The 536,848-nt window shown below is 38.8% G+C and overlaps 4 protein-coding genes across 13 annotated transcripts; 3 read left to right on the top strand and 1 right to left on the bottom strand.

Annotated features, from left to right (window-relative positions):
* Positions 1 to 33,205: 33,205 nt before the first annotated feature.
* On the bottom strand, positions 33,206 to 57,811 carry LOC132476551 (quinone oxidoreductase-like protein 2). Its single transcript, XM_060078566.1, is given in 12 exon segments — positions 33,206 to 33,446; positions 36,423 to 36,583; positions 40,193 to 40,203; positions 41,112 to 41,203; positions 42,079 to 42,188; positions 43,401 to 43,466; positions 44,244 to 44,302; positions 45,953 to 46,049; positions 48,111 to 48,219; positions 48,303 to 48,372; positions 48,375 to 48,561; positions 57,722 to 57,811. Coding segments are annotated over 12 exon segments (1,293 nt in total).
* A 37,411-nt stretch (positions 57,812 to 95,222) lies between these two features.
* Positions 95,223 to 476,790, top strand: RASAL2 (RAS protein activator like 2). Of its 5 annotated transcripts, none has more exons than XM_060091208.1 (19): positions 95,223 to 96,140; positions 287,135 to 287,262; positions 304,837 to 304,963; positions 386,346 to 386,452; positions 420,499 to 420,608; positions 439,386 to 439,539; positions 441,480 to 441,578; positions 442,472 to 443,026; positions 446,455 to 446,599; positions 452,924 to 453,068; positions 453,717 to 453,953; positions 456,150 to 456,351; positions 458,634 to 458,812; positions 459,588 to 460,449; positions 467,376 to 467,510; positions 469,595 to 469,797; positions 471,061 to 471,148; positions 474,071 to 474,101; positions 476,450 to 476,790. In XM_060091208.1, the coding sequence occupies exons 1-19, from the start codon at positions 95,939 to 95,941 to the stop codon at positions 476,590 to 476,592; spliced, it is 3,852 nt and encodes a 1,283-aa protein (XP_059947191.1). In that variant the 5' UTR covers positions 95,223 to 95,938; the 3' UTR covers positions 476,593 to 476,790. The 5 variants fall into 5 exon arrangements, with proteins under 5 accessions (XP_059947191.1, XP_059947190.1, XP_059947193.1 ...); XM_060091207.1 differs by having other exon boundaries at positions 459,588 to 460,455; XM_060091210.1 differs by lacking the exon at positions 474,071 to 474,101.
* Positions 444,709 to 445,649, top strand: LOC132483273 (peroxiredoxin-1-like). The gene has a single exon (XM_060088553.1). It carries the CDS (start codon positions 444,773 to 444,775, stop codon positions 445,370 to 445,372), a length of 600 nt encoding a protein of 199 aa, XP_059944536.1. The 5' UTR covers positions 444,709 to 444,772; the 3' UTR covers positions 445,373 to 445,649.
* Positions 476,791 to 490,225: 13,435 nt separating the features above from the next.
* TEX35 (testis expressed 35) lies at positions 490,226 to 522,570 on the top strand. 6 transcript variants are annotated; one of them, XR_009531220.1, is made up of 10 exons: positions 494,284 to 494,373; positions 494,984 to 495,052; positions 496,222 to 496,278; positions 496,984 to 497,043; positions 505,297 to 505,361; positions 505,589 to 505,781; positions 506,137 to 506,180; positions 509,162 to 509,211; positions 514,561 to 514,687; positions 522,490 to 522,570. XR_009531220.1 is itself a non-coding variant. In XM_060091205.1 (9 exons), the coding sequence occupies exons 1-9, from the start codon at positions 494,284 to 494,286 to the stop codon at positions 512,221 to 512,223; spliced, it is 822 nt and encodes a 273-aa protein (XP_059947188.1). In that variant the 3' UTR covers positions 512,224 to 512,406. The 6 variants fall into 6 exon arrangements, 2 of the variants coding, with proteins under 2 accessions (XP_059947188.1, XP_059947187.1); XR_009531219.1 differs by lacking the exon at positions 522,490 to 522,570 and adding an exon at positions 517,731 to 518,235; XR_009531218.1 differs by lacking the exon at positions 522,490 to 522,570 and adding an exon at positions 514,898 to 516,170.
* Positions 522,571 to 536,848: the final 14,278 nt, after the last annotated feature.

Raw genomic sequence — 536,848 nt, 5'->3', positions numbered from 1 at the left:
TGCAGAGGGAGGGCCCCATGGCACCTGCACACAGAGAAGTTGTGACGGGGCTGTAATCCATACTGCCTCAGATTATGCCTCTAGAGGTGACTTAGGAATCATTTGGGAAAATGCCAATTGAGGAAAAGGGAGTTGGAATTGACCAGTCAATCCTGCTTTCAGCAACAGAGCTAGAAATTGGGAAATAAGCTCTTATTGATCAATGACCAAATAACCAACACATTTTACATAATTAAAATATGGGCAAGGTCACTATGTATTCACTGGCCACATTTTCTGAATTAAAATGAAGTGAGGTATATGAATGTACTTGGATGTAAAATTATTTATATGGAAACACCACAGAGGTTTTTTTAAATTGGGGCAATCATAGAAAATTCAAGATGTCCCATCACCATAAAGACTGTGAATTAAGTAGATATTTGTATGAACCAGAAGGCATATATCATATGTATATATTCATTACTCTGGAATGGGTGAAGCTCTCAATTTTAAACTTAAATGAGAAGAAGACCTGAGTTAGATAAAATTTCTAAATTATAGAACTGTTTTAGAAATAACCTTTTAAAAATAAATGTTGTTCTTTTACTTTAAACTACAAAAATAATTCAAAGTAAAGGCAAAATTTTTTATCCTAAAAGGATCTTGAATTCAACCCATCATTTTAGATAGAAATAATTAGAGATTCAGAGAGGTTAAATAACTTGTCCAAGGTCACACAGTAGAACTTAGGGCTCTGGCTCTCAGAGATCATCTCACAACATTGTGCTGTAAGTATTAAGAATAGATCCTACCTAACCTGACTTGTCATAACTAGAGAAGGCACTTATAATTATCATATTCTTGCTTTATATGCAAAGAGCACCTCCGCTTTATGCAAAGAATATTTAAATACGACCTGCTTTTACCATCTTGTCTTATGATTAGTGTAGTCTCCATTACCTTGTTAATGATCACTCAACTAGATGAAATGAAGAATACAAATAGAAATCCATAAAAAGCAGAATGTAAATAAATGCCAAATGTGTGATGTCAGCTACAAGAAATCAGGAGAGGAAGATAAACTTAAGGTAATTTCAAGGGTGGTGAGAAAATGAATCAAGGCAAAAAAAGATAGGAAAGAATATTCAGAATACAACGTTTCTTCTTTGAGAACACTTCTACTGCTCAGGCTATTATTGACCATACTGGGCCTTAGTTTACATGGGACTTGTGACCCTGATCCGAAGACCATTTAGCGGTCTCATTTTCCACACATTTCCCTCACGTAAAGAGACACATTAGGGATTCCCTGGTGGCACAGTGGTTGAGAGTCAGCCTGACGATGCAGGGGACACGGGTTCGTGCTCCGGTCCGGGAAGATCCCATATGCCGCGGAGCGGCTGGGTCCGTGGGCCATGGCCGCTGAGCCTGCGCGTCCGGAGCCTGTGCTCCGCAATGGGAGAGGCCACAACAGTGAGAGGCCCGCGTACCGCACAAAAAAAAAAAAAGAGAGAGAGAGACACATTAGGAAAAAGTGTAAAAAGCATACATCCGTATTTTCATAAACCTGCAGTTTCCTTGGCTCAGACATCTCAGGTAAATTGAGAAAGTTATAGACCTGTCTGTATGTAACTAAACAATTAAATAAAAAGGAGAAAATGCAATGACTACTATGCTCCCAAGTACATACCTTTTGGGTCTCATAGGCACATACTTTGCAGTATCATCAGCAGATTCAAGGAAACAACAAGCACAGACGTTGCTTCTTGAAAGAATTTTAAGCTCCATCCCTTAAACTAAATTACTTATAATAACAGACCAAAAATCTCATGTTTACCCACCACAAGACTAAGTCAAGAGACGGGAAAACATCTTGAACTCCCCAGGAGAGATTACACAAAAGGTGTTTGAGGGGCTTCCCTGGTGGCGCAGTGGTTGAGAGCCCGCCTGCCGATGCAGGGGACACGGGTTCGTGCCCCGGTCCGGGAAGATCCCACATGCCACGGAGCGGCTGGGCCCGTGAGCCATGGCCGCTGAGCCTGCGCATCCGGAGCCTGTGCTCTGCAACGGGAGAGGCCACAACAGTGAGAGGCCTGCGTACCGCAAAGAAAAAAAAAAAAAAAAAAAGGTGTTTGAGCAGAGGAAGTATACCACAATTGTTATGTGTGTGGGCTCTGAAGCCACACTGTCAGGCAGAGAGCCTGGCTCTGCCACTCTCTAGCCCCATTGATGTCAGGTAAGTAATTGAATCTCTCTGGGCCTCAGTTTTCTTATCTGTAAAATGGAGTTAAAGAAAAGAAATTGAATTGTTACAGAAAAAAGCGCTTATATTAATTTTATGTAATCCACACAGCAGCCTTATGGAGTAGCTCCTGTTACCGCTCTTCTTTTTTCCTTTTTTTTCTTTTTTTGCCCATGTTAAGCTTTATTTTTCTTTTTTTATTATTTGTAGGAGTTCTAATTCTGGATCCGAGTCCTTTGTCAGAGATATCTATTGGGAATATTTTCTCCCAGTCTGTGGCTTGCCTTTTCACTTCTTAACTGTCTTTTTTTTTTTTTAACGATTTTTGTTAAATTTTTTTATTATTGAAGTATAATTGATTTACAATGTTGTGTTAGTTTCTGGTGTTCAGCAAAGTGATTCAGATATATATATATATATATACACACACACATATATATATATACATACACATACACACACACACACACATATATATATATATATATATATATACATAAAATTCCAAACTCCTAATTTATCCCTCCCCACTCTTTTTTTTTTTTTTTTTTTTGCGGTACTTGGGCCTCTCACTGTTGTGGCCTCTCCCGTTGCGGAGCACAGGCTCTGGACACGCAGGCTCAGCGGCCATGGCTCACGGGTCCAGCCAGTCCGTGACATGTGGGATCCTCCCAGACCGGGGCACAAACCCGTGTCCCCTGCATCAGCAGGCAGACTCTCAACCACTGCGCCACCAGGGAAGCCCCCTCCCCACTCTTAACTGCTTTTTAATAAGCAGAAAATTTTAATTTTGATAACGTCCAATTTATCAATTCTTTTTTCTTTTAAAGTTAATGCTTTGGTGATCTCATGAAAGAAATCTTTGCCTGCCCCAGGGTTATGAATATATGCTCCAATCTTTCTTCTAGAAGCTTTATAGTTTCAGCTTTCACATTTAGGTCCATGATCTATCTTGAATTATTTTGGGGTGTGAATTCAGGAACAGCCAGATGGGAGAGTCGCACAGGACAAGGTATGTGGGAAGGCGCCAAATCCTCTCCCAGCATGCCACTCTCCCCATATCTTTGTGTGTTCACCAACCCAGAAGATCCTCCCCTTTCTTTATAAATGAGAAAACTGAAACTCGCAGACAATGAGTAATTAGCTCAAAGTCTCACAGCTAGCAAGGGTAACCCAGACTTTGAATCCAGGGCTATGAATCTTTCATCACTGTTTATATTGCCCCTCAAGACAGCAGTTCAAAAACAGACAACACACAGATGTAGAAAACAAACTTATGGTTCCCAGGGGATAAGGGGGGAGGGAGGGATAAATTGGGAGATTGGGATTGACATATACACACTACTATATATAAAATAGATAACTAATAAGACCTGATGTATAGCACAGGGAACTCTACTCAATACTCTGTAACAGCCTACATGGGAAAAGAATCTAAGAAAAGAGTGGATATATGTATATGTATAACTGATTCACTTTGCCATACACCTGAAACTAACACAACATTGTAAATCAACTATACTCAATAAAAATTTTTAAAAATTAAAAAAACAGGGCTTCCCTCGTGGCTCAGTGGTTGAGAGTCCGCCTGCCAATGCAGAGGACACGGGTTCATGCCCCGGTCCGGGAAGATCCCACATGCCGCAGGGCGGCTGGGCCCGTGAGCCATGGCCGCTGAGTCTGCGCGTCCAGAGCCTGTATTCCACAATGGGAGAGGCCACAACAGTGAGAGGCCCACGTACCACAAACAAAAAATATTAAAAAAACAAACAACAACAAAAAGACAACATAGATCCCTTTTTTGTTCATTCATTCATTTGTTCATTTATTCATTCACTGAGAGCTTATTGTGTGCCAGGCTCTGTAGCTGCTGTTGAGGATCTAGTCATGAACTAGGCAGACCAGAAAGGAATGGCCAACATGAAGCCTACATGCTGGGAAGGGAGATAGACAAGCAAGCAAAAATCAATCCATCATGTAATAAACAGATGGCAGTCAATGCCCTAAAGAAAACAAGAAAGATTCAGAGGATAGAGAGTGTCAAGGCTGAGATGGGAGGCTACTTTAGGTAGAGGAGTCAGGAAATATACTTCCCTGAGAAGGTGAGATGAATTCAGTGAGGCATGCTCTAGGCATCATCTGGAGAAAGAGTGGAAACAAAGTGAACTGTAATTGCACGTCTTGAGGCAGGAACAAGAGTGACTTATTGGAGGTGTGAAAAGGCCAGAGATACTGGAGGGAGCTGGTCTGGAGAGAGAAGGTGTAAAAGAGCCTCTCAAAGAATAAGAAAGTGAATTAACTAGGGAAATGAAGCAGCACTGTCGAATCCACTTGAGCCCTGTTTCCATAAAATGAAGACCAGTCAGCCAGCTGTGTGTTTTCATCCAGTCACATTCTGAGATCTGGTGCTTGGATGCAGACGTGAACAGGTGAGTAGAGTGTTACCAGGTCCGGGGGTCCACCAGGTGCAGGCAGGAGAGGGGGAGAGAGGTGGGGAGTTGAGCTTGGCCATGGACTCAGGTTGATGATGTGGAAGGCAAGGCCCAGGGGCCATGACAGACAGTGGAAAGGTGTAGGGATGATGGCCTGGTGGACCTGGTGAGGTCGAAGGATGGTTGGAGTTGGGGTTCTAGAGGGAGTGAGCTGGAAGTGAGGAGGTGGTGGTCACAGTGAGATGCCAGAAACCAAAGTTTTTGAGTTGGGGAAGGTACTAGTAATGACACACCAGAGTGTTACTGTAAGAGTGGGTTGCTGAGTGGGGAGAAAGGATTGTTAAAACTAAGGAAGTTAAGGATCCAAGAAGCCAGAATATTACTTGGACCACCTACACCAGTGGTCTCAAACCTGGTCACATACTAGAATGACCTGGGGAGCTCTTAAATACACAGGCCTCCAACCCTCAAAAATTCCAGCTCAATTGTTTGGGAGGGAAGTGGTACCTGGGCTTTTTTTAAAAGCTTCTTGAATAATTTTAGAGTGAAGCCAGGATTGGGACTGACTGATCTAAGTGGGCCAACCACCGAGTGAGGACAGAAGTGGCATGAAGATGGTGGAAGTGAGCCAGCAGAACTTCACTGGGTGAGGAGTGACTGTAGGTTGGTGAAGACTACAGCATGGAGGTTTATGGAGATTTGAGGGTCTGTCCTTCAAATTGGTGGGAAAAGGTCAGGGAGGAACCATGGTCTGGGAGTGGCCATGAGGATCAAAGCAGACACCTACCCCATCATTAGGCCCTGGGACACTTGAGAGGTGTCCCCATGTCCCCAGAAGTGAGCCAGATATTCGAGCAAAAAGATGAAGGGGACATTCAGAGAAGAGGTTGAGGACATAGGGGAGGTTTGGGAGTCAGGAGGGTGGGAGATAAAGCCAAATAAGGAGATGTACGATGCTGTGTGGGAAAGGGGACCCGGGAGTCTTGCATTAAAATAATGACAAGAGGAGGCATGATGGATTAGTACCAAGGCCTTTCGGGGAAGATGGGTATTCAATTCTAATTAGAACCTCTCTTTTGCATTTTATTTAGACTCTTAGGCAGTGTATTCATTTCCTAGGGCTGCTGTAACAAATTACCACAAACTTGGTGGCTTAATACAAAAAGAATTTATTTTCTCATAGTTCTGGAAGCTGCAAGTCTGCAATCAAGGTGTCGGCAGGACCATGCTCCCTATGAGACCTGCAGGGGAAAATCCTTTCTGCCTCTTCCTGGCTTCTGACAATGTCCAGCTATCCGTGGCATTCCTTGGCTTATAGCTGCCTCACTCCAATTTCTGACTCCATCTTTTTTTTTAGTTAATTAATTAATTTGTTTAGTTGTTTCTTTGTTTGTTTGGCTGCATTGGATCTTTGTTGCTGTGCTCCAGCTTTCTGTAGTTGCGGCAAGTGGAGGCTACTCTTCGTTGCAGTACACGGGCTTCTCATTATGGTGACTTCTCTTGTTGCGGAGAACAGGCTCTAGGAGCACGGGTTTCAGCAGTTGTGGCACACAGGCTTAGTTGCTCCGTGGCATGTGGGATCTTACCGGACCAGGGCTTGAACCCATGTCCCCTGCATTGGCAGGCAGATTCTTTAACCACTGCGCCACCAGGGAAGCCCCTGACTCCATCTTTATATGTCTGTCTTCCCTCTGTGCATGTCCAAATCTCTCTCTACTTATAAGGCTACCGGTCAATGGATTAGCGCCCACCCTAATCCAGTGTGACCAATCTTAACTTGATTACATCTGCAAAGACTCTATTTCCAAATAAGGTCACATTCACAGCTACCGAGGTCTAGGATTTCAACATAACATTTGTGGGGAGGAGAGGGACACAATTCAACCCACAACAGGCAATTCATGGAGGTGATGTGACAATCAGGAAGAGTGTTCTTATCCAAAGAACACAGGATCTTTGGGTCTCTATTAAATCCGCTGCTCACCTATCATTGCATAAGAGGGCCAGCAGTAGGCCTACTTTATGGACCTCAGTGTCCAGGCAGGGGAAAGGGAAACCTCACCAAGCACAGATGTTCAGTGGACTGTCCTCAACCCTACCTGAGTGAGAAAACAAAGCTGATTCAGGGAAAACCCATCCTCATAGCAGCTAAACAGTTGAACTAAACTTTGTGTCAATGGAAGGTCAGCAGTATCTTTGAATATACATAGAACATATATTTGATGAGAAGCTACAAAGTGACAAGATAATGAAAACCTCCAAGATTTTCTGCTACCTCACCATTAGCAGCAAGCAGTGAAGGAGACATAAAGCCAAAGAAAATAACCTGTGTTGTGCAAATAACTCAAATTTAGTTGAAAAAGTAAGGTACTCCATCAATCAATTATCAAGGATTAAGTGCCTATTATTGTAGCATTGACACAAGAAAAATAAAATGAACAGCACTGCCCTGAAAAGAACTTATCTATCAGTTGGGGATGTGAAGAAACTAGAGCCACATATTAAAGACAATGGATAGTTAATTGCTAAATTGTATGATGTAGATAGACTCAATGATACAGAAATCCAAAAATAGAAGAGTAATGATTCCAGGATTAATCAAATGGGGCTTTCTGGAGTTCGATAAGTATTTTTTTGGAGTCTGGTCTGTGTACCCCAGTCACCAGGATGGACCCTAGACCCCCAACCCTCACTCCAAGAGATTATCAGTATCTCTGTTTCACAGGCGAAGAAACCAAGGTTCACTGACATAAAGTGACTCACCTAAGGTCAGACAGCTTGTAAGTTTCCAAGTCAGGAGTTGAACCCAAGTCTTTTATCCTTAACTCCATAGCTTTTTCTACAAGGCATTGAAGGATGAATAGGGTTTGGATAGATAAGGCAAAACAAGGAGAGGGTTTTATGTGTGGGAATTTGGATTACTGGATAATCCAATAAAATAAAATTTTTTATTTGAAATAAAAAATAGGGTTTTATGTGGGGGAAATTGGATAAATGTATTAATATTTTATTATTACATTTAGATAGTTGGCTCCTGAGAGCCAGCCTGTATCCCCAGATGAGATGCTGCTGTCAGTCCTCCAGCTCTTAAAATATCTGGGTCAGTGAGAAGAGGATCACAAGGTCTCCCTGTGCTTATTTTTAACTTAAAAATATAACCTTTAAAGAAAAGGAGAGGATAAAAATGAAAAACATTTAAGAAATGTTACAAGCTCAAGTCAAAAGGGAACTATTCAATAGGAACAGCTAGGTTATTGACCCTGACTTGGAAGCTGCAGGGAGGTTCCCTGGTGGGTGACAGCACTTCCCGGCTCTATCAGAACGTAGAAGGGTGGCCTGGAATCTACATCAGAACGTGGACCTGAGACTGGAGCAGAAACTGACGGAAGGAGACATGCAGGTGTGGGTGCATGTGCACTTCCCCACACCTGCCTTCCCTTTAAAAACACACTGCCCTTGATCCATTCTTCAGAGAAGAAAGGTAGAAAGAAATTCAGTGGGTTTGTTCCCAGCATCTACCACTGGCTTTTGCAATTTCAGAACAAGATGAATAGAAGGGGAGTCTTTTAAGCCATTGCCCTAAGTAACATGAAAGTGGCACCAATTGACATATGAATGCTGTTCTTATAAGAAAGGTATTCTGAGTGCTGCTTTGTGTTTTTTTGAGAAAAAACAGCAATAATATAACCACCTGTGCACAGCTGTCCCATCAACTCAAAAATACCAGAAATGAGGAAGCTCTAAGTGCCACAAACTATTTCTCCCAGGACCTCAGAGTGAGATGCTTCTGCAAAGCATCCCACTGTGTCATGTGTCAAAAGCAGCACCTAAGAACAGATGGTTTCCCTCAGAACCGTGACAAGATGGGTACTTTCCAGGCTTGGGGTCCCATGCAGGGGAAAAAGTATCAGAGGTAGGTCCTGAGTCTAAGGAATTTACTCCCTGGTTGGGTCACTAACCCAGGGCCCCAGTCATAGCAAATGTTCCCTAAATGTTAGAAGCAGGAAGAACTACAATCCTGCAGCCTGTGGAATGAAAACAACATTCACAGAAAGATAGACAAAATGAAAAGGCAGAGGACTATGTACCAGATGAAGGAACAAGATAAAACCCCAGAAAAACAACTAAATGAAGTGGAGATATGCAACATTCCAGAAAAAGAATTCAGAATAATGATAGTGAAGATGATCCGGGACCTCAGAAAAGGAATGGAAGCAAAGATTGAGAAGATGCAAAAAATGTTTAACAAAGACCTAGAAGAATTAAAGAACAAACAAACAGAGATGAACAATAAAGTAACAGAAATGAAAAATACACAAGAAGGAATCAATAGCAGAATAACTGAGGCAGAAGAACAGACAAGTGACCTTGAAGACAGATTGGTGGAATTCACTGCCATGGAACAGAATAAAGAAAAATTAATGAAAAGAAATGAAGACAGCCTAAGAGACCTCTGGGACAACATTAAATGCACCAACATCTGCATTATAGGGAACCTAGAAGGAGAACAGAGAGAGAAAGGACCCAAAAAAATATTTGAAGAGATATAGTCAAAAATTTCACTAACATGGGAAAGGAAATAGCCACTCAAGTCCAAGGAAGTGCAGAGAGTCCCAGGCAGGATAAACCCAAGGAGAAACATGCTGAGACACATAGTAATCAAACTGACAAAAATTAAAGAAAAAGAAAAATTATTAAAAGCAACAAGGGAAAAATGACAAATAACATACAAGGGAACTCCCATAAAGTTAACAGCTGGTGTCTCAGCAGAAACGCTACAAGCCAGAAGGGAGAGACACGATATATTAAAGTGATGGAAGGAAAGAACATACAACCAAGATTACTCTACCCAGCAAGGATCTCATTCAGATTTGACAGAGAAATCAAAAGCTTTACAGACAAGCAAAAGCTAAGAGAATTCAGCACCACCAAAACAGTTCTACAACAAATGCTAAAGGAACTTCTCTAAGTGGGAAACACAGGAGAAGAAAATGATCTACAAAATCAAACCCAAAACACTTAAGAAAATGGTAATAGGAACATACACATGGATAATTATCTTAGAGGTGAATGGATTAAATGCTCCAACCAAAAGATACAGGCTCGCTGAATGGATACAAAAGAAAGACCCACATATATGATGTCTACAAGAGACCCACTTCAGACCTAGGGACACATACAGACTGAAAGTGAGGGGATGGAAAAAGATATTCCATACAAATAAATCAAAAGAAAGCTGGAGTAGCAATACTCATATCAGATAAAATAGACTTTAAAATAAAGAATGTTACAAGAAACAAGGAAGGACACTGCATAATGATCAAGGGATCAATCCAAGAAGAAGATATAATAATTATAAATATATATGCACCCAACATAGGAGGACCTCAATACATAAGGCAAATACTAACAGCTATAAAAGAGGGAATTGACAGTAACACAATAATAGTGGGGGATTTTAAGACCTCACTTACACCAATGGACAGATCACCCAGACAGAAATTAATAAGGAAACACAAGCTTTAAAGGACACAATAGAGAGATAGATTTAATTGATATTTATAGGACATTCTATCCAAAAACAGCAGATTACACTTTCTTCTCAAGTGCACATGGAACATTTTCCAGGATACATCACATCTTGGGTCACAAATCAAGCCGTGGTAAATTTAAAAAACTTGAAATCATATCAAGCATCTTTTCCAACCACAATGCTATGAGATTCAAAATCAATTACAGGGAAAAAAATGTAAAAAACATAAACACATGGAGGCTAAACAATACATTACTAAATAACCAAGAGATCACTGAAGAAATCAAAGAGGAAATAAAAAAATACCTAGAGAAAGATGACAATGAAAAACAGATGATCCAAAACCTATGGGATGCAGCAAAAGCAGTTCTAAGAGGGAAGCTTATAGCCATCCATACAGCCCCACCTCAAGAAACAATAAAAATCTCAAATAAACAATCTGATCTTACACCTAAAGCAACTAGAGGAAGAAGAAAAAAAAAAACCCTAAGTGAGTAGAAGGAAAGAACTCATAAGATCAGAGCAGAAATAAATGAAATAGAAACAAAGAAAACAGTAGCAAAGATCAATAAAACTAAAAGCTGGTTCTTTGAGAAGATAAACAAAATTGATAAACCTTTAGCCAGACTCATCAAGAAAAAGAGGGACAGGACTCAAATCAATAAAATTAGAAATGTAAAAGGAGAAGTTACAACAGACAACACAGAAATACAAAGCATCATAAGAGACTACTACAAGCCACTCTATGCCAATAAAATGGACAACCTGGAAGAAATGGACAAGTTCTTAAAAAGGTATAACCTTCCAAGACTGAACCAGGAAGACATAGAAAATATGGACAGACCAATCACAAGTAATGAAATTGAAACTGGGATTAAAAATCTTCCAACAAACAAAAGTCCAGGACCAGATGGCTTCACAGGTGAATCTATCAAACATTTAGAGAAAAGCTAACACCCATCTTTCTCAAACTCTTCCAAAAAACTGCAGAGGAAGGAACACTCCCAAATTCATTTTACGAGGGCACCATTACCCTGATACCAAAACCAGAGAAAGATACTACAAAAAGAGAAAATTACAGACCAATGTCACTGATGAATATAGATGCAAAAATCTTCAACAAAATACTAGCAAACAGTATCCAAGAACACATTAAAAGGATCATACACCACGATCAAGTGGGATTTATCTCAGGGATGCAAGGATTCTTCAATATGCGCAGATCAATCAATGTGAGACACCATATTAACAAATTGAAGAATAAAAATCATATGATCATCTCAATAGAGGCAAAAAAAGCTTTTGACAAAATTCAACACCCATTTATGATAAAAACTCTCCACAAAGTGGGCATAGAGGGAATGTACCTCAACATAATAAAGGCCACATATGACAAACCCACAGCAAACATCATTCTCAATGGTGAGAAACTGAAACCATTTCCTCTAAGATCTGGAAAAAGACAAGGATGTTCACTCTCACCACTATTATTCAACATAGTTTTGGAAGTCCTAGCCATGGCAATCAGAGAAGAAAAAGAAATACAAATTGGAAAAGAAGAAGTAAAACTGTCACTGTTTGCAGATGACATGATACTACACATAGAGAATCCTAAAGATGCCACCAGAAAACTACTAGAGCTAATCAATGAATTTGGTAAAGTTTCAGGATACAAAATTAATGCACAGAAATCTGTTGCATTCCTATACAATGAAAGATCAGAAAGAGAAATAAAGGAAACAATCCCATTCACAACTGCAACAAAAAGAATGAAATACCGAGGAATAAACCTATCTAAGGAGGTAAAAGACCTGTACTCAAAAACTATAAGACACTGACAAAAGAAATCAAAGATGCCAGAAACAGATGGAGAGATATACCATGTTCTTGGATTGGAAGAATCAATATTGTGAAAATGACTATACTTACTACACAAAGCCATCTACAGATTCAATGCAATCCCTATCAAATTACCAATGGCATTTTTTACAGAACTAGAACAAAAACATCTTCAAATTTGTATGGAGACACAAAAGACCCTGAGTAACCAAAACAGTCTTGAGGGAAAAAAACGGACCTGGAGGAATCGGACTCCCTGACTTCTGACTATACTACAAAGCTACAGTAGTCAAGAAAATATGATACTGGGGAAAAAAAACAGAAATATGGATCAATGGAACAGGATAGAAAGCCCAGAGATAAACCCATGCACCTATGGTCAACTAATTTATGACAAAGGAGGCAAGGATATACAATGGAGAAAAGACAGTCTCTTCAACAAGTGGTGCTGGGAAAACTGGACAGCTACATGTAAAAGAATGAAATTAGAACACTCCCGAACACCATACACAAAAATAAACTCAAAATGGATTAAAGACCCGAATGTAAGGCCAGATACTATAAAACTCTTAGAGGAAAACATAGGCAGAACACTCTTTGACATAAATCGCAGCAAGATCTTTTGTAACCCACCTCCTAGAGTAATGAAAATAAAAACAAAAATAAACAAATGGGACCTAATGAAACTTAAAAGCTTTTGCACAGCAAAGGAAACTATAAACAAGACAAACGGACAACCCTCAGAATGGGAGAAAATATTTGCAAATGAATCAATGGACCAAGGGGTAATCTCCAAAATATGTAAACAGCTCTTGCAGCTCAATATTTAAAAAAACAAACAACCCAATCAAAAAATGGGCAGAAGACTTAAACAGATATTTCTCCAAAGAAGACATATAGATGGCCAAGAGGCACATGAAAAGCTGCTCAACATCACTAATTATTAGAGAAATGCAAATCAAAACTACAATGAGGTATCACCTCACACCAGTTAGAATGGGCATCATCAAAATATCTACAAACAACAAATGCTGGAAAGGGTGTGGAGAAAAGGGAACACTCTTCACCGTTGGTGGGAATGTAAATTGATACAGCCACTATGGAGAACAGTATGGAGGTTCCTTAAAAAACTAAAAATAGAATTAGCATATGACCCAGCAATCCCACTACTGGGCATATACCCAGAGAAAACCATAATTCAAAAAGACACATGCACCCCAATGTTCATTGCAGCATTATTTACAATAGCCAGGTCATGGAAGCAACCTAAATGCCCATCGACAGATGAATGGATAAAGAAGATGTTATACATATATACAATGGAATATTTCTCAGCCATAAAAAGGAATGAAATAGGGTCATTTGTAGAGATGTGGATGGACCTAGAGACTGTCATACAGAGTGAAATAAGTCAGAAAGAGAAAAATGAATATCGTATATTAATGCATATATATGGAATCTAGAAAAATGGTACAGATGAACTGGTTTGCAAGGCAGAAATAGAGACACAGATGTAGAGAACAACGTATGGACACCAAGGGGGAAAGGGGATGGTAGGATAAACTGGGAGATTGGGATTGACATGTATAAAATAGATAACTAATAAGAACTTGCTGTATAAAAAATAAATAAATAAAATAAATTTCAAAAAAAAGAAAATGTTCCCTGAATGTTGAACATCACTGAAGGATAAGACTACCATACACAATGCAACAAGACAACTGTGCAAATCCCTGGCAACCTGAGGGCTGAATTGTGTGCCAGGAGAGTTCCTAGAAGGGCAAGATCAATACAAGCTGGTTTCACTGAACAAACGAGACTTCAGCCAAGCTCAGAATGGACACAACTTGCACTGAAAGGGAGTGACAGTTTCTTGGGGTGAAGAGATTTGTTTCTTCAGGCACTGTGTGTGCGCCACAAACGCAATGGTGAGCGAAGTGCATCCTGGTCCCTGCTTTCACAGAGCTGTAGTCCAGAGATCAGTTTCCTTAGAGTCCAGGGTACTGGTGGGTTGACAAAAGTTGACATTTATTTGGGGCCTGTAATGTGCCAGGCACTATGGTAAGTGCTTCACAAATATAATCTCACTTGCTCCTCACTGCAACTCAAAGATAAGGGGGGTTTCTATTATCGCCATTTTATGGATTGGAGACTGAGACCACTGAGCTAATTAGTGGTGAAGCCAAAATTCAAATCCAGGGCTGCCTAGCTCATGGGCCATTCCCTTTCCACAATACCCCATGGGAAATTATGTCAGGGGTGGGTGGATGGTGGAGTGCTTGGAAGGCCAGTGAAGCAGTCCATGTTTGCTGTGGAGGAAATAAGGTATTGGTTATCGGTTGTGTCTTCCTGCTGTTGCCTTAGCTGCTTTGCCTAAGTCAGATTCCCCAGGTTCACACACAGAATTCAGAGGACCCTCCAGGCAAGACACACCCTCTCCCTCCAGATCTCCATCAGCTTTCCTGCCATAGTGAACTGCAATGGCCATCTTGAAAGGAAATTTCAGTCCTATTTTTTTCCTCTCCCTTAAATCGTAAACCTATGAGAAACCATAGGAAACCATTCCCCATGGTTTTGCTCATCCAGCCCTATGTTAGACATTTTTAGTTTTCCCAAGATCCACAAGAACCTTCACAGTTACCCAGAGACTAGCACAGTAGTTTTTTAGGTGACATCTTACCACCCAAAACATATGAAGGAGAAGAGAGATGTTGCAAATTTCTCCTTAGCTTTTATTTCTCCATCTTCCCAGGGAGGAAAAGGGCATGAGAGAAGAGGTATCTGCACTCTCTCCACCTCCCGAGAGGATGAGGGATTGTTCCCTGCCCTCAGTCCTTTCCTTCACTCTGAGTTGGGAAATACTGCTCCCAAGGAGGCCAGCCAGGATCATGAAGGGCAAGATGAAGGTCAACCCACCTGGAGGACATAGAACTGGAGATGTTACAGTAAATGTGGAAATTCTTAAGTTCATATAGATAATATCTGCTTATCAATTATAAAGTACTTCCAGAACAGTCCTTCATTTGAATCTCTCACAATAGTTAGGTGGGTTTTAATGCTGATATGACTTTTTTTTTTTTTTTACAGTTGAGGAAACTGAGGTACATAAAAAAGAAGTGGGTCCCTAAGGTCAGAGAGGTAGAACTTGCAGCCAGGCCCTCTGAGCTCAATTCTGTCCTCTGTCATCTCTGGCATATCCACTCAGGAACCCTGATTTGGATAAAGATTCCAGATAGGGATAGGAAAGCTTAATGGGCAGTCTCTATGATGTCATCCTCCAAGATCAGGGAGATTTGCCCAAACAGTTTTAATTTCATTTTGTACTCTCCTATGATTCTACCCTCCAACAACATGCCTTTCTCTTATAATAGTTGGCTTGGTCCTAACCAAATTTTAGAGTAGTAAGTTCCATATACTCACTATTTCTGTGGAAAGAAGTGCTATTTTTACTTTGCCCTAAAACTATTTCTTTAAAATGATAAAGTTGCCCCTAGTTCTTGTGCTCTGGGATTTCATAAGTTCATATTTTTATCCTATGATTTTCATTATTTTATAAATTTCAATTATACTCCCCTCTCAGCCTGGGTCTTTCCAGAATGAAAAGCCCTAATTCTTTCATCATCCCCCACAAAGGCCTCTCTTGACCCTCTGGCCCAATTTAGGCGTCCTTCTCTAGACCTTGGTTGGCTCTGTATGTCTTTGAGGTGTATCAGATCATCAGGCCCTCATCACTTTGTCCATTATTCTTTATAAAAGAGCGCAAATGGCTTCAGCTAAAATCAAATGTAGAAATACTTGAGAGACACTTTTAAAAACAAAGCAATTATTTTGCTCCAAGTCAGCCCAGCATAGGCTGAATGAAAAATATATACATTTTTGCTTCAAGTCTGAAATGAATTTGAACACACCGCTACTAGGCAACCTTGTAATCTATTATGAAAATGACAATTTGCAAAGCACTTTCACATACATTATTATCTCACTTGACCCTCACACGAACCATGCATAGTAGAAAAAATGTATTATTATCCTCATTTTTCACATGAGAAAAGTAAAAAGACGAGTCTAACCCACAGTCAAACAGCTGGAATTAGAGCCCCAGTCACTGGCCTTCCATCGAGAGAATGGTCTTTTATCCACTGTTCAATATAGCCTTCCTTATAAACACTTGTGATTTACATTGAAGCACCAGACTACCTCTCTCTAAGTCTCTTTCAGTGGCCACAGCACAGTCACAAAATATTCTATAGTTCTATTGAAAGGAAAGATGTTTAAGGTTAATCTAAACCCTCTTCCCTTTTCTCTCTACATGCTCTCCAGGGGCAATCTCAGCCACCACACAGGCATCATTGTCACCTCCATGCAAATGACTCCCAAATCTGTAATTCTAGGCCACACCTCCTCTCTGGCACCAGAAAGGTATAAAACTGCATACTTGACATCTCTTGGATGTCTCAGTATGTTCTCTTTTGATGTTCCTCCTCTCAAATACCTGTCCAGGAACCTACGAGTCTTGACGTTTCTCTCTCCCTCCCCTTACCCCCACTGCTATATCCAATCTAACACCAAGTCCTTTCACTTTTACCTCCCACACAGCTGCCGTGCTGTCCATTTCTCTCCTTCCCCATAATCACCACCTTAGTCCAAGGCCGTCATCTCTCATTTGGACTTTCGTGGACTCCTAACTGGTCTCCCTCTCCAGTCCTTCCTCCTCACTATAGACTATGCGATTCTGGTCATGCCATCCCTACCCCACCCCTGCTTAGAACACTTCAATGGCATCCCCTTGCTCGTAGGGTAAAGGCAAAATACCCAGAACTGGCCCACCAGCCCTGCCTAACCTGGTCCCACCTCCAGCCTCATCTCACAGCACTCGCCTTCATTTCTTAAGCTCCAGCCCCACTAGCCTTCATTCAGGCCCCTTTACTCACCATGCTTTCATTTGCCACAGGGTCCTAACATATTCTTCCTTGTCTTCCCTGATTATTTAAATTACTAGAATTAGATTCCTAGAAGGCCCCAACTTCATATAGAGGTTCAAGGGTCTTTCCTCAGGAAATCCTATCTTTACCTCCCTGAGTTAAATTCTTCCATTATGCTTTTCACAGCACTGCTTGGGCATGGTTTTAATTTATGTCTGTCTCCCCCACCAGATTTGTAAACTTTTGCTCACCATCATATTCCCCGTGCTGTGCTGAGCTTGGAACACAGAAGCACGTCAATAAATGTTTGTTAGATAGATGAATAAACTCACTAATGAGGAAAGGGTTGTATGGATTATACATCCTCATTACGGAATACTAGGCAGCTGTTAAAAAGAATAAGTCTATATGTTCTAATACAGAAAGATGTCCATGACATATTATTAATTAAAAATAGTACATTACAGAACACTATGAATACTATGATCAGTTATTTTTTAAACCTATGTATGTCTTTATTTAAAAAAATCTCTGTGTGTATGTATACATGTGTATGTGTTTATGCATATGTGTGTATATGTTTTAAATGGCCTGCAATACACATGAAACTAACATATTATTATAAGTCAACTAAATATCAATAAAAAATAAACAAATACAAATAAAATAAAAAGGTCTGCAAGACTAACACCAAACTGCTTACAGTGGTTGCCCTGGAGAAAGGGACTGAGACAGGATACAGAAAAATAGAATAGAAACTTCTACTCAAAAACTCCTTGCTGGTTTGACTTTTTTCAATGACCTTGTGGTATTGTAATTATTTTAACAATACCATTTTTTTTTGCTTTATAACAAATTTAATCAGTTATACATATACATATGTTCCCATATCCCCTCCCTTTTGCGTCTCCCTCCCACCCTCCCTATCCCACCCCTCCAGGCGGTCACAAAGCACCGAGCTGATCTCCCTGTGCTCTGCGGCTGCTTCCCACTAGCTATCTACCTAACGTTTGGTAGTGTATATATGTCCATGCCGCTCTTTCACTTTGTCACAGCTTACCCTTCCCCCTCCCCATATCCTCAAGTCCATTCTCTAGTAGGTCTGTGTCTTTATTCCTGTCTTACCCCTATGTTCTTCATGATATTTTTTTTTTCTTAAATTCCATATATATGTGTCAGCATACAGTATTTGTCTTTCTCTTTCTGACTTACTTCACTCTGTATGACAGACTCTAGGTCCATCCACCTCATTATAAATAGCTCAATTTCGTTTCTTTTTATGGCTGAGTAATATTCCATTGTATATATGTGCCACATCTTCTTTACCCATTCATCTGATGATGGACACTTAGGTTGTTTCCATGTCCGGGCTATTGTAAATAGGGCTGCTATGAACATTTTGGTACATGACTCTTTTTGAATTACGGTTTTCTCAGGGTATATGCCCAGTAGTGGGATTGCTGGGTCATATGGTAGTTCTATTTGTAGTTTTTTAAGGAACCTCCATACTGTTCTCCATAGTGGCTGTACCAATTCACATTCCCACCAGCAGTGCAAGAGTGTTCCCTTTTTTCCACACCCTCTCCAGCATTTATTGTTTCTAGATTTTTTGATGATGGCCATTCTGACTGGTGTGAGATGATATCTCATTGTAGTTTTGATTTGCATTTCTCTAATGAATAAAGAAGTTGAGCATCCTTTCATGTGTTTGTTGGCAGTCTGTATATCTTCTGTGGAGAAATGTCTATTTAGGTCTTCTGCCCATTTTTGGATTGGGTTGTTTGTTTTTTTGTTATTGAGCTGCATGAGCTGCTTATAAATTTTGGAGATTAATCCTTTGTCAGTTGCTTCATTTGCAAATATTTTCTCCCATTCTGAGGGTTGTCTTTTGGTCTTGTTTATGGTTTCCTTTGCTGTGCAAAAGCTTTGAAGTTTCATTAGGTCCCATGTGTTTATTTTTGTCTTTATTTCCATTTCTCTAGGAGGTGGGTCAAAAAGGATCTTGCTGTGATTTATGTCATAGAGTGTTCTGCCTATGTTTTCCTCTAAGAGTTTGATAGTGTCTGGCCTTACATTTAGGTCTTTAATCCATTTTGAGCTTATTTTTGTGTATGGTGTTAGGGAGTGATCTAATCTCATACTTTTACATGTCCCTATCCAGTTTTCCCAGCACCACTTATTGAAGAGACTGTCCTTTCTCCACTGTACATTCCTGCCTCCTCTATCAAAGATAAGGTGACCACATATCCGTGGGTTTATCTCTGGGCTTTCTATCCTGTTCCATTGATCTATCTTTCTGTTTTTGTGCCAGTACCACACTGTCTTGATTACTGTAGCTTTGTAGTATAGTCTGAAGTCAGGGAGCCTGATTCCTCCAGCTCCATTTTTCGTTCTCAAGATTGCTTTGGCTATTCGGGGTCTTTTGTGTTTCCATACAAATTGTGAAATTTTTTGTTCTAGTTCTGTGAAAAATGCCAGTGGTAGTTTGATAGGGATTGCATTGAATCTGTAGATTGCTTTGGGTAGTAGAGTCATTTTCACAATGTTGATTCTTCCCATCCAAGAACATGGTACATCTCTCCATCTATTTGTATCATCTTTAATTTCTTTCATCAGTGTCTTATAATTTTCTGCATACAGGTCTTTTGTCTCCTTAGGTAGGTTTATTCCTAGATATTTTATTCTTTTTGTTGCAATGGTAAATGGGAGTGTTTCCTTGATTTCACTTTCAGATTTTTCATCATTAGTATATAGGAATGCCAGAGATTTCTGTGCATTAATTTTGTATCCTGCAACTTTACCAAATTCATTGATTAGCTCTAGTAGTTTTCTAGTAGTATCTTTAGGATTCTCTATGTATAGTATCTTGTCATCTGCAAACAGTGACAGCTTTACTTCTTCTTTTCCCATTTGGATTCCTTTTATTTCCTTTTCTTCTCTGATTGCTGTGGCTAAAACTTCCAAAACTATGTTGAATAAGAGTGGTGAGAGTGGGCAACCTTGTCTTGTTCCTGATCTTAGTGGAAATGGTTTCAGTTTTTCACCATTGAGGACGATGCTGGCTGTGGGTTTGTCATATATGGCCTTTATTATGTTGAGGAAAGTTCCCTCTATGCCTACTTTCTGCAGGGTTTTTATCATAAATGGGTGTTGAATTTTGTTGAAAGCTTTGTCTGCATCTATTGAGATGATCATATGGTTTTTCTCCTTCAATTTGTTAATATGGTGTATCACGATGATTGATTTGCGTATATTGAAGAATCCTTGCATTCCTGGAATAAACACCACTTGATCATGGTGTATGATCCTTTTAATGTGCTGTTGGATTCTGTTTGCTAGTATTTTAACAATACCATTTTTAAAGATAATGAGAGAACTCAACGAAGTTCAGGAAACTGGCCATTTCTACGTACAGCAAAAATAAAATAAAATAACCACTTTGTGTATGATTCCTCAACAATGATAAAGTTCCAGAAATCAGCATATTTCCAGCTCAGATCTCCAATCTAGCTGTGATGAAGAGGCAGCACGGTGTCTGGAGAGTAGCACTGACATATATACACTACCGAATATAAAATAGTTGGCTGGTGGGAAGCAGCAGCACAGCACAGGGAGATCGGCTCGGTGCTTTGCGATGACCTAGAGGGGTGGGATAGGGAGGGTGGGAGGGAGGCTCAAGAGGGAGGGGATATGGGGATATATGTACGCATATGGCTGATTCACTTTGGTGTACAACAGAAACTAACACAGTATTGTGAAGCAATTATACTCCAATAAAGATCTATTAAAAAAAAAAAAAGAGGCCGCATGGAAGAGAACAAGGAGACATGCCAGCATGTGTTTGTCTCATTTTTTTAAATAACTGCTTAGTATTCCATAATGAGGATGTACATGACATACAACCATTTCCTTCCTTCACACGACCCATATAAACAATAAACATTTTGAAAAAAATCACTGTTCTTTATTTAGTTATACAATCTTGGAAGGAAAATAAGAGAAACAAATAATACTGTGAATTTTTCTTAGTTTACTTAGCTTTTTTTTGTTGTTAAATAAAAGTGATTATGTGTAAATACTTTTATTTTTCTTTCCTTGCCAAAGAACAAATCTTTCGTTGTCTTTACCATAGTTCCAATAGAAAAGATAGCGTTCTACAGCCACGCAGGCTGCAGAGGAAGGAGCAGGGACAAATGCATGGGTGATGTGCAGACAGGATTATTCTGCAGCTAATAGCACAAAACCTCACTTCAGTTGTCGAGAGAAGTGTGTGCAGGTGGATAGACCGACCCACAGTTAGAGGAGAAGAAGAGGTAGCTGTGTGGGAGTGATTTCCCCAGCAGCCAGCTTACAAGAGAGAGCTGGGGAAAGTCTGTGAATATAGAATAAATGTTGTCACTTGGAGCTGCATTGATTCTTTTTTCAGACTAACTAATGGCTTAGATGGTAGAACAACCAAACGATGACTAAAATGTGAGTCAAATGCTTTCAAATAAAATCATTCTAATGAAGCAGGAACACAGGCAAGCAGAGAGCAGGTCATTAGGGGTTCTAACCAATACTTGTTAAACCTGAAGAAACTCACTCTCCTTAATGACTGCCTCTTTCAATCTAAGTCATTTTGACATTAGTGAGCTGGGGACAATCGATCTTTATTACTAGTGACATCTACTGATCAGCTCTGAACGGTGGGAAAGGTAGCTCCCAGTGGGGCTTGTGTACTTTTCTCAATCCTGATTTGTCTTCCTTCTCTCCTGGTGTCTCTCCAGCATGTCTTCTATTATCCCAAAAAGTGTCAGGAAATTCTAAAATTAGCTTCAAAGTTGGTATCTTGATATTTTTGAAAACTAACTTTCATTTAAATAGAAAAATAGCTCACATTAAGAAGTAAGTTTGGAGACTTCTCTGGTGGCGCAGTGGTTGAGTCCGTCTGTCATTGCAGGGGACACGGGTTCGATCCCTGGTCCGGGAAAATCCCACATGCCTCAGAGCAACTAAGCCCGTGCGCCACAACTACTGAGCCTGCGCACTTAGAGCCTGTGCTCTGCAACAAGAGGTCACCACAATAAGAAGCACATGTGCCGCAACGAAGAGTAGTCCCCACTCACCACAACTAGAGAAAGCCCACATACAGCAACGAAGACCCAATGCAGCCAAAACTAAACAAAATTTTAAAAATAAATAGATAAATGTGTGCCTTTATGTGCTTACTTTAAAAAAAGAAAAAAGAAATGGTGCTGGAACAACTGAATATCTAATGCAAAAAAATGAATGAAGACACTGTCCTTATACCTTTCACCAAATTAACTCAAAATGGATCTTATACGTGAATGTAAAAGGCAAAACTAAAAAACTTCCAGAAGAAGACAAGATAAAAACTAAGGCACCTTAGGTTTAGGAATGAGTTTTTTAGATATAACACCAAAGCACAATCCATGAAAAAAAATTGGTAAATAGGACATATTAAAATTAAAAACTTCTGCTCTGCAAAGGACACTTAAAAGAATAAAAATATAAACCACAGCTTGGGACAAACATATTTGCAAAATGCATATCTGATAAAGAACTTGTACCTAAAATACACAAAGAATTCTTAAAACTCAACAATAGGAAAACAAACAACCCCATTTAAGAATGTGCAAAAGCTCTAAGCAGACACTTTACTAAAGAAGATATACAGATGGTAAATAAGCATATGAAAAGATGCTCATCATATGTCATTAGAGAATTGTACATTAAAACAGTGAGATACCTCTACTACACACCTATTGGAATGTCTAAAATCCAAAAACTAACACCACCAAATGCTGATGAGGATGTGGAGCAATGGCAACTCTCATTCTTTATTGGTGGGAATGCAAAATGATACAACTACTTTGGAAGACAGTTTAGCAGTTTCTTATAAAACTAAATATAATCTTATATGATCCAGCAGTCACATTCCTAAGTATTTACCCAAATGAGTTGAAAATTTACATCTACCCAAAAACCTACACAAGAATGTTTATAGTAGCTTTGTTCATATTTGCCAAAACTTGGGAGCAAACAAGATGTCCTTCTGTAGGTGAATGGGTAAACAAGCTGTAGTATATCCATACAGTGTAATATTATTCAGTGATAAAAAGAAATGAACTATCAAGCCATGAAAAGACATGGAGGAAACTTACAAGATACAAGATCAGCTTACAAAAATTACTGGTATTTCTCTATATCAGAAATAATCAACTGGGAAATATAACAGAAATAAAATATTGTTCTGAAGGGCAACAAAAACAGTAAGGTACTTGTAATTAACGTAACTCAGAACAATCCACACGACTTTAAGGAGAACAACTTTAAATTCTATTTAAAAACATGAAAGATCTGAATAAATAGCAATATATCCCTGTTCACAAATGAGACAACTTAAAATTGTAAAAATATCAATACTCCTCTAAATTAATCTCTAAAGTCAACACAATTCCATTCAAAATTTCAGCCAGATTTTTTGAGGAACTAAAGAAATTTATTCCAAAATTTATCTAAAAGGATAAAGATTCACAAATAGCTAAGTCACATTTGAAAAAGAAGAACACAGGTGGAAGAGTTACTCTTCCAGATATTAAAACATGCTTCAAAGCTATAAACATAGAACAGTGTGATACTATTATAGGAACAGATATGTGAACCAAGGGAATAGAATAGAAAGCAGAGAGCAGACACATACATGTATATCTGGAAATTTGAAATAAGACAAAGGTATTACCAACAACAAGGTCCTACTATATAGCACAGGGGACTATATTCAGTATCCTGTGATAAACCATAATGGAAAAGAATATGAAAAAGAATGTATATGTATGTATAACTGAGTCACCCTGCTGTACAGCAGTAATTAACACATTGTAATTCAACTATACTTCAATAAAAAATAAATTTAAAAAAAGACAAATCAAATGGAGAAACAATGAACTATTGGATCTGAGAAAACAAGCTCAGTATGAGGAGAAAAATTTAAATTGGTTACTTAATTTATACCCAATACAAAGGTGACTTCAGATGGATTTAAATCCTTAAGTGTGAAATAAAAGTACAGAGTTAAAAAAGAAAAATGGAGAAGAAAATCACTGTGACCCAGGGATGACAAAGTACTTATTAAACAGGTCCCAAATAGCACTAACCATAAGGCAAAATATTGATGTGTTTGATTACATTAAATCTGAACAAAGGTGACAGACACATGACAACTCTGGAAGGACAGACTTTTGCAAAAGCCTCAAGCTAACATCTAGAACCTTGTTAATCACAGGGTGGTCCCGGACCATAGGCTTCTGCATCATCTGGGAGCTTATTAGAAACGCAGTCTTGAGCCTCATCCTACCCTTACTGAATCATAATCTGCATCTTAACATGATTCATGTACGCAGTAAAGTTTGAAAACAACAGGTTATACAGGAACTTTTGCAAATTAGTGAGAAAGAGACAGAAAGCCCCAAAGAAAAGTGCACAAAGGGCTTAAATTACAATTCAAAGAATTGGAAACCTGAATGGCTAGCAAATATATAAAGAGATGCTTAAATTAATTAGAAACCAGGGAAATTCAAATTAAAACAATAAAATACCACTTTATGCTTATCAATTTGAATAAGCAATCAGAAAGTTGGACAATGCTATATACTGACAGGGTGGTAAGTAAATAAGAATTCTCACGCACTGCTGGTAAGGACATAAACGGGGCAAGTCATTCTGAAGAGCAGTTGGCAGTCAAATGAAATATGCATATATCCTGTGACCCAACAACCCTGCTCCTGGGAAAATACTCCCTAAGCAACATTTGCACAAGTCCTGACGGTCACCGATGAGACTGTTTGTTATAGATGGTACCGATTATGGTGGCAGGCAATCAAGTCAACTCTGAAGTTTATCTTTAGGGAATGGATCTGTAAACCATGGTAGATGCACACCATGGACTACTATGCAGCAGTGGAATGTAATGAACTGGATACAGGACCAGCAATGCAGGTGGATCTTAAAAAGACAGCACTGTGTGAAAAAATAGAAAACAGAGTAAGACCTACAGCACATTTACATCACTTGAAAGTAAATTAGCACACAAAATGATTCTGTGTGTTTACAAGGAAATATAAATCCAAAGATATGTGTGGAACACATTATAGAGACTGACTCTGAGGGGAGGAAAGGAGGAAAAAGGGAATAAGTAAGTAGAGACGCCATAAATATACCAACATGAAGGCCAAAGATGGACCTTGTGTGGTCCAACAATGAAAATGTGCTTCGAAAGAGGATTCTGAGTAACCAACCCTTTCCACTTGAAAGTGCCCCGCAAAAGCATAAGAAAATTAAATAAATAAAGATAAGCAGAGAAGCAAATCAATCATGGCAATCTCTCTGCAGCATGAAATCCCTGGTTTCAAAAACATCTGTCTTTCAGGGCTTAATGCCTTACAGAGACCTTTCCAATCTATGCAAATTTAGATGCACTCAGAGGGGGTGGAAGAGGTCTAAGACAGATGTTTGAAACGCTGACCTCCACCCTGTCAATAACTCAAAGGTACATCTCCAGGTGACTCACAGCTGCATCACTCTCCCTGTCAGTTAGAAGTTGCTTATTCCCAGAGATCTGTCATAGCCCAACGACAGAAAATACTTGGGAAAACAAGGGTAATTGGAGAGTGATATTTCTTTGCACCTGGCATCCTAGAGCAATGAGGAATCTGCTGCAAATAAATGTTAACATAAAAAGAAAGTTGTACCTTCAAATGCTGAGGCTTATTTTTAATCATTCTTCACATAAATCTTTATAAAAATGTAACACATATTTACCTAATTTCTTTAAAAGAGAATGTTGGGGGGTTGGAGAGCAGGAGGAAGCCCAACCTTTTTGTTCCATGACTTGGGAATCTCATAATCTTGAACATCCATTATTCTGTCTTCTGTTTTTCAGATGTTCTGTTAATTCTCTTGATGTCCAGTTGCCACTTCTGTTGTGATAGCTGCTGTTAAAAATAATCCAGCTCTGTCCCTTTCTACCTTGTGGTTTCTATCTGGGCTGGGAAAACAGACAACTGGTGGTGTTAAAGACTAGATGTTTGGGACCTCCCTGGTGGCGCAGTGGTTAAGAATCCGCCTGCCAATGCAGGGCACATGGGTTCGAGCCCTGGTCAGGGAAGATCCCACATGCCGCAAAGCAACTAAGCCCCTGCTCCACAACTACTGAGCCTGCACTCTAGAGCCCGTGAGCCACAACTGCTGAGCCTGCGTGCCATAACTACTGAAGCTGGCACGCCTAGAGCCCGTTGCTCTGCAACAAGAGAAGCCACCGCAATGAGAAGCCTGCACACGGCAACAAACAGTAGTCCCCGCTCTCTGCAACTAGAGAAAGCCCGCGCAGCAGCGCGAAGACCCAATGCAGCCAAAAATAAATAAATAAGTAAATGAAGAGGAAAAAAAAAAAGACTAGATGTTTAATAAGAGTGATAAGGCTCTGAGTCAGAGACTAGGAAGTGAAATACATGGCTTTAGACCAGAGTTTTTTGATAGATAATTCAGATGCCTAGGGACATTCTCCCCCTTCTGTATGATACAAGCTGTGACACAGAGAGGGAGGCTGCTCCATACCGATACCTAGATAGATACACAGGCTGTTCCCAGCACTCTGGTTCTCTGCCCTACAGTAGATGAAGCCGTGATTAAATCTGTCTTTGGAGATATGCAACCTGGAATTTGGCGGCAGGGTGAGGATATTGTTTTTGTTTTAGGTTCCGCTGTTGGAACGTTTAATTAGCTCATCAAACAGTTCCCTACATATATTATGCTGATTCATGCTTCCCATAAGAAACCAGCTCTTCCTCCTCTCACAGCACTGTCCTGAGACTGTCCCTACTAAAAAATAAATTCCTTAAGTCTTACTTTTTATTGACTGGCATACAGAATATACCCAGTGAATGTTTGATGAATAAAATAAACTCATGAATGAATGAGTATATCGGGGACTGAGTGGGATTGTTTCTAAAAGGTAGAAATGTTTAGTTAGTGATATGTTGCCATAGCTGAGTTATATTTATCAGATCACTGCTCTGATAGAAGTTAATCTGAATCTTCTTTTAAAAGTCAGTCAATGCATTTCACCAGAAAAGATACAGATAGCAAACGAGCATATGGAAAGGTACTCAAGATCATTATTTATTAGAGAAATGCAAATTAAACCCACAAATCAAATACCACTCCACACCTACTAGGATGGCTAAAATTAAAGAAAACAACTGACAATACTGAGTTCTGGCAGATGCAAAGCAACTAAAACACTCATACATTGTTGGTGGAAATGCAAAATAATACAACCACTTTGATAAACAGTTGGGTAGTTATTAAAAGGTAAACATATAGTAGCAGACCAATACAAACAAAATCCTGAAATGTTCAAACAGTGTATACTGGAGCACAACTTTCTAATCCAGAATACACCAAAAGAAAAAAGAAAGAGAAAAAATAAGAAAACCTATGTACTATGGGCTTTGATAAGAATGCAATAATAGTAGCCTTGCCTTCAAAATCATGAGCTGTAGAGACTGTAACAGAATTGCTTCTCAGTAACTGAGAAATAGCAAGCTGCCGATTTGTCGAGCTTGCCCCTTTTTGAGGAACATCCACATCTGTTATCTTTAGGATTCTGCAGATTTCTTTTAAACTGACATTCTTTTTTTTAAAATTTATTTTATTAAAGTATAGTTGATTTACAATGTTGTGTTAGTTTCTGGTGTACAGCAAAGTGATTCAGTGATACATATATATACATATTCTTTTTCATATTCTTTTCTGCTATGGTTTATTACAGGATATTGAATATAATTCCCTGTGCTATACATCAAGACCTTGTTGTTTATCCATTCTACATACTGATATAATAGTTTGCATCTGCTAACCCCAAACTCCCAATCCATCCCTCCTCCATCCCTTCTCCCCCTCAAAACCACAAGTCTGTTCTCTATGTTGGTCAGTTTTAAACTGACAATCTTATCTAATGATGTTATCTAGCCACAATTGGAGACGGGGTAGGGGCAGGTGGGGGAAATCTGTTGCTGGATAAATAAAGCGAATTAAAAGTCTGTATAAATTTTTAAAAAAAAGGTTAAACATACACTTAGCACATGACCCAGAAATCCCAGTGTAAATAAAAACCTATATCTATACAAAACTTATACATGAATGTTTATAGAAGATTTATTCATAATCACCAAAAATTGAAAATGATCAAGCCTCTATTAACTGGTGAAGGAAAAAACAAGTTGTGGTACATCCATATCAAGAGATACTATTCAGCAATAAAAAAAGAACAAACTACTGACTTTGTACAAACTACACACTACAGGCAGAAACATGGATGAACTTCAGAAGCATTTTGCAAAGTTGAAGAAACCAGACTCAAAAGGCTACGTACTGTATGATTCCATTAATATGACATTCTGCAAAAGGCAAAACTGTAGGGAGAGAAAACAGACCAGTGGTTTCCAGGGGCTGTAGGGGTAGGAGAAGGCGATTGATGACAAAGGGGCACAAGGGAACTTTCTGGAGGGATGGAAATGCAGGGCAGTGGCTACATGACTATATATGTCTCAAATTTAGAGCAAATTTTACGGTATGTAAATTATACCTCAATAAACCTGACTTTTTCAAAAAAGTCAAGCCATGTATTGTTAAACACAAAAATAAATAAATTTTCAAAATTAAGTGTCTGCCTGGGTTCCTTAGAAAATAGAGCCTGATCAAAACATATCCCCTAATACTACACTGCAATGCCAGGGAGGCAGGGGTGAGGGGAAAGCGGAGTGAATGACAGAAGAAGGAAGAGGAACCACAAGGTGAGTGTTACCGATCCTGAGCTGGTCATAGCTTCAGAGGGACATGCAGCTGGTTGTCATTCACACGGGGCCTCTCCAGAGAGGCCATATGGGACCCAAGTCACATCAAAGTAGCCATCGGGAAGAGGAAAGGCAAGCAATTTGTCTCCTGTCTCTCATTTGTCCAAGCTTGCCCATGGGGGAGCTCCCCCACGTTTCTGGGTTGTGTTACCCAGACCCCCGCATATGGTTTCTGGGGAAGCCAGAGCTTCAGCAGCTCTCCCCTTGATGAGCAAAACAGCAGCTTTGCCTAAGATCAGCCCTATCCTTGGGGAAAGCATGAGCCAATCAACAGTGTCAGGAGATGAACCCTAGGGACAGGGCCTGGGCTGTCCTGCTGCAGGGATGGGAGGAGTGTGACAAGTGGTCAAGGCCTGGGGCAGGTGGGGCTGGCTGACGTGGGGAGGCCCATTAACTGGGTCTAGAGCAATGGGCTAAAATTAACACTCCATCTAAACTAAGAGAGTAATTTAATTTTGTAGAGTATTCCACAGATACACTTGAGAAACCTCAAACAAACAATTTCTACCTATTAAATCTGTTCATGTGGTGATCTCACCCAACCTTCACATAATAAGTTCAGATCTGTGAGGTTTAAGTACTGTATCAGGTAGAGATGTGTGTGTGCAGCTCCCTACAGAAAGCAGACTTGGCACATCTAAATAACGCCATCCTCTGAACAGATCACGGGGCTAATCATGATCCACCTGTCACAGCACAGATATAACCCTTCAGGAAACAATAAATTCTACTTAAAATTCAAAATCTAAAGACTGTGTCTCTAAACCTGCCCTCTAAAGTGTCAATGCAAAAGTGTTACAGTTCAGGGACCTGAAAAAGCTCAGTTTTGTTACTTTATAATGACTACATATTTTGCTTTAAAAATGTTTACTATATGCCTTTATGTGTATTATCTTATTTAATCCTCAACCCCAGGAGGTTGGGTATATTACTGCCTTCCTTACAGATGAGGGAACTAAGTCACAAAGATGTAAGTCATCTACCCACAGCCAGTTAAGTGGCAGCGCCGGGGTGTGAATTCTGGGGTCTGATCCTAGAGCCCCATACTCTCAATCATTCATTCAACAGATATGTGAGTACCTGGCAGAATCTGGAAATACGGAGGTCCCACAGCACACGGCCCCTGCCTCCGTGGAGTCTATGGTCTATGGGAATGACAGGCATTGCACAAGTAGTTACACGTAGATGAAGGAGAAGCAGAGAGGGTTATAGAAGTTCACACCCTATGCCTACTAAAAAGGCTACGGTACAAAGTATGTGGTCATATTGAGACAGGCTGGGACCTGGGACCCTTTGCTGCAGTGTTTGCATCTGGACAAATGTCTCCTCGAGCAACAGACTACAAGGAAACTAATAAGGGACTAAAAATAACTGCACGCATGCACAGTTGGGGCCAATTATGAACAACAAGATACAAACAGACCAAAAATCCAACTGCCACTTCCGAGGTGTCAGGGGCAAAAGCCAGGTACTGTGTGTGATCCCTGCACACAGCACCACCAAGGGGGTGGGCAGACCACCTAAGCCACGCCTCTGGCCTGACCCCTGGATCTGCCCCAACCTCACCCCATCTAAGGCACCAGCTCGTCCCGCCTCAGGGAGCGATCAAGGGAAACTGTTACTTGTTTTTGCTCCCTGGTGCTGCCTGAATTTCTTGTCTGGCATCATCAATTTCTATTGCTCAAGGAGTCCAAGAACTCTGGTTGGTAACAATATTAACATCAACTATCAAGGTCAAACCTGTAAGTCCGCATATTCAGGAGAAAATATAAGCTAGGAAGCATTGGTGTCTCTGGTACTATATAGATATAAGTACAGTGGTCATTTTCCAAGCCCAAGCACGTTCTGATAAATAATTGTTTCCAATATGTTAATGGATTTACATGAAAAAAAATATTACCCAGGCTTTAAAGTTCAGTGAAATTAATTATAATTTCATTTAATCATCTTCATTTTAAAAGAACAAAATATATAAATTCTGGTACTGCTTAGGAAATTTCAAGATTCCTGGTCATTTTAACAGTTAGATAGTTCATTCACATAGATGATTCCATGATAGATGGATAAACTTCATACTCTAGAATAAGGTTTCTAAGAAGCAATTTCCTGGCTTGTTTGAAGAGAGAGTTTGACATAGCCATAAGGAGCTCCAATTCTGGAGTCAGGGACACACCTGGACTGGATTCCGGGTCTGTCATTACTACATACAATAGGGCAGGTTTCTTAGATCTACAAGTCTTGATTTCTTCATCTGCAACATGTGATAAAAATGGTTCATACCTCAAAGGGTTGTTGTGAAGATTAGGTGAGAAGATGCCTGTAAAGTGCTTAGCACAGTTCTTGACCCATAATAAGACCTAACATCTGTGAGCTGCCATTATTATTATTATTCTAAATGGTTTGCATATTGAAAGAAGCAGAAAGGGAAGAAATAGTAAATGGATGATGTGTAAATGAGATGCTTGAAATATGTTAGGGAGCGTGGCCTCGAGGAACAGTTGATAACAGGAAGGTCAGCAGAGTGGGAAGAACTAGAAAAATCCTATGTGCCCTCCTCAGTGAAAAGGTGGGCAAATGGAAGCTGACAGCAGGTTAGTAATTTGTGTTTAAGAGAAGAGAGGGTATCAGTGTGGATGATTAAAACCGTAATCTGCCTCTGGCTTTTTCTCTTACCAGATGCACCTAGAACACGCCGAAGCAGAGAAGAAACAGCACAGACTAGCACGTGGTTCCACTCTGGTACTGCCTAACTGTGCTTATCCGCCATCAACAGGTGTATGTGAGCCTCAGGTAAAGCAAACCTCAGTTTACGAGTCACATAATAAAAGCCACAAGATGCAAAGGGATCCAGAAATTCTCTAAACTGGTGGTTTTCAAGTTTTTAAGCCACAACACCTTAAGAAAAGCATGAATAAAAAAATTAAAATGTGCAGCTACTCAGGCCTCAGCAGCAGAAATGGAGTCCCAGAGCCCAAGAAGCTCAAGTCTACACCTGCAACCCCCCATCCCGAATGTGGCTCGGAATATAATCTGAAAGCCACTGATACCGTCCTACCCCTCACATTTTTTTTTTTTTTTTTTTGGCCATGACGCACGGCTTATGGGATATTAATACCCCGACCAGGGATTGAACCCAGCCCTGGCAGTGAAAGCGCCACGTCCTAACAACAGGACCGTCAGGGAATTCCTGCCCCTCAACTTTAGAGATGTGGAAAGTGAAGGTCAGAAAGGTGAGAGGACTTCCACAAAGTTGTAACCAGATGGGGACAGAGCTAAAACAGAATCCAACAGTTTTCTGATGGCCAGTCAGGCTCTCTTTACCACTGAACATTACCTTCTTGACTGACATACCAAAAAGATGAGGAGGAAAGTAAAACATGTTTGAGAAGAATGTGCCTCATCATAGGAGAAACATAAAAATGGAAGGCTGGAGAGCAATGAAGCCTGGCAGCTTGGGCTCCACTAATCTGCATATGAATGAAACACCACCTCCGTCAAGGGCTGACTAGAGTTACCAAAACAGTTTTTTGAACATTAAAACAAATTAAGCCAAAAAAAAAAAAAAAAAAAAACCTTCAGCAATTCCCTGAAGGTCCAGTGGTTAGGACTCAGTACTTTCACTGCCAGGGTCCAGGTTTCGATCCTTGGTTGGGAAACTAAGGTCCCATAAGCCACAAGGTGCAGCCAAAAGAAAAAAAACCCTTCACAGTGAATGCCTAACAGAATCACATTTACAACTATACTGCATATGAATGAGCACAATTATACTTTGGAGGAAGTTTAAGCCACACTAATGGGACTGTGAGGGAATGAAAAAGGGCTTGAATAGCCAATGAAATTAACGACAGTGACTAATGGATGAATTATAGTCATATGATACTGAGCATGATTTTGGTGTTCTGTTCACAGAACTCCAGCTTAAATCATCTGGTTGTACTTTAAAGGAGTCTGTATTCTAAAATCAAAGGTCAAGTTAAGTGCTTCCTTTTTAGACTTGCATGTTGTGAAGTTCAGAGTTCATATCAACACAGGTAAATTATTTTCTAAAGTACTATCACATTCCTCTATTTAAGACACCAGTGATGTAGACAGAGCCCTCAAAATCCAGCTCCTTCATGGCCTTCACAGTTTCAGTTTCCCACTGGCTTACTAGGCCTGAGTATGCAGCCATACAACCCAACAGGGAGAAATGCTATGACTCTGCAGCCTGTGAGACCTCATTATTCTGCACTGTGTTTACTCTTTAATTCCATAAAAGGAGGATTTATAGTATCTAGAGAGAAACTATCCAGTAGTTTGGCACAGATTATTTCCTGGCCTTATCTACATCACATCCCTTAAGAGCGTCTCACTTCCTCCAGCTTAAAAACCGCTGCAATGTATGGCTGGATGCGCCCTTCCTGGCAGTACTGAATTGCTGACAGGCCTCTGGAGAAGAGGGGAAAGTTCTGGTCCTGGTATCGGCCCCAGTACAGCCCCATGGCAGAGGTATTCTTCAGGAGCAGAAGACTGGCCGGCACAGAAGCAATGGTTCCTCCAGCAAAACCCACCACCACAATCCTGCCCTCCCATGCCAGGCTGAGGGGAAAAGGAGAAGAAAAAAAGATTATAAAAGGCAATGTGGGCTTCCCTGGTGGCGCAGTGGTTGAGAGTCCGCCTGCCGATGCAGGGGACGTGGGTTCGTGCCCCGGTCCGGGAAGATCCCACATGCCGTGGAGCCGCTGGGCCCGTGAGCCATGGCCGCTGAGCCTGCGCGTCTGGAGCCTGCACGTCCGGAGCCTGTGCTCCGCAACGGGAGAGGCCACAACAGTGACAGGCCCACGTACCGCAAAAAAAAAAAAAAAAAAAAAAAAAAAAGGCAATGTACATTCACAGCCATTAGGATGGCTACTATTTAAAAAAAGAAAAAAAAACAGAAAAATAAGTGTTGGCAAGGATTTAGAGAAATGGAACCCTCATGGACTGTTGGTGGGATTGTAAAATGGTGCAAATGCTATGGAAAACAGTATGGAGGTTCCTCAAAAAATTAAAAATAGAACTACCATATGATCCAGCAATCTCACTTCTGAGTCTATATCCAAGAGAAGTGAAAGCAGGGACTTGAAGAGATATTTGTACACCCATGTTTACAGCAGTACTATCTATAATAGCCAAGAGGTGGAAACAATCCAAATGTCCATCAATTGATGGATGTTTAAACAAAATGTGTTATATACATACAGTAGAATATTATTCAGCCTCAAAAAGGAAGGAAATCCTGTCACATGTTAAAACATGGATGAACCTTGAGGCCATTATGGTAAGTGAAATAAGCCATTTACAAAAAGACAAATACTGTATTATTCTACTTATATGGGGTATCTAAAGTAGTCGAATTCATAGAAGCAAAGTAGAATGGTGGTTACCAAGGGCTGGGGAGAAGCAGGGAAAGAGGAGCTGTTGTTTAATGGATATAGAATTCAGTTTTGCAAGAAGAAAAACTTATGAAGATCTGTTTCACAACAATGTAAATATACTTAACACTACTGAACTTACACTTTACAATGGTAAATGTAGCAAGTCTTTTGTTATGTATTTTTGACCACAATAAAAAAAAACACAGGGCTTCCCTGGTGGCGCAGTGGTTGAGAGTCCGCCTGCCAATGCAGGGGACACGGGTTCGTGCCCCGGTCCGGGAAGATCCCACATGCCGCGGAGCGGCTGGGTCCGTGAGCCATGGCCACTGAACCTGCGCGTCCGGAGCCTGTGCTCCACAATGGGAGAGGCCACAACAGTGAGAGGCCCGGGTACCGCCAAAAAAAAAAAAAAAAAAAACACACAGAATGAGAGGAGAGAAAGCAATGTACATTAATTCAGAGAGACAAAGTAGGTTTTGGGGGTGGGGGCAGTTGTGTAATGGGTACAGAGTTTTTGTTGGGGATGTTTACACAACATTGTCAGCATGTTTAATTGTATACTTACAAATGGTTAAAATGCTAAATATTAGGTTGCTGTATATTTTACCACAATTAACAAAAAAACAACATGCATTAAACACCCAGCTGGGAATTCCTATTGACCTTACAAACTGGCAGGGGTGACCCATTCTACACCAATTTGTATTCCTCAGTAGGAAAGTAGAAAAATAAGCCATAAGCAAGATAGTAGGAGGTCAGAGAAACTAGCCAGTCTTGTAAGGGAACCCACTTTAGAATCAAAGCTGTCTATTTAACTACTCAGCTACTTTGTGGAAGGGAATCAGGTATAAATAGATATCATTCCAATGCTGAACAACTCAGTTTGAAAATTTTGAACTCAGGAAGCAAGAATAAGAATTCAGACACTCTCATGAAGCATCATTTGCTTTACACTAAGGCTTACTTTAGGCCTCATTTAATTTATATACTTTTCTAGGGAATTTTGAATAATTGACAAAATACTATTACCTGGAAGGCAAGAGAAGGGTATGTATTAGCAGTCCTCTGTCCTGGCTCCCCATTTAGTCAACACACTCCTCCCTTTGCCTCCTGTCTAAGCACAGCAGTGGGCACAGTGCAGTGATGCACAGGGGCTATAGAACCACATGGATCCCTTCTGTGGGCAAGCTGCTCTCTCTGCTTCTGTTTCTTCTACTTTAAACTAAGATAAACCACAAAACTGTGCTTACCAGGATGACACAAGAAATGAAGCTAACATTATCAGAGCCCTCCAGGGTCCCTGGTTGAAACAGAATGAGAATTGGTGTGGTTACAGCAGTCCCATGAAATCTCTAGTGATTGTTTTTTTTTTAATAAAACAAGTCAAGCAAAGCGAAAGAGAGGCATGGACATATATACACGACCAAACGTAAGGCAGATAGATAGTGGGAAGCAGCCGCAGAGCACAGGGAGATCAGCTCGGTGCTTTGTGACCGCCTGCAGGGGTGGGATGGGGAGGGTGGGAGGGAGGGAGATGCATGAGGGAAGGGATGTGGGAACAGATGTATATGTATGACTGATTCACTTTGTTATAAAGCAGAAACTAATAAAAATATATATATATAAAAAATATATATAACACTATATACTCTAAACAAACAAACAAACAAACAAACAAGTCAAGGAGACACCTATAGTGGTGGCTGCTTCAGAAACCAGTAAGATCAAAAGAGTCTGTACCTTGTTGCTCAGTGAACTGGGAGATTGCCACCCCAGTCATTCTAACATCTGAACAATGATCTCCTCAAGAATTACCCACACCATGTATATAAAGTAGTTAGTGGGGGCAGGCATAGCTGAATTTAACACATGTATAATTTCTAAAACATTTGATATTGCCAACTAGAGAGTCCGCAGTCATTTTCTGGATATTTTCCAGTTGGCTATTTTGTTTTTGCTATATTTAAGCATTTCCTGATTTTCCCTCTGCTTCTATTCCTTTTCATCCACCCACTCAGCTGTTCTCGTTGATGCCGGTGGCTACAGGAAAAGTGAGCAGCAAAGACAAAAAAGAAGCAAGGCCAGAGGAAGACAGAGGTCTGGAAAGGTTTCTGCAGAGCCCCAGGTCTAGCCCACTCGGGAGGACGACTGCATGTACCTGCGGAGAGCCTCCAGGAAGATATCTCCTTCCACGGTATCAGTGACCACGTTCACCCCGCCACTGCCCACCAGCTTCCCCACTGCTTCCTTCAGGCTGCCCTGACTGTAGCTCACGATGGACTGTGCACCCCTCTGCATCGCCAGCTTGCATGGCTGCAGCTATTACCTACATAAAGAACACAATGCTTCTGATGGTCCAGAATACGTACCAAGAAGGCTCACCCCACCCACCCAGCCTCCAACTAAAGAAGGAAACCAGAGTGACCTCACTGTCCTAGCATCAGCCTCAACCCAACACATAAGGCCTGTCACACAGCACCATCACAATGGCCCCTCCATACCCACTGGCAACGTGATCCACATTTCCAGGAATCCTGGAACCCCAGTGGGTCTAGCTAGGTGACAGTTCAGGAGACACTCACAAATTCTTCTCCAAATGCAAATTAAAACCACCATTTATTGAGTACCCACTATGAGTCAAGTAGTAAGGACACAAGCTAAATAACAAGCTTAGAGTCAAAAAAGCAAGATCCAGCAGTATGATGGCGGAAGGACAGAGGGGTCCAGAAGTGCAAGCTAGAGGTATCTAACCTCGATCTACAAGATCAGGAAAAACTTCTCAGAGGGTAAAACATGATTCAATGGAAAGATCTTGAAGTCAGACAGACCTGAGTTCAAATCCTGAATCTGCTACTAACTAGCTGTATTACCTAAGGCAAACTAGTTAGTGAGAACCAACACTTACATGGTGCTTACTATGTGCCCAACACTATTCTAAATGCTTTACATATATTAATAACTCATTTAAACTTAATATCCCAATAATATTGCATACTATTATTATCCCCATTTTAAAGATGAAGAAACTGAGTCAAAAGAGGTTAAGTATCTTGCCCAAGGTCACACAGCTCATGGGAGGCAGAACTGTGATCCAAACCCAGGTAATTTGTCTCTAGAGTTCATGCTTTTTTTTTTTTTTTTTTTTTTGCGGTACGCAGGCCTCTCACTGCTGTGGCCTCTCCCGTTGCGGAGCACAGGCTCCGGATGCGCAGGCTCAGCAGCCATGGCTCATGGGTCCAGCCGCTCCGCGGCATGTGGGATCCTCCCGGACCGGGGCATGAACCCGTGTCCCCTGCATCGGCAGGCGGATAGAGTTCATGCTTTTAACCTCTATTTTGCCTGCCAACTCCTCTAAGCTTCAGTTACCCATCCATAAAATAAGATAAATTTTTAAAATTAAATGGAATACTGTATATAAAGCACTTAGAAAACAAAGTGTTGGATAAACTGAATCTATTGTTACACATATGCAATCGTTTATTCTATTTAAACCTCATAAGAACCTTATGGGGGGGGTACAGTGACTCCCATTCTGTAGATGGAAACAAAGACCCAGAGAGGTTAAGTATTGGGTCGGCCAAAAAGTTTGTTTGGTTTTAAGTAAAAATAAAAGACACATTTTTCATTTTCATGAAGAACTTTACTGAACAATGTATTCACTAACCGAACAAACTTCTTGGCCAACCCAATAATTAAGCCAGGATCATCCAGGTAGTAGGTGATAGAACAACTATTCAAATCCAATGCTGCTGATTCCAAAGCCCATGCTTTTCCACTCCATCACCCTGGGAGAAAGCCATGCCTAAGGCCTGCCAAAGATGGCATAGATGGCTGTGGGCGATACTGTGAGGAGGTCTGGGGTTTGGAAGTCTCCAGAAAATCTTCAGACACTCAAGAACTGCCTAGAGGTGCCTTATCCCTGGGCAGCATCCACCAGCCCAAGAACTTTGGCCCCAAGGTGACATTCAGAATGTGCAAACACCCAAGAACATCTGTGCCCTTAAAAAATTCCAAACTCACCCATAACTATTTGAAACTGAAAGCTACCCTCATATACTTCCCCGTGGAACCCTCAAACCTCTGCATTTCACTAACTGCTATCAGCACACAGTGCCATAGAGGGCAGACACCAGTCGAGGGTCAGGCACCTGATTCTAACCCCAGGATTCTCTGTAGGTCCCAGTGAGGCCTGCTGTGAATCATTTTCTCTCTTGGTGACTCACCTTCTTTGTCTGTGAAATAGGGATAATAAACACTTGCATTCCCCATCTCCAAAGGGGTCTGTGAGGACCAAGGGTAAGATAATTGCTGTGGAGGCAATGTGAAAGCAATATGAAATACTGTGAATGAGAGGTGTTATCAAAATGACCTGTTCCAAGTAGGTGACATCAAAAATAATGATGACATTATTTTTTTGTTTGTTTTTGCTTAAAACCATTATTGCTGCTAAAGAAAATCCAGCTTAATTTCAAAATCTGAATTAAAGCAAATGTTTCTCTCTACTTAACTTCCTATAACTATTTAAAACAAATGGTAGGGACTTCCCTGGTGGTGCAGTGGATAAGACTCCATGCTCCCAATGCAGGGGTCCTGGGTTTGATCCCTGGTCAGGGAACTAGATCCCACATGCATGCCGCAACTAAGGAGCCCACCTGCCGCAATAAGGAGCCCACCTGCTGCAACTAAGACCCAGTGCAACCAAAAAAGAAAAAAAAAGTAGCAGAATCTCCTTCTAAAAAAAATTAAAAATAGGGCTTCCCTGGTGGCACAGTGGTTGAGAATCTGCCTGCCAATTCAGGGAACACAGGTTCAAGCCCTGGTCTGGGAAGATTCCACATGCCGCGAAGCTACTAGGCCCGTGAGCCACAACTACTGAGCCTGCGCGTCTGGAGCCTGTGCTCCGCAACAAGAGAGGCTGCGATAGTGAGAGGTCCGTGCACCGCGATGAAGAGTGGCCCCCGCTTGCCACAACTAGAGAAAGCCCTCGCACAGAAATGAAGACCCAACACAGCCCAAAATAAATAAATAAATAAATAAATAAATAAATTTTTTTAATTAAAAATAAATTTTAAAAATGGTACAGTTTTATCTTCCCAGAAATGTTAAATAGTCAGTGGTTCTAGACAATGAGACTAACTGTGGTCTCCCTGCTGAGAGGTGCTAAAAGCCCTCACTTTTGAGTTGACATGTGTTAATACTCCATGAAGAGCCTCCTGGTATCTAAGACTGCTTTCAGAACTCATATGTCCTTCCCAAAAGAAAGTCAGTGTGAGAAAAGAGAGCTGCCACCTGGAGAAATTCCATACCAGTCCAATTATCACCAAACCTGTATAGCATCTTGGCACTTCTGGATACCCCAACCGCAGGCTATGCAGGAACCTCACACTCAGCACATCCAAAACTGAATTCACCATGTCCTCCTGGGTTCTCAGTCCCAACAAATGGCAAATCCCCAAGTGCAACTAGTTTGCGCCTTCCCACTCAATGTCTAATAATAACAGGATCCCTTTTTAAGGGATCCTCCATGACACACCATGCCCTCAAACAGGCACATGGCACGAGTGACCTCAATATTCCCACAACCACCCAATGAGAAAGCATTATTGTACAAATGAGGAAACGGAAGCTATTAAGCCAGAGACAGAGCTAGAATTTGCCCCTCAGTCAGGCTAATGTCAAAGTCCTTGTTCCTTCAACTACATCAGGATGCTCCCCAGTCACCAAATTCTCTATTTTCTTCTACTTTGGTATCTCTCTGGTCACCGCCTCCAGTGCCTTATTTCAAGCATCACCACCTCTGGCTTGGATTGCTCCAGGAATCTGTCCTATTGCCTCTGACCTTGCCCCTATCCCTCATCCCCACTTCTACCAAAGTGAACTTTGCAAGATGCAAAGATGATCATGTCACTTCTCTACAAAATCCTCAACAGCTCCTGCAGCTTCCAAGAAATGTTCAAATTCCTCAGTGCGTCATGATCTTATCTCTGCCCCCCTCCCTAGAGTCATCTCCCACTGTTCCCCACACACATCCTTCGCTCCACAGATGCTATTTGCAATTCCCTGGATGCATCACGTTAGTATCTATGTCTCTGTCTTCTAATATGTCCTCCCACCACTAAAATGGCCTTCCCTTCCCCTCTTCCTCTATTCGACTGCTATCAGTCCTGCAAGAGTCAGCTTAAATGTCCACCTCCTCCAAGAAATCCTTCTTCTCTAATACCCGCAGCCTCTGAGAAAAGCCCCTGTAGAGAGGTGGGTCTTTCTTTCATGTATTTATTCATTCATTCAAGAAATAATTATTGAGTGCCTGCTAAGGTCTCGGCACCATGCTAGGTGCTGGGACTGAAATAATGAATCAAACAGACACTACTCCTGCCTTGATGGGGATTACAGTCCGGTGGGAGGGACACGTTGATCTAATAATGACACAGGTAAAGGATTAACCACATGCTATGAAAGAGAAGTACAGGATGCTATGAGACCACATACAAATAGTCCAGGGGAGGGGAAAAACATCTCCTGAGGGACAAAGAATACTTCTCCAAAAAAGCGACATCTGAGTTTAAATTTGAAGTTCGGCGGGGGGACAGTTTAGAGCATTATAGGTAGAAGGAATAGAATCTTCAGAGGTTGTGAAGCGAATTGAACCTTGCCAGGTTCTAGCAACTTAGAAAGATGAGTGGTTTACTCCTAAGTCCCCTCACTAGTCTGCAAGCAAACAGATGGCAAGACCCTACTCTAGGTTACTTTCCATCCCCAGTAACTTGCACATGATTTTTAATAAATAAATGAATATGGTCCACGTTTGAAAACGAGAGGTCTGATATTTTTTAATGGAGAATCAAACATGCAAATACCTTGGCCTGAAGAATATTTGCTGCCACATCGATCACGGCAAGGCCTGCGGCTCCAGCTGCTGCTGTCGCTAAAACAGTTCCTCTGTGCCAGAGAAAGATGAGTGTTACTCAAGAAATCAAAAATCATCCAATGGTATGATTTCATTAACATTTTGAAGCTAGGACATTTTCAAGCAAGAAGAGAACTGAGAGGCCATGTCATTTGACCCTTCATGTACATGTACACATATATGTATGCTCTCCAGCTTCTCAGGCTGGGTTATGTATGTAGATCAGTGCTAATTTAGTCCAGTCTTGAAGACTTCCCAGGTAAGGGTCCTTAATCTCTCTAGGTAGTGTCTTCCTCACTCCAGTGGCAGCCTTCCTTTGCACTACCACTCCAATTCCTGCTTCATAAATTCTGTCCTAAAATCATTCTCCTACTAAACACTGCCAAATTTTAGAAGGTAACAGCCACTGCTCAACTAAGCCCATCTCCCTGGATCAATTCTGAGGCTCTCTGAAAAGAGCAAGAAGCTGTAGTTATGCTCCAGGTAAAGTGGGAAATTCAGCACCTCTGAGTTTGAAATATCCCAGTTAGGTACACCCAACCAAGCCTCACAGAAACAAATACCACAGGCTTCCATTAAAACCAGAGTGAAGCGAGTTTAAATAAACCAGCTCGCTAAAATGTAAAGTTTTCTGGGAGGTGATATCCAGAGGGGTCCGAATTGAGGGACAGATTTCTCCAAATACATACTGGCCAAGTTCACAGTCTACCATTCCCTCTCAGACAAAAGGATATCCCCCCTGCCACCAGACTCCAATCTTGGGTCACTCGCTACTTTCCTTCGGCCCTTCCTCAGATAGACATGAGGTAAGGGTCAGGGAAGGGAAAGGAAGGGGCAAGGTCTTGGTGGACACTTCTGGTATCAGAGAAGGTACCATCTAGCCCTCTATTGTCTACACAGTCCTCACCCAGGCTGGGTATGGGCCTGACGCTCCAGGGCCAAAGTAGCAGTGCCATAAGATACCGGCCGGGCAGCAGCTTCTCGGAGGGGGACCCTTTCTGGAATCTGCCACAGTGCCTATAAAAGAGATAACAGTGACTTAGAGATTAAGCACCTGTACCTTTTCATAAAGGCTGCTCAATATATATATTATGATTTGATTTGCAAAGGGCAACACATGTCAGGAACCAAGCCCAGTGGAAGTCAAGACCAAGCAAGCAGTGGCCAAGTTCAAGACTTGGGTGCATCACTCTTCAAAAATCCTAAGGCTGGCATCTGGATCAGGAAGGAACCAGCTTATAGAGGAGGTAACTAACACAGGCCACTGTAGTATAATGAGTGAACTGGATGGTATAAAAATTTTACCTCACATAAAGCTGTTTTTTAAAAAAGTGTACCGTGCACCAGTAGGGGGCATCATTCACATCCTGCACAAATATACCCCATCCCCGGGTTCGTGCCCGGGTCCAGGAGGATCCCACGTGCCGCGGAGGGGCTGGGCCCGTGAGCCATGGCTGCTGAGCCTGCGCGTCCGGAGCCTGTGCTCCGCAGCGGGAGGGGCCCCAACAGTGAGAGGCCCGCGTACCACACACACACACACACACACACACACACACACACACAAATATATATATATATATATATATATACCCCACCCCACGTCCACCGTGGCTGGCAATGTTCCCAGGACTCTCTCTTTCACAAGCTTGATGTGGGGAAGAAACCCATTACATCCAGCTCAATGCCCCAAACCAGTTTTTCTACCAAAACCACCTAACTATGGTCCAGTTGGAGAGCCAGTCGGTTGCCCCGGGGCTCAGAAAACACAATGCCCTTCTTCATTAAACCCCTCCACACAGGGCTTCCCTGGTGGCGCAGTGGTTGAGAGTCCGCCTGCCGATGCAGGGAACACGGGTTCGTGCCCCGGTCTGGGAGGATCCCACATGCCGCGGAGCGGCTGGGCCCGTGAGCCATGGCTGTTGAGCCTGCGCGTCCGGAGCCTGTGCTCCGCAACGGGAGAGGCCACAACAGTGAGAGGCCCGCATACCGCAAAAAAAAACAAAAAAAAACAAAAAAACAAACCCCTCCACACAAACAAACCTCGTGCACGTGCTGTCACAGCGATATAAAAAAGGGGCTTAGCATGTGAAAGAATGAGAAACAAGATATAACCAAAAGAATACAAAGAAAGAGAGGGGAAGGAGAAGAAGGAATGATGTATAGATGAAAAGTAAAGAAAAGAAAGCATAAAAAATATCTCCAAGGATTAGTATTGAGACGTAGGGCTACCTTGTGGCCAGTGATGCATTCTTCAGCCATACCATTAAAGCCACTCACGCCAATAACTCCATCTCCCTGAAGGGAAAATACCATTAAGGGTATGTTCAAATGCATGCCCTTGCTATTTATCCCTTCCTGAATTAATCCAAAAAAGAAAGAAAATCTTTCTTTCTGACCCACTAAGACACAGGTTCCCTTAATTACCTGTTCAGTGTTACTGTCCAGTAAATAATTCAGCCATTTTCTCACTACCCCCATCAGGCGGCCAAGCCAATCTGAGCACATTTTGGACAATGATAGAATTGAGCAAGAAAAAGACTAATATGGGGCTTCCCTGGTGGCGCAGTGGTTGAGAGTCCGCCTGCCGATACAGGGGACACGGGTTTGTGCCCCGGTCCGGGAAGATCCCACATGCCACGGAGCCGCTAGGCCCGTGAGCCATGGCCGCTGAGCCTGCGCGTCCAGAGCCTGTGCTCCGCAACGGGAGAGGCCACAACAGTGAGAGGCCCACGTACCGCAAAAAAAAAAAAAAGAAAAGAAAAAGACTGATATGAATTAGAATCCCAGTGTTCATTTCTTTCACATGAAACTGAAACTTGAGAATTCTCTATCCTCTCAGTAACTAAAAATCCAGGTGCTGCCTTTTATTAGTAATAAAAAATTTAACGAAGCCAGGAACTTCCACAGACTTCCTTCCCTCAATTCAGAATTAGTTTCTCCCTGCTCCGTCTCGTTTTCCCTTTGGTGTCTGCTGGCAAAGTCCAGGAAAAGCAAGACCCTTTGGCTACAAATGAGGTTAGCACATTTCTCATAGTTACCCACACATCAATTCCCTAGATTCAACTAATTTACCTCTTTCACCGTGCTGACATCTGTGCCTGTCTCCAATACTGTCCCAGAAAACTCCATTCCTAAAACAAATTGTTTAAAGATTAGGTTATCTGTAAAGCCCAGCACAAGAGATGAGAAAATCCTGATCAACAGGCTGTCCTATGAGTAATCTGGAGCTGAGAGGGTTTGTGTTCCTCCCACCCAGGAAGAAGGGTAAGAGTGTTGTACCCAAAGCACAGGAAAGTGAACTAAGATTTCGTGCTAACAACGTGAAAAGCTATAGTAGTCCCATTCTTACTGTTACACAAATGAAAATTTTAAGAATGGGCAAAAGCACAGAGAATCATGGGTACACAAGTACTTTTGACCTTCATCACTGGGGCCTTGGGTTCCTACAGCACCTCAATGACAAATTCATCATATTGTATTTATCTGTTTCCATGTCTCCTCTTCTGAACTATGAGGCCCTCGAGGACATGAATTATATTTATTCATATAGTACTTGGCTCAGTTGGATGAATTGGTGTTGTCTGCCCTTTCCTCTTCCACCTCCAAAATTTCTGAATTTAATTATCATACATTTCCCACTTGAGCCGCCAGAAGAATAACTCAATTGAGTATCACATCTTCCCCACATCCAGCATTTCAACAAATAAAAACAGAGGGAAATGGTTCCAATTGTTGAGACTTAACCAAGTACCCTAAGGCCAAAACACAGCAACTGTTTTGCAATCACTGTATCCCTAATAGTATATATCTGTATAAAATATACATGTACTGTATATTTACAGTATATAACTGTATATTACTTATATATATATACAGATATATACTAAACTATACTTATATCTCTTTTAATAACTTTCAGCAACAAAAATCAGTCATTGGTCCACATATTCAGGATCTAAATGTAATCAGATTGGGCATAATGCAAATCAGAGAGCAGGCTGCTAAGAAATGTATAAATTGTTTCTTTCTGATCCTCCGGTATTAGGTTTCTTTGGGAATGTATTCTTGAGGACTGAGAGTTTTAGCTGCAACCAGATGTTTATGATCCTTCAGGGTAAAAACAAAATTGAGGCACTGTCAAGGAATGAAAGGGAATGACTATGGCCAGTGATGGTTCTGATCAGGATTCTGGTGAGCATAATGATATGTAAAATTGTATTTGTTCATTTAAGCATTTTTAAAGTATTTATTAAGGGGTGGATGAAATAAGTGAAGGGGATTAAGAGGTACAAATCTTCAGTTATAAAATAAAAAGCCACAGGGATGTAATATATAGCATAAGGAATATAGTCAATAATATTGTAATAACTTTGTATGGGACACATGGTTACTGGACTTACCATAGTGATCATTTCATAATGTATGCAAATGTCACATCACTATGTAGTACACATGAAACTAACATAACATTGTACATCAACTATATTTCAATCAATCAATCCATCAAGTATTTATTGAGCATCTACTATGAGCCAGATACAAGAGTACTAAGGGGGCGGGGGGTGGGGGGAGGGCAATAATGTTGAGCAAGACAGTAATAGAACCTTCCCTCACAGCACTTGCAATCTAGTGATTCTAATGAGTAGTGAGGCTGACGTATCTAAGACACCAGTGACAGCAGGCAGACACTGCAATCATAGTGCCCAAGATGAAGCACATGGTTCTGAAAACACTCTATATCTTCTTCTTTTGAAGCAGTCACTTGGCCCCTTCCTACTCACCAGGTGTGAAGGGAAGCTGGGGCCTTTCCTGATACTGATCATGACAAGCCAAAATATCAGCAAAGTTAACCCCACAGAAATGGACATCAACTCTGACCTGCAAAGGAAATAGAGCAAAAAGGCAGAGCAGTACACATCTCTGGAGACAGTTCATTCAATTATACCATAGTATTTACTGAATTTACTGAATGCTTACTATATGCCAGGTACTGAACTAAGTACCAGTGTACATTCATGAGGCAGAATGGACAAGGTCCCTGACCTCATGGAGCTAAGAGTATAGCAGAGAAGACAGACATTAACCAAATAATTATGAGGACTTATGTGTTAAATTACAACTCCTACACAAAATGTTAAAGATAGAAATATACAGTGCCATGAAAGCACATAATGGGGAGATTTGACCTTTGGGGGAAGTCAGGAGAATCCCCTGTGTAACACTTGACCTAAGAACAGCTAGGAGTTAACTATTCAAAATAGGGAGGTAGGGAGCCTGGCACAGACAAAAGCAATGGCATGTGCAAAGGCCCGGTGGTGGGGACAAAAGAAAAACCAGCTTAGTGCATAAAGAAGAGAAAAAGATGGGGCTAGAGAGCAAGGCCCACAGCATCTGAGGGTTTGTAGGGTTTGCTGAGGATCTTAATCTTTAGCGTAAGAACAGTGGAAGCCATTAAAAGATTTTAAGCAGAGGGTAACATGATCAGCTGTTTTGGGAATCAGGAATTCTAGAAGCTAGAACAGGATTCCCCAGCTTATGTGTTTCATGACAGAGCTAGAGCAGAGGCAGGCCTGCAGCAATTTCTCTAGATCTTGTTAAGCAGTGGTTCTCAAAGTGTGGTCCCCAGATCACCAGCTTCAGTGTCACCTGGCAACTTGTTAGACGTTCAAATTCTCAGCCCCCGACCTACTGAATCAGAAACTCTGGGGACAAAGCCCAGCAATCTGTTTTGACAAGGTAATTCTGATGCAGCCTGGAGTTAAAGAACTACTGTCATAGACCAACCCAACTCAACAGGGCTTGGAATCACGGCAGGAAGTGAAGGCTGAGAGACAGAATCAGTGACATTCATTTATATATGTTTGTTTACATTTCCCGTATCATACTGTGGTGACCTTATTTATGAGAAGATATTTTATGGGCAAAATGGATTCATTCAACAATATTTTAAGCATCTGCCACATGCCAGGCACCCTTCCAGACTATTGGGATTTAACGATGGATAAATTCTCATAGTCCCAGCTCTCAGGAGCTAATTTCTGACACAGCTGTCCGGACAAATAACAGAACAAAGGAGCCCAGCCCTCAAGCCTATGCACATGGTGTGCATGACACAGTTGCTGACATGTACAGCACCTATAAATCCTCAAGCCACTCCACCCTGATTCAAGGTGAACATCTTTCAACATGTGAATCCCAGGAAGCAGACTGGCTGCTGTCCTGTGCTCACCCAAATAATCTATTTAGTCACAGGGTCCGTGTTAGTGACACTTCAGGGCTGCAGTCACATTTCTCCCTCTCACCAGCGGTCCCCAACCCTGAGACTCACTGCCTGCTTCACCTTGTCAGAGGTTCTCATTCTCCACGCCAGATGACAGTGTTACCAAGGTGGTCAACAGGCAAAGCCAAAGTGGCTACCCCATTTTCCACCTCCCTAAATGTGGTTAAATGCCCACAACCCTAATATAACCCCACCCACCCCAAATCACTGCAGTACACCAGGGGAGGGAACAAGGCACATTATCATGTAAATAGCGTTATCGGGCTGGCTTGGGGGGAGGAGGGAGGGCAGATAATTAGATGCTGATATTGAAGAAGAGGAAGCAAAGCATGGGGTGCATTTATCTGTGCTAAATCAATAACTTGCAGGTGGTTATGCAAAGTCGTATGCAAATCAGAATTCTCTGTTTCTAAGGCAACAGCTCTGGGGACTTCTACATTTGTGTTTTGGGGAACAATCTTCCTTTTGCGCTTCGGCCTTTTTGTGACCCCAGAAAGGGCCTTTCTAGAAGCCCAGCACGAAGTTACGCTCCAGTCTCGCGGGCGCCCCCTAGCTGAGCACTCGGGAACTCAGTTCCGGTCAGGAGCCCGCGGGGCTTGGGTGGTGGCCGCGGAGAAGGGGGCGTCTAGGGGGTCCCGGGGCCAGGCCAGTCACCCTACCTCGGGGGGCCGGAGATGGCGGGGGACCGCCTCCTCAAGGGCCAGGGGCTGCTTCAACTCGGCGCCCAGCGCGGCGCGGTAGTGCCTGCCGCAGCCCTGCCCGGCCCTCCTGCAACGCAGAACAAACGGTCGGGTTATTGGGGGCGAGCCGGTTAACGCCTTTGGGGGCTCGGTGGTGAGTCAGGGCCGCACCTGCAGAGCCACGCCTGAGGCAAGCACCGTCCCCACGCCAGGGCCCCGCGCAAGTGTCGCCAGAGGGGGAGGTCCGAGCGCGGCAGGAAGAGCAGGACGCCGCCCGCCCCGCCCCGGCCGCCGGGGACTCGCGACCCGACCCAGGCTGGCGGCAGCGGCCGGGACCGCGCCACGGGCCAGTCCCACCCGCGGGGGTGCCGCGCTTCTCCCGGGTGCCCGGGCCCCCTGGTCCCCCGGGGCCCCCTGAAGGTGGAGCCCACTGTGGAGTTGGGGGCGGGGATGGAGGAAGATGAGTAAATAGAAACAGATCCCCGGAGATTAACCTTTGTTGGCATTTTTGTAGCAAATTCAGGAGACTTTAAAAACCACACATGGGGGCTTCCCTGGTGGCGCAGTGGTTGAGAGTCCGCCTGCCGATGCAGGGGACACGGGTTCGTGCCCCGGTCTGGGAAGATCTCACGTGCCACGGAGCGGCTGGGCCCGTGAGTCATGGCCGCTGAGCCTGCGCGTCAGGAGCCTGTGGTCCGAAACGGGAGAGGCCGCAACAGTGAGATACCCGCGTACCGCATGCATGCATGCATAAATAAATAAATACATACATACGTACATACATACACACATACCATACTTGTCGGTTATTTATTTATTTATTTTTTGCAGTACGCAGGCCTCACACAGTTGTGGGCTCTCCCATTGTGGAGCACAGGCTCCGGACGCGCAGGCTCAGTGGCCATGGCTCACGGACCTAGCCGCTTCACGGTATGTGGGATCTTCGCGGACCGGGGAACGAACCCATGTCCCCCGCATCGGCAGGCGGACCCTCAACCACTGCACCACCAGGGAAGCCCTTGTCGGTTATTATACAGAGAACAAACTAGTGGTTAATAGTGGAAGGGGGGTGAGAGGAGGGGCAAGATAGGGGAAGGAGATGAAGAGGTACAAACTACTAGGTATAAAATAAATAAGATGCAAAGATGTACAGCACAGGGAATACTGCCAATATAACTTTAAATGGAGTATAATCTAGAAAAATATTGAATCACTGTGTTGTACACCTGAAACTAATATAACATTGTAAATCAACTACTTCAATAAGACAATATATAAATAAATAATTAGGGGTTGGGGGGTCCTCTGCATGTGTGAAATCCTAACTGCATAAAGGCTTTAATGTCTACTTTCAACATCTTATTAGGATTCAATTCTTTTTTTTTTTTTTTTTTTGCGGTATGCGGGCCTCTCACTGTTGTGGCCTCCCCCGTTGCGGAGCACAGGCTCCGGACGCGCAGGCTCCGGACGCGCAGGCTCAGCGGCCATGGCTCACGGGCCCAGCCGCTCCGCGGCATATGGGATCCTCCCAGACCGGGGCACGAACCCGTATCCCCTGCATCGGCAGGCGGACTCTCAACCACTTGCGCCACCAGGGAGGCCCTAGGATTCAATTCTTGTTATTAATTTTCTCACACTTACTGGACCACTTACACTAAAACTGTACAGTTACTAGCAATCCAATGTTAAATGATTCTACGCGAATCCAAAGAGTGCTTCCAATTAAAGTCAGGCCAAAACACCTATGTTCTGCGTGACACGTAGTAGATGCTCAACAATTGATTCAAGGACAGTGTACCTGGGTGAACAGGTACACTCTGGGAAAACTGAAACCATAACAGTATAATCTGTGAAAAATTGTAAAACTGGGTAGGTCTCTGTTGCAACAGTAGCCAAATATTTATATACTAGCAATATAAAAGAATGTTATCCTGGGAAGAATGTTTCACTTGACAGATAGCTTTTAAAGACAGTCTGGTACTTCCCTGGTGGCGCAGTGGTTAAGAATCCCCCTGCCAATGCAGGGGACACGGGTTCGAGCCCTGGTCCGGTAAGATCCCACATGCCGCGGAGCAACTAAGCCCGTGTGCCACAACTACTGAGCCTGCACTCTAGAGCCTGTGAGCCACAACTACTGAGCCCGCGTGCTGCAACTACTGAAAGCCGCGCTTCTAGAGCCCGTGTTGCACAAGAGAAGCCACCTGAATGAAAAGCCCGCACACCGCAACAGAGTAGCCCCCGCTCACAACAACTAGAGAAAGCCTGCATGCAGCAATGAAGACCCAACCCAGCCAAAAATAAATAAATAAATTTATTTTTTTAAAAAAAACAGTCTGATATCTTTAAAAAGACATGTGGTCAGGGAATTCCCTGGCAGTACAGTGGTTATGACTCCATGCTTCCACTTCAGGTGGTCAGGGTTCAATCCCTGGTGGGGGAACTATTGTAAGATCCCACAAGCCTCCAGGCATAGCCAAAAAAAAAAAAAAAAAAAGATATCTAGTCAAAGAGTGTATAGCTTCTGAGGTTCAAGCCCAACTCTACCACCTATTTGTATGGCTTTGGCAATCCTCATGGCTGTGGAACACAGTTCCTCCCCCATAAAGTGAAAGCATTGGGCAGAATAATCCCTCGGTTGCTAAATTCTATTTCTATTTTTTTGATGGAAACAATAGTCCAAGATAGCATAGAAATATGGAATGATCAGGAATGGAATAAAGGAAAAATAGAAAGCAAAAATGAAGTAGGAATGAATTTCTGAAATCATGACCTAAAGGCTTTGGTGGGAAAGGAATTCAAAAACCAGTTTCCCACCACAGGTATGTAGCAGAGGTCACCGTTATCTTAAGAGCACTCACGGGGAATTTGAAGTCATTTTAGCCCCACCTCCCTCAGGGAGAAACTGGGCAGAAGAGAATCAAGGACTAGAAGGTGAGAAGGTGGAAAAACTTATCTTCCATGAAACACTTTGCAAACTCTTAGTCATTAGGTACATAAAATCAAACCAGGAATAGTGGAGAAATACGAACATTATCATCATCAAAATCAACATTCTGGGGGCTTCCCTGGTGGCGCAGTGGTTGAGAGTCCGCCTGCCGATGCAGGGGACATGGGTTTGCTCCCCGGTCCGGGAGGATCCCACATGCAGCGGAGCGGCTGGGCCCGTGAGCCATGGCCGCTGAGCCTGCACGTCCGGAGCCTGTGCTCTGCAACGGGAGAGGCCACAACGGTGAGAGGCCCAAGTACCGCAAAAAAAAAAAAAAAAAAAAAAAAAAAATCAACATTCTGGTTGCCAAATAAGAGTGAGCAACAAGAAATCTCAAGTTTATGAAGTATGAAACCAATATTGATCTGGGGATGAAATGAGTTGTTACATGTGACATGTGGAAAACATTTTGTAAAATATTAAATTTTTATACAAGATATAAAGCAAACAAGTTTTTTTTATTAAGTATAGTTGGTTTACATAAAGGGAACAATTTTTAATTGAGCTCCTTGAAAGCAACAACCATTTCTTAATCTCCTTTATGTTTGCAGTACTTTGCACAATGCCACACTTTTAGGCACTTAATACATGCTTATCACTGAATTGTTGAATGAGCACTCGGTTACCTAGTATCAATTTTCCAGATAATTGGAAGTATCTCTAAGCATCAGGTTTTTGATTTTTGATTAATTATTTTTACGGAAATTTTTTCTATTGTCATTTTCATAATATCCTTGTTATTCTCAGAGCATATGAAAATCAGTGAGTTTGGAGAAATCTATCAATACTGCATTCTACATTTATAACAGTATCTGAAGAAAATAGCAAAAGGCCCTTTAAGAAGAATCTTGGAGGGAGATGAAAGTATCTTAGGTAATTGAGGTGATTTTAAGCACTTATATGCAAAATAACTTTCACTTTTCCAAAGAGCTTCAAAAGTAAGTGACAAGGCATTTAATAGTAGCTGCTATAGCAGCAAAAGAAGTATTTTAGCTGATCCATCAAATTGCTGCCAACACACCATACTGTCTAGTTTTTGTTATCATTTCTGGTTATTTGTTTTATGTGGGGTAAGGTAGGAAAGTGAAGAGGAAGAACAAAATTTGAGTCCTGGCAGAGAATAAGACCAAGCAAACTAAATCCGAAATGATCACTCCTCTGCGAAGAAAGAAAGAATCTATAACTGCCCTACAAACCAGTTTGAGGGCTCGTTAGGAAGTCAAAGAGTAACAGATGACTCTTCCTGCTGGTACAGCTCACATGAAGAGATAATATTTAACATCCAGAAGCTGCTGGAGGGCTGAGGGTGGAGAGCTGAATACACAAACAGCTATGTTTTCACAGAATAATAGACAAACAGTATATAAACAATATAAATACCATGCAGGACTGTGCTGAAAATGTAAAAGTAGCCCCTCACAGTTAAAATGCTTTATCCAATAGTTTGTCAGTGCCTTAAGAATAGAGACCGTGTGTCTCAGTAGCCCAGTTGACCACTACATCTAGCACAGAGCAGATACTCAGTACATTAGGAAGGTAGGAAGCCAGGAGCCCCGCAAGCTGTGTGGGAGAGCTACGAGCACATTACAATTCAAAGCCACAACAGCCAAAAATGTTAAGGGGTCTTGCACCTACTTTCCTGCCTAAGTATACAGCTGCCGGGCATAATCTGATCCTTTTTTCTGACTAGTTCAGTACTGCCTTTATAGATACGTTATTATCGTCTACCAAAAAAGATGTCTCCCAAGAGTCTTGAGGTGCGTTGTAGTTTGCCTTTTCATTGAATTCCCCCAGATAGCTCTTTCTGACTGTTGCAGTTGCAGTTAACTTTTATCAACCTCAGAGATGGACTTTGGCCATTGATATATGTGGGACATATTAACCTTCTAGTCTATTCCAAGAACTGTGTAAGATTTGCTACATAACTTATTTGCTCCAACACTCATGGAATCATAGAATTTCAGAGCTGGGATTGCTCGTCAAGATAATCTAAGCAAAGTGCTTCGTTTACAAGTGAGAAAGCGGAGGCTCAGAGAGAGATTGGCCCAAGGTCACAGTGAGGGTTAGTGGCTGAAGTAGCATTAGGATCTGTTAGGATCTGGCTTTCCTGATTTCTTGTTCGATTCCCTTTCTTTCGAGCTCTTTGGATTTCACTCAACACTATACAAAACAATAATATTTCACATTTTCATAGTACATCACAGGTTTCAAATCACTGTCACCCAAATTGCTCTATCCTGCCAGTGATGAGAGTAATAATAATTATTGTTATAACTAGCACTTACTGGTAACTTACAACAAACAAGTTACTAAGTGCTTTTGCATTATTTTATTAGTCCTCACAATAGTCCTATTACTAGGATACTATTATTTTCACTCTTTTATAGATCAGGAATGCAGACTTAAGGAAGTTAAGTAACTTTCCCAAGGCCACACAGCTAGGAAATGGAGCAGTTTAGAAGCCTCCTAATTGCCTGATGCCAGAGCCCGGCCACCCACTGTGCCCTCCCTTACAAACGTCCTCTGCAGCAGACAAAGAAGGTATTGTACCGTACATTTTAAAGCCATGCTTTTTTGCTTGTAGTTTTAAGTTTAATTTTATAGGAATTTTACAGTACTTCAAGCCTAGAAAATAGATGAATTCCCTGAAGAGAAGAATAGAGAGAAAGCAGCCTCCAGGGACGCCTGCAGTTAAGACCCAAGAGCAGGAAGAAAAGTTAACACATAATTAGGAGTACTACCCTATTCCTTAGAGCCACAAACTTGAAAATGTATTGATTTCATTTAAATTTAAAGTGTAGTGTGTAAGACTAAAACTATGATTATGTAAAGTAGTTTTCACACACACACACACACACACACACACACACACACACACGTGAATAGAATTTTAATGAAACCTGCTGACTGGGTTGCAAGTACCAGCAGGCATTTGGGCTAAATTCCTGGCACCCAGATGGACTCATTTGGAAGCAGTGGTGACCTGAACAATGTCTGCCATAGCCTCCAAAACTAATCACCAATATTTGATGCAGGAATCTATTTTCCATCTTAAGCCATCATTATGGAACCAGTTTACAAGTTCCCAAGCAGTCTGGCAACTTTATGAAGCCTTTCCAACCCCACCTCCCCCAGAGAGAACAAACCCTTCCCTTCCACATGTTTCCCCCCAAGAATTTTATAAACCTGGCTTAGCTCACTAATCTCATTGTTCAGGTGGTATTTATCTGTTTATCCCAACAGCTAAGCCGTGAGCACTGTGGATGTTTCCAATGATAACATATTGAAGAGAAAATAATTTAGGCCTTGGAATCAGATGTACCTATGCTGGATTCCTGGCTTAGCCACTCAGTCATTGTGACCTTGGGAAAGTTATTTAACCTCTCTGAGCCTCCATTTTTTCACCTATAAAACAAGCATAATAATAGTTGTGAGAATTAAACAAGATAAGCCAGTACATTGCAGCCCTCAACAAATGGCAGCTCTTATTATGAAGACAGTCCCCGCCCTTGAACCTTTCACCAGCTAGTGGAGAAAGGCACACAAAAAATACGCTCCTAAGGGAATTCCCTAGCAGTCCAGTGATTAGGACTCTGTGCTTCCACCCCAGGGGGCACGAGTTCGATCCTTGGTTGGGGAGCTAAAATCCCAGAAGCCACGCGACGTGGCCAAAAAAATATAGGCTTCTAAAATGCCTGTGAAATGTCCTATGATAGGGGGCTGCAAAGGGGGCTGTGAGAGCACACAGAAGGTCAACCTACCCCACTTGTAGAGCATCATTTCAAGAAAGTCTCCCAGAAGAGGGGTGAGGAAGAATTAGCCAGACAGAGGGCACAGCTAAACGTGTCCCAGGCAAAGGAGTGCGTGAGAGAGAACATGGCATGCTCAAGGAATTATAGGTGGTCAATTATGACGGGAGTTACGGTTTGAGTTGGAGAATGGTGAGGGATGAGACTGGAGAAGATGGTGGTGTAGAAAGAGCATAGGTATTGGAATCAGACAGTGAGGAATCCCAGCTTCACCACTTTCCAGCCAAATATCCTCAACCAAGTGACCTCTTTCTGAGTCTCGGTTTTCCCATTTGTAAAATGATTGTGATTCCATGAACTAGTGTATGTAATGTGCCTGGCACAGAATGTACATTTTTTTTAATGATAGCAGGAATTATTTATCTCTGTTTATCTAGGATGAGCTTAATGGTTGGCCATTTCGATTGAGTCGATGGAAAGATGAATGAATGGGTAAATTCATTCACTTATTAATATTAGTATTTATTAGACACCATCCTGGTGGCAGACACTGTTCTAGTCACTGGGGATATAGTAGTGAACAAGACAGACAAAAATCCTTGCCCTACTGGGACTTGCAGTTCATGAATTGAGATAGAAAGGGGGCCACTGGTGTCTGTGAGGGGACAGTCTACTTCATAGCCCATGTGGCTCCAAAGTTATCTGATAAAAAGCTAATAAACTGACAAAGCGAGTTTCCAAGTTTCCAAGAGGTCTAGATGTGAGTCCCACCTCCTAACAAGGAGGAGGCTCTTGTCCCCTCCCTTAATTGCTTCTCACTTATCAACCCCCAGCTTCCTGTTGTGATCCAGGGGAACTGGTGAGTTGTGTTGTTTTGGCAGGAAGAAATGTCAAGGAGGGCTCAATTCATTCCTGGGCTCTAAGTCTAAAGAGGTGGCAAGCGGAAACAGGACAGCAGCTCACACAAAAAGGCTATGGAGAGGGAGATTTGCCTATCTCAGCAGCCGCGTGATAAGTGAGCTCAAATGCCTTGTGATGCGTGGAGGTTTTATTTCAGTAGCAGGATAATCATATTCACATGTGTATTTCTCATTACAAAAAGGGTTCCCCAGGAGATTTCATTTAATTCTCAGAAGGGCTCTACAAGGTAGGAATTAACCCCATTTAATCCCATCCCTTTCCTTTAAATTAACTCCCCCTGTCCTGTGGTCTATAGCTACACCCAAGCTTCCATCATAAACAATACAACAAAAATCTTTGTCCATCTCTCATCCCTCTCTAACCAACACCCTATTCATCTCCTCCTAACAGCCAAGTCCACTGAACATTAAGAATATGCTTGTTAGATAGAACTATCATATGATCCAGCAATTCCACTCCTAGATATATACTCCGAAAAAAACAAAAACACTAATTGGAAAAGATACATGCACCCCAATGTTCATAGCAGCACTACTCACAATAGCCAACATATGTAAGCAACCCAAGGGTCCATCAACAGATGAGTGACTAAAAAAGATTTATAGTGGAATATTACTCAGCCATAAAAAGCATGAAATTCTGCCATTTGCAGCACCGTGGATGGATCTAGAGGATATTATGTTTAGTGAAATAAGTCAGATAGAGAAAGACAGATACTGTATGATATCACTTATATGTGCAATCTAAAAAGTAAAACAAACCAGTGAATATAATGAGAAACAGATTCACAGATAGAGTGAGCAAACTAGCAGTCACTGGTGGAGGGAAGGAAGGGAGAAGGGGCACAGTAGGGGGAGGGGATTAAGAGGTACAAACTACTATGTATAATATAAATCAGCTACAAGGATTTTTTTAAATAACTTTATTTATTTATTAATTTTTGGCTGTGTTGCGTCTTTGTTGCTGTGCGCAGCCTTTCTCTAGTTGCGGTGAGCGGGGGCTGCTCTTCGTTGTCGGGCTTCTCATTGCAGTGGTTTCTCTTGTTGCGAGGCACGGGCTCTAGGCGCGTGGGCTTCAGTAGTTGTGGCTCGTGGGCTTAGTTGCTCCGTGGCATGTGGGATCTTCCCTAACCAGGGCTCGAACCCTTGTCCCCCTGCATTGGCAGGCGGATTCTTAACCACTGCGCCACCAGGGAAGCCCTACAAGGATATATTTTACAAAGAATTATAGCCATTATCTTGTAGTAACTTTTAATGGAGTATAATCTGTAAAAATACTGAATTACTGTGCTGTCCACCTGAAACCAATATAATATTGTAAATCAACTATACCTCAGTAATAATGCTAATAATATAAGGAATATGCTCAGTGACTCTGTGGCTCTCCTTCCATTCACTCTCCACTGTGCTCTTGCCCTAAATGCCACTGGTCCAATGGATGCTTGCCAGTCAGTCCCCATTGCAGCTGGCCTCTTGCAGCATTTGAAGCCAGTCTCTGCTGGTTCTCCTCCTACTTCTCAGCCCACTCCCCAGGTTTGTTCTTAGATTCCTTTCCTCTGCCACTACTTTTTTTTTTTTTTGCGGTACGCGGTCCTCTCATTGTTGTGGCCTCTCCCATTGCGGAGCACAGGCTCCGGATGCGCAGGCTCAGCGGCCATGGCTCACGGGCCCAGCCGCTCCACGGCATGTGGGATCTTCCCGGACCGGGGCATGAACCCGTGTCCCCTGCATCGGCAGGCGGACTCTCAACCACTGCGCCACCAGGGAAGCCCTGCCACTTCTTTAATGTTGTCAGCCAGGGTTCTTTCTACCATCCTTCTCTCTCTCTCTCTCCCTCTCTCTCTCTCTCTAAGTGAACTCTCTTTTTTCTTCAAAATCCTGCCCAAGCTCCTGATTTGGGAGCCCTTCCCTAACCATAGTCTCACCACTTCTCACTTTCTCATTCTTCTCTCCCACCTCCAAAACATACACAGTCCCCTCCTCTCGTTTTCCTGGGAACTCTTCGGTAGCTTCAGTAAAGCACATCCCACGTTGTGTTGTGCCGGTGCATGGGTCTGTCTCCACAGGAGATTACACAAAACTGCAGAGTGGAGCCAGTGACTCCTCTATTTTTGCATTCTCGGTGCCTGGCACATGGTAGACAATAAGATTCAGAGGCGTTTTGCAAGTTCTCAAGAATCAAACAGCTAGGAAGTGAAAAGGCAGGACCTCAACTGTAGTCTTCTGACTTTAAAGGATATAGTCTCTCTGCCTCAGCACAGAAAAGGACGATGTTCCAAGCATTTTACTGTAAGTGCCTCAACCCCAGCAATTTATATATAACAAGGGGCAAGGTGGAAGGAAGGATTTCCTTTTCCCCACAAACACTGCCCCAGCTACCAGGTGTGGAAGGATTGTTTGGTATTTGTAGCCTTCCTTTTGCAAACTCCAGGATGAGAAGGAAGAAAAAATAAAATTCACCTCCCATCTCTTCCTCCCAGTGGACAATCACCCCCATCACTTCCCTTTTGAGCCAGGAGGCAGGAAGCCTATCCTAGCTCATGAAATTCCCCACTTGAGAGGAGTAGGGGGTGACTTAATAAGACACTTTGTAGCTGGGTCAGCCCTGAGTATGATTGCTGCCATCCTGAAGTAATGCTCCCGAGGAAACCTTCAGAAGGTGGTTACAGATGTACCTAGGAGGAAAGAAACTTCCCCTTTCCTCAGGAATAAACAACTTTCTAGGGAGATGCTCTGAAATCAGATGATGTGTGCATTTGCCAATTACAAGCTCAAGTTCCACCCAAATACACACAATCAAAGGCTTTCCCAAGGCCGTCATTACACACACAGGGCCCTCCTGCTGTTTGGGCAGCATTTTAGTACTGCAGTGAAGCAAGATAAATGTCATCAAAGCAGCAAGGTAAAGACGGACCCATCCAGCAGTGCCTTTTCCAGACCTGATGACTCACTTTGCCTTGTCTTTTATAATGTCGCAGTCTGAGAGGGGGAGAAGGAAATGAAGAGGAAAAGAGTGGGCTGTGTTGTACATGTAATTTGTTTCCCCTTTTCAGACGGCTTTTTAATGAGCTTTCTCATCAAGGGCACTGTGAGCCTATGCTTAAAGTTTTCCGGACAAGCAAATGAGCAGGACTGAAATCAGATGGCATCAGGCCAGCACCTCATGTTTTGTTTTAAAGATATAGTAAGGGGGTGGGGTAGTATGAAAGAAAACATCGCTATTTGTGAGAAGAGAGATTTGATAACTCTTTAGTCCAAGATAATTCGGAAATGAATGTTGTGGTTTTCCCCACTCCCCATGAAAATTCTACTGTTCGTCAATTATTAGAATATTAGTGTGTATCTGTGATAGCATTTCTCTGTTCAATCGGTTCCCATGGAGAGAAGTAACTGTCCTGTGCTATCCTAACCCTGGGTTCATATTTCCGATAAGGTACTCATCACATTGCATCAGAGATAATGTACCCTCTAGGCTCTGATCCCCCATGGCGTAGGCACTCAACCTCACCTAGCCTCCTTTATATTTCCACAGTCCAACACAGTGTCCAGATACACAGACACTCAATAAATGTGATTTTACCATTTAAGTGGATTCCTTAGGTGCTGTTAGTACATGAAAAAGTACATAAACTAATTAGACCTAAGTACTAGACTGCAAATCAGAGTAATTTATCACCTTGCAAGGTTCAACAAACATTTTAATGTGCTAACAGCCCCTAATTAAAGCAACAGCCTTCAACTGAAATTTTCAAGAGGACAGAAGAAAAGTACAGTCAGCCCTCTGTATCCATAGGTTCCGCATCTCCAGATATGGAGGCAGACTGTACCACACCAGTTTATATAAGGGACATGAGTATCCGTAGATTTTGGTATCCACTGGGGGTGCTGGAACCAATTCTCCCCTCTCCCACTCCCCCAGGATACCAAGGGATGAATGTACTGATAGGGATTCAGAGATACAATTTTTTCTTTTTATCATTGATGGATGTTATTTGGTTTCTGAGTAGGAATTAGCTCCTTCACAATAGAGAACATGATGTGGGTTTTGCTCTATTTATCTTTCTAGTGAGTTTGCTTAACAGAGCATAAGTATAGAATGCAGGAAAGCAGTTTCTAGCTGTTGCCTATGCTTGAACTAGTTGTCCTGCAAATCCTTCCCTCTGCTTGTACGGCATAAGGCATGCCTCACTTGTGATGATTCCAGGTACCTCCAGAGATGATGTACTGATATACATGAACAGTCTGACACAGTGTTGGCCACAGAGTGTGTGCTCAATAAAAAACAGTCACCCATTGCTGGGAAGGGCAAAAAAGAGGAGAGGGGCTACCCTCCATTAGATTGGAGAATAGACATCAAGAGAAGGTAACACAATCCTCCCTAAAACATCTTCTCAGTGGTCTAGCTAAAAATGCTGCTGACTGTTTTTGTGTTTCCTGGACTGTATTTCATACCAGAGGTCTAAGCTATCTCTGTGTCTCCCTCCTTCTCACTCATGTCCATACTTGAATAGTCAGCAAGGAGTCAGTGATCCATCCCTACAAGCAGAAGAATGAGACTGGGTGTTCTCAGACTACATATCTGGAACATTTTCTTTGATGGGCATCACTTAGTTGGTATTTCACAAAGTATGATCTGTGGACTGTGCATCAGATGCCTGAAGGTGCATTAGAAGGATTGGTCTCCCAGCTGGCATGGCATCCTGGCATCTGTCATTTTATTAGCCCCACCCCCCCATGGATTCTGCTTCCTGCTGAAGTTCAAGAGCATCTGGCCTTGGCTTCTGACATAGTGGCACCTTGGATCACTAGAGGGCACCCTGGAACAACATTTTCCCCAGGCTTCGGGCTTTCTGCCAACCGACCAGGGCTGTGGCGCCCTCATACTTCTGGGCTACAGTGTCCAGGCCCATCCTGGAACCACAGTTTCCTTTAAGAAACAATCCATTGCCACATCACCAAATAGATCTACCATGCATTTCTACAATGACCCTGTAATAAATTCAGTTTCTAAAGAAAAAATTAGACTTTAAGTCATCCTTTTGTATATTCATTAAACACAAATTGTGAACAACATTAGGTATTAAAAGGATTGATAAAAGCAGTCATATTTCCTACTCTCTTGAAAAATGTGGGAAAGATAAGGCATAAATATAAAATATTTGAAAATAATTAAATAATGTTAAATTAATTTTCAAATTAATAAAAAATAGAATAAATTACTAAATGTCACACAAACAGATGTCAATATATGCACAAACAAGGAACTCCACCGGTGGCCCTGAGCTGACTGGGAAAACTGCACACCGGGATCCCTGGGAAGGCATCATGGAAGAGGAGAAGGGGCGTCCAGGGTGGCCCAAGTACAACATATGTCTTTTTAATTCAGGGCTCTTCCTCGTGTCTCAGCAGACAAATAAACATGCAAACACGAATCTGGGAAGGACCACTGGGACTTCTTTTGTCGTGTTGGCATAATGCCCATTTATTCAACAAACCCTTGCGGGGCACTACCACGTACGTGCCAGGCACTGGCCGTGCACTGGGAAGAAAACAGTGGGCAAGACAGACACCTTAGTGCTGCCCTCGGGTGTTTACATCCAGCAGGGAGACAAATGAATGCGTAATTACAAAGTAGTGTGTAAGTGATAGGTTTAGTAGGAGGTTTGTGGGAGCTCATAGGGGAGAAACCTAACTCCAAGTCGTGGTGGTGAAGGAAGGCTTCCTGGGATAGAAATGTTCAATGAAAGAACTTAAAGGATGCGTTAGGAGCAGCAACAAAAGGATGTTTGAAAGTTGGGGAAGAGAAGAAGCAGATATTTGAGGAACCGAAAGAAATTCAGTAGAGAATTCAACTGGGAGAGTTGGGGAGGGAGGGAGGGCAAGGGAAATGTGCTAAACAGCGTTGGGGGAGCAGTGCAAGCCGAGGCCAGTGAGTGAGGAGCCTTGTAAACCTTATTGGGGATCTGTGGACATTATCCTAAGGGTACTGGGGAGCCATTGAAGGATTATGAGCAGGGGTAGTGCCATGATCAGATCTGCATTTTAGGAGGCTCTGCCTTTGCCAGGGCCACTGTTAATAAGCCAGTAAAGAATCAGTCTCTCCCTTTAACTGGATCTCTCCAATTTCCTTCCTCCATCCCCAGTCACCAGCTCCCCAGGAAACCCTTTTAAAGCAGAGGTCTCTTTTTAAGGTCAAGCTTCACAGGCCAGATAGCAGAGGAGACAGGAACAGCCCAAGAGGTGTGATTGTCACAAGCTGGACTGCTCTTCTCGGTGTACCCTGTGGTCCTCATAAAAGGTAATCTCCGGCAAAGTAGACAGGGAGGCGGGGCCACGCTGGATTGAAAGGGGGAGTGGTCTGAACCCCATTTCCTTGGCTGAACGCCTTAAGCAACACCCTTGAACTGGTTAAAGGCAGTACAGAGGAGAAACAACAAACTTGTGAATGGTGTAGAAAATTTATGCAAAATGTACAGAAGCCTATCTACCTAGGGAACTGCTGTTCTATTATGCTTATTACTGATTTAGGACTTTGGCTTGACCTGCACATCAAAACTCTTAATCAGGCCTCTCATCCTTATCTGCACAGTAGCCAAGACGCAGGTGGTGACAGTCAACGTTAATGAGTAGAAGAAGCAGCATAACACTGATGCAGCTGATTGAACTTTCCAATTAAAGTCCAGTGCCATGATTGTTTGCCTACAGAGTAATGAGTTTTGTTTTTGTTTTTGTTTTTTTAACCAACACCACTCAGGTCCGTCCCAAAGCATCCTGCACTATATCCTTATTCCCTAAAATGGAGGTTGTATGGGGAACAGGCCTTCGAGTAATACAGGTTCCTCAATTCCAGCCTCTGTGACAGAGGCCTCATGCCCAGTTTCCTTTCCTTCCGAGTAAGGAAGAGTCTGTGTGCAGGGCCTGGAGCCTCTGGGCACAAAAATAGACTATCTGAGCGTTTGGATTTTCCTTTCCTGACAGTGAACTTACTCAGGAAGAGGCACTTAAACAAGACTTTTTTTTTCCTCTGTGTTTTTTCAAAAAACACATTTAATGGGGGGAGCAAAATTGTTATGGAGAGAAGACTTTTCAGCCCCCTCTTCTTTGTTCCCTAAACAGGCTCAGGTGAGGCAGTCCTTTTGCCCTTAATTGCCTTTTCTGCCTGCACTCCCCACCTCCAGCCCACTCCCATCCCCCATCCCCACCCCCAGCAATCTTCCAGACCCCTTTGCTCAGCACCCACCAAGTCCTAAAAACCCTACCATCTCTTCCGTTGTTAGGCTTGTAACTGAGACTTCCCACACAGTGATATGAAGAGACATATGATTCAAGCATCCCCGTTTCAGAAATATTATTATAGTCGCAGGAAAAAAATAGGGGCCTGCTCCATGTCTGTCACCTGAAATAAACTCCTAGTTCCTTCCCTACTGCTCCCCAGATGCTCAGTTCTGAAGATGATTCCAGCTGATTTTGACAGCCATCCGCAAGACTCCTAACCCCAGCTAGTGGCTGAGGGAGAGGGAGGAGAAAAAGGGGGCCTCCAAAGTTGGCCACCTCAGGGAATGTGAAGCACATGCTCGTCACGTGGAGAAAAATGTGCCAGGTAACCTCTAAGACTCCCTTGGGAGTCCAAAGTTTGTGTCTCTTTGCAGAGCCCAGAACAGCCTGTCTGTTCTCCTCTCCCTGTTGTGTGCTTGGCGCTTCCCCAATGAGATATCTCCTGGAAAAGCTTTTCCTCTGAGGGGTGGGGAGCTTTTGTTCTCTGGGAAATATTGTACAGCTAATTAAGAGCATTGTCCTGGGAGGGGGAAGGTTTCAGAGACTGTTTCCAGCAGGGGTGAGTGCCACTGCCTCTGATCGCTGTCATGATGCTCTTTTTTTTTTTTTTTTTTTTTGCTGTACGCGGGCCTCTCACTGCTGTGGCCTCTCCCGTTGCGGAGCACAGGCTCCGGACACACAGGCTCCGCGGCCATGGCTCGCGGGCCCAGCCGCTCCGCGGCACGTGGGATCTTCCGGGACCGGGGCACGAACCCGTGTCCCCTGCATCGGCAGGCGGACTCTCAACCACTGCGCCACCAGGGAAGCCCTGTCATGATGCTCTTGATCTCTCTGCCCAGCTGGGCTAACCATTTTGGGGGGAGATTGTGATAATGCCCAATAAAGTAAAAATAGATATGTGAAGTGAAATCTCCCTCTCTCTCTCTCTTTTTTTTTTTCCTTCAGTACGCGGGCCTCTCACTGTTGTGGCCTCTCCCGTTGCGGAGCACAGGCTCCGGACGCGCCAGCTCAGCGGCCATGGCTCACGGGCCCAGCCGCTCCACGGCATGTGGAATCTTCCCGGACCGGGGCACGAACCTGTGTCCCCTGCATCGGCAGGCAGACTCTCAACCACTGCACCACCAGGGAAGCCCCTCCCTCTCTCTCTTTTTAAAAAACCATTTTTCTGCAATGAACTGAGTTTCTATTACTAACTCATTTCAGAGAGGGACACTCTGACACTATGGTTTTCAACCCCCACCCATCTGGTAGAAGCTGGAGGTCTCAGGACTAAAGCCATATTCTGTCTCACCCCGTTTCCTACATAATAACATAACACGCAAACATGCAGCTAAAGTAAAATTTCTAGCAACGATTTTGATTTAGCTGTTGGTTGTCAGTGTAGAAGTAGTTCGACAACTCTTAGTTCTTGATTTGAAAAACAAGAGAAGCATATTTCATGGCATTTATAGCAACAGCACCACAAAGGCCTCAATATCTCATATAAGCTGTGATTGTCCCCATAGTGGCAAACCCAATTAGAATCGAACTTTGTGGAGGCAGCATTCTGCACTTACCTAGTTTGCTCTCTCTGGATTCTAGAATTTGTATTCCTTAAATGTTACAAATATTTATTGAGCATTTACTATGTGCTCAGTGTTCTGGGGGCTTGGAATACATTAGGAAACAAAACAAGTACAGATTCTGGCCCTGTGGGGCTTATATTCTAGCCAGGGAAGATCAACAATAAACAAAACATAGTAAATAGATTATATATTGAAAGGTGATAAGTTCTTTGGAGAAGAAAAGGAAAAGTAGATCAGAGTAAGAGCAACTGGGAGAGCTGGGGTAAAGGAAATGGGCTAGTCAGAGTAGCCATGAGGAGGTCATTGAGAAGGTGGTACTTGAACAAGAACGTGATGGAGGTGATGGAGTTGTCCATGTGGATGCCTCTGGAGGACAGCTTTTCTGAAAGAGAGAAGAACCAATGCAAGGGACCTGAGATGAGAATGTGCCTAGAGCAGCAAGGAGGCCACTGTGACTGGAGTAGCAGAGTATAGGAGGAGAGGGCAAACAGGTGGCAGGTTCTAGGTCAGCAGAGCCCTGAGTGCCAAGGTCAGAACTTTATCTTTTACTCTGAGTGAAAGAGGGAGCCACAGGAGGTTTGGGAGCAAAGGAATGAAATGATTAGACTTAAATTTTAACGGAATCACCCTAGCTGCTTGGTAGAAAAAAGACTGTGTTAGGGTATCAGCAAAAGTGATGAATCCTAGATATATGAACACATTTTTTTTTTCCTGGATGTTTTTTGAAAGCAGACAGAGCCAACAAGATTTGCTGACAGATTGGATGTGAGGTGTGACAATAAAAGTTAAGGATGATGCCAAGGCTCTTGGCCTAAGCAAATGGAAGGAAGAAATAAACATCACCTGAGAAAGGAAAGGCTACACCAGGGTCACCTGGGGTCCATTTGATCCGAGTAACTTTTCTGCGTTCTTATCCAAGTGTGCAAATCAGAATCACATGGTGGCAAGTTTGCCAATTTCACTTGCCCAAGAACCTCGGAGATTCTGCTTTAGTAGGTCTGGAGTGGGGCTCAAAAATATGTTTGATGTACACTTTAGGTTGAGAACCACAGAATTGTAAAATAATATTTGGTGGGTTTTTCTGCTTAAAATTCTGGACTTTATAATGAAACAAGTGAAAGGATTTATAGAAATTCTCCCACTCTCTGGGATGAACTACAGGTCCTCCTTTCCAAATTTATTTCGAATGAACTACGTCTAGCTTACAAAACAGTTAAAGCTTAAGCATACAGAAATGATAAATGATATAGAATGAAGCTGTGAGGTTAAATTTTGATCTTTTTCACTAGAAAATTGGTTATGAGATAGTTCTATCCTGAGTCTGTTTAGGTTCCTTTGATGCTTTTCTAGTGTGGGCTAAACATCAAGCCAATTGTCATCCCTCCAGCAACAAACAAGAAGATGGAACTCCCTGGTGGTCCAGTGGTTAGGACTCCGTGCTTTCACTGCTGTGGGCCCGGGTTTGATTCCTAGTCGGGAAACTAAGATCCCGCAAGCCCCGCAGGGTGTCCAAAAGAAATAAAAAATTAAAAATAAAACAAACAAGAAGACAAGGAGAGTATCTCTGCGGAAGTTTGGAGGATGGTTAAAAAGTGGCATGATGGTATCCTCAACTCAGACACTATATGTAAACATTAATCTAAAGGGAAAGGCTACAGATCCAGATTTAAAAAAACTGAGACTCGAGGAGGCCAAGTTCACTTGGTTACACGCAACTAACAATTCAGTGATAGGACTGGGCTTCAAAGCGACAAATCAAAGGCCCGAGTTGCTGGTTCCCAGGGTTGTCAGCACTTCCTCGTCACAATTGGTTCACCAAGAATTGGAATCCTTCAGTGAAAGGAAAAGTTGCATAATGAAGCAGTATTCAATGGGAACCTTCTATTCAGTCTGATTCCCAGCCGGATCATTCTTTTATCCTGGATCATTTTCTCCAACTATTTATTTCTGTGCAGTGGTGGTGGGAACATTGACAACAAAATGGCACCTTCTTCCTCAATTTTGCTGCTCCCTGTGTGGATGACTCCCACCTGCTGACAGGAACGAGCCTCAGCTTCTTCGTTCCCCGAGGAGCTGGAGGTGGATTTTAACTTGCCCCTGCCCTCCCTGTCGTCATGAAGACTGTCAGCTTAGTTCTGATTTAAAAACAAAAAAAGAAAGAAACAAAGCAACTCCACAAACCTTTATTACTCAGCAGGTCACTAGAGGCAGAGGGAGTGCGACTCAATTCTCCAGGCTCACGTGGAGGGCCCAGTGCTGGCAGCTGAAAAGCCAGCTTTTGACTTGTAAAACAGCAGCTAAATTGGCGGCAGAGGCTCTTAAGCAGGGAGGACCAAGGGCTCCTCTTTTTGTGTTCAACCTTAACGCTGAAAATATTCTTTTTTACTGGGTGGAATATCCTCTTGATGACTTTTATCTGGGGGACACAAAGTCCTGGTCTTGTTGAAATCAAGCATTTATTTGACCTGAAAATTAATGCTCACGTCCAATGATATTATAGAACAAATGAATGTAATGTGCTGTTCTTATTACCAATAGGCTGTGATTGTGACTTGCTGCTTCCTTTACTCAGTAAGGACCATAGGCTGGCCCTTTCTTAGGTTTTTCCCCACCCTAGACATTCTGGAGGACAGACATTTGCAAAACGGCTGGTCCAAGAATAAGGATTGTCCAGAGAGCAAACGTGAGTAGTTACATGTGATTCAAACCCCTAACCTTATTTTCCTTAGCACCTTGCTCTATGACACCAAGACAGAGACCCTTTGGCATAGGGATCTATGGAATCTATTTAGATGTAGCCGATCTTGGGAAATAACTTTCTCTGGAAGCAGGACTCAGGTTTCTTTCCCACTGTGTGGGAATATTTGACCTTCACTTGCACACTCATTAAATGGCTAGTGACTGAGCATTTTTGCCTCTCTCCTGGAGGTGCTTTGGGATATTGGGAAAGGGGGCACAATTCAAGAGCAAATTGCTCTGATTAATATTGTATTTATAGTTCAGTCTATCAAGGTCATTTCCCTAGATGCCCGCCTTCCTTTATGAAGACAGAAATACTGTGTCAGTGTCTCTATCCCTAGAAGAGGCAGGAGGCCAGTGAGGAAGGCACACAGTAATAAGAGTGGGATGCACATGTAGTTATATACATATGTATACACACATACACATATTTGGCAATTTGGTGCCATGCATATGTCTGGTCCAGCTTTTTCTCCTACTCTGAAACTTCTCTTAGGCCACCTTAGTTCCCTCTTCGACTGTTTCTTTGGAAACAAACCCACCTCTGTTAAATAATTTTATTCTGCTTCTATCTCTCCCCTGATCAAACTAAGCATCTGGTGGCACTACTTTCGTTATTAAAAACTGACTTTTAAATCACAAAAGTTTGTGAAGTCTGAACTAAGGTCTAGCTTCTATGACTCTGGGAGCGAAAGCACCCTCACTACACAGCCCTTCCCTTGAGCTGGATGAGTGAGATTACAGGTCTGTGACACTGGCAGAATGGAAGGCCCAGTAGTCTTAAATGACTGGAAAACAAGTTAAAACAGTTACCTAATGTTTCCTTGCTTTTAACAGTCACATTTATGTAAAGAAGACATTACCTCAGGGTCAGTCATGACACCTTCAAGAACCTTGAGGTGTCCTGTTTGATTCAGACCTCCCTCCTCTAGAGAGTATAATTCCCTGAGCACTTGGGTAGAAATAGAATGACCTCATTTCCAAAAAGCTCCAGGTGACCAGCGACCATATTGGTGTAATTTGTATGCATGGTGCTTAGCTTATTTATTATTCACTCTTGGGTTAACATTTTAGATACAAACAAGTTTAGATACAAACATTTCCTTCATTTATTCATTTCATAAATATTTAGTGAGTAGCTCTACGGAAGTAAATGATACAGTACCTGCCTTCAAAAGTAATAACAGCCTTCTTTTGAATGCTTGCTATGTTCCAGGCGCCATTCAAAATGCTTTACTTAGCTTTTTTCATTTAATCTTAACAACAGTTCTATGAGATAAGTACTTTTGCATCTCTATTTTGCAGATGACAAAACTAAGGCACAGATTAGCAAGTCATCTAATGTCACAAAATTAGGACATCACAGAGTTTGATTTTGAATCCAGGCAATCTTGCTCCAGAGCCCGAATTCTTTTTTTTTTTTTTTTTTTTTTTTTTGCAGTATGCGGGCCTCTCACTGTTGTGGCCTCTCCCGTTGCGGAGCACAGGCTCCGGACACGCAGGCTCAGCGGCCATGGCTCACGGGCCTAGCCACTCTGCAGCATGTGGGATCCTCCCGGACTGGGGCACGAACCTGTGTCCCCTGCATTGGCAGGCGGACTCAGCCACTGTGCCACCAGGGAAGCCCCAGAGCCCGAATTCTTAACCAGTGTACTTGATTGTCATGGTCTCAAGTGCCTTGGGTCTAAAGAGAGAAAACAGACAACTGTTCTATGATTGAAAGAAGTGTAGGAAATCAGAAAGTATTTAAAAGATATATTGACTCAAGCTACCCATCACTATGACATACATTTTTAGCCAAATTCCCTGCTTTGCTTGGGACTCAAAAGCATGCCTGGGAGAGTACTTCAGCCTAATCCACAATAGGTAGAAACATGCAGGCATATAAATTAGTGGAGGAGAAACGATGTTGCAGAAGAGGCATTAGTTAGATCAAGACTAAGGACAATCTGCTAGCAGAGAGTCCAGTGTCAGTTCATTGCGGCCAGAGAGAAGACTGTATGGGGGTAGAGGGGACAAAGGAGAGCTTGGTGACAGATGGCCAGGTCACAAGAGGCCACACATGCCATGCCAAGAAGGTAGGGTTTTATCTTGAAAATTTTGCACTTTAGAAAGATCACCCTGGCTGCAAGATGGAGAATGGATTTGAGAAGGACAAGACTGGATGCAAGCAGACCAGTCAGGAGATGCTGGCAGTAATCCTGGTTAGAGGAGGTGGGGGCTTGGCTTAGTCAGTGGTAGAGGACATGAAAATAAGTGAGTGGATTCCAGAGATAGTTAAAGGTATGACCATCAGATGTGACTGAAAATGGGGTACAGATTGAGAAATGAAAATGACCCTACACAGAACTCCAAGAGAAAGGGATGGCCAATGGAAGAGGAGCTTAAAAGAAGTACAGCCAGAGAGGTACAAAGACAATCCAGCCAAGCAAAGAAAACAGTTCAAGAGATGATGAACAACAGTGTCAAACGCTGAGAGGGGAGGAGATAAATGGAGTGAGCAGTGTCCCTAGGATTTTGCAATAAGGAGGTTACTGGTGTCCTTGATGATGCAGACAGAGAAAAACATTGATAGCATGAGCTGAGATGTGGTGAGGGTGAGGAGTGTGTGGGAGGTAAAGAACTAGTGACACCAAGTGTAGACAATTCCTTAAGACCTGTGGCTGAGAAGGGGAAGAGAGAAAGAACAGAGGCCATAAGGGGGTGCTTGTTTTTTTTTTTTTTTTTTTTTTTTGATTAAGTTGGGACAACCATTTGAAAATATTGATGAAATGAGTTTGTTGGGAGGGAAATGTGGGCAGTGAAGAGAGGAGGAGAAAACAATACATTCCTGAGAAAGTGGGAGGGTTTGGGATCCAAAAGACGGGTAGGGGCTTTAGCCACAGAGAAAAGGAAGAGGACTTCCATCGTAACCAAGTAGAAGGCGGATGGGATATGTCTGGTGGGAGCCAGGCTGCAGGATTTGGGTAGGAATCTGAGGTGCTTATCTAGGGTGGCGTATACTTTCCCTATCCGTGGGTGTTGAGTCAATTGCTGAGAGTGAAGGGGAAGTGACATGTGTGGGTGGGAAGGATGGCTGCAAATTTGCGGAGAGAGAAGAACATGTGAGAGTCGCTTTGGAGCATGGAAGGGAACGTATTACAAGGGTCCCAGCTGGGTCTGGAGTGACGTTGAAGAACCTCCCCCACTGTGATGTCTGCTTTTAGCCAAATTCCCTGCTTTGTATGAGACCCAGGAGCTTGCCTGGGAAAGTGTTTTATCCTACTCCACAAACAAGTTTGAAACATAGGTGGATATGTCAGCTACTTGACTGGACTTAGAATAAATAAATATTTCTTGGAATTAATATTCATTAATGATTCATTTTAGGTGCTATATTTTACTGTGTATATGCAGACTCCACAAATCCCATCTTTTCATTAGATTCTAATATCACGACATTGGAATAATTGGTATAAGGAGGTGGTATTGCCTGATAGTTAAAAGCACAGGCTCTGGAGTCAGTCATACTTGAGGTTCAATCCTGATTAGGCTACCTACAAGCTACATGACCTAAAGCAGGATAACTTTTTGTCTGTAAAATGGGGATAATAAGAACATTTATCTCATAGGGTTTTTAAAGGAGATAATGCATTTGGTGGAATAATATTTTTGATATATTAACTTTTACGTTATTAGCAAATTCTCTTCCTGGAACTGTTCCTTGTGGTCTACTCCTTGAAGTACAGTGGGGGAGGGAGGACAAGAGAAAAAAGTATCTGCCTAATTGAGGAGCCCCAAAACCCATTAAGAAGATTATGCCAGGCAATCAATACATCTGAAGCCAATAACAAGAGAAGGGTTGTCTCACCCAATCAAAAAATGGGCAGAAGACCTAAATATACATCTCTCCAAAGAAGACATACAGATGGCCAAGAAGCACATGGAAAGCTGCTCAACATCACTAATTATTAGAGAAATGCAAATCAAAACTACAATGAGGTATCACCTCAACACCAGTCAGAATGGGCATCATCAGAAAAGCTACAAACAACAAATGCTGGAGAGGGTGTGAAGGAAAGGGAACCCTCTTGCACTCTTGGTGGGAATGTAAATTGATACAGCCACTATGGAGAATAGTATGGAGGTTCCTTAAAAAACTAAAAATAGAACTACCATATGACCCAGCAATCCCACTACTGGGCATATACCCAGAGAAAACCATAATTCAAAAAGGCACATACACCCCAATGTTCATTGCTGCACTATTTACAATAGCCAGGTTATGGAAGCAACCTAAATGCCCATCAACAGACGAATGGATAAAGAAGATGTGGTCCATATATATAATGGAATATAACTCAGCCATTAAAAGGAACAAAATTGGGTCATTTGTAGAGGTGTGGATGGGCCTAGAGACTGTCATACAGAGTGAGGTAAGTCAGAAAGAGAAAAACAAATATCGTATATTAGCGCATATATGTGGCATCTAGAAAAATGGTACAGATGAACCGGTTTGCAGGGCAGAAATAGAGACACAGATGTAGAGAACAAATGTATGGACACCAAGGGGGGAAAGTGGGGCGGGTGGTGGTGGAGGGGGGATGCACTGGGAGATTGGGATTGACATATATACATATATTAAAAAAAAACATTATGGCAGGCTGGTAAAGGCTAACCAAATAACCTCATCAAGGGAAAATCTACAGCCTTCATCTGGGTAAAGACAATCAATTGAAACACTTGCCCTGACAGGGAGATTAATTTTGCTTTTCCAAAAGTGTGTTGTGAGCAACCATACTTCCAGGAGATGCTTCCCAAAGGAAGAGCCCTGGGGAAAACTAATTATGGGAAACGCTATCATTCACAATACATATTAGCATAATAAAAGTCTGTAGTAAAGAAAAAAAAAAAAAGAGAAGGGTTATCTCTGGGCAATTGATTTTCCCTGAAGAGTAGAAAAGATTCCCTCCGTCCTGGAGAGAAGGAAAAGGAGCTGAGGGAGTTTCCTGGTGGTCCAGTGGTTAGGATTCGGCGCTTTCACTGCCGTGCCCCTGGTCGGGAATCTCAGTTCCCCGCAAGCAAGCCACATGGAGTGGCCAATAAAGAAAAGGAGCTGAAAGAGAAGTGTGTGTGTGTGTGTGTGTGTGTGTGTGTGCGCGTGCGCGCACAGGGAGGAGGGTGTCACTGGAGAGAAGTCAAGACTTACCAGAACCAAGCCCATAGGAATGAGGGATAACTCAGCAAGCTCTCTATTGCTGGACACTCTGCCGGTCATCCATCGTTCTGTAACAATTTACCCCCACACGTAGCAGTCAAAGGAAACAAACACACATTGATTATTTCGCAGTTTCTGAGTGTTAGGAATCTGGGAGTGGCTTAGCTCAGTGGTTCTCGCTCAAGGTCTCTCACACGATTGCAGTGAAGCCATTGGCTGGGCTGCCATCATCTGAAGACTTAATTGGAGCTGGAGAATCTACTTTCAAGCTCACTTACATGGCTGTTAGCATGAAGCCTCAATTTCTCACCATGTGAGCCTTTCCATCAGGATGCTCAAGACACAGCAGCTGGCTTCACCCAGGATAAGTGATCTGAAAGAGAGAAGAGAGAGACCAAGACAGAAGCCACGGGGACTTCCCTGGTGGTCCAGTGGGTACGACTCCGAGATCCCAATGCAGGGGGCCCAGGCTCGATCCCTGGTGGGAGAACTAGATCCCTCATGCGTGACACAGCTAAGGAGCCCATGTGCCGCAACAAAAAAGCCTGCATGCTGCAATGAAGGAGAGCCTGCGTGCCGCAGCTAAGACCCGGCACAGCCAAAAAAAAAGAAAAAAAGAAAAAAGAAAGAAAGAAACATACAGAAGCCACAGTGTCTTAATCTTGGATGTGTCATCTAGGATCACTTCTGCCCTATTACAAAGATCAACCCTGTTACAATGTGGGAGAGAACTGTACGAGAACATGAATACTAAAGGTGAGGACCTTTGGGGGTTATTTCAGAGCCTGGCTATCAAAGACACTGTGAGGCATTGGTTGGAACATCCAGGCATGAGTGGGAGCAGACCATGACTTCCCTGGAATTGTGATCAGCATTTATGGCTCTGCCAGCTCAACTTCCTTTTGGCATCATTTGAGGACTTTACTTCCACAGCAGACTTCCCCTTATTTTACAGGGCCTTCCAGCAGGGGTGATGTCCACCATACTCTGAGACTGGCTCCTTCCTGCTTACCCTGTGTGTGTGACCCCCACCTTGCCGTGAGCCCCAAAGCAGGAGGCCTGGATTTATTCATGGGTGTGTGTACTCAGGAAACTCCCTCACTCCCCAGGATAGTAGTTAAACATACTGCAACTTCATAATAACAGCTAATCTTACTAGATGTTTATCAGACACTATGGAGTCTTTCCGATGAGGAAATTAAGGCCCAGAGAGATTAAGTAACTTGGTGAAGGTAATAGCTAACAGGTGGTGAAACCAAGATTTGAATCCTCTAAACCTGGTTCTAATTCCATGATCTCAATCTCTGGTTCTATATATTCAGCACAGAGCCCAGCATTAGTAAGTATTCAATAAATGTTGGTTATAATTATTAATTTTTCTCATTGGAGTAAAAGGTAAATTTCTACATTCAAGAAGCTAAAATATCACTCAGCCATAAAAAAGAACAAAATAATGCCATTTGCAGCAACATGGATGGACCCAGAGACTGTCATACTGAGTGAAGTCAGAGAGAGAAAGACAAATATCATGATATTGCTTACATGTGGAATCTAAAAAAAGGGTACAAATGAACTTATTTACAAAACAGAAGTAGAGTCACAGATGTAGAAAACAAACTTATGGTTACCACGAGGTAAGGGGGGGAGGGATAAATTGGGAGCTTGGGATTGACATATACACACCACTCTATATAAAATAGATAACTAATAAGGACCTACTGTGTAGCACAGGGAACTCTACTCATGCTCTGCAATAGCCTATATGGGAATAAAATCTAAAAAAAGAGTGGATATATGTATATGTGTAAATGATTCACTTTGTTGTACACCTGAAACTAACATGACATTGTAAATCAACTATACTCCAATAAAAATATTTTTTAAAAATCAAAAAAAAAAGAAGCTAGAGAATTGGTGTAGTCATTTTAAAAGGTAAACTGTATGTTTTTGTTACTTAGTTACTCTCATTGACAACCCAACAAAGCTTATACAAAGTCATATTTACCAAATAGCCATTTTTAAAAAGTAAGTTTATTTGTTTATTTTTGGCTGCATTGGGTCTTTGTTGCTGCGCGCCGGCTTTCTGTAGTTGCGGCGAATGGGGGTTGCTCTGCGTTGTGGTGTGCAGGCTTCTCATTGCGGTGGCTTCTCTTGGGCTCTAAGCTCACGGGCTTCAGTAGTTGTGGCTTGTGGACTCTAGAGCGCAGGCTCAGTAGTTGTGGCGCACGGGCTTAGTTGCTCTGCAGCATGTGGGATCTTCCCAGACTAGGGATCGAACCCTGGTCCCCTGCATTGGCAGGTGGATACTTAACCACTGTGCCACTAGGGAAGTCCCCCAAATAGCCATTTAGATTGAAGTGCCTGCTGAATTGCTCAGTAGTGGATCTAGATTGGCTATGACTACCATGTGTTTTACCTTCTGTTTATACAGTTTTAATAACCCAAAGTCATTCTTTCAAACATGAATGTCAAGAGCCGTCAGTTCTTCCCTTGACTCAACTGTAATCCACACTGCTGCCTTCCTTGAGGGAACTGGAAGGAATGTGGATTCTTCCAGGTTTGAATTTGGCCTCCAACACCAGAGCTGTGTGACCTTGGGCAAGGTACTTAATTGTTGCTGAGCTGCTGTAAAATGGGACTGTTGGGAGGATTAAATGAGATAAGATATGTAAAACACTTAGCACAGTGCTTATCACAGAACAGGCTATCCACAGTTAAATGCCATATTCCTTTCCTTCTCCCAGTAGCGTTTAATTACTCTAGCTGTTGTGGTCCCAGGTCATTCTGATTATGCCAGTTTATCAGATGATATTCAAGTACAGGAGTGCCTAGTGACATCTCTATTTTTGTATTTTGTTTAGAGACAAGTCTAATCTCTCCCAACATATTCCCTGAGAGCAGAGGCTATTTCTTATTCACATTTATATTTTTGTTCCCTGTAGTGCCTAGCAAAATGACTGGCACATAGTATAGAATTTAATACGTATCTGCTGACCTAAACTGAAATCAGAGTATTTGGAAAGGACTGAAACTAAAACATTAAGAAATGCTTGCAATCAGGCTTCCCTGGTGGCGCAGTGGTTGAGAATCTGCCTGCCAATGCAGAGCACATGGGTTCGAGCCCTGGCCTGGGAAGGTCACACATGTCGCGGAGCAACTAGGCCCGTGCATGAGCCACACTACTGAGCCTGCACGTCTGGAGCTTGTGCTCCGCAACAAGAGGGGCCGCGACAGTGAGAGGCCCGCACACCGCGATGAAGAGTGGCCCCCGCTCACCTCAACTAGAGAAAGCCCTTGCACAGAAACGAAGACCCAACACAGCCAAAAATAAATAAATAAAATCTTTTAAAAAAGAAAAAAGAAAATAAACTTGTTAAAAAAAAAAGAAATGCTTGCAATAAAAGATAAAGTAAATGGGTTTGGGGAGAAGGGAAATTTCTATTTCTAGGAAATAAATCATGTGCACTGCATAGATTTTCATATTACATTTCATTCAATACCCTCCACGTACATCTTCAAATGCAATTAAATAACATTTAATGGTGGCAGAAATAGACAGAGATTCATCTTTTGAAAATATTTAATATTTTATTTCATGAGCGTAAATGATATGAACACCTAGTACTGGAGAAATTATACCATTAATCATATTAATGATTTAACTGGTTTCCCAGAGTGTTTCAGTTCTATTATTGCTTAAAGAGAGAGCTCTTAGAGAGAAAAAGAATTTGCTCTAGAGAAAGTCAGTTTATATTCTGCATTCATCTAATAGGACACCTGATAATAGATCCCTGATGGATCCCTGATAATATGAGTGAGACAATGGGCCCAAAGCATTTTATTTTCCTTTCTCTATTGTCTAATCACACCTGAATGACAAAATATCAACCCTGGATCAACCCAACCATTGGATTCCTCCATGCCCACACCTGTCACTTGGCAGCCTGGAGCTGCTGCTTCCTGTTTGGGTGGGCAGGGCTGTGGCTCTTTTTAACCTCCTTGCTCAAAGGTACTGTGTTTCATTCAATGGTACATGTCCTGTCAAAGAAATGCCTGCTTAGAGTTACTCAGTTTCCTGGGTATCTCCTATTTATATAGGAAGTATACATGTTATTAAACTTCTGTTTGTTTTTTCTTTTGTTTGGAAAAGAAAAGAAATGCCTGGTCACTGCACAGCTCTTGCAAGCTGAGGGGATGGGGGTTTCTCTTAGAGCAGAGTTCCTTCAGCTGCTTGCAGTGTTGTAGAGATGAAATGACTTTTTTAAGGGGCTGAGACAGATGGGTTCAAGAGCCCAACTACCTTTCTCTTTCTTCAGGTTGTATTGTTGAGTTGGGTCTACCGTTCCAGTCTCCTCCCTCCCTCATGGTGATATTTCTCCTTTCAAGGGTCCCCCTGTCCACCTCTGCAGTCCAGCTTCTGTTGAAGGGGGTGGGGATGAGATGGAGCCCAGGGAGTGGGTGAGGAGGTCTGTCAATGCACATTACTCGGTAATAACTTTTTTAAATGAAAAGTTTATTGGTTTGTTTTTAGGCAGAGTCAAAATGTTCCCATATCAAAACAGCCACTTCAAGGCAGCCACATCAAGATGTTCCTGGCATCAAAATGACTGTGTCAAAGCTGTGTGTCAGCAAATTGTCTATAATAAAACAGCTTGTATCAAAATGGCTGTATCCTACATTGGCACAGGACTTGCCATCAAAGGAATGCTTTTTAGGATGTCAGTGCTGTTTATAGAAAGGTAAGGTGAAAAGTTGTGTTTCTTTCCATTGATGCTCCAAATTTCAGTAGGGAGCTGGAGTTAACCACAAGGAACTGGAAGACAAAGGGGCACCACTCTGTTTCTAGTTATCAATGCCTCCTGCAAAAAGGAATTAGGCACAAATTAATGAAGATGATCCAGCTTTTACCAAGGAAGTCGTGAAACTCCCATACTAATTTTATAATCATGCCTTTACACTTTGTTCTCAACACAAAGATCTTTTGGAATTATCGACTAAGAAGCAGCCAACAAATTTATGTCAATATGAAGGCAGCTTGGAGTCACTTGTTAACTGCCTACTACTACTGTGTTCAATCACAGCCTGGAAGAACCAGAACTCATGCAAATGCCCTGAGCTGCTGCCTTTCAGACACCCAATTAGGTTGCAAAACCTTCCCTGGAAGGTTTGATGTTAGAAACCTATCTTGATGTCTATCTTTAGGCTAAGAAAACTTACAGGTTGGGCAGACTCTTGCACTGGGTATGTAACATATAGTGAACATGGCTCTTGTCCCTGACTTAATTGTTGTCCCACTTTATCTTGACTTAACCATGCTCTCTTGGCTTTAGCTTGCCTTGCTGGCCACTCCTTCTCAGTCCTTTTCGGTCTCTCATTTCTATATACAACCTCTAAATATCGGCATGCTTCACTGCTCAGACCTGGGCCATCTTCTCTAAGGATAACTCTCTTTCTAGGAGAGCTCATTCAATTCTGTTGCTTTAAATAGCATCTGTGTGCTGATTACTCCAAATATGTTCTTTCCAGCCCTAACCTTTCCCAGAACTCCAGATTCGTATATCCAATATCCACATCTGAATGTCCAAGAGGTATCTTAAATGTATAGGTCCAAAATGGAACACTAGATTTCCCAACCTAAACCTGTTCTTATAGTCTTCATCTTAGTGTCAAAATGAACTACATAGTTGCCCAAGCCACAAACATAGAAATTATCCCTCATTTTTCCTCTCTCTGTCTTTAAATATATACATTATTAGCCAATACTACTATAGGTGTACCTCCAAAACATATCTGGACTACATCTCCTTTCTTTTCTCTCCACTGCCACAACCCCAGTCTAAGCCACCATCATCTCTTACTAGGGCTGCTACAATGGACTCTTAACTGATCTCCCCATTTCTTTGCATGACTGGTTCCTTCTCATGTCTTAGGTCTCAGATAACAGGTCAAAGCTCAAAGAGGACTTCCCAAACTACACTTTCCTCCCACTTGTTCTCTATTAACTTGCCATGTTGACTTTCTTCATAGAACTCACCACAATGTGTGATTATCTACTTCCTTCCTATTGACTGTGCTCCCTGCTAGAATATAAGCTCCAATGGAGCAGGGAGTTCAACTCTTTTCCTCTTCGCTCAGTCCCTAGGGTTTACCATACTGCCTGACCCATGGTAAGCTCTTGACAAATATTTGCTGAATATGAATTCAAGTCTTTCCAAAAGAGAAAATCTCTTTGGAATTCCAGAAGTTTAGGAACCATCAATATCTGCTGTTGTTCAGAAATATCCAATTCTGATTGACCACATATACATGTATCAAACATGAGGAATGTTTATTTAAAGGCGTTAAGTCGAGACTATTTTAAGGCCCAGTTCAGACATAATTCTGTAAAGACCCTTGGTTTGTCCCAACTTATAAACCAGGATGGTGATTATACGTGTTGGTTGGTACCACCTGGCTCAGGCACTAATCATTAGCAATGGTGTTCTTTTACAAAAGATTTTACAAAAGATTTAATTGGGAAGAAATAATCACATGAATTAAAATGAACAATATTGAACTCTTATCTCTCTGATACATAAACATATATACCATAAATAAAAATTAGTCAAGGAATGAGAAATGTTATTTTGTGAACTGACATACGTTCTTTTTAGGTAAAACTTGTCTTTGTTGAGAGACACCTAAGAAGCGAAAGTACAGACTCTGTATGTGTTGGAAAGAAACAACAAAAAGATCACAAAGTCATTCTGCATAAGAAATTGGGAAATATGAGAAGAAAAAGAAGAAGTAAATGAGAAGGAAGAGTGGGAGAGAAGGTTGAGCAAAATGTCAGGAGGCTTAAATTTGGGTTGGTAGGAATAGAGCAAGAAGATCAAATTTTCAGTTTTAAATTGGCTGCTGAAGAGTGCTGCATATTTGCCATTTAGCCTCTTATCTGGCAAACATTATTTCTGAATCTGCACGAAGATACTACTGCACACAGCTGCCTCTCATGAATTTGGGGTGGGAAATCTAGGAGGAGGGGCTGTAACCCACCCTTGAATTAGTGCCAAATGAAGATAAAGGAACAGCTGCAAGATAGAGAGCAAAGAATGGGAATTCAGCAGAAGCCAGAAATCAAATCCTGAGGTTATCAAGAGCATGGGGAGCCCAGAAAAACTGCAGGGAATTTGGGGAGAGCATTGGTTTCCCCATAAGACATGGGATGGGGTTTTCAGATGAGTTTATGTAAACCTCAAGGTGATATCTGACTTTCCAGGTAATCCAGGACACATTAACAGTGTGATTCTACTGATAAATATTCATTACTCCATTACTCCTCACCATAGTATTAGTGAAAACCCTAGTTAGGGATGATAGACAGTATGTGTTTCAATTTGGATCCTCTCCTTTCATCATTGTATCCTATTTTATTTGCTTCTATTCTCCCTGGTGGTTCTGTACTCCAATCTAGACCATATTAGCCACATCATAAGTCACTGTTTTTTTACTATTCTTAGAGTTGGTTATCCAGGGCAAAAAAATTAAATTTATGAAGTCTATGTGGTGGGAAAAGTCTAGTGAAAACTAAATTTTAAGCAATAATAATCAGAAAGACCAAAATTTCTGCAAGGAGAATATTCTGTTCAACAAAATCATTTATTCATTGAACTCAACAAATATTTCTGTGCTAGATACTCTGCTAGGTTCTCGAACTTTAAATATGAATAAAACCCAATTGCTTCTCTTGATAAGTTCACTGTCCAGTGGGGATACACAAACAGATAATTACAGTGCAATATGGTAAGTGAAAAATATAGTAATAACAATGACTTTTATGAGATCATTAAAGAGAGGCACTTAGGGAAGACTGCAGGATGGGTCAACATTAGGATGGTTTTTGAATGAGCTGACAGCTGAGTTGGATCTTAAAGGATGTGAACAGTTAGTCATGTAAAAATGGGGGTGGGGAATTAGATTTCGGTTGGGGTACGTGAGGTGAAGGGAAATGGAGCTGTGCTTTCTAGAAGGAACAACGTGGCAAAGGCATGGAAGGAAAAGTATGCATAGGCTACACATGGTTTTGAGTTGCTGGAGGCAAGATTAAGACATAAATGAAGCTAGAGAAAAAGATAAGGGCTATATAACTCTGGGATTTGAATGCCATGTTAAAAAATGTAGACCATCCTATCTGCAATTGAGAAACATTAGAGGGTTTTGAAGCAGAAAAGTGCCATGGCAGGATTAGAATTTTAAATAAATTACTTCAGTGACTGTAAAGAGAACAATTAGAAAGTGGTTGTAGTGGCGCCTGTGGTTGTATCTATATTTTTTAATTAATTAATTTATTAATTTGGTTATGCTTGGTCTTAGTTGTGGCAGGCGAGCTCCTTAGTTGCAGCATGTGGGCTCCTTAGTTGTGGCAGGCAGGCTCCTTAGTTGTGGCTCCAGGTCTCCTTAGTTGCAGCTCACCAGCTCCTTAGTTGTGGCATGTGAACTCTTAGTTGTGGCATGCATGTGGGATCTAGTTCCCTAACCAGGGATCGAACCCAGGGCCCTTGCATTGGGAGCGCAGAGTCTTATCCACTGCTCCACCAGGGAAGTCCCATGTGGTTGTATCTATATTTGAGGTAGACAAAACAAAGGAGATTTGTTAGCAAATTTTTGTTCTAGTCCAGGTAAAAGATGAGGAGGACCCTATCTGGGGCATGGATAGTGAAGGTAGAGAGGTGGAGCAGATCAAGTAATGTTGAGGAAGTTAAATTGTCAGGCATGGTAATTGATTGGACTTGTGAAATGAAGGAGAAGAATCCAAAGAATTCTCTCTTTGATGACAAATATGGATAAAGCGGTCATGAGCTAAGATTCTGTCTACAGGAGGAGAAGCTAGTTTAATGGAGCAGATGGAGAGTTCTATTCTAAATGTGTGAAGTCCCAGGTGACTTTGGGACAGCCAGAATGAGTCAGGATAAGCTAGAACTGAAGGGAGAGATGTAAGATGAAAGTACAGCATTGAAATTCATCTCTGTACAGGGATAGATGAAACTTTGAGGATGCGTCAGATCACCTAGGAAACCTTGTAGAGTGAGAAGAGTGCTGGTCAAGGGAGATTCCAGGGAGAAGATAAATAGGCCAACAAAGAAGGTAGAGAAGGAATGCTCAAAGATGCATGAGAGAACAAGGAGAGTGTTATTAAAATGAAGAGTAACTTTTAAGAAGGAAGAATTTAATTGTTATATGTAACAGAAGCATTGCAATATAGGGCTTTCAATTTATATACTTAGATATCATTTTGAGAGCTGTTGTCATAGAGTAGAAACAGGTTGAGGAGTGCGTAAGGAGGCAACCCCCTTGAGTATCCAGGAAGGTTACTCAAGCCAGATAAAGACAGCACCAGAAGGGAAAGTTATTGGTTCGTCTCACATATAAATATAGATACATAAAAATGAAATTAAATGTTTACAGTTCATTAAAAATACAATATAATCCAGAAAGGTTTAATCCCAGAAATGGAATGATCCTTTAATTTTTGAAATCTGTTAATGTAACTCACTATCTTGTCCAATTAAGGGAAAAAACTAAATGATCACCTCAATAAATACAAAAGGAAACATTTAATAAAATTTAACACTCACTTTATGATTTTAAAATATCCTTCTTAGAAAACTAGAAATAGATCAGAGAATCATTAATATCAAAAACTTAGAGAAAACATCATAGTTAATGGTGAAATAATGGAAACATTCCCTTTAAAGTCAGAAACAAGACAGAACTAGTGTGTCCATTCCACATATTCCTGGAGGACCTAATCAATGTAGTAAGACAAGGGGGAAAAAAGGGATTGGAAAGAAAGAAACAAAATAGTCATTATATGAAAAGAATATGATTATCTACGAGAACATTCAAGACAATCTTTTGACATGTAATCAATACATATAAGAGAGTTTTTCAAGGGACTTCCCTGATGGTCCAGCAGTCAAGACTCCACGTTCCCAACGCAGGGGGCCCGGGTTCGATCCCTGGTCAGGGAATTCCCAAAATCAATGCTCAAAAACTGATAGTGTTTCTATACATAAGCAATAACCAATTAGAAAATATAATAATGATAATCCCTGAATTATAGTGGCAAGAAAGGCCATAATGTATTCAGAAATAAATCTAACAAAAAAATCTAATATCTGTATAAACAAATAAAACTTTATTGATAGATATAAAATAGGAGAGGAATAGCTTATTCTTGAAGGGAAAACTCAATATTATAAAGAGACAATTCTCCTCAATGTATAAATTTTGTTAAATTTACAGTCAGAATCCCAACAGAGTGTTTTGTGGAATTTGACCAGTCGATTTTAAAATGTGCATGGAATACTTCAGGGCCAAGAATAGGCAAGGTAATTTTGAAAAAGAAAAATAAGGGGGAGAAATTAACACAATGTGGTACTAGAGCATAAATAAATAAATGGGGACCAATAGAACAGGACAGAAAGCAACACATATGAGAACTTGGTATATAACAGAAGTGAAAGTACAAAGTAATGGGGAAAAGCTGGACTACTCAATAAATGGTGCAGGGTCATTTAGCTATCCATACAAGGAAAAATTAGATCCTTCCCACTGTACAGATAAAAAAGTAACAATTGGGGGGCCTCCCTGGTGGCGCAAGTGGTTGAGAGTCCGCCTGCCGATGCAGGGGATACGGGTTCGTGCCCCGGTCTGGGAGGATCCCATATGCCGCGGAGCGGCTGGGCCCGTGAGCCATGGCCGCTGAGCCTGCGCGTCCGGAGCCTGCGCGTCCGGAGCCTGTGCTCCGCAACGGGGGAGGCCACAACAGTGAGAGGCCCGCATACCGCAAAAAAAAAAAAAAAAAAAAAAAAAAAAGTAACAATTGGATCAAAGACTTCAATGTGAAAGGCAGAATAATAAAGCTTTCAGAAGGTAATAGAGCACAATATATTCATTACTTCCAAGTAGGGAAGCCTTTTTAAAATAATTAATTAATTAATTTTAATTTTTGGCTGCATTGGGTCTTCGTTGTTGCGCACGGGCTTTCTCCAGTTGTGGCGAGCAGGGGCTACTCTTTGTTGCGGTGCGCAGGCTTCTCGTTGAGGTAGCTTCTCTTGCTGTGGAACGCAGGCTTTAGGTGCGCAGGCTTCAGTAGTTGTGGCTCACGGGCTTAGTTGCTCCGCGGCATGTGGGATCTTCCTGGACCAGGGATCGAACCTGTTTTCCCCTGCACTGGCAGGGGGATTCTTAACCACTGCTCCACCAGGGAAGTCCCGGGGAGGCTTTTTCAAGGCCTGAAAAACAAACCATAAACAAACAAAAAAGATAAATTAAAATTTCTATTGAGAAAGATATCATAAACAATGTTAAGAGACAAGACTAAGAGAAAATACTTGCAAATCAAATAACTGACAAAAGATTTGGGCACAGTATATAAAGAGAACCTTATAAGTCAATAAGAAAAAGACCAAAATGCAATAGAAAAATACTTGTCAATAACTGTGAATAGGCAATTCAGAGACATGAAATCCAAATTGCCAATAGCATATAAAAAATGCTTAACCTCTCTAGAGGAAAATGTAAATGTAAAATTTGACTGCTTTTCATATATATGAGAATGGCACAAATTTAAAATCTGATAATATTTTGGCAAGAATGTGAAATTAGAAACCCTCATACTCTGCTAATGAGAAAGTAAATTGGTACAACCACTGTGGAAAGCAATTTGCCAATATTTTATAGAGTGAAATCAGTGTGTACCCTAATACATAGCAATTCAATTTCTGGACATATATCTAGAGGCACACTTATACATACATATGCACAAGGAGAATTGCCTTAAGGATGGTTACTGCTTTGTTATTTGCAATCACAAAAATTTGGAAACAACCATCAGTAGCAGAATGTATAAATTAATATTGGAATATTTATACGATACAAAGCTACACAGCTGTTAAAATGAATGGACTAGATACTCATGGGAGTATCAATGTAGATAAATCTTAAAAACACAATACTGAATGCAAAAAGTAAATTTCAGTATATATTATGTATATGTAAGTTTCATGGAGTCACAAAAGACAAATTCAATAGGAAAAATCATCAAAAGATTTGCATACACACATGCTATATTTGGTTTATCACACATCTGTCCATCTATCCGTCCATCAACACATCTTATTTTAGTGCATGCACTTTAAAGAAAGTTGCAGACATCAGTGAATTTCATAGGTCAGGAGCTTTTTGATTAAATGGCAGAGATGGACATATAAACTGAGGGAAGAATCCCTCAATGCTGAAAGTGTGGTTGAAAGAAAAAAGAAAGAAGATAATTGTTGAGGCTGAAAGAGGTGGGAGAGTTTGACTTTTGAAAAAGAGGAGGGACCACTCATTCTCTGAGACTGAAGGAAAAGGTGGTGGTGGGGTGGAGATGTTGAAGGAGACCTTTCTCGGTGGCCTCAATTTTTCTCCTTGATACGGGAGGCAGAAATATTTTGAGAATGAGAATTGGGAGTTGACCAGGGCCTGAGGAGAGAGACAGATTAGGTGTGTGTGTGTGTGTGTGTGTGTGTGTGTGTGTGTGTGTAATTAAACCATGCCACGCGTCTTGCAGGATCTCAGTTCCCCCGACCAGGGATTGAACCTGGGCCATGGCAGTGAAAGAGCCGAATCCTAACCACTAGACCACCAGGGAACTTCTAAGATTAGGTATATTTACTGGAGAGAATGGGAGAGGGAATTGATCAAAAATAAGTTAAGGGATTGATGGAGTCTCTGAGTGCCCGGATGAGCTTGAATCTTTAGCAAAGCAAGACTCTAGGTTATGTGATTTTCTCCAGCTCTCAGCTGTTTGAGAAGGAGGCGCATAAAGAAGCCCGGATGAGCTTGAATCTTTAGCAAAGCAAGACTCTAGGTTATGTGATTTTCTCCAGCTCTCAGCTGTTTGAGAAAGAGGCGCATAAAGAAGCCCGGATGAGCTTGAATCTTTAGCAAAGCAAGACTCTAGGTTATGTGATTTTCTCCAGCTCTCAGCTGTTTGAGAAAGAGGCGCATAAAGAAGCAGACTGTAGGAAAGATCTAGAGTTGATGCTGCAGGACAGGGTGCAAGGGAATGGAAAAGACTCACGTGAGAGTATTTCAGATGAGCAATTCTTAATCCCAAGCAGGGCATGGGACTAAGAGAGTCTAGGGATCAAATAAAGAGATCAACAGATTTGAGTTCTCATGAAGTGGAGAAATGACCCCTTTGCTGAGCCACAAATTTAGAGAGAAGCTTTTTTCTAACTAGGTTCACTGTTACAACTCCAAACACAGAGACACAGTTTGTTCAAGAACAAAGTCTTCATGGCCTCTTTAGAAACTGTGGCAGCCCTCACCACATCTCTGCATTTTGACAGAGGCTTTATCCTATTGGGACAACAAAAACTGTGCACCAAAGTGTAACATTTGAAGCCCATCTCTTTCTCTTCTCTATAATCCTCAGTCAGTGATTAAAAGAGAAATGCTTCTAGTCACCTATTCTCTTTTACCCTTGTCCTTTTAACGGTTTAGTACTTTCTCACTTTTTTAGCTTATCACTATAAACCCCTTGTTTCTTATTTCTTGTACCTATCACTACAAGTCCCTTAATCATCCTTTCCACTGAGTCATATGGATCATTATTCCATTGTAATAAAATACATTCTTAATATTTCTTCTTGGAGGTATGTGCCTCCAAGGTAATTAAGGGAGTTTCCTTCAAGGCTAGGATTCACCCTGCAAATTCCGCTAGTTGGGATTGTTCATTTTCTCATACCCTTTGTTATGTGCTGTGCTATAGAGGGAGTTGAGGTGCAGGGGTTGGTATTTGGCTACTTGTAATCCCATTGCTACTTCCAGACCATCACTCTTCAACTCTCATGTAAACGTTCACCCTTCTCTTAAGGATGATCACTACCCTCTCCTCCTCCCTGCCACTAGCCACCCTTCAGGTTGCTTCCTTTCATTCCCCAAAGACTTTGAGACTTAACTCACAGTCGTCCTCTTTATCCCACCTCCTACCCCCATCCTAAAATTTCAATAACTTAGCTTCCTAAGTTTTGTACCTCCTTAACACTTGCAACCTTCTTTTCTACTCTGCTTCAGTTATCTACTTCCCAGGACCACATTCTATATCTTGTCATCACTCAGACATTACACCTCAGCAACGTGAAATGGCAGTACCCCACTTTCTGACTACTAGCTTCTAACTTCTAGCTCCTCCCTAAGTTGTCTTGTAAGGATGTCCTGTTACAGACCAAGCGGAAAATGACCCCAAAAAACTTTCCAGAGTTCTTATTCTCAAAAGCAATCCACCCTGATCAATAATGGTGAGACATTTCAGGAGGTATGACCATGTTAATCCATATTTAGATGACAACCTTCTAGGGATATATTTTAGGTCTGTTTTGGTCTTTACTCACATGAGTCATTTTAAATAGGCTCCAACTATTATAACCGATGTCTTAACACCTTTATTAAACTAGAGGCAGAATGAAAATGGGCCAGTGTAGCCTCCACATGTTGACAAATGGTGATAGTATTGCTCTCAGGATAACATAAGGACAGTGAAATCATTTAAAAAATCACCACTCTAGAATCATTTGGCTTTGTTTTTTTAATTGCATTTTTGGGGGACTCATTAGAACAAAAATGCTAAGGAAGGGGTCATTTTCTTTAGCTAGGCTGAAGTAATTTAGTGTTTCTATAGCTACTAGAAAAATACAGAAATTAATTTGCTAAAGATTACCCCCTTCATAGATTGTGTTAGTTAATAGATGGTTGGTACTGTATGTTCCAGGCAGAGCTGGAAAAGATACAGTGTTTAGAGCGCTGGCAAAAGCAGGAGTACACAAAAACACACACAAAAATTTTAAGAGTTCGATACTTGCCCTTTCTAAAACAGGCTCTGTAGTGGTCATCACTGAAAAAAAAATCAGCATTTTGTTGCTCTCTCTGACACTTTGCAATGTTTTCATTTTAATTACATGGTATGAGGTAGGACCCTTTATTATTTTCAGTGCTTAGGACCTCGAAAGGTTTCAATGAGGCCCTGATGTCGGTGGTCCTTGTGGCTCCATCCGAGTGTTTTTATTCTTTTTGCATCCCTGCAGCTGAACGCTGAGGCAAGATTATTAATCCGGAGGAGGTTGTACCAAAAAGAAATGACTGGTGGAGCTCTGTTTGGCCTGTTCTGCTGCTTTCCCAAACAATACTGTCATCGGTTGGTACAAACAGTGACTTTCTCTTAGGCAACACGGGCCAGGTATAAAAGAGTGCTCACAAAACCCCAGAAGATCCCTAAGTTTTTCTTGGTACCGATGAATGTCTAAGATCCAGCAGTTTCTAATTTATAATCACAGTCAAATGTTGCTGTGAGGAGAGTCAGTGTTCCTTAAGTTCTCTACCTCAACCTCAGTTTCCCGTTTAGAATACTCACTTCCTTTCCACCTGACCTGCTTCCAAACTTGACTCATGCCACAGCTTTGGTTTTCATCCAACTCTTTCTACCCAGAATGCAGCAGAATGAATGGCAGCCACCCAACCACTTGAGGCTCGCTGTCCTAGGCTCTTGAATAAAAAGACAGAAAGTAGAGAAATAGTTCCTTTGAAATACAGACCCCTTCTAGGGAGTAGGGAATCTATTTTCTTCCTTTGCTTTGGATTCTGCTTAAGACTCAGGATGCAGGATGCTCTCTTGATGGGGGACAGACAAGGCTGAAAAGAGGGACATACTGAGCAATGAGGAACAGCTGAGAGCTACAAAGATAGGGCTGTTCTCATGTATAAATAGAAATGTTGCTGCTACCCTGATGAATCAGACCAGATGTTTCTCTGATGTCTCTGTTTGGTCCTTTGGTTTATAAAAAAAAGTATAATTTTGCTAAAATTATATATGGGGCCAGGAATGTGGCACAAATGCTTTAAGCTTAAATAATACGTAAAAGAACAAAATTACGTTACTGAAGAAAACTGTATCAACAAGAAAAACCTCCATTTAGAGAAGGACAGAAAAGAGCAGGATGGAAACAATCTGTTGATGGTGTTGACGAATTAAGATTCAGGAGATCAGAATTCTAATCCTTCCTCTGTCACTAGGTGTGTGACCTTGGGCAAGCCAGGTCATTTTCTTGGGTCTAGCTATATTTATATTTATTTTTAAAAGATATTCATTGCAGTAGAGTTGATTTACAATGTTGTGTCAGTTTCTGCTGTACAGCAAAGTGAACCAGCTATACATATACATATATCCACTCCCTTTCAGATTCTTTTCCCATATAGGTCATTACAGTGTATGAAGAAGAGTTCCCTGTGCTACACATCAGGTCCTTATTAGTCATCCATTTTATATACAGTTGTGTGTATATGTCAATCCCAACCTCCTAATTCATCCCTCCCCCTCCTTTCCCCTCCTGGCAACCACAGACTGCTCTCTATATCTGTGACTCTATTTCTGTTGGTATATATATATATTTTTAAATGGGGGACGGGCAGGGTGAGAATGGGGTTTCATGGCCGGGTTCATTAAATTGACTTTTTTAGGTGTTTTTGCAGCCCTAAACATCTATGAACCCAACCATGTTTTCTTTTTCAATTTAGTTTCTTTTTTCCTGGCTTTTAGTTTCATTGAGGGGTTGGTATGTGAAAGACAAGGTAGGGCGTAAATATGAATTAACACAAGGCCTCTGTCCTCAAGATGCTTATAACATACTAGCAGATATGAGTTACACAAAATACTATAAACTGTGATTGATTCCAGAGGCAGACATGAACAAATGCCATGAGAACTCAGAGGAAGAAGAGATCACTGCCAGCTTGGACGATAAGAAATAACTTGCTGGAGGAGAACATCCGCATTTGATGGGGGAGGGGGTGGGGGCTTGAAAGTTGGTGAGTTTTTAGCAGGCAGAGTTAGAGAAAAGGACATTCCCGATATAAGAAACAAGAGGAGGCAAGGGGCAAGAAAAGTGCTGGATGTATTTGGGGAACATGAGCCATTTGGGGTGGCTGAGCACAGGCTATGAGTCAGGTAGCAATGATGGTTTGGGACCACATTAGGGAGGCCCTTTTCATCTTAGTAGAGCATGCATTTTACTTAGTAGGCAGTGGGGAGCTGTCTTTCTGAACTTGGATGTGACCTGGCCTGAACTGTGCTTTAGGATAATTCACCTACAGCAAAGTGTAGGATGAACTGGAAGTGGAAAGGTCTCAGGGGAAGGAGGACAGCTAAAAAGCCAATGCATAATCTTGGTGAAAGCTAATCAAGCCTGAGCTAGGATGGTGTCAGTGGGAATAGAAAGCATTTCAAATGGCTTGGATTTATGCAAGCTAGGGAGGGAGGAAGGGACTCAAAGGTAACTCCGTGTTTAAGCAAGTCAGTGGTAGATCCTACTAGTTCTACTAACATAAAAAGGAAATTCAAGAAGAGAAGGGTGTTTGGGCAGGGGAAAGAGGGAAAGAATTCACTTTCCATGCACTGAATTTGAAGCACAGGAAGCATGCATAACTTTGTGGAGGTGTTCAACATTCATAAACTCCTCCTGACTGGACCTCAGTACTGTGGATGGGGCTGGAGATGGGTATCTTGGAGTCAACATTACCTAAGTGAAGGAGCTGAAGTCCTCAAAGTGAAAAGATCACCAAGGAATTGGAGAGTGAGACAGGAAGAAGACGGACAACAGAGTCTTGAGAAATGTCTAAATTCTTCCATTATGATGAACTGGGCATGGCCAATGTTACAGAATATAATCAAGAGAGTGCCACATCATTGTGTCCAAGGGGAAAGGGAATATTGAAAGGGAGTGGCTGTTGAACCACAGTTGCATTACTGCTTGGGGGATTAAGGGTTTAGAGCTAGTGTCTAGATTGCCTAGAAGGAACTGGCTATTAAGAAAACAGTTAAGAGCATTTGTGATGATGGAGCCTCTTATGTATGTGTCTTCTGACAGATGAACAAATGAGAAAATTGGACATGTACCTGGTCCTCAGACTGACAGCCAAAATTGCAAATCCTCATCTCTCCTTTATATTGAAAATGTGTACTTAGAACCCAAAGCTTCTTTCTTTCTTTTGGAAATATCAGATTATTACCAGCCTTTGTTTTTCAGACTATGACCAGGGAATTTATTATCTTTTCTCCTCCAGAGTTCCCCAACTTTTAGTTCCCTCTGGTCCTGGGTTTTGGGTCAGATTCTTAGAGTTGAATTCCATCGACAATAAATATGTAGATCACCTCTGGGAGCTTGGTGTCAGAAGCTCTAGAGGGAGGAAAAAGGAGGAGAGAGTAGGGCAGGCAGGGAAATGAGACTTTATTGTATTTCACACACAAAGGCCTGTTTGCAAACTACAATGTAAACTAAGACTTTTAACAGCAAAGGATTTATCTTCACTTTAAAATCTGGGATTTCACCAGGCAGATAACACTGGTATAAATCCAAGTAGGATTAACTGCCTCCCAGCAATGCAGATTGGTTTAACACTTTTGTTCATTTTATTTTTCTTCAATATTTTTTTTAAGTGATAATAATTTACAAAAACCATGAAATGTTTACTTTTGGCTCCACAACCGTTAGAACAATTCTACCTGCCAAAGGGGGGAAACCCCTTAAGGAATCCAGATCCATCAGTGAATTAAAAAATTAGGAAACTGGGGTTTTAATCTATGAACTAGCTATGTTACTTTATGTAGGTTGCTTAATAGAATTCTATGGTTCAATTTTTTTCATTGGCTAAATGGTGATTTTAAAAAACACTGGTTCGGCTTATCTCATAGAATTATTGTTCAGGTTGTGAAAGTATTTTCTCTTTAAATTATAAACATTAGATACATTCCAGACATACTGTTACTTAAGCAACTAGATAACCACTGAAGCCAGTCTGGGGTCAGAATGGGTAGGTGAAGGAAGAACTGGGATTTGGGGAAACTGGTTGCAGTAAGTAGGATTACTGGGGATTGGCAGAAGTTGTTTTCTTCAGCTCAACAATGAATGACGCTAATGAGACAGCAAGCTAGGAAGAAGAAAGAAAAACCACTGTGAATGTTTCATACACCACTACTAATGCTGCTTTGAAATAACTGCTTGGGTAAATAAATTCCTTATATAGTGACTAATAAAGAGATGCCCAAATTTGTACATCTGATGCCCATTATTCCCTTGCTCTCTGACTTCTTTCTTTCTTCTTCTTCTTTTTTTAAAAAATATTTATTTATTTATTTTCGGCTGTGTTGGGTCTTTGCAGCCGCTTGCTGGATCTTTAGTTGTGGCGCATGGGCTTCTCTCCAGTTGTGGTGCGCGGGCTTAGTTGCCCACGGCATGTGGGATCTTAGTTCCCCGACCAGGGATCGAATCAGCATCCCCTGCATTGGAAGATGGATTCTTTATTTTTTTTTTATTTTTGGCTGCATTGGGTCTTCGTTGCTGCGCGCAGGCTTTCTCTAGTTGCGGTGCGCGGGCTTCTCATTGAGGTGGCCTCTCTTGTTGCAGAGCACGGGCTCTAGGCACGCGGGTTTCAATAGTTGTGGCACACGGGCTCAGTAGTTGTGGTGCACGGGCTTAGTTGCTCCGCAGCATGTGGGATCTGCCCGGACCAGGGCTCTAACCTGTGTCCCCTGCATTGTCAGGCAGATTCTTTTTTTTTTTTTCAGTGCCCATACATGCATTTATTATCATTATTTATATTTATTTATTTATTTATTTAACATCTTTATTGGAGTATAATTGCTTTACAATGGTGTGTTAGTTTCTGCTTTATAACGAAGTGAATCAGTTATACATATACATATGTTCCCATATCTCTTCCCTCTTGCCTCTCCCTCCCTCCCACCCTCCCTATCCCACCGCTCTAGGTGGTCACAAAGCACCAAGCTGATCTACCTGTGCTATGCGGCTGCTTCCCACTAGCTAGCTATTTTACGTTTGGTAGTGTATATATGTCCATGCCACTCTCTCACTTTGCCACAGCTTACCCTTCCCCCTCCCCATATCCTCAAGTCCATTCTCTAGTAGGTGTCTTTATTCCCGTCTTGCCCCTAGGTTCTTCATGACTTTTTTTTCCCCTTAGATTCCATATATATGTGTTAGCATATGGTATTTGTTTTTCTTTCTGACTTACTTCACTCTGTATGACAGACTCTAGGTCCATCCATCTCACTACAAATAACTCAATTTCATTTCTTTTTATGGCTAAGTAATATTCCATTGTATATATATGCCACATCTTCTTTATCCATTCATCTGTTGATGGACACTTAGGTTGCTTCCATGTCCTGGCTATTGTAAATAGAGCTGCAATGAACATTTGGGTACATGACTCTTTTTGAATTATGGTTTTCTCAGGGTATATGCCCAGTAGTGGGATTGCTGGGTCATATGGTAGTTCTATTTTTAGTTTTTTAAGGAACCTCCATACTGTTCTCCATAGTGGCTGTATCAATTTACATTCCCACCAACAGTGCAAGAGGGTTCCCTTTTCTCCACACCCTCTCCAGCATTTATTGTTTGTAGATTTTTTGATGATGGCCATTCTGACCGGTGTGAGATGATATCTCATTGTAGTTTTGATTTGCATTTCTTTAATGATTAATGATGTTGAGCATTCTTTCATGTGTTTGTTGGCAATCTGTATATCTTCTTTGGAGAAATGTCTATTTAGGTCTTCTGCCCATTTTTGGATTGGGTTGTTTGTTTCTTTGATATTGAGCTGCATGAGCTGCTTGTAAATTTTGGAGATTAATCCTTTGTCAGTTGCTTCATTTGCAAATATTTTCTCCCATTCTGAGGGTTGTCTTTTGGTCTTGTTTATGGTTTCCTTTGCTGTGCAAAAGCTTTTAAGTTTCATTAGGTCCCGTTTGTTTATTTTTGTTTTTATTTCCATTTCTCTAGGAGGTGGGTCAAAAAGGATCTTGCTGTGATTTATGTTGTAGAGTGTTCTGCCTATGTTTTCCTCTAAGAATTTGATAGTGTCTGGCCTTACATTTAGGTCTTTAATCCATTTTGAGTTTATTTTTGTGTATGATGTTAGGGAGTGTTCTAATTTCATACTTTTACATGTAGCTGTCCAGTTTTCCCAGCACCACTGGCAGGCAGATTCTTAACCACTGTGCCACCAGGGAAGACCTGGTAGGTGGATTCTTAACCACTGGACCACCAGGGAAGTCCCTGACTTCTGTTACCATGACTGCAACAGTAATTTAGTGTAAATAAAAATGCTCTAGCTTTATTCAGTGCAGGGCTCTAAATCTCTAGCTTCAACACTTTCTTTTGTCCAAACACTGAGGGATACGATGGTTAGACTTGCAAGTCTGACTATGGAGTCAGATAGTAAGAAATCAGGGTTCTAGATACTGGAAATGATCACTTCAATCCATCACCAAGCCACATATCAACAAGCTTAATCACAAAAGGTTTTTGAGGGAAAGAAGTTGAAGTAACCAATATCACTGAAGCATTGCAGACCTATCTGTATTGGCGGTTGATTTGCCAGGTAACATGGCTGTTCCTCAGTTTTCTCACCTGTTAAACAGGAGGCAGGATGAGATTCTCTCTAAGGTTACTTCCTGTTGTGAAATACTATTACTCTAGATAACAGTTTAGAGAAAATTACAAAACGCGTCCTCATACCTCTTGATAAACCCAAACAATACAGAAAACAAAAATGTCCCCTTGTAGACCCGTCCCTTTGTGCCAAGTAGGGAGAAACGGGGGACAAACACTAAACAACACCCCCCCAAAAGGAGTTAAAAAAAAACAACGCAATGTATACTTATGGAACCCTTGCTAGGTTTTATGCAGCCATGTTCAAGAAACATTGTTGGAGACCTACTATGTGCAAGACACTGTTTAAGTTGTTAGTTTTCAATTTTAAAATTATAATTATTACTTTTCAAGCAACCCAAATCTGAACTGGTGAATATTGCCTTGGGTGGGCATAAAATTAAACCCAAGGTCAAGGGAGACAGTCTACAGATAGACCAAAAATAAAACTCAAGTGACATCATTAGAGACTTCGGTAGAAAAGCCAACATATTGCAGAAAGATCGAAGGCAAAAAAAGAGAAACATGTTTGGTTAATACTAGGCTTTTGAGCATTTCATGTGCTTGCGAGGCCCGTCCATCCATCCACACCACACTTCTTAACCATGCTATTCTAAACCGATGACAAATCCAGCTTTAGCGCGGACAGGTCGCAGAGCACTGTCCCCACACAATCTCATAATCCCAGACCCCGCTGCCAACTCTCCTCTCTGGGAAGGAAGGAAGCGTTTCCCCTAGGGTGACTGTAAAATAAAGCAGCATCTCCAATCTCTCCGTCCAATGAGAAAGAAATGTTGGTCCAAATAAATAAAGACATAAACGTATACATACAAGAAAAAGGGTGGGAAAAGGGGAAAGGGAAGCTCTTTTCCTTTCTTTTTAAATTTCCCGCACCCCTTTTCCACCCCGCCTCTCCATGCCGGCTCCACTTCAAGAAGCAGCTGGGAAGACTGGTAGACCGGGAAACGCACTGCAGGGCGGTGGTGGAGAGGGTATTTGGAAAGTAGGCGGGACTGGCTGGATGAATAACTCGGGGTCCGATTTTTCCTGCCTTCGGCGGCAGTTCCTCCTCCGCTTCGTTAACTCTACTGCACACGCGGCTTGGCTCTCGGCCTTCGATTACTCCGGCCTATCACCCTGGGATGCCGCCTGCCGCCGCCACAACCGCGGCTGCCGGGCTTGTGGGATCCGCCGCGGAGTCGGAGCCGGACCCCGAGCAGCGGCGAGAGCCTTGGCCTGAGAGTTAGAGGGGCGGGCCGGCTCATTCCTGGGGTGGGTGCCGAGGACTGGCGGGCGAGAACCCGGGGCCACCGCCCCCCCTCGCCCCCCCACCCAGGGGTGAGGGAGTGGACACTCGGAGCCCCTGAGGCGGCGGCGGCGGCGGCGGGAGCCGGTCAAAGGGGGCGGCCCCTGGCGGTGACGCCCCCAGCCCAGCCCTGCCTGGCCCCACTCCACCCCCAGCCCCGGCCCGATCGGCCCGCGGGTGACGCCGGCTGGGGCACAGAAAGGCGGCTCCGAGGGGGCGGGCGGGCGCGCCGCCCCTCCCGGGTCCTTCCACGTCCCCTCCCGGGAGGGACCCATACCTGAGCCCGGACCCACCCCCACCCGGGGCCACGCTGGATCCGCCTCCCGGGCTGGGTCCCGCCCGCTGGCTGCAGGTGGGCAGCAGCGCCCGAGCCGCGGGCAGTGGGCGGCGGGGAAGGAGGTGAGCCGCGTCCGAGCCGGCTGCCGCTCGGGTCCTTGCCCCCGCAGCTGCGCTCTCCTCCTCCCCTTCCCGCAGGCAGGGCGCGGAGCCGCCGCCCGCCCCGCCGCCGCCGCCGCCGCCTCGTCCCTCAGGGGCACCATGGAGCTCTCCCTGTCGTCCGGAGGAGCCGCGGAGGCGCTCTCCTGGCCGGAGATGTTCCCGGGACTGGAGTCCGACTCGCCGCTCCCCCCGGAGGAGCTGGACGCTGTTGTCCCGGTCAGTGGAGCCGTGGCCGGTGGCATGTTGGATCGGATCCTTCTGGAGTCCGTGTGCCAGCAACAGAGCTGGGTCCGGGTGTATGGTAAGGACCAAAGGCCGTCTTAGAGGCTGATGTTTCGTATCTTTGCTCAGGCTGAAATTCATTCCCTGGTCTCAGTCCTGTTCTCAGTCCCCATCCATCCTGGGTCCGTTTCCCACATCCCTTTTGGTTCTGGGGTGCATTTCTGACAAGTTTCTCCAGACTAGTACTTGAGAGATGTGACTCAGTATGGTCTTTGGACCTTTTCATGTACCTGCAGTAAATTTAAGGTGGAGTTGGGCTGTGTAGACTTAATTCTCAGGTGGTGACTTCAAGGGAAGTGTCAGCTGATCTTCAAGAACACACCGTGAAATCAAATGAATGGCGTTTCATTGCTTTCTCTGGAGTGAGGCAAGGCTGGAAACTAAGATATTATGAAAAAGCTTAGCAGAGGTTAAGATAATAAAATAAAAATCAGAAGCGTTTATTTGGTGGGAACAGTCTAATTCTATAACCTGTTTCTGAACCTCACTCTCCAAAGGCAAGCATTTAGTCCAAGGGGTGTGGATTGTTTCGGATTGCACTATTGTTTCTGGTGCTCTTTGTAAAGTGACTGGTTTGCTACTCAGCAAGTTAAAAAGTGATGAACACACTAAAACTTTCCCTTTCTGCATTCCTAGTAACCACCTCTTTAATTAAAACTGAATGATGAGATTCTATTAGGGCGAGCCTTGTGGCAGCATTAAAACCATGCTGGTTTTGAAAACCCATAGCCCAAGGATTTATAGCCTGGCATTCAGGACTGAGCTGTGGCTTTCCAAAATATTGAAACGTCAAGGTGTTTATCACTTAGCTCACAGGACTATAAAAGACATTAGTAATGTGGCTGAGTATAAGATGGCAAATTAGAAGCACCTGAGATCAACACAATGTTAAGATGTTATCCTGCAGTCATGTGCATCTAATACTGTTAGTGATAAAGTACATTATGTTTTTTTGTTTTTTGTTTTCATCCTGAACAGGGTATGTGTTTAGTATTCAAGAGTGACTGTGACTTTGAAGTTGTCTTCCTGGATAGTTCAGTTGATTTCAAGACTTTAAAGTCTATCACCATGAGAAAGATCATAGAACTGGGAGTCCAGAGATCTGAATTTTTGTCTCAGTTCTTCCACTAAATGGCTATGTGCTTTGGAGCAGAGCAGGTCACTTTTTTGATGTCTCATTCCTCTTCTGTAAGATGAGTGGATTAGATTAAATAATCTCTTAATGGTCCTTGTAGTTCTAAAAATATATCAATTTTTATAACCAATTCTTAATTGTATTTTGCTGGATGTTTATAAATGTTTCTTGATGTTATTTTAATTAACTGAAAGAATTAAAGCAAAGAAGTGGGAGATGATGCAAGGTCACCCAGTTCATTCTCAGCAGATTAAAAACTTTAGTGCCTGATTTTTCCACCCACCTGCTGTTCCTACTTAGCCGATGGTTTATATTATAACAAAGGTTGGTGGGAATCTGAAATTGAGCTTGAATTAGAGTATATTGTGGTTACAACTTTTCTATTCTATCCTTCCTGTCCTTATACACTTCTTTTGTATGTTGTTTTTTATATGAAGTTAGAGATAAGGCCTTGTTACTGCAAGAATATGTATATATGACAATTCAGTATTTTAGTGTCAAACTATTCTGTCTGGATTTTCTAGACCTAGTGTTAACTACCTTCTTTGCATATAACCCATAAAACTATGTGCTTGTTTTTGTAGTCCATTCCTAAGGCTAGGTTTGTGTGTATATTCTTAAATATATATGTATATTCTCTCTCACACACACATATATAGTGTGCATTTCAAAGCCAATTTTCAGACTTTCTACTGCATTGTAACTTTTTTGTCTTCCCTATCAATTAACCAGAAGTTTTTATTTACTGTTTAGTACTGCTACTTTCCTTCCTCTAAGGCAGCTCATCTTGGGTACTACTTTATTGTCTTTAGTTTGATGTAAATATTCCAAAACTATCTGAATGACTCTTGGCTCTTCTATGTCCTTAGCTAGTTTTTAAGTTGCCTGTTGTATAGCTCTTTGAAAAGCTTTGAAGTAAAAAAAATAGAATGTAGAATATCAATTTGGAAAACAGTTCGTTTTGGTTTTCTTGTTTATTTGTTTTGTGTGTTCAAAATCCTGATTGTTTTGGAACATCAAGGTTCTTTTACACAATTGAAAGAGACTTTGATGAGTGTACTCAAATGTTTTTTAAAGAAATCCAGAAACTAGTCTAGAGCATGCAACTGGGGGCTGAGAACCTGGGTTTTCATTCTGGCCTTGCCACAAATTGTTGTTTAACTTTGGGCAAGTAATTTTAAGTCCGTGGGTCTAGGTTTCTACATAAAATGCAGAATCTAGAGTAATTGTATCTATGGTACATTTTAGTTTGAGTTTTCTGATTCTATGGCCTACCCTATTATTTAACCTACAACTTTGCCTCCCAAATCCACCCTGACTCTTGGGGCCAGGCTTCAAGCAAGCCTTTAATACATTTAAATCATGACTATCAGGATTCTGGGGAGCACTTTTATCAAAAGGTCAATGAACTGAGTTTTGAAAAAAGGAATGTTGAGGGCAGATGTATATTTGTTTGGAATGTTTTCACAAGATAGGAAGGTGGGAATGGGGATCTCAGATCTAGCTCATTCAGTTTTGAGACCTAACCTAGAATAGACCTGTGGGTTTTAAAGATAAGATGCAAAGTAAGGAGCTGTATTAAGTGCTCCTGGCTTCTGGCTATGGTTTATATCCTCTTCAATATACTTAAGGTTTGAAATAAGTATGCAAACAAACAAGAAGAATAGAAGTAACCCCTCTCCCCAAATATCTTAATCGAAACTTTTATTTTATTTATTTACTTACAGAAACTTTTGGAAACAATATTTTATTAGTTTGCCTCACAAAATTTGAAGACTGGGCACTGTTTTGAGTTTGCTACTGATAGGTCTGGCTCTTTGGTGGATTATACCTATATTCAGAGTTTTGTGTATTGTCATGATTGCAAACTTTTTGGAATATGTCCAGAGCTTTATAATTTGTAGACCTATATTTAGAACACAAACAAATGCACATTTTTGAGACACAGCCAAGAGAAAATAGTTATGCTGTGCTATTCTTCATTTTCTTTTAGTTGTATGTTTTATTCCAATATTATTATAAGTTGTGCCCATGCCTGTCAAGACTATAATATTTTTGACACCAGGGAATCTGTCTTGTTTATCTCTGTATTCCTATCTTGCCACTCCCTTCATTGTCACAGTGTCTAGCAGATCGATACCTCCCCCATGGTAAGTCAGTATGTGCTGAATGTTGATCTATCTGTCCTTTGACCATCCAGATCTCAACCTGACTGACTGTATGGGTGGTAGAGTAGCTTAAACAAAGGCCTGCCACAAACAGCTAAATATGGATGCAGAATCCAAGAGCATCAAATGCAGAACATTTTTCAGATATTTATAGCCTCAAAGTGAAGTCAATTGGCTGAAAAAGCTCAGCAGCCCAGCAAAAGGAAACGGGAGCGGCAAAGCCAGCCTCACTGTCTCTGCTTTCTGGTAAACAATGAGGACGTTAAAATTAACTACTTTACCATGAATGGATGGTGAGTGAAGGGCACTATTTGGGGGAAATTAAAGATACCAATCTCCAGCAGTGCCCGCATTGGAGCTCTGCACTCATCAGTACAACAGATCTGCAGGTGTATGCACAGATGTGCTTTTAAATAGGTAGAGGGGAAATATAGTTCTCATGATGAAGTGATCACCAAGAAACCATATTGTTTTTAATTTTAATAGTATGGGCAGGACTTATCTGAAATATTCAGTTAATAAAATAGTATCAACATTATTGCCTACCATTAAGCTAATATATAGCTCATTGTTTATTAATGATTGATAGGGACCTCCTGGAAAATTTCTAAAGGCTTGTACTATTTCAGCAAGCAGAAGAAAAAGGGAATTAATCATACTGCATCAAATATAATATAATTCTAGAAATATGGCAATGCGAATTTGGTAAGAACTTCTCATGAACTGGTTATGAGTTGATGGGGGCAGAAGTCTTATCTGGTTGTAGTAAGTAATATTGCTTATACTTCATAAATTAAAACAAAGGATGATTTAATTAAAGAAGTATATTTTATTGCATTTTTAGAGAACATGTTTCTATGTTTACTTAAAATGTTGCAACCAGTAACCAGTCCAGGAAGTTATTTTATTGTGGTCCAGTATGAATTAGTTATGACTAACTCACTGGCCTTATACAGAATGTTCTTAGCATAATTCACTTTGAATATTCTTAGCAACTCATTCTTTTTTTAAAAAAATACTTATTATTATTATTATTATTATTATTATTATTATTATTTGCTGTACACGAGCCTCTCACTGCTGTGGCCTCTCCCGTTGCGGAGCACAGGCTCCGGACACGCAGGCCCAGTGGCCATGGCTCGCGGGCCCAGCCGCTCCGCGGCATGTGGGATCCTCCCGGACCGGGGCACGAACCCGTGTCCCCTGCATCGGCAGGCAGACTCTCAACCACTGCGCCACCAGGGAAACCCCGTAATACTTATTATTTTTTAAATTAATTAATTAATTTTATTTTTGGCTGCATTGGGTCTTCGTTACTGCACGTGGGCTTTCTCTAGTTGCGGCGAGCGGGGGCTACTCTTCGTTGCGGTGCGTGGGCTTCTCATTGCGGTGGCTTCTCTTGTTGCGGAGCACGGGCTCTAGGCGTGCGGGCTTCAGTAGTTGTAGCACATGGTCTTCAGTAGTTGTGGCTCGCAGGCTTTAGAGTGCAGGCTCAGTAGTTGTGGCACACGGGCTTAGTTGCTCCGCGGCATGTGGGATCTTCCCAGACCAGGGCGTGAACCCATGTCCCCTGCATTGGCAGGCGGATTCTTAACCACTGTGTCACCAGGGAAGTTTCGCAAATCACTCATTCTTACACGTCTTACATATGCACCCCATGACTCCTGTTTTGTGGTAACATGTAGATAAATGAAATTGCTCAACCAAGACTAAAACTTTTATGTGCTCTATCTAATTGATTGCCAGAAGAAAATCAGTGACTTTGTATTCAGTATATCCCAAAACATGTTCATGTTACTTAAGTGTTTTAATTTCCTCAAATACTATTAATTGAACTTTTACAAATGAGCATTAATGTTTTAGGAATCCTTGGAATCTTAAGCTTGAGCTCAGTACTCAAGGATGGGGACTTCCCTGGTGGCCCAGTGGCTAAGGCTTCAGGCTCCCAATGCAGGTGGGCCCAGGTTCAGTCCCTGGTCAGGGAACTAGGTTCTGCACTCCACAACTAAAGATCCCACATGCGGCAACTAAGACCCAGCACAGCCAAATAAATAAGTAAATCTTTTTAAAAAGTATTTAAGCCCATTCATTTAAAAAAAATACTCAAGGATGAGGCATTGACTTTGAGTGTTGACACATCATTTTCCCATAATCTCCAATACATTTTATACACAGTAGGAGTAGACAGTTCTCCACTGAAATTAAAGAGAACTTCCAAGAAGGCCTAGGTGTATACTGTTTATTTTAAATTATATTGATTTCAAATATCCCTCCTTTTTTTCCTTCAAGAGAAAATTTAAGTATCTCATTTAAATTATGTATTCTACTAATGTCTCAGATGGTGGACAATTTCCTTTACAACATCTTAGTATTTTTCTACCCTCTATCATGTTGGTTTATTGCTATTTCATTTTCAGAGAACGAAAATATTTTTGCAGAATAGAAACTATACATCCACAATCCCTTGTCTAAAACCGTTTGGACTAGAGTGTTTCAAAATTCAAAACTTTTGATTTTAGAAAATATGGTATATATAGTGATATAAACCCCCTAGTGGTGTGTGGAGCAACATCAGTCATGTTAATATTTCTGCAATTAAACAAATGGACATTCATGCTAAGTATGGTATAACACTATACATAGCATGATGTCAGTGCAGGTCAGATTTTACTGCTAGAGAAATTATGAAAAAAGAGCGTTCAGAGCTTTTTGGGTTTAGGAATTGCCGGTAAGGAATTGAGGATCTGTACAAATTCTCTGATGTAAATAATATGAAGTTCTAGAATGCCCCTGTTTATCTGAGAATAGTTTGTTTATAAGGATTGCCTTTATCTTCTTCAGATAATAAGATTCAGTGTATGCACTTTAAAAAATGATGTACAGGGCTTCCCTGGTGGCGCAGTGGTTGAGAGTCTGCCTGCCGATGCAGGGGACACGGGTTTGTGCCCAGGCCCGGGAAGATCCCACATGCCGCGGAGTGGCTGGGCCCGTGAGCCATGGCCGCTGAGCCTGCGCGTCCGGAGCCTGTGCTCCCCAACGGGAGAGGCCACAACAGTGAGAGGCCCAAGTACCGCAAACCAAAAAAAAAAAAAAAAAAAAAAAAGTGATGTACAGTTGTGTCCTATTTATGATGAATGAAATAAATTTTTCTGATTTGCTAAGGAAAAGAAAAGGGATTCATATGACAAAGTAGGCTTTACTGAGATTACTGAGGAAATGGTAGCAAGGCAGTGGTTTCTTACACTTTGTTTTATTAGAAAGAAGGATAAGGTAAATTGAAGTGGAGGGTTTATGTAATTGTTTTTAGCAATTGCTCTCTGGAGTAGCACAAAGTGATTTGATTACCTTTTAAGTAGGTGAACCACAGAAAGGCATTGAACTAATGACTGAGTTAATCCAGAAAAAATTCAGCTGTCTGCTCCCTTGTCCCACCCTATTGGAATAACTTTTAAGTAACTAGAGAGGTGTTCAGTCTTGTTAACCAGGAGGAGGAGTTTGAAGTGTGCTGAGGGCACTCCGCCCTTGGCAGAGGGATAATTGCTCTCTGATGTTTGTTTCTTCCCAAAGGCTATCAAGTGCTTCTCAAGACCTGTTGGTAGAGAACCTTTTACAAGTTTAATGTAGCTGGTTTTCTTGTGAAAGGCAGCCATCGAGAAGTACATGATATGTAAATAGTAGGGAAAAAAAGATGTCCTGAGGCCCAGCTCAATGGGGTTAGAGGGAATATGGTAAACAAAAGAAATAAAAATTGAGCCCTTGAAAGCATGACAAAACTTCATTTGCTGCCCTGTGACTTAGAAGTTATCATCTTCCTATCTCTATCAGCAGGGTTCAGGTGTTAGGAGTCTTGAGTTTTACCTTCCCTTACTCAGTGTAGTTACATTAATTGGTTGTCTGTGGCCACTTTGCTCATAAGGGTCCAGTTTAGATCCTGATTACATTCTTATTCCCCCATAAATTGTCTTCAACTTGGCTCAAGTTCTGTTCATGTTGTGTCATTTACAGTAGGCTTTCTAAAAGTATCCCCTTCCTGCTCCTAAGTCTAAGACATTGGTAGTACTTGCAGATACTGTTTGGGAGAGTGAAAATTTAGAGAGGAAAAATTTAACGTAAGGCAAGAAAACAAAGTTCAGAAGAATAGTGTGAAGAGTTAAAAAGTGTAGAAAGTTGATAGTCCTAAATATTTTTCAAAAGAATCCTTTAAGTTTCCTCATTAAGTAAACTGACTCATGAAATTTAGCTTATTCCCAAAATTGGAGACAAATTCCACAGTTTGTCAGGATTAGAACTCTTAACCTCAGATTCCTCAGCCTCCTGTTATAGCTTCTAGATCTTACTGCTTTCCCTTAGGGAGATGGCCTTTCAAAGCTGAAGGTCAGTGAGAAATACCAGATTGTTAGTTTCACAGTCTTTAAGGGAAATGCTGGAAGTACCATTACCTAGGTAACAGAAAACAAAAATGGTCAAAACATCCAGAAAGTAGGAGGATGAGAATAATCTCATAGTGATCCTTAAGAGGTAGATTAGAGGACAGATTAGATCTTTTCCTAAATTCTTTATTCTGCCATTGGAGGGATGTTTTGAGGGATGTTTTGAAGGATGTTTCATTTATGATCCTTAGAATCCTGGGTAATCCTTAGTAGCTTTATACTTCCCTTTTAATTTCTAACCTCTCTGATTCATATTATTAAAAATTTAATACTATTTTCCTAATTATGAATGTAATCCATGCTTAATGTAAAGAATTCGAATTATAGGAAAAGCCAAAGAAAATTAAAATCAGCTATAATTCTACCTCTTAGAGATAATTCTTCCTTTAATATTTTACTTTATTCCAGTTTTTTCTGTGTACAGATATATTTGTTTGTACATATTTGGTATCATACTGCATCTATTTTATATCCTGCCTTTTTCTAATAGCATATTTTCTTATGGCTTTGAAAATGTTTAAAATTTTTTCAAATATATTTTTATTTTTAAATGTAATTTTAAAAATAGGAAATACATTTCCTTCTTTCAGAATTCAAAAGGTATAAAAGGATATGCCATGAGGTCTCTCTCACCCCTCCTCCCCACCCCTCACTTGCCATCTGGCAGGCAATCATTTCCCTCCCACACAATGATTAAATGTTGGAAATTTTTGTGTATCCTTCCATACCTATTCCAGGCATATAGAAATAGATAGATAGATAGGTAAAAACTCTGCCAAGAGTGGGATCCAAAAATTTAGTTTAAAAAAATTCAGGGTTCGGGAATTCCCTGGTGGTCCAGTGGTTAGGACTCTGTACTTTCATTGCTGAGGTCACAGGTTCAATCCCTGGTTGGGGAACTAAGATCCCGCATGGCCAAAAAAAAAAAAAAAAAGCTGGGTCATTTTTTTGTGAGGTTAATGAAGTGACTGGAACAAACCCCCAAAGGAAGTTGGTTGGGTGTTCTGGGGGTCTGGAGCCAGTTGTTGTTAATTGCTTAGTATCTGAATTGATAGTATCATAGTTTTTACTGTATATATGCCTTTTTCTCTTTTTTTACAGAATTGTTAACCCATTATAGGAATTGATCTGGAGTTTGTGTTATTCCTCCCTCACATCTCCCCTCCACACACACTTATTAATATATCTTGGGTATATTTTCATGTCCATTTGTAAAGTGGTTCCTCATTCTTTTTATGGCTGCATGATGCTTGGATGAATCATAATTTATTAAACCAATCCCCACATTTTGCTGGTGCAAGTGATAGTGCATGAGTAATCTTGGATATAAGCCATTTTGCTTGTGTATATCTATAACAAAAATTCATGGAATTGCTAGGTCAAAGATAGGTATATTTGTAATTTTGAAAGATATTCCCAAATTGCTCTTCTTAGGGGTTGTACCTATTTATATTTCTCCAGCAAGGTATGAGAGTGCCAATCTCCCCGTACATAGGGAATTATCAAGGATTTTTAATGTGACAATCTAAAAGGTAAAAATTAGTCTTAGTTTAATTTTAATTTAAAAAATCTTACATTACGTGTGATTGAGTATCTTACAGAGCCATTTAAATACACCTTTTTTTGTGACTGTACATATCTTTTGCCCATTTTTATTGGGTTGTTGGATCTTTTTCTTAGTGATTTGAAGGAACTCTTAGTATATTAAGAGCCCTTTGTCTGCCATGAGTTGCCGGTATTTTCATTTATCTTTTTTTTTCTTTTCTTCTATGAGGAAATTATTTTTATGCAGTTGAATGTATCAATCTTCTTTTTTTTTTTTTTTTGCCACACTGCGTGGCATGCAGGATCTCAGTTCCCTGACCAGGGATTGAACCCGTGTCCCTGCAGTGGAAGCGCGGACTCTTAACCACTGGACTGCCAAGGAAATCCCGAATGTATCAATCTTATGGCTTTTGGTTTTATGTCCTAGTTAGAATGGCCTTTCCTATTCTGAGGTTTAAAATAATAATGGTTTGTCTAGTACTTTCTTGTTTTTATTTTTACATTTAAACCTTTGATCCATTTAGAATTCATCTTGGTATAAGGTATGAGATATAGATACAATTTCACTTTTAGAAAGATGGCTTTCCAGTTATCCTAGCATCATTTATTGAATAATTAATTTTTTCCCCACTGATTTAAGATGACTCCTTTATCTTTCATTAGATTGCCATATACATTTTGGTTTATTTCACGATTTTCTATTATGTTCTGTTGGTCTGTCTATGTTCATGTGCCAGTATCACACAGCTTTATTACTGAGGTTTATATGAAAATATAATTTGTTAATGACTAATTGAACATAACTGATTTAACCATTATCCTATTTTAAACATTAACATTTTTCAAAAATTTTATATTAGCAGTCTATTGATTCTCTTTATGCATCAGTCTTTGAACTTCTGAGTGTTTCCTTAGACAGAATTCCTAGAAGAGTATGTTTTTAAAGGCCTGAGACTTAGTGCCAAATTTGTGCGACGTTCCTGTAAAGCAGTTCTTGCCACGAGTATATGAAAGTATAGCTCATAATTTTAAGTCCTACTTCTGTATTGCTACTTTCAACATATTGAAGTATGTTTGCATAGATTTCATGTAGTGCCTTAAACGTTATTTAGCACATGTTAAATGTGCTCAGAGTTCTAATGTTTATAAGACTGACCTTCAGAACTGAGTGTTTTCCTCAATGGTACTTCTTTTGATTAATGGCATATTTCCAGGTGAATGAGGGGAGCATGAGTATAGAGTCAAAGCAGTTGGTCTGCTAAAGGTCAAATCCACGACCATGACCTTATTTATACTACGTTAGACTCTCCAACTGAAATGACCTGACACAGATACATAATGTTCTAGATACTCTAAGAAGAACATAGTTGGTGGCTTTCATCTCAGCTGATCGTGTCCTCCTTCTACTCTTTGTTTCTCAGAGTATTAGAAGGAATTGACATCAGTGATTTGAATATAGGTTCATTTAGTTTTAGCTGGATGAATGACTGAGGTGTATACCTTATATAGCACTGTGTTAATGCTGAGTTTTTAGCATGGGATTCATTTAGGTATGTTCTAGGGAAGTTTATAATGTCAAAGCCAAATTTGAGGAATGGCAACAAGAACTAACATTAATGACAAAAGTAATTTAAAATATTTTCTTCAAAAAAAAGGGCAGGAATAGGAATTGTTTTGAAAAAGCATAGTTTGTATAGACCATTAACCAGTTAACCAAATTTTCTTTTTTTTTTTAAGGACAATTTTTTTTAGAGCAGATGTAGTTTCACAGCAAAATGAGAGGAAGATAGCAGATTTCCCATATATCCCCAGTTCCCACACATACATAGCCTCCCCCATTATCAACATCCCCAATCAGACTGGCACATTTATTACAGTTGATGAACCTACATTAACACATCATTTTTACCCAAAGTCTACATTAGGGTTTACTCTTGGTGTTGTACATTCTCTGGGTTTGGACAAATGTAAAATGACATGCATCCACCATTATGGATCATACAGAGTATTTTCACTGCTTTAAAAACCCTCTGTGCTCTGTCTGTTCATCTCTTCTTACCCACTACCCCGCTAACCCCTGGAAACCACTGATGTTTTTACTGCCTCCGTAGTTTTGCCTTTTTCAAAATGCTATATAGTTGAAATCATACCCAAATTTTCTTTTATCCATTAATCATTTGTTTAGCATGTAATAGGAGCACACTTAGAAAGGAACAAAGTAGTTTAACTTTTTTTTTTTTTTTCGGTATGCGGGCCTCTCACTGCTGTGGCCTCTCCCGTTGCGGAGCACAGGCTCCGGACGCGCAGGCTCAGCGGCCATGGCTCACGGGCCCAGCCGCTCCGCGGCATATGGGATCCTCCCAGACCGGGGCACGAACCCGTATCCCCTGCATCGGCAGGCGGACTCTCAACCACTTGCGCCACCAGGGAGGCCCAGTAGTTTAACTTTTAATAGTGACATAGAGCAGTTTGAGTGAAATGAAGAATCCTGTATCCAGTTAATATTGTGGAAGTTTGTAGGAGATTTTGTTTGATTTAAATTTGGGCAGGATATACTATATAAGTATCTTGTTCCCATGATTTCCTTAGGCTTGACTCTGTACAATTTTCTATGTATTTGTAAATTTCAAGAATACCCCCGAGTGAGGAAACCCAAGGTCTTTCTAGTGCACGTTCCTATTTTGAAATGGGCCGGTTTTGCCAAGTGGTTGGTGATTAGCCGTATCAATGAACCTGAAAAAGATGCCCAGCATAGTAGCTACCAACTAAGAAAAGACGCGGTTCAAACCTAAAAAATGACTCTACTTTTAGTATTTTCTGGCTTCATAAAGACTTCATAGTAGTTTTCATTTTTAGAGAAATGAAGATTTATTTGCTAATTTTTGAATCTTGTTTGATAACATGGTTAAGAAAGAACAATATCATATGTGGTGATTCCTATTGAAATAGAAAGATTCTCTAGAGGATTTAATATGGCCATATTTCTTGTTGTTTTATTCAGGCCAGAAAGTCCTAAGTCATTCTTTTTCAAGCACCCCCTAAATCAGTTTGAGGAAATTTTTAGTTACTTGAACTTTAGGTTATGTTTTTGATGTACATCTTGATTGTCATACCTTGAGAAATAGTCATATTACCTTGTGAAGCCGGTAATCTTTCTTTGCCTGTAGCTTAACTGGCAATGATAATGTTTCGCTTATATAACCAGTAATGTTATTCCATTTACCTGTGAGTATATTCTATAAAATGATACCTTTTTACAAAGTTGCTTTTTTTCCACAGTCTGAAAATACCCTGTATTTTTTTCAATAAATTTATGAAAAATGATAAGTCTTTTCTCCATTTTATTGGGAAGTAATCATGTAAAGTTAGTGGTTTAAAGATTCTTGGTGAAGTTATATTGGAATCTGAGTAAGATTGGAACTGAGTTACAATCCAGTACTTTTTTGGGAAAAATTACCCTATCTCTATTATCCAAGTTCATAGTTACTGTTTCCAGTTTAACATAGTTGTGTTAAAATATATCACGAGCTATTTTTTATAAATCAAAAAAATATATTTATTTATTTGGTTGTGCTGGGTCTTAGTTGCAGCAGGCGGGCTCCTTAGTTGTGGCTTGAGGGCTCCTTAGTTGTGTCATGTGAACTCTTAGTTGCAGCATGCATGTGGGATCTAGTTCCCTGACCAGGGATTGAACCTGGGCCCACTGCATTGGGAGCATGGATTCTTAACCACTGTGCCACCAGGGAAGTCCCTATCACGAGTTATCAAAGTAGTATTTTTATGCTTTTCTAAGTTCTCTTAGAATTTAGCAGTATGTCTTATCCTAGCTTCTCTGCCTTTTTTGGAGCCATGTAGGTAAGAATGGGTATTGAGTTCTTCATTGGTGAACTGAAGGAATAAAAGTGAGGGTGCTAGAGAGAGTAACCAATTCACTGTACAATTCAGTGACATTAAATATATTCACAAAGTTGTGTAACCCTCACCACTATCTATATCCACTTTTGAGAAACTGCCACTTTTCCACAACATCTGCACCTTTTTACATTCCTACCAGCAATGCCCAGGGTTACAATTTCTCCACATCCTTGCCTACATTTGTTATTTTCCTTTCTTTCTTTCTTTCTTTTTTTTTTTTTTTGCGGTACTTGGGCCTCTCACTGTTGTGGCCTCTCCTGTTGCGGAGCACAGGCTCCGGACGTGCAGGCTTAGTGGCCATGGCTCACGGGCCTAGCCGCTCCGTGGCATGTGGGATCTTCCTGGACCGGGGCACGAACCCGTGTCCCCTGCATTGGCAGGCGGACTCTCAACCACTGCGCCACCAGGGAAGCCCTCCTTTCTTTTTTGTTAAAGACATCCTAGTCAGTGTGAAGTGATATCTCACTGTGGTTTTTTTTAAATTATTAACTATTTTATTTATTTGGCTGCGTCGGGTCTTAGTTGCAGCCGCGTCGGGTCTTAGTTGCAGCATGTGGGATCTTCATTGCAGTGCTCAGACTTCTCTCTAGTTGTGGTCTTTGGGCTCCAGAGCACTCTGGCTCCGTAGTTGTGGCACATGGGCTCGGTAGTTGTGGTGCGCAGGCTCCAGAGCGCAAGGGCTTAGTAGTTGTGCCATGTAGGCTCTCTAGTGTGGCACGTGGGCTCAGTAGTTGTGACGTGCGGGCTTAGTTGCCCCACGGCATGTGGGATCTCAGTTCCCTGACCAGGGATGGAACCCGCATCCCCTGCATTCCCACAAGGGAAGTACCCTTATTGTGGTTTTGATTTTCATTTCCCTCCTGATGAGTGATGCTGTGCATCTTTTCATGGGCTTATTGGCCATTTGTATATTTTTCTGGGAGAAATGTCTATTCAAATCCTTCTTTTCTATTAATTCTTAGTAGGTATATTTGTATTTTTCAAATTATCAGTGATAAGTGTTAATTATCCTATATAGTAATCTTAACTCTAATAACAGTGACAATCATAAGCATGATTATAACAACAACAATAATGTAAAACTTCTTGGCTGCTTACCATGAGCCAGGCACAGTTCGAGCGAGGTTCTTTAGGCCTATTAATTTATTTAATCTTCATAACTACCCTATGAGGTAAATGCTATTATTATCCTCATTTTATAGATGAAGGATCAGAGGCGTAGAGATATAAAGGAACTTGGCCAAGGTTATGGAGCAAGTAAGTGTATAGTGTGAGATTTGAACTCAGGCAGTTCAGTCTTGAGTCTGTGTTCTTAACTACTGTATAATTTCGTTTCTCATAGATAAGAACCTTAAACTGTTATTATAAAAAGCATTCACTGTGATACTTGTTAATTTGAACCTTGAAGTTTACCTATGTGTTTTATACAGCACCATAACTATAAAATAATGGCATTTGATGTGCTGGATATGCTTTGGATGTCATGATGTTATTGAACATCTTCATAGAGTTGTCCAAGTTTTATTAACTGTAGACAACATGAGGCAGCTGTATGTGGGTGAGTGGTGTGAATATTTCTATATTTAAAAAAGGTTACACAAAGTCTATTAGTGATCTAAAATTTATGTATTTTTAGCAGTAATACAAAATATAAAAATAGGGTTTTTTCCCCAATAATGCCTTTGTCGGCCTATTATTGATGTTTGACCAAGCCAGTGAGAATACTGAAATTTAAGAGACCACACAATCATAAGAACCATGAATCATATTCATCTGGGGCATAGCTTTATTCTAGGATTTACACTTCAAGTGCCTCTCCCCTTTGATATCAGAAATTCTGAAAAGAGAATCCACTTTCATAGAGCCGGGTAAACCCAAGCATTGATCAGACCTTGGCCATATAAGAGACATTTTAGGATATTTTTAGAATTCACATGTTCTTTTCCAAAAGCCCAGGAACACTGGCCTCTCATCACTCCTGATTTGTTTTCATCTTAGTTCCTCTTGAACCTGGTTATCTTTATGGTGCATATGCTTTGTAGTTTAAACATATCCTAAGGTTTGTATTTCAAGGACTCAGAAACTTAAAGCATGATTTAAACACAGCAAACTATGAATCAGTTCTGAAATTTAACTTTCCTACTAATGAATTGCTGTTCTTCAAAATCTGTGATTCTTTGAGTTATGGGCAGTATAGCAATGGGAAGTGAGTTAATAGTGTTACATTCTGATCTAATTCATACGTCTTAAAAAATCCAATTTGGTATAATATATTTGACATACAACAAACTACACATATTTAAAGTATAATTTGATATGTTTTGAAATATATAAATAACTATGAAACCATCACCACAATCAAGAAAATGAACGTCTGTTTCCTCTAAAAAGTTTCCTTGCATCCCTTTGTAATCTTCCTGCCCGATCCCCTCCACCGCATCACCAGACAACCACTAAACTGCTTTTTGTCTTTATGGGTTAGTTTGGATTTTCAAGAATTTTATATTAATGAAATCATATAACATACACTTATTTCTAGTCTGGCTTCTTTCATTCAGCACATTTTGAGATTCATCCATGTTGTGGCATGTATCAACAGTTAATTCATTTGTATTATCTAGTAGTATGCCACTGAGTAGGTATTCCATGGTTAGTTATCAGTTCACCTTTTGTTGAACATTTGGGTTGTTTCCAGTTTTTTGGCTATGACAAATAAAGCTTCTGTGAACATTTGCGTTCAAGTCTTTGTATAGACATATGCTTTTATTTCTCTTAGGCACATACCTAAGAGTAGAATGACTGGGTCATATGGTAGGTTTATGTTTAACATTTTAAGAAACTGCCAAACTGTTGTCCTAAGTGCTTGTGTCATTTTACCACTAGCAGGATATGACAGTTCCAGTTTTACTGACTTACCAACACTTGGTATGGTCAGTCTTTTTAATTTAAGCCCTTGTAGGAGATGTGTAGCAATATCCAAAGTAGTCTTAATTTGCATTTTTCCGATGACTAGTAATGTTGAGCATCTTTTCGTATGCTTATCAGACATTCATCTATCTTCTTTAGTGAAATGTCAAATCAAATCTTTTGTCCATTTTAAAATTGGGTTTGTCAGTGGACAATAGGTCCTACTGTATAGCACAGGGAACTGTATTCAGTGTCCTGAATAAACCATAATGGAAAAGAATATAAAAAAGAGTATATATATGTATAACTGAGTCACTTTGCTGTATAGGAGAAATTAACACAACTTTTAAATCAACTATACTTCAGTAAAAAAATAGATTGGGTGTGTCTTATTGAGTTTATATAAGTTGTTTCTGTATTCTGGATACAAGTCATTAATCAGATATGTGATTTGCAGTTGTTTTTTCCCGTTCTGTGACTTACCTAATCATACTCTTAACACTGTCTTCAAAGAATAGTAGTTCTTAATTTTGATGAATATTTTCTTTTCCTTTTGTGGATTGTGCTTTTCATATTTTACTTAAGAAATTTTTGTCTAGTCCAGGGTTGTAAAGATTTTCTCCTGTGTTTTCTTCTAAAAGTTTTATAATTTCAGGTCTGTGATCCATTTTGATTTTATTTTTGTCTATAGTGCAAAATAAGGATTGAGATTTACTTTTAAAAATATGGATATCTAATTGTTCCTGCACCATTTGTTGAAAAGACTGTTTTTTCTGCACTCAAATGCTTTTGTACCTTTGTTGAAAATCAAATGTACATGGGGGTCTACATCTGGTCTTTGGTATATTGTCTTTCTACTGTCTATCCTGATTCACAAGCATACTATTTTGATTACTATAGATTTCTAGTAAGTTTTGAAGTCAGGTATAAATCCTCTAACTTTGTTTTTCTTTTTTCAAAGTTATTTAAGCTATTCTAGATCATTTCCATGCCTGAATGAATTTTAGACTCAGCTTGTCAATTTTATACAGAAAGCCTGCTGGGATTTTGATTGTTGTTGTGTTGAAACTGTAGATTAATTTGGGGAGAATTAATATTTTAATAATATTAATAACAGTACGTCTCTGTATTTTGTCTTTTAAAATTTTTCTCTGCAAAGCCTTCAGTGTGCAGGTCTTGCACATCTTTTATTAGATTTACCCCTAAGTATATTACAATTTTTGATGATGTTGTAGATAGTATATTAAAAAAATTTAGTTTCTGATTATTTGTTGCTAGTATATAGAACTCTAATAGATTTTTGCATTTTTGTCTTCTATCCTGCAGCCTTGTGAAATTCACTTGTTATTTCTAGTGGGGATATTGTAGATTCTATTAGCTTTTTTATACAGAGGATCATATATAATGTCTGCAAATAAAGAATGTTACTTCTTTTCGGATCAGGATGCCTTTTATTAGCTTTTCTTGCCTGATTACACTGGCTAGAACCTCCAGGATAACGTTTAATAGAAGTGGTGAGAGCAGACATCCTTGCCTTCCTGATCTTAAAAGTAAAGCTTTCAGTCTTTTACTGTTTAAGTGTGATGTTAGCTTTAAGTTTGTTTGTGTTTTTGTAGATGCCCCTTACCATTTTAAGACATCCCTTTCTATTCCTATTCTTGATAGGTTTTTTCAGTCAGGAATGGATGTTGTCAAATGCATTTTCTGCATCTATTGAGATGATCTTATAGTTTTTCTTTTTTAGTCTAATAATATTAATTACAATTTTTTTTTTTTTTGCTGTGAGACTTGGGGGATCTTAGTTCCCTGACCAGGGATTGAACCCGGGCCACCACAAGTGAAAGCACCAAGTCCTAACCACTGGACTGCCAGGGAATTCCCTAATTACACTGTTTTTTGAGCCTTAAACCAACTTGCCGTTCTTGCATAAACCCTACTTGATCTTGATGTATTATTATCTTTTTATATGTTGCTTGATTTGTTTGATTCGATTTGCTAAAATTATGTTAAAGAATTTTGTATCTATATTCTTGGAGGAATATTGGTGTGTAGTTTTCTTGTGTTATTTCTCTGGCTTAGGTTTTAGAATGTGCTGACATCACAGTATGTGTTGTAAAGTATTTCTTTCTTTTTTGATTTTCTGGAAGAGTTTGTGTAGAATTGGTATTATTTCTTCTTTGTACTTTTGGTACAATTCATCAGAGAAGCCATCTGGACCTGGACTTTTCTTTGTGGGAAGATTTTTTTCACTTCAAATTCAATTTCTTTAATAAATATAAGGTCATTTAGGTTATTCATTTCTTCTTGATGAACTTTTGTTGTTTGTGTCTTTGAAGGATTATGTCCATTTTGTCTAAGTTGTCAAATTTATCAGAATAAAATTGTTTATGATATTTCCTTATCCATTTAATGACTTCAGAATCTTTAATGATGTTACCTCTCTCATTCCTGATATTGTAAATTTGTGTCTTCCCCATTTTATCCTCCATCAGTCTGGTAGGTTTAAGTTTATCAAATTTATTGGTCTAAGAAACAGCTTTTGGTTTCATTGTCTTTTTTCTATTTTTTCTTCTTTATTTCAAATTTTACTGATTTCTTTTCTGATCTTTATTATTTCTTTTCTTCTGTCTACTTTGGGTTTCATTTGTTATCCCTTTGCTAGCTTCTTAATGTAGAAGCTGAGGCCATTGATTTGCAACTTTTCTTCTTTTCTAATAAAGGCATTTCCATGCTGTAAATGTTCCTCTAAGTACTGCATTAGTTCCATTCCCACACATGTGGGATGTTTCATTTAGTTCAAAATAATTTTTCATTTTTCCTTTGGTATCATCTTTGACTCATGGGCTTATAGAAGTTCATATAGTTTCCAAATATTTGAGGATTTTCCAGGTATCTTTTTGTTACTAATTTCTAATTTGTGGTCAGGATATACTTTGTATGATTTGAATCCTTTTACATTAACTGAGACTTGTTTTATGGCCCAGAATATAGTGTGCACTTAAATGTATATTTTGCTGTCATGGAGTGTAGTTGTTTTATAAATATCTATTAGGTCTAGTTGGTTAATAGTGTTGTGCAAATATTCTATATTCTTCTTGATTTGCTATCAATTATTGACAGATTTGTTGAAGTCTTTGGTATAATTGTGGATTTGTCTAATTTTCTCTGAAGTTCTATCAGGTTTTTTTTTTTTTTTTTTTGGCTGCATTGGGTCTTTGTTGCTGTGTGTGGGCTTTCTCTAGTGGCGGTGAGTGGGGGCTACTCTTCGTTGTGATGCGCGGGCTTCTCATTGAGGTGGCTTCTCTTGTTGCAGAACATGGTCCCTAGGCACACGGGCTTCAGTAGTTGTGGCTCACGGGCTCTAGAGTGCAGGCTCAGTAGTTGTGGCACATGGGCTTAGTTGCTCCGTAGCATGTGGGATCTTCCTGGACCAGGGCTGGAACCTGTGTTTGCTGCATTGGCAGGCGGATTCTTTTTTTTTTTTTTAATCTTTAAGATTGTGTTTATTTTTTAGTTTTTAAAACATCTCTATTGGAGCATAATAGCTTTACAATGGTGTGTTAGTTTCTGCTTTATAACAAAGTGAATCAGCTATACATATACATATATCCCCATATCTCCTCCCTCTTGCATCTCCCTCCCACCTTCCCTATCCCACCCCTTTAGGTGGTCACAAAGCACTGAGCTGATCTCCCTGTGCTATGCGGCTGCTTCCCACTAGCTATCTGTTTTACGTTTGGTAGTATATATGTCCATGCCACTCTCACTCCGTCCCAGCTTACCCTTCCTTCTCCCCGTGTCCTCAAGTCCATTCTCTATGTTTGCGTCTTTATTCCTGTCCTGCCCCTAGGTTCTTCAGAACCTTTTTTTTTTTTTAGATTCCATATATATGTGCTCGCATACGGTATTTGTTTTTCTCTTTCTGACTTACTTCACTCTGTATGACAAACTCTAGGTCCATCCACGTCACTACAGATAACTCAATTTCATTTCTTTTTATGGCTGAGCAATATTCCATTGTATATATGTGCCACATCTTCTTTATCCATTCATCTGTCGATGGACACTTAGGTTGCTTCCATGTCCTGGCTGTTGTAAATAGTGCTTCAATGAATATTGTGGTACATGACTCTTTTTGAATTATGGTTTTCTCCGGGTATATGCCCAGTAGTGGGATTGCTGGGTCGTATGGTAGTCCTATTTTTAGTTTTTTAAGGAACCTCCATACTGTTTTCCATAGTGGCTGTATCAATTTACATTCCCACCAACAGTGCACGAGGGTTCCCTTTTCTCCACACCCTCTCCAGCATTTATTGTTTGTAGATTTTTTGATGATGGGGCAGGTGGATTCTTAACCACTACACCACCAGGCAAGTTCCTCTATCAGGTTTTGCTTCGTGTATTTTGAAGCTTCGTTATTAGGAGCATAAACATTTAGGTGTGTTATGTCCTCCTGATGAAGACATAACATCATTATGTATTTTATCATTATGAAATCGTCATCTTTATCACTCGTGATATTCTTTGTTCTGGAATCTATTTTATCTGATTTTAATATAGCCACTCTAGCTTTCTTGTGGCTTGTGTTAGCATGGGATACCTTTTTCCGTCCTTTTACTTCTAACCCACTTGTCTCTTTATAAAGTGGGTTTCTTGTAAGCAGCATGTAGTTGAGTCTTGATCTTTTATCCAGTCTTTCAGTTGGGGTATTTGGACTATTTATATTTAATATGATTGTACTTAATTTTTTATATTTAATGTGATGGGTTAGGTTTAAATTGAGTGGTTGGGTTTAAATCTCTTATCTTACTATTTATGTTTTATTTGTCATCTGTTCTTTTCTCTCTTTTACTCTTTTAATGCTTTTTGAAATAACTGTATCTTTATGGTTCAATTTTCTATTTTGTTTCACTTTAGTGATTGCTTTATAGTTTATAGTATATGTCTTTTAACTTAGAATAGTCTACCTTCAAGTGATATTACACTACTTCATGTATAGTATAAGAACCTTATAACATTATACTTACAATTCTTCCTTTCTGGCTTTTGTGCTATTGTTGTCATACATTTTACTTCTACTTATAAACCCCACAAAAATATTGTTTCTGCTTCAGTCTTTTAAAAAGATTTACATAATATGGGAAAATAATAATTGTAGTTGTTTCAGACAGAAGGGTAAATCTGGTCCTTGTTAATCTTGACTGATAGAAGTCCCCCCATATCTGGTTTGGACCTGAATGATAACATGTGCTGGAGCAAATCAGCAGTGTTCTTCTTTTCTTTCTGCAGTTTCAAATCTGGTGTTTTCACTTCTTCAAGGAGGTATGACCTTGAGGTGTTGAAGCTTTGACAAGTTGGGTTTCTTTAGTGCCTTATACTTATTCAAAGTCAGTGCTCCAACGAGGTCACTGTATCTCCTTAGTGTAGTGTCACCCATATAGCCATCTGACTCAACACAATAAAAAACCTTCATATCTACTTTAAATTCCTCCAAATATGCTGCAAACTATTAATGGCATAAGCCCTGACTACAAATTTCATAGCACACCTCTTCCTGTAAATGGTGGAGTGGACGTTGGGAATGTTTACTTGACCTGAATAAATCAATGAAATACTTTTTTTCTTTTCTGAAGGCGCTATTTTTGGCAAGCAAAGTCAGTTTTTCTATGTTTAGACTAAACTTCCTAATCTTCTTACTAGCAGGCAATTAAGCTACTAAATCATGCTTATTATTAGGTCAAAAAATAAAGTAATTTTTGCCAAATAGACAATGGGAAACAAGAATAGGTGGGAATTGGTGAATGGCCAGAATTTGGTGTACAGACGGCTTGCTGTAGTGTAGTCAGGGCAGTGACGTCTATACCTGTTGGTTCACCATACATATTTTGACTGAAAAGAAAATGTATTGACTTAGGAACAAATGTGTATGTTGGCAGGTCTAATTATTTGTGAATCCTGTCCTAATAGTGTTTACAAGTTTAGTCAGGGAGGTAATTATTTATCAAATAAGCACAAAATAAATATAAAATTACAATTCTAACAAATACTGTATAAGAAAGTGCACAGGGTCGGTCCTAAGAGTATATAGCTAAATGATCTAATTTAGTTTGGGAGAATAGAGAAGACTTTCTTAACAAAGTGACTAAGATCTAAGAGGTGAATAAGAGTTAACTAGGTGAGGGGAGTTAGGAGTGGGCAAGTATTCCAGATGAAGAGGGTAGCATGTGCAAAGGTCCTGGTGTTAGTGAGCCTGGCAAGTTTGAGGAACTCGGAATAAAGACAAGAGTGGCTGGGTCACAAATAGTGAGAGGGCACATGGTATAAGATGAGGCTAGAGAAGTAACCATGTGTCAATGATTTGGGTCTGGAAGGTAGTGCCTGGTATATTTGCTTTAGAAAAGACCACTCTGCCTTCAGTGTAGAAGATAGGTTGGTGTGGAGCAGGGAGTCCAGTCAGAAGGCTATTGTTGTAGTTTGGGCAGGAGATGATGGTAATTCAGACTATGGAGATGGTGATGGAGAAGGGAGAAGTGGACAGATTTGAGAGACATTTAGTAGGTTAAAATGGGTAAGATTTGGTGAAGGATTAAATATGGGGCATTGAGATATGGAGAAGGATGGGAGGATGTGAAAAGGGTAACTTATGTTTAATTGTGAATGAATATTGGAGGGATATTGGTACTGTTTAACGAGATACAGTTTTTCGTTTTGTTTTGTTTTTTGGGTTTTTTCCCCCCAGTGAACTGGAGGCATTTTTCTTCCAGGGAAATGTGTATTTTATTTAGGGATGTTTCAAAGTCCTCTTCATCCTTTAGGACCTAGCACAAATATGACTTCTTCCCTGACATCTCTTTGCCTACTTTCCCCCATAGCTAGAAATAACATTTCCCTTCTCTGAACTTATATTAAACTTTGTTTATATTTTTATTATGGAACTTTTCATCATCTAACTTGTATTCTACTTATTTGTGTATGTTTTATTTCCTTTATTGTATTGAAAGCTGCTTATTGAATGGGAATTTTATTCATTTTGATAGTCTCACAGCTAATAGTAACTGTTTCTTTACTGAACTATTCTTTAATGAATTTGATAGTCTCACAACTAACAGTAATATTTCTTTAATACTATCACCTTAGTAAGGTGTGAGTTCCATGAGGAAGTATACTATTTCAGTTAATTAAAGCTCTGTGTACATTAAGATATCTATATACAAGAAGAATTCATTAGGGTAACATAATGGTAGAAAGGTCTTTTATGATTTCATTTTTAGATCATTAGTCATTATTAAACATTACTTTTTTTTTTTTTAATAGTTTTTTTTTTTTTTTTTTTTTTTTTTTGCGGTACGCAGGCCTCTCACTGCCTGTGGCGGAGCACAGGCTCCAGACACGCAGGCCCAGCGGCCATGACTCACGGGCCCAGCCGCTCCGCGGCATGTGGGGTCTTCCCGGACCAGGGCACGAACCCGTGTCCCCTGCATCGGCAGGCGGACTCCCAACCACTGCGCCACCAGGGAAGCCCTAAACATTACTTTTTATAAAGAAGGAACTACAATTAAATCTGCTTTTGCTCAAGGTTTCTTAACAAAATAGGTGATTAATTTAATTCATCAGTCTGCAATTGATGAGCTAAGCATGTTCTTATAAAATACCTAACTTAGTAATTGTTCAAAACATATTCACACATATGTCTCAATCTAATCCTATAATAGCCCTATTAGGTAGGTAAGATAAGTATTGTTCTAATTTTTTAGATCCATGCCATATATTAAAGGATGCTTTAGAAGACCGTGGGGTGAGATTATTTTGTGTTTTCAAAGATCAAAATATTCCTTTTTACTTTCTCTAATAGATCTAACTGGAAGCCCTTTGAGTGTTAAAGTCATGATACTATTGTAAATAGTAATCTTTTGGATAATTTGACCTGAATAGCTTTTGGGGCTGTCATCTCAATCAGGTTTAGTTTCTGAGATGAACTCAATTCTAACCCATTCTGTTTAAGCATTATATGATGTTTTTATATTTTAGTTTAAAAAAAGCTCTTAAATGTGTATTCCAAGTAACTAGTAAAGCTGCATTTTAATATTGATTTACTTATATTAAAAAATAAATGTACCTTGAGTGAAGAAAATAGTAAGATCTTATAAATAAAGCACAATTAAGATTTGGAATATGACAATACGATTCTTTCAAGTTCTTTTAATGTGTTAAAGGGAATCAGAGCAGGATCCCAGAAACCTTCTTTCCCCCAAGTTTTTAAAAGTCAGCTGTTTCATTATACATTTTCAGCTTTTTCCAGGTGTCATCAAACTTACTGGTGATTTAGGTTTCTAAACTGTTAGGTTTCTGGGACCTACCCCTAACTCCTTTATGACAATCAATACAATATTTTCTTTACATAAGATCACCTTCAGAGTTCTGTGAATAAATTTTTCTCTTTTTCCAATTTCCTCTTAATGTTCCTTTTTAAAAAATTTATTTTGTTCATTAAAGGATTAAAAACTTACATTTGTGTAGCTCTTGGGCATGTAAGATATGCATTTTCCTTTGTGTTCCTCATAGCAATTTTGTGAAATAGGGTGATAGATGAAGAAACTGAGCCTGAAGCAGGTTGGGACTTACTTAGAGTTAGAGACTCCAGTACAGTAGTTCTGCTTTCTCTTGGTCATTTGTTGTCATTACACTCTTTCCCTTCAAACCCTAGATCTCTCTCTGCTTTGTTTTTCTGTAAATTGCTTAAAACAAACAAACAAAAAACAAACCAACAAAAAACCCAGCCTTGTTTGTTTTTATCTTTAGCATTTTTCACTAACCTCACCTCATTTTTGGTTTTAGTCTTTCTGATAATGGTTTTCATTCCTGGGTTCCTTTGGAAGCTTTTGGAGATAGATGGTTCTTTAAAAGCTAAGCCTGGCTCTAGGACTGCCTCATTTTTATTTATGGTATTCTGTACCTTGAAGACAAAGGGCACCCTAAGTTTGCTCAAAGGAGCATGGAATCCATGGAGCTGACTCCTGCTGTTACTGCTAAAAAAATCAGTGACTGAATGTACCACTAGCTTGAGACTCATGAAATGTTCAACTGAATGGGTTTGGAATGTTAGGTGAAATGTGAAAACATTAGTGTGCTTTATCAGTAATCCTATTTTTATATGGTATAAGAAAAAAATAGACAAGTATGGAATTATTCATCTATTTTATAAAACCAACGCTTTTAAAAAATTGAATATTTTGGGAGGCACATTAAGTCAAAAAGAAAATACTGCTGTCTGCTTTAACTGGGCTTAAGTCAGAAATGGAGGAAAAGAAATTGACACGGCCACTTGCTTAAACAATATTTTCAGGTCTTCAGGAATGAAGACTGTAGCAGGAATGCAGTAAAAATGATTGGATGTCAAAATGACATGAGAAGTCATTTATCTGTTTGCACCCTAGCACGTCATTTTAACGTGTATCCAGGAAGACAATGAATCAAAACGACTGCTTTGTGAACTGACTGTACTGTTTGTTAGAGGCAAGTATGTTTGGGGTGCATGAAAAACCTTTATCGGAGGGCTTCCCTTCCCTTCCCTGGTGGCGCAGTGGTTAAGAATATGCCTGCCAATGCAGGGGACACAGGTTCGAGCCCTGGTCTGGGAAGATCCCACATGCTGCGGAGCAACTAAGCCCGTGTGCCACAACTACTGAGCCTGCACTCTAGAGCCCGCGAGCCACAACTACTGAGCCCATGTGCCTAGAGCCCGTGCTCCGCAGCGAGAGAAGCGACCTCAATGAGAAGGCTTCGCACTGCAAGGAAGGAGTAACCCACGCGCTCTCTCAACTAGAGAAAGCCCGCGCACAGCAACGAAGACCCAACACAGCCAAAAAAAATAATAATAAATATATAATTTAAAAAAAAAGATTAAGATGATAAATTTAAAAAAAAAACCTTTATCAGAGAGCTAGAATTTTTATAACCAATAAAGGTTTATTTATTTTGGGGGATAAAATTATAGCTGCGGTGAGTGTAGCTTTGCATGAAGGAAAAATTGATGATACAAATTTATTGGATTTTATAGCCTAGCCATTCATCATAAAATGAATCTCTGATATTTACTTTTCATTTCTTAGCTCACACACTGCTCTGGACTATTTAATTGTATAGTATTTAAAATCTGTTTTTATCTTTAGATCTTAGTTGAGTCGACCAAAGGCTAGTGGTAATAAACACCAAGTATGGTATAGTCTGTGGATAGAGATTGTTAGAATTTCATGACAGATAACATTGGTGCCACATTCAACATGTCAACCAGTGTTATTAAAAATGAGTCTTTCAGACAATCTACATAAGAATCACTAGGAATGCTTGTTAAAAATGCAGATCTCTGGACCTTTCCTATTCCTGTCTCCTGCTAATCAAAATCTTTGGGAACTTTGCCTAGGATTTACATTTTAACAAGCACCCAGGTAATTTGGAGGCACATTAAAATTGAGATGTCCTTTACAGATGTTTCAGCATGTTACATATGTTGCTCTTCTGTTTAAGATAGTTAAATTAGGAGATCTTTGAAGGCAGGGAAGAACAAAGATATCTTTTTTTTTTTTTTAAGGCCATGCTGTGTGGCATGTGGGATCTTAGTTCCCCGACCAGGGATTGAACCCATGACCCCTGCATTGGGAGCATGGAGTCTTAACCACTGGACCACCAGGGAAGTCCCAACAGCCTCTCTTTTAGAATCACCCTCCCCAACTTGGGTGGGCGGTTTGCTTTTATTTTATGACCAGCTTTTATCAAATAATTTGACTTTTTAAAAAAAAAGAAATTTTAGATCACCTTTATTGAAGTGAGTTGTCTTTTTTTAAAGTGGAAGTATTTCTAGTTGTAGAATCTTTCTCCATAAACTTGTTTCTATTAATGCAGCAGCATTTTAATTCAGTATTAAATTCTATATACGTTTAGAATGTTGTGTTTCAGTCTTTGAGAAATTATCTCCTACCCTTCTTTTTTTTTTTTTTTTTTTTGGCGCATTGGGTCTTCATTGCTGTGCAGGGGCTTTTTCTAGCTGCGGGGAGCAGGGGCTACTCTTCATTGCAGTGTGCGAGCTTCTCACTGTGGTGGCCTCTCTTGCTGTGGCACACGGGCTCTAGGCACGCAGGCTTCAGTAGCTGTGTCTTGTGGGCTCTAGAGCGCAGGCTCAGTAGTTGTGGCACACGGGCTCTGTTGCTCCGTGGCAAGTGGGATCTTCCCGGAGCAGTGCTCAAACCTGTGTCCCCTGCATTGGCAAGCAGATTCTTAACCACTGCGCCACCAGGGAAGTCCTCTTACCCTTCTTAGGTCCTTCCTAACAGCCAGTCCTACAGATAATCCTGGGGGAGTTGATGCCCAAATGTTAATTAGAAAAAGTACGTTAAGGAAGTTCTGTTCACCCCAAATGCTTCCTTCAGTGGGTATGTAGCATTTTACCCAGTTCCTGTGACATTATATATTTAATAGGTGTACCACATTTCAGATAATTTTTGCTTTATATTTCAGGGGAAATTGAAGTATCTGATTGTTGAAGAATGTTGGAACGATATTCTTACTATTCTTATCTAAACGTTTTTCCCTATTTTTTTTCATAAGGCAGTGGGATGGTGTCTCTTTATATGAAATGTGGAATATACTTACTAACTTGGGTAAGTTAGGAACCTAATAACTAGGCATGGAATTTTTCATAAAAGTGTAGAAAATTTAGTACCTCAACACTTTCTATGGATGTAGAAAACAACAGCTAGCTATTAATTTCACCCAGTTTTATGAAGTAGAAACAGAACGCATTTGAAAACACTAACTTTACATGCAACAATGCATGACCATCCTGCTTTATGTGGTATTTGGTAATTCTGTGTATATAGGAGAGTGCTTTTGAGTTTGCACTAGGCGGAAACTGCTAGAACTGCAACCTGTGTCTGGTTACTGTGATTTGTAAGATAAGTTCCCCAAGAACTATTTATGTTATGATAACCCATTTTTTTCAATTTATTGCTCACCCTTTGGTTATTTCTAGTGTATTGTCATGATGAACTCAACCCCTTGTCTTAGGAATAAAATGCAAATTTGAAGGATGAAACTAGAAACATGATTTTTACCTCTGTTCTGTTTGAGCAAAGTAGTACAAAATTACTGTTGTCTTATATATTGAATACTTACTAAGAATACTTATTATAAAAGCAGAAATGTTTAAATTGCTCATAGTACTCCAGGCTTTTGCTGTTGAGTTATAATTCACATATAATAAATTATACCCATTTATGGGTACAATTCTATGAACTTCGATGAGTAGAGACAGTCATGTAAACTCCCATCTACAGTCGAGATAGAGAATGTTTCCATCATCCCAAAGGCAGCCTTGTCTTACGGTCAGTCCCCCTTTCCCACTTTCAGTCCTTGGCAACCGCTGATCTGATTTCTGTCCCTGTACTTTTGACTTTTCCAGAATGTCATATAAATGGAATCATAAAGTATATAGCTTTGTATGTCTGGTTTCTTTAACTTAGAATGTTGCTTTTGAGATTCTTCCATTTTTAATTTTTAAATTTTTTAATGTGTTAGTATTTTATTCCTTTTCATTGCCGAGTATATTCTGTTATACGAATGTGCCACGGTGTATCTGTTCACTTACAAGTTGATGAATATTTTGTTTTCAGTTTTTGGCAATTATGAATAAACCTGCTATATTCATTGGCATGCAGGTTTTTGTCTGGGTATATGTTTTTATTTTTCTTGGGCAAATATCTAGGAGTGTTAGATTACTGGGTCATATGGTAAGAGTATATTTAACTTTATAAGAAACTGTCAAACTGTTTTCTAAGGGACTGTCCTCTCTCTTCCTCTCTCTCTCTCTCAAATAATCTGTCAATACATACAAACATATAGTGGTAAAATATTAATAAAATTGACAGTTTTAACCATTTTAAAATGTACACTTCAGTGGCATTAAGTACATTCACATTATTGTGCAACCATCACCACCATTCATCTCCATAATTTTTTCATTTTGTCAAACTGAAACTCTGTACCCATTAAATAACAAATCCCCATTCTTCCTCCCCTTAGCCCTGGCAACCACAGTTCTACTTTCTGTCTTTATGACTTTAACTATTCTAGGTACCTCTTATAAGTGGAATCATATAATATTTGTCCTTTTGTGACTGATTTATTTCATTTATCATAATGTCTTCAAGGTTCATCCATATAGTAGCGTGTGTTACAGTGTCCTTCCTTTGTAAAACTAAATAATATTCCAGTGTATTATATACCACATTTTGTTTATCCATTCATTTATCAGTGGACACTTGGGATGCTTCCACTTTTTCCCTTTTGTGAATAATGCTGCTGTGAACATTGGTGTACAAATATCTGTTTGAGTCCCTGCATTCAGTTCATTTGGGTATCTTCCCAGAAGTGGAACTGCATCATATATTAATTCCGTGTTTACTTTTTTTTTTTTTTTTTCCGATATGCGGGCCTCTCACTGTTGTGGCCTCTCCCGTTGCGGAGTACAGGCTCCGGACGCGCAGGCCCAGCGGCCATGGCTCACGGGCCCAGCCTCTCCGCGGCATGTGAGATCTTCCTGGACCGGGGCACGAACCCACGTCCCCTGCATCCGCAGGCGGAGTCTCAACCACTGCGCCGCCAGGGAAGCCCCGTGTTTACTTTTTTGAGGAACCACCATACTCTTTTTCACAGTGGCTACACCATTTTATATTCTCACAGAAATGCACAAGGGTTTCAATTTTTCCACATCCTTGCCAACACTTATTATTTCTTTCCTCCCTCCCTTCTTCCTTTTTCTTTTCTTTTTATTTTGATAATAGTATTCCGATGGGTATAAAGTGGTATCTCATTGTGGTTTTAATATCACAAGCTTTTTTTTCTTTTGTTACATTGTGAAAAATGTCTCTAAAATATATTATTTTGTTTTGCTCTTGAAAGTAAGAACTTATATTATTTTTCAAAAGAATAACAGTAAACTTTCCTGTATTCTGATAATGTATGTGATATTCTAACCAGTTTAAAATTGGATTGCCCTAGGTTTTCTGCTCTCTCATACTTCATAGCTGGGACTGTCGAATTGAAGAATTTGTTCTGTGCTTAGTAGTTATTTTTTAACCTCCTCCTCAGACTCTCCCAGCATACACATCTGCATTCTCTTTGCTGCTAGTATCATCTTACTCACTGGTTTTAAAAAGCTGGGATTCTGGTTCTATTACGAAACAAACGATTTTTTCTTACATCTCTCCTACCCCTAGTGCAAAGTTTTGCTATGACTAATCAGTCATTCTATGCAAACCTCCTATGAATTTAAGTTCTTAGGAACTATATTGTCTTATGAGTTGGAGCCACAAAGATGATGGTTGGATCAAGTTTAGTCTCCCTACTACAGCAAAAAATATAACATATTTAAAATTTTCTATCTTAGTAGTTTGCTATTAAAAACTATGTATGCAAACTAGTCTAGCACTAGATTGAAAAGTAGGGATATATGATGCTACATTTTAGACTAACTGAGCAAAATATCTTAAACAATTAAAGAAGATGTTCTTGAACTGTAGAGACTACATTGTTTGTAAGTTATATGGCTGTGATAAGAGAAATTGTATTGCTGATAAGAGTTGTACATTTTTTTTGGCCATTTAGCAGGTACTTGAACATCTGCTAAAGGAGCGAAGCTTGGTACTAGGTATTGTAGGGGGTACAGATAATTATAATAACTAATATTTTATGGTGCTTCCTATGTGCTGGACACTTAGGCACTCAGAATTTATTGCTTATATAATTTTTACAACAGCTGTGTGCTGTTATCTTCACTTTGCAGATGAGAAAACTAAGGCATAGGGAAGATAAATATTGGTCAAGGTCACAAAGCTGATGAAAGAGCTTGGATTTGAGCCCTGGTGTTATTTCCAGAGCCTGTGCTCTTAACCTGTACTCTATACCAGAAAGTTGAAGGCATGGTTCTTGCCCTCAAATGACCTGTAGTCTAGTTGAGGTGACATGTATCCAACACATGCAAAGATATATAATATATATTGTTAAACATTGTAGACTGTAAATAAAGGCAATAAGGAGAAAGATGGGTCCAGTTAGTAGTCAAAGATTGGCATAGCAAGGCAGAATCAGAATTCTAGACTCTGGCAGTATTGTTGCATAATATTATAGAGAGCTGGGATGGGCTTTCCACTATGCATATCTACTCTATGTGGGTAAGATGGAAAGAAACACCATTCTCTTAGGCAGTACTTTTTTCATTTGTTCACTTAAAAAAATTTTTTTAGCCATGAATATGTAGTCATATTGAATAGTTTATTAACATTCTTTCACTTGTTTTTGAAGTCTATTTAAATTAAAATCTGGGAAAGCTTCAAGAGCAGTATATTTTATAACCTAGCCGCCTTTTCAAGGGATTTCTACTTGTACTACCCTTTGAAACTCATTCTTCATAATCCATGGGAGAAGATGGGGAGAGGGAAGAAAAGAAGGGGGCAGTTGCATTCATCCAACCCCCCATAAATGACTTTTGTTAGCTTTCTTTTAATACTTCACAAACCTGGTAGAGATGATTTTTCTGAATTAACATTAAATGATAGCCTGGAAAAAAGGATATCCTTTACTAACATGGTTACCTGCAGCCAGGTGCATTTCAAGTGAAGTGTGCTGATGGGGCCCTCTGTAAGCTCAAGCCAAAAAAAAAAAAAAAAAAAAAAAGAGAGAGAGAGAGAGAGAGAGAGGTGGCGGGAAGGTAGTTATCACAGAACCTGAAAACAGATGTATGTAAACCTTCGAAGGAGAAAAAGGAGGAAGATCCTGAAGAAGATCCCAAAGGTTTTCTGTGAAAGATGCAGCTACAAAATGGGTGACCCTGCCTCAGCTCAGGCTCCGCAGCAGAAGCATCAGGAGAACTGCAGCGATTAGTGTACAGAGGGTGCAGACTGTAGGTGCCACGATCTCCATCACGATCTGCATGTAACTTAGCAAAGGTTCTGCAGTCGGGGAGAGAGCAACACGGCAGAAGAGAATGCGGTCATTTTGGCGAATGCAGCTTGATCCTGAAAGCTTCAGCTGTCTGGATAAACTTGGAAAATGGCATCATCACACTGCTAATTATTCTCATTTGCTATAGAAGAGAACCTGGTAAATTAAATGTTATAAAAAAAATTATGTGAGGGCTTTGTAAGATATTTCAGAAAATATGGGCAAAGAATGCTTAAATTTGGTTCTTCCATAGGTACTGTAATAAAGTCTAAATGTATGTGAAAAAACAAAAACAAATAAACAAAATACTTCAGGTCTGTGTCATGCATTACACAGCATGCTGTCATGTGCAGTCTGCCTCCTCATGACTCTCTGAGTAAATCTGACTCAGTGGTTTGATTGAGCCCCGGCCTCAAGGGAGGCAAACATCCACTGGAAGATTAAGAATGGTTTTCATTCTTTGGTCCTTCATTGTATAGATAGCTTCTTTTGCCCTCAGTCACATTGTCACCCAAAGATTATAGGTTGATTCTACTCTTCTTTTATTAATTTTATTATTTCCAGAGGTAGGAAGATAGAGTGGTTTGAAGATACTAAAGAAAGCTTTTTGTTTTTAAAGTAACTTTCTTTCTAACAATCACTATTATCCAGTACTTAATAATACTATATTTAAGTATGTATAAGTTTAACATTTTCTCTTGACTTTGAATCATTCTTGAGTTTTAGTGAGATATACAGCCTCCTAAAAATTAGGCAGCATGAAAAAAAATGTTTTCTGTTCTGAAATGGAAGCATTAAAGACACAAGGATGTTTTAGTCCCTTTTTTTTTTTTTTACTGTGGGAATAACAAAACAGCATTAATTTTTTTTCATCCCCAAATAGTAAGTAAAAATGATTCCTTTGAGTCATTGATAGTGCTTTCTCTGATTTTTAAAATTTCAAGGATAGATTATTTGGGAAGAACACATCTCTTTGGAACTTCATTTAAGATACATAGATATATGAAACTTAAGACACAGAGGAAATGGAATGAACATTACATTTTGTAACTTTGTTACTTTTAGGCTAGAGATAAATTCCTATAGTGGTGATCTTTGTATAAAAGGCCCTTAGTACATTTGCTTTTCTTTGCTCAATACTTATTCTCAAATATAGACTTTTCTTTTTTTTTTTTTTTTTTTTTTTTTTTTGCTGTACGCGGGCCTCTCACTGCTGTGGCCTCTCCCGTTGCGGAGCACAGGCTCCGGACACACAGGCTCCGCGGCCATGGCTCGCGGGCCCAGCCGCTCCGCGGCACGTGGGATCTTCCGGGATCGGGGCACGAACCCGTGTCCCCTGCATCGGCAGGCGGACTCTCAACCACTGCGCCACCAGGGAAGCCCTAGACTTTTCTTATGTACATTTCCCTAGCCCATAAACATATTTCCCCTTCAATTTCTAATCAGGACAACTGTACATAACCAGTTGAATTCTGGCATTGTTACTTTGTTCCTAAAGAATAGAAGTTTGCAATGAATGACTAATGGAAGAGAGGGCCAGACAGAGAGCAGTGCCTCTCTACCCTACCTACTAAAGCACATTAAAAAATTAGGAGGGAGCAAATGATTGCCATGGTGGCTATGTTACAGAAAGCTATAGAAAACCTGTGGTGAAAGTGTCTGTTTTCTTCAGAAGACATTTTATTTTGTGAAACAGAATTGAAAGGCATTAAAAAAATTTTTTTATGTATGTATGTATATATATATATATTTTTTAAATTTATTTATGGCTTCGTTGGGTCCTCGTTGCTGCGCGTGGCCTTTCCCTAGTGGCTCTGAGCAGGGGACACTCTTCATTGCGGTGCACGGCCTCTCACTGCGGTGGCCTCTCTTGTTGCACAGCACAGGCTCTAGGTGCGCAGGCTTCAGCAGTTGGGGCACGTGGGCTCTACAGCACAGGCTCAGTAGATGTGGCACAGGAGCTTAGTTGCTCCGTGGTATCTGGGATCCTCCCGGACCAGGGATCGAACCCGTGTCCCTTGCATTGGCAGGCGGATTCTCAACCACTGTGACACCATGGAAACCCCTGAAAGGCATTTTATTTTAGAGAGACAACCTAGTTCAGTTCTCATTTTTACATAAGGTTTATCAACTTGGGCCTTCTGACCCTGATGAAGTGTTCTTTCTATGTCACTTCTTAGGTATTTATGATCTCTTCGGTGATCTAAAGAATTTCTCTCCTGTTGAAAACCACAGGATTAAAAACATTGATCCATATAGAAAATGCTTATTGCATTTTATAAACAAATGAAGTACCTATCAAGTTTGTAACTTGAAGTCAGATAAACTAGAGTTCCAGTCCTGGTTCTGCCGTTTATTAACTGAATAACAGGTTATTTAATCTTCATGTGTCTTAAGGTTCCTGGACTGTGATATGGAGATAGTAATAGAAGTCTAGCTTATTGTAACGATTAAGTGAATTACTCAGTACCTCATATTGGTAACATTATAACAGAAAGAATTACATTTTATGTAATTTGAAACATAACACACTGTACTTTTTTTTGGTATATCTTTTTTGTAAAAAGCTTTACTGAAGTGTAATTTGCTTACCATAAAATTCACTTATTGTAATTATACAATTCACTGTTTTTTAGTAAATTTATACAGCTGTGCAACTGTCACTTCAGTCCAATTTTAGAACAATTCCATCACCCCCAAAAGTTCCCTTGTATCTGTCTGCAGTTAATTCCCACTCCCAGCCCTAGTTAACCACTAATTTACTTTCTGCCTAGCTAAATTGCCTTGTATGGATATTTCATATAAATGGAATCATATAATGTGTGGTTGGTTTCTTTCACTCACCCTAATCTTTTCATGGTTCACTCATGTTGTAGCATGAATCAGTACTTCATATTTCATTTTATGGCTGAATAATGTTCCATTGTATAGATGTATCACAGTTTATTGATTCATTAATTGATGGGCATTTGTATTGTTGCCACTTTTTGGCTATTATGACTAATACTGCTATGTATATTCATATACAAGTTTTTTGTTATTATGTTTTCAGTTCTCTTGGGTATATACCTACAATTGGAAGGGGTGGGTCGTATGATAACTCTATGTTTAACCTTTTGAGGAAGTGCCAAACTGTTTTCTAAAGCAGCTGCACTGTTCTACATTCCCACCAGCAATGTTTGAGGCTTCCAATTTCCCCATATCCTCCCCAACACTTATTTTCTTTATGTGTGTGTGTGTTTTGTATAGCTATCCTAGTAGGTGTGAAGTGGTATCTCACTGTGGTTTTAATTTGCATTTTCCTGATTACCAATGATGTTGAATGCCTATTAGACACTACTGTATCTTTTTGTTAGTGAAATGTTAATTCATATCTTTGGCCCATTTTTAAATTGGGTTGTTTATCTTATTATTGGGTTCTATGAATTATTGATATATTCAGAATACAAGGTCTTTTTAAGAATATGTGATTTTAAGATATTTTCTTCCAGTCTATGGCTTGTCTTTTTATTTATTATGATATCTTTTGAACTGTAAAAGTTTTTAATTTTGGTGAATTTGTTTGTCAATTTTTTAATTTTATGAATTAGGCTTTTGGTATCATATATTGTATAAGAACTCTTTGTTTAACCTAAGGTCGTGATGATGATCTATGGTTCTTTTAGAAGTTTTGTAGTTTTAGCTCTTAAATTTAGGTTTTTGAGCCACTTTTAAGTAAATTTTTATATATGGTATCAGGTAAAATTCTTTATATTCATTTTTTTTTCATGTTGATATCCAATTATCCTGTCCCCATTTGTTTAAAAAAACTGTCCTTTCCTCATCAGATGATCTTAGCATCTTTGTTGAAATACAATGGACCATAAGGTAAGACTGTTAGTGAATTTTTGATATGTTGTACGTACATTGAAACATTTTTTTCTTTTTATATCAGCACAGTAAATTAGAATAATTAAAATAAACTATTATGGCTCATTAGCAAGATTTATATTTTAGCATTAACATAAGTACTGGTATTATAGCCCTTTGCTTTTTATAGGATATGGACATTTGCATAACTGAAGAAGGAAAATCTTTATTTCAAATATAGAACAGGTCTTTTCTGTATTATATCCAAATTCATCAGGGCAATTTGTAAAAGAAGTATAACACATTTTAAATTATGGCTCACATTAAACATGATTTGTTTAAAAGACCAGTCTTTATTTATTGTCATTCTGGGTCTCTGGTTATTGACTTCTACCCAAATTTTAATACCAGTAATATGTGATTGATAATTGGCAGATCATACAACTTTCAGAGGATAAAAGTCAAAAGAAAAATGCTTAATTAAGTTTCTTTTCTGTTTTAGGGACATTTGCTTTTAAATATTCCTCAGGGCCACACTGGTTTTTTTTTTTTCTTTTTTTCTTCCTTTTTTTTTTTAAACATCTTTATTAGAGTGTAATTGCTTTACAATGGTGTGTCAGTTTCTGCTTTATATCAAAGTGAATCAGTTATACATATACATATGTCCCCATATCTCCTCCCTCTTGCATCTCCCTCCCTCCCACCCTCCCATCCCACCCCTCCAGGTGGTCACAAAGCACCGAGCTGATCTCCCTGTGCTATGCGGCTGCTTCCCACTAGCTATCTATATTACGTTTGGTAGTGTATATATGTCCATGCCACTCTCTCACTTTGTCCCAGCTTACCCTTCCCCCTCCCCGTATCCTCAAGTCCATTCTCTAGTAGGTCTGCATCTTTATTCCCGTCTTGCCTCTAGGTTCTTATGACCATTTTCTTTTTCTTTTCTTTTTTTTTTTGATGCCATATATATGTGTTAGCATACAGTATTTTCCTCTTTCTGACTTACTTCACTCTGTATAACAGTCTCTAGGTCCATCCACCTCACTACAAATAACTCAGTTTCATTCCTTTTTATGGCTGAGTAATATTCCATTGTATATATGTGCCATATCTTCTTTATCCATTCATCTGTTGATGGACACTTAGGTTGCTTCCATGTCCTAACTATTGTAAATAGAGCTGCAATGAACATTTTGGTACATGACTCTTTTTGAATTATGGTTTTCTCAGGGTATATGCCCAGTAGTGGGATTGCTGGGTCGTACGGTAGTTCTATCTGTAGTTTTTTAAGGAACCTCCATACTGTTCTCCATAGTGGCTGTATCAATTTACATTCCCACCAACAGTGCAAGAGGGTTCCCTTTTCTACACATCCTCTCCAGCATTTATTGTTTGTAGATTTTTTGATGATGGCCATTCTGACCAGTGTGAGATGATATCTCATTGTAGTTTTGATTTGCATTTCTCTAATGATTAATGATGTTGAGCATTCTTTCATGTGTTTGTTGGCAGTCTGTATGTCTTCTTTGGAGAAATGTCTCTTTAGGTCTTCTGCCCATTTTTGGATTGGGTTGTTTGTTTTTTTGATATTGAGCTGCATGAGTTGCTTGTATATGTTTTGGAGATTAATCCTTTGTCAGTTGCTTCATTTGCAAATTTCTTCTCCCATTCTGAGGGTTGTCTTTTCATCTTGTATATGATTTCCTTTGCTATGCAAAAGCTTTTAAGTTTCATTAGGTCCCATTTGTTTATTTTTGTTTTTATTTCCATTTCTCTAGGAGGTGGGTCAAAAAGGATCTTGCTGTGATTTATGTTGTAGAGTGTTCTGCCTATGTTTTCCTAAGAGTTTGATGGTATCTGGCCTTACATTTAGGTCTTTAATCCATTTTGAGTTTATTTTGTGTATGGTGTTAGGGAGTGTTCTAATTTCATTCCTTTACATGTAGCTGTCCAGTTTTTCCAGCACCACTTATTGGAGAGACTGTCTTTTCTCCACTGTATATTCTTGCCTCCTTTATCAAAGATAAGGTGACCATATGTGCGTGGGTTTATCTCTGGGCTTTCTATCCTGTTCCATTGATCTATATTTCTGTTTTTGTGCCAGTACTATACTGTCTTGATTACTGTAGCTTTGTAGTATAGTCTGAAGTCAGGGAGCCTGATTCCTCCAGCTCTGTTTTTCTTTCTCAAGATTGCTTTGGCTATTCGGGGTCTTTTGTGTTTCCATACAAATTGTGAAATTTTTTGTTCTAGTTCTGTGAAAAATGCCAGTGGTAGTTTGATAGGGATTGCATTGAATCTGTAGATTGCTTTGGGTAGTGGAGTCATTTTCACAATGTTGATTCTTCCAATCCAAGAACATGGTACATCTCTCCATCTATTTGTATCATCTTTAATTTCTTTTATCAGTGTCTTATAATTTTCTGCATATAGGTCTTTTGTCTCCTTAGGTAGGTTTATTCCTAGATATTTTATTCTTTTTGTTGTGATGGAGATCTCTGGGAGATTTTCGCCATTTGATATTACGTGGAGCTGGGAGGTCTCTTGTGGACCAGTGTCCTGAACTTGGCTCTCCCACCTCAGTGGCACAGCCCTTACACCTGACTGGAGCAGCAAGAGCCGGTCCTCCACACCACCAGATTATGTAACTAATTTGCAAGGCAAAGTTCCAGTGGTATTAACACCTGCTTCTTCCGATGTGTACCTAGTAGTAAATCTTGTTTTGTAATTTGGAGGCATGTGTTAAGGCCAGCAAGCAACCAAATTTCGCCTGCTCTGCCGGCCACGGCGGGGGACAGGGGGCCAGGGCCACACTTACTATTTTGGCATATGAAAGAGCATTTTTTTCCCTAAAAAATCTTATGTAACCTCAACCACATCATCTCTGTGTGAGAGTTAGAATGTATTCTTATTTTTTTGGTATATTTTATACAAGTTAAATCTTGAATACTATCTTGACTACAGTGTATGTTGACTTGAATAGTTTATCATATGGGAAATATAAGGAAGCCATATGTCGTTTACAGTATGTCTGATCTAGGTCCAGTCTTTGGGTGTTACCTTTGGCGATAAACCTCAAGGTTAAAGATTTTTTTCTTTACCTTATTGGGCAGATATAATCAAATATTAATTTTGATCTTCTGACTTTGCTTTTCCTGTCGTATATTCTTTCCTTCCTTTCTGTTTTCCTCCCTCCCTTCTTTCTATACACTTAAAAAATAAAATATTTGTAATTTTGTTTTGCTAGGTTATGAGATGGATGTGTATAATTAAATTTCCATATAATTAGATTATAACCTACTAAATGCCAAGATCCTTTCAACGGCAAGCTTCTTGGATGGGAATATTCAAATTCATTTTCTTGCCCTCTTAGAAAGTAAACACCAAACTTAATTTAACATTCTCGTTATTTATTTATTTAACCATTGGGAGATGGTGATGGTGTTTTTCAGAAACTTGGCATTAAGCTGAACATTTATATCAATTATCTTATTTTCTCATTAACACACAAATTAAGTATTAGTATCTTTAGACTAAGGATTAATTGAATCACCCCCAGGGCAGTAAAATAATTGTAACTTGCCAGTCACATGAGTTGTGAGTGGCAGAATGCTACTGTAAATTCTGGGCAGTCTGACCACAGAGTCTGAACTGTTAATCACTATGCAGCATTACCTCTACATCTTTATAAAAATCAGCAGTTATATAGTACTAGAATGCCCTCAATAAGACTGTTTATTCCTGTATTAAAATCCCAATTTGGCTATTCTTTTTTGGGGGTGGAGGTCTGTACATCTGCTTTTCTAGTTTTTGTTTTCTCATTTTATGGCTTCTTTTTTTCTTTTGATAATTTACTACGGTCAAACATACTTGTTTTTATCCCTCTTATTTTTTTTTTCTAATCTTCTGTAGGCTTGAACATCAGGTAAACAACCTTGTTAATGTTTCTAATCTAAAAGTGAGTAGATCATAAATCAGGATAACATAAATTACAAGATAAATTATCTCCAAATATGCAGAGTGTTACTACAGTAAGATGTCTTGTGGGACACTCAAGATTTTTTTCCAGAAGGATCAAATACTTCATTATTGTGTTTAAACATAACTTAGATTTTTTGTTCCAGTTATCTTCTTGGCACTGTGACATGATTTTTGTAGATTTATTCATTTCAAGTTATATGAAATGTATGCAAACAAGCAAGTTTGTTTATTGGAATGGTCAATTCTGGGAATAAATGAACAATAGGTACTTTTTAGTAACAAATCAAATCCACAAATAGTTATTTTCTACTGTATGCATGGTGCTGGGTAGGATGCAAATAAATATAAAGCATAGCTCCTTTCTTCAGAAGGAAACAGAATACAAGTATGTGAAAAGTAAATAATTTCCAATTTTATGGATACACAGGAAACTTATGTGTCATTTTGATACATCATTGATGTATCTATTAACTCTAGTGAATAGAGCTAAGGTCTGGATGTGGGAGAACTTTTTGTATTCTAAAATTTTTGCTATGAGCTTGTTTTATTTTCACAATATAAATAAATGCTTAAAGAAAAGTAAATAACAATAACTTTAAGTAACAGTTCAATACTATAGTAGAAGCAGTTCCCCAGTGATGAATTGATGAATGATAGCTGTTTAAAGTACAGGAGAAATCTCTCTGGATATTTAACTCGGAGATAGAATTTGAACAGCAGGATGGGTTTTTCTTGAGGTTTGGAGGATGAGTGCTATAACTGTATGATTTGTACATCTTTTATGTTACTTTCATTCATCTTTTGCAATTTGGAAATTTAGATGATAACAGAAGTTTGATTGGGGCAAGGAAGTGAGATCCATGAGCTAAGAGTACAATTTGGTGTCTGTTAGTGCTCAGTGCTTTGTCTGCCATCATCCTTCTACTGTATCCATTCTTTTCCTCTCCTTACTTCCAACCCCTTCATAAACTTGCCTGAGGAAATAACTTCAGTCTTGTATTTTGCTTTCTTTTTTTTTGTGTGGGGGGGTGGGGGTGTTCTAAGTTCTAAATGGCATGAAACGAAACTGCCTGTCACCTGCCTTTCTATGATCACTTTGGTCTCATTGTATCCGCCATGAGTAAACCTGACAGTTCTATGAATAGCAGGACAGACTTGAATGTGGCATGTGTGCAAGGAGGATATTTACTTTTCTCACACTTAAAAAAGTGCCACCAGAAAACACCTCCCTGTTGTTGGTCTTTTTTTGTTTGTTTTGTTGTTAGTTTTTACAGGAGGTTGGGGGCATATTTGGTGGGAGAGGTAGTAATTTAAGTTGTTCTATAACTTACTGTCTAACAAAACTTTGAAAATTTGTCTTATATGTAATTAGGTACTTTAATGTATTAGAGTTTCCATAAGAATTCTGGTGGGGCTCATGCTCTCTTCCCTATGCGTAGGGCTCTTGCCCTGCTCCCTATGAAAGCCTTTTCATAGGGCTCATGTGAAAGAGAGAGTAGGGGGAATCGTTCTGAGGTTTAGATAAATCATACCAGTTAGGAAAGCTCTGGGAGAGCCTGGGTGCTAAGTCTGACAAGTCCTCTTATCTTTCTTACTGTACTCAACATCTAAAGGGCATTTCATTTATTTTCAGATAATTATGTTCTTTATCAGTAATTGTCTAATCAGGGAGAAGTGTGACAGGATCATGTGGGAGGACCTTTTCTAAATAAATAGCTACCTTGCTACCCAGGATTCTGATGAATGTTGGGAAAGGAAAAAGGTTGAAGCAGATGTTTCTTGGTATCAATAAGAGGATTTTAACAGTTGAGAGATTTCTTAATTCTTTATCTATTGCTGCACAACATCCCCCCACCTCCCCAAACTTAGCAGTTTAAAACAGTAATGAACACTTATTCTCTCACACAGTTTTGTGGACCAGAAATTCAGGAGCTGATTAGCAGGGTTGTTCTGGCTCAGGGTGTTGTAACACTGTAGTCAAGATGTCAGCCAGGATGTAATCATCAGAAAGCTTGTTTGGGGCTGGAGGATGGCTCACTCATATGACTGTTAGGAGACTTAACTTCCTCACTGGCCTTACTTCCTCACTTGGCAGGAAGCCTTAGTCCCAGCAGAGTGGACATCTTTGTAGAACTGTTGGAATGTTCTCAGGACATGGCTGCTAGTTCCCCTAGAGTGCGTGATTCAAAAGAGGGAGCAAGGAGGAAGCTGCAGTACCTTTTGTGACCTAGTCTTGGAAATCATATACTGTCATTTCTGCCTTATTCTTTTCTCTAGAAGGGAGTCACTAAGCCAACCCACCCTCAAGGGGAGAGAATTAGGCTTCATATTTTAATGGGAGGAATGCTAAGGAATTTGTGGACATATTTTAAAACTAACATAGGGGATATAAAAGAAATTTTTTTCCCTAATATCTGGCATTAGAAAATATTTTGAGTCGTTCCATTGCAAGGTATTATGGATATATATAGGTTAAAGACTCTGCCCTCTAGGATTTTGTAGTCCTAGTTGGGAAAGTTAGGCATTTATATAAACAACAAGAAACAAAGATAAAATATATTTCCAGAGTACTTGTGAATTTTTTCAAATTAACTTTTCCTCATATTGTTTCAATTTATTAAATATAATTGGAGAATGCTAAAAAATCTTCCCTTCATTAACAAAAAAGTGTTCTGTTCCTGAGTGTGTGTTAGTTGAACTCTTTAGTGTAAACTCAGGTATTCAGGTAATTTAATTACTTGATTTGCCTATTATACCAACTGTATAAAATATAGAAGAGAAATAGCAACATTTTAAATATATCTCATGAACTCTTTTAGTCTTAGGAGAAATAGCCATTCTCCCTTTAATGATCCTAGTTAGCTAATTGCTAATATAAAAGAAATACAGATACCAGATGAGAGTTCTGAATAGAGTTAATTATCCAGACTGTCAGTTTATAGATCTTTATGTAAACTACGATCCTTTTTGTAGCTTTGTATTTAATTAAATATTTCCTCCTAGTAAGGTAGTTTCTCTTTAAACAGAGAGGCAATATAGTACAGCAGAAAGATTGTGGGTTTGGGATTAGACAAATTCAGGCTTGAATCTTTGTTTTGTATTACCTGTGTGACCTTGGACCAGCAGTTTAATCTCTGAGTCTGTTTTCTCATCTATAAGAACAGTACCAATCTCTTGAGGTTTATAGTGAAGATTAAGTGGAAATCATGTGAAGGGTTGCCCCGTGTTTCTTAGATTCTCAGTAAATTTTAATTACCTTCCTTTTACTCCTTTCCCTTAAAGAATGAAAAGATAAGGCAGTCAGGAAAGGTTTCTTTGAGGAGATATGTTTAAACTGAGATCTAAAGGTTCAGCTCTGTCCAGGCAGTGGGGGTAACGTGTGCAAGGCTGTAGGTGGAGACGAGCTTGACAGTTTAGAGAACTAATAAAGGCTTGGTGCCTGCACAGAGTGGGGATACGATTGGAGAACTTAGTAGGAGCCAACTCTTAAAGCTCTTTGAGGTTGCGGCAAACATTAATTTGTATTTAATTCTGAGTGTAGTGGGAGTCATTGGAGAGTTTAACTCCACAGGGGCTGCAACTCTGATTTCCCAAATTTTGAGACAGTAGGCTGCAGTTAATCCCAGAAGAGGGATTTAATTTTCTTTTATTATTCAGAATCTGAGAATCTAATGTTTATTACTTGGTTTCAAGGTGTTTTTATTTTTTAAAATCCAGTGAATAAAATTTTCTAGAGGAGATCCATGTAGATCTAAGATCCTTTCTCAGCAAGAACTTTAAAATAACTGCAGGGACTGAGATAGACTCTCCCCCTCCTCTCTGTTCTGTTTCTGCTCCCAGAATTGAAGTTATTTTCTCCTCTGTCCTCTTTCTTCCCATTACTGCATTTTTAAGGAAGTTAGGAATTGAGCATTTGAAGTGAATTCTGCTGTCTCCCTCTGTTGTTTTTCTGTGGAGTGCTGCACGATTTTACTGTTGGCTAAGCAGATTATCTGGAACACTTCGAAGGCACATATACTCCCATCCCTTTTTTCTCTTCATGCCAGCAATATTCTATTGCTATGCATCTGGAGTATATAGTAGGGAATAATATTGGTGATTAATTTATTAACCTCTGTTAACTTTGAAAGGAAGAATCTTGTCAGTACTTCTAGGAAGAGTCAGCCTTAGATGCTGACTGATGCTTTCAAATAGTCACCTATTTTGACTTTCAAGATAGCAGACTTAAGGATTTTTTGGAAGTGATTTGTTTGTGGCCAAAATATCAAGGCTGTGACTATGATGATTTGTTTAAACCAATACCAAATACTTACTTTTTAAACTAAGTAAAAATATATAATGTGTCTGTAGCAGGTACCGTTTTTTCCCCACCATTTCTCCTCTTCTGGGTTGCCAAAGACACTGTGGAAACAGAGATGCTTTCGCTTCTCTCCCACTCCACACTTTCCAGAAGCACTCAGGAGAGGAGCTGAGTTTGTTTTCCTACCTTCTGTTAGCTATGGAGAAGGAAGAGGAAGAAAATGACTAATATTTAATGAATCTTTAGTGTTAGATAATAATTAATTGTCTTATTTAATCCTTATAAACATTTTTATAACACAGGTGATGTTCTCTAGAAACTGACGTTAAAGGATTGAGTAACTTGCCCATAGTCACACATCTCTTAACTGATGCAGTCAGGATTTGAACCAGGTCTGTCTAATTCTGAATCCATGTCTGTCTTTCCTTTTCCATTCCTTTCTTCCCTTCTTCCCCTTCCCCTTCCTCCTCTATCTTCCTTCTTTCTTTTCTTCTCCTTCCTTCTTTCTTCTCTTTTCTTTCCTTTTGTTCCCTTCCTTTAAAAAAAAACCCTTTTATTATTATAGAAGTAATCTAGGTGTGTTGTTGAAAATTATAAAATGCATACATACTTTATATTTTACTTAAATATTTAGATAAGCAAAAAAAGTTAAATTCCCACCATTTAGCACCTACCATTGTCTGAACACTTAATGTTACTTTGCCTTTTTTTTTTTAGCTCTCCCAACATTTCAATAAATTTTCATCTTTTTTTAGTGAGCTGATTAACCCCAAAGTTTCCTTTGCAATTGATTTTTCCAAACCAGTATCAGTCTAGTATATGCATTGCATCTACTTGTTACGTCCTTTAAGTAAGATCCCAAATATAGTCCTAGAGAGTAAAGTCACTGGCAAGATTCAGTTGGGAGGAAATTTATATATTATCTCCTAAAGCTGGTTAATATAAATTTTCTGTCACTTTTATGTTTTTCACAAATTTTCCATGTGAATGACATGAAGGTTAAATATTTTTAGATATGTCAGTTAAGCATTCACATTACTGTAGGAATAGAAAAATGGTGATTGATGTCTGCATTTGCCTACACAGGGAGGGAATCTGGAATCTGAAGATCTTTTGGCCACCTTTACAAAAAGGGGAGAATAACAACTGATAACCAGTTCTAAACTCATGAGCTAATTCTCCTTAAGTTCCTTTACTTTGTCAGATGAACGATATCATATACTCTTGTACATGGCTGTCATAATTGTGGTTCTTTTATGCCTCATATGGATATATCGCAGCTGTAAAAGTTTTTTACAGAATACTTTTTCAGAATAGTGGCCTGAATTAGAACTGACTTTATCATGCATGTTCTCTCTATAATGCATCACAGACATCTCTGTTGGTCTCTTTTCAGAATGGAGAGTTGTGGTCACATAACCCTGAGCAAATAGCAGGACCTTCTTATTCCGTAGTTCCCTTATCTCTGGATGGAATGGAAATGCCCTGTTTCCTTTGATTCTGAACTGCAAACATTTGTTTTTCATATTCTAAGTGCTCTGAAGTTGGGATGTATGTTTATGATTGCTATGTCTTACTGTTAACCAGATGACAATAGAGATGAAGTTATTTGAAAATCTTTTGTTGATACCTTCTGGTAAGATCATAGCAACTAGCCACCTTCAGAGATTTGATGATAGTACTTACCTCAAAGGGTTCTTCTGAGTATCAAATTAGTTAGTATATACATAAAGCACTTAGTACCTGCTACATAATAAATGCTATATGTGTTAGCTATTTTTAATATCTATTAAAAATATAACAACCATGGTTGGCTGATTTATTTATAATTTTAAGATTATATAATACCTTTTCTCTGTGGAACACAAAACACTTTCCATTGGACATTCTGAAAAAGAAAACTGAATTCCTTAATGTTACAGATATATAGTAAATACAAAGGAGAGAAGATTACTGACTGAATTTTCTAATGTAACTCCTTACCATTATTTCATTCTTCTTTCTGATTACCGATTTGTTACAGAGTTATAGATAAAATATTCTTTAGTTTTTACCAAATAGGAAAGTTGCCTGTGATATTGGGGGAAAAAAAACCAAGGAACTTATTTCTTTTCATATGGTACTGTACTGTTCACTAAATGATATGGCCTATATGCCATATTATAATTGCCATATAAAGTTATCAATTGTTATATTATAATTTTTTTAATGTAGATTTTTCCAGGGTGATTTCCTTTGTTGTAAATTAAGGTAGTGGTAAAATAGTCTAGACACCTTGTTACCTTTCATGGGAATGAAATGTACACAAATTTAGCTGTTTCATGATAAAACAGTGGAAGGTTGCATTTTACTGAGCTCCCCTGTGTCAGAGTATGAGCACTTTACAAGTGCACTTATATTAACCTTGCTATTCATAACATTTTCCTTTTTACATATACCCTATGTAAAGTTGGTATTTTTACCTCCATTTTACAATGCTGAGAGAGGTTAAAAAGCTTGTTACCTTATTAGTAAATGCCAGGATTTGAACCCAGTTCTACATTATTCTAAAATCTCCGAAAGCTGTTTAAAATTTAAAACTGAAATAGCTGGATCTTCTCTTTTTAGACTAGATCAGTGCTTCTGAACGTTTTCTTCTTTATGTCTCCTACCCCATGCCACTCCCACCCCCCAGCCTTAACCACCACACCGCAAAAAAAAAAAAAAGCTTTATTTTTTGGAGCAGTTTTAGGTTTATAGGAAACTTGTGCAGAAAGTACAGAGTTCTCATACCACCCAGCCCCCTCCCCAACCCCTGCACCCACCACATGCACAGTTTCTTCTATCATTAGTGTGGTACATTTGTTACAGTTGATGAGCCAGTATTCATACATTATTATTAACTAAAGTCCCTAGTTAAGGTTAGGTTTCACTTTGTGTTTTACAGTTTTATGGTTTTGACAAATGCGTAATGTCATGTATTTACATTATCATACAGAATAGCTTCACTGCCCTAAAAATGCCCTATGTTCCCCATCTTCATCCCTCTTCCACTCCCCTGTCCCCCTGAATCCCTGGCAATCATTGGCCTTTTTACTGTCTATAGTTTTGCTTTTTTCAGAATGTTCTATGGTTGGAATCATATAGTCTGTAGCCTTGTCAGACTGGCTTCTTTCACTTAGCAATAGGCATTTAAGGTTTCTCCATGTCTTTTGGTGGCTTGATATCTCATTTCTTTTTATTTCAGAATAATACTCCACTGTATGGATATACCACAGTTTGTTTATACTATCAAAGGACATCTCTTGTTTGCTTCCAATATTTGGCAGTTATGTATTTGTGAGCTCGTTACTTGTTGGACCAGAAAAGCAAAATCTCAAGGAGCCTTTTAGACCCCACCATGAAATTTTAATATCATAGATATAATATGCATTTGTTTATGTGGCCCTTTGGAGGGCCATCAACCATTTAATTAATTTATTTATTTTTATATTTATTTCATTTATTTTATTTATTTGGTTGCACTGGGTCTTGGTTGTGGCAGGCATGCTTTTTAGTTGCGGCCGGCAGGCTCCTTAGTTGCAGCACATGGGCTCCTTAGTTGCGGCAGGCGGGCTCCTTAGTTGCGGCTCACCAGCTCCTTAGCTGTGGCATGCGAACTTTTAGTTGCGGCATGCATGTGGGATCTAGTTCCCTAACCAGGGATCAAACCCGGGCCCCCTGCACTGGGAGCACGGAGTCTTAACCACTGCATCACCAGGGAAGTTGCTCAATCATTTTAGTAGCTAAAATTTTTCGTCTTCCGAGAACCATCTTTAAGGTAATGCATAGACCACTGTGCTCAGCCATTGTGTCAGTATTCCAGATTGCAGCAAAGAAGAAGGGGATAAAAGACTCCACTGTTCAGTTGAACCAATTACATGTAAGTAACCTTTCCAGAAAGTCCCACACAACATTTCCACGTGATCTCATTAGCCAGAATTTAGACATGTGGCCACACCTGGCTATAAGAGAAAGTAAACTAGATGCATTACTGCCCCAAATAAAATTGGGGCTCCATTATTAAGGAAGGAAGAGTGCATATTGGATAGGAAAGTAGCATTCTCTACCATAGAGAAGGAAATAATAGCTTCTGTTTCTACTGAGATACAATAGGTAGTTCTGAAAATTTTGTTGATTATTGCAAGTTTGTAATAAATTAATTTTAGTCATCTATTGGCAAGGTCTTTCTTATAAATTCCTTGTTGGAAGGAACATGGACGATTGCCATGGACATATATTCAGAGGGCTTTAAAAAGGTACTTCTGGGAAATAAGACAGATTATACTTTGATTTTTCACTATAGAGAGGAATAATCTTTCTTATTTTTACTCTTCATACTCAAGCTCTGGAGTCCTAAGGGGATTCTGACATTATCCTTTGCGAGCTTTATTTCGCTGTTATATGCATACCAATTCTAGTTAGATTTCATTCTTTGTTTTCTGATGTTCAAAAAGAAAATTAGAGAAAACTTGGGATATATAAATTATTCCATGAGACACTCAAAAAATATTAGTTGTGCCTATTTTTGCATGCAATCATGTTGTTTTCAAAGCTGTTGCAAGTTTTATTGCTGAGATACCTGGGAAACTTGTTCCTGTCTCATTCTGTTATTCTTAGATGATTGAGCTGGAAATGTTTATGCAGCTTTTATAATGGTGACTTATTGGCTGAGTATGTGTGTCTGCTGCTGTCTTTAGCATTTGAATAATGAATTAACTTGTAGGTGGCCTTGGGAAGGGAATGTTATGAATGGATTTTGCCTACGCTTTTTTGGTAGCAGATTATATTTGCTACGAGGTTGCTGTGCCATACCTTTATTTCTTCAACTATTACAAAGCTATTAATTTTCACAGTGATAGATGGCAGTAACCTTTCCCACACCGACCTAGTCTCAGCATGGCGTAATGTCAGGCTAACCTGTGGGTGGAGATGTCTATATAAAGGCTTGGTATGAATGCCAGAGTCACTTAATATCATAAAATGCTTTCTTTTAGCAGTAGCCTTTGGCTGTTTCCAGCTTTCTTAAGATTGGTTCATTTATTCCATACAACTTGGATTATTTATGAAGTTGCACATTATAGCTATAATTAAATCTTCCTTTGAATTGGTTATGCCCAAAGTAGATGCTTATGGTAAATAACTCATTGTTTTATTTTGAACTTTTGTATTAGGAGGATTGGATATTTTGTCTTCACCTTTACCTTCCATTCTACTCTCCTTAAGTTTGTTTATAAAAGCAGTAAAATGGGTAAGTGAATATGAACAATCTATTAAAATATATATAAGCTCACAGGCTCCCTTTGGCAAATAAATGAGATTATACAAAGCAAGATGTTTTTTCCCTGGTGGTCTGAGATGCAGTAAGAGAACAACGTTGTGTGCATAATGTACAGCTGGAGAAAGCTCACTTTACTGAGTAACTTTATTCCTGAAGTGATGTGGCTTTCATTTTCCAGACTTGCCATAAAATGATTGAGTTGTTAGTTTACCATAAGCATCTGCACTGGAGTAACTGGTATTTCTCTGATGTTCATTTGTTTTTCTTTACTCATTTTTTAAAAAGAGTATAAAACCATAAGTAAGGGATTAGATAAAAGAAGGGACAAAAAAGAGTAAGGCTTGGTAAACTGCTTTGACTTTTAATTTTGACCCTTCAGGGGCAAGTTTCATATATACATCTTAAATTGTCCAAAGGAAAACCATTTAGTTACTGTCTCCTTAATGGCAAATTTAAACACAGTCATTTTATTACAAGCATAATCAACAGGCCAACTATGTTTTATCTATTTTACTCTTTACTGTTTACTAGGTTAGAGTTTAGAAATTTGGAGAGTTGTCCATGGCTACTTAAAACTGTTACTCTACACTTAAACGAATATCAGCATGTAAATATATGGGTTTACTGAGGCAGTCTTGGAGATTGCCTTTGTAATTTTGCAAATTACATTTTCTTTCACTATAATTTTCCACTTGTCTTCTGTATCTCTTATCTGGAAAAAAACGGGACTACTGGGATGGTTAGGTGCGTGCTTGCTTGTGCCTCTCCCCCCCCACCGACCTTTCATCTTCCCTTCCTTACTTCTTTTAAATATAGATAATTAAAATTATTTCATTAGGGAGGATCTTGCCATGTGGATGATCTACACCAGAGTAAAAATTTGCTTGTTGAGCTAGGTTATTCTAGGACATAAGCTATATCTAAACTATTCATTAATTTATGTGTTACATAGTGATATGAAAACTAAGAAGCCTTTTAGCAATTCCTAAGTTATGGAGAATAAAGATAGGAAGAGTTTATGTTCTTAGATATTTTTGAGTATTTGATGTATACAAGGGAACATACTAGGCACTTGTAGGAGTTTTAACCTCGTAAGGAGCATGCCAAAGTCTGATTAAGTAAGCATGTATCTTAAGTAGATTTTTTTTGTTTCTGATGGTTGTACACATTGTCAATAAAAGAAATTGCAAAATTGCTGTGGTTTTAATTCGTTTTTCTCCCTTAGCCTAAATATTTCTTTCAGTGCCTCTTCAACCATGGCAATCTTTCTCTTCTGTGTGTCATCTCTTAATTTTCTGTTATTTGCCTAATGGTGTTGCTGTCTTTGTCTTTTTTCCATATTTTGCCTTAATCATTAATTTACCTTTTTGCCAAACATTTTTTTTTTTTTTTTTTTTTTTTGCGGTACACCAGCCTCTCACTGTTGTGGCCTCTCCCGTTGCGGAGCACAGGCTCCGGACGCACAGGCTCAGCGGCCATGGCTCATGGGCCCAGCCGCTCCTCGGTGGGATCTTCCCGAACCGGGGCACGAACCCGTGTCCCCTGCATCGGCAGGCGGACTCTCAACCACTGCACCACCAGGGGAGCCCTTGCCAAACATTTTGAGTATCACTTGAAGAGAGATTCCATGTTCTCTCTGTGAGACACATCGGAACAAAGCAGTCACTTTAAAAAGGATGTTCTTTTTTGTATGAAATCAAAACCGTCCTATAGGACTTCCCTGGTGGCACAGTGGTTAAGAATCTGCCTGCCAATGCAGGTGACATGGGTTCAATCCCCGGTCTGGGAAGATTCCACGTGTTGCGGAGCAGCTGGGCCCATGCGCCACAACTACTGAGCCCATGTGCAACAACTGCTGAAGCTCGCATGCCCTAGAACCCACGCACGGCAACTATGGAAGCCCATGCAATCTGGGGCCCGCCGCCTAGAGCACGTGCTCAGCAACAGGAGAAGCCACTGCAATGAGAAGCTCACACACTGCAACTAGAGAAAACCCGCATGCAGCAACAAAGACCCAACACAGCCAAAAAAAAAAAAAAAACAAAACCCCAAAACACAGTCCTATATTCTCCTTAAACACTTTCCCATCATCCTTCCTTCTGCCACCTTCCTAAATGGAAGGCAGATTTGATCAAATAGTGCAGTCTGTTTCTGTTACACTTAAAGTAATACATTTAAGATGCAAATAGGATCACTGATTCTTAATTATCTATTGTCTGACCATTGGTTATCCTCCTTCATTAGCTAATGGGAACAATTAGACTAGGAATGGCTGTTAGTGGATTGGACTTGGAAACTGCCTCAACCCCAGTATATAAACATTGTGAGTTCTGTTAGTGTTGTTTTCTGCTTTAGATGGTTCAACTTGTAATTTTCCCATTTTTAAAAGTATTGTCCTCTTTTGGAGAGTTAGATTGTAAATTAGCTCCTTGTTAGGTCATTAGATAAGCTCGTTCCTTAAACTTTTCATCCTTTATAGATTTTCTGAGATTTTTTTAAAATTAAAAGCTTTGTTTTGTTGTCTGATTCAATTAAGAAATTATAGCCTATTGAACTTAACTGTTTTGTATTTTTAAAGGCAAAATAAGAATCCATTGATTATTTTCTCCATAAAAGATAAAATATCACCTGCTGTTATATTAATGGGGACATTAGGGATTAAATTCAAATATCATGATATAGAAATAATAAATACTTGTTGCTTCCATGGGGATTGTTTGTAGTTCAAAATTCTTTCATCATCATTATCATCATCATCAATTTTTTAAACTGTAGTTTAGGATCTCTCAACCTTTCAGTATATTACATTTCTCTGAGCTTTTGGGAGTGGGAGGAAAGGGGAAGAGAAAGGGAAGTAAGATCTGTAAAAGTTTGTGAGCAGGGGAGGAGTGATATCTTCACTGGGGATTTTTGTAATCTTTGGAGAGGTGGAAGTGTCAGGCATAGCTGTCTTAGAGATAATTGTTTTGACAGTTAAATGTAGATCTCTAAGGGCTGAGGATTCTTGCTATTTTATAATTTATGAGGAAGTAGTAATTGTAAAATTACAAAGTTGGAAGTGTTCTCATTGCAGGTCAACTTTTATATTTCAAAGGTAAGGAAGTTGAGGTTTGGAGAAGATAAATAGCTTGACCAAAACTGGTATAAGCGCTAGTATAGTAATTCATGTCTCCTGAATACAGTTCAGGTTAACAGTGACAGTGGTTTAATGAACCCTTGCTTTGAATGGGCTCAACATTTTTAAAGACATGTAGCTTTCTGATTTTTAAAAAAAATATAGGTTATTGTATCTAGGTTTCAAAATGTGTGAAGTTTGTATGTAAAGTTATAAAGCTGTGCTTAGATGGTGATGGTAGTTGGCCCTCTGTATACACGGGCTCTGCTTCCTTGGATTCAACCAACCAGGGATTGAAAATATTCGGGAAAAAAATTACCAGAAAGTTCCAAAAAGAAAATCTTAAATTTGCCCTTGCAGGCAACTATTTACATAGAATTTACACTGTATTAGGTATTATAAGTAACCAAGAGATGATTTAAAGTTTATGGGAGGATGTACATAGGTTATGCAAATATTATGCCATTTTATATAAGGTACTTAAGCATCTGCAGATTTTGGAATCCATGGGGTGTCCTGGAACCAGTCCCCGCCGTCAGATACCGAGGGATGACTGTACGTTTTTTGTGGAATATTTTAATTAGTGCTTTTTGTTTGTTTGCCTGCTTTTTAGTATTGTGGAGGTTGAATAAAAGGTTATTTATGTCTTTTGTACATTTTCTGTTTTACAGGTGAAACAATACTTTAAATACTGCTTATAACCCTAAAATGATCATTAGGAAAGTTTGGTAAATTTTTTTCTTCAAAAATATTCCCCAGTGGAAAAGAAAATAAACATCTGCATCAAACAAGATGCATACCTGGGGTTAAAAATAAAAGGCAAAATGAATATTAATAAAAAGCAGCTAGTTACTTCTAAAATTTCAGGGGTATCAGTAAAATTTGCTGAAATTTCTCATGTTAAAAAAGGATTAATTTAATTGGCTTTATATCTCCTTAAGCATTGTAGGGTATTACATTTTAGACCATTCTCCTTAAGGAGTTACTACTTAGTAATCGCAGATGATCACTGAAACTCCCCAAATGGATGTGCAACTTGAAGTAATTGTGCTTTCCATATGTAATTGTGCTTCATTATTCATGGATTCTGTGTTTGAGAATTTGCCTACTCGCTAAATTTTATTTGTAACCCAAAATCAATACGCTGATGCGTTTGTGGCCATTTGCAGAACAGCAGAAAATTTGAGTTCCTGGATGTGCAGGTTCCCAGGTGAGATCAAACAGGGCAACCCTCTACCTTCTTGTTTTAATTCTCATACTGTAAATGTGTGTCCTTTTTGCTGTCTATTTAATTCCACATTTTATCCTATTTTTGTGCTTTTTGTTGGTGATTTTATTATTTAAAGTGGCACCCAGTCATAGTGTTTAAGTGCTACCTTGTGTTCCTAAGCTCAAGAAGGCTATGATATACTTTATGAAGAAAGCATGTATGTTAGATACACTTCATTGAGGCATGAGTTATAGTGCTGTTGGCTGTGAGTTCAATGTTAGTGAGTCAACAATATATATTAAGATGCTTTAAACAGAAACACACATAAAACAAGAGTATATTGATCAGTTGATGAAAATGTTGTCAGCAGAGGCACACAGGAACTTAACCGACTATTTTCCTTAGCAGTAATTGTCTAGTAATCACTAATTCAGTGTTTGCAGTGACTTTATAGAACATACCTACTACAAATAATGAGAATCGATTGTATAGTGCGGTAGCCAGCCTCCAAAATGACCTCTAATGATCCAAGCCTCCTTGTATTCACACCCTAGTATAGTCCCCTTCCACACTGAATCTTGTGTGACCAATAAAATACTGTGGAAGTGATGATTTGTAACTTCCAAGACTAGATCATGAAAGGCATTATTACAAATTTGACGCTTGGATTTTTCTTTCTTGGGGGAGTCAGCTATTGTACCCAGAAGACATCTATGTACTCTTATAGAGAAGCCCACCTAGGAAGGAATTGAGGACCCCAGCTGAGGTATAGTAAAAATATGTGTTTGCTCATTGTCTCCAGTTTCTGGCATAGAGCCCCTAGGACCCTTGGGAGTTTCCTACACGTTAGGAGTGTCTTTTGTTATTCATAATGAGCCACTTTTGATCTCATCTGAGTTTATGTAGGTGAGGTGACTTAGGGTGGGCCACCTGGTTGGCCTCAGGATGGGGCTGGTCACCAGAAAGACCAAGTGATTAAAAGGTGGGAGCTTTCAACCCACCAACTAACTGACCTCCAGGGAAGGAAGGAGAAGCTAGATATTGAGCTCTTTAGGAGCTTTTGAACAGTGAGATTGGGTGAGCTTCCAGATTGGTAAACACGTGGGGTTGCTGAGAGGGTGGTGTGGAAGGGCATGGAAGTTCCACAGGGACTCCCCTCCCCACCTGCCCCATACATTGCCCATGCATCTCTTCCATTGGGCTGTTCCTGAGTTTATCATTTATAATAAACCGGTAAATGTAGGTAAAATGTTTTCCTAAGTTCTGCGAGTTGTTCTAGCAAATTATTGAACCTGAAGAGGGGGTTTGGGAACCCCCAGTTTAGAGCCAGTCGGTCAGACATATGGATGGCCCCCTGTAGACTTGTGACTAGAACCTAGCAGTCCTGTAGTACTGAGCTTTTAACCTGTGGGCTCTGTGCTAACCCTGAGTAGTTAGTGTCAGAATTGAACTGAATTGTTGGACACTTGGTGTTGGGGAATTGGGGAATTGGTGTTGGAAAAGACACCATATATTTGGTGTCAGAGGTTTAAAAAACTGTACACAGCTGTAGCACCAACTTGCCAGTCAGGTGAGTGACACCTTGGAAATTGATCTTCCATATCCAATCAAACATTCAGTTGGATGTAGCCTAAGCTGCCATCTGACTGTAACTACCTGGGAGACCCCATGTGAGAATTAACTGGCAGAGCTTGTCTCAAATTCCTGACTCACAGATCCTGTGAGACTAATACATGATTACTGTGATTTTTAAGTCTCTAATTTTGGGGATAATTTGTTATGCAGGCATAGAAACTGATACATCTCTCTCTCTTTCTTATTTTTAACCTTTTTGATAGAAAATTTCAAGCATACACAAAAGTGGAGAAAATAGTGTCATGAGTCCTATGTGACCATTAGTCAACTTCAGCAATGATTAACTCGTGGCCAATCATTTATACCAGTTTACTCCCCAGTCACACTTCAGATTATTTTGAAGCAAATCCCATACATTTTTTTTACCCATAAATATTGCAGTATGTATTTATAAAAGATAAGAACTCTATAAATCATTGTTATATCTCTCCAAGTTAATCATTTCTTAAAAATCATCTAATACCCAATCACTATTCGTATTTCCCTGGTTTTATAATTTCATTTTGCATTTAGTTTATTTGAATGCAATCCAGATAAGTTCCTGCATTTTAATCGATATATTCATAAGTCTCTTTTACTTTGTAGGTTCTTCCTGTTTCTCTCTCTTTCTCCCCCCGCCCCCTTGCAATGTTTTGTTGAAGAAATAGGATTGATTCTTTTTTACAGTTTCCCACAGTCTAAGTTTTGCTGATTGCATCCCTGTGGTGTCATTACCATGTCATCTTGCCCCTGCACTTCCTAAATATTTGTAGTTAGATCCACGGGCTTGATCTGATTTAGATTTTTTGGCAAGACTGTTTTGTTAAACAGCCTTATTGAGGTATAATGTACATAATGTAAAATATACTAGCTTTAAGTAAACAATTCAATGAATGTCTGTATATTTATAGTTATGCAACTATTATAACAATTTTAGAACACTTGCAACACACTAATCATGCCCATTTATAATCACTCCCCATTTCTGCCCCTGGCTTTTTTTTTTGACATTTCATGTAAATGGAATCATAGAAAACATGTTCTTTTGTGTCTTGCTTCTTAGTACAGAGTATATTTTTGAATTCATCCATGTTGTGGCATGTATCAGTAATTAGTTCTTTTTTATTGTTCAATATGGTATTTCATTATATGGATATATCACATTTGACCATTCACCAGTTGATGTCTCTTAACAATAATGCTGCCTCATACAACTCAAAGCAGAAAAACAAAAACAAAATGCAAAAACAATCCAATTAAAAAATTGGCAGAAGAACCAAATAGACATTTTTCCAAAGAAGACCTACAGATGGCCAATAGATACATGAAAAGGTGCTTAACATCCCTAATCATCAGGGAAATGTAAATCAAAACCACCATGAGATATCACCTCACACCTGTCAGAATGGCTTTTATCAAAAAGGCAGATAATATGTGCTAGTGAGGATATGGAGAAAAGGGAACCCTTGTACACTGTTGGTGGGAATGTAAATTGGTGCAGCCACTGTGGAAAACAGTATGAGGGTCCTCAAAAAATTAAAAATAGAATTATCATATGGCCCAACAAATCTGCTTCTGGGTATATATCCAAAGGAGACAAAATCTTATCTCAAAGAAATATCTGTACTCCTATGTTCATCACAGCATTATTCACAATAGCCAGGACACAGAAACAACCTAATATGGTATATTTTTATACAATGAAATATTATTTAGCCATAAAAAAGGATGAAGTCCTGCCATTTGTGACAACATGGATGGACCCTGAGGGTCCAAGTAAAATAAATCAAACAGAGAAAGACAAATACTGTGTGATCTCACTTTTATGTGGAATCTAAAAAAAAACTAAAGATAGATACAGAGAACAGATTGGTGGTTGCTACAGGCAGGGGGATGGGAGAATAGGGGAAATGGGTGAAGGTGGTCAAAATGTAAAAAATTCACTTACAAGGTAAATAAGTTCTGAGGATTTATAATATATAGCGTATTGACTATAGTTAACAATACTGCATTTATATTTGAAAGTTGCTAAGAGACTATATCTTAAGAGTTCTCATCACTGGGAAAAAAATTGTAGCTGTGTGAGGTGATTGATGTTAACTAAACTTATTGTGGTAATCATTTAGCAATATATACATATATCAAATAATTTTGTTATACACCTTGAACATATAATACAATATTATATACCAATTATATCTCAATAAAACTGGAAAAAAACTGAAAAGAAGAAAAGAATAATGCTATAATCTTTTAAAAATAAATTTATTTATTTATTTGTTTGCTTATTTATTTATTTATTTATTTATTTATGGCTGCATTGGGTCTTCGTTGCTGTGCGCAGGTTTTCTCTAGTTGTGGTGAGCGGGGGCTACTCTTCGTTGCGGTGTGTGGGCTTCTTATTGTGTTGGCTTCTTGTTGTGGAGTATGGGCTCTAGGCGCGCAGGTGTCAGTGGGCTTCAGTAGTTGTGGCTCGTGGGCTCTAGAGCACAGGCTCAGTAGTTGTGGCGCACGGGCTTAGTTGCTCCAAGGCCTGTGGGATCTTCCCGGACCAGGGCTCGACCCCGTGTCCCCTGCACTGGCAGGCTGATTCTTAACCACTGCACCACCAGGGAAGTCCCACCGCTATAATCTTTTGTATGTAAGTTTTTGTGCAAACATATGTTTTCATTTCTCTTGTGCAGATACTTAGGAGTGGAATTGCCAGGTAATATTATAATTCTATAACTAACCTTTAAAAAATCTGCCAAACTATTTTCCAAGATACTGCCTGTCTTTATGGCATACCAGTCATTTTAGTTGTCTAATGTTCATTCTATAGTTGCACGACCAAAAACTAGCAAAACAGCTATTTAAATTACTTAAAATAAAATTAAAAATTCAGTTCCTTTGTCACACTAGTCACAATTCAAGTGCTTAATAGTCACATGTGGCTAGTGGCTACTATATTGAATAGCATAGAAAGAACATTTCCATCATTGCAGAGACTTTTACTGGACAGTGCCAGTTTATAGTTTGTTTTCAGGAAGGGCTCAAGGGAATTATATTCCCTGGATTCTTGCATGTTCATAAAAGTATGTGCCAATATACTTTAAGGTCAGTTTGTGTTGCTATAGAATCTTTGGTTATACACATCTTGTAGCTGTTGGTGTTATTGCCTTGTTTGCTTATATTTTGAGGTTCGTGGGAATTTCACTTTATCTAGTTTTTAAATAAATGTTTGTGAATTATTGGTTTAGGTATCCTAGTTGTTCTGTTTTCACAGGGAAATTTAGGGAAATTCACAAGTCTGCAGCCTTCATCATCTTCCCCAAATCCCTTCACATTTATCTTACTTGTACCTGTTACTGAGAACTGTAAAGGGTTAGGGCTGGGAAGAACTGGGAGGTCATTTAGTCTCTAAACTTCATTTTAGAGATGCAGAATCTGAAACTTGGGGAATTGTATGGTTATAAGCAGAGTCAGGTTATACCCCAGTTTGCTTGACTCTCATCAGTGCTCTTCCCCACATCTGTAGCACTGAGACAAAGGATAAATTAGAGGGGAAGTCAGATGACTTACAAAGACAAAATGGATACTTGGGTTTAATTGGCTCATAAGGTTAAATGAAAAGAAGGAAAGGGAAGCAGCGTAACCAACTGAAACAGTTATAAAGAATCAGATATAATATTCAGTATACGAATATATATTGTGTGTTTATAAATATAATTTTAAAAATTTAAGACTTTTTTTAAAGAGCAGTTTTAAGTTTACAACAAAATTGAGAGGGAAGTATAGGGTGTTCCCATATACTCCCTGCCCCCACATGCATCCTCCCCCAACCCCCCAGAATGCCAGAATGGTGTATTTTTACAAGGATGAATCTATACTGACACAACGCATAGTCTACCTAAGGTTTCACTCTTGGTGTTATATATTCTATGGGTTTGGAGAAATATATAATGATATAAATCCATCATTATAGTATCATACACAGTATTTTCACTGTCCTAAGAATCTGCTCTGCCTATTCATTTCCCTCTCCTACCACAGCCACTGATCTTTTTACTGTCTCTATAGTTTTGCTTTTTCCAGAATGTCATATAGTTGCAATTATATAGTATGTAGCCTTTTCGAATTGGCTTCTTTCACTTAATATGTATTTAAGGTTCTTCCATGTCTTTTCATGGCTTGATAGCTCATTTCTTTTTATTATTGAATTAATATTCCATTGTCTGAATGTACCCCAATTTACTTATCCATTCACTTACTGAAGGATATCTTGTTTGGTTCTAATTTTTGGCAGCTATGGATTATGCTTCTGTGAACATCCATGTGCAGGTTTTTCTGTGGACATAGTTTTCAGCTATTTTGGGTAAATACCCAGGAGTACAATCGCTGGCTTATATGGTAAGAGTATGTTTAGTTTTGTAAGATAGTACCAAACTATCTTCCAGAGTGTCTGTGCCATTTTGCATTCCCACCAGCAATGAATGAGAGTTCCTGTTGCTCCACATCCTTGCTAGCATTTGGTATTGTGAGTGTTCCAGGTTTGGGCCTGTATAGGGGTTAGTGGTATCTCCTTGTTTTAATTTGCATTTCCCTGGTGATATATGATGTGGGGCATTTTTTTATATGTTTATTTGCCATTTGTATATCTTCTTTGGTGAGGTGTCTTTTAAGGTCTTTGGCCCATTTTGTATTCATTTTGTCCTAGTCCGTGGCTTGTCTTCTGATTCTCTCTATATTGTCTTTCACAAAGCAGAAGTTTTAAATTTTAATGAAATCCAGCTTATCTCTTTCATGCATTATGCCTTTGGTATTGTATCTAAAAAGGCATCACCACATCCAAGGTCATTTAGGTTTCCTTCTGTGTTATCTTCTAGGAGTTTTATAGTTTTGCATTTTACAGTTAGATCTATGATCCATTTTGAGTTAATTTTTGTAAAGGATGTAATATCTGTGTCTGGATTTGTTTTTTACATGTGGATATCTGGTCGTTCCAGCACTATTTGTTGAAGAGATTTTCTTTTCTCCATTGTGCTGCCTTTGCTCCTTTATCAAAGATCAGTGGACTATATTTATATGGGTCTGTTTCTGGGTTCTCTATTCTATGCATTGATCTATCTGTCTGTTCTTCTGCCAATACCACAGTGTCATTATTCTTGCATCATAGGGAGTCTTCAAGTCAGGTAGCATCAGGCATCCAGCTTTGTTCTGTTCCTTCAGTATTGTGTTGGCTATTCTGGGCCTTTTGCCTTTCCATATAAACTTTAGAATCAGATTGTTGATATTTATAAAATAACTTGGTGGGTATAATTAGAATATTTTTAAGGTAGGTAGTTAGTAAACTATTTGTCCATTAAAATGGACTGAAAAAGCCTCCTGGAAAAAGGAAGAGTAAGCATTCCATGGAGGCTTCTTAGGGTGTGTTGATAAGATTTGGTAATTCTGTGACCAGTTATCCTCTTCCGGGTCAGCTGTGTGTTTACTGCAACATTTTATAATGTCATCATTTGTAATTGTTGAGAATTGTTATTACTATTTTCAAGTAAAAACAAAATTAATTTAGACTGTTAACCGTTGCCAGTAGATACAAATAATGGGAAATATAAGATTGCTTTATTATACAAATATGATCAGATATTTAGGAAATAAAGGAATCAATTGAACAAAGCCTATGAAAATTACTAAAAAGTGATAAGTAATAAGATAAAAATACAAAACAAATAACTATTATGTACCTAACAAGATTGTAATCTTTCTAAAAGCAAAATCCATATTTCTTTTTAAAAATCCTCCATTATTGCCCAGTTTTATTACTGAATTTAATAACTTTCTTAAGTTATCATTGGTATATGATTAAAGATTAAAAATAAGTATCTCTATCTTTTTTGACCCACCTCCTAGAGTAATGGAAATAAAAACAAAAATAAACAAATGGGACCTAATGAAACTTAAAAGCTTTTGCACAGCAAAGGAAACTATAAACAAGACGAAAAGACAACCCTCATAATGGGAGAAAATATTTGCAAACGAGTCAATGGACAAAGGATTAATCTCGAAAATATATAAACAGTTTATGAAGCTCAATATTAAAAAGCCAAACAACCCAATTAAAAAATGGGCAGAAGACCTAAATAGACATTTCTCCAAAGAAGACATACAGATGGCCAAGAGGCACATGAAAAGCTGCTCAACAGCACTAATTATTAGAGAAATGCAAATCAAAACTACAATGAGGTATCACCTCACACCAGTTAGAATGGGCATCATCAGAAAATCTACAAACAACAAATGTGGAGAGGGTGTGGAGAAAAGGGAACCCTCTTGCACTCTTGGTGGGAATGTAAATTGATACAGCCACTATGGAGAACAGTGTGGAGGTTCCTTAAAAAACTAAAAATAGAATTACCATATGAGGGCTTCGCTGGTGACGCAGTGATTAAGAATCTGCCTGCCAATGCAGGGGAAACGGGTTCAAGCCCTGGTCCAGGAAGATCCCACATGCCGCGGAGCAGCTAATCCCATGTGCCACAACTGGTGAGCCTGTTCTCTAGAGCCTGTGAACCACAACTACTGAAGCCTGCGCACTGCAACGAAGAGTGGCCCCCACTTACTGCAACTGGGGAAAGCCCGCGCACAGCAACGAAGACCCAATACAGCCAAAAATAAAAATAAATAAATAAATAAATTTATTTTAAAAAAAGAATTACCATATGACCCAGCAATCCCACTACTGGGTATATACCCAGAGAAGACCATAATTCAAAAAGACACATGCACCCCAGTGTTCATTGCAGCACTGTTTACAATAGCCAGGTCATGGAAGCAACGTAAATGCCCATTGACAGACGAATGGATAAAGAAGATGTGGTACATATATACAATGGAATATTACTCAGCCATAAAAAGAAATGAAATTGAGTTATTTGTAGTGAGGTGGATGGACCTAGAGTCTGTCATACAGAGTGAAGTAAGTCAGGAAGAGAAAAACAAATATATATTAATGCATATATGTGGAATATAGAAAAATGGACAGAGGAACTGGTTTACAAGGCAGAAATAGAGACACAGATGTAGAGAACAAACATATAGACACCAAGGGGGGAAAGCAGGTGGGGGGTGATGGTGGTGGGATGAGTTGGGAGATTGGGATTGACATATATACGCTAATATGTATAAAATTGATAACTAATAAGAGCCTGCTGTATAAGAAATAAATAAAATTCACAAAAAAGAAAGTATTTCTAGTAGTGATAGAAGGTTAGCTAAGCAGTGTATGGCTGTTTTGCAGATGCCTTTTAGTGATAAGCTTAGTGATAAATAATATTGAGGCACTGAATAGTCATTTGTAGGTTTGAGTGTGTAGTTTTTGAATAGGGAGGTGGAATAAGTTAAGATTGATCCTTTGATATGTATCAGATAAATTGGAGAGGGCAGATCCTAAAGACATGGGAATCTGGACAATCTCAGTAATAGTGATAAGGGTTATGAGTTAGGGTAGTGGCTCTCTAAAAGTAAAGGAAGATGTGGTTAAGAAATTGGAAAAAAAAAAACTTTATTTTGAAATAATTTTAGATTTACATGTGTTGCAAAAATAGTACAGTGAGTTCCCAAGTGTTTTTTCCTAGCTTCCCCTAATGTTAATATCTTATGTAACCTTAAATCAAAATGAAGAAATCAACATTGATACAATACCATTAACTAAAGTACAGACTTTATTCAGATTTCACCAGTTTTTCCACTAATATCTTTTTTCTCTTCCAAGGTCAAATCCAGTATATCATGTTGCATTTAATTGTCATATCTCCTTAGTCTCTCCCAATCTGTAATGCTTTCTCAGGCTTTCCTTGTTTTTCATGACCTGATACTTTTGAAGAGTACTAGTTACATATCTTGTACAGTGTCTTTCAATTTGGGTTTGGCTTATGTCCTATCGTGATTAGACTGGATTTATGCCTTTCTGGGAAGAATAGTACACTTGTGAAGAAACCTTCTCACTGTGTCATATCAACAGGTACATGATATTGGACTTCCCTGGCGGTTCCGTGGTTAAGACTGTGCTCCCAGTACAGGGGGCATGGGTTCCATCCCTGGTCGGGCAAGATCCCGCATGCTGTGTGGTGTGGCTAAAAAAAAAAAAAGAGAGATACATGATATCAACATGACTTAACACTGGTAATGTTAACTTTGATCACTTGGTAAGGTTTCTCCACTGCCAAGTTGCTATTTTTCTCTTTCCATAATCTGTTCAGTAGAAGCAAGTCACTAAGTCACTATTCAAGGGGAAGAGAATTAAGCTCCACCCCCCTGGAAGGAGGCATATCAAAGAATTTGTGGACACATGTTAAACTTACCACGTAATTAATCAGTATTTGAGGGAGATATCCTGAGGCTGTGCTAATTAGTAAGGAACATTTTGAGAGAAGAGTTAGTTTTTAGTAATCGATTAATTATATGACATAACAGAAAAGGAAAGGAACTCCCAGATTTTGAGTCTTGGTGACTGATTGATATATTGTTGAAAGAAATAGTCATTCACTTTGGTTCTGTCATTGATTCAGTCTTTTTTACACTAAAATCTAGTTCTATAAAGTATAAACAAGGGTTTAGACAGATAATCTAGATATAGTACCAGGAAACAGGACCTTGATTCTATATTCTTCTCTGGGCCCAGAGGACATTAGCATATTTCAGGATATAGATGCCATTCTGATGTAAACGACTCGGTTCTGAGTCATCTTCATCTGGTTGCATGCTTTGTCTTCTAACAAAATTTCTTGATTATAATTTATGCATTTTTTTCCCTTATAAACTTGCCCTTTATTTTTAAAATTTAAGACATTTTTAGGAAGTTTTTCCCTGCCTTGAAGAACATAGCTCAGTACATAATAACCCAGGGGGAAAAAGAAAGATTAGAAATGTGGTGACATCCTATTGTTATAATTTACATGTTACCTTTAAAAAAATCTGTTAAGGTCTTCCAGGAGATTTTTTTAGTAAGTTCTAAAGCAGCCTCCTACATCTTTTATATAGCACAGGAGACAGATTTTGCTGGATCGCCATCATCTTGCCAGCCTAATTATTTTTACTTTTATGCAGAATATGTTGGACTTCCTCTGTCAGTTCTACTTAAAGCCCCCATGAATGACTGGTTACCACTGATGACTATCTTTCAGCAGACTGTGGTGTATGCTACAGGGCTTTGTTGAGAATACTGTACCTCTCTCCTATGCAGGGAACAATTTAGTTAGGTGCTATTACATCTGTATCTAAGTTGTTACAGAGATCTTAGAACCAAGATCCCTTCTCCTTCCTGGTAATTAGTAATCTGCCAGTTGAATTCATAGTTTCCAGAAACCTGTTGTAAAATCGTGCTTCATTGGTCCCCCACCCCCCCATAAACCTTATATTTCTTGCCTTGTTTAATGATTACTAGGTATTTTATTGCAAAGAGTATTTTAAGAAGTTCTCTTTAGGTAATATTTACTTCACAGCTGGGAGCTCGTAATTACTCCTTATAATAGAAACTTGCAGTCCCCAAATTTCTAACTGGAGGTTTAAAAATGATTTCATTTGAGGCATATTAAACACTGGAATTGAGCCACCAAATTATTCACTATTTGCTGTTGAAAGCACATACATAAATGAGAAGAAATGAAGCTATTTATTTAGAAATGATAGTGATATAAATTGTTGTTTGTTTTGAGAATTTTCTCTCATTTACCTGAATTTAATTTTCATTTTCTACATTATAAAAATCATTCATCTTTAAGTAAGCATTGTGTGATTTCTGCCCTCTTCCCCATCTTATTATATCAAGTAGTTCTAGGATGAATATGAGTTATGTGTTAATTTAGTGGATTCCTTGTAAACAGTAAATTTAAAATATGACTTGAATGTTAATATGGAACTTTGGTGGTTATAACAGTAAATTGTGGATGGGATTAGGGGATATGTATTTTTTTTGTTGTCAGAATGTCAGCTGTGCTCAGATGCATACTTTTTTATTTGAAAGAAATTAGAGGGGCTAAATTATTAGTGTTAGCTAAAGTACTAGACTTTTTTAGAGCCATTTAGCAATTCTGTTGAGAAGAGTAAGTGATGGAGTTTTGGATGATTGGCATTTAACAGGTCTTGTATTAGACTGTCCAGTAAATGCTAGTCTTAAAAACACAGTGAAAAATATCAGTGATTAGAAACCTGATTCAGTGAATGTGTATAGATAGATGATACCAATTAACATAAAATAAAATAAACATAATGTTAGGACAGGTTGGAAAATGTGATTATGTATAAGACCCTTGGCAGAGCCATTTTGTGAATGCCTAGAATGGCATTTCATCTATAAATCCACAATTCTATTTAACCTAAATACCTACTCCCGAGTATCATCTCTTCTTATAATACCTGACATTATGGGTAGCCTTCTTTGTGTATATAAAATGATAGTACATATTTGGTGGGCCTTGACTTTCATAAAAATCCTATTTCTGAACATTATATAGACTTCCTGAATTCCCTTCTGCATCCCCATCATCCATATTCTGTTTCCTGAATCTTGATGATTTTGAACTATTGCATCGTGACACTTCTTGCCCCAGATCATTCACAATGTTTTTTAGCTTAGTGTAACTGGACTGGCAATGGTTTAAATATTTTCACTCTGTCCTGACTTGTGGAGGGAGCTTCCCAGAAATTTTACATTGCCAGGTGCTTCCCTGGATCACTGCACAGCCAGAGCCTAGAATTTGTTTACAGTGGTGCCCATCTACTCAGGGTTCCCCCATGTCCTGCCATTCCCTTTCTGTCATCCTTCTGCCATTTTACCACCCAGGTTTTATTCTTGTGGCGATTGGGGCTTGGTCAGTGGAAGGGCTGTAGGCCTGTAGGAAGGAGAAATACCTGGTTCTAATTCCCAAGACCAGAGATTATTGAGGTGCCTCTGAGGGTTATCTGCTGCTCCCTGAGTAGCTGGTTCAGGTAACAGGCTCTCAAAGCCTTAATTAGGGATACGATTATATCTTTTTAGTATTCTGAGAATATTACCACCGTTATAGCATATATATATCTATTTTTAGACTTGTACACATTCAGCCTAAAAGCACATCTTTGTAAATGTTAAATATAAAAGTAAGGGACAACCAGTATTAAGTGATGCTTTACTAAAGAGTTTATTATTGCTACAAAGTTTGTATATAAGATTCAAAAGTTAAAGGAGTTATTTAAAAAGTCAGTCAGTGTTTTATTTATTTTTTTTTATTTATTTTTGTTGTTGTTGTTGTTGTTGTACGCGGGCCTCTCACTGCTGTGGCCTCTCCCGTTGCGGAGCACAGGCTCCGGACACACAGGCTCCGCGGCCATGGCTCGCGGGCCCAGCCGCTCCGCGGCATGTGGGATCTTCCGGGATCGGGGCACGAACCCGTGTCCCCTGCATCGGCAGGCGGACTCTCAACCACTGCGCCACCAGGGAAGCCCAGTGTTTTATTTTATTTAGTTCAGTGTTAACCAGTTTCAGCCCTACACATCTCATATGAAAACCACTAATTTTTCAAAAAATACTTTTTTATTTGGATTGCTTTTCATCTTTTGCTGATTTCTAAATGGTAATTTTCTTTTTTACATGTGTCTAGAAAATTAGTAGCCAGTGGATGTATTTTGTTTGGCTGCTTTCTTATGCTTGCACAATATATATCAAGAAGCCAGGTTGGGTTAGGCAGGTGTATGCTTGGTTGCAAAGCCACCTTATTCTCTATTTTTTTTCTCTATTTGTTTAACTCCCTGCATACATTTTATTTTAATTGCAAGTCTCCTGTTGACATTTGAGTTTGCTACTCTGCTTTAGAACAACAGACATCATAGTATAGTGAAGGGATAGGTTTTGGAATTAGACCAACTTGGATTCAAAACCCCACTCTGCCTCATATGTTGTGTGTCCTTGGACAAAGTGGTTGACAAAATCTTATTTACCTCATTTGTAAAATGGGGAAAATAATATTCTTTTTAAGGATTTAATTTGAGACAATTTATATGTAGCATCTGGCACATGGTAGGTACACCATAAATGGTAGTGATTCTTACTGTAGACAGAAGAACCACTAGTATCATGGTAGCTTTCTCAGAATGTTAGTAGTTCCTATTACTTTGATCCCCCATCCTTTCTTACCTTATAATTCAAATCCCCAAGTTCTTTGTGGAAATATTTAAATGGATTTCTCCCTTAAAATTTACTTGATGTTTCTCTTAATAGGTATCCACTTCATCCCGATATTTCTGAGGCCATAGAACATGGGACAACATACAAGTATTAAAAAGTATTGTAATAAAAATGTTTCTTGATGACGTCTAGATTCTAAGGCATAAATTTAGATTACTGGATAGTACTTACTTTGTGAACTCTATATTGCCAAAATATAGGCTTTAAAAAGTATTAATCATACTGGAATCATACTGGAAGCAGGTAAAAATGTAACCTGAAGTTTGGAAAATAACTAGAATAAATAATAGAAGACTTAATTTAGAAATTATTCTTGGAAAATAAAATATAGTTTTAAAAGAGTGAAAGTTTAAGCCTGTACTTGGTGTTTCCAACTAAATTGTGCAAGTTAGTATTACACTGGATATGTTGGGGTTTTATTTTAGAATTCTTTATCCTTCATATTTTTGTCTTTTTGATTTAGCATGCACATCATTGCCACAAGAAACATTGCTCATGAGATATGACCCCATAGCATCCATATTGATGATGTCTCTCTATCATGTGTATATATATCCTCTAACTAGGCCAGTCACATAATACAGGAGGGTAGACCTGGCATGTCTTATTTCAAAGTAGTGCCAAGGCTTTGTCTTGGCTCACCAGACAGTCTGCTTAACAGCCTAGTAGTTTTCAGATGCCCTAGAAAATAAAATTAAACAAAAACAAAGCAATGCAGGGAAAATGTTTGAAGACAAACTGATTTACACATCCACCTGTTCTTTTCTAAGATGCTTTCACTTACTAGACAATTATTGAAAAATAAGAAAAAAATTTTCTCTCTTCTGCATGTATTCCATAAAATACCACTTTGGATGAGTGTGGCCAAAGCAAAAATCAAAATGATCAGAACTTTAAAATTTCCAGTTATTTCTGGGAAAGTTTTCTATAGTTTTGAAAACTATGGTAGAACTTGTCCAGAGGAAAAAAAGAAATAACTTCATAAAAATAATAAAGTAATAAAATTATTACTTTATAAGATTGTCAAGAGAATAGATTTTCTTTTAATCACTAAACTCACGAAATGAGATCAGGGTCAAGGTTGGTAATGAAGGGATCCCATTTATATTAAATTTATTGAGGAGATATTTACTAAGCCTGTCTAATGAAGAAAAGATCAATCAGACAGTGAATAGCCTGACTTATGGAACATTTTGAAAGAAGATAGCTTGATTGCTTCCAATAATGTGCACGATTAACCCACACTAGAGAAGGAAGAGGGAGTAGTAACCAGGCTTCTTTTGTAAGAGAGAGAACTTAAACTGGGTGAGACTTGTATTAAGCGTGTTCATCACTCAGAATCAGTTGCCAAAGGGATTTGATGCTGTTGACTGTGGTGTTCTCTGGGACATAATAAACTCCACATTCTCTCTGATTGCTTCTCTGGCCTCTTTTTCCTCTCTGCTCCATGTAGGTGAGGGTTCTCCCAAGTGTCTATCCTGCTGTTTTTCTTTCTCTTTTTACTCACAAAGGTCTCAAATACATTTTTTTCTTTTTTTCCCCCTCAAATAATTAAAAAATTGAGATATAATTTACATACCATGAATGTTGCCCTTTAAAAATGTATACTTAGGTAGTTTTTAGTATATTGCTCAATAACTTGTGCAACCATCACCTCTGTCTAATTCCAGAATATTCATCACCCCAAAGAGAAACCCTCTATGTGTCAATAGTCACTGCCCATTTTCCCCTCCTCTAGTGCTTGGCAACCGCTAATTTACTTTCTGTCATTATGGAATTGCCTATTCTGTACATTTCATATATGTGGAATCATATAATGTGGCCTTTTGTGACTGGCTTATTTTACCTAGCATGTTTTCAAGGTTCATTCATATTACAGCATGTATCAGTACTTCATTCCATTTTATGACTGTATAATATTCCAATGTGTGAATATACCACATTCATCAGTTGATGGACATGTGGGTTGTTTTCACTCTTTTTGTTGTTGTTGTTGTTGTTGTTGTTGTACATGGGCCTCTCACTGCTGTGGCCTCTCCCGTTGCGGAGCACAGGCTCCGGACGCGCAGGCTCAGCGGCCATGGCTCACAGGCCCAGCCGCTCCATGGCATGTGGGATCTTCCCAGACTGGGACATGAACCCGTGTCCCCTGCATCGGCAGGCGGACTCTCAACCACTGCGCCACCAGGGAAGCCCGTGTTTTCGCTCTTTGACTATTATGAATAATGCTGATATGAACGTTTGTGAACAAGCTTGTTGATGGGTTTTCAGTTTTCTTAGGTATATACCTAGGAGTGAAATTTCTGGATCATATTGTAACTTTGTGCCTAACTTTTTGAGGAAATGCAGAAATGTACCATTTTATATTCCCACCAGTGATGAAAGAAAATTCCAGTTTTTTCACATCCTTATCAACACTTGTCACTGTCCATCTTTTTCACTATACTCACCCTAGTGGGTGTGAAGTGGCATCTTTTTGTGGTTTTGGTTTGTGTTTCCTTAGTCATTGACGATGCTGAGTGTCTTTCCATGTGCTTATGGGACATTGTATATCTTCTTTGGAGAAATGTCTATTCAAATCCTTTGCCTGATTTTTAAATTGATGGTTGATTTGTAAGAATTTTGGATACCAGACCCTATCAGATATATGATTTGAAAATATTTTCTCCCATTCTGCAGGTCGTTTTTACACTTTCTTGATGATGTCTTTTGAAGTATGAAAGTTTTAAATTTCAATGAAGTCCTGTTTCTTTTTCTCTGTTTCTTTTTTTGTGTGTGTGCTTTTGGTGTCATATCAAAGAAACCATTGCCTACTCCAGTGTCACACGGAATTATGCATATGTTTCCTTTTAAAAGTTTTATAGTTTTAGCTTCAAAAGATATCAGGAAAGTGAAGAGACAAGAGATATGTAGCGGGCCTCCCTGGTGGTGCAGTGGTTGAGAGTCCGCCTGCCGATGCAGGGGATATGGGTTCGTGCCCCGGTCTGGGAGGATCCCATGTGTCGCGGAGCAGCTGGGCCCGTGAGCCATGGCCACTGAGCCTGCGTGTCTGGAGCCTGTGCTCCGCAACGGGAGAGGCCACAACAGTGAGAGGCCCGCATACCGCAAAAAAAAAAAAAAAAAAAAGAGATATGTAGCATCTGGCACATGGTAGGTACACCATAAATGGTAGTCCAATTTCTTATTTTTACATGTGGGTAGCCTGTCATTCCAGTACCACTTTTTTTTTTTTTTTTTTTTGTGGTACGCGGGCCTCTCACTGTTGTGGCCTCTCCCGTTGCGGAGCACAGACTCCGGACGTGCAGGCTCAGCGGCCATGGCTCACAGGCCTAGCCGCTCTGCGGCATGTGGGATCCTCCCAGACCGGGGCACGAACCCGTGTCCCCTGCATCGGCAGGCGGACTCACAACCACTGCGCCACCAGGGAAGCCCCCAGCACCACTTTTGAAAAGACTGTTCTTCCCACATTAAGTTGTCTTAACACCCATGTCAAAATCAATTGTTCTTAAATATATGGGCTTTTTCTGTTTCCTTGATCTATTTGTCTATCCTGTGTCTGTACCACACAGTCTTAATTACTAGCTTTGTAGTTAGTGTTGAAATGGAGAAGTGTGTGTATTCTAATTTGTTCTTTTTCTAGATGTTAAGTTCTAATTTCTGACAGCTAAATTGTTTTTAGCTATTTGGGGGTTCCTTGCAATTCCATGAGTTTTAGAATAAGTTTATGAATTTCTGCCAAAATATAATCAGCTGGAATGTCTATTGGGATTTTGTTTAATCTGTAGGTTAACTTGGGTGGGGGACTATTGCCATTGTAATGATATCCAGTCCATGAACATGGGATATCTTTCCACTTATTTAGGTCATCTTTAATTTCTTATACTGGTGTTTTATAGTTTTCAATATTCAGGGCTCTCACTTCTTTTGATAAATTTATTCCTAAGTATTTTATTCTTTTCATGCTATTTTGTTAAAAAAAGAGAAAATGATAAAGCATATGTGGTAAAATAAGAACATTTGGAGAATCTGGTGAAGAGTATATGAGAATTCTTTGTACAATTCTTTCAACTTTTCTGTGAGTCTGAAATTACTTCACAATAAAAAGTTTAAAAAACATTACATAAAAGGAAGATAAGGGAACTGATAGATACAGGAATTAGCTCTTACATTTGCCAATAGTTTACTATTTGGCAATACTGGGTGGGGTCGGCAAAAATAGAGTGCATTTCTGAGTTCAGGATGCCAGTTATAACATCTTCTGTTTTGGAAATTATTATTGTGCCAGCAATCAGATAGATCAGTGTCATTTCTAATTCTAATTATTTAAAAAGTTGGTTCTTTCCAAATGGAACAGACTCCAAATCTTCATGGGAAACATTTAAGTTTTAAGCATCTAAACAAGAATTACAATGATAAATAGCATTGTGGTCTATATATATGTGTATGTGTGTGGTGTTTAAACCATATTTCTCCTTCCTTGTTCTAAGTGCTTTCCTGAAAATAAGCTATCATTAAATTTGTTGATGTCGTTTTCCTCTAGGAATGCAGGATTTTGTCTTCTTTAAAGGAGACAAAAATATGTATGGCTGGTTATTGAGCATGGTGTTAAAAGCTTGATCTTGGGCAGTCCTGTGCTTGATAAATTACTTATTTTAGTGGAGTGATATATTGTCATTTTTACTTATTTTTCGCATTTCATGAGAACAGAGTTTTAAGGTTTTTCAGGAGACATGCTTTTGTTTTTCAAACATTTCATATGTGTGTGTGTGCATGCACGTACACGTGTGTGTGTATAAAATTATTTAGAAACAGTGAACATGGTGCTTCAGTTTTTAATCAAATCAGCCTTAGGTCCAGAAGTATGTAGTTATAGTGAACATGGTGATTGAGTTTTTCATCAAATCATCCTTAGGGCTAAAACTATGTTTTATTCATTTTTATGTTCCTAGTAATTGATATTCAATGAATATTTGATTTTTAGAACTGAAAGGAACCTTTAAACTAGACCTCCTGCCTAACATTAACCTAGTATTTGCCTTTTGCTCTTTAAAGGCTTTAGTTGTAAATGAATGAGATGGGAGAATTGCATTCATGATCTTTCCCCTTCTTTATGCACATGCACACACATGCATACTCATACACAGTTCTCCAAACTCACTTTATCTCCACTCCAGACGCCAAAAACCCAGTATCGCATAAGTGTTGCCTGATCTCACCAAAGCCAAATTCATGTTTTCAGCTTCCTGAAAGTAAAACAAGACTTTGTTTCCTAACGATGCTAGAAACAGAGAAGATAGGAGGATTTTTTTTAAAATGGGTTGTGTGCTGTGATCAATCTCGGTGTTGCAAAGTGTGAAAATAATAGCTGTGTGACAATACCAGTGTGGTCACTTAAGGGATTTTTCAATTAAATGCACTTTAAAAAAATCAAAGCATGTTATCAACAATTTTAAGGGGAAAGTTTTTAATGAAATGACAGACATACTTATGGAGCTAAAATCAATAGGTGCCTTATATGAATAAGACATGGCTAAAAGTTCTATATAGTTTTAAAAGACAGAGGCAGATATCTCATTATTAGTATGTTTATTCAAAAAGGAAGCAAAAATAAAAAAATCGGTGAATGCTGGTCACTTTGTTTTTCTTTTACCATCTTCGTACCATCTCTGGGATCTTCCCAGACCAGGGCTTGAACCCATGTCCCCTGCATTAGCAGGCAGATGGTCACTTTTTAGTTTAAAATTTTAGTCATTTATATGGATTTTTTTTTTTTTTTTTTTTTTTTTTTTGCAGTACGCAGGCCTCTCACTGTTGTGGCCTCTCCCGTTGCGGAGCACAGGCTCCGGACACGCAGGCTCAGCGGCCATGGCTCACGGGCCCAGCCGCTCTGCGGCATGTGGGATCCTCCCGGACTGGGGCACGAACCCATATCCCCTGCTTCAGCAGGCGGACTCTCAACCACTGCACCACTAGGGAAGCCCTATATGGATTTTTTACAGTTTTATTACAGTTCTTTCTAGCTTCTGTTCTGAGGAATGCATTTCCAGTTGTTACTCAAAACAATCAAACAAAAAACTTCCCTAATTGATACATCCAACAAGATTTGTTTTTCCTTCCACCAACATCTGGCAAGATATTTTCCATCTTTAGTGGGTTTTTTAAGGCTTTTAGTAGTATGCACACTAAGAATGTGCATATGCTACTAGTTATTAGTATTTTATGCTATTTAAACACAATGACAGAATGACAATGAACTTTAGCCCAGAAGACTTGAAGTTTAAATTAGAGAGGCAGATAAAGAAACGACAGAATGAGAGAATGAAGATTTATAGTTTCCACTTAACTGTTGTGAATCATAGTCATGTAAATGATTTTACTTTGCCTTTTTCTTGTCTTATTGTTGATATCTGTACCATACAAGAGAGAAATAATTTCCAGTATAAAAGATGAGCTTGTTTTTCAGATAATGAAAATAATAGATTTTCAGTTACTTGAGAGTACTATTTTGAAATCAGCAGTTTGCATAATTCAGTTCTTTTTAAATTAGTTGTATGAGGAAAAAAAAGATATAAAAACAGACAGCTGCTTTTAAAGGGGAAAACAAGTTTTTAAATACATCTAAGAGCATTTTTAAAAATATCAGTTCATCTTGGATTTAGAGTGTGTTTTCAATGTTAACTAAACAACCAGATTTTCCTGTCAACTTTGGAAACTGCTGAGGGTTAGCTTGATTCATGGCACAAGCAGATGGCATCCTGCTTCTGGCAGAATGGGCAGAAAATTCCTCAAGCACCCACCTGCGTATGTTCTAGTATTCATAAAATCCTGTGCACTTTTAAACTTAAATACTCTCTATAGTTTTAACACATTGATTGAAGTTGAAATCAGAGATAGCACACAAATAGCTAAGATTTAGTCTTATTTCAGATCCTGTGACAAACTAAAAAGTGAAAATGGTAGACCAGAAAGTTGACTGTCTTATTACTGGCAAAATACTACATATTTATTATATGTAGATGTAGATGTATCCTCCAAGGAGAAAATTCATCAGAAATCTTATTACTAGAAATCTTTTCACACCTTTAGCTTAATTTCCAGAGGTAATTCCTTTAAAGTACTTTATAAAGGACCGATTTGTAATCAGAAGTTTTCACTGGTAATCTGTGAGAGAGCACTTCTGTTCTGAGTATGATACTTTCTACTCCCACTTTCCTGTCTCATTTTAAAATTTGGGATTGTGGTATGTTCTGCCTTTAATGTGGCCCGAAGGTCTTAGCAATAGCACTACTAGCTTTGGAAGCTAGTGGAAATGCACACTGGGCTCTGTATTTCTGAGATTTTTGCCTACAAGCTTATATTCAACCTCACAACAGTCAGTGGGGCTGCCTGTACCATCACGTGAGCAGTGGGTAGTGGGTCACACAGAATGAACTCTTATAGTCATGCTTATGTCAAGTGTTATAAAGCTCATATATGGAAACCAAAGTCTTTTAATATGTTTTTGAGCTTGTACGGTAATGTTGAAGTTAATTGTGGCTCTATAAATTTATTCTTCTAACTGCCAAACTAATTTTCATTTAAATTTAAGATTTCCAAGACAATAAGGAAAGATCAATGAAATTATCCTTAGTTTTCATCTTTTATTAGGACAGTAATAGAGCAATAGAAGCTATAATCTTTAAAATTATTTTTAGCATTGGTATATGCAACTGCATATACCAGTTGTCCACCTGCCCTTTAAAATATAACATTTGTCGGGCTTCCCTGGTGGCGCAGTGGTTGAGAGTCCGCCTGCCGATGCAGGGGACACGGGTTCGTGCCCCGGTCCGGGAGGTTCCCACATGCCGCGGAGCGGCTGGGCCCATGAGCCATGGCCACTGAGCCTGCGCGTCCAGAGCCTGTGCCCCGCAATGGGAGAGGCCACAACAGTGAGAGGCCTACGTACCTCAAAAAAATAAAATAAAATAAAATAAAATGTAACATTTGTCATTTTTTTGACATTTTTATGATTACCTTTTTATTTATTTATTTATTTATTTTATTTTATTAGTTTCTGCTTTATAACAAAGTGAATCAGTCATACATATACATCTGTTCCCATATCCCTTCCCTCATGCATCTCCCTCCCTCCCACCCTCCCCATCCCACCCCTCCAGGCGGTCACAAAGCACCGAGCTGATCTCCCTGTGCTCTGCGGCTGCTTCCCACTATCTATCTACCTTACGTTTGGTAGTGTATATATGTCCATGCCTCTCTTTCGCTTTGTCACAGCTTACCCTTCCCCCTCCCCATATCCTCAAGTCCATTCTCAAGTAGGTCTGTGTCTTTTTTTTTTTTTTTTTTCCTTTTTGCGGTATGTGGGCCTCTCACTGTTGTGGCCTCTCCCGTTGCGGAGCACAGGCTCCGGATGCGCAGGCCCAGCGGCCATGGCTCACGGGCCCAGCCGCTCCGCGGCATATGGGATCCTCCCAGACCGGGGCACGAACCCGTATCCCCTGCATCGGCAGGCGGACTCTCAACCACTTGCGCCACCAGGGAGGCCCAGGTCTGTGTCTTTATTCCCGTTTTACCCCTAGGTTCTTCATGACCTTTTTTTTTTTTTTTTTAAATTCCGTATATATGTGTTAGCATACGGTATTTGTCTTTCTCTTTCTGACTTACTTCACTCTGTATGACAGACTCTAGGTCTATCCACCTCATTACAAATAGCTCAGTTTCGTTTCTTTTTATGGCTGAGTAATATTCCATTGTATATATGTGCCACATCTTCTTATATATTTTATTTTATTTTTTATTTTTTTAATTTTTTGCCTTATAACAAATTTAATCAGTTATACATATACATATGTTCCCATATCCCCTCCCTTTTGCGTCTCCCTCCCACCCTCCCTATCCCACCCCTCCAGGCGGTCACAAAGCACCGAGCTGATCTCCCTGTGCTATGTGGCTGCTTCCCACTAGCTATCTACCTTACGTTTGGTAGTGTATATATGTCCATGCCGCTCTTTCACTTTGTCACAGCTTACCCTTCCCCCTCCCCATATCCTCAAGTCCATTCTCTAGTAGGTCTGTGTCTTTATTCCTGTCTTACCCCTATGTTCTTCATGACATTTTTTTCCTTAAATTCCATATATATGTGTTAGCATACAGTATTTGTCTTTCTCTTTCTGACTTACTCCACTCTGTATGACAGACTCTAGGTCTATCCACCTCATTACAAATAGCTCAATTTCATTTCTTTTTATGGCTGAGTAATAATCCATTGTATATATGTGCCACATCTTCTTTATCCATTCATCCGATGATGGACACTTAGGTTGTTTCCAGCTCCGGGCTATTGTGAATAGAGCTGCAATGAACATTTTGGTACATGTCTCTTTTTGAATTATGGTTTTCTCAGGGTATATGCCTAGTAGTGGGATTGCTGGGTCATATGGTAGTTCTATTTTTAGTTTTTGAAGGAACCTCCATACTGTTCTCCATAGTGGCTGTACCAATTCACATTCCCACCACCTTTTTATTTTTTGAAGCCAGTGTGTACTCAAAGAAAACAGTCTAATGTCTATTTATATTTGAATATCTCCAAGTCTTACTTAACTGTAATGGTTACTTTTTTTCCCTCTCTGATTGACAAGTTGTATTCACAAGTTAGAAAAACCCCAAGGGATCTTTGGTGACAGTTCTTATTAGAAGATTTTATTTTGGTGAAGTGTTCATTTATTTTTATATGTCTTTCAGATAAGGCTTTTCAGTAGGTTAATTCTTGGATGAGTTCATTTTTGAAAGGTGTTCTTTTTAATCACTGCAGTTGACACTAATTGCCTGCCTTTTTGGGTGTTTAATGAGGATGCTAACTTTTGAGTAGATCCAAGAGATGGTCTTTATCTTTTACCTGTAGAGGAGGTATAAGGCAAGAGATATGCAGAAGTCTTATTGGTCTTGCTTATGACACAATTATTAATTAAAGATTCCTCTCCACAATTCTCAAATTTGTGGAGAATTTTTTTTTCTTACCATTTCTTTTTCTTAACATTCTATTTATGATTGAATTTGCCTTTTAGGGTTTGCAACCATATGTTGAGTTCCAAATGTAGAGAACAGTTTGAAGTTTTACCTTTAAAATGAAGGCTATATTATTTAATTATGGGACAGCACAGTTTTAAAATGGGGATGGAGTTAGGTGGGTGGTGGGCCTTTCCAAAAAGCAGCTTGTAAAAATTACTAGGGTGTTTATGCTTGCCACAGTGCTGCCTTCTTAACATTCCACTTTTATATTTCAAAGAAATACATGTCATGGAAGAATGGAAGTTTTAAAATAGATTAGCAGTTTGGCTAAGTGATTATGAATACATTTATTTTCACTCTTAAAATACTTAGTGTGTGACTTTGTCCTTCCACATCCTCCTCACCCTGATTTATTTTAGATTTGTCTTGTTTGGTTTAAACTTTTCCTCATTTCTGAATATATAGGTTGAAAATAGACAATACTTTCTATTACTTGGTTGCTAAGAAGGATTCCAAGACATTTGAAAGTGGATTTTTGACCTGCATTTTATAGGGAATAGAATGTTGGCCAGAGAATTAAACATTTATGGAGTAGATTAAAGGATTTCCTCTCTATTTTAACATAGAAAAAGATACAGTAAATTGTATTAGGAACTAACTAAATTGAGATACAGAAATTCTGTGGTCTTTCCCCAGAAGAAGTATGTTAAGACATAGTATACACATGTTTTGGTAGGAGCATAAAAGAGGAAGCTGCTAAGTTAAATCTAACAGCTGCTATTGTGGGAAGAGTTAAGTCATAGTTAATTCCTCCATTGCAATAAAATATATAATCAGAAAAGGGAATATCTAATTAGAAACATGCTTCTTAGGAGGATTAAAATATTTTTAATATTCATTAACATGTGCAACTATTTAAAATTTTCTCTCCTGTTTTACAGCATACTTTTCAAGAGGAGTTCTTTGGTGGTTCTTTTTTTTATGGTTGGCCCTTCTGTGTTCACTTTTAAAGCTGATTCAGTTTGCTTTGTCCTCTGAAAGACATGCTATTTACTTGTATTTCATGCTTTTTTCACAGATCTTATTTATTCAGGAATTCTGCTCTATGTTTAGCCTTTTTCAGATCTTCAGGTTTCAAATGTTAATCATTCATGCATCAGCATCTGTTTACAATTAAGCACGTACACACATATACACACACACACTTATGCATGCATGCCCATATGCACATACATAGCAGCCTGGGTGTTTTTCTGTTTAAAATGATCAGTTCTTTTAAATTCTGTTGCTTTGAATTGTTCATCATTCCATTTCTTCCTTCATCATTTCTCATTGATTTTTAATGACATTTTATCTCAGCCAGTTTGAATGGGAGCAGTAAATTCATTTTGGCTAAGTTTCTTGGCATATGCTCTTGTTCAAAATAAATTTGCTTGTCTTTATGTCTTTAATAAGTTAATAATTAATATTTACTTAATCAGCAGTCAGTAAATTCATACACAACTATACACCAATTGTTCCTGAGAGTATGGAGCATTTTTATCCACATACTACATCTCTAGGCCATCCAAAAGCAATTTCTAATCCTGAAGATATGAGTTGAAAAGATAAGGAACAAAACATAAGCCTTTTAAAGTAATCTGATCTGTCAGCATATTGTTCCTCCTCATTCTTACCCTCACATTGGTCCTGGTTTTGTTTTGAGAAGCATCAATACCATGGAGCTCAGGCAGTTTAACCAGTAACTGGTTTCTGTCCACAGGGTAGAGGCTAAGGAAACATTAATAAAACCTGCAAACTCTAATATTATGTGAGCAGTTTTCTCTACAGAAGAATGAAAATAATAATTGAAGCTTGAGTAACTTGCCTAAAATATTGGTCTGGGAAATTCAGCCTTGAAGTCTGAGCAGTTAGTGGTTCTGAGGGAAGCAAGGACTATATGAAAATGGGGTAGATTGTACTTTGTCCTTTCAAATGATATTGTACCCATGAAATTGGAGTGAACCTGTTCTACTGTCCTGTGGAGCTTTTGATACTTTTTATAATTGGTAGATCAGATCCTCATAGAAAGAGTAGATTGTGAACAGTTTCTGTGGCAAAAGTTCTTTACCCAGTACTTAATATAAGCTATTTTAATAAAAATTTAAGCTATTTTAATCAGGTGGCTTATTTGGAGATATTTTACGAAGTTTTGGCCTGGGGGGAGATGTGAGAATGAAGTGCTAGGAGTGGGAACGCCCCCCCCGCCCCCCCAAGTATTAATTGCCTTCTTTTTTCACAGTCTTTTATGGGAGTAACCCTGTCCATAAATTTACCCTCTTACTTGGTTGTATCACTGAAGGCTTTTTAAAAAGATTTATTATGCCTAAGATTGTTTTAATCATTGAGAAGTTTATCGGCGTATAAATTTTATCCATTCCTGGAGAGCTTTTTTCATCTTCTGTTTCATGTGTAGCCTTACCAACCTGAGCAAGATTCTTTTTCTTTTTCCTTTTCCCCTCTTTCCATTCTTCTCTTCCTTAACGTTCATTCATGACAGCCCTTTTCGAAATTTGAACCTAGTCAAGGCCTGACTAAATTTGAAACTATTATTGACTGTGTCCTGTTTGGAGAAGTTGTCAAAGAAAAACTGATACATGAAAAAGATGTCTTTTTAATGAATTTGCAAGTCCTTTTAATCTTTTTTTTGTTTTTTTCCCTCATCCAATTTCACAAAATCAAGTATACCTACAAACTGGCCCAGGTAATAGTGTGTCAAGGGTTCAGGTGAGAGGAAGGACTACTTCTGACTATGGCCTGCATAACTTGTGGAAATGGTGGTAATCTAAGAGATGCTGACTATAAACCCATCCTCTAGCATAATGAGATGGATAAAAATACCCACAAATTAATCCTATAAACTATCATTTAACAATATTCAGTTTATAAAGAAGCTTGACAGTTTTCTCTTTTAAATGTAATATTGTTACCCCTAGACCAATGATTCTCAACTCTGTCACACTCACTGTCTACTTCTTTTAGCAAATATTTTGTGATATTCTCTTTACCCTATACTGTATCCTCCTGGTAGTCTTTTTAGAATATCTGTATCCCTTATCTATCTGTATCTTTCTATGTCTTTACTATTTGGGAACTGGTACCAGGATTCTCTCTTCTAATATTTGTCATATTTCCTTTTTAATTTGCCATCCAAGATTAATGTTTACCTGATAATAGTTTCTACTGTATTAATTTGGAAAATTCTAAAAGCATTTGTCAATTTTTGCTGAGACAAAATATGTCTTCTCTAACATATAATCTGAATGATGCCATAAAATATCTTTCAAGTAAGTATATCATTGGGGGAAGAAGAGTTAATGGGGGCTTCTCTTATCAGGATGGCACCTAAGTTATGTATTCCATAGGTTAGATGAAGTTAAACTGTTTCTAGGCCAAATTCCCTAAATGATTAGGTTGTGTTGGAGATGAGTTATAATTAGGTCAGACAAGAAGGCCTGAACAGATAATAAATGAGAGGCTAATTAGTTTCCTGCCTCTGCTTCTGGATTTAAGCAGCCCAAAGAGTTCATGCATGAACCCTTTGACTTTGGCATTTACTTTCCAAGGACAATTGCAGGCAGCAGCTAGTTCCTTGATGAGCTAAATTCAGCTCCTTCCTGAGCTCACTTTAAAAAATAATCATCCTTGCCAGATTTCAGCTTGAGTTGCCTGTTTTCAAATCAGTAAAAATTATTGTCAAATCCTGATTGCTGTATATTGCTTACCTGGAGTCAGTCAAGAGACACTTTTAGAAAGGTTTCTACTGTTCTGTGGAGCTTTTGATACTTTTATAACTAAGATGAGATAGAATGATATAGTACTTGGCACATTACTGAGAATAGGGAGGTTCTAGATTTTAGAGCTGATGTCACTGACTTGACTGCTGACTTTAGGAGAACAACATTTTCTTAATTGTTGTTTCAGTTTTCTCATTAATAAAATGCAGAGAGTAATCTTAGGTCCCTTTTACTTCCATGATTCTAACATTTTTTTCCCTTTTAGTTAAGTTATGGGAATGATTAATTATTCCCACTTAATTCCATTCATTTAACTTAGAAAATTTTTATTAACTTTTTAGAGGGGGAAGTCATATGAGTATGGAAAACATTATAACAACTACAAGGAAGTATTATGAAAGGGAAGTCCACTTCCTACCCTAGACTCTCCCAGATTCTCAGGCCTCTCTCCCAGAGCTAACTATTAATACCATTGTATCCACTCAGAAATATTCTATGCATGCATGAGCACATATGTGTTTGAATGCATGTGTGTGCTCACTTTTCACCAAACATATTTTATATTTTACTTTATTTTTATCATATTTTATTTTGTATTTATTTATATTTATTTTGAACACTGACATTCTTTTGAAATAGATTATACATACATAATAATAGCTATAGAGTTTTACAGTTATTTAATAACTAACTTATTTACTAATGCAATTTATTTTGTTAGACCGTTACTACACTTTGATCCTTATTAGAAAATAATTTATGATCAGTTAGTACTTTTCTTCCATTTTAAAGATGGTGAGAAGGTATGTGATATAATTTCAAGCAACAATAGTAATGGTGCTTTATATTTTATAATTTTTTTCCATTTGGTTCACATGTTTTAAAAACTTACTGTGTCAAAACTTTCCATTTTCATATGGCACTGAAAGTGGGGTGGTATTTTCAGAGTGGAAACATTCCATGCCAAGGTTTCCAAGTCCAAGAAACCTGTCAGAACTAGTTATGTAGTTGAGGCCTCTTTGTTTTGTCTAGGCAATCAGTAATTTAGGTAGTTACAGCCTCTCAATACACTGTCCTTTTACCTATGCTCTTTTCTCCTACTGGCATTTAGTCCAGTTATATATTCAGATAAACAAAATGTTAATGTGATTCACAAAATACATAAACATTTTAAATTCTCTCATAAATAAAATAAATCCATGCCATTTAACTAGGATGGGCAAATTCATCACATATATGCCACTACTCTCCTGGGCTTTTGCACTGCTGGCTGATACTTCATTAATAATCCTTCACAGTTCTCTTTTCTCTGAGCTTAGACTCAGCCTCAGGATCTTTCCTTTTTTAATTTTATTTTTAAATTTAAAAAATTTGAAATTTTATATTGGAATATAGTTGATTTACAATGTTGTGTTAGTTTCAGGTGTACAGCAGAGTGATTCAATTATACATATACATATATCTACTCTTTTTTCAGATTCTTTTCCATTGTAGGTTATTGCAGAGTATTGAGTAGAGTTCAGGATCTTTCTTAATATGTACTTTAGATAGTCAGTGTTGACTCATCAGAGTTGGTTAATCATATAAGATTAAACCACATATAAAATTAAACCATGTAATATTAAACCACTGTAATTTTAAAGTTCTGTTTGGAGCATCCTATCAGCATAGACCATTATATGGAAAACGGATCTAAAATTTGCTCTCTCTAGAATCTCCTTCCTCTGAATATTTCCTTCTTCTTCTTCTTTTTTTTAAAGGAACAGTGGGTAACATAGGTAAGTGAGAGAACAGTGTCATGAATACAGGGTGTGATACTGCCTGAGAATTACTCAGTCTCCCTGCTATTGGAAAAAAAAAAAAATGCCTGAGTGATGTCTTTGGAAGCTGATATATTCAGTGGTATCAATAGGCTTCAATATGATCTTTTTCTTAAGTTTTGATAATGCTGTATCCAGATCAGTGTTGTTTGGGATTCAGTAACTATACTGTGATCTTGAATTACATCTACTGTGGATTAATATATCTTGAAACTTAATTTGTGTATATCATTCATTCATTCACCGGCCATGTGCCAGAGACCATGCTACATCCTGAGGTTATAATGGTGAACAGGAATAGATAAGGTCCCTGCTCTCATGGAACCTAAAGTTTAGTCTCACAGACAATGCATGTATAAATATAAACTGGTAAGTGGTGTCAAGAAAAGGAATGTGACTTTCACTGGGAGATAAGGGAAGATTTCTCTGAGGAAGTGATATTTGAATTGGGATTTAAAGTGGAGGGAGCACTGGGAGAACATTCCAGTCTGAAGGAACAACATTGGAAAGGCCCTTTGGAATGAGGAAGGATAGTGTATTAGAAAAAACTAAAGAAACCAAATAATGCTGGGTGTGAAGGGTCATTGATGGTGTTAGATTGTTCCAGAAATTAGGCAGGGAACAGGCCTATGGTAAAAATAGCTAATTTAAATGACTACAAGACTAGATTAATTCTAAAGTTTTCTGTAAATACTTTTTGTAGTTCATAATAGATAATGCCCTATACTACCATTATGTTTTAGGCTAGAAAAACATTTCCAATCTCGATGTTAATTCCATAAAGTTTCAAACTATTCATAGCTAAAACCTGAATCTCATATTGAAGAGTTTTATCTATCTGTCTTGTGATTACAGTTTTCAAATTTTGTGTTGAGTGTTGCTTATTGAGTTGATTTTTGGCTTTAGGAGTATTAGCTATCATAAGACTTGTGTCAGTGATAAGAAAGGAATTTGAGAGCTTCTGAACACCAGTGCAAACATTTAGACATTAGATTACCATAAAAAAATTAACTTCAATACAAGTAATAAATCAGCATCAGAGGCTATATAGGACTGAGTAGGAAATGTGAGTAGTAACCACCTGAAACAAAGAATGTGAAAATAAAAAATTATTTAAATGATTTATTTCATTTATGTCATGTTTGCAACATAGTGATAACCTGTAATGAAGAACTGGTATTTATTTATAAGAGCTGAAGTAAAAAAAACACTCAAATCATTGTTTAATGAAGGAAGAAAAACAATATCTTTTTAGACAGATTTATAAACACTTCTTACTCTGAGACACTTGGAGGCCTCCAAGTGATCTTTTTAAATGAAGTATGGTAAGTCAGTTTATTTTGCAGAAACTATAGTCAAGAGATTTTGCTCAAATTTCTGAAGCCTTCAGTAAAATGAACTGTGAAAGCCTCAAACACAAGACCCAGAAGTAGGGATTACAGTCCAAGATTATTGGTCACAATAATCCCTTCTCTTCTGCCTCCTTGTTTAGGAGAAGGTCACATTTATTTAAAAAAAAAAAATTCCACTTTTTCTAGTGGAAGCCAAAATCTTGGTTCAGTGTCAGAAGAAATGGTAAACAGGTGATCCTAATGATGAACCTAAGAGTTTTTTTATACACTTAATTACAGTTACTAAATTACCTCTATTTATGACTTCCCACTTATGGTACTTCCTCATAGTCTTGTGGCTTTCTGAATCCTTCCAAGTCACTACTCAAAAAGTCTGCATTTATATGATATGTAGTGGTGGCTGACAACTTGAACAGAGGTCATAATTAAAAGTGAACCTGGAAAATTGGAGTCGATGCAAAAAAAAAAAAAGATTTGTTCTCATTAATTGAGGGGTATTGTATGGAATACTGTGCTAATTTTTTCCATTTATAAATTCTGAAAGATCCAACAGCCCTACTAAAATAAAGTTCAAGGGTTTTATAATACTTTTGCATATTGATTTCATGGCTTATATGTTTTTTTTTAATGCTCTACTTTCAGATAGCCAGACTCTGTAATACCATAACAATGTTGCCATCTACCACATACTAAGTGCCTTATATGTGTCTAGCATTTTGCTAGGCGTTTTACTTATATTATTTGAAATTCTTACAACAGATTTTCAGGGTTCACGTTATCAACCTGTTTGAGAAGTGTGGAAACTAAGCCAGTGTTCAGTGTTATGTTGGTGAATGTTCAACGACTGGCTCCTTGGTTTAAAAAAAAAAAAAAAAAAAAAGCCCTGATTTGAAACATTTGCTGATTTCTGTGGGGTAAATGCTCCCACCATGGCTGATTTCAAGTTATCAGCTGACTTCAGATGAAGTCCGTGAAGGGGATTTGGCAAGAGAAGGGCATGATTGGCCCTCCAGCAGTATGAGCAGGCTCTAGGGTACCACTGACTGAGATCTTAAAAACAAAGTAACTAATTTGATAAAGGCAAAATTCACACTCATATCAGTCTAATTCTAAAGACTATACTTTCTCTAGAATACTCCTTTTCCTTTGTGGATAAAAATTAGTAGAGTACTGCCCTTTTAACTTGAGGAAGACAAAGAATTGGAAGAGATGGGAGAGAAAAGGGGGAGGGAGCGGCGAAGGAGGAAGAAAGGAGCTTTAAGACTGAAATTTGAGAGCAACTGATTCAGACCATGTTGGAGTGGGGGAAGAGAAATGTAAGTCTTAGTTAAAGTGGTAACTCAAGTTTTATCAAAATGGTAGCAACCAACTGTGATTTTTTTCACTCTCAGGAGGCTGCACTGAATATAGAAATGATAATAATGGCCACCATATCTTAACTGGGATTGTGTTCAGACAACCCCCTTCCTGTAACTGATGATCTATTCTTACTGCTCTTATTCACACCATCTTCAACCAGTGACCACAGCATTACACACAAAAACAGTCCAACAAAGTAGCTAATGTAGATAATAAATAACAATCTCTTATTCATATGACACAGAAAATGATCACAATTTTCTGGGGTAAAAAAGAAAACCAAATATGCTGTCATATATTCAGCATTTGCAAAACTGCTTATTGTTATAAATAACAAGGGGAGAGAGGGTTTCAGAGCACATCTAGAATGAGTGTTCATTCACTTGAATTTTACAGAGACTGATTATGAAATATGTATTAATCTGGATGCTCTATCTACAGTAAAATCCTATTACTACATGTAGCTTTGAGATATATAAGGTGCCAAATTAAAAAGGTTTTCTGTATGTTTATAACCAATCACTTAAAAACCATGTATTTTGGGGCTTCCCTGGTGGCACAGTGGTTGAGAGTCTGCCTGCCGATGCAGGGGACACGGGATCATGCCCTGGTCCGGGAAGATCCCACATGCCGAGGAGCAGCTGGGCCCGTGAGCCATGGCCGCTGAGCTTGCGCGTCCGGAGCCTGTGGTCCGCAACGGGAGAGGCCACAACAGTGGGAGACCCGTGTACCGCAAAACACACAAACAAACAAATAACATGTATTTTACTGAAATGTTCTGAGTTCTTTTAATGGTATTTAGATTCTTTCATGAAGCATATAAAGGCTGAGTTGAGCCAAGTAGCATTAACACCCAACAAGAAGGACAACACATTATTAATTTTATAAATCTTTCCTTTTCCCACTCTTGTAAAATATTTGGTATTAAAAATAGGATATGGGAAAATAAGAAAAGAAGGCACCATTACTCTACCTTAGCCACAAATTTTATAGTTAGTTTTGCAACTAGAAGTATCTAAAATGTTTATTCAGGAAAATACTAAAATAATCCTGAACAGGGACTTTCTAAAAAACGGATATAGTATAGTAAAACACACTTTGTTTGTGTACAAATAATTGTAGCTTACAACCAAATGTACCTATTGAATCTGGAAAGAAGAAAATACTGAAATTTAATTCTACTGGCCAGTTTTTTGTTTTTTTGTCTTTTGGAAACTTTCTTTTTTTTTTAACTTGATTTTATTTTTTATACAGCAGGTTCTTATTAGCTATCTATTTTATACATATTAGTATATATATATGTCAATCCCAATCTCCCAATTCATCACACCACCACCACCCCCTGCCACTTTCCCCCCTTGGTGTCCATATCTTTGTTCTCTACATTTGTGTCTCTGTTTCTGCCCTGCAAACCAGTTCATCTGTGCGATTTTTCTAGATGCCACATATATGCATTAATACACGATATTTGTTTTTCTTTCTGACTTGCTTCACTCTGTATGATAGTCGCTAGACCCATCCACATCTCTACGAATGACCCGATTTCATTCCTTTAACGACGAATATTGCATTGTAAATATGTACCACATCTTCCTTATCCACTCATCTGTCGATGGGCATTTAGGTTGCTTCCATGACCTGGCTATTGTAAATAGTGCTGCAATGAACATTGGGGTGCACGTGTCTTTTTGAATTATGGTTTTCTATGGGTATATGCCCAGTAGTGGGATTGCTGGGTCATATGCTAATACTATTTTTAGTTTTTGAAGGAACCTCCATACTGTTCTCCATAGTGGCTGTATCAATTTACGTTCCCACCAACAGTGCAAGAGGGTTCCTTTTTCTCCACACCCTCTCCAGCATTTGTTGTTTGTAGATTTTTTGATGTTGGCCATTCTGACTGGTGCGAGGTGATACCTCATTGTAGTTTTGATTTGCGTTTCTCTAATGATTAGTGATGTTGAGCAGCTTTTCATATGCCTCTTGGCCATCTGTATGTCTTCTTTGGAGAAATGTCTATTTAGGTCTTCTGCCCATTTTTTGATTGGGTTGTTTCTTTTTTTAATATTGAGCTGCATGAGCTGTTTATATATTTGGAGATTAATCCTTTGTCTGTTGACTCGTTTGCAAATATTTTTCTCCCATTCTGAGGGTTGTTTTTTGTCTTGTTTATAGTTTCCTTTGCTGTGCAAAAGCTTTTAAGTTTCATTAGGTCCCATTTGTTTATTTTTGTTTTTATTTCCATTACTCTAGGAAGTGGATCAAAAAAGATCTTGCTGCGATTTATGTCAAAGAGTGTTCTTCCTATGTTTTCCTTTAAGAGTTTTATAGTGTCTGGTCTTACATTTAGGTAATTAATCCATTTTGAGTTTATTTTTGTGTATGGAGTTAGGGAGTGTTCTAATTTCATTCTTTTACATGTAGCTGTCCAGTTTTCAGAGCACCACTTATTGAAGAGACTGTCTTTTCTCCATTATATATCCTTGCCTCCTTTGTCATAGATTAGTTGACCATAGGTGTGTGGGTTTATCTCTGGGCTTTCTGTCCTGTTCCATTATTCTATATTTCTGTTTTTGTGCCAATACCATATTGTCTTGATCACTGTACCTTTGTAATATAGTCTGAAGTCAGGGAGTCTGATTCCTCCAGCTCCGTTTTTTTCCCCTCAAGACTGCTTTGGCTATTCAGGGTCTTTTGTGTCTCCATACAGATTTTAAGATTCTTTGTTCAAATTCTGTAAAACACTGCCACTGCTAATTTGATAGGGATTACATTGAATCTCTAGATTGCTTTGTGTAGTATGGTCATTTTCACAATATTGATTCTTCCAATCCAAGAACAAGGTATATCTCTCCATCTGTTTGTGTCTTCGTTGATTTCTTTAATCAGGGTCTTACTGTTTTCTGAGTACAGTTCTTTTACCTCCTTAGGAAGGTTTATTACTAGATATTTTATTCTTTTTGTTGCAGTGGTGAATGGGATTGTTTCCTTAATTTCTCTTTCTGATCTTTCATTGTTAGTGTATAGGCATGCAGCAGATTTCTGTGCATTAATTTTGTATCCTGCAACTTTACCAAATTCATTGATTACTTTTAGTAGTTTTCTGGTGGAATCTTTAGGATTCTCTATGTATAGTATCATGTCATCTGCAAACAGTGACAGTTTTACTTCTTCTTTTCCAATTTGTATTCCTTTTATTTCCTTTTCTTCTCTGATTGCCATGGCTAGGACTTCCAAAACTATGTTGAATAATAGTAGTGAGAGTGGACATACTTGTCTTGTTCCTGATCTTAGAGGAAATGCTTCCATTTTTTCATCATTGAAAATGATGTTTGCTGTGGGTTTGTCATATATGGCCTTTATTATGTTGAGGTAGGTTCCCTCTATGCTCACTTTCTGGAGAATTTTTTATCATAAATGGGTGTTGAATTTTGTCAAAAGCTTTTTCTGCATATATCGAGATGATCATATAGTTTTTATTCTTCAATTTGTTAATATGGTGTATCACATTGATTGATTTGCATATATTGAAGAATCCTTGCATCCCTGGGATAAATCCCACTTGATCATGGTGTATGATCCTTTTAATGTGTTGCTGGATTCTGTTTGCTAGTATTTTGTTGAGGATTTTTGCATCTATATTCGTCAGTGATATTGGTCTATAATTTTCTTTTTTTGTAGTATCTTTGTCTAGTTTTGGTATTAGGGTGATGGTGGCCTCATAGAATGAGTTTGGGAGTGTTCCTTCCTCTGCAATTTTTTGGAAGATTTTGAGAAGGATGGGTGTTAGCTCTCCTCTAAATGTTTGATAGATTCACCTGTGAAGCCCTCTGGTCCTGGACTTTTGTTTGCTGGAAGATTTTTAATCCCAGTTTCAATTTCATTACTTGTGATTGGTCTGTTCATATTTTCTATTTCTTCCTGGTTCAGTCTTGGAAGGTTATGCCTTTCTAAGAATTTGTCCATTTCTTCCAGGTTGTCCATTTTATTGGCATAGAGTGGCTTGTAGTAGTCTCTTATGATGCTTTGTATTTTTGCGGTGTCCATTGTAACTTTTCCTTTTTGATTTCTAATTTTATTGATTTGAGTCCTGTCCCTCTTTTTCTTGATGAGTCTGGCTAAAGGTTTATCAATTTTGTTTATCTTCTCAAAGAACCAGCTTTTAGTTTTATTGATCTTTGCTATTGTTTTCTTTGTTTCTGTTTTATTTATTTCTGCTCTGATCTTTATGATTTCTTTCCTTCTACTAACTTTGCATGTTGTTCTTCTTTCTCTACTTTAGGTGTAAGGTTAGATTGTTTATTTCAGATTTTTCTTCTTTCTTGAGGTAGGATTGTATTGCTATAAACTTCACTCTTAGAACTGCTTTTGCTGCATCCCAGAGGTTTTGGATCGTCTTTTCTTCGCTGTCATTTGTCTCCAGGTATTTTCTGATTTCCTCTTTTGTTTCTTCAATGATCTCTTGGTTATTTAGTAATGTATTGTTTAGCTTCCATGTGTTTGTGTTTTTTACGGTTTATTCCCTGTAATTGATTTCTAATCTCATAGTGTTGTGGTTGGAAAAGATGCTTGATATGATTTCAATTTTCTTAAATTTACTGAGGCTTGACTTGTGACCCAAGATGTGGTCTATCCTGGAGAATGTTCCATGAGCACTTGAGAAAAATGTGTATTCTGTTGTTTTTGGATGGAATGTCCTATAAATATCAATTAAGTCCATCTTGTTTAATGTATCATTTAAAGCTTGTGTTTCCTTATTCATTTTCATTTTGGTTGATCTGTCCCTTGGTGAAAGTGGGGTGTTAAAGTCCCCTACTATTATTGTGTGACTGTCAATTTCCCCTTTTATGGCTCTTAGCATTTGCCTTATTTATTGAAGTGCTCTTGTGGTGGGTGCATATGTATTTATAATTGTTATATCTTCTTCTTGGATTTATCCCTTGATCATTATGTAGTGTCCTTCCTTGTCTCTTGTAACTTTCTTTATTTTAAAGTCTATTTTATCTTATATGAGTATTGCTAATCCAGTTTTTTTTTGATTTCCATTTGCATGGAATATCTTTTTGCATCCCCTCACTTTCAGTCTATATGTGTCCCTAGGCTTGAAGTGAGTCTCTTGTAGACAGCATATATATGGGTCTTGTTTTTGTATCCATTCAGCGAGCCTGTGTTTTTTGGTTGGAACATTTAATCCATTCACATTTAAGGTAGTTATTGATATGTATATTCCTGTTACCATTTTCTTAACTGTTTTGGGTTTGTTTTTGTAGGTCCTTTTCTTGTCTTGTGTTTCCCACTTAGAGAAGTTCCTTTAGCATTTGTTGTAGAGCTGGTTTGGTGGTGCTGAATTCTCTTAGCTTTTGCTTGTCTGTAAAGCTTCTGATTTTTTCCTCAAATCTGAATGAGATCCTTGGCTAGAGTAATCTTGGTTGTAGGGTCTTCCCTTTCATCACTTAAAATATATCATGCCACTCCCTTCTGGCTTGTAGAGTTTCTGCTGAGAAATCAGCTCTTAGCCTTATGGGAGTGCTCTTGTATGTTATTTGTCATTTTTCCCTTGCTTCTTTCAATAATTTTTATTTGTCTTTAATTTTTGTCAGTTTGCTTACTATATGTCTCGGCGTGTTTCTCCTTGGATTTATCCTGCCTGGGACTCTCTGCACTTCCTGTACTTGGGTGGCTATTTCCTTTCCCATGTTAGGGAAGTTTTCGACTATAATCTCTTCAAATATTTTCTCAGGTCCTTTCTCTCTCTCTTCTCTTTCTGGGACCCCTATAATGTGAATGTTGTTGCATATAATATTGTCCCAGAGGTCTCTTAGGCTGTCTTCATTTCTTCTCATTCTTTTTTCTTTATTCTGTTTCACTGCAGTGAATTTCACTATTCTATCTTCCAGGTCACTTGTCCGTTCTTTGGCCTCTGTTATTCTGCTATTGAGTCCTTCTAGTGTATTTTTCATTTCAGTTATTGTGTTGTTCATCTCTGTTTGTTTGTTCTTTAATTCTTCTAGGTGTTTGTTCCTTAATTCTTTTAGGTTTTTGTTAAACATTTCTTGCGTCTTCTCGATCTTTGCCTCCATTCTTTTTCCGAGGTCCTGGATCATCTTCACTATCATTATTCTGAATTCTTTTTCAGGAATATTGCGTATCTCCACTTCATTTAGTTGTTTTTCTGGGGTTTTATCTTGTTCCTTCATCTGTTACATAGTTCTCTGCCTTTTCATTCTGTACATCTTTCTGTGAATGTGGTTTTCTTTCCACAAGCTGCAGAATTGTAGTTCTTCTTGCTTCTGCTGTCTGCCCTCTTGTGGATGAGGCTATCAAAGGGGATTGTGCAAGCTTTCTGATGGTAGAGACTGGTGGTGGGTAGAGTTTTACTCTGGTGGGCAGCACTCAGTAAAACTTTAATCCACTTGTTGCTGATGGGTGGGGCTGGGTTCCCTCCCTGTTGGTTGTTTGGCCTGAGGCGACCCAGCACTGGAGCCTACCCGGCTCTTTGGTGGGGCTAGTGAGGAACTCTGGGAGGGCTCATGCCAAGAAATACTTCCCAGAACTTCTGAGCCAGTGTCCTTGTCCCCACGGTGAGCCACAGCCACCCCCCGCCTCTGTAGGAGACCCTCCAGCACTAGCAGGTAGGTCTGGTTTAGTCTCCTATGGGGTCACTGCTCTTTCCCCCAGGTCCTGATGTGCACACTACTTTGTGTGTGCCCTCCAAGAGTGGAGTCTCTGTTTCCCCCAGTCCTGTCGAAGTCCTGCCGTCAAATCCCGCTAGACTTCAAAGTCTGATTCTCTAGGTATTTCTCCTCCCATTTCCGGACCCCCAGGTTGAGAAGCCTGACGTGAGGCTCAGAACCTTCACTCCAGTGGGTGGACTTCTGTGGTATGTGTTCTCCAGTCTGTGAGTCACCCACCCAGCAGTTATGGGATTTGATTTTATTGTGATTGCGCCCCTCGTACTGTCTCATTGCAGATTCTGCTTTGTGTTTGGATGTGGGGTATCTTTTCTGGTGAGTTCCAGTGTCTGCTTGTCGATGATTGTTCATCAATTAGTTGTGATTCCGGTGCACTTGCAAGAGGGAGTGAGTGCACGTCCTTCTGCTCTGCCATCTTGAACCAGTCTCTCTACTGGCCAGTTTTGGTATCAGATAAGATATACATTCCATTCTAAGTTGCTGGATCTAATGACATAATGTTATTTATAATATTTTCTTACCTGTTTAGTGTCTCTAGACTCTGTAGTGACGTCTCCATTTCATTTGTGATACTGGTAATTTGTACCTTTTTTTCTTGGTTAATCTGAATAGAGGTTTTTCAATTTTATTAATCTTTCTCCAAAAAACCAGCTTTTTGTGTCAGTGATGCTTAAAATTTTTAAATATTTATTTATTTATTTTTGGCCGTGCTGTGCGGCTTGCAGAATCTCAGTTCCCCATCCAGGGATCGAACCTGGGCTACAGCAGTGAAAGCCCGGAATCCTAACTACTAGGCCACCAGGGAACTCCCAATTTATTTTTTAAATTGTGCTATATTTGACATATAACATGTAAGTTTAAGGTGTACAACGTGTTGATTTGATACATTTACATATTGCAGTATGATTACCACTGTAGCTTTAGTTAACACCTCTATCACATCACATAATTTATCATTTTTTTGTGGTGAGAACATTTAAGTATAATTTCTTAGCAATTTTGATGTTTATAATACAGTATTGTTGATTATAATCTTTATGCTGTGCACTAGATCTTCAGGAGTTAACCATCTTCTAGTTGCAAGTTTGTACCCTTTAATAACATCTTCCCAACTCCCTGATCAGGGGAAGATGTGTTTGCGACATCAACTACTGTTTCACTTCCCTCCTCCTTTTCATATCAGGTCAGCTACATTTTATCCTCCTACCCCAAATCCCTACACATTGAAAATGCCCGTGATACCTTGAAGACTAGAAAGAGGTAGAAATCCAAGGTAAATGGCATGTTGATCATATCTGTATTTTGTGCACTGCATTATTTTTCCTTCATAATTTAGTGCCTGTTCCAGAAAAAGATCTGGAGTGTGTTTGTTGAGAGGGGCAGTCAATATGCGTAGTTACTGATGTTGTTACATTTTCTTTAAATAAACTTTTAATAATAGAATAGTTGTAGATTTATATAAGAATTATGAAGATACTACAGCATTCCCATATACCCCACACCTATTTTCCCCTCTTATTAATATCTTACTAGTGCACATGTGCCACAATTAATGAACCAATATTGATATATTATTATTAACTATAGTTCATACTTTATTCCTATTTCCTTATTTAAAAAAATTTATTTAGTTGCACTGGGCTTGGTTGCAGCAGGGAGGCTCCTTAGTTGTGGCATGCAGGCTCCTTAGTTGTGGCATGAGAACTCTTAGTTGTGGCATGCATGTGGGATCTAGTTCCCTGACCAGGGATCGAACCTGGGCCCCCTGCATTGGGAGTGTGGAGTCCTAACCACTGTGCCACCAGGGAAGTCCCTCCTTAGTTTTTACCTTATGTGTTTTTTCCATTCCAGGATCCTATCCAGGATACCACATTAAATTTAGTTATCATTATCTCTTTAGGTGTTTCTTGGCTGTGACAGTTTTCAGGCTTTCCTTGTTTCTGATGACCCTGACAATTCTAAGGAGTAATGATCAGGTGCCTCAGTTGAGATTTATGTATCATTTTTCTCATGATTAAATTTGGGTTAGGAGTTTCTTAGAGACAGATGCAGAGGTAAAGTGCCATTTTCATTACATCATATCAAGAGTACATACTATCAACGTAACACTTTTTTTTAAGCTTTATTGAGGTATAATTGACAAGTAAAAATAGTGTATATTTAAGGTATACAACTTGATGTTTTAATATGCATTGTGAAATGATCACCTCAGACAACTTCCGGGTAAGATGGCGGAAGAGTAAGACGCAGAGATCACCTTCCTCCCCACGGATACACCAGAAATACAGCAACACGTGGAACAACTCCTACAGAACACCTACTGAACGCTGGCAGAAGACCCCAGACCTCCCAAAAGGCTCGCCCCGCACTCCGTGCCCCTCCCTCCCGCCCGGCCTGAGTGAGCCAGAGTACCCGAAGAGGCTGCTCCTTTAACCCTGTCCTGTCTGAGCGAAGAACAGACGCCCTCCAGCGACCTACACGCAGAGGCGGGGCCAAATCCAAAGCTGAGACCCAGGAGCTGTGAGAACAAAGAAGAGAAAGGGAAACCTCTCCCAGCAGCCTCAGAAGCAGCGGATTAAAGCTCCACAATCAACTTGATGTACCCTGCATCTGTGGAATATATGAATAGACAACACATCATCCCAATTGAGGAGCCCGGAGTCAGTGCTGTGCCTCTGAGGTGGGAGAGCCAACTTCAGGACACTGGTCCACAAGAGACCTCCCAGCTCCACATAATATTAAACGGCAAAAATCTTCCAGAGATCTCCATCTCAACACCAGCACCCAGCTTCACTCAACGACCAGCAAGCTACAGTGCTGGACACCCTAAGCCAAACAACTAGCAAGACAGGAACACAACGCCACCCATTAGCAGAGAGGTGGCCTAAACTCATAAAAAGTCCGCAGACACCCCAAAACACACCACCAGACGTGGACCCGCCCACCAGAAAGACAAGATCCAGCCTTATCCACCAAAACACAGGCACTAGTCCCCTCCACCAGGAAGCCTACACAACCCACTAAACCAACCTTAGCCACTGGGGACAGACACCAAAAACAACGGGAACTACGAACCTGCAGCCTGCAAAAAGGAGACCCCAAACACAGTAACATAAGCAAAATGAGAAGACAGAAAAACACACAGCAGGAGAAGGAGCAAGATAAAAACCCACCAGACCTAACAAATGAAGAGGTAATAGGCAGTCTACCTGAAAAAGAATTCAGAACAATGATGGTAAAGATGATCCAAGATTCTATTTCCCAGATCCAAAATCTTGGAAATAGAATAGACAAAATGCAAGAAACAGTTAACAAGGACCTAGAAGAACTAAAGATGAATCAAGCATTGATTAAAAACACAATACATGAAATAAAAAATACACTAGATGGGATCAATAGCAGAATAACTGAAGCAGAAGAACGGATAAGTGAGGTGGAAGATAAAATAGTGGAAATAACTGCTGCAGAGCAAAATAAAGAAAAAAGAATAAAAAGAACAGAGGACAGTCTCAGAGACCTCTGGGACAACATTAAACGCACCAACATTCGAATTATAGGGGTTCCAGAAGAAGAAGAGAAAAAGAAAGGGACTGAGAAAATATTTGAAGAGATTATAGTTGAAAACTTCCCTAATATGGGAAAGGAAATAGTTAATCAAGTCCAGGAGGCACAGAGAGTCCCATACAGAAAAAATCCAAGGAGAAATATGCCAAGACACATACTAATCAAACTGTCAAAAATTAAACACAAAGAAATCATATTAAAAGCAGCAAGGCAAAAACAACAAATAACACACAAGGGAATCCCCATCAGGATAACAGCTGATCTCTCAGCAGAAACTCTACAAGCCAGAAGGGAGTGGCAGGACATATTTAAAGTGATGAAGGAGAAAAACCTGCAACCAAGATTACTCTACCCAGCAAGGATCTCATTCAGATTTGATGGAGAAATTAAAACGTTTACAGACAAGCAAAAGCTGAGAGAGTTCAGCACCACCAAACCAGCTTTACAACAAATGCTAAAGGAACTTCTCTAGGCAAGAAACACAACAGAAGGAAAAGACCTACAATAACAAACCCAAAACAATTAAGAAAATGGGAATAGGAACATACATATCGATAATTACCTTAAATGTAAATGGACTAAATGCTCCCACCAAAAGACACAGATTGGCTGAATGGATACAAAAACAAGACCCATATATATGCTGTCTACAAGAGACCCACTTCAGACCTAGAGACACATACAGACTGAAAGTAAGGGGATGGAAAAAGATATTCCATGCAAATGGAAACCAAAAGAAAGCTGGAGTAGCAATTCTCATATCAGACAAAATAGACTTTAAAATAAAGACTACTAGAAGAGACAAAGAAGGACACTACATAATGATCAAGGGATCGATCCAAGAAGAAGATATAACAATTGTAAATATTTATGCACCCAACATAGGAGCACCTCAATACATAAGGCAAATACTAACAGCCATAAAAGGAGAAAACGACAGTAACACACTCATAGTAGGGGACTTTAACACCCCACTTTCACCAATGGACAGATCATCCAAAATGAAAATAAATAAGGAAACACAAGCTTTAAATGATACATTAAACAAGATGGACTTAATTGATATTTATAGGACATTCCATCCAAAAACAACAGAATACACATTTTTCTCAAGTGCTCATGGAACATTCTCCAGGATAGATCATATCTTGGGTCACAAATCAAGCCTTGGTAAATTTAAGAAAATTGAAATTGTATCAAGTATCTTTTCCGACCACAATGCTATGAGACTAGATATCAATTACAGGAAAAGATCTGTAAAAAATACAAACACATGGAGGCTAAACAATACACTACTTAATAACGAAGTGATCACTGAAGAAATCAAAGAAGAAATTAAAAAATACCTAGAAACTAATGACAATGGAGACACAACGACCCAAAACCTATGGGATGCAGCAAAAGCAGTTCTAAGGGGGAAGTTTATAGCAATACAATCCCACCTTAAGAAACAGGAAACATTTCGAGTAAACAACCTGACCCTGCACCTAAAGCAATTAGAGAAAGAAGAACAAAAAACCCCCAAAGCTAGCAGAAGGAAAGAAATCATAAAGATCAGATCAGAAATAAATGAAAAAGAAATGAAGGAAACGATAGCAAAGATCAACCAAACTAAAAGCTGGTTCTTTGAGAAGATAAACAAAATTGACAAACCATTAGCCAGACTCATCAAAAAAAGAAGGGAGAAGACTCAAATCAATAGAGTTAGAAATGAAAAAGGAGAAGTAACAACTGACACTGCAGAAATACAAAAGATCATGAGAGATTACTACAAGCAACTCTATGCCAATAAAATGGACAACCTGGAAGAAATGGACAAATTCTTAGAAATGCACAACCTGCCAAGACTGACTCAGGAAGAAATAGAAAATATGAATAGACCAATCACAAGCACTGAAATTGAAACTGTGATTAAAAATCTTCCATCAAACAAAAGCCCAGGACCAGATGGCTTCACAGGCGAATTCTATCAAACATTTAGAGAAGAGCTAACACCCATCCTTCTCAAACTCTTCCAAACAATTTCAGAGGAAGGAACACTCCCAAACTCATTCTACGAGGCCACCATCACCTTGATACCAAAACCAGGCAAGGATGTCACAAAGAAAGAAAACTACAGGCCAATATCACTGATGAACATAGATGCAAAAATCCTCAACAAAATACTAGCAAACAGAATCCAACAGCACATTAAAAGGATCATACACCATGATCAAGTGGGGTTTATTCCAGGAATGCAAGGATTCTTCAATATACGCAAATCAATCAATGTGATACACCATATTAACAAGTTGAAGGAGAAAAACCATATGATCATCTCAATAGATGCAGAGAAAGCTTTCGACAAAATTCAACACCCATTTATGATAAAAACCCTGCAGAAAGTAGGCATAGAGGGAACTTTCCTCAACATAATAAAGGCCATATATGACAAACCCACAGCCAACATTGTCCTCAATGGTGAAAAACTGAAACCATTTCCACTAAGATCAGGAACAAGACAAGGTTGCCCACTCTCACCACTCTTATTCAACCTAGTTTTGGAAGTTTTAGCCACAGCAATCAGAGAAGACAAGGAAATAAAAGGAATCCAAATCGGAAAAGAAGAAGTAAAGCTGTCATTGTTTGCAGATGACATGATACTATACATAGAGAATCCTAAAGATGCTACCGAAAAACTACTAGAGCTAATCAATGAATTTGGTAAAGTAGCAGGTTACAAAATTAATGTACAGAAATCTCTGGCATTCCTGTACACTAATGATGAAAAATCTGAAAATGAAATCAAGAAAACACTCCCATTTACCATTGCAACAAAAAGAATAAAATATCTAGGAATAAACCTACCTAAGGAGACAAAAGACCTGTATGCAGAAAATTATAAGACACTGATGAAAGAAATTAAAGATGATACAAACAGATGGAGAGATATACCATGCTCCTGGATTGGAAGAATCAATATTGTGAAAATGACTCTACTACCCAAAGCAATCTACAGATTCAATGCAATCCCTATCAAACTACCACTGGCATTTTTCACAGAACTAGAACAAAAAATTTCAAAATTTGTTTGGAAAAACAAAAGACCCCGAATAGCCAAAGCAATCTTGAGAACGAAAAAAGGAGCTGGAGGAATCAGGCTCCCTGACTTCAGACTATACTACAAAGCTACAGTAATTAAGACAGTGTGGTACTGGCATAAAAACAGAAAGATAGATCAGTGGATCAGGATAGAAAGCCCAGAGATAAACCCACGCACATATGGCCAACTTATCTTTGATAAAGGAGGCAGGACTGTACAGTGGAGAAAGGACAGCCTCTTCAATAAGTGGTGCTGGGAAAACTGGACAGGGACATGTAAAAGTATGAGATTAGATCATTCCCTAACACCATACACAAAAATAAGCTCAAAATGGATTAAAGACTTAAATGTAAGGCCAGAAACTATCAAACTCTTAGAGGAAAACATAGGTAGAACACTCTATGACATAAATCACAGCAAGATCCTTTTGGACCCACCTCCTAGAGAAATGGAAATAAAAACAAAGATAAACACATGGGACCTAATGAAACTTCAAAGCTTTTGCACAGCAAAGGAAACCATAAACAAGACCAAAAGACAACCCTCAGAATGGGAGAAAATATTTGCAAATGAAGCAACTGACAAAGGATTAATCTCCAAAATTTATAAACAGCTCATGCAGCTCAATAACAAAAAAACAAACAACCCAATCCAAAAATGGGCAGAAGACTTAAATAGGCATTTCTCCAAAGAAGATATACAGACTGCCAACAAACACATGAAAGAATGCTCAACATCATTAATCATTAGAGAAATGCAAATCAAAACTACAATGAGATATCATCTCACACCAGTCAGAATGGCCATCATCAAGAAATCTAGAAACAATAAATGCTGGAGAGGGTGTGGAGAAAAGGGAACACTCTTGCACTGCTGGTGGGAATGTGAATTGGTACAGCCACTATGGAGAACAGTATGGAGGTTCCTTAAAAAACTAAAAATAGAACTACCATATGATCCAGCAATCCCACTACTAGGCATATACTCAGAGAAAACCATAATTCAAAAAGAGACATGTACCAAAATGTTCATTGCAGCTCTATTCACAATAGCCCGGAGCTGGAAACAACCTAAGTGTCCATCATCGGATGAATGGATAAAGAAGATGTGGCACATATATACAATGGAATATTACTCAGCCATAAAAAGAAACGAAACTGAGCTTTTTGTAATGAGGTGGATAGACCTAGAGTCTGTCATACAGAGTGAAGTAAGTCAGAAAGAGAAAGACAAATACCGTATGCTAACACATATATATGGAATATAAGAAAAAAAAATGTCATGAAGAACCTTAGGGTAAAACGGGAATAAAGACACAGACCTACTTGAGAATGGACTTGAGGATATGGGGAGGGGGAAGGGTAAGCTGTGACAAAGCGAAAGAGAGGCATGGACATATATACACTACCAAACGTAGGCTAGATAGATAGTGGGAAGCAGCCGCAGAGCACAGGGAGATCAGCTCGGTGCTTTGTGACTGCCTGGAGGGGAGGGATAGGGAGGGTGGGAGGGAGGGAGATGCATGAGGGAGGGGATGTGGGAACAGATGTATATGTATGACTGATTCACTTTGTTATAAAGCAGAAACTAATAAAAAAAAAATGGAAAAAAAAAAATTTCACAATTTGTATGGAAACACAAAAGACCCCGAATAGCCAAAGCAATCTTGAGAACGAAAAATGGAGCTGGAGGAATCAGGCTCCCTGACTTCAGACTATACTACAAAGCTACAGTAATCAAGACAGTATGGTACTGGCACAAAAACAGAAAGATAGATCAATGGAACAGGATAGAAAGCCCAGAGTTAAACCCACGCACATATGGTCACCTTATCTTTGATAAAGGAGGCAGGAATGTACAGTGGAGAAAGGACAGTCTCTTCAATAAGTGGTGCTGGGAAAACTGGATAGGGACATTTAAAAGTATGAGATTAGATCACTCCCTAACACCATACACAAAAATAAGCTCAAAATGGATTAAAGACCTAAATGTAAGGCCAGACACTATCAAACTCTTAGAGGAAAACATAGGCAGAACACTCTATGACATAAATCACAGCAAGATCCTTTTTGACCCACCTCCTAGAGAAATGGAAATAAAGACAAAAATAAACACATGGGACCTAATGAAACTTAAAAGCTTTTGCACAGCAAAGGAAACCATAAACAAGACCAAAAGACAACCCTCAGAATGGGAGAAAATATTTGCAAATGAAGCAACTGACAAAGGATTAATCTCCAAAATTTATAAGCAGCTCATGCAGCTCAATAACAAAAAAACAAACAACCCAATCCAAAAATGGGCAGAAGACCTAAATAGACATTTCTCCACAGAAGATATACAGACTGCCAACAAACACATGAAAGGATGCTCAACTTCTTTACTCATTAGAGAAATGCAAATCAAAACTACAATGAGATATCATCTCACACCAGTCAGAATGGCCATCATCAAAAAATCTAGAAACAATAAATGCTGGAGAGGGTGTGAAAAAAAGGGGACACTCTTGCACTGCTGGTGGGAATGTGAATTGGTACAGCCGCTATGGAGAACGGTATGGAGGTTCCTTAAAAAACTACAAATAGAACTACCATATGACCCAGCAATCCCACTACTGGGCATATACCCTGAGAAAACCATAATTCAAAAAGAGACATGTACCAAAATGTTCATAGCAGCCCTATTTACAATAGCCCGGAGATGGAAACAACCTAAGTGTCCATTATCGGATGAATGGATAAAGAAGATGTGGTACATATATACAATGGAATATTACTCAGCCATAAAAAGAAATGAAATTGAGCTATTTGTAATGAGGTGGATAGACCTAGAGTCTGTCATACAGAGTGGAGTAAGTCAGAAAGAGAAAGACAAATACTGTATGCTAACACATATATATGGAATTTAAGAAAAAAAAATGGGGCCTCCCTGGTGGCGCAAGTGGTTGAGAGTCCGCCTGCCGATGCAGGGGATACGGGTTCGTGCCCCGGTCTGGGAGGATCCCATATGCCGCGGAGCGGCTGGGCCCGTGAGCCATGGCCGCTGAGCCTGCGCGTCCGGAGCCTGTGCTCCGCAACGGGGGAGGCCACAACAGTGAGAGGCCCGCATACTGCAAAAAAAAAAAAAAAAAAAAATGTCATGAAGAACATAGGGGTAAGACAGGAATAAAGACACAGACCTACTAGAGAATGGACTTGAGGATATGGGGAGGGGGAAGGGTAAGCTGTGACAAAGTGAAAGAGCGGCATGGACATATATACACTACCAAACGTAAGGTAGATAGCTAGTGGGAAGCAGCCACAGAGCACAGGGAGATCAGCTCGGTGCTTTGTGACCGCCTGGAGGGGTGGGATAGGGAGGGTGGGAGGGAGACGCAAAAGGGAGGGGATATGGAAACATATGTATATGTATAACTGATTAAATTTGAAAAAAAAAACATTTAGGATATAGTTAACTTAGTCAATATTGGTCAATGGCCAAGAACATGGCTTTGCAAAATGAAAACTACTTAATAGTCTCCACTATCACTAGAGAGATGGTGAAGTCTATGGTTTGTTGGTACAGATAAGCTCTGAAACGATCCTATTTTGTTTCTCTGAAAGGAAGATCTGTAACTGTGTATACCAATTACTATGTGGTAGTGTCTCTGGATTCTTAATTTTTGTGATTAAAAATTTACACATTAAAAAAAAAAGAAAGAAATGATCACCTCAGTCAAGCTAATTAACATATCCATCACCTTACGTAGTTGTGTGTGTGTGTGTGTGTGTGTGTGTGTGTGTGTGTGTGTGTGAGAACACTTAAGATCTACCGACTTAATTTCAAGTATACAAAACAGCATTATTAACTATAGTAACTGTACTGTACATTCAATCAACTGAGTTTTTTCATCTTGCATAACTGAAACTGTGCTTGACCAGTATCTCCCCATTTTCTCCACCCCACTAATCTCTGGCAACCACATTCTGCTGTATGTGTATTTCAGATTCTACATATAAGAGAGATCATACAGTATTTGCGTCTCTGTGTCTGACTTAATTAGCATAATGTCTTCCAGTTTCATTTATGGTGTTGCAAATGATAGGATTTCCTCCTTTACAAAGGCCAAATAGTATTCCATTGCATATGTGTGTGTAAGTATGTATGTGTGTGTATATATCTCACATTTTCTTTATCCATTTATCTTTTGACGTTTAGATTGTTTCTGTGTCTTGGCCATTGTGAATAATGCTGTAATGAACATGGGAGTGCAGATATCTCTTCGAGATCCAGGTTTTATTTCCTTTGGATATATACCCAAAAGTGGGATTGCTGGGTCATAGGGTAGTTCTACTTTTAATTTTTTGAGGAAACTCCATCTTATTTTCCACAAGCCTGTACCAATTTACATTCCCACCAACAGTGTACAAGGGTTCCCTTTTCTCCACATTCTCACCAACTTATCTTTTCCTTTTTCTGATTGTAGTTATTCTAACAGATGTGATGTGATATTTCCTTGTGCTTTTGATTTGTATTTCCCTGGTTATTAGTGATGTTGAGCACCCTTTCATATATATTCTGGCCTTTTGTATGTCTTATTTTGAAAACTGTTTATTGAGGGCCTTTGTCCATTTTTTACATCGGTCGGGTTTTTTGCTGTTGAATTGTTGAAGTTCCTTATGTATTTTGGATATATATATATTTTTTAAATTATTAAATGTATTTTTTAAAAATTCATTTATTTATTTACTTTTGGCTGCATTGGGTCTTTGTTGCTGCGTGCGGACTTTCTGTAGTTGCTATGAGTGGGGGCTACTCTTCGTTGCAGTGCGCGGGCTTCTCATTGCGGTGGCTTCTCTTGTCGCAGAGCTTGGGCTCTAGGTGCACAGGCTTCAGTAGTTGTGGCACGCAGGCTCAGTAGCTGTGGCTTATGGGCTCTAGAGCGCAGGCTCAGTAGTTGTGGCGCACGGCCTTAGTTGCTCCACGGCATGTGAGATCTTCACAGACCAGGGCTCAAAACCGTGTCCCCTGAATTGGCAGGCGTATTCTTAACCACTGCGCCACCAGGGAAGTCCTATATTTTGGATATTAACCCCTATCAGATACAAGGTTTGCAAATATTTTCTCCCAGTTTTAGGTTGCCTTTTCACTTTATTGTTTCTTTGCTGTGCAAAAGTTTTTTAGTTTGATGCAATCTCATTTGTCTATGTTTGCTTTCGTTGCCTGTGCTTTTGGCATCATATCCCAGAAATCATTGCCCAGACCAACGTCAAGAAGCTTTTTTGCTATGTTTTCATCTAGTAGTTTTACTGTTTCAGGTATTACATTTAAGAACATGATTTAACACAATTGATGTTGACCTTGATCAGCTGGCTGAGATAGCATTTGTCAAGTTTCTACACTGTGAAGTCATTCTTTTCCCCTCTTTTTCATATTGTATTTTTGGGAAGGAAGTCCACTGGTCAGCACACTTAAGGAGTGATGAGTTATGTTCCAAATTCTTGAAATTGGAGTATCTACATGAATTTTTTGAAATTGTTTCTGCACAGGAGATTTGTCTATTCCTCCTTGTCTCCCCCTTCCCCCCATTTACTTATTTATATCACTGTTTCATACTTTGGGTTACAATCCATACTACTTTTTTTGCTGTTCACATTATTCTCGCTTTAGCCTTTAGAAGCTCTTTCAGCTGGCTCTTTGTCCTTTTGACATACCCCATCATTGTGCTTTTGTCTGAAAATGTTCCTTACTTTCTGGAACTACAGGATGCTCCCGGCCCATCTTATATATTTTCTACCCCAATCCTAGAATCAGCTATTTCTCCAAAGAGCCCTGGTTCCTTTTTTTTTTTTATTGGAGAATGGCATTAGGACTCAAGATCTGGGCACTAGGTGTTCTTGTTTATACTGGGGCTCTGTTGCTTCTTGGCTTTCTAAGTTGACAGAGGAAGGACATATATGTGTGTATATTGACTGGTGTGTATATACACATATAAATAAATATTTTTAAATGTAACCATCTGTATCTATATAAGCTAAAACATAAGTTCATACTCATGTCTCTAACTGTTTTCTATTACCACATGGATCATTCTACCTTCCTTCCATGGCTTATCTGTGAATTCCCACTCCAACAAGGAGAAACCTGGCTCCCATAGTCTGACACCCATTTACCTAATTGTTCAATTTCAGTATACCTGTGTAGGGGTTTCAGAATTGTTAATCCACATCTGTGGGAAATAACTTCATCACCTAAAGTAGAGTGCTTATATATAATTTCTTTTACTTTTAGTCTTACAGACTCCAGAGTTACTTACAGTAGCACTTGTTACCCCCACCACCTAAAGTGAGATTGTTTCATTTGTATGAGAGGTAGTTTGTTTTATCAGATTCTGCATTCAATCTTGGGGTCCCCCAACTTCCTAAATGATTTATTTTTAGTTTGTATCCTTTAAGTGCAGTCTTTTATGCTATAAAGTTCTATGCGTTGACAAATGTGTAGTATCACGTATCCCCCATTGCAGTATCATAGCGAGGAGTTCTGCTGCCTAAAAATATTCCCTGTACTTCACCTATTCAATACCCCTGTCCCCTGTTACCCTGGCAACTATTGATCTGTTTACCATCTTTATTTATAGTTTTGCCTTCTCCAGAATGTCATACAATTGAAATCATGCATATTATATAGGATTCCCAAACTGGCTTTGTTCACTTAATAATATGCATTTAAGATTTCATGTCTTTGTGTGTCTTGATAGCTCATTCCTTTCTTTTGTTTAATAGCCTATTATTACCACTGCCTATTGAAGGACATTTTGGTTGGTTCTAGTTTTAGTGATTATAAATAAAGCTACCATGCTCATCTGTGTGCAGGTTTTTGTGTGGATATAAGTTTCAAACAGTTGTGTAAACACCTAGAGGTATGACTGCTAGGTCATATGACTATATAAGACTATGTTTAGCTTTTCAAGAAATTGCCAAATTGTATTTCACAGCATCTGTACCATTTTTCATTTTTACCAGCAATGATTGAGAGTTCTTGTTGCTCTGCATTCTTAGCAGCTAGTGGTATTATCAGTGTTTTGGATTTTAGCTATTCAAATAAGTGTGTTGTGGTATCTTACTGTTCTTTTTTTAAATTAAAAAAAATTTTTTAATTGAGGTATAGTTAATTTACAATGTTTTAGTTTCTGGTGTACAGCAAAGTGATTCAATTTTACATATTTTTTCATATTCTTTTTTATTACAGTTTATTACAAAACATTGAATATACTTCCTTGTGCTATACAGTGGGACCTTCTTTATCTATTTTGTATATAGTAGTTTGTATCTGCTATCTTATTGTTGTTTTAATTTGAATTTCCCCAGTGACACATGATCATCTTTTCATATGCATATTTTCTATCTGTATATTTTTTGATGAGGTATCTCTTCAGATCTTTTGCCCATTTTTTAATAGGTTATTTATTTTCTTACTGTTGAATTTTAATTATTCTTTGTATATTTTGAAGACAAGTCCTATGTCAGATATGTGTTTTACAAATATTTTCTTGCAGAAAATATGGCTTGTCTTTTTTCTTAGAACTATCTTTTGCAAAGCACAAGTTTTTAATTTTAATGAAGTCCTACTTAATCAATTTTTTCTTTCATGGATTATGTACTTTTGATGCCACATCTAAAAACCAAACATGAAACGCCAGGTGACATAGAATTTTTCCTATGTTCTCTTCTACAAGTTTTATAGTTTTGCATTTTGCATTTAGGTCTGTGTTCTATTTTTAGTTAATTTTTGTGAAAGGTGTTAGATCTGTGTCTGGGTACATTGTTTTACGTATAGACATCTGATTTGTTGGAAGACTATCCTTTCTCCATTGCATTGCCTTTTTGCTTTTGTCAAAAATCAGTTAACTATATATGTGTGGGTCTCCTTTCGGCTCTTCATTCTTTTCCATTGATCTATTTGTCTCTTCTTTTGCCAATACCATGCTGTCCTGATTTCTGCAGCTTTATAGTTAGTCTTAAGATCTGGCAGTGTGATCCTTCATCTTTGTTCTTTTTTAGTATTATGTTGGTTATTCTTAGTCTTTTTCCATTTTATAAAGCCTTAGAAACAGTTTGTTGGTATCCACAATATAACTTGCTAGGAATTTGATTGAGGTTGTGTTGATATATATAGATCAAGTTTGTAGAATTGACACTTTTTCAGTAATGAGTGTTCCAATACATGGAATAGCTCATCATTTATTTAGATCTTCTTTGATTTCTTTCATCAACGTTTTATAGTTTTTGCATATAGTTTCTGGTCATATTTTGTTAGATTTATACCTGAGTATTTTTCTTTTTTGGAAGAGAGTGAGATGCTTTTATAAATGGTATTTTAAAATTTTCTAATTACAATTGTTCTTTGTTGATGTATAGAGAAGCAATTAACATTTGTTTAACTTTGTATCCTGTGACCTTGCTATAATTGCTTACTGGTTCCAGGAGATTTTTTGGTTTTTTGCCTATAGATATCCATGTCATCTGCAAATAAAGACAGTTTTATTTCTTCCTTTACAATCTGGATGGCTTTTATTTCTTTTCTTGTCTTAGTGCAGTAGTTACGACTTTTAGTAGGATGTTGCGTAAGAGTGGTGAGAGTGCACATCCTTGTCGTATTTCACATCTTAGGGAAAAAGTGTCCAGTCTCTCACCATTAAATATGATGTTAGCTATGTAAGTTTTTTTGTAGATATTCTTTATGAAGTTGGGGAAAGTTGCTGAAAGTTTTTTTAAAATTCACGAGTGTTGGATTTTTTTCCTTTTTTTAATTGAAGTATAGTTGATTTAAAATATTATATGGATTTTCCAAGTCTTTTTTTTTTGTCTTCAGATGATTTTATGATTTTTCTTCTTTATCCTGTTCATATAGTGGATTATATTGATTATTGATCTACTCTATCATGCTTGGAATCCTACTTGGTTGTAGTATATAATTCTTTTTGTACATTATTGGATTTGATTTCTAATATTTTGTTGAGGATTTTTATGTCAATGTTTATGACAGAGATTGTTCAGTCGTTTTTTTTTTTTCCCTTGTAAAGTCTCTATGTGATTTTGGTATTAGGATAATTCTCACTTCATAGAATGAGTTAGAAGGTGGTTTCTCTGCTTCTGTTTTCTGGAAGAGATTATGGAGAATTAGCATTGCTTGTCCCTTATGTGTTCGGTAGAATCCACCACTGAAACTATCTAGACCTGGTTCTTTGTTTTTAGAAGATTATTATGTTACCCAGTCCAAGCTTGTACTGGTCTCCACACCACAGCAGTAAATCAAGAGACATGGTATTGGGGCAAGGAATAATGATTTCATTAGCAAAGTCCTGAGACCGAGAAGATAGTGGACTAGTGTCCCAAAGAAACATCTTATCCAGGTTTGGATGCTAGTTTCTTTTATAGAGCAGAGAGGGGGAGGTAAAGTAAAAAAGGTGATAAGCTGTTGCAAGTATTTCCTGGTTCTGTCAGACTCTGCAGGGCCTGTGTTAATTTCTTCTTTCCTGCAGCCATGCACAGGTGGGCCAAGTCAGGATGTTTCCTGTGACCTTAAACAAAGGTATTTTAGCTTAAAGTTCAGGCGTGGGAAACTGGGTTCCCTGGAGATATGGGCTGTTATGTATACATTAAGCTATAGGCAACAACCCTTCAGTGATTAATTTGTAGCAAAAGCAGTAGAATACAAACATTAAAGTAAAAGAAACAGATCCAATATGGAGTCAGATTTTTTTTCTTCCCTGTTTTAATTATTGATTCATTTTCTTTAATATACATAAGGTTATTAACGTTTTTTATTTTTGTGTGAGTTTTGGTAAGTTAAGTCTTTCAGGAACTATTTCGTTTAAGTTTTCAAATTTATGGGCAGAGTTGTTTGTAATATTCATTTATTATCCTGTAATGTCTGTGTGATCAGTAGTTATGACTTCTCTTTTTTTCCCCTGGTAATTGATAATTTGTGTTTTCTGTCTTTTTGTTTACCTGTGGTAGAGATTTAGAAATTTTATTGATCCTTTCAAAGAACCAGCTTCTGGTTTTGTTGATTTTTCTCTATTGTTTTCCCATTTTCAGTTCCATTTATTTGTTTCTTTTTTTTCCCCCCTGCTTGTTTTACAGTTAAGCAAGCTCTAAGTGAATTCACTCAGCTCTATTTCCCCCCAAATGTCTTTTCTTTCCCCCCTTCATTTTTGAAGGTTTTTTCCCCCCTAAATATAGAATTCAGTATGACAGGGTGCGTTTTTTTGTTTGTTTGTTTGGTGTTTTTTTTTTTTTTCTCCTGCTCATAGAATGTTATTCCATCATCTTGAAGCCTGAATTTTTTCTGATGAGTAATCAAGTTATTCTCACGTTTGCTCCTCTTCATGGTATATCCCCCAACCCACTGGCTCACTTTATTATTTTTCTTTTTATAACTAGTTTTCAGCAATTTAATTACAGTTGACCCTTGAACAACACAGGTTTGAACTGCAGGGGTCCACTTACATGTGGATTGTTTTCAGTAAATACGTACTAGGATCTGTGGTTGGTTGAATTGGTGATGTGGAACCAGGGATAAGGAAGGCCAACTGTGGCAGGGTTGACACCCCAACCCCCTGTGTTTTTCAAGGGTCAACTGTATTATGTGTCTTGTTGTGGTTTCCCTGGCTTTATCCTGCTTGGGATTTGTTGTTGGTTTTATGGATTTTTAGTTCAAATTTTTACAGATTTCAGACTTCTTCAACTTTATTTCTGTCGCCTCCCCTTCTATCCTCTCCTTCAGGAATTGCTTGATATGGTCCCACAGACTACTGGTCATTATCGTCAGCCTCCTCTCCCACATCTGTTTTCCAATTGATATATTTTGAATTGCTCTCTCTTCATGTTTAACAATATTTGCTTTTGTGGAATGTAATCTGATCTGCTCTTCTACCCATCAAGTAAAATTTTCATTTCAGATATTGTATTTTTCAGTTTCATAAATTCCATTTGGTTCTTTAAAAAATTTCTTCCATTTCTTTGCCTCTTATCTTGTCTTCCTTCAAGTCCTTAAACATATTTTAATAGTCCTTTTATAGTCTCTATCTGTTAAGTCCATCATCTCTTTCATTTCTGGTATTGTAACTACTGACTAATTTTCCTACTGGTTATGTTTCACATTTTCCTACTTCTCAACATGGGTAGTAACTTTTGATTGGATTTTGGACAGTGTGAAATTTACGTTGTTGATTTTTTGCTTTTTGTTGTCTTCCTCTAATTATGATTGAATTTACATTTATTGAGAATCAGCTTGTTAGTTTTGAGGCTTGACCTAAAGCTGTGTTAGGATGGGTATAAAGTAGCCTTTTTTTCTTCTGCTAATTTAGTCCTGCTACCAATGCATAACCTTTGGGGATATCTACACATGCTTTGGGTATTAAACAAGATTTCTTCTTTGACTTGAGGGATCTCAAATATCTTCCAGACCTGAGTTGTGAGGATTTTCCAGTTTATAGCTCCCTAGTAGTTTTCTTGGCCAGTAGTCATGAAGTTTAATCCTCCACACATGCAGCTTAATTATGCAACCAGTCACTCAAAGGGATCCCCATGCAGATTTCTGGATCTCTTTCTCTGTGTAATTTCCTTTTCTCTAATACTTTACCCGCAAATTCCATCAGCCTCAATCTCCCTGAACTCCCATTTTTGTCTCCTCAAATTCAGTGAGACGATTGTGTCCTGCCTGTGTTCTGGCCTGTGCCAATATTCAGAAAATGCCTCCAGTTTAAAACCCAGAATTGTCATAAGGCTTATCTGACATGTTTTCCGTTTCCTAGGGATCACAGTCCTGTGTTTCCTGTTTTCTAATATCTGAAAAATCTTGTTTCGTATATTTTGTCTGGTTTTCTAGTTGTTTACAGCAGGAGGGCAAGTTCAATATCAGTTACTTGGTCATGGCAGGAAATGGATGACTGTAGTTTCGCTTTTAGCACAATATTAATTATGTCACCAAAAAGTCTACCACTAAAGTAATTTTACTTAACAGATAATTTAAAATATTTCCTGTCACAAAGCATGTTTAAATAAAACCTAGAAATAGTAAAATCCTTAAACTTACTTTCTGATTCTACGTTTAATTCTAATTCAACAAACATTTATGGAGTATTACTATTTAGAAGGTAAATTATATTTAGTATTTACAAATATCTGTATATTAGCCTAAATATGAACTAAATTGCATTGTTCTAGGGTGAAGAACTGTAGGAGTCACTAAAAGTACTTAATTTCTCAATTATATAACCCCCTATTCCTCAGACATTTCTTCTGTTTTGACTCAGTGATTCATAGATGGGACCACTAAGTTTGCTTAATATGGAGACATATTCACTTGCACCAATTATAAAAGAAAAACCCATATGGTTGTTAGAAGCATCCAAAATATAGGTACGTAACCATAGCAATTATTGTCATCCACTTCTAATGTTTATTTATGTTACCTTTGTAAAATCTGGAGCGATTACACAGATATCAAAGCATCATTATCAACCATGAGGCATCATAAGTAAACGATTCATGATAGTCTCCAAAACCATGTGGCGAGATCATTATGGCATAAATAAGAGACTTTTAGCAATAGCTATAATTATAGTTCTTATATTCCCTGGTACATATACCGCACATAATTTTAATAAAGATTGATTATCATGTAAGGATATAATAACTAATTCCTGGTCCAGTATTGGAGTCAGTTGAAAATAAGGGTTGTGGAACTTTGTGGTAACTGGTAGGAATACTGCATCTATCATTTTTTGAACTAATAATATGTACAAGTATCAGATATAGGAGAAGGAAAGATCATAGTCAACCAGAGAATTCATCCTGAGTCATTGGTCTCAAGATCATACTTCTTAATAATATCAAGAATTTAATTAATACAGTGTCTTGAAAGTTTTAGAATTATTTCATTTTCAACAAAGGTCATAATAACCTTTTATACCATATATTAGAGTTATATTAACTCTGATTGTCTCGAAGTCTCAGTGTAGATCAGTAACTGAGCTAGCAAAAGAACCAAGTCTCCAATCTGTGAATATAATCTATACCAGTTGTCTCAAAAGTGTGGTGTGTACAACATCCCTGGGAGTACACAAAATAATCCTCTGGGTTCAGGTCTTAAAAGTATTAGCACTGCTATTGATATTTTAAAATCTCATTCTGTTTAAATTTATGCTTTACAATGTATGTAACATTAGTAAAATAGTCTATGTATGTAATTCATAAATATAACTAGATAGAGATGCATGCTCAAATTTATTTTTTAATGACAGTATGTGTTGGTGAAAAAAGTTTGGAGCTATTATTCTCTACTGTCAATCAGCAGTTCTTAACTGGGGGCAGTGTCTGGAAACATTTTTGATCATCATGACTAGGGAGTAAGGGTAGCTTCAGGGAGCTTCTAGTATCTAGTGGGAAGAAGCGAGGGGTGCTGCTAAATGCCCTTCAGTTCATAGAACAGTTTTCTCCGCTAGCACATGCCACCAAACACACATACAAAGAATTATCATTTGGTCTAAAATGAATTTGAGAAAACTTGCTGCAGGCTGTATTTCTTCTTCCTTGATAGATGGACAGCAAAGAAGTGAGTCTAGCCCATTTTTCTTTTTCATCTCACTTTAGACTCACTTTAGACTGGGCTTTCCTGTGTGTATGTCTATATTTTTCGTATCTCAAAAATAGGCATCAAAAGAACTGAAGGTACTTGTAAGTATCCAGACTTTCGTAAAACCAAAAGGATAATCTAATTAATTAGAGGAAAACAAGTAAGAAAATGTGTGAAGGCCCACATAGTAGTATCTTAAATATTTGTGTATGATTTTACACTTCATCAAATTCTACTTTGTATGCTACCAAACCTTTTGATATTTTATAAATTAAATTGGTGTCCTGATGCATCGAAATCTAAAAAGAAAAGTAGCTACTGATAAGGTTGACAGAAGAGAATCCATCATCAATTAGAATGAACTGTTTTGCAAAGTAAAGAACAAAGACTATATGGTCTAATGATTTTGGTGAAAGATTCTGACTTGAAATTTTATTTCTGAGTTTATGTGCTTTCAGTACATTATTCTTTGCATATTAAACTTTATTTTGGTTTTTACAGCCTAAGGATAGAAAAAACCCGTTTTATAGTAGGAATAAACATTCACTGTGTGTTTTCCATTTCAGAGCACAAGTTTTTAGATAGTGAAGACCTGTCTTTATTTGCATTTATATCTGAATCAAACGTGTCTTATTTCTATGTGTACTTGTGTGCTTTGAATTAAGATGATTCCAAAGAGGTGCAAGGCTGGCCTTACAAAAGAGTTGTGTAAGGATTAATGGCTTCAAGTATTAGAAAAATGAAATAGAACAGTATTCTATCAACATCTAGTTGCTTCTACTTTTGATAACATATGCCAAAGAATATGAACCAGCTGTCCCTCACTCCACTAAGATGCTTAAGGAGTTTGGTCAGCATAGCTGAATTGTTAGCATGATTCTTAATTAAAATGGATCATCATCTAATTGATATATGAGGTTCTCCCTGAAGTCAGGGGATAAGCCTCTTGAGTTCCCTCTAAATCCAGAAAGAAGCTTTTTTTTTTTTTTTTTTTTTTTTTTTTTTTTTTTTTTTTTTTGTGGTATGCGGGCCTCTCACTGTTGTGGCCTCCCCCGTTGCGGAGCACAGGCTCCGGACGCGCAGGCTCAGCGGCCATGGCTCACGGGCCCAGCCGCTCCGCGGCATATGGGATCCTCCCAGACCGGGGCACGAACCCGTATCCCCTGCATCGGCAGGCGGACTCTCAACCACTTGCGCCACCAGGGAGGCCCCAGAAAGAAGCTTTAAAGAGGGAGCAACTGGAGAGTTATAGTCAGAATTAGATGCATTTAATAATAGCACTACTCAAACTATCTCCATCTAAAAAATTTTTTCAATCTGTTGTGTACCAGTACTTTAGCAAAACACAATAAAAATGGATAACTAGAGAAATGAAATAAAAAACAAGCTGTAATTTTTTATTAGATTTAATAGATATAAAATTACTCTGTCAAATTTCTGTAAAGCTTTCTAAACACTTATTCTCGATTTTTGTATTCATCTTGACACAGCCTCATAGCAAACAGTTTGTGGACCACCAGAGGTCTGAGAACTAAGTTTTGAATAGGACTGATTTCAATAGAAGTTATTTGAAATAAAATTTCCTTTTTTACTGTTTACAACTTAGCCTTCACTAAGTACAAACTCCTGCCTAATCTCAGTTGAAGTATGACCTTCTCTGCAAAGCTTTCCTTGACTTACCCAAGCTGACTTGGGTAATCCATCATCTGTACTCTCACTTTACTTCAAAGGGGCCTTCATTCTATCAACTATTTTATTAATTCATTTATTTTATTTAAGGAAAATGTAAAAACAATCCTTAAGAACTGGGGATCTAGGAAGGTTTGTGGCACATAACAGGCAATAAGTAAAAATCTGCTCGATGAATGAAATAAGAATTGAATATATAAATGCAGCAAAATCCTAAGGCTCTAAATGTCAGTACATACTGGGTGGAGGAAAACTTCATTTTCTGGGAAGAAAAGAAGACAGTTTATTAGTCTCAAAAGTTAGACTAGTAATCTTATGTCTATGTGAATCAAATTTTTATAAAAATAATAATTATTATTTTTTTTTGCAGTACGCGGGCCTCTCACTGTTGTGGCCTCTCCCGTTGCGGAGCACAGGCTCCGAACGTGCAGGCTCAGCGGCCATGGCTTACGGGCCTAGCCGCTCCGTGGCATGTGGGATCTTCCCTGACCAGGGCACGAGCCCGTGTCCCATGCATCGTCAGGCAGACTCTTAACCACTGCGCCACCAGGGAAACCCTAAAAATAATTCTTGGTAGAAAAGCAGAGGAATACATACACGCATTTTGTAACTGTGTAACACAGACTGGGAGGAAAAAAAAGAACTTAAACCACTTTAACCTGCTAGCAACCCTGTTTTAAACAGTTTTTGGCAGAGGAGGAGGATGTTAGGATGGGGAAAGGGCTTGAAAACTAATGCCGTAAGAGTTTGAAGGTTACTTTGTGCTATACTGATACCTTCTTCTTGCTCCTCCAACTTGGTATCCCATCATACTCTTTCAATTTATTTTAATGTATATTTGATGGTACCTTACTGAGTACTCTGCTAGGCACCTTGGAAAGTACAAAGGAACTTGAGCGTGAGGAGATTAAAATCTGGTGAATAAGTCAAAATATATAAAACTAACTAAAATACAGAGTAAAATGCATTAGATACTGCAATAGAAGAGTAATGAAGAAATTTTAAATATGTCTAGATTATTTTAAAATTAAAAGTGTTTATAGATGACACATCTGTACTGAAGTGGATTTAATATTTTCTTTAAATAATAAAATCGATAATTTAGAGAAAGGTGGTTGGATAGATAGACCATATTGATCTAGCTTAAGCAGCCCATCAACAAATGGACAAATTTAAATTTAGCCTTTAATCTACAGGAGATGAAAATGGTGAGGAATTTAGAGGTATACAGTCTTTTGCCTTGAAAGTGTGACTGAGTAGGCAAATGAGTGTATAATTTTCAGGACTTCCTCCTGTGAGGCTGCACAACTATTTCCTTTGCATTCCATCTCTGAGAGACTGGTTTAGGAGAGGGAAGAAGTACAGAAGTCTGAAGTCCTAGGATGCTGGCACTGCCCTTGGGGAAAGTTCAGATCTTGCATCACTTTATGGGTATGCGCACATTTCCAGTTCCCACAGAGAAGCTGATCCTTGGCAGGAGGCAGATAGACACAGCCAGACTGAGTCACAACTTGAGAATCAGGAAAATTACTTTTTAAAGGAATAAAGGCCCTTAGTAGGATCAGATTTCTTCAGCTAAACAAGAAGCAATGAAAAAATATATTTAAATCTGGATCACATTTGAGGGAACCCATCCCAACAATTTCAAATTATTCTGCCATGACATAAATCAGTGTGGATTCATGTGGCAATGACCTTTATTGATGATCCTTCACAAACATTGACTGATAATCTTCTGTTGTGTTTTTGTTTTGTTTTGTTTTTTTGCAGTACGCGGGCCTCTCACTGTTGTGGCCTCTCTCATTGCAGAGCACAGGCTCCGGACGCGCAGGCCCAGCGGCCATGGCTCACGGGCCCAGCCGCTCTGCGGCACGTGGGATCCTCCCGGGCCGGGGCACGAACCCGTGTCCCCCGCATCGGCAGGCAGACTCCCAACCACTGCGCCACCAGGGAAGCCCTTCTGTTGTGTTTTAACCCCACCTGCCAACTGTGTAATGTTCTCTAAATATGGTTCATAGGATAAGAACAGGTCATGTTATCAAGCGAATGTTGAAGTCCACAATGAATGCCACAGACCCTCTTTTCTATCCTTCCTGATGAGAAGTTTGTTGGAAAAGTCTTAAAACGGTAAAAATAAATTGCTTTTGCTTATAATTTTATGAGTCCTCTATATTGAAAAGAACAAAAATTAAATAAGCTAGCACTGTCCTAAAAAACTGAGGACATGGTTTTATGACATCATGCTTCATAAAACTTAATTCTGTTTGGAAATTCTTTAACCTTTTTTCATTTCTTTAACTTTTTACTTCTCTTTTCTCTCTCCCCCAACCACCGACCCCCCACTCCTGCTCAGCAGCTAACACAGGTACTTAATATGTCACTTCTTTACCTAGATTTAAATGTCCTCTTTGAGGGCTTCCCTGGTGGCGCAGTGGTTGAGAGTCTGTCTGCCGATGCAGAGGACACGGGTTTGTGACCCGGTCCGGGGAGATCCTACGTGCCGCGGAGCGGCTGGGCCTGTGAGCCAAGGCCACTGAGCCTGCACATCCGGAGCCTGTGCTCCACAATGGGAGAGGCCACAACAGTGAGAGGCCCGCGTACAGGAAAAAAAAAAAAAAAAAAAAAAAAAAATATATATATATATATATATATAAAACACTATAAAGAGAAGGAGAAGTCAAAGAAAAGTCAAAAGTGAGAGAAGGTATTTGCAATGTATCAATATAAAACAAAGCATTAAACATCTAAAATAAAGAACTCCTATAAGTTAATAAGGGAAAGACAAACCATCCAATTGAAAATGAGTAGACTTCAAGTGATACCTCACAAAAGCAGAAACAGAAATTGCTAGTAACTAGTCAGGAAAACGCAACTTAAAATATAAGGAAACGCCATCACACACCATCAGGTCAGTAAACATTTAGAATTAATATTGAAGGAGATATACAGCAATAGGAATTCTTATTTAATACATCTCATGGGACTGTAAATTGGTACAGCACTTTAAAAAACTCTTCGGCTTGGGCTTCCCTGGTGGTGCAGTGGTTGAGAGTCTGCCTGTTGATGCAGGGTACACGGGTTCGTGTCCCGGTCCGGGAAGATCCCACATGCTGCGGAGCAGCTGGGCCCGTGAGCCATGGCCGCTGAGCCTGTGCATCCGGAGCCAGTGCTCCCCAACGGGAGAGGCCACAACAATGAGAGACCTGCGTACCACAAAAAAAAAAAAAACCTCTTCGGCTTTACTTGCTAAAGTTAAACATGCTCATAGCCTATTATAGATACTCTTGTAATTTTTTGGAGGCAAAAATTCTAGCCTCAACTACCTGGAGGCTGACAAGAGGAAGCCAGACCCTGCACTAAGCAAATGTAGCCTTCTGCTAACACTTTCCCTCTTCTCTGCACCTCTGATAATTTCATTCTGTTCCTCAAGCGTATGTAGAACGCAGTATCCTGCTAAGGGGGAAATACAAACTGGAAGATTTTTGCATTTTTTAAAATAATCTCCAGAAGAAAGCTGCTTGCGGATCTTGATGGAGGCAAAAAATTGAAAGACATGGTTCTTAAGCCAAATATTGAAAATTTCCACAAATTAGAAAGTACAACGCTGTATTTTGAGAAACCTTGACTTTAAGATTTGATTACATCATCCTATAGTCTATACAGAAAGAATAAAAGCCCTTTATGAAATTGTTTCATGGGTTTTTCCAATTCGTTTATAAAATGCTTATACAGTTAAAGACAAAATATTTGCCATTTTAATTTCAGTTACAATTTATCATGTACTTTCTTTCAGAAAATGGAATATAATTGTATTTCATAACTGGGGGAATATATAAAGGCTTCCAAATTCATTCCTGACCATAATTAGGGCCTAACATATCCATGATAAAAAGGGAAAAGAAATATTAGAATTACTAGGTAAAAATATATAGTCAAGCAATTAGTAAAACCAGTTATTTAGAATCCTTTTTGTTATTCATATACTGTCAAAAATTGGTTCATGTTTATGGAAAAATAGATGCTTATGTGATTTAACAGGCCATATCAGATCTTATAGAATTTTTAGTAAAGTGTTTTTTTTCCCTGAATGATTTAGTTAAAGGCCAGAAACAGAGTTACTTCTTAGCTTATTGGAACCTGACATCTATACTTAACATTTTACTGAAATCACGAAGGTCCTGGTTGCTAAATCTAATGGCAACTTCTAAATCCTGAACATTATTGACTAGTTTGACGCTTGACCATACTGTCCGTGAAATTCTTCTCTGGTTTCTTTAACGTTATTGTCCTAATTTTGTTTTTCTGACTGTTCCTTCCCAGCCTGTTCCTCAGTTCTAGTCCTCTGCCCTTCCCTTAAGTATAAAATTCTCATCAGTGTATTTCTCTTGCTCTGTGTACTCTGTTCTCTTTATACTCTTGTATACCCAAACAAGCCAGCTTAGATGAAGGTTTCAGGAAAGATAGGAATAAAGAAAGCCAGAGAGGAAAGAGGAGTAGCATTCTGTTCTATTCTTAAAGATCTCGTTTTAGAGACCAAATGGCTAAACTATACTTTACCTCTACCCTTCCCTTTCCCTTCCTATTCCCTACTAGACCTTGCCACACCAATGCTTTTCTCTCTTGAATATTCAACCTTTCCCTTTCTACTTGGTCAAACTCTCAGCTAAGAGTTATTGACAATACTTGTGTGTGACACTGTCCACAAAAACTCTGAGAGAAGTATTATTTTCATTTTAGAAATGAGGAAACCAGTTAAGTGACAAGCCCAAGCAAAGTTACACAGCTAATAAGGAATGGAACTAATACTGGATGTGGAAGGCTGTCTGGCTATAGAGCCCATCCATGTTCTTTGCAATTCACCATTATCTTCTTTTTCAATTTAAGATCCCATCCTAGTCGCTACTCTTTGGTAAAAGTCCTTGAACCATGAATTCTGTTTCTAAAAATCTACTCCAGAAAAGTAAATATTGGAGCAAAGATCTGTACTAAGTTGTTTGTCACAACGTTACTTTTAAAAGCAAAGACAAACCGATGAAAAATCTGGAACAACTAAACGTCCATCATTAAAGAAATGTCTGAATAAATTATGGTGATCTATTCAATGTAATATAGAAAATAAAAGTAATGAGCTTAAAGCATTTTTAATGATGACTGGAAATATGTTATATGAAAACATTATGATTTCGATTATAAGGAAATATACATACACCTAACACACATACACATTAAAAAAATACCAGAAGAGAATAAACTAAAATGTTCATTGAGTGGTGAGATATTAGATTATTCTTTTATTGCTAAACAGACTAATGTATGCCTATGGTTAATAACTTATAACGCTTGTAATGAAAAACAACAGTCCCCTCCTCCCTCCGCCTTCTCACTTCCAGAGCAACTACATTTAAATTCTTTAAACGGTTTACTCTGGGTTTTCTCAAAAGTAATGTGACAATATTTTCTATTTCTTGATCTTAGATATTATATATTTAATTCTTCCTCTTTTGAGACATTAGGACTCTTATACCACCCACTTTCACTACAGCATCTCTAAAATAGCTGTATATCGTTTAGTCAAATCGGAAAAAACTTTTTTTTAACATGAGACCATACTTTGATTATATTCTTTTCTGCTTTGTGACCTACTTTTGGGACCTCCTGTAATTGCTTTCTAGGATTAGATACCCTATATCCTAGATCCCATGTATTCCTCTTTCTTGAATTACTTCTCATTTTGCTGAGGCATATCATCAAGTAGCTTCCTAAGAAATGATGCACTGAGATCAAAATTTCTGAGTCCTTGCATGTCATTCTGGTCTAATAACACTTTAATATCTTGAAGGTATTCACTGGCTCCTGAAAAGTCCAGTGCTTTTTCATTTTCTTCATTCCTTTGTAGGTGACATTTTTATCCCCCTTCCTTTAAAGTTTTAAGCTCATCTCTTTATTCCCAATATTCTGAAATATTGTGATGATGTGCACTGGTTGGGTCTTTTTTCATTCAATAATTGGTAGGTTCTTTTAATCTAAAGACTTGGCATTTCAGTTCTGGGAAATTCTCTTTCTTTCTGTTTCTTTTATATAGCACTATCCTCCCGTCCATTTTCCCATTCTTTTTTTCTTGGATTCTTATTAATCAAATGTTAGACCTCATAGATTGATCTGCGTATCTTTTTCCCCCTCATTTTTCTGCCCCCCTTTTTTTTGGTCCTTATTTGTAGGACATTTTCCCAACTTTACTTTTCAAGTGGTATTTGAGAATTTGTTTTAATCTTTTTTTGTTTTGGCTAATTTGAATCCCCAGCAGTTCTTTCTTGTAATATAATTGCTTTTTTCCTACACTGAGATAACTCTGGTCATTCTAACTTAGAATAATTGCCAAGATATGTTGGAAATAGTAGAAAAGAAAACAAAGTCCTGTATAGTTTTTATATCATGTTATCACCTGAGAGAAATAAAAAGGAGGCACCTACCTAAATGCTGGGTGTGCATTGATTAGTTCTAAAAGGATATAAGAAACAAGTCATATTGTTGACTCTTGGAAAAAGCACTGTGGGACAAGGGTGGGATATAGACCTCCTTTTTACTATGTGCTGTCTGTAACATTTGATATTTGACCATACACATGATTTTAAAAATACAACAATTAAAGTCTTTTTTTAAAAAAAATTATTTTTATTGGAGCACAGTTGATTAATGATGTGTTAGTTTCAGGTGTAGAGCAAAGTGATTCAATTATACATATACATGTATCTATTTTTTTTCAAATTCTTTTCCCATTTATATAATATTCCCAGAATATTAAACAGAGTTCCCTGTGGTGCACAGTAGGTCCTTGTTGATTATTTATTTTAAACATAGTAGTGTATATTAAGTGAAGTAAGTCAGGCAGTGAAAGACAGATATCATATGATACCACTAATATGCGGTATCTGAAAAAAATGATACAAATGAACTTATTTACAAAACAGAAAGAGACTCACAGACTTAGAGAATGAACTTATGGTAACCAGGGGGAAAGGGTGGGGGGAATGGGTAGATTGGAAGTTTGGGGACAATTAAAGTGTTAATGAGGTTGCATAATACAGTTGCCCATTTTTCTATGTACAAGTGTTTCAACTGTTTTGTTTGTGTATTTTTAGTGGTAAAAATTGAGGCAGGAGTAATATGACTTTTACTTTTGACCCTAAGATTCTTGGGCAATTTTATAAACCAAATAAAAGTTAATTTTTTTAAAAATTTTGCTTTTTTGGGCTTCCCTGATGGCGCAGTGGTTGAGAGTCTGCCTGCCGATGCAGGGGACATGGGTTCGAGCCCTGGTCTGGGAGGATCCCACATGCCGCAGAGCGGCTGGGCCCATGAGCCACAATTACTGAGACTGTGCGTCTGGAGCCTGTGCTCCACAACAAGAGAGGCCGTGACAGTGAGAGGCCCGCGCACCGCGATGAAGAGTGGCCCCCGCTTGCCACAACTAGAGAAAGTCCTCGCACCGATACGAAGACCCAACGCAGCCAAAAATAAATAAATTAATAAATTAGTTTTTTTTTAAATTGCTTTTTTTCTATAGCATCCTCTTTTTCTTTAATGAAGGCAAATATCTGCATGAATCATTCTGAGAACAGTAATAAGAGGGCTTATTATTTATCTTAAAGCTCAAAGTTATATTTCCTGGATTTTTAAAAAAATTATTTGACGTTTTCAAACTTCTTAAAGCTGTGGATTGAAATCTTTCATCAAATATGGAAAATCCTTAGTCATTAACCTTTCAAACAATACTTGTCTTCATTCATTCTTCTTTTGGGGGCTCCAATTTAATGTGTTAAACATTCTCCTTGTAACTTCTAGGTCTCCTTACTCCTATATTTTTACTCCTGGATACTTTCTATATTTTTATGTTTTTCATGTTTTTGTATTTCCATGCTTTCTTCTGGATAGTTTCCTCTGACCTAATTCTCTCTGCAGCAGTATCTAATGGTTTTTCTGAGATCTAGGCCTTCTATTTAGTTCTTTTTCTGATCTACTATGACATTTTTATAATTTGCAATGTTTTGCTAAATCTCAAAGCTTGGATTTTATTGTCCTGTATATTGTAGGCATGTAATTATATAGACTTGGCTTTGCAATTCAAGTGCATATCTCTGTTAATGACTCTGTTAGATATGTATGTTTTTATTGCCTGTTGGTTTTACTTGTTTGTGCTCATGATTTATTGCCTTCTCATGTTCATTGTTATCTTTTATTTTGTGCTGAGCATTATATAGCATTAGAGTCCTTTATCTACAGAAATCCAGAAAGCTCTGCAACTAAATCTGTTTCATAACTGATTTATTGTCCAAACCTGCTGTGAAGTGACACAGAGCTATTTAGTCTTATCCAACTTAGTGTAAATGTTTGTACTTTTTGTGTCAGATTGATAACAGGGTGATGCCCCATGCCCTACTGATGATGTAACAATACATGGTGTATGTACCATATTATCTTTCCAAAATGTGAAATCTTCCAAATTCTCAAACACATTTAGCCTGAAAGTTTAGATAAACAATAGTGGACCTATTTGAAAATTTATTTCTAGAAATATTACGAGGCTTGGGATAATGTTATATTTCTCTCAGTAAGATTTGTATTATTTCCTGCCAAACACCAAAGGTTCTAACAAACTGGAATAATCATATCCAATTTCAATTCTTGAGATTTTTGATGAGCTAACCTAAAAGAGTAAAAGCCAAGCTCTTTACACATCTGGTTTACTTGTAATTCACTTTAGTCCTAGGGTGACTCTTTGGAGTCCCAGTCCAAAGTGGGCTAAAGAGAAGGAGATTAGTAACCTGGGTTTCCAACCCTGTCTTTCCCTGGTCTCTGACTTTTTATCTCGTTAGACCCTTTGCCTGTTAACAACATAGCTCAGTTTCTCAGGACCTCTTTTTGGTAGCAAAGGCTTTCAAGTAGGAACTGCTTCCAGTGCCAGGCTTACTCCTCTGGATTGTTGTCTCATTCAGGTACTTCCTCACCATGGTTAGTTGTTTGATAACATGAAATCTTTGGTAGGTCTTGGAACCAGGAATGGGATCATGAACCCAATTGTCTCGGTTCAGGTTCTCATTATTTTACTTCCAATTATATCCTAGCTGGTCTCCCTCCATTGAGCCATGTCCCTTGCCGTCTAACTTCCTGACCATTACCAGAAGTAGCTTTCTAAAAACACCCAAACACAATCACATTATTAGCTCACTTAAACAGTTTTAGTAGCTCTCATTATTTATAAGATGAAGGCCAAATTCTTTAGCAAAAAAGAGTCTCACTAGTCCTCCCTTGGCCTACCTCTACAGTAGTGTTGTCTCCCATTGTCTTTCTCTTTACACTCTGTATGCTCATCTTTGCCTGAAATATTTTATGTCTTTGTATCTTTGCCTGTACTTTTCTCTTTGCTAGGAGTGCCTTTCTTCTACCCTCAAACACTATCCCTTTGACCTGAAGAACTTCTCATCCTTTAAAACCTGGGAGAATTGTTGTTTTTTTCTGTAGAACTTTCTTCATGTATTCTCTTATCACCTCATTTTCCACAGAGTAGACTATGGTTTCCATTTTGTCCCTATTATATTCCATATGTAGTTAATACTTTTGGACTAACCAACCTATCTTAGCAGTTATTAGTGTCCATGTCTGTTTCTCCTTACTAGACTCTAAGGTCATTGAGGGGATATAGAATGCATTGTAACTTACGCCCATTCCTTAGCCTAACTCTGAGAATATATTATGTGCCTTAAAAATGTCTGTTGAAGTAACTGAATGAATGTTTTGACCTGAGCGGTATTGTAAAATCTTTCTCACTTGGTATTCATAATGAACTATAAAATGAAGAAGTACATTATATAGTTTCTAAAGTTTTATCTTGTAGAATTCTAGTATCCTATTACATGTTGAGATGATCTACAGTTTGGAAGAGAATGTCTAAAAGTCCCTGTAAAATTTTGGAGGTCACCAAAAACTGGCAGAGTATATGTTCAACTAGTTCAGTTCATCATAAGGTAGTAGGCATTCAGAAAGTGTTTGTCGAATGAGTGAATTACAAAAGAACTCACCCAACAAATAATATGGTGAACCATATAATAAGTTGAAATAACTAAACAAATATAAAAGCATTTTCAGATTGCTGTCTGTATGGTTCTTTTATGTGAATTCTATGACCTACTAAATGGCTCATGTCAATTAACCCATATAGGAACTGGTACTAGGATATGGCAGCAGTATAATAAATAATCCCAAGTAGGGCATTTGAAGAACTGCATATCTTTTTGTGTGTGTGTGGAGGGGTGGTGGTGGTAATTTTTATGGTTTTTTTTTAACTTTTTATTTTCTATTGGAATATAGCTGATTAACAATGTTGTGATAGTTTCAGGTGCACAGCAAAGCAACTCAGCCAATGTATACATTCTCTCCCAAACTCCCCAAGAACTGCATATCGTTGTTGGTTGCTAATAGTCTGAGGGAAAGGATGACTAGGAGAAATAAAGATATTTAACATTATTATTCACATGCTTGAGGTCTGAATGGCTGCCATTAAGAGGTGATGGCCCATCACACTTATAGGTAAGATACAGTTTGAGTGATGTAGCTTGAGTTTTTGGTTTTTTGTTTTGTTTTGTTTTTTAAGTATGAAACATACATGAAAGAATAGGAATAAAAAAATGGGAAAGGATTTATTTTTAGCTGACAGAAAAAAATGTTGACAATAACTATATAATTGTAATTTAAAAAGTTAGGAAATTGAGATTTTATTTAAGTGTAGGAATTATGTTGATATTTATATTGACAAACAGTTGTAGAACATTGCTACTAGTTGTGAACTATACCACTTAAGAGTGATGTGGTAAATTTCTGGATGTAAATCCTAGGAGAATTATAGTAATAATACAGACCTATGTAAAAGAGAAGCCTTAGGAATAATCTCATGTAGGGCATCAAATAGTGTTGGCTTTTATGAAATGCATGAGATTTTATAAAATTCCTGTATGAACTAAATGAGAAAGTGAGATCAGACTTGGAAAGTGACCATCTAGCCGGGCTTCTCATTTTTGATGGAATTTTCATTATTTTGATCCAGAGTTTCAGCTCCTTTGTTCTCATTCCAGAACGTGGTTGAAAGGTAGTCTCTCCTACCTCATCTACTGTCTTTATCATGTTTTTTTTTGAGTCATGCTGAGGGTGATATGTCTTAAGACTGTTATATAAACCTTTAAATAGCATAATTTTGAAATATTTGAGTTTCACTGTTGAAATAAGACATATTTAGACATAATCAATTTGGATTTAACTTCCTCTTCTTTTTCTGTTATCCTAGGTGGAAGCTGAGGTTACTGATTTTAGATCTTTCTCCTTTACTAATATATGCATTCAGTTTCCCTCTAGGTACTTCTTTGTTACATCCCACAAACTTTGACATCTTATTTTCATTTCCATTTAGTTCAGATTTTTAAAAAAATTTCTCTTGAGATTTCTTCTTTGAGTATTGTTTAATCTCCACATATTTTCAAAATTTCCAGCTATCTTTCTGTTACTGATTTCCAGTTTATTCTTCATGGGTTTGGAAGCATACATTGTATGATTTCTAGTTTTTCAAATTTTTCAAGGTATGTTTTATGGCTCAGACTGTGGTCCATCTTTTTGAATGCTGCATGTGAGTTTGAAAAGAATGTGTATTCCATTGTTGGATGAAGTAATCTTTAGGTATTAATTATACCTGGTTGATTGATGGTGCTGTTGAGTTCAGCTGTGTCTTACTGATTTTCTGCCTACTGGATCTGTCCATTTCTCATAGAGGGGTGGTTGAAATCTCCAGCTATAATGGAGATTCATCTATTTCTCCTTGCAGATTTTACCTCATGCAGTTTGACACTCTGCTGTTAGATGCATATTTATTAAGGATTCTTATATTTTCTTAGGGAATTGACTCTTTTATCATTACGTAAGCCTTTATCTATCCCTAATTCTTCTCCTTGCTCTGGATTCTGCTCTGTTTGAAATTACCGTAGCTACTTTAGCTTTCTTTTGATTAGCATTTTATATGTTATATGTGTTAGCATAGTACATCTTTTTCAATCCCTTTATTTTTAATATATTTGTGTCTTTATATTTAAAGCAGGTTTCTTGTAGACAACATATAGTTGGGCCCTGTGTTTTGATCCCCACTGACAATCTCAATCTTTTCATTGGTGTACTATTTAGACCATTTATGTTTAAAGGGATTTTTAATATAGTTGGGTCAATATCTATTATATTTGTTACTGTTTTCTAATTGTTGCTCTTGTTCTTTGTTTCTGTATTTGTCTTCCACTTTTTTTGCCTTTTGTGATTTTAATTGATTATTTTATATCATTCTATTTTTTTCTTTCTTACTTTTTAAAAAAAGTTTTTAAGTGTTTGCCCTAGAATTTGCAATATATATTTACAATTAATCCAAGTCCACTTTCAAATGATACTATATTGTTTCCCAGGTAGTGCAAGTACCTTATAATAATAAAATATTCCTAATTCCTTCCTTTGGCATCCCCAATTTTGGTGCTTAGCTAAGTCTACCTTAGTACAAGCTGCTTGGTTATTTATCAGATGTACAATGCTGATATTTATTTCAGGTTATCAGAATGTTGTTCATTTTCCAAGTATATGTTCATTAAAGAATGTATATAACTTGTTGAGTGCTTGTAGTTATCTTTTTATGCTTTTTTAAGATTTTCTGAAAACAGTGATGCCAAAATTTTTCTTAAAAATAATTTTTAAGAAAACCTAGAAAAGCCAGATAATGGTTTCTGCATCAACTAAATTGACATTTCTGGAAAAAAATTTCTTAACAATTAAAGCAATATTTCCTGCCTCCCTTTTGCCCTCTTCTCATTTTACAGAATTCTTTTATTTTCCTCTGTTAAAGCTCCTCTCTGTCCATAACCTTGAAGAAACAAATAGCCACTTGGTTCAGGGAAAACCACTCCCTGGAGTATATCTGACTATCTTCTCTCCCCTGTCCACCTCCCCCATCGTGTGTATGTTAATGTGATCTTCCTGGTATCAGAGAAAATGTTAAACTCAAGTAGGTGATCACTGACCCTTCTTACTACTAGTCTGAAGTTAGGTGCTTTTAGTTTAGATCTTTCTCAGATTTTATTAATGAATTCAACAAATATTTATTGAGTGCCTATCATATGTCAAGCATTGAGAACTCTGTAGACAATAACACAGGCATGGAAATGATAGTTTTGTGGGTAAAACAGTCATTGATTAATAATCTCACAAGGAAATATCCAAATATAGCTGTAACTGTAATAGGGAGATATATGGGACTGTAAAGGCCTATAAAAGGAGATTTGACCTAGTCAGGGAGGTCAGGAAAGGCCTCCCTCAGGAAGTGGTAACACTTGAACTGAAATGTGAATTATGAGTAGGCAATTGATGAGGAGAGAAAGATCCTTCCGCGTAGAGGGAGCAGTGTGGGCAAGAGCCCTATGGTGAGGAAGGAAAGTGGCTAGTATGAAGGACCAGAAGGTTTCAAGGGAGGCTGAAGGGGTGGGATAGGTAGGGACCAGCCTATGCTGAGGAATTTTGGTTTGTTTTGTGTTGTTTTCATAAGAGTATTGGGAAGCAATTGAAAGGTTTTAAACAGTATGCAGTAAATTTGTATTCTGAAAAGATTATTCTGACTATAGTGGGAATGATGGTTTGCAAGGGGCTGTAGTAGATGTAGGTAGACTAATTTAGGAGGCTGTTATAATCTAGGTGAGAAATGATAGTAGGTTGATTTAGAGGAAATAGTGAGAAGTAGATAGATTAAATAATACTTAGAAGGGAAAATCAGTGAGTCTTATGGATTTGATATTAAATGGTAAGAGAGGGAGAGGACTAAGGTTTGGGGCTTGTACAGTGGAGTGGATGCGGTGCTTTTTATTAGAATAAGCAACACTGGAATGAGACCAGATTTTAAAGGAAAGATCACAGGTTAAGTTTTATACATTTTCAATTTGAGAGGACACAAATTGTCAAATTGAATATATGAGTATATTGCTCAAAGGAGACAAGGTCTGAACTGGAGGTATAAGTTTCTGTGGTATCTGTGAATGATGATGTGCATGGTGAGAATATGGAGAGGGGGTGCCTAGGACCCAATCTGAAGAACTCCTAACATTTAGAGACTAGATAGAGAAGAATGCGCCTCAAAGGAGACAGAAAAGGTGTGATCAGAGAGGTCAGAGGAAAAGCAGAAGTTTTTATTTTTTAAAAAAGACTTTAATAATGGCATTAGGAGTCATCTGTGTTTTTGTTTTCATTTAAAAATGTTTTCTTATTAAAAAATTATTATCAATTCCAGCAGTTGTCTGTTAAAAATAATCTTTATTTAGTGCTTTTAGACATATCTTTGTCTCTTAAATGAAAAGCAGTTGTGTACGTGTCAGGTGTGTCTTTGAGTTCTACTGCTTAGAAGGGAGGTAGTTTTTGCTACAGGAAGTGTTTCATCGGGAAGCAGATGTGCTCCAGTGATAGGAGATGGGAAGGGGATGTTTTGTTATTAATTACTTAGCTTTGTATAAACAAAGACTTTGTATTTTTAAAAGATGTCTTCTTCTGGTTTATAGAAATTAATCCTATTTTTAAAGTTTTTCATGAGTCGATCTAAGAGGTATGTACTCTCTTTTCTGATAACAGAGCTCCAGAACTCTTTGTTAATTGTAACATGTGTTATGTCTTCTATTATAAAAGAGCATGTGGGATTTATAGTATAGAATTTCATTATAGAAAAGGTGTGTCTTAAGAAAGGAAGTGGTGGCAGACTAGTATTTGTAAACTGAGAAAGCTCAAGTTTTGCCTTTTCATCTTCGCTTGCTTCCCTTAGTTGAAATAAATTTTTAAAAGCCATTTTAATGAGAAACTAATATCCTATTTTAACCTTTAAAAAAGAAAGAATTTTAGTATTTAAACGAAATAACACTATAATGTCTGGCCTTAATGTCACAATTATGCTCTGTAAGCCTACATTTCTCAGCTACGTTCTGTGGATCATAATTTGGAAAATGCTAATTTAAAGAGGTTTTGGAATCCTGAACTGGGAATTAGGATACATCTGTGTTCTTCCTTTTGTTTGTTTGTTTTGTTTTTTGCTGTTAACTGAGTAGTCATGGACAAGTTCTTTTCTCTGGTCTTGTTTGATTATATGAAAGAGTTGGTTAAGTTAATCTGTGATGACTTGTTTAGTTCTCTGTTCTCTAATTCTGATTCTGTGGGTTAACATTAAGGCTTCCATTTTCACTCTGGGTAGATTTAAAAATATATTTATTTAGGGACCCTGGTGGTCCAGTGTTAAGACTCCACGCTTTCAATGCAGGGGGCGCAGGTTCGATGCCTGTTCAGGGAAATAAGATCCCACATGCTGTGTGGTGTGGCCAAAAAAATAACAATAATAATAATTTAAATTTTCTGCATTCAAAAGGAATAAAAATACCCACTCATTGTAAAATTTCATATATTACAGAAATTAATAATATAAAAATAAAAATCTGTAGTAACAAAAATAACAACAGATTTTATTATTGTTAAAAAAGAAAATATTTTAAAGAAATAGCAACAGATTTTTCTCTCCGTGCATATTCCACCATGTACATACTGATGTATTAATGATAATCTTCAATGAAAGTGGGATCATGATCTACTTTTTTATAGTATATATTGCTTTTCTACCTTATCTCTTAGACCTCTTACCACACAAATTTCTGTTTAAGTTTTTTCTTACTATTATGACTATAGTATATACTTAACAATTAAAAAATAAAACTTTAAGGATCTAAGGTGATTTCTCAGTTGTACTCCTCACAGGCATCACTCTTTAAAAATGTGTGTCTTTGTAGCTCACCCTAATATATGTGTTTGTTTTTACATAGTTCTGTACTGTGATTTATTTGTCACTCTCCTATAGATGGTCATTCGCATCTTCCTCCCTTGCTTCCTTCCATTAAAAAAAAATGCTGCAGTTCATAAAGTGCAGAAGATTGTTCAGTTGTTTTTTTTTTTTTTTTTTTTTTTTTGCGGTACGTGGGCCTCTCACTGTTGTGGCCTCTCCCATTGCGGAGCACAGGCTCTGGACACGCAGGCTCAGCAGCCATGGCTCATGGGCCTAGCCGCACCATGGCATGTGGGATCCTCCCGGACCAGGGCATGAACCCGCGTCCCCTGCATCGGCAGGCAGACTCTCAACCACTGCGCCACGAGCAAAGCCTTATTCAGTTTTTAATTGTGCTTTATTTATATGTTGTAGATAGTCTTTGCTGTCTCCAAGGAAGAGGTTTGGATTACTGTATATTTGATTCTCAGTACACTACCATGAGCTAAGTCTCAATGTGATGTATATGCTCTCACAGAATATTTCAGGCAAATGTTCTCACTTTACCCTCAATCCCAATACAATTTTTTTATTTTGGTGAACTTGACTGAATCTTATGGGAGCCTTGAGAATTCCATTAGTCCTTTTATTTAAAAATCTGTCTGGGGCCTCCCTGGTGGCGCAGTGGTTGAGAGTCCGCCTGCCGATGCAGGGGATGCGGGTTCGTGCCCCGGTCTGGGAGGATCCCATATGCCGCGGAGCGGCTGGGCCCGTGAGCCATGGCCGCTGGGCCTGCGCATCCGGAGCCTGTGCATCCGGAGCCTGTGCTCCGCAACGGGGGAGGCCACAACAGTGAGAGGCCCGCATACCACAAAAAAAAAAAAAAAAAAAATCTGTCTGTAATTTTTATTCACAATTTGGCCCATGAATCATCATAGGTATCACCTAGGAGCTGGGTAGAAATGTAGAATCTCAGGCCCTCTCCCACATGTACTTAAAGCAAAATCTACATTTTAATTAAATCTTGTGGTGATTCATCTACATGTTACAATGTGAGAAGCACCAGTTTAGAAGCAGATCTGCTGCATTACCTTTTTTTTTTTTTTTTTTTTCGGTACGCCGGCCTCTCACTATTGTGGCCTCTCCCGTTGCGGAGCACAGGCTCCGGACGCGCAGGCTCAGCAGCCATGGCTCACGCGCCCAGCCACTCCGCGGCATGCGGGATCTTCCTGGACCGGGGCACGAACCCGTGTCCCCTGCATCGGCAGGCGGACTCTCAACCACTGCGCCACCAGGGAAGCCCGCATTACCTTTTTATGCTGGTCCTCTGTGCCCACATCATGAGTTTGATCCTTTGGTTCTTATTGTTCTGATATAGATAGGAGGAAGAAAAGAAAAAAAATGAAAATTTTGAACTAAAGAGTGGAATTTACTAAGGATAAGAGCTATTTCCCCTCTGCTTTTATTGTGCCTTCCAATGGTAAGGTCTCCTGTTGATTTTTACCTGTTTTTTTACCATACCAGTTATATGGAAAAGAGAAAATATAGTCAGTTCTACTATCATGCTTGGTTTTGTTTTTGTTTTTGGTGTTTTAAAGATAAAATTATTTTATTTTATTATTATTTTTTATTACATGTTTCAGGTGTTTAAAAAAATTATTTAAATTTAATTTTATTTTATATCACACTTGTTTTGAAAATGAGGATTTGTACCATATGATTGATAGTAGGGAACAATTTGAGCATTACATGAATTTTGTGTTTGCTTATGTGCCATTTATTTGAGAAACGTTAGCTGAATACAGAAAACTATATCCAAGTAAAGCATCGTGTTGTAGCAAATACTGAAAGGCATACATCTCGACCAACTACCGGCTGCCTCAGTTCCCCATATTTGTTATGAGCCACATCCATCCACTTAAGTGTTATAGCTGTCCTTCAGATTTCAGATAACCCTCCTTCCATCACTTCACAAAAACACAAAAGCTACAACCCTTCTGATGCCCACTGCAAACTTCAGGGTTTTTTCAAAGTAGCGTGCTATATTTATTTTAGCATTTAGGCGTTTCTTAACTATTTAACCTGTGTAAAATGGTCTACAGTTTTTATTAGCTTCTTATCTTTTTTTATGTGTCATTGTTTCTGAACGTTGCTTCCCAACCCCACTGCCTCATAAGTCTTGAAGTTTTACTATGCAATTTTGTATGGTGTGATGATTTTTAGAAATGCATGTCACATTATAGCAGAATTGAGTATAACAATAGAATCTCAAGATTAAGATAATCTCAGAAGAAATTGGTTTCATCCCTTATGCCTTAGACATGGTTCAAAATTCCCTTACAAATCACTTCCCTAACATTCTGTAGATCCCCCTTCCTAATGTCAGTCTTTCCTAGTCAACTGGCAGTTCCAAGAGAGTAGGGACAGTGTTCTATTCTTTTTTGTTCCTCTAGTCTTTTTTTTTTTTAATAAATTTTATTTATTTATTTATTTATTTATTTATGGCTGCGTTGGGTTTTTGTTGCTGCACGCGCGCTTTCTCTAGTTGTGGCGAATGGGGACTACTCTTCGTTGCGGTGCACTGGCTTCTCAGTGTGGTGGCTTCTCTTGTTGCGGAACACAGGCTCTAGATGCCTGGGCTTCAGGACTTGCGGCTCGCGGGCTCTAGAGAGCAGGCTCAGTAGTTGTGGCGCACAGGCTTAGTTGCTCTGCGACACGTGGGATCTTCCCTGACCAGGGATCGAACCCGTGTCCCCTGCATTGGCAGGCGAATTCTCAACCACTGCGCCACGAGGGAAGCCCCTCTAGTCTTAATACAGTGCCTGATACATGGCAGGTACTCAATAACAATTTAAAATATGGTTCTATATGAATATAAGTACTTGTATGTTTTTTGTTTTTGTTTTTTTGCAGTACGCAGGCCTCTCACTGCTGTGGCCTCTGCCGTTGCAGAGCACAGGCTCCGGACGCGCAGGCTCAGCGGCCATGGCTCACGGGCCCAGCCGCTCCGTGGCACGTGGGATCTTCCCAGACCGGGGCACGAACCCGTGTCCCCTGCATCAGCAGGTGTACTCTCAACCACTGCGCCACCAGGGAAGGCCTTGTATGTTTATTTAGAGAATTCAGATGTTTCTTTTGACTTAGCAACAGAGTGGTTCTTTAAGCTGTGCTTTAAATATTACAAATTACTATTAAGAATATTAATAATAATTAGTTGATACTTGAGGTGGCAGTAATGTTCTTGTTATGACACTTCCATCAGCAGCCAATTTTTATATTAGGATTCATAATGAATGTGGTAGTTCAGTGGCACTAGTGTCATTGTTTCTAATTTTAAAAATTATAAAACCTGTGAATATTTTCTTAAAAATTATAAATTCATTATATATATTTGATAAAATTCAGAAAACCAAGAGTGTCAAGTTGTCTTATATTCAGATGAAAGATAAAGCTTGGAGAAATAACTAACATATATGATATTAGGCTTTCATAATGATAGAAGATAATTTGAAGCATTTGCCAAATCCACCTTTAGCCAGCTGTGAGAGAGGCGAATCTCTTCATTTCTTTGATTATTCCTACTTAGAGACTGTCACTTCTTCAATCTGTAGTTCTTTTGCTTTCTGATTTCGCTTGAATGTTTTTCTGTGCTGTTTAATATTTTCCATTTCCATATTCCTTAAATAGGGAAGTTTATGGTTAGAAGAATTTCAGTATTTGCTACAACACAATGCTTTACTTGGATATAGTTCCTTAGAAACTATGGCAATTATTTTTACCTTACCTATTTAGTGTGTAAAAGTATTTTCTCATTTAACACTGAGTCTCTGAATTTTACAGTGTTGATTATGGGGCTCAAGTTCTACTCCTATGGTGCAACTTTTCTCAAAATTATAGTTTTAATTTAATTTTTCACTGAGGTATTTTAATAGGGTGATCTTGATTAAGTTCCCTTTCATGAAAGCTGTGAAACTAGATACTTTGTTATATGTATTACTCAAAAGATACTCTGAAATAGGGACCATTACATTATTAATAATAAAAATATCTTACAGACACAAAGGAAGTAGTTTGAAATTTAAAAAAATTTTGCTTGTGTAATGTCTTATTTTGATGAAATTTCAAACCTATAGAAAATTTGCAAGCATGCAAGAAACTCCCATATACCCTTTACCTAGATTCAATAATTGTGTACAGTTTGCCCCATTTCTTTGGTCATATTTTATCTACCTTTACATGCATAGTTTTTTCCTTGAGTAATTTGAGAGTAAATTGGAAACATCATGCCTGTAGATCCCTAAATACTTCAGTGTGAATTTCCTAAGAATTAGAACATTTTCTTTCATCAAAATCAGGAAGCTTAATGTTGGTATGATTCTATTATCTAATCCATAATCCATATTAAAATTTTGTCAATTGTCCCAATAATGTTCTTTATAGCTCCCCCCCACACTTTAGGATCAAATCCAAAATTATGCATTATTTTTAATTGTTTCTACTTAGTCTCCTTTGATTTACAACAGTTCTATTGCCTTTCTCTGATTTTCTTGACCTTGACATTTTTGAAGCAAAGGATACAGTTATTTTGTAGATCTTCTTTAATGCAAGGTTATCTGATGCTACTTGTGATTAAATTTAGGTTATGCAATTTTTTTTTGGCAGGAATAAATCACAAGCTGTTCTTTCACAGTTCATCATATCAGGAGTTGCATAATATTGGTTTGTTCCAGTATTGGTATGTCTGTCTGTATGTATGTATGTATGTATTCATTCATCCATTCATTCATCCTCTTCAATGTATTTACTCCTTTCCTCAAGCCTAAAATACACAGAAAGTGCTTTCAGAATTGCTAACCCATTACACTGGATAAATAAACTTACTAACTAGAGTACAGTATTTATAGTTTTTTAAGGTAAAATTTAATTATGGAAAAATGCATAAATCTTAAGGGAACAGTTGGATGAATTTGACAAATAAACACACCCATACTCACATGTACATCGAGACTTAGAAAGTTTCCATCACCCCAGAAAGCGTCCTGGTGTCCTTTTCTTGTTAGTAATGCCCTCCACCCCTGACAACTGCTTTCCTGATTTTTTCCCCCATTGTAGATTAGTTTAGCCTGTCTTAGAACTCTGTAGAAATGGAATCATACGGTATGTGCTCTTTTGTGTCTAGTTTCTTTTGTTGGCATAATATCTGTGGTATTCATTCACATTGTTTTCTTATTAGTAGTTTATTCTTTTTATAGCTTAGTTGTATACCGTTGTATGAAAACATCACAATTTGTTTATCCATTCTACTGTGATGGATATTTGGGTGGTTTTCAGTTTATGGGTATCATAAATAAAGCTGCTGTGAAGATTGAAGTACAAGTTTGTGTATTTTCATTTTTCTTGAGTAAGTGCCTGTGAGTGGAACTGATGTGCATTGGGTAGATGTGTGTTTATCTTTGTAAAAAAATTTTGTCAAGTTTGTTCCATAACAATTGTATCATTTCATACTAATTTTATTACTAATTATGAGATTTCTGGTTGCTCCACATCCTCACCAACATCTGGTGTTATTAGCCCTTTAAGTGTTAACCATTTTGGTGAATGTGAGTGATATCTCATTATGGCTTTAATTTGCATTTCTCTAAATCCTAATGAGGTTGAGTACTTTTTCCATATGCTTATTGACCATTCATATAGCTTTCTTTATGAAGGATTTGTTCAGCTCTCTCTGCCTATTTTTAAAAATTGGGTTTTCATTTTATTAATAAGTTGTAGGAGTTCTTTATATCTTGTGGTACATATTGTGAGATGTTTGTATTATGTATATTTTCTCCCATTTTGTAGGTTGCTTGTTGATATCTTAATATGTCTTATTAGACATACTAAGGTTTTGATTTTTATGAATTCATATTTATTAATGTTTTCCTATCATTATTACATTTTGTATTCTAAGAAATCTTTGCTTACCTTCAGTTCACAAAAATATTCTCTTGTGACTTCTTTTACAAGCCTTATCATTTTATATTTTACTTTTAGGTTTATTTTCCATCACAGATTAGTTTTTGTGGATTGTGTGATGTACCATAAATAGAGATTAGAACTTAATGTTTATTGTTTTTCTCTTTATGCAGATTGACATTTCTAAGTATTTTTTTAAAACAAGGGAAAATTTTACGATTGTAATACGCTCTAGTTTGATATATTATGCTTTTGGGAAAGCCAAGTTCTTCAAACTTTCCTTAATATAGAAATGTGTAAATTTACAGACTATATAAACAAATGAAGATGAGATTATTGCTTTATGATAATGGAAATAACTAGAATATTTTAATATGTTTCAAAGAATAGGTATGTTACCAACTTTGCTATTTGGCAGTAATAAGAAAGAGACTTAGTGTAAGAACTGTTTTTCATTGTACATATTCTACAAATAAATAGATGGTTTTTTAGTTTGCCACATGAAATCATCATTTTTTTATACAACTTGCAAAGTGATTTGATTGCTGTGTTATATCTCTTCTGTTGGTGGTCTAAAGTCTGTCAGGCTTTCCATTCAAAACCCCTATTTTCAGGAGTTTATGAGCAGACAGTTGAAAAAAAAATTAACCAGCCAAAAACTTGGCACTCATGATCTTGGTTCAATATAAGGTACTTGCTTTAACAAAATTTTAGGTAGTCAGCTCTTTTTTTTTTTTTTTAAGTTGTAAATAGCACAAAGAGGAATAAAGGAATTTCTTTGGTTAGATAGATAGGGAATATTTTTCCAGACAACTTATCCCAATTAGATTTTCAAAGCAAACTTTTTCCTTCTAGAAATCATTTAAGTATGTACTTTCCTGTGTTCCAGTTTCCACAAGATGTTGCCTCAAGACTTTCCTTTTCCTTTGCTATAGTTCATAGCAGATATCCTCTATCCCCCTTTTTTTTAAATCCATTTGTGCTTTTAAAATTCTCCCTAGTATGTTTACATTAAAAATAGCTTTATATTTTGGCATTCTTTTGTCCATTTTTCCTCGTCTTTGCAGTGCCTACTTGCACAAAACAGTATATGACTTTACCTATTAGTTGAAAAACAGTATTAACTTTGAGAGAAGCTGTGGTGTAAATAGCAAGGATTTTCTTGAAATGCAAACTTTAAAAACTATTCTGAAGAGCTGTCACTTAGAGAGCAGGCTTTTAGGCAGATTTTTTTCTTCTTCCGGAAAGTGTGGATGTCAGCTTGAGTACTTTCACAATCTGTTTTTAACCCAGTGTCATTCACATAGTGAACACTTAATTGCTATTGGTCCATAAAGGTGTTTGTGGGTTTTTTAGCGCTTTCATTTCACTTCTCATTTTTTAAAAACACCATTTCCTGAAAACTCAGTGCAGAAATATAACCTACTGCAGGAAGTGAGATGATCTTCTTTTGCTGTATTATGAAGATAATTTGCTTCAGACAGGAGGTTTTTGGGTGCTTGCTGAAATTTCGGAGATCTGGGAAAATGGGGTAATAACATGACACCAGCTCTTAAGCAGCAACATCTGCTGTGGTTCAAAGCCGCACAAAGAAAGCTGCTTAAGCAGATGAATGTTTTGGACTGCACGGACAAGTGTGGTTCAACTGCAAAGACTGCAGAGCAGTGGAAATTTAAAGTTTCAAGAAGTTGTTAAAAAATGGAGTCATGGAAGATGAGCATCTTTAGGAGACAAACATCACCGTGTCCTCCGAGCTATCGAAGATCTTTGTCAGAACCTGATTATGCACATTCAGAGATAGGAACAAGCGTAAAGAGTTATCCATGGTGTGGTCCAATGAAAAGCAAGAGGAAGAAAAATGAACAGGCTGTTTCCAATCTAGGAAAGCCACTGGGTGCTTATCGGTGGCAAACACATCCCAGCTTTAGGTGGAAAGGGGGCAAAAGGGAGCAATTGCAAAATAATAAAGGAGGCTTGGATGAACCACAACAAGAGGTCCTGCCAAAGATGGTTGGGGATAATGTTGCCTCCTCTGCTAATGAGGTCCTTGGAACATCAATGGAGAAGCAGAACCTGGTCAACACTCGGTCACTTCGGGTTCCATTCAGCAGATCTCTTTCAGAGCCAGAACACCGCTGCAGTATCAGATTTGTTAGACGGTGGCCGACTTCAGTGGGGTCAATGGAGTCTGAGCAGCAGGGATATTTCATCCGTGGCATTTTCTCTACTCTTTCTAATGGCTTCTCCAGGATGCTGAGTCTAAAAGGAGAATCAACCAATGAGCCAGTAAGAGAAGGTATATTGTGATGAATAAGGGGAAAGAGGGAGGGCTCAGATTTAATGACTGTTGGAATTTTAATATTTGTGTTTTATAATAAATTAAACCATTCTATTTGCTCATTATAAACTAATTTACTTAATTAGTACAGTTTTTAGAAAGTAATAAACACTGCTTTCGAGACTCAATGAATGATAGTAATTAATAGTAAAAAATGGATTTAGAAGAATTTTTTTTATTACATTATACTCTGGAACTCTATTTTGGGGCCTGTGTAAAACTGTTTTGTTTTGTCTTTTACCCTTTTTAATCCCGTTGATCTACTTTTGTACATTAAATGCAATTTAGAGGGAGAAATTATCAAACCATCTTCTCCTGACAAAGTTGAGAATTAAGAGGTAGAATTTCTACTATTATCTCTTCATAAAAATTGACAAATGTTATTAGAGAGAAGTATTTAGAGCTGAAGTGTATTGATAGCTTTTAATAAGTGGGGCTTGCTCATGTCATAGTAATACACAATTTGAATGTGGAAGCAGAAGATGCAAATCTTGAATATTTCTTTAGATGACAAAATAGAAATTCGTGTTTGATACGTATCAGGTAACAGAGTCGTCAACATTTAAAAAAACTCATTTAGGACTTGTTTAAATTTTTAAAAGTTTTATATTGATGATAGACTACAAAAAGAACTTAGATTCTTATCTGATTGCCTTGGAAATGATTGACCTTATCTGATGAAGAATTCCAATTATGAGTTAGGACCTATGTTTGTTTGTTTTTTGTTTTTGAAAACCTTAACACTGAAACTTTTGGATATGCTCTTAACTTTAGAAAACTTTATCTTATCTTTGTTATGAGATTGACCACATCAGCAGAAGTTTAAACTCTTCCTAAAACTGTGGGAATTGTTGAATAATTTTCTTATAGGAGTACAATTTAATTTCTTTAAAAATAATATCAGTGAAAAATTGAGTAATTTTCTAAATATATTTGTGCTAGAAATTCAGTATTTCTCCTAAACCTTGTCCTCCCTTAGATTTCCCTTTGCCCGATGAGTTTTAATTATACTATTAAGTAAATATGTTTTCCCCTTACCCTTGGCTTATAGATAATTACCAAAAGAATAAAGTCTTTCTTGATATGCCTCTATTAACATTCTGCTAAAATTTTTGAAAGGCTAGGTTGTTGCATTTCCTTGGATACTAGTATGTCTGTTTCCTTGCCAGGTGATCATAGGATGATCTAAGTAAAGGAACATCAAAGAAAATAAAGAGTTTAAAAGAAATTCTTAGAATCAGTGCCTCTCAGTGGTTAACGTGTATACATTTGATAAAAGAAGTCTATAGGTTTTGGGGGGGGGTTTGGTATTTGTATTTACAAATATTTTTGTACTTTTGTAGTTAACTTTCAGTTTTTAGCAACTATGCGAACCTATTGGTAACCCACTTATGTGTGAGGTGCTCTGAGAATGTGTCCCTGCTTCTTACACATTTATAGTCAACTTAAAGTGATATAAAATATTCTATATTTATTACTTCATAATATCTTATACATTCTAATCATATAATAATTATGCAAATGGAGGCTTAAACAGAGTTTAAGGTGCTATTATAAGGGATTTCAGGTCCAGGAAGTAAAGAACAGTACATAGTGTTCCTACCAGTCAGATCAGCAGTTTTTATTTAGCAGTAACTATGATATCTCCTAAGTGCTTCACTAGTGGAGAGTCAAGCTCTTAAGGCAGAAATATACTGTTTAATACAAAGACTGGAGCTAGTTCTTGTGTAGAGATTTCCTTTTCTCTTTGGGTGGTAGCTTCTACCCAGCCTAGAGTCTACGTAAGTGGTTTTCTAACTTTCTGCAGTTGTGAACCTTTCTTCATTTCTCATTCCCCACAGGGGAAAAATACATTGACCCACGAGTCCTGAATTCTACTTCCATCTATGCCAATTCTCATTTTTGAAATTTAATCTCTGAATTTCTCTTTACACTTTTATGGGGTAGTAATTTCTTTCTTACAAAGTGATAAATGAAATTTGGAAATACTGTGTAAATTATAGTTTATGTAGCATTTATTCACAAATGCTGTGTGAGTAGAACGTGTTCTTATCAGAGTTGCTATTATAGTATTACGGCAAGGTGTGAGATTATTAAAATATAGATGTCTTTGGGCTTCCCTGGTGGCGCAGTGGTTGAGAGTCCGCCTGCCGATGCAGGGGACACGGGTTCGTGCCTCAGGTGGGGAGGATCCCACATGCCGCGCGGAGCGGCTGGGCCCGTGAGCCATGGCCGCTGAGCCTGCGCGTCCGGAGCCTGTGCTCCGCAACGGGAGAGGCCACAACAGTGAGAGGCCCGCGTACTACAAAAAAAAAAAAAATATATATATATATATATATATATAGATATAGATGTCTTTAAGAAAATCAATATATTTTAAAAATTGAAACCCACTAGTGTTTGTTACTTTTCTTATTTGATAGGAATTGCAGCATATGAGGGGCATTAAATAATATAGTATGTATTTAAAACATTTAAAATAGTGTTTGGCACATAGCAGTTCAGTGTATATATATATATATATATATATATATATATATATATATATATATATATATATTAATGTTATGTTTTCATTGTTTTCAGTCAAAATGTTTTTTTTCCATTTTTTTGAAGTATAGTTGATTTATAGTGTTCAGTATATATTTGATATTGTTTCTATTAAGAAAGTGAACTTATAGGGATATAGTTTTAAAAAAATAGGAAAGAGAAAGAGGATACCTGATCATTGAATTTGTTATAATTACCAAACGTAAATAAATTGTAATGTGCTAGTCTTAAATTCTGTGAATCTGAATTTGTTCTGAGCATGTGTATGTTCTGAGCATATACAAGTAACAATTCCTTGTGTCATAGCTGAATACAGTTAATCTCATGCTTAAAGCAATGAAATATACCATACCCAGGATTATTAACCAGTTGAAGAGGTAAAAGCTCAGAGGTTTCACTACTGTACTATGTTTAACCCTCCAGCTGTACAGTATATATCCCTTCACCTACTACAATATAAAAAATAAAACCTGTGCTTCTTATAGCTAGAAGTAATTCCAACTGCTTTGGGCCCATGTCTAATGGTGTCACCATGCTTGCAATAGTGGAAATAAATTGAAACACCCAATAAAAGAGGATTAACTAAACAGATTATGACATATCAGATCAACAAAATACCATATGGTCTACATAACTGTCACTTATTAGCTGTGTGAAACTCAGAAGAAACTATAAAATATAAATATACATGGGATGTAAACTATATATATCCCATGTGTATAACACTTAAAAGGAGAAATTACTGGGAAGCAATTTTATTCCTAAATTATTTTTCTTCCTCTGTCAGTAGGTATAGATAGGACTGAAAGCTTAAAAAAAAAAGTAGGAAAAGAAATTAAATATACCTTATGTAGTTCTCCTTTCTGGTTACAGTTAATATGTTGTCTTTATCCATAATGTCATAGTAATAACAATATCCTCTCTCCCCATGTTACATTTTTAAAGACCTCCTAACTTGGGAATTAGAAAGCTTTACTTTTTTTCTTCAAGATAATTTTCTTTTAATAGTCTCATTCAAATTTAATCAACTTATTAATAAAAAATCTAATTCAAAAGGACCTTATACATTAAATCAACAGACACTGCTCTTGGTACTGGGAACACAGCACATTATTTAATTAAGTAACTAGTGACTTCCTCACTTATTCTAGGGAGTCAGTACCTAAATTAGAAAAAAAATAGAGTACTCGGTTCATAAGATGTACATATAATAAATAGTGGTAAGGTCTAGTTATTATAAGAACTTATATAATACCTCAGATCTTCTCTATTTGCTTTATATCATAATGAATTAAAAGAGACCTCTTTGCAAAATACAGAGAAATATGTTCCTTTCCTGCCATTTCTCCTAAGAATCATTGCATTTCAGTATGCATAACCCCTACCCAGCTAGCAGTTTGTCACTCATCTATTGCTTTTAAGCTGTCTTTCAGTTGTCAGTCCAACGTTTTGTCACTTATGTTATTTATGATGTCTATTGTTATGTTATTTATGATGTTTATTTGAAGTTAATAAATATATTTTTTAACACTTAGGCAATGAACTTTAATAATTTATGCTATTTACATATAACTTTATTGTATTTAAAATTATCCAACATATCAGTATAATTCTTCTGTTTTTAAATAAATGTATTCTGGGTGTATTAGTCTGCTAGAGTTTCTATAACAAAATACCACCGACTAGGTGGCTTAAGAAAACAAATGTATTTTCTCACAGTTTTGGAGGCTAGGAGTCTAAGATCAAGGTGTGGTTGGGCTGCTTTCTCCTGAGGCTTCCTCAGCTTGTAGACAGGGCTGTCTTCTTGTATTCTCACTTGGCCTTTACTCTGTGCACAGGCAACTCTAGTGTCTCTCTCTCTTCTTAAAGGGACACCAGTCCTATTAGATTAGGGCCCCACCGTTATGACCTCATTTAACCTTAATGACTTCCTTAAAGGCCCACAGTCACACTGGGGCCTAGGGCTTCAACATACGAACTTTAGGGTCACACAGTTCAGTCCATAACATCAGGGAACAAAGGTCTCATCAATTATGAGGTCATTAATGCAGTATACTAGCGTAAATTTTAAAATGTTATATGATATAGTCATATATATGCTCAAACTTAAAATAATTTGTTATGAAGTTAAGTAGCTTTAGAGAAAAATAGGCTATGTCACTTTAAATTTGTCTTATTTTTCTCACTGTATATGTATATTTTTAAAATAGTTATAAACAGTGTAAGTTATATTCCTTTTTTTCATTTAAGACTATTTCATATACACTCCCGTCTATTGACCAATAATAAAAATGTTGAGGATGTAGGATACTCTGCTAATCTAATCTCTGCTAATCTAATATTATATTGAAATGTTGAAGTAGGCTCTGTTGGGCACTTCAGTTGTTTATAGTTTTTTTCCATTACAGTTTCTCCTTATGGATACGTGCCCCACCCCCATTTCCCCAATTTGGCTTATTTCTTTGGGGGTATACTAGGAATGATTATGCTGCAGAATATGACTATTTCGCAGCTCATTATATATTATAAGATTTTCCACTAGAAAGATATAACACATTAATAATGCCCATTACAATTTATGAGTACAATTTCCCCCCATGACTTTACCAAATCTGGGCTTAGGCATTGCTTTATTATAGTTCTGTGATTTGTGTTTTACTCATAGCATAGGATGAAGAAAAAGAAAAGATCTTTGGAGTTGGACTAGTAGGTTCAGGTTTTTACCCATGCGGTTGTCTAGTTATATGACTGAGAAAGTTTCACATAACCTTTCTGAGCCTCCATTTTCTCATCAGTAAAGTGTGGGATGGTGATAACATCTTGTAGGGTTATTATAAATAGTAAATGAAACAAGATATCTAGCTCTTATTAGGTACTTAGTTAATAAAATTTTTATGATTATTAGTTTAATAGGTATATAATATTACTGTTGTATTTTTTATTTTATTAGTGAAGTGGTATATTTTTCCATAAAATAGTTTATATTTGTAATATAATATTTGAGTATTTTTCACGTAGACCCTCTTGTTTCTTTTGACTATCAAGTGGAATCTGAGTATATGTAGCAATCTTTCGTTTATTTTCAGTTACTCTACATTGTAGGTTTTAAAATTGTTTACATTTATCCCAGATATTTTTGTTTTCAAACAAAATTTGTGCAGTTTAAAAGACTTATTCAAACCTAAAAGCATGTTTGTGATCCTTCTTCATTTCTTCACTATTTAGAAACTTTATCTTAACAGTTAGTACAAATATATCCTTATAGTTCATTATTTTAAAAATTTGTTTTGGAAATGCTTAATTATATTCTATCCAGGATTGATTTAGTTGTATGAAGTGAGGTATAGAGCTAAGCGAATTATTTGTAACTTAAAACCTTTGTAACAAATTATATCTTTCTACATGATTTCAGTATGTGTTTAAAATATTCTTTTTTTATTAAAAATTTTTAAAAACTGAAGTATAGTTTTTTGGTGTTTTTTTTGCTGCGTTGGGTCTTTGTTGCTGTGTGTAGGCTTTCTCTAGTTGCGGTGAGTGGGGACTACTCTTCATTGCGGTGCACGGGCTTCTCATTGCGGTGGCTTCTCTTGTTGTGGAGCACAGGCTCTAGGCACACAGGCTTCAGTAGTTGTGGCACGTGGGCCCTAGAGCATGCGGGCTTTAGTAGTTGTGGCTTGTGGGCTCTAGAGTGCAGGCTCAGTAGTTGTGGTGCACAGGCTTAGTTGCTCCGCAGCATGTGGGATCTTCCCAGACCAGGGATCAAACCCATGTCCCCTGAATTGGCAGGTGGATTCTCCTTTTTTTTGCGATACGCGGGCCTCTCACTGTTGTGGCCTCTCCCATTGCGGAGCACAGGCTCCGGGCGCGCAGGCTCAACGGCCATGGCCCACGGGCCCAGCCGCTCCGCGGCATGTGGAATCTTCCCGGACCAGGGCACGAACCCGCATCCCCTGCATCAGCAGGTGGACTCTCAACCACGGCGCCACCAGGGAAGCCCTGGCAGGTGGATTCTTAACCACTGTGCCACCAGGAAAGTCCCTAAATTGAAGTATAGTTGATTTACAATGTGTTTCTGGTGTAAAACAAAGTGATTCACATATATATATATATATATATATATATATATATATAGTTTTATATATATATATAAACTATATATATAAGCTTTTTCATGTTCTTTTCTATCATAGTTTATTACAGGATATTGAATATAGTTCCCTGTGCTATACAGTAGGTCCTTGTTGTCTATCTATTTTAAATATATTAGTTTGTATCTGCTAACCCCAAACTCCTAGTTTATCCCTCCTCCACCCCCTTTCCCCTTTGGTAACCATAACTTTGTTTTCTATGTCTGTGAGTCTGTTTCTGTGTTGTAAATAAGTTCATTTGTATCTTATCTAAGATTCCACATATAGGTGTTATTCTCTGGTATTTGTTTTTCTCTTTCTGACTTATGTCACTTAGTTTGATAATCTCTAGGTCTATGCTTGTTGCTGCAAATGGCATTGTTTCATTCTTTTTTAAGGATGAATACTATTCCATTGTATATATATACCACATCTTCTTTATCCATTTATCTGTCGATGGACATTTAGGTTGCTTCCATGTCTTGGCTATTGTAAATAGTGCTGCTGTGAACACTGGGGTGCATGTATCTTTTTGAAATAGAGTTTTCGTCTTTTCTGGATATATGCCCAGGAGTGGGATTGCAAGGTCATATGGTAACTCTATTTTTAGTTTTTTAAGGAAACTCAATACTGTTTTCCATAGTGACTGAACCAATTTACATTCCCACCAGCAGTGTAGCAGGGTTCCCTTTTCTCCACACCCTCTCCCACATTTGTTATTTGTAGACTTTTTAATGATGGCCATTCTGAGCGGTGTGAGGTGATACCTCATTGTAGTTTTGATTTGCATTTCTCTAATAATTAATGATGTTGAGCATCTTTTCATTTGCCTATTGGCCATCTGTGTATCTTCTTTGGAGAAATGTCTATTTAGGTCTTCTACCCATTTTTTGATTGGGTTGCTTGGTTTTTTGTTATTGAGTTGTATGAGCTGTTTGTATAGTTTGGAAATTAAGTCCTTGTTGGTTGCATCGTTTGCAAATATTTTCTCCCAGTCCATAGGTTGTCTTTTCATTTTGTTTATGATTTCCTTTGCTGTGCAAAAGCTTATAAATTTGATTATATCCCATTTGTTTATTTTTGCTTTTATTTCTATTGCCTTGGGAGACTGACCTAGGAAAACACTGGTACGATTTATGTCAGAAAATGTTTTGCCTATGTTCTCTAGTAGGAGTTTTATGGTGTCATGTCTTATATTTAAGTCTTTAAGCCATTTTGAGTTTATTTTTGTGTATGGTGTGAGGGATTGTTTTAACTTCATTGATTTACATTTAGATTTACATTACACCACTTGCTGAATAGACTGTCTTTCCTCCGTTATATATCCTCGCCTCTTTTGTCAAAGATTAATTGCCCATAGGTGTCTGGGTTTATTTCTAGGCTCTCTATTCTGTTCCTTTAATTCATATGTCTGTTTTTGTGCCCGTACCACACTGTTTTGATTACTGTAGTATTGTCTGAAATCTGAGAGGGTTATGCCTCCAGTTTTGTTCATTTTTCTCAGGATTGCTCTGGTAATTCTGGGTCTTTTATTCTCCCATATAAATTTTAGGATTTTTTTTTTGGTTCTAGTTCTGTGAAAAATGTCATGGGTAATTTGATAGGGATCACATTAAGTCTGTAGATTGCTTTGGGTTGTATGGCCCTTTTAACAATATTAATTTTAAGAAAATTAATTCTTCTAATCCAAGAGCATGGGATATCTTTCCATTTCTCTGAATCATCTTCAGTTTCCTTTAGCAATGTTTTGTAGTTCTCAGCACATAAGTCTTTCACTCCTTGGTAAGGTTTATTCCTAAATATTTTATTTTTTTGATGTGACTTTAAAAGGGATTCTTTTTTTACTTTCCCTTTCTGATGTTTCATTGTTAGTGTAAAGAAATGCAACAGATTTCTATGTGTTAATCTTGTATCCTGCTACCTTGCTGAATTCATTTATCAGTTGTAGTAGTTTTTGTGTGGAGACTTTAGGGTTTTCTATATATAGTATCATGTCATCTGCATATAATGACAATTTTACCTCTTTCCTTCCAGTTTGGATGCCTTGTATTTCTTTTTTCTTATCTGATTGCTATGGCTAGGACTTCCAGTACTGTGTTGAATAGAAGTGGTGAGAGTAGGCATCCTTATTCCAGATTTTACCAGGAAGGCTTTCAGCTTTTCACTGTTGAGTATTATGTTGGCTGCGGGTTTGTCATAAATAGCTTTTAGTATGTTGAGATAAGTTTCTTCTGTACTTACTTTTGTAAGAGTTTTTAATCATGAATCGATGTTGAATTTTATCAGATTCTTTTTCTGCATCTATTGAGATCGTGTGGTTTTTGTCTTTTCTTTTGTTGATGTGGTGTACCACACTGATTGATTTGTGTATGTTGAACCATCCTTGTGACCCTGGGGTGAATCCAACTTGATCGTGGTATATGGTCTTTTTTATGTGTTATTGGATTTGGTTTGCTAATATTTTGTTGAGAATTTTTGCATCTATATTCATCAAAGATATTGGCTTGTAATTTTCTTTTTTGGTAGTGTTTATGTTTAAAATATTCTGAATGTCTATGTCTGTTTTTAAATGTTCCCTGGAATTTCTCTTATTTCACAGATTTTTCTATTTCTAGAAGCAATAAGGTGTTTTTTTTCCCCTGCAAAATGAAATAGCCTTTTCTCCAATTATAAAAGTAAAAAAAAATATTCTGTTTAAAATTTATGCATAATGTATCTGATTCTCTATTTTCTTTACGATAAAATAGAGCTAGTATTACAAATGTCATGAAGTTGTTATAAGGATTAAATCAGATAGTATGTGTCAAGCACGTTACCTAACTTATAGTAAGAGCTCAATTAATGGTTTAAAATAATAATAATGCTGTATATTCATGAAGATACACCTTGGAATCTTTTTTCAGTCGACTTAATAAATAAAACTGTTCCAATCTTAGTTATATATTTATAAATCAGTTTTGTCTAAGTGTTATTTTCTAAATATGTTTTTAAATTCTGGGAATACTTTACTTTAGCTTCCTATTTGCTAACTGTTTAATTAATAGAAGAACTATTGCAATTTTTTATAGTATGTAGTCTTCCCAATCAAGAGCACCGTGTGTGTGTGTGTGTGTATACACTTCCATTTGTTCTTGACTTCTTTAATTTTTTCCATTGGAATTTTGCATATTTTTTTTAATAAGAGAAAAAAATTAACCTTCAAATATCATTATACTTATGATTGGGCTCTGTTTTTATTGCATATATTACAGTTAATTTTAAAGATGGTAAGGAGGTACATTGATCTTTATGGTGAGCTCTAGTTTATTACTGATTAATTATCTGATATTTAAAATCACCTTATTTTTGAAGCAGAATAGTTTAGTGAAAAGATCGGTCTTTGGAGACAAAAAGACCCGTTTTCGAACTCTTTTTATGTCATCTATTTGCTAAGTAATTCTTCGTGAGTTTGTTTGACTTTTTTGAGCCTTACCTTCCTCATATCTAAAATAAGGATAATATCTATATTGAAAGATTATTAAAAAACAACGTAATGCAGTTGTCAAGAATCTGAGGTTTTCTTTAGAGATATTTGGGATGTAAACCTGGCTTTAAAGAGAATAATTAACACCAACTTTAGGATTTATCTTTGCTGGGGAGAGCTAAGCAGACATGAAGGGAAGGAATGCATAGGTTGATGTAAGTCACTGGTATTGTTTTCATTAGGGGTTGAATTATGGTTTTACCAATATATGTTGCAGTACAAATAAGGAGATAAATGGATGAGTTGATTAATTTACAAATCAGGCTGTGCATGACTCCTTAATAACAATAGGTCATGAATGAAGAATGATAATTAAAGTGATTAAAGATATTCTTAAATTCTGCCTCTACCACTCAGTAATGTGACCTTAGGCAAATTACTTTATCTCCCTAAGCCTCAGTTTCCTTATTTGTAAGATGAAGTAATATCTGCTTTGTATGTTGTTGTGAGGGTTAAATGAAAGGGGATGTAAAGTTCATAGCATGTGCTCGTCAGATAGTAAGAGCTCAATAAGTTAATACTCAGTGGTTTGTTGGAGGCAGCAAGCAGAAGCCAGTTTTGTACATCTGTTCCCAATTCCGATAGTGACATGGCAATGATAGCTTAAAATTAGACATGGTGGGACTATTTATACTCCAGAAATGTTACAGATCAGAGAGGGATGGTGGTTGGGGTGATGGTGGTGTTTCAGGAGCCACAGTGTTAAATGTCTAAAAATAACCACTGTTAACTCCTATTATTATTTAAATATTTAGAGTTAATAACTAGCATTATTGCAGAAAATATGATTTTGACTCTAGAAATAAATATGCTTTTTCTCACATGAGGAACTTTGATATTCTATAGTATCAATTAAAGTTGAATACTGAGTTGTTATTAAATGCCTTACTGTCATCTACTGAGATCTACTTTTTTTTTTTTTTTTTTTTTTTTTGCGGTACGCGGGTCTCTCACTATTGTGGCCTCTCCCGTTGCAGAGCACAGGCTCCGGACGCGCAGGCTCAGCGGCCATGGCTCACGGGCCTAGCCGCTCCGCGGCATGTGGGATCTTCCTGGACCGGGGCACGAACCCGTGTCCCCTGCATCGGCAGGCGGACTCTCAACCACTGTGCCACCAGGGAAGCCCGAGATCTACTTTTTTATCATTCTTTTTCTATTATTTTACTAACATTGAAAGTCTAGGATAAGCTATGTATGGTGGATAATTGGTTTGAGGTATTTTTTGCTGAGGTAAGCTAGCAATTTTTTTTTTGGTAAGTCATCTGTAACTATGTTTCTGTCTTTGAGATTGCACAGTAATTTTTTAAATCTTATTTTGAGTGATTTTGTGGTCAAAACTATGTATTAGTTTTTAGCCCGTTGAATAAAGTGTAATCCTTTTCTGAATATTAGAATGATATATAATACTTTGGAAATTATCTCTAGTGAATTCATTCATGGTGCCTTAATTATTCAGTGATATTTTTAAAAAGGTGATTTAATATTTTGCATTCCCTATTATTGATAATTGTTTTTCTACCTCTTGTTTCACTATGGTGCTTTCTGTTTTTAAATTATTTTCATGTGAATTTTCAGTATATTAATATGTGCTAAGTAAAATAACCTCCAACATTAATAAAATTTGTATTTATTTTTGCCTCATATTTAAGTAAATCCAATTAATATAAATACAGCTGATTATTAGGTATAATCAATAAAAAGAACTTGCTTAAATATTTTAGTTTATTTCCCTCAGTGAATTTGTATCAAAAGCTTCAATAAGTCTATTCTTTTTTTAAATTTTTATTTATTTATTTTATTGATTTACAATGTTGTGTTAATTACTGCTATACAGCAAAGTGATTCAGTTAAACATATACATACATTCTTTCTTATTTTCAACGAATCTATTCTTGAAAGTAGAATTTTCTTGTCTTTTTTGTCTCATGCTTAAATGATCAGATTTCACTCTTTCCATGTGGTTATGTAATTTCTGAGCAATCTGAATAATAAAATGAAAAAAATATGTGCTTTATATGCAAAGACTTTCCTTAACAAATAACTCGTTTGATTTTCTTATCTAAAACAAAATAGTTTAACTTAAATTCATCAAGTCAGTAAGTAAATCGATAAATTTATAGAGAGCCAGCATCCTAAGGAATAAAATTTCCTAGCTATTTAGTTATTTATCTAACATATCCTAGTGTGTTTTCCAAAAAAATATATATATATATTTATATATTCAGGTGTTATCCCACCTTCTCCTGGCTGCCAGTATCTTTTTTCATGCTCATTTTGTAGAAATGTAAGTTAGAGAGCCATTGATTATCAAACCCTTAGATAATCAGAAGATATTCTTTACTGAGATTTTAGGTCCAAATGGTAGTTAATGGTGACATCAACCATATAGCAGTTTTTCTAGTCTATGCCCAATAATCTTGAGTGCTGAGCTACCTCTAACCTTGAATAGAATTTATCACTTCATAGGTATGTAATCTGGACCTGTCTTTCAGCATTAGAATTTGTTGTTAATCTCAGTTTCCAAAATCAGAGATTCTAATTTTGGACATAAGCTGAAAGCTAGTAGAATTCTCAATAACCATTCTAAAACTTGCCTAGTCATCCAAGTAATAATTTTTTTTTATATAGTTGCAGCAGGGTCATTTTTTTGCTCCTTAAGCCTATAAAGATGAGTAATTCCTTAGTTTTCAGTTGCTCATAGTTTTCCAGTAAAGTCTTAACAAGCAAAGTAAAGCAAAAAGAAAAAAAATCAGAAAGGATTTGGTTTTAAATATTGTGATTAATACTTTATTTCACTGGTTGGAACTTTATGTTGTGACTTGCACCAAACACTAGGATCTCTGGCATTTACCTTGGAGCAAAATTAATTAACCTGTGACTTTTTTTTTTTTTTTTTTTTTTTTTTTTTTGCGGTACGCGGGCCTCTCACTGTTGTGGCCTCTCCCATTGCGGAGCACAGGCTCTGGATGCGCAGGCTCAGCGGCCATGGCTCACGGGCCCCACCGCTCTGCGGCATGTGGGATCTTCCCGGACCGGGGCACGAACCCGCGTCCCTTGCATTGGCAGGCTGATTCCCAACCACTGCACCACCAGGGAAGCCCAACCTGTGACTTTTTATATTGGGCTCTGATACCTTAATGTAACTGGATCCAGATCTTCCTTTCTTTATTGACTCCCTTCATTTTTTTCTTCATCCCCAGCCGCTGAGGATGATACAGAAAGGAATATAGCCCATTATCCATACTCCATACTAGTTTACAACATAGTGAAGAGGCAGATATGTAAACAGATAAATAATAGTCCCTGAGAAGATGTCATTTGAAATAGATTTGGATTAATAAAAGTCTTCCAAGTTAAGTAAAGGAGTTAGGGGTATTCTAGACAGAGGGAACAGTGTGAAGGCCAGGAGTACATTTAGGGAATGGTGAGAAGTTCACAAGGTAAAAAGTGTAGAGTATGTGAAGATGAGTAGATGTGACTGGAAAGGAAAGTGGAGGGTCAGTGTTTGAAGCATTCTATGCTGAGTACCAAGCTAAAGTTTGAACAGAGATATTAAAGTAGGAGATAAGCAGGAAGATAATTTTATGTTAGCATGGAGGGTGGACTAATGATGGAGAGATACAATTAAATTGTGCCAGAATGAGACATGATAAAAGCCTAAATTAAAGTGTTGATTATGACTGAGGATAGAGACTTAAAAAGACTTTTCTGAGGTAGACTGACAGAATTTGAAGAATAATGCAGAAGACAAATAGGAATCAATAGTAACAAATTTTGTAGATTTAGAAAATGGTGACCCCTTTAACCAAGTTTGAGAATAAAGCAGAACAAGTTCGTAGGGGAAGGCAGTGAACATGTGTTCAGTATTTTCTATATGCTTGGTTTTTCAACCTACAGGTACTTTATATGCATTTATCTGGTTTAATCCTCTGAATAATCCTGTGAGGTAATTATTCTCATTTTAAAAGTAAGGAAGTAGAGGCCCAGAAAGGTTTAGTTACTTCCCTTAGACTGTGCAGCTAAGTGGTGGATCCAGGTCTCTCTGACTCCAAGCTCCTGTTCTTACCCTCCATTTTGTGATGTGATGTTTGAGAGTTTTCCAAAAACCTGGGAATAGCTGTCCAATGAGCACTGAGGAATAAAGGGACGGGAGCTCAAAAGTAGAGACCAGGTCCCGTATGAAGATATACAAGGACATTGAAGTCACAGGGGAGTATGAAATCACTCAGTGGAGGATGTAGTGTGAGGGTAATGAGTGTGTCAAGACTAGCACCCTGACCTTGGCACATCCAGCCATCTTACTCCAGGCTAACCAGAGTCTATTAGCAGAGCCACTCAACTTTTACAATTATAGACATGGAGTTAACCTATCGTGGTGGCAAGTTTAACATTCTTACTTTTATACCCACTCAACTTATTTATTTAACAGCTTATTGAGATATAGTTCACACACCATACAAATTACTCATTTAAAGTTACAACGCAATTGGGTTTTTTTGAATTGTGGTAACATATACATACCATAAAGTTGACCATTTTACCATTTTAAACATTTTATTTTTTAACAGTTTTAAGTGTGGAGTTCAGTAGAATTAAGTACATTCACATTGTTGTGCAACCATCACCACCATTCATCTCACAGTATTTCATCTTTCTAAACTGAAACTCTGTATCCATTAAACAAATACCTCCCTATTCTTCTCTCTCCCCAGCCCCTGGTAACACCATTCTCCTTTCTGTCTTGATGAATTTGACTACTCTAGGTATTTCATGTAAGTGGAATCACACAATATTTGCCCTTTGGTACAATTTAGTTGTTTTTAGTATATTCATGGTGTTTTGCAGTCACACGGCAATCAATTTTATAACATCAAAAAGAAACCCTGTACCTATTAGCAATCACTTCCCAATGCACCCCCTTCTCCCCCGCCATAGGTAACCACTAATGTGCTTTGTGACTATAAATTTGCCTTTAGATTTCATATAAATGGAATCATTCAATATATAGCCTTTTGTGTATAGCCTCTTTTACTTAGCATAACGTTTTCAAGGTTCGTCCTTATTGTAGCATCTATCAGCACTTCTTTTTATGGCCAAATAATATTCTCTTATATGGATACATCACATTTTATTTATGTATTCATCAGTTGGTGGACATTGAATTGTTTTTACTTTTTGGATATTATGAATTATGCTGCTTTGAACATTCACGAACAAGTTTCTACATGGGCATGTTTTCATTTCTCTTGGGTATTTACCCTTCTATTTTGTGAAGGACACATCCTGCGTCCAAGATAATGAATTAGTGTTTTGAGACTTTAAGTTACATTTAGTTTCCCATCTTTTATCTAAACATGTAACAATTTTGCCATTTTATTTGTGTGTTATATCTGTATATTTACTCACTAAATATTTGTATAAGGTATTTATAAGATTCTAGTCTTAGTTGAATACTTTCAGTAATTGGCAATTTCCTACATGTGTAATGAAAACATAAACATAAGTATGTTTTTAGTTTAGTGTGATCTAGAGTTTTCTTTTGGTAGCTTGACTGTAATGAACATGATGATCTGTCTTCATTGCCAGGATGATTGTCATGTTTTTATCTGCCTGGGGCAGTTTTCATGTAATTTCTCATGCTCAGGGTTGGTATATCTTTGTGAGGAAGCAAAGAGAAGAGTAAAATGAGTAATGACTCTGAATCTATGATTATGAAACCTCATCTATATGAGTATACAGGTTCATAGTTACTGAGCTTTAGTCAGTAAACCACAGGCATTTTTCCTGTCATTTCTTGTGAATTTTCTCATTGAGATATCCTTAGTTTCTTTTTCTCTTAGTTTATTTCTGGATTCGATGATGATTATTCGTTTGCCTTTACAAAACAGAAATCCTGTGTTGTATCCATGTTTTTAGACATTGTCACAGAAATGTCAAAGTAATTTGAAGCTTAAGGGATACCAATTCAATTATAATTTAGCACAGTAAAAAAACATAACCGTGGTGAAAATAAAGGATATTTTGAATGCTATGTGTGTGGTTTGTTGTTCTGGAGAAAAGTGGTATCTGGTGGTAAGAACATATGAGTTGTTGTCAGCATTTGTGGGTTTATTCTCAGATCCAAGCTTTTTTTTTTTTTTGAAGAGAGACAGAGACCATGCTTGGTATATGTTTAGTACAGTGCTTTATACACTGTAAATACATTGTAACTAGTGAAGATTTTATACAGTTGGCAGAATAATATACGACAACTTACTGATAGTATAGGTAAAATAATGATAGCTGTCATGGGTACTTTGTGATTCCATTCTTTATGCTGTCTTCAAGAAAAACATGATTAATATTCCTAAGTACTAGTGATGGTATTTTAAGCAACTTATAATGAACATTTTTTTTCAAAGTATTTAGACATTACTCTACCCAAGGGACTGCTCAAAATTCTACCTAGTAGAACTCATCCATTTCACAGTATTACTTTCCAGAATCTCAGAGTAAGAAACATGCTTTAAGATTGTATGATGATTCTAATATGTGGAGACGAGGCACTGACATTCTAGTATTTAAGTTTTATTTACCTCCATCCTCTTGACAGCATCCTAAACCAAGGGTTTTAAAAAATAAGCCTTCTTGTATTACTACTGGTCCTTGAGCTGGATGGAGGTGTTGTGCCCTTAAAATAAGATACTAAAATAAGATACTAAAATAGGATACTAAAGAGATCATTGAAAGATCTCTTTCATTGTTCTAATTTAACAACATTGTTTTAAAATTAAAGTACAGAACATCAAGAACAAGGAAAAATTCTGAAGAAAGAATAGTTTACAATTTATAAATAAAATTTTAAAATAGAATGAATTTATGAATACACCTGAATATCTAGGTGTTGATAATCATGCTTCCTTCTGGAGTGCTATGTATTTAGAACTTACATATCCTAAAGGAGTATTATTGATATAAATCTTGTCTGTCCTTGGTATAAAATGCAGAATGCTGAGTAACTGTATTAAAGAATAAAGTGCTCTCTATGTACAGACATCAAAAGATCTCCAAGCTGTATTGCAACAAAAGTACTGTATATTTTGGGGGTTCTTTGCAGTTTTCAAACCCTATCACATGTGTTATTTGATAAGTACATTGTGGAGAAAGTAGTAAGTTCACATTTTGTATGGGTAAAAACACTTTATATGTGGAGATAAATATTGTATTTCCAGAAGGAAGCTCTTTCCTCTTAAAAATGTGGCTGTGGATTTGGAATTGAGAAATGGGAGATCCTGAGAGTTAGACCTGAATCCTCCACCAATCTGATATCTCTATCCTTCTATCTTTACATTAATTTAACTAGAATAAGTCTAGCATTGATCATGAGTGAGATTCAGTAACCTTTACTAATACCTTTTCTTCCTCTGTCAGAGAAGGATGACCAAGGTTGTACTGAGCAATGAGCCAAGGGTGGCAAGCAGCCTCCTAACTTATCACTGCAGTATCTTGAACAACTTTACTCTTCATCTGGTTAACTGATAAATGCAGATAATAGTACAGATGAATTACACCCCCCACCCCTGTCACATACATACATATGTAGAGAGGTACATGCAGAGGCTACAGTTGGACTGCTTAGTCTGGAAACTTCTTTCCATCTGAAGATTTTATATTCTCTTGCTATGGTGTTTACCTTTAGCTCTCTCCTCCGTTCACCTGGTCAGTCACTCATGGAGCACTATTTGAGCACCAGGATAGAGAACTGCCTTATTTCACCCACAGGTTGTTTCTTGGTTTGTTCATGGTGTTTTTGAGTGTATCTCTTTGTATAGTTTTCTTAGTGGTTGCTCTAGAAGTCTTACAATATTCATATGCGACATCACAGTTTATTGGTATCAACATTTTACCACTTTGAGTGAGTGAAGTGTGGAAATCTTACTTCCATTTAAGCCCCTCCACTTTAAAATAACATGTTCTTGAGTATCAGATGGTATTGTAATTTTTGCTTCAATTAATAAATATTGATAAAACTCATGAGGAGGGTAGAATATTATACGTCTTCATATTTCTGCACTTGCCATTATTTTTTTTCTTCCTTCCCGATGCTCTAAAATTCCTTATTTTATAATTTCCTTTCTGTTTGAAGAACCCTCTTTTGCTATTCTTTAAGGGTAGGTCTGCTAGTGATTTTCAATTTTCTTTCATCTGAGAATGTCTTTATTTCCGTTTCATTTCTGAAGGATACTTTCACCAGGTACAGAATTTGCAGTTGACAGTTCTTTTCTTTCAACACTTGAAACATTTTGTCCCACTTCCTTCTGGCCTCTGTGATTTCAGATGAGCAATCCACTGAATTCCCTAGAGGTAATAAGTCATTTTTCTCTGGCCACTTTCAAGATTTCTTCTTTGTCATTAGTTTTTAGAAGTTTAATTATGATGTGTCTTGTCTTGGATTTTTTTTTGATTTATCCCATTTGGGTTTGTTTAGCCTCTTGAATCTGTAGGCTTATGTCTTTGCCTACCCTTTGGGAGGTCTTCAGCCTTTGTTTCTTCAAATACTCTTTTATCCCTACTCCTCTCCTGGGACCCTGATGATACAAATATTGGATCTTTTGATATTGTCCTACAGGTCTTTATTCCTTTTAAATTATTTTTTTGTGTCTATTTTATTATCTCTGTTGTTTATTTTCAGTAAATTCTGTTGATCTGTCCTCAAGTTTGCTGATTCTGTCTTCTGTCATCTCTATTCTACTGTTGAGCTATTCTAGTGAGATTTTTATTTGTTATTGTATTTTTCAGTTCTGTAATTTCCATGTGGTTTTTTTTAAATAATTTTGATTTCTCTGCTGAGATTTTCTATTTTCTTAATTTGTTCTAAGAGAATTTATAATTGTTTGCAAAGCATTTTATGATGGCTGCTTTAAATTCCTTCTCAGATAATTTCAACATCTGATTCATCTCAGTTGATTTTCTTTTCATATTCGAGTTGTGATATTCCTGTTTCCTGGTATGATGGATGATTTTTTTTAAATTGAATCTTGAGCATTTTGACTGTTATATTAGGAAACTCTGGGTCTATTTAAATCTTTTATTTTAGCAGGCAGTCACCCTATTTAGATTTACCATGTAGTTTTAGGCCTGCCATTGAGGGGCATGGTTCCAATGACAATTTAATTTTCAGATCCTTTGCAGCACTGTTTTAGTCTACTTGGTTTATCTGGACCTCCTACTGGTCCCTGCTAGTGCTGGTTGCAGGGAATGGAATGAGCTTCCCCACAATAGGCCATCTGTGCTTCTAGAAGGGAGAAGGGAGTCTCCAGCTAGTGGATACAGAGAGGCTTTCTGAGCTGGGCTGCTGTGGTAGGATCCCACTGTCTGTAGGAGATGGAGAACAATTCCCAGGCTGAGCCCTTGTTGTGGTAGGTCCCTCTTTCCAGTGCCACCTTCAATACCTCGACCTAGTGTCTCAGTGGGAGAGGGGAAGCTCAGGTCTGGGGGGGAATGAGAGTGCTTTCCTTGGCTGCTCACTGTCTGTAGTCCTCCCTATCAATACCCCCTTACCAGTGCTGTTGGGCTTGCCTAGTGTCACTGAAAGTAATGAGCCTACCTAGGGCACTTCCTGTTATTAGGTTTGGGGCAAGGTCTGGGTCAACTTCTTTTGTTGAATCTGGGGTTGTAAGATGTTCTGCCAATTCAGTGAAAATTAGAATTATTTACTTTACATAAATAAGTCAAAACATATGAACCAAACAGCCCTTATACTTACCGTCAGTTCCACAACCCCAGAGATTTGGGAATATCCCATACCAGAGCACCCATAGGGCACATCTTGTCCTTTAGGAGTTCCTGCATCTCTTCTTCCTGGGCGCATCCTTTTTTGTGATACCCTATGCTGTCCTCACTGCAGCATGGAAACTAGACTGTCTGCGTTCACCAGGTTGGTACAAATTTATGGCTTAATCTAATTCCTGTGGCCTTTCTCCCATTTCTCACACTACCCCTTTTGGGACATACTTGAACCTTTGTTACTGAAGCTAATCTAAGGATCATTCCATTCCGAAGACACCTAACAAGTCAGCCTTCTTTCTATTTTCAGAGTCCTATGGCTGCCTTTTGAAGTTCCAAAGTTTATAGTTGTATTTAGCAGGGAGCAGCAGCAAGACAGGAGTCTGTGTCATCTTGTCTGGTCCAAGACTCATTCTTTTTTTTTTTTTTATTTTTTATTTTTTATTTTTTTGCTGTACGCGGGCCTCTCACTGCTGTGGCCTCTCCCGTTGCGGAGCACAGGCTCCAGACACACAGGCTCCGCGGCCATGGCTCGCGGGCCCAGCCGCTCCGCGGCATGTGGGATCTTCCGGGATCGGGGCACGAACCCGTGTCCCCTGCATCGGCAGGCGGACTCTCAACCACTGCGCCACCATGGAAGCCCCCAAGACTCATTCTTAATTCTTTGTTATTCACATTTTTGTTTAGAGTGCCTAACCTGTGATCATCTATGTCAATTTTCTTCAGTTGTTAAACAATATAAATCTTCTGTATCCTGTCTTATAAGAACTTTTACTTGGGATCTGAGTTCTTTCCTAACATAGCTCTCATCAGCTTTGTGAAATCCTATCTCTTTTTAACAAGGTTAGCAATTTGACTCTAGTTATTTTGCACTCATACAGTATTCAACAGTGATCAACAAAGGTTTAGGGATGGATACTGTTCAAGTGGAGATTGAGTTTTATAAGGAGTCAGTTAACTAGTGAACATTTTTGTGTTTGGTAAACTTTTACTTCTCTATAAAAATTTATAACTGTGAGGACTACAGTGAATACTTATATAAGCAAAAACCTTCCTGTATGTTTATGTTGTTTTACTTTATTTTGTTATATTACTTTAGAATTTAGAAAGACCTTAAAAGTCCTCTTGTGTCTTTATTTTACACACAGGTAAAATATTAAAGACATGCCTAATATTAAGATGACCTTGTAATTTGTAATCTAAACAGAGAGACTTTTGAAGATTGAAAGGGGGCATTATTAACAATTACTTCAGGACAACAGGTATAATCTGGGACATGTGGTCATGCTAGTAAAGATCAAATTGCCAGTAAGTACATAATTTAGTTTAATGAGATCCCAAATCTCCTGACTCCTGTTGGGTAGCCCTGATGTAGCATAGCATTATGATTATGATTGTGGGCTACAGAGTCAGACTACTTTGGTTCATATTCTGACTTTACTCCCTACTAACGGTGTGACTGTGATCAATTTGTTCAGATTCTCTGTGCCTCAGTTTGTTTATGTGTTAATATGCCAGTAATTATAGTTCCAACCTTGCAGGGATGCTGTGAGGCTTAAATGAGGTTATGCATATAAAGCCTTTAGTACAGTAGGTGGCTAACACTTAGTAAGTATTATGTTTGCTGCTGTTATTACTACTGTTATTTTGTAAAATCCTAAGATCAGAAAAGGTAAGGGTTAAGTGAGGTCTGGTAGCTTCAGTGTGAGATTAAGAATCAGGAGTTTGGGGTTCTATTTCTGTTTTCTTCCTGACTCACTTGGACTCTTTGGGAAACTGCTTAACCTTTTTGTGTCTAAATCTTGCAATCTAAAGCTAGAAGAATCTTGCCATCTGCTCACTTCATGGAAGATGGTAAAATAATTTTTGGAAAATGATTTGAGATCTGTGGGAGAGAGGTGCTATATAAGCTTATAACTTTATTCATCTCTGCATTGACATTCACTTGCTCATTAAATATGTATACAGTTTTTCATCAGCATAACTAGTAGTCCAAAGTTACTATATATGTATAATGTGTGGGTGATGATAATTCTGTTAGAACATTTTCTTTTGTGTTTTCTTCATCATTTAAAAACATAGATCCTCCTTGCCACATTATATTAGAAATATATATATATATAAATCGGATGTATAAATTATGGATAATGACCAAACAATAATTTCTCATTTTTATACTTAGTTTTAATTATAATGTAGATTTGACTCTTTTCAAAGAAATGAAAAAGTATGAAAATGGGGGCAAAGAATGGTTGGTTGATTAATTATAATGACAATAAAATGTGGGCTAAAAGGTAACTTATAAGAACATTTAGTCTCTTCTTCTGCCACAGTAAAATTGTATTTTGTGTGTGTGTGTGTGTGTGTGTGTGTGGTACGCGGGCCTCTCACTGTTGTGGCCTCTCCCGTTGCAGAGCACAGGCTCCAGACGCACAGGCTTAGCGGCCATGGCTCACGGGCCCAGCAGCTCCACGGCATGTGGGATCCTCCTGGACCGGGGCACGAACCCGTGTCCCCTGCATTGGCAGGCGGACTCTCAACCACTGTGCCACCAGGGAATCCCTAGAATTGTATTTTAATTAATTCAATTCAGTAATTATTGATCAAGTGGCTATTATGTGCATGGAAAAAGGTAGGACAGTTCTTTTCCTTACATGCTTACATTCTATTAGGGAAAATTAAAATGTAACTGTTTACCTTATTCTTACATTATCTTTAATGTTGTAGCTGATAGTGGTTGCAGGTAGAGGCAGTATATTAAATGAAATGTTACACAAGATTTTGACTATTTTAAATTAGTGAGATTTAGCTAAATATTTTTATAAGGTTCAAAAGGTCAAACGGTCAGGTCAGAAAAGGTATTAAATTTGCCAAGTTGATTTCTCATTGTAGTCCAGATTCAGTGCTAATTTATATTTTTTAAATAAAGGAAAAAGTTATGTATTCAGGAGAATAAAATAATTGAAAACTTGTGTAATCTGAAAATTTATTTTAGGTGGCTTTTTGTTCCTTATAATTCACTTTGAGATTTAACCTGAACGATTTTCACTTCAAAAGTAATTCTGAGGAATTGAAAGAAATTCAAGATTTGAAAATAAAATTAAGTGAAAACTTATATTCTAAACCTATGAATTATTGCATTTTAAATGTAGAATTGGAATAATCCACGTATAGATTATGAATATTCAAATAGTAAACTCACCCTGGGATCTTGCTACTCACTTATTCTTGGAGGAGAATATTAGGATAGGACTATCTTATCCCAGCAAGATCGCAATATGAACATTGATATTTAAATAAAAAGTAAACTATATTTTAATGTTTGTAGTTACATGAAGATTAGAAAATGAATGATAAGTTATATTTTATTTTTAAGGGGACTTGTTAATGTGATGTTTAGGACTGGCAACCAGTTTCTCTTAGTCTTTTTCCTTCGTTTGCAGATCTCTGAAATGCTACATAGAAAGAGGAATGAAAAGTCTACTAATTATTAAGATTAGAACTCAAGCATTGGCCCAGAAAGCTCAAGAATGAATTTTTAGATTAAAGTTTAAAGTTTAAAGTTTAAAGGCAAAAAGTTTACAATGATATTTAGAAAAAGGATCAAATGCTAAGAAGCATTATGAAATCACTATCTACCATCTAGTTTGGTAGTCCAGAAACTGAGGATTTTTCCATAACACCTTGTTTTCCCTTTCTGTCACCAAATCCAGTTCATCATCAAGTCATGTCCTTTCTACCACTTAAATATTTCTCTAATATGACCTTGCTTTATTTCTTCTACCACACACTGACCCCAATCTTCCATCCCTTGTGCCTGGATTACCCTAATAGTCTCTGTGTTGGTTTCCTAGGGCTGCTGTAATAAATTACCGTAAACTGTGTAGCTTAAAACACAGGTGGTTCTCACACAATTCAGAAGACCAAAAGTCTGAAATCTAGGTGTCAGGGAGAATTTGTTCTAGGCCTTCCTCCTAGCTTCAGGTGATTGTTGGTATTCCTTGGCTTTTAGCTTCACCACTACAGTCTCTTTCTCCATCGTCACATGGTCCTTTTCTTTGTGTGTCTCTTCTGGGTCTTCAAATCTCCCTCTCTTTATAAGGACATGATTCATACTCCAGTATGACCTCATCTCAACTTGACATTTTATTAGAAGTCCTAGCCAGGGCAGCTAGGCAACAGAAGGAAATAAAAGGCATTTAGATTGGGAAGGAAGAAAGAAGTAAAAATATCTCTATTTGAAAATGAAATGCTCAAGTATAATATCCTAAGAAAGCCACTAAAATTTTGTTAAATAAATGAGTTCAGCAGGATGCCAGATAAATATACAAAAATCAGTGGTATTGCCATAAACTTGGAATGAATAATACAAAAATGAAATTAAGAAAACAACTGCATTCACAGTAGCATCAAAAAAACAGCAAAATTCTTAGGAATGAATTTGACAAAAGAAGTGCAGAACTTTTACTCTGAAAAACTTCAAAATGCTATTGTAAGAAACTAAGGAAGATCTCAATAAATGGAAAAATATCTCAAGTTCATGAATTAGAAGACTTAATATTGTTAAGATGGCAGTACTCCCTAAACTGATCTGCAGGTTCAATGCAATCCCTATCAGAACCCCAGCTGACTTCTTTGTAGAAATGATACGCTGAATCTAAAATCTATATGGAATTCTAAGAACCAGAATATGCACAACAATCTTGAAAATCAAAAATAACAAAGTGGGAGGACTCAGCGTTGCCCAATTTTACCACTTATTACAAAGCAGCAATAATCCAGACTGTGTGTTACTGGCTCAGGGACAGAAATATATATCAATGGAATAGAATTGAAGTCCACAAAAAAAATCATGTGTTTCAGGTCAACTATTTTTTCACAAGGGTGCTAAGACCATTCAGTGTGGGGGAAGAATAGTATTTCAAAGAAATGGTTCTGGGACAACTTGATAGGCAGATACAAAAATTGAAATTGGACCCTTACCTCACACCAGATACATCATTTACTCAAAATGGATCAAGGACCTACACATAAGAGCTAAAACTATAATACTCTTAGAAGAATTATTATGGAGGTATATCTTCATGATCTTGGTTTAGCAAAGGATTCTGAGAAATGATGCCAAAAGTATGAGCAACAAAAGAAAAAAGAATAGATAATTTGAACTTAATCAGAATTAAAACTTTGGTGCATTAAAGGATACCAGCAAGAGAGTGAAGAAAAGACAACCCCACAGAATGGAAGAAAATATTTGCATATCAACTATTTGATTTGGAATTTTTATCCAGAATGTATAAAGAACTCCTACATTTCAAAAATAAAAAGACAACCCAGGTTTTAAAATGGGCAAAGGAATAGACATTTCTCCAAGGAAGATACACTAATGATAATAAGCATATGAAAAGATGTTTGAACAAACCCTAATACAGGGGGGGAAAAAAGATGTTTGACAACGTTAGTCATCAGGGAAATGCATATCAAAACTACAATGAAAGAGACATCACCAAGATAGCAACATAGGAGGCTCTAAATTTCTCTTGCCATGAACACACTGAATACACAGCTACACACAGAATGATTCCTTCTGTGAGAAATCTAGAAACTAGCTGAGTGCCTCCTATATATTGGACAGCTGAGAAAAACTCATATCAAAACAGGTAAAAAAAAAGCTGGACAATCCTTGCCATAAATCTCATCCCAGACATAGTACCATATAGTTGTGAGGGAAGCCTCAACTCCCAGGAGTGAAGGGTTTAGATCATATATCTAGGACCCAACTTTTAAAGTTGAGGGACTGACCCCCAAATCACCTAGCGCTGAAAACCAATAGGGCTTCCACAGGAGTATAGCAGACAAAGAAGTAGTTACTAATGTGTGTGTGAGCACTCACTGCAGCTATTCCCCTGGGGCTCAGTGCAAAGGGAGCAGGGGAAAACGTGCCCATCTCCCAGTCTTTCCCTGGAAGGGATTTGGCTGCATACTTTAAAAGCTGCTGCCTGAGGGTACAGCTTCTAATTAGCCTGCATAGAGGTGCTGACTGTGATCCTCCTGGGAGACCAAAAAAGCCAGTGGGTACTTGCCCTGCATTCTCCCACTGGCTTGCTCTTATTAAAAAAAAAAGTCTCTAGTTTCTACCTGGAAGGAGCATGTCCACCTGTCTAGTGCCCCCATTTTTACAGCTGCCACCTGAGGGACGGGCTATCATATCTCCTAGCCCTGATAACCAACAGGACTTGGCATTCATGAGTCCCACAGGACCATATTAAGCAAAACAAAAAAAAACCCCACAGTTTTCAAATGGATGCACATGCATTTCTCGCAGCTATCCTTACCCCACCCTCCACAGTTAGGGTGATGGGGCTCAGCCAGAAAGGCAAAAATGCCAATTTCCCAGTTTCTGCCTGGGAGGGATTTGACTGCATACTTTCCTAGTTGTTGCCTGAGGTTCTAGCTTCTAATCAGCCTGCATGTGCTAACTGAAATACCAGAGGGGGCCTGACAGACCTGATGGGCACATCCCCCGCTGTTTCCAACTGTCTCACTCCAACAGTTAAATCAAGTTGCCAGCATCTCCCTGGAAGGAGCCTGTCTACACATCTAGTACCCAAACTGTTAAGGCTGCCACCCAAGGGACTGGCTCCTAAATCACATCGCTCTGGGAACAGGCTTGGCATTCACAGGTACCCCAGGACTAAAACCGAGCAGGACCCTGTGGGGCTCCTGACACAGAAACCTTTCCATTCTCCCAGCCCCCACCTGAAAGGTTTCTAATTAGCCTACATTGGGGAGCCGAAGAGTCAGTCAGTTTGTAGTCCCTGGGAGCCTGTATGGGCAATTCTCACACCTTGGAGATACTGATGGGTCTTGGCACACCCTCAATTACTGGGAGCCACTAAGAAGAAAGAAGGTGCTTTGGACAATCACAGAGGTTCAAGAGACAACCAGGAGCTGAGTGACAAGATTTATCAGATTGGGCTGATTGACAAGATTTATCTCTTACACAAGACCAGTAGGTTAAGACTTTGAGGAGTGGCTTGAGAGGTGGCTGTTTTATCTAACGTGCAAAAACCAATAAGGGAGAGTCAAGGCAAATGAAGAAACAGGGAAGTATGTTCCAAACAAAAGAAGAAGATATATCTTCTGAATCTGATCTTGTGAAATGGAGATAATTGATTTACCCAATAGAGAGTTCAAATTAATGGTCATAAAGATGCTTACTCAGGTCAGGAGAGCAGTGAACAAAGTAAAAATTTCAACAGACATAGAAAATATTAAAAAGTACCAACCAGAATTCATAGAGCTAAAGAATAAAATAACTGAATTGATAAATTCAGTAGAGGGGTTCATCATCAGACTAAATCAAGCAGAAGAAGGGATCAGCAAGCTTGAAGACAGAGGAAAAAATAATGAAAAACATAGTTTAAGGGACTTAAGGGATACCATCAAGTGGACCAATATATGCATTATAGCAGTCCCAGAAGGAGATTAGTGAGAGAATAGGACAGGAAGCTTAGTCAAAGAAATAATGTTTGAAAACTTCCCTAACCTGAGGAAAGAAATAGACACTCAGATTCAGGAAGCCAAGAAGGTTTCAAAGAAGATGAATCCAAAGAGACCCACACTGAGACATGTTATAATTAAATTGTCAAAAGTTAAAGACAGGGCTTCCCTGGTGGCACAGTGGTTGAGAGTCTGCCTGCCGATGCAGGGGACGTGGGTTCGTGCCCCGGTCCAGGAGGATCCCACATGCTGCAGAGCGGCTGGGCCCGTGAGCCATGGCTGCTGGGCCTGCGCATCCAGAGCCTGTGCTCCGCAGCGGGAGAGGCCACAACAGTGAGAGGCCCACATACCGCAAAAAAAAAAAAAAAAAAAAAAAGTTAAAGACAAGAGGAGAATCTTAAAAGCAGCAAGAGAAAAGCATCATGTTACATACAGGGGAATCACCATAAGCCTTTGAACAGATTTTTAGCAGAAAACTTGTCAGCCAGAAGGTTGTGGGATGATATATCCTAAATGCAGCAAAACTCAATGGGTTGCAGCAAAAGCAGTTCTTAGAGGGAAGTTTATATTGATAAATGCTTATATTAAGGAAAAAGAAAGATCTTAAATAAATAACCTAACTTAATACCTCCAGGAACTAGAAGAAGAAGGATGGAAATAACTAATCAGAGTGGAAATAAATCATATAGCTACTAGAAAGCAATAGAAAAGATCAGTTGCATTTCTGTACACTAACAGTGAACTATTGGAAAGAGATATTAGGAAAACTATCTCATTTATAATAATAGCATCAAAAAGAACAAAATGCTTAGGAATAAATTTAACCAAGGAGATAAAAGATCTGTACATTGAAAAATAGAAGAGATTGATGACAGAAATTGAAGAAGACAAAAATAAATTCAAAGATATTCTGTGTCATGGATTGGAAGAATTAATATTGTTAAAATGTCTATGCCACTTAAAGTGATGTACAGAGTCAGTGCAATCCCTATCAGAATTCCAATGGCATTTTTCACAGAAAAAACAGTCCTAAAATTTATATGGACCCACAAAAGACCCCCAATAGCCAAAGCAATCTGGAGAAAGAACAGCAAAGCTGGGGGACATCAAACTTTCTGATTTCAAACTGTGCTAGAAAGCTACAGTAATCAAAACAATGTGATATTGGAATAAAAACAATGACATAGATCAATGGAACAGAATAGAGAACCCAGAAATAAAACTGTACATATATGGTCATTTAATTTTCAACAGAAGATCCAGGGATATACAGCGGGGAAAGAATAGCCTCTTTAATAAATGGTGTTGGGAAAACTGGACATCCACACATAAAAGAATGAAACTGATCTTCTGTCCAACACCATACATAAAAACCAACTCAAAATTGGTTAAAGACTTAAATATAAGATTTGAAACTATAAAACTCTTGGTAGAAAACATAGGGGGTAAGCTCCTTGACATTGGTCTTGGAAATGATTTTTTTGGACTTGACACTAAAAGCAAAGACAACAAATGTAAAAATGAACAGGTAGGACTGCATCAAACTAAAAGGCTTCTTCTCAGCATAGGAAATCATCAACAAAATGAAAAGGCAACCTATGGAAATGGGAGAAAATATTGGCAAACCACATATCCAATAAGGGATTACTATCCAAAATATACAAGGAACTCATACAACTAAATAGCAAAAAAATTAACCCAATTAAAAACTGGGCAAATAATTTTAATAGGTACTTTCCCAAAGAAGACATACAAATGACCAACACATATATGAAAAGGTGCTCAGCATCACTAAAAATCAGGGAAATGCAAATCAAAACCACAATGAGGTATTGCCTCAGACCTGCTATGATGACTAGCATGAAAAAGACATGAGGTAACAAATGCTGCTGAGGATGTGGATAAAAGGGCACCCTTTAATACTGTTGATGGGAATGTAAACTGGTACAGCCACTAAGGAAAATAGTATGGAGGTTTCTCAAGAAATTAAAATTAGAACTACCGTATGATCCAGCAATCCCACTTCTGGATGCATATCCAGACGAAACAAAATCATTTTCTCAAAGATATATCTGTACTCTCATGTTCAGTGCAGCATTATTCATGATAGCAAAGGTACGGAAACAACCTTAACGTCTGTCTATGGATAATGGATAAAGAAATAAATACACACGCACACATACACATACACATATATATATAATGGAATGTTTTTCAGCTTTAAAAAAGAAGGAACTCCTGTTATTTGCAACAATATGCATGAAGTTGAAGGGCATTATCTGAAGTGAAATAAGCCAAACAGAGAAAGACAAATACTAAATGGTATCACTTATATGTAAATCTAGTTTAAATAAAAAGAAAGTTGAGTTTATAGAAACAGAGTAGTAGTATGGCTACCAGGGGTCAGAATTGGGCTAAATAGGGAGAGTTTGGTAAAAGTATACAAACTTTCAGTTATAATATGAATATGGTCTGAGGATCCATGTATAACATGGTGACTATGGTTGATAATACTATATTGTACAATTGAAGTTTGCTAAGAGAGTAGAGCTTATGTATTTCCGTAAAAAAGAATTAAAAAGTCAGATAATAGCAAATATTAATGAGGATGTAGAGAAATTGCAACCCTCATATACTGATGGTAGGAATGTAAAATGGTGCAGCTGCTTTGGAAAACAACCTGGCAGTCCTTCAAACAATTAAACATAGAATAACCATATGACTCAATAGATGGACTTCTAGATAACTACCCAAGATAAGTGAAAACATATGTCTGTATAAAAATGTGTACATGAATGTTTTTGTAGCAGCATTATTCATAAGAACTAAAGGGCAGAAACAACTTAAATGTGTATTAGCTGATGAATGGATAACCCAATTTGTATATACATGCAATGGTGTACTAATATATGCTACAACATAGATGAGTCTTAAAAATGTTATGCAAAGCCCACATATTATGTGATTCTAGTCATGTGAAATATCTAGAATAGTGAGATATAATGGAGGCAGAAAGTAGCTTAGTGGTTGCTTAGAATTGAGAAGGTAAGATTGAGTATGATAGTTAAAGCATGATGAAATTTTTTTTCGAGGTGATGAAAATGTTCTAAAATCAATGGAGATGGTAATTGCACAGTTCTGTGAATATACTACAAAGCATTGAATTCTACATGTTGATTTTATTCTATGTGAATTATATTTCAATAAAGCTACTATAAAAGAAACGTCTATCTCCCCAGATAAATTACATGTGTTTTGGTATCACAGATATTGTTTATTTTATAACGATTATATTGCTTTTTAGACTTTAAAGTGTAGCGTACAGCCACAAACAGCCTTTTAGTGATTTGAGTTCCTGAAAAAAAATCTTCTATTTTAGACTGAGTGATATAAATTGCCTGAAATGGGAGGTTTGCTTTGCCTTCATAGTAGATGTTAATTTTGTTATTTTAAAAATAAATTTATAAAACTTGTTTTAGCACATTTGGAGATCCAAGAAAGATTGATGTCTTTTATCTTGTATGTATATGTTCTAGTTTTATCTTCCTCTACAGTCTTAACTTTTGTTAAGGAAAAAGTTCCATTACATTAAGTTTGGAAGCAGAATTCTTGAATTAAAAGCAAACAAAAAAGACTTTGTTCAGTGCCTGTTACCTCACAATGATCTGACTTCTGGAGGCTCTCAGGGAAGAGAAAGAACAAGGATTCAGAGATGGTGTGAGAGAGTTATGCTGAATAATGTTTGGGGTTATAGGAGATAAGTCTTACTGGGTAGAAAAAGAGTAAAAATCTGCATTTGCTGATTTTTTGCTAACTTAATTCAGTACTAGGTACAAGTAAACTTCAAAGTAAGCTTTTGGGTAGCTGGAAAAATCATCATGTCTCTTTGATTAAAAAAAACAAAACAAAAGGGCTTCCCTGGTGGCGCAGTGGTTGAGAGTCCGCCTGCCGATGCAGGGGACGCGGGTTCGTGCCCCGATCCCGGAAGATCCCACATGCCGCGGAGCGGCTGGGCCCGCGAGCCATGGCCGCGGAGCCTGTGTGTCCGGAGCCTGTGCTCCTCAGCGGGAGAGGCCACAGCAGTGAGAGGCCCGCGTACAGCAAAAAAAAAAAAAAAAAAAAAAAAAAAAAAAAAAAAAACTGTCATCAGACAGAACCACAATAGAGTTTTAAGAGTCAACTTAATTCATTAGAAAGCTTTTGTCTGTGATGCTTTTATTATTAACTCAAGTGCTCAATACATGTTGTTGGGTAATAATTGGAAATTGAGAAATATTAAAAAATAATAAAATGTTCAAAAAAAAACATTTTTAGAGTTCTCATTAAGACTTCTGCTCAGTAGGAATCAAATTGTGTCAGTGACATGAAAAATGTCTTTTGCCAGGTAGAAATTTCAACCTGAATATGAAATATGATATGATAGTAAACCAACGAAAGTCATATGAAAGAGAGTTGTTCTTTAGAAAATGGACTTAATAGGGAGGTTTCCTTCTTAGTTTTAGTTTTAGGGAAGGGAGAAATGTAATGGTAGGTTCTATGATTTTAGGATCCTTTTTCTAAATCTTATTCTTTTTTTAAAATTAATTATTTGGGTGTGCCAAGTCTTAGTTGAGGCACACGGGATCTTCATTGCTGTGTGCGGGATCTTTAGTTGCAGCATGCAGGATCTCTTTTTTAGTTGCGGCATGTGGGATCTAGTTCCCTGACCAGGGATCGAACCTGGGCCCCCTGTATTGGGAGTGTGGCGTCTTAGCCACTGGACCACCAGGGAAGTCCCTCTAAATCTTAATTAAGTTGATTAGAATTATATTATTTCAATATTTTAAATATTAAAATTTTTCATTTTGTTTAACATTATGACTTTTGCTGTCAGATTTTAAAATCAATTAATTATTTATACAAAGCCTTTTTTAGAATCTTCCAAAGAAGAAAAAACAAGTTAGCTTACATATAAAATTATGTTTCATTATTTTATTTCTTCTATAATTTAAAGTCTTTTTGTAGCCTCAATAAGTAGCATTGCTAAAATAGCTGGAGCATTTTATAAAAGACTTGGTGGATTAGGCGATGTGATTAATCCCCCAAAACTCCCCATTACTTCTGTGAAACCTTGTGACTGTCACTCAGGATGCCCTGGACATTTGGGGCTTAAAAGGCTGCTCTCCAACATGCACTCTCACTTATGTACATTTCAGTGAAGTTGGAAGCTTACCAAGAATCATTGATGTTTCTTTGCAAACCTGCCAGTTTTATTTTTGTTATTGGAATTACATTATATTTTCATGTTTTGTAAATTGATGAAGTATGAATGCAAAAAGTTGTTTGCATTAAATTAAATTTTCATATTTTGGAAAGAATAAACAGAGGTTGTTTACAAATAATTGTTCTTAATCTGATGATCAACTATAAAAAACTGGGGAAAAAATTTGGAAAGACTCTGTGTTCCAGTTATTTCATCAGTGTCTTCAGGTTTTCATTAAATAAAAACAATAACTGGAAATCATAGTTGGTATATAATGGGTGTGGTTTGTGCAAAAATACTGTGCAGTCTATGAATCAGTAGACTTACATTCTAAAAGAAGGCTTGGCTCTGTAACAAAATATTGGCCAGTGGGTTTGCATTTATATGTGTGATTTTAAAATATACTTTTTAAGGCATGCAAGTACAACTTTTAAAAAATTGTTTAGCTGACAATGGCTTTCTAAAGTTAAAAAAAATGATCACATAAAAAGGCATCTAGTATACTTTGGGCCTAGTTTCCTAATAGTCATACATACCATCATATACAAGAAGTTTGCAGTCAAGTTGTTGTCCTCCCTATCCTTAACCATTGACAAGAGTAAAATATCTTCTGTTGCATCTCTGGATACCTGCAACTGTTAAATTTAATAATTATTCCTTCTGTCTACCCATAGCACTTGATTCTTGTTTTTCTTTGTGTGTATCACATTGTATTGCTAATATCTGATTATGTGTCTATCAGAAAGGACTCTACTTTTCTTCCTAATGTCTAGCACAATGATTTGCTTAAAGCAGTACTCAATAAATGTTTAAGATCATACATTTTTCTACCCTTTAAAATTGATAGATTTAAATGACATGCATTTCCTTCAAGATGTGTCGAAATGGATGTCTTCATTTTCTGCATTGGAGAGTATAAGTTTGTACATACATTTTTCTGAAGGATTGTTTGGAAAAATGTGTATAAGAGTCTTAAAACCTGTAAACCTTTGATTCAATAATTACATTTCTTACAGCTTATTCTAAGAAACAATCAGAGATACATACAAACTTTGGGTGTAATATTTGTTGTGAAATTATTTATAAAATCGAAAGATTGGCACAAACCTATATCTTCAACATAAGAAATTCACTCGAATTTTGGTACATCTATATGGTAAATGCTACTTTAAAAATAATTCTCAAAGATGATAAAGGACATCAGACAATGCAAACAATATATTATCAATAAATTATAGCTTATTAAATTTAGCACATTTTTTTAATCATCATGATAATTTTGGACCCTGATTGTGTGTCCATCATATGTACCATTCCACTCAATTCTGTGTCATCAATAAATTAATATGTATGCCATCTTGTTTATCTGATTTATTGTAGGACTGAGAGTTTATATAGTAAACCACTAGAGATTGGGCAGGTTCGTATGCTTCACCCTCTTGATCCAGATAATCTTCATGTGCTTGTTCTTGTCATAGTTATGAAAACCTACAGTTTGGTCTTTGGTCTGCATTGCTAGAGAAACATACAGTCTGGTCTTTGGTCTGCAATGGCTAAACTATAGTAGTAATATCCTGCCATTTCTTTCTTTGTTCTCTGCTTCAGTGGACATTGCTTCTTCCATTTGCCCTGCTATAGGCTCCTGGCCATTTTATCCCACTCTTCCTTGTTTCCTACTTGGATATAATGGAAAGTATGAAATTATAGGAGTTACTGAGTAGCTTCTTAGCTACTTATCTCAAACGCTTGACTAGATTTGACAATTTGAAAGCACTGTCATTAATGATAAAACTGGCTTTTAATCAATGAAATTAGGTACTTTTACAATAAGGTGAGATGATTCCACTTAAAGAATTACTTTTAGTAGATGGCCGTTTTGACAGAATTAATTGTGATTTATTATAAGCAAAATACGTTTAATCACATATTTGTCGTTTATTGGACAAAGAAATGCACTTGCGTGTAAATCTTGGCTTGATAAAGATGTACACGGTCACAAAATTCAGTTTTATGGTTGGAAGGCATAGAACCCATGACCTGGTTCTTTGTTGTAATTATTGCCGTCGAGAATAGTACTTTAAACTTTCTTTTGCTTCAGATTTGTACCAGTGCCTCGCTAAATTTAATAGATACTTTTCTGTACCCTTCCTTGTTAATTGTCATGTGGACACTGATGACTAGGCAATATTTCTTACTTTTGGAGGCTCTAAGGGACTTATATAAAGCTCAAGTGGCTTTCTAAAGTTAAAAAAACTTTAGATTTTATATCTCTCTCCTGTATTTTAGCATCATGTAATTGAGCCTTTATATACATCATTTTTTACATTACTTTTTTTTTTTTTTTTTTTTTTTGTTTTTTTTTCCTTTTTGCGGTATGTGGGCCTCTCACTGTTGTGGCCTCTCCCGTTGCGGAGCACAGGCTCCGGATGCGCAGGCCCAGCGGCCATGGCTCACGGGCCCAGCCGCTCCGCGGCATATGGGATCCTCCCAGACCGGGGCACGAACCCGTATCCCCTGCATCGGCAGGCGGACTCTTAACCACTTGCGCCACCAGGGAGGCCCCATTACTTTTATTAAAAAGGATTTTATGAATGGTTAAATAAGTCACTGGCATAAATAATTTTTTTTCACTAAGATTCTGACTTTTCTAAGGATTAAAACAATGTAATATATATCTTCAAAAGTACCAAGCAATGTATAAGCTCCCTAAAATAAGCTCAATACTTAATAACTTGAATTAAGATAAATAGGCATCTAATAACTTGAATTAAGATAAACAGGCATCTAATATTGGGTTGGCCAAGAAGTTCATTTGGCTTTTTCCATAACCTCTAACAGAAAAACTCGAACAAACTTTTTGGCCAACCCAATACAACCTTCCCCGAGAGGAGTTATTTTTAAGAAAATAACGATGTTATTTTTTTAAAAAAATCATCAACAATGTTATTTTTTTTTAAGTACAAAAATGACTAAATAGAGAGTCTCTTTCTTTGCCCTGTAATCTTGGCATTGTAACAGTCCAAATGTGAGGTAGTATAACGGAGAAAAACCACAAGGTGTGGCTTTTCATTCTTAGAGCTTTGAACTCCCTACTTGCTTCCATCCTCGGTAAACAGCTCTTGGGAACTCTCTAGCTGCAGTCTCCGTGAGTTCTCCCAATTTTCCTTGTACGTTTCCAGCCTGCATTTGGAGAAATACTTACTTAAAATATTTATCTCCTAAATAGAAAAATAACTCTGGAACTGTTCAAAATCTCAATGGCACACGTAATTAATGGAAAGCATTTCACAAATAAAGTTGATGTAAAGATAATATAAGTATTTAGGTTTAACTCTGGATAGACAGATATTAGAGAAGAGCTTAGTATAGACCTTTTATAACAATTTAGCCCTAAACTACCACCTTTCTAAAGAGTCCTTTATAAAAGATTTTAAACTTGTTTGACTTTTAACAATAATATAGTTAATCATAATCACCTCACACTTAGCCTCTGTTTCTATGTTGCAGTAGTTATTCTACCTAGAATAAACAAGTTTACATACTAAAGTCATATGTGTGAGCTAAAGGCTAATATTAAGGAAAAATAACTTTTCCAGGAAAGGCATACAAGGAAGAAGTTATTTTACTTTTACTAAAAGAGTACTCTGTAACACAGAGGAACATTACTGTAGAGATTAATCAGAAGTGTTTATGTGCATTGCATTTTAAAAATCAGTAGTGTGGTTTCATTAAAGATACCCTAGGCTGGCCTTTTGAGAATCTCTCTATTAATAGGGCTATGTAAATTCTTAATCCTCTTTTTTGCTGTCATTATGTTGAGAATATAAAAATGAATAATTGAATGATAGAGTAACGTTCTTGAGAATATTATTTGGAAGAATTATTGGGGCAGAATCAGTGCCTTTTCTCTGCTGGAAACAGTGACTAAAAAGAAAGTGTGCAGGCTCCTGGTATTGTTATGAAGGTCATGCTCCTGGACTTTGTATAACTGCAGGGTATTTAAAGTTCCTGGTATCCTTGGAAACACAAACTGTTTGTGATACCAATTGGTGCTTGTGTTTCAATGATGTCACACAATTTACAGATCCACACAATGGATCTCTTGTTTGTGGACCTACAGAGGAGTTCAGATAGTTTTGGAAAAGCACCTGAAGAGAGAGAGAGTTTTCTCTGAGGCTTTAATTTTAAGAACCAGTGACAATCTTACTATCCATTCCTTAATCTTTTGAGTTTGGATTCAACTTTTTTTAAAAAGAAAAAATATCACCTGCTAAATTTCTTTTTATATGTGTGTATATCTATATCTATATAGATATAGATATATGTATATATAAAGATATATGTCTACATATATCTATATATATATATATTTGGCTACATTGGGTCTTCTTTGCTGTGCTCAAGCTTTCTCTAGTTGTGGTGAGCTGGGGCTACTCTCTTCGTTGTGGAGCACGGGCTCTAGGCGTGCGGGCTTCAGTAGTTGTGGCATGTGGGCTCAGTAGTTGTGGCGCACGGGCTTAGTTCCTCCGTGGCATGTGGGATCTTCCCGGACCAGAGCTCGAACCCGTGTCCCCTGCACTGGCAGGTGGATTCTTAACCACTGCGCCACCAGGGAAGCCCTAAATTTCTTTTTGTTTTACATTCTTGTGATTGCTTTTGAGGAGTATATACATGTTTTTGTGCTAATTGAAACATGTAGAGAGGCAGATGAGAATTAATTGCTCCTCTCAAGTTTAGCCATCAGCTGTGCAGTGGTAAGAGGCTTATAGAGCTGAGAGTATTTGAACTAATTGGTTGGAATAAAACAGTGCCATTAAAAAGATAATTTTCTTTTTTCTCCTCCCTCTCTTTCTCCCTCCTCCTTCCCCTCTCCTCCCTCTTCCCCTCCCCTCCTCCCTTTCCTCCCCTCCCCCAACTCCCCCCCCACCCCAGACGTAATTGGTAGGCTGACTTAAATGATGTACATTAATTTGACCAAACCAGTCCAAAAACAAGAATGTGTTTCTTCTCTTACATCCACTTCTGCTTATAATTGTTTCTATGGTCAAGTGGCTATAGGTTTATTGGCTCTTCCCTTGTAAAGTTTGCATCAGGAATGTTGTGTATATTCATGATGCAGTGATCTACGAGAACCTGTCCAATGATAACAGAAGCAAACCTGTGTAGTTTGTTTTTTTCCCCAGAATATTTCCATGGAAATATTTATTTATATATATCATATAATCCTGAAGATCATTCATAGTTTAAATTGTTTTTTCCCCTCATTTTTTTCAATATTTTTAGCATCAGTAGTTTTGAATTGGATTAAGAAACGACTCCATTATTTCAGATACATGATGTAAAAAGAATAATAAGAGCTTACATTTACTGAAGTCTTATAATATTCCAGACACTGTCTAAATGCTTGACATTGCTTATTTAATCCTCACACTTCCCTGTGAGGTAGAAACCATATTGTTCCCATATTAAAAGTAAGAAAACTGAGGGCCTGAGAGGTTAAATATCTTGACTAGAGTCTCACAGCTGGTAAGCCATGGGATTCCTTATCAAGCAGTCTTACGCAGAGTCTGTGCTCTTAACCGCTCGACCAATATGTTTCTCAATAAGTGACAGTAATGAGAGCTAATATTTACTAAGCCAGAATTTCTTCCCTGTGCCAGAAATTGAGAAATTATTCTCAGCTTTTTTTAGTGTGTTAACTTAATCAAATAACCTACGCTGGGGACATGGGTCTTGCCATGACTCTGAGCCTCACTGCCAAATTTCTGGCTTTAGTAGTCTCTTCTCAAAGATCTTTGTAAACAATTCAAATCTGCTGAAAATCAGGGTTGAGTTATGCTAAGCAGCTCTACATAAGAATCCTAGCCGAGGTCAGTATGTGCCAGGGCACTGTGAGTTAGTGTCACCTTCCTGTATATTGAAGTACTTTATTACTTATCTTCAAGGGGAAATTAAAACCTTAGAGAGTCATATGAGGAGTATAAGTTTCAACTCCATGTTCCAAATGCTATATATATATTAAAGCCTTATAGCTGGCATTTCTTTTTTGATTCCTAGGTTCTTTAAGTAGACTTGAACTAGTTAAAAATAGGTGGTTCCCTAGTAACAGGTGGTTTTCTAATTTTTTTTTTTTTTGGTTCTCTAACTATTAATAGAGGAAGTTAAGAATCTGTGGACTCAAAGTTAGCATTTCTATGCCACCCACACTCTGTACCACGATAGAGAAGTTGAATTATGGATGTATTGAAGTGCTTTAAACTTTGTTTTGTTTCTTGTCCATCAGCTTGATAATTGATCAACTTAAGTTTGGAGCTTGCCTTTAATCATTTTCTAATTTGGTAGTATCTAACTATATATTTTTATTGAATAAAGTTATTTTAAAATTTAATCTTTTTAAATTAATTTTATTGGAGTTAAAATTTAATCTTAAAGTAGTAGATGTATATAGTTACAAGTGGGTACTACAAGGATTGAAATGCAAAAGAGTGGCTAGCTTCCTTACACATTGCTGCAGCTGGTTTCTGTTCCATGCAGGCATCCACTTTCAGCTCCTTTAGAGCCTTTTTCTACTACTTACCTTCATATTTTAAAACAATTCACACATATTCATATGAAAATATAGATAGACTTACATAGTTTCAAACACTCTTTGTTTGGAACTATCTTCCACTTTTAATCTATTTTAAAAATTATCTCTAAACACACACACACATGCACACACACACAATACCATGATCTTATTCTCTTTTATAATTGAGAAAGGAGTATCAGAGAGGTTAAATCATTTGCCCCAAATCATAGAAGTAGTAAATAGCAGATTTGAATATAATCATCTGACTACACAGCTAAATTCATGTTCCATGTGAGTTAGATTTGTTCAAAATGGGACCATATAGTGATTTCCCCTACCTTTTTAATGCCCAAGTGGTTAATAATAATACTAACAAATAAACTTTTATTCTGTGCTTAGTATGTGCGAGGCATTTGTGAAGCACTTGATATGTATTATCTCATTTGAACCTCACAGAAATCCCTAAGAGAATAGTTGCTTTGTCATCCTTATTTTAAAAATGAAGAATTGAGGTTTACTTAGGTTGAGTAATTTGACCAAAGTCACACAACTTATAAACAGAAGATCTAGAATCTTTTTAACGATAATTTTTATTGAAATATAATGTACACAGAGAAAAGTGCACAAATCCTATAGCTTGGTGTATAGCTTGATGAATTTGCATAAAGACAACATACCTGAGTAACTTGGACCCTGCTGAAGAAACAGAGCATTACTAGAGTCCCAGGAACTCACTTATGTCCTTTCTCGGTCACTGTACATCCAAAGACTAACTATGATGCTGACTTTAATATTGTAGGTGAATTTTACATTTTTTAACTTTCCATAAGCCATTATACAGCTTTTATGTCTGAATTCTCTTGCTGAATATTTGTGAGCTTTATATATGGTGTTACATGTAGTTGTTTTTTCACTCTCATTGGTATATAATATTTCATTTTCTAAAATTTCACAATTTATCCATTCTGTTTGTGGTCATTTTGGATTGTTTCTAGTTTTTACTATTAAGACTAGTGCTTCCGTGTGCATTCTGACACGTCTTTTGCTGAATAAGTGTCCACATTTCTCTTGGGTATATATCTAGGAGTAGAATTGCTAGATATGTATATGTTCTGTTTTAGTAAATATTGTCAGTTTTCCAGAGTGATTTTACCAATTCACACTCCCACCTGCAGTTACTTTACATCCTCAACAACACTGTATCTTTTTCATTATAGCTATTCTGGTGGGTGTGTAGTAATATCTCACTGTGGTTTTAATTTGCATTTCCCTGATGATTAATAAAGTTGGGCAACTTTTTACATGTTAAGTGGACATTTTGATACTCTTTTTTATGAAGTGGTAGTCATGTCTTTTGCCCATTTTTCATTTGGGTGTCTGCCCCTTTCTTAACAGAATATATTGGTTTTCCTTACCTCTGTCCCCTTTTTCTGAGACATGAACTTCTGACTCTTCTAGTTTTTATTCTGGCGTTTATACATCTCTTTATTCTAAACAATATGCATATACTACTGCGTTTTTATTCATCAATTTTAGAGCTTTTTGTTGATTTTCTATTATGATAGGTGAGGATTAAGCTGTCATATACAGTCATCCCAACTTCCTTATCATAGTTATCTATATATATATATATATTTTTTTTTAAATCATTATTCAGTATTCCTTTTTTCTTTTCCATCTCTTTGTCTTTTTGTTCTGCTTTCTGGGATTATTTTCTGAACCTTATCTTCCACTTGTACTGTTGAATTTTGTTTTGTATTTTTTTCTATCATGTTTTTAATATCAGAAGCTCTTTTTAGTTCTATGAATGTTGTTTTTTATGAATAGTATCCTGTTTTTGTTTCATGGATGACATTACTTCTCATGTCTCTTTGAGGATAATGGTGGCTGTTTGGTTTTTTCCTCCTATATCACTTGTATCTCCTTCAAGTTGCCTTTTACTTTTTGTTTTGATCTCTATTTTCTCATGCTAGAGGCTTTCCTCTGATCTCTGGTAATCCTTGTTTGTCTGCTCCATATTAAGAATGGATTATAAGAAAATTGCCTGGAAGATCTGAGTATGAGGTTGGGCCTTGTCCACTGAGGGCTTTACCGTAAGGTGATCTGGGTGGGCTGTTTGTTGGGAGAGCCCCTTTGGTTAGTATCTTTGGTTCTTTCCTCTTGAGCTGATCTGATTCCCAAAGAGTGCTCTTCTGGTGAGTACAAGTCTATCTGCCTGTTATGAGAGTCAAATGGGGGGGTGAAGAGAACTTTGGAGGAAGCACTTCTAAGCATTCCTTGAACATTTCCAGGATGCTCTTCTCAACTGTGACAGTCACCCTTTAGTCCACCCCTTATTTTACCCTTCCAAGCAAGCAAACCTCTGTTCTTTTACCTGGGTTGGGGAGATAGTTACCCATTAAATAGTCAGAGACTCTTGGGACTCTGATTCATCTTTTTTTTTTTAATTGAAGTATAGTTGATTTATAATGTTGTGTTAGTTTCAGGTATACAGCAAAGTGATTATACATATATTTACATATTATATATATATTCTTTTTCAGTTTTTTTCCCATATAGGTTATTACAAAATATTGATATAGTTCCCTGTGCGAAACAGTAGGTCCTTGTTGTTTATCTGTTTTATATACAGTCATGTGTATATGTTACTCCCCAATTCCTAATTTCTACCCCTGCTCCCCACCCCCCACCTTTCCCCTTTGGTAACCATAAGTTTATTTTCTATGTTTGTGGGGACTCTCATTCTTAAATCAGTTTTACCCATTTCTTGTTTTAGACCACCGCTTCTCCCCATTGTGAGATACCTAGTGCTGGCCTATCCCTGAACTTTTTGAGGATTCTCTAGTATAAATTGGGTTGGTTCTTACCTTTTCTCAGTCTTATCTCAGGATTCAATTTTCTCAGGCCTGGTTAAGTTAGTTACCACTTGAATGTATTCTTTATAGCTTCTAAATTTTTACTTATTTCCTCTCTATTTCTGTTTTCTCTGACGTTGTGGATTATCATCACTGTCTCTACATATAAATATAAATTTATCTTTACTGTAGTTTCAGTGGGGTTTTGAGAAGGACTGAAATTATATGTTCAGTCTGCCATTTTATCCTAGTAGCTGCCATGTATTTCTTGAAATGAAATTTGAATAAGGCATTTGTGGACCTCTTGAAGTAATTCCGGGTTCTTTGTAGGCCAAGGTTAGAAGTCTTAGACCTAGATAGACAGATCCTAGCTTTTGACTGATTTTTTTTTTTCCTGATGTGACCCAAACTAAATTCATCAGCTTCTCCCTCAAACCTAATCTTCTTCCAGAATTCTTTTTTTTTTTTAACATCTTTATTGGAGTATAATTGCTTTACAATGGTATGTTAGTTTCTGCTTTATAACAAAGTGAATCAGTTATACATATACATATGTTCCCATATCTCTTCCCTCTCCAGTCTCCCTCCCTCCCACCCTCCCTATCCCACCCCTCTAGGTGGTCACAAACCACCTAGCTGATCTCCCTGTGCTATGCGGCTGCTTCCCACTAGCTATCTACCTTACGTTTGGTAGTGTATATACGTCCATGCCACTCTTTCACTTTGTCCCAGCTTACCCTTCCCCCTCCCCATATCCTCAAGTCTCAGTAAATGAAACCCCCATTCACCTCTTCACACAAATGCAAATCAGTGGTGTCACTCTCCTGTTAAAACCTTTCAGGGGCTTCCTTTCCTTCTTAGGATCAAGATCAACATCCTTAACTTGGTTTATAGGTCTCTGGGTGTTCTTGGCCTGGACTATTTCACCAGCCCCCTAACTCTGCACTTACCTTCTTGTTCCCCATACATCAGTCACATGGGCCTCCTTTTCAGATTGTTAGAGGAGCAGAACCACTTTTTTCCTCAAGGGCTTTTTGGGCCTGTGATTTCATTTGTCTGAAATGCTAATACTTATAGTCCTTTCCATACTGACACACCAGTAACCATGCTCCCAGCTGCAATAATGCGCCAGACTAAGTCCATAGCTCTCATTCTGTGCTCCCACAGCACCCTATACTGCTTCTTTATAGTGTGTATCATAATTGTTTAATTGTATGCTAATTGTACGGTATTTGACCCCTCAACTAAATTTAAATTCCGTGAGTTCAGTGGCTTGGTCTGTCTTGTTCACTGTTAGATCCCCAGCATTGACTACAGTGCTTTACACACAGTGCATAAATACATACTGAATTACAACCAAAACCAAATGAAACAAAAAAACAAGGAGAAGCTTTATGATATGCTAGAAAAAATCCTAGTTTATATATCAGACTAAATTCTAAGATAACTGTGCTAGATGTGTCACTTTGAACAAGTAATTTTATATCTGAGCCTCCTTTTATTAATCTATGAATTGAGGAAGTGTGATTTACTGACCTTCAAGATCTTTCAACTCTGATTTGTTTCCCAAAGGGTCTCCTTCTTCCTCTTCTATGCATTTCTTATCCTGTTGACCTTTATTTTTTACATTTCTTCTCCCACTTGATTCTCATCATTATTTGCTTCCCTATATTCTTTTTTTTCTCTTTACTGTCTATAATGTGAAATGTATCCCTCGATATCTGAACTCTCACCATTTAAATATTTGCTACGATCTCTTGGAAATTTTTAACTTAAAATTGACTGTTCACATTGAAATATCATTGAAAGAAACTTGCATGTATGTTCCGGCCAAAAACATTAAGTTGCACATTAATCTGAGTGAGAGAATATGGAGTAGACTATAGTCCGTGAATCAATTGTTTTCACAACAGGATTGTGTTTCATGATAATGTTGTTTAAAGGTTTCATGCAATCTAAATTATCTTTATCTTTTTTTAAATATCGTTTTTAAAAATAAGTTTATTTATTTATTTTTGGCTGCATTGGGTCTTTGTTGCTGCGCACAGGCTTCCTCTAGGTGCGGTGAACAGGGGCTACTCTTCGTTGCGAAGTGCAGGCTTCTCATTGTGGTGGCTTCTCTTGTCGCGGAGCACAGGCTCTAGGCACGCAGGCTTCAGTAGTTGTGGCACACGGTCTTCAGTAGTTGTGGTTCGCGGGCTCTAGAGCGCAGGCTCAGTAGTTGTGGTGCATGCGTTTAGTTGCTCTGTGGCATGTGGGATCTTCCTGGACCAGGGCTCGAACCCGTGTCCCCTGCATTGGCAGGCGGATTCTTAACCACTGTGCCACCAGGGAAGCTCCAATTATCTTTTAAGTTAATGGAAAAGCCTGTGAAAAGTAGGTGAGCCTCAGAGGATTAGAAAAGCTCTTATGTTAGGAAATGATAAAGGCTGAAAGACAAAAGACAAAAAGTTAAAAGATATAAACTTGGCTGTGCACATGTTCCGATGTACTATACATATGATTTTTACCTATTTGTGAGAAAAAATAAAATTATGAAAGTGATGTTAGTTTTTGAAACCTCATAGTTAATTTTATTTTGTTGTGCTATTTGCATTCATTATGCATCTTTAACAGATAATTGTTTCTTTACATTATAGAACACGTTTGCAGTAAAAAAGGAAAATGTAACTTGTATCCAATACCGTATATATGCGCAAATGTATTCACTAACAAGTTTTTTAAATATTAAATGATTCTGTATGTTTAGTTTTAATTTAGAAATTTTTGGTGGATTGTATAGGGGGGCTTAAGAATACTTAATATTGGGGGAAATTAATTGGGAGTTTTAGATGGGCTTGAACTGAATTGTTCTTTTTCCACTTAAAATCAGAGTATAGTCTCCGTTATGTGAAAATTTGCCATCCAACACATTTTCAGAAATGGACTAGATTTAGATAAGAGGGATGTGCGTTCTATTTGTGTTGATTGTATTGAAGAGAAAATGCGAAATGCTTCCTTTTACTGCTTTATAGTCTCATATTTTAGTTGTTTGTTTCCCCTTACTCATTTGAGGTCATTGGTTTTTTGATAACAAGAAAGGTTTTTCACCTCTCATGTAAGTCAGCTGAGTTGTGTCAGGACCTAGCTGACTGAATTGGCTTGGTGACTTAGCAGTGAGTGACTGATAGGATTCTTTAAAGAAGCCTGCACATATTATCTCCTTGATAGTTTTCACTGTAAGCTCAGTGATTTGTGGTTCAAACAGGTCACAATTCAGAAAAGATGCAAATTTAGGTCTGTGTTCTATTCCATTTGATACTGTGGAGAGAGGTAGAGCTATTAGAAAATTTTTTAATGCTGCCAAACTCTTGATAAGTTTTATTTTTTAACGCAGTCTGCCTTCTTCTACTCCCCTATAGTGAGATAATGACACAGTATTGGCAGTATAGCCAATTGTGAAAACCCCAGAAACTGATCTCTCAATAGTGGTAAGCTATTTACTTTTCTTTTTCCTTTCTCCTCTAAGAATCACATTCTTTTAAAAGCTCTACTTCTTTCCCTACAGCAGCTGCCCCTAAAGGAAAGCAATGAGATTCAATTCAAAAAGAGGCAGGCATGGGGGGTATATTAATATAGGAAGAGGTACTAAATATAACAAGAAGATTGAGTATTACATAGTGTTTGAGATTAATTCTTAGTATAGTTTGTTTTTCTATCAGTAACAGGAACATGAAATACAAAAAGGATCTTGAGTTTTGATCATTTATACAACACCATGGTTATGTTTTAAGTGCCAGACTTATATTTTCTTACACTTTTCTTAAATTTGCACAGTGCTTGACTGTTTAAGAAAACTTGCATATAGACCCCCTTTTTTTTCCTTCTAAGGATGAGTATATAAATGAATTATTTTATTTTGAGTATTTTCTGTTTTTCTGTTTAGGTAAGAGTATGAACTGTAGATGTGAGTGGTCTATTAGTATTGAAGAGCAAGCTGTGATTGACTGCCATTTGTCATCTTAAAATGGCATCATTAATAACATTCTATTCAGTTACCCAAACCATATAGTTGCTTTAGCTGTGCTTGACCCAATGTGGCAATTATGGGACTTATTTCTTCTAGTGCATATCTAAAAAGTGAAGGAAAATGAAATGATCTGCTCTGCCTGCTGTTGCATGGCACAAGTGATCAGGTGCAGTGCAAACTGTGTACTAGTGATGTGGAAGGGAGAAGCAAGGTGGAACCATGATAGGAATTGCTTCCCAAACTAAAATGAGTTCTTCTGCAAAGAAAAGTGTTACCTTTATCAAGGAATAGTTGATAAAGAATGTTAAGTCAGTCATGCCTTTAAGGAACTTATTACGTTGTTATCAGTTAAGTGTGATGGAGCAGCGTTAGAATAACCCCTGTGCTTTGCCCCTGGTGCTGCTGAGACTGAGAGTGAGGCAGCAGAAGGGCTGTTTGCAAACCTTAGGCTAAAGGAAATAATTCACCAGAAAGAAGAGTCATACGTTATCTCCTGCTTGTCTTCTCTTAAAAAGGGTGATGGTGAGCATAGGGGATTTCCTGACTAGCCACAAGTGATCCATTTTATGGAAAAAAAAAGACACAAACCTGTCTCTTAAGGGGAAAAAAACAACAGTATTTATTGACGATGATAAAATTTAAGATACAAAACAAAGATCAGTATTTTGGAAAACTTGAATCTGCCACATGGAGCTTGACAGCTTCCCAGTACTTAAAGACTTTTCTGATGATCAAGACTTTCTGAAGATTAATGAATGTGATTTTTTGATATTATGTAATGAAAAGTGTCAATGTTTGGAAGATCTGCAAAACTAAGTGGACCATTTTTTCCTAAATGATCAATGCAGAGTGCCCCAAAGTCATGCATATGGGCAAAAAGATCCACTCAAAGGGCAAGGTAGACCAATGATTTTTAACTTAACAGAGTATGAAAAGTTTATTGAAGTGGTGTCAAATTCCACAATTTACTTACTTTTAAGGAGCAACTGCTTGCCAGTTTTTGGTATAGTATTAGAAAATGTAAGCCACAGTTACCTGAAAATGCTATTAAAATACTCTTCCCTGGGCTTCCCTGGTGGCGCAGTGGTTGAGAATCTGCCTGCCAATGCAGGGGACACGGGTTCGAGCCCTGGTCTGGGAAGATCCCACATGCTGCGGAGCAACTAGGCCCGTGAGCCTCAACTACTGAGCCTGCGCGTCTGGAGCTTGTGCTCTGTAACAAGAGAGGCCGCGACAGTGAGAGACCTGTGCACCACGATGAAGAGTGGCCCCCACTCGCCGCAACTAGAGAAAGCCCACGCACAGAAACGAAGACCCAACACGGCCAAAAATAAATAAATTTTAAAAAAATACTCTTCCCTTTTCCAACTATATATCTGTGTGAGTCTAGATTTTCTACTGATACTTCAACCAAAACAACATAAAGCAAGAGATTAAAAGTTGAAACAGATACAAGAACCCAGCTGTCTTCTATTCAGCCAGATTTTAAAGAGATTTGCAAAACTTCAGTGTCACTCCTCTCACTAATTATTTTGTTTTGTTTGGAAAATAGTTGCATTTCATCAAAAATGTGTTATTTATGTTAACATTCAGTAGGTTTGTTATTGTTGTTAAATGAGTAAATATTTTTAAAATTTCTCAGTTTTAATTTCTAATATGGTAAATATTGATAGATATAACCCACATAAACAAAATTTCTTTGAAAACAAAATCTCAATTTTAAATGTCTAAAGGGATCATGAGATCAAAAAATTTTGATAATTACTAGTCTACTGGTAATATCCAGTCTCAAAGAAGCACTCTCCAATGGGATTCATTGAGTAACCGCTGATTCTTTTTAATGTTTCTAAAATTATTCAATTTTTGTAATAAGGTCAGCATCCAATATCCTTAGTATCCTTATAGGAATGGGACAGCGCAAATATAAATTTTTTTTCCAGTTTTGCTATTAAGATTCTTATTTTTAATTCTAAGGTAGTTATCGTATTCTGTAGTGAATTTTAGATACTAAATGTAATTGGAAGTCAGAAATTAGAAGTGTGTCACCAGAGCAGGAGAGAAAGAGGGTGGGAGGGAGGAAAGGAGGGAGGGAGGGGAGGACTGGTAGAATTGGTAAAGTGAAATAAGGCAATAATCTGAGTTTGTCCTGTTAATATAGTCTCAGTAAACAGGCTTTACAAGTGTACTATTAAACCTTCATTTAGCCATGGAAATGAGGACAAGATAGAATGAATAAATTAAATTTATAGGTTTAAAAAATTTATTTAAATTGTTACTTAAAGTGCCCTTCAAACCTTCATCCAGAAATGCTAAAAAGAACCAAAAAAAATCCTACTTATTCTGACTTCTTTCTTGTTTTCTTCCTTTTATGCATTCTTATAAAATGATCAAAATGTGGATAATAGAGAGTAGAAAAAAATGTGAAACTATAAAATTTATAACGTGGCTAATCAACCTCATAATTTAGACTGACAGAAAAATGTAAAATATAGAAGTATTGCTCCCTATTTCATTCTACCTTTAGCCCTGGAGAGGAGTAATTTGGGGTCCCCAATATGCTTTATGAGACATTGTCTTGTTTCACAATACCATGAAGAAACTAGGAACAAAGCTCCAGTTGGAGAAGGGGAGAGCATTAAAGGAGACTGTAAGAGAATTAACTCAGGATGACACAGGGAAGATAATTTAGGTTTTCTTAAATTCAGTGCTGATGCAGATTTATATTTTGTCAGGAAAACTGGGCTTCCTGCTGTAATACAGTTTCCTATATTATAATTTTATGGACAGAATCTGTCAATGTCTTCTTGCTCAGTGTGGATCATAAGATTACTATTCAGATTAAATTGCAGGGGGCAGTTTAGGTCACCTATGGCCAACTTACATAAGAAGGTTAGTCATTTGAATGAAAACTTGTCTAGGCCACAAAACCACCACATTTCTACATAAAGTAGGTGCATCCCTCTCTGTTGAAGTGGTCTTCGTATTTTACTCTAAAAATAGGCCTACATTGTGGTAAAAATCTAACCCATTTGTTTATCCAAATCATGTGAAGAAAATCAGCTTTGACATGGCTTTTAAGTTCAGGCAAGAATCTTTTATCTGTGTCAAAAATGATTGAGTCAGTTCTTTTAAAGCTTTTTGTGATAATTTTAGGAAAAATTGAAAGATAAAGAAAACTTTAAATTAATTTAAATGCTTGAAATAAAAGAGTTAAGGGGGATTCCCTGGTGGCGCAGTGGTTGGGAGTCTGCCTGACGATGCAGGGGACACAGGTTCATGCCCCGGTCTGGGAAGATCCCACGTGCCGCGGAGCGGCTGGGCCCGTGAGCCATGGCTGCTGAGCCTGCGTCCGGAGCCTGTGTCCACAACGGGAGAGGCCACAACAATGAGAGGCCCGTGTACCGCAAAAAAAAAAAAAAAAAAAAAAAGAGTTAAGGGTAGGGAAGAGAGAGTTGGCGTAGAATGGAGAAGCTATTGACGTAGCATGTACTGGTTGTGTGAGGTTCAGAGGAGATGGAAGCGGAAAAACAAGGGGAAAAAGGAAAAACAGTGAACTTCTAAGAATTAGTAACATGTCAAGCCAAGCCCTGGTAATGTTATTAGTTATTGAATTTTGAGTTATTTTGGAGGGTAGTTGATAAGTTCCCCAAGCGAGCAGAGCAACAAGTTTAGATAGACTTTTAGAGAGCAAAGAAGTTAAGCCAGAAGGAGTACTGAAGAGAATATGGGGCACATAAGGGGCTGCAAGAAGAGAGACATATACCTAATGCCCTAAGTATTAACTTCTTTACTTTCTACAGATCTCCAGCTATAGGTATGCATATTTGAATAATTATAGCATAAAAAATCTAAGAAATCATTTGAATTTCCTTGAAGTCAGTCAATACCAGGAATACCTAGCATCCTGTGATAAAAAGACTAAAAGTCCTTAGAAAGTAATAGTAATGAAGAGTCTCACCTAATAGGTAAAATGTGCTTATTAATTATTTACAACTCTCCTGCACTCATGGGTGTTTGTTTTCTAATTTCTTCAGTTTGAGGTGCTCCTCTAGTGTAATAATTAAATAATAATGAGTAATGTATTTTACTGTTTCCTGCAGTATATCCTGAGAGGAATTAGTCCTTCATGGCTAAAGAACTTTTAGTATATACTGAACTGTCATAAAAGCCTTACTCAATGGATCTAATGTGTACTTATGATTAAAATATGTTCCAAGTTTTTCAACAGCCCAAATGAACAAACAGTTCATATTAAAGAGTTTTTAAGTGATTTTTTTGGATCTGACCCCTAAAGCAAAGGTAAAAAAAGCAAAAATAAACAAGTAAGACTATATCAAACTAAAAACTTCTGTACAGCAAAGGAAACCATCAACAAGATGAAATGGCAGCCTTCTGAACTGGAGAAAATATTTGCAAATCATATATCTGATAAGGAGTTAATATCCAAAATATATGAAGAACTCATACAACTCAGCAAAACAAACACCCAAAACAGTCTGACTAAAAAATGGGCAGAGGATCTGAATAGACATTTTTCCGAAGAAAACATATAGATGGACAACAAGTATATAATAAGGTGTTGAACTTCCCTAATCATCAGGGAAATGCAAATCAAAACCACAATGAGATATCACTCACACCTGTTAGAATGGCTATTATCAAAAAGACAAGAAATAACAAGTGTTGGCAAGGATGTAGAGAAAACGGAAGCCTCATGCACTGTTGGTGGGAATGTAAATTGGTGCAGCCACTATGGAAAACAATATAGAGGTTCCTCAAAAAATTAAAATGGAACTACCATTCAATCCAACAATTTCATTTCTGAGTGTTTATCCAAAGAACATGAAAACACTAATTGGAAAAGATACATACAGTAGCCAAGATATGGAAACAACCTAAGTCTCCATTGGTGGATAAATAGAATACTACTCAGCCATTGAAAGAGATGAAATCTTGTCATTTACGACAACATGGATGGACCTTGAGGGTATTGTGCTAAATGAAATAAATCAGACAGAGGAAAACTAATACTGTATGACCTCACTTATATGTGGAATCTAAAAACCAAAACAAACAAACAAAACAAAACTCAGAGATTCAGAGAACAGAATGGTGATTTCCAAGAGGAAAGGGGTGGGTGGGTGAGGGGGTGAAAGGTTTCAAGAGGTACAAATTTCCACTTATAAGTCATGGGGATGTCAACTGTAGCATGGTGATTATAATATTGTAGTGCATATTTGAAAGTTACCAAGAGAATAAATCTTAGAAAGTTCTCATCAGAAGAAAAAAAAAATTTTTGTAACTTTTTATGGTGACAGATGGTAATTAGACTTATTGGGGTCATTATTTTGCAGTGTATACAAATACTAAATCATTAAGTTGTACACTTGAAACTAGTATAATGTTACACGTCAATTATACCTTAATAAAAGAAAAAAAACTAAAGTAACAGGAAATGAGATGTTTAGAAGAGTTGAAACATTTAACTTTGATATTGTGTGCCTCCACCTTTAAGAGACATGATGGTAATATGTTTAGATCTTTCCTTGAGGAAATTGCCTTCTATGTTTTTAAGATCTTACTGGCCTCTAGTGGTAATATGATGCTGTAGTTTAACCATTTCTAAATCTTACAACTGACTAGAAATAAAGTTATTTTGAAGACATAGGCTGCCAATAACTCACTCCTTCAGTACTGGATCAACAGCACTCTTGAGTGTACATGCAATATCATCTTCTTCCTAAAGACTGTCTATCTTTTGTTCTTGTCTCTGAGTCACGCCCACCTCTTTCTTTTGAATGATACTAGTTTTGCTCTGAAGTGACCTCCCATTATTTTAGTGCATGCACAGTGGTGATTACTGTGTCAAGTTTGTACTAACAATTCTTCCTAGTGTCTCAGCCCTCTTTTCTACAGACTATGGGGCAAAATTTTCCCTCTGTATATAACTTTTTATTTTCTTCAGAGGAATTTAAGTTTTCAGTTTACCATTTAGATTTATGTTTAGACCTCCTTACTTTGATTTTGAAGAATCTTACATTTGAACTACGAGTTTACCAAACACGGCAATGATTTGTCACTTTTGTTTTTTGTGTTTGTCATACAGATGTGAAAGGGCCACCTACCCATCGTCTGTCTTGTGGCCAGTCACCCTACACCGACACAACAAGATGGGAGCGGAAGTACTGCATCCTCACAGACAGCCAGCTGGTGTTGCTCAACAAGGAAAAGGAGGTGAGGTGGATATTATGAGAAAAGCTACTTCCCTTTTCTGACCAAATTCCTGAAATAATCTAGTTTTTATTTGCATCTTGATGAGTTGCATTTATGAAAATGGAGACTTTATGAAGGATACACTCTAAGTGGGTCTCAGGGGCTGCTGATGTCATCATGATGATATGTGACTGCCGCAAAGGTGTGACGTCAACAAGACAGGGCTGGATTTTCATTAAGGAATAGTAAAAGAGATATTGAGTTGAGTAATTTGGAATGAGAATGGGTTGGATTGTGTAGACCTGGCCCTGCAAGTGGTCCAGAGAGGCTATGGGAAATTATATCAGTCTAGCTCTTTGCAAGTAACAAATAGCACAGTCAGCAGATAAATTGAAAGAGGTTTAACGAAGGGACTATACAGAGGCATGGGCAGCATAGGGGACTCATCAGAGGGGGCAAAGTACCCATGAACTGGCAACAGCAGAAAGCAGTTGTCACCCTAGACCTTCAGGGCAAGGGAAGGGAGCAATGTTTCTGGAACCCAGAGAACTGTAGTTGCATGAAAAGGCTGCATAACAGTTGCTATGGCTATACACGAAAGAACACAGCCTCTACCAAAACAAAAATGGCCAGCAGGGAGGAAGCAAGGGACAACCGACACACCAGGTCTCTTTCCTGCTTTCTGATTTCTTGCCAGTGTTACCTACTGGCCAAACCTAACTTGAAGCCAAAGGAAAAGATTGCTTTTGATGTGTTCTGTAGAGATTTGTTTCCTGAAGCACAGCAAGGGAGAGAAGGGCAGAGAGTAGATCTGGAGAGGCAGACAGAATGTAATTAGTACAGACATCTAGTTCTAGGTAAACTTTCTGTCCCTCTAAGTGAAAAAACCCTTGAACTTATCATATACTATTACTACTTTACTCCTCAAACTATTATAGTGTACAAATCCTTCCACATCCAAATAATTCATTTGCTTATTGGTGATGTATTGGATAGTTGACTTGGTAAGGCCAAAAAACCATCCTACTCCCGAGCTCCACAACATAAAAAAATTAGTATGATCTTGACAAGAAGAGGGATAATGGGAGGGAAGGAGAAGAAGAGATCTCAGTCAATGAAGGAGAAAGATTAATTGTCAAAAATATATATAAATAACTAGAAAGCTGTAGGTAGAATATCAATTTCATAAGCCATCCCTCTGGAAAAGTTAGTTCAGAGGAAGCAGTGCGCAAAAAACACATTTCTTAATTCTAGTCTGTGGATCTCTACCTCCCTTTTCTCTTCTCTCTCTCCTCCCCCTCTGTCCCTTTTCTTTTGCATCTCTTCTCTTACTCAGCATTCTTTAACATCGTAAAGGCAAGTTCATAGCAATAAAGCAATTTCAGTTTCTTCTTTTATTTTCATAGGCAATTCTTACTTGCAAGGGCCTGGCTAATGTGCCCTCTATGAACTTCGTTATTCTTTTTCTCCAACCATTGAAAAATGTCCCTTACTTTTATTACCATCTCCCTACCCATGACCCTTTTCCAGTATTGTAATATAATTAAACTTAATTTTATTAAAATAATTCAATAAAGGTGAGCCCTTTCTGGAACAGTATAGTACATGTTGCTTTGTTTCTATTAAGTAGATACATAATAAAAATTGGTAGAGTGAATATTAGTGTAGAATATTTCTAATTATCCAATTTGAATAGACAGATAATTTAACATGCGCATTTAAACCAGTTGACTCTGTCAGCAGTCTTTTATCAGAGCTGTTAATAAGGAGTGATATGAACATATCATCTGCCAGCTTTTTGCCCTTACCTACATTTTATTCAATTAGTAATGTAAGAAATTAAATAGCCTAAAGATAGATAGCATAAGGTCAAGAGCATTCCTTATCTAGAACCAAGATATAATACACGGATTAAATATTACTGATCAATTGAGTAATCCAGGCTTAGGCTCCCTTTAGTCCCATAAAATAACTGTCCATGATGAATGATTTCTAAAACAATTTCTTATGTACTTTATCGCTTTTTATGCCAGCCATCAAGAGTAGCCCTAGACATCTGGGTAACCCCTCATTTTCTCATCTACATATTGCTCTGTAAATCCTCTTTTCTGTCCCTGCCTTCCACTCATCCTTTCCCACCTCTTGAAACCCTTTGTCTATGCCCTCTGCAACTCACAGTCCATCATCAACCAAATCAGCTATTTCTTTCACCCCTTTTCTGAAGCAGTTCCTTAACTTCTTGGTCTCATGAGAACCTGTAGCTTTCCTGAGGACACTGTCATCTGTGAAGTCCTGTCAAGTGATGGCTGTTTTTTTCCCACAGCCTTCATACCATGCTGCCTGTAGTAGGCATCCTTCTCCTTTCATGGCTGCTTCCTGTCTATTCTCCCTCATTTTCCCTATAAAGCCCAGACTCTTGAGTCCCATGTTGTAGTCATCTTCCAGCCCCACCCCTGGCCCCCGTCATTTCTTGTTGATTTTAGCTTCTGGTTCATTATCATTATTTCCAGCACTACTCCAGCCTTAACTTGTGAGGATTCCCATATCTGCAGAGATGAATCTTTCAACACACTGGCTGTAAGTTCCTTGAACTCCTCTCCTCCAAGAATCTTTTCCTCTACCCTGCCTCATTGCTACAACTTCTCAATATTCTCAATTGTGTGCATCTTACTGTCTGACCTCCTATCTTTCTAGCTCATCCCTTTTTCCAACAATTTTTCAATCCTTTGGGACCTATGGGCCATTGATCCTGTCACCTTTTCTGCCCCTCATACCTCTGATATCCTCTCTTCCCTCTTCTCCCAGCTTGAATTCCATGGTCAGTCATTTTCATATTTGCATACTATTTCCTTGCCCTTTTTTTGCATCATCATACTCACTTGGCAATGTGATAGGTCAGTTAAATCCTGCTCCTCATCTATCCTGCCCTGCTTCCATGCAGCATAATGTGTCTGGAGAAAATCACTCCACCCTGCTGACAGTCTTTAAACTAATGGCTACAAATCTCATGTGAGCCTCTAATGCTGCTTGGCAATCACAAAACATTTCCTAGTCCAATTACTTTCCAACTCTACTGGACTAGTACTTCTCAGTTCATGCATGGTAAAGGACCAAGTTTTCCCCTACCTCATCATGAACAATAAAATACAATAATGTGAATTGTGAAGAAAAATGAAGTTTTAAAAAGACAAAAGTCTAAGTCCAAATTTTTTATTAGATTGAACAAAAATGAAATTACAGTTCAATAATAATCATAACATAGGGAAAGAAGGAATAGAATTACAAAAATTGTACATGTTCATAGAGAGTGTGCTGTACAATGAGATGAATCCACTGATCACACCAGGCACAATTCTCAATTTCTGTGTTGCTAACTTGTTTATTGTGGACCATTAACAGTTTGCAGAACAGCACAGGACCTTGCACCACACTTGGAGTAGCACAATCCAGGATGATTTCTAAGATGATTTTTTCATGCTTCCTCTTCTACTATAATTCCTTGTCTATTACCCTCACTTATAGCTGATTACTTTGCTGCTTATTTCACTGAGAAAATTCAGCCAGTCAAAAGAGAACTCTTTTACCATGTCTACCCATCCACCAACAACTATTTCCTTTTACTCTGATTTCCCTCTTTTCACTGTGGTTGGATTGCCTACAGTCCAACTGTCAGCCCCTCCCCTTGTGCCCATTCTTGCCTATTCAAGGATGTATCAATAGCAGTTCTCCCTTACCTCTTTTACATCTTCAACTCTCTGCTCTCTGCTAGATCGTTCCCATCAGCATGCTATTATTTCTCCCATCTTAAAAGAAAAAATGAGCCTGCATTAATCTCACTTTTACTGCCAGTTACCACCCCTTTCTTTGCTTCCCTTACCAGCAAAAATTCTTGAAACTTCTAAACTCACTGTCTCTAATTCTTCTCCTCTCATTCTCTCTTAAACCTACTTCATTCATACTCTGACCTATACCACCTTGTGAAAATTGCTCTTGTTAAGCTCATGCACTGGTGACCTCCACATTGCTAAATTCAGTGGTCAGTTCTCACTTCTTGTCTTACTTAATCTGTTAGTGGCATTTAATGCAGTTGATCACTCACTCCTTCTCCTAGAACCACTTTCTTCACTTGGCTTCCATGACACTGTGCTGTCTTAGTTTTCTTCCTGTCTTTCTGGCAGTTTCTTCTGAGTCATCTTTGCAGATTTCTCTTCTACTCTCCAAATCTCAACAGGAGAGTGCTACAGAGTTCAGTCCGTGGACCTCACTTCTTTAGGAATCTTATCCAATCTTATGACTTCAAATACTCTCTAAAGCTGATGACCTTAATTTTTTATCTCAAGCCTACACAATCTCTATTCTCTAGACTCATATATCCATCTGTCCATTATACACCTCTACTTGGATATGGCTTCATCACTGTTTTAAGCACATCAGGCATGTTCCTGCCTCAAGACCTTAGCCTTGGCTTTTCCCTCAGATATTTGCATGACTCACTTTCTCACCTCCTTCAACTCTTTGGTTGCATATCACCTGCTCAATAAGCCCTACTCTGACAACTTATTCAAAATTGCAACCCCTCTCTGTATCTCCATTCAGAACTTCCGATCTAATTACCTGGCTGTATTTTTTTTCCCCTATAGCATTTACTACCTTCTAAAATGCTATATAATTTATTTATTATGTTTATTGTCTCTTTTCTCTTATATAAGCTTTTAGGGCAGGGATATTGTCTGTTTTTTTCAGTGCTATATCCCTCAGTGCTTAGAACAGTTCCTGACACATAAGTAAATTCTAACAAATATTTGTTGAATAAATTTTGAAAAAGCCAAATTATAAACTTTGATTCCTGAATATCCATTTTTTAAATTTAAGTTTGAGAGGAGACGAACCTTCTATCTTTTCTTTTTTATGTGATAAATCTTCCCACAACAAGAGGTGTAATTACATATTTTTTCTAAGACTGGATAATAAAAGAGGGGAAAAATAATCCATAAGATGCTTTTCCGTTGTTGAATATGAAATTCCATCTTTATTTATTGAGCATCTGTTATGTGTAAAGTATTGTGGTTGCAGAGATGCAGTTTGTTGGGAACACATTGAGGTAAATTAAAAGTTAAACTGTTTGGAACTAGATACAGAGGTGGTGGTTGCACAGCATCATGAATGTACTAAATGTCACTGAATTATTCACTTCACAGTGGCTAATTTTATGTTACGTGAATTTCACCTCAATACAATTTTTAAAAAAAGATTATTACATTACCACAAGGGAAAGATTAACTAAGATATTGCCTGGGGTGGGTTATTGTTTAAAGTAGAGAATGCCAAAAAAGTATCTACAGATAAATTTGTGATTGAGCCATGTCTTTAGGGACAAATAGAAGCTCACCTGGAGGAAAAGAAGGGAAGGATATTCCATGTATATATAAAGATACAAAGTCAAGGAACATCTTATATCTCTTTGGCAAACTGCAAAATGTTCCGAATTCTTGGAATATAATTTGCAAGAGGAAAAATGATAGCTGGCAAGAGCTGAATAATAAAGTGCCTTGAAGGCCATGCTAAGGAATTTGGACTTTATTCTAGAAATTATTTGAACCATGGAAAGGTATGTAACAGGGCAATGACATCATCACATTTGCTTCTTAGAAAAGTAACTCTGTTGATCACGTGGAAAATTGAGTGAAAGGGATCAGAAGGAAATAGATGAGTTATGTTATTGCAATAGACCAGGTAAGGGATGACAAGTTTACGCAGCATTTAATGCCCTGAGACAGGTAGGTTCTACCACTATAAGTTGGAGAAACTGGATTAAATCTCTAGGATAAGAAAATGTTAAGGCATTGTTATACCTGCTACTTGAATTTTATTTAATATTCTGTTAATTTCATGATAGGAAAAGTTTAGAAATACTTTTTTTGTGTGTGTGTGTGGAAGGACCAGAATACGCTGTCACTCTTTTTACCTTCCACCCACACTATCTTGAAGAATATAACTCTTATCTTTGGAGTTTTGCGTTGAACAGTTTAGAATTCCTTGAAACAAGGAGTTTAAGGAACTTCCTGCTAAAATTATCTTAAAAAGCTGTCTTAAACCTTAATCAGCTAATCACAGGGGTGTTTATTGCTGTATTAATAAGATCAATTAAGAGGGTTCTGTAAGGGTTTAAACTGAATCCTTAGCCAGGCACTGTTGGAATGTGGGAGGATTATATTAGTCTAGTATCACTCATGTATTCACTGTGTGGGATCTTTTAATGCTCTCTCTTAACTCTGCATGTTTCCTGTCAGAAATGGGGAAAAGTTTGCTTGGGCAATGTACATGGGAAGAGTGTTAAGTATATTAGTTACCAAAATGGGAATGTAACAGAAGAGTAGATCTGGGCAGAATGCTGAAAGAGGTGCCAGGAGTATCACCTTGAGAAATGATTCACTGATTCAGTAAATTGCTTCATGCAAATTGTGCCAAATAGACATTGCTTATGTGTTATGAATTTACTTCCCTGTCCGGATGCCAGGATAGGCCCCAGCTGGCTTGGCACCAACCCGTTCAAAGAGGACGTAGGAGGCCATTTGAATTCCATTTTGCTTGCAAGAGATAAGGCCAAGTAAACTAGAGATTAAGGAGTTGAGGGAAATGGTAGAGAAGATAATCATGAACTCTCCAGGGTGCAGCCAGTATAAAAATACAAAAGAAAGCTGAATTTGTGAGTTCCTTTCTTTTGGCAATAACAAGGCATTAAAATGGTAAATGTGGCTCCTTTTTTCTTCAGTCAGACTCTACTTTCTGTATTTGTAATTTTAAAAGCTTGATGCTAGTGTAAAGGCAGCAAGGTAGTAATAATGCAATTTCAAAATATTTTTAAATATTTTTCATGATTTTGGAAAACAGTATTTACACTCAGATATATTGATGAAAATAGCAGTTAGGCTTTGTGCAAACAGCTAAAATCAAGTGTTATTTATCCTGGGGTTAACTACCCATGGCATATTTCATTCAGAACTACTTTCAAGTTATTCAGCAGATACATAATGTGCCCCTGTATGTGAATTCACTGTTAGGAGTTACAAAGAATAAGACACAATTCTTTCCCCTCTCCCCAGTACCAAATTTAGTTGTGGGAACAGGAAAAATGATTTTAAAATGGCATTTGATAAATAGCACAAGTAAACTGGATAGAATAAAAGAAAGAAATCCATTTATTCTAAAGCACTGTAGTCTCTGTCATTAAGATGCTATTGACAATGGGCAATTACCAAAGGAAGCTTAAGAAAGAAAGGGGATCAAAGTTATGTGTTATGAATATTAATCTGTAAGATATATTGGAAGAGGGAAAAGTAGGAAGGAGACAGACCAATTACAAGACTACTGTTCCTCTGATCTAAAAACTTGAATTGTTTCCCAGTGCTTCCTGAATTATTCATGGCCTGATATTAAAGCCTTCCCATGCGGTTATAATATATTTTGGTGTTCTCCCACTTCTCCTCCTTAAGAGGCTCTAGCTAAATTGGCCTACTCCTGGTTCCAAATACAGTAAAAAAATAGTATGCGTACCAACTTCTTGGCTGATGTTATGTTATTTCCTTTGCCTAAAATGGCCCCCATCTCTACCCATCAAATATTCATTTATTCATTTGTGAGTTGGAGCTATTTTAAGGTTTGGAGATTGACTGGTAAGTTAAGCTGTTAACTTATGTGGAATTAGTTGCACAAATGAATAATTATGATTCCATGTATAAGTATACTGCCAGAGAAAGATCTGTTATTGGAGGAACCTCAGGGAGTGTACCTTAACCTCCCTTAGGGAAATGATAGAAAGGAAGGTTCCTGGAAGAAGCAATGCCTGTCCTAAGCCATAGGATGGTTAGGAGTTTACCTTGCAAGTATAGAATAGAAAAGAAAGTGAGGGAAAATATTTCAGGCTGAGAGAACAAACTAAGCAAAGGCACTGAACTACAACATAAGGAATATTTTAGGGAAATGCAAGCAATTTGGTGTTCCTACTATGTAAAATCTAAAGCTGGTTACTTATACAGTGGCCAGATTGTGGAAAACCTGGTATACTATATCAGGGAAATTGCACTTGCTCTGTAAGACATTAGTTTCAAAACACTCTTTTAGCAGAACAACGCCTTTTGTAGAAAAGCTTATGTAGAAGCCCTGTACAACAGATAAACTCTGAATTATGCTCTGGTTGAAGCAGAGGGATATGTCCCTTGTCACATGCACACACAAACATACCATCACTTCTTTGAAAAACACTGCAAAGGAGAGCAACTGAAGGCCTTTAAGTCTCAGAATGACTGGTAAGTTAAGCTGTTAACTTATGTGGAATTAGTTGCACAAATGAAAAATTATGATTAATTACGATTCCATGTATAAGTATAGTGCGAGAGAAAGGTCTGTTATTGGAGGAATCTCACGGAGATGTACCTTAAATGATTATAATTGCATTTTAGAAATATTCTGGTAACTATGTAAAGGATAGATTTAAGGGGCAGAATATCACCAATGAAGAGACTGTATTAGTAGTTTGGGTAAGAGAGAATAAGAGGCTTTTGACACCAGCTGTGATGGCGTAACTGGTACAAGACTAGCCCTCCCATTGCAAACAAAATAAGACTGGACCAAAAATATATATATACCAGCCAGAGATTGGTTCAAGATGGTGGAGTAGAAGGACACGCACTCACTCCCTCTGGCAAGAGCACCGGAATCACAACTTAACTGCTGAACAGTCATCGACAGGAAGACACTGGAACTCACTAAAAAAGATACCCCACATCCAAAGACAAAGGAGAAGCCACAGTGAGATGGTAGCAGGGGTGCAATCACAATAAAATCAAATCCCATAACTGCTGGGTGGGTGACTCACAAACTGGAGAACACTTGTACCACAGAAGTCCACCCACTGGAGTGAAGGTTCTGAGCCCCACGTCAGGCTTCCAACCTGGGGGTCCGGCAACGGGAGGAGGAATTCCTAGAGAATCAGACTTTGAAGGCTAGTGGGATTTGATTGCAGGACTTCGACAGGACTGGGGGAAACAGAGACTCCACTCTTGGAGGGCACACACAAAGTAGTATGCGCATCAGGACGCAGGGGAAGGAGCAGTGACCCCACAGGAGACTGAACAAGACCTACCTGCTAGTGGTGGAGGGTCTCCTGCAGAGGCGGGGGTGGCTGTGTCTCACCATGAGGACAAGGAAACTGGCAGCAGTTCTGGGAAGTACTCCTTGGTGTGAGCCCTCCCAGAGTACGCCATTAGCCCCACCAAAAAGCCAGGTAGGCTCCAGTGTTGGGTCGCCTCAGGCCAAACAACCAACAAGGAGGGAACCCAGCCCCACCCATCAGCAGACAAGCAGGTTAAAGTTTTACTGAGCTCTGCCCATCACCACTCTCTCCCATCATAAAACTTGCACAAGCCTCTTATATAGCCTAATCCACCAGAGGGCAGACAGCAGAAGCAAGAAGAACTACAATCCTGCAGCCTGTGGAACAAAAACCACATTCACAGAAAGATAGGCAAGATGAAGAGACAGAGGGCTATGTACCAGATGAAGGAACAAGATAAAACCCCAGAAAAACAACTAAATGAGGTGGAGATAGGCAACTTTCCAGAAAAAGAATTCAGAATAATGATAGTGAAGATGATCCAGGACCTTGGAAAAAGAATGGAGGCAAAGATCGAGAAGATGCAAGAAATGTTTAACAAAGACCAAGAAGAATTAAAGAACGAACACCCAGAAGAATTAAAGAACAAACAAACAGAGATGAACAATGCAATAACTGAAATGAAAACTACACTAGAAGGAATCAATAGCAGAATAACTGAGGCAGCAGAATAACGGATAAGTGACCTGGAAGACAGAATGGTGGAATTCACTGCCGTGGAACAGAATAAAGAAAAAAGAATGGAAGGAAATGAAGACAGCCTAAGAGACCTCTGGGACAACATTAAACGCAACAACATTCGCATTATAGGGGTCCCAGAAGGAAAAGAGAGAGAGAAAGGACCTGAGAAAATATTTGAAGAGACTATAGGCAAAAACTTCCCTAACATGGGAAAGGAAATAGCCACCCAAGTCCGGGAAGCGCAGAGAGTCCCAGTCAGGATAAAGCAAAGGAGAAACACGCCAAGACACATAGTAATCAAATTGACAAAAATTAAAGATAAAGAAAAATTATTAAAAGCAACAAGGGAAAAATGACAAATAACATACAAGGGAACTCCCATAAGGTTAACAGCTGATTTCTCAGCAGAAACTCTACAAGCCAGAAGGGAGTGGCATGATATATTTAAAGTGATGAAAGGGAAGAACCTGCAACCAAGATTACTCTACCCTGCAAGGATCTCATTCAGATTCGAAGGAGAAATCAAAAGCTTTACAGACAAGCAAAAGCTAAGAGAATTCAGCACCACCAAACCAGCTCTACAATAAATGCTAAGGGAACTTCTCTAAGTGGGAAACACAAAAGAAGAAAAGGACCTACAAAAACAGACCCAAAACAATTAAGAAAATGGTAATAGGAACATACATATCTATAATTACCTTAAACGTGAATGGATTAAATGCCCCAACCAAAAGACACAGGCTCGCTGAATGGATACAAAAACAAGACCCATATATATGCTGTCTACAAGAGACCCACTTCAGACCTAGGGACACATACAGACTGAAAGTGAGGGGTTAGAAAAAGATATTCCATGCAAATGGAAATGAAAAGAAGGCTGGAGTAGCAATACTCATATCAGATAAAATAGACTTTAAAATAAAGAATGTTACAAGAGACAAGGAAGGACACTACATAATGATCAAGGGATCAATCCAAGAAGAAGATATAACAATTATAAATATATATGCACCCAACACAGGAGCACCTCAATACATAAGGCAAATGCAAACAGCTATGAAAGAGGAAATCAACAGTAACACAATAATAGTGGGGGACTTTAACACCTCACTTACACCAATGGACAGATCATCCAAACAGAAAATTAATAAGGAAACAAAAACAGCAGATTACACTTCTCAAGTGCACATGGAACATTCTCCAGGATAGATCACATCTTGGGTCACAAATCAAGCCTCAGTAAATTTAAGAAAATTGAAATCATATAAAGCATCTTTTCTGACCACAACACTATGAGATTAGAAATCAATTACAGTGGAAAAAAGCACAAACACATGGACACTAAACAATACGTTACTAAATAACCAAGATGTCACTGAAGACATAAAAGAGGAAATCAGAAAATAACTAGAGACAAATTATAATGAAAACACCATGATCCAAAACCTATGGGATGCAGCAAAAGCAGTTCTAAGAGGGAAGTTTATAGCAATACAAGCCTACCTTAAGAAACAGGAAAAATCTCAAATAAACAATGTAACCTTACACCTAAAGGAACTACAGAAAGAAGAACAAACAAAACCCAAAGTTAGTAGAAGGAAAGAAATCATAAAGATCAGAGCAGAAATAAATGAAATAGAAACAAAGAAAACAATAGCAAAGATCAATAAAACTAAAAGCTGGTTCTTTGAGAAGATAAACAAAATGGATGAACCATCAGCCAGTCTCATCATGAAAAAGAGGGAGAGGACTCAAATCAATAAAATTAGAAATGGAAAAGGAGATGTTGCAACAGACACCGCAGAAATACAAAGCATCCCAAGAGACTACTACAAGCAACTCTATGCAATAAAATGGACAACCTGGAAGAAATGGACAAATTCTTAGAAAGGTATAACCTTCCAAGACTGAGCCAGGAAGAAATAGAAAATATGAACAGACCAATCACAAGTAATGAAACTGAAACTGTGATTAAAAATCTTCCAACAAACAAAAGCCCAGGACCAGATGGCTTCACAGGTGAACTCCAACAAACTTTTATAGAAGAGCTAACACCTATCCTTCCCAAACTCTTCCAAAACAAAGCAGAGGAAGGAACACTCCCAAACTCATTCGATGAGGCCACCATCCCCCTAATACCAAAACTAGACAAAGATACTACAGAGAAAGAGAATTATAGACCAATATCACTGATGAATATAGATGCAAAAATCCTCAACAGATACTAGGAAACAGAATCCAACAACACATTAAAAGGATCATACACCATGATCAAGTGAGATTTACCCCAGGAATGCAAGGATTCTTCAATATATGCAAATCAATCAATGTGATACACCATTTTAACAAATTGAAGAATAAAAACCACTTGATCATCTCAATAGATGCAGAAAAAGCTTTTGACAGAATTCAACACCAATTTGTGATAAAAACTCTCCAGAAAGTGGACATAGAGGGAACCTACCTCAACATAACAGAAGCCATATACAACAAACCCACAGCAAACATCATTCTCAATGATGAAAAACTGAAAGCATTTGCTCTAAGATCAGGAACAAGAGAAGGATGTCCACTTTCGCCACTGTTATTGAACATAGTTTTGGAAGTCCTAGCCATGGCAATCAGAGAACAAAAAGAAATAATAGGAATACAAATTGGAAAAGAAGAAGTAAAACTGTCACTGTTTGCAGATGACATGATACTATACATAGAGAATCCTAAAGATGCCACCAGAAAACTACTAGAGCTAATCAATGAATTTGGTAAAGTTGCAGGATACAAAATTAATGCACAGAAACCTCTTGCATTCCTATACACTAATGATGAAAAATCTGAAAGAGAAATTAAGGAAAGACTCCTGTTTACCACTGCAACAAAAAGAATAAAATCCCTGGAATAAACCTATCTAGGGAGACAAAAGACCTGTATGCAGAAAACTATAAGACACTGATGAAAGAAATTAAAGATGTTACAAACAGATGGAGAGATATACCATGTTCTTGGATTGGAAGAATCAGTATTGTGAAAATGACTATACTACCCAAAGCAATCTACAGATTCAATGCAATCAAATTACCAGTGGCATTTTTTACAGAACTAGAACAAAAAATCTTAAAATTTGTATGGAGACACAGAAGACCCTGAATAGCCAAAGCAGTCTTGAGGGAAAAAAACGGAGCTGGAGGAATCAGACTCCCTGACTTCAAACTATACTACAAAGCTACAGTAATCAAGACAATATGGTACTGGCACAACAACAGAAATATAGATCAATGGAACAGGATAGAAAGCCCAGAGATTACCCCATGCACCTATGGTCAACTAATCTATGACAAAGGAGGCAAGGATATACAATGGAGAAAAGACAGCCTCTTCAGTAAGTGGTGCTGGGAAAACTGGACAGCTACATGTAAAAGAATGAAATTAGAACACTCTGTCACACCATACAGAAAAATAAACTCAGAATCGGTTAGAGACCTAAATGTAAGAGTGGACAGTATAAAACTCTTAGAGGAAAACATAGGAAGAACACTCTTTGACATAAATCACAGCAAGATCTTTTTTGATGCACCTCCTAGAGTAATGGAAACAACAAAAAGCTCAAGTGGGACCTAATGAAACTTAAAAGGTTTTGCAACGCAAAGGAAACTACAAACAAGATGAAAAGACAACCCTCAGGATGGGAGAAAATATTTGCAAACAAATCAACGGACAAAGGATGAATCTCCAAAATATATAAACAGCTCATGCAGCTCAATATTAAAAAAAAAAAAAAAAACAACCCAATCCAAAAATAGGCAGAAGACCTAAATAGACATTTCCCCAAAGAAGACATACAGATGGCCAAGAAGCACATGAAAAGCTGCTCAACATCACTAATTATTAGAGGAATGCAAATCAAAACCACAATGAGGTATCACCTCACACCAGTTAGAATGGGCATCATCAGAAAATCTACAATCAGCAAATGCTGGAGAAGCTGTGGGGAAAAGGAAACCCTCTTGCACTGTTGGTGGGAATGTAAATTGATACAGCTACTATGGAGAACAGTACGGAGGTTCCTTAAAAAACTAAAAATAGAATTAGCATATGACCCAGCAATCCCACTACTGGACATATATCCAGAGAAAAGCATAATTCAAAAAGACACATGCACCCCAGTGTTCATTGCAGCACTGTTTACAATAGCCAGGTCATGGAAGCAACCTAAATGCTCATCGACAGACGAATGGATAAAGAAGATGTGGTACATATATACAATGGAATATTACTCAGCCATAAAAAGGAACGATGTTGGGTCATTTGTAGAGACATGGATGGATCTAGAGACTGTTATACAGAGTGAAGTAAGTCAGAAAGAGAAAAACAAATATTGTATATTAACGCATATATGTGGAAGCTAGAAAAGTCATATGGATGAACCAGTTTGCAGGGCAGAAGTAGAGACACAGATGTAGAGAACAAACGTATGGACACCAAGTGGGGAAAGTGGCAGGGGGTTGGTGGTGGTGGGATGAATTGGGAGATTGGGATTGACATATATACACTAATGTGTATAACATGGATAACTAATAAGAAACTGCTGTATAAAAAAATAAAATTCAAAATATATATATATATAGCAGCTATTTTCAGGCATTGGACAATAGGTAGCCAAAGACAGTGATGGTCACCATTCTCCCTGAAGAAAAAGAAGGCTCAGAAGACGTATCATACAAGGCAAAAAGGTTTAAAAAAAAAAAGAAATAGAAAAATTTCTCTCATTCCCGAACCTGAAAGATATACAATTTTTAGACTAATTCAGTGTAAACAAGTAAATGTGAACTAGTAAACTAAATTAGGACAATCAGAATGGACAGAATCATTTTTCTAAAATTGTCTTTTCTAAAACTGATTTTCTTTGGCTGTATACTAAGATTTGTAAACTCCAGCTTAGTTCATTTGAAGATACTTGAAATATTATACTAACTTTTAAGAAGCAGGTCAATATCTTTAAAAGAATTATTTATGTAAGAAACAGTCAGTGGTGTTGTAAAAGCAAATGATTCTTAAGAAACACATGTTTAGAATAAAAGTAAATACTATTTTCCCTTATATTCTGAGTCAGAGATAAAATGCCCTCAACTTTAAGAGTGATACTGTGAATAAAACCGTTCATCATATTTTAAGTTTCAACAATGGGAAACGAAGAGTCTACATTCAAACTTTGAGAATATAATTGTGAGTGAAGTTTAGGCCCAAATAAGAAGTTTGATATATTTTATTTATTCTCTTCTTAGATATGATAGAGACAAAGTATAATGATAATAGAAACCATTTCTTTCTTTTTCCTGGATATGGCCTTTATAAATTTCCACAGATAAGACTGTAGGTCATTCCCTCCTAAAATGTCAAAAATAGCTCCTCTTTTCTGTATGGCTTAGGCCTTCATTATTTCAGGTAATAGGAGTTTTGGGGGAACTATTACAAAAATAGTTATGTTTATTTATGTTCATCTGTTTGTTCAAAGATCCAGACTACTTTTTTTTTTTTTTTTCCAAATTTACATCCATTCTTTCCTAAGGCAGGTAGAGGATACATTTTTACCTTTCTTACTAGGAGGGAGGTATTTTAACCTCTTGGTGCTACTCTTTTAATTATTTAAGTAGAGATCATTTCCATCCTGAAAGGGGTGGATGACTTAGATTACTGTTCTTAAAGTTTTATATTACAGAGAACTTTTAGAAGACTTATTAGCTTTACTGATGCTATTATTTGATATTCCCTTATTTTTTAGAATTTTACCTTTCTTAATTCCACCATTTGGTTTCTCAGTGTGCAAGCAGTAACCGTAGTTATTATGGTCATGAGGAAATGAGGAAAGAGTATGAGAATTTTCAGTCCTTATGAAGACATTAGAATTTTGCTCTTCAAATTCTCAGTAGCACAGAGAAAGCTTCCGTTGGTATCATCCTCTTGACCCCAGTCTTAGGAGTTGGATTACTGAGGCAAAGCAGAAAGCATGTACATTTAAGCCCGTATCTATTCCAGTTTTGCTTGATCAATTGATATGCCCATAATAATCATCTGGAGAGATAAATTATTCCTCATCTGTGAAAAGGGGATAATAATAATGGCTTCCTCATAATGTCACACATGTAAATTCCTTAGCCTTGCACATAGTAAGAATTTAATGCTAGTCATTATTATTGAAATTTGTTTAAAATGCCTGTATTGGAGCCATAAGAATTAGAGACTATGATTAATTGTTACTGAATTGGTTGCCTGGACCCACACCAGGGCCCTAGCCTAGGCTCTCTCAGCCAGAGAGGTTCTTTTTCCACTCAGATTCACACAGCAAATAATGAAACTGGCCAAAGAATGGAGGAGTGTGGGAATTTAGTTCACAAATCAACTTCTCAACCTGATTTGGGCTGAGACACCATATATATAGAAGGGTCCAGGTAAAAGGGAAAGAATTGAGTAAAGAGAAGGAGTATTCATAAGATATCTGAGAACAAGGCTGTGGTTTGGACCCAGAACTGAGGGAACACCCCTTTTCAGTCCTTGTATGGACTTTTCCAGTTGTCATGGCAACTCCAGTTGTCATGGTGCTCATAGTTGTGTCATTCAGCATTCTAATGTATTACAGTGAAGGTACAGAGAGGCTCAAGGTGCACTGGAGATCAGGTTTTCTGCTATCTTGGGCCCAGTTGGCTCTAACCAGGTCTTGTTTTTCTGTTTGCAGCTTCCTCCTTTTGTAATTGAGCATGAAACTCAGATAAGGGCAGTTAGTTTCCATTTGAGGGAGGAGGGGAGGTATGATTCCCGGGCAACTGCCTTGGTAACATAATTCCTGACATATTTTGCCAAACTATTTAAGATGTTACAAATACTATTCTTAATTCTGATAGAGGTTACTAATAAAATCTCATTGTGAAAAGTCTTTGCCCTCTACCCCCAAAGTAAGATGACTTGGTCTTTTAGAATTACCGAAATTGAAAAAAAAAAAAAAGCAACTTAGAGCCGTCCCATTACTCTACAGTGATAAACCAGTGTGTAAATTGTAAAATAGTTAACGGAATTAGAGATCTTTTGTACCATACATAGTTCTTATTCCACATGTACAAACAGAAAAAAAGTTATGCCAGAAGAAGTGTTTTTTAGGATTTCAAAAACTAATCTCATTTGTGGAATAAAATATGCCATTTTGTGTATCAATTACTATCTATACTCTAAAAACGTGTATAGGTAGTATAGTATTTCATTAACTATCTCTAAGTGCTTACTTTTTTTAAACTTGGAGAAAATTTGGTTGATTTTACTACTTTTATCTAACAAAACCTTCCTTTAAGAGAATTTTGGAGTGAAATCTTTCTGGTCAACTTTTATTTCCATTTACCTTATTGACGATTGGGCAGGAATGGGACTTGTGAACCAGTTTCTGATGTAAAAGAATCTTATTTGTGTGGGTGTTTTGTTTTCTGAGCTCCCTAAGCATTTACACAACTGGATGTGATTTGTACATACTTCATGTAAGTTAATTTGCATACTCACCTTTCCTGATCTTTCAGTTTTCTTTTTAAAGAAAAGATTCCTGAAAAAGGGTTGGTAATAACTTTAGCCTTTGTGCATACATTATTTCTACATTTCTTCTGTTTTGCTCTGATGATTACACACTCCTACTTCATCAACTAAAAACGTTATTCAATCAGAAGGTAGTTATGGCACTATTAAGTTTCATCTCTTTTTTGGTTTACTAGATACCTGTAGAGGGAGGACAGGAGCAGCAGACAGATTCCACCAAAGGGCGATGCCTGAGGAGAACTGTCAGTGTCCCTTCCGAGGGACAGTTTCCTGAGTACCCACCAGAGGGCGCCACTAAACTGGGTAAGCTAATGTAAAAGGAAAGAAATTCCTCGTTTTTATCCGGTAATTTATGGACTTGTTATTGAGTGTTACAATAAAACAAAACATCCTTCATTTACTGTTAAGTAAGTACTTTAAAATATAGTATGTTAACCAAGAATTAGAGATCATTAGAAAGTTTTATTCTTTATAACGAAGTGGCAGCAAAGTTATTTTACAGAGAGAAAATTTATCTGAGCGCTAGTTAGTTGCTGTAAACTCCTGGGCAAGCCGGATGATACGTTGTCTCTGATTTTACTGCTTGGCTTTAAATTTTGAAAGAACATTAGGTGATCTTACTGAAGCACTGAGATTCACTGGGGAGCCAGTTTTGGTTGGAAACTTAGTATTGAATGGTTTGTGCCCTGTTCACACAGCTCCTGATGTTGTCTTGTATAATGTAATGTCAGATTAAGCTAGTTTAGCTGCGCTAATTTTATATGGCCCATGTAAATTATATTCAGGACTGTGGTTGGAGTGGGTGACAGAAGGGATACATCAGAAAACCCCACTTGAGTTATTATATACTAAAGGAATTAATGTCAATATCAAAGCTGCTCTTTCCCTGTTTCCTACCAAATGATTCTGTTTGGTGTTTTGCATGCTTACCAGTGGATATTTAAATAATTAGACCAGTCAGGTAATTTTAAGTGAACATAATTAAGATTAAGTAAAATAATGAAAGAATTTGAAAAGTAGGAGTTGCTTTGGTGTTTTGCATTGTGGTATTCTTTGCTTAGTGAACCTAGACATTTAGTAGGCAGATAAAACAGAATCATTTATTGTCCCTATGTTTGTTAGTATGGATAATTTTGTGATTTTGTTGTATTTTTGAAAATCAGGGTTTTGGTTTTTTTGTTTGTTTTTGCCTTTTCCTTCATCTCCTTTCATTTTCTAAATGGAGCTCAGATTCTTAGTCAGAATTTGAATCCTTTAGTTCTCTTTTTATCCTGTGACATTTATCACTTTTCTAGACATAGTCAGGTTAGCAAACACTTTTCTCCAAGGGGTCATACTTGGAAAAATCAAATTTTCCTCTCATCCATTGTACTTCTTTAGCATGTGTTGAAACCAGTTTAGGTGTGGGCTTAAATTATATTGCAAACCTTCCTGGATGTAACCATTTTTTAGCCTGTTAGTGTTTCACATACAAGTTCTATGTGAATTGGACTAGCTCAGAGTCACCTTCTTTCAACTCCTTTGCTGTCATTATTTGTAATGTTATGTTGATGACTCTCTTTGCCACTTCTCTAGGGTCCTTTGACTATTCACACTTTGATCCACAAAAGTCAGCTGATTTTTGAGGAAGTGTAATTGTAGTCTGAATAATTATTATGATTTTATAGGAGAGAAATACTTAGTAAATTGTTAAATGTCTCCAACATTCCAGGTACAGGTCCGAAAGACAAACTAAGATGAGGTGGCCAAGATGTGTAGTCCAGAGCCAATCCTCCACCTTCTGTCCTTGACAAGTCTGGCAGCCATCTTGACTCATGGCAGTCCATGATCATTTTTGGAGTGGATGTCCTAAACTAGCATTAGGAGCTACGGCCCATAAATATTAGAGAGAAAAGGACTACTTTTAGAGTCATTCTTCCTTACATGCCAATCTAGTGTTGAATTAGATAATTATTCTGTTGTTCTGTTTTTATTTCTCAGTGATTTGTCTTGAGGCAAAATTTCCTGCTATCAGCTATTTAATTGAGCAATTGCTATATATGTAACCTTTTATGCCAGTCCCTAAGAATGAAAAGAGATAGAGATAAGATTTCTGCCTTTAGAAAATTCTTACTTAGTTAGAAAGATAGATTATTGATGCCTATTCACAGTATATGCTATTATTGTTGTATATTGTGTGGCTTTTATTGATTTTTATTTTTTAAAAACATTCATTTATGTGGCAAATAATTATTGAGTGCGAACTATGTGCCAAATGCTGTTTTGGGAACTTGAGATATAGCAGTGAAAAAAAAATAGACATAAACCTCTCCCTTGGTGGAGCTTACATTCTCTTGAGTAGTGACAAGCAATAAGCAAGAGTAATAAGTAAAATATATACTGTGCTAGAAGGTGATAAGTACAGAGAAAAAAATAAAGTAGGGATCAGGGATAGGAAGTGTCAGGGAAGTATAATTTTAGCTAAGGTGACCAAGGAATGCCCCACTGTTGAGTGACATGTGACTAAAAATTTGATAAAAGTGTGGGTATAATGCATGTGGATACCTGTGAGTGAGGGGTTTCACTCGGGAATAGCTAGTATAAAGTAGGAATATGCTAAGAGTGTTCCAGGAACAGCATAGAAGCCAATGAGACTGGAATGGAATGAATGAGGACGAGAGTAGTTGGAGATGATATCACTGAGCTCTTTGGCAAGCAGATCATAAAGGTTTTGTAGGTCATCGTAGGAGCTTTGGCTTTCACTCTGGGAGGTGGGAAGCCACTGACATCTATACTGAGACTAGGGAAGCAAGAATGGGAGTTTAGAAACTAATTAGGGTGCTACTGCAATAATCTATACAAGACATGGTAGAACTTGGGCCATAATGGTATTAGTGGAAGGGCTGAGAAGTGACCAGATTGTATCTGAAGGTGGAGCCAACAAGCCAGTTCGCTGGTTGGATTGGATGTGGGAAGTGAGAAACAGAAGAGTGAAGAATTCTGGCTAGAGCAGCCGGAAGAATGAAATTTTTTAGAATAAGGAAGACTGGGAGAAGCAAGTTTGAAAGTGGGACTGACCAGGAGCTCAGTTTGGACATCTTAAGTTTGAGAATCTTATTAGATACACAGATAGAAATAAGTGAGTCTGGAAATTAAGGGAGAAGTACAGACCGGAGATACAGATTCAGGCTTTTAGCAAATGGATGGTGTTTGAAGCCATGAGATTGAGTGAGATCATCAAGGGAAGTGTATTTAGGTAGAAGAGAAAAGCTTAAGACTAAGCCCTGGAACATTTAGAGGTTAGGAAGATGAGGATGCATTAGTAAAGGATGGACCAGAGAAAGAGAAAGAAGATATAGAATTTTGTTTCCAAATAAGTAAGTCAAGTGTGTGGGGAAGCCCTTCTGTTTTTGCAGGGTTCTTTCCCTTTGCAAGCTCTGCATGCTCTTTGTTCCTCACCAGTAGAGGAACCCCAAGGAGGACAGATCAGTTTTTGCAGATGTAAAACCATGGCATACATTTTGATTTCAGGTGTGAGGCAGTCAGCTATGGAGAAATGCTCACTCATGAAAAACATGCACCTTTTATTCTACCTCAGAAAATTCATAAAAGAAAAGAGCCCTGTGAATATAAAGGATCTGTGAAGAACTTTTGTTAGTGGCTGCCAATTTACTGTCCTTCAGAGATTTCAAACTGGTGAAAAAACATGAGTGTAAAAAGGATGGGAAGGCCTCTATTTCTGCCTCACACATTGTTCAACATGAGCAAGTTCATAGTGATGGGAAACCTAATAAATGTCAAGAACTTAGAAGAAAAAAGTATGTGTGAAGAGGCAGAGTGGGGAGTGGTTAAGCCCAGAATGTACTTCTCACTTGCTAGTTCTCAGTCTCTTGCATTCAGCAGCTTACAGATTACCCAAAATACAAAAAATTTATATTTACCCTGGCATTTGACACAGATTTTGATACAGCAAATTCTTTTCCATTGAAAATGAGATGTTTTCTTAAGGCATATGAACATCTGGCCTGAAGCACCCATTTCCAAATTTAGAAAACCTAGAAAAAACTATTTTCCCCTGGTAACAATATCCAGATTTTAATTTATTCATAAAAAAGATTTTTCAAATTGAAACCATACAAAAGCATGATTTACTGAATTTTCAAAAGGAAATTACTTCTTCAGATGGTAGGGTCTTTGCATACAAACAATACAGGGAGGTATATAAATTGACCACATGAACTAGAACGAGTAAATATTCATTTTCAATGTAAATATAACCTACATGAATTCAACTCTTTTTTAAAAGCCACTGGACACCTTTCAAGAACACTGTTAAATAGAGGAAAAGTGAAAGCTGAACAGTGGACAACATTTTTGTGACGCATACATTTATAGAGGAAAAAATGTTTCTCTACTACTGCATGTTTTCTGCTGCCTGGCTGGGGGATAGCACAAAGGTGAATTGAGAACCTTGTCCAGTCTGGTTGTTGTGCTTCTTTGACATTCCAGTAAAGTTAATGCTTTGATGCCCAAATGGGCAAAGCAAAGTCAGAGCCTGAAGTGAGCAAGAACCTTGTTTGCAGGTGATGTCAGAAACGTGATCATAAAGCTGGTTTAATTAGAAAGTGCAAACACTCATAAGTGCATGCTTTCTCCCAGACCAGGGCTCGAACCCGTGTCCCCTGCATTAGCAGGCAGATTCTCAACCACTGTGCCACCAGGGAAGCCCTATGGTCATTTTAAAAAGATAATTCTTCCCACCTGTGAGCACGGTATATCTTTTCATTTGTCCATGTTGTCTTTAATTTCTTTCAGCATTATCTTATAGTTTTCTGACTACAAGTCTTTTAATCCTTAGTTAGATTAATTCCTAGGTATTTTATTCTTTTTGATACAATTGTAAATGGGATTGTTTTCTTAATGCCTCTTTCTGATAGTTTGTTATTAATGTATAGAAATGCATCAGATTTCTTATGTTAATTTTGTAGTCTGCAACTTTACCAAATTCATTTATTAGTTCTAATAGTTTTTTCTGGTGGCATCTTTAGGATTTTCTATATACAGTATCATGCCATCTACAAGCAGTGACTGTTTTACTTCTTCATTTCCAGTTTGGATTCCTTTCATTTCTTTTTTTCTTGCCTGCTGTGGCTGGGACTTCAAGTACTGTGTTGAATAAAAGTGGACTGAGTGGGCATCCTTGTCTTGTTCCTGATCTTAGAGGAAATGCTTTCAGCTTTTCACTGTCTTGTATGATATTGGTTCTGGGTTTGTCATATATGGCCTTTATTATGTTGAGGTATGTTCTCTTTATACCCACCATGTTGAGAGTTTCTATCATAAATGGATGTTGAATTTTGTTAGAGCTTTTTCCTGCATCTGTTGAGGTGACTGTATACTTTTTATTTTGAGTTTGTTAATGTGGTGTATCACATTGACTGACATGCAGGTATTGAACTATCCTTGCTTCTCTGGGATAAATCCCACTTCATCGTGGCATATAATCCTTTTATTGTATTGTTGAATTTGGATTGCTAATATTTGCTGAGGATTTTTGCATGTTATGTTCATCAGTGATATTGTCCTGTAATCTTTTTTTTTTTTTTTTTTTTGGTCGTGTCTATCTGATTTTATTATCAGGGCAATGGTGGCCTTGTAGAATGTGTTCAGAAGCATTCCTTTCTCTTCAATTTTTGGGAATAGTTTAAGAAAGGTGTTAACTCTAAATGTTTGGTAGAATTCACTTGTGAAGCCCTCTGGCCCTGGACATTTGTTTGTTGGTAGTTTTTTAAAAATTATGGATTCAGTTTCCTTCCTGGTAATCAGTATGTTCATATTTTCTGTTTCTTCCTGATTCAGTCTTGGGAGATTGTACATTTCTAGGAATTTGTTCATTTCTTCTAGGTTGTCCATTTCATTGGCATATAATTGTTCATAGTAATCTCATGGTCTATTGTATTTCTGTGTGGTCAATCATAACTTCTTTCATTGCTGATTTCATCTGTTTGGTACCTCTCTTTTTATTCATATTTTTTATGAGTCTGGCTAAAGGTTTATCAACTTTTGTTTATCTTTTCCAAGAACCTTCTCTTAGTTTCATTGATCTTTTTTTTCTTTTTTTTTTTTAGTCTCCTTGTATTTCTTTCTTTTTTTTTTTTTTATAAATTTATTTATTTATTTTTGGCTGTGTTGGGTCTTCGTTTCCGTGCAAGGGCTTTCTCTAGTTGTGGCAAGTGGGGGCCACTCTTCATCGCGGTGCACGGGCCTCTCACTGTCGTGGCCTCTCTTGTTGCGGAGCACAGGTTCCAGACGCACAGGCTCAGTAGTTGTGGCTCACGGGCCCAGTTGCTCCGTGGCATGTGGGATCTTCCCAGACCAGGGCTCGAACCCGTGTCCCCTACATTGGCAGGCAGACTCTCAACCACTGCGCCACCAGGGAAGCCCCTCTCCTTGTATTTCTATTCTGATCTTTATGATTTCTTTCTTTCTCCAGTCTTTGGGTTTTTCTTGTTCTTTCTTTTTTCCTAGTTGTTTTCAATGTAAGGCTAGCTTATTTATTTGAGATTTTTCTTGTTTCTTGAGGTAGGCTTTTATCACTGTAAACTTCCCTCTTAGAACTGCTTCTGCTGCATCCCGTAGATTTTGGATCATTGTGTTTTCATTTCATTTGTCTCCAGGTATTTTTTGACTCTTTGATTTCTTCAGTGATCCATTGATTGTTTAGTAACATATTGCTTAGCCTCCATATGTTTGTGTTTTTTGCATTTTTTTTCTTGTGGTTGATTTCTAGTCTCATACTGTTGTGTTTGGAAAACATGCTTGATATGATTTCAGTCTTCTTAAATATAAAATATCTTAAATATATTTGTTTGTGTCCTAGGATGTGATCTATCTCAGAGAATGTTTCTTGTGCACTTGAAAGGAGTGTGTATTCTGCTGCTTTTGGATGGACTATTCTATGTATATATCTATTACATTCAAATTGTTAATGTGTTATTTAAGGCCAGTGTTTCCTTATTGATTATCTGTCTGGATGATTTATCCACTGAGGTAAGTGGGGTATTAAAGTCTCCTACGATGATTGTCTTACTGTCATTTTTCCCTTTAATGTTTGCTAATATTTGCTTTATGTATTTAGGTGCTCCTGTGTTGGATGCATATGTATTTACAAGTGTTACGTCTTCTTATTGGATTGATCCCTTTATCTTTATGTAATGTCTTCTTTGTCTCTTGTTACAGTCTTTGTCTTAAAGTGTATTTCTTCTGATGTAAGTATTGATACCCTGGCTTTCTTCTCATAGAATTTAGTGTTTTGTTTGGATTCCTTTCTCTCGTTTTGGTGTGTATCTATTATATATTTTTGGTTTGTAGTTACCATGAAGTTCATATGTAACAACCTGTCTATATGTGATTATTTTAAGTTGACAGTCTCTCTTTTTTTAATTTTTAGCTTTTTATTATGAGAATTTTCAGACACAAAGTTGAATAACGCAATACACATCCATGTGCCCATTACAGAACTTCATCAATTGTCATCATTTTGCTAATCTTGCAGAAACAAGTGTTAATTATAATCAGAGATAAAACAGGATTCAAACTTTGTGGAAAACAGTAAAATATACTTTTTTTTACCAACAGTCAAATGGTGAAGGTGGGCAAAACCATCACATGGTGCAACATGGTAAAGTAAATAGAGGGTTAAGGTCCTTAATAGAAGGATGTGTCTTGCATGAAAGGAGGTGGGACATATTCTATAGCCCCCTCTTTATGCTGCAGGAAGATTAAGTTGATGATCTCTTAAGTTCGAACACATTTTAACCACCCTACATTTAACACCACCCCCTGACATTTAATGTTTGTGACATCATATTTTACATCTTTTGTTTTGTCTATCCCTTAACTACTTATTGTAGATATAGATGATTTTACTACTTTTGTCTTGTAACCTTCCTACCAACTTTGTAAGTGGTGATTTACTACCTTTACTGTATTTCTGCCTTTACAAATAAGATTTTTTCTTTTTGTAATTTTCGTATTTCTAATTGTCATCTTTTCTTTTCCCCTTAGTAAAGTCTTTGAAACATTTTTTGTAAGGCCAGTTTAATGATGATGAACTCTTTTGGCTTTTGCTTTTTTGTAAAACTCTTTATCTCTCCTTTAAATCTGAATGATAACCTTGCCAAGTAGAGGATTCTTATTTGTAGGGGTTTTTTTTCCATCACTTTGAATATATCATGCCACTCCCTTCTGGCCTGCAAAGTTCTTGCTGAAAAGTCAGCTAATAGTCTAATGCAGGTGTCCCCAATCCCCAGGCCACAGACCGATACCGGTCCTGGCCTGTTAGGAACCGGGCTGCACAGCAGGAGGTGAGCAGCGGGCGAGCAAGCGAAGCTTCATCTGCTGCTCCCCATGGCTCCCCATCGCTCACATTACTGCCTGAACCATCCCCCGCATCGCTCACATTACCACCTGAACTACCACTCCCCAATCCATACAAAAATTGTCTTCCACAGAACCAGTCCCTAGTGCCAAAAAGGTTGGGGACCACTGGTCTAATGGTTGTTCCTTTGTACATAACTAGTTGCTTTTCTCTTGCTGCTTTTAAAATTCTCTTGTTACCTTTAATTTTTGCCCTTTTAATTATAATGTGTCTTGTTGTAGATCTCTTTGGGTTCACTTGTTTGGGACTCTCTGTGCTTCCTGGGCTTGGATATTTGTTTCCTTTCCCAGGTTAGGGAAGTTTTCAGCTATTATTTCCTCAAATAAGTTCTCTGTCCCCCACTCTCTCTTTCTTCTCCTTTTGGTACCCCTATAATGTGAATGTTAGTATGCTTGATGTTGTCTCAGAGGTATCTTAAAAACTATCCTTATTTTTTTAAATTCTTTTTTGTTCAGCTTGGGTGATTTCCACTACTCTGTCGTTCAGTTCACTGAGCTGTTCCTCTGTATCATCTAATCTACTTTTGATTCCTTCTAGTATATTTTTTATTTCATTTACTGTAGTCTTCAGCTCTGTTTGGTTCTTCTTTGTATCTTCTAACTCTTTGTTAAGCACTTCACTGTGTTCATCCATTCTTGTCCCAAGTTCATTGAGCATGTTTATGATCATTACCTTGAACTCTTTATTGGTTAGATCGCTTATGTCTTCTTTGCTTAGTTTTTCTTCTGGGATTTTTGTCTTGTTCCTTTGGAACATCTTCTATCTCCTTGTTTTGCCTAATTCTCTTTCTCTATATTAGGTAGGTCAGTTACATTTCCCAATTTTGGGTAAGTGGCCTTATGTAGGAGACATCCTATGAAGCCCAATGGGACACTCCCCTCTGGTCACCAGAGCTATGTACTCTAGAGGTGTCCCCTGTGTGGGCTCCATGGGCCCTTCTGTTGTGTTGGAGCTGACTACGATGGGTGGGCTGATAGGCAGGGCTGGCCCTTAGCCCAGAAGGCTGCCAGGCCCTGCCTCATTCAGTGGCTCCCAGCCTGTTGGTCCTAAAGCCATTTTTAAAATTTCACTCCTATGAGCTAGATTTAGATTAACAGCTAAATCATTTCTTAACTGAGGAAACTGGTTCTAAGTCAAGGTATCAGACCACAGTCTCTTCTAAGTTATAAGTGGATGTTTAGATTCCTGATTTGCTCTTTTATCTTCCGTCCCACCCTCATCATGGAAGAGTACAGATTAGTTCAGTTTTGTGAAAGGTAATTCCAAGGCAGTGCTTCCCATCTGGTTGTGCAAATTATGTGTTGCCCAGCAACTAGGGGTACATGTCATCTAATTCTCATTGTTGGTTTGTCCTTATTTTTTAAAATGTCCAGCAGATGGCAGTAAGGTGTCTTAAATAAAAAATTCCTTTTCTGATTCAGTTAAGTCATTTGTATAGGCTACTGTCAGGGTTGCTGTAAATCCAGAAGACATGGGGAAGGAGAAATCATGAAGGAAGTCAGTGTTTAACTGTGGACCAGCTACTTGCTAAGTTTAGAAGCTGTATCATATCTTAATATTTAAGTTAGTCTAACAAACTTTTTTTTTAACTTAAATAAAATACATTCTATTCTTCAACTTTGACTGTATACTTTTATAACAGTCTGGAAGGTCAGGCTAGAATTTTCAAATTTGGTCCCATGTCATGAGAGACCCTACAAACAGGCATGTGGACATCCTGGCTGATACATTCAAGCTCTGTTGGGGTTGGTGCCCCAAAACACCAACCAAGTAGAGCCCTCTAAAATGTGATGCCCAGGTGAGGGACCTCTCTCGACCAGTCCTAAGGCAATATTAACCTTAGTAAACCACTATGATAGTTGGAGAATTGGGTGGGAATAGTAATGAGTGGCATCAGGAATGGTTTTTGATTCAGCCTGGACTTCTGAAGAGAAAAATGGTGGATTGAACATAAGCATATAATTTGTATTCCTCACAGAAACCCCACTACAACTATAGTAAAGGGATATTCTTTTAAAGACATGATCCTTCAAGGATAAGGAGAATGACAAAGAAGAAAACAACCACAAAAAACAATAATACATAATAATAAATTGAAAGCTGGAAAGCAAATGGAGTGTGGTAAATGTCCTAGCTGACCTGAGAAAGCCAAATCTTAATCTAGCAATGAAGAAAGCCAAGAACCAACCAGATTTTTACCGCAGAATCTTCAAATAGCTCAGGAATCGATGGCAGCAGGAACACATAGTAGTAGATCCCTCAGTCTTCTCCTCTCCCCCAGACCACTGAATCGTTGCTCTTCCTGCCCCCATCTCTACCCTAATGGAAGGCCGTAGGTTAATTCTCTGGGGGAGAAAACTCAAGGGTCTCTGGACTGGGTTATACCAGGCAAAGTTGAGAGCACAGGGCACTTTACCAAATGCAAGGGAATAAAATGAATACCTGCATACTGAATGATGAGACCCCTCCAACTGTCTCCCTCACTTGCCTTTTACCCTCCAGGCAGGAGATCAGTGCCATGGGGATATTTAACCAGCCCAAGAGGAAAGACCTAAGGACACTGACATTCCCAAAGCTAGTAGTCATCAGAGGGAAAGCCTCTAGCTTGAAAGAAAAAATCCAAAACAAATAAAAAACAAAAGGAAAAAGAAACTTGGAGGAACAGAGGTATGCAGGGAATAGAAAACTTTAAAAAAAATTATAATTATCTTCAGAGAGAGAAAATATTACATATGTGAGACAAGAACTGAATGTTACACAAAGCCAAAATGCTGCTGTGTATTAAAAAAAATTGTAACAGAAATAAAACTCAATAGAAGTGTTAGATGACAATGAGGAAATATCCCAGAAAGTAGAGGGAAAAAAAGATAAAATAATTAGAGTATCAGTTTAGGAAGTCAAAACAATGAGTTCCAGAAAAAGAAAAACAAGGGGAGGAAATCACTAGAAAAATAATTTAAGAAAATTCCCACAACTGAAGGATATGAGGCTCCAGATTGAAAGGAATTACTAAGTGCCTATGACAAGGCACATTTTCGGGAAATTTCAGTTTGTCTCTGATGACAGAGAGGCCGTTTTACAAACTGCCTAAAAAGGAAAAACAGATTACAAACTAAGGATCAGAAATCAGAATGGCTTCAGACTTCTATCAGCAGTTTCAGAAGCTAGAAAACAATGAGGAATGCCTTCAATCTTCTGAAGGAAGATTATTTCAATATAGAATTCTGTGTTTAGCTGTAAGTCATGAATTGCACATGAGGATAAAATAAAGACATTTTCAGACATACCAGTTTAAAAAAATTACCTCCTACACATCATTTCTCCTGAAGCTAATGGGATACATTGTTAACCACGAACGAGCAGGATGTGGGATATAGGATAGGAGATCCAGTTCAGGGGAGAGACGGAGAGTGCAAAGTGAACCCAGTTACATAGCTCAGTAGCAGCCACAGAGTGATGACAGCCAGTTCAGACTGGAGCAGTCAGAAAACTGCCATGAAGACGTCTCCAAGAAGACCAAATTGATATAACTGAATTAATTGAAACAACAGGAAACGAATTTGGGATCAAATTGACAATAAGGACATAGAAATCTAAGCAAATAAATGATGACAATAACTAAAGCAAGTTTCCATGCTTGTTCAATACTAGTTGTAATGTCTTCTTAGACTTGAGGTGATAAGCAACATAGATTAATGCTTTTATGACTAAAGCCAGCTTCCTCCCACTTTATTATAAGTATTTAATTCATAAAATTTACTCTATTTTAGAAGCTAGATAAGTTAAAATCAAAATAGCACACTTGAGTCATTCCTGGTTCTGCTCTTTCACTGATTCACTTAACATCCTTCTCCAGTAACTGTCACATTCTAATTTTTAGTATATTATCTGGTCCTAGAACTGACTAGAAGCTAGGACACTTTAGGACTAGCTCAGTTCTTCATCAACCTTTTCTAAAAAGCAGTTTATTTGTGCTCACTACCTAATCATATTTTTCTGTACCTTGAAACCTGATTTCATCTGCCACTGAAATTTCTAGCAGTCTCAGAGATGTGATAAGTTCCATAACTGCTGTCCTCTTCACCTTCCAACTCTCTTCAGAGTTTGTTGACTTCCCTCCCCTCTTTAGAGCTCTCCTTTCTTGACTTCTGTAACTTTTTTTCTCTTGGTTGTGTTTCTCCCTCGCTGTACCTTCTTGACTGTTTCCCTCTTTGTAAGTGCAGGTATCTAAAGGTCTTGTCCTTACCCTTCTTCGCTTGCTTTGTCCTTTCTCTGTAGACGACTTCACCTGTTTTCATGTTTCCAGATATCATCTTGGTGCCAATAACTTTTAAGTCCCTATTTCTGGCTTTAATTTCTCAGTTCCAGACCTGAATTCCCAGTTGGTCATCTGAACATCTCTACTGGAATGTTCAAAACGGAAGCCATTCTCTTTGTGTAGTTCCCTTCTTTATCCCCTCCTTCCCCCACAGCCTGTTGTTCTCATGTGATTGCTGTTCCTGTTAAAATGACCACCATCCTTCTAGTCCTTCTAACCTTACATTACTCATTTGTTTCTACCTAGATGTCTTAATAACTACCCATCTATCTCTGCTTGGTTCTATCTTCTTCCTTCATGTTACTCCTTTCACTGCTTTTTTGGCATTAATCTTCTTAAAATCACTATTGAATCATATTACTTTATTTCTTTAAACACTTTTGCCGGATCTCCATTATCTATAGGATGAAATCCAGATTTGCAATAACACTACAGGTCCTCTGGATTCTGACCCAGACTTGGCTCTCTAACTTCCTCTTTCTTTACCCACCACAGATATTCTGGGTCCAGGTCATAGGACTGCTTCAGGTTTCCCAGGCATTCTCATACCTGGGCTTCTGCTCACATTGGGCCATCAGCCTGGATTATCTTGCTATGTTCTCTCACTCCACCACCCTCATCTATGATAGTCCCATTTGTCCTGAAGCCCAATTAGATATCATCTCTTGGCAGTTGTTTCTTTTATTCCACTCATCCGAATTCACAGCATTTATCTCTGATAAACAGCTCCTTTTTTACCTCTAATAATGAATGTATGTCCTTACGCTTTTAACAAGTTGTCGGTGTGTATCTTCTTTACTAGATTGGAACCTCTTAGTTGACAACACTATCTTCATTTTGGTGTCGCCATGGCAACTAGCAGGTTGTTTTGTGCATGGTTGCAGGTTGAGTGAGTGAGTGATTGTTGAGCAAATGACTGACACACTAGAGAAAACTTTGCTTGACTTTTTCAGGTGAGGCACTTCAAAGTGAAAAGTAATCTTAGGTGTGGGAAGTATTTCCCCTCCACCCCCATCCTCTGCAGGGAAAACCACATCCACTTCAGAGAAATAGTTTAGGAACAAAATTAGAGAATTAGTATCATTATGCGGCCACAGGGACTATAAACAGTTATACAGTCACAGCTGTTGGTTCTGATAAATGCAAAGTTGGTATGCGCCATTGTCCAAGTTAACTAGTCATAGCGTCGAGTGTACCTGGTTGCAAATGTCAGATCTGAACTCTTAGATTGTGCTGCTGGTTAATATTGTAACCATAGTTGTGTTAGTGAGCACAGCATCTGTGCTTTTTTTTAAAAAGATTTTGTTGGTAGTAAATAGCTTTTATTAAATATTTTCTGGTTCCTATACAGAATGGTAAGATAAAATATGTTCTTTTAATAATAGAAAATGATCTTTTTATCCTTTCTGCTGCATTTCAAGTTGATAGCATACACGTGTGTGCTATTGTTGGCGTTTCGGTTAAGAGATTAATTAGTCTATCAAAATCACAGGAGCAGATTTAGCAGTTATCTCACAGGTAGGAAGCTTACTGCTTTAGGAAAGAAAGTTCATACCTGTGACTGGAACTCTCCATTATCTCTGAAAGGATTGCCTTTATCAGAGGCAGTTGTGAGGCAGTGGAAATGGCACAAGCTTTGAAGTTGCCCTAACTGGATTCCAATTCCATCTCTTCTCATCATTTTTTTTTTTTTTTTAAGATTTTTGTGTGTGTGTGATGTGGACTTTTTTTTTTTAATTATTATTTTTTTTCTGTGGTACACGGGCCTCTCACTGTCGTGGCCTCTCCTGTTGCGGAGCACAGGCTCCAGATGCGCAGGCCCAGCGGCCATGGCTCACGGGCCCAGCTGCTCAGCGGCATGTGGGATCCTCCCGGACTGGGGCATGAACCTGTGTCCCCTGCATTGGCAGGCGGACTCCCAACCACTGCGCCATCAGGGAGGCCCTGGACCTTTTTTTTTTAATTAATTTTTATTGGGGTGTGGTTGCTTTACAATGTTGTGTTAGCCTCCACTGGACAACAAAATGAATCAGCCATACACACACAGATACCCCCTCCCTTGAAGTGGACCATTTTTAAAGTCTTTATTGAATTTGTTACAATATTGCTTCTGGTTTATGTTTCGGTTTTTTGGCCCCAAGGCCTATGGTGTCTTAGCTCCCCAAACAGGTATCGAACTCACACTCCCCGCATTGGAAGGCGAAGTCTTAACCACTGGACCACCAGGGAAATCCCCTCTTCTCATCATTTTTAACCGTCAGCCTCAGCTTCCTTATCTGAGGAGATGTTTATCATGATTTGAAAGAAGAATGCATGACCAACAACATAAATTTTGATTTGAGACAAACTTCAATCCTCTCTGACTCATGCAACCAGTGAGATTATAGAAGTGTTATGTTTCTCATTTTGCTTGGACAGGTTTAAACCAACCCAATAAAGAAATTTCAGGTATGGCATCTTAGGAAGCATCCTGTCTCTGTATCTCATGACTTTACTCATTTGTTTTTTCCATTTTTACTTGCACAGTTTGGCAAATTCCTTTCTTCTAAAGTACAGTCATAATTCACCATTCTGTTATGTAACTTGAGGTAGAAGGATGGGAGTGGAGTTGTTTATAGTGCATCTTGAGATTTATTTTTGAGACTTGATCTAGGCCCTTGGCTGCTATAGAAACTTTCCAAAAAGGAAAAATATATGATTCAGATAAGTTGAGCAAAATTATCTAAACATTGCTTACTTTACTTGCACCAGCAGTGTCTCCCTCTCCCCAGCCCTTCCCACCCCCTCCTCCTGTTCTTTTTTTTTTGTGGGGGGAGGGAGCAGGATTGGCTCAGCTATTTACTGAAGCCTTTTTAGTTTATATTTCAAACAGAAGGATTTGTAAATCAGAGAGGTGGAAAATCTAGTTGAGTTTGTATCCAAAACAGACTGGAGCTGCCTCCAGGGATGAAGCGTGTTTTGTTATGACCCTCTTGGCACTCCCCTGCCATCTAATTTCTATAGTAACAATACTTAAGAAAGGAAGCTGCCAGGTTTCTCATAAAGCTGTTGTGTCTGCTGGATTGTTCTAACTACTTTCTTTTCTCTGAAAGGTACAGCCTATTTACTTTCCTGTTGTCTTCAGAAATTTGCACGTTAACTTTTTCCCATTTCAACTGATAGTTAATATATCACAACAGGAACTTCCCACCCATTTCATTTTTTTCCTTTGCTTACAAAGTAATTTTTATTTTGTCTGTGTTTGCCAAGTTATTTCTAACTACAGAGTAGAGAATAACAGGAAAAATTCAAGGTAGAAAAGAGTAAAAAGAAGATAAATTCTTGGGATAGGAAGGAAGTGAAAGAGACTGAAGTAGAAAGAGAACTGGTAATAAAGTTTATTATTTTATGTCAGTTCATTTTTTTTTTTTTTTGCGGTACACGGGCCTCTCACTGTTGTGGCCTCTCCCGTTGCGGAGCACAGGCTCCGGATGCGCAGGCTCATTGGCCATGGCTCACCGGCCCAGCCGCTCCGTGGCACGTGGGATCCTCCCGGACCAGGGCACGAACCCGCGTCCCCTGCATTGGCAGGTGGACTCTCAACCACTGCGCCACCAGGGAAGCCCTCAGTTCATTTTTTTATATCTTAGAGCCCTTTGGGTTTTTTTCCTTTTACTTTAATCAAAGTAGTGCCATCAAAGAGTCAAAAACATATTTAAACAAACCTTTTGTAATTAATTTCTAAAAGTAGGAACTGTAGGGAAGTATTCAGATGTGTGTATTAGGAACCAGATGAGCTTGGGAGGGAGCCTGTGAAATAATACATTGGGAGTGACTGACAATAAGAGAGAGAAAAATATATTTAAAAGCAGAATATCATCTGCAGTGCACAAAACAATTAGATAAAAATAGCCTTGGAGTAGCTGCTCAAAGCTAGAAAGTTCCACAGTGGTAGGTAAGCCTCCCAAAAAAGAAACCACATGCAAAATAGGAATGAGCAGAAAATGTGGCCTCTTCTAGTAATGTTTAATGTCAGTGATATAGCATAGGGTTATTGATAAAGATGAGCTTTTATAACTAAATGTGTTTCTACGGTTAATAAATTAGAATTATACTAAAATTTCCATAAGCTTTCCCAAACTTAGCAATGAATTTAACTGCTCTGTTGTATTTATGCCTAAATAATACATTCTTATATAGTACTTGGCTTAGTTCCTGCTGCTATAATAGGATACCATAGACTGGATGGTTTAAACAGCAAACAGATTTGATGTCTACTAAGGGCCCTCTTCTGGGTTGCAGACTGCTGCAATAGGGTTTTTTTTTTTTTTTTGATAAATTCAATAAATTCTTGAATAAGTATGCTGTGTAGACTTTATCTCACCACCTATCATGTTTTTTGGATACAATACCATGAACTGGCTATTTTAAGTGTGAATCTCTGATTCTTCCTGTTTCTTAGTATCACTGATTGCTCTATCAGTTTTATCTCTTTATATTTTTAGAATAAAAATAAATAGTTATGAATATGAAGAAACAAGAAGTGTGGCCAGATAGACACAATGATGATGAAATAGTGACCATGCTAAGGACTGGCTATGCATTCTGTCATCTACTCCTGGCAGTAGTCCTATGAAACAGACGCTGTTATTATCCTCATTTTATAGACAAGAATACTGATGCCAAATGAATGGCAGAACCAAAATTCAAACCCAAATATGTATGACTCAAAATCCAGTTTATTATGGTGCTTCCCCATCCCTTTGTACAAATCGCAATTACTGATTGGCTATTTCTTATTTTAAAATGACTTAAATTACTGACAAGCAGCTGTGAGACCTTGTCTCTCTTTTCTCTCTTCCCAAGATTTTGTTCCCGATTCAAAGCCCTACAGAGTGACTGACTAAGCAAATTACCTTTCCTTATGGAGATAATCCTTTCATTCATCATATATATTTTAAAAATTTCTATTATGTGCTGCACACTGTTCTGGCCTATGTGAATAAAGCATTCAAAACAGTCAGCAGTACAGACCAAAGCCCTTGTCTTCATGGAGCTTACATTCTAGTAGGAGTAGACTGGCAAAGATAGACAGCTCTACGTTATGTCATACGGTGATGAATGCAGTGGGGGAAAATTGAGGTGGGGTACAGTACTGTGGGTGGGCAAGAAGGCAGAGGAACATTATTCTATATGACATGACCAGGGAAGATCTCACTGTTTAAGGGACATTTAGTCAAGATCTGAAGGAAAAATTCCCAGAATTGAAGGTTATGAGTTTCCAGGTTAAATGAACCTGTTAAGTGCTCAACAACGTAAATAAAGACCTATTTCAAAGTGCATCTTCGGGAAATTTCAGAACATCTGAGATAAGGAGAACCTCCTAAAAGTTTCCAGGGATTTAAAACAGAAACAAAAATATGCTACACAGCATTCAAATAAGAGTGACATCTGAGTTCTTGACAGCAATGTTAGAGGCTAAGACCATGGAGTAGTGCTATTAAAGTTCCAAGCGAACATGACTCTAAACTGAAATTGTATTCCAAGCTAAATGATCTGTCAAGTAACAGAAGGGATAAATCAAAAAGGACAAGAAAAAGACAAAGGGAATCCCCAGAATACTGGTGAAGGGATGTCCCGGGATGGCAGCCATGTAGCTGGCTGAGAGAGTGTCCAGTCCAAACTGGGGTAAGAGGATAGAAGGCTTTTAGGGCCTTCTCAATTTAATCTCAATATATCTAAATAATATTCTTATACCACTAGGTTTTATTTAGAAATGTTGAGATAAATACCAAAAGACAAGGCTAAAAATTAAAAGAAGGAATGCCTTTGATGGGGTGGGTTATGGGTTGCTATTTTTTTATTAGCCTATTTGATTTTAAGTGTAGTTGAGATTTTTCCCACAATGTACATATATTACTTAATAAAGTAATGTGTAATTTAAGGAAACAACCTTCTGAATGTGTAAAATCAGCATGATAGTTACTACTTTACAGGGTTGTGAAAAATAACATGTTAAAATTAAGTTCCCCAGAAGAATGCTGGCACATACTGGGTGCTCATTAAATGTTTGTTTCTTTCTCTCTGCCAGTTTTGCTGTATTTTCTGTAAGAAAAGAAATCTTGAGTTCCATACAATCGAGGTATGAACACATTTAAAATCCAACTAGTTTTTAAGTAGGGTACTGAAATTTCAGACTTTAAGTACAAATTATGCATAGTTTAATAGATTATGACAAACGTTCTAGATGCCAGATTTTTCATGAGAACAACTCCTTTCATTAAAAAACAGTCACAGATAGTAAATATGTAATCAGAAATGAAGTACACAGCAAACAATTAATTTGATGAAATTTAATACCCTTTAACCACTTTGGATGTACTTCTTACTATCAACTGGACAGGAAAATCTATCTCCAGCAGTGTTTAGATCAGTATTTATTTATACATTCAATAAATCTTGGTTGATAATATTGTTGACTAAATTGCCTTAAGTTATCAGAGTCATTTGTGGCAGGAAAAGTATAAATGTTGTTGACTGCTAAAGTGAAGGCACCAGTTTATTTCAGTTCCACTTTATTACAGCATTACTATCAGGTGACTAGTAAACCCTGTACAATCTTTTCTCAAAATTATTTCATTGGATAAGTCCAGAAGATTGAGCTAATATTAGCCCGTAATATGAGGGACATAAGTGATGTGTTGTTTGTTTTACTGTTGCTGCTTGAAATATATGCCCAAAGTTCTATAAGCTACCATCCTACATACCTACTGAGAAATTATTTCACAGAACATTTCATTTGTACCTCTCCTTGGGTAATTTATAATGTCAGCATTTTCTTATCGAGGTATCTACTATTACAGTATAGGGTATATGTAGTGTCTTATCTCTAATAGTCTTGGTAAGAGTAATACTTTTTTGACAAAGTTACAGACTTCTTCACATGATTGTAGTTGCAGGGGGATGTACTCTAGACCATGTAATGAACGCATTAAAAGTGATCTCTGGGGGCTTCCCTGGTGGTGCGGTGGTTGAGAGTCTGCCTGCTGGTGCAGGGGAAACGGGTTCGTGCCCCGGTCCGGGAGGATCCCACATGCCGCGGAGCGGCTGGGCCCGTGAGCTATGGCCGCTGAGCCTGCGCGTCTGGAGCCTGTACTCCGCAATGGGAGAGGCCACAACGGTGAGACGCCCGCATACCACAAAAAAAAAAAAAAAAAAAAAAGTGATCTCTGGTAAAAGAATTAAACATATTTATAAATGGAAGGAAAAGAACCATTTAGAGAATCCAAGGTGATGACAGCTTGCGAGTCCTGGTAAATGAAGAAATCCATAAAGATATTTATCACAAGAAGATGAGCTTTTTGAGTCAAAGAGTGCCATGTCAAATCAGGGATGAATGATAAAAACTGTTCTCATCCCCCCCCCCTTTTACAGCCTCCCTCCCCCAAACACACAGAATACTATTTTTATTTTATTTTATTCAACAAGTGCTTACATAGTGGTTTCTGCCACGGATTGTTCCAAGCACTTTGCAAATATTTACTTACTTCATGAGCTAGGTACTATTATTATCTCTGTTTGTTTACTTTTTTAATATTTAATGAAACCAAGGCAAGGCTTTTCCAAGACTCTGTAAGTAGTAAATGGCACAGCTGGTATTTGAACCTGGTAATCTCGCCCTACAGTTAGTCCTCTGAACCTATATGCTCTTTCTGCTACTCACCTTAGAGTGGTGAGCAAAAGAGGCTGAGTTCTTAGGACTTCCTTGGTGGCGCAGTGGTTAAGAATCCGCCTACCAATGCAGGGGACACAGGTACGAGCCCTGGTCCAGGAAGATCCCACATGCTGCAGAGCAGCTAAGCCCGTGCACCACAACTACTGAGCCTGCACTCTAGAGCCCATGAGCCACAACTACTGAAGCCCACGTGCCGCAACTACTGGAGCCTGCACACCTGGAGCCCGTGCTCCGCAACAAGAGAAGCCACCGCAGTGAGAAGCCTGCACACCACAACAAAGAGTAGCCCCCCGCAGTTGCTCGCCGCAACTAGAGAAAGCCCGCGCGCAGCAACGAAGACCCAACACAGCCAAATATTAATTAATTAATTAATTAATTAATTAAAAATCTCTTCTAAAAAAAAAGAGGCTGAGTACTCCCGAGTCCTATGACGCTGTCAACGGTTATCTCCTATACCGTTAAAAAAATAAATTTATTAGCAGAGTTGTCTGTTTTACTGTCACTTAGTGGAAAACAGTGTGTAGTCATTTATTTGAAAATATGAAAACAAAATATGTAGGTTTCTTGTTGCTATTGGCAATCTTAGGAAAAACTGTGATGAATGAAATTCTGTTTACTAAAGATGCAACTTCATGCATCATTTAGAGAACTTCTCTACCAAGAACATGTTTGGCACTTAATAGCACTCAATAAATATTGAGCTTAATTAAACAGTGAACAAGGATGCACAATATATTTTCAGCATTTTCCAGTTCATCATATTCTTTTTCATTTCATGTGATATAGAATTTAAAATATGTATCATGAAAGCCTTAGGAAATTTTGAATGTTTTATAGGAGATCATTTTAATCATGCAACAGCTGATGGTACAGGGTAAACCATGATCCATAATAATCACATTTTACAAATTCAAGCCTAGAACTTCTCTAAGGACAAAACTATATCCTTAAAAGCAGTGTTGTGATCTTTCTCTTGCCAATGAGATAGAAACCATTGTATTTATTTCCTGACATGAGGGGGAAAGGGATATTTCCAGTTCCCAGACACAAATATCCCTGTTCTTATTTCTCTGGATGGCCTCTTGAGAGATCTAATAGTGACAGTGTGATTCTGCCCTTAGTCACCAATGACTATTTCCTTAGCAAATTCATTAACCCCTCTTTTATCTCTCAGTTTTTGTCATTTATAAAATATCACTGAAGTATGAGACTTTCCCTAAATCTAGCTGTTTTTCACTTATTTCTGTTTTCTATCAATATGACATTTTAAGACCAGCACGTTAAATACATTATTTAGTTTTAAATTAGCTCAAAAACCCAAGCCATAGGCGCTCTAACTTTATTATATCCTGGGGCAGATTTATCTGTTAATAGAAACCATTATTGAAGGTAGGTTAAAGAATAGTATAGGCACATAATCATAATTCTTGAATATGTTAAAACCCAAATTTTTGTTTTTTATTGGGGTTACATCATTCCTATCACTGAAACAAATCTCTCATAGATGATTTTCTAGTTTTTCATTGGTTTTTAGCTTCAGCAATAATAAAGTTAGATGCCATGTTCTATTGCAGAGAGAAAATACGTTATCCGTTGTGACGGACCGAAAAATTTGTTATTAAAGCAAATGGTAAATCAATACTTGAATGCAATATTTTTGTTGCTGAACTACATGGTGCTTTCTTTGTAGGATTGCTGGTTTGGAATTGACTATGTGCCTTGTCTCATAATTCTGTACCTTTTGTACCATTGCTTTTGCCTTTTCTGGAAGACTGTCTAATTTATTTCTTATTATGTAGAACTTTATTCGGTAACTATAAAGATTTTTTTTTTACTGTATGTGCAGAAATTTAGAAGGAAGTTTAACCTCTTGAAAGTTATTTTTCATATTTACTGATATTTTCTAAAACTGAAAATGATTATTTATGGAGTTATTTTTCATGTCCATAATGTTTTACACTGGACTTTAACAGATTGGCATATCATTCATCTCACCTTTCAAAATAAGAAAAAATCTCATATCATTACATAGGAACTTTCAAAAATAACCCTTCTCAAAAAATAGGGGGAAAATGTATGTATTTCAAAATATAATATTTGAAATGAAAATGTAATAACACTAGTATCATAAAGTGGAACAGAGATACACTCTTGGAGCCTAGAATATAATCGAATAAAAGGGTCTAATTTTTATTACTATCACCATCCTAATGGTTCAGAAGTAATGACTAGAAGTACCACAGTTAATTTTCCCCTTGCTTAAGAATTTCAATTTTCCTTTGGGGAATGGATTTTTCTATTAAAAAATAATCAAAGAGGGAAGAGATATGGGAACATATGTATATGTATAACTGATTCACTTTGTTATAAAGCAGAAATTAACACACCATTGTAAACCAATTATACTCCAATAAAGATGTTAAAAAAATAAAATAATAAAATAATCAGAACCATCTTTTAAAAAGTCAAATATATTTGACACATAACACTGTATGAATTTAAGGTGTACAACATGTTACTTTGATACATTTATATATTGTAATATGATTACCGTTGTAATGCTATTTATCACATTACATAATTGTAATATAATTTTGTTGTCTATAGTTATTACATTGTGCATTAGATCTCTATGGCCTATTTACTATCCATTGCAAGTCTGTATCCTTAAACAACATCAGTTTTATCCCCCCAAACCCATCCCTTGGTAAGCACCATTTTACTGTCTGACTTGTTTATTTTGAGTTTGACATTTTAGATTTCATATATAAGTGATGTCATACCATATTTGTCTTTCTCTCTCTGACTTATCTCACTTAGCATAATGTGTTCAAAGTCCATGCATGTTGTCACAAATGGCAGGCTATCCTCCTATCTCATAGCTGAATAATATTTCATCGGTATATAAATCGTATCTTTTTTACCCACTCCTCTGTTGATGGGCATTTAAGGTTGTTTCCGTATCTTGGATATTGTGAATAATGCTGCAGTAAACATGGGAGTGTGTATATCCCTTTAAAATACTGTTTTCATTTCCTTTGGGTATGTACCCAGTAGTGGAATTGCTGGATTGTATGGTAGATCTATTTTTAATTCTTTGAGGAACATCCATATTCTTTTCCATAGTATTGGATCAATTTATATTCCCATCAATAGTGTATGAGGGTTCCCTTTTCACCACATCCTTACCAGCACCTGTTGTCCCTTGTCTTTTAGATGATAACCATTCTGATGGGTGTGAGGTGATAATATCTTATTGCGGTTTTGATTTGCATTTCCCTGATGACTAGTGATGTTGAGCATCTTTTCATGTGTCTGTTGTCCATTTTGATGTCTTCTTTACTTCATGATTTATCTCTTGGAGTTCTACTAGATTTTAGCTTGCTTTAGTTAGTTGTAAGAGAGTAATGGAAATTGAGTGAAGTGGACTTTACTTGCCATATGCACTAGTGTTCTCAATTATATAGTACATGTATATGTTGTTGTATCAGTGGTATGCCAAAGATCTTTGCTTTTTATAAGTAGATTTATGGAAACAGTAGCCCACACTTGCAAATATTCTTTAAAACTAAGGCAAAAATAAATGCCTAATGACATATTTTTACTGAAACTGAAGTGTTATCTGCATTATATGGGAAAGGTGGACTAATAGTACTTCAGTTGTGACAGCAGATTAGCTTAACAGGAAATCAACAAGCCAAGCCGTGCAGATAGTTATATATGTATTTTAAAGCCACTGAAGAAAATGAGTTTTTGAAGGCTTTATTAAAGTTCAGTTTAAGCTCTTCTTTTAAATGAGGAGGGCCAGTGTCACAGGCATGTCCTTGGCTCTGTGAACACATTGAGATATCCATTAATATCCAACCCTATCCCAGAAAGCTTTTAGTTGCTTCTTACTGTTTATTAATGATTTTTTTTCATAGAAATAGAAGTGTTGCTTTTGTTTCTGTAGTATATTATTACTCATACACTGAAATAAAATTAGAAAAAGATTTGCCTGGATTTTTCCACAAAGGTTTTGCTTATTTTGCTTTGAAGTACGGTCCTATTCATATGACAGCCTGAGTATTGAGAAGGGTGACTGATGTGTGATTTTGCCTGCTCTTTATAATGCTTTCTCCTGACCAATGGCCATTTCAGGTAAGCAAATACAGTCTACTAAATCATCTTAGCTGGAAAAGCAAGGCAAAGCTCTAATGTCTAGCCAGAAGTTGTAAAAACGTTGTGTGGCCATGAAAATTGTCACTTGTCTGGCATGTGCCTTTTCTAAACACTCTGAGTACTTTGTTAACCATATGACTAACAGATTCTCTGGTCTTTATAATGCCTTTTTATCAGAAGAGAAGTATGCCTTGTGGTCCCATCATATACAAATAAAATGGAATAAAAATTAGAATTTCAGTGGCATTTCTGAATAAGTGGGTGACTTTGGTGTTTGTCATTCTAGTTATAAACAATGGTTTCCTTTTCTAATACGAAGTCTGAAAAGAATGCAGTAGGAAGGCCACAGCATCAGAATGTCAGTCTGGTTTATGGGGAGACATTAAAAGAAACTGTGTTTATGGTTAGAAGAAGCTGTGTCTCTGATCATCTGCTGTTCAGAAGAGGGAGCACACGTACAGACTGGTGTACACCTCAGTTTGACTGCTATCAATATGTGTATCTGCTTGGAGGAGGAGACAACATGTATTACCAGGATTTTTTGTTTGTTTGCTCATTTGTTAATTTGTTTGATAAGGAAGTGGATGTGCAAGTAACTTTTAATTATATGCAGCTAGCTTTTTTGTGTGTGCCCTTTGACTTTCAGAAAATCATGCATGTATAGTTTTAGGGTTTCTTAATGGTTGTTACATTGACTTCTATACCTGTACCAAAGTCAGAATTCCATAGTTACTTTTCTAAGGGGTAGGGAGAAAATATACTATCCATATTCTTCAAAGTTCACAAAACATACTGTTTGATTCATAACTAGAAAAAAATATCCTAGCCTTTTAGAAACAAAACCAATATTCGTTGACACTGAACTTGGAAACTCACATAGAGACAGCCTTCGGTAGTCCATTTATACCTGTTTTCAAGCTATTTGTTTATTTAGCAGATATTTATTAAGCATTTATTATGTGGCAGACATTATATAAGTTCTAAGAAGGACAAGAACAGAGTGCTGTGTTAAGTTATAATAAGACCATAGTTTGACAAGGTGGTGACCAAACTTTAAATTTGATTGATGCTCTTATTTATGTTTGAATTATAATATGGAATTCCAGAACCAGAAGAGACCTTTAAAATTATCTACTCCAATCCTTCATTCAGTGTTTGAATCTTTCTTATTATTCATTTGATCATTGCTGATATTCGACTATTTTTGACTTACAAAAATGGCATTTTCACGTAGTTCAACCTAGTAGAACCATTTAGTAAGTACAGTGCTGGATCATGACTGCGTAAGATGGATTAGTCAAGACAACCCTATCCAACTCTCTGTATAGGGGAGAAATGTGAAACCAGATATTGACAACCTAGTAACCATTTGCAAAAGTAAAATGGTGCAAGTGCCCTCATCTAACCGAAATGAATATGCTGGGTGCTGAATTGAGCTTTCTAGTTATGTGATCCAATATATCATTTCAAAATGCCTTCAGACTCTGTGAGCCTCTTCTAACCCATGAGGGATTTTCCGCATGGACATGGATTTCAGTTACTTTGTAACTTGAGCTCATGGCTGGAGTGTGAGCCATTTACTCATGCTTCTCCAGCTTCTTAGAGAACTCCTTCTTAGTGTCGTAGTTTAAGATTGTATCAGTCTCTTCAGTGTCTACCTCAAAAGCTGCATTTCTGTGATCAAGGCAGCACAACACGTGGCTGTGGGTTCAGAGACATTAAAAATTTTTCCAAGAAGCAACATCTAGGGATCAGGATTTCACCTATTATAAGTAGGTCCTAATTGGGTAAATGATGAAATGACTATTTTCCCTTCGTGTATAATTCGACTGGCTTCAGTTAGTTAACTTGAAATAGCACAAACCTGAGACGAATTCCTTTATATTCTTGTTTCACCACGTGTACATACACAGTGCTAGGCTGTGGCATCAGAAAATGGATATGCTATGGTCCCTGTCCTCAAGTTATTCTAAAGCAGTCCTCAGTGTAAGTACTTACAAAGGTTTGGTAATTGAAATATTTTCTTTCATCCATCCATCCATCTCTCCATCCAGGCATCACTGATTAAGTACCTATTAAGCCAGGCACTGTTCTAGGCTCTAGCAGTAAGCTGAAAACAAGACAAAGCCCCTCCCTCATCTACCTCATGTTCTGGTGGGGAAAAGAGACATTAAACATCAGTACATAGTATAATGTTAGAGAATGATGAAGGCTATAAAGAAAAAAAAATAGTGGAGAGTAAAAAAAAAAAATACAGAGGATAATGTAATCAACTCTGGGTCAGAAATAAGGTAAACCACACTAAGAATATAATTTTAAATCTGGGTTTTGAAGGGTAAATAAGAGTATGACAGGCAGACCAGGCAAGGAAGGAGCTTCTAGATAGAGAAGCAGCAACATCAAGGCTAGAAGGCATAAAATGGGATTATAAATAGGAATGCATACTTGTGAAAAAGATTAAGTATAGAAATTAATAAAATATGGTGTATACTATCCTTTGAACAGTGTTGACTAATGGAATAACATCATATTTGGGTATATGAAAAATTGTTTCCTCAACAGTGCTTCTCAGATTTACTCAAGTATCAGAGCTCTAGGTAGTAAAAGTGCTTTTTGCAGAACACGATAAATTATTGTTATAATTCACCTTCAAATGTCTGAAAATGTCATTATCGATCTGAATTTGGAACTATTCCAGGCATCTTTAAGGTTAATTAACAGTAACCGATTCTAACATTTTAAAATATATTTAAAAAGAAAAAACTCACCCTTGAGAAAATCGTATACATGAACTTTCTCTGTCATGTCACGGAAGATTGCTATTATTCTTTTTTATCATCAGAACACGAGTTCAGTAGCATAGTTTGAGAGCTGCGGCACTACAGTTATTCATCAGATGGGCTGCCAACCCGTGTGGGAAGAGTTAGGGAGTCACTGCCTCTTGTAGTAGGCAGCCCCTTCGGAAAGAGCCTTGCAATGGCTCTGACTTCCTTGTATTGAGCTGAAATCTTTCCCTGATCATTTAGACTCACTCCTTAGACTCTAACTTAGACTCTGACTCTTGGATAGAATGATGGAAATCATGACTTATTTTTTATAAATATTTTGAGGAATAATAAGTAAAAATAATTTTGGTATACTTTGCACTATTTTAAAGTTAATTATAAATGAGACAAATAATGATAAAGCTTAAAGCTCACCTGGGTGAGAAGAGGGTAGGGGTTGTTGGTGTTTTGTTTCATATAGGGCAGGGTGGAAATCTGTGGTCTGTAAGTCTTCATGGTCAGATCCTTAGTTTGTTCTTTTCTGTATAACTTTTTGTTTATGTCTTTTCCCCCTCTATGACTCTTATTTGAGTAGCAATAGGATTTATAGGAATAGTTCTTCTGAAGTAGAAATAGGAAACTCAAAGTAAAGGCAGAGGAAAATGCAATGTTAGAGTATTATGATCCTTGAAAGAAAATGAAAGCAGATAACGAAAACCAAATTATGATGGAATTAAAGGAGACTTTAAATGTGAATCATTGAGACTTGGAGAGAAAAGGGGAGGGAAAAAAGGTTGCCAATGATACATACATTCACACTCATCACACATATGTATGTATGTGTACATATACAAATATATCTGTGTGTAAATGTATATCTAGATAGTATATGAGAGAGATATATAATACATATATATATAAATACATAAATAGAGATAGAGTATATTTGTTTCCATCAGCTGTTTGTTAAACAGTAGATAAAAGATTGAAACCTGGCTCTTCTCATGTCTGTCCTGTTCTACTATCTGAAGTGGCAGGTGGAATCTTCTCAGTGATTCAAACAGTGAATTTTTTAATTGCTCAATGCTGACATGCTAACCTCAGCAAATGAGCAGCTGCACAATGTGTTAGGTCATCATACCAATGATGAAGATTACATCATTGACCTGCCTTCCTTTTTTGGAATGTAGAAAAAAACCCTAGAAATACGTCAGATTTGAAAACAAACCAAAATAATGACTGAGAATAGTGATATTATCTATAGTTTCATCACAGCTAGTTGACTAATCAGGAGCCATTCTGTTTATGAAATTGATTTTTAATTATTCTTTATTTTTAAAATGAAGTTCTTTCTAGCTTAAGGCCTGAATGAAAGGTTTCAGAGAAAGAAAAATTTTCTTTTCTGAACTTAAAATATTTCTATTGCGATAAGGTGACACACTGAGTGACTTTAAGATAATAATATTTGTGTTAACAGACTTCTATATATACATTAGCTGTAAGATATTTCCCTGGGTTTTGTACTTTGAAAAGTTTATGTTTTAATTCAGCACAATAGCACTCAAAATAAGAATCTCTGAAATTTGTTTTATTTTTCTATCCCTAAAGTAGGACAGATTTTGAAGTAGATTGCTTTAAAAAAAAATGAATCACTTCTTAAAACACACAGATGTACACATCCACCCTTGGGACAGAAGAAATGCATTACCTCGCTTTGTAAATCACATTGCTTCTCCTGAACTAGATTGCCTCCTGCATCCAGTGCTGTGAAAGAGAGGCGCTCTGAGCAGGAAGGATAGCCATTGTTCAATGCTCTCTAGCAAAAGAACTGGGCAGGGAGGGGTGTGTGGGGGGATGGAGTTTGACTGGCGTTGGCTCTGGCTTTTCTACATTCCAATCTGTCTGAGGCACAGAGCGAGAGCAAAAAAAAAAAAAAAAATGTGGAGAGAGAGAGAGCACAAGTAAGCAAGCACGGTGAGTGCCATACGGTATAGAAAGTGTTTTGACTGGCATGCCGGAAGGATCATGTTAGCAACACCCAGAAACTTCACGGAATGCAGACCCCAGGTAAGAGTTCCTAGAGTCTGTCTGAGACAGAAATTAAAAGTTCGTATATATTTAAAGGGAATGTGTGCTTTTTCAAAATTACACGAATGGAATGACTGTTTACTTTTGTGCTTATTGGCTTTAAAAAATAGGTTGTTTTTCATTACTGTGAGTTCACAGGAATACTGTGTGGAGGCTGTCAACATCTAGTACAAAATCCAGCTCAAGAATAGCCTTCTGAGAAACTCAGATACATTAAAGGTGTAATGATCATAGCAAAATACTAACACTGTAACATTTACTTGTTCTTTTAATAATTTGAAGTGGATTTCTTATTCTCTATCTTCCTCAGATTCTTTATGAAATATTAAGATACCTGGGAATGGATACAGCCCATTTCTCGCTGAGGGAGACAAAATATATTGACCATTAATAATATTGTAACAACCTTGCTTGAATCTCAGTAGCGTGTAGTAAATCTGTTTAATTCGGAAAGCTCAACAGGTTGGATCCATAGACAACAGTAAGAGTTCAAATGAGAACTTTGCTTGTTTTTTGTTTTTTGTGGGGTTTTTTGCCCAAGCAGGCTTTTAACATCCTCTGCCAATAGATGACAAGTTAGAAACTTTAATTAGCTCATTGAAAGTTAAATCTGAAAGAGACTTGAGAGACGTCTACTGCAGTCCACTCTCTCCATTTTCAATGAGAACATTGAGGTCTAAGCGAGTTGGTGCTTGCTCAAGATCACAGCATTACAACAGAATTGAAAAGAAAATTCAGGTCTCGTGATCTGCAGTTTCCTGTTTTTTTCATGGTACCAGCTATCAATACATTTAGGCTTTATACTTTATCCATACTGTATCTGCTGGCTCAGGTACCATGAATTATTGCCTAAAGACCAAAGGCATCATAAACCTAGATTGAAATCTTATGGGGAGGAAATATTGGGGGATGGATGTCATCAATATTGATATATTCTTGTTCAAAACCAAAAATATATGACAAAATATTTATCAGAATAAAAAATAGCTTTCAGTTAAGGAAAATAACTATAGTTTGTATGTTGCTTTTATATAAACAATTACATAGCTGTGGCATGTTCTGAATATCTGTATATGAAATTAAAATTCAAATTGATTTTAATTTCTTTTAAAGACTTTGGGACTTAGCAACTGTATAATTTAAGTTAGTAAAGCTGTTTGGGGGTAACTTGTATCTATTTACTGGAAGCAAAACATCATCCCATATTCACTGCCTTCTCTCTGTTTATATTTTTTTAATGTAAGATAACATTTTAAAATTATCCAACTGTTTGAACCAGTTGCTTCCTTATCCAAGGTCCAGCTCTGTTTCCTCCATTTATAAGGGTCCTCTGTTACTTCACCTCATGAATTACGTGTTAGAGGGTAACTTAAGTGGAGGATCTTGAGAGTCACAACAGACAGTGAACATCTGTCTTCATACATTTTCATTTAGTCCCTAAAAAGGTTGCTGCCCTTTCCATTTTTCTGGAGACCATTGTGGGGTTGAAAGAGGCCACACTATTCTAGTGAGCTAAATAGTAAAGATAGCCACTGTCAAAAGGATCTGTCATGGCTCTTTACAATTCCTGGGAACAAGTTAGCTTGATTTGGCTATAAGCACAGTAAAGGGATGCAGTGTTTTTGTGTTAAAGCTTGACCTGCTATTCCATTTTTTGACTACGTCTGTGTAGATGCAGTTGTGATTCATAAGTTTGTGAGGGATGAACAGTAAGCTGTAAGGAACAGTTTCACTACTGCTCTCGACTATCGGAAATCAAACTACACAGTACATTCTCTACCCAGAAGGAAACAAGAGACTGTCTTACTGCCGAATCTATTATTAAAACACACTGTTTATAAAAGCACTGATGGCTGTGAGAATGAGGACATAATGCTCTATCCACCTTAACAGTGTTCATGTTGTGTTACACAGGGCTTAGATTTTTTCTCTCATCTTTTATCCTGCTGGAGTATGTGAAAGGACTGCCATGATATATGTGTGTATATTATGTTATGTGTGTATATGGTGGGTGGATGGATGGATGGATGGATAAAGATGGACTTTTGGCCTTAGTGTTTTTCCCCATGTTAGAAACAATCAAGTCATTAATCTATTGCTGGTATTTTACTGACCTAACTTGAAAGAAACTAATTTATTAACCAATCTGATAATTATAAAATTGCTACCATGCATTGGAAAGAGAAAAATATTAGAAGGAAACACATACTCCTTTTTCTGTCCTGAATACAGATATCAGATTATGCAGGTTTATACTTTCTCTGTTAGAGAAAAGCAGTGTGCTAATAAGGTGCCCATTTTATGACCAAAGACAGATTGTAAATGGGAAGGGAGTGGGTAGGGTGAAATGAATGACATGAGGAAAGAAACTCTCTTATGTATGTGACACAATTTTCTTTTGACCATTGTTTTTTTGAAGGCAGGCCCATTTTCACTACTCATGATTTTTTTCCTTGATACTAGTTTCTCTAAATTTTTTTCATGAAATATATATCCATATAGTTTATACATTAAATTTGCAAAGAAGGTAAAGAGCTCTGCATCATAGCCATTGACATTTTTCTGATAGAAGTTTGGCTATAGTTGATCAAAACTTTTGTCTCATTCAGAGGAGTTACTTCTTTCCCGCTGCAATTTCTCTCTACTTCTTGGGTATAATTCAGTGTTTTGTAATGCTCTGAGTTGTCAAGTTAATTCTTTACTCATAAAGGTTAACTGATTAGCCACTCAAAACTCTGGGAATCCTATTATGTAGACCACATGGTTGTGTTTCCCCTTCTGCTCCGGTCTTGACCTTCTTCAGCAGCCTGTAAAGAGGAAAAGTGTGACGCTGGTTTTGTTCTTTCTGTTCTTTCACGCTCTCTAGTGGTTGTTTGTGGTTGTTCTTGTTTTCAGTTCCCTATCAGTTTTAGTGAAGCAGGTGACTGTGGTGAAATCAGGTTCAGCAGATTCTTAACGCTTGAGGTGCATGACCTTTCTAAAATATCTAATTCTTTAGTGCAGAAAGAGAAAAAAATTGATTATGTCCTGTTGTTTCCTAGTGAACAGTGAGTCAAGAAAATGAGTTATGACTCAGCAATATGAATCCTCTTATAGCTGTCTTTTCTTTCTCTTTATTTTTGTCTTCCTTTGTATGTATGTGTGTGTATGTGTGTGTGTGTGCGCGCGTGCTGATGGGGATTCAGTCTATCAGAGTTTCACATGTAATTATGGGTATGATATCGGCTTGTGTCTGGAAGCCTTAAGCGTTGCCCCTGAGAATATTTTCTTTGTGCATACTTGACAAGTAGGAGAGACTTACTGAATCATCATTAAAATTCAGATGAAAGTCTTTATCTTCTCTGGTACCTTCCTCACCCCTACTCAGACTGTACCATTCTGCTGAATGAGGAGCTCTCTGAACTTAAACACATGGAGAGGGAGCCAGTGAGTTCTTGTCAATAATTAGACTCTATAAAACTCCACATTTCTGTCATTCTCAGGTTTCCGGTATTTTATAAATAAATGAATTGCTGAAACAGCAACTTGTAAAGTTAGTTCAGGTTAATACAGTTCTGTTCTTTGAAGAATAAAAATGACCTGGTTCTGCTTGCCCTTCTTTGTCAGACTTTCAAAAGTAAGTAAGCAAGCAAGTTTAACTGCCAGGATCAAGCCGGTGTCATTCAGGATCAGGTGTCACCTAGGATAGCCAGCCTGTTGGACAATTTGCTAACTCTGATTATTGCATTTAATTCTACAGACTATAGAGTACCTTTGGAAAAACTTAGCAGCACTGTTGTATAGTTAACTATTCATAGATATTACCTTTAGTTAACATGAAAACTAGAAAAACTGGATATTCTTTCACTTTTTAACACCCTGGTTTGTAACTTTCTTGCTAAATTACATTTCAAATGGGTTGTGTGTAGTTGATTTGATTTCTGGTCTCTTGATTCAGATAGGAGAAGATAAGATGTTTGGGTCCCTACTTCAATAATCCCTTTTTCTAGGAACACCTAGACTATAAAGCATCAGTTAAATAAATGAAATAATTCATTTCATTTGTTTAAAAAAGGAATGATGTGTCAAAGGGAGTTCAAGAAGAGCCACACAAAAATCTAGCCTGTGTGAATACATTGAAAGAATTGGGTTTGCTCAGTCAAAGGACAGGACAAGATGTGATGTGTCTGTGAACAGGGAAGGATAATCATCTTTTGTGTACCAAGAGCTCATTATGAAGAGCTCATTTCTAAGATTTTGTTCAGTATGGTTATATTTCTTATTAGCATTTTCTCAAAGTATGGGAAACAAATCACTCAAAGAAAGGGTAATAGATTATTTACCTTCTGCATATGGTAAAGGAACTGTATCACAGTAAGTATTTGGTCTGATTTTTGTGAGTCTCCATTATACAGCTGAAATATAAGGATATGTTTAATGAATTAAGATCTTTATTTTATCTTCCATACAGTTAGCTTACGTACATCTTGAAATTTTTCTTGAAGCATTTTTGCCTCCACTTAATACTCAGTGAAACATCATGGTAGTTTCCTGAAACAATTAATGTCACTCTGTTTTATGAGTACCATTTTTTACTTGTAAATATTTGCACAGTGACAATTGCTAAAATTATGAAATATATTTTTAGTAACTGGTTTTATTCATTTCCTTTCCTTATAAGTACAACACTCAGTAAATACTTGGTTGATGATCAACTTTTAAAGGTAAATTTTCCGAAGAAGTAGCTTTTTTCATTTTTTTTTTTCCAATTGGAGCCAGTGTTGACGATCTTTATTAACAAAACCTAAAACATGGTGTAAGGAAGAAATCCGAGGAGTTATTGCTGTCATTACAAAGAATGAAAACCAGTCTCCCTTGGAAACACTTTTATTAACAAAACCAAAGTGTACTTATTCAAAGGGAATTTATTGCAATATAAAAGGCAGAAGTCTTTTTAGAAAGTTTAGAAGTTACTTGTTTGTTTTATTTGTAAATGGAAGGGTATTTAAAACCAGAAGCCAGGCTTTCCTCTGGTCCTTTTTAAAAAAGAAAATCCAACCAATTATTTACCAGTTTTTCTCAGAAACATATCTTCTGAGAAACTGCAAAATGTATTTGACAATCAAATTTTAATTAACAAGAAATAGTGAGCTTCAAGGATGTGACTATTTTATTGCTATAAAATACTGATTTATGACAGCTTCCCAGTAGGTTTCTTCCAGTGTCAGAAATTATAAGCCCATTTTTATTTTGCTTAGTTCTTGAATTAAATATTTAAAGGTAGACTTTTTGTTTCTCTTTTCCCCTGTCAAACCTGTGTTACAGGAGAATAGAAACTGGTTTTTTTAAGGCTTTCCAGGTTTAGTCCAGATGTTGATTATGTTACATTTTTCTCTGACAATCTGAAAAGAGATACTTTTAAATTTTAATATCCAATCATAATATATAATGAACTCCTACACACCTATGAGAAAAAGGCAAGACTTCAATGCCTATTTTACAAAAGAGCCTATCCAAGTGGGTCTTAAGTATATGAAAAGGTGCTCAGTTTCATTATTCATCAGGGAAATGCAAATTTAAACCAGAATGGAATTGCATAACCATCAGAATGTCTAAAATGAGAAAAACAGAGAATACCCAATGTTGACAAGGATCTAGAACAAAAGGAATTCTCACACAAAGTATAGATTTGTACAACTACTTTGAAGAACTATTTGACAGTATCTACTAAAGCTGAACAATGCTCTGTGACCCAGCAATTCCACTCCTATATATGTACCCAACAGAAATGCATACATAGGTTCACCAAAACACCTGTACAAAAAATGTTCATAATAGCTAAAAATTAGAAACCACCCAAATGCTCATTAGCAGTAGAATGGATAAATTGTGGTTTGCTTACACAATGGAATTCTATACAGCATTGAAAAGAACTACTGCTTCCTGCAACAGAATGGATAAATCTCACAAATGTACATTGAGCATGAAAAGTTAGTCTCAAAAGAATATACACACTGTTTGATTCCACTGTTATATAGTTCAATTTCATCTGAGGTTATAGAGGTCAGGATAGTGATTATCCTTATGGGGTAATGACTGGAAAGGATGTATAAAGGAGGCTTCTGGTTGCTGGTAATGCTGTTTTGTTTTGTTCTGTCCTGTTTTGTTTAATCTAGGTGCTATTTACTGGGATGAGTTCCATTTGAAAAACTTTATTGACCTGTGCACTCATTATTGATACACTTTTCTGAATGCATGTTATCCTTTAGTAAAGAGTCTGAGAAAAGAAATTTTTATAATCTTTCCATTTTGCTAAAACAAAACCACAAAATAGAAACAAAAAACAGTAAACAAACTTCCAGGATGATGGTATGATATTCTTTGAAAGTCCATTTTGTTTACATAGAGGGTGAGGAATGACCCCATGTTTATTCTTAAATTGTAAGTTGCCTAGGGAATTCCCTGGCAGCCCAGCAGTAAGGACTCAGCACTTTCACTGCTGAGGGCACGGGTTCAATCCCTGGTCGGGGAACTAAGATGCGGCAAGCCATGTGGTGCAGCCAAAAATAACGAAATAAATTTGCCCAGTCTATGCGTGCAGTCAGGGACTTTACATTTGGAGTCATTTAAAGGGTTAGATGGGGAAAGTCTCAGATAGACTGGGCTTATAAGTGCATCTTCAAAACAAAATTGCAGGATGTGAATAATAGAACTACCAGGCTTTCCATAAACTTTCAAAGTACCATTCATAAGCATTCAAAGACATATAAAACACTAATTTTCATATGACTTAAATATTTTATAGTAGTAACAATTTATATATATTTCTGTAATGTATATAAAGATAAATTTACTCATACCAAACATTAATTTTTACATATAGTTATTAATTAGTTCTAGATACAAATTTAATGAGTTTTCTGTACCTTTGGCTTTAATATCATTTTGCTTTAAAAACATTTCTATGCTTTTAAAGGATATGTGATTACTTGTTTTATTGGAAGAAAAATAAAACTTTTTTTAACATTTTTATTGGAGTATAATTGCTTTACAATGGTGTGTTAGTTTCTGCTTTATAACAAAGTGAATCAGTTATACATATACATATATCCCCATATCTCTTCCCTTTTGCATCTCTCTCCCTTCTACCCTCCCTATCCCACCCTTCTAGCTGATCACAAAGCACTGAGCTGATCTCCTTGTGCTATGCGACTGCTTCCCACTAGCTATCTATTTTACAATTTGGTAGAGTATATATGTCCATATATACACTACCACTCTCTCACTTTGTCCCAGTTTATGCTTCCCCCTCCCCGTGTCCTCAAGTCCATTCTCTAGTAGGTCCACGTCTTTATTTCCGTCTTGCCCCTAGGCTCTTCATGACTTTTTTTTTTTTTTTTTAGATTCCGTATATATGTGTTAGCACACTATATTTGTTTTTTCTCTTTCTGACTTACTTCACCCTGTATGACAGACTCTAGGTCCATCCACCTCACTACAAATAACTCAATTTTGTTTCTTTTTATGGCTGAGTAATATTCCATTGTATATATGTACCACATCTTCTTTATCCATTCATCTGTCAACGGACACCCTAGGTTGCTTCCATGTCCTGGCTATTGTAAATAGAGCTGCAGTGAACATTGTGGTACATGACTCTTTTTGAATTATGGTTTTCTCAGGGTATATGCCCAGTAGTGGGATTGCTGGGTCATATGGTATTTCTATTTTTAGTTTTTTAAGGAACCTCTATACTGTTCTCCATAGTGGCTGTATCAATTTATGTTCCCACCAACAGTGTATGAGGGTTTCCTTTTCTCCACACCTTCTCCAGCATTTACTGTTTGTAGATTTTTTGATGATGGCCATTCTGACTGGTGTGAGATGATATCTCATTGTAGTTTTGATTTGCATTTCTCTAATGATTAATGATGTTGAGCATTCTTTCATGGCAATCTGTATACGTTCTTTGGAGAAATGTCTAAAAGAGCTTTTTCATCACTGAAATGTGGAAGTATCCAACACAATAAATGGAAGAGACTTAATAAATGTTAATTTCCTTCTTTTTCTTTGCAAAAATCCAAACATGATATATTCTTGAGCATGCCTTTCTTCTCTTCTCACATAAATCGCCCCCCCCTCCATCTTATCCTTCCAGTTCTGAATCATTAAGATGCATGTGTTTAGCTCTTTATGGATTCATTTACAGCAGTCTTCTCCACTAGATCCTTCATATTTCACGCTTTACTCAAGCTCAGTGTTTTCATGTTAGCATACTAAATTAGTTTTCTATTGCTGTTATAACAACCATACACTCAATGACTTAAAACAACACCCATTTATTATTTCACAGTTTCTATACAACCAAAGTACAGGCAGAGCGTAGCTGGTTGCCTGCTCAGCGTATCACAAGGTCAAAACCAAAGTATTAGCAGGCTGCATTCTCATCTGGAGCTCAGAGTCCTCTTGTAGTTGTAGGACTGAGAATCCTGTTTTCTTGCTGGCTATTGTCAGGGAGTCATTCTCAGCTCCTAGAGACCACCTTTGCATCTCATTCCTGTGACACTCCCAGAACATGGCAACTTACTTCTTCAAAGCCAGTGAGAGAATCTTACTCTAGTCTACTATGATGGAGTCCAGTATAATATGCAACATGATCACAAGAATGACTATACCATATCTTCGCCATATAATACAACCGAATCAAGGGAGTGACTATCCCATCATATTAACAGATCCAGGGCCCCACCTACACCCAAGGGTAGGGGATTATACAAAGATGTGAGTACCATATATACCCACATCATAAACACCAAAGCCTTTGTGCACGATTCTTAATTGTGCTTTTTTTCCCCCTTTCATATCGAATGTAGACTATTCATTGAAATTAATGATTCTCTAGTTCTGACAGGTTAACAATCTCATCTTTATTTCAGTTAAATTAATATTAGTTTTATGAGGCCTATGCTTATGTGATAGCAGCATTTTCATTTTCAATCTGCCACCCATTTTTAATAAAATAAAAGGAAAACACAATATAATCATGCAAATATTGCCAAACAGATTCTGATGCCAAATAAACTGTTGATGAACATGTGACCCCATCTCATATTTATCATCAACTGATGAATGACAGTCCTGAATTTTTAAAAATTTCTGAATTAAAAAGTTACAGACCTATCCATTCTTAAATTATTTTGCTGTTGAAGAATGATCTGAACTCTAGGGAGCTCCCTAGGCCTCTAAAGATGTTGTATATCCTGCCCATCATGACAGTTTCCTGCCCATTTTCAATCCTGCCTTCTAATTATAGATCTTTCCAAATGCATATCTTTTAATGCCTCATAATTCTTGGTAACCTGTGCTGCTCTTATCCCTTGAACTTTTATTTATTTATTTTTATTTTGCTTTGTTCATTAGATTATGTTTTTAAACATAACACGAGATATTAAGTTATTTTCCGTTTTAATTTGTAGTCCTTATTAGAGTACTCTGTTCTCTTGTGTGTGCCATATCTAAAAAATTTTGGATGTGTTTTCAGTGATGGAAAGGCTAGAAAATAAGATCTTAAAGAAAACTTAGACATTAAGGTTGTTCAGTGTGAGGAACACAGTAATACAAAATATATATGAAAACATTGTCACAAACTATTTTCCCTATCCATTAAGAGGAGAAAAAAGAGAATGCGGCAGTATGTAGAATCTGAGTGAAATAGAGGTATGTAGGTTTGGGGCTTTAAAACTGTGACTCTTAGGATCTTCTTCTTTGTGAGACATCATAAGTTAAATCTTACTTTTCCTGAGGTCAAATAAATCCTACTTGAAAACCAAAGAAGTTAATTGAGTAAAGTTTCAAGTTCCGTGCTCCCTGATTATATATAATTTTCTAATCCATTATAATAATTGAAGTATTATGTGGGTCTATTTTAAATAAAATCTTAATTAAGAAAATAACAATAATAGCTGACATTCCTAACAGTTCAAACCAGGCCCAGGTATAAAAGCTCTTCCTTCTCCCACACTCCAGGAATTCTATTATTTTCTGCACATATAACTAAAATTAACAATTAGTATTTATCCTACCAGACTCTCTATATGTGTGTGTGTGTGTGTGTATATGTATGTGTGTAAATAGCACTTGAACATAGACAATTTTTCTGTGTTTTCAGCAGGATCAAATGATACATGTTGTAGTTCAACTTGTGTTTTTCACTTAAGAACATATTATAGGCTCTTTGTTTCTGGTAATGGTGGGCTAGGTTTTCTGAATAACCCTCCTACTGAAAACAACTAAGTGAGATAAATGTATTTTTTTTTATAACTGTCTTCTTAAAAGCATCAAAGAGACACTTCTAAATAATCCACAGATCAATGAAGAAATCATAAGAGAAGTTAGAACCAAATGATACTGAAAATATTATATATCAAAACTTGTATGATTTAGCTAGAGTAGAACTTGAAGTTAGAAAAATAGTACCATAGTAAAGAGCATAGAAGGAAAGAAAAAAGGATTAGAATAGGAATTAATTAAATTAATTAATTAAAATCAAACATACAGTGGAGAAAATCAACAAAGCTAAGAGTTAGTTATTTGAAAAGACATAAAATTGACAAACCTTTGGCAAGACTGATCAAGAAAAATATAATTATTATCTGGAATGGAAAAGGGTATGTTGCTATCAATCCTGCATTCAGTAAAAAATACTTACAGAATATTATAAACAATTTTATGGAAACAAATTTTTAAATTAGATGAACTAGTGAAACTTTTAGGAAAATACAACTTGCTGAAAACTGACACAAGAAGAAGATCCTAATATTGTTAAAGAAATTCAATCTGAAATTAAGAGCTTTATCTCAAGTAAAAATCCAAGCCCAGAAGACTTTGCTTAAGTATTCTAGCAAACATTTAAGAAAGATGTAATTTCATACAGTAGAACACTACTCAGCAATAAGAAAGAATGAAATTTTGCCATTTGTGGCAACATGGATGGACTTGTAGGACCTTATGTTAAGTGAGGTAAGTCAGGCAGAGAAAGACAAATACTGTATGATGGCACTTATATGTGGAATCTAAAAAATACAACAAACTAGTGAATATAACAAAAAAGAAGCAGACTTGCAGATATAGAGAACAAGCTAGTGGTTACCAGTGGGGAGGAGGAAGAGGGGAGGGGCAATATAGGATTGGGGGGAAAGGATTATTATGGGATTACAGTAAGTCCCCTACATACGAACCTTCATGTTGCGAACTTCTCAAAAATGCGAACGTGCATTCCATCAATGTCAGACGTGAGTGAAATTGCAGCTTGCCCTCCATCTCCTATTGCTGACGATCCTTCAGCTCTACCATCTCCCACCTCCTCTCCCTCCTCCAGTCAGTAACTCTTCTTGCCTGTTCACTCGATGCCAGCCCCTATATACCAACTGTTGTACTGTACTACTGTGTACTTTTCAAGGTACTGTACTGTAAGATTAAAAATGTTTATTTTTTGTGTTTGTTTATTTTTACTTGTGTGAAATGTATTATAAACCTATTGTGGTACAGTACTGTATACCCGCTTGTGTTAGTTGGGTACCTAGGCTAACTTTGTTGGACTTACGAACAAATTGGACTTAAGAACGCTCTCTCAGAATGGAACTTGTTTGTATGCGGGGGACCTACTATATGAAATTGTGTGTGTGAAACTTTTGAAAATGGTAAGGCACTAGAGAATTTAAAGAATGTTTCACTCAATTAAAAAAATTGAAAAAAGATATAATTTCAGATTACACAAATTCTTTCTGAGAAAGAAGAGACTGTACACATTAGCTAACTTTATAACACTGGCATCACTTCTATACCACCTGACAACAACATTACATGAAAGGACAATTATAGGGCAGTCTTATTCATTATCACAGATGCCAAAATCCTAAACAAATATTAATAAATAGAGTAATACATTATAACAAAATTGGGTTTATTATACCAATGCAAAATTTGTTTAATATTTAATAATTAGTATAGTTCACTATCAGTGGACTAAAGGAGAAAAACTTGAAATCATCTCAATTGTGCAAAAACCATGTTTGATAAAATTTAACAACCATTAATAATAACTCTTAGCAAAACAGGAATAGAAAAAAACTTCCTTACTCTGATAAAGGGTATCTATAAAAGCCCCTCAACAAACATACTTAATGGTTAAAAGCCCCCCTTTCAGATGAGAATCAAGACTAGGATGTCCACTATTACTTCTGCTATTTCACATTATACTAGAGGTCCTAGTTAGTACAGCAAGGCAAGCAAATATTAAAAGGATTGGAAAGATACAAAATTTTAATAATTTGCTGATGATGTAATTGTCTGTTCAGGAAATTTAAAAAAAAAACCAACCTTTACAGATAATGAGTTTTGCAAGGTTGATAGATACAACATCTGGAAACAAAAATCAATTGCATTTCTGTATCAACAACAAACTAAAAGTGAATTTTTTAAAAAGATAACTATTTACAATAACATAAAAAGTAATTACCTAGGAAATAAATCTAGTAAAAGATGTACAAAACATCTAGAAAACTATAAACTTTGTTATTTTTTTTATTGCACTTCACTTTATTGCACTTTGCAGATAACTGAGTTTTTTTACAGATTGAAGGTTTGTGGCAACCCTGAATCAAGCAAGTCTATTGGTGCCATTCTTCCAACAGCATTTGCTCACTTCATGTCTCTGTGTCACATTTTGGTAATTCTCACAACATTTCAAACCCTCCACCAGCAAAAAGATTACAACTTGCTAAAGGCTCAGATGATGGTTAGCATTTTTTTAGCAGTAAAATATTTTTTATTGAAGTATAGTTGATTCACTTTGCTGTACAGCAGAAATATAAAACTTTATTAAAAGAAATTAAAGAATAATTGAAAAGGGGGCTATACCATATTTCTAGAATCAGAATATTGGTTTGTAGGATGTTAATTTTCTGTCACATTTCACTATACATTCAATACAATCCCAGTAAAAATCTCATGAGTGTTTTATAGAGGAATTTTACAAATGGGTTATAAAATTTATATGGATTATAAAATTATACAAAGGCCTGAGTATAACCAAAATCTCTAGAAGAAATATAAATTGGTAGGACTTGCTCTATCAGCTATCAAGACTTTTTATAAAGCTATAGTAATTGAGACAAAGTGTTATTGGTTTTAGAAACAGACCAGTGGAACAAAGAGTCTTAAAACAGATCTGTACCTATATGTGCATTTTATTTATGATAAAATTGACACTGCAGAGTGGTGGCGAAATTATGGTCTTTTCAATAAATGGTACTGGCTCAGCTAGTTATTCGAATGAAAAAAAAAAGGAAGTGATTCCTTCTTCACATGTTAGTTACACAAAAATCAATTTCATATGGATTGTAGACCTAAATGTAAATGACAAAATAATAACATGAAATATATCATATTTTTAATTGAAGTATAATTGATTTACAATATTGTGTTAGCTTCTGGTGTACAGCAAAGTGATTCAGTTTCGTGTGTGTGTGTGTTGATTCAGTTTCGTGTGTGTGTGTGTTGATTCAGTTTCGTGTGTGTGTGTATGTGCGTATTCTTTTTCACATTCTTTTCCATCATGGTTTATCACAGGATATTGAATATGGTTCCTGTGCTATACAGTAGGACCTTGTTGTTTATCTATTTTATATAGTAGTTTATATCTGCTAATCCCAACTCCTAATTTATCCCTCTCCCCCACTCTTTCCCCTTTGGTAACCATAAATTTGTTTTCTGTGTCAGTGAGTCTGTTCTCGTTTTGTAAATAAGTTCATTTGTATCACTTTTTAAGATTCTGCATGTAAGTGATATTATATGATATTTGTATTTCTCTGTCTGGCTTACTTCACTAAGTATGATAATGTCTAGGTCTATCCATGTTGCTGCAAAGGGCATTATTTCATTCTTTTTTATGGCTGAGTAATATTCCATTGTGTATATATTCCACATCTTCTTTATCCATTCATCTGTCAATGAACATTTAGCTTGCTTCCATGTCTTGGCTGTTGTAAATAGTGCTGCTGTGAACATTGGGGGTGCTTGTATCTTTTCGAATTAGAGTTTTCTCCGGATATATGCCCAGGAGTGGAATTGCTGGATCATATGGTAACTCTACTTTTAGTTTTCTAAGGAACCTACATTCTGTTCTCCATAGTGGCTTTACCAATTACATTCCCACCAACAAAGTAAGGAAGGTTCCCTTTTCTCCACACTCTCTCCAGGGTTTATTATTTGTAGACTTTTTGATGATGGCCATTCTGGGTGGTGTGAGGTGATACCTGATTGTAGTTTTGAATTGCATTTCTCTAATAATTAGTGATGTTGAGCAGCTTTTCATGTGCCTCTTGGCTATCTGTATGTCTTCTTTGGAGAAATATCAATTAAGGTCTTCTGCCCATTTTTAATTGGGTTGTTGGGTTTTTTTCTTATTGAGTTGTATGAGCTGATTGTATACTTTGGAAATTAAACCGTTGTCGATCATGTCATTTGCAAATATTTTCTCCCAGTCCATAGTTTGTCTTTTCATTTTGTTTATGGTTTCCTTTGCTGTGCAAAAGCTTATAAGTTTGATTAGGTCCCATTTGTTTTATTTTTGCTTTTATTTCTTTTGCCTTGGGAGACTGACCTAAGAAAACATTGGTACGATTTATGTCAGATAAGGTTTTGCCTATGTTCTCTTCTAGGAGTTTTACAGTATCATGTGTTATATTTAAGTCTTTAAGCCATTTTGTGTTTATTTTTGTGTATGGTGTGAGGGAGTGCTTTAACCTCATTGATTTACATGTGGCTGTCAAGCTTTCCCAACACCACCTACTGAAGAGACTGTCTTTTCTCCATTGTATATTCTTGCCTGTATCATAACGTCTTTATGGCTTTAGAATAGAGAAATAATTTTTAAATCAGACAGAAAAAGCACTAACTGTAAAGAAGGAAAAAGTGATCAATTTTACTATGTTAAGGACTTCTCTTTATCAAAATACACTGCTCAGAGAGCAAAAAGGCAAGCTACATAAACCAACAAAGAAAATAATATGAGAATATATCAAGCACTCCTACAAATTAATAAGACAAAGCTCGATAGAAAAGTGGACAAAAGACTTGAATAGGCACTTCACAGAAGAAGATAACCAGATGGTCATATACATTTGAAGAGGTTCTTAGCCTGATTAATAATCAAGGAGGGGCTTCCCTGGTGGTGCAGTGGTTGAGAGTCCGCCTGCCGATGCAGGGGACATGGGTTCATGCCCCGGTCCGGGAGGATCCCACGTGCCGCGGAGCAGCTGGGCTCATGAGCCATAGCTGCTGAGCCTGCGCGTCCGGAGCCTGTGCTCCAAAACAGGAGGGGCCACAACACTGAGAGACCCGTGTACCGAAAAAAAAAAAAAAAAAAAAAATCAAGGAAACCCAAATTAAAACTACAAGATGTCACCATACAGCCTCTAGGTTGGCTGAAATTTAAAATCTGATGAAACCAAAGTTGTCAAGAGTATAAGAGCAATGGGAGTTCTTACATTGCTAGTAGGAGTGAAAATTCATACAGTTTCTTTAGAAAACAATTTGGCATTATCTAGTAAAACTGAAAATAATGCTAACATAATACATATTTATGTACATGATGATACATGTACAAAAATAAAAAACATCCATAATAGCCCTCAAATGCATACAACCTGGAAAAAATCAATAAATTGGGATTTTTAAAAAGTTGATAGTCATGCAATAGAATACAGCAATGAAAATGAAAAAACTATAGTGACACACAACAATATTAATGAATCTTAAAAATATAATCTTGAGCAAAAGAAGCCAAATTCAAAAATACACGCGTTGTGTTATACCATTTATATAAAATTCAAGAAAGGGGAAAACAAAACTGTGTATTGAAGAATACACATTTGGGTGTTAAAACTGTAAATAGACACAAAGAATGTTTAGCACAGAAGGCAGGACTGTGGTTATCCATTGGGTAGGGGGAATTGGGATCACATGGAGTATTTGGGGACTTATGGGTTGCTGGCACTGTTCTGATGTTTGCTTTGGTGATATTAGATAATTCATTAAACTCTACACTTAAATTGTACGCTATTTTAATATTTCAAATAAAAATAATATGTTGAAGACATCTTTTCATTTCATTATATTTACATCTGTAGATCCTTAAAGGCTGCATATTATTCCATTGTAGATTTATCTATTCCCCTGCTTAGGAACACTTATTGTTTTTAGTTTTTGCCATTACCAACTTTTTATTAAACAACTTTGTACATATATCTATGTTCAATTGCTTGTGCTGATATTTCTGTAGGATTGGTTCCTAGAAATAGAATCAAAGGTAGTTTACATTTCATACTTGATAGATACTGTTAACTAGCCTTGCAAATTTGTTCAAGATGTCTTTTTCTTTCCTATTTGAAGCTTTTAATTTTTATGTTTTTCTTTTCTTTCTTTCTTTCTTTTTTAATTTTTTTTCTAATTGGCTTGATACAAGAGAAGTTTATTTACCTTTTACATCCAAACAATGGTGTATTGTATCAATGTTGATCCTGGTTGTGGTATTTTACTATACTTTTGCAAAACGTGTCATTGGGGAAAACTGAGTAGAGGATACAGTTTTCCTGGGAGATCTCTTTGTATTATTCCTTCTGACTGTATGCAAATCTATCATTGTCATAAAATTAAAACTTAATTTAAATGGAGATATGCATGTGGGTGGTCTTCATGGGCCAGGCCTTGGAGAGGAGCAAGTCACAACTGCTCACATCCCACTGGCTAGAACTTAGTTACCTGGCCATACCTAACCACCTGGGGGGTTTATTTTTTTTTTATTTATTTTTCTTAATTTATTTTTTTATCAGCAGGTTCTTATTAGTTATCTAGTTTATACATATTAGTGTATATATGTCAATCCCAATCTCCCAATTCATCCCACCACCCCCTGTTTTCCCCCCTTGGTGTCCAGACGTTTGTTCTCTACATCTGTATCTCTATTTCTGCCCTGCAAACCAGTTCATCTATACCATTTTTCTAGATTCCAAATATATGCGTTAATATACGATATTTGTTTTTCTCTTGATGACTTACTTCACTCTGTATGACAGTCTCTAGGTCCATCCACATCTCTACAAATGACCCAATTTCATTCCTTTTTATGGCTGAGTAATATTCCATTGTGTATATGTACCACATCTTCTTTATCCATTAGTCTGTTGATGGGCATTTAGCTTGCTTCCATGACTTGGCTTTTGTAAATAGTGCTGCAGTGAACACTGGGGTGCCGTGTCTTTTTGAATTATAGTTTTCTCTGGGTATATGCCCAGTAGTGGGATTGCAGGGTCATATGGTAGTTCTATTTTTAGTTTTTTAAGGAACCTCCATACTGTTCTCCATAGTGACTGTATCAATTTACATTCCCACCAGCAGTGCAAGAGGGTTACTTTTTCTTCACACCCTCTCCAGCATTTGTTGTTTGTAGATTTTCTGATGATGCCCATTCTAACTGGTGTGAGGTGATACCTCATTGTAGTTTTCATTTACATTTCTCTAATAATTAGTGATGTTGAGTAGCTTTCCATGTGCCTCTTGGCCATCTGTATGTCTTCTTTGGAGACATATCTATTTAGGCCTTCTGCCCATTTTGGGATTGGGTTGTTTGTTTTTTAATATTGAGCTGCATGAGCTGTTTATATATTTTGGAGATTCATCCTTTGTCCATTGATTCGTTTGCAAATATTTTCTCCCATTCTGAGGGTTGTCTTTTTGTCTTGTTTGTAGTTTCCTTTGCTTTGCAAAAGCTTTGAGGTTTCATTAGTTCCCATTTGTTTATTTTTGTTTTTATTTCCATTACTCTAGGAGGTGGGTCAAAAAAGATCTTGCTGTGATTTATGTCAAAGAGTGTTCTTCCTATGTTTTCCTCTAAGAGTTTTATAGTATCCAGTCTTACATTTAGGTCTCTAATCCATTTGGAGTTTATTTCTGTGTATGGTGTTAAGGAGTGTTCTAATTTCATTCTTTTGCATGTAGCTGTCCAGTTTTCCCAGCACCACTTATTGAAGAGACTTTGTTTTCTCCACTGTATATCCTTGTCTCCTTTGCATAGATCAGTTGACCGTAGGTGCGTGGGTTTATCTCTGGGTTTTCTATCCTGTTCCATTGATCTATATTTCTGTTTTTGTGCCAGTACCATATTGTCTTCATTAGTGTAGCTTTGTAGTATAGTCTGAAGTTTTTCCTCTAGCTCCGTTCTTTTCCCCTCAAGGTGGCTTTGGCCGTTTGGGGTCTTTTGTGTCTTCATACAAATTTTAAGATTTTTTGTTACAGTTCTGTAAAAAATGCCATTCGTAATCTGATAGGGATTGATTGCATTGAATCTGTAGATAGCTTTAGGTAGTATGGTTATTTTCATCAATCATTTTCATATTGATTCTTCCAGTCCAAAAACATGGTATACCTCTCCATCTGTTTGTGTCATCTTTGATTTCTTTCATCAGTGTCTTATAGTTTTCTGAGTACAGATCTTTTACCTCCTTTGGTAGGTTTATTCCTAGGTATTTTATTCTTTTTGTTTGAATTGTGAATGGGATTCTTTCCTTAATTTCTCTTTCTGATCTTTCGTTGATAGTGTATAGGAATGCAGCAGATTTCTGTGCATTAATTTTGTATCCTGCAACGTTACCAAATTCATTGATTAGCTCTAGGAGTTTTCTGGTGGCATCTTTACGATTCTCTATGTATAGTATTATGTCATCTGTAAACAGTGACAGTTTTACTTCTTCTTTTCCAATTTGTATTCCTTTTATTCCTTTTTCTTCTCTATTGCCGTGGCTAGGATTTCCAAAACTATGTTGAATAATAGTTGCGAGAGTGGACATCCTTGTCTTATTCCTCATCTTAGAGCAAATGCATTCAGTTTTTCACCACTGAGCATGATATTTGCTGTGGGTTTCTCATATATGGCCTTTATTATCTTGAGGTAGGTTCCCTCTATGCCCACTTTCTGGAGAGTTTTTATCATAAATGACTGTTGAATTTTGTCAAAAGCCTTTTCTGCATCTATTGAGATGATCATATGGGGTTTTTTTGTTGGTTTTTTTTTTTGCAGTATGCGGGCCTCTCACTGTTGTGGCCTCTCCCGTTGCGGAGCACAGGCTCCGGACGCGCAGGCTCAGCGGCCATGGCTCACGGGCCCAGCCGCTCCACGGCACATGGGATCCTCCCAGACCGGGGCACGAACCCATATCCCCTGCATTGGCAGGGGGACTCCCAACCACTGCACCACCAGGGAGGCCCGATCATATGGTTTTTATTCTTTAGTTTGTTGATGTGGTGTATCACATTGATTGATTTGCATATATTGAAGAATCCTTGCACCTCGGGGATAAACCCCACTTGATCATGGTGTATGATCCTTTTAATGTGCTGTTGGATTCAGTTTGCTAGTATTTTGTTGATGATTTGTGCATCTATACTCATCAGTGATATTGGTCTGTAATTTTCTTTTTTTGTAGTATGTTTGTCTGGTTTTGGTATCAGGGTGATGGTGGCCTCGTAGAATGAGTTTGGGAGTGTTCCTTCCTCTGCAATTTTTTGGAAGAGTTTGAGAAGGATGGGTGTTAGATTTTTTCTAAATATTTGATAGAATTCACCTGTGAAGCCCTCTGGTCCTGGACTTTGTTAGAAGATTTTTAATCACAGTTTCAATTTCAGTACTTGTGATTGTTCTGTTCATATTTTCTGTTTCTTCCTGGTTCAGTCTTGGAAGGTTATACCTTTCTAAGAACTTGTCCATTTCTTCCAGGTTGTCCATTTTATTGGCCTAGAGTGGCTTGTAGTAGTCTCTTATGATGGTTTGTATTTCTGTGGTGTCTGTTGTAACTTCTCCTTTTTCATTTCTAATGTTATTGATTTGAGTCCTCTCCCTATTTTTCTTGATGAGTCTGGCTAAAGTTTATCAGTTTTGTTTATCTTCTTAAAGAACCAGCTTTTAGTTTTATTGATCTTTGCTACTGTTTTCTTTGCTTCTATTTCATTTATTTCTGCTCTGATCTTTATGATTTCTTTCCTGCTACTAACTTTGGGTTTTGTTTGTTCTTCTTTCTGTAGTTCCTTTAGGTTTAAGGTTAGATTGTTTATTTGAGATGTTTGTTGTTTCTTGAGGTAGGTTTGTATTGCTATAAGCTTCCCTCTTAGAACTGCTTTTGCTGCATCCCATAGGTTTTGGATCATCGTGTTTTCATTGTCATTTGTCTCTAGGTATTTTTTAATTTCCTCTTGATTTCTTCAATGATATCTTGGTTATTTAGTAACGTATTATTTAGCTTCCATGTGTTTGTGTTTTTTACGTTTTTTTTCCCTGTAATTGATTTCTAATCTCATTGCATTGTGATGGGAAAAGATGCTTGATATGATTTCAGTTTTCTTAAATTTACTAAGCCTTGCTTTGTGACCCAAGATGTGATCTATCCTGGTGAATGTTCTGTGTGTACTTGAGAAGAAAGTGTAATCTGCTGTTTTCAGATGTAATGTCCTATAAATATCAATTAAATCTATCTGGTCTATTGTGTCACTTAAAGCTTGTGTTTCCTTATTAATTTTCTGTCTGGATGATCTGTCCATTGGTGTAAGTGAGGTGTTAATGTCCCCCACTGTTATTGTGTTACTGTCACTTTCCTCTTATATAGCTGTTAGCTTTTGCCTGTGTATTGAGGTGCCCCTATGTTGGGTGGATATATATTTATAATTGTTATGTCTTCTTCTTGGATTGATTCCTTGATTGTTATGTAGTGTCCTTCCTTGTCTCTTATAACATTCTTTATTTTAAAGTCTATTTTATCTTATATGAGTATTGCTACTCCAGCTTTCTTTTCATTTCCATTTGCATGGACTATCTTTTTCCATCCCCTCACTTTCAGTCTGTATGTGTCCCTAGGTCTGAAGTGGGTCTCTTGTAGACAGCATATATATGGGTGTTGTTTTTGTATCCATTCAGCAGGCCTGTGTCTTTTGGTTGGAACACTTAATCCATTCACCTTTAAGGTAATTATCAAGATGTATGTTCCTATGACCATTTTCTTAATTGTTTTGGGTTTGTTTTTGTAGGTCCTTTTCTCCTCTTGTGTTTCCCACTTAGAGAAATTCCTTTAGCATTTGTTGTAGAGCTGGTTTGGTGGTGCTGAATTCTCTTATCTTTTGCTTGTCTGTAAAGCTTTTGATTTCTCCATCGAATCTGAATGAGACCCTTGCCAGGTAGAGTAATCTTGGTTGTAGTTTCTTCCCTTTCATCGCTTTAAATATGTCATGCCACTCCCTTCTGGCTTGTAGATTTTCTGCTGAGAAATCAGCTGTTAACCTTATGGGAGTTCCCTTGTATGTTATTTGTTGTTTTTCCCTTGTTGCTTTTAATAATTTTGCTTTGTGTTTAGTTTTTGTCAATATGATTACTATGTGTCTTGGCATGTTTCTCCTTAGGTTTATCCTGCCTCAATCTCTGTGCGCTTCCTGGACTTGGGTGGCTATTTCGTTTCCTGTGTTAGGGAAGTTTTTGCCTATAGTCTCTTCAAATATTTTCTCAGGTCCTTTTTCTCTCTCTTCTTCTGGGACCCCTATAATGCAAATGTTGTTGCGTTTAATGTTGTCCCATATGTCTCTTAGCCTGTCTTCATTTCTTTTCATTCGTTTTTCCTTATTCTGTTACGCAGCAGTGATTTCCACCATTCTGTCTTCCAGGTCACTTATCCGTTCTTATTCCTCAGTTATTCTGCTATTGATTCCTTTTAGTGTATTTTTCATTTCCATTATTGTATTGTTCATCTCTGTTTGTTTGTTCTTTAATTCTTCTAGGTCTGTGTTAAACATTTCTTGCATCTTCTCAATCTTTGCTTCCATTCTTTTTCCGAGGTCCTGGATCATCTTCACTATCATTATTCTGAATTCTTTTTCTGGAAGGTGTCTATCTCCACTTCATTTAGTTGTTTTTCTGGGGTTTTATCTTGTTCCTTCATCTGGTACCTAGTCCTCTGCCTTTTCATTTTGTATGTCTTTCTGTGAATGTGGTTTTTGTTCCACAGGCTGCAGGATTGTTGTTCTTCTTGCTTCTGCTGTCTGCCCTCTGGTGGATCAGGCTATCTAAGAGGCTTATGCACATTTCCTGATGGAAGGGACTGTTGTTGGGTAGAGCTGGGTGTTGCTCTGGTGGGCAGAGCTCAATAAAACTTTAATCCACTTGTGTGCTGATGGGTGGGTCTGAGTTCCCTCCCTGTTGGTTGTTTGTCCTGCGACAACACAGCACTGGAGCCTACAGGTCTTTGGTGAGGCTAAAGGCGGACTCCAAGCAGTACTTCCCAGAACTTCTGCTGCCAGTTTCCTTGTCCCCTCAGTGAACCACAGCCACCCCCCACCTCTGCAGGAGACCCTCCACCACTAGCAGGTTTGTCTGGTTCAGTCTCCTATGGGGTCTCTGCTCCTTCCCCCTTGGTCCTGATGTGCACACTGTTTTGTGTGTGCACTCCAAGAGTGGAGTCTCTGTTTCCCCCAGTCCTGCTGAAGTCCTGCAATCCATCCCACTAGCCTTCAAAGTCTGATTCTCTGGGAATTCTTCCTTCCATTGCCAGACTCCCAGGTTCGGAAGTCTGACATGGGGCTCAGAACCTTCACTCCAGTGGGTGGACTTCTGTGGTATAATTGTTCTCCAGTTTGTGAGTCACCCACCCAGCGGTTATGGGATTTGATTTTATTGTGAGTGCTCCCCTCCTACCATCTGTTGTGAGTGCACCCCTCCCACCGTCTGTGGCTTCTCCTTTGTCTTTGGATGTGGGGTGTCTTTTTTGGTGAGTTCCAGTGTCTTCCTGTCGATGATTGTTCAGCAATTAATTGTCATTCCGGTGCTCTCGCAAGAGGGAGTGAGCGCATGTCCTTCTACTCTGCCATCTTGAACCAATCTCCAATTTTTATGTTTTTCAATCTCTCTCTTTTCCATTGTAGTTTCTGGCTTTTGTGTCATGGTTAGAAAGACTTTCTCAATTTCAGATTAGGTCTTTATCTGGAATTTATTTTTGGTTTTTTGAAATGAGATTTTTTTTTTCTCCACCTGTATAGCCAGTTGTCTTAACACCTTTTGTTGAATAACCTACTCTTTCCTCAATGATTTGAAAAGTGCCCTTTATCATCAGCTAAATGTCTATATGTCTTTTTCTGAATTCTTTTTCTGTTCCACAGATCTATTGTTCTAGTCCTACATCAATATCACAATGTTTTAATGACTATAGATTTTAGTGTGTTTCTCTTCCTGATGTAGCAGACTCCTTCTAATTCGTTAGTTCTTCCTTTTCAAAATGTGTTTGGCTTTTCACTCATACATTTACTTTTCCAAGTGAACTGTAGAAGCAAGTTGTCCCCCACCACCAGCCAAAAATAGAAAAATGTGTGTTGACATTTCACCTAGGATTATAATGAGTATAGGTTATTTGGTGGAGAATTAACTTTTATACACATTTCTAAGTTTTAGTTGTTTTTAACTATATATATATAAAGAGCAATTTTTAGATATTCTTTTAGGACTTATTTTTTTACTTATATATTATATGACTAATATCTTTCCATGTTGTTGCTGTGTTCATTTATTTGACTGCTATATGACTTTTACACTGTTTGAATACACTGTTTGAAACTCTAAAACAAATTTAGAGTTTAGGTTGGGTGTGCTTCTAGGGTTCCATCACTCACTGAAGGGTATTTGGTTTGTTAACAGAATTTTGCTATTGGTAGCAGTGCTGCTATGAACATTCTTGTATGTATCTTCTTTTATTCATTTACAGGAGTTCCTCTTTGCTGTATTCCTAACAGTGGAATTTCTGGGTCTTAGGGTGAATAAATGGTCAAATAATGCCAACCTATTTTCCACCAACAATGTATATGAACTCCTGAGAGATCCACATTCTGCCTAATACTTGATATTGTCAGAATTTTAAATTTTAGTCTTGTAATGAAGATTAAGTGTTTGATTTGCATAACCTGATTGCCAGTGATACTTAACAGTTTTTCATAATTCTATGGCTATATATGTTAATACTTTGGTTATTTTTCTCTCTTGCTCATTTTTCTATTGAGTTGTTATGCTCTTTCTATTAATATGGAGGAGTTCTTTTTATGTTCTTGATAGTCACCCTTAATAGTTTTGTGTATTGTGAATATATTCTCAATTTGTAGCTAGTCCTTTCACTTTCTTTTTTTAAGGTGATTGGATGGACAAAAGTTTATAATTTTGTAAAGTCAAACCTATCAATGTTTTCTAGTCAGTATTTCTTGTTACTTGTTTATAATATATTTCCTACCCCAAGGCCTCAAGATATTTTTTATTAGGAGTTTTAAATTTTTGTTCTTGACATTTAAGCCTTACTCCACCAGGAGTTGGTTTTTATATGTTTATACTTCTTTCATGTTGAAACTTTTTCCTGCCATATTTATTGAATAGTCTTTCTTTTCCCTCATGGATTTAACAGCGCCCCTATCTGTCATATATAAAGTTTCCTATTTTTCTGCAAATGTCTTAAATTTTTCTTATTAAGCTTATCCCTAGTTTATAGTTTTCTTCTTTTTTTTTTTTTGAACGGGATCTTTTCTCCCTTTAATTTTTCTAATTGGCAGTTACTGATGTATAAGGAAACTCTCAGTTACTGTATATTTATCTTTATTCTAATCATCTTACTAAATCCTTTTATTGTTTTTCAATTGATTGTCTTGTCCGCTGTTGCCATCCTCACTTAGGGATACATCGTATTTTCTGCATATACTTATCATTTGTTTCTTTCTTTTTGATATTTATATTCCTTATTGTTTGTCTTGTCTTAACCACATTGGCTAGAACCTCTTAGCAGTAACATATAATAGACCCTGGCAAGCCTACATCCTGTTAAAAAAGTGCTGATTATGGATATCATTATGTTGATCCTAACATAAAAAAAATGTTTTTAATATTTTAAGTTTGTATATAATAGAACTACTGGTTTCTATATCCTTTTTTAAGTTAAGAAAGTTCCAGTCTATTCCAAATATTCTAAGATTACTTTCAGAAGGGGTACTGGATATTATCACTTGCCTTTTCAGTATCTCTTGATATGATCATTTGGTTTTTATCTTTTAATCTATCATAATAGTATATTAAAATGTTTATTTATTTCTCCCAAGTCACAGATATAAAGCCAGGAAGACTAAATCTGGTAGGTCATTGGTAATATGACCTTTCTAGTATTCTCAAAACCCCTTAGAATATTTAAGTATTTGTTATCCAGCATACTGACCTTGTGCTTATCCTTTTACTCTGCTTATCTAATTTTATTTTATAAAACATCACTAATGAATTTCCCAAGAGATTTAAAGTTTTGTTATTTTTAAATTATCTGCAGAAAAACCTGGGGCTCTTTCTTCATGCTGACTAAATAGCATCACTGCTGAAACATAAGGATACATTTAAGGAAAGCGAGACAGTGACCTATTACCATAGTTTCCACACCAAAGCCAAATGATGTTATCTTTCGGTGAACTGTGAATGATTCTCTTATAAATGGCTGTAGGACTTTGACAAACCTTTGACTGTGTTACTGTTGTTGAATTAAGTTCTTTTATCTATGGCAGTTTCTTCTGCCCCAAACCTCAAGATCTTTTCAGTATGAGACCTTAATAAAATAGAGAAAACAAGAAAAGAGAGATTTGTGTTTATAATTTTGTAAAATTTTTCTGACAGCCCACAAATTGTACAAGCTTCAGGCCCCTCAGCCCCTAAGTCTGCCTCTGTGTGTAAGCCAAGAGGAGCAGGAATGGCTGTTGTTTTCTCCAGTCCTAGCCCCCACCTATACTGTAAGCGCTAGAAAGCTGATCTCTAATAATATGGTGGGGAACCAATAGTTTTTTGGTTACTTTCAGTAATTAAAAATGCCCCTCCCACCACCTTACCTTGAGTGGGAGATGCCAGCTGATTCTTTCAGTCCTTCCATCCCCTCCCTTCCTTTTCTGGTTCTAACTCCTCTGATGTTGGAGCTGGGAAAGGGGATTAAGAAAAGGGACACAAGTTTTTACTTAGCTGAACATACAATTACAAGGCTATAGGCTGCTCCACTGCTGCATCTTGGTCAGTGTATTATTTTGCTAAGTTTTCTGTAAAAAAATTACTACAAACTGGGTTGCTTAAACAACAAAAATGTATTGTCTCACAGTCTGGAGGCTGGAAGTCCAAGATTAAGGTGTCAGCAGGGTTGCTTCCTTCTGAGGACTGTGAGAGATATGTTATTCCTTGCCTAGTTTGCTGACAATCTTTGACATTCCTTGACTTGCAGAAGCATTACCCCGATCTCTCCCTTCATCTTCATATGGCATTATCTCTGTATGCATGCTTCTGTGTCCTAATTTCTCAATTTTATAAGGATATCAGCAATATTGGATTAAGGTCCACTCTAATGATCTCATGTTAACCAGGTATGTCAGCAGTGGCCCTATTTCCAAATAACGTCCTATCCTAAAGTACTGGTAGTTAAGACTTCAGTCTATGAATTTTTAGGAGACACAATTCAAACCATGTTTTTTATCCTCCCCTCCCTCCCCCTCCTTTCTCCAGCAGGTCTACTGCCTCAGCTCTCTAACCTAGAATGAATTACTAGTCAGATACACCCAGTCTTTATAAGTGATTCTTTTGGTGCTTCTTTATTAGGTTGTGGGGGGGGGGGCGGATAGATAGGCAGGGAAAGCACTCCTTTCTAGACCAGCACTGACATTTTGGAAGATAATCTTTGAATCCTCTTTGCCCTGCTTGTAAAGACTGAGAACTTGAGGAAGCAGAGAGGCCACCTCCCAATAACCCAGAGGAGGTATCTGGCTCCAGTTGTTTTCCACTTTCTTTGAAATATAGGGATACTTAATCCACTTTGGGTTTATTTTAAATGAGGGAGGCAATAGGAAATAACCTACTCAATGTTCTTTTTCGAATAGAGGGAGGGGAAGAATCATTTCAGTCTGTGCACATACTAAGTAGGGGTGTGGATTGTTCAGGCAATTATAACCTAAAATTCCTTCAAATAATAAAGTACTATCCCCTTACCCTTCTTTTGGTTGTACTATTTTTTTCTTTTTTTCCTTTTTTTTTTTTTTTTTAATGTACTGTTCACTAAGGATCAGCTTAGTTTAAATGAGAAAGACCTTAAGGATACTTTGTCTCTTTAAATCTGGGTGGTAAGAGTAGATCATCAGAGAAGTATAGACCATGAGCTTCTTGAGAACAAGTTCTTTTTCTGATTCATCTTTAGATGCCAGAGTTGTATGTGTTCTATTTTTGTATGAATAACCTTCCCGGGTAGATAATAGTAAAGAAGTTCTGCCTTTTAAACTCATTTAATATCAAATGGAGCACGTTTTGCATATCTGTTGATGCAACTGTTTTGTTCCAATTCATTGTTATAGGAAAGCCCAATTTGCAACATATTCAAATATTAACCAAAAGGAAAATAAATAGGTGACTGCAGTGTTTGTTTTTTGAGCATGTCTGTATGGTGATTTAACAATCCAAGTTAAAATAAATTTATTAAAATTTTTGATAGTTACTGTTTTTAATGTAAAAAACTGGATGTGAAACCACTCAATTTTTTAAAAATTTTATTTATTTTTTGGCTGCGTTGGGCCTTCATTGCTGTGTGCAGGCTTTCTTTAGTTGTGGCTAGCGGGAGCTACTCTTTGTTGTGGTGTGCAGGCTTCTCATTGTGGTGGCTTCTCTTGTTGCGGAGCACAGGCTCTAGGCATGCAGGCTTCAGTAGCTGCAGCATGCGGTCTCAGTAGTTGCGGTGCGTGGGCTCAGTAGTTGTGGCTCACAGGCTGTAGAGCACAGGCTCAGTAGTTGTGGCGCACGGGCTTAGTTGCTCCGTGGCATGTGGGATCTCCCCAGACCAGGGGTCGAACCCCTGTCCCCTTCATTGGCAGGCAGATTCTTAACCACTGTGCCACCAGGAAAATACGAAACCACTTGATTTTTTGAGTTGCCAAAACATTTCTGCAATATTATATACATTCATTGTCATAATAATCATTATGTACCCATAATCTTTAGTACCCATTAATTTTTATTAGGTACCACGTGTCCAAAGTTAGGTTTTCTCTTAAATCCACCAAACATTATATTTTTTTCTCCAAGCATGTTACATTCTCTAACTTGAAAAAATTACTTAAAATGATGAATAAAAATTGACATGGTTTCCATTGTAAAATTAGCAGTAACAAATCTGTCAAGCACAGCATCAAACAGCCTCATTAAAATGCCTATAGGGTCAAACAACCATGTCACATATCCTGATCAGGCATGGAAAAATATTTTATTTATTCATTCACTTAACAAATATTGAGTACTTACCCTGGGCCAAGCATTGCACTAACTTTCCTTTTGTTAAGAGATACTTGTGAAAAAACAATCAGATTATCAGAATCACTTATTGGTAGAAAGGAATAAAACAAATGTCTGTACTCTATGAAATCCAAGTTGATCTTTTCATACCTTCACTTTAGAAACTATGGGATTTGCCTTCCTGATTTTGCTGGGATCTTTAAATTCCAACACAATTTATTTACCCTTGTTGTACTATCTCAGATCATTGAGCAATGAAAATAATTTTACTTCCCACTTAATGACTGTTCACCTTTCAAACTTTTCCCAAAATGTCTAAAAATTTTATAGGAAAAAAACCTCTAATATGGAATGTGGTAAAGAGGGTCAGCTCTGGAATAGGAATGTGTAAGTCCTGGCACCACCCACCTCCAACCCCTTATTGGCTATATGACGTTGTCACTTCTCTAAGCCTTAGTTTTCTTTAAACCTTAGTTTCCCCAGATACAAAATGGGGAAAATATTACTACCACACAGGGTTGTTATGAGGAGTAAATGAGATTAAACATGTGTTGACTGAAAAAAAAAACCCACAATATGAGAGTTGTGAGTTGTTTTATTTGGAGCAAAATGAGGACTATAGCCCGGGAGACAGCATCTCAAGATAGCTCTGAGGAACTGCACTGAAGAGGTTTGCGGGGGGTGGGATCAGTATATATGTGATTTTGGTGAAGGGGAATACATGCAGTCAAGCACACATTTTTGCAGAAGGCTGCTGCTAGTCTTGTGAAGGTTACTGCTAGTCATGAGGAGCAGATGTCTCTGTTAAGGATTTTAGTGCTTTTTTAGATATGAGAAGATGAAAGAATTTGGGCTCATAAAATCTTCTCCTGAGAATATCTAACTATGTGAAGGCCTGTTCTGCCAGTTTTTCCCAGAGCACAGAGTGCCTCGTTTTGACCTCCACCCTGAACTCCTTTCAGGGTGTGTTGAGGGTCAGCAGCCAGCTGCAGTGGCTTGCGACTTAATTCTTGTAGAGGCAGATGGCAAGTGCCGATTTTCAGTTGGCACATATAAAGCACTTCGTGCACTACCCTTGTAAGTGCACAATATATTTGATCTTTTATTATTCGCGACAAATGTTCAAACTATTATTGGTTCTAGAGACATTAAAGAAGATATTTTCAGTTTACTTGCATAGCAGTGATAATCTTAGATGTGTAGGTTTATCCATCCATCTACCCACTCACTCAATAAATATTGAGGGTCTATTTGCTTGACATTGTGTTAGATACTAAATAAAAGACTCCAAGAATTGCTTTGAGTCCAATTAGTTGCAAAGTTTAACTTTTTATTTTAAAGAAAAATCATTTAAGAATAATTATACATTATCCACTTTCTGGATCTTTTTGAGAAAGAATTATTTGTTCATTAACTACAGTTGTCACTTTATTTACATTTTTTCCTTAAAAGAATAGCTTCAGTGTTTAAGGAATCTGATTATCTTTAATTCTAGATAATCATCAACTTCCTTAAACAAAATCTGCCATTAATCTTTGACATGTTACTTTTTTTTTTTTTTTTTTTTTTGCGGTACGCGGGCCTCTCACTGTTGTGGCATCTCCCGTTGCGGAGCGCAGGCTCAGTGGCCATGGCTCACGGGCCTAGCCGCTCCACGGCACGTGGGATCTTCCTGGACCAGGGCACGAACCCGTGTCCCCTACATCGGCAGGCGGACTCTCAACCACTGCACCACCAGGGAAGCCCTTTGACACGTTACTTTTAAGCTTCTGTTTCATATGACTGCTTTTGGGCTCTAATAGTAGAGTTCAAATAGTTGTGAAAGAGACTGTATGGGCCACAAAGCCTAAAATGTTTACTGTCTGACCCTCTATGAGAGAAGTTAGCTAACACCTGCCTAAATTAGTCCTTGTAGGATATAGATTATTATAGTAGGGAACCTTGGCCAGATATTGAGAAGTTCAAATTTCTCTTCTTTGACTACCTATGTTACCTTGAACAAGTTTAAGTTTTATGATCTTTGGTTTCCTCATCTGTAAAATGAAGATAATACCCACCTTACATTGTTGTTTAAGAATTTTAAATGAGATATTATATGTAAAGCACTTAGTGAAGTGACCAGAAAATACTTTAGTAAGTTGTAGCCCAGTAAGTGGCGTGTGCATGTGCACGCATGTGTGCACACACACCCAGAAACATAAATGCCCTCAAGTAGAAACTCTTTCAATCACATTTTCCAGGTACTTTCAATATTATTAGGAAAATAATGAATAAAATAAATTCAACAAATGTTGATTAAGTCCTTACTACACTTCAGGCACACAATAAACCACCAAAATCTACAGGATTTGGTCATTTGTTGAAAAGATTATAATCAAGCATTGTTTCTTAACTGTGAGTCCTACTCACAGTATTTCAGTGCCTTTGATTCATATTTTAGCAAAATGTACAGTCCATTATAAAAATTGTTACATTGTCAGGTAAGTTTCATTGCTTTATCTGTAAGGAAAATTTTACATAAGGAGGACTAATACATACTTTTGTGAAGATGAGGGTCATATCAATCTACCTGCACTGGTCTCCTGACTATTACTGCTTCTAGCCCTTTTTATTGGTTTTTCCCTCTTCCTAAAAACCTAGCAACCCTTTACTCAAAAGTCAGTCTCTCAGAGATGCCCTCCCTGGCTACCCTCTAAAATTGTAGGCCTCTCCAACATTACCTATCCATATTCCTTTCAGGAGTGTATGGGATTCTTTTGTTTTAATCTGTCTTTGGTATATAGAATCACAATCTTACTTTCAGTTATATATCATTCAATTAACATTTATTAATCATCCACTATATACTAGGCATTAAAGTTTTTTTTAATTAGTAGAACACACTTTTTGCCTTCTAAATGTATAGTGGAGGAAATAACTACCTAAACAAATAATTTCAGTAAAGTACTAGGAGCAATAACAGTGCAAGTGTGGATGACAAAGCTATTAACTCTGCATTAAAGTGTCAGGGAAGACCTGGAGAGGTGATATTTGAGCTGAGCCTCACTGGATCAGTTTGATGTTGTCAGGTACATATGGTTGAATGATACCTCACAGAGGAGGTACCAAAATCAATCAACAAAAATTTTTGAGCACCTACTGTGTGCCAGATAATGCTCGTACTGGAGAAATACCAATGAACAAAGCAGGTAAATTTTTCCTTCTCTTGTTTAGAGTACTTTAAGGGGAACATGCAAAGGCATGGGAGTGAGGTAAACAGTAACGGGTTGAGCCAAGGAGAGTTTGGGGGCCCCTACCAAGAAAAAAACAGGAGCCATATCACACCAGAAAGTTGGAACTCAATGCTCTAGGCCAGTGGTTTCAACCTGGGAGCTCCAGAGATACTGATGCGTTATAAAGTTATTACAAAGGGATTATCAATCCATGCTTAGATGCTAAACAAACAAGACATTTCAATAAAATGTCTTCTATAAGTATTTATCACTACTTTTCAATTTTATGTAGTTATTTTGAGTAATAAAATATAGATTAATTTAAACATGAGTTCCTAATGCCCTTTTTTTAACATTTTCTATTTTCTCAATCAATTGGTACTATTGCTATGACTTTTAAGTCACTGTCTGTCAAAATTACTAATTTTAAAAAGAGATTGTAAAATATCCAACCTGAGATCTCCTGCCAATGTGGAAGCTGTTGAAGCTTTTAGAGCAGCCAACCAAAACTTCAGTAAATACTAAGTGCACTCCCAGGCACTGCTCTCGCCTCCAGGGTTACAAAGCTGTGTCCTCAGGGAACTTACAAAGTGAACGAGTCCAGAAGAAGAATAATGAAGTAAACATAGAGAGGAGGGTATGGATTCACCATATATTGAGATAGTAACCCTTAAGCAGTAAGAATTCACTCTGAAGGCAGATTTCTAGAACAGAAAGAAAGAGTAGATTATTGGGAAAAGCGCTATTTTTTTGCTAATGCAGGGGAAAACTCTATCTTTTCAAGAGAGGTTTTTTTTTCCCCTCATAGTAACAAACCCAATCAGTCTCCAGAGAACAGGGATATTAGGTCTCTCAAAATACCTCTTCTGCTTGATTTTTCTCTGCCTATTAATAAGGTATAAGCCTGTGAAATAATCCTAAATCAAACCATGTAAATACGTAATGTAAATCACATAAAAAAATCCATCTGGATCTGACTCCTTCACAAAGACATTGTAAGTGTGACAGGAGTTGAAGGACAGTTGTTTGCTCCATTAATGGATCTTTGAATCTTCAGCCCAACAAGCTCACTTCTCTTACTTCTTTCAGATTTCAGCCTTCTTTCACACGCGCGCGCGCACACACACACACACACACACACACACACACCCTTTCCTTTCTTGCTAAGAAAGACAAAGCTATTGACTACAAGCCCAGAGTTGCCCCCAAGTTCCGACCACCGGCTCAAATTCTTATGAAGTGGACTTGTAATATCCTTAATGTTGCTGTTGGCAGTCAGTTACAGATTCCATTATTGTCGATCAATGCAGTCGCCATGCGAGGTTGGGGGAGGGATGGAGGAGGAGCAGAAGAAAGGAGGGATGAGAGCTTCCTATTCACAGATTTATCAACCTGCCTTTGCTCACAGGAAATCTTCATAAAGGGGGCTGGGATGCTGTTGAAACAGCTAAAGCAGGAAGGGGTTGGGGGCTGCAGTTCTTTCCGGCTGACTGAAAGGAAATTTGAAAACCTTTCTTCTCAGAACAAAACAAAACGCTGAAATTGTTCTTTTGCCTTTGTTTTTGTTTGATGATATGATTTACTTAACTGATTAGCTATTGTGCTGTCTGGTTATCTAAGCTGCTTCAGTGTAGGAACCTGTTTCTTTTTCTTTGAGTATCTTTATTCTTTATTTTCCTTTGCTGTCTCCTGACATTGAACACAAATCATTATTCAGGTTTTTTGCTGGCTTTTCTTTCAGGCTAAAGCTTAACACCAAGAGACTGAAGGACAAATCTCTTTCCTTCTCTTCTATCACCCTCTTTTAACCCTCTCTATTTCCTTCCCCCTCCCCCCCACCCCGTATTAGATTGATGTCACAGAGACAGAATTCAGAGTAGAGGGAGGATCACATTTTCTCTCATTATTACAGCCTAGCCAGCAATTTTAGTATTAGACCCCCAAGAATTTAGTCTCTGTATCTTTCTTTTCCCGCTCCATCATTCAGTAATTGTGCTCTGTATGGAAAAGTTTTCTGGCTGGAGAATGAGTCTCCTTTCCCCCGGTGATGTGGCCGAGTGGTTGGATAGTAGCACGGAAGAGGAGAAGAGCCTTCTGTCGTTTCTGGGTACGGTAGGGCTCTGCTTGTTCTTTTAACCCTTTGTTGTCTGAACTTCTCTTACTTTGGGGAGTAGGACCCTGAATTTTATAAAATCCACTTCTGTATTTTTAAAAGAGGGAAGAGGAATTAACAGAATATGTTTAAGTTGTTTGCTTTTCAAGTTTTGTTTATGTCTGTAGAAATAGTGCCATCAACATTGGCTATGAGAAATAAGAGACAGTTTGCTTGGCTTTAACAAAGAGTGCCAGCTCCATGCAAGGCTTACCATGTCATCTGGTCAGCTGTTCGTGGTATTTAGAGAACTTCTACTAGCCCAAATGTATTATTGTTTTACTATACCTTTCAATACAGTGATGATGAGGCTTGCCGCGTGAGAGTGGGAGGAGGCTTTGTGTGCAAGAAAAGCCAACATATGGATTGAGAAGTAGCTTTTATGCAAGGTTTAAAATATTTGGAATGTTCATATATAAGATTTCGACTGAGTATATAAAATAGGACACATGGACCAGCTATTACTTTAACTTTCCATTTACGGGTGCTTTCTAATAAATTTCTAAGTAAAGCAATTATTGGTTATGGAATTATTGATATAATAAACAAATTCCTAGGAAAGTTAGGTTGTAAATTCAATTGTATCTTAAGTTAATAGGAGAGCTTGATACTTATAAAAATCCTACTTGTGAATACTTTTGTTAGATTAATAATTGCCTTCAAATTTATCATTTTTATAAATTTGATTTATCTTATATTTCCTTAAATATAAGTATACCTTTATTATAAATGGGCAGAATTTATGGGGTTCTAATTTATTCCTCATAAATATTCTCTATGACCTATGAAAAGTCTTCTGCCATTCCAAAAGATATCTCTGTCTTATTTTACTTTCTTTTATTATATTTAGCATATAAGTTTCTGTTTTATTAATTCAATTATGTTTTCAATTTTAACATTCCATAAATGATTTCTTTTTTTATGCAGTTTAGATGTAAAGAGTTATCCTAATCAGGTTTTTTTTATTCTATAAAGACTCATACATATATTTAGATATTAATCCTATTCTTAATTTGTTTATCATAGCTTTACTTATCTTGGGCATTTGGTGACTTTAAGAAATACATGTACCTCTTAACTCCTCATTTCTCTGAAGCTGCTCTAAATCTACTTGCTTCACATTCCCTTCCCCCACACACATAGAGAAATATCAATATCCCTGAGTAAAACCAACCACTTAGACCCTACTGCATCGTGGGCAAGGAAGGTAGTCATCACTAAAGATCTTTCCTTTGCTCTTGCATTATATTTTTTATGAATTTTAATTATCAATCCTCGAGATTAATTCATTTCTTTTTTTGGCTATTTCCCTACTATGCCTAAAAAGGATTTGATCAAATAAATGAGATGGGCAAATAAAAGGTACTAGAGTTTGTGCCCCCTCTCACCTACCCCCACTCCCATTCCTCTTTATCCACAGATTGAGATAATAAAGACAAAGGATGTTAGGACATACTTAGAAGAAAAGTGCAAATTCCTACAAATTATCCACCCAGTGGAAGGAAACCTGAGAATATATAATAGATAAAACACAGGTAAGTCAGAGTCATGATTCTGCTCAAGGGCTGTAACAAGAAGTTAGTTACTGAGTGAATAGAAGCTATGTATCCCATGCTCTGCTGTGGCAGGGTTGAGCCCTGGATGTCAGCAAGTCTTAGTTTAGGGATTGAAGCTCAGTCCTGAGCATGGGTAGCAAACACCTCCATCTGTGTATAAACAGGAATTTACTAAACTCCTCCAGAGGAACTAGGAGCAAACTCTCTTTGATATAGCTTGAAATAACTTGCAGTGAGTCATTTGCTAATGTAGTTACCATTGATGAGAACTTGCTTTTCCCAAGGAGGATGCCAAGAGAAAACAGTCTACTTTATGGTGAATCTAGGATAAGTGGAACTGAAAGGGACATTGAATCAGATAACCTATGCAACTGTGCTTTCTTTACCTAAGGAATTTTATGGCAGATATCCTTCTAGGAGAGGAGATGAAAGAAAAGCACTCAATGCTGGTTAGGCTTTACTACTTCATCTTTGCACAATAGCCACTTAAGTGATGTTCAGGCCTTCCTATTAATTTAGTGCACTGCTGGTTTGATGAAATTTCATGAAACTGTGCCCTCTTCATTAGTCTATTTAAAAATTCCATGGCTCCCTCATCACCTGTCAGATAAAACACCTTACTCTAGAACTTATTCTGGCCCTTCCACCTGACATTCCAGTATTCCTTTTGGCAGTGGTAGGTCAGAGGTAGGGAGGACCCTTCATTCCACCAAATTCATTAACTTTCTGTATCTTGGACAAGCACTGCCCTTTCCTACTTTTGCATCTGCTGTTTCTTCTATCGGCAATGTTCCTTCATCCAAACTGAACTTTCCAAGACCCTACCGCTATTTCAAATCTTGCTCATGAACAAGATACTGTGCTAGGTACTATGGCTGGATACAAAGAAGTATAAGATAGAGCCGCTTGTGAGAAGCATAGAGTTTGGTTGGGGAGAAAACATGAACTATGTACAATTAAGTGAGAAAAAATTAATGATAATTCAAGACAACAGTGGAGAAAATAAAATAAGGCAGTACCTGATTGTGAGACGATTTATCCAGGCAAAAATTTCTTTGAGGATTTGAAGAAGGGAGACATCATTTTTGATTAGGAACACTGAAGATTGCCTTATAGAGATAGGATTTAACCTGGATCTTAAATGATAGAATATATTTTTATGGAAATGGTAGAGTTTGCTGTATGAAGGGAGTGTCATGAGGAATATTAAATTATTTTCATGTCCGAAGAGTAAACTGATTTGAAAAGAATGGAAAGCTCATGTAAAGAAGTGGTAAGAGATAATACTTGAAGGATATTTGGTGGTTCACTGTTTAGGATCTTTCATGACAGGCTAATTAGTGACAATTTTATCCTGAAAGCAGTTGAGAAGAATTAAAGATTCTTGAGCAAAAAAAAGATATGGTCAAAATAGTTTTTTAGGAGGACATATCTGAAAGTGTCACACTAGGGGAAGAACCTAGAAGTGGTTAGACCTCTTTGAAAGCTATTACAGTAGTCCAGGTATGAAATAAGTGCCTCTATTTTAAGATTTAACCCTCTATATTATAATTAGGTGTTTATTTATTATTAATCTAGATCGTGAATGCCTCCACAACAGGGGCTCAATCCTCTGTCTTTTTAGCACCCAGTACACTCCAGATGCACATGAATATTTGCACAGCTCAGATGAATAACTGAAATGAAAATATGGAGAGATTATAAAGGATCTATCAGCAGAATTGGTGACCGATTAGAGGAATGGGGAACAAAATGAATCAAAGAGTGTTTTTGAAGTTGGAAGGCTGATGGTACTACTAACAGGAATAGAGAAGTTGGGAAAGGGAGCCAGTTTTTAAGGGAAGAGGGTAATTTCTATTTAGATATATTGAGTTTGAGGTGACTAGTACACATCTGGATAGAAATATAGTTCTGATGATTGGAAATGAAGTCACAGGTAGAGAGCAGCATCTGGGAGCCATCTAGAGAAGAAAGATTGTTGAAGCATTTGTAAGTTATCTACTGTTGAGAGACTGTCAAGAAAAAGTGGAGAGCAGGGACTGAATCTTGAAGAACACCAAAGGTAGGGGTGGGGTGTGGTAGAGAGGAAGAAGAGATACAGAACAATCCAAATGGAAAGATAGAAAAGGTCAACAGTGTGGTCAATAGTGTCATTGGTTACAAAAGCCCAAGAGAAGTGAGAAAATTTTGTACACTGAATTAGACAGTTGGGAGGCTTTTAATAACCTGTAAAGGTATCGATGCTATTTCATTCATTAGAGTTAAGGGAGAAGAAATCAGATTTTATAATATTGAGAAAGACAGCAGATGGTGAGACAGTGAGAGCCACAGGTTAGGTCTCTGGTCTGGAGAAATCTGTGACTGATAGAAAGGAAAAGATACCTTTTTTTTAAATTGGGGAGACGTGCATATTTTTAGATGGAGGAGAGAACAAGATATTGAACTTACAAGAGAGAAAGATAACTGAGAGAACAAAAATCCTTTATGGTTTTGAGGGTGAGGGTGGGGTTAAGAGCACAGAATTAACCTTTTGAGGGGGAGAAGGGAGAAACTCATACAGGAATCAAAGATGCATGAAGAGATATAGCCATAGAAGGTAGGAGAGATGAGGGAGATAATAGCCATTGTATTAATCTTATGGCATTTGTCTTATCCAGACTTGCATTGTAGTTAGTTATTTGTGTATCCATTTATGTTGTTATTTGTGTACCTATCCAGCACTCCCCTGCTACTTCAGGGTAGGGATCTTAATATTTGGCATTTTCCAGAATAGTAGTAAATAGGTGCTTAATTAATAATACTTAATACGTACTTCTTTGAATGAATAAATGAATGCTGTTCAGATACCCACAAGTTTGAGATTCAGCCATTTTCACAGTTATCTAAATTATTCTGGTAGATCTACCTTTTACTACTATTCTCTATTCTCATACCTACAAGTACCATTTAAGGTACATTGGTAGTGTTTGCAATTATTATTCAGTGCATTATAAATTGATTTTCCAAATTCTAGAAAAAAAGAAAACACTTAACAAATATTTTGTACTCCTTTACATTTTCTAAACTGATATACATGAATTCATTTCATTAAGTCATTCAGGTAATAGGGTAATTCTATAAAAGAGGAACATGATTTTTATAAAATCTAAATATTTTTAAGTGTCTAAGTGACTCTACTAACTATAGTTAATAATTTGGCATTAACAACTATTATCTGATTTTTTTAAATTATACCTAACATCAGTGGAAAGCACATTCAAAAATTAAAACTCTCATTTCTGGCAATATGTCAGACTAGATATCCGGAAAAATAATACGGAAACAACTAGAAATGTCATATTAATGAGAATTTTATTTTTTTTTAATTGAAGTATAGTTGATTTACAATGTTGTGTTAATTTCTGCTGTACAGCAAAGTGATTCAGTTAGACATATATATACATTTTTTATTATTCTTTTCCATTATGGTTTATCACAGGATATTGAATATAGTTCTCTCTGCTATACAGTAGGACCTTGTTGTTTATCCTTTCTGTATATAATAGCTTACATCTGCTAACCCCAACCTCCCACTCTGTCACTCCCCCAAACCTCTCCCCCTTGGCAACCACAAGTCTGTTCTCTGTGTCCTGGACTCTTTTGAAAGAAACATTTAAAACTAAATGGCTGAACTCTCCTCTCAGGAGGGAAAGGAAATTCCCAGGAAGAGAACAAAAGAAAACAACTAAAAATCCAGGTAGTGAATTGTCCTGGGGACATTTGCCTGCCTCAGAATTCCAAAAAGTTAAGTTTTAATGGCCACAAGATAGGAGATAGATTTAGGGACCAAACAAAGAGAGGAATTAGAACCGAAAGCCCCACCCCATTGTTCCCCATAGGATGGGGTTCCTTGTAGAGTGAAAGTGGAAATTTAAAAATCTGCTCACTGACAAAATTGACAAATCTTATTTAGCTTAGACTGGACTGATGGGGGATGGAGGAAGATAAAAATCCCCTGAGAATTCATAACCACAGTTCTGATAAGGTAAAACAGAAATAGTGGACAACAATAATATGTCAGAGATAGGAAGGGGGTAATTGGAATTGAAACATTTTAAGATCACTGAATTATTCAAGAGAAGGATAGAAATCAGGATTAGCTTTAGGCTTTAGGTACACATGTTAAAATGTTAAGGACAACTATTAAAAGAATAAAAATAGAGTGCATAATTTCAAAAACAGTAGAGGAGAAAATGAATTTTTAAAACTTGATCAATCTGAGAAAAGACAGAAAATCAGAAAAAAAAAGCATAGAAATAAAGTAAACAGAAAACACAATAAGATGGTAAAAATAAGATCCAACTATATCAGAAAACACAATGTATAAAAATGTTAAAAAGGTAAAGTATGTTAGACTTAATTTTTTTTTTTTTTTTTTTTGCTGTACGCGGGCCTCTCACTGCTGCGGCCTCTCCCGCTGCGGAGCACAGGCTCCGGACACACAGGCTCCGCGGCCATGGCTCGCGGGCCCAGCCGCTCCGCGGCATGTGGGATCCTCCGGGATCGGGGCACGAACCCGCGTCCCCCCCATCGGCAGGTGGACTCTCAACCACTGCGCCACCAGGGAAGCCCAGTCTTAATTTTTTTAAATGCTGTGAATAAGAGAGACATAAGCGGGACTTTCCTATGATCCAGTGGTTAAGACTTTGCACTTCCCCTGCAGGGGGCACAGGTTCCATCCCTGGCCGGGGAACTAAGATCCCATGCCATGTGGTGTGGCCAAAAAAAAGAGACACACACACAAGGACCCAAGAGGGTTAAAAGTAAAAGTTTTGGTGGTGGGAGAGGGATAAGTTAGGGACTGGGATTAACATATACACACTACTGTGTATAAAATAGGTAACCAACAAGGACTACTCAATATTATGTAATAGGGCTTCCCTGGTGGCGCAGTGGTTGAGTCCGCCTGCCAATGCAGGGGACACGGGTTCGTGCCCTGGTCTGGGAAGATCCCACATGCCGCGGAGCGGCTAGGCCCGTGAGCCATGGCCGCTGAGCCTGCGTGTCCGGAGCCTGTGCTCCGCAACGGGAGAGGCCACGACAGTGAGAGGACCACATACCACAAAAAAAAAAAAAAAAAAAAAAGAATATTTTGTAATAACCTAGAAGGGAAAATCATTTTTAAAAACAATATATATATGTATGTATAACTGAATCACTGTGCTGTACACCTGAAACTTACATGATATTGTAAATCAACTATACTTCAATAAATAAATAAATAAATAAAATTTAAAAATATTTATTTCCTCAAAAAAAAAAAAAGAGTAAAAGTTTTGGGAGAAGATATATCAGGCAAATACCAATTAAAAGAAAGCTACCATAGCCACTGAAAATGAAAGCAAATGGATCTTTATGTCAGAAAGTGTTACTAGAAATAAAGGAGGTCCCTATGTAATGATAGCATATAAAAATCACTAGAAAATTATAACAATCTTACATGCACTCAATAACAGAGCCTTAAAATTTATAAGGAAAAATTGACAGAAGTATAAGGAAAAATTGATAAATCTACGATCCTATTTACAAAAATTAGTAAGGGTATAGAAGATATAAAAAACAAAATTAGCTTGAGTTAATGAACGTGTATAGAATCCTGAATCCAACTTATGTAGTCTTCTCAAGTACATATGGAATCTTTATGAAAACTGACAGTGGATTGGGGCATAAACAAATCTCAACAAATCAAATCCTTTACATCATACAAACATATTCTCTCTTTTTTTAATCTTTCTTTCTTTCTTTTTTTCTTTCTTTCTTCCTTCCTTCCTTCCTTCCTTTATTTGGCTGTGTCAGGTCTTAGTTGTGGCATGCGTGGTCTTTTGTTGAGGCACACAGGCTCTTCTTTTCGGTGCACAGGCTTCTCTCTAGGTGTGGCACAGGGGCTCCAGAGCACGTGGGCTTTCTAATTGTGGTGCACAGGCTCAGTAGTTGAGGTGGGCAGGCTTAGTTGCCCCACGGCATGTGGGATCTTAGTTCCCCGACCAGGGATAGAACCCGTGTCCCTTGCATTGGAAGGTGGATTCTTAATCACTGGACCACCAGGGAAGTCCCCCAAACATATTCTCTTGATCTAATGAACTAAGTCAGAAATTAGTACCAAAAAATTTACTCTTAAAATTTTTCTTTTTGGAAACTTTTAAAGTTACTTATTATAACTCTTTAGTCAAAGAAAAAAATAACGATGGAAATTATAAAATATTTAGAACTAAACATCCTGAAAATAGTACATATGAAAACTTGTAAAATATTGCTAAAATAGTTACTAAGTGAAACTTACAGCCCTAATCTTTTATATTGAAAAGGATAAAATTAAATGAGCCAGTTAAGCATTCAGCTCAACAATAGCAGAAAAAGAAAGAATAGACCCAAAGAAAGTTTAGGGAAAGAAATAATGAAGATAACAGCAGATGATAATGAATGGAAGACAGAAATTAAACATAATAGTATCAATAAAGCTAAGAGTTGTTTCTTAAAGAAGTCCAATGAAAATAGATAAAACTGGGCTTCCCTGGTGGCGCAGTGGTTGAGAGTCTGCCTGCGGATGCAGGGGACATGGGTTCGTGCCCTGGTCTGGGAAGATCCCACATGCCATGGAGTGGCTAGGCCCCGTGAGCCATGGCCGCTGAGCCTGCGCGTCCGGAGCCTGTGCTCCGCAACGGGAGAGGCCACAACAGTGAAAGGCCCACGTACCGCAAAAAAAAAAAAAAAAAATAGATAAAACTGTCAAGATTTGACCAAGACATTAGAGAAACCACAAATAAACAATGTTAGAAATGGGAAAAAGGACACAATTACAGAAAATCAGAGACTTAAAAAATAGACTATTGAAGAAATAGAAAATTGAAGAAAATGGACATTTTAAAGAAAGATATAATTTATTTAAATTGGCTATAGTAGGAATAAAAAATGTAAGTAGGGCTGCTACCTATAACCATTAAAGAAATTGAATCAATAATTTAAAATGTACCACCGATTGTGGTTTGATTTCTCATATAGCTTGACTTCTGAAAAAGAATAAATGCTGGATCACACTTGCATTAATGTTTACATTCAGTGCTAGTTCAGTTTTTCATTGCAAGTGAATAAATGGTATCTAAGTTGAAAAAAAAATGCTAAGAACCATGCTAAAACCTAAGCATGGCAATACATATTGAGCCCCACAGGTGGTCATTGTTACCTTAGAGTTTTTAAGTATTACATCCTTTGTTGAGGGGATATCCTTAAAAAAGAAAAAAAAAGGAAACTCTTTCAAAATTTTTCCTTATAGGGATATGCAAGTAAAAAACTAAAGGAAATCAAGGTGAACAGATATCTCAAGAAAATGGAAATTAATAAGAAAATATAAAGACAGAAACCTGATTAAGTTATGTTTAAGTGTGCTTCTTAATAAAACCTGAAAATTTGTGAATCTTTAAATAGAATGATGCATAGAAGGAAAAACTTAATCTCCCATGAAACTTCTTTATCGAAATCTCAATTATAGTGGAAGATTCAAGTTAATAGACATAAAATGAGAGTGATTCTTAAACTTGATTAGTGATACACTTCAATGCCATATGTGCATTAGAAATAACTAGAAAATTTATTAATAATTTTATTATGAATTAAGTTGAACCATATGAAATTGCTGATATTTTTCCATTTTAACATACAAAAAAATGGCAATTCTATACGATCACATGTGTTTATTAAAGGAGAAAAAAGGTGACCAGACTATGCTGAGCTATTTTTTAGTTGTTTAGTTAAAATTTATTTATTACCAATTATCTTTTATTCTGTTTCAGTAGTCCCTGCACGACAAGCAAGAATGGATGCAAATGGTTTATGGAAACATTGTGGGAGAAATACTTAAAATTCAGAGAATTCTATTTATTAAAATTTATTTTATTTGAAAATTTAGACAGGATCACCACTGTTCAAATCTTGCAGTGCAAGACCTGAATTCACATAGTTTGGCATCCAAAACTAGAGAACATATAATCAAGTAATGTGAACTTATACAAATATATTACTTGGAAATCAAAGAAATGTGAATAATTAGGCCTGGTTTTATGGAAGCAGATGAATTGAAATTGGTATTGAAGGTTACCTAAGATTTGGCAGATAGGTGAAAACCATTAGCAAAGACAGACACAGAGGAATTAATAATGGCCCATTTAAGATCAGAGATCATCTGACTAAGGCAATTTGTTGGAAAGTGTTGGCAGAAAAGAGTGACTGTAAGGTGGGGGCTAGGTGATATTTTTTCAATGCCTGATTGTCTATCTTTAAGATTTCTGGGAAGGTAATTACATTAAGAAAGTACTGTTTGAGGAAGATTAATCTGGTAATGGTGAGCAGGATAGCTTTAAGCAGAGAGAGACAGGAGTCAGTGAGATTAGTTAGGAGGGTCCTGCCATAATCTACATGAGAAAATAAAAAATCCTGGACTAGAGTGATATATGGTAGCGGAAATAAAGAGAACAAAATGAAGTTAACGTTCAAAGAGAGACTTGACGGTGTTTAAAGGGGTACCAATCAACATTATAGGCTCCTCCCGTTTCTGCTACTTTCACTAGTAAGTGAGGTCCACTGTAAAGATTTTTTGTTTTTTGTGCAGCGCCGCATGCATATTTGGTCCTCAGTAAATGATTAGGTTCTCATCTTTATTAGAGGCTTAAATATTTCTATGTTTTCAGTACTTTCAATGCTTTCTATTAATGTCTGTTTTGGAATAAAACCCAAATTAGTCTTAAAAGACCCTGGCATAATCAAGGATCAGATCTTTTGAAAAAAGATTTTAGAGATGAACAGTGAAATTATGGTATGAATAAATCAGGTTTACCCAGAATTATATTTGAAACATACTAATAAAGTCAGTTATAGAAAAAGTTTAGATAAAGGTTTTAGAGCATCTCTGTAAATTAGAAGACCTATTGTCTTCCAGAGTTGAAGACAAAATATTATTCACCAAAATGAAGCTATGAGATTAAGAAAATCTTATAAATAACTAGATTGAAATGTTCAAAACAGTAACTTTATGTTGACCAATGTTTTTTTATCTATTTTTGTCTCATAGAATTGGCCTAAGTAGTTATCTTTCCACTTAGGTGTACTGAAGATTGCTTTATGAGGATAGAAGGGCAGGTTTTCTTTTTCTTTTAAGACTGTTCTTTTAGAGCAGTTTTAGGTTCACAGCAAAATTAAGAGAAAGTTACAGAGATTTTCCTGTGTACCCTTGTCCCCACAAATGCATAGTCTCCCCCATTATCAGTACCCCCACCAGAGTAATACATTTGTTACAGTCAATGAACCTACACTAACACATCATAATTACCCCAAGTACATAGTACAGTAGGACTCATTCTTAATGTTGTATATTTTGTGGGTTTGGACAAATGTGTAATGACATGTACCCACCCTTACAGTATCATACATAATATTTTCACTGCCCTAAAAACCTTTGTGCTCTGTTTATTCATCCATCCCCCTAAGGGTGGGTTATTTTTTGGAGGGCTTTTTGTCACTTTTTAATTCAAGGAATCAGTGGTAGATATTCTTTATAGCTTAATTCCTATTTTGTTCAAATTTTTTCACCATTACGTTAAGCAAGTAACTTTCCTTCTTTACCACATTGCCTTACCCCTCTTTGTTTCTTGATTAGAATGTTCTTATTAGCATTAGCATTCCAGGATTGAGAGTTTTCTTTGATGGGGTTTTGTTTGCAGTAAATTATCCCCAAAGAGTATGATTTAATTCTCTTTAAAATATGAAGAATCATGTGCACTTGTTAAAGTTCTTTGAATTATTTTTAGGAAGAAGTAAGAAAATTGAAGTCTCCATGATTGTTTACCTTATTTTTCTTCATTACAATCCATTATACAAAATACAAGGAGAACAGGATAGCATGCATGGTGATTAAAAGTATAGCCTCTAGATTCAGATTGCATGGGTTCTAATTCTGATTCTGCCCTTTACCAACCCTGCAAACATGGGCAGAGTAATAGAACATCTTGCTTCCTCATCTGTAAAATGGGGGTGATAATTCCAATTCCAGAGAATTGTGAGGATTGAAGAGAAATTAATATAAGACACTTAGCATGTAATAAGGAATAAAAATGTTAGTTTGGTGGTGTAGTTATCCTTGTTATACTTTTATTATTACTACTAAGATCCCTGGTTGTTATCACTAAGAACCATAGATACGCTTTGTATTTGAAAATTAAGATAACCATATAAATATCTCTAAACTCTGTCTCTCCAGTTGACAGTGAAAAGTGTTCTCTATCATCTCATCCAGTATAATCATGTGAAACCCTAAGTTGAAGAAATGGAATACTTGCTTGACCAGAGAGAAATCTGTTCTCCTACTATATTAACAAGAAGAATTTTTTAAAAATAATAATAGGGAATAAATTTGTTGAAGTAAAGAAAAGGTGGGGGAGACTAGATGCCTTTACTTTCTGAGAATTCACCACATTTCTGTACTTAGCACCAATTTATACGTATTGAAATGTGTCTAGGACATGCAAACTTGAAAGGACTGCTTGTTTGAGTGAAGTACTGCAGTCTAAGTGATACAAATTGGATGAATTAAAGCGGCTCTGGGGATTTGTACTTCAGAGGAGCTGAATGGTAGTGACTGTCAGTGCCTCAGCTTTACAGCAGTAAAAGTGAGATACAGCAGAAAATGTCCTACTGAAAATCAGGTGGTGAAGTCTATAAAACACCCAGGTGCTATGTTGTTAGCAACTATATAAATGCAGGATGTAATTTTCTCCTCTTTGCTCTTGTCACTTTTCCTTTATAAAATTCTTCTCTACCTTCATCTTTAAGCTCTCATTACCTTTAAGGAATCCTCCAACAAAAAGTATGAAACGTCATGAAGGCTTTTTTTTTCTTTCATGTTTGCCATTTGTTATTAAAGGCCCTCTTGCTAAAGAGGTACAAACCCATTTCCTAATACTATTCCTTCCTTCCTATTCTGTTCCTTAAGTAAGTGTCTTCTGTGCCTCCTGTGGAAGAAGCATTCTCCTAATTTAGAATTCACAGCATGGAGAAATAAGTTATTTGCTTATTAACTCATTCATTAATAACTTGAGCCATGGACTTATCACATCCTATTTTGTCATCATTTATGCAATATAAGGGAAAATAGATGATAGCGAAGTGGATTCATTCACAGCAACACTATACACATTGAAATTCCAGTGACTTGAATGGGTGAACAAACATTTTGGTGTGTATTTAATTTTCTATCATGCTTTATTGAAATGTTTTTGATTTTTGAAAAGGCTTTTGAAGTGAACTAAAGAATTTCCTTTTGATAACAATAGAGCACTTGTTTCCTAAATATAATGTCAAAAATATTAATGGGGCCTGTGAATAATTAAAATTGACAGAGCATTCACATTCATTCATGTTTTTTTTTTTTTTAAAGAAGATGTTGGGGGTAGGAGTTAATTAATTAATTAATTAATTAATTTTGCTGTGTTGAGTCTTCGTTTCTGTGCGAGGGCTTTCTCTAGTTGTGGCAAGCGGGGGCCACTCTTCATCGCGGTGCGCAGGCCTCTCACTATCGCGGCCTCTCTTGTTGCGGAGCACAGGCTCCAGACGCGCAGGCTCAGTAGCTGTGTCTCACAGGCCGAGTTGCTCCACGGCATGTGGAATCTTCCCAGACCAGGGCTCGAACCCGTGTCCCCTGCATTAGCAGGAAGATTCTCAACCACTGCGCCACCAGGGAAGCCCACATTCATGTTTTATAATTCTGTACACAAAACTACTAGGAATTGGCTTGGATTGCTATTAATGTGAAGTATTTAGACATACTGTATATGCCAACTGACTGCATCTGTGAACATGTAATGTTTTTCTGGTCTGTCATAACTAGAGAATTTTGCTGTAAGAAGGATATTTTGGTTCCTTACATCATTGTCCACCAAATCGAAACTTTATAAATATCTTTCTTCAGTCTGTTTATCGTTTGTTTTGAATTTTCTGAAATTACTTTCTCATTGGTAAGGTTATTCTCTTCTTTAGATTTTGCCTCCACCTTCATCTAAGAGAGTAATAAATTGCTACTACCTCAGGGGCTCCCACAAGAACTAAGTAAGAGAGATACTAGACCCAGTGGTTAGCACATAACAAACATTTAACATTAATTCAAATTATCATAAAATAGAAAAATATTTCTGCCTTAGACAAATTATTCACAAAAGAGGTACTTAAATAATTTTGAAGTACATCTTTTTCTCCTAAAAAAACGTATTTTTGAATCATCTCCTCTACTTAAAAAAAAAAAAAAAACATTGTAACTTACTCTAAGTAATAGACATTATCAGAATTCATGACAGTTTTAGCTATGTTGTTTATGTTAAGTATATGCATGTATGACATGACACTATATGAAATTTGGTTAAATGTGACTGAACAAAAAGTAAATATAGTTGATATTTATAGATATTTTATCATAATGATATTACATAATAGATACTTTTCTCATTTATTTGTAGAGGCTTTTAGAACCTAACCCTCAGTTAATATAAGCATTTTCCTTACTCTCTTTCCAAACATGATAATATTCTAGAATCATTTCAATCACATTCATTATTCGAAATCCTAAGGAAAAAAAAAATTAAGAAAGTGCCAATAAGTGTCTCTCCATAGTATTTCTTTGTGACTTGTACCTTTGGATGAAGTGCGTTTCACCAGGTGGTTTTTCCTTCAGAGTAAAAAGCCAAGTCCTTATGTGTAGGCCTACAAAGCCTACATGATCTGAGCACGCCTGCCCTAATTCCTCTTAGGCCTTCAGCTATTATTTGTCCCCACTTACTGACAGCAGCCCCACTGGCCTCCCAGCTGCACTTTACCCTAGAAGCTCTGTATTGGTCTCCCTCTGTCTGCAGTCTCCCTCCCTGATAAATCTACAAGCCTGACCTCTTCACTTCCTTAAGTATTGGCTCTCACCTTCTCAATGCATCTATCTACCTATTCACTATAGTTACTGTAGTGAAATTATTGTTCCTACTCATCTCCCTTTCTCTGTCCTATTCTTTTTCCCTCCCTGAAACACCATTTGTTACATTGACTTCATTATAAGTAAACTAAAGGCCATGAACACACTATTAGGTCTGAAAGGCAGAATTGAGTTCTGTCTGTCAAATAGGCACATCTTCCACCAAAAGTGCCTTTGCCCTTATAATTATCTAGTTGTCAATTACTTTGCCACACTTTTAAAAGAAAGCACATTGACATAGAAGAAAATGTGTATTTTGAGGAAATGACATTGTAATAATGTATTTTGGATTTAGAGAACCCCATTCTTCCAAAAAGCTAATTTTGGGTCAAAGCATATAAACTCATTTATCTTGTCTTCATCTCTGGTTGGTCTGAAAAACCCAGTTTATTAATGCAGACCAGAGCAGGAAAGGTTGAAATGGCTTACACGTAATCACACAGATAGTTGGTAGAGCTGCTAAGAAAAGTACCCAGATGTTCTCTTTGTTCAATACATCATCCTATGTGGAGCTGTATTGGAGGTTATCTCTCATTATTATGAGTTGTCACCTCATCTCAGTTCATACCCAATGGCAAAGGAAATGAAGAGATAAATTTAAAACTTAACTGGGCTTTTTATAAGTTTTTTTGCCTTTCAATCTGAAAATGAAAAATATTATTTTTAGAGGGTGAGAAAGTGAACAAATTAGTTTTAGACCTTTATCTACCGAAACAATATCATATGCCTCTTGTCTTAGAGAGAGAGCATATTTTAAAATGACTGTAATTTAATATTGTGACTATGAAAGGAATATTAATTTTTACAGCAAGTGAAAATAATGCAGTAGTATGTAGCATGGGGCAGGTAGGGTAGAGAGCTGTCTAATTTTGGTCTACTGGGACTGGTATAGATTTTCCATCCAAATCAGCAGAAATGTAGCTTTAAGAGCATAGTAGCAGCTTTACTTTTTGCTTGGAGCTTTAAAGTCAAAGGTAGCTGGATGAGTTTAACATGCAGGCCAGCCTGTGACTAATCCAGCAAGTTGTTAATTCTGCTCTTCCTGATGCTGCTCCCCTGTTTCTAAGTGGTCATTAGTTCTTTGGGTATATGTTCTTCTCTCAGCTTTCAAATAGTTATGAATCTTCTGAAAACTAAGCAACCCTAATATTCAAAGACATCAGCAGATAAGTTGCACTGATGTGAGGGCTGGGAAAGTCAAGAAGTGTAGACTTCCTCCTCTTATCATTAGTTGATTTAGCTTATTTTGTTTCCTTGCTTTTCCCTCTTTAATGGCAATTGTTCAAACTTCAAAAATAATTTAATTTCTTCTTTTTGAACCCAGTGACATTCTTTTTTTTTTTTTTTTTTTTTTTTTTTTTTTGTGGTACACGGGCCTCTCACTGTTGTGGCCTCTCCCGTTGCGGAGCACAGGCTCCGGACGCGCAGGCTCAGCGGCCATGGCTCATGGGCCCAGCCACTCCGCGGCATGTGGGATCTTCCCGGACCGGGGCACGAACCCGTGTCCCCTGCATCGGCAGGCGGACTCTCAAACACTGTGCCACCAGGGAAGCCCCCAGTGACATTCTTTAAGCTACATCAGAGTTGTGATTTTTTTTTTCATGATACAGAAAGAGAATCTAAAGATAAGTACAACAAAGAACATATTGTTAGGGTTTGAAATGTGGTTGCTCATTATAGCCAAAATAATTTCAAATAGCTAAAAGCACTGAAATATATTTACGTAATGAGTTCATATGCCTGAAAACTAAAATTAGATGTTTGGAAGACAGTAAGGAGATAAGTTTCTTTTTCTTCCTTAGCCAGAACATTGCAAATTAAGGAAAACTGTTTACTAGATCATTTTATCCTTGCTAATGGAACTTATTTTTCTCCCAATATGGTTTCTCCATCAATTATTCAGAGATTAAAATATATTATATTGTAATATTCAATCTCATGTATCTTCTAATGATCAGTAATTATCAGATGAAAGATGAGATCTCCTTATACCTTCACCAGCCCCTATCCCCACCTGCCTGCCCCCCATATAGAATTGCCTGACTTAGATAATCACCCTTTAAAGTCATCTTCCTGGAGTCTGAAGGTCTTGTTGTTCAGTGTGCTCTGACAAACTGATTTGTTTAAATTCAGTGCTTTGTGCCATTCCTATGAATTTTAATTATAGTACCATTTTTTAGAAATGTGCAGTAGAATTCGTGTGTGCCTAATTCTGAAAATGGCTTTGTACATTAAGGCTCATTTAACCACAGATGGTTAGAGAGAAGTTGAGAGGCAGTTATTGGTCATAATTTTAAAACACAGTAATAGCATGGAACTTTCTGGTACTGCAGGCGTTTAAGACGCTGTGTTGTCAACCTCTCGGTCATTAGGCATGTTGCGATTTGGCTTATGTCTTACTGGTCAGGATGTCACAGTGAAGAAATGTTTAGTCACGGAAAGAAAATCAGTGTCCAGCACGCAAAGATAGTAATAGGGTAAGAACTCCCAACTGGATTTTCATAGGAGGGATTGATTTGTGTGTATTACTGGGTCTGTGTAAAATGGTGTCCTTTTGGCACTAGATGAATATAAATTTCAGGAAATGTTTTTTCTTCTGCAGATTAGTGTAATACAGTGAAATTTGCTGTAACTGAGGGGAGGCAGTGGTTGGGCGTCTGCTAATAGCCTGAAAGTAACTAATGAGGATGTGTAGTCGGAACAATTGATTGAATAGCTGCAGTCCTGTGTGTTGCTTTCTCGCTTGCTCTGTCTGCAAGCTGTAGAGAGGGAGGGGGAAGAGCAAGACACAGGGAGGGAGCGAGAAAAAACGCTTTCTGTTAAGTGGAAGTAGCACGGATCCCAGGGGCCAGGAGGCCAGAAATGGAAGTTTAAACTGCATCTATCTTTTAAAGGGAGAACAGCAGGAATCAAAATGTCAGTCTCCGGAGTCACGATTTACTCCTTATTTTTTAAGATCTGGAAGATAACACAGAATACTCTTTTTAAGATGTGTTTTTTCTTTCCCTTGTCCATGTTGAGATTATCTAATGTTATCTGAGAAGCTGGATTCCTATATGTCTGTCAGTTGAAGTGGAGATGGGAAGCAGTTGTGATAAAGGTATAATATGTATATATCTATCATCTGTGTGTGCGTGTTTATGTGCATATATATATGCATATATATGTATATCACTCTATAAAAATTTTTAATGTAACCTTAATATAGTGTATAGTAATTAAATTGGAGAATACCACATCATCTGCAAAATCTGAAGCTTGTTAGGTCAGTTTGAACAGATTTAGGATTCCAGAGTAAGATCTTCGTGAGGTCATATTGCCAGAACAAGGAGAAGCTGATCTATTTTTATATCAGCATAGGCATATATGTTATTTTATCCTAGCAGCAGCTTTTAGTCTTCTCATAGACCTTTGGCTGCAGGCTAGTGAATCATCTTATCTGCACAGAACTGAACTTTGACCTTTGTGCAGACACCATCAAATCATGTTCACTAGGCAAAATTTGTTCACAAGAATATGAAAAAATTTCACTGGATTATATTAACTCCTATATTGCTGACATAGAGAAGTAGATTCATACACTGAGATGCAAATATTCAGTGAACTTAGAGATATTAAACATAGCTCAGAGGAAATTACTTTTTATATGTGCATAAAGATATAAGCTGTCACACTAAAGCAGATTCTTAACAGTGACCAAGTCTCCCTAGTGTCTTGATAATATCTCTTTAGAGATAAAGAAACAAATTAGGTAGAGATAGAATGTAATGTATCTTTAAAGCAGACTAATTTTTGTGAGAAAAAAATCAGTAATTTTACAGGTTAGCGAAAGATCCTAAATTTGGGTTTTTTATGATGTTCTTTTTTTCTTTTCCAGAGGTGCCAGCAGAAAGGTCCCCCCGCAGACGGAGTATCTCAGGGACCAGTACATCAGAGAAACCTAACTCTATGGATACTGCAAATACCTCACCCTTCAAAGTACCAGTAAGTGCTTCTCTTCTCTAAAAGAATACTTTACTTTTCTCCTTTCTTTTTAGAGTTAGAGACAATTGCTAAGAAATCAAAACATTTTGTTCTTCAAGAATCTCTTTATCAAGTTACTAACTAAAACCTATCACAATTCTATAAAGATGCTGGTAGGAATTTTTTTGTTTTAAAGGATGGTGTATAGTGTTTTTAGTGATGGAGCCTAAGCAGAGAATGATGAGACTCATAAAGTTGCAGAGCAGAAAATCAGAAAATTAGATTAGAAAATTAGACAGTTGTAAGTTCTAATCCTGAAACCTGGCCTATGCTTTGCTTAAGCCATCTTTTAGATGATTATATAAGTGCTTAAGAAATACCCTGGAAGAAATATTCCAGTTAAAAATACTCCTTAAACTGACTAGGCAGTACTGAGAATCAATATTAAATATGAAGGAATGCTCAGATGGAAAGTCTGTAAGTGATCAGGTCAGCTGACTACGAATTGCAGTTTGGACCTCTTTGATATAACTTGGAGTAACCCAGATTTTAATTCATCCATTTTCTAATCATATCATTTTATTAAAATTAATTATTTTTAAACTTAAAAAGAATTACATCCGTGAACTTGGTCATTATTATAGGTACAGTGGAAATCAGTATAAAGTAGAAATAGCCTTTTCTATTGGGAAAAAAAGGATTTTTTTTCTTTTAATTCAGCCAAGTTAATACATTGTGTTCTTTATTCCAATACAATTTTTTAAAGTTAGGATGACCTTTTAAGTAGAACTGGTATTTTGAGATATAAAGCTGGCATTCACTTGTAAATTAACCAAAGTGAATGTTTTATTTTACATTAATCCTGAGAAGCAAGATTTCCCCTTGTTATATCTAGGTGCCTTGTAGAGTTTGTGAATATCTATTATTGTGACACCTTTCAAATTTTTACAAATCTTCTCATTTTTAAAGACCACAAGCAAGTGTTGGATTAATATTCTAACCAAATTGTGACAGGGGTTTTAAAATACTGGATTTCATGCCTTTTACTAAATTTCTTTATTCTAATAGACATAACTATTTAAAATTTGGTTTCATGAATGAAAAAAGTATCTTTTCTCTCCCTTCCCCTTCTTATTTTCCTGATGAAACCAATCAAATATGGTGAAACTATCTATATAAAGAGTTTGGTGAAAAGGTTTGAGTTAGAATTTTTCCTACTGTCATGCTAGAATAGAACGGTGAATACTTAATTTTTTTTTTTCAACATCAGTAACTGAAGAAGAATATTCCTCTGCAATGTGGTAACTTTGAAGTACTTCCTATATTGAATCTGAAGCTCATGACTGGCCTTTTAAAATTTGAATTAATTAGCAAAAACAATTTTCATTTATATTTAAACAGTAAATTGACAGCTAATTTAAGGTTTACCTTAATAATAAGACTAATTATTTTTGAGTAAAAGTAATAAACCAATAATGCATATACATGAAGACTAGCACTACTCACAGACCACTTACTCAGGGATCGAACCCAGGTCCCGGCAGTGAGAACGCTGAGTCCTAAGCACTGGACCGCCAGGGAATTCCCTCATTTGTTATTCCTTTTACAATCTCGGCCACGTCATGGATTTAGAAATATTGAGGGAAAGAAGGGTCCCCGACTAGCAAATTGCAGTCACAAAGCCCATGCACTTAGCTCTCGAGTAGAATTTAGCCATTCACGTGCCTTCATCTAGGCAATTGTTTGGAAAAATAACCATACAAACACACTGACTGCAATTTTTTTAATGGCAAAAAAAAAAAATGTCAATGAGTAGAGGGAGGAGGTAGAGAAAATGAAAAACAAGGAGTCATAAAAACAATCTGAATTCATTTAGGATAAAGGAAGATAGCCTTTTACTTATTGATAGTCCTTAAGGGTACCATTTTATTACAGGATGGATGGTGCATAGTGCAGTAATTGACATTGATAATAATAGTCCTGAATCATCAAGGAAAAGTGAAATTATATTGTTTGTACCAGGCTTTTTTTAAAAACTGGAAACTGTGTAATATTGTGTGATATATATCCATTGAGAATATTTAAAATCTTAAAGATATGTGAAGGTTTAAAAAATTGCTATTCCAAAAAATCTAGTTTGTGAAGTTCCTCACTCCTTGTTAATGCTGGATAAATAATTTATATTCTTTTAAGAGAAACCAAAATATGCTGGCTAAATGAGGCACTGCAGTACTTGGATGTCTGTGGAAGTACATTGTATTTTTTAAATCTCCATATGATACCAATAGCTAATGTGACTTACATCCCTTAAATGTATTGCCAGAAGAAGTATGTCTAGTTTTCAGATCAACACAAAATATTTTTATAATAAATATCACAAAAGACTTTCTGAATATGGGAAAGCAGTACAAAAAGGAACCTAACTGAGATACTTAACTTTTAGTTACTTATATAGTACCTCAAAGATCATTTTCGTGTTAACTTTATGAAGGGGCAGGGGTGAGATTTAAGCACAAGTACTTGTGGTTCTAAGACTCAGGTGTCTTTGCTGTGGTGAACAGCAGGTTCACTACCCATCAGGAGGACCCAAAAAGGAGCTAGTTGTGGACTCTCCAAAAGGGCCTTATTCTTCCTAGATCTATTTTCAGGCTTACTGAGGGCAGATGAAATTGATTTTTAACAAGTCTTGATGAAAATTGTTGACAATGACACACTTGATGAATGCTTACTTTGGGCAAAGTATTGGTGATTCACCAATTGATATTGATGAGACTATTGATGCTTTGTTGGCGCTCTACTTGGTACTGGGGAAACAGAAATGAACACAACAGAATTTCCATACAAGAGAACTTATAGTCTAGTAGCAAGAGACAGAAAAATGACCAGATTCGTAAGGAGGTAGATGAGCGTGGTGACACCGGTTTTTAACAATGCGCTGTGTAAGCTAAGGCTTTGTCAAGGAGCCGGTATTTCAGCTGCGTTTCAAAGGCTGAATGAAAATAGTTGAGAGGGGAAGGAGAGTATTCCAGCCTGAGGGAATAGCATTTTGGAAAGACACACTTCATAAGGTGACTCACACTTCAAGGGAATATGGGAAAGCATTTCGTGCTTTTCGAGGCAGGAATTGAAAAGCGTGTAGGCAAAAATGGCTAGAGAGAGGATGGAGAGGTAGGTTGGGGCAAGACTGTGAGTGGGTTTGTTTGTCAAGCTTAACTAAATTTTGCTGGCCACTAAAGCATTAAAGATTGGTTTAATTGAAATATTTGTCTTGGCTTAAAAGCTAGACCAAGTTATATAAATACTGGGACATACTGGTAAATTACTTGACTCTAACCTAAGTGACTCTTCTTGCTATCACTATCTCAACTCAGGGTGATAGGTAAGGGGCTATCATTCAATCAAAGGCCAGTCCAGCACCCACCCCTGGCTATCAGCTGACACTGCTGGTAGTTATAGAGTAGTGGTTAGCCTTTGAGAGATCCCCAGAAGCCAGTGGATAAGAGTTGTTTGCATCCTGCTGACTGCTGCTAGATAAGGCAGAAAGGATATGTATATTTGTATATCTTCCTTATTCCCCCAAATTTATATTTTCTAAACTTAAAATGGATAACTAGTAAGTAGTATATTCATGTATATTCCTTACTTAGTCTAATCCATATTTATGCAGATAGACAGCAGAGTCAATAAGTTTAAAAATAAGAATGTAAGAAATGAAAGAAGGAAGTCATATGGCCACTGAACCTATAGGTTAAGGTAAGGTCTCAGCTTTTGGGAATGTTTAAATGTATTTGTACTTATATCTAATCATAGGCATCAGAAAAGCAGAGATCTGCAGGGTAGTTATTCACTTCTTCCTCCACTCTGATTCCATATCTCTTCACCTTAATTCCAGTTGCAGTTATTTGTTTGTAGGTCTGTTGCCTCATTAGACAATAAATATCTCTTCTACTTAACTTTTTTTTTTAATTGGAGTATAGTTGCTTTACAATGTTGTGGTAGTTTCTACTGTACAGCAAAATGAATCAGCTATACGTATACATATATCCCCTCTTTTTTGGGTTTCCTTCCCATTTAGGTCACCGCAGAGCATTGAGTAGAGTTATCTTTGTAGCTACCCCAATGCCTAACAACAGAGCCTTGCACATAGGAAACATTCAACAAGTAATTGTTGAGTGGATAAAATATAAATGAGTTATCTAAGAACCTGAATCAAGTGACTGTGTTTCACACTTACTTACTCTCTTGGTATTACAGATGATGTCTCTAGTCAAGTGGATTACTAAACCATTTAATAACCACTAAGAGATCATTTGGAGTAAAGGAGTGCACCTGTGCAAAATAGTTACCTTTTTTTTCTCTTCAACAAAGAGAGATCTTAATTTATATTTGGAATCCAGGGCTATGGTATTTTATGTATGTAGTGTATACTCTTTCTACTTAGGTTGGGAAGTGAAACTAGGTAGGATTCTTTATTTAATGATTTATCTCTGTGGATATTTCTTTGAACCATTTAGGTGTCAGACATATGTATAAGCTCGCAATGTTTTTGCAGATTTGAGTTTTGACTGTTAGATTCTTCAAGAACAATTTTAGTCATTTGAATAGTTTTTTGCCTCTTTTTAAAGATCCTATTTTTCACTTTTTTCTTTAACATCCTGCTAGACTTTTTGCCTTTGTCATATTTGTGTTTTCCTTTAAATAAAATATCCATTGTATGTTTTATATATTGTTAAAACTACATTTAAATGATGTTACAAGAGTGACTGGGAAGGAATGAGTAAACTAATGAAAAGTTATCCAGGTACTTAAATTTAATTCAGAAAGGGAATATGCTAACATCTTGTAATTGTATATATTTGTTTCACATTGCCTGAGTTTTTGCGACAGGCTTCTTTCTTTAATATTCTATTTATAAAGTGACTATTGATATTTATGATTTTTGTATCGCTTCTCCTTAGACGATGCCATCAATTTAGCTTTGGCTGAAAGAAAGCTGCTGTGTACTGGGCCAGGTGCTTTGCTTAGTGTTTTCATTTCCATAACACAATGGTCTGAGTTGGCCTTCCCTGTGAACGTAACACAATGCAGTCGCAGCTGCTTCATTTATATAAGCCTTGAGCTTGGCTCTGAAAGAATTCAGGCACTAAAATACATGCCAAGACAACCAGAATGCAAAGTTGAACTAAAGCAGTAACCGAATATTCCTATGTAACCCTCCTTGTGTTCTTGTCACAGTGACTCCTGAGCATTCCCAATCAGACATACTAGGTACAAAAGATTGTCAAAAGATGGAACCTTTGCATAGCTTTTAGAAGAAAGTAAAGCCTTAGAGGAATAAATGTAGACTAAGTTAAATTCTGTAAAAAAGAAAAAAAAAGTAATGTTACATCCTTTCTTAAGTATTGAGATATCGGGCTCAGTTGGTATTATCCATTGTTTTGAATAGAATTCTCAATAAGATCTTTGTTTTTCCAAGGTAACCAAAGAGACAGAAAGCTTCATGCCCACTTAATAAAGACCAGAAAGTGTTCATTGTCTAAACCAGTGGTTTTCAACTCTGGCTGTACACAAAAATCATCTAAGGAACTCAAAAAATACTGCTGCCTGGGCTCCACCTCACACCAGTTAAATCAAATCTCTGGACTAGAGCCCAGTCTTCTGTATTTTTTAAAACCTTTCCAGTTGATTCTAACGTGCAACCAGGGTTAAGAACTATTTGTCTAAATGAGTGGTTAAAGTATTAGGAACCCACTTAGTCAATGTATTCCCTGTGGACATCAGTGCCTTCTTTTGTACCTTCAAGTCTGCCGTAAAAAACTAGCAAGTGATAGTTTCTCAGTGGCATGCTATCGCTCACAAACAAGTTGCTGTGTTGTAGATTAGTTGCCCTCTGAGTGTTTACCACAGTCAGTTCAGATGACCAGTCTAATTTTACAAAATACTTGCTTTATTGTGGCAGAGTGGCCTCTGACCAGCCTAAGAATCTGTTTTAGCAGTAAAATATTCAATTTGAATTCATAGCACCGGAGCTACAATCCTGTTTCAATTTTTATATTCTCATTGCTGTTGTATTCCAGGACACTTAAAGTTCTTTCCTCTGCTGCTTAAAGATTCTTTATGCATCTTTCTTCTCTTTCCTGACCATCTGCATGGAGTTAAAATAGTAGGATTACCCTTCAGTGATAACTTTTTCAATAAAGAGAACATTTATGTTCATATATATATGAATACATATTCATATTATATGTCTATCAAAATATTACTACCAGAGGTAAAAATAATATAATAAACATAGGGATGTCAGAAAAGAAAAATTATAGTCTGAAGATATTAAATATTAACTATACCTCTAAATCATTTTGTAATCAGAACGGGTGTAATTTTAAAATCTTTTAACAATAAACACCCTAGAAAATGTAAAATTTGGAGAAAAGAAAAAACGATTAAGGATAGATACAACCCCTTAAGGAGGATAGAAAGCAGATAGCAAATACCTGGAGGAAGAGAGCAAGAATGGCAGGGAATATTGCCAAGATCCTAAACTTGAAAGAATCAAAGAATGATGGAAAACCTCCTCAATCTATGGTTATTCCTAGAAATAGGTTTGCAATAGTGCTAATTAGTGGAGATTCCACCTTATCCTGCCCAGGAGAAGAGGGCTGTTTGAGAGAGAGGACAGGATGAACTCAAATATAGTTCTTTCTTAAGGATAGTAATAAGGCCTTATAGTAATAAGGCCATCTCCTCAAAGCCAAGATATTTTTCTTCTGTTTTAATGGGGAAGTAGAGGCTTAACTCCTTTCATATCACAACCAGAGATAAATGTTTTGAAGGGCTAATACTCACTTAGGGGAGCATATAGTTAACCACTAAGTATAACTGATATCAGATGCTTTCTCCTTTCAAAGAAGTTAGGAAGTTAGAAATATATAAAGGAAACCTTGCCAAATTCTTGATTTGCTAAGGTTAGCTGTACAGAAAGGTATTTTTGTACTTCTTAGCTATACCTATAGTCAACAAGGTACAAGCATTGCTGGTAAACAGTAATACCCCTGAGGTGCCTTCCTACCATCAGGCCATTTAATTTTATAATCAATGCCAGTACCACTCCACTGGATCTTTAAATGGTTTGTTTGTTTTATATTAAACATCTATGAATTTCAATTTATCATTTACTTATTTTTTAACTGAAAACTAGTTGATGTACAATATTATGTTCTTTTCAGGTGTACTGCATAGTGATTTGACATTTGCATACAATGAAATTGTCCCCATGATAAGTCTATTAATGATCTGTCCCCATACAAAGTTATTACAATATTATTCACCATATTCCTTATGCTATATGTTACATCCCTATGGCTTATTTATTTTATAACTGGAGGTTTGTACCTCTTAATCCCCCTCCTATTTCACTCTCTCTTCTCTGGCAACCGCCATCTGTTCTCTGTATCTATGAGTCTGATTTTCATTTTGTTTTATTTGTTTGTTTTGTTTTTACATTCCACATAGCAGTGAGATCATACTGTATTTGTCATTCTCTGTCTGACTTTATTTCGCTTAGCAAAATACCCTCTAGATCCATCCATGTTGTCACAAATGGCAAGATTTTATTTTATTTTTTTAATGGCCAGCAGTCTAGTGTGTGTGTGTGTTACACACAAACATACATATACATACACATACATACCACATCTTCTTCATCTATTTATCTATCAATAGATACTTAGGTTGTTTCCATATCTTGGCTATTGTAAATAATGCTGCAGTGAACATTGCTGTGCATATCTTTTCAAATTAATGTTTTTGTTTCCTTCAGGTAAATACCCGGAAGTGGAATTGGTGACTGTTATGGTAGTTCTACTTCTAATCTTTTGAGGAACCTCCATACTGTTTTCCATAGTGGTTGTACCAATTTGCATTCCCACCAACAGTGTATAAAGGTTCCCATATCTCTACTTCTTTGTCACCACTTCTTATTTGTTGTCTTTTTGATGATAGCCATTCTGACAGGTGTGAGGTGTTATCTCATTGTGGTCTTGATTTGTGTTTCCCTGATGATTAGTGATCTTGAGCATCTTTTCAGGTGTCTGTTGGCCATCTGTATGTCTTCTCTGGAAAAAATATCTCTTCAGGTCCTCCACCCATTTATTAATCAGCTTGTTTGTTTTTTTGATGATGAGTTGTATAACTTCTTTGTATATTTTGGATATTAACCCCTTATTGGATATATTGTTTGCAAATATTTTACTCTACTCAGTAGACTGTCTTTTTGTTGATGGTTTCCTTACTGTGCAAAAACTTTTAAGTTTGTTGTAGTCCCACTTGTTTATTTTTGCTTTTGTTTCCCTTGCCTGAGGAGACAGCTCCAAAAAAATATTGCTAAGACTGATGTCAAAGAGTATACTGCCTATATTTTCCTCTAGGAGTTTTATGGTTTCAGGTCTTACATCTGGGTCTTTAATCCATCTTGATTTTATTTTTGTATATGGTGTGAGAACGTAATCCAATTTGATTCTCTTGCATATAACTCTTCAGTTTTCCCATTTATTGAAAAGGCTGTCTTTTCCTTATTGTATATTCTTGCCTCCTTTGTCATAGATTAATTGACCACATAAACATGGGTTTATTTCTGCGCTCTATATTCTGTTCCATTGATCTGTGTGTCTGTTTTTATACCAATACCATACTGTTTTGATTACTGTAGTTTTGTAGTATAGTGTGAAGTCAGGGAGTGTGATTCCTCCAGCTCTGTTCTTCTTTCTCAAGATTACTTTGGCTATTCAGGGGTTTTTATGTTTCCACGCAAATTTTAAAGTTATTTATCTAGTTCTGTGAAAAATATCCTTAGTATTTTGATAGGTATTGCATTGAATCTGTAGATTGCCTTGGGTAGTATGCTCATTTTAACAACATTAATTCTTCCCATCATGAACATTGTATATCTTTCCATCCCTTTTTTTTTTTTTTTTTTTGTCTTAAATTTCTTTCATCAGTGTCTTATAGTTTTCCAAGTACAGGTCGTTTACCTCCTTAGGTAGATTTATTCTTTTTGATGCAATTGTAAATGAGATTGTTTCCTTAATTTCTCTTTCTGACAGTTTTTTGATAGTGGATAGAAATGCAACAGATTTCTGTATATTAATTTTGTATCCTGCAACTTGACTGAATTCATTGATGACCTCTAGTAGTTTTCTGGTGGTGTCTTTAGGATTTTCTAAGTATAGTATCGTGTCATCTGCAAACAGTGACAGTTTTACTTCTTCCTTTCTAGTTTGGATTCCTTTTTATTTATTTTTCTTGTATGATTGCTGTGGCTAGGACGTCCAATGCTATGTTGAATTAAAGTGGCAAGAGTGTGCCTCCTTGTCTTGTTCCTGATCTTAGAGGAAATAATTTCAGCTTTTCACTGCTGAGTATGATGTAAGCTGTGGGCCTATCATATATTACCTTTATTATGTTGAGGTATGTGTTCCCACTATGCCCACTTTCTGGAGAATTTTTATCATAAATGGATGTTGAAATTTGTCGAAAGCTTATTGTGCATCTATTGAGATAATCATGTGATTTTTATTCTTCAGTTTGTTAATGTGGTGTATCACATTGATTGATTTGCAAATACTGAAAAATTCTTGTGTCCCTGGGATAAATCCACCTTGATCATGGTATGTGATTTTTTTTAATGTATTGTTGGATTTGGTTTGCTAATATTTTATTGGGGATTTTTGAATCTGTGTTATCAGTGATCTTGGCCTGTAATTTTCTTTCTTTCTTCCTTCCTTTTTATCTTTCTTTTTTTTTTTTTTTGATATCTTGGTCTTGTTTTGGTATCAGGGTGATGCTGGCCTCATAGACTGTGTTTGGAAGCATTCCTTTCTCTTCAACTTTTGGAGTAGTTTGAGAAGGATAGGTGTTAATTCTTCTTTAAATATTTAGTAAAATTCACCTGTGAAGCCATCTAATCCTGGACTTTTGTGTATTGGGAGTTTTTTAAATTACTGATTCAGGGAATTCCCTGGCGGTCCAGTTGTTAGGACTCAGCACTTTCACTGCCATGGGCCCAGGTTCAGTTTCTGGTTAGGGAACTAATATCCCACAAGCCACACAGTGTGGCCAAAAATAAATAATTTAATAAATTAATAAATTAATCAATAACTGGTAATAGGTCTGTTAATATTTTCTATTTCTTCCTGATTCAGTCTTGGGAGATTATACATTTCTAGAAATTTGTTCATTTCTTCTAGGTTGTCCACTTTATTGGCATATAGTTGCTCCTCTTAGTCTCTTATGATCCTTTGTCTTTCTGTGCTGTCAGTTGTAACTTCTCATTTTTCACTTCTGATGTTATTGATTTGAGCCCTATCTCTTTTTCTCTTGAAGAGTTAAAAGTTTATCAATTTCTTTTATCTTTTCAAAGAACCAGCTCTTAGTTTCACTGATCTTTTTTATTGTCTTTTTTGTCTCTATTTTATTTATTTCCACTCTGATCTTTATTATTTCTTTACTTCTCCTAACTTTCAGTTTTGTTTGTACTTCTTTTTCAAGTCCCTTTAGGTGTAGGGTTAGACTGTTTATTTGAGATTTTTCTTGTTTTGTGAGGTAGACTTGTATCACTATAAAATTCCCTCTTAGAACTGCTTTTACTATGTCCCTTAGATTTTAGATCACTGTGTTTTCATTTATCATTTTTCTCTGGGTATTTTTTAATTTCCTCTAATTTCTTCAGTGACCTGTTCGTTGTTTGCTAGCATGCTGTTTTTGGAGTTTTTTTCCCCTAGTGTTTGATTTCTAGTCTCATACTGCAGAAAAGATATTTGATGTGATTTTAATCTTCTTAAATTTATTGAGAATTGTTCTGTGACCTAGCATGTAATCTATCCAAGGGAATGTTCCATGTGCACCTGAAAAGAATGTGCATTCTGCTGTCTTTGGATGAAATGTTCTCATTATATACCTATTAATCCATCTCGTCTAATGTTTCATTTAAGGCCAGTGTTTCCTTACTGATTTTCTGTCTGGATAATTTGTCCACTGATGTAAGTGGGGTATTAAGGTCACTTACTATTACTGCCTGTTTACTATTACTGTCAGTTTCTCCCATTATGTTTGTTAATATTTGCTTTATATATGTAGGTGCTCCTATGTTGGGTACACATGTATTTACAATTGTTATATCTTCTTGTTAGATTGATCCCTTTATCGTTATGTAATGTCCTTCTTTGTCTCTTGCTACAATCTTTCTTTTAAAGTCTATTTTGCCTGATATAAGTATTGCTACCCCAGCTTTCTTTTCTTTTCCATTTGCATGGAATACTCTTTTAGCTTTTGTTAGTGCTGAGATCTTCATATTAGAGGGATGGTTTTATGACTTTTTATAGCAATGTAATTAATGATCCACAAATCAGGAAATATAAAGTGATATTGTTTTGACAGCCTTCTAAACAGTCTTCTGTTAGTATTCTCCTAATGCCTAGTTTCAGTGTCCCATAGTAATTTAAATTTAGCTTGCTCCAAACTGTACCCACTTATGTTTTTCCCCAAAACTGTTTTCCCTCTGAATTTCTAACTTTGTAGTACTACAAATTTCTTCACTTCCCCAGAGCCAAAAATCTAAGAGTCAGGCCTGGCTTCATGAGTATGAGACCAGTGTAATGCACAGGGCCTGCACTCAGGAAGGCCCTCTGCATAGAGTTTAATGCTCAGTGGTTGCCATCTCAAAACTCTTAATGATTCATTTTTGGATTTGTGATTTGTGTTTTGTAAGTGAAGTCCAATGGGATAATGGAGCACCTGCAGGGACTTGGAACCAAGGCACAGTACCACCTCCCACTGCCTCTCTGGGCTGGATTCTACATTCCCCACTTTCCCACCCACTGGAACACCAGCCTCCCTTCCTCTCTCTGCCTCACCCAGCCACAGCTATCACTCTCTGACCCTCGCGGGGCCTGTGCACAAGCATAAGAAAGGTAGGGATTAGGCTGTGCACTCTTGGCAGGGCTGTCCTTGCCCTTACCTGTCATCTTCACTGGTGTCTGACAGGTGGCCAGAGACCACAACCCAACTGAGGCAAGCCTCTGTTCATCCCCAATTCCAGGTACCTAGTGAGTTGGAGTGGCAGCCATGGGAAGGGAAGAAACCTGGCTCAACTTCCCTGCCCTGGGCCAGGGCATGGCACATGGGTTTGGTGGCTGGGGAGGGGCAACCTAACAGCCAGTGGGTCACCCACACAGTGAGTTGTGGGCTAGGGCCCCAGGCATCTGTGAAGGTCTGCACTTCTTGCCTTAATGCCCGAGGGAACATGACATTAAATAGCAAATGAAAAATACCATAGCAGATGGAGAGAGAGACCGCTGGGAAACATTTTCTATTTTAGTACTTACTGGCACTGTTTTCCTGCTTTTTGAATAAGAGCTCTAATATTTTGTACTGAGCCCCTCAAAATATGTAGTTGGTCCCAGCTAATACAGTGGGGATTTTAACTCATCTCCTGGCCTCCGATTCCTCCTTCACCCACTTTAGCTTTCACACTGCTGCCAGAGTGGTCTCTTTAAAATTTAAATCTGATCATTACTTGACTCTCCCTTGGTTAAAGTCCTTTAGTAGCTCTGTATGGTCCCACACCCATGGATGTGACCAAATTTTGTACATTTTATTTGGCTTGCACAGTGGGTTCTTTCCACTCTCCTCCCTCTCTCCATTCTTCCTTCCCTTCATTTGAATGTCTTCAGACATAGCTAGCTTTTCCTTCAAAAAGCATCAGTTATGTGCCGAAACCTTTTGCGTTTAACTTGTGTTTTACTGGGTGATCAAAACCAAAGTTAACTTGGCACAGAGAGCCTTTCATTATCTAGTTTTCTGCTGCCCTTCCAGTCTTATTTCTTTATACCCAATACCCCCTTCCCTACTCCCAGTTCTTTAAGCCTCCAGACTTAAAGAGTGCTCCATCTTAGTGCTCCATCTTTATCAAACTTAAGTTCCTCAAACAAGTTTTCTCAGGTTTCTTTGCACATTTCTGCCTAGGAAGGCCACCACTGCACCACCAGGGAAGCCCTATTTGTAGACTTTTTGATGACGGCCATTCTGACTGGTATGAGGTGATACCTCATTATAGTTTTGACTTGTATTTCTCTAATAATTAGCAATGTTGAGCATATTTTTGTGTGCCTTTTGGCCATCTGTATGTCTTCTTTGGAGAAATGTCTATTTAGACTTCTGCCCATTTTTTGATTGGGTTGTTTGGTTTTTTGATATTGAGCTGTGTGAGCCGTTTTTATATTTTGAGATTAATCCCTTATTGGTCACATCATTTGCAAATATTTTCTCCCATTCTGAGGGTTGTCTTTTCATTTTGTTTGTGGTTTCCTTTGCTGTGCAAAAGCTTTTAAGTTTAATTAGGTGCCATTTGTTCATTTTTGGTTTTATTTCCATTACTCTAGGAGATGGATCCAAAAAGATATTGCTGCCATTTATGTCAAAAAGTGTTCTGCCTGTGTTTTCTTCCAGGAGTTTTATAGTATCTGGTCTTACATTTATGTCTTTAATCCATTTTGAGTTTATTTTGTGTGTGGTGTCTGAGAATGTTCTAATTTCATACTTTTACTTGTAGCTGTTCAGTTTTCCCAGCATCACTTATTGAAGAGACTATCTTTTCTCCATTGTATATTCTTGCCTCCTTTGTCTTAGATTAATTGACTATAGGTGCATGTGTTTATTTCTGGGCTTTCTGTCCTGTTCCATTATCTCTGTTTCTGTTTTTGTGCCAGTACCATACTGTTTTGATTACTGTAGTTTTGGTAATGTAAATTGGTACAGCTACTATGGAGAACAGTATGGAGGTTCCTAAAAAACTGAAAATAGAGCTATCATCTGGTCCTCAGTCCCACTCCTGGGCATATATCCAGAGAAAACCATAATTCAAAAAGACACATGCACCCCAGTGTTCACTGCAGCACTATTTACAACAGCCAAGACATGGAAGCAACCCGAATGTCCATCAACAGATGAATACATAAGGAAGATGTGGTATTTTTATACAGTGGAATATTACTCAGTCATAAAAAAGAATGAAATAATGCCATTTGCAGCAACATGGATGGACCTAGAGATAATCATACTAATTGAAGTAAGACAGAGAAAGACATATCATATGATATTGCTTATATGTGGAATCTAAAAAAATGATACAGATGAACTTATATACAAAATAGAAATAGACCCACAGACATAGAAAACAAACTTATGGTTGACAAAGGGGAAAGGGGAGAAGGGGGATAAAATAGGAGTTTGGGATTAACACATACACACTACTACATATAAAATAGGTAACCAACAAGGATTTACTGTATAGCACTGGGAACTGTACGCAGTATTTTGTAATAACCTATAAGGGGAAAGAATCTGAAAAAAAAAAGATATATATGTATCTGTAACTAAATCACTTTGCTGAAACTAACACAACATTGTAAATCAACTATACTTCAATAAAAATAAAACTTTAAAAAATTAATGACAATATTTTTTTAAAACCGCTCTTTTAGAAAATCAAGACTGTATCTTATTTATCTTACAACTCCAGCAATGACCTTTTCTTTTTCCTAATCTGTTTATGAAAACTCAATAAATAGGTGACATTCATGATTGCCCAGCGTATGCACATTGTAAAGACATTAACCTTTTATGCCATAGCATCTTCATCATTAGGTGATGGTTTTAAATTAATCAACATTGTATACTGGATTTTTAAAAAAAGATTGTACATTAATCTGTTAAGTAAAATAGAATTAAGGGTGGAATACAGTGAGTAGAAAGAAATAATTTTCTTTCACGGCAGCCCTATTAGATTAATGGTAGAAAGAATGACTCATGGGGACTACCTTAGTTTGCTTCTCACCCAGAGAATAATTGGAGGTGTAGTAATGTGGTCTTCTCTCAGCCTTTTAAAAGTTAAATGAAAAAAAAAAGATACTACATCTGGCAGAAGTGAAGGTCAAAACTTGATATCTGTCCTTGGCTATGTGGGCTCATATCTTATGCAGTCAGTGAGACCATCACTGTCACTCAGGAGAACTTCTCCATTAAAATCAGCTACCTGCAGTTGAAAAAGGCTTTGCACTCTTCTGCCCATGTGATCTAGGGCCAGTGTCACCTGCATTTTTAATTATGCCAGAGTATCAGTACAAGACTTCATATTATTACCATTTAAGAATTTGGACATAGAACAGGGAAAAGAGTGGTAAGAACCGTATTTTTTAATGTATGTTCGGCTAGCATCTCCCTTGTGTGACCAAGAGCAAATTTTTTGACCTCTTCTAAGGCCTATGGTGCCTTTTTTATGATAATGAAATACCACACAAATATTTTAAGATCCTTTCAGGTTTGCAGATTAAAAGGTATCATGTACTAAGAACCAATTTATTAATATTTGGGGGCCTAAATTCATAATGGAAAAAAATCTTTGCAGCATTAGAAAGGAGTACAGTTAGGAAATAGCCTCTAGAAGTTATATAAATATGCCTAGTAAAATCTTTTCCATTGTACATTTCTCCCTGCCTTCCCCCACTTTATTCTATACTTTAAAAATAAATAAATAAAAGCCTACCCTGATAGGCATTAGTAAAGAGTAATTACGTTGTTTTACTTGTACCTTTTGCTCACCACCAATTCCATAATATGGGTTTTAGGCACATTTTGTTTCACCAGAGGCAGGAAGAATTTTATTTTTTTAAACAACTAATAGGCTCCAAAGCTCCCCTTCATCTATGATGCTGTTATTCTTAGAGTCCTAGAAATGAGAGCTAGAAAATTTCAATTAAATTCATCTAGTTCATCTCCCCTGACAATGAAAAAACGTCTTTCACATTATATGATACTTTTTCAGGCTTCCATGATAACCTCTGGGAGACTATCCAATAGACTAATAGACCTCACTTAGGGGGAGTGTTATCTTTCTTAGTTTTGACCCTTCATTTCTCATTATTTTATCCCTTAAAGCCATCTTCCTTAATAATCATACTCTGTGAACTTGAGTAAGATCAGCAGTCTCTTCTAGTCATAAGAAAATCAACATGTACCTCATTAGCAGGAACTAAGGTGGTCTACAGAAGTGCATATTTCAGATACTAAATTTTTCCTCTTTAAACACCAGATTTGGTTTTATTTTAATAATGTTGAGGTTTTTTTTCCTTCAGATGTATTAGATATTTCCCCTACTTTCTTGAGTGAATTGGAATTTTCTTAATAATTCAGGTTAATCATTATTAGCGTTTAGCAAATATATATTAAGTAGCCCATTGTGTGCTAAGCATTGAAGAAATACAAAGATGAGCTCAGTAATGTTTGCCTTTAGGAGTTAAGACTCAGTAAGGGATAAAAAATAGGAATAGCACTAATTATTGGTCAAAACAGAGAAAAACAGTAGTATAAACAAAACATCTTAGGTAATCAGAAGTGAGAGACTAACTCCTATTAGAGAAATCAAGAATGGTTTTCAGAACCATTGGTATTCAAAATAAATAGTATTTGGTGTCCAAAATAAATAGCGTAGGGACAACTGAGTGGCCATTTGGAAAAAAGAAATTAACTACATCAACTACGTGTGCAAGGTAGAGTAATGGCCTTTCACAGATGTACACATCCTGGGCTTCCCTGGTGGCACAGTGGTTGAGAGTCCGCCTGCCGATGCAGGGGATACGGGTTCGTGCCCCAGTCCGGGAAGATCCCACATGCCACGGAGCAGCTGGGCCCGTGAGCCATGGCCGCTGAGCCTGCGCGTCCAGATCCTGTGCTCCACAACGGGAGAGGCCACAGTAGTGAGAGGCCCGCGTACCGCAAAAAAACAAAAACAAAAACAAAAAACCAAAGATGTACACATCCTAATATGCAGAATCTATAAATATGTAGTCATACATAGCAAAAGAGACTGTTGCAGATGTGATTAAGGCTAAAGACCTCAAGGTGGGAAGAATATCCTAGATTATCCAGGTGGGTTCATTCTAGTCACATGAGACCTTAGAAACTGAGAACCTTTCAGAGAGATGCAATATTACTGGCTTTGAAGATGGAGGAAGGGAACCATGAGCCAAGGAATGTGAGTGGCCTTTAGAAGCTGGAAAAGGCAAAGAACGCATTATCCCATAGAGCCTTCAGAAGGGAATACAGCCCTGCTGACACCTTGATTTTAGCCAGATGAGACCTGTGTTGGACTTCTGACCTACAGAACTATAAGATAATAAATTTGTACTGTTTAAGCCACCATGTTTTTGGTAATTTGTTACAGTGGCAATAGAAAACTGCCAGTGATAAAACTGGTGAAATTAGAATTAAGTCTGTAATTTCAGTCAGTATGTTACCCACCAGGGTTCTTGGCCCCCTTAATTAATAGAAATTGATAAGAGGCCAGACAAGAAATTCAGGCAGTGGTTTACTGGGGCCCCTTCTGCAGCAGGAGGGAGCGAAAACAAACAACAGGTTCCCTTGCTCGCTCCCTAGGGGGAGGCAAGCTGATTCCTTATATGGGATGAGGGTAGGAGTGGGTACAGGGGTCGGGTCGGGCTGGAGGGGTGGCTTAGGTGGTCTGCCCACTCCTTTGGTGGTGCTGTGTGCAGGGCGCTTTTGCTCCCAGTTCCTCAGAAGTGGCACTTGGGTTTTTGGTCTTTTTGTATCTTGTTCATAATTTTCCCCAACTGCGCATGTACACAATTATTTTTAGTTCCTTTGTATTTTGTTGCTGGAGGAGACGTTTGTCCAGGTGCAAGCACTACAGCAAAGGGTCCCAGGTCCCAGGTCCCAGCCTGTATCAAGTATGGTACCTATGTTCATTCCTAGTTTTCATAATTATACTATGGTTACATACGATGTTAATGTTAGACAAAGCTGGGCAAAGGAAAACTCTCTGTACTATTTTTCCAAATATAAAGGAAAAAATATCAGAGATTCCTTCCCTTCTCAAGATCCCTCCCCCACTCACCCTCATTAACATCTTAATGTTAGTTGCCATTTCTTTCCTGCTATTCCTTTGTGAATTTCCAACTAGGCTTTTAACTCATGTTAAAAGTACAGACTTGTTCACAAAAATTTTTAGCAGATTTATTCTTAATAGATACAAACTGGAAACATCCCAAAAGTCCATCAGTTGGGAATGGATAAACCAATTTTGGTACATCCATACAGTGGAATAAAAAGGAACCAACTACTGATACATGCACCAACATGGATACATTTCAAAAACAGTATGCTAAGTGAAAGAAGACTCCCTACTGCATAATTCCATTTATATGGAATCAGATTAGTGGTTTCTAGGGGCTGAGGGAGGAGGAAGGGATTGACTATAAAGGGGCATGAGTAAATTTTTTTTCATTTATTTATTTATTTATTTTTGGCTGCATTGGGTCTTCGTTGCTGTGCACGGGCTTTCTCTAGTTGCAGTGAGCAGGGGCTATTCTTTGTTGTGGTGCGCAGGCTTCTCACTGAGTTGGCTTCTCTTGTTGCAGAGCACAGGCTCTAGGCGTGTGGGCTTCAGTATTTGTGGTGCACGGGCTTCAGTAGTTGTGGCACGCAGGCTCAGTAGTTATGGTGCACGGGCTTAGTTGCTCCATGGCATGTAGGATCTTCCCAGACCAGGGCTCAAACCCGTGTCCCCTGCATTGGCAGGCGGATTCTTAACCACTGCTCCACCAGGGAAGCCCCACGAATAAATTTTTTGCGTGATAGAAATGTTCTGTATCTCAACTGTGGTAGTATAACTTTGTCAAAACTCATCAAGCTATACACCTAAAATAGGAAAGGAAAAATAGTGGATTTTTCCTTTTATAAAGTATACTTCAATGAACCTAATTTTTTTTTTTTTTTTTTTTTTGCCGTACGCGGGCCTCTCACTCCGGACGCTCAGGCTCAGCAGCCATGGCTCACGGGCCTAGCCGCTCCGCGGCATGTGGCATCTTCCCGGACTGGGGCACGAACCCGTGTCCCCTGCATCGGCAGGCGGACTCTCAACCACTGTGCCACCAGGGAAGCCCGATGAACCTAATTTTTTAATAGAAAAGATATATTTTAAACATAATATATAAAAGTTGAAAACAGAAAGTTTAAAAAATTTTAACAAGAAAATAATCAAAGGAAATCTGGCATAACAATGTTCTATCAAGTGAAAATGAATCTTTAAGACAAAGAATATCATTAGGGATAGAAGAGGTGTGCTTAATATCGTCTGTTTGGTCCCCTAGTAAATCAGCATATCAGTAAGTTATATTATGATGTTATATATAACAAGTATAACATATGTTATATCATATAATATACATATTTTACTTTTATATTTTACTATAACCTAATAATATCAATATGTTAGCATTGGTTAGATCTGATTAACGGGTATATGTTTACTGTATTAACTTATGTGCTTTTGTATGTTTAAGAGTTTCATAATAAAAGTTTCACTTCATTTAACAAAAGAATCATTGGATGCTTCTTAAAATGGAGATCACTGCTTCATATCAAAGAGTCTGATTCATCAGCTCTGGGCTAGAAAAACAATTGTAACTTATGATAGAACCTTTTCTTTTCCCGTGATGCTTAAATTTGCAAACAAACATAAACAAAACAAAAAACCCAAAATCAAAAAGCCCCACTAGAGGAGAAATTACTCACATTGAAACTGATTATTAACTATAAAGCACTTTGTAACTGTTTGTGGTTTTGTTATTATTCTTGTTACCTAGAGTTTCCCCTTCTGTTTAGACTTCCAATAACTGGAAGATAAACTAAGTAAAATATGATAACTGAAAAGTAGAGTTTGACATTTTCGGTTACCCTTCCTTTTTCTTTTTCCTTGTTTTCTACAATTAGATTTTAGTCAGCATTTATCAAACATCTATAAGTTCCTAAGTTATATTAAGAAAACAAGGGAGGGAATAATTTATATATGGCACAGCCCTTCTCAGGTAATTACAATTCATAATAATATGAACTGCTAAAATATGCAAAATACACAGGTTAAGTTAGTAATTAAACTATAACTTAAAAAGCAAGAATAAAAACGTGGTTCTTTCTAGTTGACAAGGTGACATTTTCTTAGTGTGAGTCATATAACATTTTAAGGAATTGCTATTAAAATTACTTAATCACCTAAAATTGTTTAATCCCATGTGTGGTCACTGATATGGAAAAGTCTCAAACAGGATTAAAGCAGGGTTCTGTTGCACATCACTGTGTTTTTGTGTGAAAGGTAATGACATGTTTCTCTGCCTCTTCTCCATGTCTTAAGGGAACAGCAGCAGCACTAGGATGCTGGCAAGTCAGTGTCTCTGATTACCACCACTGAGGCTTCTGAGAGTAGTTGCATAGCAGCAGTTTTATTTCAGTTACCAATCATGCCCTGATAGCCAAGTTCAGCCTTCAGGGGTTACTCCAATTTGCAGGTGGTGAACAACTTTTATGGTTATCTTAACATGTACCAGGCTCTAGAGAAAGACACCATTTGGCTTTTTCTCTTTCACTGGCAGTTGCTAATTTTAAGCCTTATTTTGACCAAAAATAGTACCAACCACTTAAAGTAAGTCATTTTAGTTGTATCAATTGCTATGACGATATAGTTGTTTAAAATGATACACTTTTTATTATTTTTAAAAATTGTAGATGGTAGCAACAGCAATCCAAAGGAGAATTGTATGAAGTAGGATTTGTTTGGAGGGTTTTATTTGTGTTCTTTCAGATTAGGTTGGTATCAGAAGGGTGAAATCAAGTTTATTTGTGGTCTTCTTTGTTTCCATTTATGATACAGGATTTTTAGGGTACATTTATAGGAGCATCATTTACCCTTCAAATTAACATAAGACATAGATATCATAACTTTTTGTGAAAGAGAAACATTTTCCTAATTGGCGTCCATCTATTTTTAAATTTTATATTTGGGTTTTTCTTCTCAGTGACCACAGAATCAGTTACATATAAAAGTAATCTCAAAAGGATTTCAATTTTACTCTAGTTTAATTATAGAGATAGGAGACTTAGGAGCAAATTTTTCTAGTCACATGTCACATTAGTGGTTTTTTTGGTTTGTTTTCCTTTTTTCTCTCATATTTTTGAAATGTTATACTGCATCTTTGCCTCTTTGTGGTATATAATTCTATAAGATGTATGTAGAAATTAAGTGTAGTACACATGGGGGAAATGCATTATATTATAGTGCCTAGAGCATTTGAAGAGAAATTAGAATGTGGAGAATTAGTACAGTATGATGGTTAAAAAGCAAGCGTTCCAGAGTCAGACTGCCTGAACTTGAAGTTTTACTTTGCGACTTAGCAGCTGTGTGACTTGGGAAAAGTCAGATAGCTTCTCTGTATCTCTGCTATTGATACATAGTTGATGAAGAAAATGAACTCTTCATATATTGTGCATTCTTGCTCAAAATTACATTAAATTTTCATAGGTAAAAGTATTTCTCTCAGAAAAGCAAATGCTTATTTATTTATGACTGCTTGGAATGGTCTTGTCTCTCACTGTTGATTTCCTTAGAAGTCAGAGTAAAAGGTGAGGTCCTTACAGTGGCCTACAGGATCTGCACACTGTGTCCCCTACCCCAGTACCGGGACCAACACCAGCTTGCTACCTCTCTGACCTCATTTCCCACAACCCTTCCTACTGCTTTCTCCATTCCAGCCACACTGACTTCTTGGCTCTTTCTTGATCACACTAGGCATACTTTTGCCTTAAAGCCTTTGCTGAGCCTAGTCCTGTTGCCTAGAATGCTTTTCCCTTCCAGTATCTGCTAACTCAAGGCTAACTCACCTCCTCTTCCTTACTGAATATAATCCTTCCCCATAAGGTCTACCATGACCACTTTGTATTCCCAACCCTCTTTACACAGCTCTGTTTTTCTACAGTGCTTGTCTTTTGCTAACTTATTTTGTTCTTTCTTTATTGTCTATCTCCTTCCACTGGTATATAAGGTTAATGAAAGCAAAGATTTTTGTTTGTTCACTGATTATCTCAAGTGCCTCAAGTATCTGGCAAATAAATATATGCACAAATGAAACTTTTTAAGTACTAGCAATATACTGGGTTTAAATTTTAACTCCTTGCCTATTAACTGTGTTACCTAAAGCAAGTTACTGAATACCTGCTTTGTGGAGTTGTTACATGGATTAAATGGTATCACATATTGGAAAGCACCTGGCCAGTGCTTGATAGCCAGGAAGCCTTCATTCAGCCAACAAATGTTTATTGAACATTTAGGATATACCAAGTATCATTTATTGGCACTGGCATACATTACAAAACAAAATAGCCCCAAATCCCAAATATTGTGGAATTTATTTCTAGTTTCCTTCCCTTCCTTTGTTGTGGTCGTTTCTAGGAGGAAAGACTCATGATTTCACCTAGCCTGTTCAGTAGTCTCTCATCCTAGATTTATATTCAGTTAATACTTATAGGTACCCATTTTCCATTATTTTAAAACTACCTTTGCATTAAGTTATCTTATTCTTTGGGATGGCCTTAGGAAGAGGATTTTTTAATCCTCATTTTACAGATAAGCAATCTGAAACTTAGAAGCTATGACTTGTCCAAGGTCATTCAGCTAGGAGAAATTGGAGCCAGGATTTGAAGCCACACTTCCTGATTGAGTTCCCTGTTCTTTCTGTGGTAGCAGTTGTAGCAGAAACACCATGATGGCTTTTATCCATTTCACTGCCTATTTTATTTCAGTTCTACAAACATATGTTGAGCCCCGACTAAATGCCAGATATCAGCCCTGCCTTGGGGATGCAAAAATTGTTTAGTCCCTGTCCTGTGGAGTTCAGAGTTTAGCAGGGAAGTCTGTTGACACATCAGTGGGTATGCAGTGTGCTAAATGTAAGGCTGGCTCTATTTATAGATTCTTGGAAGCACATAGGAGGGGCATCTAATCTAGAGCAGGGTCAGGACATGCCAAAATAGACAGCTTAGAAGAGATCATGCCTGAGCTGAGTCTGAAAGGATAACTTAACCAGGGAAAAAGGAGGGAATATGAACAGTAGCATAGATTCATGATGACTGTAGAGAATTGGAGGCTTTTAGATTTGCTGGTGTGTAAAGCATGAAGCAGGGAATGGTCAGGGGTCAGCTAGAGCAGTTAGTAGCTACCAGATAATACCGTATTCTACAGGGAGAACTCTTACCAGGACCACTCTTTTAGGTACCTTTAGGTCAAGTATCCACCCCGGTCCACTCAGCTATAGCCAGGGCTCTTCGTGGTACAGAGCATACTGACCTGTATGTAAGGAATTGCTCCGAAGGGGCCCGTGGGAAAGAGGGCATACCATACACTCTGAGGCCTCCCAGAGGGAATAATGTTGCTGGAAGGCTCAGTGCATGGTTGGTCGAGGCAGAGGCATAGTAAAAGCCAAGCCAAGCTTGGAGATAGTGAATATTTAGTGGCATCAGCCCATTCAGCTATGTGATCTTCCTGCACAGCCTGATCATGGGACCAGATTTTAAACATTGATTCAGTTTTGATTTTGGATAGCTGATCATTAAGGGAATAGAGGTTATTGGTGATTGAATAGCTTCAGATAATTGGTCCGGGAGTCTTGGTTGAATAGAGAGAAAAGCAGGGTCATGGAGAAAAATAGGGTGGTCAAGAGACTAGCGGTTTCTATGAGGTTGGAGAGTAGATGTATTTGGAGAAAGACATACCTGGTCAGGAAGAAAAATCAGAAAGAAGAGTATGACTGTCTAAGGTGCCTGAGGTGAGGGATCTGAATAATGATAATATCTAGGGCGTGGTTCTAGGAGTGAGTGGCTGGAGAGGAGGTTAAGTTATTGGAGTTAAGGAATTGTGAAGCTAGCATATTAGATGGATCACTACGCAGTTATTTTCTACCATGGTATTAGGAGCTAAGAGACAGAGAAATATTGCAAGCTGGGGGCTAAAGTCCTTAATGAATAAAGGAAAGTGAAAGAGAGATTAATACATGAGAACAGCAAAGAGTGTGATAAAGGGTATTAAATCAAGGTCGTATGAACCTCAAAGAATATGCTTTACTCCAAACCATTATTTTATGGAATAAAGGTTTGGAAGCAGTCGTAATAAGCTAGGAAAATCCCAGCTCCTCTTTCTGGTACCATTAAATATTGGGTAGGGAGAATGGAAAACATCTGTCAAATAGGGCTGTAAGCTAAACAGTCTTCTCGGGTGAAAACCATGTTTCAGTTATATCAAGGAAATGAAAACAGAATTTTGTAGTAGATTCTACTACCTCCATGAAATATCACTGACCACTTAGGGCAGTCTTACACTTTCCCTTATCTATATTCCTTAAACAACCATAATTTTATGTATATACTTCTGAGTTATTTACTGAGCACTTATTAAGCTTTAGACTCTGTGGTCGATGTTAAGATAGATATAGCATTATACCTTTCCTCAAAAGTTTAAGGGCTGGGGTTCCCTGGTGGCGCAGTGGTTGAGAGTCCGCCTGCCGATGCAGGGGACGCAGGTTCGTGCCCCGGTCCGGGAGGATCCCACATGCCATGGAGCAGCTGGGCCCGTGAGCCATGGCTGCTGAGCCTGCACGTCCAGAGCCTGTGCTCCGCAACAGGAGAGGCCACGGCAGTGAGAGACCCGCGTACCACAAAAAAAAAGATGTTTAAGGGCCAAAGGGAACAATAATTATACATGAATAGCTGGACAAATCATCTTTCCAATCTTATTTTTCACTACTACTAATCATTTACCCACCAAACTAAATCTACTTAGTGTATACCCTGTGTATTTTTACCTCCATGACGTTTTTCATGCTATGCTCCATACAATACCTTTGCTACTCAACAGCCCCAAACGCAAATCATGTCTACCGTTTGGACCTAGCATATACCACTTCTTCCACACAATTTCCCTTTGTTTTGACGAATTCCTGAAATAATTTCCTATGTACCTCTCTAAAATAATACCATGTTTCATCAGTTCTAAAATGCACATTTTTTCACATTTTAACATCTCTATAGATTACTTTTTTTCCCCAATAAAAATTGAATTTATTTTTTTTATAGAGCAGGTTCTTATTAGTTAGCCATTTTATACATATTGGTGTATATATGTCCATCCCAATTGCCCAATTCATCACACCACCACCCTCCCCCTGCCACTTTCCCCCCTTGGTGTCCATATGTTTGTTCTCTGCATCTGTGTCTCAATTTCTGCCCTGCAAACTGGTTCATCTGTACCATTTTTCTAAGTTCCACATATATGCATTAATATACGATATTTGTTTTTCTCTTTCTGACTCACTTCACTCTGTATGACAGTCTCTAGATCCATCCACGTCTCTACAAATGACCCAATTTTGTTCCTTTTTATGGCTGAATAATATTCCATTGTATATATGTACCACATCTTTATCCATTCATCTACCAATGGGCATTTAGTTTGCTTCCATGACCTGGCTATTGTAAATACTACTGCAGTGAACACTGGGGTGCATGTGTCTTTTTGAGTTATGGTTTTCTCTGGGTATATGCCCAGTAGTGAGATTGCTAGGTAATATGCTAATTCTATTTTTACTTTTTTAAGGAATCTCCATACTGTTCTCCATAGTGGCTGTATCAATTTACATTCCCATCAACAGTGCAAGAGGGTTCCCTTTTCTCCACACCCTCTCCAGCATTTGTTGTTTGTAGATTTTCTGATGATGCCCATTCTAACTGATGTGAGGTGATACCTCATTGTAGTTTTGATTTGCATTTCTCTAATAGTTAGTGATGTTGAGCAGCTTTTCATGTGCTTCTTGGCCATCTGTATGTCTTCTTTGGGGAAATGTCTATTTAGGTCTTCTGCCCATTTTTGGATTGGGTTGTTTGTTTTTTTAATATTGAGCTGCATGAGCTGTTCATATATTTTGGAGATTAATCCTTTGTCTGCTGATTCATTTGCAAATATTTTCTCCCATTCTGAGGGTTGTCTTTTCATCTTGTTTGTAGTTTCCTTTGCTGAGCAAAAACTTGTAAGTTTCATTAGGTCCCATTTGTTTATTTTTGTTTTTATTTCCATTACTCTAGGAGGTGGATCAAAAAAGATCTTGCTGTGATTTATGTCAAAGAGTGTTCTTCCTATGTTTTCCTCTAAGAGTTTTATACTGTCCGGTCTTACATTTAGGTCTCGAATCCATTTTGAGTTTATTTTTGTGTATGGTATTAGGGAGTGTTCTAATTTCATTCTTTTACATGTAGCTGTCCAGTTTTCCCAGCACCACTGATTGAAGAGACTGTCTTTTCTCCATTGTATATCCTTGCCTCCTTTGTTATAGGTTACTTGACCACAGGTGCGTGGGTTTATCTCTGGGCTTATCTCTGGGCTTTCTATCCTGTTCCATTGATCTATATTTCTGTTTCTGTGCCAGTACCATATTGTCTTGATTACTGTAGCTTTGTAGGATACTCTGAAGTCTGGGAGCCTGATTCCTCCAGCTCTTTTTTTTTCCCTCAAGACTGTTTGGCTATTCGGGGTCTTTTGTGTCTCCATACAATTTTAGGAATTTTTGTTCTAGTTCTGTAAAAAATGCCATTGGTAATTTGATAGGGATTGCATTAAATCTGTAGATTGCTTTGGGTAGTATAGTCATTTTCACAATATTGATTCTTCCAATCCAAAAACATGGTATATCTCTCCATCTGTTTGTATCCTCTTTAATATCTTTCATCAGTGTCTCATAGTTTTCTGCATACAGGTCTTTTGTCTCCCTAGGTAGGTTTATTCCTAGGTATTTTATTATTTTTGTTGCAATGGTAAATGGGAGTGTTTCCTTAATTTCTCTTTCAGATTTTTCATCGTTAGTGTATAGGAATGCAAGAGATTTCTGTGCATTAATTTTGTATCCTGAAACTTTACCAAATTCATTGATTAGCTCTAGTAGTTTTCTGGTGGCATCTGTAGGATTCTCTATGTATAGTATCATGTCATCTGCAGAAGTGACAGTTTTACTTCTTCTTTTCCAATTTGTATTTCTTTTTCTTCTCTGATTCTCATAGCTAGGACTTCCAAAACTATGTTAAATAATAGTGGTGAGAGTGGACATCCTTGTCTTGTTCCTGATCTTAGAGGAAATGCTTTCAGTTTTTTATTATTGAGAATGATGTTTGCTGTGGGTTTGTCGTATATGACCTTTATTATGTTGAGGTAGGTTCTGTCTATGCCCACTGTCTGGAAAGTTTTTATCATAAATGGGTGTTGAATTTTGTCAAAAGCCTTTTCTGCATCTATTGAGAAGATCATATGGTTTTTCCTCTTCAATTTGTTAATATGGTGTATCACATTGATTGATTTGCATATATTGAAGAATCCTTGCATCCCAGGGATAAATCCCACTTGGTCATGGTGTATGATCGTTTTAATGTGTTTTTGGATTCAGTTGGCTAGTGTTTTGAGGATTTTTGCATCTATATTCATCAGTGATATTGGTCTGTAATTTTCTCTTTTTGTAGTATCTTTCTCTGGTTTTGGTACCAGGGTGATGGTGGCCTCGTAGAATGAGTTTGGGAGTGTTCCTTCCTCTGAAATTTTTTGGAAGAGTTTGAGAAGGATGGCTGTTAGCTCGTGTCTAAATGTTTGATAAAATTCACCTGTGAAGCCATCTGGTCCTGGACTTTTGTTTGTTGGAAGATTTTTAATCCCAGTTTCAGTATCATTACTTGTGAGTGGTCTGTTCATATTTTCTGTTTCTTCCTGGCTCAGTCTTTGAAGGTTATACCTTTCTAAGAACTTGTCCATTTCTTCCAGGTTGTCCATTTTATTGGCATAGAGTTGTTTGTAGTAGTCTCTTAGGATGCTTTGTATTCCTGTGGTGTCTGTTGTAGCTTCTCCTTTTTCATTTCTAATTTTATTGATTTGAGTCCTCTCCCTCTTTTTCTGGATGAGCCTGACTAATGGTCTATCAATTTTGTTTATCTTCTCAAAGAAACAGCTTTTACTTTTATTGATCTTTGCTATTGTTTTCTTTGTTTCTGTATCATTTATTTCTGCTCTTATCTTTATGATTTCTTTCCTTCTGCTAACTTTGGGTTTTGTTTGTTCTTCTTTCTCTAGTACCTTTAGGTGTAAGGTTAGATTGTTTATTTGAGATTTTTCTTGTTTCTTGAGGTAGGCTTGTATAGCTATAAACTTCCCTCTTAGAACTGCTTTTGCTGCATCCCATAGGTTTTGGATCGTTGTGTTTTCATTGTCATTTGTCTCTAGGTATTTTTTTATTTCCTCTTTGATTTCTTCAGTGATCTCTTGGTTATTTAGTAACATATTATTTAGCCTCCATGTGTTTGTGTTTTTTACGTTTTTTTTCCCTGTAATTCATTTTGAATCTCATAACGTTGTGGTCAGAAAAGATGCTTGATATGATTTCAATTTTCTTAAATTTACTGAGGCTTGATTTGTGACCCAAGATGTGATCTATCTTGAAGAATGTTCCATGTGTACTTGAGAAGAAAGTGTAATCTGCTGGTTTTGGATGGAATGTCCTATAAATATCAACTAAATCTATCTGGTCTGTTGTGTCATTTAAAGCTTCTGTTTCCTTATTTATTTTCATTTTGGATGATCTGTTCATTGGTGTAAGTGAGGTGTTAAAGTCCCCCACTATTGTGTTGCTGTCGATTTCCTCTTTTACAGCTGTTAGCAGTTACCTTATGTATTGAGGTGCTCCTATGTTGGGTGCATATATATTTATAATTGTTATATCTTCTTCTTGGATTGATCCCTTGATCATTATGTAGTGTCCTTCCTTGTCTCTTGTAACATTCTTTATTTTAAAATCTATTTTATCTTATATGAGTATTGCTACTCCAGCTTTCTTTTGATTTCCATTTGCATGGACTATCTTTTTCCAACCCCTCACTTTCAGTCTATATGTGTTCCTAGGTCTGAAGCAGGTCTCTTGTAGACAGCATATATATGGGTGTTGTTTTTGTATCCATTCAGCAAGCCTGTGTCTTTTGGTTGGAACACTTAATCCATTCACCTTTAAGGTAATTATCAAGATGTATGTTCCTATGACCATTTTCTTAATTGTTTTGGGTTTGTTTTTGGAGGTCCTTTTCTCCTCTTGTGTTTCCCACTTAGAGAAATTCCTTTAGCATTTGTTGTAAAGCTGGTTTGTTTGTGCTGATTTCTCTTAGCTTTTGCTTGTCTGTAAAGCTTTTGATTTCTCCATCGAATCTGAATGAGATTCTTGCCAGGTAGAGTAATCTTGTTGTAGTTTCTTCCCTTTCATCACTTTAAATATGTCATGCCACTCCCTTCTGGCTTGTAGATTTTCTGCTGAGAAATCAGCTGTTAACCTTATGGGAGTTCCCTTGTATGTTATTTGTCATTTTTCTCTTGTTGCTTTCAATAATTTTTCTTTGTCTTTAATTTTTACCGGTTTGATTACTATGTTTCTCGGCATGTTTCTCCTTGGGTTTATCCTGTATGGGACTCGCTGCACTTCCTGGACTTGGGTGGCTAGTTCCTTTCCCATGTTAGGGACGTTTTCACCTACAATCTCTTCAAATATTTTCTTGGGTCCTTTCTCTCTCTCTTCTCCTTCTGGGACCCCTATAATGCGAATGTTGTTGTGTTTAATGTTGTCCCAGAGGTCTCTTAGGCTGTCTTCATTTCTTTTCATTCTTTTTTCTTTATTCTGTTCCGCAACAGTGAATTCCACCATTCTGTCTTCCAGGTCACTTATCTGTTCTTCTGCCTCCATTATTCTGCTATTGATTCCTTCTAGTGTAGTCTTCATTTCAGTTATTGTATTGTTCATCTCTGTTTGTTTGTTCTTTAATTCTTCTAGGTCTTTGTTAAACATTTCTTGCACCTTCTCAATCTTTGCCTCCATTCTTTTTCTGAGGTCCTGGATCATCTTCACTATCTTTATTCTGAATTCTTTTTCTGGAAAGTTGCCTATCTCCACTTCATTTAGTTGTTTTTCTGGGGTTTTATCTTGTTCCTTCATCTGGTACATAGCCCTCTGCCTTTTCATCTTGTCTATCTTTCTGTGAATGTGGTTTTTGTTCCACAGGCTTCAGGATTGTAATTCTTCTTGCTTCTGCTGTCTGCCTTCTGTTGGATTAGGCTATCTAAGAGGCTTATGCATATTTCCTGTTGGGAGGGACTGGTGGTGAGTAGAGCTGGCTCTTCCTCTGGTGGGCAGAGCTCAGCAAAACTTTAATCCACTTGTCTCCTGATGGTGGGGCTGGGTTCCCTCCCTGTTGGTTGTTTGGCCTGAGGTGACCCAACACTGGAGCCTACCCGGGCTCTTTGGTGGGGCTAATGGCAGACTGTGTGAGGGCTCATGCCAAGGAGTACTTCCCAGAACTTCTGCTGCCAGTGTCCTTGTCCTCACAGTGAGATACAGCCACCCCCCACCTCTGCAGGAGACCCTCCAACACCAGCAGGTAGGCCTGGTTCAGTCTCTTATGGCTCCTTCCCCTGGCTCCCCATGCGCACCCGACTTTGTGTGTGCCCTCCAAGAGTGGAGTCTCTGTTTCCCCCAGTCCTGTTGAAATCCTGCAATCAAATTCCGCTAGCCTTCAAAGTCTGATTCTCTAGGAATTCTTCCTCCCGTTGCCTGACCCCCAGGTTGGGAAGCCTGACATGCAACTCAGAACCTTCACTCCAGTGGGTGGACTTCTGGTATAAGTATTCTCTAGTTTGTGAGTCACTGACCCAGCAGTTATGGGATTTGATTTTATTGTGATTGCGCCCCTCCTACCGTCTCATTGTGGTTTCTCCTTTGTCTTTGGATGTGGGGTATCTATTTTGGTCAGTTAACAGTGTCTTTCTGTCGATGATTGTTCAGCAGTTAGCTGTGGTTCCAGTGCTTTCGCAAGAGGGAGTGAGAGCATGCCCTTCTACTCCGCCATCTTGAACCAGTCTCCCTCAAATTACTCTTTTATCATATGCCATTTGTCATCAACGTTTTTGAAAGAAAGAATATATCATGGTATTCTGTGGAAAAACATGAAGAACAGGTACTCTGAGTCAAAAAAATAGTTCCAAAGAATGAAGATGCATTAGGGATACCTTAACTGATTTTGTATATATTCTTTTTGTGTGTACACTATGTGATATATGACAAAACCAGCCAAAGTAAGTCTTTAAAAAACTTCTTTAATACAAAATAAAAATTCTAAGTGGTAAGGCATTGTGTTATAGTTTAATTGGCTGCTTTTTTCTTTGTATACATAAAATAATGGTGTGACTTACAATCACTGGTGTCCTAGATTCAAAGAAATATGATAGTATTATTTTGTGATTAAATATGCCAGGCATTAAGAGCATGTACCTTCCCAATACATGTTGTGTCATTTATATTTGTATTTATTTCTAATCTTATATTAAACTACAGGCTCTTTGAGGGCAGAGTTTGTGTTTGTTTTATCTTTGTTTCCCTTACAACACCTAGTACCATGCTTTATAACATATACACATAAAATAAATACTTAATAAATAAATGGATTAAAATATGAAGTATTATACAATAAGTGCCACAGGAAGGTAAAGTACTATATGAGTGAACATCTACTAGTACATTCTCAATTAACTGCTTAACTGTAGTGTGTTAGAACTGTATTTATATATGGTGTTTTGTCCAGTCCTTGGGCTGAATCTCAGCTTAGGCCAGTGGTTTTTGAACCAATTATAAATGATCCTAATAGAATTCTATAAATTTAGGTCTGGTTTGCTGACTACATTTACAAGGAAATGTGGTGACTCATCTTGATTGAATCATAGAAAGTAGTAAATAAAACCTTTGCCTTAGAGAACAGATAACACTGACTTTCCCTAATGATGCTAAGATTATACAGGAGATCAGGCAAATGCCTGTCTCTAAGAAATATAGTACTTCTTTTTTTTTTTTTTCCAGTACGTGGGCCTCTCACTGTTGTGGCCTCTCCCATTGCGGAGCACAGGCTCCTGATGTGCAGGCTCAGCGGCCATGGCTCACGGGCCTAGCCGCTCCGTGGCATGTGGGATCTTCCCGGACCAGGGTACGAACCCGTGTCCCCTGCATTGGCAGGCGGACTCTCAACCACTGCGCCACCAGGGAAGCCCAGAAATATAGTACTTTTAAAAATAGCCCTTTTTTTTTTTCTCCCTCCAATCAATCTCAATACACCTACAATAAAAAACAGCCTAGGGAATAAAGATCAGCTTAGTGAATTATGTCTGTGTGATATTTTCTAGTTTTCACCCTTATTCTTTGGGCTATAAGTACAAGAAATAACATAAGCATTTTTGTTCAGTCAGCTAAATAGCTCTACTTCTGATTCAAATAAGTTTGTTTCCATTTTTTCTCTAGCAGTGCTTGTGTGTTTACTTGGCATGGAAAAGCACTGTGGTAGTCCACACTACTGCTCACCAAATATCTCTTTCTAGATATGTGACAGGATTATACATTCTTTCCCTGTTGAAGTTAGGTGTGGTCATGTGACTTTTTTGTCCAATAAAATGAGACCACTAATGACATGAAGCTTTAAGAGCAAGTACAAAATTTACCACACTTCCTTTATCCTGAGGCAGCAACTAATAGAAGCACAAAAATGGAGCCTCCCTTAGCCTAAGTCCCTGAGTGAGGACAGCATAGTGCCAGGTCCCCATCATATTTGACCTGCTCATAGACATATAGTACATTTTGTGCCAGTAAGATTGTGGGGTTATTAGGTAAGCATAACCTAGTTTATCATGATTAATATAGTTTTTACCCCAAAACAGTGGGCTTTAATGGTAACTAAAAGAATATAACAGATTTGATGTGCTGGTATTGGCCTAGTATTTTTTTTTCTTCCTTATGGAAATATTTGTTGTACACAGCTTCTATAAGCTAATATTCATCACAAGGTGATTAGAGTCAATTCCATACATCAAAATACTTTTCTCTGAATTATAGTCTTTTGTCAAGACATTTTGATATACTTCTATAAGATGTCCTTTCATCTGCCAACAACAGAAATGCCAATTCATTCTTGCATTTATTCTTTAATTCAACAAACTTTTTTGAATGCCCATTATTTGCCAGGTGCTAAGACTAGGAAGATGTTCAAGGCACTCTAGATAGTTTGGTGGAAGTAGCAGAAGGTAAGCAGGGCTAAAACCTATAAGACACTTTGTTCTTCTGAAGTCTGGGGCCTTCACTGGTTTCATACATGATACATACCTGTTTCATTTTAAAATAGTTAAACTACATTTAAAATTTAACTTCACAAGTACCATATCCAAGGTGACATAGATCAGATTTTGCCACTGCTGAGACCACCAACGTATTACCTTAAAAGTTAGAAGTTTCTTTACCATAGCTAGTATAGAAACTGTTTAAGAAATAAGAAATTAAGTGCCATCAAAAAGTTTAATTCTTGGGCTTCCCTGGTGGCGCAGTGGTTGAGAGTCCGCGTGCCGATGCAGGGGACGCAGGTTCATGCCCCGGTCCGGGAGGATCCCACATGCCACGGAGCGGCTGGGCCCATGAGCCATGGCCGCTGAGCCTGCGCATCCAGAGCCTTTGCTCCGCAGCGGGAGAGGCCACAGCAGTGAGAGGCCCGCGTACTGCAAAAAAAAAAAAAAAAAAAAAAAAAAGTTTAATTCTTGACATATACACACCATCAAATGTAAAATAGATAGCTAGCAGGAAGCAGCTGCATAGCACAAGGAAAGCAGCTTGGTGCTTTGTGACTACCTAGAGGGGTAGGATAGGGAGGGTGGGAGGGAGACGCAAGAGGGAAGGGATATGGGGATATATGTATACATATAGCTGATTCACTTTGTTATACAGCAGAAACTAACACAACACTGTAAAGCAATTATACTTCAATAAAGATGTTAATAAATAAATAAACTTTTTAAAAGTTTAATTCTCCCAATTATCATAGAAGAAAAAATTTTTTATCACATTATCAGGTAGTTTCCAGCAGCTGTATTTTACAAATTAAAAATTTTAAAGCTGAATTCTGTTTCTGGTCTTCATTATAAGAATCTGAGTATCTTTTGCAAACGCAGTGCAGATGAGTTAGGAGACAGCAAGGTTCCCTTTTGGTTCTTCTTCCCATCACTTTTTGCCTTTTCATTCTAGGGGTTCTTCAGCAAGCGCCTGAAAGGCTCCATCAAGAGGACCAAAAGCCAATCAAAGCTTGACCGAAACACGAGCTTTCGGCTTCCCTCCCTTCGCAATACAGATGACAGGTAGGAGTTCACTTGCTTAAAGCAAAGAAAGAAATTTTACAGTGCATTTTGATAAGACATTTTGGTCTTCATTAACTTTGCATCAATGATACTTGGAAAGATCCGATACAAAATTTACTTTTTTGCCTTGCTCATATTGAGGCAAGGTACAAAATATTGGCTTAAATATCCAACCAGTTTAAAAATCTTACAATATTAGAGAGTGTGTGGATACCTAAGAACTAATTTAAGAATCGGTTGTGCTATTTCTGTCAAACCAAGTTCTAGTGGTCAGAGGTGTATCTTTCTTTTGTAGGATGACCATAAGGGATGATGATGGCTATAGCTAACATTTTCTGAGCACTGTACTAAGTGCTTTATATGCATTATCTTGTTTAATCTTAATAATAACCCTGTAAGAGAAATGTTAATATTATCACCATTTTATAGATGACAAGTCTGAGGAACAGAGAAGTTAAGTAATCTTGCCCAAGGTTATACTGCTTAGTAAATAGCAAAAATGGTATTTAAACTTGGGTAATTTGGCTCTAAGGGTCCATGGTCTTCACTGCTTCATTGTTCATTGTGTATAGTATATGGACTTAGCCTCATTAATTTGCAGTCACGTCTAGAAGATATGTATGAAAAGGAAGCCTGGATTTCAATAATTAGGACTACTAGCTTAAGCAAACCTCAAATGCATGGCTTGCTAAGGATAACAATCCTCTAAAATGATTGAATGTATGCTAGGACACATTTGTAATACTTCACGTCTCTACAATGTTCAAAATTTAGGAAATGGTACTTGTTGTGTCTTGACACATCACCACCATCACCAGTATTTATTGAGTGCTTATTCTGTGCCAAGTATTTTTAATGTAGTATCTTATGTAATACAGCCCTAGATACTATTATTATCCTCATTTTACAGAAAAGGAACTAAGGCAAAAGAGATTGAGAAACTTGCCCAAGGTCACACAGCTAAGTAGTAGAGCTTTGATTTAAACTCATGTCTGCCTTTCATAATGATACTCTTATTTATACTTGGGTGTTTTTTATTTTTTTTACTTTTGGTAATAAGTCCATTATTTCCAGTTATCTGCATAACAAACAGAAATATAGATTATAATCTCTATAATGGCAGATTATAGATTTGCCAGGCAGAGAATTACTCTCGTTTTATATGTGAAGTAACTTGTCCCCCATACTGAGTTGATAAGAGGCTACTGCTTTATCAGCTCTTCTTATCCCTGAACCACATTAGAGATGGTCTGTGAAATTTGCAAGTATGTTCAATTTGCGGTGTAATTGTATTGTTAAATATGTCTTTTATACCTTTTTGTTTTAAGATAATCATTTAAAAAAGATCTTTTATTCTCATATTTTTCCATTAGATTTTACTGTATAGCACAGGGAACTGTATATATATAACTGAATCACTTTGTTATACAGCAGAAATTAACACATTGTAAATCAACTATACATCAATTTTTTAAAATTACTTTTATCATTCAAACAACCATTTACATTTTATCAGTATGATGGATGAATAGTAATAATAAACACATATACAGTATGTACTATGTGCCATACACTGTTCTAAGCACTTTACATAAATGAAATCATTTAATCAACACAACAACCCTAGTTACAGTCATGACCTCATTTTGAAGATGAGAAAACTGAAACAGAGAAATTAGTAAATTGCACAAGTTCACACAACTTAGAAAATGGCAGTACTGCGGTTCCAATCCAAGAATTCTAGCTCTTGAGTCTACATTTTTTAATTTATGCTATATTGCCTCTCACAAAAAAAACAGGTGGGGGGCATTTCTTTGTTTTAATTTGTAGTTACCTAATGCCTACTAAGTTGAACATCTTTTCACAAGTTTTCTTCTTCTATGACTTGCTTATTCATCCCTTTGCCATTTTTCTATTGAGCTATTTGTCCTTTTTCTTATGGTTTGGAGTAGTGCTTATTATTACTAGGGATTGTAAGGCACTATTATGCACGTTGTTAAAATTTTCTTCCAGTCTGTTTCTTGTATTTTTAAATCATGTCTCTAAATTATATAGAAGTTTTAGATTTTCATTTGGTCCAACATGTCAGTCTTTTTCTTTGTTGACTTACCTGGCCAAATTTGACCAGAACACTGAACTCAAGAAGCCAGGGATCTCTTTCTCATTAAATTTCTCATTATGATGCTGTTCAAATCACTATATCTTACTTCTTCAGGAGGAGGAAATATTCTGCCTGGGGTATTAGGAGGATAATGAGGTAGTGATCATGATATTTTGAATTCTTCAGGCTTTTTGATAACAACAAACCTTATCTGCACTCATTACATTTTTAAAAGATAAAATTATCCTCATGAGTTCTGAGTTACTGCTTCCAGATGGCAGAAAAACAGTTGTAAATGAGTTGATTTCATCTAAAGAAGGTTTACTACATATGATAAGTAAGCTTTTCTGTCCAAAAGAACATAGGGTATTTTAACATGCAGACTTAATTGATCAAAAAGACCCTCCAGGTTTGTCTAGCTGAATGATCTGCAAGTCGTAGACTCTGCTCTAAGGCCCTGATGGAATATGGTACCAATGTTGCTTTGGGGATCAATTTATGATGATCCTTAAACTCAGAATTTCCTTTGGGAAGTTGTGGGGCATAGGCATAAGGACTAAAACTTTGCCAAATAATTAATATTTTTAAGAACCAAATTTCTTGATACACAGTAACATATCTAATTGTGACAGTTACGTACAGACTAGAAAGCCATTTGCTACCAGGGAATATAGAGTACTAAAGACACAGCCCCAACCTCAAGGTGTCCAGTAGAAGAAGTAAATACTCAGGAAGAAATGGTATAAGGGAGGTGAGATTACTTCTTGTTAGGTGGACCAAGAAAGACCTTAGAGGGCAGTGGCCTGTGAGTTGAACCTTAAAAAAGCAGGTATAATTGGAACTGAGAAACAGACACATGGAGAGAACATTCCTCAGAATGGAAATAATGAGCAAAAGAAGAAAACAGGAAACTACAGCGCTTGAAAAGAAATACTGAGTAGTTCATGGTATATAAAGGAGTGAGGTAGGAAATGATTGGAAAGATAAAGTTCCAATTTTTACATTGATAGGTAAAAAACTGTGTTTTTTTGTCGTAAAAATGACTTAAAATGTATAAGAAACAGAAATATGAACTCTATCTTTGATGAAACTAGGATAAATCTGAATGATAGATTACTTAAAATTAGAGGAAGATCAGGGCTTCCTTGGTGGCGCAGTGGTTGAGAGTCCACCTGCCGATGTAGGGGACACGGGTTCATGCCCCGGTCCGGGAAGATCCCACATGCCGCAGAGCGGCTAGGCCCGTGAGCCACGGCCACTGAGCCTGCACGTCCAGAGCCTGTACTCTGCAATGGGAGAGGCCACAACAGTGAGAGGCCTGCATACCGCAAAAAAAAAAAAAAAAAAAAAAAATTAGAGGAAGATCAGACGTAGTTGCCTGCAGAAGGAAATTCTGAAAAAAAAGTCTATCGCTTAATGATTCAGATCAGTTGCTAATTAACAGATACTCAAAACAGTAATGGCTTAAACAAAGTAAAGTTATATTTTCCTCACCTATAAGAAGTCTGAGGGTGGGCAGTCTAGGACTAAGGATTCAGGGCTCTTTGTGGGCTTTTTCCTCTGCCATTCTCAAGATCTTCAAGGATCTCTTTATGAACACAAGTTAGCTACTTGAGCTCCAGACATAGCATCCATGTTTCAGGTACCAGAAAAGAGGGGCCCATAAAAGGACACCTGTCTTCCAACGAAGTTATCTCCTTTAGAGCAATTTCCCTGAAACCTCACCCAGTGGCTTCTCATTGTCACTTCTATCTGCAAGAGAGACTGGGAAATGTTATACATGGGTACGTTGTTGCCCCCAATAATACAAGAGTCTGTTATTAAGGAAGGAGGAAAAGATGGGCATTAGGAAGACAGCTAGCATCTCTAACAGAAGAAAGAGGTTGATTTACCCACTCACCCCCAGAACTCTGGAAAGGTTCAGCTCCCACCCAGCTCTAGCAGGCCAGCAGCTAGGCTTACATTCATCACACAGCAAATTTGAGAAACTGAGCCAGATAAAAAGACCTACAGATACCAACATTTATGTTCCCCCATTACAATGTCAGCTGGTAATTCTACTCCTAAGTATATCCAAGAGAAGTGAAAAACGTATGCCCCCACAAAAATTTGTAACATGAATGTTCGTAAACATTATTTATAGTAGCCCCAAAGTGGTAATGTCCATCAGCTGATGAATGGATATACAAAACATGATATATCTAAGCAATGCTATATTATTCAGTCATAAAAAGGAATGAAGTACTGACACATGCTACAACAGGGACAAACCTTGAAAACTTTATGCAAAGTGGAAGAAGCCAATCACAAAACACTATATAATGTACAATTCCATTTATGTGAAATGTCCAGAATAGGCAAATCTATGGAGACAGTAGATTAATGATTGCCAGAGGCTGGGGATATAGGGCAGGGGAAAGTGATGAATGAAGAATGACTGCTAATGGACATGAAGTTTCTTTTTGGAGTGATGAAATGTTTTAAGCTTAGACTGTGGTGATAATTGCACAACTCTGAATATACTGAAAATCGTACACTTTAAGTGGGTAGATTTTATGGTATGTTAATTATATCTCAATAAAGATGGTAATTAAAAAAAAAAAAACAGCTGGCCAGGAAGTACTCTGCAGTGAAGCTCACTAATCTGTAAGCTCTATTCCAGCACACAAAGCTTCCATTGAGTTCTTTAGTGCTTTAATCTTAAATATAAACAGATGGCCAAGAATCTCCAGATATTTGAGGAAGTTCTTCAACATGAAAGGCAGAGAGAAAAACAAATAAATAGGAGAGAGAAAAAAGAACCCGGAAGAAACAGAGACAATGCGTAGAGCCAAAATCAACTTCAAAGCATAATAAATATTTTCAAAATATAAGATAGTGCATCTATGAAACAATAAGATGCTATAAGAAAAGGAACCTCAAAGAAACAAGAAAGAGAGCTTGGAAATTGAAATATAAAAGCTAAAGTCAAGTCAATCTCCCAGAAAGTAGAACAGAAAATGAGAAAATCAATCCAGAAGATTCTAGTAAAAGAAAAGTTTTATTAGAAAACTTTGGAGAGGAAATTGTCAAAGAAATAATACAAGAAAATTTCCCAAAACAAGAAAATATAAATATCCAGATTGGAAAGGCCACCAAATTCCCAATACAGTGAATGAAAAATGACAAAAGACTTTCCAACACACACACCACACACACACACACACACACACACACACACCCCAATTCACATCATCATGAAAGAGCACAACACCAAGGCTTTAAAAAAAAATCTTAAAAGCTTCTAGCAAGAAAAAATAGGTTACATACAAAGGAAGTATGAAAGGATTGCATTGGAATTCTCAATAAAATATTGAAAATCAAAAGTCAGTGGAGCAGTGTTTTCAAAATTCTGAGTGGAGGTTATTTTCAACACAGTATTCCATACACAGGACAGTCCTTGAATGCCAGATGAGGAGTCTAGATTTTATTGTATAAGCAATGGGTTTTTTTTTAACGTTTTTGAGCATGGAAGTGACCTAATCAGAATTGTGCCAATTATAGATTAATCCAACAATGGAATTTCAAATGACTTGGTTTGCAGAGACTAAGTTTGGGAGACCAATTAGGGAAAAAAAAAAAAAAAGCTATGGTAGGAAATAAGAAAGGCTCTAAAGAGGGTAGTTGGCAGTGGGAATGAAGAGTCAGAGACAAGATAGGAGAAACATTTTAGAGGCAAAATCAATAGGATGTCACAAAGTCATCATTGTTCCAAAGCCATCTAATCAGATAAAAGCCAGTAAAGTGATTTCCTAGAATCAATATTGGCAGCATTTTCACATTAAAGCCATGTCATGTGGAAGGGTGTTGGGACAGGAGAAGACTCTGCTGTTTCTGCCTTATATTGAAATGCACTTTGAAAAGTTTGAAAAACTAGGAAATGCTGAAAAACCGTGGTTATACAGCATTGTCAGGCATTCCAGGATTTCGAATGCCTGTCAGGTTGCCAACCTTACTCTGGAAGTGCTACTTAAATTTACCAAGTCTTGAGGTGAAGATAAGCACATGGAATAGAATTTTCTCAACTCCTTCAAACATCCTTCAAGTAAAAACCTTTGCAGTAATGTCTTCAATTCTGAGGCTCACTGACAAAGCATGGTTTTAAAGTAGTCCGCTTATTCTTTGTCAGGAGGATACCTAAGAATAAGTGTAGTGTTCATTTGTAGGGCGTATATACTCAGCTTCTTGAGTTTCTCCTAATTAGAACTAATTTTTTAACTCTTTTTTTTTTAATTTGTATACTCACAAGAAGTTGTAGAGTCTTGCAAGCACTTCCCCCAATAGTGATATCTTATGACTGTAGTGTAATATCAAAAACAGGTAATTGACATTGGTACAATACTGTTAATTAGACTACAGATTTTATTTTTCACCAATTTTTATGTGCACTCATTTGTGTGTATTTATAAGTCTATGCAATTTAATCCTATGTATAGATTTGTGTAACCACCACCACAATCAAGATACAGAATTATTCCATTACCAGAAAAGAACTCCCTCTGCTACTTTTTAATCATACCCACCTCCCCACACCCATCCCTGTCCCCTAGCAACCACTTTTTGTTTTCTACTTCTATGGTTTTGTTATTTCAAGAATGTTATATAAATGGAATCATATAGTGTGTAGCCATTTAATATTGGCTTTTTTTCACTAAATAAAATGCCCTTGAAATCCCTCCAAATTGTTGTATCTATCAATAGTTTGTTTCTTGTTATTGCTGAGTAGTATTCCATTTTATGGATGTATCAAAATTTGTTAACCAATCACCTACTGGAGAACACTGGTTTCTGATTTTTAGCTATTAGGAATAAAGCTGCTGTGAACAGTTGTGTACACATAAGTTTTCACCTCTCTGCAGTAAATACGCAAGCGTGCAATTGCTGGGTTGTATGATAAGTACTTGTTTAGGTTTAGAGGAAACTGCCAAACTATCTTCCAGAGTACTTGTACAATTTTACATTCCCACCAGCAATTTTTATGGGTTTTGTGTGTGTGTGTGTGTGTGTGTGTGTGTGTGTGTGTGTGTGTGTGTCCCAAGACATTTTCACTTCTGTTTTCTTTTAGAAGTTTTATGATTTTTAGCTTTTATATTTAGGTCTACGATCCATGTAGTTAATCCATGGTTACTCTAAATCAAAGGTCTTAACTCAGAGCCTATTGGTGTTCACTTCGAGATAGTAATCAAACTTCATACTTAGCCCAGCCAAGCCAATTGCAGACAGTCTGCTTTTGGAGAAGGAAGTATTATAAACTACTTACTTCTCTCTTCGCATCCAGCTTAACTACCCGTGGCTTTAGGTGCCCTCCAGATTTGGAGCAAGGGGAGAGACAGAAAGGAGGGGAAAGGTAATAAGAAAAGTTTTAGTACTATCTTAGCCTTCCATAATGCTCTCTGAGTCTGGCAGGTGTTTAAAGCTAACTCTTCTATCATGAGGTACTTTGAAGAATTCTTCAGAAATGCCTCATCTTTGAGGAACTCTCATCTATGGTTTTTTTGAGTTTCATGGGTACATTTCTATTCTAGGTGTTCACTTGCAATTCCTTCCACAGTTTTTAGGAAGGAATTTTTGCCGTTCTAGTCTTCACCCTTCCAGTCCTCTGGTCTACAGGAAATATTCACACATCCTTTGCCCTGACAAACCTCTAGGAGTGCAGCCTAATCCAAAAGTATCAACTTGGGCTGTGCTACCGACAGTTAGTCATTTCTCATCCTCTAGATTTCCCAGGTAAAATCAAACCCCACCTTGTATGCATTCCCTACCAATATCCCTTGTGTATGTTGAGGGGAGGGGGGGGATGGGAGGGATAAGCCTCACAGCTTTCTCCAAAAATTATCTCTCACAAAATCCTTTCCCTTCTCCATACTGTCACCACTTTTTATAGTCCTGCTCTGACTGAGAGGTTCAAGGTAATGGAATCGGTTCCAAAACATTTCCTTTGTAGATTCTACAGTTTGGTACTTCACTGCGGCATGCACCTGTTTTACCTTAGAGTCTCAATTTGAAACTTCAATTTTAATATCTCATCACATATGTATATAATACTTTTACTCATCTACAATCTTGAGCATAACGTACAAAATGGAACATGGCTCTGTCCATTCCCTAACTCTCAGCATTACCTCCTACCACTCCTACCAGAAGTCCATCATTTACTTACTAAACTGTTTCATATTTCTCTACTTTTAATCTTGCTGCCCTCTCTATCCCAAATACCATATCCTATTCCTACACCATGTCCTTTGACATGCAACAGTACCCAAGTCAGGAGTCATATGCTCCCTGACTTCTTTTCCTTGTTCTTCCTGTGCATCATTCTAGACTAAGCACCTACCCCATATACCCTACCCACCCATGGCCAACTGTATACACCTTATTATAGGACTGACTGCTTTCTATTGAATTTATCTTTTCATGTTTCTGCTTACTGCAGCAGCTGGGAAGCTCCGCAAGTGTACAATCTTTGTATCCCCACCCCCTACCACGATGCCTGTCCTATTAAGAAACTTAATTTCTTGGCCTGAAACAAAAGGGAAGAATCCAAACAAATTCCAGATAATAGAGAAGAAGAATCTCCTTCACTATGGTGTACTTGGATAGAATGACAACTTCTCAGAAATTATTGGATTCCAGGCCATTAATTAATCAATACAGCCTAGCTATAGATTATAGTTTCCCTTACCAGTGTTTACTGATATGGACCAGTTAAGGAGCCCTTAGTTTTGTGAACTAAAATCCAATTGAAGTTTCTAATTATGTCATGATAGCATTTTAAATTCGTTAGAATGCTTTATCTTAATAGAAAAAAATTATTTCCATACATTTATACCTTCTATCTTCATATTCTTCCAGCAAGGAATATATTTGGGAATAGCTATCCTAACCTAATAGTTTACATAAAATGAACTAATGCTTGTCATATCACTTTGAAAAACTATGTTTGCAATGATAGTCCCATTTGTATGGTACTGTAGTTTATGAGATATTTTTAAAATCATAGATGATTGCATTTGATTTTCACAATAACTGTGGGAGGTATAGGAACAGAAATCATTATCCACATTTTACAAATGAGATAACTAAGGTTTAGAAGTAATAAATTGTTTGTTCCATGTCACATGGCTAGTGAGTGATTTAAGCTGACATGAATACATAGGACTTTTGAGTCCAAGTTGATTGCCTTTTCCATTATCCTCTTTGTTGCATGTGTTGATACGAAGCCTAACCTGCTGAGAAAATGATTGAGAAAGAAGGAAAGATCAAACAATATATGCACACACATATATATACACACAACATACATATTCAAACATACACACAAACGTATTCAAACAACAACTTTTTTTTTTTTTTCGGTACACGGGCCTCTCACTGTTGTGGCCTCTCCCATTGCGGAGCACAGGCAACGGACGCGCAGGCTTAGCGGCCATGGCTCACGGACCCAGCCGCTCCGCAGCATGTGGGATCTTCCCAGACCGGGGCACGAACCCGTGTCCCCTGCATCAGCAGGCGAACTCTCAACCACTGCGCCACCAGGGAAGCCCCAAACAACAACTCTTAATAAGAGTAGAATACTATGCAGTAATAATTAGTGAGTCAAATTGGTCATTATATTTTCACGATTTGGTAAAATATAAAGCAAACTCCCTACTATGCTCCTATCATCTTCCCTTCCCTCCAAATCCAAGTGGTTTGGGTGAAAAATTAAAATAGAATCAGTAAAAGAAAATATAGCTGGATTTCTTATGATCTTGGAATGGAAGAACCCTTTCTAAGCATAAACTGGGGGAAATAATTACAAATAGGACAGAAAAAGTACTAATATACTTAATTTACATAATATTTATCAATACATTCAGTTAAGTTAAACAATTAGAAAAATGGTTTAAGAATATGAAATAACAGTTCATAATTCACAGAAAAGAGAACTGAGATTGCCAATATACATGTTTAAATGTCCTCAACCTCATAACTAAAGAAATTCATACTAAAGCAATAGTATAGAAATGAAATACCCTTTTTTACCAATTATACTGGCAAAGATGTTTGAAGTGTAGCCATATCTCATTTTGGTGATAGTGTATAGAAACATGCACTATTGGTAGGACTTTAAATTGATGTCATCTATTATGGAGGATAAATTAGCAATATCAAAACTTTAAATGTATGTGCCCTTTGATCTAGCAGTTTCACATCTGGAAATTTAAAGCATGTATACATGCACATATGTACTAAGATACTTTTTGAACCTCAGTGGTGATCACCAAAAAAAAAGAGAAAAGAAAAGAGACTTAGATGGCCATCAAGGATTGGTTAAACTTCTATAGGCCCATGTAAGGGAATCCAGAGTGATCATTAAAAAACGGCAATTTATATCTATATGTTCCAGTGTAGACAAAATTCCAAAATATACTCTTAAGGAAAAAAAGTATGGTAGAATCTCATTTGTATGTGTATACATACATACACACACACACACATACACACACATATATGTATGTGTATAATATTTGGTTGTCTGTGTACAAAAAATTTCTGGGAGGGGTCACAAAAATCGTTAATAGTATTTTCCGTAGGAGATTGAGGGAGGTACCCTCATTTTTATTTTTCACCTTTTGTCCTTCTAAGCTCTTGGCATTTATTACCAAAAGCATTTATTACTTTATTATTTAAGGGGAGAAAATGATTAGAGAATACCTCCTTCAACCCCATTTCAACCTCATGCCTCCCTGTAGCTGTTTCCCAGTTGCCACCCCTTCACCATCAGACTTTATGAGTTAGTCTCCACTTTCTCATATCCCATTCATTTTTTCAACCATCTGGAGTCTCATTTTTGTCCTCGTCATTTCACTGAAACTGCTACAATTATCTCCAATTATCTCTCAGTTCACATACCCAGTGGCTACTGTTAATTTTTTTTTTTTTTTTCTTTGCGGCATGCGGGCCTCTCACTGTTGTGGCCTCTCCCGTTGCGGAGCACAGGCTCCGGATGCGCAGGCTCAGCGGCCATGGCTCACAGGCCAAGCCGCTCCACGCCATGTGGGATCTTCCCAGACCAGGGCTCAAACCCATGTCCCCTGCATCGGCAGGCAGACTCCCAACCACTGCGCCACCAGGGAAGCCCTACTGTTAATATTTTAACACACTCTATCTTCTACAGTAATGGACAACCATCCTTTTTAAGAGTTCTCTTCCCTGGGCTTTTATGATACTTGAGTCTCCTGGTTTTCCTTCTGTCTTTCAGATTCTTCAGTCTCTCTGTCAGTTTTGTAGATTTAAATGTTAGCATTTCTCGGTCTACATGTTCTATTTCAGTATTCACATTGTCTTAGTCTGTTGAGACTGCGGTAATAAAACATCATAGACTAGATAGCTTATAATCAACAGAAATTTATTTCTCACAGTTCTGGAGGCTAGGAAGTCCAAGATCAAGGTTCTGGCAGATTCAGTGTCTGGTAGGGACCTGCTTCCTGGTTCAAAACGCTTCCTTTTCTCTGTGTCCTCAGGTGGGGGAATGGGTGATGGATCTCTTTGGGATTTATTTTATAAAGGCACTAATCCCCTTCATGAGGGCTCCACCCCCCTGACCTGATCACCTCCCGAAGGTCACACTTCCTGATACAATCACATTGGAGGTTAGCATTTCAACATACATTTTTGGGTGAGACATTCAGTCTGCAGCAAACATCTACTCCCATAGGAACCTCAAACTTGTACTAAACTTGATTTTATTCCCCCCCCCCCTTGGTTCAACCAACATTGCCTCTCACCTCCCATCTCTGTAAAGGACATTACCATCTTTCTACCCAGTGGCTCAACCTTGACTCTACCCTCTCCCTATTGCCTCCAGCACTGCAGTTTTTAGGGCCTATTTACCGTCTAATTACCCCCAAATCCATCCACTTCTTCTGTATTTCTGCTGCTCTAGTTTGTGATCTTTACTCGGGTTACTATCATAACCTGTGAACCAGTCTCTAAGTCTTTCATTATTTCTCTCTCCTCTGTGTACCCCTCTCTTTCTCCACTTTTTAGCCAAAGTATACTCTTGCCAAGGCACACATCTGATCATGTCATTCACCTTCCACCACCCACAACCTTTCTGTCCATCCACTGGCCTTGTGATCAAATTGGAACACCCGTGTTACTACGGGTCCCATCGTGGTATCTCTCAAGCCTCATTATTCCCCATGCCTCTTCTCTCAGCCCCAACACACATCCACACTGCACCGGAGCCACACTGCTGAATTCTTTTCAGTTCCTCAAACACCCCAGATTTGTATGTTCTCACTACAGGCCTTCTCACATGTTGGCCATTCCCTCTAGAATGCTCAGTACCTCCACATCTGCATAGAGCTAATTCCACTCCATCCTTTAGTTCACAACTTCACATTACTTTTACCTCCAAGAAACTTTCTTTGAATCCCCAACTGAAGATCCAGGGCCCCTACTAAGTGCCCACAGAGCCACTATTGCATCCTTTTTCCTAGATCTTATCCCATTGTATTATAATAGATTTTTTTTTTTTTTTTTTTTTTTTTTGCGGTACACGGGCCTCTCACCGCTGTGGCCCCTCCCACCGCGGAGCACAGGCTCCGGACGCGCAGGCCCAGCGGCCATGGCTCACGGGCCCAGCCGCTCCGCGGCATGCGGGATCCTCCCGGACTGGGGCACGAACCCGTGTCCCCTGCATCGGCAGGCGGACTCTCAACCACTGCGCCACCAGGGAAGCCCTTATAATAGATTTTTAACTCACTAGATTATAAACTGTGTGTGAGTAAAAGGACCTTGCCTTTCTTCTTCACCATTGTTTCCTTGCATCGGTATCTAGTATAGTGCCTGGCACATAATGTACACAAAGTAACTATTGAATGGATAGATGGATTCATACATATATTCATTTACTCAACCAAATAATGGCTGAAACTAATGGGAAAGCAAATAGTCGTGAATTTAGGGATGATTAAGTAGTAAGTGTCATTGAACTCCATCAGTGTCTAACTTCTTTTTTTTTTTTTTTTTTTGGCCTCGTGGCACAGCTTGTGGAATCTTAGTTCCCCGACCAGGAATTGAACCCATGCCCTTGGCAGTGAAAGCGCAGAGTATTAACCATTGGACCACCAGGGAATTCCCTCTAACTTTCTTACCCTCTTTTCACCCATACTTAATTTTACGGTAACGATGAGGCTGAAAGCCTAAATTCAGAAAAAAAGAAAAAAAAAACCTAATCTTTCCACTCACTGTTACACTAGTAAGTATGTTAATTGAGTGGTTTATGAGTGTGCTTTGGTTTAGTTTCATGGTTTTTTTTTAATTCAGTATAGTTGTGTTTACATTGAATTTGTTTAATAGACACTAGTAGATTTTATTCCATTTGCAATTTAAGAACAAAAAAAAGTGTGTTACAATATGGTACAGTTTCTGTAAGGAGATTGTTCCCTAGTGTCTGTCATATTGGAGGCTGGTTGAGTTTTCTGCCCTTCAGAACATGTTTTAATATTTATAATCTTGTCTTCATTCTGTGCCTGTCTTCATTGTCTGTATACATGTATATGTACCAAAAATAGGTTGAATGTCGTTTTTGACCGTGATGATAAATTTCCTTACCATGAGTTTAAGTGAAAACTCAGACTGACAAACATCCTTCTTTACCATTAGCAGCTGGGCTCATTGGACTATCCTGTCAGAACAGAGGCTGAGAGCGGAGAGAAGGAAGATCGGCGGTACATGTTACTTTTCCATAATAGCTTTTTTTTTTTTTCCGCATCACGCGGGCCTCTCACTGTTGTGGCCTCTCCCGTTGCGGAGCACAGGCTCCGGACGCGCAGGCTCAGCGGCCATGGCTCACGGGCCCAGCCGCTCCGGGGCATGTGGGATCCTCCCAGACCGGGGCACGAACCCGTGTCCCCTGCATCGGCAGGCGGACTCTCAACCACTGCGCCACCAGGGAAGCCCCATAATAGCTTTTTGTGTGAGTGCTTGTATGGTACTTTTTTAAGTAAACATAAAAACCAGTGAGTAGTATAAGCAGTAGGGACTGGCTTTAACTGCAGCAGGTAAATCAGTGCAGCTAGGGCTGTCAGGATCCTCGGGGGCACATTTTTTTATTTTAGCACACAAGCAGAACTCTGATGAATGAGCTGTAATTTCTTTCTTTCTTTTCTTTTTTTTTTTTTTTTTTTAATCCAGGTAGGGAAAGCTTTATATTCAGTAGTATAGGAAAGGACCTGGTCTTTCAAACAGAAAACATCAGTTGGATAGTTTCACAGATACCAGGTTGAAAAACAATAAAATCTGGGGAGCAAGTAAAGCTGTCTTTTTCCCAAAGTGAAAGCTCAGATGCAAGTTTTAAAAAACTGATTAGACCCTTTGTAAGTTTATTGGTAGACTATTAGGATACTGAGTATTATTAATTTCTACCTGGGAAATTTTCAAACAAGGTAAAGTGCCTTAGGAACACATACTGGTGAGTACAAACATATATTGCTATACTTAGTTTATGGCTGAGCTGTCTTTCCAAGAACTCAGCAAAGCAGTCTAGAATCATAACTGCCACGCCAAGCAGAAATTCACCTGCACTGGAGTACAGGATTTTGTGTGGCAATAAGCATTTTTTTCAGTTATATTTTTAATTAAAAGTTTCCCACATTTGGAACTGAATCTGTAAACATGTGGCAGATTGAGCTAGCACATCCAAGCACCACTGGTGCTTTGGGGGAAGTATATGCTTTTTAAAAAATTGGATGGTTGAGCTGGGAAAAATCCAGCTGTGTTACTTAACATTGCACTAGTCAGAGTTCTTTGACTCCTTTTTTTCTTCAGTGAATCCAGTGGTGTGTGTGTTAGCTCCTCACCCCCAACCCCTTCACTTTTGTCTTTTAAGATTGATTTCAGACAGTGATGTGGATTAAAGCAATATAATAATTCACTGTAGTGGGTAATAGAAAGCTATTCCTGCCTTGTAGTTTCTCTCTTAAATAGGTCAGAAGCAGCAGGTAATCTTCATCAGCAAAGCAATTAGATTTTTAACCCTTACCTATCACACTGAGCCCTGAATTATTCCATGGTGTTTGGGATGATGGGGGTTGGGGAGTAGGGGTGCAGGGGTCAGGAAGAGAACCAGTAGTCAAGGGATTCACAACGTCCACTTTTGAGGTTAGGTTCCTTGATGGCCATTGTCAGATTGGACTGGGAAATGTCGTTTTAAACTCCTATTTTTCTCTCAATAAATCCACATTCCGCTTTCCATTAGAGAAGTAAGCTGCGGTGCCATACAGAGCTGCTAAAACTCTAATTAGCAGATCTAAGAAAAATCATTTCATAGGAAGGTACAGGAGGAGGTAAACATGCTTAGAGGGGACTTGGGCTTACTAATGCTATTATATAGAAATATTTGCACAGATAATGCCTCCCCACTGCTGCCACTCCCAGGCTGCTTGATCTTCCTGTTTACTGTAATCCTGCTTCTCTGGGAATTACTTCTGTCTTCTTCAAGATACTTTCTTCCCAATACAGGAAGGGCTTGCTTATTTATTCATTAGCAGTGTTGCACATATTAGCAACTTTGGTGTTCAGTTCATGGGCGTCAGTGTGCATATACACACAAACACATAAATGCTGAACAATAGGAGACCCTGAACTATATATATTAACAGCTGAAATTTCTGTAACCAGGAAGAATTTTGAATTCTAATTCCAGGTGGCTTGGTTATGATATCTGTTTATGGCTGTATTTGGAAGTTAAACCTTCCAAATACAGCCATAAACAGATATCAACAAATGTCAAAATGACATTTGTTCAGCACTGAAAATACAGTGAATAAAGAAAATTATCCAACTCTCTGAAAGAAAAAAAAATGTAACTCAGATAAGTTAATGAAAATAATACCTAGAAACATTAAACTAGGATAAGCACTGCAAAGGAAATAAAACAGATGTGAGAGAAAGATTGTACTTGCAAGGTGGGATGTGGCAAATACCTTTTAGTAGTGGGCTGGGGATCATCTAGGAAACATCTAAAGCTTCGCAGCTTCGTTTTCTAGCACAGAGATTCTCCTCCACCCCAGAGTTGCCTAAGTTTTTTTCCTACAGCTTTGACTCCGAAATTGTTCATGGAAATAGGTGGAGCCTCGCCATTCCTTCCTTTCTGTCTTAAAATGGTCACATTTGCAGAGCATGCTCCTTGAGTCCTTCAAGCTGCAGCTTCTCCCAGCTGCCTTTGGCTCTAATCTCCTTATAGGTGTAGCACCATGGCAACAGGCCCAGCCTAGAGCCCAGGAACCTTGTTTGTGTTACCTGAGGGGCTGGATGCAGCCTGAGGAAGAGAAGAAGAATATTACCTGTCCTGCAGCCTATTTGGAAGATGACTTCATGTTCTGTTATATGTGTTTCTGTTCTGCTTCTACTGAAGACTTGAAATTACACCTGGAAAACATTTATCCAGAGATGTTACCAGTAACCGAAGGCAGCAGGGGAAACCACCTTCTATTGGTTCTTTCTTCTAAACACAGAGTTGTTTTCTGAGATGTAGTTCAGAAAGTGATTTTCTGTACCATGACATGTGGCACTGCTGTGATTTGGGGGTGCACTGCAAGATGGCTGTACAGTTGCTTCATGTAGGTAGACATTTATTTGGTTTGAGATAAAATTAATTTATGTTTTAGAATATTTTCCTAAAGAATTTAAAACATAAAAGTAAGCCTTGGGCCTCCCTGGTGGCGCAAGTGGTTAAGAGTCCGCCTGCCGATGCAGGGGATACGGGTTCGTGCCCCGGTCTGGGAGGATCCCATATGCCGCGGAGCGGCTGGGCCCGTGAGCCATGGCCGCTGGGCCTGTGCATCCGGAGCCTGTGCTCCGCAACGGGAGAGGCCACAGCAGTGAGAGGCCCACATACCGCAAAAAGAAAAAAAAAAAAAAAAAAAAGTAAGCCTTATTTTGTACCTCCTATCTTAAATATGCCTTCATCTTCCCTGTTGAGAGGCTCACTCCCAGAGCAGGATAGCCTTTTCCCCTACAAGCAACTCCTCCTGGGAAAAACGGGCTGGAACTGTTGTTTCATATGTGTTTAGAAAAGATCACAGTAGCCTGTTGCCTCAGCCAGGCTTCCTATGAAGCATATTGGGAAAGGTTGTATGGTAATTACATTAAAATTTGCTTTTGCATTTAGTTATTTATAGTTGATATGCTCTGTTGACAGTATATAACATGTCATTGTCTTATCCAGTAGAACAAAAAGAAATAAATGTGGAGCCATTACATTGTTATATTTTTAGGTACAAAACATTAGGTGGCTTTTGTGCATCCTTTGTATTATCAATGGTAAATATAATTATTGACTTTTTGACCGTAAAAAGATTGCTGAACATTAGAACACACATTTTTGTGTGTGGAAAGAAGAATGGACTAAGGTCCTATTGCTTAAGATGTTTTTTTACTGCATGGAGTTTGATTAAACAGTGTTAGAATGGAAATAGAAGGGAAAGAGCAGCCTTTTGTGCTAGTTTCCTATATCTCATTACTTTATAATTTAACTGAAAGCTACTCTGGCATTAAGTATTTTGGTTCCTTTTTAAGTTAACATGGTTATTTCAAGGAAATGAATGAAGCTGCTTATTTAATGTGTTTTACACAAACAAATGTCTTTCCACAAGACATTTCTTTTTATCCCTATTACTAGGTACTTCTGCTTGAAATATATGTATTTAACTCTGGGTGTTTCAGTCAATAAATACTATAATTATTGAGTTAAACTGCATAGCTACCCAGTTCTGGATTCAAGAATATTGTGTTTTATATTGTTTGGCTTCATTGATTCTTCCAAGGGGAAGGCAGTGAAGTACTAGCTCCTGTAGTGACAAGAGTCCTGCTTCCCCGCATTCCTTTTTAAACAACTAGGGGACAGAATCAACCAGAATGCCTGAACGGCGTTGACAAAGGTCTGTTCTTCTAGTTTGAACATTTCTTTTGAGGGTGGGAAGTTTCTTCAAGGCATTTTACTCTTTATTCATATTTGTACAGTAAAGCATAGATAGAACCAAAAGCTTGCCAGAAAAGAATTCCATATAGAGATGGAAATCAGACCTTTGGAAAAGCAGGGTCTTGTGCTGAAAAGTTTGGCTTTGATTCTGGGTTTGTGTACGTATGTTTATTCTGCCAAAGCAGAAGGAAACAGAATGAGGGTTCAGTCACTGCTATTTTGTCACTGATAATAGAGGATAAAGCTATAGCATGGAAAAAAAAAGTAAAAAGAAATGGTATGTCTTTTGATAACACCTTTGCATTAAAAAAATGTGTAAGATAACCTTAGATGATATATATTTCTCCATCTCCAACACGGGAATGAGGATAAAAACAATGTCTGTTGTGGAACTTCAAGCTCCCTTGAGACAAGTAAAATTATAGTACATTTTTGTGTTTTGTTGAAAAACAGAAGTGTGTACACACAGACACAAATATGTATGTGGCTTATCTGTGCCACATGAATATGGTCCTATTATTATTGTTACAAATTAACTGTTAATTTGCTCATTTATTTTCCTCTTAGGCATTTATACATTTGGTTAAGCCTCCATTGCATTTGACATTTATTTTCTTGTTGGCCAAGTAATTACACTACCATAAATATCTCTTTCTACTTTTAGGTCTCGTGGGCTGCCTAAACTAAAAGAGTCACGTTCCCATGAATCCCTGCTGAGCCCATGCAGTGCAGTGGAATGTCTGGATCTTGGTAGAGGGGAGCCCGTATCAGTGAAGCCACTCCATAGCAGCATCCTTGGACAAGACTTCTGCTTTGAGGTAGAAAAGTGTAGGAAAAAGGAAGAGTAGTTAGACAACAAAGAGATTTTTCTATCCAGTATTCTTATGATCGCATTACTGTAGTATTGATGATTTGATCATCTTAACTGGTTTTCAGTTGCTGAAAATTACCTACTTACAGGGGGAAAATTTGGAAATCTGCTAATCTGATTATGTTGGTGATTAAAGTTATTAATGATGACTTCTCATTCCTTTTGGGCTTGTCTGCTTTCAAAATAAATGAGTTCTTCTACTCAATGCTCTGTGGTGACCTAAATGGGAAGGAAATCCAAAAAAGAGAGGATATATGTATACATATAGCTGATTCACTTCGCTGTACAGCAGAAACTAACACAACATTGTAAAACAGCTATACCCAATTTAAACTAACTAACTAAATAAATAAATGGGTTCTTAGCGCATTCTCAGCAGAGGTCACAAGATTAATAATAACTTATTGTTAGTATTTTAATTTTTTAGTTTTAATAAAGATATCACACAATATGTTATTATTTTTCTCCTGAAAACCAAACCCCCCAATTTTAATGATCCTTTTGAGGAAATTGACTAAAACCATAATTTTTCTAACTAAAACATGGGCAGTTCAAGATCTGGGGCCATGTCTTATTTATCTTTGTAATCCCCAGCACTTAGCCCAGTCCCTGGCACATTGCAGGTGCCTAATTTCTTCAGTGAACAAATTGCCCTTCACCAGAAAATTATCATCATCACCTTTTTATAAGGTAATTTCCCCCTCCCAAAGTAAATGTACACAATTGGCCATTTGCAAATTTAATTTCAAAACCATCCATATACTTGTTAGGGTTATGATTTAATTAATGAGCACAAACTTACAAAGTTATTAGTGATGGGTCCTATGTTAGATATTGTAGAAGTTGAAAGATGTTTTATACCTTTTCTTATGGACCTGCACTATCCAACAGAAATACAATGCAAGCCACATGTGTAATTTTAAATTTTATTAAACCCAAATGTTACCACTTCTAACATGGAACTAAAAATTATCAATGGAACTTTCTACATTCTTTTTTTAAAAAACTGAATCTTCAAAACCTGATGTATATTTTACATTTATAGCACATCTCAGTTTGGACTAGTATTACAGGTGCTCACTAGCCACGTGTGGTTAATAGCTACCATATTAGACAGACTGTGACATCTGATCTGATTCACTAGGTTATAATCTGAGATTGAGTTAATATGTGAACCACTTCAGCAATTTGGACAGGTCATTTATTGGTGTTTTTTTGTATAAAAGTCACTTGAACTTTGCCATATTTGTAGAACACAGTTCAACAGATTGTATGCCCAGCCAGGTGTTAGGTTCTAGGCATAGAGACAACATGCTTCATTTTTAAAGGACATTGATAATAATCATCAGGCTAACCTAATTAAATGATTGGCAATCAGACTGGTTGCCTAGTAGAAGAGAAATGGGTTCCAAAGTAATTCAATACTGGTAACTCTTTTCAGTTTCACGTAGTAGCCTTCTGTAACATTATAATGAAGGCAGTCCCAAGAAATAAGCTGTTTTAAAGACCTTCTTCCCTTTTTAGTTATTTTTATTAACTCAGAATTGAGCATATTTATTTGCAGGTAAGTTTTTAAGGTTTAAGTTTAATTAAAGGGTTTTAGTTTTGTTCTTTCTAAACTGTAGGCCAGCTTTAGGTTCCTGAGCTGAATTCTCAATGGCCTTTGTCTTCATACCTGCATTCTAGTAGATGCTAACTAGATAACAAAGCAAAAAGTGAATGTGGATGTACATATAGATATCATAAAACCAGCAAATATCATTTTAGTTACCATGTAGTATAATATGGGTTCATAGCATATCTCTAACTCTTTAATGTTACAACTAGGAAGATAGAGACCCCAAGCCCTGCATTTCCTTTTCCTTATCTCTAATCTTTATGTTGAAGGTTACCTACTTAAGTGGAAGTAAATGCTTCAGCTGTAACTCTGCTTCAGAGAGAGATAAGTGGATGGAAAACCTTCGCAGGACAGTTCAACCAAATAAGGTAATAGTGGCTTTGAATGTCCAAAAAATGTATAACTCTATAAGCAGTAAGTTGATTGAAGGTAAATAGAATAATAATACCTTAAATTTTATAGAACTTTTAAACACATATACGTTTTGTCCTTTTATGCTCAAAATAATCTTATCACAGATAGTATCATCATTTTACCAGTGTGGATAAGAGCAGCGGTCCCCAACCTTTTTGGCACCAGGGACCAGTCTCATGGAAGACAATTTTTCCACGGACAGCAGGGGGCGGGGCGGTTTTGGGATGATTCAAGTACATTACATTTATTGTGTACTGTATTTCTATTATTATTACATTGTATTATATAGTGAAATAATTATACAACTCACCATAATGCTGATAGGAGGTGGAGCTCAGGCTGTCATGTAAGCAATGGGGAGCAGCTGTAAATACAAAGGAAGCTTCTCTCACTTGCCCACTGGCTCACCTCCTGCTGTGCGGCCCAGTTCCTAACAGGCCACGGACCGGTACCAGTCCGTGGCCTGGGGGTTGGGGACCCCTAGATAAGAGGACTCAGAGAAGTTAAGTCACTTGACCAAGTGAGAAGCTAGTACAAGACAGAAATGGGACTAGAACACAAGTTTCTTAATTACTTACTTATCTCTATTTTATTTTCAGAAAGCTAATTCAGTTGCCACAAGACTGGCTATATGAGAACTTACAGGATGATATTTTTTTGACCCAAGTAAAATAGAATGTATGTGGCTCTCTAAGAGCTTGCTATTATCTTGAACAATGAGATAGCAATCCCCTTCATTATTTTTTGACTGCTTTTAATGAAGTACATAGCATCACCTACTTTAAGAGGAAAATGTTGTCTTTCTGGGATTTCAACTCTCAAACACAACTTTGTTACTTCTTTATAGGACAATTGCAGACGAGCGGAAAACGTTCTCCGTTTATGGATTATTGAAGCCAAGGACCTTGCCCCTAAAAAGAAATATTTCTGTGAACTGTGCCTTGATGATACCCTCTTTGCTCGTACAACCAGCAAGACCAAAGCAGACAATATTTTCTGGGGTGAACATTTTGAGTTCTACAGCCTTCCACCTCTTCATAGCATCACAGTTCACATTTATAAAGATGTGGAAAAAAAGAAAAAAAAAGACAAGAATAATTATGTAGGGCTAGTCAATATCCCCACTGCCAGTGTGACTGGTCGCCAATTTGTAGAAAAGTGGTACCCAGTGAGTACACCTACACCCAACAAAGGAAAAACAGGAGGACCTTCTATTCGGATTAAATCACGTTTCCAAACTATCACCATTCTGCCTATGGAGCAATACAAAGAGTTTGCAGAATTTGTCACCAGCAACTACACCATGTTGTGTTCTGTTCTTGAACCAGTAATTAGTGTGAGAAATAAGGAAGAGTTGGCCTGTGCCCTAGTGCACATTCTTCAAAGTACTGGCAGAGCCAAGGTAAGTGGAAAAGGAGGGTTGCATTACCCAAAATCTCTTCCTTACCTTTTATGAAGAAACACATGTTTACTGTGGAGATTCAAATTAGAGATATATGCTTTGCTATTGGTCAAAAAAAAAAAAAAGAATTAGGAAGGAAACCTATTAATAGTTCTTAGGTCCACTTATTAGTGGAGATTTTAAAAGTAAAGAAGTAAAATGGAGACTAACAAGTATTTATTTAAAGTTTATTTGCATGAAATATAGAGATACCGCAGCTAGCTCTTTATTGTCTGACAAAATAAATGGTAGGATTGGTGGATAATCCCACAATATGTGCAAGATTATTTATCTTTAGTTCTGGAGTGTGTTGTATGATGATGGTTTTATTCCTCACTATATTTTAAATTAAGATTGACTCATGACTGTACCCAGCTAGTCACAGAAGGAGGTATTCCAGAAGCATGCTGGTCATTAACAAGAGCCTTCATGAGATTAACAACTAAATTTGGAATTAAAATACCAAGGGATGTTATTTAATTGTTAGCTGTCTCATGATAACCTTATCTCAATTCATGCTGGATAGAAGTAAAAGTTCAGGAAGATAAAAGAGAGAAATATACTAATTGTATAAAGAACACTAAACAAATGATAGAATCTTTTTTTTTTAATTTTTATTGGAGTATAGTTGATTTACAATGTGTTAGTTTCAGATGTAACAATTGATAGAGTCTTTGATCAGCCTGAACTGTGATAATTATCACCTCTGTGAGGCATATTCACTTAACTAGGCTAAGTCTCCATTATATTATATGCAAATTGGTCATAGTAAAATTGTATTTTAGATATAGAGGAGTTCACAGCTAGAATAATTTATGTAGAACTGAACAATAAAATAAAGCATTTTTTAAGTTTCTTGATACAAATCAGAATATATCAAATATTCAATATTTAGTCCCTTATTTAACTGCCTTCCTACTGATTATCATTTTGGTGGTTGAATTTACTAATAATAATTTTGAGCTTTCTGGTGTTAAAAAAGGTGTCATTGAAATTTTGAGTCTCATCTTTGAAATTGTATGGATATGTTCTTTCTGTTCTTCATTTGCTCAAGGTTCAAGGATATATGTAAGATTTTTTAACAGCTTTATTGAGGTACAATTTACATATCATAAACTATACCCATTTAAAGTGAAAAATTCAGTGAGTTTTGACAGATTATGCACCCATGGAAACCACAGCAATCAAGATACAGAATGTTACCATCACCCCCAAGTTTCTTCCTGACCCTTAGCACAAGAGTTTTAGTAGTGACTCCTAAGTCTATGACTCTTACAGTGTTGATCTACCCTGGAATAAATCCCATTCATGTTTAAAATGCTTAATTTTAGAATAAAAGTAAATCAACATATTCCCTCTGTTTTTGATTTTAGAGACTTTGAAATATCCAGTGAATATAGAACATTCAAAATACAGAATGTTATCACATTTCAAATTGAACAACAGTAAACAGTGAACTTTAAATCAAGTTTCTTAGACTGGTGAGAAATGAAGCAGTTATTTCTTAAGGGCTTTATTTCTCCTTATGCCTTCCTTCGCTATAGATGGATGGATGGATGGATGGATGGATGGATGGGGATACATACATACATACAAACAAATATAATCAGCCTAGAAAATGAGTTCAGATGTTTAGTTCAAGAAATTTCATGTTGGTGTGTGCTTCCTGACTGTCCTTTGTGCCTTGTGAGGAGTGCTGATCGCAATATGTCTTCAGGACATGCCAAAATTGGGCACCATGCCCCCCAGTTCAAAGCAACTGCTGTAATGCCAGATGGTCAGTTCAAAGATATCAGCCTATCTGACTACAAAGGAAAATATGTTGTGTTCTTCTTTTACCCTCTTGACTTCACCTTTGTGTGCCCCACGGAAATCATTGCTTTCAGTGATAGGGCAGAAGAATTTAAGAAACTCAACTGCCAAGTGATTGGTGCTTCTGTGGATTCTCACTTCTGTCACCTGGCATGGATCAAGACACCCAGGAAACAAGGAGGACTGGGACCCATGAACATTCCCTTGATATCAGACCCCAAGCGCACCATTGCTCAGGACTATGGGGTCTTAAAGGCTGATGAAGGCATCTCATTCAGGGGCCTTTTTATTATTGATGATAAAGGTATCCTTCGACAGATCACCATAAATGACCTTCCTGTTGGCCGTTCTGTGGATGAGACACTGAGACTAGTTCAGGCCTTCCAGTTTACTGACAAACATGGGGAAGTGTGCCCAGCTGGCTGGAAGCCTGGCAGTGATACCATCAAGCCTGATGTCCAGAAGAGCAAAGAATATTTCTCTAAGCAGAAGTGAGCACTGGGCCATCTTAGGGCGAGGCTGCAGTAGGTGGCCATGAGAACAAAACCTCTTTTGTACTATTGTTATGCTTAAAACACAAGACCTTGCACTCAGCCCAGATGTGGTGTGGGACAGGACAGGCCTTTCCTGCAGGGGTTGGGGAGGCCAGCCTTTCTTCCTCTGGAGGGAATGGCCTGAGCTGTATTATGGGGCAGGCAAACTGATGTGTATAGTAGTAGGGTATCACTTTCAGTCTTTTGTAGTTTGATTAAACTTGAGCTGAGAAAAAAAAAAAAAAGAAATTTCATGTTGATACTATAGACCAATTTGTAACCATTATATATTGAATGCCTAATACGTGTCAGAAGCTGTTAAATGCTGGAAATATAGAGGTGAATAAAAATAGACACTGTCTTTGGTCTCATGGGACTCAGTCTTCTGGAGAAAACAGATGTTAATCAAATAATTACAGAAATGTGTGATTACTGTGAAAAGTGCAGATTTTAAAAAAGTTATATGGTGCTGTGAGAATGTGGATTAAGGGACCTGACTAATGGAGTTCAGGGGCAGTGTTGGTAAGAGAAGCCTTCACCGAGGAAAGATGTGCAAACTAAAATCCAAAGGATCTGAGGAATTAACTCCATAGCAGTGAGGGCAGAGCAAGGGTGGGAGTGAAGCAGAACTGAGAACAGCATTTGCAGAAAGCTCTGTGGTGAGAGACAACATTGTGTATTAGAAAGGGCTTGATGTATTCAAGGACCTACCAAAAAAAAAAGGCCCTTGAGACTGGAGCACAATACAGAGAGAATGGTATGAGATGAGGCTGGGAAGATAGAAAGCAGAAAATATAGAGACTTGCAGGCCACATTCAGAACTACAGTCTATATCAAAAGTGTGATGAAAAACCTTTGAAGGAATTTTTAACTTAGGATTGGTGACACCTAAAATTTTATCCTGACTGACTTTTTTTTTTCAAATGAATCTGGTAGCTTTAGTTTTAAAGCAGAGTTCCCAGGATGTTTGATATTTCATCAGTCTCCCCTAATGTACATTATTTATTCAGTTGCTTTCTGCCTGACTGAACATTATTCTCCCAGGATTTTCTGACCGACTTGGTGATGTCTGAGGTGGATCGTTGTGGAGAGCATGATGTCTTGATCTTCAGAGAGAACACCATTGCCACCAAATCCATTGAGGAATACCTCAAGTTGGTGGGACAACAGTATCTTCATGATGCATTGGGTATGGAGAAGAAAAACATCTGTTTTCTTTTCTTTCCCTTTTGATTTTTAGACCCTCATGAAACAACCAAATGGAACGCAAATTCTGCATGTTATCTGGTTCTAATTGATTAAAGTGTTAAAGTTGGAGTTTCAGCTGTAAGAAGTCTCTGCAATACTCAGCAGGGGAGGAACAGCAGATTGATTTCTTACACTATGTACCGAAAGAGAAAGCTCATCAGCATAGGCAGCTACCCCCATGCCCTCAAGTCCCTGAGGTTCTGAGATACACAGTAATGTTAGTAATGAGATGTCATTTCTAGTTGACCTGTTTCCCCCAAAGTGTTGGGTATTTATATCATGATATAAATACATTACCTAAGTCTTGAAAGTGCTGGCATTTGTTACTATGCATCAAAAATGGAGAAACTCCTGCCAATTCCCACAACTCCCAATTTCTGCCTTCCAGACCTACAGAATTTTTCACAGCTCATCTTTGTCCAATCAGTAGTTCTTAATGACTAGGCCACCCACTTGCAGCTCCATATTTGGTCGTGAAATTCAGGTGTTAACCACTAGAGTAAGGCACTGTGCTTGGCACTTTGATATACATTCTGATAAAGCAGACATGAGTTCCTTGAAGAACAGTGTCATTTTTTTATCCCCATATCCCCAGTACTTCACATAGAATGTAGAGCAGCACCATCCTAAAGAAACATAATGTGAGTCACATGTGAGTAATTTAAATTTTCTAGTAGTCACAGTGTAAAAACGGTTAAGAGAAACAGGTAAATTTAATTTTGATAACATTTTATTTAACCCAATATATCCAAATATTATTTAATATGTTATCAATATAAGAATTATTAATGAAGTATTTTACTTTTTTCATTCTAACTCTTGAAATTGTGTGCATTTTATATTTATTACACGTTCAGTTTGCACTAGCCAAATTTCAAGTGCTCAGCAGTCACATGAGGCTATCAAGAATAGACAATAAGGTATGAATGAATGGATAAATGTTTGCCCTTAGGGAGCTTACAATATAGATAGATAAGAAAGATAAGGTATCCCTATAACCAAAAAGAGAAAGAGAATCCTGTGCCTTTTCAAATAATTAAAGAAATTGATTATACCTGATGGAATTATAAAATTTCCCTTGTGACATTTATGATGTGTGTGTAGCTCGAAGTTTAGCAAGGTTTATAAAAGCAGAGATTGGACAAGGGAAATGGCAGGGATTAACATGGAAAGAACCTCATGAACAAAAAGGTATCGAGGTACCAGAGAACCAGGCATGTTTGGAATATAGCCAATTAGCTGGAAAATAAAGTGAAAAAGACAAGTCAACAACAACAAAAATGATTAGACAAATAATTAGAACCAATGAGTTGAGGGCCTTGACTGCCTGGCTGAGGAGTGTAGATTTTACAGTAATCATTGGTGAATGACTGGAAGTTTTGAGCAGGGTGTTTTTAATAGAATCAGTTTAACAGAGTGATTTAAATGGGTTGGTGAAGAAAGCAGCTGAACGCAGAGACCAGTTAAGAAGCCATTATAATAAGGAAGGCAAGAAATAACAAAACTCTGAATGAGGTAATCGCCAAGAGTAAGAGAAAAGTTGGATCTAAGAAATAGTAAAGAAGTTGAGCTAATAGGACTTGGCAACTTTTCAGTTTGTGGGAATGGGGCAGGGCGTGGTGGAGGAGGAGATCAAAGATTACAGTGAATTTGGGGCCTTCGTGAGTGACAAGAAGGATGATGAGATTCTTAACAGAAAGAGAACATAAAAGTAGTAGGCTTGAAAGAATGGGAAATGATATTTTCACTTCACATGTATTCAACTTGAAGTTCAAGTAGGAAATCCCAGGGGTTCTAGATAGGAAATCCCAAGACATCTGTCTAGCTGGCTGATGAAAATTTAGGACTAAGTTACCCATGTGGAAGGAATCAATGAAACTACAAGATTACAGGAGCAGGAAGAGAATAGGGCCAAAGACAGATCTAACAGTGCACCTGGTTTATGGTGTAGAAGGACGCAGAGGAATCAGAGAAGTGGTCAGAGAGAGGAAGCATGCATGCACACATGCAAAAAAAAGAAAGAAAACCAGGAAAATACTGTGTCTTAGACACCAAGAGGAAAAAAGTATCAATAGAGTCAGAGATGGAGGAAAGTAAAGATTAAAAAGAAAACATGGCTATTGCATTTTGATGACTGGGACTGCTCTCAGGAGCACAGGAGCCAGGTTGCACAGGCTAAAAAGTGAATGACTGCTCAAGAAACAGGACCATTGTGTTTACCTATGCTGGACTCACTGTAGTAGCAGTTAATTCCTACTTTGGAGAAGTACATTTTTTCTTCTCATGCTTCCTATCTTCATATTTATTTCTTTTCTCTAAGTCATGTGCTTTAGTTTAAGATCTAATAGGAATTTAAAAGAAGACTAGTGAAAATGGACTTTCATTGACATTAGGAAAGGTACAGAATCAGAGTTTCACATAAAAAGCTTATACAGTCATATCATAAATTACATATCATGGTTTGCTTTAATGATTTGCACTGCCTTATAAAAAGCAATGATGATGCATCTCAAACAGTATTCTCTATTCTGGGGAGATAAAGGTGTAGATATTTGTTAACCATCTACTTCTTAAAAATCAGGTATTCATATTCTACCATCAGTGTGCTAAATAGGCTTCCCAAATGAAATAATTCCTGAAGTGAAAAGGAGAGACAAGTCCTTTGTTAATCATTACAGTTAATTATTAACTGTTCTAGAACAGTTAATAGTTAAATAGCTGATTGGCTCAATGAGACCTGAAAATTGATTCAGTGAGCAGGGGAAGAAATTCAAGTAACCCTACAAAAATCTCTATTATATTTGTAACCCAAAAGCAAGGACCAGGGTGGTGAAAATGGATACTGCTTCCAAGAGCACAAACAAAATTAATTGGTAAGCTTCTTCAGGAAAGAAATTCTACTGTCTTCTCCCCATCTAACTCCCCATATTTCTAGTTAGCCTTTTTTTAATATATATAAATTTATTTTATTTATTTATTTTTGGCTGCACTGGGTCTTCGTTGTGGTGTGCGGGCTTCTCATTGCGGTGACTTCTCTTGTTGTGGAGCACGGGCTCTAGGCACGTGGGCTTCAGTAGTTGTGGCACGTGGGCTCAGTAGTTGTGGCTTGGAGACTCTAGAGCGCAGGCTCAGTAGTTGTGGCGCACGGGCTTAGTTGCTCCACGGCATGTGGGATCTTCCCGGGCCAGGGCTCAAACCCGTGTCCCCTGCATTGGCAGGCGGATTCTTAACCACTTCGCCACCAGGGAAGTCCCTATGAGAAGTTTTAAATAAAAAGGCTTCACAGTGAATCTCAGTAAACCAAAAAATCAAATTAATAAATACAGCTGAGCACTCTGAATAATTAAAGTTTTGTTGTATTTCGTACACATTGGGCAAAAAAAAAAAAATAGATGTTATTTGCAGGCTACCTGAAGAATTCTCAGAGAAAATTGAGTTAAAAGTTGCCAGTCATATTAAACAATATCTACCTGCCTTTTAGCCAGTCTTCATTTATCTTGATTAAAAGCGTTACTGTGTACAGACTCTGCCTCAGTTAGACTTAAATTAAGTCTTTCATCTGTTAACCCCTTTTACCTTTCTAATTGAAATCAGTTTGCATGTTGATGCATCTGATCAACAGGAAACACCATCTTCTGTGACATATAGAAAGGTCTCTAAAAAGGCCTAATTTCCATCATTGGTGGCAGAGGCAAATTTCCTTTTAGCAATAATATGTCTGTACCTAGCGGCTTATTTCGATACATGAAATTTGGATGCTAGATAATAATGAGTTAATGAAACACACCATGGAACATTCTAGGCACAAACTCAAATTTAAACAACATATTGAACACCCATCCTCTTTGTCCTTGATCTTTTTTTTTAAAGACAGGAGAGCAGACATGACGGGATCATTACATCTGTCTCAGTAATTTGTGATCAGCTAAACAGCTTCTAGGTGCAGATCTATAAAAGTTCATCTTTCAATGTGGTACTTTCCACACTATCAGACATAGGTTACAGTTTCTTTTTTTTTTTAATTTATTTATTTTTGGCTGCATTGGGTCTTCATTGCTGTGCTTGCAGCGAGCAGGGGGTGGGGGCTACTGTTCGTTGCGGCGCGCGGGCTTTTCATTGTGGTGGCTTCTCTTGTTGCGAAGCACGGGCTCTAGGCGCACGGGCTCAGTAGTTGTGGCACGTGGGCTCAGTAGTGTGGCTTGCAGGCTCTAGAGCGTAGGCTCAGTAGCTGTGGCACACGGGCTTAGTTGCTCCGCGGCATGTGGGATCTTCCCAGACCAGAGCTCAAACCTGTGTCTCCTGCATTGGCAGGTGGATTCTTAGCCACTGCGCCACCAGGAAAGTCCCAGGTTACAGTTTCAAAAGTGAAAAGAATTTTCTCAAGTTTGGAGGATTTTAAATATATCATAATCAGGTAAAAAGAAAAAACTTTAGACAATTAATTTACTTCTGGACCCTTGAGTTGTTTATTTGGTTCTTTTCTTGAAGAATAAAAGAAAAATACTCTCAAAATTCACGTTATTTATTAATATTAGTTATTATCTCCTGGAATAGGTATAACTCACCTAGGTATAAGCTGAATATTAATGATATAAATTTAGAGGTGGATTGATTTTTACATGAAGTATTTGACATTGATGGCTTATTTTTAAATTCAGGTACTCTTTAAATGAGGTGAATTCTGTGGGAGCACATAACATAGGTGATGTTGAGAACATGTTCAATAGAAATCCTGTGAGAGTTGGTAAACATTTTTAAAAGCCTTTTACCAATTTTGATTATTTCACTCTATGAAAAGTTATTTTAAATTTACAAAGTTTGTACATAACAGTACTTATTATATGGAGCCCCTACTAAGTACCAGGCACCATATCAGACACTTTTCTCTTCATGCACTATTTTCAGATCCTCACCATAGCTCTAGAGGGTTGGAGTGATTAATGCTATTTTCCAAATAAAGCACCCAAAACTCAGACTAGTTAAGTGACTTCTCTTGGCCCCACAGTTGGTTAAGTGATGGGTCCAGGATTTGACCCTAGATCTTTCTGGCTCCAAAGCCTTTACTTTTTCTCTGCACCACTCTCTTTTCTGTGCATCACTTAGATTCCTCTTCTCCAAGCATTGTTCTTCCAAATAATCAGTTCCCATCCTCTATCACAGCTATTTTTTAAATCTTTCATTAATCTTAGTACTAACCATTTTGATAGAAAATGCTCTTTGATATTGCTGCTGCCACTTAATTTTTTATAGGAATTACTGTTCACTTTCATGAAATCTATTAATAACTAGCCTGAACTTCAGTTAATATAAGCAGATTTAAAAGGAGCTGTGAAAGTTCTACTCCTCTGTCATAAAGACCTAGAAAAAACAAAAAATAAAAACATACTACCATCTCTAACAAATATTTATTGAGCCCCTGCAGTGCTTTGGAAGCTGTTTAATAGGTTTGGGATTTGAACATGAATAGAACCCAGTCCCTGACCTTCAATGGTATTCATCCTGAAGATGAGACAAGCGTGTGAACAAATAAGCACAAAACAGTGTGAAACATAGAACAGAACAAATACATGGTATAGTGCATGGTGGAGGATAAACGGGTAAGGTAAGGATTTGCTCTTACAGGAAATACTGGGCATATCTCTATAGAGGCTAAGATATATGAACAGGGCGTCTAAGCTAAATTTATTTGGAAAAACATCCAAATTATATAAAGAGATGCTGTGCTTTGTGCTATGTTGAATGACTATCCCCATTAAGAGAGGTAGGCCTAGAGACCCTTACTTGAATATGTGTTTGCACCAGTATTAGCAATTAAAAGCATAGGTAGGCTAATCATTCAGACTTGGGTTATTTATTCTTCTAAAATAGTAACAACATTATTCATAAGGTAAAGAGGCTTTATAATAAGAATAAGTAATGAGTTCCTGCTAATTAAATATATTTGTGGTTTCAGATAAAAGATTTAAAGTTGTAGCATTTTTTAAAGTAGTTTCATTATTCTTTTTGTAAATACCATGATGATGATGTTAATGAGTGCTGTTTTTCCACTTCCAGAGTAAGGAAAATAAACATGACGTATAGGAGGTGGTACCTCTTGGGTTCCAGAGCAGTAACCCTTCGTGAACGGTGTTTTGTGCCCTCCATGTCAGGCATCAGAACGAATTCCCCATTACACATTTTAGTACAGAAATCCTACATTCTTTTATTCTCTTCAGGAAGACACTATTTATAGTTATACTGTCCGTCATCTTCTCTCTTGAAATAGGGGAGTTCATCAAAGCTTTGTATGAGTCAGATGAAAACTGTGAAGTGGATCCCAGCAAATGCTCATCTAGCGAACTGATAGACCATCAGAGCAACCTGAAAATGTGCTGTGAGCTGGCTTTCTGCAAGATCATCAACTCTTACTGGTGAGCTGCTGTCGGTGCTTCATTCCCTGCTATTGGAACTTCAGTTTTTCAATATGAGTTATCACAGTGTTAACTGTTATTTCCCAACCAAAGGAAGGACTTATGGGAAAAATTGAAAGTTTCCCTAATACAGTTTTGTCTAGAATCTAAACCTCTCTTGTAAGCAGAAGTTGCTCTGAACTATCCACATAAATATAATATTTCCCCAGAATATTAGCACCACATCCTCTAATACCAGAAGTATTTTAAGGACTTTTAAACATATTTACTAGTGTCAAACAAATGTGTTAATGATTTTTGATCATTATTCTAACCCCAGCAATTGGTGAGATTTTGGAAGCTTTTTGATGAACAGTCTTTAGAGAGATTATGATGAGCTGTAGTAAACCAAATGATTTAGTCGGGAGCCTCATGCCATTTTCCCACTTTGCAAAACTAAGTTTACACTAATTCCTGAGTTTTGTAGCTTTGGGTTTCTGTTCTCCATCTGGACGTCTATGAATTTTCCACCACTTCTCAGGCATGAATCAGACAGAAGCTCTCTCTATTAGGCCCTCCTCATAGCCTGGCTCTGTTGGGCCAGAGTGGGATCACCTGTGCTTTCTTGGGTTATGGTACTTTTATATTTGGTCCTTCTTCCTTCCCCAGTGTTTTCCCTCGTGAGTTGAAAGAAGTGTTTGCATCCTGGAAGCAGCAGTGCCTGAACCGCAGCAAGCAAGACATCAGCGAGCGGCTCATCAGTGCCTCGTTGTTTCTCCGTTTTCTGTGCCCAGCCATCATGTCTCCCAGTCTCTTCAACCTCATGCAGGAATATCCTGATGATCGCACATCTCGGACTCTAACTCTAATTGCCAAGGTCATCCAGAACCTGGCCAACTTTGCCAAGTAGGTGTCACTACCGTAACCACTTTTTAACAACATTGTTTAAAAAGTACATGAGACCTAACCTTTGGATGAGCGTGGGGTGCCTCATAACTCTTGTTACATAATTTTCATTGTGGTATTATTAAAAATAGCAAAAAAATTGTAATCAATTTGAATATTCACTATAGAGGAATGGTTAAGTAGTCTGTGCATTCAGTGGAATATTTGCAGCCACTGCAAGTTGTGTTTACAAAGAACCAATAATATGCAAAATGATAAAGATATAATTATATTAAATGAAAAGTTTTATTAAAAACTCCAGCCAAGGGCTTCCCTGGTGGCACAGTGGTTGAGAGTCCGCCTGCCGATGCGGGGGACGTGGGTTCGTGCCCCGGTCCGGGAGGATCCCACATGCCGCGGAGCGGCTGGGCCCGTGAGCCATGGCCGCTGAGCCTGCGTGTCCGGAGCCTGTGCTCCGCAACGGGAGAGGCCACAACACTGAGAGGCCTGCGTATCGCAAAAAAAAAAAAAAAAAAAAACCTCCAGCCAAAAAGAGGTAGGATACCAAATGGTGCATATACTTTTATCCCAACAACATGAAAACACAAAAACCTAAGTATAGGAACGTTGGGAAGGGCAATCAGTCAAAATTCTATGGTTACGGGCCTCCCTGGTGGCGCAGTGGTTGAGAGTCCGCCTGCCGATGCAGGGGATACGGGTTCGTGCCCCGGTCTGGGAGGATCCCATATGCCGCGGAGCGGCTGGGTCCGTGGGCCATGGCCGCTGAGCCTGCGCATCCGGAGCCTGTGCTCCGCAACGGGAGAGGCCGCAACGGGAGAGGCCACAACAGTGAGAGGCCCGCGTACGGCAAAAAAAAAAAAAAAAAAAAAATTCTATGGTTACATTATCTAAGACAAGTGACCTGGCCCCTTCAAAAAGTCAATATCATGAAAAATGGAAAAGATGGAGGGAGGACTGTTCTAGATTAAAAGAGACAATGCAGTGCTTGAATCTTAATTGGATCTGAACTGGAAAAAACATTTATAAAAATCATTTTGGGGACAATTGGTGAAATTTAAATATGAACTATATATGAGATAATTTATAAGTAATGTCTTTTAAAAGTTTTAGTGTGACAATGGCATTGGTTTATGTAAGCGTTATTCCTTATTCTGGAGAAATAGGTGCTAATGTACTTAGAGGCTATGTCTGCAACTTAGTTTAAAATGGTTCAATCAAAAAAAGAGAGAGAGTGAAAACAAACTTGGCAAAATGGGAACGGTTGGTTAATATAGGTGAATGGCATATGGGTATACATTGTATATCCTTTCAACTTTTCTGTAGCTTTCAACTTTTTCAAAAGAAGTTAGGAGAAAGCAGTTGGAGAAGAAATGCACTGAACTGTAATAGCAGATATGTTTGGGTGGTGGAATGGGTACACCTACCCTTTTTTCCTTCCACTTTTCATTGTTCTCAATTTTTTCTTAAGTTTGTATAATTTTTATAATTTATAGAAACCAATTTTAAGAAATCACTGAGAAGCAATTCACACTGGCAAAATCGATCCCAGATTTACTCAGTATTTAAGCTTAAGTACAAGTTTCTAATAGCAATGAATTGAAGGAAAAGATTAGAACCTCAATGAGATACATTTTTTTCTAGCATGTGGCTTTTTAGAAGTGCACTATTTTAACTTTGTGTGCTCTCTATATATGCTAACAGAGAAATATACATGTTTACCCATATTTGAGCCAATTCTTGTAAAAATTGTTTCTAGTTTATTTTGGAACATGTTTTATGGACTTAAACTAGGCCTGGAAGATAGCGAGAACCTAGATAGGCAAAGAAGAGAGGAAGTTCTCTAGTAGAAATAAATAGCATGAGCAAAGGCTTGGAGAAGAAAAAGAGTATAATGTATTTGGGGGACTTTGAAGAAGCTAGTGATATTGAAGGTTTATACTGATAATGAATGTTTACAATGGCTTTAAATACCAGGAAAAAAGGATTTTGTCTTTACCCTATAGAGAATAGAAAGCAATTCAAAGTTTTTGACTATTAATGTAATATTAAGAAAGTATGTTTTAGTATTTATCAGTTATAGATAATAAACAAATTAGTCACCTCCTCAAAATAAAAAAGTTTATAGCTCTGTGTAAAGTCAATTCAATTCATATTTCCTGAATATGTTCTTTCTCATTTTCTCTCCCTCTACTTCAGATTTGGTAACAAAGAGGAATACATGGCATTCATGAATGATTTTTTAGAACACGAATGGGGTGGAATGAAGCGCTTTCTTTTGGAGATCTCTAATCCGGACACCATCTCAAACACCCCAGGCTTTGATGGTTACATTGATTTGGGCCGAGAGCTTTCAGTTTTGCATTCCTTACTGTGGGAAGTAGTTTCCCAACTTGATAAGGTAAAGTAGGTGGGAAGGGTAACAGGAGATGGGAGGTAGAGAACTCTAATGTACCTGGATTCTGGAGAATATCTACAGAGGAATCACATTCATGCTTTCTGCTTGTTGAAAGCAACCTTTTGCCCTAGAAGTCTGGGAGGAAATAGTAATGATTTCTGAGTAAAATATGTGCCCTACAAACCAGGAAATTCTAATAAGCCACAAAATTATTAACATATATTTTTAAGTAGTTACCTGAATTAATGGAGTATATATTTCTATAAACAAATATGTTTGTGTATTTGCTTAGAAACTAATATCAAATATTGGTGTGTGAAGCCTTATTCATGTATAGTAGAGTGAGATGAAACCTCATGTAGTAATTTCTAATGGAAGTGTGGGCTTAGAAAAATACTGAGACTATCGTGTTTAAGTAACTTACCATGAGATTTATTTTTATCATGCAAGTCAGAGGGTTTAACATAACTATTAGTACCTATAGAGTTATGTGGGATCTGAAAATCCTGATGTTTTCATCTGCAGATGTGAATTAAGAATAGAGAAAACAATTATCATTTTAATCATTTATTTTCTGACTATAAGCTAAGAATTTTTTTGTATATCATATTAATAACTAAATATATACCAATCATTTTCTTGCCAATCATTTTCTTCCTTCTCGAATTTTGCAAAGAGGAATAGAATTTGTTATGGAAAACAGTCTAACAGATTCTGGCGAGGTTTATCACAATAATTATTTATTGATGTTTTTGTTTGCTACAGCTACTTTATAAATATCTGTGGTGGTATGTTAGAATAACTTCAAAAAACAAAGTTATTTTTCTGTGATAAGAATTTGTTTACTTGTTTTCCTCCATTTTCCTATTATCTTTATTTTTTTTGAGTCAGACATTTTTTATGTTTTGAATTTTATTTTATTTTTTAATACAGCAGGTTCTTATTAGTTATCTATTTTATATATGTTATTGTATATATGTCAATCCCAGTCTCCCAATTCATCCCACCACCACCACCACCCCCAATTATCTTTAAAAACATTGCACCAATAAAATGAGGGAGCGGGGAGTAAAACCTATTAACAAAGACCACTTTCCTGAGGAAATGTAAATGGTAGGGTGCCCAAAACATTTGTAAAATAATAAACTGTTTCTTATTCTCAAGGACCCCTTCTTAACTTTTAGAAATGCTAGCTAGATTTTAAGTTGCAGCTTTGCTGAGGGTAAATTCCTTGGATATGAGTCATGGCTCAAGAGAGTCAAGCAAGTAAAGACATTCTTCAGATGGCATCTGTACTCATTTAAGCAGGGTAGAAGAGTCTGTTGAGAAGACACCAAAAGCCCAGAGGCAGCCATGTAAAACTGCCTAATGGATGAAGGTTCCCATAAGACCCCATGAGAATGAGAATTCCCCAAAGAAAAAAATGCTTGAGATGGATAAAGCAAATCGTAAAAAGTTATTCTTCACTAAATAACTGCATCAGTGGGATGCAGATACAGTTATCTTCTGAAATCAACCTGGTTTATTCAGGGTCAAGGTCTTTTAACAGGCTTTGCTGTGTAAGCACACGTTCTCCTTTTTAATTGCTGTTTGGTCCTGGGAACCAGCAGTACATCTATCTAGACACATCTCATAGATGTGTCATAACTTTGCTGTTTAAATTTTTTTAAAAAAATTGTCTTGCTGATGCAAACTCAGCTGGCAGTAGGTCAGGGTTCCCAAGATTAAATGGCTAGTGGATGGCAATATCAACTGTGTGCCCTGCAGTGCTCTGGACCCCTGAATGCAACACCTTCTTGTATGTTGGCATGCATTTCTTTCCTCACATGATCCCTTTTCTTTGGAAGTTTCATCACACTAGCCAATCCTCTGGTCTTAAAGTTCTTTTTGGTTAGAAGGTGTTTGGTTCTTCCCCTACCCTCCCCCACCTTAATCTACCAGCCTCCCAAAGACTTAGTTTGCTTTGCATGTCTATTTTAGTTGGAATGGCAATAGTTCGGTTGTTTTGAGCATGTCTTTTAATTTTTATTTGCATAATCCTAATTTCTATTTCCTTTCTTTCCTCAATGTCTGCTGCATCTTGTTTCGCCTCCTCCATTCATCTCGACGCCATGGTTCTGCTGCTCCATAACAATGCATTATGAACCTGCCACTCCCATATGCAAACACCTACCCTTCCCTCCAACCTCCACCCCTCCATCAATGGGCATCGTTGTCCCAAAAACAATCTGTGGTGGATATCACAATGCTTATTATCCAATTAGGGTGAAAATTCCTTCCTACAGGCAACCGTGGCAAAATTGGGACCTCTCCCTCGTGTTCTTGCTGATATTACCAAATCTCTGACTAATCCTACACCAATACAACAGCAACTGAGACGCTTCACTGAGCATAACTCCAGTCCAAATGTCAGTGGAAGCCTCTCCTCTGGGCTGCAGAAAATTTTTGAAGACCCTACTGACAGGTATGAATTTCAGAGAGAATTGGAACTACTTATCTCAGAGGGAGATAATATTTAGAGATTTGGGAAAAATCTATTTAACTTACTTATTGAATTTACAACTTTAAAATCATGAGCAGTTGGAAAGAATCTTCTGAGATAAATCCAATTGTTTGTCATAATAATACACATGATCTAGGATACTTATTTTCTAGAATGATATTGTAGAGTTATATTCAACAAACTTATAAAAAGAACCTATGTCCTGCTTAATGGAAGACTAAGGGCTCTATGAAATTGACATTTTCAGGTATTGTAGCGCTCAAAAATCTGAGAACCTCAGTTGAAAATATTTTAGAGCTGGCTGTGTCAGCTGGACAGGTAGATACAGTGTTGATGCTTAGACTTTGTTTTCTGTATTGGCAAGACTTGTGCCTTTAGTAGGGACCCTTTGGTTGCGCACTAAGGGCTTCTCGAAGGTTTAGACAGAACCAATTAACTATGAATTAGAATACCTTGGGAGGTTTAAAACCTAACTAGGAAATGATTGGAATTCTAGTAAAAATCTAAGACAGGGATGGAGTGGTCTACACAGTGTTATTCTTCACCTTTGAAGAAAAACTAAAAATGTTGGATCTTATCCTAAGAATTGTGATGATGAAATCTGTGTTTAGAAACCAATGTAAGTATCCACACCAGACCTCTGAGCCTTCTGAAGAGTTCATGTGCTTGAGTTGAGGAATCTTAACCCTGTTGAATTTGCCTCAGGAGTAATTAAGGGTCCTTTCCTTTTCCACAGTGATTTGCATAAACTAAAATCTCCAAGCCAGGACAACACAGATAGCTATTTCAGAGGGAAAACGTTATTGCTGGTTCAGCAAGCCTCCTCCCAGAGCATGACTTACTCTGAAAAGGATGAAAAGGAAAGTAGCCTTCCTAATGGCCGGAGCATCTCCCTCATGGACCTTCAGGACACTCATGCCGCCCAAGTGGAGCATGCGTCTGTCATGCTTGATGTGCCGATGCGCCTGACTGGAAGCCAGCTTTCCATAACCCAGGTGGCCAGCATCAAACAACTTCGGGAAACCCAGAGCACTCCCCAGAGTGCACCCCAAGTGCGAAGGCCCCTGCACCCAGCCTTGAACCAGCCAGGCAGCCTCCAGCCCTTGTCATTCCAGAACCCTGTCTATCACCTCAATAACCCAATTCCAGCAATGCCAAAGGCTTCTGTGGATTCCAGTTTGGAGAACCTAAGCACTGCCAGTTCCAGGAGCCAAAGTAACAGTGAAGACTTCAAACTCAGTGGACCCAGCAATAGCAGCATGGAAGATTTCACCAAACGTAGCACTCAGAGTGAGGACTTCTCCAGGCGGCACACTGTGTCGGACAGACACATACCTCTTGCTCTGCCACGGCAGAATAGCACGGGGCAGGCCCAGATCCGAAAAATGGACCAGGCTGGGCTAGGTGCCCGAGCCAAAGCCCCACCATCCCTGCCACACAGTGCTTCCCTACGTAGCACCGGGAGCATGTCACTGGCATCTGCGGCTTTGGTGGCCGAACCTGTGCAAAATGGGAGCCGGTCCCGGCAGCAGTCCTCTTCCTCCAGAGAGAGCCCTGTTCCCAAAGTGAGAGCGATCCAGAGACAGCAGACACAGCAGGTAGGGGTGAGTGCTGGAGGGGGCTGCCAGGTTCTTGGCCCAACTGTTTCCTTGGTTCTTTATATATAAATCATTGAGAAATCCAATTGCTAGCAGGGTTTCCACTTAAAACTATTTTTTGCCACCTTTTAATGGAAGAGGAAATGAAAAGTTTGGGAGGCTTCTGGCTAGATGAGGCAGCAGAATGTAGCTTGCCTCATTACTCTTAGGAGACTGTAACAACCACTCCAGGGGCCTTTCTGTTTCTTCAAGCAGCAGAGCTGTGATCTCAGCACTGAGAACAATCTGTGATGTTGAGTAATAATTAGACACTTAAGCTGTGAATCTACAGGCCGAATCAACTAGGATATATTTTGGGAATCTGGACATTAATCCTCCTTAATTTTTTGTCTTAAGTTTCCAGAATAAAGTTTTGCACTTTCAGCCAGGAGTTTAATGTAACTGCTCTCTACTCCATCCCCCAACTCCCTCTGGAAGTAGTAAGTCCCCGTGTGCCTTTTCCTGGAAATGGCTAGAAAAATAAACAACTGAACACCTATAGAAGCAAGGTAAAGGAGAGAGGTAAAAAGATAGAAACACAGGTGGTTGACAAGTATTCTCTAAACATTTATGAAAATCTCTTATATTTCTATTTACATGGACAAGCCCAGCTCGTGTCTCACCTAAATTTAATATAAGATTATCAAACTTTTTTCTTCACAAATAAAAATGTTCCTTAAGAATTTTATCACCTCTTCTTTACAGATTACATTTTGAGGCACCAATCCATATTTGCTCTTGAAATAAACTAAGAACCTTATGAATGCATATATACATATCTTACTTTCATCTAAAAAAGATTTTTCTCCTAAAAAAAGCTTTGTTGAATTTTTTTTGAAACCTAACCCTACTTTATTTGTATTAGGGAGCTTTGTGATTAGAAGAGTTCTATGACAAATCCTTTTGTCAGCAGAATCAGTGGTCAGAGGAGACTGCAGTGAGACCCCCAGTGTATCTCTTTAGTATATTTGCGTTTTTATAGGTGGGCATTTACTGATTGGGCTGCTTCTGCCACCACTCTGCTGTGGCCAGAGCCCTTGCCCCTACTTTGATAATTATTGTTTAAAAAAAAAATTAGAACATTTACAGAATCCTTAGATACAGAAGTAGAAGAAGGGATGAAAAACTTAAGCTGATTCTGGTAGCCAACTTCCTGGGCAAAACCTCCTAGTTGGTCAATTCTTTCCTGAGAAATAAACTTTTTCTTCAGTCTTAAATTTTTCATTTTTATTTTGTTATATTTCCCCAAATTTCACCAATTCATTTGATTTAATACACATTTTCATTTAAAGAAAAGGAAAAAAGATTATACTCTGTTAATTTACATAATGATTATATTATATAATTTTTTCCTTTTCTTTAAATGAAAATGCTTTTTTATATATATGTCATATATGTCCATTTAATTTACATTAGGAGGCTATCAGTCTTTCCCACCTTATTGTGAATTAGTTTCCATACTTTGATTTTATGCTAGCTTCTAGTTGAGATCAACGCCTTTCAGAGAATTAAATTGTTGATTGAGAGGAGAAAAGAAAGATAAGTAATTTTAGAGATGCAGTACTGTGTGGAGGCAGATGTCTACGTGCAGGTTTAGTGCAGCTTGAAGGCCCTGAGGATGAGGTAAGGAGTAGAGAAGAATATCAGATTGGCAGAGAGGGGCAAGACAAGGCACAGGGCGGGCCCTCGGCCTCCTTTTCAAAGGTGGACTTAGTCCCAGCCCTGGAGAGAAAAGACGAATGCTTACCCTTCCCTCCTGTATCATGTTGTCCTCAATTCCCAGGACCCATGACTCAGACTGACTGTTTATAGATATTGTAAATTAAATAGCCTTTTGTGTGATCATCTGAAACCAATTGTCATTTATAATATCTGTGCTGTAGGAAAATATAACACCTATCATATAAGCACTACGTGTTTCTGTGCGTGAATAGAAAGCTGTCCGGATAGATGGGAGGTAGGAAATGCATATATGGTCTTCAGACAACCAATTAAAATACTTTTGAGCCATAGCCATTAATGAGCTTCGGAATGTCTATGTTATGTTGGCGTGAAGTGGGGCATAGCCACAGCACAGCTTTACATATTCAGCCCTGTTTGTGCCTTTGCTGGTGCTGCCACTGTCATACCAGTTAAACCATAAATCACTGTATTTTGATTGCTCAATTTTCTGTTTTTTCTACACTGCCTTTTTCTATGCAGATGTTTTATTCTTTCAAACTTATGATTTTTTTTTGTCCCTTATCTTTCTTGCTTGCCTTTCTCATCTCACTCCCATGAAGCCTCTGATGTTCTATATAATCAGCACATTTTTTACATAAATTCCTTTACATATTTTAATTGCAAATCGTGTTGGGGAATTCTTCTTTCCCCAAAACTGGAGGATTTCTTTGTGGGGATTGTTCTGCCGGCATTTGTAATTATTGGAGGTTTTGTCCCATGCAAATTCCACTTGTATCTTAGCACAAAGGAGCGGCCATTGTTGGCAGTGTAACTAGCTTCAGTCTTCTCCATTTGCTGAGTAGGAAGGAAATAAAATCCTAGTTCTACAGAGAAGGAATTTTTTGACCCTTTTCGGCCTCTGTTTGGATTTCTTTTTAATCATTTTCCTCTCCATCTTGTTTTTTTGTGTATCATGTACTCTGTGCACATAATAGACTCTATTTACAATATATGAGTTGTTCAGATTATAGCGTGTTACCTAACCTTAGAAATTCTAATTTGAAGAGGCTTTTTAAATAGGTATTTGACAAGCCTATCAGAATGATGCTACAGTTTTCACATTTGGATTTGTTGAACCCTCTCCTAACCAACCTCTTCAAGGATTCTGAGTTTACTTACTAATTTACTCAGCTCTTTCTTTGGTGTTATAGCAAAAGTGTTATTCATTTATGGGAACCTGACTATTTCAGACTATGGAGAAGCTGAAAGCAACAAGTCTTATTTATATCTAGTAAATAAACAGGGAACCGGCCTGTTCTCAGTCATCCTCAGCATAGCCAGGCTAACTGTAGGATCAGTGAAACTGCTTTCTCAGGCCCTTTTGCCCTAAAGCGTTATTATTTTTCCCAGAGAAACCCTATAAAAGCTTTATCTCAAAAGGGTGATATTCCTAATAGGAATCCGGGCTCCTTTTCATTTTGTCTTTTTCATCCTTCATTTTCTTTAATGATCCACTGTTGGAAGTCAATGGAGAAAATGCTCTTCTTAAGGCTATAGCTAAGCAAGATGGCATCTGAACCATTTACCAACCTCTTTTCTCAATTTCTTTGACTATAAACTAGAGGTAATAAATTTTGTTATCTATCCAGCTTATAAAGGAGATAGAACAATCACTGAGGAAAAGCCTTTGATGTACTTCCAAAGGATTAGAGGAAAAACATAGGGTATCCTTCTCTTAGTAATAAATTATACTTTGGTAATGAATTCTAAAGAGAATCCAAAGTAATAATAAATGAATAATATTTTATTGAGCATCAATTGTGCAATGACATAGTCACTACCATTCCAAAAGAAAAAAATTCTATGATATATGGTGCCATGCTTCAAGGGTTGACAGCCTAATCAGAAAATAAGACCAGCACTCAGAAGATCAATCAAATAGATGTAAAAGACAGTATACAGTTTTTTCATATGAAGAACATATTACAATAAAAAATAATTTTGAAAAAATTTTTGAAATAAAAATCACCTCCATAGTCTTCAATGTAGATAAAACTATTTCTGATTTGTTCAATATTACTTTTCTGCTCTTTATAATTATATAAAGGTTTTATCATAAATACAAGGAATAGTTATATTAGTCTGATTTATTTTTTTTAAACTTATTGACCACCTACCGTATTCCATGCAAAGTGCTAGGGTATATGAGGAGTGGTTGAAAAACAGATTCAACCAATAAAACAGGAATAGACTAGAATGCCCAGTTCCCATTGTACACTGTCTCATAATTCACTGGACATTGTTAGTCCTTCTGAAGATATGGTAGCTACCACCGACACCAGTGAAATGAACCAACTCTTTGTTTTTACAGCTTCTCATTTTACATTTTATGCCTAGATTACCTAAGAAGTTGTTTTTAATATGCTTTTAGGGGCTAAGACCTCTCTTTAGTATGTTCTTAGGGATACTATTAGCTTGTAGTGCATTTATTGGCACTCAAAAATAGTTACTCATAACAAATCACAGGGGAAGAAAGTTCTTGCAAACAACATATTGTTAACTATAAAGCAGAAAGCTACTGAATTAGCTTCCTTGAAGTTATAAATTCCAAACATTAAAGTTATTCATTTTAGTGGCTACTTTATCTCAAGCAGCAGCTGAATAGAAAATCCTGGTTTCACAGAAAAGCAGCTCTCCTGTGCCCTATATGGTAAAGGAATAAGATTCTAAAATTAAAAAGGCATTTGTCTCCTTTAAGTATTGACTTTCTATTAATTTTTAAAGACTCAGAACCACAATATTTTGCCTTTCAGGTGTACATATATCAAATAAAAACCTAAACCCCTTTTAAAACTATTTTTCTCTAAATACTAAAGCAATTTATTGTGCTCTGCTTTCAAAATCCAGTAGGGGGAGAACTAGGGGAGGGGTGTGTGTGTGTGTGTGTGTGTGCGCGCACGCGTGTGTGTGTGTGTGTGTGTGTGTGAAGTACCTTGTAGTTTACAACCTGCTTTTACATGCTATCTCATTTGTTTCTCATAATAACTTTTGAAGTAGATAATTATTATCTTTTTTAATATAAATGATACTATAGTCTATAGATCAGTGTTTCCAAAGTGTGATACTAAAAATTATTTAAATATACAAGGTATTTAATCAATCATTTAATTATTTTAATACATATTAGAAAAATAGAATATAAAATGTATTTATAAATTTATAATATATATAAGATTAAACTCATGATTTTACTGATAATATTGCTTAGCATAAGGACTTAGCTAACTGAAAAAGGTTGTTTTAAAGAGATGATAAATAATATATCAACGTGACAACGTTGGTTATGACAAAAATAATGAGAATGATACACAAATGAATGAAGTATAAGAAGCCTACCTACCATAGTGGAGATGAAGGTAGACATTTTAAGAACTGAGGGTACTGAAGTTTAAGACATGTTTATGTTTTTCTTGACACAGTGGAGAAAATGGCTTTAAAGAAGGAATTTCTAAAAGTTCATTCACTGTTGCTTGTGTGTGCCTCAGGCATGAAGCTGTTTTTTATCGATATGTATCTGTAATCTGTTTGTAAATCAGCCAAACCAGGTTCTTCTTCAAACCTTTAGGAAATACACTCATACTACTTTTTTTTTTTTTTTTTTTTTTTTGCGGTACGCGGGCCTCTCACTGTTGTGGCCTCTCCCGTTAAGGAGCACAGGCTCCGGACGCGCAGGCTCAGCGGCCATGGCTCACGGGCCCAGCCGCTCCGCGGCATATGGGATCCTCCCAGAGCGGGGCACGAACCCGTATCCCCTGCATCGGCAGGCGGACTCTCAACCACTTGCGCCACCAGGGAGGCCCCTCATACTACTTTTGTATGAATATTTTTTAAAGTCTCTCCCAAGTAACCTTTTTGTCTCTGCAACCAATTTTTTTTCATCTAGTCTTTCTAAATCTCAAAGTCATCAAGATACCCCTTATTTTAAAATATCTATATATTTAGAGTTTAACCGGGTTTTATTCCAAAATGACATAAAGATTCTTAAGGTACATAGCTCTGCATGGGAGAGAAAATTCCCTTCCAATTATTTATAGAGTATTGGTCCTCAAAATAGAAACTCATTTTAATTATAAAAAGGTTAACTCACATAAAAATGCTTTGTTCTGCCTATCTCTCTCTCTTTCTCTCAAGAAAGGCAGAGAAAAAGAATTTGTTGTCTATTTCCAGCACTGTTTATGGAGAAAGCACTAATGTTCAGTAGCCCAATATAAATTGTCATATCCAGGGCCAGTTTTCTAAGCATAAATACAGTAATAACATCTAAGCTTTATAGTACTCCATAGTTTCCAAAAAACTTTCACATACATTATATTGTTCAGTCCTTAGAACTCCCTGGGGAGATTGTCAGGATTGGTGGTGATGGTGGTGGTAGCCCTATTCAATAGATTTGGAAAAAAGTATTTAAGAGATTAAGTGACAATGTAAGTAGCAGAATTGCTACTCAAAGCCAGAATTCTTATCACTCTGTATATCTATTGGAAAAGGGCAATGTATCTAGCTATCCTAACTGGATAGAAATATCCCTTAGACTATGTTGATGTCCATTGTTTTGATCCTGTATTCATCAAGAAACTTTCTGGTAAAATATGGACTTCTGAGTGATGTTAACCCATGAAGAAGTCAGTGTCTGTAAAAATGACCAATATCACTTTTTTTTCTCTTTCCCTAAATGGTTGATATGAAAATTAAGAATTTGGCATTCTGATATATAAATGGGTACTTGTGAGTTGTTTAGCAGTAATCAGTTCCTTGGTTCCTGATCATCCCTGGTTAAGCAGATGTTTCCTCACCTGAGCAATCAACCATCAACTTGTGCTTTCTTTCTCTCATTCTGTCATCATCGTAATTTCATTAGGTAATGACCTAATGAAACCATTGGACTAATTAACAATTTTAAGGCCTTGGCTTTCCCTCTTTGGAGGGAAAAAAAGGCAGGTTCTTAGATGTGATTTCTATTCACAACATTTCAGAATATTTTATCCTTGTATAAATGGATATTCTCTTCCCTCACCACCAGCCCTTGCAGTAACAAAATATTATTTAGAACTGGGAACATTTAACAGAAAACAAGGATCACAATAACGTCTTCTAAGAATAGCTCTCTTTGTGAAACCTAACTGTGGATGAGCTCTTTTTGGAGATGCTAATAGGTATTTCTGACGCAGGTTCAGTCACCTGTGGACTCTGCCACAATGTCCCCAGTAGAGAGGACAGCAGCCTGGGTTCTGAACAATGGGCAATATGAAGAAGATGTAGAAGAAACCGAGCAAAATCAAGATGAAGCCAAGCATGCCGAGAAGGTAGAACCTAGTCTATCTTTATTGCCCACACAGTGATAGGCCACCCAAAGGGTCATCTAGCCAAGGAGATGATCTCCCCAGGGTCCCCAACTTCAGCTCCACCTCTTATGTTAACCCTTATATACGTATCTGTGTATGATAATTCAGTAGTGTCTGTGTTTGAAAATATGTGGAAATGTCCATCAAGCTGCGGTGGGAGGATTAGCTCTAATTTTTTTTTTTTTAGTATGAGTTGCCTTAACTTGGAGAAAACTCTGCTACTCATTTCTAGTCATTTTAGGTGAATATTTAGTGTTTCTGTATAACTAACCAAAGTCAAGATTACCCTTGGACTAGACTTCCTTTCTATATCTTTGTAATGATTTTGTCTTTTTTTGTTTTTCTTTGTTTGTTTATTTATTTATTTATTGGCTGCGTTGGGTCTTCGTTTCTGTGCAAGGGCTTTCTCTAGTTGCCACAAGCAGGGGCTACTCTTTGTTGTGATGTGCAGGCTTCTCATTACAGTGGCTTCTCTTGTTGCAGAGCACAGGCTCTAGGCGCATGAGCTTCAGTAGTTGTGGCTTGCAGGCTTCACTAGTTGTGGCTCATGGGCTCTAGAGCGCAGGCTCAGTAGTTGTGGTGCACGGGCTTAGTTGCTCTGCAGCATGTGGGAATCTTCCTGGACCAGGGCTCGAACCCTTGTCCCCTGCATTGCCAGGCAGATTCTTAAACAGTGCGCCACCAGGGAAGTCCCTTTTTTTGTTTTTCTTTTCAACTTCTCTGGGTAAAGAACTTGTAACACTATAGCTGATTTTTTTAAAGACATTGACTAAAAAAAAAAAAAAGACATTATCTATTGCTTCAGTTTTGTTTCGTTTTGTTTTGTTAAGAAAAGCTGACATGAAGAATAAGGATTATCAAACAAGAACATTGACATCATGTATGGCATTACCTCATTAACAACCAGACAAGTAGCTTCTGCTTACTTATCAGCAGGATCCTAAACTATTCTTATTGATGCAGTCTACCTCTTCAAACTGTATAAGAACTGTCATCTTTGACCTTCTGGATTAATAAGCATAGTGTAGGACCATGACGTTGGATAAGCGGAAGCTAACTGTCTGATTGTCAATCAAATGGAATATTATGTAAAAATACATCGCATTTTACAAAGCAGCATACGGATTTATCATTAATTACTAATGAATTTAAATAGGCCATATACAAGAAAGCTTAATGCTTCTCAACTCACCCAGAAATTTGACATTCCAGTTACTCAAACCCCAACCCACAGCAGCTTCAGTACAAGGGCCACGTAACCAACTGAATTATATAAAGCTTTAGTGAATATAAATGTATATAAAGATTTAGTGAGAAAACAGACATATGTGTTCCAACAAGCAGTAGCAAACTGAGCAGATGAACGACATCATGAAAATGGACCAAGAGGCAGTATTAATTGGCCCCAGAGAACATGTAGGCCTTTTGCTTAGAGCTTGTGACCTGAATGTTTTATACTTTTATAGCTGGGGAGAAAGCAGCAATAACCTATTCTGCCATAAAATTCTATTTATTGATTTAGTAACTTAACATTATAGAAGTGCTGCTTGCTCTCTAAAGGGCTGGCTCTAGTAGGGTGAAAGAATGGCAGCCTGATGAGTGAAGGCATGTCAGAGATCCTACAGTACAGGTGATGATACAGAAATCTTTTCTCATGTAGACAACTGGCTTTTGGCTTATTTTAAGTTATTTGTCAGACTTCTAAGAGCTTGATCTTTTTTTTTCCTGCTCCCATTTGATACCGTCACAGATTGGATGTGGCTTGCAGGAACTGGTAGTTTAATGTGGAGAGTGATACATAAATATATAGATTTGGAATGCCAAGGTAAGATTAAGAATGTTATTTTAGGAGGCGGGCAGAGCTCCTAAGTGATGCCTGTTGATAATTTTAAAGAACGTCCGCAGCCCGTGGAATGGCAGTTCAGGCAGCATCCAGCTCCATTGCCTAGGGTTTCTTTCGTAAAAAATAAGTCACTAACGTCTAAAACCAGCATAACTCCAGTATTTCTCTCCTTCTCTGTGGTGCCTCTTCTCCTCTGCTCTAGTACGAACAGGAAATTACTAAACTGAAGGAGCGCCTGCGAGTGTCCAGCCGGCGGCTTGAGGAGTATGAGCGCCGGTTGCTGGTGCAGGAGCAGCAGATGCAGAAACTGCTGCTGGAGTATAAGGCCCGGCTGGAGGACAGCGAGGAGAGGCTGCGCAGGCAGCAGGAGGAGAAGGATAGCCAGATGAAGAGCATCATCAGCAGGTCAGAGGTCGCCTGGCGGTGGATGTGGGCTAGGTAGCTAGGGCTGCAAAGAGGTGGGACGATGACCCAGAGAATCCTAAAGCAATGGCAGCAAGAGCCATTTTCAACTCTGCATGTCCTCTGTGGTACTTGGTACAAAGGTGACGGCTGACTATATCTCTTACACTTTTCTAAATGTGAGACCTTAGTGCACTTCCTTTGAAGACAGAGGTAGTCTATTTTCCTTTAGTTGTAACAATTAGAAAAAATTAAAACTTAGTGACTCACTTGAGAGGTCTTAGAGGAAAACTGAATCTTAAAGATGTACGTATTCAATGTCAAAGGCTAACTTAGTTTTTTTACAGCAAGTCCAGAGAGGTGGAAGGGAGTTTCATGGGATGTCTTTAGGGCCAGAGAATCAAGGGAGAAGGCCAAGGACGTCCAAGGGAGACTAAGGGAGGGGGCAATTTTACCAAACACTACATAGCACTTACTATGGGCCAGGTACTTTTCTAAGCACTTTACAGATAAAATGTTTAATCTGTTAATAATAATTTGATTAATGCCAACCTCTGAAGTAGGCATTATTATTATTCTCATTTTACAAATAAAGAAACAGGCAACAAATTTATTAAGTCACTTGCCCAAGGTCACTTAGTGTTGCTGCTGGGATTTGAGGCCACGCAGTCAAGCCCCAGAGTCCATGCTCATGACCACTGTGCTTCAGTGTTGTTAAATGCTGTAGGCAGGTCAAGTAACTTAAAGTCAGAGAAGGTTTGCTGTTTTAGCAGCACAGAAGTATTTAGCAGTCTTACCGAGAGGCTTTTCATGGAGTTTAAACATCAGGGGGTTAAGATGTGAATGGTGGATGAGAAAGAAAGTAGACCTACTATGTGTAGAGTACGCTCTGAGGAAACTTAGCTGTTCAGGGGAAGAGAAATGTCAGCTGTTACAAGGTAACAAGGTTAAGAGAGGGTTTGGTTTTTGTGGATTGGTTTGCTATTTTAAGATGAAATAAGTTGTGCTGAGGAAAGGATCTGATAGAAAAGAGGGAGATAATAATTGTGGGAATGCTGTTCCAGAGGAGGTAAAAGTCCAGTCCCAGTAGAGAAATCAACTTTGGATGTCTTCTTCTAAGGTGGGTGAGAAGATAGAGCGTGGTTGCAGATCTTGTACTAGGAAGGAGTGGCAGTACTGAGCTGTCCTGAGTGTGGGTTTCTTGTCCTCTACGTTAGCCAGCTCTCTCCTTGAAGATGTTGATTTCTCCTTACTACCCCATTCTAGGCTAATGGCTGTGGAAGAAGAATTGAAGAAGGATCATGCTGAGATGCAAGCAGTTATCGATGCAAAGCAAAAAATAATTGATGCACAGGTAAGCAGGTTCTTAATCTAGCGGAAGGCACTTGTGTATAATTGTTACCTCCTGACTTCCCACCCCTTGCAAATGCCAAGGCACATGATGGACAATAGGTCACTGGAAAGTTCTCAGCATTACCTTGTGAAGAGTAAAAGAGTCTCTCTGTGACCTCTGTGACCTTTTCTTTCCTTTACTGGTGACGAGTCTGTTAACCTAGCAAAGTTTTAGCGTGCTTAGTGCAGTTGCTCGACAAATCTCCACCTAGTGCATGATGGGGTTCACTTCTTTCCTTCTGGAAAGGAGGGCATTCTCTAAGGGGGTACCTGTGAAAAGTACACTGCATGTGTCTGGCTTGTGACCTCCACTGACCATTGCTTGGCTATGATGTTCACAGTCTTGTCAGTCACGTCCACTGTGCCATCAGCCTCTGGCCCCCAACAGTAGTCTAGCTGCAGGGGAAAGACAGGGTTGTAAAAGGTACCCTTCCGTGTTATTCTTTTGGTTCCGGATTTGGCGTTGGTGCCTGGGATTCGCTTGGCTGCCTTTCTCTGTTGGCGCTGTGCTTGGAGAGCCTCTTTTGGTTGATGAAATCAGAACCTGGGCCTCTGCTCACTGCAGCTTCTACCTGTGATAATAATGGCATGACGGACGACTGCCAAGAGCACCCCCTCCCAGGTTCACGTCAGTGATCTGAGCAAAACCCAGGAGGCAGGACACGTTTCTAATTCCTTTTTCATTTTATCAGTGCAAAACACGGTTGTATTTCTTAAGAGTGAAACAAATAACAAAAGGCAGTGCAGCTTGGATGTGGCTGGTCTGGCCACTGAATGCATCACCTCCCTGAAGACCACGCAGCCAGGTTTGCATTTCTCACCCTTAAGTACCATATCATTTCCCTCAGCTCTGAAATAGAAATGGGAGCAAGGACTTTATGTCCAACTTTCTTCTCTCCCTATCAGCCAGTAGTCAGTCTATGATAGAGCCCCCAGTATTCTTAAACACGCATTTTACCCCCAGTCTAGTTTCCTGACAGGGCTACTATGGGATGGGGTTTATTTTTCAAAGGAATTGGGAGTAAGGCTGAAAGCACAGCCACGGGAAGAGTCATGGGCCTCCCTACTGCCTCACGTGCACGAGACCCGGCAGTCGAGGGTGAGTTGTGATGCTCTCTCGTCAGCACGGTTCCCAGAATAGTTTGGACCCTTGAACTCTGCAGCTTCTGGATATTTAGACCTCCTAAGAATCAGAAGAAAGTTCTTACTTGGTCCATTTTTTAAACTTTTCTAGGTGTCCCCAAGGTAGGTGAGGGAAGGGTAACAGAGACAAGGCCTTCTTGACAGACACACTGTAAAAATTCATCTGAGAGGCTTAAGAGAAACAGTCTGGATAAAGAAGGCAATTTAGTCGGGAAAACAAGTGTTGATAAGTGTTCACTTTGGGATCTTCAATGTGACAGTGTAAAGCAGGGAGAGTTCTATTAATAACTACACCCGAATAGATTTTAGTTCTAATGAGATCATACAGACAGATTTAATAACTTCAGCTTGTCTAAAACCGTGTCAGGCTTAAGCAGAGGGAGCTTGGGGGTGTCGTAGTCCTGGCTCTGTGCATACAGTATTTCCACTTTCTCGGTTGCCTGTCAAGACAACCTCATCATTAGCTTCTGAAGATTTCTACCCCACCCCTGCCCCCATTTTGGCACCTAGGGTAAGATGACTGGGTATGAAGCAGGAGTCATAGGCATAGAAGGTGAAAGCAAGGGAGGGAATCAGGTTCATCAGGGCTCAAAAACTCTGGAAAGTAAGGACCTTCTCTCAGTTAACACGAGGATGTCACCATTCAGGAATGGGAGAACTCTTATCCTCAAAGCATCAGTCAATGTCAGACTTGTGGTCTGGCTGAACTAGATAACAGTTTGGGTCCCTCTTTCAGGCAGTGGTTTTCAAATGGTTTGATTCTGTGGACTGTTTTGGCGGAACCAGAGGTGCCTCCCATAGATGGCTTTCCAGCTGTTCCTGCTGACCATTCAAGAACAAGGGCTTCTCTCAACGAAATGTCTTACTGTATAATAAGTTTTCTACCGGAGGCTCACTATGGATCCCTAAAGAACACGTGGAGAACCCATTAGACCACATTTTGAAAACCACTGCACCATGCACAGCACAGATGATAAACACTACAACTGGTTTTTTAAAAAATTATAATCTCCTTAAAAGGAAGGTTTCCCAATTCCAGCTGTTGTCTCACTGATACATTAAAATCTTATTCTAGCAAAAGACTATGAAAATCCTTTAGTGTCTTTTGTAACAAATGACTTTCCCTTTGAAAGGATAAATCTTACATCTTACGTGTTTGGTGGAGCAGGGCAGCCCTCCTGGCATTATTTAATAGAACGAGGACGTGTTTGAGGGTGAAAGCTTCCCAGCCAGGGAACCCCTACTTTTATGTCCCTGGCATCTGCCTTGGTGCCACTGGCAGTTAAAAAATATTTCTGAAATGAATTGCTTTCCTTATACTAGCAATGGGCCAACATTTCCCCAAACAGGACAGGTCAGGTACCCAGTGAACTGGTTTCCATCTTCTCTCTCAGCAGCCCTGTGCCCCTACAGACAAGGCTGGTCCCTGAACTCAGCCTCTCCATCTCCTCGAGTCAGTTTAGGCTCCAAAGGCCCCACCGGGGTCAGCCACTTTCTATTGGAACTGCAAGAGGATGAGTACTCCCCTGGTGACCCTGTCCTGGGCCTTGTAGCACCACCATGGAGATCCTGGTGATGGTACTAAGGGACCATTTCTTAAACATCAGACCAGGGACTGTGCCACCTTTCACCCCGCCCCCGGATCTCTCCATGTGACTCAGATGGAGAACTTCCTCCTAGGAGAAGCAAGCAGCTGCCTAGTTACTGTTGCAAGTGATATCTCCGCTGTGTTAAATTACAGGTCATAAATGGAGATGAGATTATGCAAACAGGCAAGTAACCCGTCCATTCTCTAGCTGAGCAGTTCCCAGCCCTGGCCCGGTGCACTGGCCTCCTACACATTCCAGCTCCTGCACTCCCCACACTTGAAATCCTTCCTGTCAGGCAGGAACTAGATGGCTTTGCCATTCAATCGAAGCAGAATGGAGAAGTCAAGGCCATCTTTTGCCAACTGAACTTGACTTTCAAAAGTCCCTGTTTGATTTTTTTTTCTTTTATTTTTTGTTTTACTTTGAAAGGTTGGCAGTGGGGGTAGTTACAGAAGGGAGTTTCTCCACTTGGAAACTTTCAACTGTTTAGTAGAAGGGCTGCTTGACTTCAGCTGTTACTCTTGTAGGAAATAAATAAAGACAATCATTCTTAGCCTTTTTTGACCCTTTAAGAATCAAATAATTTTTCATGAATACCTAATTTCTTTGGATCAACCCTAGAGAATCCTGCACTCCTTAGAACTGAGGCATTATAATTTATCCCAAAACTGAAATATCTTTTCTTTTTTAATCATTTTTAGATATTACCAGGTTTTCTGCTTAGAGATCATTTCTAACCATAGGGGGAAACGTCATATCTGGCTCCCACCCCTTTTCTCCTGGTAACCACTGGCCAACCCTTACTTACTGACTTTTAAAAGATCTATACTTGTTATCCCAGTAAATTCCACTGGCTGTACTTTTTTAATTATTATTTTTTTAAAAGCCTTGTAGTTCTTTCTTTCTTTGAGTTTTGCTTATCCTTAAAACAAGTTACCTTCCCAAAGTAAAAAGCCTCTTAGGCTAGATTAGGGGTTAGTTAATAATGCTGACTTTTTTGTATCTTACCACCTGAGTTCTCCATCAGGGGAAGGAAAAAAACAATGTTAATAATAACAAGTATGAGCTAGTTTTTGTCATACTTTTGAAACTGTGACCACCAGCCCTGCTGCCATACAGATCCCCGCCCCACCCCCAAAGCAGGAGATTAAAGGGAAGCCTTACTTGAGGCTGTTGTTGCATATGCTTTTACCTAAATTTCCCCCCAGGGCAGTCAGTGGTCTTCACTCCGCATCCTGGGCAGCACGTTTCTGACAGAGCAGTGCTGCTCACGGCCCTGTGGAGCTATGCTGTAACAGCAAGGAATCGCATCTAACCTTCAGCCCTTGTATGCCCTCTCTGAACCTGGCCATGACTATCCTTACCATGCTTTTCCCTGAGTAAATTAAAACACTCCCTGGGTAGGAAAGCTCTTTTTGGCTTTGGGGATTGTTCCTCACATGCTTTTTTTTTTTTCTTTTTTTTTTTTGATATCATAGATGTAGGTAAAGACTGTCCTTCTCAGCATTAACTTGTTTTCTAAAAAATGGCAACTTCATGTAGGAAAGGTTCTAGGATGATTTACCTAGCTGGTGAAGCTAAGATTAGGATTTCTCTCCTAATCTTTGTGAGACTGATAATATTTTGATGGGATGATTTTTAGTTTTGTTTAATTTAGATGAGACTACTTTTCTCTAGATTGCCATTTTTTCCCTCTTTTTTCTCTTGGTTTTTTTTGTGTGTGTGTATTCAACCGTCTTTGGTTCCAAAATATTGGTTCTAAGCCTTTTTTTTTTTTTTTCCCCCAAGATTCAAAAGTAAAATGAAAGCAGTCTCCTTATTGGGTAGCTTTCCTGGAGTACCTCTGAGCTGGAATGAGTCTAGGAGCTTGTGTTCTTTGTTTGTTTTCATGTGTTATGTTTCTGGCATCCCCCTTTGGCCACATCTCCCTTCCCATATTCAAATAACTCCTTGGTCTGAGCTTTTGGCTGCTTCTCCCCCTCTTGCTGTTGCATCCTCACTTTGTTGGTGACTATAAACTGCCACCATGTATTGTTTCAGTTTTGAGCACCATGTGAATTCTTTCCAAATGTGACTGATGTGCCCCCTTCGGGGTCTAAGAACCCATAGATCACATGCACTTCTCCTCTGTGAAATGAAACCTCTGGTGCTTCTTTCTTTGCCACCTAATTCCCATGTTTTAGTTTTGACCCAAAGTACTTAATACAGCAAGGCAGCTTGACACCTCTGTTTCATAGTCTGACGTAACACATGGTGTCATTTTTACATGATGTCCTAGGGTCCCAAGGGATGATTAATAACAAATCCTGCTATGCTGAAAGGAAAAAAGAGAGAAAATAAACACAGACCCGTTGGGCTCAGTGGAAGCTGGCCTGACTAGGGTGCAGAAAGAGGCAGAGACGTTCCATTTGTCTGGGAAGCATCATGTGTACTGCTGTTTGATAGAGAGCATTAGAACGGTCATTCAGTAGAATATTACGGTGTAGTTGCCTGCATGGAGCCAGAATAAAGCCATGATTGGTGTGTTGTAGGAAAAACGGATCGTGTCACTGGATTCGGCCAACACCAGACTGATGAGCGCGCTGACCCAAGTGAAGGAGCGGTACAGCATGCAGGTCCGCAATGGCATCTCCCCCACCAACCCCACCAAGCTTTCCATCACGGAGAATGGTGAATTCAAAAACAGCAGCTGCTGATCAGCTTTGTGAATAGACAGACTGTGGGAGGAGACAGAAGGAAATGCCCCCACTCTCCTATCCCCAGCCCCCTCCCCAGCCCCCTCCCCAGCCCCACCAGGTTTACAGAATGTTGCTACTTCAGAACAGCCAGCAAATCTCCAATGAATAAAGGAACCTTGTCTTTCAGGGCATAAGGCTAAGACTTCCAAGGTCGATGCTCCCCGCCCCCACCCCCACCCCCACCCCCACCCCGGCTCTGTGTACATAGGGAACTTAGTTCTGGGCCATGTACAGAAAATACAACTGTAATATACCCAAAGGAAGTTAATAATGTAGATGACCTTTTTAATTATTGCTATTTTTATTATTGTTGTCCTCCTGTTGAAAGCACTGCAGTTGTTAGAGGAGGCAAAGTAGGAGCTACATGTGAATGAGAGATGAGCCTGAAGGCTCAGCTGGTAGAGACCACGTGTCTGTCTGATAGAGCACACAGACCGCAGTAGGACATTGTCAGAATGAGTTTTTCAGGGATTCCTCTACCAGTTTAAAAACCCCACTCCGGTTCCCTTGTCCTTTAGGAAAACATGCAAATACCGAGATCCAAACAAAACAGTTTATCCCATTGATCAACCAAGACTGGTTCTGGATGGACAGCTATCTGATTTGGGGATACACTGTTCCAGAGGACACAGATAAGAGCTGTTGTATCAAAACTGGACTTCAGGAGTGATTTCTATTGAACTCCTGTTGATGTTTATTTCCTTCTGTCTGTAGCAGACGGGAATTTTCCATATTAGATAGGGGGCTTTTTTTTTTACCCCAGTTGTAATAAAGGGTGTTCTTTTTTCCTCTTTAGAGTTTACAAAACTATAAATATTTGTGTCTCTATAAACCATCTGCATCTTCACACCCACTTGCCCTTTCCTCCCCCATGGTAGGAGCAGTCATCACCAACAGGGTTTACTCTCCCCTGGAGAGGTTATTCAAATATGCTGTCCATAAGCCATCTGAAATAAACACCCTTTCTTCCATACAGAAAAGGGCTAACCATACCATACCATGGCAGGAATCTCTGAATATTTCCTATCAAAAATTTTTTTCTATTTATAAGTTATAATTTTGGTTTGGGATAAAGATTTTACCCGGTGTACTAGCAGATCTCTGGGCAGGGTAATTTTATCTCAATCTTTAACTTTTAAATTGCTTCTTCCTCTAATCCCCTCAGTAAAATTTGGAAAAGAAATCCAAATCTGAAGCATTGCTCTCTTAAAAGTCATGATTACTCTTAATGAAAAATAAAATACTAAAAGTGGGAGGACAGCACATTCCAGCTGTTATTCCCATGCTCTTTGTAGATTTGGCAATATAACCCAGTTTCACTAGCTGTCATCGTTGGCTTTATTGTAGGACAGATTTATTGTGGGACAGAAACAGTCATGGAAGCTAAGTTACTTCCTTTTTTCCAGAGGTGTGAAATGTCATCTTGAATGCAACCTTGATTATCAGAAATATGGAATGTTACAAGTTAAACAGACATTATATTTACAAGTATATATACACATATACTCACACATATGTACATATAACTGCACAAATAGGAAAAGTTCCTGCCTTCTATGCTGTTGGATATAATGTTTAAAGGGGTTAGAATCTCTTTAAGCAAAATCTAAGCAATTGTTTATATTGAGAAAGGAACAACATTTCTCAAGTAAGTTAATGCTGTTTATTTGAAATTATAAACTTCAAGGAATTTTTTTTTAAGAAGGAAAAGGAGAAAGGAGGGGGGAAAAAAAACACCTGAGGAAGCCATAGACCTGGAGTGAGTGTTTCCACATAACAGAATACTTATAAGGAGACGAGAGAACATTTATTGTGTCCCCTTTTGGGTGAAGCCCCGACAAAGACACCAAGCCTCCATTTCCACCGCACCCCCAGGCTTGCATTCTGACCTCTTAAGCACTGCCCTCAGGTGGGTCTTTGTGTTGGGCCTTGCATCTCAGCAACCTCACCATGGTCCCCAGCCCACAGCCTTTTAAAACATTTCCCCTTCGTAACACTCCTGTTTCTGCCAGTCAGAGATCTAAATCAGGAGCTGCCCAGTGTGCTTATCTGATCTGCAGACTTCATGCCCACATGTATTGGCACTTGTGTATTTTCTTGACCCATGATCATTATTTTACAAATTCTTCTCTCTTCCCTCCAAGCTGAGGGCACACTGTGGCCAAATGACTTATTTTAATAGGAAAGAAACATTACCAATTCTGAAGTAGTGCTTCGTGTTTGGGGAGAGGGTATGTAAACATAGGTCCGTTCTTGTTTGTGGCTATTTTCAGCTCTAGCCATTCTTTATAAAAGTCTTCAGAAAACCTGGTAAAAGAATGGTCCGTTTCAGTGGCCTTAAGTATGTAACATGGGTGATGTCTTACATTGAGGTTTGGAAGCTCTCAGGTGGTGGTTACGGATGACAGAGGACTGATAAACTATATTGGAGTGTTGGAGGACACAAAATCAAATATGTTTTTGATGGATGCAGTACATCTTGTCAGCATTCTGGGAGCTTCTTAGAGGGCTGCCTACTTTGGAAGATTAGATGCCCAAAATGTTTGGATAGATTATGCAGCCCTCTGTTATCAGGTTATCTTGAATGAAGAGAAAAGAGTAAACAAATAATAAAATTAGAGGTAAGCTAGGAGTTCAGTGTAGTTGCCAGATGTTAAATCTTAGATTATCCTTTGAACCTATTCCTGTCCGAATATTTTTCTGAGTATTTCTTTAGAGAATGCTGCAGTCTATAGAACTTATTCTGAAAGATTTTTTTTTAAGTATGGAAAAAGTCAGCAACAGCTGGTAATTTTTATGGAGGTATTGCTTAATTGGCTTTTCTTCAGCCCAGATAAGTGCATACCTCTCTTGCTGGGAGGAGGTGTATGGTTGAAGAGAAGTGGGTGGATTATGATAGCATGTCTTGCACTCCTTCTAACACCCAACACGTCACCACATGGTGGGGTGCAGCATAGACCAAGGCTGAATGGAATTTAGAATTCCGGTGAAGTGCTTGCAAAATGCTTGTCCAGATCACAACCAGATTTGGCCATTAACAAGGACAATGTTGGTAGGATTTAGGGAAAGAGCTTTATATTTCCCTTTTATTTTCACTGGAGCAATAAGCTTTCTGAGCCGAAGCAGCAAAAAGGAGTAACATTTCCTTCAAGTCATCACATTACCCGAGTCTCTGCAATACAAGCCATGAAGGAGGGGAGATTATAACTAGGTAACAATGACAAACACTTGAGCACTTACTATGATCCAGGCACTATCACCAAGATACTGTTGGGGTCCAGGGCAGTCTGTTGTAAGGGAAATGTGGTAAAGTGAGGTCATCGTGCTGCTGTAACTTTGCCTTTTCACTTGGCATTGAGTTGGTCAGAATTAGCTTTCTCTAGTCTGCTTCTACCTTTCCCTTTCCCTGTAATGGTGTTGCACAGTGAAAGAAAAAGTAGGACTTCCTGTCTGCGATTGCTGTATGCGCTTGAGAATTAACTTGACTTTTAAGTAAAGCTTTTTAGATCTTAGTCTATTTGTGGATCTGTAGCTCTACCGACCCTCGTTTCTCTCTCTGTCCCCAGAGGCACACTGGGTTGAGAGCACTTCCTTTTTGGAAGCCCCAGAGCAAGACAGTTGCCATCAAGTGAGTTTGATTACAAGTTATTCTGCCTTCCGTCTAGGTTTAGTTCCAGTTACGTCCAGTTTGGAATTTCTGAGAAGGCTGGTTGTGGGACTGAACTTGGGGAAGGAACCCTCCTTGGGATTTACCTAAGGCCCATGTGACCCTGACTAGAGTTGACGCCAGACTAGGCTTGTCACTGGGCCTGACTCAGCAGCTCTGGAGCCCACACCATACCTTCCCTGTGTTTTCACCTTTGGGGGAGTCACCTTCTACAGATTATGGAAAACCAAAGGGCTTTCTTCTCCATTCCCCTTCCCTTTTTCAAGTCTGACAGTGAAGTCTCCTGCTCGCTTCAACAGTAAATAGTTGCCTTCCCACCCCTTACCTGAGGGCCAAGAATTTGGGATACTTTGTTTTTATCAGTATGTCAATGGAAAGGACCTATTTTGCTAGTTTGTTTAAAAGCAAGATATGTTGGGGTGATGAATTTTTAAATAGAATCTCTCTTTGTGTCTGAGTGATTGTTATTAGTTCTAGAAGCATTCTGTCATGACCCAGTTAGGAATGCTCTTGAGTTTAGGAAGGACAAAAGTGATGAAATTTGCATGAGACAGAATAAATATCTTATGAGGAGTGAAAGAACCTGAGGAAGATACATGATCCAAAAGGGGACTAATGCACAGCAGCCTTCTCCATAGCCCAACGGTTCAAGGAAACAGGAGGATTTATATCCTTTGCCCAATCTCGAAATACATAGATATATAGAAAGGCCGTTTCTGTAGACAGCATGTGGGTACCCCCACAAAACACACGATTCCTAGGGCTTCCTTTCTCTGAATGTTAGTCCATCTTATAGAGCAGTGATTCCCAAACTTCCTTGAGATTTTTTAGATTTTATGCCCTCCTTTGTTAGATTTTATGACAGTGGTTCTTTCCTCTTTAAAATGTACCATATGTGTTATATGTATATATAAGTTAAAGTGACTTGAAATTTGGCTTGACATTGTCTCAAGAACCCTAGATATCATTATTGATACCTTGGGGAGTCACAGAAAGAAAGCTGAATATCACTGATGCGACAGTAGGATACAGAAAGAAATAGCTTTGGTTCCTGATCAGTTTAGTCCTCAGGTGTTTGAAGAACCAACCCAGCAAGTCTTGGCGATGAGCCACCCAAGGAAAGCCAAGTGGTCGTTTGTGTCCAGATTTCAGCATGCATTTTAATTTCCTATTCAGTTCTTATTTTTCAGTGCCCTTGTTTTTCCCTAGGAAATGTTTTAGTTTGGGATTTAAAACCAGATATATCTGTTGTAGAAAGATTTCCACAGAAGCTGTGTTTTAGGGGCCTCGATCATCTGTGTGGGGCTACAAATATTTAAGAATAACTATCATATTTATGTCACTTCTAAACTCCCAAGGGAAAAATTTCAATTCCCAGTTCACCAAAAAGTTAAATACTAATTGACCACTATCCTGCGGAAAATTTGAAATAAATAGTACAGGTTAAATTTTGACTGGTGCTTAAACATTTCCTAGTTACATTAAAATTAACTCAAAGCAGACAGCAGCCCATTAACCTGAATCACACCTGTGAGGAACTTCTAAATTTGATTTTGTTTTTCATCTCCAGGGCCTTAATAAGAGTGTGTTAATACACATGACTATTTTACAATGATAGCTCTAAATAATTTATTTTTTATTTCAAGAAAGAGAAATACACGTTAGAAAAACAAAACCCAAGATTTTATTTTATTTTTAAAGCCATATTTTTGTGCTAGTGGCACTTAGATTGTTCCATATGTGAGATCCATATCTGCATTTCATTACCTGGGTTTGTTCTAAAAGAAGATTTATTTTTGTTCTGTGAATAATTTTTGACGGTTCTTGTACATGTACAGATATAGATACGTTTGAGGTCTTTTATTGATATTCCTACAAAGAATACAAATAAACTTTAACTTTAAACATTTCAGACTAAAGTTGCTACTGTATTTGACATATTACTGTTTGACTTCTAGCATGTTATCTGGGTGATTAGAACACTTGGAGAAAAACCAGAAACAAAATGTATGCAGGAACATTATTCTGAAGGTATATTTTAACATTAAGAACAATGCGTCTTAGAATTTCCCAATTTCCAGGTAAAAAATATTTAGCTGTAGGACAAAGAGCTAGCATTAACACATACTGTATTGTAATAACACCCTTCGAGAGCTCCTCATTCTGGAGAGTTGGACATCTCTTTACTAGCTTGTGACTAGTGAAGAAAATGTCCTCCACTTTATTGAAAGTATGGCCCCACTCAGCTCTCCAGACCAGTACTATCCTCTCTTAATTCCCCAATAGATTAATGCGGTTTCAGGATTTTTGTTGTCTAGTTGGGGTTTTTTGTTCTTGTTTGCTTGTAATTCTCGAGGTTATTTCCAAATACTCCCATCTTCTGCTTACCTTCATTCTTTAAAACCCCAGCATGCAGGTCCCATAAGTAGTTTTCTTACAGGCTAAGTATAGGTCTGAAATTCCACCAGTTAGCCTCTTCACATTATCTAGTGACTTCTAGTTCCGTTTTACTATGAATTAAAAAACTAAAATTCACTCAAAATCCAGAGAAAATTGTGTGAGGAGACTCAAGGTCACAGTAGACATGTGCTATTTTTTGTTTACTTCAAAGCCAACCCATTTCAATCTGAATTGCTCATGACCTAATGTAAGCTTTAAGACTTCTTGGATCTGAAACATCAAAAAGAAAGAAACTGTTGTTGATGCTATCTTGTGACCTCCTAGTCATCTTAGCCCTTAACTGTCCACCCATCTACCCTTTATGTCCAGCCTTTATTTTTTTTTATATACCCTTTATTTTTCTTAGCCTCTCTGCAGGTACCTGCCTTTTGTCGTTAGCACCTTCACCAATAGGAAAGTACAGAAATCAAGTTTGTTAGGTCACCATCACCACCCCCAGCACACAAAAAATGTGTAATGACAAAGGAGACTAAAACAAATGACAGGGATTCTCAGTCTTGACTGTTCATCAAAATCACTTGGGATCTTGAAAAAATAAGAGTAGAGATGCCCCTTTAGACCCACCATTGAACAATTAAATCGAATCTCTCTAAGGATTGGGCCAGGCTTTTTTTTTTTAACCTTCCCCACGGGATTCTAAGTTCAGATAGGGTTAACAACCACTAGTCCATATCTCTCTCTGAGCACTGTGTGAGTGTCTGTTACAATGTTTTCTCTGTTCCCATCCATGAAACTGGGATAAGTTGGCTATAGGTGTTTTGTTTGCCTCCTATTTCAAATTTTATCAGTAAATGCTACTAAAGCTGATAATATACTCTACCTTGTCCCCACCAATTCCATCCTTTATATCTGTGAGGTAGAAATTCTCTCCATTAATATGAAAAAGCTATATTCCAACAAAAGTGACCAGAGGGCCTCCCTGGTGGCGCAGTGGTTAAGAGTCCGCCTGCCGATGCAGGGGATACGGGTTCGTGCCCCGGTCTGGGAGGATCCCATGTGCCGCGGAGCGGCTGGGCCCGTGAGCCATGGCCACTGGGCCTGCACATCCGGAGCCTGTGCTCCGCAACGGGAGAGGCCACAACAGTGAGAGGCCCACATACCGCAAAAAAAAAAAAAAAAGAAAGAAAAAAAAAAAAAAAAAAAAAGTGACCAGAAGCTGGAATTCCCCATCTTGACCCCAATTTTCCCATTATTGGTTTTAATTTAAAATAAAAGGTAGATGGTTTCTGGTTTGGTAACCCTCCCCTGACAAAAAAAACAAAAACAAAAAAACGATTCTTGACTTTTGTAGACTTAATACTCAGCACTGCAGTCTTATTACTTGAACTTTTACTAAAAAATTTATCAGATGCCAAATTGCATCATTTGCACCTGTTCTTCAACAGCAAAATGCACTGAAAGCTCTCCAGTTCCCTCCCCGCTACCTGGCAGGCATTTGTGCGTGCATGTGCACGGGCACGTGCGCACACACACACACACACACACACAAAAACTGTTCTTCCTAGAGACATGTTTGTGAGATTTTAGAATGAATTGCCTGGGTGCTATTTCTTTGGCCTATGAGTAAATTTCAATAAGCTACCAGATTAATGCCAACCAGTTTCTTTGTCTGTAAAATTATGGTTTTGCCTAGATGGCCTATGAGGAACTCTCTAGCTCTGACATCTTATGATTATTATCTGATATCACTGAAAAATGTGCCTTTAGGTCATATTCAAAAATCAGCTTGAGGCTTTTGTCACAATATTTAGGAATAATTCTTCCTCTTCACAATCTCTCATCTCACAATACTTTAAAAAAACAAGAGGGAAAAAAAAAGCCTGGAACAAATGTATATTCAGAATAATAATTTGATAATAATAATAGCTAATATTTACTGAGCACTTCCTATGTGCCAGACAATTTGCTAAGCACTTTTTATAGAATATTTCATTTTGTCATAATATCAGCCATATGAGTTAGGTACTGTTGTTCCTAATTCATGAGGAAACTGAGGCTCAGCAAGATTAAGTTACTTGCTCAAGGTCACACAACTAATAAGCTCAAAGCCAAGACCCAAACTTAGGTCCTTCTGACTATGCTGTATTGATTTTTTTTAAGAGCTCAGGAAAAATGGAGAGAGTAAGAAAAGATCTGAGCACATGAACCAACCTGTCACCATGAGCCAGGATGGTGACAATGGGAAAAGATGAGCTAATTTTCCAAAGCCTTTTCTCTTCCTGTATTGGCTTTGACAGGATCACTTTGCATTGTCAAGTCACCTGACTGATCAAAATTAGAGGACAGAGAAGTCTCACCTCACTCAAAAATTGGTCTTTCGTGTCTTCTGGGTTCATCAGAACTGGGATAAGAAAATCTCCTTTCAGGATTCCAAAGAGTTGCCCTGAAAAAGGAAGTACTACCTGGCTCAGGGGAGATTATCTCGTAGCCATTTGAAAACTTCAAGTTCTTGGCAGTCGGGAGTGCCCCCTGGACACCATAGATGCTACATGGTGATTTAGGATTTCAAAAAGAAAGAAGAAACCGCTGGACAGAAAAATGCTCAGCCACAACCAGCTAGTGGCTGGCAGGAAAGAGTCTCATGAGTGGAGTAACCACTGCTCTCCTCCCATATCCTGGCCACCCTCAGGCAATTATTTTCTTTTCTGTCTCCTCAGTATTTTCCTTCTTCTTTTTTTTTTTTCTTTTCTTTTTTTTTTGGGGGGGGGGGGGGCATGCCACACAGCTTGCAGGATCTTAGTTCCCCAGCCAGGGATCGATCCCTGGACTGCCAGGGAATTGTTGCTTCTTCCTTTTAATAAATCTGTTGAGTAAATATCCCACACCCTGCTGGAAATATTCACCTCTCCCCTGGACCCACCACATTTGTAAAGGCCAGCTGTACCCCAGAAAACTCGTAAGTTCTCTGAGCCTATAAACAGGCTCAGCCTTTGGCCACGAAGGCTGTAATCACAGGAACTACAGCCTCATAATAGGACTACTCTATATCTGTACAGCATTTTATAGTTTATAAAGTACCTTTGCGTAATTATCTCATTGGGTACTTGAAACAACCCTGTGATGTAGGCAGGGTCGTTTTTACTATGTCCCTTTTGCGTATGAGAAAGAGGAGATTCTGAAGTAAGGAAACATGCCCCCCGAGCTTTCACAATCGCCAGGGAGCTAACCAACTCTAGGATCCTCATCCTTGTTCCCTTCCCATTTCAGGCTGTCTTTCACAAAAAGGTCTTGAGCACCCTATGCTAAGGAGTGGCTGTCCAGATTTAACTGTCTGGTCGTTAAGAGTGGGAACTTGGTAACCAGAAGAAGTTACCTGGTTTTGGTGCTAGTGTTTTCTTTAGAATCTGAGTGATTAGATGAGCTCAAATGTTGGGCCTGAGTGGCAATAGCTGCATGTGTCATATCAGTGCCACTCCTTTCACTGGTCACAGCTACAAGAGGGGAAAATAAAGGAGTTACTGCAAATACAGCCAGGAGCAAGGTGGTCTGAGATTGGTGACTGCCCCTGAGCTAGAAGACAGGCACGGGCAGCCACCATCCTGCAGAAACCATCCGGGGTGGGACACTCAGTCCCTGCCAATCCTTCACTTACCTCCGTAGGCTCATGTACCCGGTAGCTACATCATCATCTCTCATAAAGTGTCTCTGATACCAGGCTTTGTGGGGCTTAGCAATATTATATCTCCTCAGGAGTGAGTGTTTATTTTCAGCAGTTCCTACCCCAAGAGGCCCAGTGCCCTTATGTAGTCTGCCAGCTACACAGGGCCCCCACCATGGCACCCAGGAACCCCCAACCTCTCCATCAAGGGGTAGCACCTCAAACTCAAAGTACATATTCCAAAACCAAGCTCAGCCTCCCCCAGCAGCCTCCTCACCCCCTTTATGGTGCCCATCTACTGAGGCTCTCCAGCTGCTCCCTTACTCCCTCGCACTTGCTGTCACGTTCAGTCACCAAAGTCCTGTCAGTGCCTTGCAGATGTCTTTTTTTTTTCAAATATGGAATATTTGAACCATATTGTTCTTGTGGTATATTACTGTAAAATATTTAAGCAAAAGTATCCCCTCTCCTGACCCAGGGACAACCACTATTAACAGTTTGCTATAGAATATCCTTCACACACTTGAATTTTTTAATTTGAATGCGTAGAGATCTACCTTATTCTCTTTAAAGGCTGCATAGTAGTATTTCACTGAATGTACCATGACTTATTTAATCAATCTGCTTTCAATGGACATTAGATTGCCTCCAGTTTTTCACTGTAATAAACTATGCTGCAACAAACAACCTGTGTGTGGAGGACACGTATATATGTGTATGTGCACCTTGTACTATTATTTCCTTAATAAATTTCCAAGGGTAGAATTTCTGTATGAAAGAGTATGCACATGTCGGAACTAACAGGCATTGCAAGAATGGTAGCACAAGTTTACTGTGCTATCCAATGTCTGACAGTGTGCTGATTTTCTCACACTCTCATCAGCATTATCACCCCAGATCTTTGCCAAACTGCTAAGTTAAAACAAAGAACTTTTTAATGCATCTTGCTTTTAATTTGCACTGCTATCATTCAATGAACAAAGCTGAGCATTTTTTTTTTTTTTTTTTTTTTTTTTTTTTTTTTTTTGCGGTATGCGGGCCTCTCACTGTTGTGGCCTCCCCCGTTGCGGAGCACAGGCTCCGGACGCGCAGGCTCCGGACGCGCAGGCTCAGCGGCCATGGCTCACGGGCCCAGCCGCTCCGCGGCATATGGGATCCTCCCAGACCGGGGCACGAACCCGTATCCCCTGCATCGGCAGGCGGACTCTCAACCACTTGCGCCACCAGGGAGGCCCGAGCATTTTTTAAAATGTGTTTGTATTTATATTTCTTCACTTGCAAACGATGTAAAGTCAGTTCCCTCAAGTCCCTCCTTGCTCCACTGCTCCAGATCTGGCCTCGGTTCCACTCTCCCGGACTGTGCAAGTCTTTCCCCACACATACACTTCCTGTGTCTCCTCTCCAAAATGCCCTCTTCTTACTCCACCCAAAGCATTGTACATTTCTTCAGTGAAATGAATAAGCTTGTAAAATCCAGAAGCACAGAAGGGGGGAAACACTCATATTCTTGTTGCCTGAATTTAACCATTGTTAACATTTTCACACATTTCTATACAATCTTTTTTTCCCAAGTATAGGTTGATGTTTCCTTTCAACATTATTGTGACTGTGTTATATGTATAATGTTGAATCATCTGTTTTCCTTTAGCATCCTGATACAGGCATTGCCCCATGTCATTAAAACCACCTTGCTTCTACTAACTACAGAGCTGACCATTTTGCTCACTTGCTAAAATCCTCTGATGGCTGTGCTGACTGCGGGATCCAGTCCTTCAGAATTTGGCCTCGGTCTACCTCTTTCCCCTCATCACTTGCCGCTTCCTTCCCAAATATGTGACCGACACTCCAGTCACATCAGACTGCTTGTCTTTCCCAAACCACACATTTCCACATCTACCTATCTTTGCCCATGCTGTTCCCTCTGCCACGAAGAACCTTCTAGCCTTTGCTGCCTGATGAAATCCTCCATTACCTTTTGTCCAATTACCACCACCTTTCCAGGCAGAATAAATGAGTCATTTTCTTGCCAAGGCTCTTGGTTCACCCTTCTGCGGCAGCGCTAATTAAACTGTCCTGGTTGTCTCTATTAGCCCCTATTAGACTAAGCTCTTTTATAAACAGGAAACAGGTCCTGCTCATCTTGGTATCCACTGCCTTGTTCAAAACAGGTACTCAGGAAATGATTGTTGAATTAAATCATCTACCAGTGTGCAAAACACTATTCTAGGCCTGGGAAAGATATAAAGAGGTATAAAACATAAAACAGCCCCTGCCCTGTGAGATTTCACAATCTTAATAATTCATAATTGTGATCATTCATAATCATTTGTAATTAATAAAATGAGACTGAGGCCAACCTTGTCTATTGAATAAGGTAAGGACAGATGGGAGACTGAATCACTAAACATTTCACTACTGAATTGAGACTAGAATAGTAATAACTACCATTTATTGATGCCAGGCACTGAAAGATACCTCTTGACATTTGGTGTTTTTCTTCACTTTAAAAATGAGAAAAATGGGCCTCCCTGGTGGCGCAAGTGGTTGAGAGTCCGCCTGCCGATGCAGGGGATACGGGTTCGTGCCCCGGTCTGGGAGGATCCCATATGCCGCGGAGCGGCTGGGCCCGTGAGCCATGGCCGCTGGGCCTGCGCGTCCGGAGCCTGTGCTCCGCGGCGGGGGAGGCCACAACAGTGAGAGGCCCGCATGCCGCAAAAAAAAAAAAAAAAAAAAAATGAGAAAAATGAAGTTCGGAGAGGTTAGGAAGTTTGCCTAAGACCACACAGTAAGTAGAAGACCCAGCATTCCAACCCTTGACTGAAAGCCTCCTCTAGCCAAAGATAGGTTTTTCTCCCCACCCTAAATTATTATCTAGGGGGAGGATGAGGGGGTGAACTGGCTCTAGGATCCCCCATGGAGTGGTCTGGAATGCACCCAGTGCCGGGAGATGTGGCCCAGCACATACCCTCACCCCCTCCACCTCCCTGACTTGTGGCTGGGGCATGGAAGCTAGGGCTTGGTCTCCTCAGAGGAAGACCCAGGCGCCAGGGCGGGGCCCCCAACCCCCAGCGACGCGAGTGGGCGGGCACCTGTCTCAGGCTCTGGCCGGCTGCCGGCGGTCTCCGGGCGTGCGGCCTGGCTCGGAGCTACCCCGTCTCGGCGCGCCGTTGTTCTCTGAGGCCCAGCCGAGCTCCCTGAGCCGGAAGGCTCCGAGGTGCTTTCTTCCGTCCCCAGAAGCTCGGCGCTGCGGGACCGGCTGGACGTGGCAGAGCCGGGGGGCGCCGCCACCCCCGGGTGAGCCGAGGCCCCGCGGGTGGAGCCGGGCAAGGGGCCCGCTGCGTCCTCCCGCGGCGTCCCGGGCCCGCCCTGGGTCACGGGGTCCTCCGGGGGTTGCGGGGTCAGGAGCAGGGCTCGAGGCAGAGGCCAGAGGGGTCTCGGTCACTTCCTGGGAGACAGAGGGGCTCCCCAGGAGCGCGGGGCTCGAGGCTGGGGTCGGCGCGGAGGCCGGGGGCACGGGGCCGAAGGACGTGTTCTGGGCGGTGGCCGGCGGGGTCGAGGGCCCACTGTCTGGGACCGGGCCGTACCCCGGGATCTCGAGGTGGGTCGGAGGGCTCGGCGCCGCCGTCCTTGGGCCTGTGGCGCCGCAGGGCCCGCTGAGGCGGAAGCGCGGGGGGCGCGGGGGCGCGGGGGCGGGGGCCGAGCTCGGCGGGCTCCGGGCTGACTAGCTGCGGGAGACGCGCCGCCGCAGCCGGACCTTGCGCGGGGCCGGCTCTGGTCCCTACGCCAGAGAGAAGGCTTCAGTGGGGTCCGCTGCGCCGAGCGGCCGGGGTGGGGGGTGCGGGGGGGACCATGGTGCGCTGGGCTCCAGGTCCCTGCAGCGGCCGGGCGGTTTTTCCGCGCCCTGCCCTGCACACCCATCGCAGACAAGGCTAAGCAGGGAGGGCCTCCTGACCCCGCCAGGTGCGGCCTGGGCCGGGTGAGACCTCGATGGAAAGCAGAAGACAGGCTCTTCCCCCCGCTTAACCTAATCTGTTGCCTCCGGGGGGGAGGGCCGCGTTCCTTAGCAGCTCACAGGGACCCCACCCCTGCAGGACCCGGGCCTCCCCGCTCAGCGCTACGCACCCCGACCCCCTCCACTCCCTCTGCAAGTTAACTTCGAAATCACCTCCTCCAGGAAATCCTCGTTTAATTACAGGAGCGGGGACAATCCCCTTCTCTGTGTCCCCACCATGCCTGTTGACTACACAGGCAACACTGCCTGTCAGGAGCCCTCTTCCCAGCTGGCTGTCAGCTCCTTCAGAACAGGCCCTGCCTTTCCCTTGTGTCCCTGGAATGAATAAAGCTCTGTGCGACTATGAGCAAGCCCCCTAACGTCTCTGTGTCCTCAAAAAAGGCAGTAATACCATTGTCAGACGTAGGAATCTGTAAAGATGTCAGGAGAACAGTGATTTTTGCCCGCAGTTATCCTAGTTTGCTTCAGACCTCATGGGAAGCAAAATGAGGCAATAGCTGTGAAGATGTTTCAGGAATTTAAAGATGCTGAAGGAACACTATCACTGTCATTCCCAGCCATGTCCCCACAACTCATCTCTCATCTTCTCTCCTCCCAGAAAAGCCCCAAATTGAAAGGGATTTGTCTGGCCCACTACTGCACTTCCCTCTCTGGATGCTGAACCTCAGAGGCCTCTCTCATGATTTTTCCTCAGAAGCACTGCTCAGCTGGGCAGTGAGGGGGTCTTCCCGTCTGTCTCCCAGGCCAGGCCCTCATCACCTCACCTGAGAGACTGCACGACCTCTCTTGGGTCCCCTGGCCCGGGAGCTGCAAGTCCAGTGGTCCAGTTCAAGGAAGGAGGTTGATGGTGACCGAGTCCTCCTCCTCCAAACCCCAGCTGGCCCAGCAGAGTGGGGGGCCCAGGGAAATCCCTCTCCATAAGTGGCCCATGGTCGCCACCCCGTTGGTTCACCTCTTTCCTGGCCCCTCCCTGGCCCTTTGGGGAGGATCCCATGGGACCCACCCTGTGCTGCTGCATCCAGGCTCCCCTCTCCACTTCCCAGGCCCTGGAGACCCCAGAATCCAGCCAAGAACAGGCTCAAAGCACCCATAGCAGAAAACAGGGGAGGGTACTTGGCCTGGGCATTGTCCCCATGGTCACTTTTGAGGAGGGTGTGTAGGAGAGCTAAGGGAGGGCTGCTGACTCCCGGTGTCCAATGGTGGGGTCTGCAAGAAAACACCACCGGTGAGTGTGAGGGCAGGGCTGATAAGGGGGGACATAGCACCCCCAGGTCTGCCACAGCCGACACACCTGTGAGAGGTCCCACCAGACACTGACGACCAGCCTCCCGTCACAGGAGCCAGACTCAGGAGGGCCCCCGTCACAGGACAGGTATGTTCACAATCTTTATTCCTCACAACAAGGGAGGAACCATTGTTCCTATTTTACGGATAAGGATCAAGATTCTCATCAAATCCAGAATACAAAAAGAAAACAGCCAAGAATAGGCAAATCCACAGAGAAAGAAAGTAGATTAGTGGTTGCCAGGGCTGAGGGTGTGAGAAAATAGGGGGGTCACTGCTAAAGGGTAAGGAGTTTCTTATTGGGGGTGATACAAATGTCTTAAAATTAGATAGTAGTGATGATTGGACCACCTGGGTATGTACTAAATCTCACTATACCGGCCACCTCAAAAGAGTGAATTTTAAAGGTACATGAATTATATCTCAATAAGGCTGATACAAACAAGAAGGAAAGAAAGAAGAAAGGGAGGAAAGAGAAGAGAGACGGAAATGACAAGGCAGGATGAAGTCTGTTGCTGAGGGGACGTTTCACACACAAGATCCAGAATAACCAGGTGAGCCTCTGGTTCCCATGTGATTGTGGTGACAACAGTGTCAGTAGCTAGTATCTTTTGGGTGCTTACTCTGTGCCAGGGTCTCTACTAGGTCCCTTATATTTATTCTCATTCATTCTTCAAAGCCATCTTATGAGATGCATCATCAATACCATTTTGTTTTTTCCACACGAGGGAAATGAGGCTCAGAGATGCCACTCACCTTATTTCTAGCAAGTGATAAAGTCTGATTCCAAAGCCCACACTTTCCTTTTTTTTTTTTTTTATTTTACAAATTTAATCAGTTATACATATACATATGTTTCCATATCCCCTCCCTTTTGCGTCTCCCTCCCACCCTCCCTATCCCACCCCTCCAGGCAGTCACAAAGCACCGAGCTGATCTCCCTGTGCTATGTGGCTGCTTCCCACTAGCTATCTACCTTACGTTTGGTAGTGTATATATGTCCATGCCGCTCTTTCACTTTGTCACAGCTTACCCTTCCCCCTCCCCATATCCTCAAGTCCATGCTCTAGTAGGTCTGTGTCTTTATTCCTGTCTTACTCCTAGGTTCTTGATGACATTTTTTTTTCTTAAATTCCATATATATGTGTCAGCATACAGTATTTGTCTTTCTCTTTCTGACTTACTTCACTCTGTATGACAGACTCTAGGTCTATCCACCTCATTACAAATAGCTCAATTTCATTTCTTTTTATGGCTGAGTAATATTCCATTGTATATATGTGCCACATCTTCTTTACCCATTCATCCGATGATGGACACTTAGGTTGTTTCCATCTCCGGGCTATTGTAAATAGGGCTGCTATGAACATTTTGGTACATGACTCTTTTTGAATTATGGTTTTCTCAGGGTATATGCCCAGTAGTGGGATTGCTGGGTCATATGGTAGTTCTATTTGTAGTTTTTTAAGGAACCTCCATACCGTTCTCCATAGTGGCTGTACCAATTCACATTCCCACCAGCAGTGCAAGAGTGTTCCCTTTTTTCCACACCCTCTCCAGCATTTATTGTTTCTAGATTTTTTGATGATGGCTATTCTGACTGGTGTGAGATGATATCTCATTGTAGTTTTGATTTGCATTTCTCTAATGAGTAAAGATGTTGAGCATCCTTTCATGTGTTTGTTGGCTGTCTGTATATCTTCTGTGGAGAAATGTCTATTTAGGTCTTCTGCCCATTTTTGGATTGGGTTGTTTGTTTTTTTGCTATTGAGCTGCATGAGCTGCAAAGCCCACACTTTTAACCTCTTTATTGCGCAATAAGTAATTGCTGTTGCTAATTGATAATGCCCTGAGGCTAGATGAGGTGCGTTCCATTCTTTAAAGATGCCCCAGAATTAAATTAAAACCTGTTCCAGAGCTCCACTCCCCTCAGAATCTAGAAATACTTCCTTAGGTGAATCCTCACCACCTCCGGCTGCCAAGAAAAGGTACAGAGAGTCCCCAACAGACCCTCGGCTTTTCTTGCTCCCTCTGAGCATGACGTGGCCTCTCAGGCTGGAAGGAGGGTGGGGAATGGACCCCTGGCCTTGGGGTGGGAAGGACCCCCGCCAGGACAAGGAGCACTGAAATGCCCCACCCCTATCCCAGCCACTCCAGGAGCCATGACCCCAGCCAGGCCCGCGTCTTACCCGCGTGTTTAAGGCACACAAGAACCTCATCAGATAAAGGTAATTATCATCCACAATTTACAGATGAGGAAGTGAAGGCTCAGAGAGGCTAAATAACTTGCCTAAGTCAACACAGCTGGTAAGGAGGGCAGTTGAGACTAGAATCCAAGTCTGTCTGTCTACCTCCAAAGTCGATGCTCCTGAAAAAATGCTTAGACGGCTTCCTTGAGTTATCTTAAAGTGCCCCCGCCAGGCCTCACCCCCGCCAGCTCCCCAGGGAGAGGGCTGCCTGCTGAACAGGCAGGTGTCACTCATGAGAGGAGTAGAACATGAGAAAACGTGAGTCATCTTGGCTCAGGCGCTGCGGGTATGTGGGCCTGAGCTTAAGCGCAGTTGGACAGGCAGGGTTGGGTGGGTGGAGGGTCCTCCCCAATCCTGATGCCTGGCAGCCTGAATCCCAGCCTCCTGTCTCTGCAGAACAAGAACTACAAGGCAGTTTGCCTGGAATTGAAGCCAGAGCTGATCAGAGTAAGAAGCTTGTTTGAGGCCATACCGGCAGCCAGGCCTGAGATGCATGGGGAGGTGACTTGGAGTCAGGGGTCATTCACTGTTCCTGGTGGCCAAGACTTGTCCCAGATGCTGGCAGATACATTGAGAGAGAGACAACCTCTCTGCTCTCACAGAACAAAGCAGATACCTGAATAAATAAGGAAAAATTCAGTAGTTTTACCTATGATGCAGGGAATTAAAATAGGGAGGTGTGACCGGGGGGCTGCTGTGGGTTGAGGGCATCAGGAAGGCCTTCCTCTGAGCTGAGAGCTGTAGGACAAGGCTGCGGCCCCTGGAGGGCTGAGGACGAGTGCTGTGGGCAGAAAAAGCAGCGCACACAGAGGCCCTGAGGTGGGAATGAGTATGTCTGTGGAGGGGACAGAAAGCTGAGGCCCAGTGGGCCAGGAAGGGAGTGGAATGAGATGAGCTCAGAGAGGGGAGAAGGATGGAGGAAACTCCTGCACAGGTGGGGTCACGTTATCTCTGCACTGACCCAAAGGGAGGAGCAGAAACTCGGGGTCGTCCCTCCTGCCTCACCCTCCCACGCCTGCAGTTTCCAATATTCTGTGTTTCTGTTTCCAACCAACAGACGTATGACTACAAAGGAGCTAAACAAGAAGGGCCATTTACCAAACCAGGAGGGACAAAGGAGCTAAAGGTAGGTGTGTGGACCCAGGAGACAGGAAGTTGGATCCACACAGTGAACAAGTGGGGCCAACAGAACAACTTCTGCAGCAGGTAAACTGCCGGCATCTACAGTTCTGCTCCAGACCCTGTGACTTCATTCCTTCTGGTTCTCTCTATTTTTTCTTTTTTGTGTGCGTGGGATGCGGGCCTGTCACTCCTGTGGCCTCTCCCCTTGCGGAGCACAGGCTCCGGACGCACAGGCCCAGCGGCCATGGCTCACGGGCCCAGCCGCTCTGCGGCATGTGGGATCTTCCCGGACCGGGGCACGAACCCGTGTCCCCTGCATCGGCAGGCGGACTCTCAACCACTGTGCCACCAGGGAAGCCCTGGTTCTCTCTATTTTAAAATAATTTCAGACTTACAGAAAATTTTCCAGAAAATGGTACAATGAGTTCTAGTATACCCTTCCCCCAGATTCCCAAATGTTGGCATTTTATCTTGGGTTTTTTTTTCTCTCTTTCATATTCACACACCTATATATAACATATATATTTCCTGAACCATCTGCGAGCAAGTGGTTCTCTCAAATTTCGGTATATATTTCCTCAAAACAAGAACACTGTCTTACACAGCCACAGTACAATTATCCAAACATCAAAAGCAGGAAATTAATGTTGATACAGTTCTCACCTACAGCCCTTATTCTAATTTCACCAGTTATCCCACTAATGTCTTTCATAACAAAAGAGAAGATAACTTTTTTGGTCTGAGATGCAATCCAGAATCATACCTTGCATCTAGTTTCCATGTCTCTTCAGTCTTTTTTGTCTGGAACAGTTCTTCGACCTTGTCTTTTGGGACACTGTCATTTTTTATGACAAATCATTTATTTTGTGGAATGACCCTGAATCTGGGTTGTCTGATGCTTCCTCACCATTAGACTTAGGCCATGCATTTTTCGGTGGTCACACCACAGGAGTGAAAGTATGACCTTTTCAAAGTGCATCACATCTGGAGGTACAGGATGTCTGTGTGTCCCAGTATCCTATTTTCTTAATAGCATCCTTTCTTTCCTCCCTGCTGGCATCTATCTCTCTGCTCCTCTTTTGGCAATGCCCCAGGATCTTTCCTTTCCTCCTCCTGACCGTTTCCCTTCCATCCAAGACATTTCTTTACTCCTTCTCTATTTTATTTTCTCAGAATGAACTCAGGGAGGTGAGGGAAGAGCTCAAGGAAAAAATGGAGGAGATAAAACAGGTAACAGGATGAGACTTTTCAGCTCATGGAGAAAAAGTGTAGCTTCAAGGAAAATGCAATGCCTAACTTTGAATAGTAAAGAAAATCAGAAATTGCATGGAAAAAGCAATCAAACCAAATGAGCCCAAATCCCCTAGAGTGTTTAAGTGTCAGCAGCTTAGGTTATCTGTTTCTTACTTGTTTGATGCTTAAACCCAAATTTTGAATGATAAGGGCTCTCTGAGATATCTCATTGATAAGGGTGGGAAGATACAACCTTAGTGACAGAGTGAGAGGGGCTGACCTGGAATTTGGGGTCAGTCAGGGACCAATTCCATTATCCTAATACTCCTCCCCTGAGCAAGCTGCAGAGCAAGAATCCTCTTCTTGTTTCTCTGATGGAATTACCTATAGCATATTTATGAACAAAGGAAATGCTCAAGCAAGAACGTGTAATTGAAGCTGTGGTCTGAGCTCCACATGGCAGCCTTGCAGTGACCAGATCCAAGCTGTGCCAAGGCTGCTGCTGGTGTTGACTTGATGATACACTCACCCTAGTCCCTTCACAGACTTTTGGGAAGAAAGTGGCTTTAGTAGGCCATTATTAGAAAATTCCTTAATCTTTATCCAGCTCATTCCAGGGGAGCAGCTGCAGCCCTTAGCTTAAAATGCCTGAAAGACAACTCCACATTCAATAATGTGCTCTTTGCCTTTCTTCCTCACTAGATAAAAGATGTAATAGATAAGGATTTTGAAAAACTCCAGGAATTTATGGAGATTATGAAGGTAAGCATTTACTGAGTCCCCTCCATGGGCCAGTACCATACTAGGAATCATGCAAGGAGATACCAGAGCCTGCCCTGCAAGTGCTTACAGCTTAATAAGGGACCCAAACTCTATTGCAAAAAAGAATTAAATAACAAGTAAGTACTAAGCTAAATGATGACTGGTTGTCAACTAACCAGGGGTTTAGAGAAGTGAGTAATGAATGCGGGTTAGGGTAACCAGAAAAGTCCTTTTAGAGGAAGTGAGCCTTAAGGTGAGTCTTAAGGCAGCATTGGAAGTTTAATGTGAATCTAACCAAGAGCCCAGTAAGATTATTTTTGAACTCAATAATTACTAAAAGGATCACCTAGATTCTAGAATAGCAGTTTACAGACTTTGGTGGGTTTCAGAATCACCAGGAGCACAAATACAGGAAACAGAGCTCAGATCCTGTGTTGATGGGGCTGGCACCCTGGGGTTTTATTCATGTTCCCCAGGTAGAAGTTTGAGAACAACAAATGCAGAAGCATAAATAGACAAAAGCACTTATTTATAAATTTTTCAAGAGTTGTAAGGGGGCATTACTTCTACCAGATATTAAAATCATAATAAAGCCAACTTAATAATCAAATTAAGGTGGTACAGCCCAAGGATAACCAGACAAATGAAGAAACCAACATAGATAATCATGTAACAGCCTCTCTGCCAGGGATGCACTGAGAATCACTTCTGAGGATTTCTAAAGTCCATTTACCCAGGCCCTGGCCAAGATGAACTGAATAAAAACCTCCAAGTTTGGGCACAGTTGCTCAAAACTCTTAAGTGATTCAGATGCTTGCTCCTGATGAGAACCAGGTCCTTCGCACTTTAGCAGTAGTTATTAACATTGGCTACGTGCTGAAATCACCTGTACTGTGGTTTTGAACAGCTCCTCTTTACGCCTGGCTGCACCCCATAGCAATTATATGGGAACCTCTTAATATGAGGTCCGCGGACTTCCCTGGAGGCACAGTGGTTAAGAATCCACCTGCCAGTGCAGGGAACATGGGTTTGATCCCTGGTCTGGGATGATCCCACATGGCGCGGAGTAACTAAGCCCGTGTGCCACAAATACTGAGCCTGAGCTCTAGAGCCCTCAAGCCACAACTACTGAGCCCACGCACTGCAGCTACTAAAGCCCATGTGCCTAGAGCCCATGCTTTGCAACAAAGGAAGCCACTGCAAGGAGAAGCTCGTGCACCTCAACAAAGAGCAGCCCCCACTTGCCGCCACTAGAGAAAGCCCACACGCAGTAACAAAGACCCAACACAGCCAAAAATAAATTTAAAAAAAAGAAGAATGGAGGCAAAGATCAAGAAGATGCAAGAGTTGTTTAACAAAGACCTAGAAGAATTAAAGAACAAACAGAGATGAACAATACAATAACTGAAATGAAAAATACACTAGAAGGAATCAATAGCAGAATAACTGAGGCAGAAGAATGGATAAGTGACCTGGAAGACAGAATGGTGGGATTCACTGCTGCGGAATGGAATAAAGAAAAATGAAAGAAAAGAAATGAAGACAGCCTAAGAGACCTCTGAGACAATATTAAATGCAACAGCATTAGCATTATAGGGGTCCCAGAAGGAGAAGAGAGAGGGAAAGGACCCGAGAAAACATTTGAAGAGATTATAGTCAAAAATTTCCCTAACATGAAAAAGGAAATAGCCACTCAAGTCTAGGAAGCACAGACAGTCCCATACAGGATAAACCCAAGGAGAAACACGCTGAGACACATAGTAATCAAATTGGCAAAAATTAAAGAAAAATTACTGAAAACAGCAAGGGAAAAATGACAAATAACATACAAGGAAACTCCCATAAGGTTAACAGCTGATTTCCCAGCAGAAACTCTACAAGCCAGAAGAGAGTGGCATGATATATTTAAAGTGATGGAAAGGAAGAACCTACAACCAAGATTACCCTACCTGGCAAGGATCTCATTCAGATTTGATGGAGAAATCAAAAGCTTTACAGACAAGCAAAAGCTAGGAGAATTCAGCACCACCAAACCAGCTCTACAACAAATGCTAAAGGAACTTCTCTAAGTGGGAAACACAAGAGAAGAAAAGGACCTGCAAAAACAAACCCATAACAATTAAGAAAATGGTCATAGGAACATACATATCGATAACTACCTTAAATGTGAATGGATTAAATGCCCCAGCCAAAAGACACAGGCTCACTGAATGGATACAAAAACAAGACCCATATATATGCTGTCTACAAGAGACCCACTTCAGAGATAGGGACACATACAGACTGAAAGTGAGGGGATGGAAAAAATATTCCATGCAAATGGAAATCAAAAGAAAGCTGGAGTAGCAATACTCATATCAGATAAAATAGAGTTTAAAATAAAGAATGTTACAAGAGACAAGGAAGGAAACTACATAATCATCAAGGGATCAATCCAAGTAGATATAGCAGTTATAAATATATATGCACCCAACATAGGAGCACCTCAATATATAAGGCAACTGCTAACAGCTGTAAAGGAGGAAATCGACAGTAACACAATAATAGTGGGGGACTTTAACACCTCACTTACACCAATGGACAGATCATCCAAAATGAAAATAAAGAAATAGAAGCTTTAAATGACACAATAGAACAGATAGATTTAATTGATATATATAGGACATTCCATCCAAAAACAGCAGATTACACTTTCTTCTCAAGTGTGCATGGAACATTCTCCAAGATAGATCACATCTTGGGTCACAAATCAAGCCTCAGTAAATTTAAGAAAATTGAAATCATATCAAGCATCTTTTCCGACCACAACACTATGAGATTAGAAATCAATTACAGGGGAAAAATAAGGTAAAAAACACAAACACATGGAGGCTAAACAATACATTACTAAATAACCAAGAGGTCACTGAAGAAATGAAAGAGGAAATCAAAAAATACCTAGACAAATGACAATGAAAACACGGCGATCCAAAACGTATGAGATGCAGCAAAAGCAGTTCTAAGAGGGAAGTTTATAGCAATACAAGCCTACCTCAAGAAACAAGAAAAATCTCAAACAATCTAACCTTACACCTAAAGGTACTAGAGAAAGAAGAACAAACCCAAAGTTAGCAGAAGGAAAGAAATCATAAAGATCAGAGCAGAAATAAATAGAAACAAAACAAGAGCAAAGATCAATAAAACTAAAAGAAATTAAGGGAACATTTCCATTTACCATTGCAACAAAAAGAATAACATACCTAGGAATAAACCTACCTAAGGAGACAAAAGACCTGTATGCAGAAAACTATAAGACACTGATGAAAGTAATTAAAGATGATACCAACAGATGGAGAGATATACCATGTTCTTAGGTTGGAAGAATCAATATTTTGAAAATGACTATACTACCCAAAGCAATCTACAGAGTCATTGCAATCCCTACCAAATTACCAATGGCATTTTTTACAGAACCAGGATAAAAAATCTTAAAATTTGTATGGAGACACAAAAGACCCCGAATAGCCAAAGCAGTCTTGAGGGAAAAAAACGGAGCTGGAGGAGTCAGACTCCCTGACTTCAGACTATACTACAAAGCTACAGTAATGAAGACAATATGGTACTGGCACAAAAACAGAAATATAGATCAATGGAACAGGATAGAAAGCCCAGAGATAAACCCACGCACCTATGGTCAACTAATCTATGACAAAGGAGGCAAGGATATACAATGGAGAAAAGACAGTCTCTTCAATCAGTGGTGCTGGGAAAACTGGACAGCTACATGTAAAAGAATGAAATTAGGGCCTCCCTGGTGGCGCAGTGGTTAAGAGTCCGCCTGCCGATGCAGGGGATACGGGTTCGTGCCCCGGTCTGGGAGGATCCCATATGCCGCGGAGCGGCTGGGCCCGTGAGCCATGGCCGCTGGGCCTGCGCGTCCGGAGCCTGTGCTCCGCAACGGGAGAGGCCACAACGGTGAGAGGCCCACATACCGCAAAAAGAAAAAAAAAAAAAGAATGAAATTAGAACACTCCCTAGCACCATACACAAAAATAAACTCAAAATGGATTCAAGACCTAAATGTAAGACCAGACACTGTAAAACTCTTAGAGGAAAACATAGGAAGAACACTCTTTGACATAAATATCAGCAACAACTTTTTTGACTCACATCCTAGAGTAATGGAAATAAAAGCAAAAATAAACAAATGGGACCTAATGAAACTTAAAAGCTTTTACAAAGCAAAGGAAACTACAAACAAGGTGAAAAGACAACCCTCAGAATGGGAGAAAATATTTGCAAACAAATCAACGGACAAAGGATGAATCTCCAAAATATATGAAGAGCTCATGAAGCTCAATAATAAAAAAAAAAAAAATGCAATCCAAAAATGGGCAGAAGACCTAAATAGACATTTCTCCAAAGAAGACACATGAAAAGCTGCTCAACATCACTAATTATTAGAGAAATGCAAATCAAAACTACAATGAGGCATCACCTCACACCAGTTAGAATGGGCATCATCAGAAGATCTACAAACAAATGCTGGAGAGGGTGTGGAGAAAAGGAAACCTTCTTGCATCTTTGGTAGGAATGTAAATTGATACAGCCACTATGGAGAACAGTATGGAGGTTCCTTAAAAAACTAAAAATAGAATTACCATATGACCCAGCATATGCCCAGAGAAAACCATAATTCAAAAAGACACATGCAACCCAATGTTCATTGCAGCATTATTTACAATAGCCAGGTCATGGAAGCAACCTAAATGCCCACTGACAGACAAATGGATAAAGAAGATGTGGTACATACATACAGTGGAATATTGCTCAGCCATAAAAAGGAGCAAAATTGGGTCATTTGTAGAGACGTGGATGAATCTAGAGACTGTCAAACAGAGTGAAGTCAGAAAAATATCGTATATTAATGCATATATGTGAAACCTAGAAAAATGCTACAGATGAACCGGTTTGCAGGGCAGAAATAGAGAAAAAACGTATGGACACCAAGGGGGGAAAGTGGTGCAGTGGGGAGGGATAAATTGGGAGACTGGGATTGACATGTATACACTACTATATATAAAGTATATAACTCATAAGGACCTACTGTATAGCACAGGGAACTCTTCTCAATACTCTGTAATGACCTATATGGGAAAATAATTTTTAAAAGAGTGGATATATGTATAGGTATAACTGATTCACTTTGCTGTACAACAAAAACTAACACAACATTTTAAATCAATTATAGTCCAATAAAGATTAATTTTAAAAAAAAGAATATTGCCTGACTATATAAGGGGAAAGCTTAACTCAGTTAACACTATAAACTGAAATAGTATATAAAGTGAATTTTAAAAATAAAAATAAGTATGTATTTAACTGGATGGTCTAAATATAATTACAGTGGAAAAAATCACAAAGGAAGTATTGTTAATGTTTAACAATACAAAAATTTTTTAAATTATAACAGAAAAGCACCATACACAGAGTGAAAAAGTAAGCAATAGTTTTGGGGAAATAATTTTCCACAAATATGATAGACATAGAAAAAAGCTTTTTATCTTTAACATACAAAGCTCACACAAATCAATAAGAACCAACTAGGAAAATGGGCAAAGGGTATATGTGAACAATCCACAGAGGAGAATATTACTAAAAAGCAATAAATATATTAACAAGTTTTACCTCATGAGTAATCAAATAACTGCAAATGAAAACAATACTTAGATAATTGCCACATTCAAATAAGCCAAGTTGTAATTTATGACAATTAGGTAAAGCAAGATAGGCGTGCTCTTGTACTGCTGATTGGAGTACAAGTTTGTACAAAACTAAAAAGGAATTAGACAATAGGTATCAAAAATATCAAAACTCCATGACTTATCAACTCCTTGACTTCTCAGAATTTAACCTATGAGAATAATCAGAAATGCCAGCATGGGTATATATAAAAAGAAGTTCATCAGAGGATTATTTATAATAGCAAAAAATTGTAAACAACCACAATTTTCAAAAGTAGAGGAATAGCCAAAAGAACTATGATACATCTATATAATGAAAATTCACTATAGGAGACAGAATTTAGAAAGAATACTTTTAATGAGAAGTAAAAAAGCAAGATGCAAGTAATATATACAGGCTGATCTCAACAGGTGAAAAGAAATTGGTAAGTAAATATATAGAAAAAAGACTGGAAAAAAATATACCAAAAGGGTTAATTGCTGTTATTGAAAGGCGATAAGATTAATTTTTTCTTTTATATTCCTCTGTATTGTCCAAATTTTCTGCAAAGGGCATGTCTTATTTCTATATCAAAATGCAAACACAGTAAGTGTTTTGTTAGTGGGTAGGACTGGGTATCACAAGGCACAAAGGAGGCTATTTCGGGCTCGGGAACAGCTTGCACACAGCATGGAAGCAGGATGAACGTGAAGCTTCTCACAGTCAGTGGGGAGATCGGTCATAAAAGAGGGAGCATTGGGGGAAACTGTGAGAAATAAAATGGAGTCGGCACAAAGGCGGTGGATAATGAAGGCTTCTGAAAGACAGGCAGACAGGTTGGGACTTGGTTGTGTAAGCAGTAAGAGGCCTCTGGAGATTCTTAATCAAAGAACATGCTAGGAGCAGCACATCAGAAAGCTGAGCTGGCAGCTGCTTGCAAGGTGGCCTGGGGGCGCCGAGGGAGCCGGTGGGGGCCGTCTGGAGCAAGAATATCAAACTGGAAGCCGCATCTCCGCTCAAGGTGAAGAAAGCTGGACCAAGTGTAGAAACAGAAGGAAAAGGGTAAATCTGAAAGATGCAGCGAAGGAAAAATAACATTCTTGGTGATTGATTCAGTATAAAGAATGAAGGAGAGGCAAGCGTGCATGATAACACCAAAGTTTTAATCCGGACGATTAGAAAAAAGTGGTGACAGTGACAGGCTAGTTGGGAAGCAGCTAATTTAGAAGAGAAAGTGAAGAGGTCAGTTTGGAACATGATGAGTTTGAAGTGATGGTGAGACTTTTAAGAATATGGGACGTTTTGACTCTGATGTTTTGGACCCGGGGGAATATTGACTTCAAGGATATTTGACTTTATTTACAAATGCAAATGTCTTATTCAAAATGTATACAAACATTTTTAAATGCTTTTCAAGAAGATATTTTTTGGAAATCATTTCCATCCTGACAGTGTAATTCCTTGATCAATTTTCTACCCCAGATCAGTAAACTCTCCCCAGATCTTTCATTTTTTATTAAAATGGTTTTCCTTGAAGCAAATTATTTTTCATTTATATTTTGTGATATTCAATCCAACCCTGTTTTTGTCCTTAACAGATATTGTCACTAATACTGTCACCATCTTAGAAGTTCTTTGTGACCACTATTTCTATCCAATTTTTCCAGGTCAAATTTTATAGATCTAAAATTTGCCAAGAAGATTTTATTATTATTTCAGTTCTTAATAATAAATGTGAGGTGCCATTTGAGCTACTGTCTACTTTATTTTGTGTTGACCATTTCTGCCAGGAGTTGGGTAAAAGATGGAACAAACAGATACACAGGATCTATGTACGTGGCAGGGGTCCAAACACTGGAGTCAGAAACGTCTTTAGTGGGGGAGGTCACGGGGTTTGTTTTCTTTTTATAAATTTATTTATTTTATCTATTTAGTTTTGGCTGCGTTGGGTCCTTGCTGTACGTGGGCTTTCTCTAGTTGCAGCGAGTGGGGGCTACTGTTCGTTGCGGTGCGTGGGCTTCTCATTGCGGTGGCTTCTCTTGTTGCGGAACACGGGCTCCAGGCGTGTGGGGCTCAGTAGCTGTGGCTCACAAGCTCAGTAGTTGTGGGCACACGGGCTTAGTTGCTCTGTGACATGTGGGATCTTCCCGGACCAGGGCTCGAACCCGTGTCCCCTGCATTGGCAGGCGGATTCTTAACCACTGCGCCACTGGGGAAGATTGCATAGGCATTGAACCAAGGCAGATAAGGGTTTTATTCAAGTGTGAGATCAGGTAAATTAGATCCTGGCCTCTGACTCACATGGAGACTTTGGACAAGCCCCCAATGACTCTGCCTGTGCTTCAGCTTCACTATGGAATGGGGGAGGACACAGGGAGGGGTGGCACGTGTCAGACACATCCTGATGAGCCACCCTACCCAGAGCTGGTGAGGATTCTTGAGGAAGTAAGATGCTGCGGTGGTCTCTGAGTGGTTTGCAGAGTGAGGCAGGAAAAGGGACTTCAAAAGCCCTTCATGATGATGATTTTAGCTTTGCATTCTCTCTTGAAGGAAATGCAAAAGGATATGGATGAGAAGATGGATGTTTTAATAAATATACAGAAGAACAGCAAGCTGTGAGTGTAACCTGCACCCGTCTCTCCTCAACCCTAAAGAGTCTCCTCCCTTCGCTTTGCCTAGTGTCCTCGGGGTTCAGTGGACTCCCAGACCCTTCAAGGAGCTGTCTTGGTTTCTCTTCCCCAGTGGCTTGTAGTCAAGGCCTTCCACGGCCAACCATGCTACCGGTTATCTCCTTTCCTGTTGAAAATTATCTCCCCAGTTCTGCCCCTCCCTGACTCCCCAGTCCTCTCAGGAGAGGACCAAAGGAGCAGCAAGAACTCAGGCTGATAGGAAAGACGGACACAGACCCACAGATCCAGCTGAAGAAAATGGATGGAGCTGATGGAGCACCACTGGCCCTTCATAAAAAGATGATGGCACTACAACAACCAAAAAAGAATCCAGTGGATTCCCTTCACCAGTGTGATACCTGCTGTGTAATGAAGCCCTCCCTGACCTTGCCCCAGTGTTACACCCCTGGGTTCCTGTTCCCCCCAACCTCCCCTGGGCTCTCTCACTCCCTTACCTCTTGCTGTAAAGGACTGGTTCCACTCCTCTCCTGGCCCCAGGATGCCTCCCTAGTCTTGAGTCCTCTCTGGGGTCTTGCCCTACAGGCCTGGGGTGATTCCAAAACCATGACCAAGTAGGACTCAACCCTGGACGCACCTGTTCCCAAGTGCAACAGTATTGTTCTGTCCTTCCCTATAGCAAGACCTGATGAGGTGCCCAGCAGGCTGGCCATCTTGGACCAGGGGAAAATGATCTTTCTCGTGCCGTTTCTGTCCTCCACAGGAGAAATGTTTGTGGTGTGCCCCAAAGAACAACTACAGTCAGCGGTAAGTAGATCCATGGAAGCCCCTTATCTCAATCCAGTGCCCCGTCCTCCCAAAGGCAGTGTGCTCAGTGGTGCATTCCCATCAAATCTCACCCGTGGTTATGGTTATGCAGGCTCTGCCCCACATCACATCCACTCAGTCTTAGAGGACGTGGCACAGGAAGGAGGACTTGCTTAGCCCAGCCTGGAGGCTGCTGCCTAGAGGCCCCCATGGAGTGGAGGGTGCCTTGCCAGCTGTTGAGCTGACCTTGCCTCAGGCTCCTGACTTTCTCCCCATATAACAGGCAACTTCCATACCAGGCCTGGGCATCCTTTTCACCCTTGGCATCTGGACCTGCTTTCTGATTTATCTGTGCTTCAACCCCTGTGTGACTGAGGACGTAGTTCCAACTTAGTGTCAACGCAGGACCTATCAGCAGCTCTGGTTCAGCCTCTCCCCTCTCCTTGAGCTGCACAGCAAATGCTTGCTGCCCTCTTGCATACCACCCTGCCCCTGTCTCCCTCTACCCGGAGAGTAAAATCTTCATTTAAGGCCAAAGCGGGAGTCCAAGCGTTGAATATCAGCCTCAAACTTGAGTGTGCAAGGAGTGTCACTTTTTTGGATTGAAACCAGTGTATTTCAGACTCCAACCTCTCTTCTTGCTTCCTGATGGTTTAGTGGAAAATTCTTAAGGTCATTGATCCTTCCTCCCTCATCCCTGCTTCCCTCCTCTTCACCTGGTTCTGAAAATGTCCCAGGTCAAAAGAGAGGGTCTAGCCTGCACTGCTTCCCTCTGAGGTCTCATCACTAAGCAGGACTTGAGGCTCCACTGCTTATAGGAACTTGGTCCCCTTCTTGGGCTCTAAGGATCCACCCTCCTTATCCTCTGGAAAGTTTCCTCACCCCCCACCCAAAGGAGACCTAGCCTTTCAGAGGCCTTTAAAGGTGGGGACAAGCCACTGACCTCCCACTTCTCCACGCTGTGTCCTGCCGCAAATCCCTCCACCGAGGGAAGGTGAAGCCTGGCTGCTGGCTTGAAACCAGAGCAAAGAAAAATACAGAGAAAACAGTATTTTAACAAACTATCTTGCCATGGGTGCGATTCTTTGGCTTCAGTTCAATGAACGACGAATTAATGGGATTCCATATTTTATTTCACACCTGCTTTTTTTTTTTTTTTTTTTTTTTTTTTTTTTTTTTGCGGTACGCGGGCCTCTCGCTGTTGTGACCTCTCCCGTTGCGGAGCACGGGCTCTGAACGTGCAGGCTCAGCGGCCATGGCTCACGGGCCCAGCCTCTCCGCGGCATGTGGTATCCTCCCGGACCAGGGCATGAACCCATATCCCCTGCATCGGCAGGCGGACTCTCAACCACTGCACCACCAGGGAAGCCCTATTTTTAGTTTTTAAAGGAACCTCCATACTGTTTTCCACAGTCCCTTGTAACACAGCATCCCATCCTGTAACCTCGGTGTCTGATTCCAACAGAGTGAGGGGTAAGTGACTCACTCTAGCTCACGCACAGGTAACAGGTGCTGCAGCCCCAGGCCCTGACTCAAGCAGTCACCAGAGAAACAGGAGGGTGCGTCATTTGGCAGCCATTAGGCAGGCAGGGCTGGGCCCAGGAGGAGGCCAGGCTGTGTCATCCATTCCCATCACTGCCCTGGGCCCTGGCATGACCCCCACTCACAGCTTCCTTTCTCTTGGTCACAGGCCACAGCCAGCCCCAAAAGGTGGGTGAGGATGGGCTCAGGTGTCCACCACCACAGACGGGGGGGCCCCATCTCTCTCAGATGCAACAGGTCTGAGTATATCCATTTCCATGACAATGGGTTACCCACCCATCTTCCTGAGGGGAGTTGCCCTGACTGGCTCCAGGGACCCCTAGAGCCTCCCTGAACCCCTTCAATATTTGAAAGGTCATTTACCCTCCTATACGGGTGATCAATGTGACTCTTTGGTACTTCCCTCTATATTAGATCAAAACACAACCAAACAGAAATCAAATCTCACTTCTGGGGCTTCCCTGGTGGCGCAGTGGTTGAGAGTCTGCCTGCCGATGCAGGGGACGCGGGTTCGTGCCCCGGTCCGGGAAGATCCCCCATGCCACAAAGCGGCTGGGCCCATGAGCCATGGCTGCTGAGCCTGTGCGTCCGGAACCTGTGCTCTGCAACGGGAGAGGCCACAACAGTGAGAGGCCCGTGTACCAGGGGAAAAAAAAAAAAAAATCTCACTTCTGGAGAATGAACAGTGAGTCTGAAAGCCCAACCCCAATTCCAACTCTAGAGAACTCAGAAGGTGCAGAATATGCCTTCAGCAGGTGATGGAGCAGAATGGTGCAAGGTTCTGCCCACCTGACATTTTTTTATCAATATCAGCTTTTAAATGTGACCAAGAAGGTTTTTTTATGGGTCATGAGTTTGTGGGGAGATGAGCAACTCCAATATGAGTCTAATCCATACAATATTTCTGAGGGCAATTAAGTGATACATATCAGATGCTTTAAAAGATAGGAAAAAATTACAGGTGGCCACTAGGATTTAGTTATAAGGATACTTATCATGGAGTCATTTATGATATATATATTTAAAAATCAGAAAAATCATAAGTGGACACCAGTTGGTTAAATAAATTGTGGCACATCCATAAAATGGAATGCTCCACTGATATTAAGAATAATATGTTGTTGAAATATATTTAATGCCATCAAGAGACATTAATGATATAATGTTAAATGAAAAGAAAGCAAGTTATGAAATAAAGTATAATCCCATTTTTGGTAAAAATTTGGGGTGTGTGTGTGTGTGCACATAGGGAGGCCTGCATGAACTGAAAAGACTTAGAAGGATATATACAAGAATAGAATAACAGCAGTAGTTTTCTCTGAGTAGTAGGATTATGACAAGTTATGTCATACTTTGTGCCTATCTGTAATCTCTAAAGTTTCTACAAGGAACATGCATTGTTTGTATAATAAAACTAATAACATGTTTCTTTTTTTAAGGAAGAGAAAGGTGGCCCAGGAAGGACCCTTAAGAACAGAGACAAAGTCAGGTGAGATCTCCCCACATCCTTTCTGATGGGAAGCACCTTGGACCTTTCTCTTTCCTGGGAGTGGCCAGTGAAGTCATGCCGTCTATGTGTTCATCCAGAGGAAGGGGGCGAATTAACACCACTAAAAGGACAATTTAAAAGGACCATAGAAAACAAAAGGAAAATGGCTTTATGTTTTTACCCATGAGTGACACTTATTCGATACGTATTCTCCCACCACTGCTACCAGGGGTCCCTGCACACTCCTCTCTCCTCTGAGGAATTACAGTGGTCTGGAGTAGAGAAGGAGCCCCTGCAGTCTATCCCCAACAAGCCAAACTTGTCCTTTTAGAATGTCACTTAGATCTCGTTGCCCTTATGCTCAGAACTTCCAGTGTTCCCCCATTTCTCTCAGAGCAAAATCCAAAGTTGATGCTTGCAATGCCCTGTGGCATCCACCCTGCTACCTTCACACTCACATACTATTCTCCCCCTTACTTTCTGGGCTCTAGCCACACTGGCTTCTTTGTTCTTCTTCACACATACCGTGTACACTCTTGCCTCAGGGCCTTTGCACTCACAGACATTCCTGCCCATTTCCTCAACTATCTGTGTGGCCGTCACCTCAAAGTTACCTTCTCAGTGGCACTTTCCCCATCTGTACAAACAACAATATCCCCACCTCCAGCGTTCCTTATCCTCTTTACTCTGCTTTATTTTCCTCTCCAACTCACTTAGCACCGACTTACGTACTATCCATTTCACTTGTTGTGGTCTGTCTTCTTCTGCTCGAATGTGAGTTCCTTGAGAGCAGAGATTGTGTTTCTGTCACTGCTCTACGGCAGGGCCCAGGGCAGTGCCAAGTGCACAGCAGGGAGTTGACAGGGGCTTGCTGAACGGACACATGAGTATAAAGATATTTGCCATGTACTGAGCACTGCAGGCTCTGCACTAAGATCTTCACCTGCATTGTTTCATTTTATTCTTACAATAACCCCATGAAATCATTCTTTCTGTCTTTCTATGAAGTCATTTAAGTGGTCATCCTCCCCATTTTATATAGGATAAAACAGGCTCAGAGAGAGAGGGTAATGAAAGTAATCTGTCTGAGGTCACAGAATAAGTGGCAGAGCTGGAGTTTGAACCCGAGCATTCTGATGTCAGAATCTCCCCGTGTGTCCCTGGGCCAGCAGCATTGGCATTACCTGGGAGCCTGTTAGAAATGCAGAGTCTCAGGCTATATGCCAGGCCTACTGAATCAGGACCTGCATTTTAACAAGACTTCTCAGGTGACTCCAGTGTCCATTGTAGTCTGAGAAGCAGTGCTCTATGCTGGGCCAGCAGGTGTATGGAAAATAGGGGGCTTCATTGAGCAAGGGGCTGCCGCAGTTTGGGTTAGTGGCCTTGGGTTCTTTACCCCTGTGGATGGTTCTCCTGCCCGCTACCCCTCGACCCAGGAGCTCTTTAGTATCTGCCGGGCTTTGGGGGGAACCAAGGTTCGTGATGAGGAGGGAAAACTCAATGCCAACCTCTGTCCAGGAGCCAGTCCTGCTGTGGGCACTGTTGCTTCTCTTTCTTGGAGGAAGGTCTCTCAGCTCACTCAGGGAAAACCAGACCTGTGCCTCTTAAAAGCATGTGAGAGAGCCCACTGGCATCAGAGATGCAGCACTGAGACTGGAGCAGAAGCTAGTTCCACCTGACACTTAGGCACTCGGGCCAGGGAGGTTGTTAAAACAGAAACAAAACTTACTGTCAGGGCGTCCCTGGTGGCGCAGTGGTTAAGAGTCCGCCTGCCGATGCAGGGGTCATGGGTTCGTGCCCCGGTCCGGGAAGATCCCGCGTGTGGCAGAGCGGCTGGGCCCATGAGCCATGGCCGCTGAGCCTGCGTATTTGGAGCCTGTGCTCCTCAACGGGAGAAGCCATAGCAGTGAGAGGCCTGTGTACCGCAAAAAAAAAAAAAAAACAAGCTACTGTCAATTAAATTATTAATGTCTGGGAGCCCACCCTGACATCTATTTTTATCACTGAGCGCCACCTTCAGTCTTGACATTCATGAAGTGTGGGCCTGGAATAAAACCAGAAACCCACCCTTCCAGCCTCTTGAAAGCCCATTCAAAACAAGAGTAAACATAAATGTAAACCCAAGTATGTAAAAACCGACTATGAAAACGGACCAGCAGAGGGCACTGTGACCCCATCAGTCCCTGCCCCAGTGACCTCTCCAGAAGGAAAAGCTGCAAAGACACAAGGAAGGAAATCACAGAAGATTAGGGGTCTGGGTCCTGGGTCCCACCCTGGCTTCATCTTTGGAATCTTGTGGGAGCCCAGGACACCGGACACCTGATCTATGCCCACCGGCAAGCCAGTGGTCACCCACATAGAGATCGGTTCCAAAAGGCCACCGCCCAGTCTGGCATTTGGGATTCACAATGAAGTGACTTTCCTTTACTCCCTTATTTACTTAACCAGCATTGGTCGAGCACCTGCTGAGCCAGGCACAGGGCTAGACCATGCAATTTTCCCAGAAAGTGGTGCCATAACAATAGTTAGATTCTAAGGCTAGCCCCCTAAAGACTTTCAAATCTTTAATATAGAGAAGATAGAACTAATGAGATTATTTTCTGTTCTAGGGTCAGAGGAAAGAAATCGGGGAAGGGCAGTGTGGAGGAGAGGAAAGAAAGTGTGGGGAGAGAAGAAAGAGGAGAGACGAGGAAGAGCAAGGGGACCCTGGGGAAGAGGAAGGCAGTTTGGCTTCCAACCCCTGCCTGGTGCATATAAAATATAGAACCTTAAAAAGTTTGTTATGGCTTCCTCCCATTTCCCTTTCTAGACCCTGACTTGGGACTTAACCTCTCCAGAGCCTCGGACTGCATGGGGCACTCCCAGAGCTCCTGCAGCACGCCCCAGCCCACCCTGCCCGTCGTGGAGGCCGTGCTCCAGAGTTTTCTACCCCTCCACTCCCCATCCACACCCCCAGGCCTGCAGCTACCCTTCTCAGCTCCGTGTTGGCAGCTGAGTAATCCATTAAGCTAACGCACCCTGATATATGGCAGATTGATCCTCCCAGGGACGTGTATCTTTTCAAGATTACCCAAATTCACCTCTGAGTGGTAGATTCCTAGACAGTGGGCTGGAGGGATGTGACAATTTCAGGCTGTTTGTGTCGGGGGTGGTATTTTGAGAGAAAGGCCAGAGCACCTGCCAAGGGGTGTCTCACACAGTCTCTTAGAGGAGTTGGCAGGAGTGACTTCCAGGGCGGGGGTGGGTGCTAGTATGGAAAGGTCATTGACAATAAAAGATTTGCAGGTCAGAGATTAATCTCTCTGAGCAGTTTTGAGTGTGTGTGTGTGCATGTGTGCGTGTGTGTGTGATTCCCTGTGTGTGCTGGGATAAGGCCAGAAGGAGAAGGTCAGTTCAGGGGAAAAGGATGGATTGCAGGGCTGGACTCAGGAGAACCACTGAGGTAGGAGAAAGGGCCTCCCGGGGCCGGGGCCGGGGCCTCACTGTGGCAGCACCAGGCCTGCCTCTGCAAGGGCCACCTCCCGGGAGCATCGCTTGGCCGAGCACACTCTGCAGATTCTGGCCGCAGAACAGAAGGCTGTGCTGCCCACTGCCCTGCACGGTTCCCTGATGGCCAGAGACCTGCTCAGAAAGTCCTGCCTCGGCGGCTATGGGTGGGCTGGGGTCTGAAGGGCTGGTCTTTCCTAAAGGGCCTGCTGGTGGGAGGTAAGGGGACACTGAAGAGGCAGGGAGGATGGTGACAGGACCATTGCAAAGGCAGACTCCTCCATCACAGCCGTGGGCCACACAGCAGGCTTAACCAGGGTGCTTCGGGCTGAAGTTTTCCTTCAAGATGAATCTTGGGCATCAGGCACATTGCTTCCTCATTTCAGCTGCTCCCAAGGCTCCCAGAGGATCCCAAACCTGCCACCTGTTATTCCTCTGAAAGGGTCCCCTGGCTGTGCAGGGAGTGAGGTGAGGAGGGAGGAAACCTCTTTGCTCACCAGGCCTTGGTACAGCAGGAAAAGCTGCGTACCTGTCCACATGGAAGGATTTAAAGCTGGATTTAAAGCCCTGCCTGGTTCATTGTGGCAATGTTCCCCCAGTTCTACCTTTCAAAGTCCCAGCCATCAATGGTGACAGAGGTCAAACTAGAGGTTCAGGGGAGGGTTCTAGAGTGCTGATAACATCTTATTTCTTAATCTGGGTGGTGGCAATATGGGTGTGTGCTATGTATAAAAATTTATTCATCAAGGGCTTCCCTGGTGGCGCAGTGGTTGAGAGTCCGCCTGCCGATGCAGGGGACACGGGTTCGTGCCCCGATCCCGGAAGATCCCACATGCCGCGGAGCGGCTGGGCCCGCGAGCCATGGCCGCGGAGCCTGTGTGTCCGGAGCCTGTGCTCCGCAACGGGAGAGGCCACAGCAGTGAGAGGCCCGCGTACAGCAAAAAAAAAAAAAAAAAAAAAAAAAAAAAAAAAAAAAAAAATTTATTCATCAAGCTGCAGATGTTAGATGGTGCAGCTGCTTTGGAAGACAGTTTGGCAGTTCCTCAAAAATTTAAAGGAGTTACCATTATGACCCAGCAGTTCCACTCCTAGGTATATACCCCAAAGAATCGAAAATATATGCCACACAGAAAACGTGTGCGTGAGTGTTTATAGCAGCATTATTCATAACAGCTAAAAGGGAGAAATAACCCAAATGTCTATCAGCTGGTGATGAATGACAAACAAAATGTGACCCATCCATACCATGGTATATTACTCAACCATAAAAAGGAATGATGTACTGATACATGCTACAGCATGAATGGTCCTTGAAAACATTATGCTTAGTGAAAGAAGCCAGTCACAAAAGACTATATATATAATAGTATGATTTTGTTAATGTGAAAAGTCCAGAACAGGCAAATCCACCGAGATAGAAAATATTGTAGATTAGTGATTGCTGGGGTCTGGGGGAGGGGGAAGTAGAGAATGAGTGCTAATGGATATGGGATTTCTTTTGGGGTATGATGGGAATGTTCTGGAATTAGTTAGTGGCAATGGTTATACAACTCTGTGACTGTATGAAAGATGCCTGAAGTGTGTACTTTAAAGGGGTGAATTTTATGGTGTGTGAACTTTATCTCAAAAACTGGATCAAGTGGTACACTTACGATTTGTTCCCTTTGATCTATGAATGTATACCTTAATAATAGTTTTTTTTAATTTAAAAGTGAAGATGCCACTTCTCTGTTGCTGTGGCTCCTGATTTTTAAAAAAAGTCACAACAAAAATGCCACCTCCTCTATGATGGCTCCCTCACCCCTTCTCTGAGCTCCTTTAGCATTTAGTGCTGATACCCCGCTTACTGCTTATTGCTTGTAGAGCCTGGCCACTCAGAGTGCAGCCGTGGACAAGCATCCCTGTATCCCTCGGAGGCTTTTTAGATGTGAGACATTTCATGTCCTGCGGGCCTGCTAAATCAGACTCTGCCTTTCAACAAGATCGCCAGGTAATTCGCACGCACATTAAGGTTTGAGAAACACTGCTCTAGAACAGGGGTCCCCAACACCCCACCCTGGCCGTGGAAAAATTGTCTTCATGAGACTGGTCCCTGGTGCCAAAAATGTTGGGGACCGCTGATCTAGAAGGCTTCCCCCACCTCCCTCCCCCTCTACCTGCTGCCTACACCTTACAACTGTCTTTGTCTCTCCCCACCTAGTGCTCATCAGCATTTGTGGATTCAGTGCTAGTGGCCTCAGAACTAAAGCCAATACCTACTCTAACTCTAAGACCAGGATAGAGAAACTGAAATCTGGGGACACTTTGGTCAGATAAAAGAATATGTCAACTTTGCACGTCCAAAGTGAGGTCTCCAAATACCATTTCCCACCGAAAGGCATCAGAGCTTTGGGAGAAATGGCTGATTCTAGGTCTAAGCAGAAAATGTACAAGTCTTCTCAAGTCATGTTTAAAAGATTCAGGAACCAACTGGAAGAGACTCCCGCTGATCAAAATGGGGCCACTTGAGCATCAGTAAGAATATTATCTGCAATGAATTGAAACACATCAAATGTGTTAAAAATCCATGAATTCATAGTAATACTAAAAACTAAACTAAACTCTGATTGGTCACTGTTGGAGGATGGTAAGAAAGCAATTCATTGATTTGAAAATGGTAAATAAAGGGAGGAAATCAAGCAATTATCCTGGGTGTCAAACAGTAGATAAACAGTAATATCTGATTCTATTATTCCTCCTTTATTTATAAGTAGGAATACTTCTATGAAGGAGAAAATGATAGAATCAGATATGACTATTTTGAAAGAGTGATATTTCAAAAGATTCAGGCATTGACCACCTGCAGCATCTAATATCACGGAAGGAGACAAACAGACATCATGTGCCTCCTGTTGGAAGAATATCCCACCACTGAAACCAAACCTGAATATGATTAAGCTCTAGATCCAAGTACCAATTTACAGGAAAAATAGGGACAGAGATCCTGTAAAATTACACTATAGGAAGGTTATCAGCAAAATCTAGATTGTGGACAAATCTACAGAATAAACAACCCAGTGTCTTCAACAAACAAATTGAGAGAGAAAAAAACAAAAGAAAAAACAGGAGTAACCTATAGATTAAAACAAAAGTTATAGCAGCCAATTTCAACAGGTGAACCTTATTTAAACCCTGATTCAAACTGTTTTTCTAAAAATCCATTTATGATAATTTTGAGACAATTGGGGAATTCGAACACCAGGAATTACTGGTTACGATACAAAAAGAGTTCTTTCTGAGTGATTTACTAAGACTTTTACAGATGAAGTAGTATGATATCTGGGATTTGCTTCAGAATAATAGAAGATGGGCTGAATTGTTGAGAGTGGGGGGATGGGGCCAGTTTGGACGTTGCTGGGGTTTGACGGGTGTGTGATAGCTCATCATAGCATTCTGTCTACTTGGTGTATGTTCAAAAGTCTCGAAAATTAAAAAGCTAAGACAGACAAACAAAAGATTTATAACAGAGTGTTGATGTAAGAAAAACATGTAAGCAAAACAAAACAGAGTGTAGGTAAAGGATCCATAACTGTCTAAGAACAATAAGATGACGTTTCTTGTTTCCTTCTCAACCTACTTTCCCATAACTAGATTTTTTGTAACGTAATAATTTGCCTTCAGAAGTGTTCTATAGAATGAGACTCTCAACTCACAGTCCAGAGAATGCAGCAGAAACGTAAACGTTTTGAAAACTGAAGGAGAAAGAATTGGATACAGAGACAATTATGGGGGACTTCCCTGACGGTCCAGTGGTTAAGACTCCAAGCTTCCACTGCAGGGGGCACGGGTTTGATCCCTGGTTGGGGAACTAGGATCCCACATGCCGTGCTGTGCAGCCAAAAAAGAAAAAAAAGAATTATGGGTTAGAAATGAGCATAGCTCAGTTCATACCAGAGGCCCACCAGCCAAGGGCATGAGCCAGGCTGCAGATGTGTTCACAGCCGTGCTGGGGGTGGAAATAGTATGTCAGTTTAGCACCCTTCTCCCCAACAGAATCAAATGTTAGAGTCATGGGTTTCAAACCTGGCTGCACATTCGAATCACCTGGAAAGCTCTGGAAACACACAGATGCACAAGATTCCGCCCTGGCCCCATTAAATCTCTGCAGGAAGCCCAAGGCTTCAGTGATTGCCAAAGCTCCCCCAGGTGACTGATCCTGACACGCAGCCAGAGTGAGAGGCTTTTAGCCAGCCTGCCCACATTTAAATAGCTGGATAAACCTGCTGGGAAATGATGGCAGTCACTGCCGGATAAATGACAAAACGAGTTGGTAAGTGAAACACCGGGTGTCAACCTCATTCTGTTTTCTTTGAGTCACTTGAGGTCATTTGGAGCCACTGTGTCCAACCTGAGTCACTTTTCTCTAGGTCTTTGGGGTGTGGCTGAGATCCAAGGAGGTCAAAGGTTGGCTCCTGTGGGCTTGGCTGTGGGCTCCCGGGGCTCCAGGTTTTGGTGGCACGTAGCAAGTACCAAGGGTAAAGAGCTGGCCAGCAGAAGTCATGGTCTGGATCAGTTGAGGAAGGAAAGTTTTGGGGTCCACAGGGATGTCCTCCTGCTCTGTGCTGGGCTGTGAGTCAACCCCAGGAACACCCAGCGGCCAAGCCAGCAGCGCCAAGCCCAGATTCCATCTCCACAGCAACAAAATTCCTCCCTCGGGATCTGGGTCTGGTGCTGAATGGTGACCTTCATCGGTGCCACCGTAGAAAGTTCAACTAGCTAACTGACAGGGAACAGAGAGATTTAAAGTCAACGTGGGAGGGAGGCCCACGAGGGAGGGGATATACATATACATACAGCTGATTCACTTTGTCGTACAGCAGAAACTAACACAACATTGTAGAGCAATTATACGCCAATAAAAAAAATATGGAACGAAAAAATGAAGTCAATGTGTCAGGAGCCACTGATCCCTGGCAGCTGAGGAAGGCAGTTTCTAAGCCATCGTGGCACATTATGGGAAAATGTGATTCGAGTTTCCAAACTTCCATTCCCAGGTATCCACCGTGGTGCAGAGCAAGGGCCCTCATTGCAGCCTCCTCGCCGGGCAAGGTGGCTGGACATGTCCTCGGCCTGTGTGGGTGCTGCGTGGCCTCGCTCCGGTCCATCACTCGCAGGCCCACCTTGGCCCAGAGGCAAGGCCCACCCCCACGCAGGGGTTGAGACTCAGCTGATCACCTACCACACCTCCTTTGGCTCTGCCTCATTCCACTCTGGGTGTGACCTTCCCCTTGCCTCAGCCCTACCCATGTGTACCTGCTCTGACCACTGGCCGGCTCAGCCTTGCTCACGGCTCCTAGCCCTGGAGTTCTTCCGGCTTGGCCTCTCTCAAGAGCTTCCCTTCTCGGGCCAGTCCTACTTGCTATGTCCTGGGCTTCCTGGGACCTTCCTCTCTTTGGCCCTGGCCCGAGAGGTCCTGGCATCACTTACCTGCCACCGGGTAACAATAAGACAGGAATCTATATCCCAGCAACTGGGCAAGGATAAGTTTAAGACTCTCAAGAGGGCTTCCCTGGTGGCGCATTGGTTGAGAGTCCGCCTGCCGATGCAGGGGACATGGGTTCGTGCCCCGGTCCGGGAAGATCCCACATGCCGCGGAGCGGCTGGGCCCGTGAGCCATGGCTGCTGAGCCTGTGCGTCCGGAGCCTGTGCTCTGCAACGGGAAAGGCCACAACAGTGAGAGGCCCGCGTACCGCAAAAAAAAAAAAAAAAACCTCTCAAGGATCTTCAAGCGAGACGTCCTTGGGTCCATATGAGCCTGGAGGAAGGCAGTGTGATGTGGGTATGAGGGCAAGACCCGTGGCCTATGGGATCAGGACAGTTCCCTGGAGGAGGAAGGACTTGAAGCAGGTAAGGAAGACAGGCTGGCTATTAGTTTGGGGGTGAGAAGTAGTGGGACTGCGCAGTCGTGTGGGTGGTGACTGGAGACACGTCAGGAGAAAATGGGCTCTGAGAACCCCTGAGGGTGGGGGTGATACCCCAAATATTTAACCACCGGCCCAACCCTGCGTCTGTGCCAGCTGTGACCCTCCAGTTGCTGGGTTATGATGAGGTCTGCGGGGTCTTGGGGGAGGACCAGGGTAATGATGGGCAGGTCACATTTGGGTTGGGGGGGTGGGCTCAGAGGAGCAGTTTACCTCCCAGGATGGAAGTGTTTCGGGGTTTCAACAATCCTCGGGGCCGTAAGTAGCATGTACCAGGGAAGCTCTGCCCAGCCCATGGGTGGGGCAGTGGCCACGAGATGTGAGCCCAGCATACAGACACTACGACTGGACACCTCAGCTGCATGCTGTCTGCAGGAGGACACAGTCGTGAGTCAGGAGCTGCTGGGTTTCCTTCCTTCTCAAAAAAGATGGTATGTTCCAGCATAGTGCCGAAGACCCTGCAGTCATCTGCTGCCTTTGGAAAAGCTGTGACATCTCTATCCTGACCCAGCCATCACCAGCCATAGCCCAGGCCCCACCCAGGAGAAGCTGGGAGCCTCCCAGCGTAGTCTCTGACTTGGAGGCTTGCAGCCTTCCTTGGGAGGAGGACTCCAGCCTCAGTTGGTCTTGTGAAGTTAGAAAAAAATATCAGGGACATGAGACTGGGAGGTCTGATGACTCATTTAGAGCCAGGAATGTCAAAGGATTGTCCCTGGGACATGACAGCGGTATGATGGGGGCTGGCTGCTACCTACATAGGGGCTCTCGCCTGCAGAGGCTTTGCTGGGAGAGAAGCCCTCCTCCTGTGAGGCACGGGCATTCAGGGACACGGGTGGGGATCTGGCAGGAGTCACATAGCGAGGCTTTGACAGGCCAGGAACCCTAACTTCAGGGACCGGGAGAAGAAGAACCCCAAACACTGTTACTGTAGGCAGAGCGAGACGGCAGCTGAAAGCTCAGCACAGCCACTCCAGCAGAGCCCGGGTGGCGGGGGGCACGGAACTGGCTGACTGGCTTAAGCACGGAAGGAACTTACTCAGTGGATGTGGGGATGCACACAGATGTCATCAGCGGGGAGGCTGGAGACCCACACTGGGGAAACGTCCCAAGGCAGGAGACCCAGCTGAGGCCACGCTACGGTTAGGATGCCAGTGCCGGGACTGCTGCCACTGGGCACGGAACGCTGCCTTCACAGATGGTCTTCTGGTCGAGCTGCCACGGCCCCAGATGAGTTCTCTTCTGTCCCTGCGCTTTTCCCATCCCAGGTCAGAGCCCCCCGTTGCCTGGGCCAGGACGGGGAGCCCACAAGCTCCGTGGGGGTGGGAAGATGGGGGAACACCTGGGCCTTCAACTCCCGGAGGGCCTGATGGATCCTGCCTTCTGCAGAGACTCACACAGGGGGGTTCCCTCCAAAGAGGAGGCGTGCTGGAAACTGGGGCAGCCTAAACAAACAGAGCAACAGCAGCCAGTGCCCACGATGAGCTACTCTTGTCTTTAAACTTAGAGAATATCCAGGTGAATAACATCACCTAGAGATGAATGAAAGAGCAAAAGGCTTCGTGTGGACACAGCCTCCTATTCCACATGGGGCTGTACCCAAAGCAAACACTTACAGATGCAACACCTGCGGGGGTGGAGGGGTGGGTGAGGATCTCTGCCCTACGTAGACATTCCAAAATGACTCCATTCTTACCCTCCAGCGAGTCTGCTTTTCCAGTGGTGCAAATGCCACCTCACGCAGCCAGAGAGGATGCTGGGACCTGTGGAGACTTGGTCAGAGGTCCTGTCAGACCCTATGGGAAGTGGTAACATCTGGTTGTTGCTGAAGGGTGAGGGGAGGTTTGACAGTAACACTAGAATGGCCCATGGATGGCTCCTGAGGGCCCATGGACACCCTGAAATTGTGTGGAAGATGTTGCATGTGTGCACATGCAGTTTTTCTGGAGCAAGGTCAGAACTCTTCATGGCATCTTCAGATGAAAACAAGCACTGCTAGAACAAAATTTCCTCAACACCTTCCTGATGCCCCAAAGGCCTGATGGACTTCACTGAAAGATCAGTTTCCATCACCATCCATTCAAGACCTCTCTTCTCTCCTTGCCACGGTTAATACTCCAGCCCCAAATGCTCCCTCCCTGCCTCCAGGACCAGAGTCATACACCTAACTTGGATGTTTGAAAGGCATCTCCTCTGAACACATGCAAGCCAGAACTCTGGATTCACACTCCCCCGACACCCCATTCCTCCCCAAGCCTTCCCTATCACAGTTAATGGCATACTTCTTTTTTTATAAAGAGGAAGAGCTGTGCAGTAGTTAAACACTGAGTTCGTTCAAATCTGAGCTTTTCCACTTGCTAGCCATGTGAAACTATGCAAATGGATTAAATTCTCTGTGCCTCAATTTCTTCTTCTGTAAAATGGGGACAATAATAACACCTAGTTCATAGGAGTGTTGTCAAGTTTTTTTAAATTTCATTTGGTTGTGCTGAGTCTTAGTTGCAGCAGGTGGGCTCCTTAGTTGCGGCAGGCGGGCTCCTTAGTTATGGCATGTGTGTGGAATCTAGTTCCCTGACCAAGGATCAAACCCGGGCCCCCTGCATTGAAAGCACGGAGTCTTATCGGCTGCGCCACCAGGGAAGTCCCCTGTTGTCAAGTTGTAATGGCTTTAAAGTATGCCAAGGGTTCAGAAGAGTTAGCCTGGCTAACAGTACATGTTAGGAGTTGTCATCCTTCCAGTTGCTCAGGACAAAACCCTGAAAAGGATCCTTTATTTCTCTCTTTCCCTCATACATCATATCCAAATCCATCAGTGATTCCTGCCCATTCCACCCTCAGATACATATCCCAGATCTGACCTCCTCCCACCATCTCTATTGCTACTGGCCTAGGCCAAGCTACATCGTCACTTCCGATGGCCTCCTAACCAGTCTCCCTGCTTATGTTATTGCCATACTCCCCTCCTCAGTTCTCCAAATGGCAGCCAGAGTGATCTTTAAAAATGTAAATCAGAAAAAAAAAAAAAAAAAAAAAAAAGGAATTCCCTGGTGGTCCATGGGTTAGGACTTGGTGCTTTCTTAGTTCCTGGTCAGGGAACTAAGATCCTGCAAGCCATGCAGAGCAGCCAAACAAAACAAAACAAAACAAAAAAAATGTAAAATCAGATCACATCCCTCCTTTTCAGACTCAGAACATAAGTCACACCCCTTACTATGGCTGGCAAGACCCCACCTGTTTTGGCCCTTGGCCACCTCTCACACCTCTTCTTCTACAACGTCCCCTCCCTTCCTTGGCTCTGAGTGTCAGCTGGTCCTTCCGTTACCCTGTTCTGCCTAGAATAATGCCAGAGTAGAGGAGGTGAATCAGGGGCTGTGGTCCTAGGGTGGTGAGGGGAAATTTCTCTCAGGAGGAGACATGTGGGCACAGTTGAACAAGTATTGGAGAAAGTCATGCAAATACCTGGTGTGAGGAAGCATATATACCTACATATTTACACGCACGTCTTCACAATGACTTGATTTTCTACAAATGGTGTTCAGTGAGGCTCCCAAACCCCACTGGGGAGGTATCCAGAGTTTCAAGGCAGCCTCAGGTGTGGGAATGCAGACCTGGTCGGCTGGAGGAGTCCTGCTCTGGCCTCCAGGGACCTCTTTCCTATTCTCACATCAGCCAGAGGGCCAGGACTGGTGGGCGGAGGACAAGCCCGTTGGATTCAGGTGTTCTATCACCTCCCGGCTGGAAGCAGCATCCTCAGGGCAAGGAGGTGAAATCCACAACACCCTCCCCTTCTCCGAAGCCTCCCTTCCCCTCTCTGAGCCTTTCTCTGTCCCCACAGGTAGAGGAAGTTTCCAGCGGAAAATATCCCTTTGCTTTTCCGAGGCGAAAAGAGAAAAAGCACCGAGACCCATAGGAGAGCTACCCGGGCCGCAGAAGGGGGTGCAGTTTCCTGGGCAGCTTCCTTCGGATTTCAGGGACTGAAGTTTAAAGGACAAGGGCAGCTCCGTGAATCAATGAATGCTTCTAAGGCATGGACCTCAAGGTCCCCAAGACATAGACTGGTAATAGTCCTGCAGACCTCTCACTTCTGCCACGGGCTGTGATAGAGTCCGCTGGCCCAGAACGTCTTCGTCCGCGCTGTTGATATTACTGCCATTCCGGTCTCTTCTTTTGCTAAAAGTGGATTCGTTCCTGGCACAGGAATGACAGCAACCTAACACCGCGCACTACTCGGCGCCAGGCATTGTTCTTAATTGTCTCGGCGTCCAGCGCGAGCGGCGGGCGGGAGCCGGGCTCGCGGGGTGCAGTTCCCGCGGCGCACACTGGGTGGCGCAGGCATCGCACTCTGTCTGGAGCCGGGAGCCTGAGGCGGGCTGACCTCTAGGGAGGGAGTCCCGGGAGGAGGAGGACCCCTCATCTGTGACAGAGGACCCCGGCGTCGCAGCCCCGAGCTGGGAGGTCCGCTGCGGCCTCACCCCGGCTCGGGTTCCGACAAAAGCCTTCTGTTTGCTTTCCAGAAACTTTTCTCCTCAGGGATTCGCATCCCGAAGAGCAGGCTCCAAGGCCACGCACGGGCTAGGCCACAGATGTACTGGAACGGGGGTAAAAGGAGGGCGGGGGCGGGGCGGGGAGAGGGAGGAGGGGGGCTCTTGCAGAGAGAACTGAGGAGGCACAAGGTGGTCAGTGGTCAAGGCCAGACCTGCGGTCAGCCTTCTTGGTTTGCTAGTTAGCCAGCCTGCTGCGTCCTGATCTTGGGGTTCTCCTGCAGGTGCTGAGGCGGGACTGGGAGGCTCTGCTGGGAGAGGGGAGCCAAGAGGGGGAGATGGGGGCAGAGTAGCGGAGACGAGCAGGACTAGGCACCTTGGCAGGCAGGGCCCAGGCCCGCTGGGATGAAGTGGGGCCCTCCCCTGCCCCACCACTTCCTCTCCCTCCTGGGTACAGCTGTTTGGCATTTTCTCCCGAGGTTCTCTGATGCGTGTGGGAACCTGCCCTCTCGCCCTGCTTCGGAACTGACGCTTCTTCCGCGTCTGGGCAACGCACCATCTGCCCAATTTGAATCTGCTTTTTGCCTGTGAGAAGAGAAACAGGTGAGGTGTGAGGCTCTGGAGAGGCACATCCACACCACTCCTGGGATGTTTCTCCACACACAGCGGGGACCGGGTGTTGTTTTGTTTTGTTTGTGGTACGCGGGCCTCTCACTGCTGTGGCCTCTCCCATTGCGGAGCACAGGCTCAGCGGCCATGGCTCACAGCCCAGCCGCTCAGCCTCATGTGGGATTTTCCCGGACCGGGGCACGAACCCGCGTCCCCTGCATCGGCAGGCGGACTCTCAACCACTGCGCCACCAGGGAAGCCCGACCTGGTGTTTATTGTCCGACTGTGTAAGAGGGCACTGGAGAGGAACGTGAGAATAACGTGCCCCTGGGCTATGTTATAAAATGCACATTCCACCTTCTCATTCCGAAATGTTCTAATTTAGGAAGACAAGAATGGGGCCCAGGAATCTGCATTTTAACAAACACCATCCCAAGGCATGGTGGGTAGGCCACACTTGGAGAGATACCAGCCAAAGCTTTGGGGCACTACTGTTCCACGAGAAGACACTTGGAGTCAGCAGTTCCTCCTTCCTTTCTGAGCGTCGCCTGTGGCTTAGTGTGGCTTCAGGCTCAGCCACTCCTTGAGCATTTTGTCCCCTGCCCTCAGCCTCTTCAGCTTTCCCAGGCCTGGTTTTTCTTATTTTTCTTTTTCCTGACCTCACTGGAACATTGAACCCCATTCTTTCAGAAGGTAAGCTCTTTATTAGCATCAACCTGGACTTTTAGGAATCCTCAAACAGTTGTGCAGCATTGAATTAATTCTGTAAGAAATGACATTTTCATTTTCCAGCCGTTCTTATAGAACCTGCATTCTGCAACCACGTCATTTTCTTTTCTTAAATGGTTCTGATTTGAGCCTAAAACACACCCCCTCCATTCCCACCCCCATTCCTCTGAGCCTCCTGAACTCCAGATCTTTGCGCTGTCAATCACAATTTCTTTCATTCTTTTTATTTTTCATGGAATTAGGGAGGCAAAAAAATTTTTTTTTAAACAAAAGATATAAAATGTCTAAATTTCTTGATCTCCTGGAAGAACTTAAGGTAACTAAACTTCTCTGGGGTTTATTTTCCCTCATGGCTCAACCTTCTATCGTAAAAATAGAAAGTTGGCAGACAAATAAATTACACAGAGAGTCCTCAAAGTTGGGTATTTTATTATTGCATTTTTAAGTGCAGTATTTTGTAATTGCTCTGATAATACAAGGGATGATATTTATGAGAGTGAGCCCACAACACCTTCCCTGCTGGTGTCTGCCCTCTTAAGAACCCTGTGTGATGGGTCACAGCACCAGGGGGGAACCATCACAGAACATTAATAAGGAGGAAGCTGAGTGCTGGCGCCTGGAGAGACAGAAAGCAGTAACTAGGCCACACAGGCCTGTCATTTTTGCACTTTGAGCAAGAAGTGAAAAATGGAAAATGGTCCCTCTATCTTCCCAGCAAATATAGGACCTGGCTCAGAATTTCCTCTGATTTTGTGTCCCCAGGACACTGGCTGCCCAATTACATGGAGCTGGATCCAGAGGGAAACTGTTCGTGAGAGTTCAGGAAAATGAATGTTCCCTCAGCTCCGTGAGGGCAGATGGGTTCTGGGTGAGATGAGAGATCTTGGGGAAGGTCATAACTGAGCTCCCGATGCATCTAGAACCCTTTAAATTTTCATTTTTCTAAAATGTTTGTCACTTTCTAAAAATTATATTTTCAAGTTAGATTCGGTAATGTGTTTTCCAATATTTAACGGGGCCTCAAGGAAGAGATAAGGCAGGTCTTCCCTGGTGGTCCAGTGATTAAGACTCCACGCTCCCAATGCAGGGGGCCCAGGTTCAATCCCTGGTCAGGGAACTAGATCCCTCATGCATGCCACAACTAAGAGCCCGCATGCCACACCTAAGGCCTGGTGCAGCAAAATAAATACATAAATATTTTTTTTAAAGAAGAGAGATAATGCATTTCTTTGTTGGGTAGAAGGGTGCTAAACTTGCAAGAATCTTCTTCTTATACTACAGAAATGGCAGTTCCGCTTCTTTGCTAGCCACGGAGAACTTGCTCTGCAGCAGCTACGGCCAGTGCAGGCCCCCCAGCCCAGGACGAGAACAGGACCACACCCAGCTCCTCCAGGCAGCCGCTGGACTACAGGACACTGACTCTGCAAGATTTATTTTGACCACGTAAGTGCCACGTATGCTGTTTCCACTTCTTACATTTCCCCATTCTCCCTGAGAGGGGTCTGTGTCATTGCCTGTTTACAGAAGGGGAAAGGGAGGCTGAGGGAGGCTAACAACCTGGCCCCAAGTCACAATCCCCCACTGAATGTGGTGCCGCCCACCTGGGCATCCCAGATGCCTCGACCACCAAGGGCTTCAGCAAGTGCATGTGCAACAAAGGACAGAAGAAGGGCTCTGGGATCAAGCCCAGTTGCTCTGATTCACATTCCAAATTCTTTCCACTTCATCAAAAAGCCAGGACAATGATCTTCAGCTGTTTCATTGAAGACCTAAGAAATCTGTGTCCCCACCTTCTCTGCTTTAACTCTGGAGCTACGTAAGCCGATCATCATTTCATGCCCTAAACCAAAGAATAAACTCTACAGTTATAAACATGAACATCACAAAGGATGCTCTCTGGCCCATGGGGAATACAAGTACCTACAGGACAGCTACAGGGAGCCTTGAGATTTATTTTCTAAGTCACACCAGGCCATCCCAGAATGGCATTTTGGAGATAGACAGAGAAAACAAAAATGTTCACACTCTGATTTGTTGCTTGTAATGACTCCAAGCAAAGGACTGAGGGTACGATTCTGGGCCAAACTTGGAAGGCCAGGAGGAACGTGCCTGTGTCATGTAAACATAAGCCAAAGCAGCTTGTTTCAGACAAACACTTCGCTTCTGAAACTCCTGAAACCTTCTTGGCCCTTGAATGTGGTAATTCATCTGAACATTTTATTTTACTTTATTTTATTTTATTTTATTTTTTCACTCTGTGCTTTAAAAAAAAAATACATTTATTTATTTATTTTTGGCTGCGTTGGGTCTTCGTTGCTGCACGCAGGCTTTTCTGTAGTTGCAGTGAGCAGGGGCTACTCTTTGTTGCAGTGTGCGTGCTTCTCATTGCGGTGGCTCCTCTTGTTGAGCATGGGCTCTAGGTGTGCAGGCTTCAGTAGTTGTGGCACACGGGCTCAGTAGTTGTGGCTTGCAGGCTCTAGAGCACAGGCTCAGTAGTTGTCGTGCATGGGCTTAGTTGCTCCGCGGCATGTGGGATCTTCCTGGACCAGGGCTCGAACCCATCTCCCCTGCATTGGCAGGCGGATTCTTAACCACTGCGCCACCAGGGAAGTCCAACCTAAACATGTTAGAAACCACTTAACCACACGCCATGAAGGCAAGGGGTGGGAGTGGTGATCTTTAAGGAGTTGTCTCCATTTTGAGGGCCACGTGAAAAAGAGATGGGCAGAAAACTGAGGTCTTGCCAGGGTGGTTTTCCAGACAAACACTTAAAGAGGAAAAATGTCCAAGAAAATACATGATATGACTGATGATGTCATGAAGTGAAAAGGCCATCATAAATGCTAATAAAAAATATAGTGGATAGGGGCTTCCCTGGTGGCGCAGTGGTTGAGAGTCCGCCTGCCAATGCAGGACACACGGGTTCGAGCCCTGGTCTGGGAAGATCCCACATGCCACGGAGCAGCTGGCCCCGTGAGCCACAATTACTGAGCCTGCGCATCTGGAGCCTGTGCTCCACAAGAGAGGCCGCGATAGTGAGAGGCCCGCGCACTGCGATGAGGAGTGGCCCCCACTTGCCACAACCAGAGAAAGCCCTCGCACAGAAACAAAGACCCAACACAGCCATAAATAAATAAATAAAATTAAAAAAATATATATATATATAGTGGATAGATGTTCCCCAGATGTTCATTTGAGACCTGGTCCAGGTCTCCTCCAGGGAGGCACTTGTAGCAACACTAGCATCTAAACTCATTCCCTTCTTTTTTTTTTTTTTAAATAAATTTATTTATTTATTTATGGCTGCGTTGGGTCTTCCTTGTTGCCCACGGGCTTTCTCTAGTTGCAGCGAGCAGGGGCTACTCTTCGTTGCAGTACGCAGGCTTCTCATTGCGGTGGCTTCTCTTGTTGTGGAGCACGGGCTCTAGGTGCACGGGCTTCAGTAGTTGTGGCACACAGGCTTCAGTAGTTGAGGCTCGAGGGCTCTAGAATGCAGGCTCAGTAGCTGTGGCGCACGGACTTAGTTGCTCCACAGCATGTGGGATCTTCCTGGACCCGGGCTCGAACCCATAACCCCTGCATTTGCAGGCAGATTCTTAACGTGCCACCCGGGAAATCCCAAAACTCATTCTCTTTTTTAACCTCATCTAAAGTTTTATAATGAGCAGAATACACCACAGTATTCAAAAAAAAATCCACTTATATTTGACTGGACTCCTTTCTCCAATACCCACTTTGGGGTCAGGAACTACCTACTCAATGAGAAGAATGATAATGCCTAGTAAACACTGCCTTTAGATCCAGGCAAGAGGAATCCTGGTCCTGATGCAGCACTTTCATGGGATAAGCCCACATCCTCCCTCCTGGAATATTTCCCAAGTACTTGGGGCCACATAAGCCCTTTTTCAGGTCTGTCTTTCCTGGATAGACCATGTTGCCAGTTCCTGGAATGGCCAAGGGGGAGCTGTGTGCAGGGGGTTTGCTTGGACACAGAGCTGGGTATCCATCTGCCTCATGTGAGAGCTTTCATGCTACCAGAGCCTGGTGGGAATAAAAGGGGGTTGGATGGCAGGCCGGGCACCAAGACTCTCTCCCTGTGCCACTGCATTCCAGTACTGAGTTCCAAGGAGGCCAAAAATTCTATGTCTGAACTGGACTTTCAAGCCTCGTGTTGCTCTGAGGAACTTAAAAAAAGGCAGTGAGGTAGAGGCACTTTATGGGCAGAGGTTGCCTGGCTTGCAGTGGGAGGGGCATGGAGAGGTCTCCTGGCAACAGGGCTGCAGGCTTCCGTTGGATCTCTTCTTCTGGGCTCCACACATATCTGAGACAGCCTGGGCATGTCCTGGCTAGCTCAGTCCCTGAAGGTTCTGTGTAATTGTCCTCATGCTATTGGTGTCACCTAACTGGAGCTAAGAAACGAGTCATCAAAATAATCAAATGCCTAGTTAAGCTTAAAAACAAAACTAGGGGACTTTCTAAATACTAAGTTATAAAAAACAAGGTGGAAACTGCAGTTCCCCATAATGAATTCAAAGACTCTGTTCCAAGATGGAAATAATGTTAAATAAGGGAGTTTAAGGCAAAGGAGGTGGTTAGGAGAGAAAGGTGACTGGCATGGAACTGAGAATATACCAAGGCTCCATCTCAAAAACAAATGTGTATCATACGTAGCAACGGTTCTGTGTGTGGCTCTTTTGATTTCAAATATAGCATAACTTCACTCTTCTAGATGCCACTAACCTAAAATATGGATAAATGTACATGGTCAGGCTAGACTGACACTTTCTTCTTCCCCCCTTAAAAGATTTACTAAGAAAATTCAGCGGGCAAACAGGAGTGCAAGGGGAATGTCAGGTTTAATTAAGAAATCAGCTCTTTAAAGGACTTTAGCACAGTAATTGTTGGTTTGCAAATGGTGTTGTGAACGATAAATGGGTCATCCGTTCTTTGAAAGAGTCTGAAAGGGATCTCGTGGAAGGACTTGGGGAGCCTTTCAAGTTGTTGAAAGGTAGCAGGTTGCATTTCATCCCCATCGAGCAATAATGATTGAGTCCTTTTAAGCCTAACAACAAAAGGTAATATCTTCTAGGTGTTTACTACATACTAGGCCCTTGGTTGAGTGCTTTCCTAGCGTTTAGCCCTCACAACAAGCCTATGAAATGTTGTGTGCTAGTATTATGGCCATTTTACAGATGAGGAGATGGAGGCACTGGGAGGCCAAGGGCCGTGCCCAAGTTAGCTAGCTAAATACAGGTATACAAAGACAGCTCTCTGCCTTTAGGAAGTTTGCTATCTAGTATTTTTTTAACGTTGTAAATTTTGTAATTTTAATAAGCTCAGATCAGCTTCATCTTCCAAGTGATCTGAATTGGGTATGTTTCACTATAGTAAAACAACATGAGATATTTTTCTAACCAATTAACTATTGTCATAGATTATAATACGAATGAGGGGAAAACTGTCTGATGGAATATCCAGTCCACACTTGGGAATCAACTGCCTGAAGAACAGTCTCATTTCCAGATTGGAACATGGTATGTATTATGCCTGAACGATGACAAAAACAGTGCTGATTTTGTAACAAAACCTCAGGGAAGCTATTAACAAGTTGGCATTTCTAATTCATGTGGAAATGATCATGTTATTTATCAGAAAATTGAAGCAGTGGTATTCATTTAATTAAGAATCTGGTACTGTGGAAGGGAAATTTTGTGGTTTGTAATATTGCAGACAAACATGAATTCAAGCGCAAAAGAAAATTGGTTACGTATCTAAGAGTCAGCTTCTTTTCCTTTGACCCTCTCATTTTACATGGTTTGAGAGCTGCTTTACAAAGGAATATCATTATGCTGTATCATTTTATAAGATTTTTTTATGGCAAATTCATCTAAGTAGTAACTGTACTAGGCTCCTAAAGAGCCAGAAAGAAAAGTGCTTCCAACGTTTGACAACAGCTAAGGAAACTATCTCTGTGTATTGGAAGGCAGGTTAACATCTAGCTGCTTTCTCAATTGTAAATAACGCATTGGCATATTCAAATCTAGTTAATAGGCATTATAAAATCAAAAACATAAGAAAGCAGGTTTGAATGAGACAGAATCTGAGAAAAGCAGAGAATGGGAATCAGATGGAAACTGGAAGGGGACGAAGAGTTTGGAAAAGGTGGCAGAGGAGAGCACCCACTCTTGGTGGCTGACACCCCACCTTCGCCAGGAAACACTGCTCACCCGTCGAAGCCTTAGGCCTGCTTATCTCCTGGATCCAGGTGCCTGCTAGTGGGTGTGCCACTTCCATGGCCCAGCCTTCCTCAGCCGCCTCACCTCCAGGTCTGGATTCATTGTTTACAGTAAGCGTTTGTTGAGCAGTAGTTATGTGCCAGGTGCTGGGCTGGGTCATACCCATAAACAAGGAGAACAGGTCCCTGGCCTCTAAAGCGGATGTTCTGGTCAGAGGAGACAGCTGTAAACAAGTAGATAACTAATTGTGAGACATGCAGATGGCAATCTGTGCTGTGATGAAAATAAAGCAAGGTAAGGGGATTGAGTGTGACGGAGGAACACAGGTGATTAGGGAAGGCCTCTCTGAGGTCGTGACATGTTAGCAGGGAAGGAGCCAGCCATGGGAGGCTCCAGGGGGAGAGCACTCCAGACAGAGCAAGTACCAGGGCCCTGGGGCAGGTAGGAGTTTGTTGTATCTGAGGATGAGCAGAAGGTGCCAGTGTAGCTGAGCTGTAGGAGGGGAGAAAGTAGGAGATGAGGGTGGAGAAGTCACAGATCCTGTGGTCTTCTAGGCCAGGACCAAACTCCTGGATTCTCTTCTAAGTGGAATGGGAAGGGATTGGAGGATCTTAAGTAGGGAGGTGATAAGATCGATTTCCATTTTCCAAATATTATTCCGTGGAGCCTGGGTTCTAGGCAGATGAGAGTAAGGAGGTGAGTGAAGAGAGTGACCAGTCATAGCATCCCTCTTCTTCCCCAGAGGTGAGTGCAGGAGTGGGTCTGTGCCCCTGCTGGGGGCCTGAAGCCCATCCATAGGATGTTTCTGTGGAAGTTAGAAGATCAGACTCTCCCTCCTCTCTTTGGTGTTGAGCCACAACTTCTGCCACTTGAAGGAGCCAGAGAAAGTGATAAGGGGCTGAGAGAGGGCAGCGTCAAGGCCACACCTGCCTTCCCTGAGGTCCCAGGGATGCCTGGGCTCCTCCAGCTCTTCCTTTGATTCCAGAGCTTTTAGCTGAAGGAGTTCTAACAAACACATGGAGGTTAGAGATGGCCAGATGGCCAGGGAGGAGCGGAGGAAGAAAAGAGGGGGAGATCGACCTTGGCCTTGAACGTGGGTGGGATCCAGGAGGAGTGAAGCAGAGATGTGTGAGCTTTAGCCCAGCGATCTCAGGCAGTGAGGACTCTGTGATCCTGGCAAGAAGACAAGTGTGTGTTTTCTGTCCAAACATCCAAGTTACTCATTTCCCCAGATGACGCTGCAGCTGGGAGACCTGTGAACAGTCCCACAGCTAATAGCTCACAATTCTGGGTTTAAAAAAAACAGGATGGGGGCTTCCCTGGTGGCGCAGTGGTTGAGAGTCCGCCTGCCGATGCAGGGGACACGGGTTCGTGCCCTGGTCTGTGAAGATCCCACATGCCGTGGAGCAGCTGGGCCCGTGAGCCATGGCCGCTGAGCCTGCGCATCCGGAGCCTGTGCTCTGCAACGGGAGAGGCCACACCAGTGAGAGGCCCGCGTACCGCAAGAAAAAAAAAAAAAACACCAAAAAAACAGGATGATATTTAAATCAAGAAACAAGAAAACAAACAAGGGCAGCGCCTTAGTGTGTATAGCACAGGGGGTAAAGCAAAATTAATTCACAAAGATTTCCCTTAAAATATAGGGAAAGAAGGTCCTGACATTTTTCTACAAATTTTAATGGAAATTAATAAAGATGAACAAAAATATCACAAATATTGTCATTATTCTGTGTGACATCTTGTTATTTTATTGTAGTGAATGTGAAGTATTTACAAAGGATCTAGTAGCTTCTCTCTTGCCTCGACCTCCTGCTCTCCGTTTTCCTGGTAAGGGTTTTTTTTTTTTTTTTTGCGGTACGCGGGCCTCTCACTGTTGCGGCCCCGCCCATTGTGGAGCACAGGCTCCGAACGCGCAGGCTCGGCGGCCATGACTTACGGGCCCAGCCGCTCCGCGGCATATGGGATCCTCCTGGACCGGGGCACGAACTCGTGTCCCCTGCATCGGCAGAAGGACTCTCAACCACTGCGCCACCAGGGAAGCCCTCTGGTAAGGTTTTAAGTTCCCCAATCACCAGTTGTCTGAGCAGCCACAGAAGTTGCTGCCTAACCCCGTGCAGCGGGTAGAGGTTAAGTTTGGAACGACTTAACCTGCTTCGGGAAAAGGTTGATGAATCTAAATGAGAGGTGGAGGTTATATGTGGGAGGGGAGGAAACCTTCGTTCTAAAGCAGGACGTCTGGTGTCCCTTCGCAGGCATTGCTGCCATTCAAGCTGTCCTCACGTTCTCCAGCCGGGCATCATCGGCCACATGATATCCTACGGGGCTAGGGTCACCCTTTGGTGAAGTGGGAGAAATGCCCTCCCAAAGGGGCCTCTAAAAAGTGCTGCTGCTGCTGTGTGTGTGTGTGTGTGTGTGTGTGTGTGTGTGTGTGTGTGTGTGTGTGAAAGTTTAGTGCAATGGTCTTTCCAGCTTCTACTTATAGCTCCCTCTCTCCCTAGGTCAGGGCCAGGCATCGATTCGATGTCAAACACCAGCTTTTCCTCAGCCTTCACTGAGGCTTGCACTCCTCACACAGTCAAGGTTGTCTTGCCGCCTCTCTTAAGATGAGTTCTTTCCCAGGCCAGGCAACACCTCGGTCCCTCACATAAGGAGACTGTAGGTGGGCCAATCCCACCAGTTCACCTGGCATTTCTAGACACACCCACCCTCTTCCCATCCCCCACTTCCAGTGCCTATACCAAGTGGGTGCAAGGAGCAAATCTGTGTTTAAATAAGATTAGACTGGCAGCCAAGGACAGGATGATTTAGCCTGCAGCAGAATCTTCTGGAACACTTGTTAAAAATACAGACTCCCAGACCCTACCTGGATAGTGTCATTCACTAGGTCAGGGCAGGGCCTGAGAATCTGCATTTTAAACTCCTGCATGTGTCCCACCCTCACCTCCACCCCCATGATTCTGATGCATTGACTGTCAGACCTGGCTGAGAGGGAAGCAAAGCTGGAGGTCAGGAGGTCAGTGTGGAGCTTACATTGTACAGGAGAGATGCCTGAGACCCTCAGCAGAGAGGAAGGGAAGGAGACGGACGCCAGGGACATAGTGTGGAGGTAGAGGAAAGGAAGCCGGGAGGGAGCGGGGTCCGTCGCTCCCTGGTCTGGTCTGCGTCTGGTCTGTGAGAGAGCAGGATGCGGCTCTCACACGTGTAGGGAGGGGGCCTGGGCTGTGTCGCCTCCTTCTGGCTCCAGCTGGCTCTGCTCCCCTGACAGCAGCTCTCTCCCTGGGCACAAGCCAGGGCCACTCCCTGGGAAGGCTCAGGTTACAGCTGTGCCCTGGCCTCTAACTCGGCCTCTGCATGGCCTTACCCGGTCAAGTTACCAAATGCGAAGTGTGACAGATTCCTGGGGGAGGACAGAGCCTGGAAGCCATGGCTGATCCCAGAGTGTTTTCTTTTACGTCCCAAACCCACTTGGGGATAACAACGGCACCTGACACTTCCAGAACCCTCTTCTGGGGGCTTTAAAAATGCTTTGACTACGTGGGGATTGTGATCCTGGGACTTTTTTTCTTATGTACATAATGGATTGTCACATACAAGTGTCAAGGTTATTTTTCTTCATCTATTTGCTATTTAAGTGGGGGGAGCATTAATCTCATTTTATAGACATGGATCATTTCTGGATATAAATGGCTCCCTAGTTTTAGAGATTCTAACTTGAAGCTCCTCTTTTCTTTCCTTTCTTTCTTTTTTAAAAATTATTTATTTATTTATTTATTGGCTGCGTCGGGTTTTTGCTGCTGTGTGCGGGCTTTCTCTAGTTGTGGCGAGCAGGGGCTACTCTTCATGGCGGTGCCCAGGCTTCTCATTGCGGTGGATTCTCTTGTTGCAGAGTGCCAGCTCTAGGCATGCGGGCTTCAGTAGTTGTGGCACACGGGCTCAGTAGTTGTGGCTTGCAGGCTCAGTAGCTGTGGTGCACAGGCTTAGTTGCTCCGCAGCACGAAGCCCCTCTTTTCTTACAGAGCAGTCTCATTTGTGTTAAGGAGGGCCGTTCTTTGTGGGTGGTCCCCGTGGGCCTTACAGAACCATTTTACACAGGGAGCCTCACCTGAGAAGTTGCCTCCAGCTGGCTTTGTGTTTATCCAGAGCACCTGGTTCAGGCTTCCGCCCAGAACGGCAACTTCGTAAATACTGCTGATCCTCACCCTGGATCTAGACTTCACCAAGGGAAGGGGCCCTGTGCCTTTAGTCCAAAGACTTCATGGAGATAATGGGATCCCTCCACAGACGAGGTAGGAAATGGGGGCTAGGGTCAGAGGGATTATCTCAACCCCCTAGAGAAAAGTATCCTGGCAAAGTTTGTGTTGAGGCTTAACTGGGAGGCGCAATATCAAGGCATCCAGAGTGAGGGGAAAGGAAGGAAATGTAAAGCTGCACAAAATGACGCAGCCTTGAGCTTGGTCGTGCAGGATGTCTTCCAGACAGGCCAAGGGGATCCGTCCATAGATCAGAGTAGGAAGAGGAAGAAAAAGGACTTTTTATCTGCGGGCTCCTTCCTGTCTCCTGTCTTTCTCTGGTCACAAGATTCTCTCCATGGCGTGTTAATTCCTCCACAGTTCTGACTGTGTTACCTCTCTTGTAAGCAGTCACCGGGGAAGCTGGACCCCGGACCCCACGCTTCATTCATTCAGATTGGGCTTGGTGTCAGACAAGTAAAAAACATGCAGAAGCCCAGTGTTCACCCAAGGTTGTTAGCAGTAGCTGCTGAAGCCAGAGGACAGGTGGGCGAGCAGACCTGCGAGACACGTGAACCGAGTTTGGTTCGGTGATAAACAAGGAGTTAGGGATTAAAGAAAAAAGTAGGCTTCTTGTTCGTTTGTTTGTCTTTCCACTGAAACTTTGGCCCTACTAGACCTCCAAGTGCCATTTACAACTTACTCCTCTCTTGAGACTGGCATCTGCCTTTAGCAACATATGACAGTGGAAAGGAGAGTCCTGGAGAAGTTGTGGGGGAAAAAGATTCAAATGTCCTCATGTCCCAGACTACCCCACCTCATTTCTTTGCCATGCTCTACTACTTACTGTGTGACCTTGTGAAAGCCACTTAACCTCTCTGAGCTGGTATGGCAATTTCATGAGGGTCAGCATAATGCATACAACACAAGGTCCTTTAGAGAAGTCAGTGAAATAACAGATGCATAAGCACTTTGAAAACTCTGGTGAGCTCTCGAAGGCAACGGGCTCTTGTTAGCACTCCCCTCTCTTCCTGCAGCCCCACCTACCATCCCTCTTGAGACACTCTGGCTTCTTTCTCGGGCCTTCCTGGGCTTGGTTCCAGCTGCGTTTCTAGCAAGAATCTCTTCAGTTCTGGCCCCAACCCCTTTTGCTCCTCCAAGCTCATCTATCCCTTGAAAACAACCTCGCCTTGGCACTTTATGAGGGAGAATTCTGACATTCATATGAGCGATCCTACTCTTTTAGCTATAATGGTTTGCTAGGGCAACGATTTCACAATTTCACAATAAAAGGAGCTTTCTTTTCAAACAATGAGTAAGCTCTGCACAAGTACTAACAAGTCGGGAACCATAACAACTTGCATGGGAAAAGCTGGTCTGACTGTATCCCGGAGTCTCTATATTCGGGTTCAAAAGAAATGCAGGTTAGCTTGTTTGTTTCACTGCTAAGCCTTTTCTCGCTCAACACCCTTTCCTTCGCATTGTCTCATTTTAGCCTCCCAATGACCCCTATGAGGTAGGAAGGGCACCTCCATTTTTACAGTGGAGGAAGTGGAGGATAAAAAAAAACCCGAGTGATTTTTCCCAAGGTCCCAAACAGCCAGTCTGAGGTCAGATCAAATGAGAAACTGTGTCTTTTAGTTCCTGGTATTTTCTGTTGAACATTGCTGCCATCATTTTCACGTGTCCCTCTTCCTTTTATTCTTGATTTTCACAAGAACTTCTGTCTCCAGGGAAAGCGTCCTGGCTTCTAGCAGGTGCTTGTGTTCTTGGTAACACGATTTCTTTGATTCACCAAGAAAGCCAGTTGCACAACCGTGTGGCCACTAGAGACCAACCCAAGACCACACGGCCAACCTCCTCCCTTGAGCTCAGGGGAGGCCTGAACCAATGTTTCCTAGCTGGTTGAG

Source organism: Mesoplodon densirostris, chromosome 2, assembly GCF_025265405.1.
Source record: "Mesoplodon densirostris isolate mMesDen1 chromosome 2, mMesDen1 primary haplotype, whole genome shotgun sequence".
Lineage (NCBI taxonomy): Eukaryota > Metazoa > Chordata > Mammalia > Artiodactyla > Ziphiidae > Mesoplodon > Mesoplodon densirostris.
The sequence above is the reverse complement of the archived record's forward strand: the minus strand, read 5'-3'. Positions and strand labels throughout refer to the sequence as shown.

Excerpts from the sequence above, each read along its gene's own strand:
- TEX35 (XM_060091204.1), top strand. The coding sequence starts at position 494,284 with ATGCCTGGCAGCCTGAATCCCAGCCTCCTGTCTCTGCAGAACAAGAAC. Across the intron at positions 505,782-506,136 it reads ACCAGTGTGATACCTGCTGT|GAGAAATGTTTGTGGTGTGC; the intron begins GTAATGAAGCCC and ends TGTCCTCCACAG. Across the intron at positions 506,181-509,161 it reads AAGAACAACTACAGTCAGCG|GAAGAGAAAGGTGGCCCAGG; the intron begins GTAAGTAGATCC and ends TCTTTTTTTAAG.
- LOC132483273 (XM_060088553.1), top strand. The coding sequence starts at position 444,773 with ATGTCTTCAGGACATGCCAAAATTGGGCACCATGCCCCCCAGTTCAAA.
- RASAL2 (XM_060091207.1), top strand. The coding sequence starts at position 95,939 with ATGGAGCTCTCCCTGTCGTCCGGAGGAGCCGCGGAGGCGCTCTCCTGG. Across the intron at positions 471,149-474,070 it reads AAAAAATAATTGATGCACAG|GTCATAAATGGAGATGAGAT; the intron begins GTAAGCAGGTTC and ends GTTAAATTACAG. Across the intron at positions 474,102-476,449 it reads AGATGAGATTATGCAAACAG|GAAAAACGGATCGTGTCACT; the intron begins GCAAGTAACCCG and ends GGTGTGTTGTAG.